This window comes from Falco biarmicus, chromosome 2 (genome assembly GCF_023638135.1).
Source record: "Falco biarmicus isolate bFalBia1 chromosome 2, bFalBia1.pri, whole genome shotgun sequence".
Taxonomy (NCBI): domain Eukaryota; kingdom Metazoa; phylum Chordata; class Aves; order Falconiformes; family Falconidae; genus Falco; species Falco biarmicus.
In genome coordinates, this window is record NC_079289.1 from 56112483 (window position 1) to 56689198 (window position 576716).

Genomic DNA, 576716 nt, shown 5'->3' on the forward strand with positions numbered 1-576716 from the left:
TGCCTCTTCCTTTATTTTCATACTTGACTGTGCAGGCAACATAACAGCCTGCTATATTGCTTCTTTTCTTGTATCAGGAAACTTTGTTTTGTTTGGGTGGTTGTGGAATCAAGATTATTAATTAAAATGTATTGCCAAGCATACAAGGGTCCTTCCAGGACCCTGTGTATTGTCACATCTAATACAGACTTCTTACTGTATTATATCTGAGAAGGTTTCTCGGTTAATAAATAGAAGCTACAGATTTAACTCCCCACCACAGATCACCTTATTCAGTTCACTGTCTCTATTAGGAGCAGTCATTCCTTGCTAACTGCTGCCTCCTGCTGTTACTGTATATATTACCAGCAGTAATTCGGAGAAAATTCCTTGGTTTTCCTCTTTTGAGCACTTTGAACATCAGTGTAGTCTTTATCCACCCTTTCACTCCAAAACTCAAGACTGCTGAAGAAACTTGTTTCTGATACTAGCCTAATTTTGGTGAAACCCTTTGAAAATCTTTTTGCACTGCGGCTGTATTGCTATTTTTCAAATTCTAAAATACAATGTTGGCATGTCATATGCTTTTGTTCTTTCGTTTTTTCTCCTCTTCTGTTTCTGAAATTGCACAAGGGAATATGATGTTAAAGAACTTTTTCTCCCAGGTCTATACTTAATATCTAAATAATGTATGATCAATGACACCAAGGTGTGTGCTGTGATCAACACACTGGAGGGAAGGGATGCCATCCAGAGGCACTGACAGGCTTGAGAGGTGGGCCTGAGCTCATGGAATTCAACAAGGTACAAGGTCCTGTACCTGGGTCAGGGCAACCCCCAGTATCAATACAGGCTGGGCAGAGAATGGATTGAGAGCAGCTCTGTTGAGAAAGATTTTGGTGTGCTGTTGAACACACCAACAAGAAGCTCAACATGAGCTGGCAAAGTGCACTTGAAGCCCAGAAAGCCAACTGAACCCTGGGCTGCATCAAAAGAAGCGAGGCCAGCAGGTTGAGGGAGGCAATTGTCCCCTCTACTCTGCTCTTGTGAGATCCCACCTGGAGTCCTGCCTTCAGCTCTAGAGCCCCCAACATAAGAAGGACATGGACCTGTTGGAGCGAGTCCAGAGGAGGGCCATGAAGATGATCAGAGGGCTGGAGCACCTCTCCTGTGAAGACAGGCTGAGAGAGTTGGGGTTGTGCAGCCTGGAGAAGAGAAGGCTCCAGGGAGACCTTATAGCACCTTCCAGTAGCTAAAGGGGGCCTACAAGAAAGCTGGAGAGGGACTTTTTACAAGGGCTTGTAGTGATAGGGCAAGGGCGAATGGCTTGAAACTGACAGAGGGTAGATTTAGGTTAGATGTTAGGAAGAGATTCTTTACTGTGAGGGTGGTGAGGCACTGGAACAGGTTGCCCAGAGAAGCTGTGGATGCCCCATCCCTGGCAGTGTTGGGGCCCAGGTTGGATGGAGCTCTGAACAGCCTGGTCTAGTGGCAGATGTCCCGGCCCATGGCAGGGGATTGGAACTAAATGATCTTTAAGATTCCTTGGAACCCAAACCATTCTATGAATTTATGTTTGGTGATCTATGATAATCAAGAATTGTCCTTCATGGTTTATGGTCTCTTTCAAGAATTACTGTGCAATTCTGTGTACCTGGTGGCACTTCTAGCACAGAGCGACAATGGTAAATGCTTTCTCTTTGAGCTGATCATTATGTAGTGTTCGCATTACCGTTTTTTACACTACTGTCAGCCTGTAATGCTGACCTTGGCTCAGTATTTCAGCGACAAGGTCAAGGACCAAGGGTTTGTTAAGCATCTACTCAAAATGACAGTTGGATCCTTTAGCCATACTACATTCATCTTGCTTTCAGGGATTTGATGTCTGAATTAGTGTTCCAGTATGAGGTACCGAGTTTTCTCCAGATTGTTTTATCCTTATCTTGTTATTAAGGACCCATTAATTATTTCATCATCTCTAGTATTATCTTCAGTTATCTTAGGGGGCTGGAGGTGTAAATTCTTCTTTCATATTCAGTTTATCTGGCTTTGGTCTAATACTTTTTCCCTCCGATAAATCAAATGAATTAATTAACTCTAATAGTGACTGCATTCTGCTTGGTTCAGTTTTAGGCTTTCATATTTTGTCTTATCTATAGTGCTATAGAGTTGTCATGTTCTTCTTCATGCTGGTATCTTTAGAACATCATCAATTATTCATTTCACATCTATCACTTCTTATATTACTTCAAGTTCTTAATTCTGCACGTCTTCTGCAGGTCAGATTTTAAGGTGTTAACTTTGAAGCGTCATCTTTGAAATGAAACATTGAAAAGGGGTAACTTCATTTTCTTTTTTTTAGCCTGATCTTTCAAGAAAGCTTATAAATTATACCATCTATGGTGAGAAGGGTAATGTGACTATACCTGCTAAATGAAAAAAGAAATTTCTGTGGTTGCCAAATCAGACTTCAGGTCTCAAGTTTTTTACTTTCTTGGCACATTCCCTGCCTCCCCGAGAACATGACTCTTATTTAACACTGATGGGGTATAACACATAATATGCCCCTGGTGTAGGTTGTATATCCAACACTACCAGTCAGGTAATTTGAAACAATGAACAACTAGGTGCATACAGAGTTAAGTTTTTCTGTGGTATACTGTATTTTCATTATGAAAAGAAGGAAAAGATCTCCAAAAATACACATTAGATTACAGGCTATCTAACATAGGCTTTGCTTTCAGTTTACAGATCCGGTACAAACTTTTAGCATGAAAACACTGTGCTGTGTTGAATCACATCACTAGTTTTTCTGCAGGCTGGTAAATTCCTTTATACTTGTCATGCCTGGAAGTCTGCACATGGTTAAGGCCACACTGACTATGTTGCCTTTGCTCTCAGTGGAAAACAGGATAATGTCCTGGGGACAACTGGGCACAGTTCGCAATGGTACTTGCCTTCCCCTGCTCGCTGGCTAGGTCAGACCCAGCAGTGAATAACCAGTATCAACTTACTCGTGGCTACTGCCCCATTTTTCTACAATTTGGGCATTCCAGATATACTGTCTTCGAAAAATGAAGGATAACAGCAACATCACACCCCAAGAGGTGGCCCTTCACATCAGGAGTGTTAAGCGCATAAGCCCCGCCGCCAGCCCTTTCGGCCCCCGTCCTTCCCCAGGCCTGCCACTCCCTGCACAGCCCCCTCACACAGGCTGAACCCAGGCCTGGAACGAAGCCCTCGTGGCCTCAGGAGAAGCCCGGGCGCTGGAGGAGGGGCTGGCAAGGAGACGCGACATAAAACGCGGCGGCAGACGAGCACACGCCGGGTTTCCCCACCCGCTGGAGGCCTGGAGCCCAGCGCCCGACCCGGGTCGCCAGCCCGCGCCGCCATTTCCCGTCAGGGAAGCGCGCTCCGCCTGCCTGCGCACGCGCGGCAGCGGGACCCCGCCCATGCGCGCAGGCGCAGTAGCGGCCCCGGACCGGCCCCGCGGCGCGCAGGCGCGGAGCGCGCCCCGCCCTGCCCTGCCCCGCCCCGCCCCGCCCCCCCGCCGCTCAGGGCGGTGTTCGGCCAGCGCGAGGGGCGGGCGCGCGCGGCGTGGCCAATCAGGGGCGCCCACGACCCACCCCGGAGAAGTTGGAGCCGTTGGCCCGGGGCACTGCCACTGTCGCCGCAGGCGTCGGGGGGGCGGCGGCGATGGTGTCTCCCGCGGCCTCCGCCGGCCGCCTGGGCTCCGCGCTGCCCTTACTGCTCGTGCTTTTCGACCTGCAGTACCAGGGTGAGGGCCGGCGGGTGTGCCCGCCCCTCCAGGGGGTGCCGTGCTGTTGGGGCCGTGCGTGGGGTTGGTGAGGGGGGCGCGGCGGGCTGCGGGCCGGCTCGGGGGTGTGTGGGGGCGGTGGCGGTGGCCGCGGTGCTCCTCGGCCAGTCGGGGTGTGAGGCGAGTGAGCCTGAGGCGGGGGCTGCCGTCGGGCCCGCAGCGGTGCCTGACCAGGGCGAGTCGGTGCCTGGCCGTCCTCCCTCCTGCCGTGCTCTCGTCGGCGGTCGTGCCGCTGAGGGTGTTGGGGTGGCCGCCTGGGCCGTGGGGCAGCCGGCGTGGCCGGGCCGAGGTGCCAGTGGAGAGCGGAGCGCAGCCGGCGGGGCTGCGGCCTGCCCGCGGGGAGCCGGCGGCCTGAGCCGGCCGGGCCGGGCCGGGGGGAGGCCCCGGTGCCGCCAGCGCCATGGCGGCGGGGCAGCTCCCGCCGGACGGCCTGAGCGGGGCAGTATTTCTGGCAAGGGTGTGAAGGGGCTAGGAGCCGCCGCCTCATTGAGGCTGTTGCGAAACGTGCGTAATGAGGGCACCGTCGCCGCTTGTAACCTGTTTGGTTTTACCTGAATTCCTGGCGGTGCTGTTGGAGGTGGCTTGGTGTGTGCTTAGTTTTCCCTGGCCTTCTGATAGGGTGCCAGCTGCTGTGAAGTCTTGAAAATGTGGTGGCATCCTCCAGTGCACCTGTGTGACGGCATTGGCCAGTTCTGTACTGGCCTTGGAGTTCCTCACTTCTGTATGAATTCTGTGCGGTTCCCGATTTTAAAGGCTTTTTCAGTGGTCTTCTTCAGCCACAGACATTATTAGTGCCAAACCTTCAAATTCACTAAGGCTTTTGACAGTTGTGTTGCATTTGTTTTTGTTTTGTTCTGGTGGGGTTTTTTTTAGTCGGTTTTTTTCCCTCACCGTTAGTATTTGAAGTTCAGCAGAGAAGTTTATCTGCACTTTGTGTGGTGTGTTTACTTTCAGAGTACACTGTCAGCAACACCTGTATGACCAAACTTGTATTCACAGGCTCCTGTTAAATTTGTATCTTGGTTATACGGTTGCACATGTAGTCAGAGTTTCACCTGAGGAACGTTCTGTAACTAGCAGTGGCAGTGTGAAGTGGAACTGAAGCTGTCAGTAATCAAAGTCTGTAGACTTCAGACTGACCTGAGCTTGACATTAGAAATTCAGTTGCACTAAACTAGCGAATACTCCAGCTGGCCAAGTGGCAACAGGAACATACTGTGGCAAAGATGCTGTGTAGAGTAAAAATACATACTGTGGTGTGGAATTGCTTTTTGGATGTGTATTCTGGTAGTGTTAGAGGAAAAATAATAATTGTGGTCAAAGTATACTTCCTCCTCCTTTCCCCCCCCCCCCCCCCCCCCCCAAGATTGTGGCAGTGATGTTCCTGATGAGGTTTCTTTATTTGGAGTTGCCAGCCTATTTCAAGTATATGGTTTAATGGACATGTGGACTTACCAAAGCCACATTCCTATTTTAGGGTATATTTACTTGATTTCAGTTCACAAAGATGCAATCACACATTAAAGCAAAACCCAAACCTGTTTAAAAGTAACAGCAAGTATAACTTATTAAGCTAAACATAGGGTCATTCTGATAAAAAAATGCTCCCAAAGCAGGATCTGACACTCAGGTGACAAGACAATCATCAAGCTCTATTGTGTTTTTGTGTGTTTAAAAAAAACAAAAAAAGTTCACATAACTAATTAAAATTAGTGACATACATGTTTCTTTTGTAATTGAAACAACTCTGTTTCTGGTACACAGAACTAATTCTATTTATTTTCATGGTCCTGACACCCATCTTGGGAACAAGATTTAAAAAAAAAAAAAGTTGGTGGAAATTCTGCAGGGGAAAAAGAGGAGCCTGTAGACAAATGTAAACTCATGAAACTATTCTGAAGTTGGAGGGCTTTCTTAAGCTTTTTACACTGTGGATGTGATTGGTTATTTGAGGATATAGTTTAAGTTTGTATACTTAAGTACCCACATATTAGCACCAGTGTTTCTAATAAAACAAAATTCCTACCAGGAAGTTACAATTTTTGACGTGAGTGTATTTAACTGGAAAAACAGGTTAGCTGCACCTGCTAATCTTTCCCGTGCCTTCTGGCTGGCTTCGAGTTGTCAGGGCTGATACCAGTTCTTACTTATGAGTAGTTTGGGTGTTTTGGTTAGTTTTTCTGACTCTTCCACTCTTGCACCAGTGCTAGGACTACACACTCTGAATTTATCCAGAATATCTGACTTTATTTGATAGCTGAGGCTCTTATGTGTGGTTGTCTGAGGTCCTTGGTGAAGAGATAACAATTAGGCAGGCTTTAGAAATAATACTCAAATTAAAATACTTGGAAGTTTTAAAAATGGAGAGTATACTTGTGTATCTCTGGCATAAATATAGTTTCTTGCTGGAGCATACAAAGCTTCTTCAGCTGTAGTGCTGGGCCTTTGGCATCCAGTTCACTAATGACTGTGGGAAGGAGCTCTGTGGGGTTGGTTTGGTTTTTCCTCTGGTTAAAATTGAATCCTTGTGTTCATTCCCAGACCAGAGAGTGAATAGATACCCAAAAAAGTTACATAGAATTTGGGTCCTTAGACTCCTGTGAGTACGTTAATGGTTTTTAGATGTTTACTGTGGCATGGTTTATTTAGAGCAATTGTTTGCCTACAGCCAGAAAATGAATAAGCAATAGATCTGTATGAATAAATAGCCCAACTATCAGGTCAGAGTCTAGTGTTCCTGAGTAGTTACAGTGAATGTCACTTTTCATCAGGGTTACCCTGACTATATAGGCTGCTTCTGGAGGTTCCCGCGTCAATTTATGATGTTCAGCAGCATGCAGAGCCAAGTTTTAAAATATGTCTGGTATAATTAGTCTTGTTCTGCAGGGAACCTACAGTCCTTCACAGCTTGCCTTATTTCTCTATCTTTGTTGCTTCTGCTCTTATTACTTACTTGTTTACTACTACTGGTCACCTTTCTAATTTCCTTTATTTTCATTATTTTCAAGGAAAAAGATGGCTCTCCTGCCTAGAGTATTGTGTAACTTTAAAACTGTGCTGAACAATATGTATGAAAGACACTGAATTGTATAGATACACCTTACTGTGAAAAATCCATTCTTGAAGTTATCCTGATGTGACTAAACTGTGAAACAAGGACACTCCTTCAGATGCATGAGACTGAAAATTGAATGCCACATTTAGGTGGATGGAAGGTTCATCAAAGAGTAATTTGCAGCCCACTTCTAGGATGCCATTTCAAACTGACAAGTTTTGAAAGATTTCATATATTGATATGTGGGGAGAGACAGAAGGGATGAAGCTTAGGAGTTTTTTGTTTGTTTTACCTCACCTTAAATACTTCATTCTGTTTATGGTTTGATACCTGATTTGTTGCTAGTATACATACTTCCAAAGCCAGGGAAATTTGTCATGTTTTTTCCAGTTTTGCGTTGGTTTTTTGTTGTGTTGTGTTGTTGGTTTGGTTGTTTGGTTTTTTTTTTTCCCAATGCTTGCTTTGTTATTTTAGAGGACATTGGACTACACAGTGATCAAAGCTTTAAGCTAGAGAAGAAACAAAATGGTAAAGAACATCCATTTTTTGGAAAGCTGGACATTCACATAAAAGCCATCTTGAAGTAGAATACGGCTTGTGAAAAAAAAATTACTGTCAAGAAAACTTTTCCACTACAGTGGAGCTATTTATATTTTATTCAGAGCTGTACATACCTAGAATGGATTTTGAAATTCACAGTTTAGTAAGATTTCCAAGTTGACTATATGATAAGTAATTACTATTTTAACTTCATCTACTTAAAAAAATTACTGACTGGAAATTTGAAGCTTATTTTATAGTAATTTTTGTAATTAAAGGAATTTGTTTGCTGTCATCGTTATAAAGAAATTGAATTGCAGCCCAGTTTGATGAATTATTGTCAAACTTTTAGCAGGTGGAGCTTGGTTTCCAGTGGATACAGAGGGCATTTTGTTCATTTTAGTATAGACAGCTCAATGATTTTCTTACAATGTGGAATTAAAAGAATTGTGAACTATATTACTGCATAGGAAAGGAAAATTAAATTAAGATCCCAGGTGCTGAGAGGTCCTAGTTCTAAAATCTTGATGACCTGGTGATCAGAAATTACTGTTCTTTCATTACAAACTCTGTTATTTAATCACCTTTCAGTGCCTATCTGAATTAGCTCAATACAAAACCTAAGTGGAAGAAATTGATTCTGAGTAATTGTAGTTCATTGTTTTCTAAACAATGTAATTTACCTTGTATATTGCCTTGCTTAAATTTGTGCATGGGGTATGCTTGTAGTGAAAGAAAACTGGTTATAGCGTGGAAGTTTGAACAGTTATAAACTGTTAAGTTGTAGGGAAATTCTGTCCTGATTTGAAGAATGCCAGAAGCAGTACAAATGAAAAACCTCTGTGGCTAAATTAATAGATGTACAGCATGTACTTGCACACAGCTGCTCATTTCCTCTCAACAATAGTCTTTCCCTGTTGGTTGACCAGCAGCAATTTATTAGCTTTAAACTACAACTGGCACTTTGAAAGCATACCACTTTAGTATGATTTTCATACTACTGGTTAAATGACAAGGGAGTGAGAATTTTAATTATTTATGTCAAAATAAATGTGCTTAAGAAACATTTTGCCGTGGAAGTTATAAAGATGAGACAAGTGCAGTAGATCAGAAGCCAGTCTCTGAAGTACCTAACAGCTCTCAATTGAGTCCTAAGTTACCAGTAGGGTAATGAAATTTAACTTAGAGCCTTTTTATATTTGCTGTGTGTGCATTAGGAGTGTTTTTCCAGATTCTTTTGAAATTGAAAGCCCACTTAAAAATGTATTTTGTCAAACGGTGTTTATAATTGATGTATAAGGCTTGATGTGCAAAGGTATGTTACTGAATATATAGACAGGAATAGAAATGCATGTTTGGTGCCGCCTTGCAATGTGGTGCTTTACAGTGTTTATTTATTTTGACTTCTTTTTGGAACAGGGCAGATGTGTCTTGTGTTAGGCCTTAGGTTGTTTTAGTACAGGAAGATGTGACTTCTGCCTCTACATCAAGAACTGTGTGATACATGTATTATGACTGTATGCATTTAGTATAATCAAACTTGTCATTTAGAACCTTGATCTTTTTGTTTTTCTTTAAGGAGCTGAATGTGGAATAAATGCAGAAGTGGAAAAACAACTTGAAATGGGAAAGAAGTTACTGGCTGCTGGACAGCTAGCAGATGCTTTGTCTCACTTTCATGCGGCTATAGGTATGTATCTCAGGAAGACGACTCTTGTGCTGAAATACCTTTGGGTGGGGTTTTTTTTTTCCCCTACTATTTGCTTCATAATTAACCCATTTTCTTGTAAATTGTGTTCCATGAGTCACAGAAGTTGGGGCACCTTTATATAGCAGTTTGGACAGGACCCAGCAGAGATGCAGTAGAATATTCATGCTTTGGTTTTGATAAAAGAAACTGTAGGTCCACAAAGTCATTGCTGTTCAGCAAGCTAGCTGTAGCCAGCTATATCAAAGCAATTATATTTGACTGTGGTATCATTTGAGGTATTCCCTGTAGCTAATCCCATCAAGATTAGATTTCATCTTTATAAACTTTTTTGAAGTATGTCTTTGAAAGGTTGATTTATCCAGCGTGGATAAAAAAATTCAACATTTAAAATAGTCTCTTTTTTTTTTTTTATTTATTAAATCTTGAAATGGGTGATACCTCAGTGAAACTGATGCTACAGGTTTGAGATACTAAACTGGTAGTGAAGAGCATATTAACTGTCCCTCTCTTACAGTCAGCTAGTGAGTGAGGTTTTGTTTTGGTGTTCTGCATTTTCAACAAACAGAGGAGTTAAATGTCTATAAATTTTAAAGCAACTTTGCAGGTTAAAATCCTTTAATTGAAATGTGGAGACAGCCCCACCCAAGAGCAATGTCCATTAACACTACAGTTTCTCAATTGCATGGGGTTTTTTTTTGTTTTTTAAGTTGTTGTACTCTGTTATAGTGTGTATAAGTGCATCATTTCCTCTGTGAGAAGAATAATACCAAGGTGTTACTCGTTAATGAGTCATACTATTGCGACTTTTCATGCCTTGGTCTCATAGTGATATGTAAGTGAAATATCTGCTGATTCAGAGTTCATATTTTCTGTAAGATCAGGTTCCTTTATGTAAAAGGGAGTGGAGGGAGGAACTTCCTCTTTTATCTGTGCTATGGAAACTCGTCATTCCACCAAGAGGTGGTCTGTTACTCCTTTTGCCTTGTGTGTTACTGCCAAAGCATTCCTGTGGGATCTCAGCAAGTTGGCAAGCTTTAATTTGGGTTTGGTGAAAAGTCGAGTTCAGTCTGTGGCCGTGAGAATGCTGCTGGTGGTGCAAAGGCAGCAGTGGTGTGAGGTGACATGAGCAGTGCCTGCATGGGGTGAAACCCTGTGCTTTGCCAGCAGTGCTCAAGCAGCTGGTAGAAGTGCAGTGTGACTGGCTTTGTTGTGACCTTGATGGGATTCTTAGTTGGACGTTGATTTGAGCCTGATTGCCTCAGCTTCTATCAGACCTTCTTCTTCGTATTTTGCTTCTTTGAAAAGATTTTAAGCACAATTTGCCTACTGTGTTTGTAGAGGAGGGGAGATGAAATTTCTCTAATCCTTTTTTGCCTGTACTGCATCATTACAGATCCTTGTCTTGCCTCAGCAGGCCTATTTTTCTCTTTCGCAAACTTCTAAAATAGAAGAAAGTTACTGTCCTTTTTCTCTCTCTTCATTGAAAGAATTTTCAATTCAATCTCATTAATTTGCTGGCTTATGCAGTCTCTCTGGGTAAATGTCAATTGCTGTTCACTACTGTTACAAGGGAGCTGACGCAAAACCATACTCTCTGTCAGAAAGATTGTTATCTGGTGCTGGAATGTGTGTTTTGGGGTTAGCTCTTTTGTATCTTTCATCTTTTGTGTATTAATAAAGTTCCTTAATTTCAGCTGTTGATTTGTGCTTACTCTACACGTTTAAGTTGTATGCAGTAGGACTTAATACTTGTTAAAGATAGTAACATTTGAATTTACTTGATGCCTATAATGCTGGCATACAGGGTGGCATACAGCATGGGAGTTACTATTAAATTTCAGTTATGGACATTAGCGTTTCCACAGCCAAAGCATTTTAGAGGAAGAGTGTGGATACCTTTTCTAGTGAGAACTGAACTAGTCTTTTGGTAATGGAGGTTGCTAGCTATGAAGCTTGATTACTGATCATAAGATTTTTGGCATTGCTATTTGTTCCATTTATTTTAAAGTTCTACTTTAACATCAGATGAAGTGAGAATGAGAAATACATGTTTTGTTTCTCAGATATACTTGTCTACAAATTCTGAATAGATGATTTTTAAATTTTTTTAGTAAAAAACTTAGCCACATGCAGTAGAAGACACTGTTTTGATGGTCTGAGTTTCTTTTGCTTGAGAGCTCACAGTAACTGTCATCTGTTTCTTTGAAATACTGCATAGAGAAGAATATTAAGAAAATTCTTCTTGGTTTCAGAGACTACTTACTGTAAGGGTGTACATATATGTACTAGCCTAGAGAGTGTTAAAATTTCTGGATCTTGGAAGTTTGACCAGCAGACAACATGGAATGTGTGGGCCTTAGCCTTCAGGTTTTTATAATGTACGTGCATTTGTCTGCTGTTGAGAGGGGGATGTTGGTGCCCACTTTAAAGAAAGAAGTTGCTGCTATTTCAGTGGATGATGTAAAGTGTTTATGTGTCTGTGATGACATTGGAATAACACATTGGTCATTTTGGGATTATTTGCTTGCATACTGTATGATGGATGGGATGGAGAATGACGAATTGGCATGTTTTCAAATGTAGGCTTGCAGCTGGAGGTAAAGCTCTAGTATGTAGTGGCTGTTTTCCGGTACAAAGCTGAAAAACATGTACATATTTCGCCTTCAGTACTCTTTAATTATTTGGCATTTACATAGTTTCTGTAATCTTTATTGTTAAATACTCAAACTGCATAGAAAATACTGCTTGAATAATGTTACAAATATTATGTTTGATAAACATCATTTTTCCCAGTGCCTTAAAAGTCAGATAATATATTTTTAGTCATTACAGTGTCGCTGTACCCAAAGTTTCAATTACCTTGAGATAGTATTCTGATCATTGTTTGTTCACTTGCAGAGGGAGACTCTGATAACTACATTGCTTATTACAGAAGAGCCACAGTGTACTTAGCCATGGGCAAATCTAAAGCAGCAATTCGTGATTTAAGTAAAGTGGTTGAATTAAAGCAGGACTTCACATCAGTAAGTATTACTGGAATTGAAAACTGTTCAAGCATAAAAAAATACCCTGTTTCAAACTGTAAAAGACTTTGCTCAATAGAAATAGAAAGTATGATATCACTCAGGCTTTAAATAGGATAAAATAATAGCAATAGTGTATGTGTGTGAATTAGCAACTATGCTGAGGACAGTCTATAATCAGTTACTCTAGCAACTAATAGTAGTTTTATTAAGTTCACGTTCCTCGTGGATTTGTGCTAAACACTTTCCTTCTCTTGCTTGTGACTTCTTTCAGTCACCAAGGCTATGCCCTCTGAGAGAGGCTGGGGGAAGAGAGTGCGCAGATGTCTCTGTTTTTCTTCTGTCTTAATTGGTATTTGATTTGAGGCATCTCTTCTCCGCGGGAACTGTCCTAATCTCACTACCTTCCTATAGGATTGTTGGAAGTTCTGATTTACTTACCCCTTTCTCACTTCTGTGTACTATGTGTGGGGACTGCATCGCTAGTTGGGAGACTGGTGCTGGAGTCTTCTCTTGTCTCCCTTTTCCATGGACAGTGGCACATCCTTTATAGCTTAGAATGAAGGAGCAACTGTTAAATTCATGGTTGTATGAAAACATTCTTATAATAAATTCTTCTAAATCATTAACTTGTTTACATAGCTTTTATTCTGAAAGTTCAGTGGAAGAATTATATGTGGATATGGTTATTGTTTGTTTCTGCTAATTTCTTAAAATCTATAAGCAGTTACAGTCAGGAAAATGGTGTAAGTTTAACACTCAGTTTGTGCAACTCTTCAAATGAGTTCTTTCTATGAGTTGCAGCTGCTAATAAAAACTGTGGCTGCTTCTTGCCCCTTATTTCTGGTGCAGAGTGATCCTTTACCATCAAAAAGCCCTCATAAGAACATTGTCAGTTTGAGAAGATAAGAACAGGTGTTGTGTTCTGTGTTTCAGCTTGTTAGCTGTAGTAAAATGAAATTTTTTTCCTGTGAAAGAAAACTGAACCTTGTGTTCATACCTTGCTGGATTGCAATTTGTATCAAAAGAAATCATATTATGTTTCATTTCAGGCGAGATTACAGAGAGGACACTTACTGCTGAAGCAAGGAAAATTTGATGAAGCAGAGGATGACTTTAAAAATGTGGTACGTTGGAGGCCTAAGCTGAACTACATCACTGCTTTTAAGGTTGAGTTCTGAGCCAAGGTCTCATCCTGACTCTGATGCTCTAGAGTAAATGTGTATGTCTTTCCTGTTCTTTAAAGGTATGGTAGCCAAGCTACCTTGTATGAATAAATGACTAATAAAGTGGCAGTGCAGTGCAGAAGATGAAATCAGAAGGTGTTGCATGAAGTAGCATAGCACTTCAGAATTCTTTTTTTTTGTGTGTGCCTGGCACTTCATGATCTCTGCTTGATGGCGCCTACACTAGGGAACAGTCTTCATTCAGAAAGAAAGGATAAGTGACAAGGGACTCACTCGGATTACACAATTGAATGCTGCTTTACATCAATATATTCTGGTCACCCTGGGAAATCACTAGGGGCCTCATGGATCAACCTTCGAAGGTTCCTGTCTCTCTTCACTGATTGCAAAAGGATCCTGGGCTCTGAATTTGGTCACTGGGCTGTTAAAATCAGTGTGTGTCAGTGGCATGCATCTGTATGTCTTCTCACCTGCAGAGTTCTCCATCTTTCACGAATGCATTGACAATACTTTCTCTCCGTGTTCTGCAAGTGCCCACAGTTTCTTTACAAACACAGTTGGATGTTAACAACCTAAAACTCGCTTGGGTTGGTTTTTTGTTTGCTGGGTATTTTGTCCATTTCAGCTGTGCTGCAAAAATACCCTAATCTAACCCCAGAATTCTGTTCTGGGAGAGAATATGTGAAACTACTCCCTCTCTTTTGCACAAAACTTCTGTAAGCATGAAAACAAAGAAGATCCTTTCTTATTCTTGCTTACTTTTAAAAGTTGCTAGTTTGAACAGCTTGCACGTTCCTTATGCCAAAATAAATAGAATTTGCAAGTGTAACTGATGCTGTCTTACTGGCTTTCTTTGAAGAGTGTGATGGAAAAAACAGTTCTGCCTTGCAGGTCACAGATGTTTAATGGAAATCTTACTAGCGAGTATGTATGTCAGAGAGCAGTTACATTGTACACTCTGCAGGACAGTTGAGAGGAACAGCTCTTGCAGGTGTAAATGCACCGAGCAGTCTTTGTGCTTGTAGTAAAGCTGCAGTAGCTTATTCTGAAATCCATATAGGCATGGCTTCTCTGGCTGCTGCTGCTTCGTAAGTCTTTTAGGAGTGTGTTCTGCTGTTGCACGTCTGATGGCAATGCAGCCCTGCTGTTTGCAAATGTGGGAGAATGTCGTTCAGGTCTGATTAACTCAGGACATAGTTGCTGCAATAGCAATTAATGTGATGTCAGTGTTGATTCTGACTTTGTGTGTGTATCTCTTTGCAGTTAAGTCTTTGTTGAAGTATTGCTTAATGCTTCATATGGATGGAGAAGCATTTCTAGCCAACTGTCCAGTAGCTTGCCCTTTTTTCAAACCAGCTGCAAAAATTTAGATTGCTGCCTATTTCAGTCAAGTTCTAAATCTGAGGTGGAATAATGTTTCTTCTCAGAAGCTTATTTATGAAGATACAATATTGGTCCTAATTCTTAAATCCAGTTTCCTTGATTCTGTGAACGTTATTGCTCATGTACTTAAAGAATATGGCAAGCAGTCTGTTTTGAAGAGCACAATTTTCACTTGTGTAGTATATTCAAAGAAACAATCCAATATTAAAGTAATACTTTGTAAGAGGTTAACTTATTCAAACAGGGGAGGGATTAAGTTATCTTACATACCTTAAATCTTTTAAGTAGAATACATATTTCTTTGAGAGATCTCCCTTGTTTTCTTCAAAGTCTTTCAGATAGTCAATGTGAGTATTGTACCGGTTCTCTGTGTGTCTAAAATACCTGTATTTTAGTATACTCTGGCAGTATGTTTGTATTAAGTATAGTCACAATACTGTGAAATGTATTAATAGTCTGTGTTTCTTTGGGTTTTTTTTTTTGGTAAATGAGAGGGGACAAGAGGAGGAGGAAGGCTATTAGGGATTTAATAGCTTTCTAGATGATTTCAAGACTTTTACATCCAGAGCCTATCTTTGCTGCCAGAAGTGGTAGGAGCAAGGTAAATAGTAGGTACCAGGAAGCTTTGACTCATATTTTAAGTTGGGGGTCAAGAAGACAAGAGGAACCAGTTGTATCTTGAAATGAAAGTGCCTTCTGCTACTAGGGCAGATAATGATGCAAAGAAATTCCAATAGCATCTCAGTAACTTTTAGACTAGAGTGTAGCTGTGGACTTGAATACCTAAAATTGTGTGCTTTACATGTGATCAGAGTAACGTATGTAATCTAAGATTCTGCTCTTTAGCTGAGAAAACATGAATCGGGATCTGAACAGCCCTCTAGCATCTTTTGTTGGCTGGGTCAGCTAACTAGAATGCTGTCATACTGGGTAAGCATGTAGCATATCAGTAAACTTTGATGTCCAGATCTGGAGCTAAACTGGAGAAAAACTTGGGACATCCAGCATTAATAGTGCATAGACTAAATCTGCAAACAGTCACTGTAAGTCAGTAGGCATGCAGCAGCTTGGTCATATGTTTGAGCCTCCAGAAACTGAGTATCATGGAAGGATGGGGTGGAAATACTGTATTAAAAAAAACAAACCCCAACAACCACAACTCAAACCAAAAACAAACCTCTGCCCCACCCATCCTTCACTGAAAGGGTAGTCTTAATTTGAAGAAAATTAATATACTTTGTTTACTCTGCAGGGTTTCAGGATGTTACCTAGAATAGGTGGTCCTGAAGAAGTCATATGCTTACAGAAATTAATTGTGGCATGTTACATGTGAGAATTTTTATCTTCGGTGTTAATTTTTTTTTTTCCTGAGGAAGTAGTTGTGTAGATGAGATAGGCTTTCTTCTGGTAAAGCCAGTTTTCTTTGAAGTAGATTATATCCCCTTGAATAATAGTAGATGTGTTTCTCTGTGTGATTTAACACAAGATCATTTGTCTATTTGGGTCAGGTGTTGACTTCATGGGAGTAGTTTGTAGTTTAAAATATCCCCCGCTTTTGAGTTGGAGAAATCAGATCAGGGTGTGAAAACTAAGGAGAATAATTTTACTTGGACTGTCCAAGGAGAGACATGCAGGGGTGAGATGGTTTGTGAATCCCAGTGGAGACTCTGAAAAGCTTTGCTTTTTTTTTTTTTTTTTATTTATTTCCTACTTCCCATCCTTCCTCTTGGAGTCATGCCCCTTTAAAAGGGATCTCAACAGTTTAGGAGATGCAGTCATTTTTGAGGAAAAGGGTAAGAAAAATCCAGCTCATCTAGAGGAGAGGATGACAAACTTTCCTAGTTTGTAACAGCAGCAGTTTTGTCTAGAGCTTAAAAGAATCATTGAAACTTTTTTCTTTTCTTTGTCTACAATAATAAAACCCACTGTTCAGCATATACTTGTGAAAAGAAAAAAAAGTCATACCATTAATTTCTTTCTACATGGTTTTTATAGTATGTAGGAAAAGATTCATGAAGACCCTAAACCTCTTGAAGGTTATATGATTGCTAAGCAGAGTTGTTCCTATGTTTGGATGTTTCTACCCCCTGTGGCATATCCGTGCTGGCTGTGTTGTGAGGCAATGCCAGTGTAAGAGCAGGCAGTGGGAATGCCTAATTGGAAAGGATGAGTGTACTCCTTCCAGGAGCAGAGCCTCTTGACACCCCGGCCTTCACAAGGCAATCTAAAAATAACATGGTTTTTTCTACTCTGTACTTCCCTGTTGGCCAGAATTAATCACGAGGTTTGGGTAGAGGGTGTGATTCAAACTTATGCCTTGACATGTTAAGAAATAAGACGTTTCTGGAAACATCTCCTTTTGGCCAGCAGATGCACCAAGTTGACGAGGTTCCTTACATGGGCCAGTTTTTGTTTTGTTTTTCCCCTGTCTAGCAATACAGAATCACAACTCATTAGTCTTTAGAAGCTCTTTAGCTTTTTCCTTGGCTGCTCAGCTACCAGTTTGGAAGTACAGGATCTAGGGAGTACTAAAACTTGCAACAGGTGTCAGCAGAGGGGTCTGGTTCTTGTGTCCAGAGTGCCCAGGATGGAACAGGGATTAAGCAGAAGTCCTTAGGTGACTTCAGAAAGTTGTTGCTCACAGTATATAAATAGTATTTATTTCTCTGCTCCAACTTTGGTTGAGTGTTCATATGCTTTAATAACAAGTTTCTTCTGTTTTGGTTAGTATTTTCTGAATGATAGAAGTCAACAGGACAGATCTGTGGGCACATCAGCGCTCATATCTAAGGCCTCAATTCATGAAAGCCCAGGAATATTTATTTGATCTTTTAAGCATGTGATTTTTAGTGAAAATGGAAGGAATATTGGTATATTTTGGTTGATAGAAGGCCTTTTGAAAATTTGACAAGAGCAACGCAAGTCCTGACAGCCCTTTGTGTATGCCTTGTAATATTGTCAGTGACCCTGCTTGTGTTTTAGAGAAAATGACACGTTTTGGAAAGGACCAAGTTATGATATTATTTTAAATTGTCTCCATTTTTTTAATTATTTATTTTAGACTGACTGTAATAGTCACAGTTGCAGTTTGTTGCAATAAATACTGTAAATTGAGGTGTCCTAAATAGACAGTACTGTCTCCCTTGGAAGCATCAACACTTAAAAGCTGGAAACTGAAGATGCTGCTTCCAGCTCCACTAGATGTCAGCCACGACCAGGCAACTGAACACTGTACATCTGCAAATGCTTTTCTCATCTAGAGAAGCCCTTGTCTGTTTCAAAATACACTGGGTAATAGTTTTCCATGGTTGGTTGGTATGTGTAATGACACTATTTTGGGTGTGGGTGGAGACCATCTTATGGCACTATAAGTTAACCTGATTTGAGTAAGTTATTAGGCAGTCTTGGTTTGGGTAGTTGAAGCACTCCTAACCAGATCAAAGCAACATTAGATTGTTTCCAAATACTTTTCTCTGTGGTACTGTGATCGTCTGTAGCTTCATGGTTAAAGAATGAAAGGTATTTAAATACTTCCTTGCTTTTTTTCTATCTAACATCATAGCTGCATTACCTAATATATTGCTCTGCCAATGTGGAGCTTTCCTTTGTGCACTCTTCTTGAGTGCATGGATATCTTGATCTTAGATAACACAAACCATGGAGGCTACTTCAGTTCCCCACAGAATGTTTTTCGCAAGCCTAATCAATTTCTTTTCATTGTGTATTTACCAGTTTGAAAAGCAAGAAAATAAACCAGCTTTAGAATGTGCAGGTGTATGCCTACATTAGTTCACTGGACCACTGTAAGAAAGGTATAGAAACAGTGAGTCTATAACGTTTTGGGTGTTTTAACAGTATTTTGTTTTTTAAACAACGGTATTTAAGAGTGTTCCAAGTTGTAGTGTCTGTTTATAATACATACTAAGATACTCAGATGCAACACATTCACCAGTAGCAGCATGCTTGTTGAGCAGAACTGAGTAGAGCATGGCTTCTGACTTTGTGCTTTGAGGCCATTGGTGAAGCATGTAGAGGAGTGTTAGGTTTGCCTTAGACCTCTATTAAATTAAGCTGAAGGGTTTTCTTAATACTTTGCTCCTTTCTTGGAAATCTTGCACACGCTTTTTGCAAGCATTTGTTCTGAGTTGTCACCCCCAAGCTTAGTGCCCCACAGGAAAAGGAGAAAGTAATTGAAATGTGATTTGTTATTGATAGTGATGTGACAGTCCTCTGATCATAAGGCAAAGGACAGAAAAAAATAGGAAAGCAAACCAAAATGAGTATCAAACAACTGTATCACATTTCCAGCTTTTTTTCTGGAAGCTGAATGAATAGTCTTCTTTTTGCTTTAGTTAACATTACTGATTAAAACATGGCAATAAGCTAACTATTTAAAAGCTTCTGAGTTTGTTTTCATCATACTGTGGCACACAAAGGCCTGATGTGTAATTTGCATGATAGCTTGAAAAGTTGCCCTTTGTTTAACTGGACAGTTTGTACTACCCAGAATTTTCTAGGATGTTTCACTCAAATGGTATTTATTACTATTGGACTTGTCTGTGTGATTGTAATGTTGCTTTTCATACCCCACTGACGTTTTGCTCCAAATAAATTACAAGAAACATACCGTGTGTCTAAGGAGCGCAGTGTTATCATGAGATGTTTAGGTGGAAGTGTAAAGCTTGTCCATAGGAAATGCTCTTAACTTTTAAGAGAGGAGAATGCTGAGAATTTGAGGGAAAAATTAAGCAAGGCAGCTGGAAATTCAGAGAGTATTGTAGTCTTGGAACTTTTAAAATTAAAAGTGCAGAAATTTACCTCTACTACAAGCTCCGGATTTAGGGGAGAAAGAGGATGCACAGCATCAGGGTTAATAGGCAGAGTTTCTCTTCTAACCAGAAGAAAAGGTTTTTGAGATTTCTATTAGGAATTGGCCTGCAAAGAAGAAAACTGATCACATTCCTCTCTTCTTGCTGAAAGACGGTGCAGGGGATAAAGGAGAATTATCAGGTCGAAGTACAACTTGATTTTTGCCAGACTAAAAATGAAACAACTGCATAAGGTTCAAAAAGACTTAACATGAAGAATCTAAGGCAGAGGTGGGACTTGTGCGTGCTTTTGATGTTGCATTTAAGCTTTTTCCTTTTATATACTTAAGTGTTAGAACCAGGGAGAATTTTGTTAAAGGAGTTCTGAGGGCTGGTGTTGAGTTACCTTAGAGGTTTAAACACAAAGTATGAATGTTTGCAGAACTTGCCTCTTCCCTTTTCCTCATCAGTTTACTTTAAAGGAGGGAAGAAAGTACTGGATGACTTTGAAGACTTTATCTTTTGTCAGCACTCTGTGCCTAAAATGCAACATAGTGCAAGTTTTTATTTTACAACAAGCAAAATTTTAAAAAAATTCAAGTCCTGCTGATCTGTTTCTTTTAAAACTTTGGAAGTCAGTGTTCACATGTGAAGGCAGTGCCTTACTCAAACTACGCTGATTTTACAAATTGCTTCCTGGTTTTGCAGGAGAATGGTTGAGATTCCTCTTGGTCCATATTTGTCTTCCTGGGTGGTAGAGGAGTTGCCTGTGAGATTTTTTTTGGGGGTTGTTTTTTGATTCCCTTTGAACATACAAAGCTGCCTAAACAAGTGAAGGCAAGTACAATGTAACCCCTTCTGCTTGCTCAGAGGGGTTTGAGAAATGGGAGCCTTTGTAGACAAAACTTTAGGCTTGTTTAAAACTACATATGAAGCAAAGTGCACGAATTCCCAGCTGAGGCTTTCCCTCATCTGTAGCATCTTAACTTGCTCCAGTAGCCACTCTTTCTGCGGAAAATGTAAGCACCACAGCTTCACTTCAAGACTGTCTGTGACACATTGCATATGTTTCTGCCATGAATTTCTAAATGTGTATTGTGCTTAAAGTGAGATATGTGATTATGCCATGTAGATATATTTCCTACTGATGCTGAGGAATCCAGTGTTTAATAACTGCAGAAAGATGATTTAGCTAGACTAAAATTGAGAGGTCTATGATTTCCACCGGGTGATAGGGGGACAACTGTTACGTATGATGTGTGTCCGATGGTAAATGATCAGTCGTGGTAGGGGCAAAAATTAGGTTTCTGTGACTTCTGACAATCTGTATTGAAGCTAAAAATGTCTTTCGTTTTTCTGAAGTTTGGAATTGGAAACATTTCCAGTGGAATTTTGCTTTATTTGCAGCTTTAATCAGTTCTCCATTATATGATTGTTAGTGGGATAAAAAAAATCCTTGAACAAGCATTTCAGTCTCTCCTTGTTAATCTTTGCAGCTCAAATCTAATCCTAGCAATAATGAGGAAAAAGAAGCCCAGACTCAACTGACAAAATCTGATGAGCTACAGCGCCTGCATTCACAAGCATTAGCTGCCTACCGGCAAGAGGATTACGAAGCTGCTATTTCTCTCCTTGATGAAATCTTGGCAGTAAGTGTTAAGTAAAATGGTACTGTGAAAGGGAAGTAAGAGTTCCTGTCTGACATCTGTGTGTTTTTGTTTAATAACTTCTTCACTGGTGTGAAAACAACTGGTGTAACTGGCTCAGTTTTGCTGCGTACTGTGAGTCCATAATGAAGTTGGAGAGTGGAGAATGCTGAGCACTAGCTGCAAAAAAGTCAAAGTAATAGGTTGTAGTTTGGGTTAAAGATACAACTTCAGCCAAGCTTCTGCTACAGATAACTTTCTTGATTATACTTTCCTGTTTTTCCAGAGTTTAATATTCTTGAGGAAGATAGTAAAAAAAGTTGTTCTCCAACAATGAAGTTTTGGTAAATATAGGAGGTGTAAGGTTTTTTTATCTAGATTTTTCATTGCCTGTATGCAGGCAATTCTTGTCTTGAGTAAATGAAGTAACAAAAGATACAAAAAAAATCACAAAGTTGAAGTACAGAGCTATCTGGATTTTCAGCTCGTTCTTTATATATCTGTATTTGTTGAATCATCATCAGTATAGGTAGTCTGATAGTAGAAGTGTAAATAAATCAATTGTGGGCATTTGGCGTGTCATATAAAAATATATATTAAAAGACAATTAACTGCTATCACTTCACATACAAATTAACATTGTTGACTTGGATTTTACAATGTTCTGACTTTTGTGAAGAAACTGCCAAAGCATGGGAGTTTGTTTATGGGGAGGGAACATGGAAAAGCAGAAAACCCTTATTTTCTAAAATGATGGTTTACAAACAAATGAACGAATTGCACAATCACACAGGATGGTCAGGGTTGGAAGGGACCTCTAGACATCTAGTCTGACCCCCCGCTACAGCAGATTCACCTAGAGCAGGTTGCACAGGATCACATCCAGGTGGGTTTTGATTATCTCCAGAAAAGGAGACTGCACAACCTCTCTGAGCAGCCTGTTCCAGTGCCAGTGATGATAGGCAGTTCCTTTTAAGTAGTTAATTCTTGCCATAGTGTGACATTGTTGCTTCCGTATATTGATCTTTAAAATCTGGATACTAAGGTCAGTTCTTGCGTAGCTGAATCTTACCCACAGGCTTCTTTCTAGAGGATAACTGACACCTTGGTCCTTGCTGTTCCCTACCCCTATTCTTTTGGGAAGATACAATAATTTATTATTCTGATATCCTTCCCTGGAGGCTCAACAGACCGTCCCAGTTTAAGCAGTGCCATTAGATTTAATTCATCTCCCTGCGTGATGTCATTGAATCATTTACAAATTTTTCATCCCTTTGATTTCTGTTGGGCAGGTGCATCACAGCATCCACCAGGAAGCAGAGATGCTAATTTCATGTGCTCTGCATGCAGCTTGAACCTTATGCTGTTGCATTTGGCAAAGTGAAATTAAATGGGATTTTTTGTTTGTTGGGGAGGAAAAGTGAAGTGTTACGGACCAAAAACAACCTTTATTTTTGATTTGTCGAGGTTTGTGTTTGGGATGCAGAGCTACGGGAGCTTCGAGCTGAGTGTTATATAAAGGAAGGAGAGCCAAGCAAAGCTATTAGCGACTTGAAAGCTGCTGCTAAATTAAAGAACGATAACACTGAAGCCTTCTATAAAATCAGCAGAATATATTATCAGCTGGGGGACCATGAATTATCACTCAGGTAATTTTACTGTTAGTGGTAATCATTATAATTGAGACAGAAGATGTGATGGGGTAGGTCATAAACTGTGAAATACCCATGTTGTTTTGTTTTTGGATGGAGTGGCAACTCTGGTCTAGATCTGATAAAGGAATCTGCCTTCCAGAAGTTACGAACTGGTGGAGAAGACACCATGTTTATTCTTGGCTGACCAGCCATTGATGGCTCCTAGCATCTGGTTTACTTAGACCTGCGCTATATGGCTTCTATTGATCAGAGCTGCTTACGTTGACTGTCTTTATTGTATTTTTCTATACTAGAAGAACATGCTTCTCTAAAACTTGGTTTGGTGTGGACCCTTTGACCTTGAACCTCCATCCAAGGGAAGATTACAATGCAAACAACAAAAGTATACATTGAGTCTTAAGGCTACATTTTTATTTTCAAGAGTGGAAACAAAAGATTACAAGCTTAAGAATAAATTAAGAGTACAGGAACATCCAAGTATGAGGAGCTGGGGATCCAGAGCTGTCAATCTTTCATTCCTGCAGACAGTGTCCAGTATTTTGGGTGTATTTTTGATAACTCCCTACCCTTTTATTCATACTGAATCAAGTTTAAAGTGCTATTCCCATATGTCCGTAGTCAGTCCTGCGCATTACTGCCCTTGCCCAACCCAGGCTGTAAACTTCATGCTCTGTGTCTAGCTGGACAGATTGTATAATCCTTTCTGCACATGAGTGGTTTCTGTGCAGCTCATCATCTCAGTTGTGTTAACTTCTTCTCCAGGCTCCTTCCGATAGATTTTCTTCCCCAGAACCTCTTCAGTAAGAGGTGAAGGGAACTAAAAAAGCCTGAGTTTTGTTTCTTGGCTGGTGGATGGAAACTGCATGTGATGATAATAGCAAAAATTAATTTTATAGCTGGGTAAAAGTAAACACCAAATAACTAATTGGTTTGCATTGGGAATCGCCTTTCCAGCATATACTTAATCTCTGGAGCTCATAGGTCATGTCTGTGGTGACTTTTGGTAGCTGGTCATTATTTGCCTAGTGATTTCAAGAACAGATGTGGTGGATTTTTGGTTTTTTTCTTTTCTCTGAAATCCACACATGAACTTCCTCTTTAATAACCAAATCCTAAGATTTTGAAAAGTACAGTTGAGAAGGCTCTTGAAGAACAGAATGGTATCAGAATGAAGAGATAAGCCTCTCCTTTATTCTTCTCTGATACTATTTTTTTATTATTATTTGCTTAAGATACAAAGAGTTCTGTAGCTCTTGGACTTGCTGGGTGATTAATCTTGTCCTACCCTTAGTTTTTCTCTTACCTTTACAGGCCTAATGATTTTAAAATAATAGATATTTTTGTCTGTGCTTAGGAGTGAAGTAAGATTCTGTGATCTCTTTATGGAAACAACACCTTGGTTGTGCTGTAATGACTCTGTATGATACAAAACTCTTACCCTCCGGAGTGCAATCATATGAAGGAGGTTTTTTTTAAAGACTTTTGACTATTTTAAGAGGTATCTACCCTAATCAATCTGATTAAACAGGCTTTGTGGTGAAAAGTCAGGCGCAGGCTTGGTTAAGATTCCATCATGAGGATGTTTGGGTCTTAGCTGAGCTTTATCTGTTTCAGACAGCATAAAATATATATTTCTACGTGGGTATTTTGTAATATAGCAGAATTAAATATACAGGAGAATTACAATTAATTGTATCTGGTAACTGCTAAATGTAATTTCTTTCCAAGGGTATATCTATCTTCTGCTGTTTAGTCAGTTATTAATATAATACTCAGTCTTTACATATTTGGCAATGCAAAATTATTTAAACAAAAAACCAGGCAAATACCCGTGTAATATGCTAGAAGACTTTTTCTTTTTTTTTGTGTGTGTGTCTCACTTTGAATTCGTTTTTGGATGAAGGGAGAGATTCTGTAAAATAGTCAACTGTTGTTCTGGACAGCTTACAGATGCTGCATCGTGTCTCTAGGTGAAATTTCATAATGTATGGTGATGTCTTTGTGTTTTGGTGGGTTTTTTTTTCTTTTCTCTTTTTCCCCCCTCCCCATCTCCCTGTGAAAAGTGAAGTCCGGGAGTGTCTAAAACTGGACCAAGACCATAAGCAATGCTTCTCCCTCTACAAGCAAGTAAAGAAACTCAATAAGCAGATCGAGTCAGCAGAGGAATTCATCAGAGAAGGCAGGTAAGTGTTCACTGCTATGTTAAAAAAAAAAAAAAAAAAAAGAAATTGCTACTGAGGGTGCAAACTGATTATTGATTGAGGAGTTGATTAAGTGATGCTTTTTGCGTCTGTCAGTTGAAGTGGATAGCTGAGCACAGCTCTCAAATTACAATTAAAATAAATATTGACTCACACAGTGACAATCCTGTTCTGATTCATTCTGGTGCCACTGTCTTCTCTTTGCATACTTAACATCTTTGGTGAGCAGGTAGTAAGACCAAGATAAGGATGATAATTTTCAGCTCTCATATATATTATTACTCGGCAGTGATGAGGTCACACCTGGAATGCTGGGCTTCCCAGTACAATAGAGCTCACAGAATCACAGAATGGTTGGGGTTGGAGGGGTCCTCTGGAGATTATCTAGTCTAACCCCCTGCTAGAGCAGGTTCACCTACAGCAGGTTGCACGGGTTTGCATCCAGGCTGGTTTTGAATGCCTCCAGAGAAGGAGGCTCCACAACCTCTCTGGGCAGCCTGTGCCAGTGCTCTGTCGCTGGAAGATGAAGATACTGAGAGAGAAAGTCCAGCGAAGTGCTACTAAGACAGTGGAGGGGGTGGAGCATCCCTCTCCTGTGAGGAGAGGCTGAGATAGCTGAGACTGTTCCCCTCAAACCTTCTCTGCTACAGGGTGATCTCATATACATATATAAATATCTGAAGGGAGAATGCAGAGAGGGGAGAGCCAGGCTCCTTTCAGTGGTGCCTAGTGACAGGACCAGGGCAGTGAACACAAACTGAAATAGGAAATTCCATTTGAAGATACGGAAATGCTTCCCAGTATCCCCTTGTTTTTACTGGTGCAGGGTGCCCAGAGAGGTTGTGGAGTCTGCCCACTTTGGAGATACTCAAAATCTCTCTGGTCGTGGGCAGCCTGCTCTAGGTGGCCCTGCTTGAGCAGGGGCTTTGGACCAGATGGCCTTCAAGAAGTGCCTTCCAACCTCAAAAGTTCTGTGATTAAAAGACTGCATCTTTAGACTGAAATCACCTAGTAACTGTAGTGCCTTGTTAAATGATAGACAGTACTTCTGTATTCTTCAGCTTCTTGCTTTATTTCAGTTTCACGTGTTCCTGAGCACACGACATCCAACTGAAAGGATCCATAACAAGTGATCAAATGTTGTCAAGGTGGCTTTTTAAAATGAAGTACAACAGGAATGTAAATCAGGACAACTGAAGACAAATCTTATTGTCAGGAGTCTGTTTGGACTTTTTTCACTTTAGTCTTCTATTTAATCCAGTATTAGCACACTTACAGGGAGTCTTCTGAGAGCTTGAATCTCTGGTTCATAGAAACCCATAGGTTCAATTGCACACTTGCACTTCCAGGTGAATCTTCTAATCTGTTTCTTACTCAAACCATAGAACTTTAGCATCTTTGAAACCTTCACAGTAAAAACACGTTTTACTTCGTGACTTGCAGAGAAGGAAGGGAGAAAACAGCTGCCTGATTCAAGCTGGCATAAAGAACTTTTTCTTTTTGTACCAAGAAATGCAAATAGTACAGTGCTGACGGCAAGACACCAGATTTAGTCCATCTTGGATATCAGAGAGGGAGATGCTTTTTTCCAAGTGCAGAGTGGTGTGTTGGACAGGAGGCAAATCTAGAGACTGTTGGCTGTGCGCAGTGAGGGATGGTAGGAGTTATCTTTCGCAAAAGCCTACCAGACATAGTGTCTGCTCTTCTGTCTCATAGCACAGAAAAGGGAACAAGGATATAATTCTTGAATTGGCTGAAAGTTTTCTTCATGCAGTTGGCTCACACCACGTCTTTAAGCCTATTGAAGTTAAGGCAGTTGCTAGAAGGATGTGAAAATCTGTGAATTTTAAAATTTTTAAATAATTACAACACCCTGAAATAGTTACTATGTGTCATGATACTATGCTTATTTTTATGATTTAAACAGGTATGAAGATGCTATCAGTAAATACGATTCTGTAATGAAAACTGAACCAGGAGTCCCGATTTATGCTACTCGTGCCAAAGAAAGGATCTGCCACTGCTTATCAAAGGTAATTTCATTTATTTCCATCTCTGAAGTTCTTTAGAACACCACTGCCCACCCCAAAACAAAAAAACCCCCACACCAAACCCCACAGCTAATGATTTTTTGTTTTACTTTCTCCCCTTTAGAATCAGCAGGCTACAGAAGCAATAGAAGTTTGTACAGAAGTTCTGCGACTGGAACCAACCAATGTGAACGCCCTGAAAGACAGAGCAGAAGCTTATTTGCTGGAAGACCTGTATGAAGAAGGTAAAGTTGTATTGCAGTTTGCACATACTTTTTTTTGTGGGCATTTAAAATGCAGTCAGTGTTGCAAATTTTTTAACATGCACTTTCATTCTATGCTATGCTGTTATCTCTAATCAGCACTGGTAGTTGCAGATTTACAAAAATACCTGCTGGTAATTTTGTCTTGATTAGCTAAAGTGGAATATACTTGTTTTATCTACAACGGAGTTGTCTTTACAACAGTGGGCTACGTTCAGGATGTTTTATGAGACTGTACCGTTTACTCAACTTAAACACAATTTTATATGATCAGCAGTGTCAGACAATTGCATTCAGAGATAAAAGGTAATACTTGGGTGATGTAAATGCATTTTAGAAACTCCATTTTAATGTCTTTAGATGGCAGCGTGAAACAATACTGTTCTATCCCCTAGCATGTGTTCAAGGGCAGAGGAAGATAACAGCTGTTGCTTCACCTCCATGGGTCTCTAGGGCTGCTAAGAGCAGTAACCTGATTCTACTCCTGAGGCTGCATTTTCCGTACAGGGTTTCCATAAAATGCATATTGTTGCATAGAATCTTAGAATCGTTTAGGTTGGAAAAGACCCTTAAGATCATAGAGTCCAACTGCTAACCCAGCATTGCCAAGTCGACCACTAAATATGTCCCCAAGTGCTCGCTGCATCAGTAGATCTTTTTAAATACCTCCAGGGACTTAACTCTTACAAGTCAGAGGAAAAAAAAGTTTTGTAACAAGATCCTGTACAGATGCACAGAGCCGGCTTTGTTGTGTGCTGGAGCAAATGCCTCCCTTATTATGGAATATAAGGAAGCACAGAGAGGACACACCTGGGATCTAGGATTGCTTATTTCTTGGGCTGGAGCCTGCTGGGCTTGGCCTAGCCTGGTTCTGAATGCACAACCATGCTACAGTGGAACTGTACTCCTGCAAATCCCTGTTTAGCATATCCCCTGCCTTCTTCCTGCCCTTGACAGTAGTAAGATGGTTGTAGTTACACTCTGCCTTCCAGCAGAGCCTCCATAAACAGTACTATAGTTCATTAATGTTAGTCTGCCTGAAGGTGTCTTCATTTATCCTTTGGTTTTAACTGCTATAAAGCGATGGCTGATTTCTAGCTGCTGCAGAGAACGGTAGAGCAATTAAAATTGTAGTCTCATATTTAAAGGGGCAAGCTGATTCTCATTCTTTCCTCAAGAAAATTTCAAGCTGGAGGCACCTATTTTCCTGTTTAAAGACGGGAAATTCTGAAGTACTTGTAATTCAGGACTTTGAAGGTGATTATTGTTAAATGTTCAAGATGCACTTCAGAACTCAGCAATACATACTGATTCCCATCAAATGGTTTTAATTATTTTATAATCACATGAGATCCAGCACTTGTCTACAGAGACAGATGCGTAATGGCTCCCTTTCTGGCTTACCTCATAAGTACAGGAGTCTATCTGTCTAAAGCGTACAGCACAAGTTTTGTTAAAGAAGAAAAAAACCCCAAACCCTTGCTATTTCAAAATCTGTGAGGACATCCTTTTTCTCGCCCCCACCCCACCGTAGAGGAAACAGTCCCGATGTCAGTAAGAGCATAATGAGTTCAGTTATTCCTCTGACAGAGCTGGCATGGACATAGATTGTCTGCAGTTACTTGTCTTTGATAGGGGATTAGTTATGCATATGGAATAATGGCCAGTCTTGGTCACTCTGTTTGAAAGATGCAGGCAAAATGGGAAAGCCTGAGCTAAGGTGTTTAGAGATCCAATGTGATTGCTATCTGAGAGATGGTGAAAACTCTTGTATTGAAAGAAGGAGAGTTAGATTTGACTAAAGTATTTAAATTGAAAGTGATACTGGGAGTGGGTTGTTCCTTTCCTGTTGTGGGACAGGGTGAAAGGAAGAAAGGATGCTTTTTGAAATAGCAGGCCAGGAATACTCAGCAGTGATTCTTGCGTCTGTTTGTGAGGTACTAGTTCTTTTAGAAATAGTGACTGAAAGGAATTGATTAAGTATCTCACTTGACATACCATGAATTAATAATAAGTCTCCTGGTTTCATAGCAAACTTATTGTGGTCAGGAAGCTGTCATCCTACTTCCAACCCTCACCCCTCAGGTGGGGAGAGCAATTAGCTCGCTGAAAGAGGGAAATTGCTACACTGGAGAGTACATCAAAATTTGAAGTCTCCTCCAGTTGAGAAGACATGTTAAATGTACTTGCCGTCAGGTGTGCTGGGCACATTCCCTCTGCAGTGTGCAGCACTAAAAAACGCACCTTCCCATATGCTTAATACTTGCAGCCTTTAAATAAGGGAGTCCGTTTAAAAAGAGAAATCTAGTACTGTCATTACAAATACTTGACCCTGAACAGCTTGGTTTCCAGCAACGGTGCGTGCTGTAGATGATGTGGTGCTCAGTGAAGTTGAGCAATCTGATCTGCATTTGGCAGGGTGTTGTGATGGGACCTGCTATTATTATATCAAGCAGGTGAAGTATGCTGGTGCTTAAAATTGTTAGAGTGTTAAAGCAGCATAATATCCCTGCACTTACATGCTGTTGAAACTGATAAAAATAATGAATTGGGCACACACATTGGTGTACGCTCCTGTTCGGGATGTTTTCAAGGACTGGACAAATTACTAAAAATGTCAGCAGAAAGAAAATGCTTTTTTCAAGCAGCAAATGACAGTGTCCAGTGACGTGCAAATGAACAGAAATTTTGTTTTGTTCATAATAGCGTATGAAATTGGTGGGGCACTAGAAATACTTTCTGGAATTTTTTTTTTTAAATAAGCAAAACCAGATTGCAGTGGTATCGGATGTCTGGGTAATACAAATTCATTAACACTTCCTGCTGTCTTGCTCAGAAACAGTGAAAAACAAATGTAACACCTGCTGAGAAATAGCATCTGCTTGGAAATAATCTGATGCAAGTACTTTGTCTAACTTGAGAAACCTAGGAGACTGGGATCTGCAAATGAGGCTTTGAGGTTTATAACAGTGAAAGAAGAGCAGCCTCATTAAAGACTTCAGCAGTTGCTTCCCCTGATAAATCTTGATATCAAAGAATATTTAAACTTGGTGTTTTCAGCATTCAGTTACCATTTATGATAATATAGTTCACTTCAAGAAAAAAAATCTAGACCTGGAATTTCTTAGAAATTCATGAATACCTTACAGCACCGCTCTTGCTTTCATTCCTGAGAAATGCAGCTCTTGAAATAAAGGCAAGAACATGCCTCTGGGGAAAAAAAACCCTTAAAATATAACTGCATATTATGCAGAGGTGTAAAAAGCAAATATTTGTATTTCACGGACTGTGAATTTACTGGTAATCTGGAATCCATCTTTATTGTCGCTAAAGAGGAAGAGGCTTTGTCATGTTGGAGTGCAGGTGGTGGGAGAAGAAGCAGTGTTAATTTAAAGGCTCTGTATAATGCATCCTTCTGTTGAACAGCAGTGTGGGACTAACCTTGTGCAGTGGGCTCTTCAGATACTAGTCGCTAAAACTTGCTTCTTGACTTCTGCTTTGTCCCAGTCCTAGATGCTTGTTACTGTCATCCGTGTGGCTAATATAACATCTAGAGGGTGTTCTGACCTGCCTCTCCTCTCTTTCCTTTCCAAAAAGTGTGATGAACCTGAAGAAAGGAAACTTACCTAATTAGTATGTGAAAATTAATCTCTTCTACACCAAGGTTTTCTAATTTGGAAAAAAAAAAACCATCATGGCAAGTTGAAATAAAGGTTTTGCTGTTTATATATGGGAATAGCAAAACTTCAGTTTTGGTGAGTGGTTGAGTTCTTTAAATTGAATTTGTAAAGAGTTGTGTAATCTTTTTTTTTCATTCACTTTGTTTATAAAAGCTATTAAAGACTATGAGACTGCTCAAGCCAATAGTGAAAATGACCAGCAGATTCGGGAGGGGCTAGAACGTGCCCAGAGGATGCTGAAGCAATCACAGAAGAGGGATTACTATAAAATCTTAGGAGTAAAAAGGTGAGATTAATATCTGAGATGATGATGATGACGTGAAAGTTGGTTAAACCAGTACATCTAAGGCTGATCACTTGAATTTGTTCTTCTGAGTATTAGTTTTTTTCCTGTATCTTATCTTCACTTTCCTACTATACTAGTTTAGCAGTGTTTAGCTCTTAAGTAGCATTTGTTTACAATTAATTTAGAAAGAATAAAAAACCCAACATTCAGAAGGAAAGAAATCCCTTGGCAAGAAATTCTTGGTATAGGTGATCAAGAGCTGGTTGAATGAATTGAGAAAGAAATGAAGACTTGAAAGAATTACTGAAAGCAACAAAAAATAAAATTATGGCAGATAGTGTGATAGATTGGAAGAGTTTGAAAGGACTAACTGAAAGGTATCTAAGATATCTGTGGCATTAACCTTGAGAAACTAATGACTTCTCTTTCTAATAAGGACCAAACAAATGTCCAATTCTGAGTTAGTATTGGTCGTCTTTCCAATAATGAACTAATTTGATCTCTACTTTTTGTGCTTTTTGTTACTTACCTGATTGTAAACTCTTTGTACTGGGAACTGTAGTCTGCATAGTAGCTGGCAGTAGCATCTTTCTATTGAAAGTAAATTGGTGGTGAAGGAAAGAGCGAGTAATCCTTGTATAAAGTTGCAAACTGCTTCCTCCGTTTTTTGCGTAAAGAATCTTCAGTACCACCTACAGAAGGTTAAATAGCACCTCAAAATTTTCCTGATGCCCTTAATTACTGTCTCAGTGTTTAAAATAAGTGTCAATTCACTAGTGTGGCATATGAACAATTTGAAAATTTTAAGTCATCTGTAATTTTATGCATCCAGAAATGCTCGAAAGCAGGAAATCATAAAAGCTTACAGAAAGCTGGCATCCCAATGGCATCCTGATAACTTCCAGAGTGAGGAAGAAAAGAAGAAAGCAGAGAAAAAATTCATTGATATAGCAGCTGCTAAAGAAGTCCTCACTGACCCAGGTAATGATTGTTCTTATGCAGTGACTTCATTTCTTTTAATTACTTTTTTTAACAACAATGTAAAAATGCAGCAACTGTAAGCTGTAACAAGCATTACAGCTTCCCTTTCTCCCCTCATCCATCTTTGGATGCAATTATTAGTGCATTGCTTTCCCATCTGTTGCATGAAGTCAGGTGTAAATCTGCAATTATTTATTGAGTGTCAGTGACTTTTGTTTAAAGTAAATAATTATTTCAAAGATCTCTTCTTAGGATATCATCTTGCAGAGATTTCCAGGATCGATTAACTCTGGAGATGCTTACTTCAACGATATGGGTGTCTCCTTCTGTTTAAAGTTCCATTGCAGACAAGGTTTAGACGACAACAGCACTTGAAGTGCTTCAGAGAAGCCCTTAGAATTGGCCCTGGTGTGCATCAAAGCCTAGATGTATTGCACCAACAGATGCTCTGCAAACAAAGCGTTCCTCCGAGGGCAGGGACGGGGCTCTCGGCTCTGTCAGCCTGAGGGAGAGGATGCCCTCCTTGCTGGTGTGTGGCCGGTCTCCTGGGGCCAGCCCGGTCCCTAGGAGCAAGGAGCCCTGGCAGGTGTGACAGTGTCTGCTGGGCGGGGGACAAAAAGAGCAGAGTGCAGTCACTCTCCTGGGAGACCCTGTGGTGTGGCGACCAGGAGATCTGATGTCTCTCACCAAGAGATGAACAGAAGGGGTTGGACCGCTCAGTCTTGAGAATGTAATAAAAAAAGGGGTGGTGGTGATATTTCACCTCCTTTAAAAAAAAACAAACCCACAAACAAAACAACCCAAATAAAGAAACAAAAAAACCCCCCACCCAACAATGCTCAACCAGAGCCATCTGGTAAGTTCTTGTCTCTAAGCTGTTCATGTATGGTCACTGAAAAGAGAGAAGCATGTCAAAGATGTAGGTATTTGGAGCGTTTTATCTTGAGCTCTCCAGGATCATCAAAGTGATAATTGGGGAGATGGGCTCAGACTTTCTTGGAGGAAGGAAGGATCAGAGAGTGGTGAACTGCATTACAAACACTTCTGGTCAGAAAACCTTTTTCTGTGTTAACGTGATTTTTGATCATGATTTTGAACAAATTAAGAGACTGACACACTGGAAGCATTTGAGATGCTGTTTGCCCTATCAGTGTCTCTAGCACCTACTTTCTCCTTGGCACTGTTCTTTATGTCATGTTTACCATTCCTGTAAAACCAGCTGGGCGAGAAAAGCTACACTGGTTGTATCTGGCTTTTGTAGTGCCATCTGCATTGTGTTCCCTCTCTAAATGCAGGACATCCTCGCCTTTCAACCAGATATTTTTCTCAAGTCATTTTCTGTCTTTATTGACCACGTTGGTTATGTAAAGAAAAACTGCGAAGCCTGTGGACCTCTGAATCTCTGAGCTTTGATGTGCAAGCCTGTTATCGTAGGGCTGTGGCGTATTCTGAGGCCACCTTCCACGTTCCTCCCCTAGCCAGTGTCACGAGTCCCCCTTTAACTCCTTTGTTTCTCTTCTCTGCCTTGATTAAATTCACTTGTCCTGAAAAAGTGCCAGTGATGATAAACCTTGTGGCACTGGCAGGCTGCTTGAAAGTTATATGGCGGTGTGATAACTCGCATAGTAGAGGCTGTAGCCTGTGCCTTGTCTGTGGGTCTTGGGGAAGGCTTTCAGCTTTGTCCCTGCTGGCCCAGACGACTTAAAAGAACATGCTTTCTGCCTCCCAGCTGCTGTCCCCTGGATAGCGCTCTGCCTGCCTGGTACGTGGGGACGACTGAAGAAGTCGGGGGCTCTGCATGCCAACTTCGGTGCTGTTGTTGAAGGATCAGTATTATGATTTGTTAGTTGCAAAGAATTGGCAGGATACAGCACGGTCTGTCCTCGGACAATCCTGAGTGAGCTGTACAGCTCTGAGAAAATAGGTCCGATAAATTCATCAAGGACAAAATGTCCCAGTTATTTGTGGGATGCAGTCGGTCAAAGTGCAACTGTCCCGTCCCCGTTGAAATTCTGACCTGTCCTATTGAGCAGCCGGGTACCGTCGTGCCTTGTTTTAAACGAAAGGACCTGTTTGAAGTTTTTCGTACAGTGTTTTCATGGATTGGTCTCCTCCTCTGCCAGTCTCCTGGACAGCTTTGAAAAACTCGGAGTAATTGGGTTCCACAGATGCTGCCAGTAAGAGTGGTAATTGCGGCTCTGTGGCCTGGGGGGTGGTTGGGAATTGGTTGTTGGTCATCAGAGATGCTTGGTGTTACTGCCCGAACTGCTGTGCCGTAATTCCACCTTGGTTTGTTCCCCGCAGAAATGAGGCGGAAGTTCGATGCGGGGGAGGACCCGCTGGATGCAGAGAGTCAGCAGGGTGGAGGCAACCCTTTCCACAGGAACTGGAACACGTGGCAAGGATTCAATCCCTTTGGTTCTGGAGGAGGACCATTTACATTCAAATTTCACTTCAGTTAGAGCCAAGACTGTTTCTGGTGGCTGCTGCTGTTTTTTACTTAATTCGTTGAAAAATAAAAAGTCTTTCAGTTCAAGACCCAAAATCTTAATTTCTAATGTTGTCCTTAACCCAGAGTCTTGCTGCACTAGGAGAAACTCCTTTCTTTTAGTATTCAGAGGGTTTGCTTTGCGGTGAACTTGACAAGCACGTACTGGTTGCGGGGGTTTGTTACTGCCTATATATTTGTTGTGAAAATGCAGGACACGTTTATTGCTATGGATGGAAAAAACAGTAAGAGGCTACTTAGGACAACACTTAAACGTAAATTTAGGACTGAAGTATATGCTTAGAGGTAAAAATGCATGTAAATATTTTCCTGGATCGGGGCCTAATAAACATGGAAAGGGTAGTTACAGTAGTCTCTACGTTAACAAATCGTTAGTCGTCGTGCTCAGCAGAATGATCCGTCTCTCAGTATTCCTCAGAGGACGCCCCAGCGCCCACCCGCTGTATTACTGTCGGCAGTGCCATGGGTAGGGTGAAGGGGCTGCGTGCTGACGGTCTGAACAATCGCTCTGAAAGAAGATTGCTTGTAAGTAATTATATTTGAAAATGTTTACTCGCTTTGTTCATTAACCTGAAATGAATTGGGATGATTACATTGGCGGTAATTGTCAACTATGAAAGTAAAAGAATATACTTGATGTTTTCAGAAAGACTTTTTTGGAATGTGATTTGGGATGTTTAGGTATCACTTTTGAGTAGTTTGCACTTTAAGAAAATACCTGCTTGAGATTTGAGCAAAAATACTGATGTGACGTTTCCCCAGCTATGCAGCGATGTGTTGCTTCTCTGTACATAAACTCAGAACCGATCCAGGTTGCGTGGCAGGTGGACTGCAGGAATGCGGTATTAACTCTAGCTTTACCCTGTAATCCGACTTCGTTTCTGCTAGGTGATGCAACAGTGAGTTAATACTATGTGAAATTGAAGTAATTTTGTGTAACAGGCACAGTAATGCAAAAACAACTGCGAAAAGGACTTAATTTTCCATTAGCCAAAAGTCTGGTTTATTTTTTCTATATGAAAATATAGCACGTAGTTAAAATTGGTTTAGTGTCATCGATTGAACGGTGTGAATGCGGTACGAGGTGTTACGGGACTGTAGCTGCTGAGAGTGAGGAGTCTTCTCATCCTGTAACTGAATATATCCTAAGTACTGGTGAGTCTCAGCAGCAGCCATTGTCTTAGAATGCAAGAATTACAGTTCATCAGTGTTTTCTTGATTGGATTTTAACTGGAAAACAATAATCAGTTGGTAGGAATCGTCTCTCGCTTCAGCTCATGGCATTTGAAAGCGCAAGCAGCCTCGGTAAAACAAATGAAATCAGCAAATAAGGCCTTTGGTCTGAAAGGGGGCTTTTTATTGCTGTCATCAGAGTTACTATTTAAGTATAACCCTTGTCTCCTGCCTTAAGTACTTCACAAACCTAATTGTGGCTTTGTAAAATATTTTTCAACAGTAATTTAAAGGTCAGTGTTTGTTCAGCAGAAACTTATCTTCGAGCTGAAAAGTGTATGTGGCAATTTCTAAGTTTATGGTACAAAACCACCCCAGCAGCCTGTTAAAACTCCAGTGTCAGGTATTTTCCAAGTTGAATGACTTCCTAAAAGTTTGACTTCTGCTTTTGACTGGTCCGAAAGCTCTTTGTTCAAACCCTGTACAGGAGGCTGTTCACACCGCTGGGCTAGCACGGTTCTCATGGGACCCCTAGGGCTCAGACATGGACACGCTGCGCAGTAACTAACCCGTCATCCTGCGGCATCAGGCTCCGCGCGTGCGCTGTGTGCTCGCAGTACTGAAAAGAGGGGTGGGCGGCCGCCGTCTGCAGCGGCCTCTCTTGGCCGTTGGCCTCTGCCCCTGGGGGGGAGGCGGCCCAGCTGCACTTGCCTGGGGCCAGGTAGCCGCTGCTCTGCGGGTTGTCGGTTGTACGCGTAAACGCTTTTATATCGCCTTCTACACTACAGAAGGGGCTGTTCTTAAATTAGCATTGAATGGCCGGTGTAAGCAATATGTCGTATTTTGTACGTACAGGAGCGTTGTTGGGTGTCAGGAAATCACAGCAACCACCACAGCCACCATCTGTGTGCGCTAGGGAAGTGCTGCGAGTGATACGTCGTCTTTCAGAGGGTGACCCTAGTTCAGCTTCTTTGTACTCATCCCTCTCCCTCCTCTGTTTTAAAAGCTGCAGCTGAGAAAACGGCTTCCCAGGTTTGGATTTTTTTCTTTTAGGGAAAGAATAAAATGGTTCTTCCCGAGCAAATTATTCACACGAGGCGCTGATGTTAGAGCAGTGCGGATTTGTTTCTCTAAGGTGAAAAGCGCTGGATGCAGTCAGGAACAAAAAGGATTATGTTGGAGAGTGAATGGGAAAGGGAAAATTCCACATCGAGTCACAAAAGGCTTGAGTGAGTCAGTAGGAGGAAAAGGATTCGTGTGTGAATGCTGTTCATAGGCTCCTTCTGTGGAAGACGGTGTCTTGAAAACAAAAAGTGACAGTGGAGAAGGGGGCACCGTAACACGAAGCAGCAGCTGGTGACAGAAAGGGTTATTGGTCCAGCGCTGCTTTTCAGGGAGCAGGTCCTGGCTGTTGGCTCTAAGGTACTTCTGAAGATACGGAAAGACAAAGCTGTGTTAAAAGAAAGCGTTTCTGTTTCAAGGATCTCAGGCAGGGTCACACGTTTCCTGGTGTGAAGTTAGAAGTTCAAGTGCTGAAAACACGGAGTGTTGATGGTGCAAGCTGCACACAAGGAAGCTGAATTTGCCTTTTTATTTATTAGTGGGTGTCCGTAGTGCAATAATGTTCAATAACTGAACATGGAAATAAATGTCTTGGTAGTTTGTAAACCCTGAAATGTGCATGAAGCATCGCTGCAATAATTGGCCTATATGTAGATGGAGACTTTCTCTGTTGAATTCTCTTTTTCAGTTTTAATAACCTGGATGAAGGTGGAGGGGAGCATATTTTACTTGGTGTACGTGCTTAATGCTGACATTAATCAGTATTAAAACAGATTCAAAGTGAAATTACAAATTTAAAAGCTCAAACTTGTGACGGATGCAGAAAATGTGTCAGCTTAAACTTAAAAAAAAAATAATAAAGCTTGTTATTGTTTTCAGTTTTCACACCAGTGTTTGGAATAAGAGTTATTATTTGTTTAGGGCTGTGATGGGTAGGAGTGTTGCTGGAAGCCGGCCAGTTTAGCATAGCAGGTTTAGTTGTATTTAAAAGTGCCTTACTGTAAGGTATTGCTTGTTTGCTCTGTGATACACACTTTTATCCATAAAATAACAAAGGGGAGAATTTTTTTTGTTTGGCCCTCGGCAAATCTCAAAGTAGCAGTTCTATGGTTTAAGAAGGATAAGTAAAGCTAGCTGGAGAGGTATTGAATGTTTCAAATTACGAAATGTCTTTATAAAAAATCATAAATCTAAAAAGCAAGAACTGTTTTTTTTTCTAGAACTGTGGGAATTATTTTATGGTATTTTTCACAATAAAGATATTTATGATGACAAGAAAGCGCTGCAGTGTATCTATCTGTCTGCCTTTCTTCCCTCCTCCCGCTCCCCAGGTGTCAAGTTTGTAGCTCCCAAAGCAGTTCTGCACAGCTCATGAAAATTTCTGAAGCAGCTCATGCAGAAGGTGTCAGGCTTTACCAAGTGAGCGACGGAGGGAAGCGGCAGCGTTTGGGTACTTGACACTTGGGTTTTGAAACGCGGCTCTGCTCTGTGAGGCTGGGCACCGCTGGGTCCTGCCCCCTCTCCCAGGAGTGGAGCAGGGAGCGGGAGGGCGGCACTCCCGCGAACGCAGAGGAGAGCATTCGACTGTCCCGATCCGCTATCGGAAGTCGATAGCGGGGACGTTCCTAAACAATCCCAAGAACGAGATTAAGGCACAGACGAGGCCAGACGCCGTACAACCTTACAAGTTTTATTCTCTACAACAACTGATACTTGCGATAGGACGGAGAGGAAGAGAAAGTCAGAATCCCCAAGCAAGGGAACAGGAGAGGTGCACCTATTCACCGCCAATAGGGCTCCAGCGATGCTTTGTCTCGGCGCAGTTGTCCAAGTCCCAGACTGTGGAGGTGAGCAGGTGGAGCAGGTGGAGTCGGTGAAGCCTGTGGAGTCCTCTGCGCCGCCAAGCCCCAGGAGTGAGTGGAGCCCCAGCAGTTACAGGTTTCAGTCCACGTCATTTCCCCCAAAAAACGCCCAGTTCTCTGAAATAGTTTAGTCTGCACCGTTTCTGCCCGCGTGCCCAGGTGTTACTGTGCTGACTCCCCAGCCCCGGTTCTGCCAGGCCGCTGTCTCCAGCAGCAGTTGTCTCATCCGAGGCTCTTTCTTGACAATACCAGGATGTTGTGGTCGCAAAGTAGACAAACTATGTCCTTTGCGCTCGCCAACAGGAAAATGGCGGTCACGAAACAGTGATGTTGAGACAATTTCATTTTCTGTCCTTACACACCAACAAACCATCCCCGATGGGTACCTGGCTCTGTTCTGGGGGCAAAATTGCATCTTTTCAAGAAGTCTTAATGCTGGCTCAGGATGCAGTTGGTCCTGTTGGAGTGTCTACCACAGCCCTTTCCTGCGGTACAGCTGTGGCTCGGGGCGCTGCTCATCAGCGGCCATGTGCTGCTCAGTGGTGTTGCGCTGGGAAAGCGGCGCCTCGTGCTGTGGTATCCGCAAAAGACAAAGCGCCTCAAAGGCGTAGAGACACCAAGCACTTCCAGGTCTGCAAGCTTCTGTGTATTCATCTGTATAGATAAACTAGTAGCTCTTGCAAAGGAAGAAACTAATTATCTGGTAATAAAAGATCAGCCACCATGTATCTACACAATTTTATTAATGCGTTTAGGTCAAAAAAAAAAAGGGGGGGGGGGGGTGAATGCAGTGCTCTGTTTTGAAGCCACAAATAACAATAAATTTATTTTTAGCAAAAGGCATTTCACAAGCTGTCTAGACCTCGGTATCTTACAGCTGTCAGAGCCCCAAATGGGGCCCAGAGTGCCACAGTGATGACCAGGGACAGCTGGCTGCGTGACAGCCTTTCCAAGATCTCTGCAGTGTGTGACAAGGACCTGCTGGAATGCGCCATTCAACAGAGGCGGCGGAGGTCTCCAACCCCGAGGTCTCCATCAGCAGGCAGTCAGGCCTGGCAGTGCTGACTCTGGTGGAAACTGGGCGACTCCTGCACTGGGGCCAGGAATCCCAGAGCAAACGGAGACCTCCACCCTGCGGTGACAAAGCCTAAGCAGGAAGAGGCACCCAGCTCGCCAGCAGCACTACAAACCAAGACCGGGGATGAAGCTTTAACCGCCTCGTGGGCACCCACGGTCTGCGAGGGGAAGCTGCCAGCAGCACACAGCAGGTGCTGCAAAAAAGTGACGAGTGCGTGCAGTGGGTGACTCTCGGGGGCACCGAGGTGCTGGCCTGATGGGGAGGCACAACAGGCACAGGCTGCCGAGGTGGTGCCAGAGGGTGCCCCTGCCTGAAAAGAGGACACGGACCGCTGTCCTCTGCTCGCCTGGGCACAGATGCCAGCACAGGCCAGAACCTGGGCAGGAGCTGAGCTGACGGCAGGGCGCTGGGGGCGCAGGTGAAGAGGACCGGTGCACGCAGCACCCTCGGTTCCCTTTTGCCAGTTAGCGGAAGGGCTGTGTCATGCCCACCAACCTCCGGCTGGTGGGAGGGTTTTGGCTTTTGTGGCAATGGGACATCTTCGATGAGGGCAGGCGGTTAGGCAGGGCCAGCAGAGGAAGGGGAAGCTCCGGCAGCAGCAGCAAGGCAGGCTTGTGGTGGGCCTCGGACCTGTTAACCACGGGTGTAGTGGGCGTCAGGCGATACAAACCAGTAGAACAGAAGAGAAGGGAGGTTTTCTCCAGTGGCACCTTTTAATACTTTGCATAACAAACACAATCCAGTGATTTAGTATTAAAAATATAGTAATATGCTAATGATTCAAAATTCTGGTTTAAAGGTATCTTTGAAGAGTAGTGAATATGTTTGCTGGACCCTTTGTTTCACAAAGCAGTATGTACCTCAAGAGAGACCTTTCCTTGAAAGTATTACATAGAAAAAAAGAAACACTATGACATTTTTTACAAATAAATACAATACTGTAGAAAATGGTTGAAATCTTTCAAATCTTCAAAATATCTCCGGGAAATTACATTTCTAAAAATTATATTCTAATCATTTAAGTAATCTTAAGGGAATAGCATTTAAAGAGCTATTTCTTTTTTAAATCCTGTAGAAATAATGCAATTTTAAAAAGGACAGGATGCTACAGATAAAATTAAAAAGAAGTCAGTGCATAAATTATCCACTTTTTATACTGCATAACAGAAGTTTCCCACAGAGATAATCATAATTAAAAAGAACTAAGCTTTTTTAGAGATAAAAACCTTTAACTTCTGGCTTAAAAAAAGCTTTCCAATGTACACGTCAAGCACAAAATTCCAAGGCAGGTCAATGTGAAATGCTGTAGAGCAAAGCATCAGGAAGGACACATAAACTTTGGAAAAAAAGAAAGAGCAGCAAGCAGTTGAAAAATGTTTTTTTTTCTCTGACGTGAAGTATCAGTTGTTCCCTTGTTGTGCACTGAATCTGTAGTAACGATGCATATACAGCTGCTCAGTCAGTGATAAGTGCATCCGTACAGCATACAAATACCAACTCCCGGTTCTGTGTTCAGATGTTTGACGTGCTGCCTGATACCCTGAAGTAACCACGTTGGAGGACAAGCGTAACCAAAGAGCTACTGCACTTAAATGGGATAGATAAAGAGGACTGACAGGAGGCTTTACTCATCATTGCTATTGAGTTACACAGGAAATACTCTGTTGAGTACTTCATACAAAGAAAATGCCCACAACAGACCCTTTAAATAATCTCTGTGGCATGTTAAAACTGTTCAGAATGCACAGGTAATACAATAAAAAAAATAATCTAAAAAGCTGTAAATTCATTTGCATGTCTCATATTACTAACAATTGAAAAATATTTTAAGAGCAAGTCTTTGAAATCCTGCTTTGCTGGTAAGAAATTTTAAATAACCAGCACCTGATGACATTGACAGTACACACAAAATATGCTTCCTTTTTCTTATTATTTATTCAGTTATTTGCTGGTATGGAAATTTTATGCAATTCATTATGGATTCCCCCACTTAGTGTAAATTACCTTATCTTTTATAGTTTCAAGCATTTAGACAAAGACTGTGTTAAGCTGCTGCTCTTGTAAGAATTCTGTGATCATATCCGATCTATTCCAAAACCAGCACAGCCCAGATTGTGCGTTTAAGGCATCAAATTTCAGTTGAAGAAATAAATTCCCTATTTTCAAATAGGTGTACTGCAAGAACTTTTCGCTGCGATCTGTGGGATCAAAATATCAGTAGCCCATTAAAGCAACAGTTTTGTGAACACACATTTAGAAAATTACAGGAGACGCCACTGATCGATAGTCAAAATTACTCATGTATTTTATTATTTCATTTTCAGTTCTAAACAGGATGATGATAATCAAAATCCAGTGGAAACGGCTTTCAGGACTGACCTTCTGATGCAAGATATACTGGTTGGAAAACAGTCTCAAAAAACATAATGGAATTTTATGACATACTATTTAAGTGACCAGAAGGAGCCCAAGCATCAAAAATTATTTTTTAACATTAGCAAGAGTGCAGCAGTCCTGCATAATAAACGAAAAGTGACATTCCAAGCTTCTGAGTTGACTTAGATTTGTATGGTCTAGATTAAACAAGTTATTTTTTTCTGTCTTATCTTTGCTACACTGAGATTTTTTTCTTGTGACCACAGCATTTTCCAGGGACAAAACTATGGACATATAAACAACATTCTTTCTATTTAAATACACTAATGCATGTAATATGCACAGAAGTTTTCATTTAAATATAATGTGTGTGTTGTCCCCCAGACTGATAAAATGTATCTTTGAAGAGTTGAACACATCCTTCTTTATATCCTAAAATCCTCCGGGCAAACTGTCTTTTAGCAAAGGAAAAGAAAACCAGAGAAATTAGGAAAGCTACTCCACTGGTTAAAAAAAAAAAAAAGAAAAAAGAAAAAAATCAAGTACCTGTCGATTTCTCTTCTGGTTTTGTATTTAATTTAAAATGTTTTAAATAACACTATAAATTATAAAATATTTGACTTCATGTTAAAGAATGTTACAAATACTGCCAATGTAACATTTGTAAGTTCCATTCAGTCTTTCACAGAAGACTGTTCAGCTGTCACCACTAATGTTTAGAGGCTGTGCTAAAGTTCTTCATGCTTATGACCTGTAAGCAAAGGAAAAAACAAAAAAAAAAGTTATAAAACCCTGTTATAGAAAGACTTAATGACTAGTTTTGTAAAATGTGGCAAAAGCCCTTTGTTTACTGCTAGTCAGTTCAGCAACATGAACTTCATTCTTGGAGCCTTGCTAAAACTTTACCATACGCTTTCACAGAGAATAGAACGTACTGAGTTATTTGTAACAAAAAGTGAATTTGTTCCCTGACTCAACACTTATAAATATTTATCTCCTAAGATTTTTCTATGTCCTTGAGAGCAGAGATCACCTTTTTTCCCCCGCCCCCACATTATTCCAACAAGTCAAGTCTTACTGGAAGTCCTACATGAGTGTTTTTTTCCCTCATGCTATTTAACTCAGTTTAAAACAATTTTATTAAAATAAAACCCCAACATTTATTTGTTAACAAAACCACCGTTTTATCTGGTGTGACAAGGCCCTGCGTAGATAAGCCCAGCGTGAGAGATGTGGAGAAAAATTAATAAAGACTCTGGGACCTACTGCTTAATAGACATTAGCTTCAGCTTCTCTAAGGCCTAAGCTAATGTGCTTCATTTTAATGTTTTTAGCTCAGATGATGTGGAACAGTTTGTTGCGTCTGAGGTCCAATAATAGGACACTGCTATGTTTTCTCTTAGATTCTGGCACAAAACAAAAGGGTTTATCCTCTTAGTGTAACTCCTACATAAAGAAGCATCACACAACTCTTAAAACCCACACGACTTCTCTTAAATCAGGGAATATTACACAAATACAGTATTTGTGCCTACCGATCCCGATCTTAATTTCAACTATATTAGCATTTAGTTTTTAAAAACTAACAGACAAATATATACATAAACTACCTTTTTGAAATAATGGTGTTTGATTTTTCTTCTCTTTTTCAATTTGCTGTATTAACTGTCGTATCTCAGAGTCATACTCAACCCATTCAGGAACTATCCGGGCAGCAGCTTTCAGTTTTGGTTCTTTGGTTTGGGGATTGTTGCACTAAAAGTTTGAAACATTAGATATAAACAAAGCAAATGCTTCCAAGAAACTGCCCTAAAATAAATTTGTCAGCATTTACAATTTAATTGAAGAACAGCATGCAAGGTACTTGACAATACTACTACTACTACCACCACCACCACCACAAAACAGCAAAAAAAAATAATTGCACAACACAAATTGTAAACAAACCTTGTTTAAATAACTTAAAACATTTTATTGTAAATACTTTTATTTTTCCATGTGGTCCTGAGTATGCAGATAGCAGAGGCATGGCTAGCACAAGACTACCAAGATTTAGACAAAGTTACACGGGGAAATGCAAGATATAAATTAGCATATTGAAACTGAATCTGATGTAATTTTTATTAAGTTTGTGATGCTTCCTCTAGTGTTGTCTAGAAAAATGTATCTGTCACTTCCATAAAACAACATAAATGGAAATCATAAGAAGTTACATGATAATGGGGATTGAAAGAAGGTCTAGCAACTTAATTTCATTCTTTCTTGAATAGAGCGCACCCATCTTTAGTGTGCAAAAAAAGCTTATTTTAACAGCCGTAAAGACACAAAGAAAACAAAACTATTTACATACTGAACATTCGCACCAGATTCCAATTGTCTGTTTTTCTTCTTAATTATGTCTCTGAATTACCACTTACAGTGTAGGCAGGTTGTCAAAAAAATGAGAATGGGGGCAATAATGACATGACACTTTTTAAGCTCTGCTGTATCTCCTGTTTGTAGTGGTGAAATGGACAGAGAAAAACATGATAATATTAAGTTCTCTACACAGTGGGTTCTGGGAGAACGTTCTTTGTAGGGAGCGCAAAGCAGCACACAATACCCAGACAGTTAACAGTACCCATCAGAATTCCACTGCCCTGGCTGAACATGGAAAACAGACAGGGAAAATACATGTATGGGTATGAAAAAACCCAATCCCGTCCGGTTACAGAAAGCAACATTTAATTTTGGGGTACAGTTTTCAGCTTCAACGTAAGTAAATTTGGTGCAGGGCAAGGAGGAGAGTTCTCAGTGGAAAGGAGAAAGGTTGCTGTATTGTAGAGGCAGGGATGCAGCATTTAGTCTTCCAGTACCTTCCAGCAAGGCTGCCTCCGTGACATGGCATACGTATATCTCAAAGGCCACAGAAATGACAGCAAAGATTTTAATCTATAAAACTAATATAACTCAAAATCAACTCACCAGGTCTATTGTTTTAGCCTTTTTCTTGGATTCATCATCACACCAGGTTTCACACCAAAGCCATTCCTGAGGGAGAGACTTAATAGCTACTTGATGAATCATATTATTGGGAAGATCCTGTACAAATTTTATAAAATCATAAATTAGCACTCAATTTAATGTAACTGGTTATCAAGCAACTAGCTAAAAGCAAACTATCTTTGCCTACTACCATTTCTGCAAATTTTCCTAGTTCTTTTTCAAATAGATTCAAAACTTAAGTCCTGCTCATTTTGGTGGCCAATTCCATCTCTCATTTCTCCAGCAATTTTTTCCTGTACTTACGTCTGTCCTTCCTTAGCTCGACATAAGGAATACTACTGTCTGATACTTGCAGGTCGGATACTGCATGTCATACTACAACAGACTGTGTGAAATTATTAGAGCAAAACTTAACTGCCTTCCCATTCCTCAAATTTGGAAAAAAAAAAAAACCAACAAAAAACTCAAAAGCATTTAATCCAGATTTATGGCAGTACTCAAAATTTAGACTTCTAGGAAAATGGATTCCAGAAACATGATCATGAAAAGGAAAAGCTATTAAATTGCTATTCTGGTTATCTTCCTTACTTCATTTAAATTTTTTTTTTTTTTTAACCTTATATAAGAATTCAAGTACTCTCGTGAAAATTCAGAGCCAGTATCTTGCAGAATGCAGGAAGCAGCATTTACAAATGAGAAACCCCTCAGCTGATCGTATGACGCACATGCCCTGGCCAGGGGTAATCGGTAGATCCATTTGTAAGCTCCTTTACATGTGCAACCCTACATTATATTTGAAAATAAATGTCAGTACCCAAATAAGTAGAGTCACATTTTTTTTTTTTTGCCAATTCACACTGCTAAATGTGACAATAAAATAGCACCTACAGCTGCATTATGAAAGGTATATAATTTAATTCAAATATAGAAACTAGTACAGAAAAATTATATCAAATAAGTATACTGATAGTCAAGACATTAAACATGCTTGTGACTTGCACCCTGACTCACCCCACCTATCTTTAAAAAAAATATTGGTGAAGTTATATAAATGAGGAGTAGTCACCCCAGGATGACCACGTACAGCAACCACTAGAGTGCATTAGCAATTAGTTTACAAAAAAATTAATTTACATTAATGGAAAAAAAAGAGGAAAAGCTCTTGCTAAATAAGAATGTGAATTACCTATCAGACTATGGTATTATCATTGGAGAAACACAAATACACACAGAACAACTACAAATAAAAAGGACAGCAGTCCTCTATGCTGTTTTTTCCTCTTTTTTTTTTTTTTCCATATGAAACAATTATTTCAAGTAATCATCACAGTGTTCAGTCTTCTGAACTGTGCTCATATGCACACCTGAAAGTGTGCTAAAACAGCAGTGAAGAGCAAATAGTTTCAGAATCATATAACCTCTACACTGAGATACAAAATAATTCCATGCATATTGAGAAAGATAAAGAAAAAAGCCCAAATTGCTTAAAGCCATATATATACCTGATCTAGATTTGACAGACTGTTTGGATCTTGACTAAGAGCCTGATACTGGCCCCGAAGCCTATCTCCAGCTGCAATCTTTCTGAACTTCTTAAGATCCACAACATATAAGGCACTACAAAGATTAAAAAAAAAGAATTAAGAATCGTGGAGTTTCACCTTCTTTATGATAACGTTAATAAAAGTAACAAGAAAGCAAAACCTGTTCCCATCCTAAAGGAATATAGTTTTTTAATTAAGTGGCTGAAGCTACAATAAAAAAGTGAAATCAACATGTCCTCAGAATTTATGTCTTATCTCTTACTGAAAATGACTATAGGGCAATTACTTTTGAATGCCTCAGTTGTCAATACAAAGACGCAGATTTTAATCAGATTCACAAGCTGCACAAAAATACGTAAGGAGTTATCCTACCTAATATGGTATTTCCTTTTTCCAAGATGTGATGCCCAGTATCCCGATTTCCAGAAACGGTACCCATCCATTTCTTTACGGCTGTCACAGAAAGGTGCGTATCCATAGGGAGCTCCATTTAGGTCTAGATCTCTGAGTTCTTTGAGGTCACTTCTCACAATCTACACAAAAATGATATATATATAATTTAATACTATTTTTAAAGGGTGCATATGAAGACAGTTAATTGCAGCAGGCTTCCCAAAGTTTAATTTTGATTTTAAAAAAATCAAACACACACCTCCCCCACCCCCAATAAATGGAGACGCTACAACAGTGGAGTATAGATAAAATATTCCACTGGAATGATATTTACTAAATTATTGTTCAAGTTAAAACCAAAAGTGCTTACTCTGGGGCCATCTGTGTAACACATTAAGTAGTAAATAAACCAAGCAATTTTTCATTCCCAGACCAGTGTTTCTGGTTTCCCAATATTAAACTCCTTCATGCAGAAGTGTAACTTTCAAATGTGCTGAATATCTCCCTTCTAAAAAATGCCTTCCTGTTTGTTACATAACTTGGGCACTCCAAAATTACTGTATTATTTGAAAAAATCTTTGTATCTAGTAGTAAAGGACTTTCAAAAACATGTTTTAAGGACATTTGTAATATGTCCTTTATTCACTAATCAATCATTCTTCCATCAAACCCCACTAATGTAATTTATGTAATTTATCAGTGGTGACAAAAATTTTTCAGCCGTTTTGGAGTACAGAAAAATCCTTACAGTAGTTAGGACAGACAATCAGTATTACTACCGTATCCAGATGAAATTGCAGCAAATTGCAGTCCACATTGCTAGATCTAAATTTAATTTATTCTCAAGCTTTGGAAAAGGACCGAAACGTGATATTTGTTCTGAGGTTTTTAATAACCATGTGATAGACTCTTCAGTATCTCCTCTGTTTTGAGACAGCATGTTACCTTTTAGTATATTACACAATATTAATTTCTGAGTGAAAGACTGCATACAAATTTTAGAAAAATGGAGAGAGAATTAATCTTGAAAAATTTCAGCCATTTAGAAGTTGTTCAAATGGTCTGAACTAATCACCCCAGACTCCTTCCATACTGGAGAAGTCCATAGCTGAGAAGCCCAGAGACTGAATCACTCAAATATGCCTTAGGTGAAATGCACCTTTAAGGTCACACATAACTCTAGACGCCTTCCTCTCTTCACAGGCAATTTAGGGCAGCTCATGGTGGCGAGACTTCATTTCTACATGACTAAAGACAAATAAAATTATCACATTTCACCCTCTGTGACACCGCCAGTTCAGCCAGTACAACTGCAATAATCTCACGAGACCAATGTCTGGATAAAATGGCCACAGAGACTGAAACTGCACCAATTTAAGACAAAACAAATTCCTCATATTTATACAGCATTATTTTTTCTTACCTGATCAGCATCAACAAATATTATTTTATCCACAGCCAAAGGGAAAAGAACATCCAAAAAAAGAATTTTGTAGCCCCAAATAATTCTTTGTTTTTCAGTCTGTTGATAAAGCCAGTGGGGCCACTTATACTGTACTAACTCATACTTGAAGCCATACTTCTTAGCCATGTGAGGAATAACATCCTAGAAGAAGAACCAAAAAACCTATTAGTTGCACGTGTATGCAACACACAAGGACTCCAAAAGAAAAAGAGGGAATGTCACAACACAGTTGAAGCTGTGTTGGCCTTACTGACTACATAATTTATTATTTTAAAATGTTTCTTTAGTTCTAGCAGTATCCTCAGCTACACAAATATAAAAAGCATTTCCTCCAATCTCTTGGAGACTATTGGAAGAGAATAAATTATAACGTATGACTGGGCTCTGGGCTCCCGAAAAGAAGAACCTCACACATAAGACTTTAATAATACTGGTATTTAATGCATTCAAACATCGTTTTCAACTGTGAAAATTCAATTATATAACACCACAATTGTAATTTTTATTTCTAAAGCTACTTAAAATTTTTAAGAATACATAAAAGGAAGATGTTGCTCCTACCTTAAATGTTGGGGAGAGGTAGTTTTTCAGAAACCAAAATTTAACTGGTGATTTTGTATGACGTAGGACAGAAAGCATCATAATTCTGTGGAAATAGAAGTCTATAATAAACAAACAAATACACACAGGTCATTAAATTTCTACTGCACTTAAAAGGTGCTAAAGCTTTCTAAGTTTAATTTCCTTTAACTCTGTTTAAGACGAAGTTTCTGTCTACTTCTAATTAAAAGCTTTAAAGAGCATGTGTTCGAGACTGCTTTGAGATGGACTTATTCAATGCAGATTGGCTAAGCAGTATTAGAAAGAACAATTTCAGAAGTGGATCTGTTAACAAGTTTTATTCTAAGACATGCCTGACAAAATTAGAATAACTAATACCTTATATTAACTTGGCTACTGAGAGAACTTCTTTTAGAAATATATTGGCTGAGTTTAATAGGTTGCTGAAAGAAAAACAGTGGGAAAGAGAAAGCACAATTCAAGTTAAGATCCTCTTCAGAAAACCCTTGGTAACTAAACCCCACTATTTTTGATTCCTTTTTTTTTTTTTTTCCTACTATTGTGGCATTTGTTTGGTGCAATCAGAGAGATAAACAATGCCTTAAAGTCTTAAAAGAGGCCAAGTCTGCCTTAAAAAAAATAATCAAGAAATAAACTTCAAAATAAGGTAAAGAAGCATGTAGGATGCTTTAGAATTAATTTTTTTCTTCCTTAAAATAAACGAGTCTTTCCCTTTATGAAGGTTGTTGTAGGCTGAAGGAAAGAAATGCAGATGGTCAAACTGCATCAGACTAAGAAATAAAATCACGAGAACTGATGCCTATAGACAAGTACTCAAACCAGGAAAGTAACAGAGATGGTTGTGAACAGATTAGGCCATACTGTAAGAATTCTTAAAAGCAACCACTGTTTATTAAGACCATATGTACATGTAGTAGCTTCCATAGTTTGGACTAAACATAGACAGATACAACTAATGAAGTCACTTCTGCTATGTCTTTATAAAGAGAGGCTGAACTTCACCTTTTACGTTCACATTTCACACATGCACTCATGAAAGACATGGAGAACATTCTTCTTTCTTCTAAGAATACTGGTATTTTTGAACATCTATACATTGAATCACTTTGTTCTCAAATACTAATTTAATCCTCACTGTATAAAACTTTTCTATGTTTTCACAATTGATTCTTTATACTTTGTTTAAAAAGACAGTTTCGTTAAGCTTCTTAGTTTTAGGATGAAATGTAATAATAGTAAATTACTATTGCTAATTAGTATATTACTATTACTATTAGTATAGTAATGAAATTCGATAGTACTGCTATCACATTCTTTCCTTTTTACCTTTCCTTACCTTAAAAAACGTTCATATAAATGTCCTGAAGCAACGGAAAAAATGTTAAGAATATCACTTTTCTTTTCCTTCTCTTCTGTTGGAATTTTTTCTGAAAATCTAATAAACCCCCCCCAGATTATTACACAAACATTCAGCAGAAAGGAAATACTACTACATTACCATTAAGCTCATAAAGAATTGTATTAAAATACACAAAAGACATACTCATCCCACAGTAACTGAGTAGACTTACATTCTACTCCCACCGCACATGCCTATGATACCCAAACCTTTTGCAAGCAACACCTTATACCCAGTCACCCAGGACGAAAAATGGCACAATGCAGTCTTGAATATTTTCAATCAAACGGAACCCAAATTTGGGCAGAATTCCATGTTTTATCAAAGCCCAAAATCAGAAGTACACGCTCCCAGAATATCTTGAGAACTGGGTATTTTAAAATCAGCAACAGTTATTTTTCAAGTTTCATCCACATGCATTCTACATCAGAACCACCACTGAATATTCTTGAGATGTGGGATGTCCGCATAGCCCCCGAAGTGGTTGAGCTGAACATACACTCTAAAATACAGACCGACGTAACAAAGATGGTCACACCAGGCCAAAGCGCGTGCTTAGCCCAGTATCTTACCAACAGCAAAAGACAAAACTGAGTAGTAGCAGCCTTTCCACAATGCTCTCGTAACATTCAGCGGTCTGTGGTGATGGAACTTCCTGAGCGTTTTTTGTAATACTTGCTGAATTATTCCTTAAATTCATCCCATTACTCTCCCTATAAGCTACCCTATATCTCCGAGGTATGTTGTCTAGAGGTTTTCTTGTTTCTGCTGCACAACATTCTTTCCTTGCTTCGAATACCAAAGTCTACCAGGATTGTTTTTTAATCATCTATGCTTCCAGCACACACAGCTGGAGGATGGTGGCTGTAGTCTCCCTCAGGGCACTGCTTCATGGATCTCAGAACGGCAAAGGCTGCCCTAGCCAAAGTGGTTACAGTATAGTTTGATATTGTTGGAAATTCACCCCCAGAGGTTTTTTTGTTTGGTTGGTTTTTTTTTTTTTTAGGTGAGTCATTCCTCACATTTAGATTGTGTGAGTCACTGCTATTAATTTTTCTTCTTGTTAGATCCCTTTTAAAAGTATACTTTAAAAAACATACAAATAAGTATCCTTCATAATCTTTAAGAAGAGGTGAGACAAGTCTCAGATCTCCAGTATATTTGAAAGAATTCACGTCACTAATACAAAACTGAAATGTCACAAGGCTGCAATGTGTGTAAATGGTGTTTGAAGAATCTTTTGAGAAATCCACGTTCTTTTCACTCAGCAATGGTAAGAGCAGATAGCACCGCAGTCATACCTGATCAGGACTACAGCAAATGCAAATGAAAGTGACATCAGTGGAGCAGCACTGACTGAACCGTGTGGCATCTAAGACAACCCCCCGGCTAGCACTGAGTTCTCACAGGCTAAACAGACCGCAGTTCACAGTCCCAAGCAGTCTGTCTGCTTTCTTGCTGACATTTTGTCTCCTTTCTTATACTTAGTGAGAGCAGGACGGAAAGAATGTCAAGCTCTTTGTAACACAACCATTGCCACATGTGGCTACAAAGACAGGTGCAAAAAAAAAATAATCAGGTTTTGATGCAAGAATCTTGAAAATACTGATTCTGCAAAGCTTTACAGAAGCCAGAGATCTTCCAAATTGAACAAGTTGCTCTGAAGAAGGCAGGATTAACCTGTAAGGCCACATGGAAAAGCAGTCAGTGGGAGAAGGGCAGTTTGGTTATGAAAGGACTTGGGTGACATGGTAGGCACACGTGTCCCATGTCAGAGCACGCGTGGGTTCATGTAAAGAACAGCGTGCTGGCAGGATATACTTTTCCTTGTGGGATATCAGAGGAAGGATATTTGACAAGCTCCTAGACAGCAAGAGGCTAACAGACAAACGGCAGGCCTCAAATCATATCCTTAAGCCACAATCTTAAATCAATGGGAAAAGCAAACAAACTTCATTGGGTGAGGGGCTTCAACAGCCCAGCAAGCTCTGAGCCTGATGCACACTGATAAACCAACCCACCGCAAAAAAAGGCTAGGTCCAGAATATTGTGAATCTCTGACCTATAAATTTCTTACAGAAAGCTAAGATATTGACCACTGCACATATATCCTCTGAAGCAGCCAATTAGAGATGGGAACGTTGAATGATGAAAAATTCATGCAACTACTGTCATTCTGCAAAAGAGGCCACCTTTGTGCAAAAACACACGTTCACTTCCCTGACCTGTGGTTTCAGGAAGAAATTTTTGGGAGTTGTAGTATAGTAGTCTGGAAGGCTTTCTGAATAGAGTCAATATAGCAGTAAAATCATCTGTGGATAAATGGCGATAAACATCAAATCAGCAACAGAGACTCAATAAAATGTTCAGGTACTTGAGATACAAGAGGCCTTCCCAGGACAGATGATAAAGCTGAAACAGAAGCCAGTCCTGGATCTACCAAGAAATGTGTGCGCTGAGGACTGACTGGAGTCAACTGTTTACTAGATAAAGTAGAACTGCTATGCCTTTTCTTTATCTTCTTTAATAGTCTTTGTAACTGACAACCATTGCCAAGGCTACTGAAAATGGAAGAAAACCGTTGCTGAGTCTCATAGCAGTCATTTGGGGCCAAAAAGTCTTTAGGGTACGGAGACAATAGTGATGAAAAAGCCATCTTTAAATCCCTCATACTGACATTATCCCTTTCTTACTAGCTGAATTATATTCCTCTGTATATTCCTCCTGAAGAGCAGAGGAATCTGACTTTACCTCAACAGTACATCTTGGAATGCTTAAAGGTACTTATGGACAAAGCTACTGCGATTACTTTTTTCCTTCAGGGCAAAGAGACCCGGGATTACTTGGATTAAGTCGTTTACACAGTCAAGTCATTAGCCCTGAACTGGTTATTTCAGAAAGCGTTACCTTGACTACTTTGCCTTTGCAATTACAGAGCCATGGCAGCATACTGCAGTAACAACCTGTGCAGGAAATCAGAGTTTCCAAGAACAAAACAGAAGTGTTTCCTATGAAGTGGACAGACTGCAGTATGGAAACTGTGTATTGCAAATTAAGTCCCCCCTAAAATACATTGGTAAAAGTCATCTGACTGAAATGGTCTCAAAAGGACAATTAACGTATCTTGGAAACTGATATAATACCCTGTGTTCTGCTCCACAGCACAGATATACCAGTCTACTAAAAGAAAAACACTAAAATTTTTCTAAGCAAAGATGAAATACCATTTTTTTGCCCTTATCTCATTCTCAAAAGTGACATAATTTCAAAGGGATTTGTATCTTATTAATAAAAACTAAAGTTTTCAAAAAGTATCTGCCTGAACTACACACCAGCCACAGACAAAATAATTATGAGCAACTGAAAACAAAGTTTTAAAATGGTATATGGCAAGTCAGAAATACTACAATGTTATTAACCCCAAATGTAGAGTTTTATATTGAAGTAATAAACTTCAAAATTTCAAATTTATAAACTCCAAATTGAGAAGTTTATTACAATTATTTATAAAACTCAAACTTTAAAGTAAAAGGTATTTTAATGTCAAATATAAAAACAATTCTTGAGGTTTTGTAAACTGTGTCTAACATCAGACAAGCAGCATCATAGCCTGGTTTTTGATGTTCAGTTTGATACACCTGAGTACAATATTACTGGCTGAGATTTTCACATTGAGACGGAATCTCTGCCACAACAAAATGAAAGTAATGCCAATGGAGAAAATTAACAGGAACTAGAAATGCAAGGAGGGATTAAAAAGGAAATAATGACATGTACAAGACATAATAGCTTGTCTTTCCCCCCTTTTATTTATATTATAAATCCCCTGGAGAACCTTTTTATATATTTGCATCACTTAATGTATTGCTTGTATTATTACTCATATTATAGCAAGGAAGTGTTTCTTACTTAAATAATAATAAACGTGTCCTGGCATTGGTTAAAATACAAGCAAATTATTATTTACCTTGTAACTGATTCCCGATTTCCTTTTTTCCCTGTTGTTCCATCAGTAAGGAGTTCTTCATTCATTTTATCAGGCTTTTTCTGTACCTAGTCATTAAAATAAATGTATTTGTGTAATATAGGGTGTTAGTTGATAACAATTACTACTTCCATTGGGATATCTAACTACGGTGTACCTACTGGCTAGAGCTGGACCAACATCTTAACAATTTTTATTTCAGGAACATACTTACTGAACTGCATTAAATTGAACAATGTCATTTCATAGTTTTAAACAAAGCACAGAACCTACTGTAATAAGAAGGAAAACAATCAATTAAGAAAAAATAAATGGTGATTAATAAATCAAACAGCATGTTCAAGCCCTCTGTATTTCTTTATGCAAACAGTAACTAAAAGGATGGGGAATCATATCTCAGTTTCATCCCTCATGAGTCTGTGATCCAGCCATTAGCTGGCAGAAGGGTAGCAGGGCGTTGCACCATGCATGGATGGGAAACTGTGATTCTCAAACTTTTCACAAGGAGAAAGTGACAAATCCGTCGCTGAAACATAAGCTCTCCCATCCAGCTTAAGCAATTTTTGCTGTCTTACCCAGATACTTAATAAAGGCTCCAAATTAATTTTGCTCGTTGACCTTAGTTTCCTTGATAAAAGACACCTAATTGTTTTTGAAACCCAAAGAGCTTCTAAAACATTAAGTGTTTGAACATACTCAATTCTAACCATATTTATTTCACATTTATTTTAGTTTGTCATTTATACTGTCAAACTAACACTTACAGACTTCTGTTCACACTAAATCATGTATCCTTTTAGCTAATGCTTCTGAAGCCACATCCTAGGTATCGCTGAAGTCATTCTACAGTTCACCTGAATACTAGAGCTTACATATTCTAGTTGTAAGCTTAATACATACTATCTTTCACATAAAACAATTTTCCTATCTTGACCCAAACAGCACCCCCTTTCACCCTTTTCTGTGGTTTAAAAGCAGGCTGATCACACTCGAGAGTTATACATTTTCTCCAGGTTCTGGAAACTTTCAGTTACAGGATTGCAGAAGAGACTCATATATGTGGTTTTAAAAATTCCTTTTGTACTTAGACAATGTAAACTGTCTAAAATTGGGATACAATGTATCAAGGACACCTACACAAAATGTTATTTACAAAACAGTGGAAAACATACTATAAGGTTCTTTCTCCTTAATAACTCCTGTTTCATTATCTCTTTTTGATACATCTGTAAGAATGAAAGTAACAATTTCATTTAAACAAATTTGGTTGCTTAGGGTAGAATTCAACGTACCTAATTTTAACTTCCACTCTGGTATCTGAACTTCTTTTAAAATCCCTCCCCAGTCACAGGAGAGAAATGGATGTCTCAAGAGGTGGTCATCCCCTTGGTTTAAATACATATGTGAGCTGTGACAAGCAGTTCTTTAGACTGTCTTTCTCATTCTGCTAAGCAGAGAGGAAGTTTAAGGCACCTGGACTACACTCTTAGACACCTTAAACTAGATCAGATAAATCCCATCTATGTTTAACAGCTTTTTAACAGTCTCCCATGAAATTAGCATAACCTGATTGGATCAAATTAACTACATTAATCTGCACACCCTTCTCTAATTATACAAAATCTAAATTATATATTTCAGTATACGTCTTCCAATTAAATATAGCCTAAGACATATAAGCATTAGTTATATTTCATATACAGAAAGACTGCAGACAAAAAAGGTATGCCTACATACTTGGACTTTGATAATTTTGCTTCTGAAGCTGTTTAACACCACAATAACATCTGTCAGGTCAGCTACAGAATCTGTTCCTTCATGTCTGTGAAGAGAAAAAAACCAAACCATGCAAATGCATTGGCTCATTAAAACATGCATTATTACTTCTGTTTAGTTAGAGTATAAGGTTCAAGATTGCTGATATTTACAGAAACAAAAATTTCTTCACTTGCACCTAATTATATCTTAAAACTCAGAAAGTTTCTGAAGTTATCCGTCACTAGACACTGTCTACAGTGGCAGCCCTCACTTTTTAATTTGGATTTTCACAAGTTTATCAACCAATGAAAAAATGCAGTAACCTAGAGCTGAACATGTTATTATGCCTTATACAGGTATATATTACATTCAAGTATTAAACTATGTTTTATTTTTCAAATATGGAGAACACCTTAGAAATTGCTGTGTGATAGCACTAAATGTACTTTTAAAATAAATCTGAGGAAACCTTTAGCACAGTGCTGAGACAGTACAGGCTGGCTTTGGTAACTGTACCCCTAAAGACCTGGCTGTCCAAGGCACCACATGAACATCTGCCCTACTGAACATTAGTTTAAAGCCATTCAGGCATCTCAAAACCACAGTTCACCGAGTAACAAATATGAAAAACATTGCTGTCACTCTGCGATACAGAGCAATAACATAATCCTCAAATTTTACAGCTTTTAGACCTCCATAGCCCATATATTTTTCCTTCAATGCTTTCTGTCTTTTAACAGCTTTATGTTGTTTCCTCTTGCTAAGGCTGTGCATTAAAAAAACTGGTTTAAGAAAGCAATCTGCCCTCCCCAGAAAAAAAGAAATATTTAAAACTTGTTTCAATCCATTTCATCTAAAAATGACAGGATTTTATATAATTATCTGAATTTCCTATTTAATATTTTTCTGTCAAATGGGCCTATGATTACTAAGTTTCACAGAAATGCCTGATTCTTGTACAAAACAATGTTCAGGATCATCTTGACTTTTCTACTTTCCGATTTAGTTTCATTTTCACACTTTTAAAGTATTGCACATATGAACACTTGGCCAAGAACTGTCTTTTTATCAGATATGTACAGTACCCAACATAAAAGGTCACTGATATACATTTTAAGTATAGTGTGTCATTAAAAAGCTCTAAAATAGTAAAACTAGAGCCAGCCAAACTGCCCTTAGCAGAAATGGCAGCAGCTGGCACAATGTTCTCATTTTTGCCCTCAGTTTTTACACACTCAAAATTTTCTTTGTTATTCACTCAGTTACCTCAAAATCTCTATGCTATGAATTCTGTAGCTAGCGCTACGGTTCTGCTGAAGAAGATTATTTTCCAGAGTCCTTACAATATTCTCAAAAGCGTTTGGTTTGGCTGTAAATTTAACAACATCACTTTGTCTCCCTAAATCTCTTCTGTGAATCCCTTACTGTAGGCTCCATCTTTACTGAGTGCCAATTCTTTTACTCTGCGCAGCACTCAGTGTGATGAATTTCTGTCCCCATGTGAACAATGTACTGTAAATAGTGACAGTCACCATTAGTTACCTCAGACACTTAATGCTGGTCTCAAGATCCAATTTATCTGTTTCTCCAGTCACATCTTTGTATACTTCCTACTACACTATGGTAACATCTTTTCCTGATAGAGTACTTAAGTTCAATTCCTCGTCACCCAACTACGTGCTAATGGCTGCTTACAGACTAGGATATTCACTTACTTTTCTTCTCTGAAAGAAAATTAACTCCATAATACTGTCTCTAATTTTACATCAGTGCTCTGAATCATACACAAGACCTCTTGTCCTTTCTCTGTCTCTGTGTATATGGTGTTCAGCATGTTGTAATTTTATTCATGTAACAGATGTACATTTCAAATGAGCAATCGTGTGAATAAGGTTTTGAATATGACCTGGGATCTAGAAAAAAATGGGATCATGATATATAAGCACCCTTAAACATACCAGTAAGGATTTTGTGTTTTGTCCAAAAGTTTACTAAACTCTGTTAATGTAACCTAGTTTGTAAACTCACTGAAAGTAGGCATAGCTTCCTTTTTAAATCCAAGCAAGATGCATTGCATACCAACAGCACTATTAAGTATTTAACAATAACTACTTTGCTGGTATATAATTACTGTACAAAACTAAACACGCCCACAGTATTTATGTCACAGCTTTAAAATGTTTCAAAACACCTATATACTTTCAAAACAAATATCAATATAATACAAAGTATAATTTTCCATATGGAGAACAGAAGCATTCAAGTTCAACAAATGGAAACCTTTTAAAATGTCAAAAAAAAAGAACAAAAAACTCCTTGCCCAAATTATGAAAGATAAAACTTTCAGTTAAGCAGTTTGCATACCATCAAAATATGATAAATTATATCTACTTGCCTTTTAAAAAAATTAAATATTCCGCAGGAACTTACATATATCTCTCTAGATATAAACTATTTTCTGCAGTTTTATCTTGCAATACCTACCTGTTTTCCTACCAACATCACAGAATCAAATTTCCAATAATAAAGCATTGCTCAGACTGTTGCCAAGTATACCAATTTTTGTTTTCCTAATATTCATAGTACTTAATAACAAATTGATTTACGAGTGTGACTGCTTCAAAATAATGATCCTTGTTAGAAGCAGTGTTTGGGGAAAAAAAAAAGCTTATTTCAAAACCTGTGTATTTACATAAAGTAAAAATAAATTACTTGCATATGTATTAGATGCTACTATAAGAGAAGCAAATAAGCACTGAGATACAGAACATGCTGTAACTTCAAAATCCTGTATTTCTACTACAACTCCTATTTAAAATGTACAGGCCTGTGCCTCAAAGAAAAGAGGTCATCTGACAGTTCAGCAGGGGAGGATATGGCTAGTATACAAAAATGGAGAATACACTGCAATACCTCTTGGCAAAATTCCATCCTGTCAATAGTTGCTTGAGTTCTGATAGCAATTTGATACTATTAATACTGATACCAGTAAAAGAAGTATCAAAGGTCCTGGTACAGCCTCCCAAACATATTTAGCTGTTGTACTCTAAACCTACAGCTTGTAATAATTAAATGAAATAAACACTATTAGATTCCTCATCAAGTAGGAATTTTACATAACTTAGCTGAGCTTAATTAAGCTCATTTGTATTGCATCTTAAGGAAAAATCAGTAATCTTAAAAAACAGCAGATTTAAGTTTCCTTGCATCCAGTCTAGAATATAGAGTGAGTTTGTTTCATTTTTTATTTCAACTATAGCTCATTACATTTTTTTTTAAACTATGGTATCTTTTATAAATCACTTTATATATCTGAAGAAATGAATGTTAAATTAAGACAAATTATATAGCTAGAGCTGGTGCAGATTACATGAACTTCTTAGGATAAAGACTATTTTTCTGCTTTTTCAACAGATTGTAAGTGGTTTCTGGAAAAATTAAATTGAAAATTGGAAAGAAACAGAATTAACCTAATACCCTGTTAACATTTCTTCCTGTAACACTGAAATTGATGCATTAACTAAATATCCAAACCAGCAAAGATGTTCATTAATTTTTTCATCTTTTAATAGTAGCTGATGACTAAACATAATATGGAACTATGTGTTCCTGAACTCCAAGTAATAATAAGTATTTTATGAGAAATAAATCTGTTTCAGCCCACAGAATTACAGAGCTGGGGGTGCGAAAGGAAGAACTGAAGCTGAAATAAAACAACACTCTTCCTCCAGAAGGGATAGGATCCAAAGCTTCATACGGAAGCCCTCATATGCTAGAAATCTATGCCGTTACATAAAACATGAAAAAGAAAGACGATTCTTCCAAGGAATAGTTGGAATGATGGCTAGCATACGTTCCTCATATGAAAACCAACCATGGACATTACAGATCTACAACCCATATAGGTGAGAAGTAAATGCCAGTTACTGGAGTAACATGACTTCTTTCCATGCACAGGGGTCTACCAAGAGAGGGAAATGTGGTGCAGTCAACATGCAGATAGGGTACAAAACTGAAGGGTGCTTTTGTATCCTGAGGTGGTATAATCACAGTGACTCTTAGATGACTTACATAATTAAGAAACACTCAGAATTAATTGAAGAAAAAAACCCCTAGAACTGAAATTAATATAATGTTCCTGTTAAAAAAAGACGCCATCCATCAGTAATAACACTGCATTCAGAGGCACCCTCAGAACCGAAAAAAAGAATACGAGAGTGAAATTCATGGCACTTCCTTCAGCTATCAAGACACTGCTGGAGAGCTAGTAATGCTCCACTGTACATATTCTTGGAATTACATGATAAGTATGTTGGGAATGCCAATACTAATCAACAAAACCAAGAGTGACATTTTAACAGAATTCGGTGCAAGCAGAGGGCACATGTCTGGTAGCTGTGTAGCTGTACAGTAAGAGCTAGTATCAAGTCTAGCTGAGCAGCTTAGGCTTATTACGCATTAACATATCCAAATGCCTTCAAGAAGACATGGAGCAATCAAACAACAATTTACGCTATCAGGAAATCAGGTATCTGTTATAAACTTCAAATCATCATTTGCTGCCTCTTTTTTTTTTTTTGCTCATTTTCCTTCAGTACTGTCAGATCTTTTCAAAATATATTGCACTTTCTAATTTATAAGTACGTTTCCAAAAGATGGATTATTACTTACGAAAAAACCTGGTAAATCTCTTCAGATCTTCCTTTACGCAACCTCAGCATCCAAGCACCTGGATTAGCTTTCAGCTGAAAATACCCCTAAGAAAAAAAGGAAAGACAGGCACTTTTTCTGTTAGCATTTCAGAATCAATCATATGCATACACAAAAATCAATTATCCAACATTTGGTACTGCAGCCAAGGTTAGCAACCATTACCTAGGTCTCATGCTAGCCCTAAAAGTAATATGGCAGTGATGCAACCAACTATTACCTTTCCTGTTATTATTATATATTAATGTCTTACAGTGCTCCGTTTGTTTCTAGCTGAATTTGAGCATATACGAAATCTCCACCTAGATCAGTATGTAAGTGAACAGTAAAAGAAATAAATTATTAAACTGACCCTAAACTGAAAAGCTTCTTTGAGACTTTGAATTTTTGTCTGGAATAACTTTCCAAGTCAACACAGCTCCTACCCAATTCAGGAACACTGCACACAGCTATCACTATGTGCAAGCTAAATGAAGCAACCTTTGAAATGTTTCATTGAAACTTTTCATTCAAAGTTTCACCATGTTGAACATCTACCACTGAGACCGTATTCAGTACTTGCGTAAAAATCAAAGATTCATGGTTTAAGCATTTTATTCCCTGTGATACAGTATTTACAGAGAACAGAGAATAGCAGATAAGTAACAGATCTTACTCATCAAAATCCTTCCCTATCAAATTACCTCGGCCAACAGAAAATTAATCTTTCACATCAGAAATCACAAGATCTTCTGCTCTAAGGACTGCTAAAGTGAAAAATAATTACTTTGGATGACCAAAGGAATTCTCAGGTGGGGATTTGTCCCACAGAGCCTTTAAGCGCTTAACTGAAGCACTGAAAATAGGAGCCGCCTTTTGCCCAGATCACTGTGTAACAAAAAAGGTTATTTTAATCAGAATGTGATTCATACCTTACATCTGTCAGTGGAATCTCCATCTGAATATAGCTACCTCCTACCATCTACTTAACACAATTAGCCTCCTAGTTTAGGCACTTCAGACTAGTTTAAAATTAGGCTATATCCAAACCTATATTGGATCAGAAGAGCAGCAGTGGAAAGCTCAGCAAATTAGAGATGCACGTCTTTTGTAGACAGTCTAAACTCTAGGAGGTTCCTATCAGTTTCAGTGTTACTAAGCTTGCAACACAGAGAAATGGATTTAAAGAACAAGCAGCTCATAAAGAATTCTCATTAAGAACATGCAATTGTAGTGACTATTTCTGTACTTACTTACTTACCAGGTTGGCCATCACAATAGTATCAACCATGACAGGATTATGCTTTGTGCCCAGAGTGAACTGTAACCCTCGAGGAGGTTGTCCAGTTGTCACATCAAAACAATGTCCTTCAAGTAATATATATTCTAGTTCGTATTCTGCTATAACCGTCCCTTTTATCTGTGGGAGGAACATTTCATCAATAAATGATGTCATTTAACTATGTGGGAAAAGCAACATATTACAATGACAAGCAAGTTGTGTGGGATTTACCTCAGCTGAATTCAGCTGTCAAAAAAAAAAAAAAAAGAGAGAAAGGCCCTTCCAGAAGGAGCTTCATTCAATTTTCAAATAGGTACCCAAGATAAAGAGGATGAATCATTGTCTGGAGGGACCTTCTCCACTGACTATTGAAGAAGGTAAACCCCAACATTTATTTTCACAGTACACTTTCCAAGTACACAGCTTTGGTCAACCAAACACCATCAATATTTTGCATAAGCTTAGTGACCGAAACAAATCTAGTGTCTTTGAAGCTGAGGGATTAAAATTTAAAAATTGTTACCTAAAAAAGGGTCAAATATACTTTAAGCTATATTAATAAAAAGCCATATATTCAGGTTTATTTTAAGATTTACTCAGGTTAATCCTCTTACAACTGAAAATATAGAAAAAATAGAAATAGTAAGACAATACACAGAATGCCTTGATTTTTTTATTTTTATCTCAAAAAAATAGCATTTCTGTAAACATTATAAAGCTCAACATAGCAGATAATTACTTTAACTTGTACTCTGCATTCTGATTTTTTCTGTTTCATTGTTTTCTTTTAAAACTTGCACTTTTTTTAAATCAAGAGAGAATGTTAAAAAAAAAAAAAGGAAATAAAAAAGGTAAAATACTGACTAAATAATCAATTACCACAGAAAATCTTTCTGGAAAACAGACACAAAATTCTCACAATATTTCCATTTCCTTCTTGAGGTAGAAGGTCCAACACAAGTTTTATAATGTTTACAAACTATTACTTACATCCTGTAAATGAATATTATCCAGATCACAGGAACTGTTTACTGCTTCAACCAACCAGCTTTCAGGAGTGATCATGTTTAGAGTCAAAAGGAGTGATTCTGGCAATTCTAGGAATTTTGCCACAGGTTCAGAAGCAAGGTGCTTGTTGATCCCATAAGTTAATTCTGGTTCCAGAACAAAACGATAGAAGCTGTCGAAAAATAAGAGTGTTCAGAAAAATAAATTTACTGAAACAAAGTTCCAAACATGAAGTTCTTGTAAAATGCTTTAAGATATAGTGAATGTTTACTAAATTAATGGTGTTTGGAGGCACAGTAGCTTCCTATTCTTTTGGAATGCCATCAGACTATACATATAGCATCTCAAATGGGATGGTAGATGAACATAGGTCTATTTGCTTTTGGTATTTATTTCTATCAAAGTGCGTAGTTTCCGTTAGCATTCTAAACGGCTGGGAAGGTGAATACCCAAGAGGTGTATCTTGACTGTGAACTGCCTTGAATTCTCAGAACCTGTATCACTGAACTAAGCAGAAGCACTAATCTCTGCTGGAAGAAAAGAGTCTTTGGGAACAGCTTCTGACACTGGCAGCAGCAAAGACAGAGCAGAGGAAAGAAAGAAGGGTTCTCTCTCTTCCTCTCCAACTCTTACCCTCTATTCCACAGGTAAAAGTACCCTGCAACAACAAAACAATCATGATTTTCTTCCTTCCTCTACTGATATTCAACAAAATGAGAAGAATCAGAACAGAAAGAGAGCAGTGATGATGGTGAGCAAAAGCAGCAAACAATGCATGCTTCACATGGGGGTGGGGCAGAGCGGACAGGCAGGGGAAGGGTATTTAATTACTATGAAAAGTAAGGAAGAAAGAAAATCTGTACCATTCAGGAGGAATACAAATACACAAAGCATTTAGGGTAGTATATGGATGCATTTCATGTGAAACCATTGCTGCAATGAAAATATAACCTGTCTGCAGGGCAGATGTCTGAACACTTCTTCCTCTCACCTCTCCCAAGCACAGGGAAAGAGCCAGGCGCTAACACCTGCACAGTGCCTAGCTTTAAAAGCAATCATGACAATGTCACACAAGATACCCTGAAGACTGATGATTAAGACACTCTCTTGCAGTGTAAAAGGTATGAGTTCAATTCTTCTCAAACCAAACAGAAACTAAAGACTTCCGTTTTGTGGGCAAGTGATGAATTCTCCCGTCTGCTGGCTAAAGGGCAGGCACTACCACCAGCCTCTCATAGTCAAGATTATAGGTAAAGTATCTGCCAAAGGGATGGCAGTGCTTAAACATTTCCCTTCGACAGAAAGGAATGCTCTCTGGTGAATTAAGTGTAAACGTCTGTAACTGAATTAGTGAAACCTGGGCTTTACAGACAGTTAAAAGAATATTCAATTTAAGGCAGGTAATTTCAGGGTATACTGTTCTTAACGAATTACAGACAGATCTCAAGTGCAGATTGCACATTTACTGAGATTACTTTCATTTCTAAGTGTACTTAATCTGTAAAATTCATTACATAGGCAGTGGGCTGCAAGAAGTGACCAAGTTAGGCAGACAATCTCTCTGCAGATTTTCACAGTCATGAAACACTCTCCACTGATTTATCCAAGGACTGTTTATGAGAGGTACATTTGATGGACTAGATCCCTTCCCTGTGGTCCCCTGCTTGACACCTTAGAATTATAATTTTTCTCTAGACAAATGCAAACAGCTTAAGTAACACTCAACTTGCATTCAAAGAAAATAACTAATGCAACAAAAGAAACCAGAAACACAAGCCACTTTATTTTTAAGGGATTACATACTGTTAATGCTTGTCTGGTTTTGGTTGGGGCAGAGTCAATTTTCTTCCTACTACCTGATGCAGTGCTGTGGTTTTTGTATTTAGTATGAGAATGATGTTGATAGTAACAACTAAAACAGCATGGTAAGTAGTTCTTACTCTAAGTCAAGGCCTTCTCAGTTTCCCATGCTCTGCCAGTGAGCAGGTGCACAAGAAGCTGGGAGAGAAAAGAGCCAGGACAGCTGACCCAAACTAGCCAAAGGGATATTCCATACCATAAAAGATTATGCTCGGTATATAAAGCCAGGAAGAGCCAATTACTGCTTAGGGACTGGTTGAGTATCAGTCAGCAGGTAGTAAGCAACTGTGCTGTGCATCACTTGTCTTTCTTGGGTTTGATTTCTCTCTGTCTTTTGTTGTCTCCCTTTTCATTATTATTAGCATATTAATATTATAATATTTTATATTATTTCAATTATTAAACTGTTCTTATCTCAACCTGTGGGTTTTACCTTTTTCCCCCCCCCGATTCTCCTCTTCATCCCACACCAAGGGGGAGTGGAGTGAGGAAGTGGCTGTGTGGTACTTAGCTGCCATCTGGGCTGAAACTATGACAAGGCTGTTTTTCCAAACCAGGCAAGATTATGCACAAAAGCGATAAACTACTTACCTCTTCAGTGGCACTTCTGACAGCTTAGGTCTGCAGTTCAAAAACAACCTGAGTTTCACATTGATCACGTCTTTGAGTACCTACAGGAAAAAAAATCTCTCTGTAAAAAAGTGGTTCTTGGTAATCACCAAACTTTGAAAATAAGCCAAAGTTACCCTTGTGACATCCTGTCATTTCTCAAGCTTCAGTAGAAAGCTCAAACATTTTAAAGTTCTAAAAATATCTGTGTATATTATGGTATTAAGGGAGGTTGTCTAGACATTCCGAATAAAGATTTGACCTTTTCTAAAACTGCATGATTTAGCACATGATATTCTTGATAGTCAAAATGTTAATGTTTTCCCCTAGTGATGCGTTTTTTTGAAGAGCAGCTATCCCCATTTTCCAATGCTTGAGTAAATCATATTATCACCTTTCTTATATTGTGTTTTCTAGAAGATCTTAAAGCACTTGAAAGTCTAAGCAGAACACATGCTTTTTATTCAATTACCAATCTTAAAACAATGACTTCCCCTCTTATTAAAGTAGTTGTATAAGCTGTTGAATAAAGTGCAAAGAATTTTTTTAATACTTAATTCCTTAATAGTTTTAAGTGTCAGCAATAGATTAATGATGTGTTAAAACTATTTGATCAACTTCAAAACATTCCAGTAAATTAAAATATTTCTGCTGCTTCTTCAGTTTCTCCATCTGTTAATTTCTAAAAATACCAATTTTCTAGATGCTGTTATATAGGAACCATAATATTAGGACAGTATTTTTTCTCATTTTCATGAGCAGTCTATTTTATTTAAAGTTAACAAAGTTACTAATTTCTTTAAAGCACTATTAAAAAAACTTTACCAAGTTATCTTAATTTCTGTGGTTTCTGATCCAAAGTGCTTATTTGAAAGCCTAAAGCAGCTGTGTCTACTTTTACGGATATTATTAGAAAAGCAAATAAGATATTAAAGGCCAAGTTAAAATACTGATACTACTAAGTCTAAAATCTAAAATTACTATAATGGCAAGTAAACTGGGAACAAAGCAAGACAATGGCCATCCTTAAATCTCTTGTTTATCATAAGCATTTTTTTTCTCTTTCCTCAGTTCAACCCATGACTACACATATTCTTTACTATAGCGCTACAACTTTACATAGTCCTAGGGACCTTTTCTGCTCCTGGTTTCTCATGCTTACCCCTCGTGTCACCTGAATACCACCACTGAAAAACTACCGAGCAAAAAGTATAGACTAGAGAATGGCTTAACGGTGACAAGTGAAGAAGCAGGAAATGAGAACCTGGCAGCACTGGAAGCATAAGGGAAAGTATTACTTGACATGGGCTAGAGACCACTAAAATCAAAACAGATGTCAAAGTGACTCAGGTATTTAACTATCACTCAGAATAAAAAGCATTTGTAAGCAGCACTTGCTGGTCTCATCTACTAAAACATACCCAGAATTTTCAAAGTTAAAGAAAAAAACTTCTCAAATAAACATGCTGCATCCAAAATTATGTAAACCTGTGCTGGACTTCTATCTTCAAACAAGACAAAAGTCTCACCCCATTAGTAAGAACAATACTCCAGCAATCTGCACAGATAGGTTGTTGTGTAGGATGCAATGATCTTGAAAAGAGACCAAAGTATCATCCCAATTCATCAGCTGATCACAAAATTTAGTATAGTATTGTAGCCAAAAGAATAATGCCTATCTTAACAAACATTTCAAAGGAATTTAAATAGGCAATGACAAATAAGGCAAGAATGCATTACCTCTGTGTTTTTCAACAATGCAGCTTCTGGAATACTGAATTTGGTTTTGTTATTTAGGTGCCTTACAAGGACACTAAAAGCCAGGACATTCAAGTTAACACATGAAATCGTTACAAGACTGGAAAGCTGCTTTTACAGCAGAGCGTTTGAAGAGTTCAGTCTGCTTACTTTTAATCAGAAAATCCAAAGAAGAGCACAGAAATTTAGTTCAGGGAATATTTAATACTGAAAAAAATGGCTGAATTATTTCAGTTTACTAGGCTTGAAAATTATTTAAGAGCAAGTTTTATTTTGCATGTGCAGTCACTTTGCAAAACACTTACTGTGTTACCACAACTCATCCGAAAATCATTAACTCACTAGACCACGATAATTCAATCACTTGGAACTGTTTGTGACCATCACTATAATAGGAAGCATCTGCACTGAAAACAAACTCTCTAATAGAATCTTCAACAGAACTGACAAAATGATGAGAAGAACGTTTACAGCATGGAGCTAAATAAAAATCTACAATTCCAAGTCTGAGTTTAACAGTCAGGTTAATTAGCCACTGGAAAAGCTCAGTAAGACCTGTGATCTGTACTCAACGACTTGATAATATTTAAATTGGAATAAAAAAATATTTCCACTTTTAATGCTAATTGATAAAAAGAAGTCCTATGACCCATGTTATATAGGACATCAGACTACGTTATCAAAAGAGGGTCCTTCAGAGATTCCTATCACTTTAGGGATGGAATAAGAGTTTCTCTCTGAAGACAGAATGAACAAAGAAAAAAAGGCAAAAAGGCAAAAGATAACTGACAGGAAAAAAGAAAAGGTTTGATTTTTCCCTCCACATTTTTGAGTCCTTTGACAGTTACTGGAACAAGATAAAAGTTGATGATCCTGAGTTACATACTGCTGGGGGAAAGCAGTTAGGCTAGTGGACATGTAGTTTCTTCAGTGGTACTTTCAGCTGGTTTTGGTGAACCATGGGAAAAACCCCCGACCATCCACCTCTTCAATTTTGTCCTCATATTTAGAAGAAGGAATTTCTACTTTTTTCACACCACATTAGGGATCACATTCATAACTTTAGGACTAGTTGGTATTCCATGCATTCTGCTGAGAACTGATGTGGTCCAACCTTGGTCAAGTTATGGCTAGTATTTAAAGATCTACTGTAGGCAGTGACTGTTGCCTTGTCTGGAAATACTTGATGCTGAAGTCTATGAAAAAACTTTTTGAAAAAGGGAAAATGGGTTATATGGGAAGTTCTACCTGCCTCCCTCTGGAGAGAATATAGAGCAGTTCTTATGATACAATCCAGTACAGACCACATAAAAGCTTTGGCTCCACTCTCATTCAGTCTCTTGACTCTTACCTTGCCCTTATCCTCAAATTGTCACTTTATCAGACTAAGCAGTAAAGTTCAGATGACAGTTTACCTATAGCTGTTTACACATTCTCAATTTCAATTCCATTTAATATGAGTAACTGTTTGTTTATATTAAAAAAAATACCAAAAATTTTTTTAAGTGACTATTAAATGACAAAAAGTAATATAATAGCATGACTTCACCAGGGTAAAAAAATAATAAAAATCACAATGTGGACATGTTCAACATGGACTGGGGCAAGAATCATGTGCTTTGATGTGGTAGTTACTACACAAATTTTGCACCACGAATAGCTACCATCCCAACATACTGGGCACTAAACCAATTATGTTATTGAAAAAAAGATCCTTTCAATATAAATATATCCCAGCGCTTAAAGTTTAGAGTATTAAAGTCACCTATATATAGCAAGATAATCAGAAAAATATCCATTTAGGAACTTTCAGTCTGGGGCTTGCTGTACATGTAAGCGTTTTGTCTCTACACCAGGAGGTGCTGAGACACCTCTCATATATATATGTGTGTGTGTGTACGCATGTTTGTATTTTCAGATTATTTTATTTTTAATTTAAAAATAAAAAAAATAAAATTAATCTACATCAAAGTATTTGTTTGCTTTTTTTGTTTTTGGTTGGGTTTTTTTTTTTTTTTTTTTAGTTTCAACAGCATTTCATTATTCTCTCCTAATCTTGAATAAGACTATAGCTCCTATGAATCAAGCAGGATCTGCAATGGCTGAACAGCTTGGTAGGCCATGGGAGTCAGCTGTCCAGGCCTGCATTAGGGAAGAAACTGCTCATTAGCCAGCCTGTTGCACTAGGAGGAACGGAGGCTCCTGATCTGAGCTACAAGGTCCTTGACAGAACTTACCATAATATGAACTTCTGGCTGAATGGACAGAGTTTCCAGTCAATTCCAAACTGAAAACACTTCCATTTGGTAATACCACGCTTTCATTTCAACTGAGGATGGTGAAACGAAAGATCTGGTTCTAGAGAAAAGCTACTATTTCATAGTCTTGAAATATCAGAATTTTCATGTTTTTAAAATGTTTTACTTCACTATTACATATGAAAATGAATGGATGCTTCAACATTTGATACAAAAGGCAGAAAAGCATATGAAAAAAGGAGGGGAAAAAGCAATGTAAGAATTTATGGAACTTTCATAATTACTGCAGAGAAAAAGATAAACCAGGATGCAGCAAAAATCAAGTTACAGGCTTCAGAATCATAGCAGACCATTAAAAAAAAGACAAAATTTACATTTTTATGGGAAACTATAAAGGAACCTGAGGTAGAGTGATATTCTGCAGCTACTGAAAAAAGAAAATCATTTTAGGAGCTATGTTTTTAGGACAGTTTCTCTTTAGATGACCAATAGCTACACACAATGGAAGACTTCTAGATATACATGGTAGCATTAATCAACTGTGAAATACCCTTCCAAGAGCTGAAAGGTTTATAGTCCAATCTTCTCATGATGATATTACAGGTCAGATTTAGAACACCTCATTTAGGCACCTTGGAAAACTAAGGTGATTTGGTTTAATGGGAAGAAGCATACGCCTCAAGATTTTGAGATAGGAGATCCTTTCCCTCTATATTACACAGGCAGTTTCGTCCTTTCCTTCTATTGACTATAAAGAGCATTTATGGACTCACTGTTAAGAGGACTGGTTCACAGGGCATCTGAATTGTAATTGCAAATAAGATACTTACAATAATGAATTAGATAATCCCCAACTTTTTAATATGAATTTAAATAACTAAATATATATATATTTCAAAATACTTATTTTTTTTACCTCTTTACTACACTGTACATGGAAATTAGAAAAAGTTTAGTAAAAATTAAACCACAAACATGTAAATGAAAAGAAATGACCACAGTCTTACAATCAGTAAGTGAGCCATCTTCTGTGCTTCTTTTGTCAATGGATCCACAATAGCAAGAACATCATAGAATGGTTCATTCTGTTGGGGATCAATTTTTACTATGCTGTTAAAAAAAAAAAAAAAAAAAGTGACATGAAAACTCTAAACTGAATTTGTGGAAATAAATATTTTTAGGCATGAATTTGTAGCATCAAAGGCACTTTAAATTTTACTGCTGATGAAGACATTTCCCTCATTCCAAGCAGTAATCTTGAAATTAGGGAAACCTAAATGTGAAGAACAATTAAAGATTCAGCATTGATCTATATAGTTCCATACTGGTTACTGATTAAATACATGCCCTACAACAGAATTAATAAAGGAAAATATACAGCAAAATATTAAAAATGGTCTTTTTGTCACTGGTCTACTGTTTTCTTCACTGATATCCACAATCACCAGATTTCAGAAGCGTCAGCAGTGCCACAATTTTTTTTTTTTTTTAAAAAACAGTTTGAAAAAATGGCAACGTAGAAGTGTGAAACATCCAGTGGGATGGATTAGCTTTGTGCATTCCAGAAAATAATTTATTTTGATAAACTTGATTAGACTAAGTCAAGGAGACCTAGTTAATGTACTCTGGATCTACAGGAAGGAAATGTTAGTAAACTTAATTAAATAAAAAAAAAAAAAAGAAATCATGTGCTGTAAACACACAAAATTGACTATCTGAATTGGTTTTCCACAAAAAATATACCTAGAAATTTAAGTACCAGTAGTGAGTCAAACTCCTCCAATATGGTAGTAGCATAGTACTGGCTGTTACAGGTATAACTTTGGAAAAATGCGTTAGCCAATTAAAACAGGCTACTACTGATTTCACTCCTAGTATTATCAACGACAGGGCCAGCCCATTGGCACAGCACACTAGAGTACCTTTACAGATAAAAACAAGCAGGGATTTGGAAATAGTATTACAAACATTTTTGATTACTCTTCCTGTGTTACAGAACCATAGAATCATTTAGGTTGGAAAAGACCTAAGATCGAGTCCATCCATTAACCCAGCACTGCCAAGTCCACCACTAAACCGCATCCTTAAGTGCCATGTATACGTATCTTTTACCATATGGCCTTTTAAAAAAAATGTACCTGGCTGCCCCAGAAAGTTTGTCCCAGCTAAACTTAAATTAAAACCAGGTACTCTTAGTATCCCATTACAAAGAGGATAATATTCACAGATGCACATCTTGGTATTTTAGGTCTCATTTGTTAACAATGACAACAAAAGAAGATACTTGGGGTATATTCACTTTCTAAATGTAGGATCAGAAACACAAGGAGTCAACATGCAAGCAAGTACACTAGAGACACTAGTATGAGCTCACCAAGTGTAAATCTGCTTGCTGACTACAGTCTGTTCAGTTCTTCTTAAGGAATTAGGTGCCGATAAGCCCTATCATTTGCATTTGAATGTAATCTAGCTGTAATAACCATGTATTTAGCTGTAGTCAACAATGACACTGCTAAGCCACAAACTGTTATACAGGTATAAGCACGTGTATATTAGTCTTAACAATAGTACTCAAGATACACAAACAGGAAAAGTAGTGCTGGAGTCTTCTGAATTAATCAAAATTAGTGGGGGCTTCTTTTAGCTCTAAGCTGTGAAACTACTTCTAACATTTCAGTAAATGTATTGACTCCAAGTTTTCTAACTCCAGATCACCACTTCTCTTAACACCACCAGTTGTAATCACTCTTTCAGCAAAGGATAAGGCTGGAAAATCATTAGGTATTACTAATTAATTTATAAAGAAAGAGGTAAAGATGCATTATGCTGGGCCAGATAAACAGGTTGTTCGTACAACCACAAAATCAACAACTTCTTTTAGAACTGGAACACTTAGTCAAGTTTCCAAAGACCTTATGTGGTCATCAGTATATTCTAAATTTAATATGAAAGTATTTTAAGTGCATTATCATGACAGACAGAACTTACCTGTGCTGTTCTTTGAGCAATTCAGCATCTTGTCTCATCTCTGTTTTAGGCAAAGATGACAGTAGGGCATCTATTTTCATAATCAAATCACTGCCACTACATTAAATAAGGCACATGTAATTTTTTTCATTAGAAAAGGAGTGAAACATTCACATTTTAATGTACGTCTGTCTACATAAGGAATATTTTAAAAGTCCACATCCCAGACTGCTTTAAAACAATTATCACCTTGAGACTGGTAGCTTTGAGTAAAATCTTTAGCATGACAAAGGCCAAGAACCACAACTACTTTAGAACTTGTGTAACTGTTTCTTCTTGAAATTAACTGGCAGAACCATCATTCAGCCTTACAGTTGTATGGTACAATCTACTGACATTTCTACCTCTTTTTTCCTTTTTTTTCCTCTCCAATTGTTTCCAGATGTTGTCACAAAAGGAAATAAAAATAAATGAACAAGTTTCATGTTTACTTGGCCACATCTTTAAATTTTTTTGGTATTTCTTACTGGAATTCACTTAGAAGCCTTAGTAGTTCTATTGCAGTGTCACTAAGTCTTAGTATTTACTAAGTACGTTTTGCCTGTCAGTGCTTATCCCTTTGGTAGTTCTACCTCTTCTTGAGTTTGTTTTTCTGGTAGTTATTTCAGTTCTGCCAGTCCTTCCAGGTAACAGAAATGATACTCTGACACAGAAAATCAATAGATACTGTAAAAATAATGTAATTTTGCTCTCTTCTTTGTACACAAACTGGATCCTTAGATTAAAAGCAGGCTAAAACTCATCTTTATACTTCTTCAATTAACAGATGTGTGAATGTTCTCTAGCAGGGTGTCAGAGCGCCACATCTGTCCATGCCTCTATAGGCTCCTTTTCTAACAATTCCCAAAGACAATGCACTTTCTATACTTCAGGTGTATCTACCTAATATACTTACAAATATCAATACTCATCGTGGTTTTAAGATGCACTCATTTTTATCAAGCTTATTATTGTTCTTTATGATTATTCTGAAGTAAAAAGCTACTAAGAATAGTTTACAGTTAGCTGTACTCATCTCTCGGTTGTAAGCATAGTCAAAGCAGACAAGTATTTGGAGCAATTTCACACAGCTGCACACATTATGAGGCAAGTTGGAGAGGGTATGATTCTTTAGACACACAGTGATCTCTTACACCTTAGCCTCATCACACGTAAAACCAATGATAAAAGGATGCATGTCTCTTGAATAATACATGGTGCCTTTTTTTCTGCTCTGTGCTGTAACAAGGCCAAAGAGGCTGTCAGTCGCAGGGTAAATGACACATGCAATTTAAATCCAACATACACAGTTTATATATACAGTGGAAACACACTGAATAGCATAATTAGCCAAGCATAAATGTAATACAAAATTTAGTAGATGTGCCATTTCTTCTAGAAAATAGGGTGTTTGAGTAGGTAAGTTATACAAAGTCTATCTGGGAAATGCTAAAAAGGAAACAAGGGACAGTTAAACCTGTCTACATAGAAGTACTCAGATGCTAAGATGACAGCAAATATATAGGTTGCAAACAGCAAACACTAAGTGCACGTAGAGCGTATATATAGGAATATATAGTATAAAGAGTACTTTGACTATATATTTGAACTTTTGTTGATATTTTCCATGCAAAAGGATTATTAATTTCTCACAGGCAATAAACAAGGCAGTATATCATAAAGCCTCCAAATGCAAAAGATGTTTACCTTTTACTACTGTTCCCCATGTCTTTGACAATAGCTTTAATCTTCTCCGCTGAGGTACCGTATGTTATCTTTTCCAACAAATTAAAGTCTTCTGCATGGAATTCATTTTCATCTAAAGGGCCCAGTACCTTAGAGAACAAAATGTCACTAAGCATAGCCTGTTCCAAAAATGTGTCTTGTAAGCAAAAAACATACTAACGTTTTACATAAATGCGTAATATTCCATATGCAACCCCCAGCCCTATATACATCATTACTAACTATATAGTACCAAACTGTATAGTAACTATGCAGGATTAGGGTTTTTAAAGTTACGTAATTACTGTTATTTATCAATCACAAAAAGCAGGTGTAATGGAAATATCCAGCATATTTTTCATTATACATACCCATGTAAAGCTATGTATGTATATTTAGAAATCACAAATTAAGTTGAAGAAAGCCTCCGTTAAGTAGATTATTGTAAACTGAAATTCAAATTACTGTGTACCACACTCTCTAGTTTAATTCTGTGAACACAATCTTAACTTTAAGGCTTCTCAGATGAAGCAGAATGGATAGAAAGGAAGAAAAGAGCAAAGGATAAGAAACACAGGATATCCAGAGACAAGAAACAGAACTACTACATTTTTTGGGTCTGAAGGAAAAGAAGGTGCCTTGAAATCCTGGAAAATAGCTTTGAGGATGTTGTTTGGATTTCCTGCTCATAGTATGCTAGACTAAACTGACTCAAGTAAACTTCCAAGAACCTACAGGGCTCCTTAGATGCAGAATGCCATGATGTAAGTTTGGTGCAGAATGCCTCTCACCCAAAATTCAAAGGCTTCCTAGAAATGGGAGGTTATCTAAAAAAATTTCACTTTTGAATGTTTTGTTATGATATAATGATGCATGAGATAGACAAAACCACAGTGTGATTATGAAACACCATGCCATTTTTGTAGAAATTGTAAATGGAGTAAAAAATACATTTGCTCATAAAAACAAACTTCAGTGCTGAAATATGAAGGATAGAAATTAAGGCTATCCCGTATCTTTTTTTAAAAGTATTCTTCTAAAACGAAAACACACTTTAAGATAGATGAATATACATTATCAAATGTATCCAAGTATTTTTAAGAAACATTTTCTCAAAACTTAAAATACGACATTATTTGAGCTTTTTTAGGCTCAGTAATTACTGTTTTCCTAAACAGTAATAACCATTCATAAAATAACATTGCCTATTTAGTTCTGGTGGGGGGGGTGACATAAACCCCAACAATTCTCTTGTGCTTCATCAACAAAAATGCTTACTGTGCGTTCATCAGCTATACTTCAGCCACATCTCAGAAGCCATTTAAGATGCACAAGTGGATGCACAACTAAACGCAATTTAAAGAGAGTTTCCAGTAACAAGATGCCAACATAGTATCTCTATTTCCTTTTAATGGTAGAGCAATAAATAGAAAATAAAAAGAGCTAACTCAGAGTAGTTTGTATAAGTTGGATTTGTAATGTAAGGTATTGACAGTCATTAACAAGTGCTAAACACTGAACCCAACATTGTATTTTTTAGTCACAGTTCATCTATAGCCACACTAATTAAGGCTGTTAGTTTCAGAATATACATACAAGAAATTGAAACAACTACTATACTTCAATTTGAACATTAAGAATTAAGACTATAGAACAATTTAATATTTATAAACAATTTGGGTTTTAAGAGCTTGAAATACTACCATAGTCAACATAAATTTTTATTATATATACAGTAGATTTATCCTACCCCAAATGTGTAAAGCAACATCAGGATCAAAATTTATTCTTAAATATTATTAATAATACATAAAATATTAACCTATTTAGAGAATTTTGTCAGATTAATTCTTAAATAGCTGTGGGAACAACATACGTAGTAGCTTCAATGGAACGAGGCTAACAAACTAGTAATAAAACAAAATAAAAAACCAGGCAAACATTCATATCATTCTCTAACAACAGGCTGAATAAGTGGAAAATCAATACAACGTATTTTCTTTAACTTCAAACTGAAGTTCCAGGAAGTAAAAAATACCTACAAAAAGACTTGAGAGATGACTTAACTCCTTTCTTACCCTGCCATTGCTCACAACAGCCATTTGCCCAGGAAGCAGCTTAAGAACCTCCTGGCAGAACATCTGGTGAGTTTTAATTAAATCCAGTCCTAAAGTGTTGTACTTCTTCTCAAAAGTACCTTCATCCATTCCCTAAAGCAAAGGTAAAGCATGAGATGGTGAAATGATTCAGGAAAAATAAATTCTGCGACAGCTGATGTAATCAAAGATTTTCTTTAAGTTTTGTGGTAACCAGAAATCAAAATGAAACAACCTCAGCCTCTCAGTGTGGAACCACAACCTCCCAAATAGCCAGTATGCAGTTTTTACCCTTGGGCAGCTTAACTGAGAGGAAAGCTGAGTCTGAGGTTAAACACTTATTCTATGATCCAGCACACAGCTGCATGAAAAATAACATTCTCTGTTAACAACTAAACTGTATTCTCACTTTTAGGAAAAAGGTAAAAAAAAAATATCCATAATACTCTAAAAACCTAACAGTCAATTTAATGTGGTCATTGAATACAGCTTAAACATGCTCTGGGGAAGCCAACGTCATCCAGTAAAACACATAACAAATCAATATTCAAAGTGGGGAAAAAAATGCTGGGATTTTGCCATGCTTACAGTGGCACTGTGCCTCACCTGTCAAAATTATCCTGCTATATGAAACTATTGATAGGTATTTCTTCATTACAAATATATGGACCAAGCAAATATAATAATTGTATCTGAATTAATCTAACAAAATAAATTAGTAACATGCATAGACTGCTTAACTACCTTTACGTCTTTCAAAATTTATTAGACAATTAAGTAAGAGCATGACCCAAGCCAGCTAATTAGTTTTCCAATATGGTGCCAGAGTTCTTAGTCTTCCAAATCTTCCTATTTAGAAACACTGAAATTTACAGCTCCTTCTGAAACAGAAACTGTAGTTTGCAGCTGTTATTTGATAACTCAGCTCCACTCTTTGTATGAACTTTGAAATCAGCAACATCTGTATTTTAAAACAATGAAGTTTCATAGAAACACAGCAGAATGTTGGCCAGAAGCATACCATGCTCATTAACCTCAACCACTTCAGTCTGTGCTTATTACTGCTCACAGCCACAACAGCAAGGTAAAAACAGTTACTTCTGAAGCCTTAATTCTCGACAAACATTAATATTATAACACATTATATAAATAATATAAAACATTAGAATTTGAGAGCTACAGGAAGAACTAATGAACAATTGAAAATGAAACGATTTTGGCCTCAATAATCCGGTATCTGTACTCTGTATTTTTTAGTACTCTATTTTTTTCCTTTACTTTAAAGAAATTCTCTATTCTTCCATCATATAAAAGTTGTCAAAAAATCAAATCTGCTTGAGCAGAAACTGTATAAGGATTATAAACCACACAGCATTTGATCAAACACTGTTACTCTCAGCAACATCTCCTTACAATAAAGAATATGGAAAGTGAAAAAGAAAACAGTCTAATTTAGTTTGCACTCACTGGGATGAAGAATTTAGCAATTTTAGTTCCAGCAGCAAGAGATTTTGCTGTCTCTTCCTTACTGAGTTTACTCAGGAAACTTTTTAAGTTGCTGCTGTTTTGCGTTAGAAAAGCGGTCAAAATTCCTCTAGCAATGGCTGTGTTATCTTCCTTTATTTTTGATGAAGGATTGTTCAAAATCCCAAGTCGTGTATGACTGCTTGTTTTCTGCAAAGAAAAATACAGAATACACAATTTTACAGGTCAGTCTGCTGTTACCTAATGTATTCATATCTATTATAACTCTGTAAAATGCTTTGAAGTTCTGTAATTTTCTTGCAGCTATTTGTCTTTAGAAAACATGTTTCAACACCTAATTGAGAACTTTAACTAGGAGTAAAAACGTTGTTGGTAAGGATTTACCTATTCTGCAATACCAATTTTAAATAGAAGATGCTTTTTTTAATAGAAAAATTGCCTTTCAGCATTCTGCAGAAGTGTATTTTAACAAGACATACACAAGTATTCATTTACAGACTTCAGAACTGATTTTGTACATTTTGTTCTATTTTTCAAAAACTATCAAACTAGGCATAAAGTAAATCCAAGAAAATTTATCCACTTAGAACTTTATTCTTAATCAGCAAGAAAATCTTTCACTTGCTAAAATCAATGATGTCACTTGAATCTTACTAGACTGATGACTCTAAGGTAGTATCAAGTAGCATCACTACCTGAATTAAAGATAAATGGATTCTATTGCAGTAAAGACTATAAAAATAAGGAATGAAATCACTGGTATTCAACATATTTAAACAGCAAACTTTAAACTGCAGCCCTTGAGAAAAAATTTTGTTAAAACACTTATCTAAAAAGGTTGAAAATGTGTATCTTAAAGTGTTCCTGAGAAGCATACTCTTGCTGGCAAGAAAGCGAACAGCATACCAGGTTACATTAGGAGACATATGGCAAGCCAATCAAGGGAAGATGTTACTCTCATCTACTCAATACTTGTGAGGCTGCACCTGGACTTCTGTGCCTGGTTTTGGTCCCCCTCAGTACAGTAAAGACATTGAGATGCTGCAGAGGCTTCAGCAAAGGGCTACCAAGATGGTCAGAGGCCTATGAGGAGGCACTGAAGAAGCTGGGCTTGCTCAGTTTGGCAAAAAGGAGGCTACAGAGAATCCTAATAGCAACGAACAAAAGTGGGAGTGAAAAACATGACAGGGCCAAACTCTTCCCGGTAGCAGCGAGAAGTATAACAAGGAGTAGTGGTCACAGATTTTGGCTGTCAGGGAAAACTACGCTAGGAAGGCAGTGCAACACCAGAGCAAGTTGTCAAGGGAGGGGACAGAGTCACCTCCTTGGAGATTTTCAGGACTCCTTCAGACAAACCTACAGCTGACTGGATCTAATGATGGCAATAATCCCACTTTAAGCAGGAGGCTGAACTAGATGACCTCCAGAGGTCTCTTTCAAGTAAGACATCACTAGTTTTTTCAAATGAAGTTAAAATATATTAGTACTTTTCAAAATACTAGATATTAGTTGGAATAGTGAAAAGTGAGTTCCCTTCGGTCACTTCCTCTCCCAGATTCTTGCATGTTTATCTACAAATGCCCATGGCACGTCACGCGCAAGAAGTGTCTGTGCAAATTTGCATCTAGCCAATTCTACTAGACCTTGACCCAACAGACAAAAGGGACTGAAAAGTAGTAGAGAACCTCCATACAAATCAACGGACTTTAAAAAAATATGATTGTTTTGTCATGAAACTTGGAAATTATTAAGACCAAGCAGTACGTGAAGCTTACCTAAACCAAATCTATAAATTAGCACAAAGATAACCAATTAAACTTCTATTGCATATAAGATTCAGCAAACCTTATTCAAAAGATTTTTTTTTTCTCATGTTTTTCCTAGCTTCTCCTCACTAACACATGAGGACTTCCCCAGAGAGTTTTCACTCACCAGTTGGGAGCTCTGGCATATCCTCCCTGCTGAAGGGGGAAGGGGCTGGGGCAGGGGAGGCAGCAAAAATAAAACTACAGAGAGAATACATCTGTCAAGCTTGGGCCACAGATCTAGCAGTCAGATAAATGAAATTGTTTTCCTGTAACAAGGACTTGCATTGCACGTTCGTCTTCGCAGCTTTTTAAAGCCTTTTTTAAAGACATATTTGGTATTACACGCTCCCTGCAATGTACAAATTTTCTAATTCTTTTAGGGTCATTCCCATTTCATTCCTGATAAGTAAATCTAGATGTTTTCCCAATTTCAGTCTAGTTACTCTTCTAACCTCCCTGGAACTGATGGGGTTTTTTCTCATTTATATCCACATGACATGTACTTGCATACTTTAAATCCTATTATTAATAGTGAAGAACTTAAAAATAAGTGAACTCAAATGTTGATGATCCTCCTAGCATATCAGAACATAAAACATTTGATCTGTCTCAGAAGCATAAAACAGTATGTGCAAAAATGGTCATTTCATGGCCACAGCTATACCACACAATAAAGAGAGCACTGCCTAATGGTTCACATCAACAGGCTTATCCTAACCTCCCTGGCCCAGGTAACATGCTAGGTTACCTCACGGGAGAAGGTCTGTAACTGGGAAGAATTTCACCATTCTAACACACAAGCATTGTAGTTTGTCTCTTGCATCATAAGTCCATGAACCAATTCATCATTTACAGGCCTGTAAGATGTCAGTGCTGCAGCAAAGTAAAGTGAAAGCAGTGTCTGATAAGGCTGCACCTGACCCACAGAAAAATTTAAACTGTTACAACCTTAATTTAAGAGTATAATTTTTGAATGCACACAGTGTTGTTAAGGACATATTCATAATAATTATTTTAATAAAGACTTATAGAAACTCACCAGGCTTTTCAAGGCATTAGAAAGCAGTCGTCTCCCAGCTGGTTTATCAAAATCAGCAATAATCCAGACAGTAACAGCATACAATTTGTCTTCATCTGAAAACAAAAGATAATTCTGCTTTACATCCTGGAGAATCTTCTCACAACTAATTAATAATGAATTAATTCTGCTTGAGATTTTGAAGTTTATGTTTATGCTGGACTGCTGACTTCAACTGTAAGACTAATCTTTGCCAAATCAGAATCTTTTGCCCTCTGAATGGAAACAAAATTCTGAGGAGGCAGTTTATCATGTTAATTAACATTATAAAGTTAATACAATCTGTTGTACTACTGAAACAAGATGGCTTTAAGTAATAAGTCGGCTCCAGTTAAGACCTGCTTTACCAGAGGTTTCTTGTGAACATTTGATGGAGGCTAGTCATATAGCCAGAAATGAAAAGAATTTAGTTAGAAGAATGCATGAGTTAGGCCATTCACTTTCTCTGGCAGCAAAGTGAGAGTCCTTCATCCAAAAGCAGGACAGAATTTACCACTTCTGAACACAAACGGGAACGTACCAAATACAGTTGCAAGGGCGTAAACTACTGTATAGGTGTATATGCAGAAAATTTCCCTTTTTCCTGGTCTATGGCCTCCTGTTCTTGATTCTAGACAGAAGGGCAGTAGTACGTGAAAAATTCTGGGAAGTTATCTGTAGAAGAGTATCAGTCTACTCAGCTCTATCACATATCCCCTAGAAGGTAATGTGTATAGATGGGAATTGTACAAGGTTCTGGTGAGATTCTAGTAAGAGGTAATTATTAAGTGTTGCTGCAGTCTATAGAAACACACTGGGGACAGATTCGAAATATAGATTACAGATTAAAGGTTATGGGTTTTGCACAAGAGATCTGCATCTTAGAAATGAGCCTACAGATTGAAAGCCAGTCATCATTTAGCAGCTAGCTGGGATGGTCCTGTGGTTGTACACAGAGAACCAAATACAGTCAAATAGTTTTATTCTAAAGAAATGTAATTATATGGCATTTCTTTCTGATAATGGAGTTAAGTAAAACTATGTTAAAAATTACTGAAGAATAGCACTTTAAGAGGATTATTCTGTCCCTTGATGGACTGAAGTAAATAGGTAGTTGTTTAGCAGCTGTCTAGCAGTTGTAACTTCTAGAAGTTCACAAGGTACAGACTATTGCAAAATTCCATGCAGTAATATGCCCCCACTGTTGTAACTGTACTTTTTGTAACTTTTTGTCACTTTCTGTAACTGTACTAGTTGTAACTAACTCCAAGGGAAAGTACTTCTATATGCAATAAGAATATTTTACATCAAAAATACTTTAAATGTACAAAAAAGTGTTTCAGCAAAACTTATAAATCGGTGATAATCCAACAGAACATACATATTTTTCTTTTCTACAGAAAGACAAAGCTTCAGATATCAAAAATAAACTAGATGAAAAAGATACTGAATGCTAGTATATATGCCTAATTTTGATACAGATATTACAAAGACTATACATTCTTCACTTGATAATGCTGAAACTGAGTCACTTGAAAACTATACTCTTTAATATTCTCAAGTAAAACATATCAGTATAGACTAGTCTGTGGTTGAAGCTACAGAAGTCTTGCAAAGCTTTTTAACTTCGTAACTGTAAAACAAAAACAACTAGATGTGACATCCATCCCATTTCAAAACTACAAAAACTAAAATAACTACTGTGTTTATTACAGTTGATGTTTATAATATTAGGATATGATCTGGCTCCTGGAAGATGATACTGAAATATTGGGAAATGTACTCATTTACATGGGTCCTTGGGATATTTTACTGGCAAAATTCAACAAATTGTAACACTTCCCCACCCCCTTACAGAAAAGGAATATACCCTTTTTTGTTAAATATTTCATGTTGTCTGAAATTACAGCACTTTTATCTTGTGAGTCCAAAAAGGAGAAAGTAGAGAAGTCTTCCACATCAAATGGAACTGCAAAATGCAAAACAGAACATGTTAGACTTGAAAAACAGGACAATCATTACAATAGCCAGTCAGAGAAAAGTAGTTACCAGCTGTGGATCTGAAATGTATGTATCTTCTTTCTCCTGCAAGAATAGAGGGGTTTATACGGGAAACTACGTTGTGCTGATCCATAAGAAAATCCATTGCATTTATATGATCATTTAACAAACCCTGTAGTAAGAGGAAAAAAATGTTTAAACCTGTACTTTTATGGTTTCAAGACAAAAAAAAGACCAAGTATTTGTACAATCTTTCACAACTGATCTTAAAGCTTCTATATACACCAAGTTATGGATGATAATGTCAAGTCATAAATTTATAAATATCACACAGTAGTATTTCAACCCATCAGACACATTCTTCAATGAACAACTGCAGTACAGTCTCAGTTTCTGATTGAAAAATTCCATATAATTACTATATACTTAATTGATCCTTCAATCTTCTATAATCTAAATATACTATTTTAAAACCATCACTGCAAATTAATGTAACAATATAATTTCAGTTGTGATACTATTAATTTCAAGCTATCCCATTATGAAAAAAATTATATATAAACATGACTCAGACAATTCCCTGCCAATTATTTCATCTTGCATTCATTCAGAAATGTTAAACATACCATGAACACTGCCCTCTGGAAGAACCCGGTGGCATCAATAATCCTCTGAAGAATAACTGTCTCTAACTCTGCAGCATCCATCTCTTCTCTCTTAAAGGGTACGCCATTAAACAGAGCTTGAGGCAATGGACCCAGGCCAGCCTTTTTATAAAAGGTTGCTCCTGCCTGATATCAGAAATATCACAGGATTAAATAGACTGTGGCTGACTGCAGCAAAAAATGAAACTAATATCAGGAGACAATGTACCCCTAATCTCCAAGCTCTACTCCCTGTCATACCTTCTCATGTCAAGACAGGAAATGTTGAGAATCAAACAGGACACAGGACTCTTCTCAAACAGAATGGCAAAAGAAATTAGATATCTATGTATGGTGTTTTACTTTTGCTTTATCATCTTGCTAAGAAATATTAATTTATTTTGCCTAACATTCTTAGCAAAAACATTATGTAAATAAAAATAAAATAAATTAAAAAATTGGAGAAAGGCCTTAAGACAGTCATCATTTCAGGTGGATCAACCTAGACCTTTTCCCCAAAGAAAGCACCCCAAGAAAACCTCAAAAGGCTTTTATGTTCAGAAGCCAAGACATATTTGGTAAGAAAGCAGAACAAGCTGATCTTTCCTCAAGCAGAGAAAATCCAGTGAGACAAACAGAAATGAAAATGTATTGTAAGTTAATTCCCTCTTCCTATTCTGCAGCCTTTCAAGTTTTCTTTCAGTGTCACTTTCTGGATAGCCACAAACTCTATGATAGTATCTATGCACCCATCTTTCTGTCATCCCACTGTCTCCTCCCTGATGTTTATCTCACTCTCATTGACCCTGCTTGTACAGGGGGCTTTCTGCTGGTCGCTGGCTGTCTGGTTTCCTTCCTTTAATATTCTCTGTGGGAAGCTTTCCTCCCCTAAGTGTATCCAGGGTAGATTCAAACTGCCCTTTATACGAAGCCTCCATGCAGCTCAGTGAGGAACAAGCAGCACAAGGCAATCAACACCTTTTTTTCTGGCTGCCCAGATGGGCCTTTTAACAGGGAAAAAAATACATTATATAACAAATTTTAAAGGGAAATAAAGTAAAATGGATGGTGTGTTTCAGAAACACAAGTTTGTATAGATGACATGGCTGAAGACATATGAAAGAAAACTGGTTTGGTATCTATTTTAGCAGAAAATAGACTACATAAACAATTATAGCTAAAAATATGTTTTCTCTATAGCCTTTACATCAAAATCCATAGCTGTCTTTCCCAAAGGAAATTATAATCAGGAAGCACAATTAAAAGAAAAAATGATTCGCCCTAGAAGACAGGCTTCAGCTCCTCACCCAGAAGACACAAGTAAACTATTTCTGCAGTGAGAGGCCCCTTGACATTGTGATCCTGAATGCTGTAGGCAATAGTAAATTTCAATAGTGAGAGCAATAATGCAGGAATCTTTTCAACATATCCACTAATGACTGAATGGTGGCTGAAGAAAAAATTGACTCAAAGCTAGTAAATACAGTATCTTTACCATTTTGCAATCTTTCAGTTTAGCAAATGCAATGAATCGTGTATTGCAGTACTACTTACCACTTTGCTTGTAACATACCTTCCTCCCTTCATCGTATTCAGAATGAACATCTAGTATACTCTGAATATCAGCATGTGGGTATTTGCTTCTAAGAACATCTTTCACATGATTTACTGTTAGAACGTTTCCATCATTCACTTCACGGTACATCTGTAAAAATTATAACAAAGAAAAAAATTAACAAATTTTCAATAATAATTAAACCCAATTAATAAAAGTAAATAGACCATAAAACAAGTATCCTGTTATAGGGCTCTAGTGAATTTTGTATTGGTTTAATTTTATATTCCTATATTGCAGGCTTTATATTGCTTTTGTAATGATCACCATCGCACATAGGCATAATTTTTCATCAGAGCACTGTTCTGATTAAACTATTGTTATACCTTTAGCCTAAGTCTGAAGTGGCAAAGGAAATACACTTACGTGAGCTGAATGTGAAAGGTTATTTCTCTCCACCGATTAGAGAAGGAATCTAAATTCTTACTACAAACTACCTAACCATGGGTAGTTGCCTGAAAATGTATGATATGAATACTGTAATGACTGAATCAGTCAGTGATACTTTTCCCTACAGTGATTATTTTTCCTTACCAACACTATTTTTATTTCACAGCATAAGATTTTATTCCTTTCATCAAACATACAAAAGACATTTGAAGTGAAAATTGTTCAATCCATTCCTTTTCAAACGAGGAATAACACGTTTCCCTCTATATCTCTGAATATCTCAAACCTATATTTTATTGATTCCAGTTTTGTTGTCTTTTACTTATATTTATAACCTTCTCCTTTTTATATTAAGAAACAAAGTAAATAGAGGAACACAACATTTTAAAAACCATATTGTAAATTGATATTGTGTGATCTGGTCACCGATAACAGTCAGGCATGTGTGTCAGTTCCTAACACTTATAGATTTCTGTTTCTCTTCCAAAATTCTCCTAGTTACTTCAATTACTTTCATCTTAAGCTCTCTGAGAGTTTGTCCATGACATTAGTTTCTAGGCACTGAACAGAATAATAGAAAACAAAAGTAAGAAAAAATGTTATGTATTAATACCATATCCTCTGATATATTTTTGCTTGTAGAGTCTTCATACAATACTGCTCACTTTATTTCTCTCCGTTCATCTCTCATCTCTGAAATTCCTGTCTTTACATGAACCTGCATTCTCTCACGCAAAACCCCCGTCTCATTCATCAAGCTGCAAGCCTGAAATACTTCTGTGTTTTATACACCCACGAACAGCTCAATCATGACCAAAAAAGAACTTATCTTACTCTGTTTCACTTTCTATACAAGAGAACAACCAAGGGCTTTTCAAAGTTTATAGGATTTCCCAAGTGATATTAAAATGCCAGTACTCCAAGAGATACAGAACATGAAGACAGGCACATGATGTTAACACAAATAATACAGAATCATTTTCACAATAAAATACTAAAAGCTGTAAGGCATGCATCTACCTTTTTACATTCTTGAAGGAAACCTGTGGATAGGTAAAATGACAAGAGCAAGATTGTTTCTAGAGGAAGAAAGTAATTCTGCAAATCATTCTATAGTATATTAATGCTATACTTGTTTTTAATACTTTACTTCCATGTAAACTAAATGCAAATGTATCATGTTGTCACAAGGCAGCAAAATCCTAACTATACAGAAAAGTTGTAAGTTAAAAAAAAAGTGATTTCTTGTGAAAGAACTAACATTAATTATCGAGGTAAAGGCTTGAGAGGTGTCAGATTCCTCTGCAATGTAATTAAAAGTTCTCCACAGAGCTATTCCAGCATCTTCATTGCCATCAATTTCTTCTTTTGTACTTAAAATGAAAACAAGTCCAATTCTATAAAAAACCAGAAAGATCACATATTTTAGAACAGTATCAGTTTCACACACATTCTAATACCACCATAGAAGAACAAGATGTTTGCGTTCAAGTAGTATGTCCAGCATGTAGGGATGAATGCTCCCATGACCTTGTGTGGTGACACTGAGGATACCAGCTGCGCAGTTTTCATCAGATCTCCTACATTATGCCTAGATTACCAATGATGTACTGATTTTGGATATGCCTTTTCTACCATTTAAAGCTAACAGCACTGAAGATTTCTGTGAGTCATTAAGACTTACTCACAGTCCTTTCTCTCCTTACCTGTCTGAAGGTTATGACATACTTTACATTCCTGCCATCATCACTTAATGGCTTGAGTCTTTCTTTCAGTTTGGGCATTGTCTGCCTTTTATTTTTCCTGAAATAGTTGTCTTGACTAGCTGCATGTAGACTGCTGGCGTCTTGATGTCCTGTCATCAATACATGCTCTTCTTACTAGCCCTTCTCTTGCCTTTTTTACCTCCTGGGGCTTCCCCACCCTCACATTGCCATTCACACCAATTTTAACACACCTGCTACAATTCCCTACATTTCCATAAATTAAAAAAGCCCCAGAAATATGAGACTTGATAGGAAAAAATACAAAAAGTCCAGAAACCTCTTTGTGGAAACAGTATTTTGATACTGTTTTCATTAAAATCCTGGATTTACCAGCCTACACTATCTTTACAGCATAAGCATAACAGAGATTTAGTGTTCTACAATAGCAGGGGAAATTCAAACCTAACAGCTTTAGTGTTCTACAATAGCAGGGGAAATTCAAACCTAACAGCCACTTGTTTGTCTACTCAAAACATTTAAGTTGAACATCATCATTTGCACACATAACTCATGAAGATGTCACTGAAGTGTTTGTCACGTGCTCTCGAAAGCCCAGAAGTCCAAGATACTGATGTGAAGATCATGTTCTCCAGGAACAGGCTCAGAGCAATAATACAACCTGATCAAACAGACTGCAAATAATGGCACAATGACTAAAGCGCAAAGTCTTTCACAGACTTAAGAACCAGGAGAGTTAAACCTGAAGATACTTGAAGTTATATTCCCTGCTGAGAACCCGTAAGGATCCTTCTGGTCTCTACTACACTACTGGAAAGGACTTCTGATCATTGCAGTCAGTTCCACATCTCAGCTGCTATAGGAAAAGGACAAGAAAGATCCTTCCATTGAGTCTCAAGGGTCAGATTATGTGTACATCCATAGGTAGAACAGACAGATTCCCAAGAGGAGAAATATATGCCTATTCATGAACACTGCTGCCTGCATCAAGATATGAAGACTAGGAAGGTGGATCCTGCCAGTCACCTGGAATGTAGTGAGTGCAAAGCCACTGGAATGCTTCTAAGAATTTCCAAGCCTTCCACTGGTCTGGTATCAATACATTTTCTTAGAAGAATAAATATCCTCCCCTCCACCCTTTGCACTTCAACATTAAGCCTGCTTGCTTAATGGGAGAGAGGAACGGGAAGATGGCCAAACCCAGGTATTTTTATGAATCAGAAGTGGACATCTTACATGAAGACTTTGATGTTGCAGCAGTTCAGGGATCAACTTGACATAGTTTTCCAGAACACATCCTTGAATCATCCTGAGTATCCGCAGATAATGCTATTCATGCTAGGTCTGCAGCAGAATCCTCTCCCATTAGCTGTCACTTCTCCCAAAACAAACCCAACAGGGCACAAAAAAGCTGCTCCATGAAAAATCCCTACGGAATGAGCTATTCAGCTTTGTTTTCCTCGACATTTACTTCATGGCAAACCTAACAGTAGGGGTGTCTCCAGCTACCAAACTGCAATGGAAAACATTTAATAATGTGCTAACTGGCTTACACAATTGCAGCCATCTATGAAACACAGCTGTATAAGTTGCTGCCTATTCCTGACTACACATATGACAGCACTGGATCATGTTCTATATGCAGCAGTTGGTTGAAAGACTGAAAATTATGCCAATCATGGAAAAGAGGTAAATTGTAAGACAGAAGAAAGGAATTACAGTCTTTCTAAAGGAGGATCACAGAGACTCAAATCTGGCTTCTGCTACACAAATCACTGTGCATCTTGTGAATGTTTCCACAAAGCATATAGCTCCATCATAGCTGCTACAAGACCATGAGACTCCCCTACTGATCTCATCATGCATTGAGCACTACCACAACAACACAACGATCTGCCATGCTGAGCCCATGTTTCAGAAGACCTTCATATTTCCAAGGGATAATTCAATGAGCTGATTTAGGAAGTTATCTTTTCATCTGGATAGCCACTTCATATTAGATATTCTAAGACTATAAAAACAAAATCTGTCATATCAGTATAAAATTATTTAGACAGATGTTCAGGACAACCAGGTGTGCATCAGACCAAAGGACAGAGGAAAAGCAAGAAATGCAGCAAGTTTTCTAAAATATATATAAATAATAATTAATGCATAAAGATGTGCCATGTTCTACAAAATTAATTGCTTCTCTCATTTTTTATATGTCATCATCGTAAATAACTTTTCCTGAAGTCCTGTGTCATCTGAGTGCCATAGGAACATTCAGCAAGCAAAATATTGTATGACAGTACAGACCCCATGGCTTTTCCACATCTTGAATACTGTGTACATGGCTGTTGCTCTTATCTCAGAGAAGCTATATTAATACTAAGAAAGTTCAGAGAAGGCCAACTCAGAAAACAAAACAGCCTTTGGAACAGCTTCCAGGCAAGAAATAACTAGGAACCTGGAGAAAGAAATGACAGTGGTCAAATATGGCAAAGCTTTATAAAATGATGACTGGCATCTAGAGAGGGGGAGAGACCGCTAAGTCTCTCTCCCAATTAAAAGAGTTACAGAGACAGTAATTAATGCTATTGAAAGTCTGGCTCAAAACAAATTAAACAGTTCTTTATAAACCATGTTAAGTTCAACTGTGAAAACACTTGGAAAAGGATGCCATGGGTGGTAGCACTTTAAATGAATTCATGGGGAAAACAGAACTTTATGGAAGAGAAGCCTGTTGAGGGTTGCTAAATATTTAGAAACTACACCTTAGTCTGGAATTTTTTGATCTCCAAATACCTGACAGCCAGGCAAAATAGCTGGTTGCCCTGTTCTTCTTATCATCCCTAAGCAGCTATTGCAGACTGATTAACTTACATGGTCTCTTGGTCTGACTCAGTTTGGCTGCTTTTATACTGTTTATGTATCAGAAAAGGCAAATTAGGTTCTAGGCTATATTCTTCTTAAGGACTGAGGCAGAGTTGTCTCACAGGTAGTGACAACAGTGAGAAAACGCACAGATAAACTAGTTTTTGTCCTCCATTACTTTTTTGTCATTGAATTACAAAACCCAAAGAAAAACAAAACAATGGTCAGAACTAGTAAAATTTTAAAAGAAAATGGAAAATCTTTAATTTATTGAGGAAACAAACAAAAATTCACAGGAGGATTTTAAATACTTAACATGGAATTCATCCTACTGGACCTTGGGTCTAGTTTGGACAACCTTCTTTTTTATAAGCTGTGGAAATAAACAGACACTTTTGAGAGCAATTCATTTTTTCTTACAGTAAGCATCTCAGATCAACCAGATTCTTCCTCAGAAGTGTCTATTTCTCTCAAAGGACAACTACTTCAGTCTCAGACAACTGATTTTTAGAAATTCAAAAGCTGGTGAGGATAAGATTATTTTGGTCTAAGTATTTATATAAAAACAAAATTAGGTAAAGCAACCTCAGTTGAAAGAGCTAAATGAAAAAATACCCTCAAATAGTGTTTTACTTAAAGAATAATTTACTTAGAATGCAACTCCACATGGGCATCCAGTGGGACTATTTGACAAGATAATTTTTTATCAGAGTTCTGCAGTTCACTTTCCACACACAGAGGTATGTTACCCCTTGCAACTTGTTTGCTTAAGAATACTTAATACTCAAGTAAGCTTAACACAAGAGAGTAATCAATGTGTCTTATTAGAATGTTGTTGCATTGGACTTCCTTTTTTCTTCTGTTCTGCTAGGCAAAGATACGAATTCAAATGAAGGCAACCTTCTTTTCTTTTCTTCAAGATTTTCAGTTTTCCTTACCTAAGTGGTACATTATGATGATAGAATAATTCTGCCAGTTTTATATAGTCACCTGCATCTTCTTGGACTGGATCAACAAAAAGTACCTAAGAAGATAAAACATATTATACAATGCAATATTTATTCTTTATGTCTGCTTCTAATTTTTTTAAGTCATAAAATCTAATACAAGAATAGAAATTTCCAAAGGACCATTGCACCCCAACTGTTTTCAATTTCCTAGAGCATTCATTGTAAGAAAACATTAAGAATATAAATGAAAATAACTTCAGAATTAATGAACTTGGACCAAATACTGAAAGCAAGATTTAACCATTTATCAAACTTCAAACCAGGTGGTATCACTAGTCTCCTTTGATACATTCTGTGCCAATACTTCCTTTTATTAATGAAGTTGGTTATTTCATTAAAAAGGATCTAATTCCGATTCTTCTATTAGTTCTTTCAACTAACTCTTCTGTTGTGAAAAAAAACCCTAAAATAAACAGAATATATTGATTTAAAACTTTAATTAAAAAATGGAGTACTGAGAAAGAATTCTTCCTTCCAGTCTCACATATCTTTGTATTCACTCTTTCACTTACTGTAGCTTGCTTGCAGTATAAAATCAGATCTTTCAAGCATGCACAGAATCTAAAACTAGGATCTGTCTGCATAGGTAGATTATCTTTATGCAGATTTAATTATGACATTGGTACCTTGTTTATTCAGCTTTGCACTGCAACTCCCCTTAGAATTTTTTAGAATAATTTTGCTAGAGTAGCTAAAATGCAGCAGAGTAATTGTAAAAATTTTGAACATTCCCACCTCCTCAGATCATAGTTAAATGACATGTTGTAGATGTCTGTAATATAACTGTTATATACATCTATGCCAATATTTAACTTTGCATACATAATGCAATCTACTTCATATTACACACGTCTTATGCTTCATTCAAAACTTTTTTTTTAATTACATATTGCTTATATTTTGGTTGTCTTCTCATATACTGAACTTCGTGTCACTTGGAGCGACCACATCAGTGGACAAGGGAAGAACTACAGATGTCATCTATCTAGACTTCTGTAAATCCTTTGACACAGTCCCCCCCAACATCCTTCTGTCTAAATTAGAGAGGTATGGATTCGATAGATGCATGAATCCAAAGAGTAGTGGCCAAAAGCTCAACGTCCAGATGGAAATCAGTGACAAGTCGTGTCGCTTAGGGGTCTATATTGGGACCAGTGCTGTTTAATATCCTCATCAACGACAGCGGCCTCAATTGCACGCTCAGCAAGTCTGCAGATTACACCAAGCTGAATGATGCAGTTGATGGGCTTGAGGGAAGGGATGCCACCCAGAGGGACCTGGACAAGCTTGAGAAGTGGCCCCATGTGAACTTCATGAGGTTGAACAAGGCCAAGTGCAAGGTTGTGCACTCAAGTCAGGGCAACCCCAGTATCAATACAGGCTGGGGAATGAAGAGATTGAGAGCAGCCCCACGGAGAAGGACCTGGGGGTACTGGTGGATGAAAAGCTGGACATGAGTCAGCAATGTGCGCTCACAGCCCAGAAAGCCAGCTGTATCCTGGGTTACATCAAAAGAAATGTGGCCAGCAGGTCAAGGGAGGTGATTCTGCCCCTCTACTCCACTCTAGTGAGACCTAACCTGGGGTACTGCATCCAGTTCTGGAGTCCTCAGTATGGGAAAGACATAGACCTGTTGGAATGGGTCCAGAGGAGGGCCACAAAAACTGAGGGCTGGATGACCCTTCCTATGAGGAAAGGCTGAGAGAACTGGAGTTTTTTTAGCTTGGAGAAGACAAGGCTCCAGGGAGACCCGATTTCAGCCTTTCAATACTTAAAGGAGACTTACAAGAAAGATGGAGAGAGGCTTTTTACCAGTAGCAGTGACACAACAAGAAGTAACAATTTTAAAATAAAAAGGCATATATTTAGATTACCTATGAAGAAACAAGTGTCTTGAGACAGCACAGGTGTCATAGGGGAACAGGTTGTCCAGAGAAATTGTGGATGGCCCATCACTGGAAGCGGTCAAGGTCAGGCTGGATGGGGCTTTGAGCAACCTGGTCTAGCTGAAGATGTCCCTGCTCATTACAGGAGGGTTGGACTAGATGACCTTTACAGGCCCCTTCCAAACCAAACCATTCTATGATTCATACAGCCACCTTTCATAATTTAGATTTCAATTTAAAACAGAAATAGCTGTTTCCTTAAGCTTACTAAGGGACACAGAATGCTATGCACAGAGGAAAAATTAGGCTATAAAGACATCATAATTAGTATGCTTTATAACTTAAACTTTTTTTGTACTTCAACTCACCACCTCTAAAACAAGAACAGTTATCATTACTTTATCAGTAGTGTACTAAGAAAAGAAATCACTGATAGTAGTGAATTACCTATACGTAGCATGGAAAGGAACAGAGAAGCTCCTCACAAAACTGTGCCCAAGCCTACTTCTGGAAATCAGACTAATGATCACGTATGGCTCACAAGACTAAAAGATTTTCACTATCAGCAGACTCACATAGAAAACATGAAATTCCAACCCATCTTAACAATGAATACAGCATACTTATTTTTCAATAAATTGTCTGTCCACATATCAACACATATAGTATGCAAAGAAATTAAGTTCTCCAAACTTACCAAGTTATATAAATTGCGTCTAATCTGCTGTATAACTCCAGGAAATGAGGGTTTTAGCAGTTCCTGATAGCTTGCAGGCCATGTGCTATAGCTGTGATCTTGTTCTATATTATTAACCCACTAAAAAGGCAGCCATTTAAAAAAATGCATTACACAGTGGGTAAAATATGTATGTACAAATCAAGGTATTTTGAAACACATGGAAAGCCTGGAAATTTTCTTTTTGAAATAGTAACAGAAAATAGCTTCTAAAATACTTCTCTCTAATCAAATCATTCAGAGTTTTTATACGCATTACTTAATAAAACTAATAATGGATGGAAAAGGAAAAAACCACACTTGTATTCTGTATCAGGATGTGAATAAAATAATTTTTTCAAGTGTGGAAACTACTTTCACAATACAGAGGTCATAAGAAAAGATCACACAGATGTGTGTAACACAGCATAACCATCCTGTAAGACAATTACAGTATTATCTATAATCTGCAGCACCAGCACTTCAGATACATCAAAATAACTAATTAATATATGGCCAATTTTTTCTTCTACTGTTTTCTGTGCAAGCCTCAGCAAACAAAAGAGTGAAATACGGTTCTTTTCAGGTGAAGAAAATTAGTATTTTAGTGCCTTTTCCACTGGCATATGACCTTTTTAACAAAAACTGTATAAATTTTGAAGAAGGAAAAAAGCAGAGTCAATGGACAATTAAAACCAAAATATTTAAGTTGTCCACAATTCACTTATACTCTTAAAGGACATTCAGCAGTCTTGCATAATACAAAGATATTACATAGCTAGATTAATTGCTGTAAAATCAAATTCTATAGATGTGAGTGTGCAACTACTCTCAGATACACCCTTCTTTTCTTATAAACACGTTATATCTTAAAATTTTAATGAGGTACAGATTAGAGAAAATTACTCCTAAAATTCATTGAAAACATATCACTCTCCAAAACATTTTAAACTGCTTATTGATATATCATCTTATGTGTAGTATTTCAATTATATTACAGAAAAAAAAATATACTGCCCCTACGTGGCATTATCAAGTATGTTAATATTTAAATAAATGTTTAATTACTTACTATTATCGAAGAATGACGAATATCTAGCGCGTAGCTCTCATCTGTAGGATGTATATGTAATCTCATAAATTTATTCAGGATCTCCTCTTGGATTCCAAGTTCATGAAGGCCATACATCACTTTTCCTTCAAGTTTAAGAGTCTCTAAGATACTTTTTCAAGAAGACAAAAATGCATAATGTCTACATAGAACTCTTGTTGTGACATAAAAAGAAAAAATATTTCAAAGACAATTAATATAGTATTTTTAGTATTAAAACCAATTTTTATATTATCCTGCAGTCAAGTGTTTACAACAAAATCAATTAATAACACTAGATGTCTTCAACTTATTTCAAAACAGAATTATAACCAATTAAACAACTGTTTTGTTCATTCACACTTATTTTATATGAAGGAATTTCATCCATCTTCAGCAAGACATGGCAGGACAGCAAAGTGGAAGGTTGCTTGCTGCACTGTCCTGTCTGAGACAAACCCAGGCATGGGTACCCTAAGAGGACGCTTTGCAAGTGTGTAGAGAAACGGGCAGCAAACAATGGAGACACTGAAAGAGCTCTAAGTCGTCATCGTGGCAGAAGCCTGAAAACAGCACGAAGGAAAGGCATAGCTACACCTCTAAAAAATGACTCTTTGCCAGAAGACCCAACAGAACTCTGGAAAATTCGTTGCAATCTGAAAATTCAGTACAAGAATGGAAACAAACCTGAAGTGCTCACCAGCAGAACACAGCAGGCAAGATTTTACAAATGCCTTTATTGCTATCTTGCTTCATTTTGATTTTTCTCTGTTCCGACAGGTTTCTTCTAAAATATGTTGACATTAAACCTAGCGCTATCATTAAAAAGTGCTATTAATATTTCCATCATTAACAACAAAGAGGCAAGTCACTCCACCTCAAAACTCTGGCTGAGAAAAAAATTTAAGCAAAAATTCCAAGTGTAAATGTTAAACCCAATGCAGTTTAGGAATCTGCATGGAAGAAAAAGACATTTTGAGTTAAAAAACAGAAAATGAAAAACCTGTAGTTTCTGACAAATCATAGGAACATGAAAAAACCTCAGCCTTAGCATAAGTAGATTTATAGACAGTTTGCAGGCCACCAAAGACTATTTTGAAGTAGTTATGTCTGTTGCCAACATTCAGAAGAATTCAAAGGAAAATGTTTACAGTTTGTGAGTGCTCGCATAAAAGAGGCAAGTCACACCCAAAATAATTATTATATAATTACAGAAACTGGAAAAAGATTTCTTATACCAAAAAGCATATTAGTGCTACATTAACAAACTTCTAAAAGGTGGCCAGACACAGACTCAGAAACATGCCAAAAATAACCCAAGGTGTTGTATACCTAAATTTTATGCCTGCGATTTTTTTGTAATTTTTAAGAAACAGAGATGTGAAAGCACTTAACTTACTTTTTATTAAGTGCTTTTCCCAGCTTTTTATACATACACGTTGGATTCCTTCCATTTCCAAACTGATTTTACATGGCAAGTTGTAAAATTGTAAGTAAATTAGAGAACATATTTCAAGAGAAAAGGCTGTTTTCAACTACTTATACAATGTTCATACTCAAAGCAAAACCACTGTAAACCCGTATTTCCTCTCCTGGAGCATTTATTGTCCCCCAAAATGCAACTGATGAGATTATCAATCACTATGAGCACAAGTTCTCAGTATTATCAGTAATCTCATAACCTTCAAACAAAATGTACCATCTTACCTAAATGGGTCATGAAAATCCAGATCAATTTGAAGGCCATTTAGAAACAGGCGTGCTTCTCCGGGTTGGATTCCAAGTATTTCATGAAAATGCTGTAAAGTAAGTTACCGCTAACTTATTTAGGTATACGTCAGCACAAATACATATTTATAAATATATAAAAACCATATATATATAAACCATTTACTTCTGCAAAAGATACATTAAATATTTTCCACATAATTTCTTCTTTTAGCTGAGTGTTTTTGATAAAAATACTGACAACATACTTCCATGAGTGCTATTTGACACACTTTCAGTGTACAAATACCAATGAAAAAACCTGATAATTTCCCCCTAAACAACCTACAGTGTCCCTACCTGTACAAGGGAGAGACAAAGACACATCTTTAATGTCTGCCAACAGAAAGTGAAGATACACACACACAGAAATATGGCTTGTAATTTTTTGAAAAGTGACTCCTACATACCCATTCAACAGAGACCTTACATGTATCCTTCAGACCTCCACTTGAAACTAGCTTTCTCGATATCTTAACATCTTTCACAACTCCAGAAATTGCGCAGTTGCAATTGTTACAGGGAATTAGGAAAGACAGACCAGAAACACACAATCCCATGTAACAAAGGGACCTTGGAAAAATCATAGATCAGAAAGGCATAATATAGCATATCCTTATTTTGAAAAGAAGGGAAAAAAATAATCCACAATAAACAAAGAGAAGAGGAAAGTATTTGGGGAGTAAAGTACGCCCTATTTTATTTCAGAGAGCTGTAGGGCACCACGTTGTTCAGTCTATGGTGGCTGTAGCAAGGTAAGTAATGGGAGCAAGGCAGTAGGTTTATTCCAACTCACCCCATGAGGAGCAGTCAGATTTCCAGATCTGTCTTAATTCCCAATAGAGGAATGGAAAGCACGAAAAACATGCAGAAAAAAAGCAAACTGAGAAAGATATTTTTTCCCATTTAGCTCCCACTTGCTGAACAGAGTAAGTGAGAACAAAAAACATACTTTTAACAAAAGCACACTTAGAGCAAGCAACTCAGGCTGCGTATATTATTCCATTTATAAGCCTGTCACTGAACAAATGAGAGAAAAAACAGGAAAACATTGAAAGTGATGTTGTATCTTTAAAGTATTGTGGCTATTTTCACACGGTTAAGTGTAAATAGAGTCAAAGCTAACTGGTTTGTGGCATTACAAGAGCAACTCCACATGAGACAACAGTTTACTTGAAGCTTTTTGTAATCCAATGTATATGCACTCTACTCATCATTCATTGAAAAGGTACCACATTCCTTAGTAAACAAACATTTTCACAACCCAAAGCAAAATGAAAATATGTAATGGCACCTAACGTTTGCATATGAAAGACAGGGCTCTCCATGAAGGAAAAATGCAGCTGTGATAAGCTTAAGTAAGACAGAAAGAATGCTTATGAAAGTCCAAAACAACTTTTGAAATTTGTAAATTTAATTTATTCTAGTAGTGTAACTTGAACCTTGTAGTGCTTTCATTTATTTTTTTTGTATGTAGATTTACAGAAGAGTAATATAATTACTTATGCTTACTATAAAGTATCTAAATACATACATTCAAACTCAGACATAATGTGAAGAATACTGTGGATCTGGGAGGGGCTGCATCCCATTAATGCTAAAAAATAACCAGATTTTTTTTTTAATTTAGTTATTATCTTCCATGACAATTTTATTAGGCATCTAAAAGATGGATGCCAGTGAGTTTTCAAAAATGAGGAGCATAAATACATGACAGTAAGCTTCCTGCAGGAGATAATTTCATTACTTTCCTAATTCATAACACTCACTTTATTCCCAATCATATACTCAAATTACAGAGATGTGGGGGTTTTGTATGTCCCGAAACTTGGTTCGCAAGAGGAAGGACTTCCATCTTCTTTAAAACTAACTGCTGCTTTGGATTACTCTGGCCCAAGTGCAGGATTTCATATTTGTCTTAAACCTCATGCAACCATTAATACAATAATTAGAAGCAGCAGCCGGTGTCTGGCATTTACATTTTTCCTATCACAGTTTTACACAGAATTACATGCTCTTGCAAGGACTCACTCTACACCTAAGCAGCCAAAATTCAAAGATGCCTAACAATGCCAAGTGCCTTTGCAGCAGGTGAAATTTCTGATCATTTTTATCTACACAGAGTTTGATCCTAAGATACAACCAAAAGAGGCAGACAGGACAAAATTAAACAGCCAGACACACAGTGATGAAACTTCTCTGCACCAGGCAGAGAAGGACCCAAAGTCCTAGGTATACTTTGAATTTTTCTGTGGTTGGGAAATCCAACTTGGATTACAGTTTTAATAACCAGTGTTGTGTCACAAAGTACTGTGACCACAGAAAAATCTCCCTTTTAATGCCACTGAACTCACAGAGCAAACAATACATATGCAGAGGATTACAGTCTCAAGAAATCTTACCAGCATCCTTCAGAGCTCTTATGCAGATCTTGTGAGATCAGCTAGAACAGGCCCTCTCCTTGAAGCACTGAAATCAGCATTTAGGATAAAAAATGTCTTACCACTACTGAAAGCTTACTGGTCATTCCTGTAAGCCCAGATACTCATGTAAACACAGATACTGAGAAAGACTACAACTAAAATGAATGCAAGAACAATGAAAAAAATTATCAGCCACTGGGTATTGAAATGGGAGTGTAAAAGCTTTTCAAAGCCTTCAGTACGAAAAAAACGGCAGACTCAGAGCTGAGGCTCATCATACAAATACAATTTTGATGCTAGGCATTTGATTGTTCAGAAAAGCATCCATTTGCCATTAACAACTTGGATGGAAGGAGTAGTTAAGCATCCAAAACTAGAATTTAACACTGACAGTACTCCTGTAGTATCTTCTTGCTAAACTGTCAGCAAATTATTGCACTGGAAGTTGTGAGTTGCATTTAATGAGATATTTTGGTTTTTTAATCTATAGCAGTTCTTTGTGTATTTCTTAGTTAGGCATCAATTCACTACACCTAAATCATCACATGCCTTTCAACTTTTAATACCTTTATTTCCTCCCATTGCATTTCCTATTCAACTTTCATTATCTTGAGAGGGAATCATCCAGTTACACACAGCATGAGATTGTATCTCTCCTGCTGCTAGATGGATGTACTGCAGTTCAAGAACGCACATGCCAATTTATTGTGCTCTGGCAGCAGTGTTCAGGAAGTTTCCCAACTTTTATTGAACAGAATTTAGCTTTTAGCTGTCTAAAGGCCTATAGGTAGGATGCAGTATGAAATTTAAACTTCGTGTGATCGGTGCTTAAGATCCTCTTATAGTTAATGTATTTAATAGAGTCACAGAATCATAGAAGTGACTCAGCTGACCAACCACATAGATATCCAATGTCATCTGTTCCAGGATAAGGCATTTTGGACTGGAAAGCACAGGTCAGACAGAAGGGAATGGATGTCCCAGTGGACACATCTGCCAGACCTGCGTGGCTATCTTGGATAGCCTGCGGCATCTCAAATGACTTCAGACATTCAGGTTTAGGCAACTCAATGGTTATTTTGCAGGGCATGATTAAGTGAGCTGAATTAGTTTTGATGTCCATTGACTACGTATTAATTGTCATAACAGGAGTTTAGATACCATGTAGATATGCCTAAAAGCAGACATATTAATTTCAAACCAAATCTTAGCTACTTTTCCTAACCCTTATATTTAGAAAGAACAGACAAATAGATCCTGATACACCTCTGTTTTGGAGTAGAGAAGTGGTTGTTGAATAAGCAGCTGTTTTTGATTTTCGTGTTAACAGATCTGCAATTTGAGAACAACACTATGATCATTCAAGCTTTGTTTTGCTTTATCTTACTATAACCCTAAGAACAAAGAGACACAGGAAAATGTGTACCTCAGCTGTATAGAGAAAGCAATGAAGCAAGGTACGGATACCGATTTGCTCCCTTGAGCAAAACCTAAGGGATTTCACACTAATGCAAGAAAACAAAGAGGCCTGCATAATGTTCAGCCCACTGTAAGACCTCTGTGGAAACCCAAGAATCAAGCATTCACCCTGCACACAAGAAAACTGAAGGGCTCAAGACATTGAACTGCTGGGATATGAAAAATGTATTCTCAATACACTGGTTCCACACACAATCACCTATGGACAAAACCAGCCCCATGTAACTGTTTGCATAACTGTGTACAAGGACTTAACACTTGAGCCTGTCACTGTCTGGGCTGGAAATACTCGAGACTGGAAAGCCATACATTAGTTTTGCATGGTGGGGAGCTCTAGTATTTATGTGAATTTTGAAATTTTTGCTACCATAGAGGTGACGAGCTCTTTACAAGAAGGCTGCATTAGTGCAACAGGGACATTGTACACTTTCATTGTTCAAGAAAGTGGAAAGGCATTCCCCTGGATATACTACTCTTGGCAAGGCAAGAGGAAAAAGCATGAATGGATACAAAGCAAAACAACACATGGAAATGCTGCAGCAGTACAGGAGTGCCATAAGTAAGAAACAAATCCTTTTCACTGCAGTGGCTGGTCAGTCTTAACACCATATGAAAATACATGTTCTGAAGATCAAGATTAAGAACAGTGCTATGGATGTCATTTCATGTGACCAGTCCTAAAAGCATGGTGGCTAACATTTCATTTTAACACTCAACTTGAAAGAAAAAATCCAAACTCTCAACTGAGACGAAAAATACAACAGATGTCACAAACTCAACAAATGCGAAGTGACATCTCAGGATACATTTCACATCACTCAAAATCATGTGAACAATCACTCCTTGCATCACACAAGGCACAAAAGATGCAGTGCATCAAGGATGAAAATAAAACCACCATCTACCATAGATGACAATTCAAAATACCTTTCAGAATAGTTTGCATGTATGCTTGATTCTGAGAGTGTGAAAAGCTCAGAGTTAGCATGTGCTGACCATAATATAAGCAGCAGGCCTAGATTCAACACCAAAGCTCTAAAAAAATTAACTGAGACCTGTTTTGCCCTCACAGCTCACAATTTATGACCGAACACAAAACTCTGTAAAAATAATTTGGTTTTGCCTAATTCTGTAACATCAAAGTAGTACAGGAAAGGGTACCAAGAACAGCAGAAAGTGAAAAAATGGAATTGAGTATTTCAACGTTATTTATTTAGTAAAATATGTTTAGAAAAAAATAGCTCTTTTTCTCCAATAGAAACCATGTGAAAGTTGCTACACTAACAAAAATCTCCAGAAGTAGTAATATGATAGTAATTGAAATGTCCACTTGAAGAAATAGATACAAACCTTCTGATTTTCTTCTATTTCATTTCGCATTTTCTTCTCTACGCGCACTCTGGTCAGTGATCTGTAAAAGTAAAATATTTCTATCACTCAACCACTGTATTTTGAAAAATGCATTAAATAATGTGAAATATCTATTTTAATACCATATCCAATGCACTGCAATTGAAGAATGCTGTAATTAAGACTTAAAAAGAAGAGTAATGCAGTGTCATAAATATTTTATTTTCAAAACAAATATTTTCTTCTGTGTTACTCCAGTAAAAACCCAGGTTTCAAATTTAGGCTAGATTTTGTTGAAGTAATATTATCAGTTTATTGTTTAAGACTCTCAATCTTTTCTCTTTTTTTTTTTTCTAGAAAAATAGCATGTATATAAAAAAAGGAAGTTGTCTGATCATCTAAATCATTACCTAAATGCATGCCGTGTTTGTATATTTTAAGTTAATGTTACTAACTCCATGCTACTCAACATTACAGCACAGGTGGCCAAGGATACAACTTGATGTTTTCACCAAAGACAGGGAAAATATGCAAAGGACGACCACTTTAAAATTAGCTGAGATTAGAAAAGATATTTACAGATGTAGACCCTTGAAAATGTTACGTATTCACAGACAATCAACATTTTAGCCTCCTTAGTCATTCTATCTTTAGAATATAATCCATTGATTTGTCTTTTTTACCTTTTAAGAACATTGTGGAAGACTAACTTCCTCTACCACAATGTATTGTATGTGAGGTTTATAATTACTAGGCTATCACAAAATACTCCCAGAGGCAAATTAATCTCACCATGTTTTAAGAAACCTTCAACCATATTAACCTAAATCTGATTCTTCCAATAAATGCCAAAATAAATACTCTAGCTGCCTACATAAATATTTTTTCCAAAACTTGATTGTACATGATTTAGTAAATCTGTATGAAACTACAAAACGCTGCAGTAATCTTAAACCTGAAAGTTAACAGAGAATGATGTCACTAAGCCAACTTCAATACTTAACAGACAATAAAGTAGTAATTTAATAACATAAACCCTCACCTCCCAACAAAAAGAAACTGATTTAGAATAGATTTTCTAGCAAACGCCACATTTTTCACAGTATGTCAGAAATATGACATAAAATCAGTTTATTTTTAACAAATATTCAAGCTTCCCAGGTGATCAAAGATACTACTTGTTAAGTGCAATTTGATTTCCAGGGTTTGTATAGAAATGTTACACAATTCATCACAGCTAAATACCCTTTTTCCATTCACACACTCTAAATATTCTGCCAGATTATTTTTGTCACTGTGAATCCCTTCTGGATCACGTGATGAAAGGGCAACAGAGGATCAAGAACGAGCTGTATTTATATCAACCCATACTTGATGAGCTTTCCTTGACTCAAAGTAAGAATGGTGTAACTTAAAATCTGATGTCAAAGACAGCACTAAAGAACAGTCAACATGATTCAAATGTATTATTATCAGTAATCACTGGAGAACAAGCTTAACTTGCTTATTACTGTTTAATTAATCTAAACTCTTTCTCATAAAGCTTTTATAATCATACTGCTAGGTACAACATGCATGTAAAGAATATAGTAAGTATTCAATACTACGTAAAGATATTTTATACTGTATTATATTACTTTGTGTTCACTAGTTTGAAATAAAAAATTGTAGAACAGAAAGCAAGAAAATATAAGCATTTCTGTTGAAAAAGAAACATTGCTGATTAGGATTTTAAAAAAGTATTAAAAAATTGTAGAGTACAAAGAAAAGAATGTCTCAAGCCAAATTTAAGTTTGGGGAAAATGGAGGAGAAGGATTAGGAAAAAAACAGTATGAAGTCAAAAGTATCAAAAGCTGACTAGGTAGGACACTGCTTTAAGGGACCTTCTACCAGCTACAGACATAATTCAGGAACACTACAGAACTTGTCATTAAAAGAACATCTGTAATTGACAGGAATTATCACTAAGAATTTTCTTAGTCAATAGGCAAAACAGCTACTTAACAGAAGGCCTCCATAGTGAGGTGGAAATGTAATGCATGGCAGTACCACCACAACTATTATTCTGACTTCACAGCAATAGTTGTAGAGAGTCCTGAAGTAAAAAATACTTCAGAAAAAAAAACTTTGATTTTTATCCTGCTAAACTCAACTTAAATAGTAGTAGGGCCTGCAACTCTCAGAGTCAATGCTTCATTCTGCATACACAGGTGATAAAAAACGCATAGATAAAAAGAACAACCTGAACCTTTCGAAATAGCTTAGAGTAGTAATGCAGAAAGAAAAATAATATGAAAACAATAAAAAGGCGGAAAGGAGAACACAAAGCTGGTCCAACTGTTAGCAAGGAAGTAAAACACTTGTAAGCAAAAGGTTAAGTTTTACTGATAGCTTTTTTGGTAGTAAGAAAGCAATAAATTAAAGAATCTTTTCTATGCATGACAGTTGATGATGCAGGACTCTAGGAAGATTTTAAGGAGAAAGTGTGATAATCAACCCCTTGAGAAGGGCACCCTAGGAACTTGAGGTAACAATTTTAAAAGTACCTGTGAAAGACACATATTCATTTTGAGTTCAGTCATTTGTTCAAAGCTTCACAAATTTTTATGCATGTTTTTTTAAGTATTCAGTGCTAAGGACTTACTAGAGAGAAACACTTTACTGCCTGAAAATAAAAGGATACTATTTATCATTCTACATGATGTAGGAATGTTCTTGTATAACCTTAAGGTCATAATACTTTCTATCACGTAATTTTACGCATCTTTATTCTTACCTGGAAGAGCATGTAGCTATACTGTGTATATTGGTGGAAAAAAGGAAACTTTTCACATGTTCATAATGTTAACATTCATGAATGACAAATGAATAGCAAGAAACAAAAGTATTGTAATTCTTATTATTGCATTACTAAATAATAGATACATATAGGGTATTTTTTATCTTTTTTAATTGTATAAAATGAATTAGCAAAATGTCAGCACAACATGTATCAGTTGATACACTGTCTATATCTGATGACATTTTGTAAAATCTACCTCAGACTAACTTTTCAATTGGAAATACTGAGACACTCAAAAGTGAGAAAAACTTCCAGAGGAGTTTTATATTCATTTTTATGGTCGAATCCCCCATTTTTAAGGCAAATATGATTTTTTTTAAATTGTTTTCGTAACTATAGTTCTAAAGTTTTTATACCATCTTCTCAAGCCAAGATTTCCGTAATTAAAAATGGTTTTCATATCTAAACTATGTGAAATCTAAACATTTTACAAATATTACTATTATGATCATTAGTTATCTAAAGTGATTAAATAGTGGTTTTTCATTTCCTGTTTGTTCTAGGAGGTTTTTTTCCAGACTAGTATTGTTGACTCAGCAGGTTAAGCATGATTAGATTACTGAGGAAATATATTTTGGTCGCTGTTTGTACACAATGCCCCTTTGATTCAAGTTTGTTGTCAATGCAGACCTACTAACTATAAATTATTTAAGTATCTGTAATCTCTCCTGTTAAAAATAACATGCTAGATTAGCATATTAGAATATATCATACAGGACTGGAACAATAATTCCCGTTTTAATCATTCTAAAGTCTTCTTATACTTTTACCCATAAAATAAAATGTTTGAAGAGTAAGTAAATTTTGCTCTAATGCCACAAATAAATGGCAGGAGTTGGAGTGGGATGTTACAATTTAATGACTTAAATCAATGATTTAAATGTCACCTAGCATACTTCAAACTGACTTTTTCCTGTCCTTTAAAGGACAGAACCGGCCTTGCAGTTTAACATTATGTATGTTCCCACTATCTTCTAATGGAAAGCTGCATTTTCTGACAGCTAATCTAAGTGTAAACTCGCACCTTCCTTGAAACAAGATGTTGCAAAGGTAGGTTTTCCATTACAGCATAGATTTTCTCTAACAAAATCAGAAATAATAATGAAACACTGAAAATTAAACAAGAGTTATAAAATGTGAAAGCATACTGAGTTAAGAATCCTATTTAGCATCATATTTAATACAGTAATTCAAGCCAATATTGCTGATAGGATTACATGAAGCACTTATTAAATATAAAGAAAAGCATTTCTCAATTACAATACAATTGGCTTTCAGGAAGAGCAATTTTTAATATTAGTACAGAGGTAAATGATATTAATTTATTTAATAAAAGATCAATATAGATAATCTGTTATGGGAGACAGATCTTCCCCAGGAAGAACAATAACATACAGCTGCCAGGGTCCAACCTTGTCAGCAATGTTGTGCTTAGAACTTATGTGTGTGGATCCCCTATGAAATTTATTAATATAATTTTGCCTTTTCCTACAGTGAGCAGATCTGCTATTAGTTCAGCAGAATTTTCCGCCCAGGAAAACATCACTCCAGTAAAAGCCAGGAGGACAGGGCATTCAACCATAAATGCGTGAAGGATTAAGGATGCCTTCACGGCACCTTCTGCATCAGACAGGAAACATTCAAGAAACCAATCATGAGCTCTCCCAGGAGTTATTTTCTGCTCAATGAAACTGCCTGGAATCAAGCTAGCAAGCTGTAAAACACGAATATCTGACTGCAAGATTTGGATATAAATCTGTATTACTGTCATTAAATTAAAACGCAAACATAGAAACAGTACTTGGAAAACAAGCTTAAGTATCTTACCTGGCTCTTACTGGAAAGTTCTGAGCTATGTCTTTCATTACTTTTAAGGCACCATAAACAGGGGCAGACATAATTTGAGCAGCTGCTTGAAAACTAAGATCTGTGAGAAAAATAAAATAAAAATATAAAATCACTGGAAATATCACTCTCAATTAATACTGCCCACAATCAGAAAACTGTTCCATACATACACATTCACTATTAATATTTTTTTTTCAATTATACATTGTAATAGATTACGAAATTAAGGTCAAAAAGATGGGCATTTAAAAGTTGGAAAAAACCAAATTCAGGCTTTCCTACAGAATTCTGCTCTGCCATCTTGAGCATACACATTGTACATGTAATTTCTAAGTTTACAAAAACATACTGAAGAAACCAGACAATTCATAATGCAGTATTATGCCGGTATCACAAGGGTCTCATGCTCAAACCCAGATACACACACCAACGTACAGACACCTGTAACTGCAGCAAAAAATAAGATCTTTCCAGCTCTAGAACTTCACAAGATTTTCAGAGAAGAGATATATTAAATTTAGAAGGCTATACTGAGCTTGTGAGGAGTACAATTTTCAAGAGTAGCAGCAATCTCACAGGAAGAAAAAAATGGAAACCCATGAAAGAAAGGCCAATATACTATCAAATTTCAGTTCCCCTGTGTGTAGCACAATTTTTAAAGGGATCTCGTTTTTCTCTCTATGCTTTTTCTCAGAATGAAGCAAATCTTCATATATCAAGACAATTTATAAATCACTTGACTACCCACTGGGAAAATAACAATGAAATTCAGTTAGCCTTCTATGGTGCGTAACTTGGGTATGAAAAATCTTGGTACATGAAACTGCGAAAAAACCATTTTTGGAATCAATATGGCAAGGCAGTAATACATGATATGCTTCAATGTACTTTGGATACAGTCTGCCTAACCACCTCAGGGCAATGATGATGCTTCCTCGTAATCTGCTAGATAAGACGCCTGAGCAAAAACTGAAGGCCTCAGGTTACCCAGTTTGAGGAAAGCTGATGCCACGTGTAGTAAAAACCGCTGGGCAGAAAGTCATAGAGTATCCTGCCTAGCAGAACTTTATAACGTGTTTCTGAAGCAATTAGGGGTTAAAAAAAAAAAAAGAAAAAAGGCTGAAGAAAAGTGACCACCACACATTCCTTGTTTAGCCTGATAAGGTACACCTTGGCTGGGAAAAAAGGCAAGTCTGAGAGGTGGAATGTTCATTTGGTGTGTCTTTATACTTTTTGTTAAAAGTATTAAGTGAACACTGTTTTCAAAAAAGAACGTTTCAGATCCCTTTCAACAGCTACATAAGCTGTGATCAGGTGAATAAATACCCAATTGCTTATGTTACTACAGATAGTGATGCCTTACCTGCTGTGCACTGAGGACATACACTTAAAGTCCTTCATAAACTGTTAATCTTTTCCATTTTATGCTGAACAGCTGAAGTACAAATATTCAAATCCCAGCAAAGCAAACCTTGGTTACCTCTGGTCAGGGACTGTCACTGACAGAGCTCCCCTTGCAGCACCCTAATACAGCTGAGAGCAGTGTAGGGCATCTTGGGGAAAAGATAATCCTGAGCATAAAGCAGATCTTAAAGTATGCTTTGAAAGCTAACAAAGCACTAGAGATCAAGAGGCTGTTCACACAGATAAAGCAATGACTTAAAGGGAATACCACATTGGTACTCTCTGCACCATTTTTCACTATGAATAGTAAACCTAATTAGTTATCTAAAACATAGAGGCTGTTGAAAGGCAACTCTTGAATGGTGTTTAGAGTCATTTATAAATAGAAGTATACCCTATAGCTGGACTATTTTGGTTAAATTTAGTTAATATTTTACTTGGAAGCTAATTAAAGGAAATCAGAAGTAGCTGAGCCATTAACTCAGCCACTATAATTAGTCATTAAGAATGAACTAGAGAAAGTACCCAGTAATGTCAGGAGTAGGAGTATCAAAACGACTGTACCATACAAAGAAGGGGCTGAAGACCCACTGCCTGAAGAGGCTCTGAATGTACTTATCACAAGCCAGTACCAGTCTCCCTGGCACTGAACAAACACCATCCTAATACTTAATTACTTTCAACACTGTATGAACTGGTTGCTTGGGGAGCAGCACCAATTTCATTTTTTATTTATACAGCCAGGACATCACAGAAAAGACTACCACTAGAGACCTTTTACTGGCTTTTGAAGGTAGACACTAAAGGGATCAAAGCTTTACAGCTGCTTCTGTCTTTAAAATCAGTAAAGGTAGTAATGATTCTCCATCTTATCAAATTACTTCAATGCTCCTTTAATTCTAGCATATAATGCTAGACAAGATATCAACACATTGTTTTTAAATACTTCATAAAATACTGTGTTTTAATGAAACCATATTTCTCTTTAAAAAAAGCTTTTATCATAATGTTGATACATCAACATAAAGAAATTAACAGAGTACTATGTTAATTCAGAAAAAAGCAATACATACCCTGTAGCTCCCAAACCTTCAGTGGTTCCATGTTGTTAGTAGTTTCAATTAGATGTTTTTTAAACTCTTTTAGATTATTTTTCAAATCAGGATGCATCTGTCTACAATAAAACATTATTTTTAAAAGGCAAAAATCAACGTCATCCATGAACAACTACTTTTATCCACAGTATTGCTCACAGCTAGTATGGTATCTTTGGGGTAACAAGCAAGAATTAAAATTCTAATTCATTCTTAAAACAAAAATGAGGATTTAGGGTGAGAAGAGGTGATTTCTGAGGACTAGAAATCAGTTAATTACAAGAAAGAGTTCAATTGTTTTGCAGTGATCTGTCTCAAACCCTGTAACAAATTCTGATGGAATCAATGAACTCAAAGATTACATAGTATTAACACACAATACAGGATACTGTATAGTTATTTTATTATAGCATAATGGATACATGATTGTATCCTAACTTTACTACAACAAACTCTGTGCACAGTTACAGTTAATCTGTATTACCCACAAAAGATGTAGGCAAGACAATGTTGAGCACATCTTTTATAAATTAACATCACTGACAAAAGCAAGCTACTAAGCACACAAATCACTAGTCAGACCTGAAGATCATGATGCCCAAAAGCTTAGCTACATTTTGGGTTTTTTTTAAACACAATTGGGCAAAGAAGTCTTGAGGGCAAAGACTCCAGCCTGCTACAAGACACCCTCAGACACCAAATAATCTCCATTAGTTTTCTAAAGATTCTTCTACTAGAAGTATTGAGCAAGCAGCAAACAGCAGCTAAAAAACAGGCACGCAAAGCAGTAAGACTAAGTTCTGTAATGTTTCACATTTTATTTTAGATATTAGTAAGTTTCACAAGGAATCCCTCCCTCCTAATGTTTTAGCTGTTGGATATTAGCAGTTGTTCTTCACAGAAAAAGAAAAACATCACTGATGAAGACTGTTGTTCTGAAATTAAAATGTAGTCTAGGTTCCTCAAAGAAAGCATACTCAGCTGAAAAGGGAAGCAAAAATAGAAGATTCCTTAATTTTCTTCTTCATAACACACACAGAAATAACATCGTACTCCTAGAAATCTGCCTATGAAATAGCAAACTCGTAACTTGTTTTGAGCTCTTTAATTACTGTTTTTACTGTGGCCTTTGCAAGTTTATCTTGATGATTAGGGTTTTTTTTCTGTTCAGATCTTCAATTCCTCTGTGAATGGAAGACAACTGACAAATAAGATCTAGCCAGAAGCCACAGCCAAGATCTATTACTGATGTTTGGTCCTCTGTTTCTCATGTATGCTATGGTCAATGTAGGCACAAAATAAAACACACATGAAGCCAACTGAGAAAAGTTACCTTTCTCTGGGTATCCCACTCATGATGTGAGACTGAATTATGTTAATTCGCACTATCAAATAGTTATATTTCTAAGATTTTATGTCTTCTGCTTACATTCATAATTATTTCACAGCTGAGAAAAGTACAACCTTTGACATGGCTACAACTGAGGGACAATTTACAGATTACTGAAACATCTCTTTCATCTCCAATATGAAAAGAATAGAAAAGCAGGAGTCTAGAAACAATGTCAAAAATTCTGAATAATTATCTGACAGCTTCACAAACTGAAGCGCAACATCAAGAATCTAAGTATAGCTAAACCTAGAACAATCCAAGAAGAAAAAAAGCTCAAAGATATGACATAAGCATTTGATATTACCTGCTGTGGAATGCCTCTAAAACATAGGTGAAGCTACATGGAAGCCCACAGATCTGGTTGCACTTTATCTCAAAGTGTTGACGTTAAAAAGGCAGAAAGGGGATGAACACTCAGGAATTTAGACAGCATTAGTGGCTCTGAACTCCAAGAAGACTTACAGCTTGGTGAGAATATCTACAAACAAGTTTACTTTTTGCTTTAAATAATAAGAAAGAAAATTACACTAGAGAAGGTAAGACACTCTTGAGTCTCTTGTTGAAGAAAAAAGACCACCAAAATTTATGATTCACTGCATGGATCTGTGACAGGAAAAGGGAAGCACTTTTAATGACTGCAACCACAAAATGAATTCATCAATGGAGGACTGGAAGGGGCCCTTGGTAGGGTAGCATCCAATTTCATCTAATAGATTGCAACTTAAATATAAGAATTCCTGCTGGAATACAACACAACACAGATTCACCAACTTAATAAGCACATCTTCCTAGAAATATCACTCCTTAACTCTAAGAAATGAACGACTATTCATCTTAAAAACACCTTACGTAGACACAACAGACAGGTTTGGACTTGTTGTGCTACTACTTGCATGTTGAAAACCAACATTTTTATTCTAGTTATCTGAAAACAGAAGTAGCAGCAACAATTTACTGTAGATACAAACATGATAACATGGTGTTCTAAGTTTTTTTGACTGTTGCCCAGACAGAATTTTTGTACTAAAATAGTTTACTGTATACATTTCAAAAGAATTAGAGAACTAAAAGCAACAAACTGAAATGAACAGAACAAACAAGTGTTCCATCTTTATATTCACAAGACACACACAAAAAAATTAATCAGAATTTTTTCACATGTGGCAAATAAAGCAATTTCCAACATAACACTCACCAATTCTATAAAAAAGTCAAGCCTTGGTTTTTTTTCTGGAACCTGAACCAAAAATAAGTTTAATTATAATTTATATCAACTCACTTTAACTTTCCAAAGAGAAATCCTTGGACATCACTTTCTTCCTCATCATCTTCCTCTTCTTTTGTCTCATTTGCGCCTGAACACATAGCACATGAAGACACTATATATTAGGAAAGTTACTGATATATTATGTTCTTATGAATTTTAAAACCATTAACAGAAACATACAATAAGAAAATTGTAATTTTCAGATGTAATTTCAATTAGATTTACACTTATTAGTTCATATTTTGGCATCAAGATGAATCACTTTACAGAATTTAGTAACATTCAGATTAATTTTAAATACAATTCAACCAATCGTCACATTTTTTATATAAAAGAAATTGAGATGGTTAAGTAGTTTACTTCCCAAAATAGCCATTTCTCAGACGGATTAAGTGGTAAGTGTAAATTTTATCAGTCAACTACTAAAAAATTTATGTTTGAAAAGCATGATGGCTTTAAAGTATTGGAATCTCCAGCTAGCATTTGATGTGAGTCAGATATTAGTTTCTTTCCCTTAAAAAAATTAAACTATTTTCAATGCAACCCAAAGGGTATTAACTCTCTTTGGCAAGACTAAGGTTTAACTTTCTTTCTTTGTGTTCTACATGTCCATGCAAAGTAATTTCTCTGTGTCAGAATGCTATAGCTATGACCTGCTATAGTAAATGTCTCATTTCAACATGTAGTAACATACACTGGTACCAAATTCTATGATATAGCACATCCTTCCTACAAAAAATTGGAAGTACTTCCACATAAATTCAGAAAAAAACACTCACCCCTGAAACACTAATGTGTAGATACTGTAGTGATTAACACATTAGGGACGCCAACAAACAAAGTAATTAAAGAACAAAGGTTAAACAATCTTACACTTAAAGGTTACATTTTGAAAAGCCACAGAAAACAACAATTAGAGGTTAGGTAATGAACTATATCCTAAGCACAGCTGTTTACAAATGCTAGCATATATTTTGATGTTTTAGTTCCTATGCTTGAGACTTCCTTCTGTAAAAAGAGTCAGTAGTGTTTTGAAGGTTATGATTAATTTCTATAACCGGATTATAATATATTTCAGTATTATCTCCAACAAGATATCAACAATAAATTAAAAAAACCCACATACCTTTAACCTGTGTGTCATCTACTGCTTTATATTCTGTGCTCTTTATTGCAAGTTCTACACCATATCCAGATAAATACATTTTTCTGGAACTTGGTTTCTGTTTGATGATATTATTTTAACAGAAAAAAAACCACCTTAATAAACTGTATTAGGAGATTAACAATATATAATACTGTAACTTCAAAATGTTATAGTAGTAATAACTTAAATTCATCTTTCAATTTATGATTCAAAGTACAAAATGCTACATCAAACAAATTAAGTCATGTAACACATTGACAGTCCATTGAGAAGGTGCGTAGCAAATTAAGGACTCCTTTATCTCCCGCAGACCACAGAAACACTGTGTCAAAGTCATAGTCCCTTCACATAGTATTAGAAGGACTAAAATAGGCAGAGCTGGTAGTACCCTATGTAATTATTTATGTCTTAGAATTCACATTTTAAAAACTGTTATCAGTTTCTTTAATTTTGCCAAACTTTGGAGGAAGTTTTCTGTTTCTGCATCAGGCTGATTCTTTTAAAAGGTTTTGATGAAAGAGTTAATCACTTTCTGCAAAGAGGATTAAGAAAATATATTAAAGTATCACTGCTAAAACCAGGTTGCCACTTACTAAAAACATACAATAAGTATTTCTAATTTTGCAGTGGAAGTTTGACATGCAGTATTGTAATCACTCAGAGAACACATTTCTGAAAACATACCCTAATCTGCCAAAAAACTATGAAAATCCCCTTTCCAAAATGCAATTCTCACATGCAGAGCAGGAACTTTTTTTAAAGTCTTTCAGCTTTAGCTTGCAATTCCTATGGATCATTCTGTATTGAGAATCCTCCAAGTCCACAGCTGAAAACCTAGCAGGGCTGGGGACTTTCTCTAAGCAAATCTCAATGCACAGAGCACTGCAATCTCTAAGCAGTCTCAGTGATATTGGCACAAAAAATGGAAGCAGAAAGATTGTACCTCTTCTGCTCGAAATGCTCCCTCTTCTGGCATTTAATATAAACAAGAAGGGAGAATCTCTCAGTGGGAAGCAAAGACTAAAAATGGGGGTTGTAAAGAAGGAGGAAAAGGGATGAGCAGTCTGAAGAGAGAAAAAGTGCAGGAAAGAAGACAACACGCACGCATTTGGGGGAGGGCACCATGGTGCATAAGCTGGTCAGAGCAAGGAGACTGTAGGTATTTAACTGAAATAAAAGTGCATAAAAATGTAACGTTCAGTAAAACTATACCCCACCCCACTTAATATTTAAGGCTGGTTTCTTCAAATTCTCTGTTTCATTACTGTGAGCAAACAACTCAAAGTCATCCACAAACTATGGATCTCATCTTCCTGAAATGCCTGGTCTACATAAATCACAGCAACCTCTCACTCTATCAGATTATTCTTGTATTAGCCACACTACTGAAGAGCTATACCTTGAATACAAATTACAAAAACCTTCCAATAACTGGGGACAATATAGTTCCATGTACTCGTTTTGTTTCAGGGAGAAGAGTAAGTTAAGAAAAGCATTAAGAATCACTATGTTTAAAATACTGACACTGTGGGATGCAAACATGAAAAAACTAGTTAGTAAAGTTGACTGTGACAGTCCATGCTATCGTACTGCAACGAACATATGAGATTATACTGATAATATATAAAATCATAATTATTTTCCAACTTTATTTCCTATTCTCTTTCCTTTATTCTCATTCTTGTTCCTAATATGTTCAGTCTGCTCTACCAAGATTCACCAACATACAAAAACTAGACATATAACCAAAAAAGGATATCTCAAGATCAATCAGTGATGCAAACAGTGCTTGCATGCAGGATTAGATAATATTATCATACTTTCCCAGCTTCAAAGTCTGTATTAGGTGAATCACTTCACCTAGAAAGTTTTAAAATTAGAATACATACTGCATATGATTTAGGCAAATGCAAAAATAAATGTAGAAAATGCGTTTGGTCAAAAAGAAAGCAAAATAATTACAGAACACTAACAGTTTACTGAACCAATGTTAATTTGAATTGCATACCTGAACATAATGACGGAGAACATAAACAATTTCTTCCTTTTGCGCCTTCTCAGATAAAATCTTGTGAAATTTGACAAAGTCTTTCGTACCCATTTCTGCATAAAGAACGACCACTGGGCCATCCTCTTTGAGAGTTGGGAATTTATGATCTCCCTTAAAAAGATATGGCCTGGGTCTGGTTTTAAAAACAAATAATTGCGATAAATATGAAAAAAACAGTAAGGGTTTATATGCTAAAAGTATACAATCCATGTTAAAATCATCACAAAATAATCATGATTGCTCATAAATGAACTTAGAACACCAAATTTACAAATTAAAATATACAATTGAAAAATCAGCATCAAGTATAAATAATTTTAATATATTTTATAAAATCACAACACAAAAGCAAATGAAAAGCATAGTACTTTGAGATTTTGTGCAACAATCAGTTACAGCTTGAAGCTTTGAATTTAAATGATGCATTAAACCTATTGGAGATGCAGAGCAATCAGTGAGTAACAGAGTAGCAGAGGGATATTCAGTGACTTGAGAGAGCTGCTAAACACACATGGAAACTAACTGGGGTTATGGTTCTTAAACAACATCAAGCTCTGTTAATTTAGCTAATTTTGCAAATTTTGACTGCCTACCTATCCTCACCATTGCAAGCCACGACTAGAAGAGTTACGCTTTCTATACCTGCAATGATTTCTTAGATGACTGCAAACATTTTTTGAATAAAACCTGGCAAAGATGGAAAAGTAACAGAGGATATGATTATATACTCAAGGTGCTAATTATTGAGTACACTTCTTTTTCAAAGTTGCCTTTGCACTGTAAACAGTGCAGTAGACCAGTAAACTCCCTCCAGACCTCTCTAATCCAACATGCACTACAGAAATGTGTGTAGCAGATGCTCACTGAAAAGTCATACTAGAAAGGTGTGAGCAGAACTCCACATGCCACAGTTTCTGTGATGCAAAGTTTAGGAATATCTTCAATATAAAATCACTGAATAAATTACCCTGCAAAGGACCTTTGGAGGTCACCTGTTCCAAACCCTCACTCAAAGCAGGCCCAGTTTGCATCAGGCTACTCAGGGCCTTACCATCAACATTCCATGTAAGCTTGGTAGGTATGTAATCAAAGACCACATCTGTAAGGCACAGATAAAAGGAGGGGCCTGGTTTGAGAATTAACTTGGGTGCATGCAGCCAAGTGTCACAAGTATCGGGCAAGCTTTCCCACTGTCATCACAAGACAAGACAGACAAAGTAGGTGCCATCAGGGACTCTGAAACAACTCTTGAATGAATAAGCTCTGCTCAAGAACAGATCCAGATTTGCCCCAATGAAAGCACACATATAGCACGTGCCTTGCTCTACTTCCTTCTCATATCCAGAGGGACAAGAACTGCCACAGCCATTTATAGACAGCTGAAAACCTAAACCAAGGGGCTTATCTTTTCTCAACTGTTCACCTATGTATAGCGGAAGAACGACTCCTGTTCTCACAAGGTGGGTACCAAGTGCCACCATGACTTTCTTGAACACTGACAGTCTCAAAGGACACATTTTATACTGTAACGAACACACTTCACTAAAAAATTAAGTGCTGCAGTAAAGTAACACTGCATAGAGCTAGCATAATGACTTCAGAGAGTTAGAACGTTCAGCCCTTGTAAATCCAAGATAAGCCTCCATTCTCTGTTTTTCTTCAACACTGAAGAGTAGTGAGAAGGAATTTATTCTCTTGCTCTTAGAGCTGAAAGCTAATTAATTTCCTGCCGTAAGAGATTCTCATGAGAAGGCTGCCTGAAAGGGAAGGAACATCAGTTGGGCAGACAAAAAAAACCCTCAAAGCACAACAACAACAACAAGGATGTGGTATTCAGCACTCACTAACCAGTTACTAGTGTAATACAGGCAACTATATGCTTGCCTAGATAGTTGCCAAGATGGGATGCTGAAAAAATGTGATGGACAGAAGACGTGTACTGACAACCCTTCAAAGGTACTGACTGTTTTGAGCAAAACATGACTCCCATCAATACTTCTGCTCTTGGCAGCAACAGCCCCAGAAGTCTTAGCACTGTGTTTTGCATAATTAGCAAGATAAGCAATCCCAGCCATGTAACTACTGAAGATCTTCCTTTGACACATCCACAATCCTTGAGCAGCCCACAGCACCTCCACACAAAATACTTCCAATTACAGCTATGCAGTCCATTGCAACATGGCTGAAAGTGTGCAAATCACAGTAGCTGCTGCATAAAGGACTGGATGAAGAAAAACCTGGATCTTGACACGCAGACTGTTTCGTCTCTCCTGAGTCCAAAGTGCCTGAGACTTCCTGGATCTCTGGTTGAGCTGATGGATCTGCACAAAATAATACTGCAGACTTCTTTCTCTTCCAGTGAGATCTGGAACTATCATCCCCCAACACAGAACATTTCTAGTGTCCTCATCCAATATGGGGAACTTTATGACACGACTGAAAGCCCACCTTAAGTTGGCCTGGCTTGTGGAAGAGTCATGCCAAGACAGAAAACAGAAAAATAAAATGAAACACAAAGGAAAATAGTTTGAAATAAAAATGGAATCAATAAAACAAAACTAAGTCTTTTCATAAAAGCCACAAGGAAAAAGAATGACTGGTTGAGAGGAATCAACAGTGAGAAGGTATACTGTCCCATGTATCATTTGTTCACCAGACAGAAAAGGAAGAACAGAAGCACAGCCCTATCTACCTCACCTAGGCTAAACATCTCCAGCACAATGAAAAGCATCCATTACCCACAGTACAACTGGAAATAACAGTGGAAACAATTACCTGAAGGTGAATACGTTTTTTCTCAAAGTCTAGCTCTAGGAACTCTAAATATTTAGAGCGACACAACTGCTTTTGGAGTGGGGAAAAGGAGAGGAAATTTATCAAGATTTTTTCCCTGCAGCTCTGAAGGTTGTAGTATGACTGGTGCACATAAAACTAACCAAAACACAAGAACAACTCAATAGAAATAACTTCAGTTTTGTTTTGAGTTCTTAAAGTTAATGATTTCTAGCAAGTCTAACTCCTTCAGTTCTGAATACTTCAGGATTCTATCGATCTTCCAGAATCTTGTAAATTTGGGGATAGCATCTCCAGAAAGGAGAATGTCCTGAATCCAGTTAGCTGCTTTAGAAGAGTATATTCAGACTTTGTGGTATGTTAGAGTCCCATGATGCCTTAATATATGACCAGAAGAATTCAACGTCATTTTAAAAGCCAAAATATGGTACAAATAATTTATGTAATACAGTAAGAGAGATTTGCTAGACTGACTGTAATAGTTAAAAAAGGGATATTGCAAACTACACAGTGAAGTTTTTGCAAAAGCCTTGGCTATTAAATAAGTAAAAGACAACAATTTAGTACACTGTAATTGCATCAATGGACTTCGAAAATACCACAAATCATATATTCAGAGCACAAAATTGTTTTCAGAAGCAACCATCCCCAAAGAGAGAAATTTCTAAGTTTTCAGTGTTGGCTTTTTTTCCCCAATTTATATTTGCTAGAACGCAAAATCCAAGAAACATGCACTACTAAATCTTTCAGCTTTATGTATCTCCATGAACTGTTGAAGATATGGACACTGATGTATATTATGGTGACCTTGACCATTACAGGAAAAAAACAAATAGATGTTAGATACGGGTCTTGAAAAAATACAAATTAATTTTTTTTTATAGAGATTAAGCATTTTGCTTTCATTATTTTGTTATTATTATTTTGATAGGTTTTCATATTTTACTTCACAGCCCAAAATTATTCTGGACTGATGCCAGTTTCCACAGGACAAAGTCTGCAGAAAAACTTGATAGGTGCAAAGTCTAGCACAAGGTGAGGAAAGGTTACATCAGCTGAGGTAAGACTCTTCTTCCACTCCTGTGCCAAGCCCTCACAATCCAGAAAACCTCAAATGCAGTGGCACTGACTGTATGGAAAGATCTGTCAGCAGCAGTACTGTCTCAGATGCATTAAATGGTAGGTTTGTATAGGAAGTACACTGTAACTTAAACTTGACTATCCTATACCAAAAAAAAAAAGGGAAGAAATACAAAATTATCCATATGGTTAGAGGAGCAAAGCTCTATGATTTTGTTTTAAAAGCCTACTTTGATTTACAATTGAGCGTTCAAAGTATTTCAAAACCAAAAGTAACTCTTTTAAAATAACATACCCTGTCAATGGGTATGTCTTTAAATATCCAGTAAACATGAATTGATGGGCTTGGCATTATCAAGTTAAGCAGAACAAAAAATTTCAAAATACTGCAAGTATATACGCAATAACGTATTTTCCTCTTTAGTAATCTACTTTTCCTTTTAAAACAGATCATTACATTTACCTCTTAGTAGCCTTCTTCAGCAGCTTTTTTATTTCATTAGTCTTACAGGTGTGCTTCTCATGGATAACCACAAATGCACTGCAGCCTTCTGGTGGAGGTTCATCAGCTGCAATCTAATATTTCAACAATTATACTCAACCAGAATGCTTTGATTGCACTTCAACTTAAACTCACATCCCTTTGATTAAAATAACTCAACAGCTGCCACTGAGTTGTGTTTCTAATTAAGCCCATTCAAAACTGGGTACATGTGAAAAAAGTAATGGAAAATACTAGAAGATTAAGACCATATAGCCTTTGTGAAATATAGTCTATCAAATGCAGTCATACCCCAGAAAATGCAAGTCCATTTATGTTCTGTAAAGACAGGGCTGAGAAATCTCCTCTTCAAGCTGAAATCACAGCCTGTACTCTGAGATATTTTTAATTTTAGTTGCTATCAGCAATCATATTAATGTACAAAGATTTGACTGCTAACCAATACATCGCAAAAAATTAACGTCAATTTTTGGTTCTCTCCCCAACCCTTTTTTTTGAACTCTATATTCAGCTATTCTCATAATCATATGACTGCATATCAATGGTTCGGTATTCACAAGCTGAAAGATAAAAATTAAAAGATGAAGAGTCTGAGATAATGATATTCCTCCAGAGAACACTTACAAAAAAACCCTAACTTTATTACAGATTATTACCTTTCAGATACATGGATTTGTCACTTTATCTTGAAGGTGGCATTGCTAAAAAGAGTAGCAGTTTTAGGCTAGAAGCACAGTGAATTTACATCCTCCCACTTTTTCATTAACAAAGCAGGTATTTGACTATTCTATTTTTCACCTTTTCAAATTCTAAAATAATGAAAGAGATGAGAAGTCCACTAAATAATAAATACAAATGACTTCACGCTACAGGAAATTTCCTACTTTGGGAATGTCTGCATTTAAAGCAATGCAAAAAACTCCCACAACCCGAGTTTTGCAAATGAACAATTCCAAAAATTCTATGCTGAAAATAATGCTATCCATACAATTAAACATGAATATTTGTTCCTACTAATATAACCAGCTTATAAAGCATCACCTTTATAAATGGATCATGTTTGAGTCCAAATAATGTCAGCATGCATTTTACTGAACTCTAATAACAAACATTCTTTACTCTGCAGCCAAGATACCATATCAAATCATATACCAAATATATCAGATAATACAGTCACCTGCTGAAACATCTGAACAGTTGGAGAATATGCCCGTATGGAAAGTGCAAACTTCAACAGATTGATTTGCAAATTGGATAAAAATTGCCCTGCTTTCTTCAAGATTAAATTGTAGTAGGAATGCTCTGAATCTGTTGGGGAAAAAAAACAAGAAAAAAAAAAGACAAACTTTTAGTATTTAGCCATAAATGATGTGGCATATCTACCTGTGCTACATAATAAGGAAGTATTATATTAGTGCTGCTTGGCAGTTCTAAAGTCTTGAATGTTGTCCACTGTTGATTGTTTCCTTTACTATGAATTCTAAAGGCCTGATGCAAAAGTGAGCACAATAGCACTAGTTAACACCCAAATAATTTTCAGCAATATAAAAATCTACTCAAGACAATAATGTCTCTCTGCAGACCCATATGGAAAGTCTTGAATAGAGCTTGTTCATTTATTTTTATTTGTCAAGCTTATGTAAGCCTTTTAGTGCATATTTTGAAGGTTGGTTACTTTCAACCAGCATTATTTTACAAATTATTTCCTCACATTTAGTCTTAGAACACTCTTAACCATGCAACTTACATAAATAAAAATCTTTTAAAGGTGACATACTTTGAGCTACTCTCACATATCCTGTTTCTTCCTTAAAAATACATGATAAGCATGAGTGTGAGAATGGATGCAATGTGTGAAGTGGCTTCCACCCTCCCTTCATATCTCTCCTCAAGGCCAAAATTAGGACTCCAAGTAAGAAGAAAGGTGGATGGTGTCTGGGAATGACGGAAGTGACAATAAAAAAACATTGCTTGGAAAGAATTAAACTTCATTTCTTCTTCTAGAGGCATATTCAAATGAACATTCTCATGTCGTCCTTGGATTGTGAAGCAAAGAAGCCTAATTAGAAAAGGTTGTAATAATATGAAGCTGTGAAAAAGACCTGTATCTGTTTAAGAATGCTCACCAAAAATCAGATTGTATACATCATACTATATAATATTCTTGAACACAAACTAGGGTCGGAGAACCAAAGCTGTGACCATACCAAGCACTGTGCACCATCCCTGTTCCAGAGATTACTCTTCCACAGGAGGAACAGCTGAACCCATGTGAAGCAGTGCCGAACTGCCAATTTATGTCTGTTCCTGCCCTGCCCCCCACCCCCAAACCCAAACAACCAAATCTATGTAATCAGCATGTGTTTTACTTACATTGATAGATACTACCTGGAAACTGCAGTAATTCAAGATCTTTTTCATATTTGCAGCAAAGGGAAAAGAAGTTGCAGGGAGGAGCCATTCTAGCTGTCCACAGTTTGATATCTGTGTTCTTATGTCAACACCTAATTTTAAAGGTGCTCTTGCTGTGGAAGTAGAACAATCGTCCCAGTAGAAAACCCCTTTAGGGGTCCAAAGTGGCACCCAATTTTTAACACAGCGTGAAAATCATCTCACATGGCTTAACCTGCCAGATTTTACCTGCCCCAGCTGCAGTAGATTTCAGCAGTACTGATCTCAAATGAGTACATCAATCAAAATGCCATTCCCTCACCATGGCCTGGGTTCCAGCAAAACATTAGACCACATACAACAGCCCTGCCATAGATTTGGAAATACCCATTAACTGCTCCCAGCAGTTCTGTATACAATTTTTATAACTGAGCACTTCCTGTCCTTTCACTTTCCTCTTTAGAACCCCAACCTCCTTTTGTTCTTAAAGCCTCTAGGATCTCCTTCCTGCCTTTTCCTCCTTCTTAAAACTCATTATTTAGAAAGGTTGAGTTTGCTGTAATTCACTAGAAAAAAAAAATTAATATTACAAAAGGGTATGATCTGCATTTCCAGAAAGCTGCCTTCCCATAAATTCTCTATGATCATCACAGTCTAACATTAAATTCAATGGACAGAAAACCTTCATCTGTGTTTTCTAAACCTACACACAGCCCTAGTAGAACCCAAATGAGATAAATTTGGCTTCATGCACTCCAAGCAGTGAATGTAAAAATCTGGAAGTGACAAATACTTCCAGACTGAAACATCTTTCCAGTAACTATACTTCCAAATTTTCTTCAAATTATCTCCACAACAATAAAAATTCAATCTGAAACTTCTGCCTTTCCACTCAGCCCCAAATAACATCCCACTGGATACAACAAAGAGTTATTAAATATACAATTGTAAAGGTACTGCCTCAATAAAATATTTTTACCACAAGTCTGTAAGTTCTTTGGTTTACGAATTCCAGCTGTGCTTTCAGTGCCATATATAAAACAACTGACATTTTTGCTCTGGAAGATGATTAAGACAATTATGATTTTAATGAGTTAAAAAAAAGATAATTTGTCATGTACCTTCAGAAATGATTGCATTACATATTGACAAGGTTACATTTATCAAATCATACATCCATTCCTACGGCTTCAACTGACATTAATGCTGCTGGCTTTTTTCAGAGTACAATCGTACTTTAAACTTCAGCAAGATAAATTAATTCACATCAAATGCTACATGATCCACCTAGTGCAAAACCTTTTTTTAAGTTTATTACACACAAAACTATGGCTTCAGTTTCACAAATTTATTTTCATATAGTCTTTGTTCCTTGAAACTTAGTAACTACTTGCTCTCCAGGCACATTTTAACATTGCACTCTATGCCAAAGAGTAGAAGTCGTAATAAATTTCTTAGGATGTTACAGGGAACCATGGAGAAACAGATGCTTCTGGTCATAAAATGCTGCATGATAGCATTATTACCACTAAAATCATTAACAAAGTTGATTTAAAAATAAATAAATGAGACATTAATAGAATACAGCTCTAGACTGCAGACATGCGAACACATGTGTATGAACAACATTTCTGTAAAATCCACCCTAGCCAAGAGAGATATAGCCTAGCAGCCAACAAAATCTGAAAACCTATTTAGCTCCCTCTAAAGATGCCTAAATTTGTCAGTTGAATAGTGCTCTCAAGTCCTGTAGCTAAATTGATTAGATTGACTACAACAAGAACTGAACAGCTAGCTAAGCAGACTCCTATTTAAACATCGACATTTACTATCAGCAACCCACAGCGGTATCTCGAATCAGTTAGATTGAAAGCAGATGATCAGGACAGTCACAAAAGGAAAGTAAGGTCTGCATCACAGCTCCTCCGATCCCCCACAGATGCAGCAAAAAATTAATCTGAATATATGCTGGTGGCCCACAGGAGAATTCAAAGTACTGAGGCATGGGAGGTAGGGAGATTAAACATAACGAACATAATTGGTCACAACACCACAGGATGCTGGGATCATTATTTTTAGGGAATGGGAGTATGGGGATTGTTCCAACTGCATAGATGCATATATCTTTTCTATAGATCAGCCAGGGAATTAGAAAGCCCAGGTAACAGCAGTTCAAGCAATCACTGGCCAGGCAAATCCCTATAACATTCAAGCAAGATGCCAGTAGAGAAAGAATACCTTTTTATTGCATTATTACAGAAGTGCCATGCTTGGCAGACTGATTCCTCTTAAATCTTCAAGGTTGATATGTACGTAAAAAATATTTAATTTAGTTGTGAATAACTCTCCTAGACTGTGAATCTAGTCTTCTAGATCACAAAAGGTAATTTACATGATTGGTCTTTATATGTATGTTTGTGTGTTTGTTTTTTTAGTGGGTTTTTTGTTTTTTTTTTGGGGGGGGGTTAAATACATATTTAAGAGGCTGCTGAAAATTCAGTACATAAACTGAACCACTTGGGAACACAGTAAACACTCAAGCTATAATTAATCGGCAGGGAACTGGCTACTCACCTTCACTTTGTGTTTCTAAATTAACCTTTTGGGATACAAAAGCTGCAGCAAGTTTAAAATGTAATCTTCAGTGTTTTGTAACTGTTCTGGTCTTAATATGAATTTTTTGCAGCTTTGATTTCTTTATAACATACATGCAGCCCAAAACACCATCATCTACATTTCCAAAAGTTGCACAAGACAGGCAGCAAGCATGCTGCATATTAAATAGATGTACACAATGTTGTCTGTGCTACCTGAAGACCTCAATCTAATTTAATACACTGTATCGCATAATTAACTTTATGTTTTTTCATAGTGTATAACCTCAATAATGGCCAAGTTGATTTGAGTTCATATTAAAGAAAATGTTAGAACAAGCAAACATATTAACAGACTAAATGCTTTACCAAATTCCACATACATAGTTCCTACCAAATCCATTAAATTGCTACATATATCATAGGTACCCAGATAAACCCAAATTACTAGACCTAATTTGCTAAGGCTAAATATTTTATCTAAGTTAACAAATGCTGATTTGACTGTTCTAAATTTAAAATAATGTTTTGAGAACTGATAAGCAATGGATTGGAAAGCACCCAAGGAATGATTTAAAAAGAAAAAGCCACCATATTTGATTTAAGTTGCCTTTTAGCTTTAATATTTCATGACTCTTCTGAAATACTCGATATAGGTTGGGATACATGTCTATCATCCACTTCTCCTATAAACCCAGTTTTTCAGCTTCAAATCTAGAAATTCTTTTTATTTAAAAGCAATGCTTTTGTTTCCCAGTTATCCATCCTATCTAGGTATCATCCAGAGCAGAACTGAGAAGTCAGTCCCTGTAACCAATCCTTTTCAGGCGAGATACTTTAATTTGCTCAAGCAGTTACTGTTACTTCAGCCTCAATGCATCATGAACATCTCTCTATGTCAATGTGTCTTGACACACAACAGCTAAGATCAAACCTATTCCACACCATCTACAGAACCAACTTCCACCCAGCGGTATACTGTTACACACCTCCCAGTAACTACACCGCTCCACTGTTTCAGTATTCTTCACTCTAGCTGACCATTTTACTACAAGGTGCCTAATGCAGACTTCCCTACTGGAAGAGGCTTAACTATTGCTGGATACATATGATGCTCATAATATTTCTATTTCATACTTATCATGTTGAATTCAGTAAGATGCTCTAAGTTGGAAGAATCAATAGTGATGTAATTTGTCATTAAATAACCATTTTCTTTTCCTCTAAAACTGAGTCTATCCTTCTCATCCTGTTCATATTGCTTGTACAATACTACTACAACTATGAACTTGACTTTTAGGAGAACCGTCTGATGTCAGAACTTTGACACTTCCTGCATTATAAACACAGGAGTTTGTTTGCCAAAATGACAAACATACACATCAATTGCTTAATAGACTTAAAGGAATATCTTAGTACATTCTCAAGGTTCCCCACTACCAGTATCTAATACTTTATTGGCAAGACAGGCCATGCAAATCATACTACTGGTAATAAATTTATTCTCAATCACACAGATTTTATCCAGGTGAAATAGGTAAAGTATGTAGCTAACAGACGGTTTCAACAGACATCTGTGCCACTAATAATTAATAATACTAAAGCTTCAAATTCCTTGGAAAGTTGGTCCAAGTAAGCAGACAAGAAATGGCTGATGAAAGCACACTGACACATCAACCAATACATCAGTCCTGGCTCAAGGCAATACCAGCTGCACCTGAACCACTCACAGAAAAAATAACCAACCCAAAAAAGTCAAGTCAAAAGTCAAAAAACCAACCCAAAAGACTTCTGGAGGTCATCTAGTCCAAATTTTTACTTAGAGGAGATCTAATTTCAATGCTAGATTAGGTTTCTCAGGGCCTTGTTCCGCAGAGTTTTGAGTACCTCCAGGAAGGGAGATTCCACAGCCTCCTGGGGCAGCCTGTTCCAGTGTTTGCCCAAGCCCATGGCAGAAATGTTTTCCCTAGTATCTAACCAAAATATTCACATTTCAGCTTGTGCCCATTGCTTTTTTTCATATTACTGTGTACCTTCAGGAAGGGTCTGGTTCCATCTTCTCTATATCAGGAAGTTGAGACACGAGGTCTCCCCTTACTCCTCTGTTCCTCAGGTTGAATAAAACCCAGTTCTCTCAGCCTTTCCTCAGAAGTCTACTCCAGTTCTCCAGCCATTGTGGTGATCCTCTCCTAGACTTCCTCCAGTATATCTTGTCTGTCTGTCTTTTAACAGGGAGGCACAAACTGGGCCCAGTGCTCCAGAGGTAGTCTTACAAGTGCCACATACAGTGCAATAATCACGTTTCTTGACCTACTGGCTACACGTGCTGATGCAGCCCAGCATGTAGTTGGCCTTCTCAAGCAAAAAAAAAAAAAAAATTAATACAACTCCCTGTTGAGAAAAATCTTCAGATCTGTTCCTCAAAAAACACTTTCTACTCAGTCAGCGCCCAGGTCACACTGCTGCAGAATTTATTCCAGCCCACATGCAGGAAGGAGTCTGTAAAACACCTTTGCTGAACTTCCAGCCATTTCTGTTGGCCTAGCTTTCCAGCATGCCAAGGCCCCTCTAATGGCAGCCCTACCCTCCAGCTTCTCAATTTCTGTTCCCAGTTCTGTGTCATTGAAAACCTTGCAGAGGGTATACCTCATGCCACCATGCTGTGCCTTAAAAAGAAAGGCTTTAAACACCATGAGTCAACAGCACTTGCCTCAACAAATGCTACTAGCAGCCGACCACAGGTCAAATTCTGTACCTACTTCCATTTTGCACGTCCTCATACTCTTACATAGAATGGCTCCAAGCAACATACACCATTCAGGCCTACTGTTCTCAGTGATTCTCTCTTGCTTTGTTTATACTTCTGACCTCAGATCATCCCCAGTTTTGATCAGCTCACAGTAATTATTTTTTTTTACCTCTCCAGTTGATATCCCACAACTATAATTACAGTTCTTTGTACGTCTTCTGCTCCTACTATATCCTTTCTTAAGAAATGAAGAGGTAAATAGAGGGAGACAGTAAAGTAGAACATCATGCTTTACTTAACATAAAAGCAATTATAACAACACCGTTATAAAAGAAGCAGTTATAAACCCCCAGTTTTTTATAACAAAAAAACCAGTCATAAGCAGCAAAATGTTGTTTACCATGTGGGTCCCTGTGCCTTCCCTACTAATCTTTTAAGCCTATCAGCCACTTTGGGCATTGCTGAGCACTCAGGTAACATTCTCACTGACTTATCCACAGAGACACCAATCTCTTTTGAACTTGTGTTCAGTCAGTTATGATTGCTGATGTGTGTTGTTCCTGAAGTTCTCCCTCCCATCTACAGCATTTTTCACATAATAAGGATTCATTTCTGTCATCTCACTGCCATTTCCTGCATGATCTTTCTACGATTTATTAGCTTTTGACTATTAATGTAACATTCAATTTACCTGAAGTGTCTTCTAGTGTAAGGTCCTCACACCCATGCCTAAAGAGCTGTACCATTCTGAAGTGAAGAGCAAAATCAAACTGCCCTACCTTGTTTTGAAGCTTTTTTCACCTTGTTCATCTATTGACCTACCAAGGAAGTCTAATACCCACCAACCTGTTGTAAAGCCTGATAGATTTCCAAATTTTTAGATATAATGGTCATTCCTAGTAAACTGCTCTCCCAGGTATCTTCCGGGATGGCTCATTTACGCTTCGTTTGTTGGATTTTATGCTTTCTTCTCTCCAAACTTCTAACAACTTAGTAATCTTCTGTCTAAGCATGCAAAGCTTTTTTAATCCTGTATTGACAGTGATAAACATTTATTCTGAAACACCAGTATTGCTGCTAGAAAACAGTCACAGAGAAACTGAGAAAGGGAGGATAGAAGTATTAAACCTTTTTCGGTCATTCTTTTCATTTTTTACTTTAGCTAGCATTCTCTTTTTAGTTATTTGTGGGATTCTCTCCCCTACAAACGTCCATTTTACACAAAACATGAAGTCTGAATATCCTATAAGCTCTTGCTGAGCCATTAACAAGGCAGTGTTACATTTCTGTTCCATAATGTTAACAGATCGGTCCACCTCATCTTCCTTGCTTTTATAACTCCTCTACAGGTAGAGCTCTCAGGTGGAAATATGCTACAATTTTCTGAAAGAAAACCGCCTAGTAAGGAACAGTGGAAGAGTTAGGCTATACCTGATTGGAACTAGTTAATGTGTTAGCTTGATGTTTAAAAGTTAAATATGGTGCAAGTTAATGTATTAAAACTAGCACGCTGTTTAACTTACCTCCTTGTTTATAAACTGTTAATTCTCGTACAGTTTCCAAGAATTGCCAAAACTTCTCATTACCATCTTCTGCAATAAATTCACTGTTAAAAAACAAAAATGAATTGTCCATAGGTTTATTTAGTCCAAAAATGTACCACAGTTAAAATCTTCAGCTGTTTAAAATAACAAATAACTAGCAACAACCAAGTGTTAAGTATTCAATGATCATCTAACACCTCTGTAGCATAAAACACTGAACAGTGGTATATATTTGGTTAAAAGAAATTTTGAACAAAATACTACCAATCTGAACTTAACCATCAGAGCTGTAAAGCAAGCAGACTATTCTCTGATACAGAAATAAACACAAAATTCTACTTTTTCCACAACATGCTGTTATAAATAAAATCAGTTCAGCACACAAACCTTATTTAATAGTGACTAAATTTAATAATAAGAACCATACACTCAGACCTTCAAGATCATTGAGTCCAACTGGTAACCCAGCACTGCCAAACCCACCACAAAACCATGTCCCCCAAGTGCCACGTCTATGCATCTTTTAAATACCTCCCAGGATGGCGACTCAACCACTTCCACTGCCAGGTTACAGTTCTTAATTAAAGTACAAGCTTTTATTGATGACAGTATCTACAGCGCTATGCTGGGGAGGCTCCCAATCTCTAGATCACTTTCAAAGATGGGGTAATCCTTACAAAACATAAAGGTATGGTTTGCTTCCTTCCAAATACTATTATTTAATTTATCAGTAACGCTTTTTAAGTTCTGTGATTTTTCATAAAGGAAAATCAGTTGCTTTTCCCCCTCTTTACATCTGCCAGAAAGATCTACTTGCTAGCATGAGTGTACTGTTTTCTAATCTTTACTTTGGAAGATTGCCATTTATTTGATTACAGAAACTTGCAGTTCTCCCTTTCATGGGAGTTCTCCGAACAAGTAAGTTTAAAAACAAACCAAAAAAGATTTAAACCCAATCTGGCAGGGGAGCCACAAACATGTAACACTGGAAAACATTTTCACTTCCTATTTTGAAAATACAATTATAATTGACAGTACCTTTTTTTAAAAAAGACGTTTTACTACTATAGCTTCACATGTTCACAAATACCTTTACACATAATTATTTCACTTGAGTGAGAGTAAACCAATTGGGGTGAGATGAAGCAACACCGTTACTCAGCAGAACGTAGCGGTTGAGTAGATCGGCCCATCGCATCTCCTCAACCTAACCGGCAAGACGCCCGAGGAGGTTAAATACAAGCCGACTTAAATAGCAACTCAAAACCGCCAGCAGTATCCGTAACGCCTCACAAAGGGAGAACACAGCTAAGCTTTACACCAAAGGAGTACTTCAACACACGCTCTCAAAGAGGGAGAGAGCAAGGGGGCGCAGCCGCCCCCTCCCGCCAGCCCACCCTCCCCTCAGCCCGCGCAGCGGGGAGCGGGACTGGACGGGCCGCCCCCTCCTCGCGCCCCCTCAGCGCGGCGCCCCCGCCCCACGGGACCGCGCGGGGAGGCGCCGCCGCGGCTGCGCTGCGCTGCCCGGCCCGGCCCTCCCCGGCCCAGCGAGGCAGCGGTGGGAGGCGGCGGCTGCACGAACCTCGCCTCTAGCAGCAACGGGGTCGCCGGCCACTTCGCCGCCAGCCGGGCCGTCACGGCCTGGGAGGAGGCTGGAGCCTTGCCGCAGGGGCACGGCTGGGCACACAAGAGGACGAGGAGTAAGGCAGGCAGCGCCGGCCGGCTCGCCATGAGGAAGAGAGGGCGGCGAGGGCTGCTCACAGCTGCTGCCACCCTCCACGGCTCCCGCGGCCCGCTCCGCCTCGGCGTGCGCACTGCTGCCCCGCCCACACAGCCTCGGCCTTGCTCCTACTGGCTGTGCTGTGCCCTCGCTATAGCGCTATTGGCCAGGCCAGGAACCAATCAGGAGCTGACGCCAAATAAATAGCGGGGCTAGCCAGCCTCGCGGGGTGACACGCGGCGCTGGGGGCGGAGCACGGGCGGGAACGCCGAGTGGCTCGAGCCGCCGCGCAAGCGCGGGAGGGGCCGTACCTCCGGCCGCTGGGCTGTGCTCAGGCGCTTCCCGCCCTGCCCGCGGCCGTCTCCTGGCGCGGGGGCGTTTCCACTGGTTTCTGTAAATTTTTGGGTTGTTTTACAAGCGTGGGTTTTGTGTTGGCTCTCTTTAGGTTTCAGTTGCGGGGCTGTGCTGCTCTCCGAGCGGTGTGAGGCGCGGCGGCCGCTCGCGGCTGAGGAGGGGCGAGGCGGTGGTGTCCTATCCCGCCGCCGGGACAGCAGCCGCCTGCACGGACGCTCCCCACGCTGCGCAGTGCCTCTCTGCCTGCGTTTTCCTCTAAATGGCTGTTCTTCCTTGGCCTTCGCCAGGCTAAAAATGGTAACTGAGGTGTTACCTAAGTGTCAGCAGCCTCATACAGAATACGTGTATGTATTCCTATGTAGCGGTTGGTGGAAAGGGGAAGTAATTTATTGCCTTCCCCTGCCAAGTGAAAGTTTTCCAAACCAATTTCTATTTTCAGGTATGTTCTTCCTATCTGCATATTTTTTTTCCTCAATAAACATGAGCTTCACTAGAACCATGCCTCTACCTAACTTCTGCTAACAATTTTCAGGCTGTGGTCTAACTTCTTTTATATCTGTTTTGGAAATCTCAGTAGTAATTCCATTTCCTTAATAAAGCTGCTACACTTCCCTTGGTTCTTTCTCAGCTGTAGCAAAGCCACGGGAGGCTGATGTGGGTGCTTCTGGAGCAGTACTGTGGGATGTGAATACAGAGTAGCGCCGAGTAGTTATTAGAAGAAGAATCCTCCAGATGTATTAAAAATAGGGGGTATTACCTTTTCCGAAACGTGACTCATGGAACTTGAAGCTGAAACCTGGAACATCTTGCTGCTGCATACACCTTGATTTATTTTGCTCACAATCATTTTGTGACTGTTTAAAGGTGCTGTGTGGGTGGCAGGAGACTAGTAGGGCACTAGTCTAGGGAACAGGCTATGGATTGTGTAGTTTGGGTTGCTAGTGCTCAGGACTGGTCAGTATAACAGCATACGTACAAACAAAAGGAGTCTGTCTGCCAGGTGTTCTCAAACAGAATCTGACCAAACAAAATGATTACTTAACATGCTGCTGGGTCTTTATCATCTGAAAGTATGACAAAGATGTTCCTGAGGGTCACTTACATGTAAATTCAGTCTGGGGCCTTTGTGTTTGACCTTTTTTGGACATATTCTTAGAAATTTGTGTTGTTATGTCAGATGATTCTCAGGTACCACTGTTACACATTGGTGGTGCCAACCAAGACTAATAGTCCAACCTTGGTATGCCTCTGTAGAAATGAAAACCACATGAGTAATTCTTTTGGTTCATGTGTAAGGCCATTAGAAATAGCAAAATTCAGCATCTTTTATATGGAGAAATCTAATCTAAGAATATATCTAAGCAGCTTTTTTCTTTCATATTGACAGTTCAGAAGCTGTTGCTGCTAACAGGGATGGCATGGCTGAAGTACTGTACAGATGAGTAAGTCTGGGCTCCTTGTATTTCTGTGCTAATAACACATGTATGCGGTCAAAGTCTTGCATCCATAGAAAGTAAAAACACATGTGATGAACTGATAAAAGACACTTCCATCACTCCATAGCAAATGCTTCACTTCATCCACTTCAAAATGCACTTGATGGACTTAGAACTCACACTACACTTGTTCTGCACAGAATAGGCTACAGCTGTTTATGTTGACCATCTACCAAAGCAAACTCAACCCTAACAATCCTGTGTGGTTAAAGGAGTTACCAACAAGTTGCTTTTTGCTGTTTCTTCAGCCAAAACTGAAATTTACTAAGCACTTTCCCCATATATATACATTTACCACCCATTTTTCATAACTCCATGTGATACTGTGTATTTGTGATGATGGATGCATCTACCTTGCCCTAATCTATCATTTGCTTTCCTATAAAGTTGCTGTGTTACAGTTTGTGTTATATTCATATTGAAGAGGCTGCTATTGTTTAAAGGCGAACTCTTAATAGCTTGTACTTGTTTCATCTTGAACTGTGACAATTTATGATTTGCCATACAAAAAGATAAATAAAATTTGTTGGCACTGGCTGTGGAAATACAACTGGCTTTGAATTCAGCGGCAAGACAAAGTGGAAGCTCTGAATCAAAGATCAGATAATTAGTCTGTGGTCAACTACAGAAAATAGTTGCTCCATTTTTTCTGTTGAGGGATGGTCCTTTCTGCTTGAATTCAGAGATCTCCATTGGACAGAAAGAATCTCCCTGCTGAAACATTTCTCTCCCTCCTATTTAGGATTTTTTTTTTTTTAGGTGCATAAAATTCAGGATCATAAATAGAATAAATGAAGTTGGAAGGGACTTGAGGAAGTCTGTAGTCCGATCTCCTGCTCAGAGCAGGATCAGCTCTGAGGTCCTGTCAAGTCTTGAAAAAATCCAAAGCTGGCACCTGTACAACCTCTCTGGGCAATCTGATCCATTGCTTAAGATGCAGTTTTGATCGCTCCTCAGAAAGAAATACAGTGTTGTAGCAGAACATTATCTTCCTTATAAAATCTTTTGCATATTTATCCATCTTCCCTTTGCTTTGGTACCTTGGCTACATTCTAGCCACAAAAAGCCATTACACACTTTTAAAATATCTATCTCTTTATATTTTGACAAAAGCAAATTTTAATTTTTAAGCAGTGTGCAAACGTAGAAGATGGAGAGCAGACTTAATCTTCATTTCTACAGCAGAATTTTATGTAGTTAAGTATTCCAAATAACACTTGGCCATTCTTGTATGTACATTCCATACATACATGAGAAACACCCTTAGTTCTCTGAAACCATTTTTCAGCAGAACAGAAGAACAATTGAAGCAAAATTTTGAAATTATTCATACCACAGCTGTGCAAATAAGAATTGATTATCATAGCTGTTTCAGTGTGAACAGAGGAAGTGATTAATGAACGCTTCTCAGTAGGATGCATAACTTTTATAGTATAAGTCACAGTGAGCTATGTCTATTTAATAGGAACAGTAGCAATAAGTGGAAATAAGTTGAGCTTCATTGGTGTATTCAGTTAGCTGAAAATAAAACTTTATTTTTTAACAGGTTGAAAACAATTTTTGAGCTGAAAGGCTCCCTTTCTCCCTAACTCAGAGATAATGTAAATGTCAAACACAAGTCAAAAGATATACCTGCTATCTGTTTATTAATTGACAGCCTCCTGAGCAGTAACTGCTGGCATCCTTTTATCTTGCTGTGAGATTGGTGGACGATCTCCTCAGAACCTGTCAATGTCACTCCTATGTCAGGCATTTGAGGTGTTTCCCTGAAGAGATTAAGGATGTGGTACTGCATCGCTTCTCATCCATTCCATTGAAAATAAATAACCCAAGCTGGGTTATTTGATTAGCATATCTCAATATAGTGTTATTATGTAATAATGCAAAATATATTTGATAGTCTGTTAGCTCTTCATTTTGATTTACAAGGACAAGCAAGTGAAATAAAAATTGTTGCAGAAGTAACATTGGCCTGGTTTCAACAGCTCACGGAAGATGCTCAGTGCAACTTTCTGGCAATCAGAATTCATGCTGCTTTGCTATGCCTACACATGCAGCTTCAGTGACAGTAAATGGCTGTCTTTCAGTATTCGTCTCTTTCCAACATTTATTAAAAAAGAAAAGAAAAAAACCTGAAGCAACATTTTGTTTTGTAAAATAAACATAAAAGTTACAGCTTCTTATTTAAAATGACCCACTTCAGAAATGTAAAAGACAGAAATGTATACTTCCCAGGCAACAAACTGCCTACAAATCTCAGGGCATGTCCATACTGCATAGGTGGAGAACAGTAAAATGTAATGGGGAAGGCAGCTCCATTTGGATATACCAGCTCAAGTTCATAAGGAATGCCACAGCTCTGCTGTGCCAACAAGGCAGTGTGGTTGTGTGAATTTCTGGACTGTACTGTCTCCAACTGTGCCAAACCTGAGCAACTAACGGTAACAATGGAAAAAAATAGGGCTTATCTTTAACATAGTAGGTTTTTCTGAGTCAGACATAGTAGGTCTGACTATGCTACATCTTAGCTTTTTGGATCAAGCTCATCATGTAACATGAGTTGGCACTTCTGACACCGGCTAACAACCCTGGTTGTTAAGTGGTGTGCTCTCATAATTATTCTTTTATCTACAGAACTCTGTGAGGTTCTCAGGTGTTGAAAAAAAGTTTCCTTCTTTCCCTAACTGTAACTTCTGAATCTGTCTACATACTCAGTGAAAGGAACACAGGTGACACAAAAATTAGCATAAAATGTACAGTAAGGCTATTACATCACTATAGTTAATAATTCAAATAATAGCCACATACTTGTATTTTAGACATGGTTTGTCACATGCAAATATTTTAGAGATTATAACTTCAATAGATAGAGCATTTATAAATAAAAAGTACTAAGTTGAATATTTTTACATTAATTCATAAGCTCATATGTGCAATGAAGTACCTCAGGGCAACTCTGGACATATAGTGCAACAGCAGCATCAAAGACGACTTTGGTCTGAAGATGCAGGTGCCTTCACAGAGGAAATAAACACAATATTTCCCAGAACAGAGGAGTAGGATTTGACTTGTAGGCCTATCATCTACAAATCAAAAGGTGCTATTGCTACATGCAAGGTGGAAAATGTAAAGGTAAAATACCTGTAGAGCGAAGTATATTGCTGATTTTTCCTTTTTAGTGAGATCAGTGAGCTGAGTTCTGAATCCTTTCCAGGATGCCTAAGAGAAGTTGGAAAATTAGCCAATATGTCCTGAACGTGTGTTCAACAAAGTCACTTTTCACAGAAGCGAGAACTGCAGGACCATGACATACTGTCTACTTAGAGCCAAGTGCAGTTTTTCTGTGAAGAAACTCTTCCGTCCTTTTAAAAATGATTCAGAATTGCAACTGTATTTTCACCTGTGCAGGTGTAGACCACACCATCCAGCATCCTCCAGTGAAGGTGTGTGCTGGGAGGCAGGGCTGTTCGACACAGCAGCTCCTGGCTCAGGCTGAATTACAGACTCAGCAGGACTGAGGAACCACTTCTGTGGGAGAAGGTACGTGCTCCTGAAGAAGTAACTTCTCCTGCAGTAACTCCCTGTTCCCAGCTGTGCGTGGAGCAGTTTTTGGGTGACAGCAGAAGCTAGGCACCAGGACCAGCTGGCTCGCGGGCTGCGTGTGACTGAGCAGCCAGCAGGAGAAATTGTGTGTTTATCCCTCACTTCCCACTGAATGTCTTGCTAGCGCACCTCTAATGCAGGAAAGAAAAATATAATGCACTTCTTAAAAGGATGCTCCCCTCTGCATTGTGTCATTCTAATTTCAGAGAGTGGGGACACTTAGGATTACATCCTGTGTTTTATGGGGCTGTGACTCTTGACCAGACAAGGCACTGAGCAACCTGAGTAACTTTGAAGCTGGTCCTGCTTTACGCACAAGGAGAACAAGACGGCCCTCAGCACGCTTTTCCAACCTAAACTATGTTGTGTGATTTGGTATACTACTTACACCTTGCTTAGCATAAGTAGCAAAATTTGCAGAAACCTGAGGCCACAAGCTGTGAACTTTCACCTAGATGTGTTGAACTTTTGCCTAGTTAAGTAAAAGAAGGACCCAGAGCAGGTTCAAGCTGACGGTAAGGAAGCTACCATCTCAGCAGAAGCTGCAGCCTCAGAGATAAGAAAAGAAACGGCCCATCTAGAGACAATGAATGGACTCAATGAAGAACAGGAAGACCCCAGACCTTAATATTACTATTGGTCCAAGCTGTCGCATGAGGGGTAGGGAACTTAGATGTGAGTGTATAATTGCTCAGGGATTTCTTTCTTTGGGATCTCTCTTTGGAGGCACCCAGCTCAAGCTATAGTTGCTGTTAATGAAAAGGACTTATATAAAAGAATCTCTTCTTGGCTTACCGATTCAGTGGAAACCTAGAGTTGAACCCTGTTATGGTGGCTGGCATGCGCAATTTCCATAACAACTATTCTGTGACTCTTAAGTATAATTTATTTTAATTAAAGCTTTTTGTGGCTAAAGTGAAACAGAAAAAGCCATGCTGCTTTATTGTGTGAAATACAATGGATTTGTTTCCAGTGGAACAAACTCCAATGCTGCTTTTCAGATTTTGCTATGTCCCTTCTCATAGGTCTGTCATTTTGGCAATATTAGTAGTGAACTAGTAGATAGGTTTCTCGCTTGTCAGGGCTCATTTCAGCTCAATTCCCAAATGTGAAAAAGAATACTTATGGAAAAGTCATCTAAAGCTATTTCTTCCAATAATTTATGCTGAATATCTTTAGAGGGAACATAGAAGTATTTCTTTTGAATGATGCAAATTAATATTTTATGTCCTTTTCAGTTAATCTGAGTATATAAAAATTTCAATTTTTATGATTTATACACAAAGCTAATTACAATCCATTGTGAAGACAGCTTTAAAAATCAATGTAAAAAATAACAGTTACACATAAATGAAAGAGAAGCAAAAAGTGCAACCACAAGCTATTACACATATAATGAAAATGGATTTATTGCTCGAGTCTTTTATTACCTTCTATTATTAAACCATTAAGAAAGTCCCTTAAGTTTAATCTAAACTGGAAAAGACACATTCATATGCACATATACATGATGTTCCAGGCAAATACATACTAAAGGAACATTGTGAGAATTAAAGCTCCCAGAAGAAAATGAAAAATTATGATTCCCACATCTCTGAAGTCAGCATGGTGTATCTCAATAAATTATAAAATGTGTGCTTTAAAATGTTCATAAACTATGGGAAAGTCAGGAATTACAGGGTTTTTTTTGCAGTGGAACATCCACAAATAAATTCAGTCCTAGGTTTGTAGTAGCCTAGCGCATTTCTTTGGTTCCAAAGGCACTAGCCACTCAAAAATCTAAGGAAATACAGTCCCAGAGAAATACCGGGTCACTGAACACTTAAGTAACTGCAAAGTTGTGGTTTATATCTGTATATGAAGAGATTCAAATATGCATATTTCTGCAGCTTTGCACCTGTGTATTGAAGTGATTGCACATAATTAGCAATGTGATTATCAAATATGTTTTCACATATCGCATATAATTAGACTTACAGAAACACACTACATTTAGAATATTTTAATGTAGATAAACTTTGAGGGCAAAAATGAAGTGTTGTTAACGAAATGCAAATTGTTTAACCCCTAATGCACTAACTTCTGCTAATGATACCTCCTGTATCCTTCTGCTGGTGGAGGGGTTCTCAGCCGTGCAAGCTTACCACAGTGGTGAGGACAGTAGCCGGTGGGATGTGGTGTGCAGCCTTTGTCACCCCTCCCTAGTGCTGCTAAAGCAGTGATGTGCAGTTCCAGGCAATGGGACACTGAAGACGCAGGAAGAAAAAGAAACCAAAAGGATTAATGCTAGATGCATGCTATCTTGATGCATACTCTGTCACTAAAATAAAATGGTCAGGAATCCAGACAGATATTTGGCTAACTTCTAAGATTATATGCAGGCATATATGGTAATCACCTATAACTAATAACGCAGACTAAGGGAAAGTTATGTTTATATATTAGTTTGTAATAAAGCTAGGTTTCTGACTGGAAACCTTGGCTTTATTTTGGTTTTCCGTTATTCTTTGGTCATGATTTCCTAGATTAAATGATGTTAAATCAGAAATATGCTGCTGGTACTGGTTATTCACATTTGTTAACCTGTTGTTCATACTATAATTTTGAAAATCCTGACAGTTATAAACAATTTACTATGTTAGGCTGATATACTTAGGCCTCCTGAAAGTGTTAAGGTTAAATTATTGGTCTACTCTATGATACTAAAGAATGAAAAGTGAGACCCCGCCTGCTGGAGGCCCCAGCAAACTTTTCCAAAAGAGTCTTTGTAAGAGTATTCCTTCCAAAAGAAAGTGTAAGCTCCCATTTTCTCCACATTATTGCTATAAAACTGAGATTCTCAAACACTTTATTAAAGGTATGCAATTATAAAATCTCTGGACAACTTGTATCCTACTATTTCTTAGCAGTTGGGAGAGGGGATGATAATTATATTAAAAACACCTATATTTAAATAAAATAGCTTTACAACTTATAAATTATTATAATCATAAACATCAATTAATATATTTTAATGGATGTTAATTCCCAGTTATGCTTGCACATAGCCACAGATGAGTGTGCAGGACTGATAATTGTTTTACAGATCAAAGTCTGATATTTCACTTGCCATCAGTGATCTGCAAGCCACAGTGTGACTACGCTGCTATGGGCCATCTTTGTCTTCTCTTTTCAGTGTAATTCTGGTGCAATTCTTACTCTGTTTGAGCTTTCCTTTTGCCACAAAATGGTGTAGAGTTTTGGTAGTTTGTAGATACATGCTTCTCCTCACTAAACCGCTTCAACTTCAGGTGCCCTTAGACCCCTTGGCCAAACAAGCTGCTTTAACCAACCTGTATTTTGATCTCCTTTTCTGCCGGCTGGAGAATTATTCCCTCATTTTTTGCTGATTTTTAATGCAACGAACACTCAAGCAATCTTCACCTCAACTCTCCCTCTGAATTTACAGTTTATTCATCTCAAACCTGTCACAGTGTTGAACAATTTTTCTTTCCTCTCATATTTCTTACCTAGTCATTGGTCTGTTGCAGACAGGCTGCAAGGACAACAGATCCTTCCCTCTGCTAAGGGTTAGGGGAACTTTTTCTATCTTGACATTTGTTGCCACAATTTGCCATTATAGGTTAAAATCCCCAGTTTGCATGGTAATAACAGTTCCTTGCATACTTTAATCTAAGATCATAAGATAAATTAGTGCTGGAGGCAGATGTCAAACCAAGACTTCAAGCTGAGTATGAGGATCATCTAACCTGTCTGCTACAGTATTAGGGACTTTTCCGCACTGTGACTTTTGTAGGTTGGCCAGATTTGAGGCAATAGGAGTAATTCCACTGCAGCCCCATCGGTGAAATAACTTAGATCTCCTCATAATTGAACCAGAATACTTCTCAGCATTTTCCAGAAGTGCAACTGAACTTTTAACTGAAAAATATTTACAGGACCAGTGTTTCACTGATCTTGGTAGGATAATTTAGAGAATAAATATTATCATTCATACATTTTATGAGTACACACACACAAAAATTAAATCTTTGTGTGGCTATACTTTAAGGAAGAATCGCTGATTACATGCCTTTAGGTGCTTATAGGATTATAGGTAAAAAAGAAAGAGTTAAGAAAAATCCCCAAACAGGAATTAGTCCTTCTCCAAAAAGGGCTGAATTGTTCTAAAAACTCCTGTAGCAGCACAGAAAAAAGTGCGGTTCTTGAATTCAGACTTCAAAGTATCCAGGTCAGCTTGCTGAAACAAGTCCAAGAAAGGTCTAGTAAGAAATAGTGGCAACCCAGAAAGCGATAACAGTTCTGAACTTGCTGTGATTTTCAGTAGAGGAATTGGAGGTCACTTATAAAAGAAAGGTTCAGGCTTGCAGACAGCTGTGAAAGTCAGATAGGGGTGCTAGAAGTTGAGCCTGATCTCCCATTTGCAATGCTTTCCTCCATTTTCCATCTGCATCCCACAGAGATCAGGTGAAAGAGATGAAAGAGTGTGAGATCAAATACTACAGAAATATTTTTTTCTGTCTTTGAGAGGGAAACTTTTTGGGAGATTTGTTTTTGTTGCTATTGGGGCTTTTTGGTTTTTCTTTTTAAATATTTTTTTTTTTTTTTACATCACATCCCAAAGACTGAAAAGATGAACAAAAAAAGCAGGGGGGAGGAGGTCTAGTCGATCATTGATAATATTAATTCAGATTTATTTCTCAGAAGACACTAAGTTTCTAGACTCCATACAAAGTTATGATGGGGATTTGTATCAAGTTAGACCACATCTATACAGAGCGCATATAAGAGCCAGTCCTGAAGGAAAAGACAAGATATGGCCTGAATAACTTTGAAAACCGTAGTAATTTGACTTCTAGGCACAAGCAGAGGTGCTCAAGATAAACTGACAGTGCGATAAATTATGTTTTATGGGGACTTGCAGATTAAGACCACCTGAAAGGAAGATTTTCGCGTGATTCCAGGAGGAAGAAAAAAATTGCTGTGATGCATATCACCAGGTGGCACTGTTACACAGTCTTGCAGTTCCTATACTATACGAGAAGTTTGGGGGTCTTGGAAGGAATACTGATAGGGATATTAGTTTTTGCTAGGCAGAAGGAAGCATCTACCAGTTTCAGAAGAGACAGATCTCTCTCTGCATTGATCTCCCTGATCCGAGTCAATTCTTGAGAGGAAGTTGCAGTCTGGGAGCTTGGGCATTGACTTGGACACCTCAATCTTTAAATAAGGGAGGTTATTGCATGCTGTTAGACTGTTCTTTACTGGGAAAAACAAAAGAGCATATGCAAATGCAGTAGCGATATCCTTCACATCATTGACAGTGGCTTGAGTCTGTAGCGTTTGTACTTGTACCTGAATCTGGAAAAATAAATGTGGATGTGGTACAGATGACATGCCTTTGATCTGTAATAAGTCCACAAAAACTGCTCTGCAGTCTAGAGTTTGCATCATAAATATTGCAGGATTCAGGAGGCTGAGGGCAGAAAGGGATGTGTGTAAGTACGTCTAACTTCCTTTATGCATAGAACTGAAATGAGAGAGCAATTTGCTGTGTCTGTCCTGCTAAATGCTTTCCTCAGGCTGTCTTCATGTTACAGGTTCTGGTTGTAGAAAGCATGCATGAACAGCCCTATGTTTAGGGGTTTTGAGGATTACAAAAAAACCCACCCTGCATTTCATACTCTTTGCTTTCTTCCTTTGGTGCAGGACCAGCATTTGCTGCTACTCATTTGATATCACATCTTTCAATAACTGGAATATTTGTGACTTCACTTGAAGTATCTTCCCACTCGCCAACTCTATCTGGCCATGCCGTGAAGCTGCACATGTCTTTTGAACGGCAACAGCAGCCAGAGATGCTTTGGCTAATTTGCAGGCACTGGTCATGCCTCACATCACCCTTGCTACAGTTCTGATTATAGCTGGATACCAGCAATGCTCGCTGTTGCTTGCTCCTCGTTCCATCCCATTCTCTAGGCAGTAGACTCCAGTAAGCCCCGTACGTGGCCCTACATGCTAGAGATTTTCTCTGCTAGCTAACATACAATAACTTCAACCTGAGTTTTGTAATTTAATTTGGCTATACCACAGCACAAAAGGCAAGAGACAACATGGATTTTTCTTCCTTAAATTAAACTGCTCAGTGGTGTTGTCTACATTAGTACATCAAATATATTCAGGAACTTTCTTGGATACCGAGGCCAAATAGCATGGTATGATCTGACCTGTACTGAAGCTGTAATCTTAGTCACTGAGTGCTGGTTGGAAATGATCTCTGGAGTGGTTTGACTCCCAAACTATGTCCAAGAGTTGTTCGGGAGAGTGCTAGCTGGCACATGCCCAAACATGGTTAGAGCATTTTCTCATTATTTACTCCGCTAGAAGTTCACATTGCAAAGCCCAGGAATGATCTGTGGTGCAAGAGCAAAAGGTGACCACGTTTACATGGTAGAAAGGAGATCTACCTATAAATATCTAGTTTTGGCATTGATCTAAAAAATCTAGCTTGAAGCTTTCAGGAATGTTCCTTTTTTTGGGGAAACTCTCTTTCCAACAACTGTAACAAAAAAAAAAAAAAGCTATTGTGATATTTCTGTGAGCATTTATATGATTTTAAACAAAAGAAAAATTACTAGAATGCTGTACCTGATTTAGGATGTTCCAGTTGTCCTACATCAGTGTCTTATGCAGGTGGAATTATGCATATTCAAAGCAGAATATAGCTGATCCTTTCTCTTGTAAGGAAAACATGCAGCAATATGTAAGAAATGACTTGCAGAAGCCACTACATATGGACTGGCACATATGTGACACTGACTGAAAACATTGTTTCTATATAGTCTGTGTTCTGACTAATGGAAATAAAAGGGGGTGATAGGTATAACGAAGTTATTAAGTCCAAAAAAAGAACAGTAAGCAGTAAAAGTGAAAATTAACAAGCCTTATAATGAATTGCAACTTTACAAGACGATGGACTGGTGACAATATAATGCAGAAATTGTTTTAAAAGGAAGAATACAGCACTCAGTGTGCTATTGAAATAGAAGGTTCAGTAAGTGTGCATACTAAAATTTAATCTGGCAAAAAATAAAGGAGGTTTATACTATGAACCTTGGAACAAATTAACCCCAGAGATGACTGAAGTTAGCATGAGTTTATTAATTTAATAATTGGTATCCTTGTGGCAAAGGAGACACCTGGGACGTGCTGCACAATGAACAATCGGTTTATTGGAAATCTCAACTGGCTAGAAGTGTTGAAACAACTCAGGTCAAGCAGTGATAAATAATTTAAAGAAACCAGTGTGAGGTAGCTGTCACTTTAATTTTACATGAACAGATCTATTAGATGTTAACCTTGTCAGACAGGTAATTGGTAAATGAAATCACACTTTTGTACCTTTGCTTTATAATATCGTTTGCTTACTTATGCGTTTTGTATAAACCTTGATGTTGGCACTGACACTATTTCACATGCCCATTGCTTCAGACTAGCAAATATTGTATTGACCTTTAAAATAAATGGTCAGTATGTCAATTTTTATTTTTAGCAACTTGGAAAATGTGTTGATTGTTACCTCAGAACTGGCAAGAAGAAGGGACATACTGTGCTGGATTTTAAAATAATATTGTGTGCACATTTTCACATGTCAGCACATCCATGACAGTAGAGCTGGCATGTAAATTTTAACAGGTAAAGGTATTCTGCCTGAAATTGTTACAAGGAATAGGTTATTTTGGAATTACTTTATGTGAATGCTTGGTGAACTCTAAGATATATGCTGACAGCACAAGATCTTGGAGAATTATTATGTTGGAAATAAGAAAATCCCAAATCTTACTTGTAATTGTTTTATTTTGAAATCCACCGCAACTACATTCATTTTGTAAGAGTATCTCAAAACGAGCTTGTAACTGACTTTGGATCGTCCTTGTAGTTAAACTCTCAGTGGAGATTTACAAGTTAGTTATACCTGAAAGGGAAAATGTTGGGATTGAACAGTGTTTGCAATGTTTAGGGCTTCATTTTGAGCCCAGTCGTGTTCCCGTAAAATTGATGCAAACATAACTGTGTTCAAAATGACCAGTATCATTACTTCATTGATGCTAATGAGTTACAGGCATTGACTTCTAAAGAAACTAACTGATTTTATTAAAGCTTAATCCCACAAGGCCTTGCACAAGTAACGTGGAACTCTATAAAGAGAATATAAAATACTATGAAATGAAAACACTGTGTTCTTTGTGTAGGGATATTTAGCCTCTGCTGAATATCATGAGACCCAGGCATACTCTGAGGACCCCAACCACTGTTTAAACTAGGGCCACAGTCAGTATAACTTGGGGTGAAACTGCAGAATCTGCATGCAGTTGGGCAGAACTGGGTGGTGGTTGGATGTGCTGTGGGCTGTGGTTCTACATAAAGCATGGTCCACAAACTGTCATTAAGAATATTAAAATTCATAAGTAAAAACCTGTCTTTGAAAGCTGCATAAATGCATTAATTCATATGGACCTCCAAATACTTTTTGCTAGTTTCAGCAAAATGAGAGCTTTTTAAAAGTCAAGTTTTTCATCTAAACCTCATTATAAATATTTTTATTTCTCTTGTACTTCCTTTCCATGCAGTAAAAAATATTTTTGCCAGTCTTCACAAATGAGTAACTGTCTTGAGTAAGTTTAAATAAATAAGAACTTCAAATTTAACTGAAATTCACAATTTCTCGGTTTAGCAAATTGAGCTTTGATCTCATTTTCATGGTGATGAAGGTACAGTGTCAACACTGTGGTATTTAATGAGAAAATTGTGAATTATGATAACATTTCTTTATCTTACTAAAAGCATTATCAGAGATACTTCAGTCTAAATCCTTTAGCAGTGCTTTTATTCCCAATATCAATTTACCCACACAAGCCTTACTAGTGCTATTCTGTTACCAGAACAAGGCTATATTTAATGTTGCTTGTTTTTCTTTTTCTTTTTTGAATAGGCTGAGGTGAGAACAAAATGCTTCTATATGTTACATGTATAAATATTTACATTTTTCTGGGATAGGCTTTCTGTCACCTTGTGAAAAGGAGGGGTTAAAATGCAACCTCATGAAGTCCACACTCAGAAGGCACAGGGAGTCCAAAAGTAAGTGAGCATGGTGGTGGGCAAAGCAGAGAAGAGTCAGGTCTCCTTAGAGAGAACACGGATGTTCTGCTTCTCTTGCTGGCAAAGAACGTGGTGATTTTCCAGGACAAAAATGCTCTTCTCCACTTTGGTAAGAGTGAGCGGGTGCACACCTCTTGTCATGATGGGAAGAAGACTGAATAGGTTTGTTTGACACCAAACTCTGCATTTTCTTCTGCCAGAGGATCGAGGGACCAGGCTTCCAGTACTGTGGTGCATGGCTATACAAGGGGAATTTCAGCAGGTAACCCATAGCTGTCATCCTACAAAATTTCACTGAAGATGTAAGTGCATTTCTTTTGATGTCTTGGCAAGACCCAATAATTCGCTACTCTCAGACTTTACCAGTGTAATACCTTAACAGTGCTGTGGGATGCTGGGAATGTGTATGTGTGTACGGTATGTTCATGTGTTTGATGTTGGGTGGTATGTGCTGTTGTTCTTGTGGTAGCAACTTGTGGAACATCTCACAACATTTAGTTTTAACTCTTTTTGTTTAAACCGTTTTCTGGTAATTTATAGTATTTCTGGCAAGTTTTAATGGGAGCTGATACTCTCTTCCAAGAGCCCAAATACTCTTACTTTCTGTATAAAGATACTCAGCTTAAAATGTGTTTGTCCAACTTTTTTTTTAAGTTTTGAAGTTTAATGGTCCCATGGGAAGGCACTACTTTTCAGCCTTCCAGAGGTAGAGTTGTCTTTAGAGTTGAGCAAGAAACTTGCTTTAGCACTGTCATATACCTGATTAATCCCTCAGTAAATAAAGGCACTCTGTAATTAAATAACCGGGATGTGCAATCAGTTCTAACATGAAATGTTTTGCATATTAATATATTATAATCCAGGAGCTGTGCGAGGCTTGTATTTGGATATGAAGTATTTGTAACAGACATTTAAAAATACAAGGAACTCACTGCAGACAAAACTTTTTGACAAAGCTCAGCTAAGCGTGACCTGTAAGCTAAAGATTTGTATGTTTATTAAAAAAAATAATTTCAATAGGGAAAACAACACAGTTTCCAACTGGGGACTGTTGCAAATATGTGAAAGGGCTTGAAAAATCAACTTCTGAATCTTTATTAAAGTAGCTGCTAGGGAATTGCTGTTGCTGCCTGGGAGAGATCAGGTTTTCTGCCAAGTCAATTCAGCATTTAGAATTTTGTGCTTTGAAGACCACGAGCACCAACAGCACCGCGGATGGTTTAATCTACAATTAATTAGTTAGTCTGTGTAGTAGCCAGTACCGTAGGACCTAGTTACATGAGATACTTAGAACACTTCGGTTATAAAACACGGGCTTGAAGCCTCAGGCGGTACAGGACACACACAGACACCACCCCCAAAACAAAGATAACGGGATATTAAGGAATTAAAAAGACAAACAACCCAACTCCATGCCGATTGCAGCGGCCCGCGAGCGGCCGCAACATCCCCGCTCACCTGGCGGAGCCCCCTTTTCAATCTGATTGGCTGCCTTCCGCCCCTCCCCCGACGCCTCATTGGCTGCTTCCACCTCCCCCCCCACCCGCGCACCATCGGTCTCCGTCCGGTACACCTGGAGAGGAGCGAGGAGCGGCTCCCACCAACCCCGTTTACTCGCTGCTCGCTCTCATTGGCGGTAGAGCCCGCGTGCTAGGCCCGCCCATTGGCTGCTCAGGCGGCCGGCTTTGTGTCGATTGGCTGACGGCCGGAGCCCGCCCCGCCGGGGGCCGAGCGGTGCGTTTGGGCTGGAGAGTTGTTGGCGGAGCGGACTCGGGAGCTGCTGCCGCTGCTGCTGCCGCCCGGCAGCGCGTGCCGGGGACGGTGCGAGGCGCTCCCGCCACGGCGCCTCCCGCTCGGCGGGCCGCTCCCCTTCGCCTCAGCCGCGGGGAGCGGGCCCGGGATGGCCGCCTCGGGCGGGCTGGAGCGCGGCGCGCTGGTCTGAGCTGAGCGGAGCCGAGCGGGGCCAGCCGCGGCCGCCTGCGAGGGCCATGTCGTCGGGAGGGGAGCCGGGCGCGCTTCGCCTGCGGGATCCGACCGGGGCGGCTGCCCTGTCAGCGCCCGGCAGCGCCTAAGCCTGTGCCGCGCAGCCCCCGCGCATCGCCATGGACGAGCGCTTCAACAGGTGGCTGCTGCCGCCGCTGCTGGCGCTGCTCTTCTTGCTCATCGTCTACCAGTACGTGTCGCCCGCCTGCCCCGGCGCCGCCTGCCCCCGGCGCCCGCCGGCCTCCGCCGCCCGCCGCGGGGGGGGCCCGGCGGAGCGGGAGGAGGAGGAGGCGGCGGCGGCGGCGACAGTAGGCGCTGCGGAGGAGGAGGTGGCGGCGGCGGGCGCGCTGCCGCGGCTGGTGGCCAAGTTCCCGTTCGCGCGGGGGGAGCTGTGTCGGCGGGTGCAGTTCGACATGCGGGGCCGCGACGTGATCGTTTTCCTGCACATCCAGAAGACGGGCGGCACCACCTTCGGGCGGCACCTGGTGCGCAACATCCGCCTGGAGCAGCCCTGCTACTGCCGGGCCGGGCAGAAGAAGTGCGCCTGCCACCGCCCGGGCGGCGACAAGGACACCTGGCTCTTCTCCCGCTTCTCCACCGGCTGGAGCTGCGGGCTGCACGCCGACTGGACCGAGCTCACCAGCTGCGTGCCCGCCGCCATGGAGCGCCGCGGCTGCGCCGGCAACCGCACCCTCAGGTCAGTGCGGGGGGGCGGGCAGCGTTGCCGCCGACGTGAAATGTGGCCCGGCGCGGCGGGCCGGCTCCCTGTGCCTGGGTCCCGCTCTCCGGCAGTGTGGCGAGCACTGGCCGCTGCCGGCGTCGTTCAGAAGCAAACGTAAAAAAAAAAATAAAAAAAAAACCCCAAAAGTCTCACTCCGGAAAGAGGCTCTAGCTGGGCTGTTCCCCTCCCCGGTTGTGACCTGTAGTTGCATTCGCTTCGCCTCAGATTTCTGCTGATTCCACGCAGCGTGCGTGCAGTTGCTTCTTGTACAGGTTAGCGCGGGAGAAACTCCGCTCGGCTTTATGCGAGTTTCCCACCTATTTGTCCTTTTAAAACTTGCTTTTAGCGAAACGCTGAACGGCTGTGCGTAAGCGGAGCGCCTCTGCAGCATCTAATGGATCGCTGCAGCTGCTGAATGGTCTAACTAGAGTGGAGTTTGACGTATCCAGAAGCCTTTAAACTCTTTTCCCCGTGTTTCTTGCTGGCAGATAGGCTGGCTCTCTGCTTCCCGTTGCATACTGATCGCTCGCTGTACGGGCGAGCTGAAAGTCGGGAGGCCATGTGTGCCAGATTCCGGGCGGGGAACGCAGTACTAACAACAAATCATGCTGTTAATGTTCTTTTGACGACAGTGGAAAAATTCTGAATTTTGTGTGCGTGTTGCCTCTCTGCATGTTAGCTTGTGATGTTGTATTTTGTTGGGTCTTGCAAAAGGTCTTGCCTGTAATTACAATGGAAAGTGTCAGATGGGTAGTCTCTCGCAATACGAGGTAGCGCTAGGTGATTCAGGAAGTTTTGGGCTTTGTTCTGATTTGTTTACCATTAAATCAGATTTGCAGGCTAATATTAGATCCTGTCTTTATTTGTGTGATAGATTTTGAACATGTGTAGTCAGAAATTATGAGCTGGGTTCTCTCTTAAACTGCTGCACTGTAATGATTGTAATGTCAACATCTGTAAAATATTTGGGAAAAATACCTTTCTTTTTTTTGGTAGTTATGGTTTTCCAGATAACTTACGTTCTTTCACTTTACTATCCATCTTGATTTTGAGTCCGCAAACTTTAAATTTTCAGTAGGACCACTCACACATTGTGTTTGGTGTCTTGTCATTTAAAAACAAGTACAGTCCATGACATAGCCAGACTGATTTTCACAGGACCTATTCGTCAAGACAATAGAGTTGACTATTGTTGTTTAACAATTTGAAGATTATTTGATGTGAACATCAAAGGCCCTCCCATACCACAAAGCTAATAGTCACCTTTGGTGCGACACCAGTCAGGATATTTTGAATTTATTCTTGATGGTTGTGAACTTGGACTGTACTTGCAGTATACTGCTAAGGTAATTCATTCAATTTTTTGAAAAATGTTTAGCTGAAGGTAAAGTGTATGTATTTGTGAATGTCCTCAAGGACAAAATAATTTGGTGGTAACTGTACAGCTTTAAGGAATATTCAGTAAACTTGTAAGGTAAACCAGGGAGGGGAGGAGGAAGAGTAATACTTGTAGAAATGTGTGAAAATATGTAATCTGCCACCGAAGTAGTCTTTTTTTCCTTTCTCATGAAGAATATTAATAGGTAAATAACTGAGCATTAAATGAAATGCAAAGATTACAGGACAGCTATAAAATTGGGGTGGTGGCTTCAGTACTTTTAAATGAAAACATTCTAAATTTAAAACTGAGTTGAATTACAAAGCAGATCATAGTGCTTATTTGTTGGATAATTAGTAATTATTTTGACTGGAGAAAGACGTGCACTGACATTTCACCAATATAGCTGAACCATGTTTTTTTGGTTTGGTTTTTTTTTTTTTTTTGGTTTAGTTAGTGAATGATCTGCTTACTGTGACATAGCAGTTCTGTGTCAGAGAACTGAGGAAAGTGCTGTGAGTAACTATTTGTTGCATTGTTCTAATACTCATTCTTTCTTGTATCATATCCTGTGCTGGGCAGACACCTTTTCGTTTATCCCTTTGCTTTCTCTGTATAATCATGTAGCTTGACTTCAGTTTTTCAGAGGTCTAAAATGAATTGGGTAAGCTCAGAGTATGGATTATCTCTGCTGTGAATGTCTTTGCTTGTGGTAAAGTTGGAATCAAGCCTAAAATACTTTGCTGGAGGACTGTACTATTACAGACATGCGTCTAAGTATTTTTTTTTTTTCTTTAATGTCTGAATGGAGAATTGAGAATGATGAGACTATACCAAAAAAAGGCAAGAAACTAGCATATGAGTCTAACGTAAAGCATACTGATTATTTTTTGGTCATCCTTTAAAGCTTCTGAGTGTATTTGAGGCGTTAGACTTCCTTGGGTAGCTCAACTTTTCTCATCTACCTTCCAGCCATGGAGTCAGAAAATCAGGCTAAATTGGTTAAATATCTGACAGTGAATTTTCTTTGTCTCTAGAAGGAGGCAGCAGGACAAAAAATTACAAATTTGGTACCAAGGTGTTTGGTCTCTTGTGCCATGTATTTGATGCAGTGAGGATTATGTTAAGTGTATTTTGGATTTTTTTTTTTTGTTTCTTCTCATAGCAGGCTGTTAATATAATCTTGTCTTTCAGATCTATATATGTAGTCTGTCTTTTACTACATAGAGGGAATAAGGAATTTATAGTGTAAATCTCCATGTCCTGAGAAGTTGCTTCTTAGAGGGCTGGTAATAATGTAAGTAAAAATTAAAGAAGTGCCTCTTGGAAGTATTTTCTTTGCTGTTTTGTTATGAATAAATTAGATTAAATCCTACCTTTTAATACAGGTCTTTAGAAGAGTTCATGAAGAAACTATAATTAGACTTCATGGGGGAAGGGGCTAGGTGGTAGGGAAAGGAGAGTGTGGATGATGATGCTGAGGGTCTTAAAAGGCGTGTGAAGCGCTACCTCACCTCACCTTACCTTGGGTTCTTTGTCTTTTATGGGCAGTGCGTTTTAAAGATGTTTTACTTCAGAAATCTTGTCAGGATTTTAAAGACTCTTTATCTCAGCTTTTCCTGTTTCTGACGTTGGCATTTTGAAGTCTCGGGTCCCAAGAAGGAACACAGGGTAGAAATTGCTGTTGTGCCTCAGCAATTTGAACTTTTTAAGGCCATTTGCCAGCTCTGTCACTTTAATGTCACTGGACCTTTACCTCTCTGACTTAATGGTATGAAGTGTCCTGTGCCCTTGTCCCAGCTTAGGTACTTCAGTATGAAAAGTTGTTTGTTGTCAATGTAATGGATTCTATTGTGAAGTTGTAGAGCTATCTTTTTTGCCAAGGATCAAAGTTATTCTTTTGAATGACATTACTTTACCGAACAAACCAACCAACCCAAAACATTTTTAGACTTTTTTTTCTTCAAACATTTTTTATGTTTTACTTTTCAGGATGTGAGATACTCTGCTGAAACACCTGCTGAAGTGTTGACAGAGCTAGGCTATTAGTTTTTCATACTAATGTATAGCTTTCACTTTTACAGAAGTTGCTGTCTGGATAATGAGGATATTGAGAAGGCTATGCAGCTGATGCAGTGTTAAATTAGATTCTTATTAGCATAGTTTTCAGTTCAACATTGCAAATAGTATTATTAAAGCAATGTGACTTCTCCCATGAAGATGCGGTTAGGCTCACATGGAAGTTCTTGCATCAGTAGCATAGGCCACCATACATTTAATAGGAGAGTTACTGCTCTGCATTGTGTCCACGACATGAAATATTTGCTCTGCCTTATGAAGATGGCTGTTACAGCAGGAAGTAACTGAGACTGGTGTGGAATCTTTTTTTTTTTTTTTTTTTTTTTTTTTTTTTTTTTTTAAAGGAGCAGTCTTGTATATTTGCTTTGCTGTCTCTGGAAGTCATTGAAATTGATGATGCTTATGTTGAGCTCCACCTCTGGAACCTGGCTTTTCTTCAGAGCTGCCAAGAAGCTGAGACTGTGGAGGTTTAGCCAACATTGCTTGAGGAAAGAAAGGGGAAGAGAAATGTTAGGTGTCTAACCTGGAATGCCAGGGAAGGCTTGGTCTCAAGTCTGAGTGAGAGAGGCTACGCTGCCTCTGTAGACAGCGGTGAGAAATGGAATAATACAGGCAGTCCTTTGGAGGACCTAACACATGGCTGAGACCTGCCACATTGGAGGGGCAGTTCTTCCTTTCACTGATCACAAGGGAAGACTGCAGTGGCTAATTGGGACTTAATGTCTAAAACTAGATGAGAAGAATTGCACATCTAATGTTGCAGAGACATTGTCTAAACTGATTGCCTCTTAGTTGCCAGGTAAAACTTTGTGAGGTGGGGCTTGCTTTGCCTCTCTGCGTATGAGGGATTGAGAGGGACCTTAAAAGTCCTAATCAAGACATGTTTTCTCCCTTACTGGTGTGTCTTCAATATCATTACTAATCAATTATTATTTTTTGTTGCAAATTTGATTGAACTAGGAAGGTAATTTTTAAACTATATACTTGAAAGGACACTGCATTGAAAGTGGTCTCTAATTTTCTTTGAAACAGTGAGAACAGTCTAATTCTGTAAACCCCATGAGCTTTATTATCAGTGTAGTCTTCAAGACTATTGATTTTCATTATTTTGTTTTCATTATACTTTACATTTCCTCATGTCTTTTTAACTTACTGCGTGCTCTGTTATTCTATAGAAGTATAAATTGGCAGTAAACCTATGAGTCATGGAATTGGGAGAGTTGAATAGAAACTATTAGGATTCCTTTTTCTTTTTATGCAGTCCTTTATTTGACCATTGAATGTCTGTAAAGCTCTAGCAACAACAGAGCGTAAGATGGGCTCTGTTCTTTGCAGCCATGGTAACTACGATGATCATAAAAATGTAAGAGCATTAACTGAAAATTATAACTATGCTGAAGGTAGTGGGGAGAAGAGAATAAAAAGTCACAAATGTTTAAACTGAAAAAAGAGCAAATTCTCTGGTATCTTCTACTGAAGTGAATGTTAGAGCCAGTAAGCTCTATGTAGGTTTTTTTTAAAGATGTAAGGAGTGACAAGGATTAAATTTCTTGAGGTCCTGCTACTGTCGGTGTGGGTGTTTAACTGTCTCCAGGGCTGGATGCTTTAAAAGAACCTTCGCAATCCGCTCAAGGGTTTCATTGTCCTTACTATGGGAAAGTGGTATTGTCTACCCCCAACACTTAGTGTGAATCTTAATAACTTCAATTTTAAGCCCATTGCATCTTCTGTCTTTTGAGAAACTGAGAACAAATTGATCCCCTTTCCTCTCCACTAAGCCTGCTAGGTACTTTTGTTCTTAAGAAGTCCCCTTTAAACCTTCCCTTCCTAAAAAGTAACCAAATCCAGCTCATTCTGTATTTATTGTAGGCCATTCTTCATGTTCCTCGTCTTTGTATTTATGTCAGTTGTTTTCTTGAAATGTGATACTTTAGTGGAGGTTCAGTATTTGATCTGTAAGTGTAGTACCAAGTGGAGCAAAAAAGATTCCTTTGCTTATTCTGAAAGGTTTACTTGTGGTTGTACACTTCAGTGATGTTTGCCTATTTGCAGTTGCCTGACATTGACTGTTCAGCTTGGGATTTAGACACTATTCATTTTCTTGAAGACTGCTACTTACATTTCCCATTGTCTTTTTATACAAGTTTTGTGCTCATCCCAATTGGATTTCATTCCTCTTCTATCAATTTCTTTAATTTGTAAAATTGATTTACATTTCAATTTTGTTCTTTCTAGCTTTTAATCACTGGCATATTTAATAAATGTGGTTTGTATTCAGCATCCACATTGTTGATGTGAATGTTGAATAGAATTAAATCCTTTTGTAATAAACATTTTGTTTGATACAACTCTCAGAATTGCTTTCCAGGGAGTTCTGCCTCTGCCACATTGTATTTTTTTTTCTAGGCTGTGTTTTTTCAGTCTTACAACACTAATTGGAAATGTTGTCTGAAGTCATGCTTCTTCATTTGTTTTTTGTTTTGAAGCATTTCCTTCCTTTTGTTCCTATATGTTGTCAATTACTGTACTTCAGAGGGAAATTGGACTAATTTGATCCAGCTTGATTGAGATAGTAATGCTTTCTGCTCATCTTTGCTCCTTTGTGTTTAAAGAACTTGTCTTAGAACTCGTGGCAACAACTAGCAACTCTCCTTAACTATTTTTTGCACTGTACTTGTCTTCTGTGAGACTTCCCTTGCCCAGAGTAGCAGATAAATGATTGATCAGGACAGAACTTTTCAGCATCAGGGTTGTCACAGCTCTGGAAAACTTTTGAACCAAAGACAACTTTTGTCTTTAGACTTTTGAAGCAGCTGCAATATACCATGGCAGGCTGCTTCCAAAAATGGCTAGAACTCATGTTTACTGTTAATTGCTAGTATTGACAAAACAGTGGTCAGCACTAATTCATTTGGGAATTGATTGTTCTTATGCACCCATCACTGTAGTTTACAGGTAACTGTGAAACTTAATAAGTTTTGAGACAGGGAGGTGCGTGTTATGAAAACGGTTACCTGAGCAGCAGTTCTTCTAACTGTCTGGAAGAGAACTTAGTGATTTATCCAGGCAAATTTGCTTGCTCCTTTCATGCAGACCTTGCTGCTTCCTTTTTAATCTAGTTTAATGTATCATGTAGGGGTGGTTTTTTGGCAGCTTCTGGTATTTCAGTCTGGAAAATAGGCTGTCTAATAAGATTTTCTTTAAAATGAAGGAGCTGTTTTCTTTTGTGTACAGGAGCCAGGCAGAGAAACCATGGGGGGGGAAAAAAAGAGTGTGGCAGCGTCAGTAGCATCCCCTTAGGGCTGTACAGTGTTATAAGACATAGCAACTGTTGTAACTCTCTTGTGTTATTAAGATGCTTTTTAATTTCTGTGAACTAGCTGCCTAATTTAGAGTAATTTCCAATCCTCTTGAATAGGATGTCACTTAAATTCTTACATAGCTTTGGGGTATGTGTCAGTTTGAGGTGGAATGGGAAAAGTTACTGTGTAATGCCTTTACATTGATAGAGCTTAAATCTGTAGACCCAGCCAGTGGCAAAAATAGGGATAAAATTGTGAGCTTACTCTTGATAATTTCGAGAACTCATTGCAGAGGAATAAAAAATTCTCTGCCAGCTCTGCTCTAGTGATCACAGAGAAGCTCGATGGAAAGTGTAGAGAGCTGGTGGAACTGAATGATTTCTCCCTTCAGGTGTGTTGGTAATTTTCATGTGTTGCCTTCTAAGTCACCAAGAGTAAAGCATTTCCTCCCAGAGTTTCACACAGCCGTGGTAATGAATTGAGATAACTTAAAGACTGCTGCTTTCTGTGCAGAATGAGACCCGATGAAAGCAAGGGAACCTGTATTCTTTAACGTATTTAGTATTGGATTCAACTTGCTGCCTGTTCTCTGGAAATACTGAACTTCTAGTGCTAAACTACATTGGATGTCTTAATGTTCCTGGTTGCCTCAGAATGTAACTTGAAGTCCCTTCAAAGTTCTGTTATTGCTGAACAAGGTTTTCAAACACTGTGTAGGAGGCTGATTGTATGAATTAAGGGTCTAATTTGGACTGCTGTTATGATAAAATGATTCAGCCTTGAAACAGCTACTAATTTAGGGGGAAAAAATTAACAACAGAACTATTTCGGGATTTTGTTCGAGATGGCATGGATCATCTTTCAGAATAAATTATAGACTGGCAAAATCAATAACTCTTTAAGTACTTGTGGTCTGTTACATGATCAGTGCTCAAGATTTCGGTATATATTGACTAAAAAAGTATAAAATGGGTTCTTGTAAAGATAGGGCTGTTTATCTTCAAGCTCTGAGGACTTTGTTTCTGCTCTGAAGCTTACTGTTAGGTGGCCTTGTGTATACTTATACAAAGATCTGGAGCTTGGCCTGCAGCTTAAAGTCATGTTAGGAATCGGGGTGGGGGGAGCTGTTGGCTTTTAATTAATGGCTTAAATTTGATGCCTTAACCCCCCCCCCCTTTTTTTTTTTTTAAATACTAATCTGTTAGAAAATGGTTGATGTAAAGTGGATTTTGGTCATATTAGAAATGTTGCACTAATAGTTATATGTCAATTGTGAAAGTGTATTAATACAGGTTGAAGCATGGCTGAGTGCCTACAAACTGATAGAGATGCCAAATGCACTGACTTAGTAGTGAGGAAACTTGGAATGCCTTATAAAGATGAATATTGGAATGGGGAGAGAAATGACCAGATGTAACTCCAGTTTCCAAACTCAAAATAATGAAGGATCGATGAAACAAACCATGATATTCATAACTGACTTGACAGTATACTACTTAGTTCTGTGGAGTAACTTGGAAGTTGATGAGAAGGCTGGCTGCATGGTTCCTGGTGCTGTTTGGTATTGGAAGCAAATGTCCTTAAGGATATTAGAGTATGTTGAGTATGTGGACCTATCTGAGGCCAGTTACTTTCTGCAAACAAGTAAACTTGAAAGTGAGGTGAGTGAAAGTAGGCACACTTCACAAAACACCACTAAAAAAATAAGATTTTTTTTCAAATTCTCATCTAAAGTCTAATAATGTCAGTGGAAGGAGCTTGGTGACTTACAGATTTCTGTTTATAAGACTTTGGCACACTATGCTTCTAAATGTATGTTACATGAAATTTTAGAGGTAGTAATGTAGGGAAAAACTTGATTTTTTTTCTTTAACCAAGCAGCCTATTTCTAACTTGTTTCTTGAGCTCTTTTTTGTCAAAGTAGCAGATACGTTTGTATCTTAGTGTTTGTGTATCTTCACACTTGAAAGTAGCTACTTGCAATTTTTTACTTCATTGCCATGTGTCTTTGCACACAGGCTATGACTGAGAATATGTGGGGTAGGTGGAATAGCAACTGATAGTGTTTGCTTGAGGAACTCCTCAGATTAAGAGGGGAAAGAACAGAAGCAGTGTAGGAATAAGCTGTGAGCCTAAAGTGACAGTGAAGTCTGAAAGACAGCAGAAGAGAGCAGGGAGCAGAAATAAATCTACGATCTTGTGAGGTGAAGGAAGGATCAAAATTTTGCAACTGGAAAGTTCATTTTTTTCCAAATAAAACTTGGTTTAGGGTTTAAGACTCTCCATGTGTTCTTTTATACTTGGTGGAAGAGAATGATGCGGACATAATGAGAAACTTCAAGTACCAGTTAGTTTGAGCCCTGTCCTAAATAGGTTTTGGTTGTGGGGTTTTTTTTCTCCATAGGTTTCTCAAGTCACATAAGCATTGTAATAAGAGACCCAAATGTTAAATTAAGCATATTCAACTTCTACACTGTAAATCCCCAGTAGCACAGTTGTCATGTAATATTTTGATCCTTTTACCTAGACCTTGATTTTTAGTGATGGGAGTAGGACCATTATTTTCCAAGAGGCTTCAAATGTGAGTAATGAATAACTTCTATAACTGCAAAACTTTTTATTTATGGACAATGGGGAGAAAAATTGCAATGGAGAAGATGCTGCAACATGCTGATGTATATATTTTGACTACTCCCTGTTCCTCAGTTTAAGAATTCCTTGAACAGGATCAGAAGCTATAATTATTAAATAAAGGAAGGAGAGCTGCAATGATTTTTTTGCTGTGAGCGTTACTTTAGTTTGTTGAAAGACTCAACTTAGTACCAGCAATAACTTTTTTAATGTGTTATATGTCCATGACATCTAAAGTCAAGCTGGCCTCAAGCATGTGCTGTAAATATGTTCCTTTGTGCATTTCTTTTAAGAGTGGGATGGCAGCTTCTCTGGTGGCTGCAGGGGTCCAGTTTTTCTTAGTAAGGGGAAGCTTAGTAGATAAAATAGAACTTGAGTAGCAATTCAGTAAATAAGGTGGTCATGTATTTGTTGTTGTTAAAACTTGGACTCCTGGTGTTCTGTAGTGTTTATAGTTTCAGGGTATGTTGAGTCAAGCATTTCTATGCAAATTATTTTTATCCAGAAAGTTAATGCTTTTGTAGTTTTCTGTATTCACATTGCAGTGTTTTTCAGAGCTTTTTAACTTCCATCTACAGTTACAACTTTATTAAACCATTAACAGTTAAATTACAGTGTAAAACTTTAATTGTCATGCGTTAACATGAAATAACTTCCTAGAGTTTACAATGAAAGAACATAACTGTTGTGCCTTTTTTTTTCCTGCTCCAAAGTTGAGTTATTGGATTGAACTTTCAATATAGGTAAGATTCTTTTGTGCAAGGTTCAAAACTTCTATATAAAATCATGTAGGCAAATACAGAATCCACAAAAGAGGAACAAATATGCACACAAAGAACACTGGTGTTTATACCTTCATATTTCCTTTAAGTGGACTATAAATGCTTAAAAATGCTAAGTAGGAAAAAATCAGAATATCCTCAAAACTTTTTAATCATTCTACTTATTAAGCTACTGGGGAGAAACCTCAAGTAGTTTATGTGTATATGTGTGTGTGTGTATGTATTTTTTACTAAACTTTTTTTTTAGTGACTTAAGGGTTTAAAGTCCCCATTTAAAAACTTGTGTCACAAACTTCAGCTCAGCTGTATTAAAGTGGTCATGCCTTTCTTGTCAAGCTTTTTAAAACCTGAAAGCGCCTGTTGAGATGGTTTTCTCCACATAGAGAATTTAGCTGCCTATATGAAAGGAATAACTGAAAATAGCTTTTCCTAAAAAGCCCAGGTCCTCTGTAACACGTGACCTTCTTCAGCGAAGTCTTTGTTTTGATCTCCAGTCTGCTGTAGCTATTGTCCAAAGCTGGTGGGTCAACAAGCATGTAAATATATGTTGGGTTTTGCAGCACTGCTTTTGACTTCTGCAGATTATTTTGTATTAGTGTGTATCTCTTTTCATTTTGATTAAATTGGCAGATATCTGATAATGGGATAAAGAATCCCGTTGTGATATGGGTCAGTAGCAGGTATCCAAATGGCTGCTGGGTATTACTGTAGAGTAATAGTAAAATTGATGGAGTGCATCTGACTAACAGGTTGACTAGGAAGCTTAAGTGCGGCCACACAGAACTGCAGCTTTGATTAGGAGAGCAGTGGGAATGGTAGATGTTTATCATTCTTGTTTCACGCTCTGCTGCTTGTATTTCACTCTGTTATCAGGTAGTTCCAAAGAAAATAATAAAAATAAGCCCAAAGAAAATACTAAAAAACCCAAATGAAACAAAAAAATCAAGTTAATTAGGAAGTATTCATGACAAGAAGGTAATTGTAGTTGCATTGATATTTTAAACAAAATTACAGGTTGTGTATCATTTCATGAGCTAAATTTGGTACTACATGACTAGAGGATTTTCATTTTGTGCTGTATGTTTAGATAACAGGAGAGCTTGAAAGCACATTTGGAAAAAGGAAAGTTTCTCTTTCACATTTGTTTTCAGTTTTCTCTGTAAAAATGCTTCCTATTTTTTGCATTATCCAGGTTACATCCTACACTTCCGTTTTACTTTCTTGTCAGCCTGATGTTGTCCATTCTCCCATACCACTATTCTTCCTATCTTGCCGGCTCTTTTTCCCTTTGTTTTATATATTTTTCTTGTGTGACTCACATCCCCTTTGTGTTGTACCTGCTTGCTTGGCATACAGAATGAGCTTGTTGGAGTAGTGTTCATCTGTGCTGTTTGGCAAGCTGCAGGCTGGAATTTTTTGGCTCTGAGCTTGTCTGCTTTGCTGAGGTTCAAAGGGGGGTTTGGACTTTTAACTGTTTGGTCTTGCAGGGGCTAACAGAACTGACTAATCTGTCCTAAATTCTTTGTGTTATTGTTCCCTCTGTTCCTAGCAGTACACAAAAACTGATAAGGGAAAAATAACTGTTCTCTTCCCCCTACCTGAAAAGACAGGGAACAGAAAAGATGCATTTATGTATAACTCCCCTGTGTTTCTATCTGCTCCCTTAAGCTGCTGCTCAGAGGGCTTTTATAATTGCTTCCCTTTGATTTGTAATAAATTTCTCCTGGTATAAAGAATTAAAACAACTGCAAGTTATCTCTATAGCTTTAGTCTTTTGCTTTTATAATGTCTTGGAAAAGAAGGTATTTAAGATTAGTGTTGACAGAGTTGGCAGAAAAATTTTATGCTTTTCCATCAGCTGTTGGTTGGTGGTACTGAAACCCAGCTCTGCAGTGTGAGCCACTAGTTTCATCCTGAGGCAGGGAGGAGGAGAGTCCTTCCCAGCAGGTGAAGGAAGGTAGATAGGTCCTGGCTTTGTCCCTCTGCCACAGGGGGAGAGAAGGAGGGTTGCTAATGCTTCTGTGACCCGGGGGAAAAAAGGGAATGGTTTGATGGTACGAGAAGGTATGAAGTAAAGAGAATTTACAAGTAGAGGGGGAGATACCCTTGGGGTACACAGAGGGAAAGATGATTTCATGATAGAAACAATAGTCAAGGAGATCCAAATAGGGTATCTGTTTGCATCAAAACACAGGAATGCACATAGCTCTACCAAGTAAAATTTCAGCAGGTGTTTTGATTCTGCAGTGGCTTGTTCAATCTCAGTACTCAAATTTTAACTTCTTTTAAAATTTAGGGAGCTAATTTTAAGCCGTTAGCTTATGCTTTCTTATCTTTTAAGAGAGATTTGTTTGCTTTCTGCTTCTTGAACTCGCATCTAGTATCTGATTTCTAATTAATTTTCTCTGCAATCATGGGTTAGAAGAAACAGCAGCTCATGAAATATGATAAATGTTTAATACCAGGACCTGGAGCCCTGTGAGCAATGTGGTGTATAAGTGCACAGAAGCTGACTTTACTGACTTTATTATGTGGTTGTTCTCCTTTCCTTCTTTCTCTTTGGAGTCCTTTCTTTCTCTTCTGTCCTCTTAGTTATATTGCTCCCTGGTCAGCCCGGTGCCTGCATGGTACTGGCAGTGGCTGCAGCAATGATTGATGTGGAGACTAAATTGCTAGACACAGTTAGTGAGTATTTCATGGAGCAGTTAGTCTGCAAAGCTGAAGACAGAGAAGCAGGGTTTCATGTAGGTTCTGACCATTGTGTGCAGGATCTGGTTCAAAGTGTTTCTGTCAAAGAGTTGTTCTGTAAAATATTTACATATAATTTTTTTTTTTATGTATTTACAGCTTCAAACCATTCTACCTCTGAAAATCCTCTGCTTTGGAGGTTTTGTTTTTTAGAGAAAGCTACTTAAAATGAAAAAGCATCTCAGAGACAATTTATAAAAGTAAAATCCTTGCAAGTAGCATGGGAACTATTTGAAGATGCCACGTGGGAGTCTTGGGAGAAAATGCACGCACCCATTGAAGATAATAAGTCCAAAAAGAGACTGGGGTGGCATAGCTAAACAGCAGGGTAAGAGGTAGTTATACAAAGCAGTTTTCACCATTTTTTAAAAGGTCAAATTTTGCCTGCAAGAGCAAAGTACAAAGGTTCATAAATTCTGGCCGGATAAGATAAAAATACAACACAACTAAGAAGGATGTTTGAGGAACAATTTGTAGAAGGTATAAAATTAATCTTTTTGAAACACACTGGGAACAAGAAGCTCGTTAAAGAATGCGTAGGGCTAATAGATGTTCTCTCCATCTATCCTCTGTTTGGAAATAAAGCTCTATCAAAAAAGAATCTTAATATTTTACCTCTTGCCTCTGTGCTCATCTCTGAGCTTTGAGGAAGTTTCTGATTTGGAACCTTTTGTTATAGAGGGTATATCAAATAATCTGTCTTCAAATTGAGGTGTTGTCGAAGCAATTGTGGAATAAGTTGTGGTTTTCTTTTAAAAGGGGGTGGTGGGCAGAGAAGAAAAAAAGGCATAAACCAGATGGTATTTAAAGGTGCCAGTTGCTAGAACTATATGGTACTTCAAGGAGCTCAGGAATTAAATGACCAAACTACTAAATGTGGATGTGACCTCCTGCTTAAAACTTGGTATTCGGAAAATTCAAAAGTAATTTTTAAAAAGACCTCTACTACTTACTGGTAAGCTTAACATCTGCAATGGGAAAACTAGGAGAAACTATTACAGGGAATAGAATTAGTGGATAGTTGCCTAATACAACACAGTGGGAGGCCTGTGTGGTTTTTTCAACAGGAAATCATGCCTGAGTAGTCTTGTAGGATTCTGTAAAGGGTCAAAAACCATCTTCACAAGGGAAATCTGGTGGCTGTAGTCTGCTTGGGTTGCCAAGGGCATTCAACAAGGCTTTCCCTCAAAAGCTCTGTGGTAACCTAAGCTGCTATCAAATGAGATGAAAGGTCACATCATGGGTGGAAGGATATTCTTCCTCTGTTTTATTTTTAATATGTTCATTTTGTTATTTTCTAAAACGCTGACAAAATTAAAGGGATATTGTCTGGAAAGAAGACGAATACTGAGATAATGATGTTATGAATAATGATAATGAATGAATGATAATGAAGAAAAAGCTGACTGAAGACTTGCATGAAGACTTTTTTAGGTAAGTGTGTGCTAAAATGACAGTTGGCTTTCTTTGTTGGTAAATGTATAGCGATGCATACAAGCCATCCTAGTTTTACTTATTCAGTATGGGCTCTGAGATTATGTTCTACTCCTTTTCAAGAAATACAACAAGGAGGATTCAAGGAGCTGTGGGCTGGCTGGCTTCACATCTGTCCCTGGGAAGGCAATTGAGCAAATCTCCTTGGAAGCCATTTCCAGCTGTGTGAAGAATCGGAAGGGGACAGGGTAAAGCTGCTACAAAGCTGTAAGGAGCAAACCATGTCTGACTGGCACAGTTAGATTCCATGATGAGAGATCTGGCTGTACAGGCAAAGAAAGAGATGAATGTTGTTCACATTGACCTTAGCGAGGACTTTGCCGCGCTCTCCCACAGCATTTTTTTGAGGTACACTGATGAGACGTGGACTAGGTGATGGCGTGCTATAGCGAGCGGCCTGTTGTGCTGCAAGCAGGGGTGAGGGGTGGTACAAAATCCAGCTGGTGGCTGATAACTAGTGTCAGTCAAGAACTGGCAGTGATGCCAGTGCTGTTTAAAGGTCTGTGCATTAATGACCTGGATGGTGGGACAGAGTCTGGTCTCAATAGGTTCATGGGTGACCCCAAATTAGAGAGAAGAGTTTATTTCCAAGTGGGAACCTATAGATGATCGGAACCAGTCTCTTTTTGGATGTATACTGTGATAGGACTTGAGGAAATGAACACAATTTGGAAAATGGGAAATTTTGGCTAGGTGAGAAGGAAAGCTCTCTTCCCATGAGGTTGGTCAAACATTGGGAGAGGTTGCTCAGAGACACTGTGGCATCTCCATCCTTGGAGTTACTCAAAATATCAGGGCAAAACTTAGAGCACCCTATTCTAGTTAGACTGACTTTTGAGCAAGGGTTTGGGCTAAATGACTGCCAGAGCTCCCTCCTGACCTTTATTACTGTATTCATCTGGTGCTTAATGTTCAGAGAAAGGCAGGAGTGTTTTTTTGACTGGCTAGAATAAAGACTGCTGGGTGCTGAGGGAGCTAGAATTGCTTGATGTAAACTGTAGGTCACATGGAGCAGATAACCAAGGAGTGTCAGCTAAATGGGGAAGTATCAGGTTCAAAGTAAGAGGAGGTGAGCCTTCCCACTGTGGATGCTACAAGTTAATCTGGGCTCAAATAATAATACATGTACAAAGAAGTCTGTCAACAGTCTTTAATATGCTATTTTGGGAAGTCCCCAAGCTACAGATTCTTGAAACGTGGATGAGTACTTAGGGTAAACTACATGTTGTCCTTGTTGGTTTAAGTTTTCTATTAATCAGCACTTGCTTGTGGGAAGCAAGGATACTGCACCTTTGGTCTGGGCCAGTATGTCTGTTAGGGTTTTGCCAATTCCAGTCGCTCAGTGGAGGCGAGGCTGCTACAGCTCCGTGTCCCCAGGTCCAACTAATAGCGCAGCTGGGCATGTACTTCCAGTAGGCACCTGCACAAATACACATATATAATGTGTGCATGGCCAGTCACAGAATGCAGTGCAGACAAAACAATGCAGCACTCGTGTAAACATAAACAGTACCAATGACCTTAGCCTGTGCCCCTCTGTTGTTGGTCATGATGAATGTCCATTAGTGGGAAATGTAGATAAGCAACATGGATCCTTCTGCTAGCTGGCCTTAGACACTCTGTCCAGGGTGTGGCCCCTGGATCTCCAGTCTCCCCAACTGGTGGTACCTGGGTGTATGAGTCCCTGAGGCCTGTACCCATGTGCCAGCTGTTGGTACAGACCGCCTTGCATACACCAACATAGACACACACATCCCAGTTGACTCCAAGACCTTATGGTCTCTCCAGTCCAGGCCTGGACCTCCTGGCCCCTTTGGTAGCCAACTCCTCCAGTTGCCTCAGACACACATGTACAGGCAAATGTGTCTCTCAATTGACCACCAGATCCTACAGTCCCTCTAGCAGTGTGTCTAGCTCCAGTAGCCAGCTCTTTCAGTTGTTGTACTCAGAGTAACAGCCTAGACTTAGAGCTGCTTTAATACCTGGTTCCCCAGTCACTTAGCCTATTCACTGGCCGGTTTGTCTTGATACTCAATAGTGGTTGCACACTGACATGTATCGTTGCTCACTGCAGTTGCTGGCACCACAGACACAAGAGCCCTGTGACTCATGGTATTGCTTCAGTTTCTGAATGAAGGTTGATTCTTTGCTTGTCATCTGAGATGCAAGCTGTTTAGTAGTCCATGTGAAAATGCTTTTAAGTAGAGTGTTGCTTTTCAGTGGACTGTCTCTTCAAATTCAAAGGCTGCAGATGATAAAGCTGATAACCATATATATCTTTGCATAATTTTCTCTGATCTCAAACCTTTTTCTGGTCACAATCTTGGGAAAAGATTCCAAATGAAGAACTAAAATTGTATTCTTGGATCTTATGGTACACTTTTTTTCATCAGTAGCTCACTTAAACTCAAGTCTTCTAGAGCTGTAACACCGCTGTGAGAAGAGTCTCTTCAATAAGAAGTTCAGTAGCAGTATCTTTTTATTGAAAACCTGTTAGAGTGGGCTTAGCCTTTTTCTTCTGTTAGATCCAGAACAGATTAATAGCCCTCTCAATTACTGTTGATGCTTATGTGACTGCATTGCAAAGATGTAACTGCAAGTTGAGTGGAAGTTCATGCTGTAAACTAGCTTTATATACTGCTTGTGCAGCAGTGATGGCGAGCCAAGGGCCTCAATGGGGCTTTGCAGCATGATGCTTATGCTGGCTGTAAATTAAAGTTTGTTCTCTGAGCTGTGTGTTGTTTTTCCTGCCACTGTACCCTTAACTCTCCTTTATTTTGTTGTTGTTGGGTGGTTTTTTTTCATATTGCTGGTGATGTGACTTTAGTTAAGTGCCTGTATTGTACACTGGAATGAGGATGTTGGACTTGATAGTCCAAAACCTGAGTGAAATTCTTAGTCTTGGAAAACTGAGTCTTAGGATGATGAATTAGCAGTTCACAGGATGGTTCCTTTCAAAAAAACCCCACCCATTCATATGAAAGAGGTGATTTTGACTACTGGTCGATTTGTGTACTGACTTACTGCAATTTGGAAGAGGGGATGAGGTGTGGAAAAAGGTGACATTTAGTTGTGAGATGATCATCTACCTGGGTTAGAAGCAGTTGGGAAAAAAACCAAGTAAAGATAATGGCATGGGTAGAATTATGGAAAACTTTTCAGGATAGGAATTCTAAATTTGATATGAGAGTTGGAGGACTTGGAAGGCATAGAGGTGGTAGAGTGTGGTCAGTATATCTGAAGTTCACTTTATGAACACATTTGAGATAAAGTTTAGGGAATACCTGAGAAAGATACGTGACTAGTTAAACAGGTGAATGAATAATAGATTTTTAATGTATACTGAGTTGTTTGTTTCTTACTTGTTTGGGATGAAAATAAAAGACTTTCTAGGCACCGCAGATGAGGAAGCTCGCTTCTTGGCTGTGGCAGTTCTGCTATGTCAGTAGCAAGGCCCCTACCCTGTGTCAATGTGTGATTGATGCGAGGGAAGGCATCCAAATGTAGAATGTAACTAGTATAATATAATTTCATTTTCTCCTAGGGACTGGGTCCAATGTTGATGATCTACAGTGAAGGAAGTTGTGTGCTCCTTCCCTGCAAGATCTTTCAAATGCTTCTGAAGTATAGGATAACATGAGATCGCTAGCTACGTCATACGTTGATTTGTTACTCCCTAGTATCATTGCAGGTGTGCTCTAGGTGTTTTGTGTGGCTGGAGCAAGAAGTAGAACAAGCAGAGGAAGGTCTTAAAGTTGGCAAACTCCTGGCGTTGCTTGAATGCAGAATGTCTAGAGGACTCTTGTTTTAGGAGACCGTGAGGGAGGACTGGTAGAGAAAGAAGAACATGGGATGCACTGTGTTGTAAATGGAAGTGGATTGCAGTGGTGGAATTGGAGCAGATGAGGCTCAGGCTGTGGCTGTTGCTGGGAGGCTAGGGCCTTTCAGGACTGAAATGAGTGCGGAGAAGGAGCAGAAGGGTATGTGTGGCTTGGCAGTGAAGTGGAACAGAGTCTGCTGGAGGTGTTTGGAGGAGTTTTTGAAAACTGGCTACAATTTATATATTTAACGGGCATTTCAATTGAAATTGAACTGCCATCCATTGAACACAGAGATAGGCAGATGCCTATTGCTCTTACCAGCTTTTAAAACTCACAGAAGGTGAGCCTGATGTTTTTTTCCTATCTTCAAAAATAACTGATATCCTTGAATTCTTAGCAGTTGTCTATCCAAACTTATATGTTAAGAGTCCTTTTAGGGCAGGACTTATCTGAGAATCATTGATAGAGAAATAGTTTATAAATAACAGTTGTGAAATCCTTGTAACTTTTCAGAGTAAAGGCAAACTCTTGAGGGAAGGAGACAAGAAGTTTCTGCATGCCCTAGTTCTTTCATGCCTTATAGGTACTTGGTTTGTCATATTACTTTCAAGTTTCTTGGCCATGGTTGCCCGTATTAGCACTCAAATTCAGACTTACGCAGACACTTGCACTGCAGTAGATGGATTCTAAATCCATTGAATCAAAATAATCATCCCTACACTTTGCGTGAAATTTCTGTGAGCTACATGTATATGCGCCTTTTAATCCTCTACATAATGAAAAGGAATTTTTGGCTTGATGAGATGTCGGTATGAAAAGTACTTGTACATAAAAAATGTGCTTAGATACATCTGCTATGGTAAATCCCATTCAGCTGAAGCTCTGAATCTGCAAATTCTGACAGCTTCTTATTCTGTGGTACAGCTGTTTGCATAGGTACATATGGTAGCGATGCTTAGAAATACTACCTGTGACTTCTTAAATATGCATAAAGCACAGAAATCCTTTACCTTCATTTGGCACTTTTAAAATAAACTACACTGGCTCTTGAAGCTGTAATTTAAATCTTCAACTACAAGGCTTTTTAAAAAATGACACTCACACACCCTCCCCGCCGCGCCCCCCCCCCCCCCCCCCCCCCAGCAGTGCAATCTCTTAGGACCCTGAATCAGACAGCATGTGTAGGTGGAATTACTTCCTCTGTGCATCCCCATCTCCATTTTTATATCAAGCGTACCAAAAGAGACTAAACACTTTTATTAGAACACAACAAATCTGGCTCAGGAAAATCTCGGGGAGAGTTAGTTGTAAGGCTGGAAAATAAGCTACTGCTTGCTTCACATGTTATTCAAGAGCGTTGGCTTTTCCTTCAGTCCTTGTTCCAAACCCCTTTCATTCTTCCCTCTCCCAGCGGTTGTTCAGCTTGAGACAATCTGCATTTTCCATCTTGAGATTTTTTTCCTCAGAGCCCTGAGAAAAATCTCCTTCTTCAGTCACCTTTTGAGGCTTGACTGTGGTTCTGCTTTCTGAAGCTGTCAAGAGCACCATCTCCTTTCTTCCAACACTGTCAGTCTTGGCTGCCCTGTAGTTTCCCTAGTTGCCATCTGTCCCTCTCTGTCACTTCTGTGCTTCTTTTCTGTATTTTTAATGGCTAAGAGGGCTCAGGGTTCAGGGAAGAACTCTCCTTTCTTCCCTAATCTCCTTTCTTTTCCACCAGATCATTCCCTAAAACTTCTGTTTTAGTCTTTCTTTGTCACATGACATTTTATGAATTGCAAGAATTTTATGGTGTTCTGCAAAGTGTAACCTCATGAAGTAAAGAAGATAACAAATTCTGTAAAGCATGAACATGAGTTTGTATCTTCTTAGTGTAACATTAAATGTGGGTTTACCAGGCTCCTGTTCTCTTGTGTGCTTGCCCATAGACACTTGTATTCAACCGTTTACACTGGTTACACACAGGAAAATAGTGTTTGTTTACTCTGGATATTTCCCCAGTGGCTTCACATTTTTTACAGCTACTAAGTAACTTTTTTTTTTCCTTTCTTTTTTCTTTGTCACTTTGATCAAAGCAGTCAGGTCTTCTTTTATTCAGATTATGACAGCTCATAGTCCTTTGCACCTCTTATGTTCTTATATATGTGTGTATGTATTTTGGAGAGACGAGGCAAGTGTATTGTGGAGAAGAAGTTGTTACCAAAAAAGTCTTTAATATTTTGGAAGTGTATAGGAGGAAATTCTAAGCTCATGATGTCTCATTGATTTTATTTTTTTTTTTTCTGTTGAAAGTAGGCAGAGATTGATTTTTGGCCCTGTTAAAATAAAAGCAGATTATTATTTTCTTACATAAAATGGCTAGCTACTCACAGTGTAAAGAAGGGAGTGGGGAGAAAGGGCCAGGGTATTTCTCTACTCGTGCATTCCAGACACAGCTGCTCTTGGTGTCCTTTGGTACTGTGTGTCTCTTGAGCTGAATCGCCTGCAGGGGGAACAGCCAAGGAGAGGAGCAGCTCCAGGGCTGGAGTGATAGTACAAGGTTTCTTTGTGCTTCCTAGGAACTTAGGTGAGAAATCCCTTGCTTTATTTCCTTTTCTCCACTGCAACCTGTGTACTGCCATCATTAAAGATTGTTTTGGATATAAATAGCAATGGTGTAATGACACTATAAAACCTTTTCATTTGATGTTAATGGAAGCAGACTTTGTACCTGCAGTTGATGGTATGAATGCCTTAATACTTCCACTGATGGCAGCAATTTATATTCTCCTAAGTTTCTTGAGAAATTGATCAAATCTAAAATTAACTTAGTGCATGTAGACTTAATTACATCATATTTTACATACACAAAAATTACATGCACGGTTTGTTGTGGGACTTGAGACCTCATTTTGTTTAAACTTGAGAATGTTTATATTCTCACAGATTAGTTTTGCTCTAGGTTATTTGATCTTCAGTTTTGAAGAAGACACACCTAGGCATCTCTTGGTGGAAGGATGACTGCCAATTAGTGTAGTTACTTGCTTTGCACATCTGGGAAGGATTTGGAAAGATTAAATTCAGTTTCATTAATGGACTCCAGCTTTTTGACTTTAGGAAAGGAAGAAACAATATTACCTATGGTGAAAAGATAAATCAATTGACAGTTGTTGCATACATAGTGAAATAGCTCTCCTGTATCTCTCTCACTGCCTCGTAGCAGCTGTCCAATAATGGCAGAGCCCCCGTTTCCTTTTCCTCCGGCCCTTAATCAGAGAAGAGTCCAGGAAAAGATTATGGTTGTGGGTGAGTATGTCACAAAATCACACGTCCTTCTCAAGAGCAACAGCAACAGGAATCCCTACTGACAGGGGGACAATATATCTAGGTGTTTACTGGCTCACTACTGATCTATTTTAAGGGGGCAGAACTTCTCAAAAGAATGGTGTTTCAATGCTGACAAGTCAAGAAAAAACATGAATTCTGATTTATGTGGAATTAAGGGCCATTCATGTTTATAGACATGGCTAAATCAAACTCTGAAGTTCATCTGTTCTAATTCAGGAAGTGCTAAATATGTCTGTTATTGCCTAGCCTGTAGGCAAACTGCTCCCTCCAGCACACACAAACTGCCTTATTTACAATTGTGTAAGCATCCCTGCTGCATGGCTTTGCAATTCAGGCACATACGTTGTGCAGTTCTATCAAATAACATATCCTAGATTTGCATCTTTTGGCTGCTGGGTGAAAGGGAAGGAGAAATGGTTTCCTCAGAAGATGAGTGTGTGGGGTTTTTTTTGTTGGTTCTCTGTTTGTTTGTTTTGTTTTTGTTGGGTTTTTGTTGGTGGTGTTTGGGTTTTTTTGATACATACATATAGCAGAGAATACAAATTTCCACAGTTGATAAGATTTAAAGTCACCATCATCTCCTTGTCTTAGAAGGTGGAATTAATGCTTGTCTCTATCTTCTCATTTTTCTGTGTTACTATTGAGAAATGGCAAGAAAAAATAGGGAGGTTAGGTCACTGAGCAAGCTTAACTACTTTGTTGCTTGCTTCCACTTACCTCAGTGTTTCAGACTACTTGATTGCTTCATCTGGAAAAAAATCACATTAACTAAACTCACAATGTATCCTATGAAGATTCTGAGGCCACCCTGAGATCTCCGCCAGTGATACCAGTTGAAGGAAACTCTTCTCAAATAATGAAATGTAAAGGTTTGCTCTTGATTGCCTTGATACAATATGAGGTATACTCACCTTCTAATAGAAGTCTTCATACAGTGTTCCAAAAGTAATTTGCCAGTTAATCAAAATAAATTGCTTCTTACTTTCAAGACAATATCTGTTTATCCCTTCTTAAAAACTTTAGCGAACTACTTCAGGGATATCACAGAACCATGGGCTTCAGATTATTTGGTAGGTCTTCCACAACTTTACTCTTTCAAGTAGGACCTAAAATGACTGAGAAGCAGCTTCTTTAAACCTACACTTTATAGACCAGCTGATTTGATATTGACTGTTTTCTGGAGGGCCTTGACACTATAGATGTACACAAATCTGTGTTTTAAGCTAACTGTTTTGGCAAGGGACTAGATGGGAACTGGCAATGTTGACCTGCTGCCAGCACTTCAGTAAATGGGTAGTTTGAAGTAACATTTTTTTCAAAGTTTTTTTTAAACATTTTTCAAAGTGACTAGAAATTGTGGGTGCCTAACTTCAAAGAAGGACTCCACTTTCAGAGCTGAAGTCAGGAATCGGTGATATAAACACTGTTGTTAAGAGGATTTTTAAATACCTTTTAAGATATTCCACCTAGTCCACTAGTTGATGGTTCTAGTTCCCTTAGGGTACAGTAGGCACTTGCAGCTGGCTGGCAGATGAGAGAGAGATACAGGTTTTTCTAAGAGAGCAAAACCTGGAGACTAGAGTGGAGTGGGGCTTAGCTTAGGAAGCCTGAAATAGAACTAATTGTCCGTGTTAAAACTACTGATTCTTACTTGGTCCTGAATGTCTTCTAGGAATCACTGGATTGAGTAAAAGTGTCTTTGCATGCCCAGTTAATGCACAGTCCAAGTCCACTTTTGAAGTGGTTTTGAATATTGCAGTAGTATATATGTAGGCAAAGAAATTTACTTCTTTTCCTTCCCTAAAAGTTTGACTTAATGGGTTTTCTAGGACTATTAATTTCTGTTTCTACAAGGTGTATATTATTGATGCCTCATGATTTCAGGGTCATATTACACATCCAAGATGCTATTATGATTTAAATACAGACAGAAAATTGTAATACCTCTGAGAATAGAATTCAGAATACTGTTTTTAGTAGAATCTGTAGTTAATTTTATTTTTTGGTATGTTAATAACTTAAATATGTTTTATGTATTTTGAGAAAGTAGAAATATGGGCAGAAGGAAAGAAACTGCCTAAGAGGCAATGCTGTTTCAACATTTTTGAAATCCGTTTTTGTGTTTACACCCTAAATGTCTTACCAGTGGAGGCTGCATCTGTCTCTGTGGAGAAATGCAGGCACATTTAGTTTAGTTTTGTACACATCTGTAAGTACATAAATGTTCCTCAGGCAAAATGCTTGTTTTCCTTTAATGCTTGATCGTTATGATAGTGTGAATGTTTGCACATATAAATTACTTGAAGTCTAACGCATTCAAACAAGAGCAGTATTAAAATGCTTTTTTTTTTTTTAATAGGTTACATCTGAGGATTTTTAAAACTGAAGGATAAAATGTCGATAAAAATAGAGTGGAATAATATAATGTTCAGTATTTTGATGTCTCCCACCTGCTTTCATAGTAAAATAATGAATAATATGAGATGATTAAAGAAGTTTCTAAATTCATTGTTAATATATTTTGATGGTTGAGAGGCAGCAGTGTTAATTATAAGCACTGGCTATATTAAATTGACATAAAACATTTAAGAAATCCCATAACTAAGGTGATGGCTGTGTTTTTAATTTGCTCCTTTGCCCCCTTGTGCTTGGGCAGCAGGATACAACCTCCAGGTGCATAATCACTTGTGCATTTCTTTCCCCCCAAATTCCTGCCTCATTTAATGGAGAAGACAGATGATTCTCAATTCCTAAGACATCAACCAGTATTCTACCTTAGCCCGGTTGTTCGTGAGCCTCAGGCTCTGTTCACTGTAGGCTATTAGTTTCTGTGCGGACTTTTCTGTGGTGCTCATTGCTGTGGTGTTTGAGTACCTCACCAAAAAAACCAACACCCTTTTGAGGACAAGAGATGATCTGGAAAGCACAAAAATACAGAATCACAGAAGTATGGAATAGTGTGTGTTGGAAAGGACCTTCAAAGATCATCTAGTTCCAACCCTTCTGCCAGGGGCAGGGACGTTTTTGACTAGATCAGGTTGCTCAAAGCTCCATCCAACTTGATCTTGAACACTTCCAGAGGTTGGCCATCCACAAGTTCTCTGGGCAACTTGTCCCCTGTGACACTTGTGCTGTCTCACCACCCTCACTTTTTCATATCCAATCTAAATCTACCCTTTTTTAGTTTAAAACTGTTATCCCTTGTTCTTTTACTACAGTGTCATTGCTACTGGTAACAAACCTCTCTCCATATTTCTTATAAGCACCCTTGTAACTGTTGAAAGGCTACAATGACTTCTCCCTGGAGCCTTTTCTTCTCCAGACTGAACAAACCCAACTCTCTTTGTCTTCCTTCATAGGAAACATGTTCCCACCCTCAGACCATTTTCATGGCCCTTCTCTGGACCTGCCCTAATAGGTCTTGTGCTGGAGACTGGGGCACCCAGAGCTGGACACAGTACTGTCCAGGTGGGGGTCTCACAAGAGCAGAGCAGAGGGGAAGATTCACCTCCCTCAACCTGCTGGCCATGCTTCTTTTTATGCAGCCCAGGAGACAACTGGCTTTGTGGGCTGCAAGCATACTGCTGGCTGATACCCAGTTTTTCATTTGCCAATATCACCAGTCCTTCTCTGCAGGACTGCTCTCAATCCAATATGAAAGATTAAAAGGAAAAATACTATGTTTTAGTGTTTGACCCTTGGGAGCTTCTGGCCTAGCATTCTGGCATGGAATACAGTTTTATTAGCCACTTGGAGACCTGCCAAACTTGTTGTGACATTTGGCTTTTTTAGATTCTGTTTTTGCTTGCCTCTATAGTTGCAGACTTACAGGAAAAGATGTAGTCTTGCCTGAAGAAGGCTCCAGTTAAACCACAGGCAGAGATAAAAGAAGAAAAGGTGGAAAACAGCTTAGGAACAGGAAGGCAGGGGACCTAGAAAGCATCACAATCCATATTCAGGACCTCTGGCCGTGTTCAATTCTGATTCATCCCTAGGATGGCTCCTTCCTGGTCAATGACCAAGGCAAGGATTTTCTGAAGATAGCAAAGAACGTTCTTGAAGTATAGGTGTACAGGGAGTCAGATCTAAGTGTATACAAGAAAACTTATTAGTGGAACTCAGATATTAAAAACCTTAATAAAGCTTTTCATTAATTTCACATTTAAACCAAGTTCCTTTGTCCAAATTTTATCCCTAGTCAGATCATGTCTTCCAGCACGCAACTGGTAAAAAGTTTTTGTGGCTGCAGTGGTGAACTAGCTTTGGCCCTTGTAGAGCTGCGAGCAACAATTAGGGTAGGAAGGATGTGAAGAGGAGTTGTATGTTGACATTCCCCTCTCATATCAGTAGAGTGAGAAATGATGATAGGTCAAGTTCAGTGACTCCGGATGAGGCAGAAGAATAGTTGGTTGTAAGTCCAGAGCTGAAGGAGTTTCACCTTCTGGTTCTCTGGTAGTGGATGGTGGTGGATAGACAGCATGCTCAACAGGGGGAGATGATGCGCTACCACCAAAAAACGGTGAGCCCTGGGAAGCCAGTGTAATCATAGGGTCTTTGTTTCAATAAAAACTCATTTTAATTGAAAATGTATGAAGAACCTGTTAGATGTTAACAGTCCTCTTGGGCATCTAGAATTTATCAGCCCTGATTTTTCAGACTTTTTCATATTGGCATGAGTTCTCATTGAGATTAGAAAAAGGCAGGTGCCTGACATCCAAGTCACCTTCTATGAAAGTTCCCATTTCATAGCTTAAGGCTTTCAAGTTTTTTTTAAGTGCGGGCATATTTTTTTATTTATTAATCTTTCTCTTGGAGGAGGGGTAAAGGAAACTGGTTTCACAGAAATTTTTTCCCTTACACTATCTGTGTCTTACATTGTTGGACTGCTGTTCTTCCTCGGAATAACACCTAAGCCCCATACAGGCAGCAAGCAAGATAAATTCTAGCCTTATAGGTGAAAGCTTGAAAAGCTTATTAGCAAACGTAAATGGGGTATGATAGGTGTCATTTACCCATACTGTATAACCTGGTTTTCCTCTCATAATAAAATACTGAGAGGAGTTCAGTGGCTTGAGGAAACTTGTGTTTAAGATGTTTGGGCCCAAATTAATAGATACGTACAGCCTGCAGTTAAGAGTTTCCTATCAAAGTTTTGTTGCTGAATCAGAAGTGTTAATGTGTTGTTCTAGACTTAATTTCTTGGATGTTCATTGCCAGGTTTTATTGTATACTGTTAAAAATACTACCACTTAAGGAAGTGAAAATAATCAGTGTTAGAATAAGTAACCATTGCAAATGGATACTTCAGTAAATATCTGATCTGTATCTTGCATGGAGGACCTTTATGTATTACATCCGTGGCGGTGGGTTTATCTCTATTTCGGATATTCTTCTCAAGGTAACTTTGGACCAATGTAGATGTTCTTCTAAGAATTGGTAGGAAATCCTGTGTTTGTGCAGTCACCAACTCTGAAGCAAGTTGGATAAAAAAGTTTAACCAAAATGTTTGTGAATCCTCACCTTATCTCATGCGTAACTAGACAATACGCAAAAGAGGAGAGGTTAGGAGCCTTAAGTATTATGAATAGTCAGAAAAAAAAATTCTCATATATGTGAAGCTGTTAAATGTGTGGTTTTTGAAATAGGCCAGCTTAGCAAATTAAATTTAAATTTCGTGGCTCTTCTTTGCTTCCAGATACTAGGTTGAGCCATTTTCTCCAGGTCAGACATAGTTGAATGTAGTGAGTCATTGTCCTGTTCAAATTCCTACTTCAAAACTTTATTTACGTTTTCAAGGAGTTACTCCATTACCTCCCTCTTCCCCATGTTGTGGCACATAGCAGTTAGCTTTTTTGCCACTCTCCATGTTTTAGCCCCTTGTTGCCTGTTGTGATGTAAACAGATGTACTAAGAGTATGCTGTTTGTAAGAGTGAAGAAAAACGTGAAAAACAGCATGCCCTCCACAGCCTTTTCCAAAGCTGGAAGGTATGCCTCTGAGGGCTTGGTTGTGCTTGGAAGATAATATGTTGTCATATTTAATTCATAGAAAATTTTCATCTCCCAGTTCTTTTGCATTTTAAAGACTTATGTTACATTTTTCCGTCTTGTACTTCACCAGTAAGTGTGTTTTCCTCTTGGCAGTTCTTGAGAGATTCTTATCTTTGTTTGATGAGGAGTTGCTTGAACAACAGCATGCAGTTTATTTCTTGTCTGATAGAAATGTTGTTATTAATCACTTATAACATAAAGTTATCTTGTATTTATAACATTTTATTATTCCTAGGAGAGTATCATCATGAAATTGTTACGGAAAGGCTTATCATTAGATAACAGCATTTTGAAATGTGTATTGCAGAAAGTACTTCTAAAGCCATCACAACACTTTAAAAAGCAAGCTTTCTTTCTGTACAAGTAAATCTGGTGGGAAAATAACCCTTAGCTTCTTTAAAACAAATTCTTCAGCTGTAAACTTCCCTGGAGTTTGGATGGAGATTTTAGTGTAACTTAAAAAGAAGAAAATGCCAGTTTCAGTATTCTTAGCTACTTTATGTGGCTTCAAAAATGACTTCTCAGTGTTGTGAGAAAAAGCAAAGGAGTAACTTAGTTACCTACCTTACTTAGGCTTCGCTCCTTTTGAAACAGCCTCTAAAAAGTGACTAGGCAAAGTTATGGAAAGAGAACTTATCCAGAGCTATACAAAGGTGCCGGAAGTGCTTAAGGCACTTCTGTGGCAGAATCACTGGATGCTGACAAGAGTTTTCAGGGGACACACTATTATCTACAACCTGCATTTGTATTTTTTACCTACACATCTGTGTAGGCCAAACTGTATCTCCAGTTATTGAATATTTAGTAAGACCAGAAATTCTTATATTATCATTATTGTTATTGAAAAAAAATAATTACATTTACTTTTGATTTAGATATATAAAACAACAACTGAGAGGGACTTTTTTTGCATAAAATGCATGGGAAGGCAATTCGACCAAATAATCAGTATTTACAATGCAGTTGCTCATAGTGTACTTGAAAGAAGAAAGATTCTTGTAAATCCTTTGCCTTTACTATGTTTTAGACACTCCTATGTTATAAATCAAAATTAAAACAATAGGAGATGATTGTATTAGTAGTCATCTTTGTATCAATATTGAAGTCCATTCCTGGTGTAACCCACATTACTGAATGGCATTGTATTTTTAAAAGCCATCTCAGTGAAAAGTGAATTGACTCAGTGGGCAATAAATCGGGAATAGTTTAATAGGTAAGCAATGCATTTGCAATTAAGGCTAAGAAGGTATTCCAGCTGTTCTGTGTGTTTTATCTGTTTTATGTACCTGTTGTATTTCTATCACTTGAGTATCCTGCTGAAGGCTGAAACAAAATTGGAGCTAGTGTTTTTTTCAATATTTTTGATTCAGTATAGTATATCAAAATGCCTTGGCTACTCTTTAGCTGTTACGGTACAAAACACAGATTTTGGTTACCGGTGTTGTGAATGGATGGTTAGTGCCTTTTCTTAAACCTTAAAGTGGATAAAAGCTACTGAAATTACATAATATTTGTCCTTCTGTGAATCCATTGTTAAAATGTTAGCCAAACTTTGATGTAATCTGTGTACACAGTAACTAATGAAGGAAAAAAACATAAAGTCGCATAGTCTTGCTGTTATTTTAAAACGTTGATTTTCATTTTGGATATATGAATTTTTAAGTGTTTTTGAGCAAGTGACCACACTCTGAAATTTTGTCAGCTTTACATAATGTAGTTTTCTTATGTTTTTCATTTTGTGATTTGCCTTATAAGACCGTATCATATGGGTATTTCTTCATATCACGGAAGATCTTGGGCTCTGAGCAACCTGGCCTGGTGAAAGATGTCCATGCCCGTGGCACGAGTGTTGGAATAGCTGAATGTTAAAGATTCCTTCCAACCCAGGGACTGGCTGGGAATCGGTCATTGAGTGGTGAGCAATTGTGGTGTGCATCACTTGTTTTTTCTTTCTCTTTTGGATTTTACTCCTCTCTCCCTCTCTCTCCTTTTTGTTACAGTTGTTATTGTTATTATATTTTATTTCAAATTGTTTTTATCTCAACCCATTTGTTTTACTTTTTTCCTGATTTTCCTTCCCATCCTGCTTTTGGGGGGTGGGGTGGGACTGAATGAGTGGCTGCATGGTACTTAGCTGCTGTCTGGCTTTAAACCGTGACAAGGTCCCAAACATGAAGCTTCTTGTTACAAGTTCAGGATTTTTATTGTATTTCTTGGGAGTAACCAGTGTATATAGGTTGCTTTGGATTATTTTTCTGGTGCCTGTGTCTACCTCTGAAGCTTTTTGGTGTACAATTAATTATTTTTGTAACATTCACTTACGTGAATTCTTTGAGGATTTTTCATACCTAGGCATCTGTGGTACATATGCTTATTTGTGTGAATGTACTGGCCTGTGTGCTTCTGTATCTGATTTATTACTGATTCTTGAAGTGGTTTGCAAAATGTGGTAAGAATTACCTCCAAACTTTAAATAACTCTTCCCCCTCCTCCCCCCAATGGATCCAAACATCCTCTCCACTGGTAACAAATGAAAAAACTTACACACACACACCCCCACCCCCAAACCAACAAAGTATTTTTTGCATGTGAATTTCAGAGTTACTTTCTTAAGGTAAAGTGAGTAGTGAATAAAAGTACATTAGTATATTTTAGAAAATCAAAGATTTATTTGAATCATATAATGAGGATTCCTTATGTAAGAAAGTTAAGTTACCACCTTGAATAGCAGAACAGTAAAGCTTATTTTCTGTGATAATATGTGTTTAATATCTGGTCTGGATCACTTCTGAAAAAAATTGTCCTATGTAAAAATGTTTAGTTGGAAGATTATTGAAATGTAGCAAGCTTTTATTTGAAAGATATCATAAATTAATTTTCTGTGTAAGCATATGAAGACTAAGATTAATCAAAGCCCTTCATGCCCATAGCAGTTTATTGTAGCAGTTGACATCTCTCAGACTGTTGCCTAATTAATATTTCAGTTATACAAGGTGTTAATTCAGATCCCTGAAATGTTAAGGATGCTGTTACAGGAGTCTTTGAGAAGTAATGTGGTAATGTGGAAAGGAAAAGGCAACACTTTGTTCTTTTGTTCAAACTCCTTAGTCATAGAGCTGGGGGGGAATGACCTGCTTCATGGTAATATGAAGAGCTTGAATAACTAGTGACTGGTTGCAGGAACAATAAAACTATTTAATAACTATACAACTGTGATTACTTTTGACTGTAGGAGAAAAAGTTTTTTCCACTGAGGCAAAAGTCTTGTGAGAATTTTTTGGCACTTGCAAATGTTCTGTTTGCTTTCTCAGCTCAATTTGTTTTTGCTCTCCTGAGACCTGGACATGGTAACTTGTATGCTTTCCTAAAACTTAAGTGTGGGTTCCCCCCTGTCTCCCACACCGCCCTGTCTTAGTCTGGGCTGATACAGACATACACTATCTTCTCTCATTTATTCCTCTTACAGAAATGCTTGTAATCCCACATCTGGATTATCCTAGTGTGAAGGAAATACTGTCAGTGCAGAAATAATAGATGATTTCCTTGCACACATGCAAACCTTAGAACAGCAAGTAATATAAAAGGAGATAAGCAGTGTTGGTCGCACAGCTTCTGTACAAACCTGTCCTGGTAGGGCTTACTTGGTCCAAAAGAGTGTATCTGAATCCAGGTGAGAAATCTGTATTAACACTAGTTTGGGAATTTCTGTGTTCCTCAGTGAGCAGCATCACTGACATTTATGTTCTCTGCTATGTTTTTACATGCCTAATGTGCAAAATCCGCTATGCCTAATTTATGCAGGTTTTATATTATACATGGATTTGGTTTATCTGCTCTTCTGCTTTTCTGCTCTTCCCACTCTGGGAAGCTGGCTATCCGTGCATGTGACTTCTAAACAGCTACATGCCTCACTTCCAGTACACCTTTAGCTATTCACAGCTGCTTCTGGAAATATGATCTTGCAAAGGAAAGGTCCTTCATTTTTAAAATTCAGGAAGCTGATGAGGGATTGTTATGGGACTAGGTACATGGTTCAACACGTTTTCCTATTTTTGTCTTTAAAAAGTGGTTGTGCTGTGCTTAAGCACATTATTGAATCTTTACTGTCTCAGAGGAGATGATGTAAGTGTTCACATAGATGGCAGTCCTGTGAACTGCTTTAAAATGGGTATGAAACTACAGCAGAAGACTTGAAGCCAGGATAAATTGGCATTCTCTCAAAAGAAGTCCCGTGTTCTCCTTCATTTCAGTTACTGTGGCAATGCTTGTTTCTCTTCCCTCTGCCTGTCTCAACTTTCCAAAGCGTGTGTAGCTGTGGATTGCATTGCTTTAGAAATCTAGCTCCATTAAAATTAGCTATAGTTATGTTCATGCAGCTGCATATAAGGGAAGGAAGACCGTGTGAAGATGACAACTGGGACTAGAAGGGCTGAGACTATCGCTGCTTCTGCCAGCTTGATTAGTGCTGTGGGTTACAATCAATCAGTTGAGCTTAGCAGCTGTAGAAATACCCTATACAGTTGCAGCTTTAGGTTGCACTCAGATAAAATGTGATATAAAATTGTGCCTCTGTTGTTTTATCTTTTGCCATCACACTCTGCAATTATGATTTACCAGTTTTCACAGGTGACGTGTTCAAGTAGGGGAGAAGCATGCGTATGGAAACATCAGGCATATAGTTCTAAGTAGTCAAAAAGCACTACAGAAATCTCCCATCCTCAAAAATTTCTGACTAATCTCTTCCTTCGCTGTGAAGAAATAGACTCACAATACCAAGGGGAAAAAAAAAAGGGCTACACTCCTTTACCCCAAAGAACATAAGATTGCATTGGTTTTGGTGCATTGTGTTTAATGGGTAGCATTGTAAATCAAGTTTGGTACTGGAAGAATGTCTTAATTTATAATTTACTTTATACCAAATGATTTTTGCTGTCTCTTCTTTGTTGTTCTCCCTCCCTCTCTCTTTTTTTTTTTTTTTTTTTTTTTTTTTTTCCGACTTCACCTTTTTTCTTCCTGGTTACAATCTGTAGAATCTTTTCCCTGTTTTTCTGTGCCACTGTCTTACTATTCTTACTGTCTTTTTTCTGGTTTTCTGTGTCATATTCCGGCCACACCCTTATTTCCTGTTTTAGTCATGTTACCTCCTAGCTCCTTCTGTTTCCATCTATCTCCCACCCACCCAAGCATCAATCCCACCACCCGGTCATAGGGTTTGAAAAGCCTACCAGACTGAGGACTAGATGCAGTTGGCATTTGAAATAGGAAGCCATGCTGTCTAGAGGGATGCTTGAGTGAAACACCAAAAAACTCCAACCCTCTTCTCAGAGCTATCAGAAAAGAGAAAGTCCTGTGTGCACTTCTAGACTTTTCTAGCTTCTGGCTAATAAGTGATTAAATATATGCCCCTTTTCCACTTGTAGGCAAGAGGTGCTTTCTCTTTTTTTTTTTTCTCTCTATACAGTGTTGAGCTTGTACTGCTGTGCTGCTCATCCCCTTTTTGCTCTTGCCTGGGCCACTGATAGCAAGTAAGTTTTGTATCTTCCCCCTCTCCATCAGCTCTTCTAGACAGCTTGGGATTTTCTGTGGGTTTCATTACTGCCTGCAGAGCTCTGATGATGGAAGATGCTTCTCCATTGTTTTGCACAGATGTTGTTGCTGTTACTATGTACATTAGTTATATTTCAAGATTGCTACCTCAGTGAAAAGAAAAGATTCCCAGGATGCGTACAAAGTGGCCAGGTGTGCCAGGTGGTGTGCTTGGGGGGATGCAGGGGCATCTCTGCTCCATGGGTGCAAGTAAAGTGAGTGGCGAATCTTTTGGGTGGGCTTGCAGCGTGGCAAGAAAGGAAGGTGGCTCAGGCTGGAGGGTGTTTGGGAGGCCTGCACCCTGGGGCTGCTGGTGGTCTGGAGGAGGGTTTCATGGGCAGCTGGAGAGGTTAGGTGTGGAGTTTTCTGGGTGGCCATAGCCCCCAGGCAGTCAGGGAGGTCTCCGGTGACAAGATGGGGGTGCAGCAGTCAAGAGTATGGGGTATTGTAATGGGGTAGTGGTGTGGTGCTGGGACAGCCTCTGCTCTGGTGCTGCCTGCTGGTGGGATAACTTTGTCTGGGACTGGCTGGTGTTGTCAGGGGTGCCTCCCCGTGGGCTCTAGCAGGGCTGTAACGTGAGGCCTCAGGGACCTGTGAAGGGGCTTGGCAGCTAGCAAAGCATGTAAGATGTTGTATCTAGGGACTAGGAAACTTAAGGGACATGGGTGGTCAAAATATTGGGTCGGGATGTCACGTGCAGTGATGGAATCTCTGTGCTTGGCCATGTTCACGAGTGGACACTGCCCAGTGTCATCTGACCACCTTTGGTCAGGTGTTTGGATCTAGGTGACCTCCAGAGGTCCTGTCCAACCAAAATGCCTTTGTGGTTTGGTGATGTACAAAGCAGACTTGCTGGATAGCTTATATTTTTAGTGGACTTTCTTTAATTTGTGGGCTTTCTAAACTTAGTTTATGGATGTTTGCAAATTATGTCATTGTCGGCAAGATGCATGCTAGCACAGAGAAAAGCTTACAGAAAAATAAGATTTGCCATGCGGGGTGAAATCCTTTGGTCTGTCTACATGACAGCTAGCAAGCTGTGTTCGCTACCAGACCTTTAAAAGAAAAAAACCCAAAAGAACCAAAGAGCAAAACCAGCAAAACTCCCACAAAACAACAAACCCAAAGGATTCCTTAGGGTCAATGCGGGATATGGTTATGCTTTCTCTTCCTCAGTTCTGTTTTGCCAGAAGCAGCTGGGCACCCATATTTCATTAACTATGGTAAATCTATTAGTGTCAGTCTCTTCTGAGTTTTGACATTGACTAACTTTGGCAATCATTGCTGAAGTCTTATACATGGTGTATATGGTTTTTACTGCTTGCCACTTATTTTGTTGACTTTTTATCGGCTTGTTTTACTGACTGCCCTCTTCTGCATGGAGAACAGATGGGTATCTTATTAACTATCCACACACATAACACAGAGGCTTACAACTTTTTAATAAGAGAATAGGATGTTCTTGTTTGCTTTTACTCCACATTTATGGAAACCGTTCTAATTCTTTTCAGTCTGTATTAGATCTGTTGTGTGGCATATCTGTGAGTTCATTCTGTCAGAATTCTTAGACATTTACAGTATGTAGTATTACTGTTGTGTTTTAACCCCAGCCAACAGCTAAGCACCACACAGCTGCTTGCTCACACCCCACCCCCCCCGGCAGTGGGATGGAGGAGAGAATCAGAAGAGTAAAAGTGAGAATTTGCAGATTGAGATTAAGACAGTTCAATAGGGAAAACAAAAGCCACATGCAAGCAAAGCAAACAAGGAATTCATTCACTGCTTCCCATCAGCAGGCAGGTGTTCAGCCATGTCCAGGACAGCAGGGCTCCATCACACATAATGGTTACTTGTGAAGACGAACGCCATCGCTTTGAATACCACTCCCCCCTCTGCCCTGCTACCCCCCTCCATCCCCCCTTCCTCCTTCTTCCCCCAGCTTTATATACTGAGCATGACATCGTATGTTATGGGAGATCCCTTTGGTTAGTTGGGATCAGCTGTCCTGGCTGTGCCCCCCCAGCCCTACTTGCCGGTGGGATGCGGTGAGGAGTAGAAAAGGCCTTGACGCTGTGTCAGCAGCACTCTGCAGTAACGAAAACATCCCTGTTAGCAGCACTGCTTCCAGCACAAAACCAAAACACAGCCCCATACTACCTACTGTGAAGAAAATAAGCTCTATCCCAGCCCAAACCAGCATAATTATGAAGGAGGCCCCACGGATGAATTACATGTGGTATATGTGCATCCTCTCTTATTCTCCAGTCCTTTTTTTTTTCCTTAGATTGAGTTTGTTTTAGACAGCAACTGCACTTTCAGTTTCATTGGTCCATTCATATAGGAACTGAAGTCCCTTTCCTTGTTTGAAAACTGAATTTACAATCTTTAATAGGCCATAAAAAGCTTAAATTTTCACTCCAAGGAGCCTTCAGTACTGTCAGAAAGGATTAAGGAATAGGCATGTCTTGCCCATTTGGATGTCATTTATCTCTAGTTGCTTTCTGGAGGTAGTTAAGATTAATATGAATTCTGATTAATATGAATTCTGATACAGTGTGCATATACTTCTGTTTTCGTAATTCATTTCAGGACAGTGATGCTTCTAAATACATTGCCATGTGTTTATTGTTGACTTTCATTGTGTGTCCTGTGTATAGGATAAGCAATCCAAATTCAGGAAAGAGGAAGCATGAAATTCATAACAAAACAGAGATTGACATCTCATTCTTTGATAACGAAAATTTTTATATCATCAAGCATAAAAATCCTGAAGTTGCTTGAGTTTTAATTCAGTATAGTTACTACTTGGAATCTAGATTCTCTCTCCTTCCCACGCCTATGCCTTGTTCCTTTCCAGATATGCTAATCGCTGTAGGGGGTGGTACGGAGGATCAAAACTGACAGTAACATAAGTTTGCACGTCTATAAGTGGTAAAGCGAAGCCACAGACTCACTTTATCAAAGTAGCTCTGAACTTACTTTGTATGTAGCAATCATCTCTTGAGTTTTGTCTAGGGATTTTGCTTAAGTAGGACTTTGAGTACCAAAAATAGAATACAGTATTTATTTTTAAAAAGAGCAAAAATAATAAATCCAACCCAATATGGGCCATGACAGGGAGGACCGTGAGGTAAGATAATTCTAATGCCTTACTTTAGATGTCTGGTTCCACTTTTTTTTCCCCTTACTTCTCCAAAGACGTTTGGAAATGTTCTTCATCCTGATCCTGGTAAAGTAAGGTAAAGTATTTGTCAGGGGTTGTCTCAAGATGATTTAAGAACAGCTGACAAGAATGAGCCAGTAAGGGAAATAATATTGCCAAATATTACTTGATCAACAGGGCTTTTATTTGATGCAAGTAAAATGATGTTTCCATGTTCTTTTTGATGTTTCAAAATGTCTGCTTACTGTTTGGTTTTTCTGAAAGGCTGTTTTTATGTTAAATGCATTTCTTAACATCTGGAGTTATTCTACTGTTCTGAAAGTCTAATTTATTTAATTGCGTGTCCATCAGATCCTGGGTTGTAAGCATACCTTAAAATGCTTTTCAACAAATGAGGCTTTAATTGTATTTCAGAGATAGCAGTCAGAGTAACAAAACTTGTCTTTACACCCATATGTGATTCTATATTGGAACCTAATATGGATTGATTAAATTGAGAAGCTGCTGTGAAATTACTTTGTCTTAACAGTGCTCTTCGCTTGGATGCAAAATATATGCGGTGCTCATCAAAGCTATGTATGGTGGTGTGAACCTAGACAGGGATATGTTAAGATACAATTTTTTTTTATATATCACGTTTCATTAGTGAATGAAACCAAGCCCTCATTTATTTACCTTTGTAGCAGAAGTTAACAAGAGGAGTGTGTTTCTATGGATCGTATTAGGGTCTGTCATGTATCTTTCCTCCCAGTTAAACCTGACTTCTCTTTTTTGTCTCAAATTAAACTGAATAGTTTTTTGAAAAAAATGTTAGACTTGAGAAAACAATCTTTTCCTCTCTCCTATGTTTTTGTACTTAGTAATCCATTTACTTTTAAAAGTCTGTTTTCATGTGTGATCTCTAATACAACTCTAAGAACTCTTCAGTTTCTTCCTCTGTGAAGTTGCCTTTACCTCATCTTTCAAACATCTCCTTAAAACTATTCTATAGTAATTCCATTGTTTCTCATCAGACATATGTTTTCATACTACTGTGTGTGTATGTGGGGTTGTCATGTCGCCTCGAGATACTCATTCTTCTTGTGAAAGTGCATTAAGCTTTCCTGCCTCTTCAGTTCCCAGTCAGATCCTTAATTGCGAAGGAGCTAGGCAATGAGTGGAACCAGTTAAACAAAATAAAAGGCAAAATATCTGCCTGTTGTCCCGCAGGAGAACATGCTACTGCCAAAACTGTGTTAACACTTCAGGAATTTGTAGTTCCATGTGGGTCAGACACTTGTACAATGTTACAATTCTATTAGGAGACATGTACTGCTTTTTAGTACATTGTTTAAGCTTTCTAGAACAGATTTTAGTTAGGTTAGCTTCTAGCATAGGTTTTTATTAATTTTTAAATGTAATTTTAGATTGGTTAGTTAAAAAGGCTGTTATAAAGAAATTTAAGATATGAATTTATTCCTTTTGGCTTTTTGCAGATTGGACGGTACAAGCATTTTAATACATCAAGGATGCCAATGTAAACTCTAGGAGGAAATACCTAAGATATAAGCATGTTATATATTGGCCTGTCGTGGAGTAGTGTGGGTAACTGTTTAATGATTGTTTGTCTGAGAATATATACTGCTATATATGGGTCTGGGCAGTACCTTGTGCTGGTGCTTTTGATGTTTACAGCTGAAAGGGAAATACAAGTGTTTCTGAGCAAGCTCCATGCTATTTGTCTTGTGCAGAGCATGAACAAAATAATGAAGGGCTTCAGTTCAGTACTTTGAATATTGTAGGTAAAGTAATTGCAGGCATCAGGCCTACAGGATAAAAGTTGATTGGGAGGTATGTAGACTAACAGAGAGGTATTGTAATTTTTGTGGAGCATCAATGCTGTGCTGAAACAGTATTTGTTAATTGGCTGGTGTGTTTGAGGAGGAAAAATCTGCCTAGTTTTAAGATGGAGCTTTTTCTTTTGTTTGTACTTGTTGCCTAAATGAGAGCTCATTATTCAGGTTTAACAGCTAGTAATTGCATTGACGGCTCTGAGTGTTACTAAATCAGCACTAGAACACTTATTTATACAGATTTACTGTGTTAGTAACTTTTCCATGAATAATTATGCCATTTAAAACTTAGCCTGTTTAGGGGTCTTCATTTATATCATCAGTAGTGAGGTCGCTCCCTCGTTCTCCCTTTAGTGATCTTTTAAGTACTTATCTTCATTTATACTAGTATCTACTTCATTTGTCATTGTTGAATAGCAAAATTATCTAGTTTTAGTAAAGTGGCTTTTTATAACAGTTTGTGCATAAATATTTTGGTGGCTAATGGTTTTCAAGGAGATTAGAATGTTTTAAACTCACTGATAGGAACGAGCTGATAGCTCTCTACACTTGGGAAGTTAATACTTTATTGATATTTTGTAAAGTTTTAAGAAGTGATTTTATTGAAAAATATTAAACTCTGTAGCTTTATGTCATTTAGTTGTGAAGCCTAAATGTCTTCCAAATATTAACTACTTGAATATTCATTAATAGTAATCAAAAACTCATCTTTGTAAGAATGTATCGACTAATCTAGGGAAGTGCTCACTAGTTGTCATCCGTGTGACTGCTCTATATAGTTAAATAGTGGTATTCACTTCAACAAATCCATATAGTCTCAAAAGCAGCATTAAGATATTTATAAATATGGCAGGAAGAGTGCTGGTTGCTTGTTTAAGTCTGGCCTAAGAATATTGGAAAATAAAAAATGCTGGACTGTTTTTTAAAATGTGTTTATGATGATGGTACCTGTATGAAAATTGTCTCCTCAGCACACGCAGGAGTTTCTAGGAGGGAATATAATCACTGTAGTCAGCGTTAGCCAGGGTCTGTGTCTATTTGCAAACATCTTGTGTTTTTCTCTATGAAGTGAGTATTCAAGGAGCTGCTGTGCATTGTTTCTTAAACTAATAACTCTGCTGTGACATCGTAGACTTGAGTTTCTGTGTATGGTGGTACACCCCTTCATAATGTCACGTGCCACAGCATTGTCATCTCGTATGCTTAAACTTGGTTGGGTGGGAATTTTGTTGCATTTGTAACACGCAGCTGTGTGTAGGGAGTGTGAAGTGGTCAAGGGAAGGGTAAAATGCAGAGTTAAGGAAGCAAGATGACAGGGCTGGATGATTGTGGATATTTAAAACTTGCTGCATAACCAAGTAAACACCCAGTAACTGGAAGTTTCATAGTTTTCTGCCTTTTGTTGGAACCTGACTGAGCGAATGAGACTGATAGCTTTCTGTGGCATGCTTTGAAAGTATCGGTTGTAATCCCAAAAGCATGAGGCAGCACAGAGGTCTTGTCAACACCTGACAATCTATTGTGGATCATTCTTGGTGTGGCTGCTACTATTAACCACAAGATGGTGCAGTAAAATGAATTGAAACATGTACGCTCACTTCCAAGTCACTAATGCAGGAATATTAGCTATCTGTGGTGGGGGAAAAAATTTATAAGTAAGTTTGTGAAGATGAAGTCTAGAGGTAGCAATAACCTAATTTTAGAAATTATCCTCAGTGGTACTTAGTGCAGAGATGCTTTTTCCATTGAGAAGTGATTGTTGTTTGAGCATTGGATATTATGATATTAAACTGTCCTTTTTATAGATGCAGTGTGTGTAAAGGAATATTTAAAATAGATTTATCCATGATTAAGGTGGAAGTGATTGTGATATAGAAGCCTTTTTCCTCTGAATTCCAAATCTCTAACTTTCTTCCTGTATCTTTATGGCCTCAGTATTTTTTTTTTTTTTTTTTTTTTTTTTGGTAATGAATAAAACAATGAATTATTTACTGTGCATTTCCCTTACGATCTGCAGTTTGTAAATGGATGTATGCAAGACTGGAAATAAAATGGCTGATTCTGGGCCAAACTGATGTTACAGATGCTGTCTTGCAGTAACACCTGAGGACAAATGCATCTTGCTGGCATAGCAGTACACGATCTTGGTGGTGTCTCCTCCTTTAGTGTCCAGTAGCTTTACTGCTGGAATAATGTAGCCTTCTTTCCCTTTCTCTTCTGTAATATTTTAAGGTTTTGGGTTGTGTGGGTTTGTGTGTGTTTTGGTTGTTTTTTTTTTTTTTTTTTTTTTAGCAGATGTGTTCCCTTCCTCTCTCTAAAATTGTGTTAGCCAGCTTGTCACCGAAGGAAAGCATCAGACCCCTCAATGCTTCTGGTTTCTTAGACACTGTTTTAAATGGTTTACAGATAGCCACAGAAAACCCACAGAAAGCTGCATATTCTGCCTTAATGCGTTTTCTTTATTGGACTCTGTGTCTGTCTTAGACCTTCTCAATGAGAACAGGGGAGTTCAGAGATAGCTGTCAGCACCTGTATTTTCTCATTGTCCAAAAGAAGAGATCCCTACTCTAACCTGGGTGGGCCATTTGGGGAGGAAAATACTCATCTGAGATTTTAGCCAGCCAGTGTCTGCGAAACCTATGGCAACTATGTCAGTGAAACATCATTGGCATTGAGCAGAGATTAACCACTCCTGGCTCCCTTCTACCAGCTACCACTGCAGCACTGCAGACTGGTACTGCCTGTGCACCAGAGCCAGGCAAAGCTGTGGGTTGGGTGAATGTATAACCTGATGCTGGTCTGGGAAGAAATGAAAATGTTTATCCTCAGAACAGTTAGAAGCCTCCTCTTTTAAGAGTGGTTGGTACAGTCTCAAGGTCAGCTTCTACACTTGACATACTTCCCTCAACCTGTGTTTGCAGACACCACTAGCTGAGGGCTGTGGTTGATGGTGATAATTCTTTAATTCTTGGCATCAGCAGTGGCGTCATTACCACTGGGAGAACTTAGTATTTAGTTGTTCCTTCTTGCAGGAAGCAACCATGTAACCAGGATCAATCCCTCTACGAAAAGCATCAAGAAATATCCTTGGTGCATAGAAAACATCAGTTACCTCAACATACTCTTTTTTTTTTCTTTTTTTTTTTCCCACAACTAAGATAAAACACAGCTTCTACAAAAATTGCTGAGATTCCAGATGTTGACAGGTAGGAGCCATCTTCGTAAATGAGATTCCTTGAAGTTCTTGTATGTATCATTATTATAGCAACATAGGAAACTTAATCTGGTACTACCTGCAGTGCTTTGATGCTGTTGAACGAAGCTTCGTCTATTGTTTTCCTTTGTAGTTTGCTGTCTGATGGCAAGGGTGAGCATGAACAGATCTGTGAAGAGGGGATACGAATATACAGAGCACTTTGTCATCTGCTAGGACTGCTTATGTTCTTGCCCATGTGTCTGTTCTAGTACTAGTGCTTAATGACCTTGAAGCATTAAGACTTACTTGACTGCCTTACAAGATCTGCCCGTATTGAACAACTGTTGTGAGTGTGAGGAAATACTTGATTCCTATTGTTCCTCACCCATCCAGCAAGATTTTATGGCAGTGTTAGATACCCTGCCTTTTTGACAAAATTTGCAAAAAATGAAAATGTCTTTTTTTTTTTTTAATTAAAAAAAAAAAATCATATGAGTAATTCAATAGACTTCCAGTGCCTGTTTGGCATTTGTATTTGTGATAAACATGCAAAATGACAACTCAAAACAGTTTTTCTAGTGACTGTGAGAGAAAGAGAGAGAGAGAGAGAGTATGCAGCACTATTGGAGCTGTGTCATTTTAGTTCGTTTAACTTGCTCCTGTTGTTTAAAACTGATAGAGGTTTTCAAACCTAAGTAGAGTTGTCAGATATTAGTATCTGCTAGAAAGATGCTTCATAGTTGAAGCATATTTTAAATTCTGCACCAGGTGGATGACCTGGCTGTTTTCATGCTGTATTTCTGCAAATATTAATTATAACAGTACATCCCATGCTACTTACATGTCTTTCTCATCTTGTGACAAATGTAACATTGCATGTAGGGGTTTTTTTTTTTTCCCCAGGCCCCACATCCCGATTGCTCTAGATTTTTTTTTTTTTTTTTTTTGTGGCTAAAGTTTCTTAGTATACAATTATGGGGAAAACTGAGCAAATTGACTATGTCTTTACAGGTCTGCTTAAAAGTAGAATTTTCTTGGTGTTCTCGTGGTTATTTTGTGGTTACAAATAACTTTTATTTAGACTAGTAATGCTACTATATATATATGGATTCATCAAAGAAATAGGTATATAATTTGCCATGTTTTCTAGAATGATGCCTGAATATTCCTTTATGTTGTGGTCAGAAAAGAGTGTTTTACAGTCATATTCAACTGAATTTATTGTTCTCTTTTCCCTGTCTCTGCTCTTTATATGGCTGTTCTCATTATAGTTTAGAAGTATGTATTTTTCTTGGTGTGGTTTGTTTATTTTTTTTTTTTTTTTTTAAATTTTTAGATTGGATTATCTAAATCTGACAGAAGCATGGGTGCCTGAAGTCATTTTGTTCTGTTGTCATGCCCACAGTACATCCATTTCTAGACTGGCTTAGTTGATGTGTCAGCTTGAAAGACGTTTACAACCATGGTGACTGATCCCTGCCTCATGGTCTACAACATGAAAGTAGACTGCTCCAATGTCAAGATGAGTTCTGTGGGGTAAACACCTGGTGGAGAATATCCTGATTTTTGACAAATACATATCAAGAATAGAATCTCTTTCTATACTCCAGAGGGAACTTTTCTGTGGATCTGAGAAAAATACGATAAACAGTTTCTCTCATCTGTCTTACAAGAGGAGACCCCTGAGATGATGGGTAATTGGATACAAGAAACATCAGAAATTATTTTCATTGCATGCATGCTTTTAGCAGGCCAAACTTGATAAAAGAAGGAATGACAGTTTCAAACAGGCCAGGGTTTGAGTAGCTGTGGCGTGGTTCTCAAAACTCCTTTGAAACTTGCTGCAGGTAGGAAGTGCTTTGTCCCTGTCAGTCTCTATGCTTCTGGAAATGTTTCAAAGAAAATGTGTTTTGAGAGTGGGAAGGAGCTTTCTAAGTTAGGTTGCTCCTTGCCACACAAGAGGCTGGCAGCTCATTGTTGATTCCAGAAGTGACATGTAGCCCTGTGGTTATCTTGGAATATAGGGACCAAACTGTTATCTTGGAAGTCAGCTTGAGCCTGTATTGGAGTGCCACAAACTTGCAGTGACAGAACTGGATGGAGTCTCACCAGTGGTTACCTATCTGACTATGTCATAACTGCTTTTACTGGTGCTTGAGCTGCAAGCCAATACTCTACAGTCATACCTGTCATGGAAAAGCTAGGTAGGAAGGCTGCTCCCTCACTTCAGTAGAGTTGTGTTTTAATAGTAAGTGTAACTGTAAGTCTGTATAAACTGATAAGCGCAATAAATTGATTTAGGGCTACAGAGAACTTGGTAGAAAAATGGGGGAAATATCTGCTTTGACTTCAAAGCAGATGACTAGTGTGTTGTTTTATCAGCTATCATTGCTAAATAGAAAACAAACTTGTATTTGCCAACTACGAGCCATGTATCAAACACTTCCACAGCATAAGAAAGCACTGCATAAACGTATGACGTCTTCTAGCCTTAACAAGACATCTTGTAATTAGATTTATGTAAATGTATGGTGTCTTTTAGCCTTAACAGGACATTCTATAATTAGATTTATGTAAAAGAGAAGTAACACAGATTTTGCCTTCTGCTGTTTGAGCAAGGTTTTCTAAACAAATGTGACTCTGTGCCCTAAATACTGTGCTGCCACTAGACTAATTAATCATTTCCATGCTGGAGAGGGATCATCAAGGAATGACCTGTAGCTTTGAAACTTCCTGGAGCTACAACTTGTGTATGTTTCTGAATAATTAAAACTTAAAATCAGTGTTTTCTTTCAGTTACTGAGTTGTGTGGCTTTGATCAAACTCTGTGAATGCAAACTGAGTGACTTGCAAAGTGAATAATGTACTACTGCTACTTTATTGCAACATCTGTACTTGTCTGACTATAACTAGAGAGGTGCCAACACGTTAACTCAATACACTTTCTACCTGAAATATCAACTTAATTAGGATCATTTATCAAAATGACACTTGTTTCATAAGGCCAAATCAAATTGATTACTGTTTCTGCTGCACTTGTGCCAGCATTAAAAGCAATACTTTCAGAAACAAAGGTGTATAAATATGTATCTTGCGTTGCATGAAAGTGTACTGCTAGAGGAAGCATCAACACTTTAAAAGTAGTGAAATCTGTAAAATCAAGGTGGTTATTTATATCATCTCTGTGATCATCTTATCTGAGTAGTTTGCCCTCATATGATAGGAAATAGCAGGGGAAAATTGTCACCATTTTGTAGATGGGGACTTGAGAATCAGAGGGACCAAAGCTCAGGCTTCCAAATGTGTTTGGTCACCGTAATGGCTTTTGATGAGACTAGGAGTTAAGTATCTATTTATCTTCCAAAGTTCTGGATTTAAGTTACCTGAAGATCAACTGAAGTCGAAGTATTTAATGTTTTGTAAAAGTACTGCTCAAACAACAAAACCATTTTAAATTCAAACAGCTAAAATAAATTAGTATTTTACAACACAGTACTCTTTTAGTGTATGAATGAAGCCTATACTTGGTAGCCATGTATCTTTAAAATGAAATCTGTTTGGAACCTCTTCTAGATGTGCTAATGTCATTGCTACGTGCTCAAAACCTTTTGAATAGCATTGTCTGAACACCACCTATGACCTGCCTTAGGTGACTTTAGGCTTGTAAGTTTAAGGTTATGAAGTGACCGTATCAGCCCTCCAGTTCCTCCAGTAAGTTAGAATTCAAACTTAAAAACTTTGGTAGGATCAGCTCAGGGAATCCATTCTGAATAAGGTAGTGTTTTCTCTTTAAAGATGAGGAGCTCAGTGGTGGGAAGGAGTCCGTTCGGAGGTGGGACTGAGTCTCCTGACTTTTGCTTAAGAAATTCTGGTGAAGGTACAAAAGGAAACATTAGATGCCATCCACATGATGTCTAGTAAGCTCTTGAAATGAGATATTCACAAGGTAAACGTGGGAAGAATGGCTTAGAGGAAAGGAATGCAAGTCAGGTCCAAAATTTGTTTGCAGACTGTATCCAGCAGAGTTTTCAGCATTCCACTTTCACAGGGAATTACCGTATAGCCCTAAGGCTCATCTGTCTGAAGACAGCCATAGTTGTTGTGTTAATGATATGGATATTTGTGACAGAGTTGAGAGCATCTGCTGGGATGCTGAAGGGACCGTTTCAGAATTTCAAAGGAGCTTGGTAGTTTGGAGAAGTGGTCTGAAGTAAATGAGGGGCTGAGTTCAGGATTGGTTCTGCACTACTCCCTGCCCAAACTGCTAACATGAACCCCACAGATGAAACACAGGAAAAACTCATGTACTCTTCAGTTCTGGAGAAAGAGGTATGAGGCTGTAGCTCATCACAAGCTGAATATAATTCAGTGATGTCAAGGCCTTTTGATTAAAGGCAAGTTATATTGGGCTGTATAAAAAGGAATATTGCCTGCAGGCATGTTGCACGTGAAGTAAAGTTGATGGTCGGTTCAGCACTGGTAAACCCTCTGCATTATTCTGCCCCGTTTTGAGCACTGTATTTTAGGAGTGATAAGTGCCAGGTAAACGCGATGCAGAAGTGAGGAAAAAGAATACTCAGGGTCTGGAGTATGACTTTGAAAGAAGAAATGAAGAGTAGAGATAATTTATCCTAACCTATAAAAATGTGTATATTTATGTAAATATTTATATGTGTACCTCTTTCTATACTCTTTCTATTTTTTTTTTAATTTTTTCTCCCCCCCCCCCTCCCAAGCCATTTTTTCTGTGCTTACCTGGTGAATATCTCATTTCAAGAGCTTATGGAGCTGATGTGGATGACATATAGTGCTTCTTTTCATACTTGGACCAGAGTTTGGTAAGGAAAAGTCAGGAGACTCAAGTCCCACCTCTGAAATGGACTCCTTCCCATTACTGAACTCCTCATCTTTAAAAAGGGAACATTACCTTATTCAGAAATCTGTGTAAAGTACATGACTTCTGAAGGAGAGATGAAGAGTAGAGATAGTTTAACCTAACCTATAAAAATACAACTAAGAAGCAATGTTGTAATAAGATTGCAGTATAGAGAGTAAAGAACCCCATTTGTCTCTAATAGACCTGGCAAGAAATAACAACAAATGCAACAAAACTTGTTTCTTTTTCTTTTAAGGATTGGCAGACCCTTAACAACAATGCAAGTGAACCACTGGGGTATTTTACCTGGAGATTTTTTTCTGGTGTCTGAGATCTTCAGGAGCAAAATAGAAAATGTGTTTGTTAGAATCGATACCTTAAAGTCCTTCCCAAATCTATCTGTCTGATCCTTGAATTTTATTTGATCTTCATAACCTAAACTACTGCTCTTTGGGGCCTATGTACAGTCACTTTGGAACAAACACTAAAACATGTGTAAATAAAATCCTAGTGACAGAAAGTCAAGCAGGTGTGAGCTTTATTTTTGAGACATCTTTAAGTGTTCAAATGGTGCTGAAGATTGAGTTGTTTTCTTTCAATGGAAGCTCAAATATAGAGGCTGAGCATATTAGATTTACATATTGGTTTTGTACTTTCCCTTCACTACATGTAAAGAAACTTCTCAATAAACAGTTTTCTCTTAAAATAATGAAAAAATGTGAGCACCAAAAATGCTTTGGTGTTCAGTCTTTGTTTTGTGTTGGTGACATTGCAACATGCCAGCATTATTTTTCATACTAAAAGAAGAGAAAATTGTGGCTACATTGGTTTTGCAACTGAATTTGAAAATATGCTTTGTTCTGGCCTATTTATTTTTAAATCTTTCTCCTCAGTTCTTGTTGCTTCTAGCATAATACCACTTCACCCTAGCAAAGTATTAAAAGAAGCAATATCTGTGCTGTTTGTTTGGCCTATACCATCAATGCATGAATCCACATCAAAACTATCAGAAGATATTTTTCTACTGCTCTTGCATCCATTAGTGAATTGCACTGTCAATAAATTTTCTGTGCATATGTTTTGCTTCCCGACACTTTCCGCCTTGTGGCAGAAGAACTTTAGCCCTTTGTTTGTTGTATTGCGTTTTGTGTGTCCAGTGGCTGAAGTGTCCCCCGTTATCGGTTGCTGGAGCGTGTCCAAAGAAGAGCAACAAAGCTGGTGAAGGGTCTGAAGCACAAGTCCTTTGAGGAGCGGCTGAGGACGCCGGGGTTGTTTACCCTGGAGAAAAGGAGGCTGAGGGGAGACCTTGTTGCTCTCTACAGCTACATGAGAGGAGGTTGTAGTGAAGTGGGTGTCAGTTGCTTCTCCCAGGTAAGAAGTGATAGGACAAGAGGAAACAGCCTCAAGTTGCACCAGGGGAGATTTAGGTTGGGTATGAGGAGAAATGTCTTCACCAAAAGGGTTGTCAGGCATTGGGAACAGGCTGCCCAGGGACGTGGTGGAGTCACTGTCCCTGGAGGTATTTAAAAGATGTGTAGATGTGACACTTGGGGACATGGTTTAGCGGTGGACTTGGCAGTGCTAGGTTAACGGTTGGAATCATTGATTCTAGGGGTCTTTTTCCAACCTAAATGGTTCTATGATTGTGTACCTGGAGAAGGACAGGCCAAGAGGGAGCAGGGAAATATCTTTAATCTGGACGGCAATAACAGACTAGTATTAGATTGTGAAACCATTAACTGGAGGGTTGTTGCCATGTCATGGAGCTGCTTTGGATTTTCTCTGTAGATGAGGCTGCAGGCTGACAGCCTCTATCTTTTCCCTTTGGAAGACAGCTTTGAGGAAGTCCAGCCTTGGGGCTGGTACCCATGCTCCCCTGATTTTCTTCTGTTAGTCTGACGGAAACTTCAGTTCTTTGTAGTTGTACATGAGACTGATTTTATTATGTGTAATATGGTTTGAAAAAACCCCACATGTTCTCATTTTCCTTCTATGTCAAGGCAGGAGTGACAGGATTGCTCAGCAGCAATGAGGTATAGCCTAAAGACAAAGGAAGATTTGGGTTTGTATTGCATTGATTCATCTCCCTTGTTCGTGCGGTTGTGCAATTTGTACAGGTTCTTTTTGGTTGCTTTTTAATATTTTTTTTATTAGAGTATGGTATAGAATTTATCCAAATCAGGTTCAGGAGTTGCATTTCACTAGTTGTTAGCTTTTTGGGGTGATAAGGTTGGGTAAAAATTAAATCCTGTCATCTGTCGTTTGATGTCTTGGTCCTTGCTTCTTGTTTCCAGTATTGAACTTCCATTTGATGGCTAATGAACACAATAAAGATTTACTTTAAAGAAAACACGACTTACCACCCCCACCCCCCCCACCACCAAAAAAAACCCCACAACCAACCAGAAAACCAAAAAACAACAACCCAAGCATGACGAACTAACAGTACTTTACTATTTATTAATTTTTGTGTACAGTTTTGAGATGTACCTTCCTACCTGGAATTTCTTAAGTTTTTTTAACTTGTAAGAGAAGTGTGTTTGTATATAAATGGGTGCCAGACATGGAAAATCAGAGCACCAGGCAGAGGCTGCTGTCTTTCTGTTAAAATGTGATAATGTCTTAGAATGCTTCTTCCAAAGAGAAACAGAGAATTAGGTAGAAATGTAGTTGTTAAATGGGGAATATATTCCATTCTATTTGGTTGCAAAAAGGGTGTGAGGTTATCCTTGCTCCTTTAACATCTGGATACTGGAGTAGAGTGATAGCTTTTGGAAAAACAGTTGAATTGGTAAGGAGTTCCAGCTATTTAGCCTGTCAGTGTTTTGAAAATAATTTATCTAAATTTAAAAGTTGGTGGTAATTGAATTTAGGATTTCTTCCATTTAACTTTGTAAAATGAACAGCAATATACAAATCAAAATGATAAGTCACAAAAATATGAGTGCTGTTATGCTAGCTTTTTAGCTACAAGTGAATTTTTAACTCTTTGAAAGATGAATGAGCTTTTATTGATTGTAATAGTACTTAAAAAGGGGCATAATTTGTAAGTGTCCTGATTCACATCTTTCATCAAGAAGCAAAGTGTTTTGGGTTTTGTCATGTTTCGTGCTTCCCGGACCCAGAAGCAGGTAAGTTACAAAATTTTGGTATCTCACCAGTTTTGCCAAAGTTTCAAATAGCTCAGGGGTTTGCACAGTTAAGTGGTAGTTACTGCCAGCTAAGTTCAGGATGGAGTTGTTCTGGATAGAGATAAGAGATTACTCTGCATCTCCCTAGGGAATGCTTTGCTTTTGTTGGAGTGTTTGTTTTGTTTTTGATTTGGGCCATCGGAGAAATGCCAGCATTCTAGTTTGGATACCAGCTAGAAGACAGCTTGCTGAGGGCAAACTTTTTCTGGGGAAAATAAATAAAAAAAATACATAACTACTAAAATTTATTTCAGTAACAAGCTTGATTTCCTGCCTTGGCTCTAATTTTAGACTGATGGTAGAAACATTGTGAATGTAGCATCTTTTCCTCTCCCCTCTTGCTTCCAACTGTGTATGTGGGGCAGTTCTGAGGAGAAAAGAGGCCACTCTTGGCAAGAAGTGTAGAGTTGAAGGAGACATGTGGAGTGGTGTGTCAGTATGATCAGAATACGCAAGCGTATAGGTGTATCTTGATCTGACTGTTGCCCCTACTTTTTTGTAGCTCGGGTGCATGGATTTCCCCTGAGAGCTATGTTTGAAGAGGTACGAAAGATGCAGAGAGCTCAAAAGGTATGAAAGCAGCAGAAAGATTTAAAGTTTATATATATTTCTGGCCATACCAAACGTGATCTTTAGTTGTGGCCCTGATCAGTTCACAGGGGAGATGCCTTAGAGATACCAAAGTGATTCTCAGGTCCAATTTTTAACTTTTTATGTCTAAAAGTGAGCTCTATATTGTACAGATGTTTCAGGATAAATACAAATGCTTGAATCTAGTGATGTGGTAAGCAGAATTTTGTCCAGGTCAATGCAACAAGAAATTTTCCCGTCCCGTATGAAACAAGCTAAGTATAGTGCCTTTATTCATGGTATTGCAACCTTTGCTGACAGCTCAAGTAGCACTTCTGAAGTACAGGCAGTTTTTCTTCAGAGCTTTTTTAGTATTTTTTAAAAACTCTTTTCTTGCTGGCATTGGAAACAGATGTGGTATTCCAAGGAATAGCCTAGATAGCTGTGAGGTAAAGGAGTAGGTCTTTACAAAACTGTAATTTCTGGTATTTAGTTTCTGAAATAAGTTTACTGAAAGTGTTAGTTATAGTTGGATTTGGCACTGGAGAGTGCATCTGTATGTGTTTAGGAAGATGTGCAATACTTACTGGTAGTGTATCTATGGAGGTATTTAAAAGATGTGGCACTGAAGGACATGGTTTAGTGGTGGACTTGGCAATACTAGGTTAACGGTGGACTTGATCTTAAAGGTCTCTTCCAACCTGAATGATTCCGAGTCTGTGATTGGCAGCAGTGTTATCATTATGGCAGTGTTTTGAACATTTCTATTTCAGTGATGTGGTTATTTACTCCAACTTGGAATTTACTTGGGGGCTTCCCCTTCCTCAACTCACAATTGCTCTAAATCTTTCCTAAATAGGATGGAAAGAGTTTCCTTTGTGTTTTTAGTACTGTATTTCCATCTCCTTTATTTACCAAAGAATACTTTGTTTTTCTGCAGCGTAAGTGTAGGCACAAATAGCAAAGCTCATGGTAAAGTGTAATAAAGGTGCTTTCGTTTTTTGTTAACCTTCTAGTTATCTAATTTATGACTGGATAAACTGTCAGGCTGAACACCTCATAATGATCAAGCCATGAGTTCACAATATTGTTCTGTGTACTGTTATAGTGCAGAAATGTTTAGTAACAGGAAAATTATCAGTGTTCAAAACAGCAATCTAATTAACTCCAGCAGAGCACTAGGAACAGCACTAGATAACTGGTAATTATTGAAAGGCTATGAGAAATTACTGAACATAAAGCTTTATTAGAAATAAAACGTTGTGGCTGGAACTTACAAATGAAGGAATCCAAGTTAAGGCTCTGTCAGATGGCTTTGGGGCAGAGAAGAAAAGTAACTGTGGTAAGCTTAAAAGAGTAAGAGATGCGAAGGAGTGCAGAATTACAGATGCTGGGGCGACACTGTTCCAGCAGAGTCATTTTTGTAGTTGCCTTATGATAATACTGGATTTCTGGATTTCCATTGGCTATCTAGTTTGTTTCTGAATGTGAGGAAAAAAAAGTCAATTTTAGGGCTACCTTCAAGTGTTTTAGAGAAATTTTTTATAAAAGCACTGAAATTATTGAGTACTGTAATAGTTGTGCTGAGTAGTCAAATTTGGTAAAGTCTGTGCCAAATATCTTGTTAACCAGACTAGTAAAAAGCTAGGGATTCTTGGGTGGCTAACAATATAGCGACTACTTGGTGAAAGTTCTGCTGGCATAAACTTCTCATTTAAATAAAATACTAATATCATTGTAGAAAGGAAAAACAAAACCAAATCTCTTCTGCATCTGAAAGTGTTGATGATTAAGGACTTTGTCATGCTTGGAGTAATTGCTTTAATTAGCTATTAAACAGGTTTCAGGGTCAATGTGAGAACAGGTTTCTCTCTTTCATTTGATTTAGTGAGCAGTTAATGATTTTTTTTTTAAATATCTTTACTCTCTTCTTTAGAATTATTTACTTAGCACATGGAAGGCAACAGATATTTGCTATTATAAAATCAATTTCATGCCTGACTAAACTATCTTTTCCACCTCTGTCATTACTCTTGGTGCTTGGGGTGTTATCTTAGGCTTATTTGTGTTTATACAACTAGATGGCAGTGGGCCTTTCCAATAATTATTTGGGGATTTTGGACCCTGCAGCAACAAACAAAAAAAGTCTTCAAAATAGCAGATTTTAGGTATGCTTGCACATGATTGTCATATTCCTTCCTTATAGAAAAATGACTACTTAATTTTGGGTAATGTATAGAGCACATAGATGCTAAATAATTTTAGCTATATCTTTCCTTATAAATAGAGGAAAAACAGCTCAATAGAGAAAAGAAAAACATTTATAGAGGAACTCCTATTTAGTCAGGGAAGTAGTAGTTGTAAGTAAATATCTGCAAAGCAAGATTTGAAAACTCAAATGCTGACATTTAGTGTTTACCATGTTCCATACATTTCTAATCTATCTATACTGTGTTGATATTTTTTCATTTTGAGCTGATGATTTTAGTAATAATTTAATAGATTACAAAGCAACTTTTGAATTCAGAAGAACTTCTCCAAAGAGTACGTACAAAGTTAGTTGTCAGAATGAAATTATGTTTCCTCATCATTTTTTTTGGATGCTTGGCATCTGTAACTCAATTAAAATATTGTGATATGCAAAAGAAAAAAAAAAACAACAAAGGAGATACTGCAGAGGCAAAGAACACATAGACGCTTCCCACAACGATAAGCTGTGTTTCTGTGTGGTTTTGGTGATGGGTAAACTAGATTAATTTGTTTCAACTCCAACAGTATTCAGGTTAATACCCTAAATGCCATGATGCCATGAGTTTTAGCTGCACTCTTCAAATGTTAGGCCACATTGTATAATATAATGAAAGACTAGGTTTTTCTTCCTACCAAGGTAATGTCCATGTTTTGGGATCTGGGGATTTCCTTTGTTTTCTTGACAGTCTGTGTGCCTCAGAAATAAGCAACTTCCTTGTGATTTTTTCTTTTTAAATAATTTTTTGGAGTGGAGGGAAAGAGTAGCTGGTGTACGTAGAGTTGTGCTGGACCTTATATTCTAGTTGCCCTGAACTTGAGGGTTATTTCTGATAAGTAACGAAGGAGATACCAGCTGGGTCATTGTATCTTTCTTAGCTGTGAAAGAGGAAGTTCTGCTCTGTTTTATTCTTCTTTGCAGTTTAAGTGACCTTGATACTCTCTTTTTTTTTTTTTTTTTCCCCCCTCTCGTGTGAAATACTCAGCATTGCCAGTATTTTCCTTCTCATTAAAAAAGTACTTATGCAACATGAGCACCCGTGGGTGCATCTGCAATGCATGGGGATGTAAGAGGCAAGCTGCCCTAGAAAGCAGTAAAATTAGGATATTTTCTAGCTCTCATGCGTGCCAGGCACTTGCCCTGCAGAGTGCAGCGGTGTCTAAACTAGATGTGCATTGGGCAAGGGATGTTCTGTGGCAGTGTGGAGGGTGCCAGGCCAGTGCTCTTGAGATTTCTTATCTGTCCTTCGGTTAAAAACAAGGGAGGGAGAGGGGAACAGGGTCAGGATGGGGTTACAATCCACATATGCCACAGTCATATTCCTGTATGCACGTATAATGACAAGTTAACACCTTTTCTCTGAAATCTCTCATTTTCCATGCCTTTCAGTGGTTTCACAGGAACTAAGGTGCTGATTTGAAGTGGGTTGTTTTATCAGTTTACTTGGCTGTGTTTTTCTTGTATACTGGGCACATCATCAAAGCTGTTAAAATGAAGCTGAGAAAAACACTACTTCTTACAATCTATTGAAATCAAGTTATAATAAGGCAGTTAGTTTTGAGCCTTACACTGAGCATTTCAGAACATTAGAAATTTGAAAATTAGAAAAATGAAGACTGAACCGTCTGAGTTGGTTGTTGCAACTGAGAAACCAATAACTGAGAACTTTATTTCATACCTATTGCTCTATCATGATCAAAGTCTTAAAGTTACTCAGCTATAAATAAATGAGCATCAATTTTGATTTTTGTCTTCTGTAAGGTCTCTGTTGTTATGTGTAAAGGATGTCTAAATGACTTGTAGATGTTCATAATGTTAAAAGGAGGTTTTTTAAGTACTAGTAATTTGAAGAACACCCTTACCTGTATTGTAAAGGAATGAGTCTGTCTGAGAACATAACCTTTTTACCCACTACATGCATGTTGTGGAGGCTTGCTATAGAAGCAAGGTGCTGTTTCAGGAAATAATTCTGAATATTTCTTTTTGATATTAGTTTAATTTGGTTATCCTCCCTGCTTGAATTTTTTTTTTTAACAGCACTGTTCATAAGAGAGTAGGAGTAGCCTCCTTCCCAGATAGTAGGTTGGTAAATCACTTGGTGGCATTAGCTCAGTAACCTTAATTAAGGAGATTTGGCTTGGCTGTGCCAGTAAATAAACCAGTAGCAGTAAATAAACCATGAGGCTGTGTTGCATGAGAATGCTCTTCGTGGAATTGTGGTGGGACACACTTCTTCAGTGCAGTCAGGTGCATCCATAGGTGATGCTGTGCTGAAGCAGTGAATATTTTGGGGCCGCTCTTTCCCTTTGACTGTATTTTTATTTATATGCACACAAACTGGGAGGAAGCAGCAGTGGGAATAGATATAAATTGCCTGAATTTCTACCAAGTATCTTCACTTCCTGAATTTGTTTTGGAGAAGTACCTATTAAGCACTGAATGGAAGGAATCTGAAATTAGAGTTACTTGGTATTGAGATTAGGAAAAAAAAAAGAACTTATGAAGCCCAAATAGATGGTCTTTCTAGCTGTTGTTACTGGGCCTTCTACTCCCTGAACCGAGTCTGCTGCTTTTGCCATTGTGGGAAGCAGCCAGAGACAGTCATGTAGAGCTGAGAGGTGGCAGGAACTAAGTGGTACTGAGTTGCCTTCTATAAACTTCGGAAATGCTGGATTTGCCTAAATCACTATTTAATTACTGATCTTGGGATGTGCTGTTTGCATTTGGTTCTGGAGCTCAGTCTTTGTGAAAGAGGCTGTACTTCACTGATCAGTTTTTGTGGCTGGAAAGGTTGAGAGAGACTGTACAGTCTGAGGCTTTTGAGGCAGAGCACCAGCTGCGAAGGAAAGTTTAACTTGATCGCTCTTACTGTGATAACCTTGCACCATGGTGTTAATTGCAGTGAAGGTTTGCCTTGTCTTAGTTGGAGTGCTTAATACAAAACCTGCTTTTGTATTAAGCACTTGATGGCTGGTTTTGACTTCATGTAACAGATAGTGACACTTCAAAATTGTTCTACACTGTTATTTTTGCAATAAATTGGTACTGGAGAGTACTTTTAAAATTAAAATACCCTTTTATGTTTGTGCATATAATTGCAAGGACAAATGATAACCTCTTGTTCTGGAGATATTCTCTAGGAAGTGTTGATGTGTGTGTGTGCTGTGTTAGGAGTCCTGCTGATTGTGTGGCTTCCCCTTTCTGTTATTGCAGCTACACTTCTTAAGCAGCATGTGCCAGAGGGAGAAATTCTGCTTTCTGCTCTTATGAAAATTATTTTAATAGTGAGAAGTAATTAGGTTTCTGGGTTTTATTCAGTGATCAGTTAGTTGGACAGTGAAATGGCAATAGGTAACCTAGCCTATTAATTTTTTAATTTTTTTTATTTAAAGATGATGACTTGAATTCTAAGATGTAATTGCACCCTAGCTAAGCAATAGCAGCCAATGTCTGTTTCCATGCCAGCTGTTCAGGAGTAGGACTGAAATAGCAAGGCAGCTCCACCATCAGCTCCTCATTATCTGGGACGAAGTCTGGGACACAACAAAAGAGACTGGAAAAATCCAGATAATTTGCTTATATAAGATGTCATAGGAAAGCTGCAAAGAGAAATCGCTGCTGTCAGCTCCTACTATTATTGAGTTGCGGTTGAGTACCACTCAAGGTTGTTTCTGCAGATCAAGGAAGCAGTTTCCATTGTGCACTTTAATGTCCTGCACTGCTGAATATGCAGCCCACTTTTTCTTGTCTGACTGCAGGGCTAGTACATAGGTAAGAGATGGCTTGGTGCTAGACAGCAGTGGTATCCAAAGTGGGATGCATGCACAGTCCACTGGGGTGCAGTTGGTACCATTAATAAATAAAAGAAAATAACCATTATAGCCTATTGACCAAGCTCTCCCACGTGGATTCCTTCGGTCCTCTTAGGTGTTCCACCTCCTGGTGGTATTCCCTTCCTATCATCCTTTTTTTCTGAGATTTGACTAGCTCATGTGTTGACTGAAATTGGGAGCAAGACATCTTTTGACCTTGTGCCAAGATGCCGTTGTCAAAAATCTATATTTAAAGGAATTTCATTAAACAAAAAATATAGGTAAGTAATCATTCTATAAGTGTTTTTAGAATATTTAATACAATTAATGATATATTTTAATGTAAGGGTACCTGTGCTGGGGCTTTTACATGTTTTTCAGTGGGAAGCTTTTTATCCTGTGTCAAGTATTAATGAAATTTGGTGGTAGATCACATATTACCTGTAATAGGCAAAAAACCACCCAAACCAAACAACCTAGAATTTACAATGCACTCAGCTCTTGTAATGCTTGATTTGAACTGCTGTCAAGTATGTCTTACATCCTTTTGTGTTTGGTAAGAGCTCTTTGCTGTGACCATGCTTTTGTGTTACTTCCTTTTTATTGTGGCTATTTATTCCTGCCTTTTTGTTATCCCCAGAAGTTAAGAGGTATATAACTTCTATCACACTGGCTTTATTTTATGTAGTTCAATACTTTGTCTTCAGTAGGAGCTAAGTACCTGACAGTGTTTCTGTAAAAGTTTCAAAAGACTGTTGCGTGTATTATTAGATAAAAAGGAGAATTGAGCGCATGGTTAAGTTGCTTGTTAAGATAGTGTATTCTAGAGAGAATCAGGTCAGTAAAAACTGATGTCAGGCAAAACCGTTTTTCCATTACTTTTTTTTTTTTTGTCTAAAAAGAGTTTCTGCTTAGATGTTTTTTGTAAAGTGATACCTCTTTTCCTTTCACTCTTCCCCCCCCCCCCCCCCCCCCCCCCGATATCTCACACAATTACTGTGCTACCTTAGCTGTTGACAGGAACATGTTAAAGCTGGTAGGTCTGTGGGTAGAATTAGTGGGGGGGGGGTGGGGGGGTTATTTTTTGTTTTTAAAGGAGGCGGTGATGTAAGCAACAGGTTATCTCCAAGGACAAGTCCGAATTAAGTTGGTTTTAGTACCTCAATAAAGCCTTCACATGCAAAAATGACTCCAAATTGAATACGTTAATCGATGTTGCAACAGTACTGGAAGTCTTGTGCATTTCTTCAAATGGGTTAAGTTGATGTGGCTGGTGATGGAGATCACTTAGTTTAAAAACTTATTGATTTGTTATCCATGATCCCACTTTTTAGACCACCTAAGTAAATTCCATGTGTAGGGCTTTACCATGTTGTACATTATACACTCTTGTTTAAATCAGGTTATAACCAAATGGTTACAGAATACAAACCATGTATGTATAGTGCACATGGACTGAAGCTAAATACAGAAATCCCTGTGAGAATTTGATTAAAATTAGTAACTGTTGTATGTGACTCATTTTGTGACAAATATCCACATTAATACTATGGGCTCAGTTGAGCAGGTGCTGTCTGTGTGCACAAGTTTAGTTGACAGGGATCCGTACCGCATTAAAGCATCTATTTGACAATTCTTACCAGCTGAACATCATAATGATGTGCTCTGCTCTACATGATGAACAGTGTTCCCTAAATCATTGGGTGTAATGACTTAAAGGAAGAAGTACAGGAATTTCTTCAAACTAATTTTTGTATGCTGAAAACTTGTCTTGGAAGCTGAAGCTACAAAGATGAGAAGGACACAGTGAACTGCATCTGTCACTTGCGTTGTGATGCATGAAGCTTAGCTGTGTACTTTAATCGAGGGTTCCTTATTCTGATAGAATAAACAGACCATCCTTCTTTCAAAGTTGTTTGGGTGTTATTTTGTGACTAACACAGAGTATGTGACTAACAATGAGTGTATTTAACACCAAGTATATACTGACAAAGTATAACACCACGAAACGGTGTGTGTGTCAACACAATTTTCAAACAAATTACATTAATGTAAACGTGAAGTACTTGGCGTGAAACTGATGTTGAAAGACAACATTTTCTGAAATGTTACCAAAATAACAATCACAGAATACACTCATTAAATCAGGCCATTTTTCTAAGGCCTGTTAAAAAGTCCTGTGTTGGTTTTGGCTTGTTCTTATTTTGTGCTTGACCACTTGCATCAGCGTATACACATATATACTGTGTGCATATACACATCGCTGTGTGCTTACCCACCCCCACACTTGCCTCTGCTTGAACGGAGATGTCGCTTGGGCTGTGCTTGAAACGTGAATAGCCAGTATACCTGGTGTGCGCCAGCTAGCTAGCATCCTCATGAGGCTCTTTTCCTACTTTGTCCCTCAGAGACTTTGAACAGGCTGAAAATGCAGCAGGCGTGCCTTTGTGTTGTGCCTTGTTTTATGGTGTGCTTCAGCTTGTGGCTGTCAGTGCTGTAAGTGTTACAAGTTCTCTGGCAATGACTCTTGGGGGACTGGGGACTCTTAAAGGACAGCTGAAACTGCTCCAACCAATTCTTACACTCCTTTTTGTTGTACGAGCAGCACTTTTTGCATCTCAACATTAATACCGATGCTGGTCCCAGCCTTTGAGAAAGAATTCATACCTTACTGTGTGGATGTGACTAGTAACTGTGAAGATGAAGGGTGTATCTTGGCATCATAGGTGTTCTGTTAGAAAGTGCTGTGGTGTTACAGGCTGGTAGGATAAGCTTCAACATTTTGATAAGTTCCATCATTCCTGGGAGCTGTCATGTGTCACGATTCTTGCCTAGAAATTAGAGACAGCTGCCGTTACAGAGGAGAGGTTAAGTTACTTCTCTTTAAAGTCAAATCAAAGGACAAGGTGATGGCTTTGTTAATAGGGGAATGGTGGATGAGCTGCATCTCTGTCCAATGCCTGCTCTATCACTGGCAGCAGCTGAAAGAATAATTGAGTGTGATGTACCCAGTTTTCTCTTGGGACTTAAGTACTTCATAAAGTTTCTTGTTCCTTAGCCTGCCTTAAGAATATAGGCAGGCACTGAATCTGTTCAAGCTGTGCTGTGGCAGTGTTTCTTGGGCTGATTTTCTAAGCAGAAAAATAGTCCCTAGGACTGGGTGTATATGTTACATCTAGCCAGAAGTGATTATGGGCCATCAAATCCCATCCTAAGTTATGAGACCTTGTCTGCGTATTGGTCCTGAGGGCTAAAAAACACCTGGCAAAAGATCTAGCAGCTAAAAATCAAGAGATTTGCCTAATGTGCTCTGTATGCAAGATAATATGCAAATCAATGACATACTTGAAAGCTATCTTTTGGTTAGTTGTGTATATTTTTATGCCTGCATGTATAGTAAGTTGGGTACACGGTTTCTATCTGCTAATCAAATACTGAGTGTGCACAGTCTGTGAACAACTAAATGATTGTGTAGATATGCTCATATATGTCACTGACTTGAGTGTGATAAGAATGCATACAGAAGCCTATATTACATAGCTATGAGAAGACTAAATACTGCTTAAAGGTTAAATACTCTTATCTGTCCTAGGAATTTGTTTGAATTCTGACTTTCCTAAGCCTATTAAAGGAAACTGTGGGTGTTGCCATCGTTGCAATATTAAAGGTTATTACTTTCTCTGGAGATTTATCCCTGAAGGTATCCTGTAAAAATAACTCAAGTTTCCTAAATATTACTATAACTCAACAGTTATCATACAGATCTTGGAATGGTGAACAGTCAGTATTCTCCAACAGGTTCACTGTATGGCATAATTTTTCAGTATATTTTCAATACATATTTATTTGTGGGAATGAGAGCTGTCCAAAGATGATCTTTCTTTTACTCTTAAGTGCCACAGTCAGAGTTGTTCTTCAAATTCTATCCCTTTTGTTGTTTTGTATTGCAGAGGAGCTATTAACCTCTTAAAAAAATGGAAATAAATGTGAGTTGTTCTGTAGGCAGATTTTGGATTGTGTTCGTGGAAGAATTGTTTTGATTCAGAACTGGTTCATGAAGAAAAGCTTTATTTCAAATAGCAGTATATGTATCTCATCAACAGATAACTCTGAACTCTTCAGTTTTTCTCTCATCTTGTCAAATGTGTTATGTCAACTTTTCACAGTTCAGTCTTTGGTTAACCTATTATGACAGGCTGCAAACCAACCACTTCGTCTCCATTTTAGTAACATTTCCCTTCTAGTCCAAGGGAAACTTTGAATATTCTATTTCTGTGGAACAAGTTCCCTTTCTATTTGATGGAAAATGAAAATAATATAAATTACTGTTTTGTTGCCATTTTTTTCCTTCAAGGAGCTTTAGTAAGGATCATATTTTTATTGTTCTTGCACAAAAATATATGATAAGTGTTGCCTGTGCATCAGACGACAGCATACCAACATACAATGATAAATGAAATTCAGAGCTTGAGAAGCAGTGTATAGTAAGATTAAGTGCAAGCAAAATTATTTGTTCCTTTTATTGGGGAAATATAATACTATCATACCTTGCTTCCCACTGCTCCCCTCTCCACTTTGTGCTTCCAGCTACCTTTACTATATCAGACTTCAGTCATTTAATGTGTGTTACTTTGTTAATGTAGGATATATGAAGATTTAAAAGTATTTCTTTCTGTGTTATGTCTGTGCTGCATATATTACAATGCAAAAAAAGGAAAAAGTGCAAACTTGGGATGCTGCACATATATTACTACTTTGACTCTTCCTACCTACCCTGGAAGTTAAGGTGAAGAAATATAATTGAACCATTGCTTTGCATATAAAGAACTGAGATTAGTTCTTTTGATGCCTTCTGAAGTTGATTGCACAGCTTGGTTATGTAATAGGAGCTTATTATAAAGACTTATGTGTAACCTACAGATTTTCATGGAAATCTGGGATGATATAAATAATCACCAGTAGGTCTGTCTTCTGAATTATTCATATATGAAATTTTCCTTGTCTCTTTGTTGGGCACAAATCTTTTTTTATCTTCTTTTGAATATAGCGTTGCAAGTTAGAACAAAATTGGAGGATCTTTCCATGTTGACATGTTTGAAGTTGGTCATTACCCCAATGCTTTTTACTTGAAATGTGCCAGTAAAATACACAAATAGGTGCACTGGCTTAAACCCAAGTCTCCTGTTGGCAATAGGATAGTGACTTTCATTGTCACTGGACAGAAACCACAGAATACTCTCCAAGCCTGCAGTGGTTTTTGTTTTCTGTAGCTTGGAAGAGTTTTAGTCCAAAAATATGTCCAGTTGCTTTTTAAACATATGAAACTTCCCAGGTTTGTTGCAGGTACTTGAGCAAGGAAATTCATAGGATAACAAACAGTGAGGAGTGCCCTCTGTGAACCTGCCACACATTAGCTTCATTTAATGTTCCTTGGTTAATACACTGGAAGATGCACTGAACAGTTGTTCTGTCTCCATTTTCATGCTCTTCATTATCTTATAAGTTGCTGTCATATCTCAGTTATCTTCTGGACTGAGTCGTCCTAGTGTTTTAATGATTCCCCAGATTAATCTGTTCCATGTGTTTGAGGGTGCTTGCTGTCCTTCTCAGTAACTTCCTCATTTACATCCTTTTTGATACCAGAGGAATCAGAAGTGGCCAGGGCACTGCAGATGTGGTTGCTCCATGAATTTGTACCGGGGGGTGATGTTCTTTGTTCCTGCTGCTGTCTATAAGAGAGCAGAGTACCGTGGATCTCAGCAGATGTGCATGAAATACTGCTGGGCAATGTCTTCCCAGGGTGAGTACTGCCCATTTCTTTTCTTGGTTTTCTGTCTTTTGCAAAGTTATCTATGCAAGCAAGGATGTTCCTTTTAGGCTACAGCAGCTTTGTGTCTTTAAGAGCTTTTTGTGCATGACACTGAAAGATGCTTTTTTTATTAATAGTGCCTGATGGGATTTCTAATTTGCTTTTCTTGCATGCGGAGCCTTTTAAGATTTGTCAGTCATGATGCTGCTTTACAAAAGCTTTTAAGTCTTTTGCAGTATGTCCTTGTTAGCCTGTGTTTATCAGAATGGTTCCTCCCACTTACAAGGCTTACTGCTTTGTACTTACCCAGATCTGCTCAAAGGTTAGTGTCCTCTTAGTCATGTTAGTCTTTTGGTATCATGGAAGTTGTAGTTGAGAGGTGGCATTATTAGTTTTTGAGTCTCTTTCAGATTATTCCTTAAATCTTTTTGGGAAGACCTATTGTATTTTATTTTTTGGCCTGTCAGAATTATGATTTTATAACTCATTAGGCCCATTTTAAAAAATATTTTTTGCTCCTATTATCCTGCCTTGTTCTTTTGCTCAGCCATATGGATTTCACTTGTATTCTCCAAAATACCTTGATAGATGGTGTGCATTGGTTTACCCTTCAGTACAGTGCTGTTAAACAGTGTTGAGATTATCCACAAAGCTTTTCCTTTTTATAATATTTTGCAAAAGTTTCACAAGTTTTCATGCTGTTTCCATTTTTAAAATTAAGCACAATTCTAGTGAACCCTTCAACTGCTGTTGCTGCTGTAGGAGTGCTGAATATTAGTACTTTTGTGCCCGAGTAGCCCTTAAGCTATTTTATGAACTTGGTGTGCTGATCCAAGCCGTATCAAGATTTGCTTCCCCTTGTGCTTCTCCAAATTTGAACTCTTATCACAATTCCTTGTTCGGGCACTCTGCCCCAACCAAGTGCTCACCCACTCTGTGAAGTCTTGATGTTTGCCATTGATGGTGTTTCTTGGCCTTGCATCTTCAGATTCCTTCAGCGTGTTAATGCTGTTGTCAGCACCCAGACAATGTTATAAGCTGTTGTCTAGTTCTTGCCTGGGCACAGAATTTCAACCTAGAATTTCTTCTTAGGCTTCTGAAGCCCTCTTCTATCCTATTTGAGTGTGGTTACATTCCTCATTTCACTTGACTCTAAGGTGGAGTTGTTGCAGTCTTCATGAATGAGTGGATTTGATGGCCCATTGGTTGTAGGAGGAGTTTAGATGACAAGGTCACTTGCAGGTACCTACTTCTGCATGTCCACAGTCAAGAGTAATCCTGCTCCTGTGATCTGTCACTTTTCAGTTTACCAGGCTTCCACCCTGCATCTGCGGTTGTCTACACAGTGCCTTTGTCCTCCGCTCAGCTTCCTTCTGTTCTGGTCCATAATGGAGTGTACAGTTTGTCCAAGACCCAGCCATGGGTCCCCTAGACTCCACTCTTGCTCTTCCGCTTGTATGAGACTCTTCTGTAGCATTCAGTTAGGCTGGAAGTGTTTAGTTATCTCCCTAAATTCCCCACTTGAATCAGTTTGCTGGTTCTAATTTTTTTCCCTAGCAATTGTTTCAAAATTTGTGATTCAGTACTCTCTTCCATCAAAATGGTAGGTCAAAATGAATTTCACTTTTAAGCCTCGTCTCTACAGTTTTGTATTAATTTAATCATTTAATAAGTAGTATGTGTTTTCAAAAGCTATGCAACTCCTAATATGGGTACATTCACATCAGTGTAAAAGGTTAGAGGAATGATCTTTGCTATCAGAAGTATGTTTTACACTAGTGTAATTATTTGTGTAGCTTGTATCCCTAGAGGTGATTTCTAAAATGATTCTGCTAATAGCACGCAAGCAGTGGAGTGACAAGTCTTCAGTGAAATTCTGAAGGTCACTGAAGAAAAAGGGTCATTAATAGCAAAAATGCTAAAGCTCAGTTGCCTTTGCATTTATGTCCTTTACCTTCCAAAGAATTCTTCTTCCTTTTCCCCCTGAGTTTCTCTTCTAGCATCCCTGTTTGATATCATTTGTTATGGCTTCTCTGAAGCCACACACAGAACACCCCTCCACCCCCCAAAAATTGTTGAGGTTGGACGGGACCTCTAGAGATCATGGGTTCATAGAATGGTTTGGGTTGGAAGGGAATTTAAAGGTCATTTAGTCCAACTCTTTTCCTCAAGCTGGGTTGTCTAGAGCAGGTTGTCTAAGACCATGTCCAGTTAGGTTTTCTAATATATACAATATATGTATGCTCAAATATATTTACACACTATACATATATATACTCAAATATATAGACACACGTTGTGTTTATTTTATTGGTTAGGTGATAGATAATAATTAGTCAAAACTCCTTTGCCTTCATTAAGAGCATTATGTGGGTCTCTCTTTTGTGCTCAGCATCTAATATTTGTAGAAGTTCAAGGTACTTGATTATTTTTGTGTCTCCAAACTCTTTACCAAATGTAGTTGAAATTGGCCAGCAAGTTTAGCAGTTAAGTGTGACAGGTGAACAGATGAGGGACTGCCTAAGCTTCATTTCTTTGGAGGCTTGGATGGTCCAGGTTAAAAATGTCTCTATTTTTGGGTTCTCTTTGCATTGTCAGACTAATGTAGCATGAAGCTGCTCAACTGTGCTGGGAAGTTAAGAGCTGAAGTCTGCTGTTTAATGTGAATTGTATGAAGTGGTCTTATTTCTTTCCAATGATGAAAACGGTGTATGTAAAGCCTGTCTTGGAACTTGTTAAAATACACCTTTCTTAACTGTTAATGATAATATTAACTATCTCTAGTTAATTTAGTATATTTTAGTATATTTTCTAAATCTCGTTGCTGATGTGGGAATTAATTCCCACTGTCAAAGAAGTCTTTGTATTTAAATGAAATGTGTTGGGTTCCCTTGACATTTGTGATCCTTATTTTTCTATTTTAGCTTTTTTAAGAGTTCATGGAAGTCAGTGAGAGTGTTTCCTATCAGATTCAATTTCCTGAGAGCACATCTGTAACATCTTAGAGGAGGATGGAACAGGTAGAAGTAACTTCCTAGTAAGTACATCACCTTCAGCTCAACGGAACAGGAACTCCACAAGGGTTTGTTTGTGTCTTGAACAGTGAATGAAGTTGTTAGTTACGGCAAGAAGATTAATGTTGTGACTACTAGTCATCTTGTCCTTGACTTCTTTTAACTCTTAATTAAAAAAAAGCCCAAATACTTCCCGTAATTAAGGCAGCTTCAAAGAAACCTTTGTAAATCTAAAAGCTTTATGAAGCATCTGGGTATGTTTAGGCAGAAAGTGACATTCAGTGTGGAATTTTACAACAAGTAGCAGTTGTGGTGGATTGTGTCATGAAAGGAAAAGTTTTCTAGAGCATGAAAAATACTTTCATACATACAGCAAATAATAGAGTAGTATGCGTGTAAAGTGTCATTCTTATCACTGATAGCTCAGAATCTGATTCTTCATGCATGGAAGATGTGGTTTAAGCTTTGGATCGTGAGTTACTGCTTGGATGGGGGAGTGAAACAGGAGGAACAGCTCTGCAGTAGATAATGTCACCGGACATGTGTTCAGGCTAGAACTTCTGGTAAGGAAATCCTGCATTGCCTGCTGCAGTGAGGTGTTAGATTGCTTTCTGTGGGTGAACATCACGTGACTTTCATGGAGTTTATTAATTTCGAAATACTTCTCAAATGATGTGGTTAGCTCTAAGAGATGACTGTTTATGAAGGGAAAAAAAAAAAACAGGTAGTAAAGGCAGTTAGATGTGCATCTGCCAGAACTGTACAGTACAAGGAAAACTGCATCTAAAAATGCCTGATTTCAGAAGTACAAGTGTATTTACTGTCAAAGTCAGATAATGTAATGTTGTCTAGACTTGGTATGGGGAGTTAGATGTCTCTTGTACAACTCAGTCAATGGCACCTTTTATTCTTCCATTCTCCCTTTTTTTGTCTTCTTCCTCTTTCTCATACCCTGCTGCATATGCCAGGAGAGTGCAAGTGAGTTGAAGTATCAAGTTGGTAATTTCAAATGTATATAATGACAGGAGTGCAGCAGGGATGGAATTGGTGATAAACAGGTTTTTGTTACAGTTCTAAACTGTAGCTAGTTAAAATGCTATTCAGCAATTAATGGGAAAAACAAAAGAGGAGAAGTGTAGTAGCTGCATTATGGTTTAGGTGTGCCTTAAGTTTAGAAAGGTGTTTCGGGTATCAGACGGAGCCTAGGCATTGCTCGGTGGAATAGAGAAGTCTGCATTAAGATTTCACACCCAGAAGGCTCCTAGCAGTGAAGGCTTCTTGAAATCTACCTTTAGCATCTCTACCTTATTCTTGATTGTGTGGGTAGTTTGGATATATCCATGCTATCGGAAACACTGCTGTCACTGAATGAAAAATAAGAGTTGAGTAGAACAAATTCACACTTGGATTACGTGAATTTCATCCACAAGAACATTTCATCCTGGATTTCTGACATGATGAGGTGGAGGTCAAAGGCTTGCTATCTGTCAGCTGACTTGTCAAATACATCTTCCTTTTCTCAAAGTAATTTCTGAAGCTATTGGCTTATTGTCAGTTTGGAAAGAAAAATAGGGTTCCCAAAGGTGCTAGATTTCGTGTTCTTGACTGTTGAAAGCAGGAAATAAAATGGCACTTTTTGCCTGTTGAGGAGGGAACTGAGCCTGTGTCTTGTTCCATACAGTGGCAGCCAGCTGGCCGGTCATCATGCACTTGCTAAATCCCCTATAGGATGTGTGGTGTCAGAGTATATGATCCACTGGGGATGTCATAGGCCATGTGAGAGGAAAGCTGACCTAAGGGGCTGGGCTGTTTATATTCATGGGGTGAAGAAGACACATTTGCTGGAGGCAGAGTTCTCTTGTTTCACTGTTTGTGCTATGGCATAGTTACGCAAGTTGTACTTAAACTGAAGAGTCTTTACAGAACTGAATTTAGATATTGATAACCCTTCCCATTCTGCCTGAATTCACATTAAACTGAGAGGATTTACAGCCTTGAAATCATTGTGGTGTATGACAATCTCACACCTAATTTAAATAATTTTGCTTTTGTAGTTACATTCTAAATTGATGGCTTATAATGTGAATTGGGTAGAAAACATTGTGTTTTCTGATACAACACACTTTTTCTATGATACACAACAGTAGTTATTTGAGGTAAGATTTTTTTAAAAGGACTGATGGTGTACTTCAAAAAAGCACAGGACACTGAATCTTTTTATTTTTATATACAAGTATATGGTAAGGTTTCATTATTAATACAGAAGTTATTTGCTGTTCTGTGACCTAAACAATAAAGTTAGTTGAGATGGGGCAAACAGTTTCACTGGAGCATTATTTGTAGGACAAAGCGCTGTCCTAAAAGTAATTGATTAACTCTGCATAACTGTACACCCTTTAATATGTTTCATTTTGACTGTTCAGCACCAAAGATGGATTCTGTTACCAACACTATGTCCCCCAATGCTTTTTTTTTTCTTTTTGAACTAAAGTGAGAGCCCACGTCATGTTTCTGTAGGTAACAAAACCTACAAAATTGATATTCCATGTCACGTTTCATAGGTTTGGTTTTGGTTATTTTTTATTCCTGTTACCTTGTAAGGGTTTTTCAGAGGTTGTGCAGGCTGCTTCTTCCTGTTCACATTTCTGAGACGATGTTGTTTTGTTCCAGCTTTTATTAATAAAATAGGTTCACAGTTACTTACACATATAGTATGACAAAGAATTGTATTTAATCACATCAGAAGGCATTGATGCCATTATCAATAGATGCAAAATTAAGAAGGTAAAATAAACCTTGGGGTATTAAATTCAGTTCTCATCCTTTAAATTCCTTACTGGGGTATTTTCCTTGCCCCTGTTTGCTTGGGGGATGGTGATAGGAGTGAATTTCACAACAGTTGTATCAGCTTAATCCAGTAGTGAATGTAGTTCTGCTTTATCTTTGTGAAGGATTGTTGTGCATTATGCTGAAAAAGAATTAGGTTTGAGATCTTAGGTTTGAAATGTTTTGTTTTGATTTTTTCATGTAATAATGTAAAACTATCTGCTACCGCATTTTAAACTGCATGATAGGATCTGTGAAGATATTTTATTTATTCTTACAAATATGTTATTACTGTTACTCTTTGTCTTTTGTCAAGCAATTGGATTATCTGTGGGGTTTGAAGTATTTTTGTAATGTTTTATTTATTTTCCTGCGGGCCATGTACATAAAGTTAAGATATATTCAGTGGGTGTCTTTAGCTCATTTAACAAAGTTTGACTCAAAGCTTAATAAAAAATTGTCTTCAGATTAAGTATCATATGTCATATATAATATGCTTTAATTTGCACTTAGCAATTACAGCTCTGCCTGGAAAGGGAAGGTTGATTTGATTAATCACACTTAAAGACTGTTTTAGTGAATAAAAAGGAAAATGGTTTGACTTGATTTCTGACATAATTGCTTCACTTGGATTGGCACCACCTTCCACCAGTTGCTGGGAAAAAGGGGATTGATTTAATGTAAAAAAATTCTGAAAACGATTAACTGATGCTGAAGTTGATAACATTTAAATACAGTTTTATATGAAGATCAGTGAAAAGAGGAGAAAAAATCTCACTTTACAATACCACTACTGTCATGTGTACTTTTTTTTTTAATCTTAACCCCTCAATTACTACAGCAGTCTGGCAATAAGCTTATTGCTTTTATCATCCCTGCACTTAATATAAATAGAAGAAATTATGTTTGGGGTAAGGGGTAAAGGGAAAATAATTTTTTGCTTTAATCATTTTAATTTTTTAAAACAGCTGTTTTTTGCTGGTCTGTAACAGTTTCTTTCTTTGTAATGGTATCTGAATAGAATTTGATTTATCCAACTATAGCATTTGTGGGGCAGAGGACAGAGTTTGAAGTCTCTTTTCTGTTCAGAGCTGGTTTGCAACATCTGTCTCCAACCTCTTTCTGTCTTTTTTTCTTCCTTTGGTGCTTGAGTAAGTTCCTTGATGCTCACAGTTATATACTTAACCTCTTGCTCAGAAAGTGAGAGTGCCCTTTTCTGGTACTAAACAAGTAAGTGTTAATTGGGTTGCAATACTGTCTTCTAATTTCATTTGGCTTTAAAAGAAAATGGCATTGCATTTCAGAGTTAATAAAATAATTGCAATCCAAATGTCTGTAAATGTCTTGGATGTTTTAGCTTTTCTGGATCCTTACTTACAGAAAAGAAGGAGTCTTCTTATGCTTATGTATTAGCTTGTTTTGCTGTTTAAACCCAAATTCTTCCTTATTGTGGTATGCATTTCTGTGGCTGAGGAGCACTGGTCTTGCAGGTGCGTGCTGCAGGCAGGCAACTTTGGAACAAACCCTTTGATCACGACCTGTTGGTAAAAACCAATTTGGCAGAGTTCTGGCTTCCTAGGCACCCAAAATGCACTCTGCAAGTTCTTTTGAGTAATCTCTGTTGCTGCTGAGGCTTGCTTCTCAGTAAGAAAACCTCAGCTGTGTTAATTCTATTCTGATGTGCTTCTGGTCCCTTATACTGTTCTCTACATCTAACAACTGCCTTTGTTTCTTAAAGTGAGAGATGGTAATTTTTTCCTTAATATGAATTTTCTCAACTGTATTGTGTTTTTGTAGGTCTCCTGTATGTTGTGAACAATGTTTGCTATCTTTTCTTTGTTTTCCAATTCTTCTTATTCCAGCAATAATTTTCATGTGTAGGCAATATCTGTGCCAGAGCCATTCTCTTGTAATACCTTTTGGAACAGCTGTGCAGTCAGCTGGTAGTTGCTGAGTAGGATATCAAAACTGCCCAGGATCTCCTTTCAAGGCCAGCGTCTCTGTGGCCTGATGGTCAGGGTCTTCAGCTGATTTTCTATTGCTTTGTGGGAGAAATTCCTGTTTCCATTCTGCTTCAGACTCTGCTGCTTCGTAGGGAAGGAATTGAATCTTGGGTGGGTGTTCTTTTCTTTCTTGTTCCTCTCATGAGATCATCCTTTGTTTCCAAATCTTCAAATTCTGCTCCCCAGTAAAGGAAACTTCACCGCCCTGCTCACACGGTGTGGCCCCTGCTCTGCCACCTATGGCCTCTGTTCTGCTGAGAGCTGTCACCTTTGGCTGACAAGTAAGAAAGTAAGTGGATCTGCTAGGCATGTTCTTTTTTGGCCTGGGCAAGGGTGCTGTCATGCCTGACTCTGTATGCCGTGTTGCTGGCCTCTGTGGGATTATGGTGGCTGGTGTTCACCAAAAACTGGGGCAGATCTAGCAGTGGTGGTCTCCCCTGTGTATGTGTGCATTCACAAAGTGGGTGTTTACGTGACCTCTAACAAAGCAAGACAGGTTTTGCCATAAGCAGTACCTGTGCAGCTTATTCACGTTTTGTATGTTCTTGTACGGCTGCAGAGCATAGGTTGGACAGTAACTGCAGTTCAGTACATACAGTGAGTACTCCAAGCACTGTGTTGCTTTGTACTCTCTCCTTCAGTGTCTTTAAGATGCAGACTAATTAACTTCTAAACTAAAATGCTGGAAGTGTTTCATTGTGGCTACCTCAAACCCCTAAGCTAGGAGTCAAGACACTGCTTCTAATTTTACACTCCTGCTCCAGCATTTATAGCCTTGACAAAGATGTACTGAATTTGAGAGTGGGGACAAGATGAAAAAAGAATCTCTGGCAATGGAAACTCTCTCATGAAGGGAGAAAGAGAAATAGGCCACAGGACACTTGTTTCAATTATACCAATTTGACATCATGAGTACCTGTAGTCCAATAGATCTTTCTCGATGTGCTTGACCTTGCAAAGGCATGAGGAAGTCTAATTGCTTCTAAGGATGAAGTTTTGCCATCCAGTGGATGTATTGTCAACTACTTCAATGAAAAAATATCGGATTTATGTCCTGTCTCTGGAAAAGATTTAAATTATTCATTATTGGGCAGTTTAGGCATGCTGTATGTCTTTCAAGTCTTGTCAATCAGTAATTTTGGCTATGACCTGAAGTGGTGGAGTGTAATAGTATTTCAGTTCCTTGTAAAAACTAGGAGCTTCATAATGCATGATAGCTGTCAGTGAAGACAGTGATATATGGTGTATGTTGTTAATGAATGTGTTTTCTGAATATCTGTAATGGTTTACCTTACCTTCCCAACAAATCCGTGCAGCAGCATCTCTTAGAAAGGTGAAAGGAGACGTGTTTCCTGAGAGCTGGGAGAAAGCCCTTGAAGTCCAGTTTGATGAAGTAGTTGGTAATAATGTGTTGTTTGTTAAAAAACCCAAACCACACAAAACACAGACCCCACCCCCCAAAAAAACCCACAACAAACCCACCAAAACCCAGAAAATCCCAAACCAAAAAAAACATGAACAGGAAGTACTAAGTTAATTAGCCTTATTCTGCTGCTCCCAGTGAAATTGGTCAAAGATGGTCATCACCTATGTCATGCTACCATTATTTAAAGGAAAAAAAATAGCAGTATTTGGAAAAAACTTCTAGAAACAAAAGACGTGGGAACAGAACATAGTCAGAGCTTAGAGTGGGGCAGACAAAGAAGACGACAAATCTTAATGTACTGGAATTTGGCTTCCAACCATACAAGGTCACACTTGATCCCACTCCTGTGATTGTGCAATTTTTTGTGAAGGGATATGAAATCTGAACGACAATGAACAAGTAAACAAATAATCCTACATGTTTTTTTAGCCTTCATGACCAGTTCTTGTAGGTCCTCTGATGAGTGTGTAGTCTGTTGTCAGAACTGTTGGATGGAGCATACTGCCGGCGGCAGACAGAGGTGTTGATTAGGAGCTTCTAATTCGTTACTGTTGATTATAGACATCATATGAGCCAGTGAGAGTAGGTGTTATGGCTTTTCAGTGTCTTTGTAAAAAAACACCACTATAAAGAAGAGCTGTTAATTGTGAATGTGCAACAGCATATAGCACAGAGAAAGACGTTTTATCAAACTATGAAGAATTACAGCTTTTAGATTCATGCCTGAGGAGTTTGTGGCTATGGTGGGGCAATCACAAGAAAGAGGAACCATCTGCACTCAAACCCTCAGGTGTTTTTAAAGAGGTTGTTAACATCCTTTCATAAAAATTGACATCTGTTTATTTGCATTATTCTCTCTAATGCTTAGTAAAACCTGAAGAATTAAGTAGAAACTTTGAAAGGTGTTTGCAGTATCCCTTACTCTATTTGATATGCTTCTTTACTTTCCAGATACAATGTAAAGAAATGTATAATATAATTATGGCTTAATCACTGAATTGAAAATGAGGTGAAGTTTTGATATACCAGTCAAATTCAATTTTAGGTAGCTTTCAGAGCTGGTTAGAATGACTGGGTTGGATAATTAGGTTTCCAAGAAGCGAAGATAGAAGCGTAAGTAATGTTAAATGTGAGGGCTGTGTTAGTCAGCAGTAAAATGCCATGTCCAACTTCCTTGAAAAGATTGTTGCAGTGCCTTTGAAATGTAAATGTTATTTGCAATGTCATGTTCATCAGTTTGTGCTGGGAGGTTTGCAGTTTTGGGAACAATGACACTATTCTCTGTTCTTCACTTTGTAACTGTGTGGACAAGGTGCATCAGTAGCCACTCTTAGACATCATCGATAGCATAAACTGCTGTTCAGAATCAGTACTGAAATCTTTTTTGCCTTTGTATTTTATCTCTAAACTGTTTAAAGAGAAATGCATCATCTTTATTGATACTTATTGTTATATAACAATGTGAGCTAATTATTTCCCAACTGGTTGCTAGGTGACTATTTAAAGGGATGGCCCTGTTTAACTTGCTACAGGAATTATGTGCTTGCTTGCATAGTAAAAATGAGAAAAATACTGGTGTAAGGAGTAAGAAGTTTCAAACCTCTAAATTGCCTTGTAAGCAAACACTACCCATGTATCATTGTCACGATTGCCAATGGGTAACAGATAATTCTCCAAGAAAAGTTTCCTCCTCTTCTTAATTAAAACCTTCAGTTACTTTCACTTGTAAGCTGTAAAACATGCATGTATGTCTCGAAATATTAGGGGTTTTTTTCTGCTTTGAATTATTGACATTTGGATTATTTCTGTGGATAACTCAAAACATCTAAGTTTAACCTACAGCTCTGTATAATGACCCCATGTTTCCTAGTTCCTGGTTTGAATAATACCCAAGAGATAACTTACTGTGCTGAAGTCTTTCACCTCCCTAGATCCTGTGGTCCTCATTGACATAAAGGTCACAGGTATGTCACAAATTACACCACATACGTGAACAAAATAGTTTTCAGTGAAACAGACTTTCTAGGTACTTCAGAAATCCTGTGGAAATTCCCTCCTTATTCACTCCTCTCCCGCAAGAATCAGCACGTAAAATATAGATGCTAATCACAAAGGACACAGCTTTGTAAACTGGGTAATAGAATATCTTAGAATGTCAAAAGTGTTAATTTTTATCATCAGAAATCTGGACATTGAGCATTTTAACTACTGCAGGGGCAAAAGAGCTAGTTCACCATTATACTTTGAATGTAAGTTACCCAGTTATCCCATTTACTTATTTGCATTTATTTGCAGGCCCATCTTTTACGGTCAGATGTTTTGAAAAATGGTTTTCGCATAGCTGAACAGGAACTATGTGAAATAATCTGCTTTTGGGTTGAGCAAACTTAATATGTTAATCTTGACTTAATTTAATTTGTTCGAATGATGGCAATGAGTTTTAAAATGGTTCATTTGGTGCTTAATTATTGTTTAAGGGATTTAGTATACTTTGAGAATGCTCATATTGGCGTCAAGTGCAAAACCCATTCATCTGGGTACATTTCTTGTCTTTCCACTACGTAGGATATGAGCAGCAGTAGGAGGGAAAACCTGGTGTTTTGATTGCGTAGAGACAGTAAAGATTTCTTCTAGAAAGGCTTTTAATGTCATAGTACATTTTTATTTCCTGTGATACAGTGTGAAAGGCATAGTCACTATCAGTGAGTGCTTCAAGCTGGTGGTCTTTTGTTGACCTCTTAGGAGGCTGTAGGAGATGCTGAATGAATGGCAGAGAAGGGTCTCAGAGGTCATGTGTTTGCATGAAACTCACGGGTTTTTGTGGTAATTTGCATTTATTTTATTTAATAAGGGGAATATTTACATTTTTATTTATGGAAAGGATTTCCAGTTCTACATTAGTTCAGTGTTTTTTAGGCAGCCTTGTTGATGGGATTCCTTATCTGTTCATAGAGCAGATACAGTGCAGAACCTGGTATGTTGCCCATGTTACAATGTTAAAAGTACATGTACAGTAACCTGTTCACATGGTAAAGGAGTGGAGAGTTACACACATGTAGAATTCCATAGTTGCTCTGAAATAAAGTTTGCCAGGCTTCTTTGAAAACCTCACCTTCCGTGTTCCCATGGATGCATTTTCCCAGACCCTTGTTCTGAACTTGGACTACTCAGGGGTTTCAGAGAGTTCTAAGGGAAAAAGGGAGCAAACGGCTGTCATCCTTAAGTAAATGCTTTTTGGCCTCTATGGGAACAATGCATACAAATATTAAACTTTCACAATTTTAGTTGTTTTTAAAACGGCTCGTACGTACAGGCGTAAGACAGTGTAAGTTGTTATGAGCTGCATGGAGACTTAAAGAGCTGGGAAACATAATTAATTTAAACATTTGTACTATTGCACTTCCTGCAAAATTTATGCTGATAATACCTTTATCCCATCCTAACCCAACATGTCTGTTCTCCCTTCCCTCATCTTCTGTCCTTACTCAGGGTCATCTGGTGTATCGAAGTGATGCACAGGGTGCAATTTAAGTACCATCTCCACAGTGAACCTCAGAACAATTTATACTTGTTTGTGTCTAGGAAAAGTATCAGTTCATTTGGTGGCTCTCAGCTGGAAACGCTGTACCTCCAGGTGTAAATAGTAAGGTCATAATGGGGAGTTGCTTCTTGTTGAGTAAAGATGAGATTAGAATGCAAGCAGTAGGAGATAGGTTCATATTTTCTACTGAAATTACCTTCAGGTTACATGGTGACAGGACTATAAATTGAAAAGTGACAGACCTGTCCAGCAGCGCGCACCTGCAATGTGAGGGTAGCATACCTCATTAGCAAGACTTGTTCCTGAGTGGTAGTGGAATGAATTTAGGTCTCATTTGCTTTCATGGTGTGGCTTAAGTAGTATCTCTAATAATGTTTCAGTCTTGTGATCTAACTGAGAGCATTAGCAGTCACAATTATCACACTAGGGGCAGCTACATTACAGTTTGGCACACCCAGCTGAGAGTAATCACTGAAAGTTTCTATCAATAGCTTTGTACCTCCCAGGTAAATAAGTCCTCAGCACTGCTTCCAATGTTGCCGTTCTGTTGGTGTCTCCTTTCCCTCCTCATCATCTTCCTCTGAAAACATTGTTAAAACCTCTTTTTGTCTGGAAAAGAAATCAAAGCAAAACCTGCCTCTTCAAATACTTTTTCTTTTTTTAAACCTGGTATGCTGCCAATTCCTATCTATAAAATTAATAGGTCTGTATTTATTTTCTCAAGATGGCCCTTGCAATTAAGTTGTGTATCCTTACAGTTTTCAGTGAGAAATACTATATTTTCCAGCTGAGATCTAAAGATCCAGTAGGGCCAGTAGGTAATCTTTACTCTTCATTCTTCTCACATGATGGGTTATGATACTTGATCCTTACTTCAGGTTCTATATGAGTTTTCTAATGTAAACAAAAGTCACTGCTGCATGCTATATTTAATTTTGTGTAACAACCATTCAAAAAAACCTTAATTTGCTGATTATTGTTTCCCACCCTCCAATAACTTAGTTTGAGTTTGGGGTGAATAGTACTTCAAACTGTATACAATTTTCTTCATTTAATTCTAGTTGATGTTGTTGATGCATAGTCTTCTAAAAATCAGTAGGCAAAGACAGTGATCACATTACCTGCATGAGGGATGTTTTGATTTCTTTATTCCTCCCTGTTCACTTCTCCAGAACCCTCTTGCTTCACCATTCAAAGCTGAATCAATAGTAATCATTGCTTCAGTGTTCAGACTATTATTTTGTCCATGAGATACTTTTTCAGTAAGATTCTTGGGGCAATGAGCTGAAAATGTTTTAAATAGTTTTGTTGACTGAAGAGTTCTGAGTGCTTATCAACTCCCAATTTTGATTTGTTTGGATACTCTTTCTGCCTTTTCTGTCTGAAAGAAGGAGAAAATCCAGAGAAAAATCAGATGTCAGGTGGGTTTAGTACTCACTTCTTTCCTTCCTTCCTTCCCTGCCCCCTGCTCCCCCTGTTTCCTTTTTTTTTTTTTTTTTTTTTTGACTGCCATTCTGGGACCTTCTTGTGCTGCACAGTGTGTGGCTGTCTTTCCCATAATAATCCCATAGAATGACCAGATCTGACTTAGACTGCAGTCTAAGAAAATCTCTTTAAAAGTCTCCCTTCCTTTCTTAGATATTGCAACTCTGACTTAGTGGACTTCTGTCTGGAAGACTGGCTGTTGACACTTTATCCTGAAAAATATATCAGTTGTCTACTAAAAAACTGAATTCTGTAGGTAAAACCTCACTTTTCCACAGACTGCTGCTCACAGTTGTGAAACAATTCCTCTGTTATTGAAGACGGATGCAGTTTTATATACTCACTTTCCCAAGTTCAAAATTAAAAAAGGTTGCAAGGTTGCTTCTCTCGTAGCATATTGGTTGAAATATTTCAAGACCCATATCAAATGATTTCAAGTTGGCTGCTCAGCCCCAAAGAGAGTATTTGAAGCATCCAGAATCAGTGGGAAGTTCTGAGAAAGTTAACTTTCTCCTTTGAACACTAAATTTTGCTTTTGCTATTCTGGAAACTGAAAAATATCACTGCTTTTGGTATTTAAACAAACCAGTCCTGCTCCTATGCACTACCACTCTTGTTTACAAAGCAGTGTCACGCATTGAATCTATTTGAAATCTTATGGGCATCTATGATCCATCTACAGCTTTAATGGGTTGTCTGAATTTTCCTTTTAACTCTTGTCAACACCTGTTTTCTCTCACTTGAATCTACCGGTTTACTTTAGCAATTCCATTATCAGAGTGCGTAGTTCTGATGTTCGTTAGGACTGCTGCTTGCATAGGGTGTGAGTACAGTTGCTTTGCTTTGCCTCTTGGAGGTGCAGTAAAGAAACACCATTAGTTTTATCCACCCCAGTTTAGCGTTACTAGGTTACAAACATGTAAATAGGGTTTGGCTGCCTTTTGTTTCTCTGGTTCAGTAGTAGAATGCAACAGATTCCCTTTCCTCTCTGACAGCTACTCAATGATTCCCTGTGTTCTTTTTAGCAAGTAAGACTTCTAAACATTGATAGCAGGGGTGCAGACACAACCCAGAATGCTAACATTAAAGTTCAAAGGCTAACCTCAGATCGTGACAATTATTTCTGATTCCTGCTATGAATAAGCTATTTTCTTTCTCTTTCCTCCTAGCGTCGTTTCTGTACATTGATTACTGGTATGATGCTCAAGAATTTTTTGCACTGTGTAAGAATTTATTTTTATCTTTGTGGTTTTATAATTAATATCTAAATCTCACATGGTGCTTGCTTTCCTTTTCTCTTGCTACAATGTTTGGTATGTATTTCTTTTTCTATATGAAGGTGCATGTTCAATTACCATGGGGGAAAAAGTAATCTGTAACAATAAACCTTTGCACCCTAAAATGCTCTCTAATCTTCAACTATTTTGTTCTCAAACAGTCAGAAAAGCAAAGTAATAAAATACAAGTGCTTTTACTTTCATAATAATGGATAAACATATCAATAATTTAAGTACATAATGAAATGTTTAATGTTGCAGTCATGAAATATTTGTGTAAAGTGTACTTCGTTGTAGAATTTTCTTTTTGACTAAACACAGCATCCATTTCTGTAGCTATTTTAAGTGCCGCGATTACTTTTTTTTAAAGGGTGTTAGTACAGTGTGTGTAGATTGGAGACTGATAATCCATTTTGATGACTAAAGTGCTGCTCTGGCAAAACTTTGGAAACAAAGTTTAACAGAATTCAGCCTAGCGACAACATAAATATTTAAATTTTGGGGCAGTGTTCCCATGAGTGCTTACTCCAGTGTGTCCCAACATTTGCTGAGCTGACTGGTGAGAGATTTGTCCATATGCTGGTAGATCCCAGAGTGCTGCTAGCCAGGACTAGACATCTTTTCCCTCAGGCCGCAGGACGCATGCAGACAACTTGCTCAACAGAGATTTGCTTGTTTGGGCAAAATGTGAGCTGTTGCAGCCTGGTAAGCTGCAACCCACTTAAGCTTGTTTCAGTGGGTAACTTATACACAGGTACTTGTATGAACATCTTATTTCTGCCTTATGGAGAGGTAGTCCTGGATGTGGGAGGGAAAATTGTAACGCGACTTTCTAGTTTGTTTATTCTTTTCATTTGCTGCTCTTCTCATTTTTTCAAAAAAATGCATTTATTTTTTAATACCACCATTCTTCCTTTGCAAATATCTTTGTTAGTTTTGCTTGTAAACTGGTCAGGACAGCTAAGCTGCTGGGTGTTGCTTCAGCTGACCTCCACATCTCGGAATACTGTCCCAGACACTGTGCTCTGGGAACCTCTAAGTAAAAGTTGCCGGTTTCTACTCTGCTCCTGAAGTGGGACAGAGAAGCACGATATGAAAGTGAAATTTGTAGTGTTATGGGAAGCGCGTGCAGCCAGGAACTGACCTTTTACTGTGATAAAGTTCAGCATCACAAGCTGAATTGCTTTTTAAGAAACTGTAGTGTTCAACCACGGAAGTGAATCATCCATATAATGGAAGAACTTTGAGAAGCAGATAGATGTGATACTAGAGATAAAACTATTGCTCTCACTAGTGAGAACAAAAAATCCAAACAACCCTCCTCCTCCATTTCTAGTCTAAAAGTTGACTTTCAGTTTGTAGTTTCTCTGTCATATTTAGGTAGTTATTGAGCAGAACAGTTATTGTACTCTTGTCTGTATGGAAATACATGAATCTACAGAATCGGAGATGATAGCAGAGCCTTTAGTTGAGCATTCTGGATCTTCATCTCCAAAACTGTCTCAAGCTTTAAATACTGCTGCACTCTTATTAGGTGCTTGGTGTAGACTTTTCAGTCTCACACTACTGATGCAACAGGCTGCACCCACACATAGTGTTTCAAAGCCAAAATGTTGGTTAGTTTAGTTTCTTTGTATTAGGTTAGGAATGAGCATCTCCTCCAATTTTCTCCTGATGAAATGCCGATATTATAGACCCTTATTATTTCAGCTGTGGTAAATCTCTGCAACTGAGCAATTTTTTTCCTTTGCAAAAATAAATGATGGATACAGAAAGCAGTAGTGCTGGACCTTAAAATGTCCACAGTGACTGACTTTTTTTCCCTTCAAATTTGCTGGTGGGTGGAGCATGTGAATAATAAGATTTTTGAGCTTTTGGGAATGAAACCAAGATACAAGTCAATAGGTTGTCTCTTTTCCAAGTCCTCTATATAGCTAAGCAGAAAGTATAATTATTAAAATACCCAAATTCTTGGAGTATTGTTAAAAGCTGCCTGATTGCTGCTGCAAGTCACGTGTAGCTCTGCTGTTGTACTGCTGAAGTCAGTTCCATTATGATGGGGTATGGAGTTGGTCTCTAGAGCATTTCCTAAGACCCAAATATATTCCAGTCTTTAGGGCTGAAATTTTTTTTTGAGAATTGACAAAGAAAACTAGCAACAATTTGATTTTGTAGTCTGTGCCCCTTCTAGTCATACCTGCCTATTTGTTAGCTCCTTACTGTGGCCTCTGTCCTCTCTGCAGCAGCAGTGCAAAAAATGCCTGAAGAAAGGAGAACAGAGAGGTTTTGGCATTTTGCAAAGTGATTTCACGTTGCTTCGTTACACTTAAATGAGAATGAAATGGAGGGAGGACAAGAGGATCAGAGAGTCCCTTCTGAAGTGGAAAATGTTGAACTAGGTTTTCAAAATCTGAAAGTTGTGCTTGAAAAGAAGGTCTAGAAGTTTCCTTATATTTAGGACTAACAACAATACATGCAATCTTACTGAGTGGAAATCCAGTCTGCTATGAAAAAGAAATAATCTGTATTCATTTTTAACTATAAAACTAGTATATACTGTGTAAAAAGCAGGTTGGGTTTCAGAATATACGAACACCATATAAAGTATGTTCATATTGCTGTAAATGTCTCATGACAGCAGACTAGTCAGTGAGGATAATTTTGATTTCAAAACAGTAACAGCACTGTCTTGTATTTATGAGTCCATCAGCTGGAGTTAGCTGCTTGGTAACAGCAAACAGCCCAGCAAGCTGGCTGTTGCATTTCAAATTTGCTAAGAACTATTAAAACCCTGGAGAAAAAAAGAGGCTTTAAAAGTTGGAATGCTATCTGTTGAACAAGGTGATATGACTGGAAAAAGAGAGCAAACTTCTGAGACCTATCCTGTCATTAGATCTGTGAACATACTAATATTTGATGGAGTATAAAACATGAGATCTGTTTAAAAAAGAAGTAAAAATCTTAGTAACAAGTCTGCCTTTGAATGTGTTCCTCTAAAAAAAAGCAATCTGTTGTATAAAACTGAAATGGTCTGCTGCTTGCTTCGTTTTCACCTTGCTGCCAGTGTTCTGGCAGGGGGAGACGGATGAGTGCTGTTTGCTTGCAGAGAAATGCAGGAGCTGAGAGCCTGAAAAGTGGGCAAGCTGCAGTGATTCCTTCCCTTGGGGGCTGGGAGGGACTGTCTTCATCCCTATGAATGTGATTTTGCTTCCAACTGGGACTTGCATGTGGGGCAGCCAGAATTGCCTTACAACTATTGGTATTCTTAAGGTGCTGTGACCAAGTGTACTGGCAAGAATGCTGTTCTACACTAGACTGTTTCAGTTGTAATAGTTGTCTATCTATGCAAAGCAAGGTTTTATTGTAAAGAATAAGAAATAGGTGCTCAGTGCCTCTAAAAGTCTTATTTTATGATTGTGTGAAAATTAGAAGTCTAAACACTCAGATGTCTCCACCTGAAGTATTTGGGTGGTATAATATGGAGAATATTGTAGGCAGAGTTCCCAAGAGTTGCTAAACTTCCTTTCTCTGACTTAGTATGGAAAAGTGTAGATATTGTCCCAACATTAGGCAGCTTTTCAAAAACACTATGTACACGCACATAGTTATATACACAGAGATAAATGTAATTTTAGGTAAAGGAGATAGAAAGCCATCAGTTGAAAAGTACCTCTATAATACTTTCATGCCTGTGTTTTTATTAATAAAGATGTGGTTCTTTACCCTGGAAGCTGGCAGTTATTTGGTCTCTGACAGATGGGCACTCAGGGAACATCAGTGCCGTGTGCTCCTTTGCGATGCAGCGAAGCTGCCATGAATACTGGAAACATGTTGTCATCTCCTCACATGGCCTGCACATCACTTCTTGGTGGTATTGCAACTGTCCTGCTTTTGGGACCCCCAGCTAGTTTTTAACTTTTGTCTCTGTGCCACTGCTATGTGCTGTGCAGATGTATGCTGGTAGCTAGTGGGGAATCAATATTCATAACACATTTTGCACAATTTCAGTATGCCTGTAATGGATATTGATGAATTGTGTTGCTTGTGTCTTTCTCGTAAAAGGTAATTTTACTTATTGTCACCCTACTCGCTCTCTATATTGGTGTCTGAGTTGTAGTAAGCAGCGAGGAACAGTCAACTGTAAGCAACAGTGCCAAAATCCTAGCAGACGTACAGAGGCAGGTGTTGCAGTCTGTCTTCTTGGAGTGTCCTATATGTTGCAATTTGTAAAAGATAGAACTTTTGTTGAGCTAACAGGACTTGTACCATGTGGGCAGCATCCTTTTGTGATGTCTGTGCTGTAACAGAGCACAGGGACTGGGCTTGTGGGTGAATCTGTCCTTGGCTGACTCTCTCACAATTTATCTAGAAAGAAATAACAAAACATGTCTAACGTTTAATTTCATAGTCTCCCCTGTTTTTCCCATAAATTCCCTATGAATTTAGCATAGACAGTGGCCCATGTGTATGCTTCAAATTACCAACATGAGTGAGAATTGCCAGGGTCTCAGCTTGATCCCAAAGGACACATCAGATTGGCAGAGTTCTCAGACTGGTGCCAGAGGCTTATAGCTGCTTTATAAGTGTGCAGCAACATAGGGATAAGAATGAACATGGTTTCTCTAGGCTGAAAAAAATATTTAAGCTAGAGTTCAATGAAATGTAGCAGGTGGCTGTTTCTTTAGTGTGAAGACGAAGTTTAAGAAGGTTCAAGAATCTGCTGCGATAATCTTCCAACTGGGAAGAATCTGGATACTCAACAGATCTTCACAAGTTTGAGCATTGGTTTGGAAGAGTGAAGTTCATGGCAGGAAACAAAGATTGAAAGGGTTAATAGTGTTGCTGTGTGGGGTTTTTTTGTTGTCTCTTTTTTTTTTTTTTTTTTTTTTTTTAAATTTCCATTCATTTAAAAAGATCTTTGGATGAAGTTGACCCAGACAGATTCACCTTAGTTGGTGGGTTATGTACCAAGGACTTTGGTCAAGGCATAAGGGTTATGGAAGTAGCCTCACAGGGAGAGCTGAAACTTCATGGCAGCAACACTTAATCTGAACAGTGATTCTCTTCACCAGGAAAAGCAGGTGAACAGGAGGTGCAGGAGAGGGTTAAGCGCAGTTCTAGTCCTCAGAACAGGCACTGATCATATTTCAAAGGACAAGTAAAAGGCGTCATAGCTTTGGAATTTGCAGGTGGATTTGGTTGTCCACAGGTCCCTCCTGTACAGAATTCTCTGCAGTAAAGTATATTCTCAGCTCATGCAGTCTTTGTCCTGTGAGGTTTACTTTGCAAACTAATAATGGTATAGATGGAAGCTGGGGTGTGTGCCTCAGCTTTTGGTCGGTCTCGAAGGTGAGTGGAGGCAGGCAGGTAGAGTTGAATGGTGGTGTTCTTGCTGTGGCTCCTGGATGTGGGGATCAGGGTCATCGGCAATGGCATCGGGATATAGTCTCATGGGGTCTCAGTGAGAGTCTGGAGCCATTAGCTGTATTCATTATCTGTGAGGCTCTAGAAGAGCTCAGAAACATGCCAGCACGTAGCTGTTTCTCGCTGTGGAAGTTCAGGACGGCAATCACAGCTCCCTCTTGTGTGCCTGTATGCTACTCCCCAGGTAAGGCAAGTTGCCATTTGCAGACACCATAAAAGTTGGCCCAGTCAAAACCCAGAACTGACTGTGGGGTGGATATATGTAATCAAGCAGCTTTTGAGTTGCAAGAAGCAGTGAAGCCATAGTGGTGTGGACAGATTCAGGTGCTGAATGTCAGCCTGGGGTCATGTCTGGGCTGGCTGCTCAGTCTTCAGACCTTTGAGTATCCCCCTGAGATAAATTAGCTCAATTAGCTAAAAAGGCTAACTCCACCCAGTTGCTGTGTAGATGTAAAACCCAAATGGTATGTAATTAGCCTGAGGTCATGGTAGTTTCAAAAAGAATTATGCTGCCACACACCTCCACCCCATTTATGCCTCATTCTTCTGATTTTGGCTTCTTTTCTTGTTTTCACATCTCTAAAGTACTTACCGCAAGATAAAAAACGGTAAAACAAAGTTAATCAAGCACAAATTGCTTTAATGGCTTATCACTTTTAAAAATGCTCATTATGGTCATTATTCACAAATGGTATATGTAGGAGTGCTCATGAACAGAAGGACTACTTTACACTAACTCTAAATACTTTCAAATTCCACTGACCAGATGAGGGAAAGTATAAAAATTCCCTTCGCACAGGTAATTGTAACATAATCAAGATCTGAAAACTGCGTTATTGATTATCTAGTAAGGGAAGCAGCTTGTACTGGAGTGTTTCAGTGATAACTATGTACTGGTTTGTGTTATTTGCTTTTTTCTTTTTGGTGTTTTGTTCCTGTATTACACTTGCAGTGTGAAAACGGTGGCTATGAAAGCATATGGTAGTCAGACTGACTGTAACCTGAGCGAGACTGGATTCCTAGAGAGTAGGAAGTGTGACCGCTGCTGTTAGAGCAGATGGAGATAAAACAACATGGGAAAGATCTTACATAAAAATTAAAGAAGGCTCCAAAGGACACATTATTTATTTTTACATAGGCTCCAATGGTGCATCTCAGTTGGTTTATGATGATGATGCATTCGTTTAGAAAATTGAAAAATAAATTTTGGTATGTTGTGCTATTAGATTGATCTTTTGCCTTAAATAACTGTATTTAACAGGAATATTACTGAATATCAGGTGTTCTCAAAGCCTCTGTTGAAAAGACCCCAAAGGTCTTAACTCCCACTTCCTAACCTCATAGGTGGAAACAGCAGCAGGTGTTGGCAGAGGATATTCAGTGGGAAGAAGCAGGTGCTGGGTAAGGGCCAGTTGTTTTATGCAACTGGGTGAAGATAAGATACAACAAAAGTGTTCTCTTGTATGCCTCTGTCTACTTACGGTGTGATTTATTTATAGGATGTTATGGAGAGCTGAGTAAGTTGGAGCAGAGGTATTTTAGTTTGGTCCTGCAGTCTCTGGACTGCCTTGAGAAGCAGAGGAGAAAGAAAAGTTGAGCATTGCCATTACTACTGCCACAAACGCTTTAACCCCCAACCATAGGTAACCCATATAGGATGCTATGTTGAAGCTGCTAGCATCTTCATTTAATTATGTCATAAGTGTCACCTGTATTTCTTGTGTGCCTTAAAGGAGTTTATGCTGTGCTATTTAAGTTAATTAACTTGCTTTAGTGTATATTTATACAACCTGTTTTAATTACAGACTTTCTGTCTTAAAGGTACTGCTCTTTAGCAGAAAGTTCACATTTTCAATATAGGATTTGGCAAATTTTTCCGTTCTATAATTTTCTTAATCTATTTGTGGGTTATGTGGTTGCTTATTATAGAGACAAAATTATCATTTCACTTTTGAGTGTCAATTGGAAACATTAGTATATATTTAATGTTTGAGCATATACTGAAATGGAAAGAAGGGCCTTTGGTAAGTTGCTTCATTAGCCTTTGGCTACTTCCGCAACCTGCAAGTGCATTATTCTATGACTTTTGTGGTCTATAGTTGTGGTATCAAAACACGTGACACTTCCACATTTTGGATATATTACAATGGCAATAAAAGACCTGTCAGACAGTTGGAAGTTGGTGCAATTCCTACAACTACTGCTTTTGATAAGATTAGCTTTCTGGCATAAACCCTAGAGCCTATTAAACAGTGTTGGTACTTTAACACCATTTTGGGGAACAATATGAAGAGACCTTGCAACAGTGGTGTTACCTGGCATCAGAATGACAGGACTGGGTAAATACACGGTTGTCCTCAACGATGTGCAAAGGTAGAACTGGCTCAAGGGATAGGCAGGGTTGTTGTCCAAAATGGACATGATGGCACAACGTGCATGATTTTGCTGCCTTTGTGGCTTAGGAGAAAGCCTTGATCAGTTGGCTTGCTGTTGCTGCTTTTTTGTTTCTGCAAGGAAACACAGTTGTTACCCAGGGAGTTGCTCACCCACAGCCCTGCAGAGAAAGTTGTGATCATCATGTGGGGCCAGTAGGGAGAGGAAAGGCTTCACGTTCACTTTGATTTCAATTTAGAATATCACTTCAGCAAGACCAGTGGTAAAGCCATGATACTAATCTGTAATTGTTCAACCTATTTATTAACAGCTTGCTGCCTTTGATATGGCAAACCTGTACAATTGGCTTTTGGTTAATTTAGTTTTCAGAAAAATAAGTTGAGAGAGGCAGTTTTTCCTATTTTGAGTGGAGGGCTGTATAACAACAAAATCATCTTTGCTTGGAAGCAACCAGGAACTAGAGTTACAATAATCAAGAGTAGACTGTTGCCTGGGAGAACTCTTCATTTTTCCAAAAACCTATTTTATTTTTAAAATATATTCCGAATTAAGATTTTCAAGCAGATCCAGTTTTTTGTATTGTAGTAAGACTAAAAACTTGCAGGAACAAGGATCTTGTCTACCTTTCCACTATGCAGGTTTGGTAACATCAATACCACTTCACACACAGGTTTTGTCAGCAAATATTTTGTCTGACTCGGTCCATTCAAGTTGGTCCCTCGGTCCAGCGCAGGGGCAAGCTGGTACTGGCAGAGCGTGGTTTGGTCTAGCACCTTCAGTCTGGCATTGCCACTGACGTGAATGTGCTTGGCTTCTTCTGGGGTGGTGTTGCACCAAAGAATCAGATGCACAGTTTTGGTTATTGAAGTCTTACTCACTGTCCATACCAAATTAAGAGAATGCATGAAAGCACCTGTAATTTAGTTCTCTATCCGTGAGCATGCCATTCTAATCAAAGGAGATAAAGTCGCTACAGTGGTGTAGCCTAAATAGTGATTTAGCTGAGCAGCCATATGTGTCTGTTGCAGGAGAGCCAGGTTGCTCCCTGGGATTCGCTGACTGTAGCAACTAGATCTCAGCTGAGTAGAAGAGCAATGCAGACACTTAGGTTTAGGTGTCTCTACCTGGAGCTGAATCATACTTCATTCTGATACAGGGAGTAGATGAGGGAAGTATATTTTTACTTTGCTCAAACTTTTGAAGTACTCCTTTTAAGTAAAATCAGTGTCTGTTCTGCTCATCCACTTTTGGTTTTTAACAGACTGTCTGTTACTGAGCAGTCTGAGATAAATGTGATGGTGGGGAAGAAAAGGCTTTTGTTAAAACTTTAAAAGGAAACAAAAATATTCCAAACAAAACTCAGAATGCAGATGGTCAGCCAAGAAGGACATAGTCACAACCAAGGGCTAGTTGGAGTGTCCAGCTGACACAGGCTGTGCATGTTCTTACAAGTGAAGAGAAAGTCAGCCTCAGTGTTGAATATGGAAAAAAAAAAAAATGAAGCTGATGGATTCAGTCGATCAACCTGTTATAAGCACTGTGTGTTTATAACTTTCTGTGCTAAAATATGTGTCAAAGCATGGAGAGGGAAGGCTTTTACCCCAACGCTTATGGTTCATTTTCATTGATAATTTCAGTGCTTTTGGTCCCCTCTCTGGCCCTATGAGTGTGTATTGCCCGTTCAGAGGAACGGTATCCACAGTGAGTCCTCCATTTTGATTTTGTTTGGTGTTTTTAACCAATACCTTGTAAAAGTGATTGATAATCTGGCCCCACATGTTTGTGTCGTCTTTGCTTAAAAGTAGATCAGCTTTTGTTTTTTAATAAGAAAAGTAGATTTATTGTCTTCTGTGCTACGCACAAAGCACAGGCTCTTAGGCTTTAGTGTGAAGTTAACTCTCAAATTTCTTGCCAGATTTAGTCCTTAATGTTCAAAGAAGCTTTGGCCAGGGGTCTAAACTGTTGATGTCTGTTTTATCCAGATAGAACTAAAACCTTTGAATGTTTTCTTTAATCACCTTATTCTTTGATCAATAGCACAAGTAGTTGTGGAAATTTGTATGTGTCCAGGTGTTCTGTGCTTAGATTATGAGGCAACAAGGGATTTTGACAGGTTCGGTTAAACATTTAAAACTTGGAGTGAGCATCAAAAGCAAACCCTTGAGGGTCTGTCTTCCTGCCTAAACATCTGTGATGTGTGATTTCCATTGTCATCTAGAGTACCATGAAGAGCAAGGGAAAACATATTTAGCATTTGAGGTATGCAAAGATTAATTGTTTCACGTGGATCACAGTGTAAGATGTTGTGGAGGTTGACATGTAGTTGTCTGCTGCAGGATCCTCTGCTGCCTTAAATTTTCATAGCTTCATTGATGTTGATGGAAGTAGGACAACATAGACCTACTGATGGTTTGCCTGGATTTGTTTTATAAATTTGCCAGAGATATTAAGGAGAGATTGTGTGAAAGATTGCTCTGTTGTATGTGGCCTCTTCACATTTTTACTTAAGTCTGCACTTAGGTCTGTGCATACTGGGACCCAGCTGCCCCAGTGACCGGATGAACATTTGGAGGATGTCACTGTTCTTATGGAGGTTATGGGTGCTGGTGGCATAGTGGAAACCAGGCCATGAAACTGACCACTGTGTGCCCAGGTCTTTTCCCGCGTAGAATGTGCTTTCCTGAGCAGGTCCTGGAAACAACCAAAGCCCTTCTTAAATTGAACTGTATGTGCAGACAGTTTCATGAATGGAAGCATGGGCTGAAGGGGACTCACTGGCGGACAAAATGAAATTGTAGAGTCTGAACTAAACAGAAAGACATAGAAACTCCCTATATATTTATTAATACTGCTGTTCGAAAGGGAGAAAGAGAAGAGAGCAGACTACATGCAGATGCACAAAGCACCTGGAGCTTTGAGTTATGAGCACTGTGTGGGATCACCATCAGTCTGAGACTTAATAGCTGGGGGAATTAGTCCTGTATCTCTGTTTTGGTGGCAAAGGGCAGGTTTATCTAAGGAGGTTTCAAATGGCTTCCAGATAGCGTTATAAATATTTCTTCTGCCTCCTGATCAGTATACAAAGGTAATTACTTTTTCCTGTTTTGTCATGACAACTATTACTTTTGCCACTCCAAAATCTGTGCCACAAGATAATTTCTTAGCTGTTAGGGCTCCTTTTATGATTCTTAGGATCTGCCTTTCAGCTCTGGAAGAGAGACAGCTCCATACCTGTATAGCACCCCGTTCTTGGCTTCGCCTTCAGGTCACGATATCCTGTCCTCAGGAAACGGAGGAGTTGCTTTCAGAGTGGACTCTTCCTATTTCCAAGATCTACCTGATGTTCCTTGCAGATACTGTCAGGGCTATTCAGTGTCAGCAGAGATGTGCTGTTCTTGCCTTCACAGACTGACTGTGATAGCTTTTCTGTTGAAGAGCTGGTCCTTCAGGAATACCAACTGCATTAAAGCTCAGGGCACTCTGGAGCACATGATTACAGCTTTCAGTGGATTCGATTTTACATCATCTGACATAGTGGTGCAAGATCCCTTCTTTTTTCTAAAGGGATTTGAATTCTCGAAGTGTAATAATCCACATTCAATGTACTTGATTTTAGTACGTCTTGTGGGCTTGCCAAATTTTTCGGAAGATTGTCTTTGGGAACTCTTCTCTTGGATCAAAATTGGGAATGGGATCTTTCTGGTAAAGAGGTAAATTAGTAAAAGGGTCTGTCTGATAACCAATCATCTTTACCAGGAGACTGAGAGATTTCTGTCTCTCTTCCCTTGCCCCCCATACCACAGGGACTAAGCTCTCTCTCACTGAATGGGTGTCCGTATTGAGTTCCTTTCTCATGTTGTGTCCAACTCTTGATTTTTTTCCTAAGTCACAAAATTCAGCTGCCTCTGCTTTTCTCCAAGCCTCCTTTGGTGGAACCATGGGCTTGGACATGCGTGTCGCATAAGGCTGCTTTCCACACATGGCCTTCTACCTGCCCAGGATCAAGCCTTTCAGATGGCCTTCCTGTAAATGTGTGAATAACTAAGAAAACGGAAAGTTCAGCAGTTTCCTTTCAGTGGCTATTCAAGGAGTTAGCAGCCTTGTCCAAGACTGTAGAACCAGCTGAGCTGGAGTTACTTATAGTAACGAAAGCATGCTTCACAGGAGGTCAGGGTGTATCAATGGCTTTATTAAAAACAGCTGTCACTCCTGATCTGTGCAAAGCAGCTCTTTCTTGTAATTGTAGCCATTTGTAATTGAAACTAGTCCCAGCCACCCTCTAAGTACTGTGCCAATGTTCCACTTGACTAAGTTGTCTTAGTCATTGTTTCTGCAAAACAATGAGTTTTGAGGTTTATATCCCAACCTGAGAATTTGAATGTGTCACGCTTGAAGTCAAGTGTAGAGAAGAGTTGCACACAAACAAGAAGGCAAGGGATGGTGAGCAATGGAAATCAAAGTTGATTGAGTGTGTGTTCAAGGCTTGTTCGCTTTGGGTGATAGTGGTGATAGCCCCCTGATGAGAGGGGATCAAGGGGAAAAATAACTGTGTTGCTTTTGCTGTATTGGTAGAGCAAAAGGAGGAGGCTGATACATACCTGCACACATTATAGACACTGTAAAGACAAGTGTCTGGGGTATCTGGATCTGCTGTATGATCAGGTACACAGACAATGCATCCTAAGCTATGCATTGTGCTTCCTTACTGTTCCCCTGGTTTAATTGCTGTGTAAAGGCTTACAGAGTGCAGTTGCAGAGCTTTTTAGTTAACATACTCAGTGTGCTTATTCAGAACTCAGAACCTTCACTTCAGTCTGTAATCAGATGTGTATCCTATTGAAATGTAGTCACATTGCTTGTATATTCTGCTTGTACAGAAAATGAATGCAGGCATGAGTACAGCTTTAGCAAATAATCTTTGGAAATAAAATGCCAAAAGCGTGATCCTATTATGAGTATCTGTTCTGTATTGTGGTGCTCTGCCTAAAGCTGTTATGGCAGAATATCAAAAAAAGCAAACTCAGAATAAGGAGTCAGTTTTTAGGCTGTAAAGGATGCTGTGAAAATTGCATTGACTTGTTGCATAGCATCTTGGTAGACATGAAATGGGTACAATGTTGTTACCTAGACATTCTTAAAATGTGTATTTTCATGCAGATGCACTTTGCAACAATGCCTTTCTTCAGGTCTTCTTGATACAGAAATTGCTGCTGCTATGTCAGACTCCATTTCCTAACATGCCTGTTCTTTGAAGTTGGTTTTGAAGGTGAAACGTTATTGTATCTTAATTACTTTTCCACAGTGACACTGCAGGCTATTAAGGTCAAGGTATTTAACTGCTTTTCTGCTCTCTCTTGTACTCTGTCACCCTAATAGCTATTTTTTTCTGTACACCATGCAGGAAAAAAAAGGTGGAATTCAGATTATATTTGTTTTACAACTCTTATCTAGATTGAGTCCTCTGTTTTATGGTAAGCAGTAAGAAGTTGTGATGAATCTGAGGTGCATATTTGCCATTTGTACTTGTGAATCAGCAGTGAAGTAATCCAACAATTATTGTGCGTTATGTAGAACCCAGCTAAACAGGTATTTACAAGCATAATTTATAAATAGGGTGATGTGACCAGAGAGAAGCGATCTGGATAAACACTTATTGCATGTTGCTTTCATTTCCTGTCCTGCAACCCTTCTTGCTTCAACTTCAGGTATCTGAAGGGTGGTGGTTTTGGCCGAGCGTGGTGGCATTCCCTTAGAGCAGTGCTGTGGTTCCCATGCAGTTGTGAGCGATGCTAAAGCACAGGAGACAGCAGCCTCTTTGAACAATGGGCTCTCAGTGATGGGTTTGAGATGCAGGTGTTCTCCTCCCATCAAAGAGCAAGTGCTGATAATGCCCCTCCTCAGTTTGGGAGCAGCAGTAGGCGTAGCAGGGCTTGTGGATGGAGGGGGGATGGCGATCCCAGGGTTGGTTGTAGTTCCTCAGTTCCTTCTGAGACATAATGTAGTATGGGATGGCAAGCTGTCTTTCAGTTGACTAGTTCTTCTTTAGTGCTTTTAGTGAATGAAAAAGTATTTTTGATGGCCACATGAAGATGTGGGTTTTTTAGATAAAGCAGCTATTACCATCCTCTTATTCTTTTCATCACTTGTAATTGTGCAACAGAGTACCTCTGGTGACAGGCTCATCATAAAGCGTTATGCAGTTACGCTTTAAGTGGTGTGACTTAAATGTTGTCTCTCTTATTTTATTTGTTCTCCTAAAGAAAGATGAACAACCTTTTTAAAATTATGAGTTTGCTAAAAATAAATTACTTGGGTTGTCTTTTCTTACTGTAGTTACTGTATGGTACAAGGGAGAAGTGAGAGTTGAATGCTTTCATTACCTCACATTCAGGGTCATTTCACAGGTGACAGCTAAGAAACATTAATACATGCTAAGAATGCATTTATTAATGAGGCTAATGCAGATACAGGGACAAAGCTGTCTCATGTTCTACAACCATAAGGCGTGTTAATCCCTTTAGTTGATGGATTCTTAAATGAGCAGATTGAGTGAATAATTGGGTTGCTCTCTTAATCCTTAGTTTGAAATATGAATGAGAAATGCTTTGATATTTGTATTTGCATAAGATATAATGTCTTCTAATTGATTTATTTAATACTTTTGTATTGACATAATTGTTTAGTATGCTTGTTCTCTATGCTTTGGGAAAATAATAGAAGCAGAGGGTTACAGTTTTACTGTTTCTCGCACAACTTTCAACTGCCTAATAAGGTGAGGAGGCAAACGATACTTATGTGAAATTGTATTATTTCCATTTTTACTGGCTGTCACATTTCTTGTGTGAAAGCCCGCAGCTATTGCTTGACGTTGCTGGGGAGGAAGATGCACAGACATGTCATGCATGTCTTTCCAATTGCCCTTTTACACTTGTATTCGTGCAGTCCTCTTACATTTATTTATGTTATAAAATTCTTAAAATGGAATGTCCGTTGATTTTTGCTATGGAAAGCAGGCACAGAGTGGAGACTGCAATCTGGACAGTGAACTGCAGGTTTGGTAGTACCTTCCATGTTGTTCTTTGCTGAAGCGAGGTATTGTAAGATGTCAACAAAATATTTTCCTGTTTTGGTTTGGTGTGTGGTTGTGTTTTGGTTTTTTTTTTTTCCTCCAAGAGTCATTGTCAGTGTCTGATTTTCCATAATAAAGGGGAGTCCTGTAAATTTGTATTGTAGGGATATCTAGTGATCACATGGGTCGGATAAGACTCCTCACTGTATTCCCAAAACATAAAGGTGAGTACTCCTGTTTGCTAGGGGATTATTCTGAGTTTTATGTTTAAACATGCAGGGTTTAGCAAGTGAGAACATAATTTTCCCTAAATATACTGTGCACGGATCTACAGCAATGACATTGGAAGATTTTCTTAAACTTTATACAAGAGTTTTTCTTAAAAAATGTTTGTGTTGGAAGGGTTAGGAGCTTCAAGAAGCACGTGACTTTTGTCATATTTCATGTTGGTCTTAAGACAACCTAGTCTTTAAGTTAATGCAGTCCTCAGGTAATCAGCCCTGTTGCTGGTCTCTTGCTCTGCTGCACCTGGCAGTTTTAGCTTTGTTTTCTTTTGTCCATTTTTGGCAGTTTCACTCTTTATTTCTGATTTTATTATTATTATTATTATTGTTGTTATTAATTTAACTGCTGAGCTATTTGCATTGTTTTTCAAAGTGCTGCTTAATTCTGTACTTAAATTGCAAAAACATACAATCTTCTGAAAAATCAATTCAGGCTGTCTTACGCAGCTCCAGTGCTTCTTGGAGTTCATAGTTTTCACAATGTAAAAGATTGTGCGCTTGTGTGAAAGTTGTAAGGTTGGGTTTGTCTTGTTTTCAGTTTTCCAGCTTCTGCGTTTCAGTCTGAGCAGCTCTTAAGTCCTTTGTACTTGCTGTACCACTGAGATTTTGTACACCTGGAGCTATAGAAGTGAGGAAAAAGAAGAACATGTCATGGGAAAAAGGACTTTGTGCATGTATTACAGTCTCTTCTCTTATTGCCTGGATAGACTGATACCAGCTGCTGTCAAGTCTTTCCTCTGTGTATTGCAGTTTTATTAGATTCTTCCTAGAATCTGTCCCACATCAAAATTAATCTGCTTCTGTTCCTTTTGATATGCCTGGGAATGATCAGTAAAATCCAGCATAATTCCGAATGCACTTACAACATTGCACTAATATGATTTGTTCATACTTTGTAAGGGCAGGCTTTTCTTTTGATCTTTTTACAACAGTGGATTTATAAGTTCATAATACCATAAGCTATTCCAGTTTCTTCTGTATCCTCTGGTACACTGAATGTTGAAGATCCTTTTTTTTTTTTCTTTACCACCACCACCCCCCCCCCCCCCCCCGCCCCGGAGTTGCTGCCATCTTAGTACACCTCAGCTTTGTAAAGTTGAGAAAAAAGCGCCTGTTTTTCCTCGCCTATTAAGCTGTGGTACATAAGCAAACGTTTTTGTCTTCCTGGTAATTAGTCTCCCATTGCTCTATGAGAAATCTAAGAATTCTCTGTAGGGTTGGTAGGTGACTTTTTTTTTTTTTTTTTTCTTCTTCAGTCAGCAAGATACAAAGATGTACTATAGAGTTTTATTTTGTTCTCCCTTTTTGTTGTTTGTAATTGTTGGTGCCTATTAGCACAATTTCTTTTGGTTATTTATGTCTTCTGAGAAGAAAATAAGATGTAACATGCTGTATTCTAAAAATGGATGTGGGCGTCTGTACAAGCATCATGTTGTCTTCGTAACACATTTGATAATCATGGTCTTTTGTGCAGTGGGGGTGAAGTTCCGAGAAGTATTTAAGTTACTATCTAATGAATTAGTCATGGGGGTATTTGTTCATTGCAGGGGCAACCTCCCACTGCCTATGCGCTCCCCCAGGTTGTCAGAGGGCAGCCCTGGCACTGGAGCACAGGGATCGATTTGCAGCTTTCAGTACCTTCAGTGCCTTCTGCCCACACGCTGTGCGCTGAACTTTGTCACGGTAGGGCTGTGACAGCCCATTGATTAGTGTGCGTGTGGCAATGCCAGGGATATAGACAAACCCTCACTTAATTGAAATATTTTATTAACTGATTAAAGTACCTGGAGTTAGTAAAAGCAGTAAAGCTAAAGAAAAAGCTACACAAACCAATAACAAATAGTAACGCTTCCTATGATGTGTTCCAGTTGCCTACTGTCTGCTGCCCATGCAGTGGCTACCCAGAGGGGTCTCGCCCCTGCTTATCCATCCTGATGGGTGGCTGAGGGAGGCTGCCTGTGTTGGACTCCGGTCACTGATCAGGATGGGGTTGTGCAGACCAGGGCCCAGGTCAGTGAGCAGCAGAGTTTTGTCCCAGGTCCAACAATGAAGAAAAGGCTCCAGTGCTTCTGCGCAGTTGTCGATCCTGTTGGCTGATGTTCTTCCAGGTCTTTGGAGGATCTTCCCCCTCTCCTCTGCAAAAGTTGTTCTGCTGTGCCAGGTGATGTCTGTTGTCTCTTGGCCAGGGTATTACGGGAGTCTCTGAATATAACACTTTAAATGATTTCATCTCATATCGTATTTTCTATTCTTGTTGGTTACTCTCTGATTTTACTTTTGGGTACTGATCATTAGGGTTATTTCTTTGGGATGCTGCCAATCAGTAATCTCCAGACAAACATCTAATCCCCTTCCATCAGCCATTCTCAAAGTCTTAGTTATCCCTTCCTTACAGCCAAGAGCTATAAAGACTGCTATATGTGATTTGTTTCTGGCAAGGTCATAGTGTCAAAGGAGGCCACATCCATGGTTATTCAGGTTTTTGGGGATTTTTTAGAAAGGCTTCATGGGGTACTGTAGGGTACTACATTTCCAGCAGATTGGGTAACGCATAGGAAGGGGCAAGTATCAGAAGTGTTGCAAGGTTTTAAAGTGCAGTAGTGAAAGCCTTCCAGCTTTTCAGGTCTGTCCGGACAGGACCAGACTATCACAGGTTCCTCTGATTAGATTTACAGACTCATTAAGTAGGCTGGGCAGACTCAAGTCTGTTATAACTAGTATAATTTAATTTCATTAGTGAAGTGGCTATATAGTTTTCAATGTCATGGGCAATGGTGTTGCAGCATGTTTGAATTATAATAGATATTTTTATTGTTTTATTTTCATTAGTAGTATATTTTCCACTTTTTGCTCTTGAAGAGATTAGCCACTATTATTTTAGCATTTTCCAGAAGGTCTCAGGCTCTGGGCTTACCCTTTGGGCTTAATTATGAATGCATGTCATGTTTGCAATTACATTAAACATAAGCAACAAAATGTTACATGAGTTAAGCTGGACAACAGCCAACTGCCTTTCAGAGAACAACAAAGTCAAGGAGATGCAAGCTGAAAATTAAGCTAGATATTTTCTTATTAATACTTGGATCTGTATGTCTGTATTTTGGACTTCTAAAAGGTCTGTAACACTAGTTTATAAAAATTAAGATTAAAAAATGATGTTAAGCAGTAGTTAAGTACAACTTATAAATAAAACCATGTAACATGGTTCAGTATGGAAGACAGGATTTATTTGTTTGCATTGTAACATTCTGTTTAAATACTACAAATAAGGGGAGGACTAATTTATCAGGAAAACCATGCCCTTTAAATGAATTTCTGTATTATTACTTGATTTTGAAGTATCTGTCCTTTTAAATGAGCATGATCTGCTTGAATTTGGAAAAAAGACCATTACTGATCTTTTGTCACTGATGCTTAGTGAAGTCAAAGGTATGCACTATGTATATTCTTAATAGCTCCCGAAGCGGTTGTCCTAGGGAGACAAATGTATGCTTTGTATAAGGAACAGGAAAAAAAATTCCAAAACTTGCAGGATGATTTTGATCTGTTTGGAGATCCCTCTCCAAATTCATACACTCTCTTGTGACTCTAATATTAAAGTGGAGGTAAAGCTGAAAGTCCATTTTTGCGGAACCCTGCATTGGATCTGTAGTCAGGGGAGTCACAGGAACAAGGTGTTCTGCATCTTTCAGGAAGAAGTTTAATGATCTTGATTGAAAACTTCATGGAAAAAGCCAGGAGGGTTTTAGATCACCATTTTCATAAGAAGTTGGTAAGGAAGGCAAATACATACAGACTGTAGCTTGGTGCACCTAGAAAAATTTCAGTGAAGCCCCATATAATATGGATAATATTTTTTTTTTCAGTTCCTTTTCCAGTAATGGTAGATGCCTAGATAATAAGCAGAAAGTATGATGAGAAGTTGTGTATAACTGGTAGGATCATTTGAACTGAATTAGAGTCATTGTATGAAGGACAGAGAGAATAACAAGTCAGGTAGCACTCTGTTCTTTAAAGTCTTCATTACCTTTCTTAGAGTTACTGAGAATGGGTAACCATGGGTTTTTGCATGTGTGTGGATCAATATGCAGCCTGAGGGATCTGTTACCAACCATCAAATGATACTACAGAAAAGAAGAGTTACTTTAAGTACCTCTGTAATTCTCAGTTAATAAAATGGTGGTGTTACGGAGGAACTTCAATTTAAGACATGTTTAGTGGAAGATCTGTGCAGTTGGACATAAAACAAGCTATTGTTGCAAGAAAATAGACCATAATTTGCTACAGCAAAAAGGTATTGCATTGACTGTATAGGAAGCAAATTCCAGTTTTCATTTTGATGGATAAAGATGAACTAACCACTGGACTGGAAACTGATGGTTGCCTAGGGACCAGTAATCTTGGCCTGGTTATATTTAGTATAGGCAGACAGAGGACAAGTCCAATCACAAGCTTGTATCAAAAGGGCTGATTTCCCACAACTTAGGAAATCTGTATTTGAAATTGCCTGGGAGGAAGATATAAACATAAAATTGGGAGTAAGGGAAGGGTGAAAAAGAGTAAGGGAAGGGCACCAAAATATCTATAGGTAGGAAACGGAGGGGAACAGTGACTTTTTATTCTGAAATGCGTTCAGATCAAGAGAAATTAGTATGGTGCTACAGACTCATGACAAAAAAGAGGTGGAAAAATCTTAAATGTTGATTTAGGGAAAAAAACGCAAGAAGGATAATTTTCTTTCTGCATTTTGAACTGTGTATCACAGGATGTACTGATGAGATTGCAGAAATCTTTTCAGATCTTTTAGTAATAATGGACAGTGTGATAAACAGCATAGACTTACAAAATGAGAACTGCTGTTACACCTGCACCGTTGCTGGAACAAGATGGAGCAAACCTACAGAAAATTGTTGCAGTTGGTTATTGGGCTGATGAAAAGGCATTTAATCACTCAAAGGGTTGTATCTTAGTATCTTGCATTAAAAACTCCACTGTTTTTTGGGAAAAGATTGCAAAGGCAACACTGTTTGCTGAAGGCTTTTATGGGACTCGCAGGACCCCCATTTTGAAGGTCTATACCTATGCTATGGATTAAAAAATTAATATTAGCATAAAAAGAAATCACTGCTAGTATTTTGTTGAATCAACACAGCTTGGCCAGCTATGAACAAATGCAAACTGTTGAGTTCTTACTCCATCAAACTAAATCCTGGAAGGACTAAATTCACCAAGAAAGCAACTCAGAATAACTGCACTGTAGCTCCGTAGGTATCTTATAAACATAATGCGTTTTAGATTCATAAATGGGTTATACTCCCAGCAACTGTGTTCTGTAGGTAGACTGGAGTCAAGAAATAGAGTATGTCCTATTCTCATACAGATATTTTATGTCCTATTCTGCAATGTCTGGAATCTTTGTCCTGGCAGGGTAATGCAGATCCATCCTTAAAATCACAGTAGTTTAAGTTCCCTTTGCCAAAAGAAATTAAAAATGCTAAGTATCTGCTTATAACATGTTAGTGGCAGTTCTAATAAGGGTAATAAAATATAGGATACCCAGTATGGTGGGATAGTTACAAAGTAAATTAAAATGAGAGTTTCTTAAAAAAAAATAAAGGAAAACTTTCCTGCAGTTTCTCAAACAATTTAATTGGCTGTTATAAGGAAGTATTGGGAGGATTACTTACCACTAATTCATCTCAGCACCTGCTGTTTGTGCTGTTTTGAATGATCTATTTTTTGTTCAAATAAAATAATGACAGATCTGTGTGCATGTAACTACCAGTGGTAATTTTTTCTTATCCTTTCCAGCCTTCAAAATTTATGTGGGGGAAGAATGCATATTCTTCACATTATGTAAAGTTTTATCAAACTTGCTCAAATCAAAAAAGCTGCAGATGTGTGCCACTGATCATTGTTTCCAAGTGGTCCAGTAAATTGACACACTGCTTGATTCATCTCATGCTTATTGAAATCTTGCTTGTCTGCAATAGTATCAGTATTTTAAGCCCTGTTATGTTCTAATAACTAGCTTATTCATAGTATGATGATGCAGTGACAGTACAATACAGCAGTGATGCAAGTTATGACTACACTAGAGTTATCGAGAAGGTAAATAAGTTCCTCTGGCCCAAGTTGGGAAAAAGCCTCCCTTCCCCTTCTGCAACAGGGAATAAAATCTTTCCCATACACCATTTATTTTTCTCTGGGTAGATTATATGAGGATGGAAGCATATTAACATACTCTTATTTTTGAGGGACAACATTTTTACAGGTTATCTGAGAAGTATCATGTGTACGTAGTGATGGCTTGGTATCTCACGCAGTTTTGAGTGTAGCGTATTTACAAAAGTAGCTATGATATTTGTGAACAGAAAGGCTTAATTCTGCGATAGGTGATAGGAGTTCATTCTTTCTTTCTAGGTTCTCATAGGAAAGACAATCTTAAGTGATGGGTTTGGCTAATTGATACAAACCATGGCAGTTAAAAGGTAACACATAGGCTTATCTTATTGCCTTGTGGCACACATCTTCTTTGTTCATAATTTTTTTTTTTTTAAATAAAACCCAGAAATACTCGCTGAACACTGGCTTGTAGAATTTGTAATCTCAAAAGCTAATATAAACCACTGTTTTATGAGTGCTTACTTTGAACTGTGACAAGAAATTCAGAAAAAAAAAACCCCTCTTTTTTCAGTGCCTACAGGTAATTGCTCCCAATAGGAACAAGGAAGAATGGCAAAAAGTTGGAGGGGTGGGTCCAAAAGAATTGCAGTTTTGCCTTGGCTTGATAACCTTTCAAGATGCTTGTGAAGACTTTGGAGTTTTCTGCAGGATCATTGAAGTTGGACTCAATCTTAAACATCTTTTCCAACCTACGTGATGCTATGATTCTATTATTTTGGTTTCTGATTATTTTTTTTTCCCCATTAGACCAGTAAGCTAGGCTTAGTTGAATACTGTTGGTTAGCGATCATAAAGAAATGATCTCTGGGTTGCCGGGGAACAGCTTCCAACATCATTGGTGTCACTGTCTTTGGAGGCTTTGTGCACTGTCTTAGTTATAGAGATTAATTTAGATGTGTTGTCTTTTTGGGCGTGAGCAGTTTATAGCTTTTTCTATTTTGCTGTAGTTGAGTATGAGAATGATAATGAACGCTTATCTAATTCCCACCGCTTGGAATAATTTGGTTATTGCAACTTCTGTTTGCTAGCCTCTTTGCGTTATAATTACAATTCAGGGAGAAATATTTAATTATTTATGTCAAGTACATTTTACAGATTTATCAACAAGAGATAGACTTGGAAATGTCTGCCAAGCAAACTGTAGAGATGGGTATTTCTCCTCACAGTCCAGCATGTGCTCTGGTTCTAGGTCATTCTCGGGCCTTACGCAGGGGGTGGGACAGATGCTGTAGTGCCACTTTAAATGGCAGGCAGGATCTTTATTAAATCACATATATTTAACTACACGCCTGTTGTGCATACATCTAAGTCTCAGTTGGGGAGCGTGTCAGGAAAAGATGATCTGATCCTGCTCTCTTACTGTTATTCCAAAGCTCAAGTCCACTAATCCTCCTGATTCTACTTTTTCTTCTTGCAGTCTGTCCTTTGATGGTACCACGTGTCTGTTGGCTTTCTGCCAAGTCTTGTGTCTGTTGAAACTTGGCCATCTATCCCTGCCAGTTGTTACGGTTGAGTCTTTGAGTTACTGACCAGTTTGTTATGAAAGTGAAAGGCAGCTTAATCTCTTCCAGTCTGAACTACAAGGAGAACTACTTTTTTATCTTACTAATATGAACAACAGTATACTGATTTGTGTGTTAAAGGCTATTGCAACTGAGAGAGAAAACAGGTGGCTGGGTGGAATTTCTGTTGCACTTTTGGTCTGGGTGGGATGGCCCTGGTTAATGTAAGTCCAGACTTTAAAATTTTTCTGCTGTCAAAGCCATCTCACCAAATCCCTACTTGGGATCAGTAAGGGGAGGGCGCAAGGCACTGAGACTAATTTTTGTTGTTGTGGTGATTGTTTCTGGGGCAAGGAGACCAGTTTTGCAACACCTACAGGTATCATTTGTTCTTCTCGCTTCTCGTCGAAGTGAACTTCTCAGTTCTTGTTTACCTTCCTTATGTTCCTTCAGATAGCATCTCTGTAGGTTTCAGTTTTGATGTCCTATAAAAAATGACTTTATATTTGTATTTTTGTTTACTCCTTCACCCTTCTGTCATGCTGTTTCTGTTGAAGGACCTCAAGAGCTATGGGTTTGTCAAATAGTAAGCCTGGTAATGTTAGTGTCAACTTCTGGTTAAGTGATATTTTGTCCTGTTACACGTTATGAGTTACCAGCACCACAGGTCATGATGAGAAGTAAAGAAAATTGTTGCCGTCTCTCCAATAACAGTGAAGCTCAGTTGCTGAACATACCTGCCAAAGGCTGAACCCGTTAACTAGAAAATGTACATATATCAGGAAAACAGCTTCTATGTCTGCCTTCCCCTATGCAAGAGAAATGGGGGATAAAGTCTGTTTCTAGTAGAGTTCAGTTAGTTCAGTGTCTTGCCACTTGCTACCCTTCTGTAAGTCTGTGTTGTGTCACTCGGGTTCTGAATGGTTATAGCATTAGTAATAGCTTGCACTTCTTCTGTAGGGTTTGCAAATGTAATGAGAATTAATTTGGAGTCTTGCTACAGATAGAGGTCAGCAGCAGATGATAAAGTCACAGAAGATCTTCCTGTGATGGTCATCTATTCCTGTCCCCAGTCCCAAAGCAGAATCTGTAGTATTTCCTGATAAATTAAGAGCAGGCTAGAGAGATGCCTAGAAGAGATTTCACAACTAGAGGGACGATGGCCTTCCTAAGATATTGCATCGTTCCTTAGACTCCTCTTTTTATATTGAAGATTATAGTATGAGCATTGACTATTTTGAGAATACAAAATGACAGTGTAATTCAAGGAGGTCACAAGCCAAGTATTACATTTGGCATGCTGCAATATATAGAATATATTTCTGAATTTTGACTCTGAAGGGTCATCCTGGAGGTAGAGAAGGTGATCAAGTTTTTCCATTCAGTATTGGGCTTCAGTAGGGGTTTTTTCACCTCTGCACCAGGTTGTCCATCTCTGGCAGTATAAAGGACAACGATTATAATATTCATTGCAGTCCCAGCTTTCCAGATCTTTCCTTTTCTTGAAGAGACTGATGCTTTTTGATCACAGTTTTTCATTATTTTTATTTATTAATGAATTTACTTATTAACTACGTGAAAGTACATGAAATTTGAAAGTTAAGGTGGGAATGTAATAAAATGTTCTAAAGAAAGTGGCAGCTAGGGAACTTCTCAGCTGTAGACACTTTTACAACACTAGTGTATGTCTATAGCATCTCTGCAGAAGTATTTGATGCTCAGAGGGACTATCAAATTGATAAAATTTCTATATAAATTCATATCAGTTTTGTTACAAAGCTTTGTTTTCTGTGCTAAACAGCTTAAAAACAACAGACTGTTCTGTGTTTCAAAGAAACTGAATAGAAAAAGTTCTCAGCAGATAGTAATAAATTTTCCCTTAGTCTTGGTTGAGAGGTATGAGATTCACTTTAGCTTGCTTTATTACCTTAAAGAAGTAAACGGATGTATTCAGAAACATTGAAAAATAATAAAAAGCTTGTGGCAATCTGTTAACAGAAGTTAAAATAACGTTAGTATAAGCTCATCCTTGAAATTAATAGATCCAAAAGACCACAACTGATGGGAACCGGAGTTGATTCTGTCAGGTGTAAGCTTAGCCAGGAAAACCTCACAATCTGCTCATCCTTTCATTCTCTCACATTTGCATAAAGTTACATTATTGATCCTTTGCTAGAAAGGAGTTCAGTTCAGAAAGTTGTCTTCCCAAGTAAACCACCTTCTTCCACACTTCTTTTTGTAGTTTGTAAAGTTTTATATATGTGGTTAATAACATTTTGTCATTTTATAGCAGGCAATTATCTTCCCTTCACACTTTCCCTAATCTCTCTTTCAGGGGTTTGGGAAATTTGTTACACTATTTCTATGGAAGTTAATTGAAAACAGAAAAGTTAGAGAAACATGGTTCTTTGACACTTACCTACTTATGTAGGTGGACATAATATAGGAAACCAAGTGTTATCTCCAGACTACACAGGCCTTAAAACCCTGCTAAGAGCTATCTACTGCAAATTTAAAGTGTATAGAAAAAGAGTGAAAAATTCCTACTTCAACGAATCTGTGTATGCACAGATGAGAGACAACTTAATGTGCTTCAGCAGTTAAATTCTTTTTATTTTGAGCACTTCTGCTTGTTACGCATTAAGCAGTTGTTGCAAGCATTTAAGGAAAACGCTTAACAACCCCCTAGAAGATAGATCGATTAATGTGTGCACAAAGTTTTGTAACATAAAGCAAGTTAAGTTCTACGTAGCCAAGAGCATGAAAAGCTGAATTAGATGCCATTTTACCCATATGGAATATGGTTCAGGAGCTGTGTAATTTGGAAATGTCAGCTACTATGTAACAGTTTCAAATACCTTAGAAAATACTTATAAATGGCTTCCAGTCATTATACTTTAAGATGAGGTTACTACTGTGCACCTAAATGAGATGCTTATTTCAGTCCCTGAGCAGCTTAATTTCAAGACACCAAAGGTCAGAGAGGCGCTAGTAATAATCTAATAACAATTGACTGCACGTTTCTGGGAGATTTTAGCTGCATTAGAGCCTGGTTGCTGAGAGCGGGATGAATTAGTGATTACTTAACTGGCATAACTCAAAGCGGCATCAGCCTTCAAATGTGACTAATACAATGTCATGGAGTAGCCAAAGGCAACTAACTGTTGGACAAGAGCTCTAGAAACTCAGAGCATAGTCACTGCGCCTTTGAGCAGATTTGTCTGTGTCCCAGCTAATAAGAATGCGATTAAGTTGGAATTGAGGTACCCAGTGTCATGGTTTTAGCCAATAGGCATCAAGCCGTGGTTCTGGAGAGGAATTAGATGTTAAATTTTTTATTTTTCTTTACAGATGATGGTTCTTAGAGCAGCCTGAATCACTCTAAAGCTTGCCTCCGTCTGAAACTCACCATGATCAGATTGTATGATGAGTGTAAATTCATTTTGAGATGCACAGATCATAGGTGCTAGGAAATCACAATTAATTTTTCTGATATTGATAGGAAAATAATACTCTGAACACAACATCTAATAACAGTTTCCTGGAACACTGAATGGACATTTAAGTCTCGAGACCAGAGGCTTGTTTACAGTTCAATTAAACTAAATGCACACGAATAGTGATGATATTAGTATTTAGTGTCTTTGGGAATTTACAGGCAATTAATCTTCATATTTCCTAGAGGAATAAATGATAATTTTGGGATGGTTAATTTGATGTAGTAATTCTAAATATGAATTTGAAATTTATTAATATGATCTAAAAAATGCTTCTCATTTATTTTCTGATAATCTAGTGAAGATGCAGTTTAAAAAGGAAAGTTCTGGGTTTGAGTGAGTGTATTTGTCTCTGGAGTTGGAGGTTAAAACTTATATGTCATGGGAGGGGGAGAGGCAGCCTTGCTGTTGCAGTTTGCTTTTTCCCCTGCCCTTGATGGTGTGGGACTGTGTGAGATGGAAGTTGTCTCAAAGGAGGCAGTTGTGCACCCACTCACAGTCTCTGATGCTCACCCTACCACTTTGCTTAACAGTTGAACTCGCCAGCCTGGAAAGAAACTAGACTAGAGAAAGAAATTAAATTTCTTTCTGGCTAGTGAGTTGAATCAGCTCATAAAAGGACATAAGACATGCTAAAGCTCATGCCAAAGGATTGTGTGATGAGGGGAAGAGGAAAATTGTTGCTCTTGAATCAGCAGTGAGCTGCTAGGTTAGCTGCTGGTCATGGGCTTGCTGCCTTGGTCTGGGTCAGTTTAACCAAAAAAAAATTCTGTGTGAAGATTGATACTTTCTAAAAGCAACTTCTAGCTGTCTGAAGTAGTAAATCCTCTTTGAGAAAGCACTTAGAGAAAGCAAGAGGATCAGTTGAAGGGCTCTGAGGAGTCATGACTGTCCCTGGAATACGTTCAACCCCCATCTTCCCTCATCTTCTTTCAGGGATCACAAATTCCATTTTTCCAGTCATTAATTTTTTGAGGCTTTTGGACCTCAGCAATATCATCATTATTTTATTGAGTGGGAGTATGTAGAGCTGAGTTTTGTTAGCAAACTCAATTTGGGAATAATGAGAGACTGTATGGAGTTAACGTGATATTTCTTTGTGGGGGGAAGTTACCACAAATCTGGCAGGAGATTATGGTTGGAATCTAACAGAAATCTCTCGGAATATATACTGTTCAACATATTCCTGAATCTAGAAAAAGGTCAAGTAGTGGCATAATTCTGTAGCATCAAATAATTAAAACATTAAATTAACACCGAAGTATTACAGAAAAATTTCATGATGTTCAGTGACTGGGCAATAGTGCAACAAATGAAATTGTAGCAATAAATTCGAAGTAGTGCATAGGGGATAAAACTATTGCTGCTATCACAGTGATGGGCTGTAAATTATCCATTAGCACTCAGAAAAGAGCTCTGGAACTCATTGTGATAGGAGGCTGAAAATGCTGGTGCTGTGCTTAGTACCAGTCAGAACAATGTTAAAAATGATTAGGAGAGGAGGCAAGAACAAAATGGAAACTGTTTTATAAATGTATTGTGCACTTACATCTTGAGTAGGAAACAGCTACTGTACAAGGAGAAATTGTCTAGGGTCTCTCGTTTACAAAAGAGGTGACTGAGGAGACACTGATTTTAAATATATATATAAAAATAGTCAGAAATGTCTTGGAGTACACTGGACTAGAGGGTATTCAGTAAAATCAACCGGAAGCATTTCTAAAACAAATTAATGGAAATTATTTTCATACTGTAACTAGTCCGTGGATTTTTTGGCAAAGCTGACTGTCCACTGAATGGATTAGGCAGAGAGGGTAGATCAAGGACTGATAAACACAAGGATGTGTACAGATTCTTCAGCTTCAGAAGTCTTTAAAGTACAGTTAGCTGAAAATTGGAATAGTTGCATACTTCCCCCACTTTAGTGCCATTTTCTTCAGCATCTCCTACAGCTGCTATTAAAGAGAGGACATTGGTTAGACTGACACTTGGGTTTATGCAGTACAGCTGGTCTTACACATAGGTTAACATTTAACCACAAGAGATATATTGTAATATATAGAAAGAACTGCCTACGTAGTCTCCTAACAGCATTTACGCAGAATAGAGGGAGCAGATAGTGATTATAAGCATCTTCTGTGGTCCTCTGTCCAAACCAGTAAATCTGTGTAACCTGTAGTGCTGAAGGCAAAGCAGAGGTGAAGGGCAATTGTAGAGGTGAGACTGTGGCAAGAGGTGGATGCTAACACAGTGTGTGTATGAAAAGCTTTGTTTCTGTTGAGTAGTGGCTGTGATTATGAGAAATAGTTAGAAAGTGGTAACTTTAGGAGCAACTTAAGAGCAGAAGGTGTTATGCCTGTAGCTTTACCGTTAACTCTGTCCTTGACTGTTGACAAGTTCCTTGAAGTTTCTGGAGTTTAATAATGTTTTACAATTTTAAATATTATGTCATGTCTTCTATTAGATTAGAAGAACATTTAGGGGGCTATAGTCCAATGGGATTTGAAGACTAGGGGTTAGAAACTGAAGGTTTGCTGAGAAATTTGCCAGGATTTGAGAGACAGATCTTCCTGAATCTGAAATGAACAGAGACCTAAAGTTTATGGAGCTGGATCTCTAGCCTGTCTACCCAAATACATTGCAAAAGAAGTTGTGTGGAAAAAAAAGCCTCAAGAATGGCATAGAGAAAACCTAGAAGTGGTAGACTGTGGAAAAAGTGGAGGAAAGGAATATAGTGCTTGCTATTTGATAGAAATGTTAAATCGGGAGCTTTGGACTTCCATTATACTGAATTCATCTTGCCTTGAAAAGATAAAATTGGAACACCACCTGTGGAGAACTGTAGTTGAGTGGAAAATTTTGTTTATGGCACATTATGTGGAAGATTATGGGTCCCTATGGGTCCTTAAATGGTGATTCATTCTGTGCCTGGAAGCCTGAGGAACTGGTATCCTCAGTACTTCTCATGTAACTGCGTGGTAAATTCCTGTGTGACACATTTCCACAGGTTGGTTGCTGCATTTCCTATCATACAAATATATGTCTTTTAGATGAAGAGAATTACAGGATTATCCAAATGGATTCAGAAAAAGATGGCACTTTTAATAGTAATTTGGTGTTGTGACTCCATAACTTATGCCATCTATCAAAGCCATTAAAAAGGTTTTGTTGCCACCTCACTTGCTCAGACAATCCTGCAAGCACATAAGCCAAACAGCATCCAAAGTGCAGACAAACGTGGTAAAGTAGAGCTTTCGCCCCCCATCATGAGCAAAATCAGTCACAGACTGGGAAATTCTACTTAAGTTAGTTTATTGCTGATTTATATTAACTTATAACTTCTGATTCCAGTATCAAGAAATAAGATGAATGGATAAACTAACACTTTGAGCAAACACCTCAGCTTCCAGACGCTTCTCCTTGCCCCTTCCTGGTCTGCAGTCCCCTGGCTGCACATTATACACAGACCCTTCGTGGAGATGACAGGCAGCGCAGAAAGGTGGGGTTGGTGTGGTGGTGTTCATTAGCTTTTTGCTTCTTGTTTGTTGCTTATTTGCCATGGTGTGGCTTTCAATGGCTGCAGTCCCTTTCAGGAACACTACCTGCTCTGGCGTGGGCTCTTCCATGGGCTGCAGTCTCTTTCAGGGGTTGTACCTGCTCTGGCATGTGTTGTTCTGTGGGCTGCAGTCCATTTTGGGGGTTGTACCTGCTCCAGTGTGGGCTTCTCCATGGGCTGTAATCCCCTCTATGTAGAGGTCTTTTTACTACTGTGTTGTCTTCTGTGCTTCTGCCCCTGCTCGGACATCTGCTCTTGTTTCTCCTTCTCTCCCGTGTCTCCTGTGCCCCTAGAAGTTACGCCCTTTCTTAAATATGTTTTTTGCAGAAGTGCTATATGTTCCTCTGATTTGGTAGGTGGTCCACTTTCTTTGTTGCTGAAGTGGCTGTGACCAGCACAGGGCAGTCCCAAGTCCACAGGTCACCCTTGCAGGTTCCACCCCACCCCGACAGTTATGCCAAATACACCCCATGATCCATAGCTCTTGTATTCGTTGTGGCTTTGTTAGCCAGGTTTCAACAGGACTGGGAAAAGATGGCCTTCGCGCTCTAACCTGGGGGCTGCCGAGCCATTTAGAGTGGTAAGATGCATAGGTGAGATGCATTTTGTAGCCTGTGGGGACCGATAAGCATTGGAGGCTAGTAAGTGAGGAAACTTTTCTTCCAGAAGCTCAGTTTTAAAGGGAAAATAATTACTTCTGGTTTTAGGATGGTCATATGAGGTTAGTACTTGGTAGGATACTGGGAACATACATAGCGACTGGCTTTTCAGGGAGCTCTTGCATTGCTTTATGTAGTTCCTTGGCCTCAGATCTGATGGAATCAGATGGGTAGCCAGTTGCTCAGTTCTGGAGACAACTGAACATGTGCACAGCATATTCTAAAGATACTTAGGAACTGTTATGTTGAAAGACCAGTGAATTTAGGAACTGCATTGCAGGGAAAGGTTGAAGAGTAGAGGTTGCATCACACTCTTGATTTGTGCACCAAAAATCCATTAAATGCTCCTTTGGATCTACCAGCTATAGAATTTCTGATTATTTTCCTATTCTGCATATATTACATTTAATGTTATTCTCAAAGAAACAGACTTGCATGTAAAAGCAGAAGTATATTAACAATTGCGTGAGTATCAGAATACAGGAGATGGTAATGCTCCAATTTTTCAATCCTTTATTCTTCTAATTATGAAGCTTCTCCCAGCAGTATTAGTCACTGATATTTAGTGGTAATTTATCTAGGCAGTAGTGTATAATGGAAGATACAATCTTCAAATTTCTTTAGTAGCCTGCGTTCGTAAGTACCTTATGGAAGTAATAGAATAGATTAAACGGGAGTGGACACACTACGTGTGAATTTAAATCTTGGTATCTTTCAAGTGTGGTATCAGAATTTCATCTTTATGTGCATTGCTGGGATTTTATGTCACTGCTGACCTATGCTTCTATCTATATCATGGGTGAAAAGGTATTGATAAGTACTTTTTCATGTAGATTTTGTTAGTAGATTAAAGGAAAACAGATTTGATTCTAGTAGGTTGCACCTTATTCTCCTTAAAGAGAGCCAATTAGCATGCTTAAGCAGAAATGCTTTATGAAATCAGAAAACCTTCAATGGGAAGATTTAAACACATAAACCAAATAAGAATAAATGAAGAAATGGATAATCTGGATTTGTGCTGGGCTCAAGCTTGTTCATGTATTCAAAAGTGATGTGTAATGCTGGATAGCACAGAGCACAGTGGAAACTGGAAAGAGATGAAGAAAAAGAAATCTGCAAGCCTATTTTTCTGGCCTTTGGTATAATTTTGTGCTGAACCAGGATCACCTGATGTTTACAGGGGAATAAATCAGGGTGATTGGCACATTCTGTGTGACATAAAATGTACTGTCACATGATATTGATTAAAATATTTTAAAGTAAAATTAATGAGGTAGTTGTGAATAGGAGACAATACTCTTCAAGGGTTTTCTTAGGTTGTTTTTCCTTTACAGTATTCTATCACAAATGTTTCTAGGTGCCTTTCACAGTCCCATTGGTAAATTGTGAATTACTCTGTCCAAATCAACACACAAGCCGTGACTAACATTATCTTTTAAAATGTCCCATGAGTATTAATGAATCACTCTACATCATCCAGCTATTAGAGAAAGTGGTTGGTATTCTTGGGTGAGAATTTATCATCTTGTTCTATGTGCCTTAGAATTTATTCAAGTCAGTAAGCTGAGGCAAAATTTAATCATAACCAACCATCTGACCTTGCTGCCTGTGGCACGAGTGCTTTGAGTCATTTTTGTTTCCTTTTGAAGTAGTGGAGCCAATACATACTTTCAAATGAGAAGCATGATTTGGAAGTTGGGTAGTGTGTTCTCTCCTTTCACTGTGCTAACACTGTATAGCCTAGGGTGTGAAAAAGGTCATGACACTTCTCAGAATGGCATAATAGAAAGGAACTATTTTCAGATAGTCTATTTTCAAATAATGCTTATTATTTGTAATATTACGCAGCATTCATACTCACAGGATATTTGAGGTCTCTGCTCTAGGATCAGTAATTGATCACACTTTCGCTGCCCTAACAGACGTTGAGATTTATGTGACTACCTTTGTATCCTAGACAAAGCACCGAAACAATTACCATCTGTTAAAATACAGTATACATACTTCTGTGATTACATGCTTGCAGACACTTGAGAAACACCTTTTAAAAAAACAAAACTGGACACACTTTCATAGTAACTCAGTCATGAATATTTATAAACAGAGTATATTCCTTTTGACATTTCTAGCACTACTGACTCAGACATCTCATCAGACTTAATTTATTAAGTAACCCTGAAGAATGAAATGGAACTAATTTGTTTCTCAGATGATCCACTGTGTTGCCTCTTCACTCCTGTTGAGTTTTGTATATGTATTTTTCAGAAAGTAGTAAAAATTCTGCATTCACTGAAGGAATTATTTATTTTCATTGAATATGGGTGCTTAAGCCATGTAGTGCTCTATTTAATGAGCTACTCTTAAGGCATTTGGCTTTATAACATACCTTTGTTTCACTGGGGGATGACTTCTGTGGGCTGTGGAGATGTGTGGAGATGATCAACCTGTCTTGTTAGTGTTTATAAATCCTTTTTTTCCCTCCCGTCTTCAAGTAGGACAGAAATTATATTTCTGTTATCATAAAAAATGAAATACTGGTGAATATTTTTGCTTTTAACCTTATTTTTACTGGAAACGTAGAAGCACAGATATGATTATTTATAATTCTTTTTAATACAAAAAAAGTTGAAAACATTTTAAGAAAACATTCTTGAAAACATGAAGACTCTCCAAGCATCTTGTCATCAGCAAAAATGCCTGTTTCATTCATCCCAGAAGGTTAGTCGTGTTGAGTGAACACGCATTTGCTCTTTGCTCTCTTTCATTGTGTGTTCTTCTGCATCATTTATATATGACAGGTGTATCCTACAGCAGATACTATCTTCTCGTTGCCCTGAGCTGTTCTTTGTAGCCCTCACTGTAGGATGTCAGGTTATCAAAGGCACACTGGAAAAAAAACCCACCCTCTCCTCCCTGATTACAGCAACCTCTTAGATCTTTGTAAACAATTTTAGAACATCACCGTGAAGGGAGGTGGTGCTGTACTCACTGCTCACACATGAAGAAAATAAACACAGAGATTATAATAAATATTTTTTGACTGAAGAGTTTGAGCATGTCTGGGGCTGGACATTTTTATTTAGTACTATCCTACTGTGTTTTTATATCAACAGCAGTTACAGCTATTTGGATTTATTAAATAATGAATCAGACCTCCAGCTGTCATACTGGGTGTAGTAGAGATGCAGAAAGACATGTGGATGGAGAGTGCTGGGTGCCCAACATCCCGTCTCAGGTCTATAGAGGTGAAAAGCTCTACAAGAGAGCAGTCAAGTCCACCTGGCTATCTCTGACCGTCTGATGTAAACACCTGACTTAAAATACCTCCAGCTAGTGGAGAAAAAGCTGAATCCTTGTGATTATTTTTAAAGAGGACTTTTGATCAACATCATACAGGAGCTACACAGCATTGTTAGAGATGACATACAGTTCTTAAGATTTGGAGAGCAGAAACCACACCAAACCATATGATCTGCTTGTCTTCTGAAGTCTCCTGTCTGATTCATTACACACTTTCTAACTTTTGTGACAGCAGAAAAAAGGATGTGCCATATGGCTAATTCTGCAGATAGCTATCACTGACATTGTCAGATTAGTCTGTCCTGTATGTAATTTAATGGAGAAAAGAGGACGCAATCATGTAACCACATATTGCATCTGAGCACATAAACCCTGCTTAAGTAATGTTATTTCATCATTTCTTTTCTCATCTCCTGATTTTTGAATGGTGGACTTGAAATTTTAGCATCCTTTTTGTGTTTTAACATTCTAAATATCCAAGTTTGAAAATCTGAATATGTTGAAACTGTATAGTAGGGTTTCTACTTTCTTTCCCCTTGATGGATCATCTGTGGTGTTGGATTTTTTTTTTTTTTACAGTGGGCTTGTCTATCAGGTTTTTCTTAGCATGAGGAGAATGTCATCCCTGTATGGGCTTTCCTCTGGAAGATGCTGGAGAGCTAAACTGCCAATAGGGTGGTGTTCATAGTGACTTCACTCAAGCATTTACCTATTGTAGCCAAGTCAGGAGAATCTCCCTAATTTAGATAGCATTTCTGGAGAATTGCAGACCATCTGAGAGAGATAGGCAAAGAACGTAACCTTCCAGAAGAGTAGAGCTGACTTTATGAAGAAGTGTTCTCCAGTTCTCACAATACTACTCTCATCCCTTTTCTCAGGGCCCATATGTTTCTTTTTTTGACTTAATGTAATACTCTTCGTGAAAGTTTATGCCTATGCCTTTTATCCTGTTCTTTACAGGACTTTTGCAAGCTGTCATCTTACCCCATCCTTTACTGCTCTGGTTCTGTTCTCTTCCCACCGCCATTTTGCATTCCCTTGCTTCCTGTCCCTGTTCTTTTGATCTTACATATTTATTTTGTTCGCATTCCTTATTCTTCTGAGTTCTTGTTTGAAGTGCTTATTTATGCTCTTTCTCACTGTCTCAAGGGGCCGTACAGAGTCTTTCTTCTATGGTTTGAGGAAAGGGAAGTGCCAGTGACTTCCAAGAAGCAGTAGGAATGCTTGCAAAATATTCTGCTCTCTCTGTGCTTATCTAGCATAGACTTTGCTTAATTCTGTGAGGATGGTGACTGCGGTATGCCATGGGCTCACAGGAATTTTGAGAGGCGGTGCACATGGAATCTTCAGAGGATGGAGCTGCTCAGATTTTCATCTCTGGACCAGGCTTGATCTAGCTGAGGAGGACTTTTTCAGAGAGTTATACACGAGCGATCTGGAGGAAGTGGCTAAAGCAGTGTTCATGGTGCTAGAACAGAACTGCCTGCTAGATATATCCATTCTGAAACATGAAGGTCATGGAATTTGGTACAGCAGAGTAAGACTAGAGTTTTAAAGAAAAAAACCAACCAACTTTCTAAAACTCACAACATAAGTTTGCACATAGAACACAATACTCCATAGATGAGTACTGATGAATAGTAGTACCATGTTTTAGTTCTGGTGCGTGTTGTTGCAGTGCTAGTTTTGTCACCCAGATAACTATCTCTGTTGTGTGCTGCACATTGGCAAAGTTGACAGAATATGGAGAGCCAGGTTTGTGTGTGTGTGGCTAAGCTAATGGCTTTCATAATTTTTATAAACATATATGCCATTGCATCATTTAGTGGTAATAAATGGTCCCACACACATGCAGATGTTTTTCAAGGTGCTATTAACTTCTATGACTTTGAAACAACTTCTACATAGCTTTTGGTTGCTATTTGTCATAGGAACAGCTCCAGTCTGTTTTGAGATTTGTTTAAAAAGCTATCTTAGTGATTGAAGTGAAACTCAGTTGCATTCTCTCTCTTGACCTGGGCTGTTTCTCATATTATTTCAACATCTTCCTACTCTGATAAAGAAAAAGCTTAGTTTTTAAGACCTGGGATAAAAACAAAATAGTTCCAGGTAGCATCAGCATTTGAACAAAATAAAATCCCATTCTGTTACTGTGCATGGCACCTACATGGTGCCTCAGAAAGGATGTAGTAGCATTAAGTAAAGGATGGAACAGATTCTGCACACAGAAAGATTAAGTTCTTCAGCTTGAAAAGGAGGAGTTGTAGGAGGGTTTTGATGGTGTTAGGAATGATCAGGAGGGGAGGAGAGCATGACTGAAAAACATCATGCTCTCGCAAATCCACCTTGATCTCACATCACAGGGAAGGAGCAACTTCTGTGTTAAGAGACTTTAAATAAGAAAGAATTGTTCAGGTTAGAAGAGGAATGACTGAGGAGAAGTAAGAGTGAAGTATATAAAATCATTAATGTCATGGAGAAGGTGAAAAAGGAATAATTATTTGCTGTTTCTCATAGTACAAGAGCAAAGGGACATCCAGTGAAATGATCAAGCAGTAGCTTTAAGACAAATGAAGGGAAGTAGTTCTTCATGATGTGCATAATTAAATTGCAGGGTTCATTGCTGCAGAGTGTTGTGGAGGCCTGAAGTCTGAATGGGTTCAAAAGCAATTAGACAAATTCATGACGGATACTTCCATCTAGGGCTATTAAACAGAATGATGGGAATTGGGAATCCCTAAATCACAATTTACGGGAAGATGAAAGGTTGCCTGAGGGTTGTGCAGGGGGAAGGAGGCATTGCTCTGTGAAATAGAATGGCATATTCTTTTCCTTAGCATCTAATGCCAGCTACTGCTAGGGATGGAAGTAGTAGGAAAGGCATGATGGCACCCTGCTATTTGCACCTTCCCCTCAGTTATTTATATACACTGATGAGATTCCCCCAAACTTTCTCTTCTCTAGAGTTGAACAGTCCTGGCTTTCTTAGCCTCTCCTCATACCAGAGATGCTCTAGTCCTTTCATCTTAGTGGTTCTTTGCTGGACTCTCTCCAGTACTGGCCACAGTACCGCAGGTGTGGCTGTACCAGTGCTGAGTGAGTGGAGTATGCGTTTTGGGGGTTTGGATTTTAGCTGAGCTCAGGGCAGTTAAGGAGCCAGCTTGTAAAGTACATCTGACCGTGTCTGGGTAAGAGTCAAGGACCATTTCAGCAAAGAATTATTACTTTTTTTTTTTCTTCTTTTTTTCCTTTTTTTTTTTTTTGTGTGTGTGTGTGTTGGGTGTCTGTGTTTGGGCTTTAGGAGAATAGATGCTTGTGCATTGCTGTATGAGTGTTAGGTTGATAGGTGCTGTTTGAAACTCTTAGAACAGTCTGAATTTCATTTGATATTCTGAAGCTGTCACTTCAGGACCATCTGTATGCTCACTGATTATCTACAGTATATGCAAAAGTCCTTTATCTTATTTCACCATAGAAAATTATCTATGTGCTTACAAACATCACACCAGTTACCAGTAGAATGAGACTGGAAAAAGAAAGCAAAATTTTCAGGTACAAGATTAAACTGGGTTCTCATTGCTTTTCTTTTCCAAAATAAGAATTTGAAAAATCTATACAGTGTTGTTTTTCATCCTGTAAAGGAAACATAAACATTTACCCATTTACAATGTGATCATGTAAGCTACTTCTATGATGCTGCAATGGATGATTCATTGTGCTGGATTAATTAATGCTTTGCCGCATTCAAACAGAAAAAGATATTGTGCAAAGAGGAACATTTAGACTAAACGTATTTGAGAAATGAATTACATAATTGTAATTGTTTTAGTTCTTAAAGTATCTAAAAGGATTTTTGACATTTTGAAATGTTGCAAAAGTCTGTCATTTGTATAATACCTTTTATTGTTGCTTAAGGCTTATGGACTTCTTCCCTGTGCATTTTTGTGGGTTTTAATCATTGATCAATTGATGAAAGATGCTTACTATTTCGGGGGGGGGGAGAAAATCTGTGATTAACATTTGAGAACTTTGAAGCCATCAGAAATTGGAGTCTAAAATAGTCTGCTTGAGAGACAATGTGTATGTTACATTTACATTACATTTTTATTATCAGCTTTTAGTGTATGTTGTACAGTGAGCACCAAGAAGCCAAACTGCAATATGAAATTGTAAACAGAAAACAACTAACTACTTAACGCTTGGCTGTGGTTTCATAATAACACATAGTGTAGGGTCTCCTGACTAATGCTATTTTTGTAGCTCCTCAAAATTTGGAAATGGAATGTAGAGATACCACAGAGCTAACCTGATAACTTCAGCAAATTCTGTGACTTCCATAAAGCCTGGATTATATGTATTTCTTAAAAGAAAAAAAAAGTCTCACAAGTTACTGTAAATATAAATGCTTCTCAAACAAGAAAACATAATAAGCTTTTTGCTTGTACAGGAAAAATTAAAAACTAATTGGTGGCATCCATGGTATACTTTTTCTTCTTTTCTGCAAAGAACTCTCTGGCGGGAGTTTTGAGGCTGGTCATACGGTGATGTCTTATCCTTCTTGATTACTGCTTGCAGAATGATAAACCATTGGTACAGAATCAAGACATAGCAGATATATATGTAAGTCTTAGCATGACAACTCTGAACTTCATATGCAAAAAATGCTTAGGATTGTGTGTCAAGCAGTCAGCTAGAGTAAGGCAGAAGAAAACCTCAATATATTAAAAAATAGTTCTACTGTTACTTGTCGCGCACCATCTTTTTCTCTAGGTTTCTTCTGTCAAGAAAAAGGGATCTACTGAGCACTTGTAAAACATGTTCTAGCTGAATAATGTTTTATGAGACATGGTTGTCATTACCTTTTATAATATAAGAACTAGGAGTTATTAAATGTCAGCAGGTGGCAGGCTCAACATAAACATAATAAGATAGTTTTTTGCATGAATCAATGAAACGGTGAAACATTTTACCAGAGGATGCTTCTGTATGCTAAAAGTGTTGAAAGAGACAAGTTGATGGAAGAAAAATCTGCCGAGGGTTATTAAACACAAAGATACCATCTCTGGCTCAGGACGTCCATGAGCTGAAATCTCCGCTGAAATTGGAAGGAGATGCTAAGGGAAAAAACATTACAAGTTTGGGCTATTTTTGTTACCTCTTTTAGGTCTGTTACTGGATACTGTCAGAATTAGAACAGATTAAAAACCTTTGGTCTTGCACAGCATCTTCCTTTTGTTGAGTAATAGCTGCATTAGATTTCAGAAAGGAAAGGGTTATCCAGCATTATGATTGCTAATCATTTATTTACTTGGATTTTTTTGCATCAATTTGCTGATTTTATTTTTCCGTTTCAGAGAGTTGCACATGAAACTTCACCAGCATAGAGTCCTTGGTTCTGCCTTGCTTACTTACTTCAGAAGTTTCATCACTGCTATTTCAGTTTTCCTTTTACTTATTTCAGATAGAGAGTTTAAAGTGGGAGCAGCAAAATTTCACCTTGTTCTAAGGATGTTTCTCATTTCTTCTTTGCTACCTTTAGAAATTTCTCTATGATGTTTGGGTCTGCTGGATTACTCTAAAAATATTCCACTTCCCTGAATGCAAGTAATTCATGAACTCTCCTCCACAAAGCTCTGTTGTATCTTCCTATATTGAGTAAAGGGTTCCCTTTCAATCCTAGTTACCCTGCTAAGCTTGCAATAAGAGTTGCCTTTTCCTCCATACAGCCGTTGGTTTTTAATAATAACCAAATTTTAAGTTGATTCTGTTCTTCTTTTTAAACAGCTAAGAGCTCAATCCAAGCAAGACTGATAGATGTGAGGTGGGGCCTGGAAGGAATTTGAGCGTCAGAGTCTAATTGTGTCATCCTAACTTTTGCCAAATTTCCATCAAGCCCCAAATCCATAAGCACTTTAGCTAAAGTTAATTTCTTTTGGTGTCTGGAAGTCTGCTTGTGCACACTTCTAGCAGTGCAAGAAGTTTTAGCAGAGAGGTCTGCACATCATACACAGATTTGCATATTTTTGAATATCCTGCTCTCAGAAGAACCTTTGATGTGTGTACAGATCGCCCTGTATACAAGGGACAGAATGAATACTGTGCATATTATGTTCATCATGACTTCCTGAGAAGCAGAGACACTTCCCGAAGTGTCTTGACACCATAGTCTCGCTCGGAAGTATAGTGCTTAGGATTCATAAAACAAGAGAGAGCAGTTGAGAAATATTAAAACAAAAGAACCAGATTTCCAAAATAATTTTCCTTGAGATCTGTGACTTGGATATCATCCCTAAATTACAGCAGTGTTCCTTCTTAGCCTAAAAAAACTCAATATGTATTGTTGTGCTCCCCACAGTGAGTAAGAACTGTTGCATTACTTTAGTTAACTTAGATTAATACTACGATTTGGCTAGGAATGAAATGATCATTAGGCCTTGTATTAACTGTAAATACTGGTTTAGGTTTATTTGTTTCTAATTGCTGCTTTTCTTTACTCTTCCTTTGCTAGGGACCGACCCTGCAGCTGATTGAATATCGATGTGGAAAAATAGTCACATAAAATGCTTTCTGAACTTGGAAGAACTGTCTTCTCTTCTGATCTCTAGCTAATGTTTCCTTTGCCTTGTTTATCTTGCCTGATAAATGGAAAACATCTCAGTCACACAGGTCTTACGTGATTTCATGATGTTCAATCTCCTTTCATAAAGAACTATCCATAGTTTACCCTTCCTGTCTTACAGCTGAAATAACTTTTAAAGCACCATCTAACTTGAGCAATTGCTTTTTACCCCAAACCCCTTTCCTTTTTATAAAGTTTATGATGTTCCTTGAAGGAGCTGCAGGGCTTCAGGAGCCACACATTATTCAAATGCTTGGTGAGAAGAAGCAGGTCTGCAGGGCATTGAAGTATTATGAATAAAAAGACAAAATTACAGTGCTTCATTTCTCCCAGGCTGCTGTGCTTTATTACTCATTCTGAGAAGTCCTGCCTACATACCTTTCCAGGTTCTGAAATACACAACAGAAATGCAGTGTTTATCGGTAAATTTATCCTAATATATATATATATATTTAAAAGTTTATCTAATAATATTAAAACAGCTTCCTAACAAGGAACACACACCCCAAAAATAATTTGCGTATTACTGTGTTTGAAACTGAACAATTCAGTTGTGAGAGTTATTAAGTAATCAGTAGTCTTTGTCAAAATCAGGTGGTAGTTCTAATAAATAGCTCATATGGACAAAATCATTTGATTCAAACATTTGTTGTACAGTTGGGTTTGAGTACTGTACATTTTATTATGTTATTATTTAACACTATTTACCTTATTATTTAGCTGAACATACATTTACCTTATTTCTATTACTATTCTTCCTTAATGCTTATTTCCAATAAAATTACTTGTAACTCAAGATTCTGCAAAAGTTAAAGGTGATCTATAAAACAGTTTGTTTCATATGGATAAACTATATTGAAAAAAGAAAAGAAAAAAGCCTGTGGTAAGGCTGTTCAACTCAAATTCTCTTTTTAATTTTAAATTTAAATTTAAACATTTTTAATTCTTATTTTGGTTGGTAACCATTTGTACATCTTACTGTAATATGAATTTCACAAGGTTTTTCTTTTAGAAACCTTATGAATTCTGGGCAGGGAAAACTGTTTCTGACCTCAATATAAATAAAGAGAAAGTGAGGGGGCAGAAAAATAAGGCCAGCACAGAAAAAGTTTTGCAAACCTCACATCTGAGTAGGGAGGTCTGTGATGGGACCATGAATAGAACAGGTATGTTGTGAGGATATGTCACAGCTACTGCTGTAATAAGGTTACTGAATATGCTTTTGGGCTATATTGAGACAGTATCTCTTGAGTTGAACATCACAGTATTTATTAGGCAGATGGATAAGCAACGTTACCTCTGTAGGTTAGAGTAAATTTCCTATAGTTCTGTAATGTAACTAGAATTTCCTAGATAGCAAGGTTATTGCAAAACTAAAAACTCAGACTAATTTGACTTTATGTATGCCCCGAGTTCTCCAGGATGACATCTGTTTAAACAGATAAGGTAAACATTAAAGGCATTTTTCTTTGTACGAGCAAATAATATCTAGTTGCAATAAAGCCTCTCATATACGCTTAAGGGTTTGCTTGGTACATGTGATAACGTCGTTCAAACCCACCAGGCTGGGTGCAATGTCTGAGAAGCTGTCTTTGACTCTCATTCCTTTGTACTGTGGTGGACAGTTTAAGGGAATTGCTTCTTAATTACAGGGTTGTCCTTGGTAACAGTGAGAAAAAAATGGTTTTGGCAGTATCGATTCCAAGCACTTCTGTTCCTCTTTGGGGACATTCCCAGCCAGCAAAACATTCACTGACGATCAGATGAAACAGCACAAGTTAACCACATCGTGAAGATCCTTTCCAACCTAAATGATTCTATGATTCTATGCTTAATTTTATCAATAGGAGCCTGTTTACACTGCAGAATGTTCGCTGTGTTAATTTAGTCCTGGAAATATCATCATGTGACTCTGAGGTAGAATAGAAAACATGTTTATGTTAAGTATGCACAAGTCTATCCAATTCTCTTGAATTTTCATAGAACCATAGAATCATTTAGGTTGGAAAAGACCTTTGAGATCATCAAGTCCAACCATTAACCTAGGACTACAAAGTCCACCACTAAACCATGTCCCTAAGCACCACAACTACGTGTTTTTAAAACACCCCCAGGGATGTCAATTCCACCACTTCCCTGGGCAGCCTGTTCCAATGCTTTCAGTGAAGACGTTTTTCCTAATACCCAACCTAAGCCTCTCCTGGTGCAACTTGACTTAGTTTCCTCTTGTACTGTCACTTGTTACCTTGGAGAAAAGATGCACCCCCACCTGCCTACAGCTTCCTTTCAGGCAGTTGTAGAGAGTGATAAGGTTCCCCCCTGAGTCTTCTCCAGACTAAACCACCCCTGTTCCCTCAGCTTCTCCTCGTAGGACTTGTGCTTCAGACCCTTCACTGTCATCAGAAACTTGCAGTGGGAATTTCATTAATGGCACTGAAAGGAGTTGCAAAAGGTTATCTTACACAGTCCTGCTGTGTGGCACATGTATAGATGTACCTAGTTCTTCATTATTATTAACCAGATCACAAGCCTCTCTGATATAGTCCAGACATAGGTGTATATATATATACACACGCACATATAGAATCAGATTCATTTAGGCTGGAAAAGAACCTTAAGATCACCAAGTCACACAGTTAACCCAACACTGCCAAGGCCACCACTAACCATGTCCCTAAGTGCCACATCTACATGTCTCTTAAACACCTCCAGGGATGGGGACTCAGTCACTTCCCTGGGCAGCCTGTTCCAAAGCTTGAACATCCTTTCAGCGAAGACATTTGTCCTAATATCTACTCTAAAACTCCACTGGTGCAACCTGAGGCCGTTTCCTCTCGTCCTGTCACTTGTTACTTGGGAGAAGAGACCGACCCCCACCTGCCTACAGCCCCTGTCGGGCAGCTACAGAGAGCGATAAGGTCTCCCCTCAGCCTCCTTTTCTCCAGGCTAAACAACCCCAGTTCCCTCAGCCGCTCCTCACAGGACTTGTGCCCCAGACCCTTCACCAGCTCCGTTGCCCGTCTCTGGACACGCTCCAGCACCTCAGTGTCCCTCTTGCAGTGAGGGGCCCAAACCTGAACACAGGATTCGAGGTGCGGCCCCACCAGTGCTGAGTGCAGGGGGACAATCACTGCCCTGGTCCTGCTGGCCACACTGTTTCTGACACAAGCCAGGATGCTGCTGGCCTTCTTGGCCACCTGGACACACTGCTGGCTCATGTTTTTTCATAATACTAATTTTGACAAGTTTTATACATCTTTGTTTAGCTGCATATAATGATTCTCTCTTTGTAAGCATTTGATTTGAAACATTCTTTTTTAGCAAGAGCTGTGTGTCATGTCTCCTGTATCACAGCGAGAACTGGAAACAGCCTTTGATGCAAAATTTCACCTTCATAATGTTGACTCAGATTCTGAGAGATAAAAGAGTGATAGTATAATTTCTTAAGGAGAAATCGGGATGAAGTGAGATTAATTGCTTTGCCTAGCGCCACCATTCAAATCAGTTGTGTAGTTCAAACGTAAAGCTGTGCCATGGATAGGTCTGAATTGCCTTGCATAGGTAGTCTATCAGTCTAATTATAAAAGGTCATGTGATATGTTTTCTCATTATCTGAAGTGAATGATAAAAATCAGATGAAACAATAATGCAGGGTTGTGTGGTCAGGGTGGTTTGTTTTTGGTTGTTGTTTTTTTTTAAGCCACATCAGCTACAAATGGATATAGATTTGCATACAAATACATCTGATGTTCAAGCTGCAGTGTCCAGTTTTGGCTTTTGGGTTTCTTTGTTTGCTCTCAGCATTTCCTTAGCTGTGAACATTTTTATTTGCTATAGTAACAACACAGTATCAAAAGCAAAACGTTTTGAAATTGCATTTTGGGGACTTGAAATTCCCTGATCATATTACTATTACTTTTATGTATGCTGTGGCAGCAAGTCTGTTAGCAAAACAAACAAGGAGTAGAGTGGGAGCTGGTGAAATGAATACAGAATATAGGCAGAAGCAGATAAGACAAGACTGCAGCACAGCCCATGGGTTGAAACAGTTTTTGAGCGAGGGCCTTTTAGCATCAGAGAAATCCCTCAGAGGTGAGAAAATGAGTGAGCTACTAATCATCTTAATTATAGGCATAAGATTAACCATAATCTTAACATTTTCTTCTGAAAAACATGGAAGAAAAAGATCTGTGGCTAGGTGAGGGCTATTGTGAGCAGAGATGATTGTGTTTTAGTGTTATGGAGCATAAGTAAAACCTGTTCTCATCAGTATTGCTGTAGTGACTGGTGGAGCTCCTTGGACAGGTGACAAGTATCAAGAATCAAATGAAGGTTGATTTGGCTGCAGTGCAGATCACATCGTACGTGTCAAGATGCAGTATAGGTCAGCAATTTATGAGACTTACTTCATGACTATTTCCAGCGTCTAATGTGGCAAGGAAGGGTATACAGAAAGCCACAGGATAGGTTTTTGTTACAGGCTTGTGCCCATAAAAGACAATGGTAGAATAAAATCTGTTTTAAAACAAAAGGAAAGAAAAATACTCTTGTTATGGTCATCTTCCCCACCTTTTTTTCTAAGCAAACAGAGCGTTTGTAGAGCAACTGGCCGTGGGGTCTGTAAGTAATTTTTAAATTCATACAACAAAATATATCCTGCATACTAGTAGAGTTTTTATAGAAAAGATAATTGAATGGTGTCATATTGTGCTCATCTTTCATTTTTGACCACTTAATTTCACATTATGCATGAAATGAAAATGAACCAATTTATTTTCACGTGTGAACCATTTCAGCTTTTTTTTTCAAACTATGGAAATTAAATTAATACTCCATTATGGCTCTGCTCTGCAAATTCAGTGTTACATCTAAGTTACGCTACATCTAGTAGCTTCACATTTAATAATCCTGCAATTACATAAAAGTGATATAATTTATATCATGTGATTTTAAATTAGCTTACTCTGGCCAAAGGACTTGATTCTCCAGTTACAAGATGCATAAATGAGAGAAAAATGCTATATTTAAAATATTCTTTATGTATAATTTTTGTAATGAAGTTTGACATTGCAAACATAAATGAGCGTTAACCAGAAATTCGGGTTTTAAATGGCACTGCAAGCTTTAATTAAGCTTTTTGTTAAATGTATTTCAAATTCTTTTCTGTTGGTCTTACCTCTTTTTCCCTTAGAATTCTGCTTTTTGAAAAAAAACCTATGGTACGCTTCTGTTTAAAATGCTCATGTACTAACAATTTGTTCTTTAATAGGTGGAGTTTTTTAACCTGGTAGTGAATACAGTATCAATCTATGATTGCTAGTGATCTTTTCAGGTACTCTGTGTTCTAGACAAAAGTTAACGTCCTCATTTTAGGATCCCAGGTATTGTTCAAACATCTAATATTTCACTTTTGGAGAAGCACAGATTTGAAAACCTAGCTATTCCACCTTTTGTCTGATGTTAAGCTGCTGTTCCTGCAAACATTTTGCTGCAGCAGGGAGTGCAGAACAGTCCTCCACTCCTCGCTGTGTGTATGTGCAAAGTTTAGTTGTAGCTCCTTTGGCAAGTTTTCTGCAGTGACTCTTGGTACTGTCATATGTAAAAGCCAAATCATATTTTTACATTTTTTCTAAGTAACTTCTTGTAAGCAGTTGTTAAAAATCATATTTAGATAGTTGCCTTTTTAATTAAAATGTTATTTTCATTTTTCTCTCCATCCCATTTTTCTGTGTTCTCTAAGAGGAAAGAAGAAATTCTGGATGATAGAGAAGCAGTAGCTCTTTCTGTTCTGTCTTAAAAATAAAACCCAAACCAATACGGTGAGGAAAGGAAGAAGTATTCTTCTCAGAAAATTGTTTACATAAAATACTGTAGTCAGAAAGTGATAAAGAATAACTATTTTTTTAGCAGCTGGAGAGCATCAGAATATAGTCTTCAATTCCCTTACGTGTTTTGTAATGCAGATTCCCTTTAAAGTAGCCTTGCCAATGTACCTTAAATATATTTTAGAATTATTTTACCATGAAATTAGTTTTTCTCCATCATTGGCTTAGTTGAATCCTTCTTTTTGATCTATGCTGGGACATTAGAAGTGAAGCCATGGCTGCACATACTATTTTAGTAGGTTTCTGTCAAAATATGTTCTGCCGTAGACCATACCCATTGAGAGTGGAGGTTATTAGCGTAGCCTGGCTGCTGTGTAACTGGCTTCTCCAGCTCTCACCATGAGTCTTACTTAATTCCCACACTCTATACTTCTGCCACCAGGTTGTATTTACGTATTTATTAACCAGAGGAAGAGCAGAGAAGAGAATTTCCATCTCAACAAGAAGTGCTGAACAGCAGAAGGCTGTTTAGGTGGTCCTTTTGCCCTGCTAGTCATCACTCAGCCCAGCCTGAACTCCAGTCTCCAGAGCTTCCTGCCTGTGAAAACAACTTCCAAAATACTACCTGCCTTTTAACCTTATGTGTTAGAGAATAACAGGTTCTGTGGGTTTTGGGGTTTGTGTTGGTTGTGGGTTTTTTGTTTGTTTGGTTTGGTTTTTTTTTTAGGACGGTAACATGAAACATTTAGAGGAAATAAATAAACTGGTCTGGATAGACAATTTTGGCTTACTAATATTTAATATTTCAGTGTCCCTGTCCCATTAATGGCTTTTTTTCTGTTCACTTGCAGGTAGTTAAGTTTCTTCCCTTTGTTATTATTTTATTTTTAAAGTTTTACCTGGTAATAGCTGTGCGGAAAAATTGTTTATTGTTTTGGATTTACATAACGTCTTAAAGAATGACTATACCGAAATCAAGGTGTACCTTTATGAGGAAATTAAGGTTACATCGGAACAGTTGAATCAGGGAAATTTATTCTTCCTAAAACTTTGTGGTGTTTACTTGCCATTTTATCGGTGGATATTCTGTGATACTTTTAGGCAGAATGCTTGCTTTCTTTTTTCTTTCTTTTTTTTTTTTTTAAAACAATAGTTTCATGCCTATCACAAGCAAGAAGTTACGCAAATCAGTAAAAGATGTGTTAGCTGGATTTCAGCGGGTTGAGCGCCTTATTACAGTTTCTGTAACTAGTTTTCCTCTGAAGTGAAATACCACAAGTGACTTTCTAAAGTAAGAGCGTACAAGTGCCAGGCTGTCCTAATCTAGGTTTCATGAGAACCAGGAACTTGGAGCATAAAGAGTACATGGAAAATTTCTTAAAAGGCTGATCCACACATCTAGGAACCTAATACCTGCTTTATTCTTGCATATGCCTAACATTGCCTGTGTGAGTATAGTCATTGAATATCCATGCGGGCCAGGTTTTCCTTAACTAGTGTTTTAAGAACAGAAAAAGAAACTTTAATTTTTTTATGACATTGTATCGTATCTGTTGCAGTAATTATTGTCTGGGCAGCACATACAGAAATCACCACGGCTCTGCAAATGTGTTTTGCTTGTCTACACTTCCATCCACCATTGCAGGCAGAAGGACTAAACAGATTCAGTATCTGTTGAGAATAACAACCTTGGTTCAGACATGTATCAAAATTAGTTGGGTTTAAGATTTGTAACTAAAGACGATTATTTCTCTGAGCAGCTCTGGACAGCAAACTAGTAGTTAATACTTCGGTGCTGCAGCTTTGTGCCATATGAAGAAAGGGAAACTGGTTACAGGGTGGTGCTGATTTGTCTTTTCTCATATCTACTCTTGAGACAGGTAAATTGACATCAAAATAGGGTAAACATTGTAATTACAATTAATGAAGAAAAGTGCTGTTAGTGACAGATACTAGCTTCAGACATCTAGTTTTCACCTGGGTTTCAAATGTCTCACTTCAGCAGGATCTACTTACTACCATTGTCTGCGTTGTGAGTACAGGCATTTCTTGCAGAACTGGTTACAGCCAGTGACCCTCACAGGGTGTGCCCACCCATGGCTCTGATCCGGGGCTCCGTTGCGTTTCCTCACCGCAAAAGCTGGACCACATGCAGTAAAACTAGACCTGTTGCATGGGGTAATGTTAAGAAGGAAAAGAGAAAGAAAAAAAAAAAAGGAGGAATTGTAGAGGAATTATAGAGGAACGTATGAAAAATTTATTTGCAAAAAGGTTGTGATGATTGTTAAAAACATAAGGTATGAAATGTTAAGGAAAAAAAAGAAAAAAAAAGGGGAGGACTTGTAGAGGAATGAAGCTGGGTTAATTAACTTTGGTAATATACAGCTGTGCACTGGCCTGAGGAGGATGAAGAAACAGCACGGACAGCAGATGAACTTTTGAAACCTTGTAGGGGATCGGTGGCCGTGCTGGGGCAAGGTGTGGGACCTGCTTATTGAAGTTAACCTGGTAAGGGGGGGTAAAAGCCTTGTTGCAGCTGGCTAGTTTTGAGATGGCTGCAACAGGGTGTCACCTAGCACATGGATTCCGGAATGCAGAGATGCAGAAGGCTGGTATGAGAGATGGAAACTCATTCCTTAAATTTGGCAGCCTGCATCTTAACCTGAATTTAAAGACAGATATATTTGTACCGTAAAGTTTTCTGACCCTTTAATATTTTGGACAACATACATACTGCATGACTTAATACTTCAATAATTTGTCAAATAGATTTCCATTTTAACACAGCCTGCTAGTGGCAGGGCAGTTTGGCTTTTGTCCAGCAAGTAAATTGTGACGTGATACATGAATGTACTTTTTTTTTTTTAAAAATAAAAGATGCTCATTGATATTTTTAGATGTGCATATTGAGCTGAACAGCTGGCGGGGTGCCAGCCAGGTGCTGCCTGTGGAGTACTCCTTTCTAGACAGCTCTGTGGCGTGTCTTTGTACTGCAGTGGCAAGCATGCGAATGGCAAATAGTGATGGTGCCCCGCATTCAGTTTCTGTGTCCGCTGCCTGGGCAGACTCGGCCTGTGACTTTGCACATTCATGAAACCTCTGTTACACGTGCCACATGTGTCTGCCTGTGGGAGGGAGCTGGCTTGCAGGCTTGGCATCTTGAATGGCTCTGCTGCAATTGCGTAGCGCCCGGTTTGTGCATCCAGGAACAGCAAGTCTGAATTCATTTAATTGAGACTTCGACTTGCTGTTTGGACAAATAAATCAATCCTTGCTTGCAAATCAGATCTCAGCTTCCCGAGTTAATTTTTCACACGGTTCAAATTAATCAGCTTCCTTAACCTGCTTAGGCCTGATTTTTCTTACTGTTCTGCAGTTCTTTGCTTTTATTTTGCCATTTGCCCCAGCACCTCTGCAGGTCTAACCACCCCTAGATACCTGGGCTTTTGGTTTAGGCTTCAGGCTTTTTCCCACCTGTCCTGCAGAAAACAGTGTAGTGGCAGAAGCAGCTTGGCTTTCTCCCAAAAACTCGACGGTTTCTGGAGTTCGTGACGCCTGCTCTACCCCCCCACCCCCCGCACCTGCCCCAGCAAAAGGGCAGTGGGTCGTATGAATGGGCTCTTCATTCAGCCCTCTCCAGCTGAACAGGGGTTGCATCTCTGGATGCAAGGAATAGTGACAGAGAGGTGTGTGTGTTGCTACAGTCCCAAGTCGTTAGCCTGGGTCTACTATTGAAATATAAGTTGTAAGCCGGGAAGTGGGACAGCATCTGAGATGCCTGTTTGGGCAGTCGTAAGATTTGCCCAGTAAGAGCGTGCACTACCAGGTGCTTCTGCACCCCACTGCGATGCCATGGCACCCAGCCCAGCCAGACGGTTTGTGTTCCAGTGCCTGACAGCTTGCTCTTGTCATTCTGACATCTCAGGCGTGGTCCTAAGCCTAGCGTGATGATTTTAAAACCTGCAGTATTCCCAGAAATTCCCAGGTGTGGAGAAGAAAAGAAACAAACAAATGAACAAACAAGCAAATAAACCCCTCACTCGCCCAGCCTTTGAGACAGGAAAAAATGTAAACAAAGTTTAAATTCCACAAATAAACCAATAAAAATTCTGGTCAGTCACAGATTTTTTAGATACCTTTTTATTTTTTTAGAAAAGCTAGATATTATATTTATTTTTAGAGGGTCATAGGGAATATTACATATTAACTCACCTATCTTCTGACTAATGTGTTTTGTTACCAATGTTGACTACCTTCTTTCTATACGTGTTGACTGCCTTCTTTGCTGTATCTTCTGGTGTGTCGACTGCAGATGTGTATTGCAGGCAGAGAGTCGGAGAGTCAGCTTAAATTAATCGCAAGGAAAACAAAGAATCTGTGAATACTTGAAACCATTCCCGTGTATGCTTCTTAGCTTTGCTGGATAATGTAAAAGTAATAAGCTGTTAGTGTTGTTTTGAGCCTGTTTGAACAAATTTACCTGGAGGGAAGAAAGAAATATCTGCCTGGATTGCACCCAGTCGGAATGGAACACACCAAGGTATTAGAGTGCTGTGCAGTAGCAGTGTGTGAGTAATAAATCAGCTGAGTAAACTTACAGTGGAGCGGGGGGGTAACTTGAGCTAACAAATATTTGTTATTTGTTTTGGAGGTTTGTTTTCTGCTTAATGTAACCTAAGCTATGCGAGCTCACTAAGTGAGGACTAACGTGTAAGAAGGACATTTATTCAACTTAATACTGATTTGAAATATATGATTAAATTGTCCAGTGACTGGGTGATAGATGGCAGGTGAAATTCAGTTCTTGTGTGAAATATTAAGGTGTGTGTTGAGGTGGGAGAGGATGAATTATCCTGACTTTATATGTGTGGCAGTGCACTTAGAACATTCTATTTCCATTCAAGAAAAAAACCTTGGAATTTTACCAGGTGGTTCCGTAAAAGCATTATCTCTGTGCTCAACAGTAGTCAAAGAAACAGAATATTGGGGATGGTTATGTGGAGAATAAAGAACAAAGTAGACATCGCTGAAGAAAACTATGACTTGTATGCTTCTGCCCCCCCTGCCTTGAAAAGGAATGAATAGAACTGCAGAAACTACAATTCAGAGTAATAAAGTAAAGGTAGGGAAGAGCTGCTGCACAAATAAATGATTAAACAAATCAGGACTTACCATCCTTGGAATGAGAGGATTCAGCACTGGAAATAATAAGCAGAAATGGAAAAGGTGAACAGCGAGTGGTTCCCATTCAGGATGTCTCCCACCAGATCTGAGGCAGCAAATGAAGCTAACAGATGGCAGGTTCAGAACAAAGGGAGCTGTGTGTTGTGTGCTCAAGGATATTGTATGTTCTAGACATTTACATGGGTTCAGAAAACAAATTGAAATTGAGTGAAATGAAAATGTGTCACAAAACAGAAAAATCTGTCAAAGCACACAGGTACTGTGCCTGTGACTCAGGGCAATGCTGGTCTGCATACAGCTGGGAGCATATCCCTAGAATGTGTCTCTGTGTGATCCCTTTGTCCTTTTGCTGAAGATCCTGAGCTAAAAGACCCTTTGGTCTGACTTCCTAAGACTTCTCTTCCATTTCTTTTGCTGTGTGTGGGAGGCTAGAGTTCAAAATAGCAGTGCAGTTAAGTTCATTCGGTTGTAAAAGACATCTGAACAGATCTTTCCAGTGCACCAGCCCATCAAAGATTCTTGGCCAGAGCTTTGTCATCTCCTGCTTTTCTTCTGTTCATTACCAGAAATAAATCTAAGCTTCCTTTCTTTGTCCTCAATAATGTAGTATAAGAGGTCATAGAGTATATTAGATGTGGGTTTGGGGTTTTTTTGTATTGCCCATAGATTTTACACTCTGAAAACCCTGTGCAGGCCTAAATAACATAGCTACAGAAATATTTACAGAATTTTATTTATTTATTATATTTTTATAAAAATAATATTACAGAAATAATTAGTAATTGAAGGTCTGTGTGTGCAGATGAGCATTTCATCATGTGATCTAACAGAAGGAAGGAAAACTTCAAAAAGAATGTGGGAGAGGGGGAAAAAGCTGAGATCTGAAATGAGATGGAAAGTGATTAAAGCAGAGGCGAGAAAGGGAAGTCTGATTAAAGATAAGGAATTCTGATTATATGACCTTTCATGCCTGCTCTATCTTCAGTGGCCAATGCAAAGTGAAGAGAAGGGTTGATTTAAAGGGCAGCACAATCTGAGGTTGGTTGCCACACGTCAGTAAAGGAGTTCAAAACCAAGGAGAAGGCAATTTTGAACTGTGCATTAAAACAAAGGAAAAAACATAGATGTGAGTGACTGGTGGTGTATTGGCCCTCATCTTTGTCTAAGGGCTGCAGAGCTGGAGAGCTGTGACATGGGTGAGACAAAGCTTCAAGAACATAATTTCACTGCAGCTGAAAACGTATCAGGGGCTTGTACAGACAGTATTTTAAAGGCACTAGTGAAATAGGGATTATTTGCTGTCCATGCTCTAGATTTCAGAGACTGAAGCTGTAATTCAGCACTAGAGGGTAATATATATTTGGTTCCCAAATAAAACATTAGATTTGCCCGTACTGGCTTGTCTGGGAAGCTGTGCCTCCCACCTGTTAAATGACATATTGGCCACTCCTGGTGGATATGCAACCACTGCATGAATTTGCAGCGAAGGGGATGGAGGGCTCTCCAGCTGACTGAAAGCTGAATTGTTTGCTGTAGTACCTTTCAGCTCTTTCTCACACACACAGGCGAGTGGAAGGTCTCTCTTCTCCCGGGGCCATCATTCAGAGCTGGGAGAAAAACTGCTGTTAGAGTTTGCAATTTCATGCAGCTGTGGAGTCCCTATCATTTCTGTCCCCAGGCTCCTTCCCGGTACAACAGCCTCCCGTTGTCTCCTGCATCCTTTACCTCTGCTACACCATCTAGTTGGGCTGGAAGCAGGCAGGATTCCCGGGGTAAAGGTACTGGCCTGACTGATAATGGCATTGGGGGATATGGGGAGGGGGCAGATGGTGTTGGACAGCTTTGCTGGTGACACTTTTAAAAATACCTTCCTTGAGAGGAAAGTGCAGCCTTTCAGCTTTCAGTGGACTGCTATCAATCCTCTGTTATCCCTTTAGGCTTCATATTAATTAACAGCTTTTCAATCATAAATAGCTGGCTCAAAAGCCTTTCTTGTGTTATTCCCAAACATCCTCAGCATTTGTAAGAGTTATTGTCCTTATTCCTACAACTCTGAAGCTGATTATTGCAATACTAAAGAATTTCTTCTGTGTAGATCTTCTTCCTGTTGCCTAAAAAGGTCTTGTGTTTGCGTGCCTCAACACAGTATTACCCTTTCCTGCATTCATTTGTTTCAAAACCTTTTTCAGCTTTGGGATGTTCCCTGAAAAGGCCAGATTTTGCATCTCCTTTTCACATAGAAAAGTGATCCATGCCTGGGCCAGCAAACTGTCAGTGGGGAGCTGGGAACCAGAATTAGATCCTGAAGATTTCTGAGACTTGTGGAGACATCTGATAATGCCAAAGTCACAATCTAGGCAAAATTGGTTGAAACACCACACACCTGTGTTTTTCTTCTTCTCATACTGAACTAAAACTAACAAGTTTGGCTGAGACAGTAAATGTGCTTGCCCATTCCCTGACCTTCAGCAGTGGCAGTGGAGGAAATCAGGAATGGCTGCGTTAGAGCAAACCGGTAACATCTTCTTTCCAGTATCCCACATCTGGTGGTGCTGCACCAGAAGCATTGGTCACGGTTTATTATGTGAACCACTGCAGGTGTTTATCATAGAACCATAGAATGGTTTGGGTTGGAAGGGACCTTAAAGACCATCTAGTTCCAACCCCCCGCCATGGGCAGGGACACCTTCCACCAGACCAGGTTGCTCAAAGCTCCATCCAACCTGGCCTTCAGCACTGCCAGGGATGGGGCATCCACAGCTTCTCTGGGCAATCTGTTCCAGTGCCTCACCACCCTCACAGTGAAGAATTTCTTCCTCAGATCTAATCTAAATCTACCCTCTGCCAGTTTAAAGACATTTCCCTTTGTCCTATCACTGCATGCTCTTGTAAAAATGCTTTTTTTATCTTATCTGTTGTAATTGTGTATTCCCGTCGTCTCATGTGAGTATGTAATCTCATTTCAAATCCCTCTAAGCTTTTTGGATAACAGAGACACATATGCCAATATCTTTTCCATATATCTATATACATGGAACAACTTCCATGGTTAATTATGCATGGTATAGAAGTAAAAAAAGAAGAACTTTTTTAATTTATTAAAATAAAAAGATGTTGAAATTAGATGATCGTTATTAATTTTAATTCTATTTCCTTTACCTTTCAATTTTATTAATTATTCCCTTGCTCTTCTGAGATTGTAAAGAGAAAGCAATTCAACGTATTATCTCTCCATTGGTGTATTACGTACCGTACTTTGCTTACTTCTGTCCTTCCTATCTCAGGTTTCTGTTCCTTATGAGTCATCTTAAATACCTGTGTTTTTTCATTGCCCACTTTTTACTTACTGGCTGCTATAGCTTTTTTTTTTTTTTTTTTTTGAGACAGATGACAAGAAGTACCAATCGTTTATTCTGATATTCTGAGTTAAACCTGTATTACAGCATGATAAAACTGGACACATAGTTAGCTTTTGTTCATTTGCCAAGCATGACCAAGTTCTTGGTAAATATGTTTTTGTAAGCGGACAGAAATTGTGTGCTGCATTACACAAAAGCTCTTGGAAAAAATGAGCAACAAACTAGATTGTTTGGTGAGGAATTTTAGGTTCTTGGTTCATATTTTTAGAAGTTGTTTTGAGACCTCTGTTTTCAAGGTAAGCTGGAAACCCCAGGCAGTTCTGTAGCAAAAAGAATGGTAACACATTGCACAAATCTCGATCAATTTAAGAAATCTAGCACTTCAAGGGGTGGGGACTCTTCTACCCTACATACTAGACATTCTCTTCCGATAACAAGGTGGTCTTACCCAGCCTCCTGCATGTACTTTTAAGACTATTGCTGATCGGGAACAAGTGTTGCATAGTCTTATAAGCATTCCCAGGACGTTTAGACAGCACATATGGTACTACAGTAGCACTGCACATACCTTTTTCTATCTTAATTGCAAGCCTGACTGCACACTGCTTCTAGGAGAACAAATTTACTGTTCATATTGCTTGTGTGCCTGCCTCCTTGTTTCACCAGGATGCGCAGCATATAAACTCTGCATGTTGCCTTTGGCCATGACTCCTGCTGATTGCATCAAGCAGTACCTGGAAAGGATTGCAACTTTCGAAGGAAAGGCATTGGCAACTTGCTGTGTCAAAGAGAAGAGAATCCTTAAATTAGACCTTAAGGGTGTAGAATGAAAGGAAAATACACTGCCATCAGGATCTTCAATGCTTTTCCCCTTTCTTTTCTATAAAGAGATGTTAAAAGTCCGAATTTATTTTCACTAGTCTCATTAGAAGTCAGCAGGTCTTTTTAGCATAGACCATTGTAAAAACACCTGGTAAATCATACCCTGAAATAGGTTAATTGTTACCTTTTTGTAATTCTAATCAGGTTCTTTTATATTTACTAAGGAAAAGTGCTACGTGTGAGCATTGATAGTATTATTGAATATAAACCTCCTAATTTAATTTCATCTTGTTTTCCCTTGATCTGATTATTCTGAATGGCAAATCTATCATCCTTGTGAACACTGGGAACATTGACTTTTATTTGGTACGTACTCAGTTCTAACAGGTAAGAAACTTGCTTGTAAATATTTCTGCAGCACAATTTTCACCTATATCCTACTTAGAGCAGATGACAGTTTTTTCGTCTTGCACTATGCAAGATGCTTTTAATTAGTTTAGTGCTGTCGGTTATGAATCATTCGCTGTCCTTGAATGCCAGAATTGATGACTGTTATTACGATACTCTGAAGAAGTGTGAAAGAACCCAGTTAATGAAATAGCTATTTGGGCATCCTTATCGCTTCCATTTACATTTTTGTTTCAGTGGCAGCAATAAAAAAGTTTGTGATTCACAATTACGTTCATGTTTAAATGAAACAGCTCTTCCTATATGTAGTGCATACAGATGTATATGCAGACAGTTGGGTACCTACTGTGAAAAAAGTTACACAGTTGTTTCAAGAAAGCAATGATCACACAGAGTGGTGATTTTCTGATGCATGGGAAGGTAGTAGAGAACTGCTGACTGTTAATACTGGAGCTTAAACTGGTAGAATAGGGACTAACTCTATGACTGCTGCTTAGATATTTTCTTTCCTCAGTTAACGTCCTTGGTTCTTCCCTGAATATAGCTTGCTCAGAAGTATGTCTTCACCTGTTTGAAAAGGCTCATTGTAGGATACAAACGTAAGAGAGTCATGAGATGGTGTGAGCTCCTAAAATGGTACAGGTTTTAAATGCAAGGAAAAAGCACTCATGTTCACATAAATCATGTTATGTTGGAAGTTTGAAAACTCTGTTTTGTGTCCAGTCATGTGAGTATTGTAAAATACTGCATTAATAAGGCTGTTGGTTGTTATGTAACAAGATGGACCCTGAATTCAACTCTGGACCTTTGAGGATACGTTAAACACATTTGCTTCGGCATCCTCTTTTTTGATCTGAATTACTCTCAGAAAAGTAAAAGCCCAAAATTAAATTTCAGAAAGACAAATGTGATCTGGTTCACTAAGTAATATATTTACTTCTTTTTGAGGAAAATCTGATTTCTTGTTGATTTTATTATTTGATTAATGTGCCCAAAATATTGGGGAAACGATAATGACTGGAAGTCAGAGAGTCAAAGAATTGTGAGGTATGTATTTGATCAGGACTGTTAGTGTATAAGAAAATGCATGTAAAAATAATATTTTTTTTGCTGGATTTTACGGTTAGACTGTCACAGAAGAGCTGCATCTCTCTGAAATACAGCATTTTTTTCAAGCTGTACCCAATGGGAGCAGGTGTGAAGGAGACTATAGCCCTTTCCCTTCACACGTTCTTCTAGCAGCATTTGGTGTAGGTACTTCCATGTGGCTTTGCAGTTGTCCCTGCCATTGCTTTTGTCGTTAGGTCTATGATACACGTTTGAATTAATAGTAACAGAACAAGAATGCATTCCTTGTTCACAACAGGCAAGGCATGGTACAGAGTAAAGACGCTGCAAGGCATAAAGCCCACAAGGCAAAAGTAAACAAGGACTCATCCTAACTGCTGAATGCTTGTTAGTTTTTAAATATTTACGTATTTGTAGTATATTTTATGTGCTGAATGTAAAGAGGAGGAACAAAATTTGAGTGGTGTTTGTATTCATCTGTTTTGTCTCAAACAAAAAAGGAAAAAAAAATTGAGTGGTGTTTGTATTCATCTCAAACACATGTTAAAAATTTGGATCCTCAAACAGAGCAGGAAAAATGGGAGCTCCAAATGGGACAGTATTGGGCAAATTGTTGTATGGGCACCAAGCTACTTAATGCTTGCCTTCAGTTAAAACAACTAGTTATATTTGCATCTGAAAATGTTTGGAAGAAATTATTAGGAAACGACCAAGAACCTGCTGTAGAGGGAGCTTAAAGTCTAATGATGTAATGAAATGGCTAATATGCTTAAAGGATGATCAGTGTTTGGATGCAAGTATGTTAGTTTATGTGTATTACAGTATTAAGCATTCTTGATTCAGCACCCAAGGGCTTGGACAAATGTTCCTCTGGTGAACTTCTGAAGTGTTAAAGCAAATGCATGACAAGGAGAGAAAAGCAATTTGAATTCAATGTCTGCTAGTAGTGTGAGAGTGTATCAAGAAAACAGTGAAATAGAACAGTACAGCCACATTCTGGGGTTATATTCTTGCCAGTTTAAGAAACTACCAAAATGATGAAATTTCAATATGAATAATTAAACAACATGGTAATATTAATATGCTTTGGAAAGGCAGTAAATAGAAAAGGTGTATTTGAAGATGTTTCAGTTAAAATGCGGGAAACATCAGACTCCCTGGGAATGCACTCAACAGAAATGTCTTAGTTTGTGCTCGCCTTCTCAAACAGGTCAGCACAATCCTCACAAACCTCCCCACCATTCTTCTGTAACATGTTTGATTTTGAAAGTGCATGTGGGAAAGGTTTGGTACTTATTGCTTGTCAGTATGGCGAAGAAAAAAACAGTGGTTAGATTTGTAGCAGGTCTTGTGCAGTTTGTGGTCCCTGCTGTGTGCCAGCACTAGAACAGAGCGGTCAGGACTAGGGCAGTAAATATCTGGTAGTCTTGGAGCTTCTTCTATCAAATCAAAGGCAGCTATTTTTGTGATTTTAGGTAACTGGATGCAACTGCATCAGGGACAGTTTTGGGAACTACAAAAACCTTCTTCACAAACAGAAATAAGAATCTATTTTTATATAATTTTTTGCTAGTCCTGAAACTCCTGGATATAAACTCTGGGTGGTAGGCGGCATTGACAATCCAGAGCAAATTATCAGGTGTATGCTGGCCCTGTAAGAGGGGCAGAGATACTGAAACATGAGGCCAGTTGTCTCCACAGCTGGAGACTTATTTTCTGTAATTTTTCTGGGTCCAATTTTATTGTGATACCTGGTTATCGTTACACTTAGTCTTTTCCTGCAGTTCTGCTAGGGCCATCATTAAGTGTGGACTGGTACATTTGGTTTTCTTGGTGTTGGACTGGATAATTTAAACCTTAGGAGAGCTTCTGTAATCTATACCCTTGAAATTCTGGCTACAGGACCTAGACTTTCAGGTTTCAGCATTGCAGCACTTAAGCTTTACTTGTTTGACCCACTAGACAGAATTCACAATGTGGGGTTGTGTGCCTTCATCCTGTAAGTAGTGAATAGGACCCAGAAGCTTTGTGGTTGTTTTTGTGACAGGCAGCATACCGATAATAACCAAAGCCAAGTAAGAGTGCATCCCTGTGGCTGGGATGATGCTTTTGCTTCTGAGGCAGAGTGGGAAGAAACGGTTGTGGCTGCGGAGCAAGTGTTCGATGTGGGAGCGTGGCTCTGAAGCTCTGTGCTTGGGCATTCAACAAGAGAGGGGAGCCAAGCTGTCCAGCCCATCCTGCTCTCAGGGCTGCTCGTGCAGATACCCCTGGCTATATCCCTGTTCTTACTGCTGATTGCAGTGTCCTGGTCCCATCTACTTACTGCTTCTGATCTCAGAATGAAGTGTTGGGTTTTTTTCCTGCTCAACGGCACAGTTTCAACAGAAGGCGTTAAAATACCTATTCTAACTAATGATTTGGTGAGCCCCATTCTCCTCAGTGGGTTGCAGCAGGCAATGAACTGGAGAACTGTTCCAGTCAATGTAGGAGATTGTGAAAAATGCAGGAGAAAGTCTCAGTTCACTGTACTCCAATAGACAAAACTGCAAGTGGGGATGCAAACTGTGAGCCTGACCTTCACTGAAAACCCAGTGTACGCCACAAGGCAGATGCCAAGGTACAGCACGGTATACTTTTCTCTATCCCTCTCCCCAGTATTTCCTGCTAGCTGGTTTACCTCTGTGAGTCTAGGGCGTGTAGGAAGCGATGTGGATCTGGGAATATCCATCCGGCACCAGAGGATGACAGGCACGGTCACTCTTGGCATTACCCCACCTGGGCTCTTTGTGCAACTCTCATGAAAGCTGCCGCTGGTGCTGACCGGGGCTTAAGTGAACAAGAAGCTCACCTGGCTGGTGTCGGCAGGTCGTTGTTGCTCCATTACTATTTCAATAACAGTCATCAGTACAGAAACAAAATCATTCCAGGACAGTGAGTGTGGAAAATCCATAGGAAATTTTTGCTTCTCTGCATGCTTCCACTGATAATAATCCGTAGCAATTTGGTTAGTCTAGCAGAGGTAAATAATTTTGCTGCCACCTGGGATATTTGTTAGCTGATTCAGCACTACTACCTAAGAGCTAATAATCTCTTATCGATATATGCAGGCTAGCACAGTAATACTTTTATCTGTGTTAGGAGAACAGGGGTTTGTCTACACAGGGTCGTTCAGGAAAACTAATCCAAATTGATTTTTAAAGTAGATTAATTAAATTAGGTTCCATCTCTTCGAATTCACTAAATGGCCAAATTTAAGTTAGTTAAATTAGATCAAATCCTTTTTTAACCTTTCTGGTTCAGAATTGCAGTGGCCTTAATTTGATTTTTTTTAATTCAGTTAAAAATTGAGAGGAACCTGAGTGTGTTTACTTGTATTCCAAATCAGAGACTTAGATCTCATGTAACTTAAGAACTTTAAAGCCAAATGTTTGGTTAATTGGGATTCATGTTTGAGTGTCCTGAGTGGACAGGTATCTGAAAAAAAAAATTCTAGGCAAATTACTTGTTCAGTTTTTTAAGTTGTAAAATGTAAATAATGTCTGTTGGAATTAACATGCTTTTACTATGGCTGAAAGTCTTGTTTGTGTCCTCAGTAAGTATTTCATGCATGAATTTAAAGATGAAAGACAGAGCTAATATTTGACAACAGAAGAATTAATTTTATCTGCTAATAAAAATTGTACTAATACACTGTAATTTGAAACTGCACATGCAAATACCTGGTGATAGAGCTATCTGAGCTTGCCCGACACTAACAGCCAAGAGCTATCCAGCTGCATCTTACGTCTGAATGTGTTACTGTGTGTATCGGTATGGCACGTATGCTTTATGCAGTATATTGTTTAACCTTCCTATGCTTTTAATGTAAAAGATAATGATGTGTGTCACAAGCAGATTATACAGGGGCTGGTAACAATATATGTGCGACAATTCCCTCATTCTGTGTGCCCTCTGCTTCTGGCACTCTCAGTGGTCGAGGGAGCTGGCCTGACCTTGACAGGGGCTTGCAGAGCAGGACTAAATATTCAGTTATGAACACTGGGAGTGAAGTGAGGTCTCTGATGTGGACTGTTAACCAAGGTATTAGTCAGAGTAACATTGTCTCAGCCAGTTCTTCCTTGATTTATGTAGCAAGCCTTGGTGGCATATTGCTTATTTATCACTGATAAACTGTTCTTGCACAAAACTTTTTTTTTTTTAATTCAGTTTCTCACTGCTGTGGGCTTTTGATAACATTATGATTTATATTTACCCATGTTTTTGCCTGACAGTAGTTGAATAACAATAAAATTCCTGTTGATTTTGGGTGGTCAGATGAAAACTTCGAGCTACAACCCATCTATTAATCAGTGCCACCCATCAAAATGCTATGGGTCAAAGCAAAAATTGATATAAAAGTTATTTTATTTTGTTATCTTAGTGAATGGCATAAAGTATTTCCTAGGTTTCCTTATCACTGGTAATGCATTAACATTGGCTCATCTTCTTTCATAGTCTGTTGCTAATCGATAAATTATTTTGATTTGTGATTTTTTTTCCAAGGAGTGTATAATCTAGAATTAAATTAATCTTTGTGGAAGAGTGAACCTGCATGTTTTCTAGATTCAATTACTCACATCACTTCAAATATCTGGTTTAGTTTGGCTAGAAAACTGCTGTGTGAATTTATAGATGGTTTCAGAACATTTTTTTACCACTGCATAATAACAAACCCAATTTAAATTTACAGATTATTTTGATATGTCAATAGTACTAGTAAATTGTATATAGTCTTCCCAGCGGAGCAGATAGGTGGCTTGTAGAATCAAAAAAATGGAAACAAAACAAGCATAGTGAACAAAGCGTTAAATCTGTTATTATCCCAGAGAAACACATCCTACTCCATAGAACCAAGACAACAACAAATTTGCTGCACTGTTCAATGCCTTAATGGTATGCAATGCTGCAACAATAACGCCAGCTACCCATGGTGGTAGATCTGGGTCGAAAATAGTAAAAACCTTTAAAGGTGCTTTTTTGAAAAGTATATTGTATTTTTTCAAGATAAAAACATTGAATGGCCTGTTTCCCACTTCCTCTCCCTTCTGGAATTCAACTACCAAGCTACTTCGGTGTTGCTGGCTTTCTAGTGTTGGCTAATCAATTAGAAGCAGTAGGATATGAATTGGTGATAAATCATGCATAATTTGCAGTGAAAAATGAACATACCAAATGTTCTGAGGTGTAGTCTACATGCTAAAGGTTATTGCTTGGTTTTGGAGCATTATTAGCTATGGAATTATTAAAATGCAAATTAATGTCTTAAAATTAAAAATACATAAACCTCCACTGCAACATTCCGTGGCTGAATGCATGTCAAAACTAGTCAGCATCTTGTCAATTCACTCTTCAGTCTTTCGGTACTCCTCTTTATGTTGTTCTCCTGGGAGACTGTGATCGCCCTCAAGTCTTGTTCATGTAGTTGATGTCCTTTGTTAGAAAAATGCCCTTTTCTGTCTGTTCTGATGTTTGATGCCTTTACAGCCACTGGGTGCAACTTTTCCATGTTTCCATTATAGTGAAAATGCAATTTTTTTGGTGCCTTACTGGAATTCCGGTGTATGGGGTATAAACGGCAGGATTTCAGTAGCAGGGTGCAGCCAAGGGTACCCCTTGTAGGAGGAGGCCAAGAACTGTCCTGCACAAGGCTCAAGCAGTTCAAGCCAGCTCTGAAACACCCCATAGTGTACCAGAACTTCAGCCAGCCAGGGGAGCATATGATGCCTCTGCTTAGACCCGTTTCAGAAAAAGCCTCAGCTGCTAGGAGTGGAGACATAGGAGGAGATCCATGAGGAGATATGTGTACAGGTGTGTTTGGAAAACAGGGAGAGGCAACAGAAGCGTGGAAGAGGATGCCCTCCTGGAAAAAGATACCGTGGCAGAGGAGGGACACTCCCAATAGGACTGTGGCCTGTAGGCAACGAATGCTGGAGCTAGAAACCCCCAAATGAGGACTGCGTCTTATGGAGGGACCCACACAGAAGCAAGTACACCCCTGAAGGGACTGTAGCCCATGGAGGACCCATGCTGCAGCAGATACACACCCAAAGGGATTGCTGCCCATGCAGGACCCACATCAGAGGAGACCTGAAAGCCTGCAGCGGTGTGGAGAACCCACGCTGGTGTACGAATACACCCAAAGGGACCGTGGCTGTTGAAAAGACCACAGGAACCCACAAAGGAGCAGACGAGTAGGAAGAAGCAGTGGAAGAAAACTGAAGTAAAATTCCCTGAGTCAAGACGATTTTACCTGCAACATCTGATCAGACTGTCAGTGACAGATTTCAAAAGTGTGTCCTAAATACTGTTCTTGGTAAACGATGCTCAAATTTGTGATTCTGTGGGAAATACAAAAATTGCAAGAAGTCCTAAACTCTGAATATCAGAATTTTCACGTCTTTCAGGGAAGGATAATTCTGTTTTATTTGGGAGCTACATAATTACCCCTTCCAGAGTAAAGATGACCAGCAGCCATCTTAATTTCTGCAACAATTTGACTGTGCTGCCACCAACAAGAATTAAATCGGAAGGAATAATTAAAAACTACTTTTGCAAACAGCTACTACATATTATTGCAGGTACCACTGGCATGATCACTGTATTGTTCTCTTATCAACAAAATAATATTTCATCCTTACTCAAAATTTCTTTTTAAAAATGGCTTTTTTTTCCCGTTAACCAAACAAGTAGATACTCTTGTTCTATAAGTCTTATATTCAGAGTTTTACTTCTAGTGAGTTTATTCCTATAAAGTTTCCTTAAGAAAAATGTCTGGGGCTTATATGTTTGGATTTTTTCTTTGTTATCATAAGTTTTTGTTTTATCTATAGGTTTTTCACATAGTGGTTTTCTTCTTTCTGTACCTTTCCTCTGTCTCTCCTTCCATCTGCTACTGGTGATAGTGTTTTGTTCTGCTTTCATTAAATATTACCATGTTTTTCCTTTAATTACGAGAGGTGTTTCTATTTTGTCAAAGATAAATTTGCTACTTCTGTTTGTGTTGGTGTTGAGAGAAACACCACTACTTCATGTCTTCTGGTTAATTTATCTCTTAGGTTTAATGCTAAACTGGTTAAGACATGATTAACAGTACTCTGTGGACCTCATTTTTTTTCTGTCCGGAGCCTATTTTGACACTCAAATTAATGCTTTCCTATTTGCTGTATATTTACCCAGAGCTTAAGTTTCATGTTCTTCTCTACTCTACTAGTGGTTTTAGTTCTTCTAGAATTATTTTCAATAATTTCAACTTGAAATTTTTCACAGAACTGTAGGCAGATAGGGCAGTTGATTATGAAAATGTTCTTGAAATGTCTAAAACGAACGCTACAACATATGAACCGTTTTCTGAAGCATTTTAGAGTGAAGCTTTTTATTAGAATTTTTAATTGTACAGTATATCATTGTGTAAATGCTAGTGAAAGTGTCTCAAGTTTCAGTGCTAATTTATTGGGCCAAAATCTTAGACCTTTTTTGTAAAATAAACCAAGATGGAGCCAGTGTAATATTTTAATAGTGAAACAGAAATGCGCACTGTTTGAACCATACCTTTCACGCCAGTTAGAGCTTCTCGCCTGTACCTCGTTTTCTCATGCCGTTTCCTTCTACTTAGAAACTCTGTTACAGTCTTTATAACATGTCTGATAATGAGAAGTTTCTATCTCATGTCCCATGAAAATTACACAATGCATTTCCATGCTCCTGGATTCTGATTTTAGACCTTTGAACATGCTGTATCTGTTCCATGTGACAGTGTCCTGGACTATGCCAGGCAACTGCCCCTTCTATATTCTTCCTGGTGGAAACTTTTTGGATCCCTTATGTGGTATTTCCTCTTCTTGTTTGCCTAGTAAAACATTGTTAGCCACTAAAACATCAGCCACCTCAAATACTTAACATAAGCCTTCAGACTGCTCAGTTTTAATAATCTTGTGATACAGTAAGGGGCAGGAAAACTTACCAAGAAGGCAGGTAGGTATGATCTGCTGGCATAGTGCTTCTTGTAAGTAGACCCTTACCAAGCAGCTAGTGTAGATGGATAGTGATTTTGAGTTCATTCTTCAAAACAGTAAGACTTTATGATTCCAGGGTGCAATTCCTTCTAAAGGGCCTGGAAAAAAACCAAGGTTCTCAGATTTGTCATCAAGATACTGTTTCTGAAGTGCATTTATTCTGTTACCCTGTATAGCATTAGGCTTGCAGGACCATCTTGGAGCCTTATAACCTGCAGCAGCTTGGCATCGCAAGGAGTCATTCCCTTTATTGCATTAGCCAGATGGAGGAGGGTCAGCACCCCCCAGCCCGCTGCCATCCCGGTGCAGTTAATGGCTGGTGTTCCTTGTCTTACTGAGGGAACCCATGGAGACCTTCTCATGTTTCTCCCAATTACGTATTTGCTCCAGACATGTTTGTGAATGTACACAGGTATAAAATGTAAACTTCAGGGGATGAAGATTTGTCAGATTGGAACATGTATATTGATCTGTATAAGCGAGGGAGGCTGGAAGAGTTCAGCACAGACTGAAATGGGAGGCTGTTGATTACCTGCTCAAAAGATGACGCCTGATCTTAACGTGGAAGCTCCACGTATCTGAGCAAGCAAGAAGAAGAGTTATTTTCAAAGAGTGGCAAGGCTTTTTCCTGGATAAATGAAAAGTAATTAAATTATAGGGGCAGGGGGAGAAGTGGTAAATACATTTATAAGGAGGAAACTTAATTCTGTCTGGACCCCCAGGGGAGTGCAAGGAGGATGTTACCTGTGGAAGTGAGAGCATGCCGCTAGGAGTGGGCTCTGTAGGTAAGGCTGTCTCTTAGGACAGGGCATGCAGAAAGTCTTCATAGTGTGTGTCAAAGTCGCCTGGATAAAAGGGGAGAGAAAGCTTTCAGGTTTGATCTTGGTGCAGGTAGGCTGCATCGTTTTTCCTTCAATTCCTTGCTTTTGTGTCTTACACCTGTTTGTAACTGCATTGACTACTTCGGATATGGTAAATTAATTCTTGGGTTTAACCTCAGCCTACGTATAATAAAGAGGAATTTCAACAGAACTAGCTGAAAACAAAGCAAGTTTCCTAATGAAAATGCACAGAAAATTTACAGTGTGGTAAGAGCTGTGCTTAGCCGCGTCATTCTTCCAAGTGGACGAAAAAGATGTCACCTTCATAGAAGCTATATGCGTCAGGATGCCCAGAGTCAGGAGAGGAAGAAATGCCTTCCAGTTGCAAATAATAACAAGAAGAACTACTGATTGCATCTTCTCCTTACCACAACTTCATGAAGAGAAAAAGTTGTGTTTAACCAGATTGTGTGTGAAAACAGGTTAATATTCTAGAGATAAAACATCCAGAATTTATATATATATATGAGTATGTAAGATGGTTATGGGGCACTTGACATGTCCTTACTGCAGTGAAAATAAAATGTCTTCTGATGAAACTGAGCAAGTCTTCAACCAGGGCTGCTGTGGAATTAAGAACAGTGTGATTATGAAGAGATGGAGCTTATCAACTTCATTTCCCCCCTACATTTACAAAACTACATCCCTTTTGACCCAGATTACTTTGTCTAACCAGCATTAACTGCTGTGCATGTATCAGTCTGGGTCACAGCTGCCTTGAGCATCTGCATCCTGTAATGCATTACTTGATGTGGATGTGTCTTCAGCAGCTTTAGAGAAGTTTGACATAAATTCTATAAATACAGCTGTTTTTTCATGAAGTCACAAAACGTAACCAGCAAATGTAAAATACATTGGAATCACTTATGATCCATTTTTTATCAAATAAGGGAATTTACAGCACTCTTTCTTTTTTGGGTTTGGGCTTAAATCCCAGGCTTCTTTTTTCATGCTTCTGAGTCAGCACACTAAGCTCTGATAGTAATTTTTTTATGTCAAGATTAAGCTTACTTTAGAGAATCTTTTAAAACTTTTCTGAAAGATTTGTGTTAATACATAGAATTTTTCTCTTGCAACGACCTTGCTAGAGACTTGTTGATTAGGTGGACTCTGGATGTTGTCTGGCACAGAATTTCATGTGTCAGTTCCAAGTAACGTGACATCAGGCAAACCACAAGGAAACAAGAAGGCAGCAGGTATTTCAAAATGATGCAAATATGTGTGTACTGCCTACAGACATGCTGAATCTACCATATTTCAAACTTGAAGTTGTTTTCTTAGTGGCCCAAGTTAATCCTCAGGTTCAAGACTTGGTCATTTTGTTTTGTGTGTGACTGGTACTGTGTAAGCAGACTGGCAAATTTTTAATCTTCATGAATTTTGACATACTAATTAGTGTTCTGTTCAGTTGGTGTCATTTTTCAGTGTCCTTCAGTGCCTTGACCTTTCTGTTAATGAATAAATGTATAGCAGTCCAGATGTGTTATGCAAGACTATGGACAGAGAAATTGTCTTGACATAGTTATGTTTTGGACTAGAGGGTGGTGTTGGTGAGAAGGACAACAGTCTTGTTCTGTCTTAATGTTGACAGCATAAATCCCTGATAAAATTATAAGAACTTGGAGAGTATCTTTTTATTTTCTGTAAATAAAACACATTATTCCATTATGGCTTTCTGACAAAGCCAAGCACTGGATCCAACTTCTGTTGTCATGTGACCATGAGCCAAGGATTTTCAGCTTTCTCTTGGCGTAATTTGAATTTAATTTTCTCCTTCTTTCTTTTAGGAAGGAGATTGTATTAAATCAGATTGTTTTTTCAAGTTCTGAAAGTCTGAATAGCAGAGGAATAGGAGGAATAGGAAGTGGTTGCTAGTGCTTGTGCTTATTAGAATGTTTTTTCTTTTCATTGTGATTCAATTAAGGTTAAAATATCCCTCTCTAATTACTGCTCTGTTTGACACTGTCAAAGGGCTGGGAGTTGTTTTACAATTTAGCAACTGACTGTACTATGATTCTAGACATACTTTTGTTGTTTTGGTTTTTTGTGTTGTTTTTTTTTGAAAGAAAGAAAGAAAGAATCATTATATTGATGTTTTAGATTATTCTTTTTTTTCAGGATATATTCAGTATATACTTATACCACTTGCCATGGTGATTTGCTGTGTGGTGAGGAGCTGAACGCTGAAAGCAGAGGTAGTAGTGGGAGTATCACACATGTGTGGTTATGACAGCTGACAGGAGAGCTCAGACACTGCAGAGAGGGCAGGAATGTCTGCAGAACTGCTGCTGATAAAGATTAGTGGGTAATATTCTGATTTGCTCTAAAGGAAGGGTAAAACTAAAAGGTTATGTAAGGTTGCCTGAGCTCAGTGTGGTGAAAGATCTCGTCCCTGGGTTTTGCCAACTCCTATTCCCTGTCAGTGAAGATAATGAAGGATGTCTCTTTCTGAAGGCAGCGTAGGTACAGTGTTCAAGTATTGGGATAAAAGCATTTAGATAAACTGTATTAATAATGTGATTTTGTGCTTCCTTCTCTTCAAGCAGTAACACGGGAAGAGGGGGGTTTGGTGCATTGTACCTTCATTCTGTGGCATAACTGGGTGGTGACAGGTTTGAGAAGCGTTGAGCACACTAAAGCAAACACTCCTCTGCCGACCTTGTTACAGGGGCTGACTGAAGCTGTTGGGAGGACCTGGAGAAATATCTTTATGACACATTCAGCTTTGGCTGTGTTTACTCCTAAGCAGCTTCCTGTTCCCATGCAATCTCCAAGCTGAACCTACTTGATATTGACAGGTGATATTTTAATGGATAGATTGATTGGACTGGCAGAATGAATTAGCCATCAGTTTGACAACCGTATAGCATTATGTTGTGTATCTGTTTACTCAGCACTGGGTGAAATGCAAGAGTCTATTGAAAATCAGATTTCCATGCTGCTTTGTCAAAGCAAATTTAATCACAGCTAGAACATGTGGCATCCATCATTTCCACTTCAGAAGGCATCAACAGGCACAGATCAGCAGCAAGCAGTGCTGCCACTGCTGTCTTTGACTCGCAGGGAAAATTAAATTTTACCATAGATTTTTGATAAATGATGCAGTCTCAACCATCAAACATGATTACTTAAGTGTTCTCTATTAAAGTAATCCCCAATAGCTTTGTATCTAGAAACAAGGTGTTACTCCATTTGGCTTTGAGTGATTCCTGATGTGGGCTAGGCTTTTGGATATTGCCTTTGTAGATTAGACACTGCTTTCTGTTTGTTTTTCTTTGAAATCTCAGATCTGCCTGGCTGCCTACTTTTACCAGCATTTTAGTGACCAGCTCAGCTACATACTGTAATTTATTCAGTGGTTCTCTCTGAAATTTTACATTAACGCATCTCTTTCTACCCTCATGGATATCAGTGTAGCAAATTATAAGAAATTGCAGGCTAACTTAAGGAGTGAAGCAGTGCAGAGGACATGTAAAATGCAACCAGTTCCTTTGTTCATAACTCACGTATGGTAGAGTGCAGCATTGTAAGTGTTCAGATTTACAAAAACGTTGAAAAACGTTTTAAGTGTTAATTCTGCACATTTTACTTAAAGTGTTTTCATCTCCTTTAATTTATCACAGACGCTGAAACTACTCCAGTTTAAAATCTGATTAGTACTTTTTTGGAGGTGATCTTTTTTCCCCTTGCCCACTTCCATTTAGAATCACCAAGCATGTGTTCTGCAACACTGATGTCTATTAGTATTATTATTGTTGAATTTTAATCTGATGTGTTAATGTCTCTATAACAGTGAGTTCAAAGCCTTTTTCTTCTAGACGTGAGGATAACAGCACAGTTTTTCTAATTCCTACTAATTGAGCTATGATTCTGGGATTGTCTCATGTCTTGTACTGTCTCTTGTAACATCCTCAAAAATTATGTCATTAATTGAGAGGAGCTCGTAGTCACTAATAGGTCTTCTGAAAATTATTCCACATTTACTGTTTTGAAGTATGGTACTGCTGAAAACTATCTTGCCTGTAGACTATAAGAGTTCAAATAATACTGCTTCCAGTGTTTCTTTGTTTCCTCAAGCGTCAATATTACAGCTGTTTATATTTTTGTACTTACAATCTCTAAATTGCTTTCCTTTGTAGTGTTACTATTAGTGGTATCAAAATTTTGAATCAAATGTCAGAATATTCTTTTTTGCCTCTTTCCTTGAGACAAACTTTTTCCTTTAAATTTCCACTGATAAAAAAATTATATAGGTATGCAGTGATAACCAATGGATACCAGTGGTTTATCAATCTAAACTTTTTTCTCATTGATTGAAAGCAACATCTTAATTAAAACATAGGGGCGTATTCATTTTATGTGTTGGCTAATTCTCATCTGAGGCATTTCACCTCTTTATAGTCAAGGGGGAGAAATACATACTCCAAGGGACGATTCATCATTCTAAGATGACACCTAAAAGAGTCCAGGTAAGTCACCTTCTGGAGGTATTACTCTCTCTTGACTGTAAAAGGTGCCTGGGATGGGTAGCGTTACCTGGGAGTGTTCAGCGATAAGCAGAATTTGAGGGAGAAGCGTGCCAAACAAACACAGCCTCTTTGATATATGCTGTGATACAGATGTATTGACAGTACTGCTGGTGCAGTACAGATGCGTCAGACATCTGCCACTGGGAAAGCTGTAAGGAGTTGTGGGCGATGCTCGTTCTGTGATTTGTACTGATGCTACACAAATGCTGCAAAAGCAAAACAGTATTCAAATACTTAGGTGCCATGACTTGCCCCTTACTCTCCCAGGTATGTCTCCCTGCCAGACATACTCTGAATTTTCTGTTATCTGCACTTGGACATCTGTATCAGGGACATTTGTGTAGAGTGGCAGTTGAATACATACAAGAGCTAATCAATCCCTGAGGGTACAGCAGTTTTGTCTCTGTCAGACTGGTTTATTTCTGTTTTTCTTAGAAAAATATGAAGCTGATGAAGTATAGCTTACCTTTCAACACCAAAAGGTGTTTCTTCCCAAAGGCTGGAAGATGTTCAAGATTTATGACTTTTTCTGCTGTCTGATTTGCCAGCCTGCATGATTTATGGTGAGCCTGTTCCTACGCTAGCTATCAGATCATCCTTTTCAAACCAGTCTTTTGTGTTAATAGTCAGTGCAATTCATAATTACTTGTCACTGGGCCTGACTATTATCTGAGTGGATTTATACGGATCCACCATGCAGCAAGTCTTGCTTGTTGATCCACTTTCTTCCGTGTAGGTCTTGTAACTTAAAGGTACACTCAGGGCGATAACAATCACTCAAGATTTAGAGACCTAAATTTTAGACACCTAATTAGTTATGATGAAGGTTAGCTGTGGTGTCTGGTCGTAAAAAACAGGCAAAGTGTGGACTGGGATAGCCAAGGACAGTATGATTTTCCATCTCCTTGCAATAGCTCCCATATACAGCTGACCTAGTTTGTGTGCCTCCTGATCTTGCCCAACGTGAAAATTCATTGATTTGTCTGTCTGCATATGCCTGAATTGAGTGTTAGGCTGCTGCTTTGGGAATGAGTAGTGAGAAGAAACTGCTCAGTTTATGTATTATCTTACTTCACACCAGCAGAGCAGTTTAACTGGATTTTCAGAACAAGGCTGTTCTTGGATGCTGAAGCAACTCCTTAATGCAAAGTCTATGAACCTCCATCTGAGCAATAGTAATTCTGAACTGTCTAGAATGGTAATGGGCCTCTGTGCTTGGAAATGCTGCCTGGCCTGGCATATGGAGTTTATTGAGACCATGCACACGGCTTTTTTTCTTTCATATGAGAGAAAATATCCTTAAGTTTGTGTTTTTCACTGATTTCCATCCCTGAGAACAGCATAATTAGAAATGTCTGGAATGAAAAGATGAGTTAAGGCAGGAAAGTAATCTTGCTTGTAACCATGCAGTCTAGCAAAGAAGTAGTAGCACTGCTTCACATTTTTGAATAATGGAGTAAAATAATGTAGCTGAATTGTATTGATTAATAACTTTATTCTGGCTTATTTTAAAACAAATATCACTTAAAAAAATATTTCAAAATTTCCAGACATTTCTTTATATTGTAGTGTCCCAAGAATATTACATTCATGAAACTTTAAGTTTGACAGTTTCACTAATATAACTGAGTAAAAAAAAAATGGAAGTTGCTATTTTAGATTTGGTAACTGTTTTATATGCAGTGCAGAAAAGAAAGGAATAGGCTAGTTGGTGTTTTGAACAAAGTGTGCAAATATTGCTCTTTCCTATGCATCTTTTTATTCAGTAAAGAAGCTTGTGTCCAGTTGAACAACGTGGTGCTGGGACCTTATTAGGGTATTATTCCACTCTACTGAATCAAAGGCTTTTTCACAATTTTATAGAGCTTTCTGTAATCACATAGTCTCAGTCATTGTAGCATAATGTAACAATCTCTTATGCCTTTTGCTCTTGTATGTATACAAGTTTTAAATTATATGCAATCTTTTTACAGCAGTTTAACAAGGAAGGAGTAATGCATGAAGCAGCAGTAAACATTTACAAGCCAATGCTTGTCAATTATCACTTGGCTAAATACATTTTAAAGATGAGGGCATCCTGATTTGCTCCACTGACAATCTCCTAATTGCAACAAATACAATTCAGAGCACACAGTTCTGGAAGAAAAGATGCTAGGGAAACCTGGAGGGATGGAGATCTGGGATTAGAAATAGCTGCTTGGTTGCTCATGGAAGACAGTGTTTTTGAGAAAACAAGATGTTGCTTTCTCTGTCAGTTTATTTTGTTGGCGGTGGTTTTGTTTTTTGGGGTTTTTTGCAACACAGAGGACAAAAGTGGAAAACATTACTGAAAGTACACATCTATTGTAGAGGAGAATGCTAAGACTTCTAAAGTAACTAGTGACCGAAGTGTAGCATGACCTGTATTATCATCTGTCGCTAAAGGAAGAGCAATCTCTCTGCAGTTTTTGTTTTGGTAATTACAGATGCTTGCACTTCAGAAGTCTGGGCTTTGGTTGTTTCCTCTCATGTGAGTTATCCCTGAGTGTACAGTCTTCATTTCAGTCATCCACATTCGTTTTGGAGTCTCTTCAGGGAACTCCAGAGGAAAGGGAGAAGTCTTCATTGCCAAGGTACATGACATGTGCCATGAGCTGGCAGGTGAATTCAATCAAAATCAGCTTCCAACTCATCCTTTCCTCCTGAGTAATTTAATTTGAAGGAAAGGCACTGAACTTAACTCTGTTTCAAAAAAAACCTGTGTGTGATAACTCTGGTACTGCATGTGGTGTTCTACCTCATCAGCCTTTAAGTTGTCTCTGTATTTTCCACAGAAGTTCATATCTGTAGTTTCTCCTCAGTTACAGCATATTGTTCAGACACTGTCGATACTTGATTATTTTTTCCCTTTTGCTAAACACAGGAAGTCACAGATGTTTCCTTGAAATACTCCATACTGGGGTCTCTATACATTAGGTCACTTAAGTAAGCTCTGTGAATCAACGTCTCATCAGCATAATGTGGTGGTAGGCTGTGAATTGCCTGAGGTGATCCAGATCACAGAGAAGACCTCTTCTTGTTCCAGCCGCTGTCATTTCGTATCTCTTACAGCCAGCATCTCTTCTTTTTGAGGGCAGTCAATTATTTGGGCTTGAGCCCTCTTTCCCTTCACAGCTGCTGAAAACTAGCATCATTTCTTGGGAAGCCGTGGGACGGACTGAACTGCTCTGGACAGTTTCACTATTCTGCACTGCTCTGCCTCAGGTCGGCAAGGCTCCCAGGAACTTCTGGATTGAAGTGAGGTGAATTTCTAGCTCTCTTGTCTTCTGAGAGCATGGATGTGTCCTTAACATGCTTATACAGCAGCATGCTCTGGCAATGTCACAAAGTGGCAGAGTTAATTTTTGGGAGATCCTAAATGTGAACCTGTTCACGGCAAAACGCGGTCTTTTCCAGGTGAAGGTTTATTCCTGGTTTCCTCATTTACATTGTGAATGAAGCCTTATGTCAGGGGTAGATGCGCATAGATCTTTCTCCTATAATAAGCTCCCTGAAGAGGAGGAAAAGCTTTTGAACTCTAGCCAGATTTTATCTGAGTCAAAGCTGGAAGTAACTTCTTAAATCCAGAAAACTTGGAGTAGCAAGGTAAGCTGGAATGAAAAGAAAGCATACAGCATTTTTGTTGATTTAAAAAATCTGCTACTCACTGTGTCTGTTCAAAAGGTTTTTGCTTCCAGGCAGTTTAATACCTCTACATAGCAGCAAATGCTGCATTGACTCCTCTGATGCTGAGGAATTTGCCTTCCAGCTATCTGTCTGAGGTCTGTGTGTTTGCTGCTGGCTATGGGCAGTTTCGATGTGAGCTGTAGGGTCCCCAGTCTGAGCTGTGACTCCCTTTTCTCTTGGCAGGCACTGCAGCCTCTGGAAGGTAGGTCCTTCTCACTCTGCTCAGTAGTTCCCTAGAAGAAAGGCCATCTCCTGTCCTTCCCTCTGCCTTACTGTTGTTGGGTTGGGGTTTTTTTTTGGTTTTTTGTTTGTTTGTTTGTTTGTTTGTTTGTTTGTTTTTTAAGGAACATCACATGCTTGTGCAAAAATATAAGCAGGCACACACATGCATTTGAACTTTCCTGTTAAGGTCTAACATATGCTTTTCCTATGCTCCCTTTTATACCAAAGTAAAGTTTATATTGAAGGAAGGCTGTGTCAAAATTATTTCATAGCCTCAGCCAGATGAGATGCTTAAGCTCATGTACCTTGTCATGCTGTCTGTAAAAAAGATTATGAACCTACCTCTAGGCATGAAGGATCTCCTATCTCTATATAAGGGCCAGATTCTTTATTCTACTTCTTCCAGTACAGCGGGTTTGTCCACAAAGAAGCTGGCTGTTCAGAGTGTTCTGCTGAATTGCAAAAAGGACCCATGATGATGATCATGTACTTTATTTAATAGAGGTATTTTTTGCACTGCAGTCATAGCCGCAGGTACCTCCTTAGGAGAACACAAAATGTCTTGTATTAGTACTTCCATCTTAAAAAGTCAGACATACTTCCTCTAATATGTACATTTTTCAAGATCATAACATCAGCTATTGATCTCCGTTCATAAATGGGTAAAATCCACTTCTGTCATGAGAACACTATTGCATCATACTAGAAACTGTATTTGTAGGGATCAAATTTTGTCCTAATAGATTGCAGGGGTTATTACATAAACGGATTACAAGTTGCTTGCAAAAATGTAGCTTTGCATATGCATCACATCTTCTAGGACGTAGGTGGCATGGAAGTCCTTTTATCTGAGCTTTCTGAGGCAATGTAATGTAGAGATGGTGTCTACACTGCTGACAGATATCAACTCTATACTTTCAGTTTAATTAGAATATTCTGCATTTTCCCTACACACATTAATCACTTTAGGTACAGGTTGGTTCATTATCCTTGGTATCACTGAAACCCTACCATTCTACCCTGGCAGGGCAAAGTCTTTCAGGCCCTCACTGTTGATTTTGTAGGCTGAATGGATAGAAACTAGACCAGTTTAAACTTGACAATTTCCAAACAAATAACTTTCTTCTGATTATACGCCTCTCTCTAGCAGATATCTTCCTTCCTCTGTTAGAGCTTGAGGCTACTCCTGCAGTTGGTTGAGAAACTTCTCAGTGTCAGGGGTCTGCAGAGAACCTACATGGCAGTTTGCTTGTAACTTCCAGAAACCGTTGCTCTGGGAGGATGAGGACTTCAGTAAAGCTCCGGTGATCTGTATCCTTACACTCTCTGTCCTTTAGACACTCGTGGACTTAAAAGTTAAGTATGTGCGTCATGCACACACAAAAGAACAGGAGTCACGTTTAATGGCCTCAAGAAGTGGCTACAAAATTGGTACTTGTATAGAGCTGTAGATATTGGCGGAGTCAGCAGACCAGCTGCATTGTTGAGGAAGGGTGTGCGTGTTTGCCTGGTGCACCTGCAATTGCTGCCTTGCCATACAGTGCTAGTGATAGATAGCTTAGTGAAGTGATCTGTCGGTCTTTGAAAAGGCAAAGAAAAAGGAAATGGAAAAAGGGAGTCTAGATGAAAAACTACTTGTCACAACTTGCAAAAATGATTGATGGTTCAAAAGGAATCTTGCCTTCAACAAATGAATATAGAAATGCATAAATCTGAAATAAATAAAATGTTGTGACTTGAACATTGCTTTCCCTTTCCTGGATTTCACCGTTGTTTTCTTCAGTCTCAGTCTCTCACTTCCCCACACCCTCCCCCTCCTGTGATTCCCCACTTACTTTTCTTCTCTGTCAGCATATGGTTATTCTTTATCATTTTTATGTTCTTTGTGGATATCCCGTATTGATATTCTGCTTCCCTTTCTACCTGTCACTGCCTCTGGTTTGTTCTTCTGTTTGTTCTTTTGATAGCCAGAGGAATCATACTTCCTCCTCCTCGTTTGCAGCCCTCATACTGGTAGGAAACTCCTCCACCACATCTGCACCTTCTCTGTTGTTCTAGGGCTACATGCTGGAGCATGTATGTCGAGGGCAGTCATGTTGGCTCCCAGGCAGGTTCACACGGCTTAGGCTGAAGGCTTGCTGCTCTGTAACTGCTCCTGCTGTTCCCCCATGAAGGCAATGTTTTGGCAACCCTGTGATGATGTTCCCTTTCCCTTTGCCATTCCAAGAGCATTGTGTCATATGGAGTTCTGCAGCACTCATATCTCTGCCTCTTGGACCTGCATAAGATTTAAATCCTCGGTGAGGATGGTGGCATGACCTGGAGTGTGACCTGCTAGTTGGGTCTAGCTCAATGAGGCCTGAAACTGCAGCTATTAACTTGTCATTAACAATTACAGAACTGCAGAAGCTTTTGAGTGTGTAGTACATTCAAAATAATAATGTAGACCAGAATCAGTAAAACCAACACCACATATAATATAAGCTGAACAAAAGTACTAATAAAAATACCAGATTTTTTGCAAGTAGCTTATTTGAAAAAGAGAATATATTACTTAATTAAGCTAAAAAGAAATTATTCTTAGGACTGTGAGACTGCAGACTGGCACTGCAACAGAATTCTGTAAAGCCTTCCTCCACTGAAATTAACTTTTATTTTTGTACTAGGTGATCATATTTTGGTATTCAACTAGTACAGAATACTTTTTACCCTGAACCTATTAGTAATTATTAGAAATAATAGGGGAGAATGTTTCTTACGCTGTTGCCTTAATTATAGCTTTTTATGCTAATTCTTACATTTAGTTTTAAATATAGAGATAGGTCTTTAACTGTGTAACACTTGGAGAAAGACGGAGTTTTATAATGGAGTTTTTCTAAATTATTAGGCAACTTTTTTCTTATACCTTTTTTTTTTTTTTTTTTTTTTTTTTTAGAAAATGTCTTTATATAATCTCAGTGTGATGCACCAGGCAGTTATTTTTAATGAATCCATATTGATTGAATGCTTATGGAATGTTCCTAATATAAAATACTTTGGGTAGAGAGCAACATTTTAACCAATTATAGCAATAATCTGTATGTAAGCTGTTTTATTTTATACTGTTGTATGTTCAAACCTGTCAGTAACTAAAAGCTTATAATGTAACATTTTTTTCAAAAAGATGTTTGTATTGGTCTAAAAAAAAAAAACCAACACAGATTGTGAAAGTGTTTTGTTGTATGGACCCACCCCAGATAACTATTTATTTGTAGATGTCTACGCTGTAGTACTCTGAAAAAGGTGCAGTGAATCTCAGCTGCACTTCCACATGAGTAAGAGAGATGCTTTCAGGGCAGTTAGTCCACCCTAGAATAGGCAGCCATCTAAGCCATACTTACTAAGTTTTGTTATAATTAGCAAAGATGGTATGGCAAGCCCTCAGGAGTAAAAGCCAAAACGTGGGTGAAGAGAATGTGTATTGCTCGTGGTGCAACAAAATTGTTTGGAAGCTCAGCCTACCTCCAATTAGGAACTCTGTGTTCTGTGTTTCATTTTACCACAGCAGCTATCAGTGGTGTGTGAGTGGTGTGTCGATTGCTAAGGCTCCTTTGTATTTCTTCCTTACACCAGCCTAACTCTGTTCTCAGCCGTTCTTCACTGGCGTATAAAGTCAAAGTAAGGGGTGCAACCACCAGCAGAGAGGAGCTTTTATTCATCTCTGTCACCATGTGAGGCTGCACTTGGACACTTCGGTGTTGTAAGGATGTTGAGAAACTGGGAAGGTGTTAGCGAGGGCTGCTGCAATGGGCAAGAGCTAGAATCCGCATCCTGTGTGATGTTGAAGGAACCGGGCTTTTCCAGTTGTGAAAAGAGGGCTAGGAGCACTCTAATAACAGCCTTGAAATGCATTTACAGATATGACAAGGTCTTCTAATGCTGGAGAACATAACAAGTGGCAATAGCAGACGGTGTATGAGGAGGTTTAGGTTGGTGTTGCGAAAGGAGTGGTTGGGTCAGGTCACTTACAGAATTACCACCAAAAAGTTTCAGTGAAATGGTTTTAATATGAATACATGGAAATGCGACTACACAAGTTTCAATGGCAAGATTCACTGTATTACTTATTACATGGAATAAATCCACAGAGGTAAATCATGTTGAAATCAAAGCAGAATAGAGGTAGAAACATTTTATAAAGATGGAAGATATAAAAAGGGTAAAGGACATTCTCCCGTTGAGTCACAAGGTTTAGAGTAGACTCCCTTGCTTTCTGAATGTTCAGTTTATGTGCTGTTGGATCTATTCCTAGTCTGAGACGTGGACAGTGGATTATATCTAAAGGGGGGTGGGGGGGTGGGGGGAGAGATAAAGAGGGAGAAAGAAAGTTTATTCATATTCCATAACATTTTAGCAGCAAATCACTTGTTTTAAATCACAAAATTACATAATTAACCTAACTACTTCAAGCTTGCAATATATCACAGCAAAGGTATACTTACTAAAAGTTTGCCCTGGAGTTCAGTGAAATACTCACATCTTACACCTTTGCATTCCTCAGCAGGTGAAGGGTTGAGCCTCGAGGAGCAGGAGTTCATGCATTAGCCCAGGATCTGTCGTCGACTTTCTGTGACTTAGTGGTTGGCGAGCCATGAGTGGCATCCTGCTCAGAGGGAGGTGCTGGCAGCAGCCCACTGTGGTCCAGGAGAGCTTAAAAGGGTCTTACTTTAGGGCCGCTGTTTATAAGGCTGTGAGATGAATGCCCTCAGTCATCAGCAAATTTCCATCACAGCCGCAACCTGAGCTGTTGATTTTCTCAAAAAATCCAGGAACAATATGTAGCTCCGCTCGGTTGCCACTCAGGCTATGACCTGGTAGGAACATTCTGGGGTTATCAGGGAATAACTGATGATTTCCGTGCTTCTTCCCTGTTCTGACCAGCCAACAGGAGCTCCAGCCAGGCAGTGCTGCTCTCAGCCATTCTCGAGCAGGAGTTACCGGCACAGTCGAAGGGTGCTGAACTGCCCGACTCATCCCTCAAGGCACAGAGGCCCAGCCGGCAGCTCCCAAGGCCATGCAGCAGCCTGGAGAGGGGGAGAAGGACACCACCACTGCTGGACATTAGAAAAAGAACTTCAGTAGGGTCATGCAGCACTGGGACAGGACACCCAAGATGTGGCGAAGGCTCTGCTCTTGAAGGTTTTTCAAGATTGGCTAGATAAAGCTACAGGTGACCTTATGGTACAATGTAGGTGACAGTCCTAGTTTGAGCAGGAGGCTGCTTGGACCTCAGGGTTAGATGGTTCCATGACACGATTTCTACAATTTTGTGCTTTCCATTTTCAGAAGATGATGTTGCTGTGATGTCCTTGTTTCTGACTCACCCTTGTTGTGGGGAATGATCTTGTGGTTCGTTTGCAATCCCATTGATTGCACTTTAGAAAACATGAGTACAAGAAGTTGAGAAAAAATTGTCATTATGCCTCACCTGGAAGGTCCATATGTTTGGGTATTAATATCGTTCATTTCTAAAAGAATCTGCAACTGAACTTTTTTTTTTTTTTTCTGTTGGTGGTAGGAAGGGTCTCAGTCCACAAACCATGTGGGGAACTGCAAACTGCACTGGAAATTTGCTATCACAAAATTGTGATTTTAATTGCAAGGTAGTAGGAGAGAATGGTAGCTGTTGTCTCAGGCCCTGGACCCCCACTATTTAGGTCTTTCTGTGTGTGCTTAGAAGCAGACAGATAATCAATGTACAGTCTTAAGTGCAGGTGTTATGAATTTACTTTAGTTCCTATCAGCTAGGGGACAATTGGTATAGTAAAACACTAGTATTTAAAACTTGCACATCAAACCTTGTGGATCCAGCAACTGCTCTAACTGTAGTCTACATAAAATGTCGTTAAAAAAACTTAACAGTACTCATGACTAATTAAACTGTCTCACTCAGTATCATAACCATTTGAATTCCTAGGGAAGGTCTTCTGCAAATAAGTTGAAATATAGTGGTTGACTTCAATGTGTTTCTGTGAAAGGTTTTGAAATTTGTCTCCTTTTAAACCTTGGCTGACAAAATCAGTTCTGAAAAAATAATGTTTGATAAAGTTTATTTGGAAAGCAGATGCTTGCTGAGTCGGAGTTCATGGGATTAGAATATTGTACACTGATATCAGGCAGCAGCTGTGGCTCTGATTCATGTGCCAGGTTTACATAAAAAAAGGTATTTCTTCTGGGACCAATCAAAAATACTAATATTTGATCAAGGAATTACTAGCTGAATCTTTATTAATTGCATAGTGAGATGTTCAGTGACCTTTATTTAAGGTGATTCTTTAGTACTAAAAATTAGCTAATCTAAGTAAGTTTCATTTAGAGTAGACAAACCTCAGAAATAACATTAGGAACTAAGCATCTGTTCATTAATCAAAAAACTCTTTATGGGAAGAGCTCTTAGGTGATACTTCTTATGAAGTCAAAAGAGACTTCTAGATCAATTAAGTCCACCAAAATAGCAGATTTTGCGGAACATTATAATACATGAAATGAAAATGAAGGCTATATCTCAACTCAGTGCAAAGGTAAAGATTAAACTTCATTCTGGAGGATGGAAGTAATTAAATTGCATTTTTCAAGTTACTGTGGGTATATAGAATATGTTATCCACTGTTTTCATAACCTCTGCAGTCTTGAGAATAGGAGGTTCAGTGAAGATAGAATTTCACTGTAGGACTTTACTTACTTTATTCCTTACACTTGCCATGAAATTTTATATAAGTGACTTCAATCTCCACTGGCTATGTCTGGCTAAAATGTGATCATAATTATTTTTAAAAATGTCAGACTAGTATAGGGTAGGCAATGCATCAATGGTGCTGTCTGTCTGAGCAAAGCCTGCTGACTGCAGTGAAGGCTTTAGTGTGAGATACAGGTGAGACTAAGTAAGAGTTCTTTCAGCCTCGAGGTCCATCTTCATTAACCTACAACTTCTCAAGTTTAGTGTGTTTTGGGAACAATTTGCCAGGTCCATTAGCTGCCCAAGTATGAATTTGGAATATTTCCACAGCACTAATGTCTTTTTTACTGTCATAGGAAAATAAACATTTCTTGTTTTATTTTCATGGGCTCTTTCATTTTTTGTAAACTCTTCATTGGTTTGTGAATTTAATTTCTTCCAGAAACAATCCTTTATAAATTGCAGATATGACTCTCTGTCATAAAATTTTATGAAATCATTGCCATTTTTGTAGGAGGTTGTTTAAAAGCTGGAAACAAGGGAAGAATCGTATCTGTTAACTGTAAGCTTGTGAGTTACCTAAGCTAGCAATCTGTTCGTGTTGGGCTTCCTAGAGAGTGAGTAGAAAGGACGTTCAGAAACAGATCAGGATGGTTCAGGAATCATGTGGTCAGCTTTTAACATAGGCCTTTAATTTAAGTTAAATTTGCATTCAAAATTAGACAGAAAAAAAAATTATTCCCTTGAGTTTGCACACTGATTTTACTTTTAAGCACTTTTCCAAAATTACGTGCTTTTGAACACACTGGTTCATGGGAAAAGTTTTGTGTTCTCAAGGAAATGATCCTGGCATGGCAGGCTGGAGGGTTATTTTGCTGTTTTATTCCACTTTTTAGTCTCCAAACAGAAAAATGAATACAAAATGCAGCATTTTCTTCCACTGGTGGAATGCATGTGTAGTGAAAATGTTGCCCCTGTCTAATAGATTGTGGTATGCAGTGGGATTTATTTTTCTTAATTTCTCAATTTTGTCTGCTTGAAATGCATAGAAAACTTACCAGCAAATGTACAGTATCATGATGAAAAACTTAAAAAGCTGTAAATGTAAAGAGAGAATTCTCGCTTTGCTTTACTGCTCCCTCCTTTTGCATATCCATATATTGTGGTCCTTAAGAACATTGTTTCCAGTGAGACTCATTTCCCACTCAGTGTGCAGGTTGGAAGGTGAGGGAGGGCGCACGTGAGGTTTAGCGGTTTCAAGGTCCAGAATGTGCTTGCTTATTTTTCCCTTTGTAGTACACACCCTACTTGTTTTTTGATACATGTGATTCCCCTCCATTTTGTAGCAGCAACGTAAGAGGGACAAGTATTTTTGAGTAGTTAAGAGAACATTGTTTGAAAGGATCTAGCTACTCTACCTTCCTTGTGGTAGGAAACACCATCTAGGAGGAAAATGCAGTACTCCTTGCGGAATGCAGGCACTTGCTGCTGAGCAAGGAATGTGTAGTGGAACTATGCCTCTATCAATGAGAATATCTGTTTTTCTAAGTGCTTCACCTTACATTTTATGGCCTTGTTTTGAAAAAAAAAACCCAAACAAAACCAAAACCAAACCACAACAAAAAAAAAAACCAAAAAACCCAAACCAGCAAAACCCCTTGTCATTTGTAGCTGTGCTTGGTGTTTGCTTTGGTAGTATACTAAACAGAAGGCATCAAAAGCATGTGTGTAAATCTAGTGATGCAAGGGTTCTGTAGAACAGTATCTGTGGCCACACACTTAAATGTGTTCAAAGGGACATAGCCTGAACTTTGTCCTTTCTGCCTTAAACGTAGTTTAAGCTGCAAACATAACAAGGTCTCTAGGAGGCTGGGGATTTTGCTTGTTTTGGGTTTGTTTTGCTTGTATTTTTAAGTTGTAATACAAAACCTGCAGTTGTGTTCTATAGAAATTTGACTGCAAAGTAGACTATATATAAACCAACAATATTTAGAACAAAACAGTGAATGGTTTATTTCCTTTTCATTGCATCTCTGCTATTTAAATACAATATAGTAGGCTAGCTAGTAAGTCTGTGAAGAATCTGATAATCAAGAGTCTTTTGGGCTTAGAAATCAAATCCCCTCAGTGACTATTTATCGAGGCTGCATTTGTATTTGAACTCTAGAGGATTTCACAACAGATGTGTGGTTTACTAAACTGTTAAGCTTAAATTATGGTGAGTTGTTTCAAAGAACGTCTTCAGAATTTCTTAGTGATTAAGTATTCTTTATTGTCGGCGCCGGGTGTACGGGGGATCCTTCCACCAATCGTACACACCCAGAGGGGCAGATTATCTTATATTTATATAATGAAACAATGAATATTCCATTAACGCCTATACATATTCATCACCTGAACCCGCCTACCCTCGCTTCGTATGTTAATTAGCTTATCAGTCCTTCACGCTTGCGCAGATTCTTCCAAAAATTGTGGGCCGGGGTCTTTAGAATGTGGGCAGTGGTCTATGGGAGGAAGGCCGTAGGTCTTCCTCACGGTGTACTTTTCACCTTAGGTCTCAAAAGTGATGAGTTGGCAGACTTGTAGAAATCTTTCCCGGGGTTTTTACAATACTCCTTGTTAATTTGACTCAAGGCCATCCTGCTGTCCCGTTATCTCCTTGGTAGGGCAGCTTGCTTTGCAGATAGGGAGGACAGCTCCCCTTTCAGAGATTTGCAACTTTCTTGCCAGAACAGTCTATATGATCTTTCAGACATTTTAACCCCTTTGTTGCTATACAATTACAAGCTTATTTATGCATTAAAATGAATATTGATTTATGAGTACAAACTTGACCATATTATTTACAACTTATTCACATCAGAGTCTACATGTTTTTCTCCTGTTTTAGTCTTTGAAGCTACTAAAAGGATTCTATAAAAAGGAAACACATACATTTTAAATATATTTAAATGAATAATTTGAATGTTCCTCTGTATAAAAATAACACTCATAAGCTCTCAATATCATGGCGCTGACGATGACTAGCCGCCTTGTCAGCAGGAAGTAAGGAGGCAAGAACGTATCTGTTGCTTCTAACTAGTTGGGTTTTGCCTTGGAAGAAATCAATAGGAAACTTTTGAAATGCACTGAGATTTTAAAAAATAATAATATTTTTAAAGCTTTCTCTCATCTTGGTTTGGTTGATCTGGGCCTCTCTTTTCATCAGCAGACCAGTACACCGTGAGCAGGAGTACACTTGTGTTCCCTTAGTCATGTGATTGCCCACCAAGGCTTGCAAACATGCATCTTGCCACACTGTTTGCAGATTTCTTTTTGATGCCTACAATGCTATGGAACTTGAATTAATGCACAATTTGGCAGTTGTTGTGCTTTAAAATAATTGGTATGGGTTTCTTCACTGGTAAAAATGGGAGAAGAAATTAATGAGATATCTTTTTTTATTTGCTGCTTTAGTGCTAAGCTGTTCTAGACATTTTTTTCCCCTCCAGTTCCCTGAATTCTTCCTTATCCTACCTAATAATGGGCTTTTAAGTGCTAATTGGTAACTGCAAAAAATAGCACATTCTTTTAGCAAGAGATGAGGTTTCTTGTTCTGATAATATATGGTAGAGCAGTTTCATTTCTATTGTGTCTGTTGTACAGTTTGTTCCTCAAGAATTCAGTAATTAAGTAAGGGAGGAGACAGGGAGGAAATATTCTTGTGGGGAGAAGGTACTATGAGGTTTCCTTATTTTTGTCAGTGAAGACATGCAATACTGCAATTCTTTTTTCTTGTTTAATTTTAATCATGGGCCTTAATCATATTTCAATGTCAAATTAAATGATGGTGCATTTATAATATAGTGCATTTAAATTTTGCTTTTTGTTGTAGTAGAAGCTGTTTTGTCAGCATCCCCATCAAAAGTCTAATTACTTTTGCAGTTTAGAAGGAAGTGGTTTGGGTTTTATATATATTGTAAAACAAGATACAAAGACTAACTCAGTGCTAAGTCAGACTTGCAGGTCTGCTATTACACCTTTGAGTTAGTTTAATTTCAGTGTCTTTACATAGCAGTGTTTAATTCTGTAGGATCATTCAATTTGCTTGATGTTTCTGTCCTTGAATAACTATGAGTCTGACTTCTGTTCTGGTAAGAGAATTAATGCAGAAGTCAGTCTTCTAACTTGCAAAGGTTTGGAGTCCTCACAGCATCTTCTTCTTGTGAGATTTGATTAAACTTCCAGAGTTAGAATTTGCAAAATATGTGCCCTTCACTTTTTACATATGATGAATAGTCCACTGAGTTAGGACTATGCAAATGTAAAGTCTCATGCATGTGATAGTTTGAGCAGTGCTGGGCAGAGCTTTGGAAGAGCATTAAGATGCTCATGTACATAAAATCCTCCTTGCTTAAGACCTTTTAGAACACATGCCAAAATAACAATTAAAGAAGTGCTATGGTGGGACCCAGTGGTTCTGTCCACACTCCTCCTAACCATGATATCAGGAGCACGCTACTTTTTTGTTCAGCTGTCTCATGTCTATACCAGGTCTGTGCAGTGATGCTTTTGAGTGTTCCTGGCAGCATCTGAAGCCTCTTGAGTGCGTGTTAGTGACGTACAAAGCTCCAGGGTACACTAGGCTCAGGGGATCACGTGCATTTCCAATGATGCTTTTCAAAAGACAGGGGAATCCAGCTTTGCTGATGTCCTTTTCTTTTCCTGCACCATCAGAAGCGAGAGCGTTTCTGCAAATGATTAACCATCTCTGTTCAGTGTGTACATCACTGAACTGCAGTGATACACACTGTAATGTATGACCAAGGAAATGGTTTGGGAAGTTTCAAATGTAAAGGCCTAGCAGTTTCTTTGAAGAATACTTTATTCACTGATATTTTCTGGTAAGAAAAAGAAAATTTAGTAAATGCAGTTTTAAAGACTCTCAATTTATTTACCTCCTGTTCTCATTGAAGAGATTCAAAGCTTGTTAGGTACTGTCTTTAAAACCTGTAGCACAAATACCACAGGAGATTATATTTCCAACTGAACCAACAATCTGCAAAAATGATGTTGGGCAGGGAACAAATAGAATAATGTCTTCTGTTGGCAGAGTGATTCAATTCAAAACAGAAAACTCCACTTCCTTAATATTTTACTTTTCAGAAACTGGAGGTAATCAGGTGTTTATCCTAAATGCAAACTCAAATAGCTGTTAGCACTTTTAGAGAGGTTAGAGTTACATAAGCATTTCATCTCTACTCCCTCAAAGTTTGTATCTGTTTGGGTGAGTTAGATAAAATTTTGTCCAGAATAAATAATATGGTTACAGGTATTACAGTGCCAGTAGCTAAAAGTAGTTTTAAAGAATTCCATTGCAAAGCGAAGTGGGGCAAGCAGTAAAGGCTGAGATTTTCTCATCTGACACCCAGAACCATGTGCGGTGTAAAATTTTTCTGGCCAGTCTCTCCTCTGTCTGCAGAGCCTTCTCCCTTGCAGTAATGCCTTTGAAAACTGGTTGTAGCCCAAATTCTGACTATTTGCAGTTTTTCTTACTTCCCTCAGTTTTAGCAGAATGAATCTCCCATTGTCCTTTGTAGGAGGAACAGGCTTCTTTGCGGGTCTTGATTATGGTGCAGGAAAGATAAGAGAATCTAACTTTGTTAATACCTTTTTCTTTTCCTGCACTGTCAGAAACAAGAATGTTTCCGTAAATGATTAATCATCTCCATTTAATAAGGCTATGCCATCATTTCCTGATGGGAAGAGAAGTCTGTTTCTATTCTGCGTGACTAGGTCAGCAGAAACTTAGGAGGTTGAAAGCATATTTTAGAAATGAACAGATTTATCCCGTTTGTCATGAAGCAACTTCCAGTGTGGAATTTCTTTCCCAGGACTAGCAGTTGTAGCTCCAGAGGCCTCTCTGTTATCTATCCTTCTGGAGGATGCTTGATCCAAACCAGAAAGGATTCCACAGAGCTTGCTCGTCAAAATGATATTCAACAGTATTAATGAAGCAGGGCTCTTCAGGGTTTTGTCCTGTCTGTTTTATGTAACACAGATTGTTCCCATGGTGTTGCTGGGACTTAAAGATCATGGGATGCGTTGTTATTCTACATCCCTTTTTTGAAGGCAGACAGTTCCCTCCACCTTATAGAGATGGTTGAATTTGTAGGGTTGTTACACTTAGGAGATGAGAAGGTTGGATGTCAGGATTGCTGTGCCTTTGTCCACTGTGTCTTCCATTTATTTGTATGACAGTATTGCACTGGGCATCAAGTGGCTTGTTGGCAATCTGACAGACTTTGCAGTAGTCCAAGTGTAGTCTCTGCAAACGAATTTCGTTAGAGACCATCTGTTTCTTGTAATTCACTCCTTTTTTGCACTCCTTGCACTCCGTATTTTATCAGTATTTGTAGTTGTAGGCTGGGTATGGACCTTGGTAGTAAATGGCTGACTCGCTACATGCTGAAGGTCAGAGGTGAAGGTATAGTATGTATGTGCATCCAGAATATGTACAATAAGGGTATCTTTAAGTGATCGTGCATTTAATTTGCCATTATATATGGTATTTTCTGTTTCTGTTTCCACTGCCCTGAAGTGCTAGTTTGCAAAGTTATTGTGTGCCCATGAACAGAGAACAGAGCTTGCATTTCTTGTACATTCATAGTGTTTCATGGCTCAGAGTTACAGTCTAATATCAGAGAAAGGCATTGGCAGAACAGTTCTTAAAATACAGTGACAAACTCAAAGATCACCAAGTTTTCACTCTTTTTTTAACGTTTGTGTTAGGGGTGCTTGTGTTATGGAAGTGGTTAGATAATCACAAGTGATGTAAGCACGATATGCCGTACAAATTACCCCTCTGGCTCCTTCCTTGAGGACTGTGGCATGATGAAAACCTAATCCGCAAGAAAAATTTTAAGTATTAATAACAAATGAGTAGTTGCTGTGCTCCCTCTATTTCTCACTTATGACCCTTGTCTAGCCTCCTAAACAAAGAATGCAGCAATCTGTCACACAAAGTATTCTTGACATTCCCAAAACGAGCTTCTCCCCCACCCCCACTCCTTTTTTTTTTTCTTTCTTATATAGATTTAAGTTGTTGCATAATTAAAATCTCTTTGAAATCGTGCTTACAGTCATTCCTGTCGCAGGATTGGTATTCATCTGGCTCACAGCTGATGGAACTTTATACTAACCCACTCTCCTTGTACTAGGCACCACTTGGAAACTCATGAGCTTAAATGTCACCATGGCTATACTTTTTCAGCCCCTACCAAGTGTAATGATTGGTGGGCTGCACAGGTTTTTTAGTTGGTTGGTTGGTTGGTTGGTTTTCCTCTTGAAAAGCATTTAATGTGCAACAGCTTGCTCTTGTCCTCTTGTTTCATAGGTAGAAACGTATTGATTTTTTACACATATTATATACATCATAAGCACACTAGCATGAGCAGAGATCCAGCGATTATGTCAAGGCTGTTTCTGGGCATGTCACCTTTAGCTGTTCTGACCGTTACACATCTTCAGTAGCTAAGAAATGCAAACTCAGCCTATTGAGAAAGGATACTCGCTTTCCAGTGGTGCAGATAGAGCCCACAAAGAGCTGCATCTGGCCATTCAGGATGTACTGGAGTAGGGACACAGGCAGAGGTCCACCGTACAACATACATGCAGTGAGTCCAGTGAAGCTGCCGCTTGCTGTGCGTGTGCCCTGCACGTACAGTGAGGCTGGCACAGCTGGGAGCTGCCGTGCGTGTGCATATTAACGCAGCGTTTACTTCAGGGGGTCCCATCCAGCCAGACCACCTTGGGCATGTACAGTAGGTCTGAAACGTTCCGGATATTTTAGAATTCTGGACACAATTTTTGTTTTGCCCAGACACAAATTTCCAGGAGGAAGAATAGGACAGATCTGGGGGAAGAGCACCCTGTTTTTGTAATATATCAGTAGTGTTCTCGCCACCAGGCTAACACGTTGCATGCAGTTCTGCTGAAAAGCTATTCAGATACAGTGAACAGCTGAGCCATGGTGTAATGTAAAGGTGGGTTGAACATCACGGTAAACAGCGAAGGGCAGATTTCTCAGTGAGGCACTGCAATGTGTAAGTTTGGATGTTTTCAGAAGTTTGTCTCAGGTTGGGTATGCTTTTTTTAGCTATCGTGTATTTATAAAGATCTTTTTATGGGAATCCAAGAGTTTCATGAATAAATGAGATGGCATATTCCTTTCTTCATTTCATGAATTACAGTATCAACATTTTAGAGCCTGTTCATGAATTAATAATTACTTTAATCAATAAAAATAATTACAGTGCTAAGAACATTTTAACAATGAATGCTTTCATGCCGTTTCCACTCCTTTTTAATTAAAGCATGACAAGTCATATTTACCATTTTCATCACGATAGCTCTAAATGGTGAAATTTGTCATCTTTCACTTGGGCTCTAATTATAATTCTTTTAGATGGTTCAAATTTCTTCTCATTATTCAATTATGCTTGCTCCAATTTTAAACTGACAAATTTTTCCTCTCAAAATCTCTTTCATGCTGTAAGGATATCCTCAACTTCGTAATATCCATTTTAAATATTTTATGCTACCCAGAATAAATGCAAATTAAATATACAAAATAGAAAAACAAATATAAACTGCTGAATATAAATAAATACAGGGGAAGACCAATTATATCCAGTTCAAATGCATCTATCTTATTTCAGTATAGCATGAAATATTAATATAAATTTGTTGCAAATACAGAAATTGCTAAAAGGCCATAATAAGCTTACAAAAGCAGCATACAAACTTAATTTTTATGGCTGTGACATAGGCTTCAATTAAATGATCTTCTATTGTTTTTTCATACAGAATCTCTTCCTTGCTCTTTCAGCGGATTGCATAGCATTCCCTTAAATATAACAATTTGCTGTAATTTTCTGGTTCAGCCTTTTCTCTATATCTTACTTTACTAATATTTTTTAAACTTGGCTATGTGAGAATAAATTTATTTTCCTCATCACAGCAAGATCTGTTTGCCTCACCAATGTGTGGGTTTTGTCAGTGTCTCAGAGAACAGTATTTTGCCTGATGTATAGCTAAGGCAGTGAGCCACTGAGGAACTATGGGCAGAATTATTATGCTTGAGCTGACCATATTCAGGCATGTAGGACCTAGGTTTTTAAAGTCCTTGCTTTGTAAAATATGCAATGCTAAGACACTGTACGAGCACTGTAAGAGAGAGCTTTTACTTATTTCAAACATAACTGTGAGACCACTTCCAAGAATCAACCGAGATTGAGGGCTTCCTGATGTGTATTCATGCCATCTGAATTTAAACATGTAATTGTGATTGATACGTCAGGAGTGTAATACATCTTTGTACTCCCAAACCCCACAATCGTTCCTTTACACTCCTTGATACTATTGTTTCTGTCATTATATGCCTTTGTTACAAAGCTTCTGCAACATCTTTCTTTCCTGTGTATCAGATTTGCTTGTAGAATGCTCTGTGTAGTAAATAAGAAGAGGTGTATTTGGGCAAGTATCAGCATGGTTCAGTTGCTGTGCCTGTCAGATAGCTTTACCTATCCTAAGGATACTTCCAGCTGGCCTTTATGGTTTTCAATCACTGCACAGTGTCTGCCTAAAAAGCCAGATACCTCCTTCTGTGCCTGTCACAAGCCATCGCTTACAGCCAGACTGCTGCTTCAGGAGTTTGTTGGGCCACAGCCTACAAACACATCCCACCATCTGAATCCAACCTCCGTGAGCTACTGTGGTCGGACAATTAAAGACTGAATTATAGTAGTGTGTGCTTGGAGGGAGTAAGTTAAACTTGCAAATGGAATCCAATTTCTGCCATTATATCTCTGGAGTACCAGCCTTAAAGTCATCATAAGGTTGTTTCAACAAAATTTCGTGCCTGCAGTTTCCGGTAGTTTTAGAAGATCCATTGGGAAGAAAGCAGCAAATAAGACAGTGCATGCACAGATCATCGTAAGGACTGAGAAAACTGAGGCCCACTGTGCAGAGGTTTGCTATGAAACCTCGGTCAGCAGTCAGCAGCTGCATCCTCTGAATGACTTGTCCTTTTCCAGTAGCTTCATACAAACTGGCTTCCCATGGTAGAAATCTTGGTGTGCATTCCACCTCTGGAACAAAGTGTGTTTCTGGTTGTGCACATCCCTGCCTCTTTTTACCAAAGCGCTTCTGACGTGCTCTGCTCTGTTGTTTCTTTCTGCCCAGTTCCTTTTCCAGACCCTTTCCTTGCCTCTTCCAGCCTCTTCTCCATGGAGGTTCTTCAGGCTCTGTGTAGGCACTCTGTCCTCTCCTGAGGTGCTGTCCTGGTTGCGCAGTGGGTTACACTGCGGTAGATTACCAAAGTGGTAACGAAGAAAGGAGCACACGTATAAACCTTGATGATGGTTACGCTGTTTTTTACCTAGTGGACCATGCCCCATTGCAAAATACGTATGTAAGTGCCACTTTACCTGTCAATATAATTGAGATTAGTTGGTGTGTAAGACTTACTGACTTTTTGTGCACAGCAGATTTAATTTGTGGTATATTAATTGCACTTGGTGTGTTAATGTCTTGGTGCATCTTAATGACAAAAATTCTTTTTAGAAATTGTTAACTTTATGTGGGTCTTAGAATAACGATATAATTTTTTTAAAGATATTACACAGCTTTTTGCAAGGAATATGGACAAAGTCTGGACTTGGTTGCCGTGTATACGGACAACTAAAAGACAATTACTGATGTTTAGATTCACTTTTTTTAGTGACAGAGAATATGTTTCTATGAAATCCAAAGTAGAGATTGTCTATACTCAGTTGCTATTTCAGTATGAATTGTAATCCCTTTAATGAAGCAGCTATTTTGGGTTTATCATACTGAGAGAGGAGCTCAGATACCTATTTTCCTGGCCTGTGTGTTTGACAAAATACTAAATACTTGAAATACTACACCCAAATCCCATGCCAAAGTGCTTTTCCTGTATTATTTCTTGAACCCAGAAAATTAAGATACATCCAAGAAGTATCTTGAGCAAATATTTGCATTTGGTGGATATCATTTGCTGTTGGCAGCTACTGCAAATTATTTCAAGGTATCTGAGATCTGGGAACAATTTGCCATGAAATAATACAGCTTTTCCTTTAAAAAAAGGCATACAAAATAATTGCTCTATAAGATGTAATGTTTATGAGGTCATGTGAATGGTTGCATAATGTGCACATGGTGAGAACCATGCATTTCATGTTAAATACAAGAACGTGCACTAGGAAAGAATATTTAAGAAATCAAGAGAACTATAAACGGCCATCTGCTTCATTCTCCATTTTTATTTGCTGGATTAAACCTCTGCAATATTTTAATGGATAATGGACTGCTGTTCCATCTAGTCATTAAATTTTTCATACCGTGAAACTACCTTATCATGGAAAAGGGTTCATTTCTGTGCAGGGAGGGGACGGTTGCTGAGGAAGAGGAAAACCAAAATATACTATGACGAATGACATGAACTATACCTTTCCTGGTAACCTTCGCTGTGATTCCAGTTTTTCCTGTACTCGCTCCTGTCTTCAACACAATGGGCCTTATGTTGCTGTGGAGTTACCAAGGAGAAATAAATAGTGGGGTCCTATCACTGTCCTTCGGCCCGGTCTGGGTGATCTTCGGTGCTGTGAGTAGGAGAGTGGCTGGTGAAGGCATGCTGTGTTCTGTTTTTTCTTGGCTGCTTACGTGGACCTCCTGTGTTGTCGTAATTTGAATGGAATCATGGAATCATGCAATGGTTTGGGTTGGACCTTCAAAGACCATCTAGTCCAACCCTCCCTGCCATGGTCAGGGACATCTTCTAGTAGATCTGGTTGCTCAAGGCCCCATCCAACCTGACTTTGAACACTTTTAATAGCTCCTAGGCTGCACTGACCCATCTCTTTGCTGAGATTAACAGAGCTGACAGGCTGAGTAGCATGAGTCTTGTGCAAAACATCTTTCATTTCTTTCTGTTTCCCCTCTTTTGTACCGGACAGAGACAATGGAGAAGGAGCTAGTGTGTGGTTGCCTGTGTGCTCTGAGGCTGGACCTCAATTTTGAGCTTTGCTGCAGCAGCAGAAAATATTTGAGTCTCTCAGTTCTGTAAATACGTGTTACTGCTCTGCCTGTTAGAATAATCAGTGTAACTTTGTTTTGTGAGGTGTTTCCAGGAAGTGTTGTTTTAAGAAATAAACCTTTCTAGGTACTGGGGAAAGCCCTTTCCATGAAGCATAAGTTCTGGGTAAGGGTGCATTTTTTAAAAAAAGGGGAAGTGATGATGAGTGTCATGGTGTTGTTTTTAAGATGGGAAGATGGCTAAAGAACAATCTACAATAATATTTTCTGAGATAATAAACTGCGTAGTAGGATTTACCTAAATAGGCCTAATAGAGCATTTTAACCATTCCAGTGTGATTTTGGTAACAGTGTAGAAGCACAAAGCAAATTACAGCCCAGTCCTTAGTATCTGATGTTTGCTACAGAAATGTTTTGCAGAAAGACATTTGAATTCGTTGTTTAAAAGAGAAAGACATCTGGTTCAGATGACCCACCAGCCCTGGAGTATATGCAGGATCAGCCCAGAGCTTATGGTTTCATAAAAAAATTCCTGTTCTCTCACAGTCTCATTCCTCAGTGGAAACAGCCCGTTAAGGTCTCATTGCTAGGCTGAATGCATGGTTCAGATTACTGTTTTCCCCACGTGCACCACATTTGTTTACACCGAATTTCACTTGCCATTTTATTGACTAATCACTTGATTTCATGAGGTTTTTCTGCAGTTCTCTTCCCTCATAGCATAAATTGCAGGCTCCATAGTGCTTCTGCCTACAGCCAGGCTGTTTGGTATCTGTCCTCGGTTTGAGCTATCTTACCATCTGACTTTTGCACATACTTCTGAAATAGGACCTTATCCTGTAGTACCTCCTTCTGAGTTTAGTTAGTTTTGCAGGTACTCGAGCTCTTCCCCTTTCCCTCTTCTTGTTTTAAACAAAAGAATATTTAAAAATTCAGGGGCTGAAATGCTTCTTCCCAAGTTTGCTGCTGTGTGTGAGAGCATTTCCCTTTCATAATGGGCAGGTTTAGCATTCATTTTGTTTAGGAAAATGGCTTACCTGAAAAGATAATTTTGTCCAATTTAAGCAAACGAGTCTTGGTGTGCTCATGCCTTGCGATTCGCCTTGTCAGCCTTTTGTCATCCCTGCCCACATTATTCTGCTGGTCCTCTGTTAGGAAGAGCAAAAAGTCAAAGATGTCATTCCTTGACTCTGAGGACTTCAGTAGGAACATTTTATCAGCCGTGGCTGTGGGGAAATACCCAACACCTTACACAAATCAGAGAAGGTAGGTCTCATGGTCGCATGTTCAGTTCTGCAGTCAAGAAGCTGTAGAGCTTAGAGTGGGAACCCATGGGCTTCTTGGCAGTATGTCATCAATATCCAAAGGGGTTGTACATGTGATGAGATATTTCAGTATAGACATCCTTGAAAATGGCAGAAGCTGTTGTACACCCCGTCACATCGGAAAGGCATAGTCAAAGTGAGCTTATAGCCACCGCTTGTACCCAGCCGCTCCTACAGTCAAAGTAGAACCACAGAAATCATACTGGGCAATGTGGAGGTAATGGAAATGTGATCTCACTTTCCCAACTGCAAGACAGCTCCATAGAGCTGCACTGTTTGGTGGAAGGCTTTAGCAGATTACTAGTTCATTTCTCAGTTACTGGCTTCAGTTGCAAGGATAACATCCCTCTGAGCTATTTTCTGCTATTTCTGTAGGTCACCACTTGGAAGTCAAGTACTTTTTTTTTCTTTCTTTTTTTTTTTTTTCCCCCCAATCCATTCAGGCCCCTGTGAGCTTAAGAACAGAAACATTAAAAATTAACTTATAAAAGATGAAAAAAATGTTGATCCAGTTTAAAGATGTTTGCAAGGCTGTGTATATTGGGTGATATTTTCTCTGTGCAGTTGTGACTTGTTTTAGTCAAAGAAACTCTCAGAAATGTATAATATTGGATTACAGTAGAGAAGATGACTGATGAAAGGAATGTTAAGAACATCTGAAAAAGAGCAGGGTGTCTTGGTTGCTGTCTGGTACAACTGCTGCAGACAATACTGTTTAAAAATACTTCTAATTGAAAATGAAGTGAATTGGCTTTGATCTACCTCATCATAAAAATTATTCATCAACTTAGAATAATTATGAAGCCCTTAAAGCACGCCATAACTTTCCCAATTGCAGCGAGTTCATGGACTTCATTAACAATGGTCGTAAGAACATAAGAAGTACTTTGGTTATTAATTAGGGAAAAGTCAGTTAAAAGAGAGAATTTCTAATTTTCACAATGTGACATATGCTCTCTGAAAGATTTGTTGCTGTGTCAGCAAGTATATTTTGTTTATCTGTCACCGATACTAAGAAAAAAACGCTCTCCGGTAGAGATTTTCTCACTTAAAGTTCTTAGCATTTTACAGAGCGAGTGGGTGAAGCCCTCTAAAAGTGCAAGATTTCTGATGCTAGCATGTCCTCTGTGGTCACCTGTACTCCAGAAACTAAAGGAAAGACTCTGTATCCCGTCCCCAGGGTGCAGGGAATGGCTCCCTCTGCCAGTTATTAACAAGATTTGTAACATTAGACTGTAAAATCAATGTTAAACTTCCACAGGTCTTATATGCTCTGTGGTGGTGGCTGGTTTGGAGAGTCTCCCTTCTTTTCTCTGTATGTGCACAGCTGGACAGGAATTGCATGAACAAATTAAAGAGCCTCTAGGCTTTAGATTATGAGGCCAGGAATATGTTGAGCACGTTTGAAAGCTTAAGTCACACCAGTAATTGAAAGCGCTTTACAAATTTTTAAATCTTACGAATTAGTAAATAAAACATAATAAAGTCTTCACATGTGAAATAAATGAAAATGAAATTCAAAGTCTAGTTTGCTTTAATAATTACAATTCTTTATTGTGTGCTTCAACATTATCCTATTAAATCTTAGCTCTGAATTGCTGAGACTGACATATTTTCAGAGCCTGAATTATGGTGGTTGCTCAGTAACAAAATGCCTGTTTCTGAGATTCCAATGAAAAGGAAAAATTAGGAAAATGCATAATATTCATCATAAAATGTTTTGCTCTGCAGTGTTTGGGATGCCATTTAAGATTTGCTTTTTAGGGTGCTACCTCATCTTTCCTTACCCTTTTGTTTTAATGCAAGAAGGATCATTTTATGGTAGGTGGAAGTACTGTAAATTCAGTCTTTGAGTGCTGTGTACTTTTAGTACTGTGATTTTCAGGCTTTTCTTCACATACCAGCGGGAAAACTTTGGCAGAGGTCTTCTGGTAGTCTTTTAGAACTTGGGGAAAATAGTATGTTTTAAGTTGCCCTGAAAGTCAGAACTGAATAGCAAAGCTTATTAGACTCCAGCTGTTTCAGAGCAGGGAGCTGGAGAGCACTGTGAGAGCACCATCTCAGAGTCTGTGCACCTTTGCTTCGGGTGGCCCCGGAGGATTTTGAGAGTCTTCTAACTAGGGGCTGATAAATGTGATAAAAGCGCTCCTCAAAATGGTTTTGATGCCCTTCTCATGCTGGCCCTGGCCCATCTCTCCGCTTTTTGTCCTGTGTCTAAGGCACTTGGTTTTGATGATAAGGTCATCTTGGCAGTCACCCATTACCTTTTCAGGAGGGAGGCATTCCTGGGGTGTGCATCACATTCCTAAGGGCAGGTGGTTTTACCAGGTATGGGTTCACCTCACCTGGTGGTAGTTCACTGTAGGGGCTGTCCTTAGACAACGTTGTGGACAAAAAGACACAAGGTTCATCTTCCTTTCATCTGTGCAGTTCTCTGGCACTATCTGAGCAGACTTGGCACTCTCAGGTATGGCCATGTGCCTGCCCATTGCCTGCCATGGCACACATGCCTACTCAGTTTCTTGTTATAAAGTCCTGTTCTTTTTTCTTGCAACGCAGTCATTTCAAGTGCTTTGAAAACGTGCAAAAATAGTGTTGTTCAGTCCAGTCTGGGCTAGATGGGACTAGCCCAAAAGAAAACGGAGTTACTAGTGGGTCAGAGAATCAGACCCTGGCCCTCCTTTTGCAGTGTAGGTGAGACTTCAAAGCTGTATGACATGTGTTTTGCTGATTGACTGGATACCAAGCAAAAAGGAATTCCAAAACAAATGTAAGAATAAATGCAGTTCATTATATTGCACTGTAGTAAAGGAAAAAACAGGATGCGATGTAATAAAAGAAAACAGCACTAGTTATTGTGCACAAGATGATAAAAGAGCAATAGGAGCGAAGCATCAAATCATTACTGCAAAGCGTTACAGAGATTAAGAAAAGGATATGTCACCAATTACCACCTTAACACCATCCAGGCCCACATTTTGGCTGGGAAGCTCCATTGCAGCTGGCGCCAGGAGTCTCTCGGTAAATGGGAAAATTCCTACATAGTGCGTCCACCCGTAGGGGAGGCTTCTGGCCCAGTGCCGGAGCTTGCCCGCCTTTATGCTCAGTAAAAAACAAAAATAGTTTACACACCTAATGTATGTAAACTTTTTAAGTTTAGGCTAAGTGCAGGCGTGCACCATCTCATGATTTTTAAGGTTCACACATGCCAGGGGCGCTGGCCAGATCCCCGAGCGCGGAGCAGTTAGCGTCATGCCACAGCTGCACACAGTATTTATTGTCTGGATGTTCCTGCTCATATCTTGCTTGTTCAGGGGGGCTCAAGACAAACACCACCCTCTTATTAAAGTTGTCTGTGAGCTCCCTGAGCTCACAGTCCAAGTTAAGCGATACCTAATTAAATACAAAGACTTTTTCATAAGCAATAATCAGTTTAATGAATTTTCACTACAGACATGCCCCCCTTCCTTTGTCCTTGAACCTGACTTCTCTTGTGAGAGATGCAGGCTTCACCTGTGGCATATCTTTAACGTCTGTCCCAGGTTGCATAGCTATTGTATGTCTAATGACCCTCTTAGCTGTTTTTGAAATGGAGCTTAATCCATTCATGAAAGGGTTATGGGAGAGGGAGCTGGTATGTGAGGGAACTGAATTTAAGAACCCAAGAGGTCCTATCCAGATGTGTTTCCATTTCTGTTGTTTTTCTGTCTTTTTTCAGTAAGTTTTGTGAAACAAGATAACTGCAAACATACTGCGTAAACAGAGAAAACAGTTGTATTTTTTAGTTGCCCTGATGTTGGAGGCCAAAGATTTGCTAAGAGGCTGTGTCCTCTTGTCCACCTGTCAGCCTACCCCACAGGCAGGAGAGTGAAGTTTGAATTCCCATACGACTGAATCTATTTTGTGATTTCTTTGTTGCTTTTATTTGGTTAGCCAGATTGATCTAGATTTCATGAGGTGTTTACTTTGGTGTCTGTTATGCTATTAATTTCCTACTCAGGTATTCAGAGAAAACCTATGTGTCAATGTGAAGCATTACACCCGCATCAGCATTATATTTGTCACTTTCTGCAGGTCTAAGGAGTTATGTATTTCATTTAAAAGAAAAATACAAAAAGGCGTTGGGGTAAGTTTGGGGTGTTGTCATAATCCATAACACCATTGGATTGTATTTTTGTGTTTTTTAGAAGTCTAACTTACATTTAATCTAAAAAAAAAGTCCATTAATCAGACTTAAATGTATTACCTTTGAATTTGATCTTGTCTTATAGGAAGAAAATGTAAATACAGGCATAATTTATCATTTTTTAAATTTATCTGCTTAGAGAGATGTTCTCATGTCTTTTAGCATTCCACTCTATTTTTGGATCCTTCTGACCCTTCTGTATTCTTTTTCAAAGAGTATAGTTTACTCTTTGAATTACAAAGCAATTCAATGGTTGTTTGCAACCTGTAACACAAAATAAAGATTTAATATTTTAACTAATTTTCTTAGGTGAACACCCTCTACATGAAGCAAAGACTGTCAGCGGACTATCCACTATAACTTCCACTCTTTCCCCATTGGAGTGGTTTAATGAAGAATTCAGAAGTATGAGTGATTCAAGTAATTTTCTAAGTGTTATGCATTGTATACAATAATACATTTAATACTGTACATTGATCTGAGTGAAGTATTTCTAATTATCTCAGACCTTTTTAAATCTTGATTGACTCACTGCAATTTTTTCTCTTCGTTTGCAAATTTTGCTCTCCCTATTAATCTCTCCTTGAGAGAGATTTCAGAATTTCTAGGTTTTCAAGCAGGTTGTTTCGTGGATAAGTTGGGTATGTTTTTCCATGGGAAAGGTCATCCAAGTGCTAGCATGTTGCATTTAATATTCTGAGCAGACTCTTCATAAATTCATTTACAAATTCAACTGCAGTGTAAGCAGAACACTGGATTGCTGAAAGATGGAAAAAATGTTTCTGTAGCTGTACTACTCTTATTTAAGAAGGCTGTGGAAGAGGCTTTGCTCTGAAAATGTCATCAAAATCTCTTTTGGAAATACTGTATGCTTATCTAGTTAGATATACCTTGTCTTGAAGTGAAATCTTTATGTGGATGTGGCCAATTCATGATCAAGCCTAGTGAATTTAACTTCATTAAAATTCAAAATAGGTGCTATGGTATCTTTTCATTTCAGTGAAATTTATATAAAAGTGTTTTTTTTTTTTTCCACAAGGCTGCTGAGTCTGTGTTTAATGTCCAGAAGACATCTAAGATAGTACGAAGTTATGCATTTTCTCAAGTACAAGTAATTGTAAGCGATGACAAGGAAAATGGAAGAGTGTTTCTCTGCCTGTGACCAGGACCTGGATAACAGGATCTGCCGCTTTTTTCCATTCTGCCTCTTTTCATCCTTGGGTTCACTATGCTACAGCTGTAGGATCTGGGTTATAACTTAGAGAAATACAAGCTGTCAAATGGTTGCTCATGTCCATGTCAGCCAGCTTGTGGTCTTGCTCAATACTTGCTTTTAGTGGCCAAGCCTTCCTTTCAGTGGCAAAAAATTAATAAGATAAAATAAAATAAATATCAATGTTATACAATAATTACTGTGTGGAAAAATATGTGCCACAAGCTAACGAATTCTCATTAGTGTATTTTTTATATTGCTTTAATGGTACGTAGGTTCCTTTTGTTTACAGTACAAGGGAATATTTCTTCTGGCAACTGTCGGAACTGGCACGGGAGGGGGGAGTCTATTCTGGGGGAGTGTTTCTCATCTGTCACCTTCAACTCACTGTGTAGTTTGCTATGAATGTCAAAGGTAGTGGTCAGCTTTATCTCATGTACACTATAAACCAATTAAGTCTATCACATCATTTCGACATGCAGGGCAGTTAATAAGCTTGGGTCACTGCTGACGTGAATTGGATTTGAATTGGTGTTCTGGAGGTGAAAGACTGGATATTAAATTATTAATGTTTTTCAGTCTCAAGTTTCTTCGCTGAAAGTGTCCTTCCTTCCCTTCTGCTTCCTGCAGAGGTTGGGATAAAACAACATGTGTCAGGTCAGGTCTGTTCTCAACTGGCAACCTGGGATTTAGGTTCACCTTTCCTGTTCCACTTTCCCTACCCCCCAAAATGTATAGCAAGTCGACATATTTTTTTATTACTCTCCCTAGGTCTCCAACCACTGTCTGCTTTTACAATATTGATACCTTTTCTATTCCCTGCAGGAGTCTGTGGCTTTATAGCAGAGGAACCAGAGAGCAAGAGTATTCCTGTATGTTTGGAGATTTAATTTTGTCTCGTTCTATTTCTCTGTGGAGTGCTGTCTCTAGAGGACCAAAATGTGATATGCCACAATAGGATTTCTTTTTCATTAGTTCTTTAAGTAGTAGCACTGCAGGTACTCTGTTTTGTAACACATCTATGTAGTTGCATCTTTAAAAATAATCTCTTACAACCAAGAAGGGAAACATCACACAAAGACAAAGTCTGCCTTCCTGTCAGAGACAGGGAGAAAACATCTTTCAACTCAAATTTGTATAAAGCCTGACAAACACAGTTTGCAGTGATTTTACTTTTGGGGGAAAGCCTTTTCAAATAAATAAGAACTTGCTCCAGATTCAGATGACAGTGTCTCTGTAAAAGTCAGCTCTGATTTTTTGCCCTTTTCTTGACAATGATTATAGTAAGTGACCTGAATGTGGTCTGTTCATTTGAAGTGAGCAGCTTTGAGATGCATTGAGGAGGCTCTTTCTTTTCACCCTTTGAAAATTAAGCTCTCAGGATTGCAATGTTCGTGTCCCCATAAATGGGAGTGGTACACATGCCTGCTTGAGTGTGTTTTCTAACAGTACCCTACTAGCACGCTTAAATGTACTTAGTAGTTCATCATGTAGCATATGCCGAGTTTGTTTTCTGTGATTTCTGTTAATGCCTTTTCAATAACTGAAGTATATGAATAAATAGATGTTTATTATGATTAAGGGAGTAACCATATATTCTGAATTTATTGAGTGCTGACTGGAACTTTTTGGTTGGAAGTTGGTTGGGAAAAATTACTGTCAGACTCATTTACCACAATTGCAGCAGAAGTGCTGTTCCTCCTGGGAACACAGGCATTTGTATAATCTGACTCTGTGGCACTGAGCTATGCTGTATGTAGTGTATTTATGATTGAACAGAAAGTTTCAAACAGCAGCCTGTGAAATTGGATTTCAGATGTAATGTACCATAAATAAGTGCTATAAAGAATGCCTTTAATGCTATAAATCAGGTTTTATTGGTTTCAGCTATCTCATTCTGGTTATTGTATTACCCACAAAATCAATGGGAATCAAAGAGCTGAAATATATTTTATTTTAATGTCCCATCTCCCATGGAAATGGCATATGAGCCCTTAGATCACCTTTTGGGTAGGTTGGGCAAAGCTGATAAATTACAGGCGATGAGAGTGTATTCACAAGAAGGTCTGTGTAAATAGTAGCAGAGTAAGACTTGCAATGCTTCAGTACAGCACTTCCTCCCTGTAAGGGGACACTCGCCTATCTTTCTGAATGTCCTTTGCTTTTGTTGTTCCAGTAAATTTACCAATGAGATTTGATTCCTGTAGCTCTGTTTGAAAAAGATGGTATGACAAAGTTACGTGAACCGTACTTCGCTGCCGTTGCATCCAGAATTGGGAGTGCTTTGAGGGTGGGGGGATCTAGTTGCTTAACACTTTTAAGCATTCGCTCTAGCAGAGGTTTGCTTGATTCTGGAAAAAGAGCAGGAACACTTCCAGCAGCAGCTGTGAAGAGTGAAATACAGTGGTGGGCTCTGTTTTAAGAATGTATTATTCTAGTGGAAGGAAGGAAGGTCGTGCATCGTGAGTCTACGAATAGACTTTTAAAACCAGAAACAAATCATACTATCCTTGGAGAGTGAAGAAATAGGAAGAAAAACTGTTTTCTAACTACATAAAAATGGAACAATTTAAAATGTTAGCTATGCTTCCTGTGTGTTTCTCCTTTGTTCACATTAGTATCTCACAGTAGGATACAGTTAGGAGAAGCATGCACCTCTGGAGCTCAGGTATTTAGGGCTGGAAATCTGTGGCAGAGGGCAGAACACTTGTCTTTACCTATGTTAGAAACCTTCACTGTGTTAAAAGATGGGACTACAAATACATTGCAGCTGGATAAGCATACACTGTTAAGTGTCTCCTGGAATATTGTACTGCTTCGTGAGGTTACGTATGCCCATCAGGAAAGACGACTGAAGAAGTAAGCGTTTTGATAGGTACTAATTATGGCTTATTTACATTGTCCTACACATCAGATTTACGTTTTCCCTTTTCAAACACAGCTAGTGTAATTTATATGCCAGAATTAAGAGGGGAGAGGAATGATCACTGTGGGGCTTTGAGTAGTGTGTAGTAAGTTACTCTTGGTAGAAATCTGAATACTAGGATGGTGGTAGGGTATAGGAACCCGGAGAGCTGATTTACTCGTCTTTGATCCCATGAATAGTGTTAAATTGCCTTTGAGTCCAAATTGCTCATGTTGACTTACACCCACGTCACCTCACATTGGATTTTAAGGTTTTATTACAAGGACTGAATGACACGTTTTATTATTTGCAATAGTATAAGCAGTTATTCTCACTGGAGCGCAAAGATGTGTGGATGTGTGGCTTCATGAGAGAGGAGTGTTAATCATTTACATGCAGACCTGTGTGGTTATCTGTGGGAGTGGGTTAAAGAGGCAAGTGTCAGACCTGGCTGCTTAATAGGAACATAGGACATGAATGATACCAAGGAGGCAGAATAAAATGCCTGACTGCCTCAAAGATGGTTATAAAGTTCCTTATCCCTACAGTAATTTTACAGGTGCTGATTATAGAAGACGTTATGATTTCATGCAAAATACAAGATAATGAAAATGTTTGATTTGATCTACAGACCTGTGGCCAATTTGCAAGCCAGCTGCTGACCAGCACTGCACCATGCCATTGTGAGCATCGCTGGGAATTGCGCCTTTGGTTTGAGTAATGCTGTGTCAGGCATAAGTTTAGATGGCCTTGTTGCCGCTGCTGGTTTGGGTCCAACCTAGTGCCTGGGCTTATTGCTAAGTCCAAAAGAGACAATAAATCTATTTGTCTGATCAAATAATGATACAGGAGATGTCCCAGGGTCTTTGTAGTGTGTTGTGTCTCACTGGAGGGAGATGAGTGAGGAATGCTCTGAGGATAAGAGCTTGCTTAGAGGTTGGATGGGCAGAAGAACTTCACAAGTACTTAGGGATATGGGGACAACCAGCTTCCTGCATATTGAAGAGAAGCATAGGATGATGGATTATTTGCTTTCTTCTGAAGCAGAGAATTTAGCTGTTGGCATCTGGATAGGGCCATATCCTTACTCACTTCAGGTCCAATTTCCTCAATCGGAGAATAAAACAATGTTTCTTGAAGCTTGTGTGAGCACATGGCCCTACACATCAGCTATATAGTGTTATAGAAACACTATCAGAAAAACCCCAGTGAGAGACAGATAAGGATAACTGACGTGTAGAACTAAGAAAAAAACCCCGCTTCTGCAATCGTATGTGTCACCAAAGGATAGCATCAAGCAATATGGTTTTGTCATATCTAGGAAAATTTTAATATATGGAATACACATGCACACGTGGAACCTGATACTAGGTTTGTACATGTTTATTTTGTGTTCGGTGCAGCGAAGTTCGGTTTGGAGCTGTGCAGTGCCAATCTTCCTGAGCCTGCTAAACACCTACACTGTGCTGGGAGGTGGGAGCTGTGGGTCAGGCAGGGGGACCCCAGTGTGCCCCGTCCCGGGAGTGTGCTCCCAGTAGATTGCCATCTTTATCAAAAGATAAACTGATACACCAGAGAATTTACTGGGTTAGGTCCTTGGGTGGGTTTAAGCACAATGGCAGCTAGTTGTGACTGCTGGGGTCTCCAGGTTGAGAACTGAGGCAGGATACTGCCGTAACTGGAAAAAACAAAGCTTTGGGCACATCGTCGCCCATACTTGCTTTTTATGGTCAGCTCTGCTGGGTGCTGCAGTCTTACTTCAGGCTTTTAATTTTAAATCTGTCTGTGGATTTGGAACAAAGACCCATCCTTTCCTTCTCATGGCTATGAAACCAAGAAGAGAGTGCTGTAAAGAACACAAAATGGCTCTGTGACTCTGTCCTTAGGGAAAACCATTCTGGTTTCACCATAGTTTTTACTATTTTGTTTCCCTTCCACCTGAACGCTGACATATATTTTGATAAGTCTTTATTAAATCAGTGATTTCCCAGTTTACGAGAACAGATGGACAGACGGACAAAACCAAACTGAACCAGTGGAGCCCGCGGGTGACCTTGGCAGGCCCTGTCTCAAGTTGACTCCCTGGATGCAGCACCACGCTGTTCCAGCTGTGCTTTCAGAGCTGGGCTGGTTGCTTTAATGGGCGTTCCTGTCCGGTGCTCCGCTGGATGGGTTTAGGCACCATGTTGAAGTGTGTAACAATATGGTGTTTCCCAGTGTTTGCTAGTCGGTGCTTTGTCACAAGCTAGGATGAAAATTACCGTGGCGAGGAGGTGAACAGGACCAAGGGGCAGATGTCATGATTTTTCAGAAATACCACATCAAAGTTCTCTACTTTATGAAGTCCCTGTGTGTCAGTCCGTGTCTTGAGATACAGTGACATCCAGATGACAGGAAGCTGCGAGTGCAAGGCTGTAGCATGAGCTCATGCTCTGGCTGGGACAGTGCCTGCTGGGAAGCACCCAGTTTGCAGTGCCAAGCAATCCCACAGTCTCTTCCCTGCTCCAGGATCCCATGCATCATTACAGCTGGCCAGCTGTGTCAAGCATGTGAAGCAGAAAGAAATAAAAGGACACAATAGTGCGTGGTTAATGCGTGAGGAACATACGCTATTATTTAGGAATACAAGTGGGGTGGTGGCAGGGTCTCTGAAGCAGGGATGTGTGACTTCTACAGGTGTGCTGCAGAGAGACATACAGATGAGCTGATGAGCTGTTGGTGTGATCATTGTTGACATGTTACAGAGCACGCACTTAATGCATGTTGATTTGAAAGTGTGGCAGGAAAAAAATGGCAGGTTTTGTAGCATGTAATTTATAAGGTGTTAGCAACAATGTTAAATTACTGAAGTTAAAATCGCCCTGTTAAGGACCAATATTCTGCCATTAGCTCCCAACATCTCTGTTTCTTGCCTGAAATTACCATTGCCAGCTGCAGAAATAGAACATTTTCTGTACAGAGTATGTACTGGTTCATTCAGCTCTACCAATACAAAAAAAGTAGTTTCTGCTCTTTCACATGCTATGCTGGCATAAACCTTTTGAGGCCACAGAGTCATCTTGGTTAGGAGCCTGAGCTGGCTGAAAAGTAGCTCAGCTTGACCCCTCAGCCTCTCCAAAAAACCCCAGAGTTTTCCAGCAGGTTCAAATCCTCAGGGAGTTCACCCAGGCACATGAATGCCTGATCCAGCACCGTCCTTTGGTTTATACCTTGCCTGTTTTGACTTTTTGATTACCTCTCATTCATTAGCTCACTATTCTGTTCTCTCCTTTATCCAGATTTGGGGTTTTTTCCTGATATAAAATTATTAATTTTGGGGAGAGGGGGGAGAAGAAATATCTTCTTTTGCAAGTCACAGAAGTAGCTTTGTTGTTGTTGCCCGAGCCACTCTGCCGGTGCTTTCTGCTTGTTCTTTCTCCATCTGTGATGGTTACTTTTAACGAGTGGCACTCCACAGAGTTATTTGAGTAGATCTATTCCCTGATTCTGCAGGGTGGCACAGATCAGAGGCTTTCCTTCTGAGCAGGACACCCAATTTTAGTTGGCAGTTTTTCCTTTTTCTCCTGTTAAGTCAATGGTGTGCTCAACAGTGCAAGGTGACACCCCCCCACCCCCCAGTCATTCCTTTATCACCACTGACAGTGCACAAGAAAAGATGAGAAAAGGAGCTTCTCTGAATCCTCAGTCAGATAAGCAGAATCCCCAGAATAGAAGCACAGGTGCTGAACCAACAGACTCAGCACTTTCTCCTTCCTATTGTATTCTTTCTCCTTTCTAGTCTTTCTATTTTCTCCTTTCTATTCTGGTTGTTCTTTTTTTTTTTTTTTTTTTCCCTGAATAATAGAAATATTCTAAAATACTTCTTTTTTTCCCCTCCCATCTGAAATCGAACATGTGTTGGAATATGGACAGTCTTTATCACATTAGTTATTTGCCAGTTGATGAGAAAACTATGCTAGTGGGCATAACCAAACTAGCTGCTCACCTGGCAAAATTTGATTCTTGAAGTGACTGTGGATGCTAAATAGGGATTATGCACAAAAGAACAGATGTCCAGGGGTCAAACTAAGTAGCCTGTGTAAATGCTGTGTGCTGTGACTGATTAGCACTGAAGTGGTGCTGGGGCAGGTCTCCCGTCATTGGATGTATGTCACTGCAGTGTGCCTTTCCTTTTGTGTGTGTCGCTGGCTTTGATGAGTGCCGGGGCAGGGAAATGGGAGCTTTTACCTTTTGTAATGCTTGGGTGAATACTGGTAAATATGCCTATTGATGCTGATACAGTTTTTCTTCAAAGTCAACTGAGAGGAAAGCGTAGTCCAAATGAGGTTGGCAACTACTCTGTGTGTGTGATAAAATAAAATACAGAGAAGAAAAAACAAGCCAAAGGGCTCAATTGATGGTAATACTTACAATCTTGTGCAATGTAAACAAGCAGCCCAGGCTAGAATTCTGCTTAGAAACTAGAACTTTTCAGGTATGTCTTAATGAGCTCAGCTTCACACTCAAAACAAGAACTCTCACAGCTTCCCTCCTTCATCTGCCTTAACCTGCTGAACTGTGTTGTGCGCAGCCGACACAGAGAAGAAACATGCATTCAGCAAGTCTTCTTAGATGTAAATTATCCTATCACACTTTTTGCAAAAGCACTGTGGTTTACTGTTTTTCTTCAGAATGTGGTAGATTGGTATCCATGGAACAGAATATGAAACTATTACGCCACCTTTAAAACGTAAGTATTTAAAAAAACAATGCTGAGATTTTAATTGTCTCTTATTTATCAAACGCATAGCCTTTGCGTTTCCAGGTTTCTCACTGCAGTCATGAGGCACACATTCAGCTTACCTACTTTCACACACTTCACTGAGGTACCTGCATTAGCCACGCAGTTGCATATACTTTCCCTCTAGTCAACAGAGGAAGATAGGCCCCTTTAGAATTAGGTAACTGAGATGTCAAAGAGGCTTTGGAGGTAGTTACAGTGCTAAATTAGTCACCTTAAACCTAATGATTAAACTTTAGTGAGCTAAATCGGTGCTTAGCTCTTTGTTTCATGTGAAAAGGAAGATCACTGCAAATTATTTTAACTCCAGAAGGGGTTTTTAAAAGCATTACTGAAGTTGCAGGAGAATCCTCAAAGGAGGTGGCTACACTAGGCATGGTTTGCTAACACTTTCAACAAAATGTTCTCAGTCTCTGATAAATCCTCTTGAGTTTATGAGGAGGATTGAGAGATACTGTAATATTGTCTTTAGAAACAAATTTGTTTTATAACCCAGGAGCAGTAGGCTGCAGCAGCTATTTGTAATAATGTGCATGACAGTAGCCATTGGATAGAGGCTTATATAATGATGTATGCTGTATGTACTAATAAAGTTTAAAATAACCAGAGAGCTTCCAGTTTAGGATTATGGAAGGATTCAACAGATAGATAAAATGCATTCAACAGATGGATAAAATGCATCAGGCTTTGGGAAGCCAGATGACAAAGGAGTTTCTTGTTCAGGGGCTGATGAGGGAAAGACTGCACGTATAAATCAGTAGTTGTGAGTTACCAGTGGCGTCATTAGTGCAAGGGTGTTGTGTTTTGCAGAAGACCACAGAAGGTACATTTTCATGAAGAATTTGAAGGAGGGTGGGGATGGCATTTAAAGGCTTTGGTTGCAACTTTCTGTCTCTGTGTAAGGGTCAGTCAGGGAGAAGGAGCTTCAGAGAGAAATGGCACAGTGCGTCATTAGGCAGAGTAAAAAACATAGCTTGTGCTGTGGTCAGGTAGTAGCTTTGGTAGGTGAAAGCTAGTAAGGTGAGATCAATGGGCAAGGGCCAGTGTACTTGCTGTGAGTCAAGTAATGTCTTGGTCACTGGGAGTGTGAGTCCAAAAGGCTCTTGAACAAGCCCTCTTTATCTGTATTTCGGTGGAACTGTAGGATGCACTCTGGTGTGCCGACGGATGGGACTGATCCTGCCAAAGGTGGATATATGGGATATGAAGTGTAAATGGATGGTCTGAGCTCATCATCTAGGCACCTTCTTGTGGCCGCTACAAGCGAGAAAGAGAGAAAACTTTCCAGAGAGCATCTCTTCTCCATCCTCACATGGATGTTAGGATGTTAGAGGTGATTGTGATAAATTGCCTTGTGGTGCATCTCTGTCCATCTCCACAGAGTGACTTAAAGTAGGTACCAGATGTACAGATATAGTTGGATGAAAAGTATTACCCTCAAAAGATGGAGTAAAATTAGTGAATTCATACAGAGTTACACAAGCTGGGACTGTGCTTCTGTGATTTTAAACACTAATCTCAACAAAACTTTATTTTAAAGTATTTTAAAGTAAAACAAGTGTGACCACATTCTACGTTTCTTTGTTTTGTTGTTTTTTTTTTTTTAAATTGGGGTAAAGGGAAAAAATTTAGAAACTTGGAGATAAAGGAGAAGGTGAAAGCATCACGTATTCACTTGAATTGGAGATTTTATCTGTTGTCCTTCAAGTCAGATAGAGGGAAGAGAAACAGGTATCTGTATGTAATAGAGGAACTTTCTAAAATTGTAGTTACCTATGTTCTTGTAGAAAATAGAAGAAAACTATTGTAGCAATGTATCTGCAGAAAGCTAATGCAGCAGTCCTCTGATTTAACAAGTAACCCGATTTGCCCAGCAGGAGTTTGAAATAAAAAGGAACCCTTCAAGTTTGTGTAATCCTAGGTAATATAATCCTAGGTAACTGAAGAGATCTGCTTTTTAGTGCTCTATCTTCTCTCTCCTACTAGGACAATAGAGACTGAGCTTAAACCTTTAGTATTTTTGCTTGGGAGTACCAAATTGCTACCACATGTGTAGGCCTGCTGAGAAACAGTAATAGAAATCTTGAGGGAACCTTTCACTTCTCAGAGTTTGAGGATTCATTTTTAATACCCAGCTGAAGCATTCCTTATGCCCATATTCCTGCACTATAATAGCAGGCACCGCATCTCTACTTTTTAACAGAAAATTTTATTATTACAATGCCTAAACTGATTGTTTTAATCAGACAAGTGTTATAGCTTCAGAAAATGAACTTTCTTTGGCTTTTCTTGCTGTGTATGGGGGAAAACCCAGGTGCTGTGACTTCAGGTACTTAGCTCAGTAATTGACTTTAGGTAGGTAGTTAAGCATTTGTACATTCTTCAAGTAGTGGCAGTCCTCATAAGCCCACTGTCATGGTTTAACCCCAGCCAGCAGCTGAGCCCCGCAGAGCTGCTCGCTCACTTCCCCCCAGTGGGATGGGGGAGAGGGTCCGAAGAGGAAAAGGGAGAAAACTCGTGGGTTGAGATAAAGACAGTTTAATATGAAAGCAAAAGCCGCGCACACAAGCAAAGCAAAGCAAGGAATCCATTCACCACTGCCCACGGGCAGGCAGGTGTTCAGCCATCCCCAGGAGAGCCGGGCTCCGTCACACCCAGTGGTTACTGGGGAAGACAAACGCCATCACTGAACATTGCCTCCTTCTTCCTTCCCCCAGCTGTATATGCTGAGCGTGACACCACATGGTATGGGATGTCCCTTTGGTCAGTTGGGGCCAGCTGTCCCGGCTGTGCCCCCTCCCAGCTTCTTGTGCCCCCCCAGCCTGCTCGCTGGTGGGGTGCGGTGAGGAGCAGAAAAGGCCCTGGCTCTGTGTCGGCACCGCTCGGCAGTAACAAAAACATCCCTGTGCTATCAGCACTGTTTCCAGCACAAATCCAAAGCATAGCCCCATACTAGCTACTGTGAAGAAAGATAACGCTATCCCAGCCAAAACCAGCACACCCACAAATGTGAGTTTTATAACTTTTATATTTTTATTAGTTTTTTTCAGAAGCTGATGGGAGTAAGCATACTGCTTTTGCTGTTCTTGTGTGGGTTCTTTCCTTGGGTTTGGGTGGGGTTTTTTTTCTTTTCTTTTTATCCCCCAGATCAACCACATGTCTTAAATTCTTTGCCAATTGCTGTCTGGCCAGGAGGAGCCAAGAAGGCTGTAAACCTTCAACAAACTGAATGAGTACAATTTTCCTTTAATAAAGGGCTCCTTCTGCTGGTGGGAAAATACCACGTACACTAAAGCCAGCAAAGAATGTACAGGCTAGAGTGTGGAGTAGGTACAGGCTGATTTCTGAGATATTTTTAGTTAGGAAATGAATTGTATTTGACTTTTCTATTGGCAGAAGGATGTGCATGTGCGGTAATGCTTGTTGTCCTGTGGCTGTTTACTGATATTGTCCTTCTGTCACAAGTAATATACGAGAAATTATGTTGCTTGATACCTGTTAGTCTTTGGTGGTTGTAACAGATAGTCACATGCAGCTTTATATGCGGTAAAGGCATAAATATTGTAGCTTTGTTGTCAACAGAATGCATTTTCTGTATATCATGAAATAATGCAGTGAAAACAAACTTGCTGAAACAAGTGTGTTTCTCATGTGCTAAAACAGAAAATTCATTCTGGAGTAACCAGCCTTGGGTAGCAAGCTGTGAGGAGGTTCTGCTTTTCAAGACATTTTCCTTTCAACACTGAAGTTGTTGGGACCACTGTACTACTATAGTTTGATATTCTCAAAAAGTATTCAGCAAATTTTGATAATGGGATAGGCAGTAAAGACAAATACTGCAACAAAACTTATTTTCTTTTTTGATGACTGAAATTTTCAAACTTCAGCCGCATTTATTTTCACTAAACTAAGTTCCTTCCATTGTTTGTGCTCTCTGAAGCGCCAGCTTGATAATAAGACACTGCTGTTTCCCAAGACTAATGTTACCTGTAATGGTGGCTTTATTAAAATGTGGGAAAATCCAGGTCAGCTATACCCTCTTCTTAGCCCCTAGGATGGAAGAACCTAGAGACTGATCACTTTGGGTGTACAGTCTTTCAAATAATTAAGTTAGAACTGTGAATAAAAAAATGTGCGTCATCTCCAGGGCGGCTGTGCAGTCAATAAAAAGAACGAGTCTTTTTGCCTAACTTTTGTATGCATCCTTGTGGGAAGTTCTTGAAGAGCAGTGAGATTCACCTCTGATGCTTAACTTGTGTGATACCAAAGTACTCTTGACTGAATACAAAATGGTTCTTTGTTTTTTCTAAGGGTTTCCAGAACCTCTGTTTTCAGGCAGTGTAGCAGTACTAAGGAGCAGTTTCTTCCTGATTCTGATGTGGGCCAGAAAGGAGCTATCATTTTCTTTGAAGGCCGCTGCTATTTCAGTTTATCATCTTGGTTAGATGTTTACTTTGGATGACTTATTATTTGGATTGAGGACCCTGGGGGGCCGTATCTGGTCCGCGGGCTGTAGTTTGAGGACCCCTGGAGTAGGAGAAGGCAGCAGAGGGACTGGCAGGAAGAGTGTGTTGGTATGTGATGGTGAAAGACCATGTTACAGCTGGTTAGTTTTGAGAGTGCTGCAACACACACCTACCTCCTTCTTCTTGGGAAGGAAGGACTTGGTACTGTTTAGCTAAGGAGCCCAAGGTAGTCTGGCTGGTGTAGCTTTTTATATCCGCTTGGAGTTGTCTGTTGTCCTGTTCTGCTTTGTTCTGCTACGAGGAGTGATCAGGGATGAAGTAGTATTATACAAAAATAACACTACCAAAGTATCAGACATACTTACTTAGTTACTTTTGGATGTATCAACTCCAAAAATCAGTTAGCAGTTGCTGCCCACTTACATGTAAGATGTTCTTTAAGATAATTTTAATCCAGGTTTAGCTTGTACTATGCCTACATAACTTTCTTAGTTCTTGCAAAAGGACTTTGAGACCAAATATAGTGAGTAGGCCTGACTTGCTTCTTAAAACTTCCAAGACACATGCATTTCATTTCTCGGTAGACTGTTGAACAGGGTATGTTAAGAATTCCTGATGCTTCTCAATATGAAAGCTATTTTCTTTTATACAGAACTGCTGTGTGAATCCTTTCATGGCAAAAATACTCTCCCAGACAATTATTTTTTTCTTTTCTTTATAAATAAAACTGTACTCCAAACCACTTATGGGCACAATGCAGTTGCCTGCACGCTGGCATCTAGTGTCACTGGGTTGCTGTAGTATTCCCTGCCTGGCCTCCAGCTGCTGCTCCAGAAGCACATGGGTCTTCCATAGCTGCTGCACTGTATCTGCTGCTCTATGACAACATCTTGGAGAAGCTGGGCTTGCAGTGTCACGGAGGGTACCCAACCATGGTTCAGCTCAGAGCTGGGAGAACTCACTGAGCTTTTCTCTGGTGTCAGCTTCCAGCTGCTCTTCAACATCTGCAGCTGCAGCTATGGTGAGCTCTGTCTTCTGCAAGAGCACGTGGTCTAGATATTCAAAATAGGCACCTACGTTTAACAGGTATGTTTGACCTTGATTTTTCTGTGCTTTGTTTTCTCATCTGTAAGTTTGGATAATACCAGCTGTTCATCTTTCAGGGATATTGTGAGGATAAATTATTAGTGAACCACTTAAGTACTTAAGGGATGAGTAATGTTGTGAAGTCTACAAGGAAATTAAACATTCTGTCTTTCTAGCGGGATCTGAATATTGTTTACTAAATGAGGTGCAGGGTCATACACAAAATGCTGAATAGAGAGCTGTGCATCCAAATGAGGCAGAGCTCCTATTTTAGAAAAAAAGGCTTGTGTGTGAATCAAGACTTCTGTGCTGAGTATGTAAGTGTACATAAGCATGTGGAAAAAGAACAAAGGTAGGATGGTCTACCATAATTCTGGTATCTGCAGCTTTTTTGGCTGCTGACTTACAGCTTTAATACTATTTTTATGAGGTGCTATATTTTGTGATATTTTCTGTTGTATTGCATAGACACACGTTCTTTTATAATCAGCTTTGTTAATGCTAGAATCTATGACCAGAACATGATGCAGCTGAATCGGGGATTCAGATGAATGTTAAGAAGAAAAAAAGGTAGAATGTTGACTTAAAGGAGATTTTTTCTAGTTGTTCTTTTAGCATCTGCCTTTTAACATGGCATTAAAATTTTCTAAAAGGTTCACCACTCAATTAAACTTTTCTATTAAATGCTAGATGCAGAAGCCATATATTTAACAAGTTTTCCACTCTGTTGCTTTACTGTATAAATAATATATCTACTGGAAATTTCTGATATATGTCAGGTATTCATGATGAAAAAGCACATTTGTACTGCCGGTTCAGAGATAATTACTTGCCATTAGGTTCATAAGAACATAAATTTTATTCATTTCTATCATCTAACTTGTCAGCTTCTTACATTTCATCTATACTCTGCCCCTCACTGACAAGCAGCAAATAATTTAGTCTTCCACCAAAATGATAATGACTGGTAAATGAAAATTTCATTGAGAGAGACAGCACAACATCAGTTGCACTAGAAGAACTTCTTTATTTTTAATTTTTTCTAATGTTAATTCAAGTGCTGTCACCGAAATGAATTTAAGTGACTTCTGTTAAGCTGCTCTCATTTAGATGCTTTCTTGTTATTTAAGAGGTAAACTGTATGTGCTGTTTATTTTGTTTGAAGTGCATTTTTACAGACAATCTTGTAGCCACTTCTATTGTAAGTTGTTTGAGCAAATAATAGGCTTTACTACAGAGATGAAGTTTCTTCTCTCAGTTATGTCACTTCTGTGACATGAAAATGCATGCAAATCCAATGAGGGATGCAAATGTCTAGCATCTTGTTAGGCAAAGGTCATCTATTTCCATGTCAATTTGGTTTTGAGATGCTGTCCAGCAGTAAGACTGATGGTTTCAGTAATGTGCTGTCTGTAGCTTAATCAGGAACTCCCATGGAACTGTATTGCCTCATTTGGAGCAAGATCTGTGGCATGCTGAAACACAGATGAGTAGGAAGGATCTAGAGATGTTTGGGAAAGCTGCTAATTTGGTTATTATTTGGAAAGACTTTTCTGTTACCTGGTATCTGCCCACCTCTGTCCATCCGAAGAAATTGCCCATTTGTTTCTAGAGTAACTGAAAGGACTTTTTTCTTCTTTCAGCTTTTGTGTTTGTTACATGGAGCGCTTTCTTACTTCAGTGACTGACTATGTAAAAACCTTAGAGAATCATAACTAAGTTGGGAGAAAATAAGCATTGGCAAAATTTATGTTCCTAATAATGATTTGGGATGGTTAAAGTATTAGAAAAATATACTTCAAATATTGAAAAAGAGTAATACAGAGCAATGCTTAATATATGTAATTTGAAATCAGAAAAGATAAGGTAGTTACTGGCCATGTCCGTCATGTTTGTGCATTAATTTGCCGCTGGAGACAATCGGATGCAATTCAGGGGGAAAAAGAACTAGCACTAAAGAAGCAATTTTCCAGTGAATTAGTCTCTGGCAGAGGTTGCTTAACAGAGAAGCTTTGCCTTTCTAGCAAAGAAAAGGTAAAAAAAAATAAAATAACATCACCTTTGCTGCCATTTGGTGGCAAAATTTCAGAAGAGTATGGTCAAGTTAGTCCCACAATGCCTTCCAGCATATGAGTGCTGACAAGATTTAGAAAACAAACAATGTCCTCTCAGTACGTGTGTTAGATATTGGTTTTGTAGACTTGCCTTTATGCTAGGAGGAAAAGATACACATCTTCACATTGAGATGAAATGGTTTGTGAAATGTTCCTGCTATACATCAAGTACTCAAGAATACCTTGGTAAACATACAGTTGGAGGCTATTAATGTATATTATTGACTTCAATTAGAGTTCACTGTGTATCTAGTAAATAGGAAAGTGTGGAGATGCATGCATAATGCAGAATTAATGTAAATGCTTGGAGAAACAAAATGTCATCTGATTCCCTAAAATATTTTACTTTGCAGGTCAATTTAGCTGCAAAGATTTTGTTAATACAATGGTGGACAAAGCAGACATCTTTCTCCTGGGGATAGATACTTACGTACTCTTCTGCCTCTTTCATGTTTTCAATTACCCTACTGCTAGTGTAGATATTCCTGAATAGTATTTTCAATATTTTGTTCTACAGCAATGCTAGGCGGCAAGCTAAGATAGAAGCTACAACGTAAGCCTGAAAAAATGTCTTTCCTTTTGTTTGGGGTTTTTTTTTTTGTGAACTGTTTTTGGAAATCTTTAGGTCTCAGAGAAATCTGGATCACTGAACACCAACAGAAAGCTGTTTCAGGCTGTTTCTGGAGAATGCACACAAATGTAGTCAAAATATACAAATGTAGTCAAAATATAATAATGCATTTCCTGACAGTTTTGTTGTTAACAGTCGGCTTTCATAGTAGGATGGTGGGTTTTGTTCAGTCATTTTCAATTTCCTTTTTCTGGGTGTAAAATTCAAAATCTTCTTTTGAAGACAACTTCCAGGAAGAAGGGTTTCATAAGACTGAAAATATTCAGTTTTTAAAAAAAAAAAAGAAGACACAAGTGTGAACTGGCAGCTCAGTTTCTGTATTTCTAGTTTACTGGAGTCCTATCTTGTCCTAGTGCTTGAGCATCTGACAAGTCCTTGTACCGGCTGTGGCTTCAGAGCTGTTAGGATCCCCACTGGAAAGCCATCCTCCTGTATCACTTGCAAGGAGCTGAAAGACCCCAGGATCTTGAATACCAAGGCAAAGTTGCACTGCCAGGCAAGGAGTCTGGGGTTTTTAGCATCTCATCAGATGAGTTGGCAGGAAAACAGTTGAGTTTCTACCTTCCTATTTCCACTCAGAAGTTTGTTTGAAGCATGTCCGTTTCAGTGAACCTGATTTTCCAAGGCAAAAACCTTGCAATGTTTACAACAAAAGAGGTTTCTGGCCAGTTCTTTTGTCAATTTTCACCAGCAAACCAATGTGAGATTTTATTTATTTATTAGCTAATCCCAAGGTACCTACCTATGTTACTTTCCTACTCATTCTTCTTGAGGCCACACTGAAGCTACAGCTTAGGTGAGAATTTCCCACCTAGTTTATGAAGCAGAGCTATCCAAAGGCACTGATGCTGTACTGCCCTTTACTCCCAGTACGGAGGAGGGGGCAGCTTACCATCAGGTACCTAAGTTATGTTGGTACTAGGAGCATCTGTGCTTTAACCACAACACATTCATTTATTTCGAGGAGTCTTTCAAAAGCCACTTACTTTGACAGGCAATTGGTTTGTAAATTATTGGAGAGCTGTTTACCCATATTCATACTGGCATAATGTGTTGGAAGTAAGCGCTTTGCTTCGTAAGGTGTCCTCCAGTCCAGCGGAAACATCTAATACCCAGTGGCTTCAGTGTGTAAGTAGAGGAGAGGTGGAAAGAGTCTGAGAAAGAAGAGATAAGAGATAGCAGAGAGAACATCAAGTCATCCAGACCTCACAACTTGATATTCAGACATTGCTCTTCTCAGCCCGTGAGCCTTGGCTCCAGAGGGCCATGTCCATGGTTTCAGCAATGGTGTCCTTATGCTTTTCTGCACTGAGGCAACAAGTATATGTCAAGCCATTTGTACCATCTGCCACGCAAGTGTCAGAAAAGGCAAGAGGAGCAACAAGGGGGACAGATACATGAGGACAGTAGTGGTAAATTATTTAAGTAATAAACGCCAGGCTTGGTGGTGAAAAGCTGCACAGTCTTGGCAGCCCGGCTGTTCAGCAAGCAGTGAGTGAAGCGAAGCCCAGCTGGCTGCTCTTGCAAACCATCAGGATGTTGGGTAGGCTGAGTCTGTTTGTGTACCTCTGCTCCTGAAAATGAAATGGTGAAATAAAAGACCGATTCAAATGCATTTTGTGAGATGGCTAATCTACAGCATTTTTCGCTCTATGAGAAGAGGAGTGTTAATAGAAGTATTTCTAAAAAGAGGTTTGAGGATTTTTCTAAGTGTGCTGATTAAAAGTTTACTGGCAAGGACTCTTTTCAGCTTGTCCATGACTAATTACCTCACTTTTGAGAACTTCTCAAGCTGTATCTCTGGGTTTGTTTGTTGTGGGTTTTGGGGTTTTACTTTTTACTTTTCGTAAATAGACTTAGTAAGGAGGCATTAAAGCATGGGGGCAGTCTGTTTGCTGGGAAAAATGCAAGAGTTGATTTCCCATGTGGCTTTCTTGGCTGGCAACTGCAAGCTAAAGTATATTACTTGGTGATTATTTTTTTTTTACTTTTTTTTTTTTTAAAAAAAAAACAAACTACATCTGCTTTTGCTCACTGCTTTGCAAAATTTGCAGTTCATTATACTCTTACTGCTTGCCTGGAAAGGAACAAGGAGAAGACGCAAGAAACAAGTCCATTGTGTTTGAAGAAAAGCATGGGGATTAAGGGAGGCTTCTGAAAACTTCAGGTGTTACAGCTCTGTGCCATCTTTTTCTTGGCGTACAATAAGAAGGACCACCCCAAACAGTTTTAGGTCTGAGAAAAAAAATGAAACTGAAGGGACTGAAAGGGACCTGATTTATAGGAGTTATAGCCACACGTAAGGCATCTGGCTTCCTACCGAAGAATCCAGCTGTGATTCGATGCAAACCCACTTGTCGCAGGACAGCGTGGTTGTCACTTACCCTCGAGCACAAAGTACCGCTGCCTGGTCAGTAATGAATATACATTTCTTGTCTTGCTGTAGCCACACAACTTTGATCTTAATGACAGTTAGAAGCAAATACAGATGGGGGTATATATGTGTGTGTAGAAACAAGGGGTAAGATTCTCTATTTGACTGTAGAAACTGGAATTGAAGGAGACTTTCCCATGTGGTAAGTTTTGTGGCAAAAAGCAGGAGAGTTTCCTTTTATTTTGTCGCAAGGCCTGTGGATTTAGATACATGCAGCAATTTTCCTGTTTGCTTCCTTGCACCTGGCTCCTGCTATCTCACTCCTAACAGTGAAGAAAAAGAATTTGAAGGCAAATTCTCTCCCAACCCAACAGATAGGCTGGGACATCCCAACACGATGGGACTGCTGGCTTGGTTGGCTTTGTGTGTTTGCTTTGCTTTGTAGGGAGTTTCCTGTGCAGGAAGTTATTTGTACTTTAAGAAACAGAAAATCACAAATGCAGGTGAACCTGATGGGCTCTCAAAACCCTGAAACGGAGCAAAGTGGGAGGTTTGTACCAAGCACCAGCATGCTGACCTCCGTTTATCATTTAAGTGTTTTAAGTACCCTTTAGCTCGCATCAGTGCAAAAACATTAATATGTTCACATACAAATTTGTAGGAATGATGCTACAGAGATTAAAAGAATAAGACAGTATTTTATTTGTCGTCAGTGTACTCAAAGCAGATTTGTTGAAAGGACCAGCATTAGCAGCAGAGCTATAACAAGGTTTCCCAAATCATTAGTTTCAAATAATTGGTATTTGATCATATTGAAATTTTGCATGAACTTATGCAAAAAAAAAACAATCCCAACCTCTTTGGCAGTTATCAAAACATAGAACTTAATTTACTCTGCTAATGAGAAAAATAAATGCCTTTTTGGAACAACATGAAAAATAATCATATTCATTTCCTTGTATAATCTGCACATACTAAATTACAACTTATGTGATTTCCCTGTGCTTTCACTCCGTTATAGGACTTGATGTACGTAACACATAGTGAATGAAGGGACAGTTGTTATTATGAACTGTCTGTTTCTTAAAACGTAGAAATCCAAATGCTTTCCTTTGAAGTACTTTTTACTTTTTACCAGTTGCATATTCATGACTACTGCACCTCAGTGCAAAGGTCGGAGAGTTACATTCTTCTTTTGAGGCTTACATTCTTAGTTTACTTTTTAGTATCTGATTTCTGAGGAGCTAGAAACGGTTACAGAATCTATTCTGCTTTGTGACAGTAGCACAACAGTGACTGCCTCTTAAGTGCTTAGGTCTTTTAAAATAAAGACCTTGCTTCTTCCTTGGAAGAACTTTGCTGAATGAAGAAGGTGTCCCAAGCATTATTCTCCCATGTTGTCTGGTCACCTTGACTTGAAGCTGCATGAGCACATGTTTATGCTACTCACCTTCTGTTTCTGAACCATGTCTAGTTAGAAGATCTATTTTTAATAGACACCAGTACAAGATTCTGAGTGGGACTAAAGAAAAATGACACCTGCTCCAACTCCTGTTTTTGTAACTGTGGTATCTAAAGCCAAAAAGTAGTAGAATATGAAAGTGTGGTTATCAGCAAGTATATTATTTTGGGGTTTTTTTGAGTAGATAGGATATGATTGGACAGTCCATGTCAAGTTTTAGTTCACCTTTGCACTGCTGGCTCATGTTAAATCAGATCGATGACCAACCTCCTATGTTGGACCAGTTCTGTAGGAAGTGCCATCAACTACTGCACTTTTCAGAGAAACACTTTAAAAAATAATCACTAAAAACTTTGAATGAAAACATCTTATAGTTTGCTAATAGATCACAAGTAGGTTTTTGTGCAGATTTTAATAGTGCTAGGCTGAGCTAAATGGCTTTAGGTATTTTACCACTGACAGTGGAAGCTGTTCAGTTCCATGGCTGAATGTTCATACGCTGGCACAAGAGTATTTTAATTACTTTCCAGTGTCTTTGGCTCTGGAGTAACATTGAATGTTACGTTAATTTCCAGCACAATTATAAACATCCATGAAATTTTTGCATGAAAGCTTAAAACTGGAAGACTGTACTTGGGGGAGAAAAAGCACCCAGTAAACAAACCAACCAAAAAGAAAACCTCAGCCCTCAAAAAAAGTAATGCTGAATACTGAACAGGACATAAAGGAACATGCATTTGGGTTTTAACATTAGAAGAAAATTATTAACCTAGGATGTCAATTTGTCTTTAAAATATTAATCTTTTCTATCTAAAGGTACATTAAAATTAATTTTTAAGTAATTTTTCCTAGAGTGCTCTTGGCATATGTCATAATTTATTATGGTAATTTCTGTCCAGTGTGGCAGGATGGAGCCAAGTTTACACTAACCTAGCTTCTCCTTTTTTAAATCTTTTAAACTTACAATGGCAGAGGGTTTCCAGAGAGGGTGGCAGATTTTTCTTATTTATTTTACTGAAGTTCTCCTGAACCTTTCTTTACAGAAGAAAGCTGATGTAAAGGATCTTTTGAACTTCGTTATTTCTTTTATTTTTTCCTGATTTTTAAGGAGAAAAAGTTATATTTTCTTGCCTTCCCCTGCAGTTTCCTCATTTTCCAACTGCCTTCACGAACGAGGGCATAGCTTTACTGTTTTATCCGTAGGCAAAGGCTGTACTTCCTAATTGACGCTTGGCTGCAATTGATGGCTCAGTAGGCTTAATGTAAACATTGAATCAGTCTTTTTAAAATTTGATACTTGGCAAAATTAAACGTTGTTTCTGCAATGAGCATGCTTTGCAGTCTCCTTCCCAGATAGGAAGTTCTTTCAGCTCTTTAACTTCATTAGGGAGACACACTGGGGCACTTAACTGAAGACAGATACCCCATGCATTACCTGCACTGAGCAAATTTAGGACATGACATTGATTTCTGCTGGGGAAGCTCAGGAGATGCCACCAACTCTTCCTACTTCCCAAAGCGACTCATGAGCCGAGCCTGTGAAGAGGTAGTGATGTTGACATCCTCCTCCCATGTGCTCCCCCACTGCTACTGTATCATATTTTAACACTATTGGCAAAAATAAAATAAAGAAAAAAGCCCCTCACCTGAAAAGTATGTGTAGATTATCAGGTAAACGATTAATTTCTGGCTTCTAATGAGAGTTTTACACAAACCTGTCTATTTCTTAATCAAATATAAGAAACTCATTTTGTATGCGATGGTTGCCTACAGCCGTTTTTTTAAGCAGAACATAATTTTTTCCCTTGCTGCTTCTTCCTAGTACATTTTTCTGCAGGCCTTCATTTTATATCTGAATATTTTTTTCTGTGCATTTTTGAGCTTTGATTTTCAGGGGGAGACGATACCTTTTGTTAGCTCATCTGACAGCTGAAAAAAATATGGATGAGCTTCTAAAATTATCTTTCACCAAGCTCTGCTCAAATTATTGAGTTGCTTTTCTCACCTCTGTTGGTTTTACACTGGATCAGCAGACAGTGGTCTATTGCCAGAGTGCTTTATCCTCTGCAGACATTTTGAGATGCTTTGCTGCTCTGGGATTCTCTGAAACATATTGGGAAATTCTCAGTGATCCTTGGCAAAACAGAAGTGAACATGTAGTTTTTCAGTAATTTCTCTAGGACTGGAACAATGAGAAAGACAGATGTTCGTACTAATGTCAGTATTTGTGACCATTTAATTTGAAAACTAGGCAACAGATAATTTTGTTCAAGAATTTGCATTATTTTATGTGATTTTATTAAAGAAGAAATGTAACAATCACTTCATTTTTAAAAATTTGTAATGAGACCTTACCTGGAAAGCGTGCTGCTCCAGATTTGTGGGCACACAAGTTTTGAAATCCTATTGTAACAGAATAGCTGCATTTTTATATTCATTTTGTCTGGTGGCAAATAACTACACAAGGTGAAATTAGCCCTATGCCTCTTCATTCTCTTTTAACTGGGACTGACAGCTTGTAATACAGATGCTTTGGATATATAAAAAAAATAATCTGGAAAGGAAAGGAGCACTGTGAATCAGACTGTGTGGTGATGACTTTATTTATAGCCTAGTTCATTTATGATTGTAAGTAAACTTGACTTCCATACACAGAAAAGTGTGAAATACCCAAATTAATCACAGATGTAAGTGCCTGGGGAAGATAGATTTTGTGAGGATCAAAGGTATGAAATGAGAAACAGAAAAGAATGGGGAATAGGCCTTTTATGGATTAATGTGCTAAAGGGTCACCTAGCCCTCAGAAAAAAGGCTCAAAGACAAAGCTGCTGTTCATATTTTTCTTAAATCAGATTTATACTGAAAAGAATTAAAGCATAGACACACTAAACAGGTTAAAATCTTCTTGATCCCACTTGCACATGACCTCTGAATTTATCTGGCTAGTTGTAAACTGCTAGGGCTGTAGTCTTTCCACCATGAAATAGGTGAAAGCATGATGTGCCAGTTTGTGGATCCTGTCCCATCGTGCGGATCCCACAAGTTCAACAGAGCTCTAAGCAACAGATGTCAAATTCAAACTAGGACTGTAAAATACCCTTCAGGTTTTAGATGGGAATGACCAATGGTCTGGTCAGGCTGTATAATAAACATTGGACAGGGAGTGCAATGGGACAGAGGGAAGCCATCACCACGGACACGCCTCCTGCGAAGCAGCTGAGCCATGAAGACCCTCTTTCTGGACCTGCCATAAGCTCCGTTGCTCCTAGTTGCAAAGGACATGACGTCTGACAGACATCACCGATGACTAGTGCATCCCAGAAAACCCACATGGCCATAGGGATGAATCACTCCTTAAGGGAATCAGTTTGTTGTGCGCTACTGAGAAAGGCCTCAGTAGTATATTGAGGCATATACTTCCCACTTTAGGACCTTGTCTTTAATCTCGGGGGGGGATTATCTCAGGGACAGCTAGGGGAAGATTAGCGTCGGTGATGTGGTATCATCCTCGGTGAAAGTGTGCACCTTCGGTGAGCCACAAGCCCTGACAGTGCCCTGTAGTACTGGATGTCCTGCTGTTCTCTTCACAGCAAACACCTTGCAGCTGAAGGTGAATGAAGCTGGACTGAAGTGTCTCACTCACAAAGTGAGGTACATTGCACCAAAAGGTTCTGGGTGGGTTTTTTTTGGTGTTTGTTTTTTTTTGTCTGATTCAGTTCAGTTTAGCAGAGAATGGTTATATTATTGTCTGTTGGGGACTTAATGGACTAGGTAAGTAGACAGTGAGGTGGGCTGGAAACTGGCTGGACTGATAAGCTCAAAGGGTTGTTGTGATCAGTTGTACAACAAGTCCAACTAGAGACCAGTAACCAGTGGTGTGCCCTAGGGATCGATACTGGGGCCAGTGCTGCTCAACATCTTCATTAATGACCTGTATGATGGGACAGAGTACACTTAGCTGGTTTACAGGCAATATAAAATGAGAGGAGTAGTTGATAAACTGGAGGTTGGGTTGCTGTTGGGACCTTGACAGATTGGAGAGTTGGTCTGACAGGAACCTCATGAAGTTCAGCTAAGGGGAATGCAAAGTCCTGTAATGACCGTGATTTGCCCGTGTTTTGCTGGACATTGGGTTAGCAGGTAGGTAAGGATTTTGTGTCTCATGACTTAGTGGCTCTGTTGCGACCAATATACCATACCACTCTCTAGCTCAGTTTTCATCCTCAAGCATGCCAAACCCATAGCTATGCAGCACGGTGTACCTGCTTTTCATCTTTCCCAGTGCAAGAGCTTTATACAAAGCCAGTCAATATTTTCACCACAAAGAGGTGAGAAACAAGCCTACGTCTGTCGGCATTCCTAACCACTTGAAGCAATTCACTCTTAAGCCTTTTGACCTCAAGTGAAATATGTCTTCTCTGCTGGCTCCCTGTGACTTGAACTGGTGTCTCCCTCTCTCCCTGTCTCTCTCCCTCATATATTTTTAAAGACCTTGTGTACTCAAATCGCTAATGGAGTACAGATGTTGAAGAGCGTTCTGTGCCTTCATAAAGCAGGCTGGGAAGTTTTCCTAGTTATTCCTGTCAGATTTACACTGCTTTGCAGTGGGAAGGAATAACAAACTGCTGTTGAGTGTCAGAGATTTCCTGACTTACTTTGGGGAAGAGATTTTTAGAACTTGATAGCGTTTTTATTTTAGATTCTGTTTTGGATAGGACAAAAAAAAATCTTGTCAGTAGTTGTAATTCTGGAGATAGATGATAAAAATGAGCAGAACTCTTCAAGAGAAATGCTTCTGCATGCAACATGTTTTTGATTCCCCTTGGGGGAAGTGAATGGATGCCTTAAGTTTTCAGAGGTTCAAAAATTTAAGAAATTAATGAAAGAAAAATCCACTGAAGTAAAAAGGTGCCCCATCTGGATTTGAAAATGCATGAATCAGAAGCTGGTGCATGCTAGGAGTGTACCCATGTTTACACTTAAACGTCTGTCTCTGTGGCCTCCTGATACTGCAGCTCCACAGACCCTGTGATCTGACCCGTACCTCTGTCCTTGTGCCGTTCTGTGAACTGGTCCCACCCAAAACCTTAGTCCTGGCTACTGCTTGCAACTGCGCATCATGGTGGAAGGCATCACTACTTTGTCTCGAGCATTGATACAGGGCCCCAGACCTCAGGGTCTGGGGGAGAAGTTGTGAACACACCAGAGATTTCTCCATGTGGATGCTGGGCAGTGCCTGGTATTCAGTTGGAGTGTAAGTGCACTGTATCAACTGTGCCATGTGTAAGCAATCTGGTCTTACTAAGTCAGTAAGGTAGGAGATTTTCACATCACGATCAATTTATTGAAAATAGGATGATTCCCAGTGTCTTTTAAAAATATGTCTGCTTTTATGGAGGCCGTAAGCTAAATCCAGAAAGATAATTTTAGGCATCACCATAGAAAACACTGGCTGCTATAACTTTGGGTTTTCACAGGAAAAACAAGAAAAATTGCACTCAGAAAACATGTTTTATGTAAATATCAAAACATCTCAGTAGAGCCAGCAGAACATAGGTAAAAACAATTTTCTGGTATTCTTCCAGATTTGCATTTGCATTTTGAATCAATCTGTACATGTTAGAAACAAAGTAAGATTAGAAGCGTAAAGCAAGGTTTTTGAGGGGGTTAGTTGGGATAACAATGTGTAGATGCAGTTCTTTCGAAGTGCAATCAACTCCTGTTACACTGTCAGTGTGATATTTGACTATACACAAACACAGATTGCTGCAATGACAATTTTATACCCTATTGTACAACTCCAATCAGCCCTAGTGTTTCAAAACAAGACAATTTGTCTTGCTGTAAATACAAAAAGAATTATACAAATGTATCTTTCTGCTTTATTATCCTGGAAACCTCATAGATCATGTGAAATGTTTGGTGTGTGGCAGTCCAAGGAGAAAAACAGAAAAAGAGATGGCATTTAATTTGGCTTCTTGTTATGTTTACCTCTGTCTGATACGGGATTAAGTTGTCATTTATGCAGCTTTAACAATGTTTTCGTTCCTTTTGAAGTTTGTGAAATGCAGGTCAGATGAATTGCACTATATTTCCTGAGTTTTCTTGATGTTAGAAGTCATTAAAAGGAGTGCAGTAACTACTTTGAAGAGGAAATGCAAGAAAAATATTATACATTTCAGGAAACTAAAACTCCTCTTGCTGAATATGACATAGAGAATATCACAAAAACATGCTTAAAAATCATGTTGACTTCTGAATGCTTATGTTTTGTGGGTTTTTTTCTATTTGCAATCCAAGAAGTTTAGTCAGGAGGATGCAGTGACTTTGCGTAGTCTTTTGCCTGTCATCCAAGAAGGCAGTTTCTGATTTTTAACTGACGGATGGGAATAATAACTTGGTACAAATGGAAAGAATTGCTCTTAAAACCTTACCTTTGAAAAGTTGGAGAGGTTTAGTTATAGAATATCAAAATAAGTAGGCCATTCTTGTAATACTTTTCCTAGAGCTGGATGAATTTGAGAAAAAGAATTTGACTGTAGGCTTGCCTTATTTTTCTAGTGCTGTCGAGTCCATCAAGTGTGTGAGCTATTGCGAAAGGAGCAAACTGAAACAGTCAGGGAAAGAGAGGAAAGTACATGTGCAGAAGTGTTCTGAGCCCTACAAATTAGCAGTAAAGTAGATATGATTATATCTGTGCTATTTGGTCCTTTTGTAAATCTGCTGATGTTTTTCTGTTATTCTTATTTGTTATATGGCATTTCTAATATAAGGAAATATCATGGGGGGGAGGGGGGGTGGTGTGTGGTGTCTCACAAAAGCACTTACATATGCTAAATCTAATATTTTTTTTTCTTAATGCCCAAGCAAAATTGCATAGCTGTAAGGAAAACCAAAATGTAATTGTGTTACTGTGATTTTTTTTGTTACATATTTAAAATACCTCAAAGGCATAGCCGTGATACAGTACCCCATTGCAAGAAGCGCTGGATAAATGCACAACAGAAACACGTGTCTCTGCCCCTAAGAATTTGTGATCTAAATTTAAGATGGGAGAAGAAACAATTTCATGAGAACAAGGAAGGGAGAGAGACAGTATTGCTACACTTACTATTATGATACAGTCTGTCAGTCAATATTCCAAATGGTAATATGATAAACAATGACCTTTGCACAAGAGCAGAGTACCATCTGCCAGGCTTTTTGAGGTTTGAGGCAATGGAAAACCATGGGAGAAGATTTGAAGAGCATTTTTGCATTAAATTAAAATCATGTGCAGGGCTTAGTGATCTCCTGAATAAACAGATGTGGGGGGGAAAAAAAAGTTATAGGTAAGTCAGATGTACAGGTTGAAAGTCCAAGATCTGTACTGTGGTGGTGATGAGAAGAAACGTGAAAGGAGGCATTACATGGTTGGTTAGTCATGTTGAACCTGCATTGACAGCTATAGGGTAGATAGGGACAGGGGGTGGTTTTGTTGCTTAACTGTAGCCAGCTACATCTGACTGAGTTGATATTCCTGCTCCATATGATGCAGAGGAGCATACATTTGGGGGGCACAATTCACCTGTCCTCTTTTAAAAGCTGACCTCGGTGGAGGTGAATTGTGCCCTGAGAGGGCATATTTCTCTGTTGACAAAAAGGCAGAAAACAATCAGCTGAGTCTTAACTGGCTGCATTGTAGACAACTGCAGTGCAGATGTGTCTAGAGTGAGTGAGGCAGATCCCAGCTGAGGAGACGGGTGGGAAGCACAGGCTTTATAGGAGGAAGAGAAGGGAATCATGGCAAAGCCAGGCCGACTCATTTCTCTCCATGGAAAGTAGGACTGAAAGGAAGAGAAAGGCCAAAATAATTTTTCATTTGGTATTTTCAAAGAAATCAAGATGCTGTGTGGAGAGAGAAGTAGAGACAGGAAATGCTTTGGGATTTTGAGGAACAAATTCTGGACATGGAAGAGCTCTCTGAAACTGTTAAGTGTGTAATTCCTTGAAGTCAAACTGTGAAGGTATTAAAAGGACGTAGAGGATGCTGAGCTAAAGGAAGAGTGGATGAATCAGTGATGGCAGATGTCACTAGGGATACTTTGCAGTGTATACTAAAGGTGCCTTGTAGAATAAAAGCAGGTGCAGGGGAGGCAAATGTTGGAATGATCCATGCACGAGGACCGGCAGCATGGGCCATGTAAAGGCAACGGGAGAGGTGATTGAAAGATGAACAGTTTCAAGCAGCTTTGTCACTGGAGAGGCATGAAGAAGACTTGAATTCTGCTAAAATGTCATCAGACCTAAGGCAGTATAAATCACATCCAAGCTGGATGCGAGGATGTAAGTAGGGAGGGGTGAGGAGGAGTGCTGGTGGTGCCTGGAAAAGGAGAGCGGAGTACGGAGGCTTCTGAGAGAGAAGCAGCATATGTGGTGAAGATGAATGGGCTTCTGTGAATAGAGGAGATAAACCTGCAGGTCAGATGAAGATCTCGTGTTGATGGGAACAAGGAACTAAAACAGGTCAGGCAGGTGGAGGTTGAAGTCATTGGGAAGAGTGTGGGGCAGCTCATTAATGCTTCAGGTACTTAAACCATCTCATTGCTAAATTTTTACTGTGATTTCTGCTCTATAGTCATTAGTGATCACAATCTGGATTGCAACAACTTTCCAAGATGTATATAGCTAATAATAACTCTTACACAGCTTTTTGGTTTGGAAGAATTTTAGGAACAACGCAGATGAACCTCATTTTCTTTCTATGTCAAGATGAAATTTAAAAAACCTTTTACTATAACTTGGTTTGGTTTTGGTTACAATAACTGAAGCAAGTCAGGAGTGCTTACTTGTTCTGTTTGTCTCATCTTTAGTCTAAAGTCTTCCTTCATTGAGGTATTCTGCAGATATGTACATAAAATGAGAGAAAATTATACATAGTGAATTTACAAGTTTTTTTTCCCAGCATATCAAGTTTTCCTTAGTTTTCCTTTCAACTTTTCTAGGTATGATTTCAATATTTTTCTTTTATTATCGGTAGTAGGTCCTTTCTTGTGTAGAAGCTCTCCAGTAGTCTAACATCTACCAACTTCTGAAATCAAGCCTTTAACTTGCAGTGACAGAGGCCTGGAAGGGAGATTACATCCAGAATGGAAGCAGGGAAGATTGACAAGTACTGATTTCATAATTAAAGTGAAGTATTTAATAATATAGCAGTAACTACTGGGATTAGAGCTGAATCTTTTAAAATATGTTAGGCAAACATGTCTGGTAACAAAAAGGCTTGAAGTTGGGCAGATGTTTTTCCTTCTGGAAGCCTTCAGGGACACCTGCCTCTTTTCCAATGCTTTGAGGAATGCTTTTCTAGGCACCCAAAATGAAGTTTGCAAGTTTGGCAGTATGAATCCTGAGAGGTTTTTTTGGCTTCTCAAACTAGTTGAAAGCTGAGAGTAACTTTGATTAAAACAAATTGTTGTCTGTATTGTATTAACCACTATTACAGCTGGCTGCAAATTTTTCATTTTCTGTAGGTGATATTAATCACAGGGTGCCTGTAATGTGCTGCTGCTTACCCTGAACAAATACAATTAAACTATATTAAAATTCCATAAGAAATTATTTAAATACATCTATTCCTATGTGAATATTAATCATTTTTTCCACTAAGGAGCAGGTGTTCACTCTTCCTGTTTGAATTTCTTTTTCTAGCCCATGCTGTGTGACATTGAGCTACAAGTCACATAACATAGCACATGCGTTCGGCATGGGTTTGACTATTTGGTGAGTTGCCACTCACGCCCCTCAGGCTTTGCTTGATTCCTTGTCATAAAGGATTAGGAGTAGGGTCATATGGGTTGATATAGTAATATATGACTAGGTCCTGTGTCACTAATGCAAATACTTCTGTGTTTGGAAGACTCATCGTGTGGCTTTGCTGAGTGTAAAAGGCGACGTTTTGGAATGGTGCATCCCGTAGTGCCTGAACTGGAAGCAAATGGCATAGCTTGTGCTTTGTTAAGCCAGATTTTTACTATTAGGAAAAGGCCACCCAGAGCCTGAAGGCTATCGAGGCTGCTCTTTAGAGAAGCTCATTTGCACACTTATCTAAGATGACAAGCAAGGATTTAAAACCTTAGACAGCTGCCTAAGGAACCTTACTGCTCCTACCACAAACATGGATTTGTTCTACAGTGGGAAGTAAGAGATTTGGTATTTTTTCACTTTCAAACACGAAGGAAAACATAGCTGTCACACAGCAGAAACATTTAAGATGATTGGCTTTAAACATAATGAGAAAATAAAAAATTCCTGGCAAAACATAAATTTAGCAGTTTAAAATGATAGGCTGATGACTGGTTTCCTCATGCAAAGCTATGAGAAGAAAGTTAGAAAAAAGCTAGCTCCATCAAAGTCAATCAGTCAGGCTTCTTAAGGAAAGGACATGGAGATGGCTGTGATAACATATTTTATAGCCACAGAAACAGGACAGACGAACCGACAGTTCTTGAACAGTTGGCTTCAATCCCATGCAATATGTTGATGGTTTGCAGTCAGGAGTGATGATGAAGACCAAGTCTGATGAGCAGCCACGCTGCTTTCCCCAGACATTTTCTCAGGGTTAAACCTGGCTGCATTCCCCTCCTTCTCAGTGAGCGTTGAAGATGATGTGGATGGTGCCATTGTCACCTGGATATTGCATTGCTCCTGGAAGAACTGCCTGAGCAAAACTGCTGACTCAGATATGACCCTGATAAAAATGAGATAATGAATGCATAAAGAAGAAATACTTTCAAGAATTAGCCGATACGCTGTTCTCACCTTTTGTTGCCAATTAGTGCTCTGCATATGCCTCGTATAAGGAAGACTGAATAGTAACTTTGTGTTATTTTTGCAAATGTGAAGATGAGAAGGGGGAGAGCGAGTGAGAACTCCGAGTGAGAACAGTGGTAGCAACATATGGAGTTTAAAAGCATGTCTTACGAAAAATAGGCTCTAATTCTCCGTATTTATGTGATGTGAATGGTAGCATGATGAAGTAGCTGCTGCTCTGCAGCTCTGCCGTGCCGTGCGGGAAGAGCAGCGCTTTCCCAGCTGACACTGCCCGCACAGCGTCCACCGGAAGAAGCCAGAGTGAAGGGGGGTGGCAGGGACGAAGGCCCTAAGTGCCAGCTGAACACACTATCTGAAAGTTGTATCCTGGCTCAGCTAATTATAACTTTCCTTTCCTTCTCTGTTCACCTTCAGGCAATAATCATTAGGGCTGTATGAGTGTGTTTATATTTACTGAGAAATAGCAAATTTGCTGAACAGTGTGATTTAAAGTCTCAGAAGCATTTGAACGCATTAAATAATTGTGGCTGGAAAAAGTCCAAGGCTTAATTGGAAGTTTTCTCTTTGTTAATCCCATAACTAATTTGATGATTAGGGCATTCACCCTTGATGTGGGAGAAATTTATTCAGTTCCTCTCTCTACCTCAGGGGCACAAACCCAAACTTTCCAAATCTGAAATACACCTGAGCACCAGATCTCGTCCTCTGCCTTTCCTACCAATATGCTTTCACATTGAATAAGAGAACAGTCACTGGGACAAGGACCAACACCCAGATGCCCTCAATCTAATCACCTAAATTAGGGAGTATTTTTCTTCTTCCTGTTTCATTTGCTGGTAAAGCTTTTTGTGCAAAAGAGAATAGCTTAAAAAAAAATAAATTAAGAACACTATTTTAGGCTCTCATGTTAAGAAGGGAGATTTTGGCAGAAATTCCTGCTCTGAACTGGTTAGAGAAGGGATTTCAGTCCAATTATTTTGCCTTTAAAGAAATTCACATTGACAGTGTTTTGAGGTGGGTGAGGTTCAGAGGCATCTTCAGCTACTTTCTAGAAGTGTAAGGGGTAGTTCAGAGGCTGTCCTGACTTGAATACCTCTGACTTACTCTGTAATTCCCAGCCGGTTCCTTCAAGATCCTGTCCAGCTGTTAAAGGTGGGTTAACTAATTTGGGGTGGGACTGAAAGAAGGTAGGCATTGAATACTTAAGACTTCCCTGCATCATCCATTACGTGCTCTCTTTTCCCAATACAGAAATAAACTATTCCTTCTATTAGCCTTTATTGGTGCCTCTTATGTCACTTGCAAACTATAACTTGTCCTGTGTTATAACCTTTCTAGCATTACTCCCATGTGCTGGTGCTGTTCCTCTCTTCTTTCTTTAAATAGATGTCCTTATTTAAGCTTTCTGTATAGTTTTGGTTGTTGTTTTTTTTTTTTTATTCTGAGGTCACTGAAGAGCTCCAGATGCAGTCATATTGTTTTATCGCTATTATCTGTACCCTTCCTCTGCAACTGCATAGTTCATTGCTGTTCTATTTAATAAGGCTCTTAGCTCTCCAGAACGCTTCCATCCCTTATGCTTCTCTCATAGGAGACCCTTTCAACCTATTCCCTGAGTAGGTTGAATTCCACTTTTCAAGATGATTGCCTTTCTCTTCTCACCGATTCCTTTCCTTAAAATAGCAGGTTCTTTTGCTTTATTCTCAGCTTTACTGAACTCACTTCCACTTAGTTTTCCCAATTTTTTCCCATTAGTATCTATAAAATTAAAATATTTTCTTCTCAAGTAGCTTCCTTCACCTTTAGGAGCAGTCTCCTGCTCTACCTCCCAAAGCTTGCATAGTCCTCTAAGCATTTCTGCTGACTAGAAACCAATCCCTTGTCTCCTTCCTAAATGGTAGCTCCCTGCCATGACTTTAGCCATGTTGTTCATAACCTTTATCTACAACCAAGTCAAAAGTCTGCCTTCCACCTCTTCCAGAAGCTGAAAGCGGGAACATGCCTTTTTTTTTTTTTCTTTTCTTTTTTTTTTACATAGGTTGCAACATCCCCTTTTTTCTATACAGTTACTTCAGTTTCTGAAAAAGACATTGCTGTATGCTTGGGCTTTTTACTTCTCTTTTATATTTGCTTTTTGTCCATAGAAAGGTTGTGCTATTACACTGTTGATCTAGTTCTTTGTTTAGAAGAGGTAAGGAATTTAGCCAAAGAAATGCTTAATCATTGAACATGGTGTTCCTTACAGTTTTCAGAATAGCAGTGTATTAAAAGATTCAGTTTTAGGTTGGATTTCATGTGAGCTGTTAGTATTTTCATTCAGTTTAAGAGTAATGAAATGTTAATTAAAAATCTGAATTGTAGGAGAAATTAGGAGAAACTGGCTAATTAAACAATATGATCATTTGTAATGGTTCCAGTTGCACAGTAATGTAATTTAGAAAAGAAGTTATTTGAGAACTATTTTAAATAATTATGGGAGATAATTATGTGTTGGTGTTTGCTTTGCAAAACTTGCACCACGTTGTGAAATATCTTTGAAATCACTGCACCTAAAACATATGTGAATGTTAAGAACTGTTTAGGATATACAGATGTGTTTGGAGTGGCTGTCCAATTATAAGTAAAATGTTACATCTTTCCCCTGGATGCAATTGCCTTCCCCAAGTCTTACCTTCATCCCTGACTCATCTTACAAACTATTCATCCAAAAGACAGAGTGACTTCTTCCCCAGGACAACACAGGCAGTAGAAGGATACTGTAGGTAATAAGACTGTCTTCAAACTGGCTTTATGTTTCTTCGTGTCCTGAGATGGTGCTGTACAGGGGAAACAAGGTGCCTGGAAATCTCAACTATTAATTATTCTGCCAAAACAGTTTTGGTTTATATACATTCTGAGGAAGTTGAGAACTCTGAAAATAGGTGAAGACACTATTTGACAAGTTCTTCTACCAAAATAGTGCCTTAATCTTATGAGTAAAACTATATGCTAGGCACATCATCCACTGGTAGATCCTTTCCTGAGCAGTTGAGTACTGTGCAGTCTTACAGATCTGGCTTGCGTCATGTGGGAACCTGGCCCGTTCTGGAAATCCCAACCCTTTTGCAGGTTTGATAAATGCTTCTGTCTGCTTCTTGAAAATACAGAAACCAAATTATTTTTCACTGTGTAGAAGCTAGTAGTGTTTTTTTCTGATACCAAGCCAACAGCAGGTGTACGATTTAACACAGAAGACATCAGAACCGTGCTAGCATGAATTAGTTTGAAGAGAGGTAAGGCAAATGCCACATTAATTCTGTTCTCCCCTAAAGGGTATAATCTCTGATGACTGATAGAAATGTTTTGAAAAGAGCATTTCAGGTAACAAAGCTCTGAAGAACACTGATGAGAAGATATTTCACCTTCTCCTTATTACTGAAAATTCTGTGAATGCTTCCATTTTACAGTGTTACGAAACACACTTTGTTACCTTGGCAGATCTTTTCTTTTTAAGCAAAACTAAAATAATCTGTGGTTTGGATGATTCTTTAGTGAGGAATCTCAGTATTTCTCCCATTTTGCTGTTTATGACAAGATTGATCTACGAAAGATGAGGAATCTACCCTTTCCAATACTACTCTTCCAAGAGTATGCTCATCCTCGGGGTTTCTGGACTGCCAGGTGTTCCTTCTGCACTTCTGGTTCTCATTATTTGCATTGCATTTGTATTGGGGAGTAGGGACGTCACCCTGTTTCCTTCAGCTTCAAGCATATCTTTAGAGCTGGGACTTGCTTGGAAGAGAACAGGATTGCTGTTTGCTGGTGAGTCCTAACTAAAAATGAAAATAACATTTCTAGAGGACAGTCAAAAGGCTTTCTGCTAGCATGTGGTCTGACACCCTTCCTAGTCAAAAAGAATGGGATCAAAGAACACAGTGCTCAGAGGCTTTTGATTTAATACTTCCTGAGGGAGACATAGGAATGGATTAACTGGCATTTACATCTACTACTAGCGTTGGAAAACAGGTGTCAAACAGTTCATCGCCTTACTAGGGCAAAATAATTTGGGACTTTTCTGCCCCCTGTTCTCTCTTTGTAGGAACGCCTCCTGCCCCGTGCACGGGTGTGACTGCCTGCCAGGATTTAGTCCATTATGATTTACATCAAAGCTGTGGTTTTTTGAGTTATATGAGTTAAATCAAGGTATTTGAAATTGGTGACGCGAATTTGCTCTGGACTCTGACTTGGTAGCAGAAGTTCCTGGCCAGAACAAATTTTGCAGCTTGATTCCTTTTTTATCTAGCCATTGGAAAGGGGGTGAGCAAAGGCTCAGATTTGATTAAATTTATAGGCAGTCCTTCCATACTGTGTGTTTTGTTTTTGTTTTGTTTTGGTCTTTGTTTTCTATTTAAGGCAAACACACTTAAGATGCAAGATATAGAGCTATGCTTTTTTTACAGGAGGTATGTTGTATTAATTTAAAATAAATGAAACAACATAATGGTCAGAAGCCCTGATTAGTTAAAGATTCATGTTAATAAGAGGAAACAGGATTTTTTGCATCTTGCGTGCTTTCCCCCGGATTAGCAGAAGACAATGTTTCTCTCCTGAAGTATCAGCTTTTGCACAATTGTTTAATATTAATTTAGGCTTAGGGAAGGTGCCAGGTTGTCATTCCTGGCCTCCAGTTTTAATTCAGACAAACCAGCAAATAGGACACAGTGTCCTGTAGGTGAGAACTCCAACTGCCCTCAGTCCTTTAGTCTCTTCCAAGAGGCTACCATGTTCTATGGTACTTTTTATAATGTGGTTACTGGTCTGGAGAACTGAACAGCAACCCTCAAATATGTCACTATGGTCACAGTACTTTCAGGTGTTTAAAATAACAGCTAATTGCAATTGGGAACTTTCAGGATCTTGCTGGTGTGCTTAGTTGGATGGGTGTAATTCAGGCTTGTTCAAATGACTGTAATTACTCCGTCTGAGTTAATGAAGCAGCTATTACACTTTATGAAGCACAGATTTATAAATTTGGCATCAGTGATACTTGAGAAACTTAAGAAGATATGTTCAATGAATTAAGGAAATTTTTGTATTAAAGGTAGTCTTTATACATAAATGCTGCTGCATAGAGGAAGGGACAGGATAACAAAATTAAAAACTTCATTACCAAAAAAAAATAAATAATTCAGGTCAGATACTAGGAATATCATAAACAGTGAGTGTAACGAAACACTGAAATGCATGAAATGATGCCACAATTTCCATAGTCAGTGCTGAAGGTTTTTAAGAGTATCTGTCAGGAGGGCATTTGTGCATACTCACAGCTAGGTGACCTGTGACCTTTTGAGTTACTTACTGGTTTTGTTCACCACACTTTATATATACAGGTAGTTCAGGGCTACACAGGCAGTTTGAAGCAATAGATTTCAGATCATTTCTGCTTTTATGGAAATTCAGCAGAGGCCTGGATCATGAGCTGTTTATGATGCGGCTCCTGCTATTTGTAGATGACCATGGATGAGTATGAGGTTAGACTCATAAACCCTGCTGTGTTAAGTCTTTGATACCTGGAGTTTAAACCCAGACAGACGCCCAGGCTGGTGACTTTCAGGGGCTGCCTAATTGCATTCTTGAACTCATTACTTATTCACTAAGGTCTCTAAATGCTTAACTCCAGTGGCCTGGGAAGATTCAGGCCCCGTGGGTGTTACCAGGTAAATTTAGGAAAGTGGTGTATAAATCTCCAAGAGATGCCCTGAAATCAAGGTCTGCATCTGAAATGGGTTTTGATGGTAGGCACATTTATATTGTGGTTCATGGTTAGACCTGTCAGCCAGGGTGGCGGGGACACAGGTTCTGGTTGCTGGTCAGCCTGGAGAAGGGTGACCTAAGCTCCTGGTAAGGGAATTGTTCTGACTACTAGGTCTTGAGCTGTCCTCAGCAAGAGCTTTCACATTTTGTGCTGTGGAAGCTGGGCCCAGGAGAACACAGGTAAGAAGAAAGCTACTTTAGTGGGTGAGGAGGATGCCGAACTGATCTTCTCAGCTCAGGGATTGCCAGAATATGAATGTAAATTACACCATTACTGATAAATGCAAAATCCAGTCTTGGATCTGATTGACTGAAGGTGCCTCCCGTTTCCAGGTGGTACTCTGTCCTCTCACTGGAAAGGAAATAAGATGCACAGTTTGAGCAGGCTTAGACTCCCTCTGGAAGTGCACAAGTTTCTTGTGAGTTAGTAGAAGCAAGAAGATGCTCCAGTTATGTGAACTTTCAGAGGAACTTACTTGCTCCAGAGAAGAAATATGTGTGGTTGGCAGACAGGATGCTCCCTGCTCCCCTGCTTTGGTCCACATGACTGAGTTAGGCACATAATTATCATGAGTTGCATTCAGCCCTTCTGATTCTTAAAAGAATATTGTTATTTGCTTTTCTAAAGCTGGAAGGCAGTGGATGTAAAAACCGATGCAAAAATAAGAATTAAATGCATTTCCAGTAGGTGCAGAAAGTTCACATCTTTAAGCAAGTGCTGACAATCAGTATGAGTGACAACCTCATGCTAGTGAGAGGCACAAGGCAAACTCTTATATATCAGCTGTATGTATAAAAAACTTAAGGAATGTTGTCCACTTGGTCTTCAGTTGGCCAACTTGAAAACAAGCTAGGTGAAGAGTATTTGCTGACAGCAGCCAGTCGTGTGAGAAGTGGCTGGAGTGGTGGTGCAGAATGATGCATCAGGGATCTGCAGTGTCATGCATCTTCTATTCCCAAATATCTGTCAGTGCCACCTGGTTTCCATTTGCAGTCCTTGCTCCAGTGAGGCTTATGGCACGAAGCCTGTCAAGAGTTCAAGAAGCATCTGGACGATGTGCTGAGTCATATGGTTAGTGTTAGGTAGTCCTGCAAGGAGCAGGGAGTTGGACTTGGTGTCCCCTATGGGTCCCTTCCAACTTCCATGATTCTGTGATTCTATAACCTGAAAGGTTGCGAAGAACCACTAACTTTCTCAAAATCACCTTACAACTTGTATTTGGGGCCCTTACTGCTACTGGGTGAAATGTGTTTGCAGACCTATAAGAAAAAGCTCAGTGCATGTCTGGTCGCTAGAGTTTTTGGCTGTGTGGCAGTAGGATAAATTTTGAATTAATACAGCTCCTATTAAGAATATTTTTATTCAGTTCTGCAAGGAAAAGTGTCTTTGAATGTCAGTTAAAGTTTAAGGCCTCAGTCAGACATGCACTGTAAGGCAATGTACAGACTGGCTCAAGTTCAGACAATTTTGGCTATGCAACAGAGCAGCAAAAGGGCAGAATGTAGGTACAGGTATAGGCACTAAAAACAGGAGTCATTTTTCATGAATTCAGTGTCAAAGTAGTCATCCTTAGTAATGCATGTGCATCACAGTGGAAGACTTGCTGGTAAAGAAAGACCCAAAAGAGAACAGGAGCTGGTAATCTCCATGCTGAGTTCTTCCAAAGCCTAAGAAGAATGGGCGAAAGTAAGGAGAAGGCTTAAAAAATAAAAAATAATTTTAAAAATGGGCAGCCAAAGCTGCTGGTAGTAGGAAGGTGATGAGAGCTCACAGTAAGAAGACAAATTAGATTTCTTTTTTGGGTTTTTTTTAAGCAAATAAAAAAGCCCTTTTACCATTTTTATATTTTTCTACTGTCATGAATATTTATAACAGCAAAAGAGGAACTGACAAACTACATGAAGAAATACTAAAATTAACTGTCTTTTTCACTACCTTGTTTCAGTCATTGTCACGTAAGATTTTAGTTGTAACAATATCTAGTATTTTCCCACAGCTTTATGATTTTTTTTCAAGTTGACTGAGCCCATTGAGCATTGAAATTCTCTAAGCAGATCTCTGGTATTATTAAATTTGGCTATTACATATGTGCATCTAAACAAGGACAATATGAACCTGTATTAAATTTGGGTTGAGTTATGTATAATTCCTCAGAACTTTGGATGGAAATGCCATACTGCTTTCTCTTCTCTCTCCCTAAACAAGGCGCTGCAGCACCTGTACTTCTTTGGCATAAGTCAGTAAATCAGAGCAACTCTGGCTGTGATACCTCAGGGTGAAAAATTAAGACTCATTTGAATGCCACATCTGGAATTGAATTGTGTACAAGTTATACTAATGAAACTGAGGTTTTCTAGTATGCTCTGTTTATGTACAAGGGTGCTTATAGAAAGTGTGCTGCACATGGTAGCATAATATACGGTAAATATTGCACATATCTTTTTGGCGTTCATTTTTAGCGAAGGAAGTAGAATTGAGTAGCATTCAGGGTGATGCCACAAAGTCTGGGAAACAGAAGGATTTAGGTTTCTCAAAATTCATGGGTGATGCTGACCTCTGTTGTGAGGGGAGTAAGACCTGCTCTAAGTATTAAGATAACTTTATAAAACTGATTGAAAGCTAATCAATATATCTATTCAGTTTAGTAGAAAAGACAACTAATTAGGTTGGTGTGTGTTATGCTAACTGTGGTCCTGTTACCTAATCGTTCTTTGTTCAGGGTAGACTTTCACCCGTTGGTACTAAAAACTGGTGTCAACCACAATACTTCTTGTAAAAACTCTGAACTCTTCTTGGGTGGGGAGACAACAGATCAGTGGGATGTTGCAGAGGACTTTAGGGAACCAGTTTTATTGAAATTAAGAATGAAATGGTGGAGAAGGTAACTGAACTATTTAGAGTTGGAATGATGTGTGGACTAGTACCAGTGCTGCTCTAATGGCTGAGATGCATTTGTGTGTATGCAGGTGCTCTGACTTTTTCATGTTAGATTGGGGCACTAACAGCAAAATGTTGGGATAAATATTAGCTCTTTTCTGGAACACCTTTTGCTCTTTGCTGTGTGTACTTGCATGAAGTGTACACTATGACCTGTGTGTACCTGCATGAAGCCTCTGGAAGCCATTTCAGGTTCCTCAGGGACCATCCTGAACATGGCTGATGCAGACTTTTGATTGCAAAGCTTTGTTAAAAAAAACCACAAGATAACGTCAGCATTGTTTGGGAAGATACAGACAAAACTGCATAGAAATTTCTTCAGAATGTGTTTTTCACAATGTTCACAGAAGATTAAAACCAAAATAATTGCAAAACAGAACTGAGCTGTGTGGGAAATCGCACAAAAGTGAAGAGGAGGAGCTGGTTTAAATAGAAAAGATTTAGTCTTCAAAGATAGCTTAATGCAATGACAGTAGTGATGAAATAAGCAAGTATGTTGTAACTGGTTTGTTTTAATGTCATTTTGTATTTGTTTCCAGAAGAAAGACCAAAGAACAGGGAAACCCACTCATATATAGTTTTCTCTAATTGAAACAATATTTCACACTCAATTTTGAGTCCTCTCTTTGCAAACCCAGAATACTGTTTATGCAGGAGATTAATTCAAGTGGTTTAATTATTAGCAAGCTCCAATGAAATTACTTTGTTTAATCTTTATTATGCAGAAAACATTGTTTGATATATTTCATACTTGCTTATTATTTCACTCGTAATTTGTGCTCTTCCCATTTGGGTGGAAATGAGTGCTTTACAAAAAGCTAGAATTTTAAATCAGATTTTTAGTGATTGCGATTATTTTATCTTTATTGCTGTAGTTCCGTCAATGTCTGGTTTTCATTTTGAAACAACAGATTACTAAATTTCAGCATTGTTTCTAGTCACTGTTGGACTGAGTTTTCTGGAGATCTAAGCAGCTATCTGTGTAGAGAATTCAACAGTGTGTCCCAGCAGTGTCAGGGATATGCTTGCAGCCCTTCAAAGGAGACAGTGGCCTGTGAATATTATGTCTTTGAAAAAGTCCTGTTGTGGTTACTATGGGTATCAGGAGAGCAGTAAAACTGGCTAGCAGGCCGACCTCACCTTCATCAAGCTACACCCTGCAAGAGCCTTCGCATCCTCTCTCCTCTTGGGCCTGCCCATGAAGCACCAAACAAACCAAGGACTGTAATGGCTTTACAACTCGGAGCCTGTTGAGATGCATCTGTACCATTGATGATACCTGTACTGTTATGCACCCATGAATAACTGTGCATGTCCTTCAGTTTTTATATTTACTAGGTCCCCCTTCTTACCACGTACTTTGTATTAGTATGTTGGGAGAGGATAACAAGCTTTTCAGCTTTTTCAGTTGAGAGTTGGTGTCTCAACTTGTGCAATCAAGGAAAATATGCGCTTGACACCTGCTAGTTGTGCTGAAACCAAAATTAAGAAAAAAGCTCCAAATAAAACCTAGAAGATTGTAAATAACAGCATTTCTTCATTCTAAACACGAAGTTAATTTATCAGCTCAAAAGATTATAAGATAGTGATATCTATGAAACTATATTGAGCCCCCAAATTTTTGTTTTCTTATAATTATCTATTTTTGAAAGCCTGTTATATGTATTAATTTGTACATGATTCAGCAACATATGTTAACTTCTAAAACACATTTGTGTTATTGTAAGAGGACTGTGAGATTAAACTTGAGTAGTTTGTAAAAATTACCCGTTTATTTGTCATCATCTATATTTTAAAGAGAGAGGATATTCTTCTGTGAGTTTTTTTAGGTCATACATTTTTGTCCATCCTGACATGAAGATGATTTGTAGAGTTACTATTATACTTTGGGCATTTTATAGCACTTTTCAGTTTATGGGCTGTGCAGTGTTTGTTTTGTGACTTTAAACAGCATTATGATTTCTGTAAGCATTTTGTCTTCATGGATATAATATCAGATTTGTATTTTGAAGCCTATAAAGTGATTACCAGAAGAAAATGCTATGTTATTGCAATGGAAAGGTAGCTGTCTCTGATAGATGGCTTACTGAAATGTATGTGTTTGATGTTTGGAATGAGTTAGTGTCTTCATTGAACACTCCTTTCCATAAACATTGAGCATTCAGGTAGTGGGTTTTTTTTATTTACTTAAAATCTTTCAGTTGGCTGTGTTACAGTAGATGTTGAAAGAAAGTTAACTTCATGTGTTCTGCAGTTCCCTTGGCTTTTTGAAGAGGGTTGTTTTTTTTCCAGTAGCTCTGATTTATGATCTGTGACCTGCTTTGTTAGATGCTCAGAGTTGCTTTGTATGCATACTTAAATTTAACAGTTTTGATCCTCAAGGTCTTCAAGCATTTGGTCTTGTGTTAATTTACCTGCAGGGGACTATTAACTTGTCTTATTAGCTTGAGGTCATTATTTCCTGTCTGAATGAAGTGAAACTCAATTAGCATTCTCAAGTGTTTTAGATGTTAATTTGGAGAAAAAGGAAGGAAAGCGAAAGGGAAAAAAGAAGAAAAGAGAACAAAGAAATAAAGGATTTGGCCTTTAAAATGCAATACTGCAGATTCATTTCTGGTTACAGTGATGCAAAGCTGCCATAAAAAGTTTTATCTTCCAGCGTTGATTTAGGTGCACTTACTCCTGACTTCAACTGAGATGACAACCTGTCAATAGATGCCTGCTTTCCAAGGGGGCGTCTCTGCTTCTTGTAGTAATAGCAGTCAGCACTGTGTTTTTGATTGGTGTCAGGAAAAAAAGATCAGAATCCTGCACATGCATGGATGATGCCACATGCATTTGCATTGTGCCTGTAAAGCATTTGTTCTTGGTGGTACTCGGTGTTTCCAGGCCCCCAGAATAGCATTTGTACCTGTGGTCTTGGTGCATGACTTCTGCTTACAAGATGTTGGGAGAGTTACACACAGAAGAGAACCACAGTGCAGAGCAATGCCTTCAATTAAGAAACTTAAGTGCTGCAGTTCTGGCTGTGTCTTGAATTCTGACCCTTTCCGGGCTTAATTGCCAGCTTTGAGCCACTGGAAGATCCTCCACGATCTTCTCCAGGGGTCTTATACAGGTGCTGTTCTTTGCAAACAGATAGTGGTGCAATCTCTGTTTTAGTCTAAGGATGTCCAAACTGATGGAAAATAGGCTTGTTTGGGTTCACGGGCTCTTTGTTTCCCCTCCTTTCTTTGGTTATGCAATGAAGTGTTTCAGAATAATGCCCTATTAAAGGCTGAGCACCAATGAGTGAACAGTCAGAACTGAAAAACAGTGGTCAGGTTGCTTGCCCAAACAAAATTCTGGGGTACAATGCCAAGTATCAAACAGGGTGTTTTGTGTTAACAGCAGAAAATATGAAGACATGGGTGTTTTGAGGGCCTGACTCAGACATTGGTAGCTGACCTATTCAGAAGTTCCCCTATAGGTGCCTAAATGCTTTTATGAGGCTCGTGTCAGGGAGCACAACGAAGAGCCTGGGGGGCAGAGCAGGTGAGGTCCCTGCTGTGGTTTGGGTGTCAGGGCAGGGACAAGTGTGTGCCTGGAGGGAGGGCAGTCAGGCCCTGGCACACCTCACTGTGTACCATTCTCCTTTCCATATTTTTCAGCATTAAATGTATGGAGACCATACTCGCAAATATAGGCCAAGTTGCTAGTTATGTAGATTTGTAACACCTAAATAATTTATACTTTTAGCCTGAGAAATGAAACTGAGTTGATGGTACATTCTGTTTTAGGAAGCATGGTATCAATAGTTTCATTTTCGTGTATTTTATCAGCTACTGTATTCCTTAGCCTTGTTGTCTTGCTGTTTCTATAGCTATTGCCCATCTACAGGCAACGTTTTAGCTAATGCAAATATCAAACAGGGAACTCTAAATAAAAGTGAAATTATTTGGATCCAGAGTGAAGGTAATGGCTGATTTTAAGTTATGGTCCTACTGGATTATCTGTGAAAGACCAATTCTGTTCTGTAGCAGGTGGAATTTTGTGTGGAATAGTGTTCCTTGGATAAAGAGACAGATCTGCTGTTTTCCAGGCAGTGTATTGGCATAAAAATCTAGTCAGGTAAGAGTTTTAACGGTACCCTTGCTGCACACATTTAAATGTTTTGTGTTTAGTTTTTAAGGGCTTCTTTTATTCAGTTTTGTAGGAAAGAAAAAATGCTAGCAGAGGTTATTTTCTGTGTGATGGGAGGGGAACTGTGTTAAAGGTCTTAATTTCTTCGTAGCTGCCCTCTGGAGATTGCTCTCAAAGTGTTGGACCTAATTTTCGTTACTAACTCAACTGTTTTCACCCCTTCAGGCAGTGGAAAGTTTCCCATCAAGTAGGAGTGATTTAAAGCAACATTCGGCATCCTGATGTTTGAGAATCAGTTGATTGTGTGTAATTAGTCAGACTCAGGAATGCATCAGCAACTCGTCAATGAACACTGTTTCACCCCGTCATCAGCTGTGACTTCCACGTTCAAAACTGATACATGATATTGAGGTAGAAGTGCTTATCTGTAGAACTGAGCAACAAATAGAATAAGTAACTTCCCATCTTAAGTTTACTGATTTAAATTCAGCCTTTAATTATTAATAATGTTGCAAAGTTACCTAAATGTCAAGTGGGAAACTGTAAATGAGAATGAAGTTAGTTGGATCCAGAGTGAAAAGGTATATTCCCTAACTACCTGGCAGGCACAGTCGTTGCCAGAGGATTTCATTGTACTCTATTTTGTTTAAAACATCAGTGACAAGGTTGTAAAGATCCTAATAGTAATTTTCTTGAGGTAGGTCTAGTTACTTCATTTTCTTGTTTTCTAAACTTATGTGAAACTTCTCAGCTTAATTTCTGTATTAGTGGGTGTATGATGCCAGGCTGAGACACTGTTAAGGAAAAGGAAAAAAAAAAAAAAAAAAAAAAAAAGAGATGTATGTTGTCTCCAGAGAAGTAGAAAAAACAGGTGATGTGGAAATAGAACTGTCTCTCCGTGGGCTGAGAGGACACAGGATGCTTTAGTATTTCTTGAAGTAATGCCACAGGTGTTATTTTATATCATCTTGCACCCTCTGTGCATTTACAACCATGACCACTGAGATACCAGTTGTGCAAAATTCTCAAATTTTGAAAATTGCTTTTTCACGTAGTACCTTGATCTATGTGAATTCTCTGCCAGTTCTTCCACATGTACTAACAGATGAGAAGTACTGACAAGATGTTAAGTTTAATAATGTTAACGATGACTAACCAGCAAGTGTATTAGGAGGACACACAAAGAAGGGGATTGGGAGCAGTGTAAGTATTTAGTTGCAGTTAAAGAGAACCGGTGTTTGGGTATGTGAGTGCTTGAGGCTTGCAGAGGATGCTTAGAAGATATGAGCAAGAGAGAATGAAACAGGACCATGTTTTCCCTGGGCAGGGTTGAGGAGAAGGGGTAAGGAGGAGAGTGCTGTCCCAGCCAGAAGGCGGGAGCAATCTCCACCATGACTTGGAAACACAAGAGGATCTCTCATCTGTTGGTTAAATGCTCCCAAGTGATAAGGGTAGTGTGAGTGACCAATGTTTCAGCATCCTGCACCGGGTCTGCACATGCAGTGAACTTTGTAGGGCATTAGAGGTGTTACACTGTCAATCAAGAGAGACAAAAATGTTCACATTCAAGGAGAAAAATGTGCTTATCAGTGTTGTTGGGTAGAGGGAAAAGGAGGGCAGAAAAAGTCCTGAAGATGCAGACTGGATAAGGTATAGGTTCATTTTTTGCAAAGTAATCATAGGATGGGAGCTTGCTCCCAAGAGATACACCAGAGGAGCCAAGGGAAGACCAAATCCTAGAGCTTATCCAGACTAAGGAAATGTCTTGAGCACGTTGGTGCAGCGTACTGCCACATGAATACATTCCGATGAAGTGCCTCTGTCAAGGCTGCATACGTGACTGGTATCTGACGACTGTATCTCTGCGTGCTGAAAATGAAAGATCTGTTCTTATTCTGCATTTCTTTGGTGTCTCTGATCTGTTGTGAGGTTTTCTCTTGAAGTCAGTGTTCAGAATAAGGGAAGGTAACTTCTGAACCCCTTTCACTGTAGGAGCTGTTTCACACATGTCACAGTAGAGTCATTGAAAAGGGGAAAAAGATGTAGTACAAAGATAAAAATAGAAGTAAACACCTTAAAAAAAGAGTTAATGAAAGACTGTACTTAACTTAGCACCTGGCTATACAGTGCTGTTTCCTTCCTTTATTATCTCAGATCAGTTCTGTATACGTTCATTCTTATTTTGCTCCTTCTTTTTGTATTGAATACCTCACTGTATCAAACAGACCTATAAATGGCCATTGAACCCTTTAGCTGAGAGGACAACTCCTGAACCCCTTGTTGATAATATAATCATGATACAATAGGCTGGCTTGAAGATAGATTTAAGATATGGAAGGTGTCTAATATATCTTCAAAAACTAGCTGCTATTTGCATTTTGCCTTGCTACTGGGTAGTGCATGTTCCCTAAATAAATTCTCTTTGTATGCTCTCATGTCACCATGAAACATACTTCCCATCTAGTGCACTAGTTAAAGTCTCAGTTGCATTGGGAAGGAGGCTGAAGCACTGGTGAAAGGAGAAAAGGACCCGGGTGGAATACTGTTGAGCCCATAGAGAATATCCTTCATCTGCAACAGAAAGCAAAGATTTCTTCCTAATACAAGAACTGACCTGTTCTGCAGCTGTGCTGTCATCAACTGCTCAATGAATAGTATTTCATTTAGTTCATGAATATAGATGGCTAATTCCTCAGGGCAGCTGATTCTATTAATACAAAGCATATGCACAACCACCACTAATAGCAGAACTCTGCTCAGTTTCTGGTGGTTTGACTTTATTCACTAGAGGGAAATGGCCATCTCAGAAGGAAGGGATGCTGACAGTAGGGTTCCTAAGACTGCAGTGGTTTTGCCTTAGTAAATACAGACTTTTAAAGGGAGTGGTAATGAATTTATGTACTTGGGCAGTTGATTTGAGACCTACCACATCTCTTTTAATTTTGAGGCAGCTGGTAAGAGAGTTTTTACTCTGAGTTCATTATGGAAATTACTATACAGTGGGATGATTATCATGCTTAAAGTTAAGCATTGTGCATAAGTGCATTCTGGGCTGACTGACAACAGGAGAAGTTGGGAAACTGACCTTGAGAAGATAATCTCAAAATAGACACAAATATATTTCCTTTGTCTGTGTGATAGTGTGGAACAGGAAAAAAACCTACATAATTCACACTACATCTGAAAGTAGAACATCAACTATAACAACAAAATGCAGCAATATAAAATGTGGAAATACTGAATTCTGAAAGGAAAAAGTAATTAAAATATCAGGATGTGACTGTGGCAAGACCCTATCTAGTGGGGCCAAGATGCTTTTCAGCTCTTTTTTTTGGCTCCACAAAATACTACATTTTTGGCAAATGTAGACAGAGCTTCTTCATACACATAAGAAAAGTTAAAAGGTGTAGAAACCTACCTGCAGGAAAGCTGAGGGAAGAGCTTCCACACTTTCAGTAGGAGCAGGAGGAATTTCCCTTGTGTGGCTCTTGAACTTAGGTGTTTTTATCTCAGGTGACAAGAGGTTCAGCTTCCCAAGGTACTGTTGATGGATCCCATCTTGAGTCAGCAGCTTGTACAGAGAAGGTATAGTTAGCATCTCTTTTCTTTTACCTGCCTGAGAATTTTATCATTTGTAATTATTGGAGTCTTCTAGTTTAATTTTCTACAGTGTGGTTGTAAGTGATAAATATTTTTCCTCCAGATGTTCTTGGCTGCAGCAGAGGTCCCATTCAGCTTGTGAAATATTTTGTCTGTTGATTGGTAAAGACTGAAAAAAGAAGCTTTTCAGGTCATTTCTTCAATTCCCCTCTTCATGCAACATTACTTCCCAGCAAATATTCCTAAGTAATTTGAATTATGTAATTGATGATTTCATCAGCTGTGATTACATTACATATTGCTCATCCTATCTTCATTATATATCTTTGGGGACGGTTACTTGATACAGCTTGGTCTGCATGGCTGGACGTCACTACAAATGTAGTATGAAGCCTTCTGAGGGGAGACTCCTCTGTGGAGCCCTTTAAGCCCCCCTGGAAAAGACCACCATACCCTTTTGTCTACCACCATGGCGCACATATGGCCATGGACCTAAAACCTAAATTACTGCTCATGTTGTTTCTCAGTGATATCATGGAACTTGGTTGACCTAACTCATCACTTCCAGTTCCGATACTGTGCATTGCAGGACACTGTAGTGGCAAAAGTAATCTTGTGCCTGCAGCAGGTGTGCTGGGAGGAACCCTTTGAATGAATTGATACTGTCTTGGCCACACTGCTTTTCCTCTGGAGAAGATGACAGTCAAGATGACATTTCTGCCAGTCCTTGCTAGTGTGGCTGTATTGTCCACAGCCAGCCAAGGCTTTGGGCCTGGCAGTGAGCTGGAATGGTTGAGACTGTATCGTCCAGTCTTGGGACATGAGGTGACTGCTAGTGCATGGAAGACATGTAGATGAGGAGGCTCATTTTCAGGGTCTGTGAGAGGGTTTGTGCTCTGTGCTTGCCTCCCTTTTACGACCTTTTGGGAGTTGTTACCAGTACATTGGGGTGGCTATCTTATGGAGACTTTTAGCTTCCCAAATCTTTCAATTGCCCAGCTTGGTGGAAAAGTAGTGATAGAGGTGTGCAAGGCATGACTTGGTGCCTGTGTTAGCTAATCTTTTTTAATTCATAGGTGTTTTCTGGAGCTGTGCAACATCTGTATAGAGTAGAAGACCAATCCAAACTGGAATAGTGAAGACCAGTGACTGCAGCAGCAGTTGGTGTGGACCTTTACACCCCCTGTATATGCATGGGGCGTGCTTTAGAGCACTGTCTGGTCCCCAGTTGGTGGACGCTGTGAATACCGCTGTACTTTCAGGAGTGGACTGAACGGGACTAGTAGGATACACTTAAATGTCAATGCCTTACCAAATGTAATTATTGTAACATGAAGACTAAAAAGTGTAGATGCCCCAAACATCTGCTTATCATGTTTTCTCCCCGACTCTAGAGAGGGACGAGGGACATTGTCATAGCCCCTACATGCCATTTGCTTCATCTGCACACTGGTGGCCTGGATTCACAGTCCCTCCTGACCAGAATGGCTGCTCAGGGCATGTCTTTCCCAACCCTCTGTGCACCGGGTTTGTTGTGTGACACCGACACAATCTCCAGCACCCTCATGACACTACTTCCCACCTTGTATCTTGAGGTACAGACACTTTCCACAGAGGCTGCTTGATGGTTTACCAGTTGTGGTGCGTTCAGCTCAGGGAGAAGCAAGGGAAAGTCAGGAGGCCATTACGTTTTAGTTATCTGTGGCTCTGCAAGGAGTTGACAGGAGGTGGTGAGAGGAAAGGGGAGCTCCACAGGGCTGTGAGAATAGCAGCTGCAGCTTCATAGGGGGAAATGTTGCAGATGTGAAGGAGGCAGAGGACAAAACTGGCTAATAAGGCCCTGAAGGATGAAAAGAGGCCCTTGAAGAAACTTTCTAATGCTCCACAAGTAAGATATGACCTTCTTTCCCATTCTCCCAACCCTCATTCAGGTAGCTTTCAGGAGAAGCCACCCATCTGCCCCATTTCTAGGCTTTTTGTTGAAATACTCTGTTCAGAGATTAGCCTCTCCTTTCACATCTCCCTCTGGGTATGGCCCAGACGGTCTTCATAGCCAGATCTTCCCAGTCCCAGACACTATCCCAGCTTCTGACACACAGAGCGCTGGGCCAAGCTCTCTCCGTGTCTGGGCCTATATGAAGGTTCCTGCTGGCTCCCACAGACACACCACAGGAGCCCCTCGGCCAAGCTGCCCGGACAGGCAGAGAAAAAAGGGGAAAAAGGTGAGAAACAGCAGAGGGAACACCAAGGTTAGAAAAGAAGGTGCTCCATGGTGCCAGATCAGATACCCCCTGCAGCCAAAGCTAGAGCAGAAAAATTGTGAGAGTGAAGGAACTGGTATGTACTGATTGTACACACACCTCCCAACCACACACATGCACACACACGCGTGCCCACACACACAGTCTCTGTGACACTCATGATGGGTGGAGGCCTCTAGGGTGATGTTGAACATGGGAAAAAGGGGGCAGAAATGTTTTATTTTAATGTTTGTCTTCTTTCTCACTACTTGAGTCTACTTTAATTGTCAATAAATTAAATTAATTTCCCCAAAGCTGAGTCTGTTTGCCCCATGAAGGTAAATGGTAAGTGATCTTTCTGCCTTTATTTCAACCCGTAAGCCTTTTTATCCTATTTTGTCTCCCTGTCCTGCTGAGGAGGGGGAGTGAGTGAGCAGCTGGCTGGGCATTTGGCTGTTAGCCAAGTATAATCCACCACAGAGCTCTTGCATAGGTTGGAAACAGGAGATGCTGGCTGTGACCATATCAAATGATACATGGTTCTAGTTATTGTGTGAGACCTGCTGATCTGTGTGCGTGGTGGATTCTGAAACACGTTCTTCTGGCAGTGCTTATAGAAGGCAAACTGAACAGTGGGTAAGGTGGCAGCCATTCATGGTGGTCTGATCAGTTGTGGGTTTGGCTGCAGACTTCAGGGCTTGCTCTGTCTGTGCAAATTGACAAGCTTGCTGTGCCTTCACTGCAGCATGTTGCATGGCAAAGTAAGATTAATTTGCTGTTCTCTGCCTGCCTCTACTTTCATTCCTGCTTTTGTGGTCTCTGTCTCTTGGTATACCAGTCATGCATATGTCTCTTAGAGGTTTGTCTCTTGTATGCTGCCTAGGTACTGTTTTCTGCCCGTGCTTTTCACTCCCCCGATCTAGCTGCTTCCTACTCCCAATTTACTGTGTCAAATTAGAAATTAGTGTATTGTTTATTGTTTTTAAGCTGTAAATGAGGGTGTAACATAAATCCAAGACATCAGTATTATTCCAGACAATTCTTTATTTGTCCTCGTTTCATGCTGTTTTCACTTATTATCAACTAGCAAGCTTCATTTTTATTTTTTAAGAGAGTTTTCAGTGTGTGTGCATTTATTTTGTAGGTGCAGTTTTGTGTGGTATGGTCTGACCAAATTCTGAAAATACTGCTTCTCTTTCATTCCTTTACTGATTCCTTAACTCAATAATAAAACTAAAATCAAGGTTCTTCCTTCTGAGCAAATTTTTAATGGTTTTGATAGTAACCAACATTTTTTCTCTCTTGCATAAATAATTTCAATTTTAGTAGTGTGGCCAGGGGAAGCAGGTCCCTCAAATATAAAATCAGTATCTTCTTACTTGTAACTCTGGCTGAAATAAGCCCGTTAATAGTCTGAACAAGTATATTATAATCTGAAGTAAATGCGAAAATACTGAAAATTACTTGCATCTGTTACAGGTTGTATTTATTTAGCTTTGTAGTTTTATTCATATTTATTCCACAAAGTATGGAAGACACAAACCACTGTTTGAGCTCAGAGGACAGGCTCTTTGGCAGTGCTACATAGTAGCTTAGTATTTTGATCTTTGATTGGCGAAAGGATGAGGCTATTTAATATTTATGTGTGATTATTATGGTTTTAATAATACAGAGATGGTCATTGCAAATGCAGCCTTTCTTCTCTATGCAAAGATAGACTGGAGGAGCAGGATGCGGGTAGCATTTGGGAGGAACTGCATTTCTGTCCTTCTTGGAGGATAGAAATTGAGTTCAGTCGGTAGAGGGTAGAAACTGACTGAATTATTGAGTTCAGTAGTAAAATTGGTAATGATTTTAATTCTAGGTGTGAAGCCTGGCACAGAAGACCACTGAAGGAGATGCCTTACTGGAAGAGGCAGTGTGTTGCTCTTTCTCTGCCAGGGAAGTTCCTTAAATGAAGTGGGGATACATGTGTGGGATATCTTTCTTAAATGCTTAAGCTTTGTATGCCCCTTGTTGCCCAGGCCTGTCTGTCTGTCTGACAAAGTAGATTTGGGCATGTCTGAGATCAGAGGGCATGACAACAGTTACTCTCTGCAGCTGGGGAGGTTTTTTCCAGTAAAGGAGGGATTCATGCTGCAAACAGGAGCCTGAGAGCTGTGGAGCTCGAGAGCAGAGTTTTATGTGGAAAGAAAGTTTGTGCCATGTGGAAGTCTTTGGGGATTAAAAACATTCTGGAAGTAAACAATCAAGACCTGCATTTCTGTAACGTTCCCTTTGTGGGAAAGGGAATGGCAGCTCTAGTTGCTTTACACTGTTCCCAGTGTAATCAGTATCACATCAGTGCATTGAGCATTCAAGTGCCTTAGCAATGTCTTCCTCTACTAACACATAGTAGACTGGGAGACAGATGTTTATGTCATGTTATTTTATTCCTCATCAATCAGCAGTTTCCTAACCATCTTATTTTTAACTTTATTATTTACTAATGAGCAATAAAACCCTCAGTGCCTACAGCAACGTTTGCACAGTGGGTCGTGAAATAGCAACACACACACTTAGTTTTATTTCTTTTCGTGTTTACCACAAATCAAATCCTTTCCTAATGTCTATGTCCTTGTTTAAACCTAAATCATAGCAGGGTATTTGTGTTCTTTCAGTCCTTTCCTTTTAGTTATGTTCACAACATTTTGTCCGCTCAAGTATTAGCAGCTTGTAGCAGTCTTGGAGACCAAACCCAATAATTTCCCTAGAGGCTCTATGTCGGGATGCTGAAAATTCATTTCTGATTTTTTCTGGCTTCCTTAGCCTACATTAATTCTGATTTGTTATGAAGTGGATTAAAGCTAATAGGAAGTGAAGCTTCTTTCAGCTAAAATAAGTAAAGGGATTGAGGTGAAGTGGTCCAAAGGTGCCACGAGGCAAGATGGCTGTTAAATTTTAGAGTGGCACATGCAGAGCTCTGTAGTCTTGAAACACGCTGCCTCAGATTATCTATCTGCATAGCTACCCCTACAGAAAATCAAAAAGGCTTCTTCTGTCAGTCTTAAACAACAAAAGAAAGTATTTTGTCTTTGCACCAAACATTCAGGTTTGCAGCAATCAATCAGCTTGAGGGCAGGAAGGCTCCGCACAGGGATCTGGACAGGCTGGATCAGTGGGCTGAGACAAAGTGTATGAAGTCCAACAAGGAGCAGTGCCGCGTCCTGCACTTGGGTCACACCAACCCCACGCAGCACTGCAGGCTGGGGGCAGAGCGGCTGGAAAGCTGCCTGGTGGGAAAGGACCTTGGGGTGCTGGCTGATGACCAGCTGAACATGAGCCAGCAGTGTGCCCAGGTGGCCAAGAAGGCCAGCAGCATCCTGGCTTGTGTCAGAAACAGTGTGGCCAGCAGGGCCAGGGCAGTGATTGTCCCCCTGCACTCAGCACTGGTGGGGCCGCACCTCGAATCCTGTGTTCAGGTTTGGGCCCCTCACTGCAAGAGGGACACTGAGGTGCTGGAGCGTGTCCAGAGACGGGCAACAGAGCTGGTGAAGGGTCTGGGGCACAAGTCCTGTGAGGAGCAGCTGAGGGAACTGGGGGTTTTGAGTCTGGAGAGGAGAAGACTCAGGGGGGACCTTAACGCTCTCTGGAACTACCTGACAGGGGCTGTAGGCAGGTGGGGGTCAGTCTCTTCTCCCAAGTAACAAGTGACAGGACGAGAGGAAACGGCCTCAGGTCGCACCAGGGGAGGTTTAGATTGGGTATGAGGAAAAACTTCTTCACTGAAAGGATGGTGAAGCATTGGAACAGGCTGCCCAGGGAGGTGGTGGAATCACCATCCCTAGAGATGTTTAAAAGACGTGTAAATGTGCTGCTTAGGGACATGGTTTAGTGGTGGAATTTGTAGTTCTGGGTTAACGGTTGGACTTGGTGATCGCAAAGATCTTTTCCAACCTAAATGATTCTATGATTCTAACAAAGAGTTGAGACAACTGAAAAGAGGACGTGATCCAGGGTGTACAAATGACCTTAGGGGGAGTGAGAGGTAAAGATGGAATCCATTAACGTGAACAGTTACTGGGAAGGGGCTTGTAAAACTGCCGTTCATTAAATCCATTGTAGAAGAAACAAAGAAACCAGTCACATTTCTAGGAAACACCAAAGTGTATGGAATAGCAATGTGATTTTCTTGAAAACTGATGTAGATAACAGGAAAATAGGGCATGTATGTGTATTAAAAGGGAGTGAACACAGAGAAGGCATATTTGAAGCTGTACTCATAAAAACACCACTCTAGAATAAAGTAGCCATTGCATGATAGCAAATTAGAAATAAAGTGCTGTACAAACCAAATTGTCTTTTCCTCTGCTGAAGTTCCAGTGTTTCAAAGGTGCGGCATCTGAATCACAGCACTGTAGTACTTCCCAGAGTATGCTGAGCTGCCTGTATCTTATCTGACTTTTTCCATGTTACTTTTTTTGGAGGAAAAATTAAAGCCCGCTGTGGCTTTTCTTTAATAATTCAGTATGCTGCAGCTCTGTGTCCCTGCTGCTGAGGGCAGTGCCAATGATGTGTGCTTTACTTCTGGGTGGTGTGGGTTGTACTCATTCATGGATCTTCCTGGAGTTTACTTCACAGCCTTGGATGTGCTTCTGAAGAAAATCCAGTGGCTTTCATAAGTTGGTTCTACCTTGGCTGCATTGCTTGTCTAAACTGAAATGTTCAACTGGCCACATTAAGCTTTGTAAACATTTAAGCTAATTTAAAGTCTGCCACAACAAGGTGGACAATTATGGCTTCTGAGTGAATTAGTTGAAAGTAACTGTGGAAAACAGTGGAGAGACTAGCTGATGGTTATTTTCAGTGCAAGTGGCTGCTCCTCACCTCCTTTGTTGACTATATCGGTATTAGGGGTTGTCTAGATAGCAGCTTGCACCATGCAGGTAAAACTTTTTTCCCCCCATATTATTTACGTGGAAAAAAATGTGGCATATGGACTGGCCTTTGTTTTGCATCTTGCATATTCTTTTTCTCTAGCCAGGGAGTAAACTGCCTCTGCAAGAGATATTTTGTCTACTCAAAGTGTGGTCCCCATGTGAAAGTCTGAGAGCATGTTATCAGAGAAGTTATATCTGCTCACCTTCAGGGACTCATTATTTGTCATCTGTATCATGGCATTTTTTTAAGGTATAAGGAGGGAAATAACACCCAGCCTACCAGAGCTCCCATGATTAATGTGGGATTAGCCTGAGTAAGTATAACGAGGTTTCATCTCCTTCTTTGAGGAAGAGATGAAGGGGCAGATTGAGGCCAGCAGATGGATAGCTGTGCGCTAAGTGGATTAGCTCAGCATAACTCGCGGCAAGGCCAGGATGTAAATACTTGATCAACCTGGCGCTGGATACCAGCAAGCAGTCTGTCGTGGCAGGGTAAATCTAAACCGTAAGGATGTACCTAAGCAAGGACAGTATTAAAATTGAGTGGGCTTCTTTCTTCTTTATAAAAGAGATATAACTTGCCAAGAAGAAAAAAGCAATTTTTTCTTTCTATTTTTAAAAGTTTTTGGTTTTTTCCCCCTGGTTTCAGATACATTTTGCAGCTACAATGGAAGATTTTCTCATGAAGTTCTGTATTTTTATTACCTGACTATAAAAGACCTTGAGACCCACTTTCAGCCATTCCTATAAAAGTGGTCAGTATAGCAAAATCTCAGTATCTTCCTTGTAAAGTGCCAGTGTCTCCTTGAAATCTGCCTTGTCCTCTAGTAGGTAGTAGTTTTTTCAGCCTGAGTACCCTGCAGAGAGTACATTGCACTCTTTGCCTGATCTGCACTAAGCAGGTAGGAAAGATCCACCAGTTCCAGCGTATCTCGGTGCAATGTGTCTGCTTCTCACGCCTTGCTCCTCATTACCAAGCTCTGTTCTAGACTGGGGAGAAAAATGCTTGCACTTCAAAATGTTTCCCAGCCCACTTACAAACTCTACAACATTTATTATTTTCATTATGTTTAATAGCACAGCTCCTCATTTTCTTGCCCTTTTATTGCTGTTATAGTAATGTGGGCTATGACTTCATCTGACTTTTCTAAGTAGGTAGTATCACCTCTAGTTAGCATTTAGATGGGAAAATATCTGAGGGTGTTCGGGAAGCATAATGGCTGTTCAGAATGTGACATGTATCCATCTAAAATGAGACTGAGAATATGCTGGGAAGTGATTTATCAGGAAATGTTTGCTCATCAAAAATGAGTATTTTCAAGTGAAAATACCAGTTCCAGTAAAACCTCAGTAAAACAAACAGTTTAGATCAAAACAGGAGGGGCCATCCGTGGTGTGTGTAATAACATGGTACCTCATGTCCTCACTGGGTAAGTGCATGAATTCATTAGTCAGGGCTTCCTACCTCTGTTCTTCCGCATGGTGGGAGACTGGCCAAGCCCTCAGCTCACCAGCTGTCAATTCTGAAGCATTGGTGGTGTGGAGAACTGGAAAAGCATCTTCTTAACACATTGTAATCTAAGGACAGATTTTTGTACCAATATAAGCTGTTGCAGTTATAGATGTGTGTGAACCAGTATGCCTTTGCAGTATGGCTGCTAATTCCTATGAAAATGTTTTACACAGTTTGTTCTTCATCCTTAGAGAAAATGCTAGATGCATATAGAATAACAGCCATACAATGTGGATTTGCTACCCTAATTTTATTGCTACAACTTTGTTTAGTCAAACCAAAGCTGGTTCAGTTCAACTTTCTGAAACTGTTAACTGAGGCCCCTGGTACAAATTCCATGTCCGTCTGCATGCCTTTGCCAAATTCTGCTGAAAATTGCAGCTTTCATGACCCAAACCCCGCATTCGTCTGAAACTGATGCTAAATTTTGCACAGATTTCACTAGATCAGCTTTATCTACTAAAAAAAGGTAGAGAGAAAAAATGAGAAATAAAGTGGTTTGTTTCCATAATTTTCAGCTCAGTTTTGTCAGGTACCAAAGGTTATGTACTTCATTACATTGGAATAGTGAGGTTGCAATCTGACCTTGCAATTTAATTAAAAATTCCTTTGGTGATGTGTTGGCCAGAGCTGGAGCTTCTGCTACCATAACTCTCTTGGTTAGGCAGAACTAAAAGGAGGTAAAAAGAGATGTTAGACACTGAGGAAAGCAGTGTTACCAGAATTACACACAGGGAGGAGAACTGTTGAGTAATAGATATAGAAATTTTTTTTAATCAGTTTACTTTCCTCTTGGCATCTCACTTTCATCATACACTGTTGTGTAGTGTCATGGAGCTCTTTTAAGCAGATGGTGCATTTTATCTCGGTGGTGTCTGCTTATTGCTTGTGGATGATTTTTCTATGTAGTTCATTAAAGTGCAACTTGAGGTTCTTTGGCAGTCCAGGTTGTTATTTAGAATCTTAAAATGTAAGTCATGGTTAACTTACTGCTCGTTTTATTTTACACATGCTTAGCAGTAGGCATGCTTCTAAAAATACAAGTAAACACAGATATCTAAGTGCACCTGTGGAGGTTTCCAACAAACTTAGTCTCTGTTCAGGGGAAGGAATTGGTATTTTGTGCCAGCTGCAGATTATATTAGGCAAACTTTGCAACAGTAGGGATAGCAAAGAAATAGATGGAGCTGGCAGAGCTTTTTAGGAATAAGTTGGACAAACATCTGTCAGGAATAACGTAGGTATTGGAAGGTGCAGTGAATGACTGCCCGAGGTATCTCCACCAGATCTCACACCCAATTCCTAACCTAACAGGTTTTCTAATCAGCCCTCAGATGGCAGGCAGATGGATGGTGTTAGCCTGATTCTTGAGACTTACAATCATGGAATCTGAGGCTCAGGCTCTGGGCAGCCATGGAGGAAACAGATGAGTTTTTCCACTCCAGTGTTTAGGCTTCCCAGGGAGCTGAGATAAGGATGTTACAGAGGCAGCAAGTTTTACCTTGCTTTGGGGTTTGGGTTTTTTGGTTAGTTTGGTTGGTTAGTTGGTTGGTTCGGTCTGATTTGTGATTTTTTTTTATTTCCCAGTTGGTTCCTTCTTTCTGCCAGCCTCACACATTTTTGCTAGGTTTCAGGCTATTTGAATATTCCTACTCTGGTGCAGAAATGCAGATCATTCTTCCAGTTGGTTTACCATGGGAGTCAAATTAGAGAACTTGGATGTGTTGGGTTGGAAACGTGGGATGGTACTAATGACCACTGAAATGGCACAGCCCTGGCTGGGATGCTGGCTTGGTTCTTTCTGCATCGCTGGAAAATTTGTAGGAGATTGCCCTGAAGTGGAATCACTAACCAATAGTATCTTTTAAAAGGATTTTAGCAGCTTGGGCTATATGCGATTTTCCTTTAAAACTTCCTAAGGAGGAGAGCTTTCTAAACAGCCACTGTACTACCTCCTGCTACTTTTTAACACTTGGTGAATGGGACAAGTTATTAATAATCTGTACCCTACTTTTCTTACCATAAATAAGTGAAAGCTCTCAATCACATGCTAAATACTGTGAAACATTGTGATCAAAGGAATTACGAGCATATTAGTCTCAAACTGGCCTGACATTTGTTTGAATTCTGCTGCTCTGTTAGCAACCTTTAAATTATTCCTCCATCATTCAAACTACAGGTAGCTTTTTGACACACATATTTCCTTTTCATTTCTGGTGTGCTTTTTTATTTTTATCATCGTTGTCTAAACCGTTTGAGTAGAATGTCATTCATTTGTATCATTATTGAAAATACTAACTGTGTATTTGTCACACACTTCCCACACTAACGGTGAAGTTTGAACACTTAGAAGTATGGTTAAAGGAACAGTAACAACACATGGGTCTGCTGAAGTGCCTCGTACAGGACACAAATAGAGTGCCCTACATAAGATCAGTGCAGGCAGGGTTTGTCAGCTTTCCTTTTTCTCTGGTTTCCTTCTGCCCAGTTCTTCAAAGGAGAAGGTGCTGGTGGTGTCCCAGCATGATTACTGAATAGGACTATATTGTGGGAACAGTCAATGCTTCGTCTCGCTCTGGCTATATATCAACATTTATAAATAGATCATCTTGATACCTTTTCGAGACAGCTAGTGTTGTGGTGATTTCATTTGATTTGAGCTTCTTCAGAAAGGATAATTATGACAAATGTTTCCATTACCTATTGCTAGTGCTTTGGGAAAGGAAGAGATCTGTGATTGCAATTAGCTCCTGTAGACAGCAGCAGAACTTTTAACTAAAACTAGGTGTGCTTTAGTATTAACTGTTTCTTTTGCAGAGATCAGTATTCACTGCAGACTGACTTTTCCTGTGGGTAAGGAAAGCACTGAATGTTGTACGCAGCATTTGGTCCAGGTGGTCACAGTATCTCAACACTGAGTGATTGCGCTACGGAAGTCACACAGGACTGAATCATCAAGCTTACTTGCTCCATTCCTCTCTAGACTGCAGTTTGTCTGAATGAAACTCTGACTTGCAGTTTCTGTCATTCTGTCTTTGATGTTCCTGAGGTGATTGATCCCTCTCAGACAAAATCCTCGGCTGACTTCTTCCAAGCCTGCTGCCCCAACCACTGATAATGCAGTCTCCTTCCTTTTTCAGCAGACTCTTTCTCTGTTGGACACAGCTCCCTCCAGTTTACAGACTGACTTGGGAAAAATTCCCTAATCTTCTTTCCCTTCACAAGATGGTTCATTTTTCCAGGGAAAGACCACTCATCGCTAACCTACTTAGGTTAATTTTGACCATGCACGGACATGTTGTTGCTCTTAGCCCAGGTCAGTCAGGAGAGCAGAGGGCTCTTCACCCCTTTCTCCCTTCTGCCTCCAAAGTCAGAGTTACTGTAAGGCATTGCACAAATAAAGTATGTACTGTCCTGGAGGTTGCAGGGTAGGAAGGGCTCATTTTCTTCTCATCTTTTGGGCCAGCAAGTCATGGCAACCTAAATCCCACATCCATTCAGAGAGGTTGGGGCAATAGGCCTGTCTACTAGCTCTTCCAGTCAGGAGACCTCCTCCTCCTTTAGAGGCTGGAGCAGATCCCTCATAACTATTAGTAGCATTTGAGTCAGGAAACCCTTTTTATTTGCCTGAATTAAGCTAGACTAGATAGTTGGTTGAAATTTTAGATACGCTCTAATCATATCCAGTAATAACAACACATCAGTAGGTAGTGCCTCACTCTCTAATTATTTCCAGTAGCCCCAGCTAGACTATTTGTGTTGTGCAGTCTGATTTTTACCTCACAGAGGTATGCCGCACAGATATGGTGTTAAAGCACATTGCTGGTGAACACCGTCATTGCTCTCGGGTAATAAAGTGCTCTAGTACACAGATCTTGAAGCTGTTGTGGAAGAAAGTGATTTAAATGGACTTTACCTGGAAAACTCTTGAAACCACTGTGTTACTTTTCATCTCAGCAATGGCTTGCTGTCCTCTTCTGTCTTAAGAATACAGACCTACAGTAAAGCTATCTACAGCAGGATAACCAGAATGGTTAACCTCCAACAGTCAGTTTATACAACTGGAGTCTGGCTTCTTTTTCAAAATTACTTACATTAGCCTGCTTTCTTGATAGTCAGGGTATGGGATGAGGGGCTTTAATGATGTTTACATAGAAAGTATTAACATAAGGTGATTCCCATTCATTTTTTTAATAGTTGGTGACTCAGTTTGTTATCCCATGCAGATGACCTACACTTAGCGTAGTTTAAAGTTTTCCATGTGCAGAATTCATAACTCAATCTCAGTTCCTAAAGCTGAAGATGTTTTTACCTCCTTTCAGATGGCTGAGATGCTTGACTGCCTTTGCCCATTATGGCTGTTATTTCTTTGTTATGAGATTGATCAGCACTACAAATTAGTCTGGTTTTCCAAAAGGGACAATTCCGTAGGTAATTTTTCACTTGCCATCTTTAAAGCTTCGCCTAATTCTTTCAAGTTCTATGCTGTCAAAATACACATACTGTTGACGTTACAGTATGCATACACATCAGTTTAATTGCACTTTACTCACCTAATTTTACCAGTCATCTGACCAGTATGCGGCTGTTTTAAGTGTCTGCAATGCCATGAAACTTCTCAATGGGATGAGCTCCATGTAAAGATGAATGCGGCTGAGTCTTTTGTAAGTACTCCTCAGTATTAGTGCCATGCATATGCATAGCCTCTTTTTGCCCTGAACTCATTTAATAATCCTGGCTTCTAGTGAAGATCTTTTATGTACTTTAACCAGATATTCTAAGTGCAGACTGCTGTTGTTCACTGTTTACACCATTGTACTTCATCAAGGATTTGCAACTAATTTCAATACAAAAAGGGTAAGATTTCCAAAACTCGGGTCTATTTACATCTTGTATCAGGTCATGAAAGAATCTAAGTGACAAGTACTCATAAGCTTGTCCTACTATTATGATTTCTTGTAACACAAACTTTGAACATCCAAAGCTTGCATCTTCTATGAATCACCCAGCTCTACATTTTTATTCATTAAAAACTGTAAAGAAGCTTGCAACGCATTTATCATGGTTAGTTCTCTGAAAATGCCAACACAATTCCACAGTGACTTGCATGGAAATACTCTGTAATAACACTGAACTTGTGTTGTACAGGGCTGAACACTGGAACCTTCGTACAGTGATGAATGCAAAGGAGCCACATCCTTTTGTTGGGAAAGATCATTTCAGATCCTCCAAATCGGATGACTTCTTCCTTTGTGCTTTACTCACAGTTCAGCTAATGTCCTGTTGCCTAATACTAATGTTGTACACGTCTGTTTATAAGACCTATTTGTAGGCACACAACAGACACAGATTTAAAGACTGACTCAGAAAATAAAAAGCAAGAAAATTTGTAGAACTTTTATTTTCTTTTTTTGCGAGTGAACTTTTTAGGGCAGAGTCGTGGCTACCTTAATTGCAGGCTGTGGTTGAGGGCCCTCAGTTGTCACAGGAGAGCAGAAGAGGGATTAATGGGTAAGGGAAGGTTATTCTCCTGGCATCGTCAAGGACACAAAGGCTTATTGGGTCTTGACAGCTCTTCAGTGCTTGGCTTCTCTTAAAGGCAAGGACTCAGTGCTATGACAGTGGGAATGGCACAAAGAGCTGACTAGAAATAAGAACTCCAACTGACTTAAATCTATTTTAGGTAATGATGTCTTTCTAAGGCTACTCACTTCAGCTGTAGTTGAAGACACGCACCTGGTATAATGAGGTGTGTGGCAGAAATCTAAGGGGAACAGCAGCTGGTCAAGACTCTGTGATCCAATCCCTTCCAGTCCATGTGTTTCTTTGAAAAAAGAAAGAAAAGTGATCTTTTTCAAGGAATTTTCCATCCAAAAAAATATTGTCAAAATTCCTCACTGAGCTAAAAAATAGTCTGAGGGCTATAAGGAGTTCCTTTACAGGAACTACCCACACCCAAAGGCGTGCAGCAGCCAAAAAGGGAAGCAGTGTCTTCACAAATACTTCCCTGTCTTTTGAGGCTGGGGAAAAGGGATGGATAGAGCCAGGACAGTGATAAGGTGCTTTAAAGGAGGCAGTGGATAATTGTTCTTGTCTTTTTTTCTCCTCCCTCAATCATTTGCCCTGGAGCACTGAGGAGTTTTGGTCCTTGAGCAGTTCCTGATGCAGCATGACTGCATTCCCCTTTTATAATCAGTAAATAGCATAGTCCTATTCTCAGCTGTTTCTGTACACTAGCAAGAAAAAACATTCAAGCTGGGTGAACTGCCAAGGTAACCTTATAAATTTCAGTGACTTTAAAAATTTCATCAACCTTAACCATATGTGCTGAATGCCCCCAACAGCTGCAGGTTAAGAAGGGCATTCAACATGTAATTACCTCAAAATTGACTTTTTTCTATTTAGTGCCCATGAGTCTATCCTTGCCATGGCTGGCTGGCTCCCATTCAAGTGATGATCCAGCATGCTGCATGCTGGTGATGCAGCAGCCACTAGCGAGCCCACTGAAGCATGAGACGAGCTGGTGGGGTGGGGGGGAAGTACTGCTCTTAAGTCTATATATTGCCTTTCACGTTTTAATTCTTTTTTTGCAGAAAATTTTTGCAAAAGTATGCAATATCCATTTTTGGTTTGTTATTTTTTAAATGGCCACTTAATAGTCCCTCTCTGAAAACAAGGTGTTCTGCATAAGGCTTCTTGGACTATCACCAAGGTGTCAGCTCTGGTGCAGGCACATTCTGCAGTGGAGCTGGGGACCGCGGTATAGGGGGGGCGGGTCTTGAGCCAGGGGAATACCAGGAGCCAGCAGCTTGCATGAGAGTAGCTGATGAGGCATAGACACAGTAGCTGGTGGGGAATGTGAAGCTCAAGGGCAGCCCTGACAAAGTGTTCCTGGACAAACTCAAACACAAAAAGGAACCCTACAGAGGGTGGAAGCATGGACAGGTAGACTGGGAAGAATACAGAGAAATTGTCCGAGCAGCCAGGCATCAGGTTAGGAAAGCTAAAGCCCTGACAGACTAAAATGTTGCCAGGGATGTCAAGACCAAGAAGAAAAGATTATATAGGTAGTTCAGTGAAAAAAAGAAGACTCGGGAAAATGTGGACCCTTCCTGGAGTGAAACAGGAGACCTGGTTACCCAGGATATGGAGAAGACTGAAGGTACCCAACCATTTTTGCCTCAGTCTTCACTGACAAGTGTTTCAGCCACAACACCAAAGTCACAGAAGGCAAAGGCAGGGACTGGGAGACTGAAGAACCGCCCTCTGTAGGAGAAGATCAAGTCTGAGACCACATAAGAAACCTGAAGTTGCACAAGTCCGTGGGACTGGATGATATTCATCTGTGGGTCCAGAGGGAACTTGCGGATGAAGTAGCTAAGCCATTGTCCATCATATTAGACCAGTTGTGGCAGTCCGGTCAAGTTCCCATGGACTGGAAACCCCCATTTTTAAATAAGAAAAAAGGAAGACCCAGAGAACTACAAGGCAGTCAGTCTCACCTCTGTGCCCAGCAAGATCATGGAGCAGATACTCCTGGAAAATATGGTAAGGCACATGGAAAATAAGGAGGTGACTGGTGAACGCCAACATGGCTTCACTAAGGGCAGATCTTGACTGACAGATTTGGTGGCCCTCTACAGTGGGGTTACAGCATTGATGGATCAGGGAAGAGTGACCGACATCGTCTACCTGGACTTGAGCAAAATATCTGACACTGCCCCACATGACATCCTGGCCTCGAGAGAGACATGGGTTTGATGGATGGGCTGCTTGGTGGATAAGGAATTGGCTGGATGGTCTCACTCAAAGAGTTGCAGTCAACAGCTCAATGTCCAAGCGGAGGCCAGTGATGAGCAGCGTTCCTCAGGGGTCGGTACTGGGACCAGCGCTGTTTAACATCTTTGTCAGTGTCACGGACAGTGGGATTGAGCGCACCCTCGGCAAGTTTGCTGATGACACCAAGCTGTGCGGTGCAGTCGCCGTGCTGGAGGGAAGGGATGCCATCAGAGGGACCTTGACAGGCTTGAGAGGTGGGACCGTGTGAACCTCATCAAGTCCAACAAGGCCAAGTGCAAGGTCCTGCACATGGGTCGAGGCAATCCCAAGCACAAACACAGGCTGAGCTGGGAATGGATTGAGAGCAGCTCCGAGAAGAAGGACTTGGGAGTGTTGGTTAACAAGAAGCTCAACATGAGCCGGCAATGTGCGCTTGCAAGCCAGAAAGCCAACCCTATCCTGGGCTGCGTCAAAAGAAGCATGGCCAGCAGGTCAAGGGAGGTGACTGTCCCCTCTACTTTGCTCCAGTGAGACCCCACCTAGAGTACTGCCTTCAGCTCTGGAGCCCCCAACATCAAAGGGACATGGACCTGCTGGAATGAGTCCAGAGGAAGGCCATGAAGATGACCAAAGGACTGGAGCACCTCTCCTGTGAAGAGCTGAGACAGCTGGGGTTGTTCAGCCTGGAGAAGAGAAGGCTCCAGGGAGACCTTATAGCACCTTCCAGTAGCTAAAGGGGGCCTACAGGAAAGCTGGAGAGGGACTTTTTACAAGGGCTTGTAGCGATACAGCAAGGGGTGATGGCTTTGAACTGGCAGAGGGTAGATTTAGATTAGATCTGAGGAAGAGATTCTTCACTGTGAGGGTGGTGAGGCACTGGAACAGTTTGCCCAGAGAAACTGTGGATGCCCCATCCCTGGCAGTGTTGAAGGCCAGGTTGGATGGGGCTTTGAGCAATGTGGTCTAGTGCCCATGGTGGGGGGGATGGAACTAGATGATCTTTAAGGTCCCTTCTAACCCAAACCATTCTATGAATCTGTGATAATTGCAGCTTTACTCATGCTGGCACCTGGACAGGTGTGGGTCACTTATGAAAGGGAGGACTGAATCATTCCTCAGTTATTCGTAGTCTGGTGCTGAGTGTTGCTGTTGATGTGAGGACATTCAGTATCTGTATTGAAGGTATGGGTGGCAGGTCACTTCTGAAAACAGAACAGTTAATTTATGGAGAGTATGCTTATATAAGTAATTTTCTGAAAGGGATTGGTTTTTGCTACTAGAAATGTAAGCTGAGGTGATCATGATCCCTCTTGGGGGATCCCTCTTGGTGGGGAATTGTGGCTGAATTACATCCATCGATACGTTTAGAATTCCAGTAGTGCAAATAGAGCGATCCTAGGGTCGATACATGGTACTGCTTGTAGGGCAGTAGAGAGATTATTCTGTACAACACTAGGGTAAGGGACATTAAGTTCCCCTTTGCTGTAAAGCATTTCCACCCTCTCACCAGAGAAGAAAGACAATATCTCTGTCACATGAAGGTTCCTCCAGGCTCTGAAGCTTATTTTGCTGTGGCAGGTCACTTATTACCTGTGTTACACTGGAAATAGAAAAGAAATTCTGCACTTATATCTGAAAATACCAATCCCATTTGTATGAGGAGTGTGCATCCAAGTTGCTGGACTTGAGTCTCTGCAGTGCTACTAAGGGTGGTTTCATCTGACTAATCATAGGTATCTCCATCAGAGTTACATGTCTGGGCTCTTCTTATAGTCTGTGGAGAGAAATTCACACTTTTAGGGCACAGTTCATTGCATCCTAAAAGTATGTCTTTAGGCATCCAAAATGGTCGGGTGACTTGTGACCCAGAAGTGTCAATTTCTGGTGCCTCCTTTGGCTGTTGGTGGATGCATCTGTAGATGTCCTGAGTAGGCAAGGTGACCCCTTGAGGACCTGGTGAGGGAAACTTAAACTGATTCCCAAAAATGGCTGATGCCTGAAAAGAAAACAAAACTCACGTAATTTTGAAAGTCTTTGTAATGTCACAAAGCCTGTGACCTTCATTAAGACTTTCAGGAATGCAGTGGCCCATGAGAGGACTTAACTGTAGTGCTGTGTTACTACTAACTGTATTTCTTTCTGATCACTGATAAAGCTGGGAAGATCAGCATTCATGTGAGCTGCCGCTTGTTCCTAGTTAGAAATTGTTTGTTATTCCTAGCAGGTTTGCATTTAATGTTCATGAATCCGACTTTGCTGTTGTGATCATGTATTGATTAAATTCAGCATTTGACTTTTTAAACTTGAGTAATCTGTCACCATCTATAGATAACCATTTTTCTAAATACTCTTCAAATCAAACTTTTGTATATTTAATATAAAGTTTTATCTGATGCAGTGAACGAACTTAATTCTGTGCTTGCACTACCATCCAGGAAAAGGCCTTTCTTCATACAGAGTATTTATTTAGGTAGCAAGTGGTTATCACTATATTACTTCTCCACACTTTAAATACCAGGAACCATAATCTATTGCAAGTAGTAATGCAGGCACAGCAATACAGAATCAATTAGTTGTTTCTACATTACAGATGCAAACTCCACGTTTCCTGAAATGTCACTTAAAAACAAGCTTTAGTAAAAATCCTGTAATTAAAAGTAGAATTTCTGCCTCATGTGAAGTGCTAGGTGTTGGTTTATCAGCATAATGAATAGGACAAAAAGAGATTGCCTCCATAATCAAAGTCCTGCAGTGGCTCAAGTTCAGCGCTATTTCAAACCAGCAGCAAAGCCTGTAGGTAGTCATTAATTGGTGGAATCAGCAATGTCAGTGCTGTAAATCCGCAAGTGCTCTATTTTCTGAGCTGTTGCAGCACAGCAGAAACATAGGTCTAATTTCCTGTGATTTCTCATTTTAGTGCTCGAAGGCTGATTTTAATAAAAGAACCATGCATCCTGAAAATTGTAGTGCTGAATTATAATTTATTTATTGGTGGTTCCTCTAAATCATATGGGTTTTGTTCCTGGACTTTTGTACTTAAAAAGGAGAGGAGCATGAGGAGCATCCTAAAGGGTGCATTTTGAAGGGGAGGAAGTGTTTTTTTTCTTCAAGGAAAACCATGATTTTTTTGGTGTGTATTCTCTCTTCAGGTTCGTTTATTTCAGTAATGGCAAGATTATAAATCTGAGAAGCTGGCTTCTGGTCTGTTTTATACTCAAATGGACAGAATGTATATTTTTATAGACTTAATGTATTTTCTGATAATATATATAGGGAAAATGTTTAATAAGTAAAAAAGCATGTAACAAAGTCTGTAAAAATGTGGGTCATAGTGACTTGTACACAAGTTTCTTAGTTAGATCCCTTGACACATCCTGGATTTGTCCCCTTGTTGCTGAATTGAGGTGATGATACCAACCTCTCAGGTGAGCATTTTTTTCATCATGTTGATGAAAGGTTTGAGAGGACAGGATGAAAGGTTTGAGAGGACAGAAATTAAGCATGCTGCCCTACTCTGCTACATACGTTCTCCCTTCTGTATCAGTGCTGGGCTGGGGAATTTTTTGAGGAAGTCTGTTTGCCCTTTTACAGCCACCTGTGAACTCTGTTTGTAAAATGGGGACAATAATGTTAATCATTTCTGTTGATGAAACATACTCCGTAAAAGCTAGATATAATATTCTATTCATATGCCGTTAGATGAAAAGTATTGTGTTTTTGCGACATTCTCATAGTGGCCAGAGCTATGAAATGTAGATTACAAGAGAACTGCAAGGATGAAATTCAAGCATGTCCTATAGTTATAATTGTGGTGTAGCTGGGTATCAGGACTGTATCTCTGTGCGCACCCAAATCAGTAATTTCCTGCGTGGTCTGGGAGCTCCCCATGTACGTAGATGAGACAATGGACCAACTTGAGACAAGGTAATTGATTCAACTTTCAGCCACCTTCACAGCAAAGTATTTGACCAGTTGGTGCAGGAGCACTCCAGGAGGGAATTTTGGAACTATAAATTCACCCAGGCAGTTCCTGCCATGTCTCCACCAACTGGTAGGCACTACTTTTGTGCCTTCACCCATTGATAAGCATGCTGGGTGGTGACCCTAGGTCATATGAGACTCCACCAGGTAATTCCTTTTGCAGAATGGATCAGATCGTACCTAGACAAGACTCTTGTCCTTAATCAGTAGGAACTGTTCCTGCAGATCCAGAAATGGTCATTCAGGACATCTTTTGCATGTAGGTGAGATATTTAGGAGATGTTTTGTAGGTAATTTAAGATAATGCATAGCAAAGGACCATGCATATGCTGGGGTGGTCATGTAGGACCATGGGCCACCTCTATACAAGAATTCAGCAGACCGGAGAGTCTCACATTTCCTTCAGGAACCTCATTAAAACTGACAGCTTCACAAAGTGGAATTCTCCCATTTGAGAATGTTGAATGAACTTCCTATACAAGCCATGGCTTTAAAGGAGGTAGAGAGGTCACAGAGCAATGTGTTTCTGGGTATGATTAAAGTTGGCTGTGCAGCTGGGAAAGGAGATGGTTTGGTGAACTGTCCCTTACTCGCTGGTCAGAATTTCTGGTGGTTTAAGAGAGGTATACTTGGCACAGACTCTTTGGTTATGCTCAAGAAGTTTGAAAGAAATTGGTTTTGACAGCAAGAGGAGCAGCATTTTGATTTTTCAGCCAAGCTGAAGGAGACTTTGTAAATGAATACACTTAAATATTCCATTTTGGTTTTCCTCCCAGCAATATCCCCTTTTATACATGCAGGAAATATTACTCAGTCAAAAATACCTCAAAGAATATGTAAAGACTTTCTGAATGCAACACCTCAAAACCTTAGTCAAACCTAGTAGGAGATACATTGTGATTTGGTTTTTGGAAAGACAATGAGTCAGTCACCTGTGTCACAAGGGAAGTTAGAGTTTACGGTTCTATTTCTGGGTTATGGGAGTCATGTATAAACTGTAATGCAGTTATTTGATGCTGGAACTGCAGAACATTTTGGCCTAATTATGAGAATTTTCTTTCCATCAGATGCAGTCTTTGCATTGCAAACTTTGGAACTGTCACGATCAGTTCTTTATTATAGCATATTAATTGCTTGCTATTTGAATATTTGTGGGGGAGGTACTACTTACACAAACTTAGCTGTTCTATCTTTAAGACTGCCTGTGACGTATCAGGTACGTGTTTTTTTAACCCTGGCAAAACAGCCAGCTGTGGTTAACCTGAAAAGCCTGAGCCAGAGGGAAGCATGCTGCACTAAAACAGGCATAAAACAAAGAGAAACTTGAACGTATTTTCTGGGGATCATAGAAAACTGTGAACTTGACATTTCACAGTGAGGAATACAAAAATATTTTCTATGATTTGCGGAATGACTATTCTGCCCCTTTTAAATACAGAGTCATTGGAGTCAGAAATAGCTCATGAGTAGGGTGGACGTTTTAAATGCAGTGTAGCCAGCAGTAGAAAGTCAAGCAGTGAATGGACATCTTTAGAACAAATACACTTGGGCTGGCTTACCACAAATTTGTGAGGCTTGTGCAGTGTATTGTAGGAGAGGAGAGACGTGGCTGGTGGTGAAATCTGCATTGCCGGTCTTGCACTTCTTTACTGTCAAGGGAACCAGCAGATAGCAAGGATGCGCAGCACTGTGTCATCTGACAGTTTTCTTTCCCTCACATGAACTTTTCACAGAGCTTATCTCTCTAGATGAGGACAGGAAGGCTTTGGGGTGGAAAAGAGCAGAAAAAAGAAGTGGGGAAAGTTTTTCTGGGCTCTGGAGCATGAGAAAACAGAAGTAAAAGGATCAGGATGGGGCAGATAGGAAAGTGGCTTTGACTTGACTGTGGTGGCTGTCATTTTTTGTAGCTGGTTTGCATATGCATTACCTGACAAAATGTAGATACTTTATTCCCAGTGACGTCACGGTGGCAGTGTAATACAATTTGCACCTAAATTAAGGTGCCACCTTTTTGTAATAGAGAAAATCAGTTAATCATCCTGTTAAGAAACATGCATAAATTTATTAAAAACTCATGCCATATGATACAGTGGTAATTCAAAGACTGAAACCCTCTGTACCTTACTAAATGAAACACTTTTCAAAACATATGACTTAACTGCTGCTCTGTCCTTCTGGGCCTTGTGGCAGGTTGGAGGAGTGAGGTGGTGCACCAGTGGCATGGTTGCCATCACTCTGGTGAGCATTGCCATTATTCCCAAACCACCTGCAGCCCCTTCCACATGGAGCAGAGTGCACGTTTAGAGGCATGAATAAAAGTTTAGGCAACAGGGCAGTTTGCATGACTGACACCACTGAGTAGCTTTCCAGCTGTTGTAGTGAGACTTTAATTATCCTTTAGTAAGGGGTGTGGCTGAATGGGGCTGGGATTGAAGAGCTGTATGGGATCCACCAAGAACATGTGCTCTTTTTATTGGCAGGGCAGCAGAGCACCCTCTGAGTGTAAATGCTGAATGGGAGCTATATCCTGCCTCACTTTTAATGTCAAGAGAGAAGAAGAGCAATTTAGTCTTGGGTTCTTTAATCTCCTTATAAAATACACTGAAACTTCTTATTTTGGAGGGTGATGAGGTTTTATAAAAGTGAAGGTCTTAGTGTGTAAAGCTGTAGTGCTGTCATTCAAGAAGTGAAGTAGATTCCACTCTTAAGGAAATCACAGAAAAACTTTTTGTGTGGAGCCCACTGACCTGTTTGACTAAAGGATATTTTCCAGAAAGTCGTAGAGTCTTCATCTGAAATTTCAATAAATGGAGTATCTAGCACTTCCTTTGGTAGTTTGTTTCAAAGGTTAATCATGCTGTCTGCTAGAAGTGGAGGCATTAATTCTCATTTAAATTTATCTAGCTTCAGCTTCTGGTCATTGGTTCTTGTTATGTCATTCCCCATTAAATTAAATAGGCTGCTAATGTTGGCATTTTCTCCCTGAAAAGGTACAGCTTTGCTGTAATCAAATCTCTTCTTGGTCTTATTTTGAAAAGCTAACAGTTTTAACTTCTTAAGTCCCTCACTATAGCACCTTTTTCCAAATCTCAGTTAAATGTTATGTAGGTGCTCCAGGTTTGTTTTATTCTTGCAAAAGGAAAATGGCAGAATGCTGTATGATGTTCTGGTATTGCTCTCATCGATGTGATATTTAGAGGTAAAGTTATCTTTCTCCCAACTGTTGCTCCATTTATCCAGCCCAGGGTTACATTTCATATCTTCACTGCATTGTCTGTGTTGCATCTTCACTCAGTCCAGCTTATTTGCCATTTTTGAGAGAAAAGGGACACCATATCATTAATTGTTGGAGAAGGGAAGGGGAGAGTTCCTCTTTATTTTCCTATCTTTTATATGGTCTCTAATAAACAAAGAAACTACATTTCAAAGAAGAAAATAAAAATTTTACGTGACAGCCTAGAGATTATAGGAGGAATGGACACTTTTAATGGCAAGAAAAGATCTACTGTGGTATGTGCATTTGCTTTATTGCCAGTATGACACCTGCTAGAATTATTTGTGCTTCATCTTCAGCTAATTCTATAGCCCAGTGGGGACCAGCCACAGAGTTTGAGGTCAAGTTTTCAGAAGTAAAGCTTTGATATAGTGATCTAAACTCTGAAACCACCCTGTGCAAAAGTATCAAGAAGCCATTTGTGAAATGATTTGGTAACATCTAAGGACACCATTATAAAGGAGGTTTCAACACTTCTCTAATTATAGAACTGTCCATGCTGTACAACATATGTGTGAACTCTGCAGCCAACTGTCTTTCATGTCAAATTCGCTGTCTTTCTGCTTGTCAGATTGTAGCATTTGGATTATTGATTGCTGGTTCTATTCTGTTCGGCTCTCAACAGCATTTTATCAAAGTAATTTCCAGGTTTTATGATTGTACCCTGTTTGCCTGCCTGTTTTTCCTCAGTGAATCTGCTGGAAAAATTTGATAGAGGTGGAAAGGTCTCGGATTATTATCCCTGTGCATTTCATAGAGGAGCTCTGTGTGGAAGGTCTGTAGTGCGGGCTCCCCCCAGCAAAGAACAGGGGTAAAGTTTTCCATGTTCTAACCACAAGAAATGGATGCAACTAGAGCTCAAGCCTTAGCGCGGATGCATAGCTTCTGTTCCTTCATACCTGTTGGTGCCACAAGCTCATGTGAGGCATCTTCTGCTGCATTTTGATTCCTTTCATACAGTGCACCTACAGGGCATCCTTTTCCAAATTAAATTACATTTTGTCATGCTTCTTTCTAAGCAGTACTCCAATACTGAACAGACATTTACAGGATGTAATGAAAGTACAATGTACTTTGTAATAGTATGAGGTGGACATGCATGTGGAGGGGGGGGGGACGGGGGACGGGGGGAAGTTTTCAGGACAGTTACAGCATCAAATTAAGCATGTGGAAGTCCAGAAATGCCAGAGGTAAGGCTGTTTAATACCATTTTAATTTCGTTTTTTCATGTGTGTGACTTATAATCCTGATGTTAGACTGACGGGTGCCTATTATGTATATTCACCCTGAAATGAGCTTCATTTATGATTATAGTGAGGGAGTGCACAAGGACCAAGTCTGTGTTATGAGGTGGATGTTTGTTGCATACAGAATTCTTCATTCACCAGTTGTACTGTGTCATCTTAAAATTTTTAATCCAAATATGAAGAAGTGTGCTGAGTAGGGGGCAGGGAGAAGGTGGGACAAGGTGCCAAAATACAGCACTTGATGCAAATTGTCTCACACTAATCATGTGCAGAAGACTCCTTTGCATCCCAAGCAGGGACCAGATCTTTTCAGTTCATGAGACAGCAGGTAACTCCTTGCTAGTAAGTGGACTAGTGACCAGGCTGAATGACTGTGAGGTTCTCACTTACTCAGATCTCTCTCCTGCCAGCAAAGCATTGCTGAGAGGTCCCTAAATTTCAAATTCTGAGTGGAAGCATGCTTCCAGTCTTTCCTTGACCTTCTTTTTCTGCCACTGCCCTTCCCTCCCCAAGGTAGTCAGTCCTGCATGTATTGGTATGTATGAACTGTGTTAGAGAAGTGGTATATGGTCAAACTTGGATAACACCTCAATGTGCATATGCTTCTGACACCAGGGTAGCACCTAAGCTATGTTTTTTTACTCCAAAGCATGATCATGTTCAGGCTTTTCCAGAAAGTGAATTCTGAATTCTTACGTGTGAACTGGATAGCAGGGAGAATAGAGATTTTCTTTTCTCTTATCACTGACTCTCCAGAAGAAAAAGAATGCCTTTGTGTGCGTGTATTACTCTGTGAAAACCTCAGTTCCAGATATTCAAATTTGATTAAATTGTGAGTTCTAAAATTATCATATGAAGTGTGGCACTGCTTTAGTGGGAGGTAATTCTGCCAGCTGTCAATATAGTAACATAAACTGGTACATATAATTTGGTATTTCATTATGTAAAAACTGCTGAAAGAGTTCCTCTGAGTCCTTTGTGTTACCGATTTTCTTGAGTTCCTCCTCATGAATTTCAGACTAGTGAGTTCCAGATGTAAGAATTAGGTATGACATAAGCCCTGTTTCATAATTGGATTTTTTTAAGATTCAAGTGATGGTTCCTTGCCCTGGTGAAGGTTTCATATATTGCATCTTCATTGATGAAGGAGTCCATTTGACGTTGTTTACTCTCTATTGAGAAACATACTGCATGAAAACAAGGAGTTTAGAGTTCATGATGCAGTGGCCTTTTTGATATTCCAGATAAATAATTCCATTTTAATCTCACAGTAGGAAAACAACTGATTGAGTTTTAATGTCATATACAAGGAGCTGCACAATGTGTTAGTTATTTGTCAATCTGATGGAAGAGCAGAGGAGTTTGCTTCGTTTGATTCCAGCCATGCTATATTTTATGACTGACTTTTACTTCTTTTACTCATTCCAGATAAAATCTATCATGATTATACATCAGAAAACATTTCATTATTCCATCCATGAGAAATAACTGTAGTCACTGCAGAAGCAACAGATTGCTGCCTCTTGCAAGCTTTATGGAATTGTGTTGTAATGGGATCGAGTAGCCTGGATCGATATTCTCTCTAGTAATACAATCTGCTGTCAGATAACTTCCAACGGCTTTACTGATTTAATGAACTCCTTGAGTTGATGATAAAAATATAATGTAAGGAGGAAACTGAAACAACATCATGTATTAGATATAGCCCTAGGCAACATTTTATGGCCATCTTTTCTTCAGTTGTATATTTTTAATTATAAAGCCAGTATGCATCAAGCACTGTCCTGAAATTCTCCATCAGTGAAACTCATCTTGCTCTTCTCAAGTCAAGGATAAGGAGACTTCATGTAGAGAACTAAATGAGAATTTCAAGCTCTGCGTTCATACCACTTTGGCGGTAGTATTTCAGCCTGTGAGTTGGAAGAGAAGCCATTTCTCCTTGTGCCCTGTTTGGGGCCATTAAACTCTTTTGGAGGAACATCCTTTGTCTCCAGTCCCCCTCTGCCCCATCCACAGTAGGATCTTAATTCTGGCAGGATTGTTTGGAGCTGAGGAAGTCACAGAAAGAAGCACAAATCTGTGGTTACGCAATCAATGAGAATGAGTGTCTGAACTGCTGCTAAAAATATTGTTTAGGAGTAAGTAAAGTCTGGGGAAATTAGACCTATTGTAAGGAGTGTATCTGCTACGAAGAAGTGAACTGCTTAGATAAGACACTGTATAGCCATAGGAGTAGCCTTAAGTGTGCCTAGGTTTGAACACACTGATGAAAGAGTTAAGGATTTTTGCCTATGATAGGAAGGTGGAAAGCTATATAAATATCTTGAAGAAACATTAAAAATTATGTTCCTCCCTAGAAAAAGGTCAATAAAAAATTGCCAGTTCCATACAGTATGAATTTATTCGTTGAGATTTTCATCCAAGTGGACGGGAACTGTCATGCAGGTGTTGAACATGACAGAATGCTATGTCTAAAAGTTAAGAAAAGCAAATGTAGCAGCAGTATGACCTCTGGATAGACTGAAAAACATACACTATGGTTGTTCTTATTTCTTCCGGTTGTCTTTGCTCTCAAAATGGAAAGAAGAAAGTGGCATTGTGATGATGCTGTTTACTAAATTTCTGTTGAGTATACCTGGATTTCCTCCCAGAAATTTTGATGTCGCTCCTGAGTGATGCTAAGTTCTGTCATTCATGTGCTGCTGCCCTTTAGCCTTGCTTTGCTCCTTTATGGTGGCTGGAGTGCGGCATCCACCTAGGTGCTGCTGCCATCCCATAACTCAGGTGGTGCCAATGTCCAATCAACAAGTCCAACCGTTAACCCAGGACTGCTGTGGCGAGCGGCTCTGGTGCTAGCATGGTGCGCAGTGGAATGCTCTAGAGTGGTGCACAGGGCCGTTTCTCAAAGTGGGAGAGCCTCAAGGGGAGCACAGCTGGCACGACAGCAGCTGAGGGGACCTGGGCAGGGCCAGGAGCAATGGTGGGCAAGCTCCCACACCACCTGTGAAGGAAGCCCTTAGGGAGGGCTAGAGACCAGGAAGCACCGTGAACAGGGTGGGCAAACAGGGCATGGCAGGTCAGCAAGAGCATGGTGCGGCAGGGTGCGTGGCAGTGCGCAGAGAAGGGCATGCAGGAAGGGCACTGAAGCCCTGCTGGCAACGGTATCCACCTGGCAGAAAGCCATGGCCCCTGTAAGCTCTGCACCCACCACACCTGACGCAGCTGCCAGGCAGCAGTGGGAGCACGCAGCCACCCAGGCGCCGGGCTGCAGGACGTGCCTCGCTTGCGGGCTGGTGTGGGATGGCAGCAGTAAGCACAGCTGTGGGACATGCACCCAGGCAGGGGAGCTCCTGTGCTCAGTGACAGTGCTCTGGGTGGAGGTGAGGAGGTTGAGGAGCGTCAGGGAGTCTGAGAGACAGACAGCACCCTGCCTGAGACAGGCCTGACAGGCAGACAGGACGCGTGATACGGAGGATTCCCTCTCCTCTCTCCGCTTGGTTGAACACAGAGACTGAAGGGATAGGGGCAACAGCAACAAGTTCCGGCCATTGCAGCAGGCGCGTCTCCTGTGTGACCACCCCACCTGCCCAGGGCCCACGCATCACAGGCGTGAGGCTCGGCACGTAGAGCCCAACAATGGCGAGGACAATGGCTTGTCTGGCATGGAGGTGTCGCCGAGGTGAAGTCGGCCTACACCCTGTGTTAAACTGCTCCCATAAAGAAAAAAAGACGGGTTGCTGTCAGAGGAGACTCCCTTCTGAAGGGAACAGAAGGCCCAGTGTGCAGACCAAACCCACTTCTTAGGGAATTCTGCTGCCTCCCTGGGGCCCGTCCATTAGTGACTTTTCAGGTGAGCAGCGATGAAGCTGCACCAAGAAGTCCAAGGGCAATTGAGAGACTTCAGGGCCTTGGGACCAACTGGTTAAGGGGTCAGGAGGACAGGTGGTGCTTTCCTCTATCCTTCCAGTTGCAGGGAACGGTGAGGGAAGAACCAGGGAGAGCCAGCAGATCAATACCTGGCTCTGAGCCTGGTGTCACCAGCAGAATTCGGGTTTTTTTGATCATGGGTCAGTTTACGTGACCCCAGGCCTGCTGGCAGCTGAGGTGCACCTCTCCCAAAGGGAGAAAAGGATCTTTGCATAGGAGTTAGCAGGGCTCACTGAAAGAGCTTTAAACCAGATTTGAAGGAGAAAAGGGATAAAACCAGGCTCGCTAGACGTAAGCCTTCGGGCAGCACACCAATGTTTGAGGGATGGTGTGCTAGCAAGGGGTCAAAAGGTCCAAAATTTAAGGTGCTGTTGGAGAATTCAGGTGTAAGTTGGCATTTTGGCCAGGCCTTGGACCACCCTATACAATGTTACCTCCGGAAGGGCAGTGGACAAGGTTATCCAGGAGCCATAGAGGCTTCTTGATTAAGATTCACATCCAACAGGAGTCCATATGGAGATGTGTCCTTTCCTGAGCCAGCTTCACAAAGAACAGTAGATCTCGAAAAAGGAAGTGGCCCAAACGCTCCAAAACCCACAGTGTCTCATCTGTGCATCCCAAGCAAGCCCCATCCCGGCTGCTGCAGCTTGCTGACAAGGGGAACCTGTGAACCCCCACAGTGGGGGGAGTTGCACAGGAGGTGACCGACCCTCTGCTCCATCTGTCAGGCTGACAGTGGCCGTAAAAAAGAAAAGGAGCGTTTATGCCTGATATGCAGAAGTGCTAAATATTTCTTCCCTGAACAGTCTAAATTTTTTTACCTACTTCAGAAGACCAAAGTTCCACCTGCACTGAGTTATTAGGGGAAGAATGTGCATAAAAATGTTGACACTGCTTACTGTCATATAGACTTGATTGGCAAAATTTATATAAACAATTTAGTTCTGCATAGAATTACTGAAAAAGGGAAATATCTCCAACGCAATAAAAAACAAGAAATTATATTTATGATAGTACCAGAATTCCTGGGGGAATAGTGCATTAAGTAAACAGGAACCACATTGTGTCTTTTGTTACTGTGTTTTTTACAGATCAGGAGCTTTTAAATCGAACTGGATCACACTGGCTCATAAAAGCGAATTCTTTCCTTTTGGCTTAGATATATTTCCTAGCAGAAAAAACAGAAGCAGGAGCAGAAGGTCGGAGTGATGTGTAAGTTGAATTTTTAAAGAGGAGGTCCACTTAATTCTCCTTACATTATTTCTCTGTAAGATCCAAGCTCCAGGGGTTGGCAGATATTTTTACAGGAATCTGTTGGCGTTTCATGTATGTAAGGAGCCTGACTGCTACTTGAGTTGCAATTTCCAGTGGAATTCATTCTTGTTCAGCTCTAGGATTTATCATGTTAGGAACCTGCTGCTGCTGCTTAGAAGAAAGAAGCCTCCCACAGTGTCATTGAAGACTACTGAGATTCCTCAGTGCGTACGGCATTTGGTTGACCTTGAGTGGTTTTGAGAGTTGACTGGTCCTTTGATGGGACTTAGTTTGAAGGCCCATTGGGTTTTTATTGCAAACAGCTAGTTTTTTAAACACTTTAGGAGAAATAGGTGTATTTTGTTGAAAGAGGTAGAAGGAGATTGTGAGCTGAATATAATAAACTTTTAGCTGAATAAAGTAAGCTGAACATAATTGGTTGATACGTCTTTTGGGAAATTATATTCCAGTATTTCCTTAGGAATAGAGATGCTTCTTTCAAAAAACAGGGCCTTCCTTTTGGGACTGTGAGCTGTCTTCTACTTTCTGTCCCACTAGCGGATGGGGAGAGATGTACCTTCCCTGATGAAGTTCCAGTAAACACAGGGATGCCAATAGAGAATGACACTAGCAAGCCACATCACAGCTGTTCAGTTTAATACTGCAAGTGATTGCATGAAAATGGGTGTAATGCCTTCTTTTGGACTCAACTTGAAATAGTCATCCTATTTTTCTTTTTAACTCCTCTTTCATAATAATTTTCTGTATTACGTTTTTATCAGTCTTCTCTTTCTTACATTAATGTTTCTTACATTGTCATGTAAGAACAATTCAGCCAGTTGGACAACGTGGCCATCTGGTTGGCTTAAGTAAAGAAGCCTACAACACATCTACCTTGTGCTTGCAAAATACTTTGATCCATTAAGCATCAAACTGTAAACTGTGCTTCTTCACAAGTGTTTAAATATGTATGTATATATAAACTGCTAAGTCATGTGCCAAAGGAGAAAAGAAGTTGGGAAAACCTAGTTATAATGGCAAAAGTAAAGAAAAGTATCCATCAGTAACACACTGCTTAAACTACTACTTGTGGCTCAGTCTCATCAATTGCAGTTGTTTCTTATTAGAGCTTTACAGAAAGGCACAATTATTTAGGCCTGTCTGAATTGTTATGTGGAATAAACCTTCCTAGCTTTAATGAACAAACAGAAGAGCCAAAGGCAGGGGATGTGACTCTGAGGATTATTCTTGCCCCGTCAAATCATCTGTTGCTGTGATCTGGTGAGAAACTGTTCTTGAGCTTTTATCAAATTTAGCAAGAGCTTCTGGAAGTGTACATGTTTTTTCCTCAATGTTTATCCTGTTTGTAACCTCCCTTTTAAAGTCTTAGTCTTACTAACTTCTTAAAGCACGTCAGTAGCAGAATTGCTCATTGTAACTGTCAGAAATATGTTTTTATCATATGGTATTACCTTCATTTACACAGAGCACATATTTTTTATCATGATTATCCCTGCAGAGTTCCTTTTGTGTGATCACTCACAGAATTAAGAATCTTTTTCCTTTCAAAGCTCCCAAAAAGTCAGTTTTCTAGTTGCTCATGGGGAAAATCAGCTTGTTTAAGGTGAGGTTCAGTTATCTGGTTCTGGAGTCTTACATGGTTTTTAGTAGCCAACCTTTTTCTCTTCTAACTCTTCCACAGTAGTCATCTTTTATAAAGCTTACCTTTGATGCTGTTATGCTTTCACTCTTACAGTGCATTCTGAAGCAAAACTTGGCAACAGCTGTCACAACCTAATGAACAACATCTTTGAATATCAAATATGACACAGAGCTCTGTGTGTGTGGTGACTTATTTCCAAGAAATCTAAACTCTTTTGCTGTGTAACATGTAGCAAATACAGTTTATACAGCTGTGTCCCAATATATAACTGCTAGTCTGCAGCCTAAAAATAAGCCATAACTTTTATAGGTGACAAAAAGCAATACTTGGTTGAGGTATTAATGGATGAAAATAACACCTCCATGTAGAAAAAGTCTGTGCTCTGCTGATATCAGCATTTTGTAAGGGACAACCTGCATGTTTCTTTTTGATGATTTTCTTCTCTTAGCCCTAAGGGTGTCTATAGAGAAGATTAAGATGGAAGAGTTTTATAGTGGAAAAGCAAAAACACAATCTGTCCCACCTTTCACAAAGTTTTTCACAAAGGAACATTTATATAAGCCCCAGTGCCCATGTCCAGTTATCTGAATGGAATACTTAAACCATGCAACTAAAAAGAGAATAATTTAGAATTTACAAAAATTCAAGAGAAAGACAAAAAATAACATTACCAAAAATGCAGAAAGTTTTAAAGCAGCAGGCTTGGCTGGATTTCACTACACTGAACAGATTTGCTAATTGTATTTTATTAGTTCCATCTTGTTTTCTTAGCATGAAAGATTAGCAACATCTTTTTTTTTTGTTGTTTTCTTTCCCAGTTTGGAAGCAGAAGCTCTCCTAGGAGCTCTCTCCAGACAAAGCCATATTAAATAACAGTTTATGAGAGTGGATTGGATAAAATTTGGAGATGATTGATGATATGATTGCTGCTGGTTTTCTGTGAGATGTCTCAAGCTTTCAGCTTTTCTGCTGGGAATTCCATGTGTAATACCTCTGCTACATAGATCTCAACAAAGCAGCTGTAGAGAGCCACAGTCTTTCAATGTCCCTTTTAACAAGAATGTTCATAGTGCACTGGAGATAGCTTTGTTAGAGCTGAGCCTTTATGGAAACATCTGTTACTCAAATTTTGGATTTGTTTTGGTTTGTTGTTTTTTTTTTTAAAAAAAAAATAATCAAAGCATGTATGTGCATATACCATGGCAAAGTATCAGATCCTTGTGAATTTTGATAGATGTGCCCCACAAAGATATTCCTATGTAAGCATCAACTCTGAGCATAGAGTAGGGAGGAAAATGCAATACTCGGCAAAGGTGCTAAATTCCAAAATGCTTGAGATGGTGCGTACACCTGTCCTAAGATCACTCCATAACTTTTCTGTTAGGGCATTAAGTATGTTTGTGGCTAACTTTGAAGCTTAGTGCCTTTGTCCCAAGAATTAAAATACCACATCTGAAGGTTCACCAGTACCTATTTAGTCTTTACCAATCACATTATACTCCAGGAAAGAAAGGTTTGTGGAGGGTAGCTATTGCCTGCTCTAGTGGTGCAGCAGAATGGAGTAGACACAGAAGCTCCAGCATGGTGAGACCAAACTCAAAACCAGCTGTATAAGGATATTATAGGAATGGATGAGGATTTCAAGCAAAATAAACTTGGATGCTTCCCTGGAAATATATTTGCAGGAAACAGTATAGTACTGCTCATCAGAGACTAGATTCAAAAGAAAGTGTTCAGTGCTCTTGGATGCAGCCCCTCACTGAAAAATCAGTGTATCTAATGAGAAGTTGAAGGTATGACAATGAGAAATTTTATAAGCTTTCTGATTTGTTGAATTTTTAACATTTAGGAAATTACACTTTCATTAATTATTTTTGCAGCACATACTTTACAGTTCAAACATTAAGGACTGTCCTCTTTGTATACCTTTTTGTCTTTCGGAACAATTATATTTACTGTAGAAAACATCACTGTAATTATTAGCTTTTTATCAATGGGTCTCAAAGTACTACCTAAAGGAGCTAAGAATTATTATCCCTATTTTCTGTGTGAAGAAAGAGTCAAGAGATGATTAAGAGACTGGTAAAGGACAACTGGAAGAGTATAACAGTGACCACAATAGGAACAGAGCCAAGGATCAGCTTCATACATTATCCAGGAGGCTGGTTCTTCCTTTCTGGTGAAGTTTCTCCCGCAAATTAATATTGAGGTTCTATAGAACCATAGATTCATAGAATGGTTTGGGTTGGAAGGGACCTTAAAGATCATCTAGTTCCACCCCCCCCCACCATAGGCAGGGACAACTTCCACTAGACCACACTGCTCAAAGCCCCATCCAACCTGGCCTTCAACACTGCCAGGGATGGGGCATCCACAGTTTCTCTGGGCAAACTGTTCCAGTGCCTCACCACCCTCACAGTGAGGAATTTATTCCTTAAATCTAATCTAAATCTACTCTCTGCCAGTTCAAAGCCATCACCCCTTGCTGTATCGCTACAAGCCCTTGTAAAAAGTCCCTCTCCAGCTTTCCTGTAGGCCCCGTTAAGCTACTGGAAGGTGCTATAAGGTCTCCCTGGAGCCTTCTCTTCTCCAGGCTGAACAACCCCAGCTGTCTCAGCTCTTCACAGGAGAGGTGCTCCAGTCCCTTGGTCATCTTCATGGCCTTCCTCTGGACTCATTCCAGCAGGTCCATGTCCCTTTGATGTTGGGGGCTCCAGAGCTGAAGGCAGTACTCTAGGTGGGGTCTCACTGGAGCAAAGTAGAGGGGACAGTCACCTCCCTTGACCTGCTGGCCATGCTTCTTTTGACGCAGCCCAGGATAGGGTTGGCTTTCTGGCTTGCAAGCGCACATTGCCGGCTCATGTTGAGCTTCTTGTTAACCAACACTCCCAAGTCCTTCTTCTCGGAGCTGCTCTCAATCCATTCCCAGCTCAGCCTGTGTTTGTGCTTGGGATTGCCTCGACCCATGTGCAGGACCTTGCACTTGGCCTTGTTGGACTTGATGAGGTTCACACGGTCCCACCTCTCAAGCCTGTCAAGGTCCCTCTGATGGCATCCCTTCCCTCCAGCACGGCGACTGCACCGCACAGCTTGGTGTCATCAGCAAACTTGCCGAGGGTGTGCTCAATCCCACTGTCCGTGACACTGACAAAGATGTTAAACAGCGCTGGTCCCAGTACCGACCCCTGAGGAACGCTGCTCATCACTGGCCTCCGCTTGGACATTGAGCTGTTGACTGCAACTCTTTGAGTGAGACCATCCAGCCAATTCCTTATCCACCAAGCAGCCCATCCATCAAACCCATGTCTCTCTCGAGGCCAGGATGTCATGTGGGGCAGTGTCAGATATTTTGCTCAAGTCCAGGTAGACGATGTCGGTCACTCTTCCCTGATCCATCAATGCTGTAACCCCACTGTAGAGGGCCACCAAATCTGTCAGTCAAGATCTGCCCTTAGTGAAGCCATGTTGGCGTTCACCAGTCACCTCCTTATTTTCCATGTGCCTTACCATATTTTCCAGGAGTATCTGCTCCATGATCTTGCTGGGCACAGAGGTGAGACTGACTGCCTTGTAGTTCCCCAGGTCTTCCTTTTCTCTCTTTTTAAAAATGGAAATTACATTTCTCCTTTTCCAGTTAATGGGAGTTTTAGCAGACTGGCATAACTTGTCAAATATGATGGACAGTGGCTTAGCCACTTGATCCACGAGTTCCCTTAGTACCCACGGATGCATTTCATCATTTAGTTCTGTGTTTTTCACTGACATAGAGAATTGCATAGCATAGATATTACACTTAATGCAGCACTCACGCATTTATTTATACACTGAGCACCTTTCTCCCATTGAACGCTGGTCCTCTTTATCCAGATGTTTATGTGCTGAATCAGACATTGGCTACATTACACTGCCTAATACATAAAAAAATGATCTATTGTGTTCTTCATGGCAAAAACAATATAATAGTTTGTTTATTTATACCAATAATCATTATAGACTCAGATTTGTCCGACAAAATGAATTTTCCTTTCACTTTACATGTACTATTCTGTTTAAAACACAGTGATGTTTCTAATCTGAAGGTATATCATCATGAACTCAGTACAGACTACGCTATGTACTACCCCCAGAGTGTCATTCAGATCGTTAAATCTGAATTGTCTTGAAGGCATATCTTTCCCTCTCTCTTGAGTGTGGAGGCAACTTGTGGTGACCAGTACCCAGCCTTGTGTGTCTCTGGAACTCCAGACTAACTAGGAAAGGCCTTTTTGTCTGTTTAAGGAGAGGGAACATACCTCCTTTTTTTCTATACATGGTTAAACATAATAATAAAGAAGTGTGTCAGCATGTCTTCAGTAGAGGTTACTCTGGCAGGTAGTGTTGCTAAAGCCTGGGTGTGCCCAGGAATGAATCATACAAGACAATGGTGGTTTTATACCGTGTTCCACAGTGTGTCCTCAGAATGGGGAGAGCTGACTTGTTGTTTGAAAAGGTCACTTAAAACCTAGAGGTAGTTAGAGTTTATTAATATTTATTGCTTGTCTGAATAAGTTTACGTTCAGATACTTACTCCTTAAAGGTGGTGAGCTGTGGCAGATAAAACTGATAAAGTTCCTGTTCTTATACGTTAGGAACTTTTCCCCCCTTTTTCCTTCTTAGATTTTTTCTCTGTATCACGTTTTCCTAGTTTTCCTGAATGATTTGGAAGTGAGGGGAAATTATATTACTATTATTATTATTTGGAGCTACACAATTATACTATTAAGGTTAATGATGCCAGCAATTAAAAGGCATCTAGTTATTTGGAAACTGTCAGTTGGGACAAACTGTTCTTTAATGTCTCTACACATGGATTACTTTGATGGGAATGGAGGAAATCGGTAGGTCAGTGCAATATTTCTTGTTGCTTTTTGCTGTCAGGAAGCTTTCCCTGCCGTCCTTGAAAAGTATTGTAGGAAAGTATAAACCACATTATACCACCCCTTATCTTTCTTATGGGTATTAGTTACAAATATTCTCATTAACTCTCCATCAGTGAATTATGGACGGGCTATTTATGGTACGGAATTATAAATTATCTGGGACTGTTTGTGCTTATGGGTTTTTGCCTGCTTTTTACAAAACCATTAGTGGTAAAACACGTCTGGATTTCTAGGGGACAAATGGCTTTGTCATACACCTCTCAAATAAAATTTTCCCACTCTGTAAGAAATTTCATTGCTTGAAATATTTTTCTTCATGAAAAAAATTGCAAATACCAGGCAAGCTGCTCAGCTGTGCGGATATGGAACCACGACTCCGAATGCAGCCAAGAGAGAGGACTATCTATAAGCCCAAAATTATGCAATCATTAGTTTTGATAAAGTCCAGAGTATTTAAAACCTAGGCGGGAACACTGGCGTTTTCTGCTGTTCCAAGCTCTGTTTGGACTGTTCACTAGACATCCCTCAATGAGCTTATGTAGTGATACCTGCAGTGCATTTCGCTAGAAGATTGTCAGGTTTATTTTGGGCAACATCAACATTTAGATTATTGCTTGTATTCCCTGTACTTAGTAAAGAGAACAGCTGGTTAATTCTGATAATATATTGAAATGAACACATGTGGATGCAGAAAGACATACAATTATCTAGGGAATAGTTGGCATGATTTTATGTTGCTGCTCTCATGCCAGCTAACAATTAAAGGTTAAAAACAGTTTTCATTTGTTTCCAGTCTCTAAGTGATAAACCACAATGAAGGATCAGTGTCTTGATCTAGGAAACACTTCAGGTTAAAATGCTATTTGGATGCTTGAAGTTAAGAACAGCATAGGAGGAAGTACTTAAGGCTGCGCTGCAAAAAGTTAACCATAGCAGCAATAGAGGGTAGATGCTATCCTACTAACTGTGTGCAACTTCAGCACAAAAGAAAGAAAAATCCACAAGAAAACCCAAACCATATATTGCACTTTATTTTCAGTACAGGTGAAAGAAATACAGTGTTAAGTGGGAATGCAGACAGTGGTCTTGGAATTAGAGCAGCGCTTGCTGGTGAGCTTCAGTGAGAACCTATGTAAAGCACCTAATCACAAAGACCCATCTTAATTTACCTACTGGTAGTAAAAGGGGTACTTGCTAGAACTGCTCCATTTCTGTGTTCCTTTAAAGGTGTGAATATGTTTTATTGATTCATCCTGCAAAGCAGAGAAGCTGGAATGAAAGGGAACCAAATGCAGAAAGATTTGGAAAACTGCATTTTTTTTTTGTTATACCCTGTTTCATCTTCCCTGCCAACCTTTCATTTCCCTTTAAAGGAAAATAAAATTTCACTGAGGAGTCTTGTACTCAAAAGTAGTTTGTTTTAAGTAGTGAAAAATGTTCTGAGGGTTTTTATGTTTGTTGCAAATATGGATCCAATTTGCAAGCAGCTCTGAACTAGCTTAAGTCTGAATTCTACAAGATATGAAAAATCCTTCCACTTTAATAAGAAACTCCAAAAATGGTTTCTTCCCCAAAGGCTAGAAAATGCAAACTATTGATCCATTTTTGTTCTCCTAAATAATTACATAGCTCAACATAATTATCCAATGAATATTATGTATTTAATCTTAATATTTAATTGCTCATGTGAAACAATTATCCAGGTTTTTGCAACAACTTTGAAATCTGTTTAGGAAAATAAATACAGTAATTAGAAATTAAAAGTCCTGTTGCTCGGTATAATAACTACATTAGTTTTAAGCAACAAAGTGGAGCTAAGCTTTGTGCTTTAATTACTGTTGTTATTATTTTTTCTTAATATGTATGTGCCCCATGCCTATTTCCTGCCTGGGGCACCACATTTGCAGAAGCTGGTCCTGAGACTATCTTCAGCCAGTTTTGCATGTACACCATGGTGCATAGCTCATAAAGAACCAGGTGACTGATTACACTGGTAGAATGAAAGAGTAAAAGAGAAAACATTTAACTAACCACAGGAAACCTAATTATAATCAAAATTGACTTATATTTCTCCTAATTTCTGAAGTATTTTTGGCATGGGAATTATTTCTGCATCGCTAGCTGTAATTGTTTCTTAAGCATATATAAACCTTTTCTGATTTGCAAGTTTCAGCATCAGATGAGAGAATCATCTCAGGCAAAGGCTTGATTGCAAAACTACTAGTTCTGGATGCTGTAGTCTCTCAGCTCAATCCATAGCAGTACCTTTCACAAGTGCAATTTTGAACTCAAATGTACGCATGGGTTTTGGATGTCCTAGCACAATGCTTTCAGCTCTGAACTTTGTATCTTAGGTGGAACTATGTTTTAAGTGCAAGAAAAATAATAATATGGTATCATGGTTGTGACCCCTACCGAATAAATATCTACCAAGATCCTAATGAAATCTCATTCATTTAGCTAGAGCGATGTTTTTAATGAAGCAGAACTAAACTCCAGCTAGGTAGTAAAGCAGCGGACTTTCTATCCATGCTCAACACAGTGCTAAATCGCAGTTTATCAGATGTGGTGAACTTGGGGACAGTAGTGTGTCATAGGTGTAGGAGGTTTCTTGGAGTTACTGGTGGACGTTGTCTGCAGGAGGCTTTTCCTATATGACTTCTGAGTTACTGCCCTCAAGACGGCAATGGTAAACTGCTCAACAATGCTGACTAAGCACATTACAAGGCAGATGAGCAATGTCACTCTGACATTAGTGCTTAAGTTATCTTGACTTAGCAGTTTGGTCAAGCCAATGTAGAAGGATCAATAAAAATAGAAGAGATTTATCTAGGACTTGTTAATTCACGTGTTAGTCCCCCTGCCCCTGCCAACAGCAGCATCTATTTTGTTGCAGCCAAAGCAAAACTGTAGTATCTTTTTTTTCAGGGAGTGAATACTACATTGCCTAGAAAGATCATTTCCTGGTGGGAAGGTTGAGGACCCACAGGACCCACCATGATGCCTGTGTGTGAAAGAAGGAGTAGCCTATCCATCTTTCCGAAAAGTCAGGAAGGTCTGACAGCAAGTATTGCCGTTCTCTGCTCTCCCCTGACCACAGAGAGACCTTTCATGTTGCACTCCAGGAGGTTGTAGGGTGCTCACTAGCAATAAACCTGAGGGCAGCTGAGCTGCAAGGACACGGGCCACCAGCAGTTCCCGTTCATGCAGGAGGCTGGATGCTAGCGGGGCTGATCCAGAAACATACGGACTCTGGCACCCTGGAGACGCTGCTTCAGTAAATCCCTGCATTGGGAGTTGACCCTTGGCTTTCCAGGCAGACAATAAAGCTCATCCCAGGAGGGCAAGAATCCCTGTCGATGGAGGGAACACAAATTCATGTCACATTTTCCTGCACAAAAAGATAAATCAAGCTTTGCATTTTTAGTCTGCTGCTTCTTTCTCTGTAATTGCTTTTTATTCTGATCTGAGGTTGCTTTTCACTAATTCTGAATCCCCTTGGCAATGGCTCACTTAAAAATCTATGAACACTGTGTAAGAGTAGACTGTTTTGGTCTGATAAAAGGCTCAAAAAAATCACTTACCACATGTGTTGTTTGTATCAGAGGTTATTGAAGAGACTGAATGCGTTTTAGCATCTTCACTGAACTTGATGCCACTTTTGTATTTCCTAGTTCTGTCTATCAAGTTTCAGGGGAGGCCAGATTCCTCCACTAAAGGGAGTATGTGAAGTAGTTGCCAGTAATAAGACTTGAGGTAGAGGATGACAAGTGAGCTGAAGAAGCCCAGCATCAATGCTGGTAAGAATAGTGTGTCACAGAGATCATTTTAAGGCCATTATTGATTAGAGGAAGATAAATGTGTCGTTTAATGGTGTTCTTTGGTATATGATTGATCTTCGTAGAGCCCTACCAAGCTGCCTTCAGGTGCTTCACTATGAGAGCACTATACCTTGTAGCCTGTGGCTGTGCGGTGATAAATTACACGGCACTGAGCCGCTACTGAGTGCTTCTCTTTCCCTTTGGGTTCTTCACCAAAAGCCTGCTTGCTGCACTGGCCCGGCAACAGGCTCCTGCTGAACTTCACTTGCACACAGCTTCTCTTTGTTTCCTTACATCACTGGTAGGACTGATTAGTCTGCTGCAGTGACTGAGTACAGCTTCTGAAATTTTGTTAGAAAGTAATAGGAAAGCAGCTTGCCCCTTCTGTACAATTAATTGCTTGGAAGTCACGTTTCTGTTTGTATTTGTTCTCACATAGGCAGGACATGCTGCAAAACACACATTAGGATTACAGCTTTATCGATCACCTCGTTTGATTGGGCGTGATCCCCTATATAATGCTGACCACTCCTGTCATGGTGAGAAGGTAGCAGGTCTGTTCCTGAAGGCAATCCTGATCAAGGGCGGCGTCCAGTACTAGACACTACACAATATTCGTCAAACAGATTATAAGCATCTGTTTTAAATTTTAATAGGTTTAAATAAAATCTGATTAAAGGATATTTTAAACTTTGTGAACCGTAATTATTTCTGAGCAGTGCTCTCCTTCTATCGGGGGAAGTTTCGTGTTTCATATGGCACGAATAAATAAACAGTGTACAGAATGGTTTCATGAAGAATCCATATTGCAGAATTAAAATAATGTGATCATATGTACTTTTTCCTGTTAAGGCAGCTGGGTAGCTTGCCTGCTGCAATTTAATGCTTCTTTATACGCAGTAAAAATTCATGCCAGCAGTTTGATAACCAATATGTTTTCTATTGTTTCTTGCCATGACATAGAATGAGGCTGTTTCTGAAGTCTTTTAGTTGAGTGTTGTGCATATGGAGAATATTAACTATGCATGTATTCTGGAGGTACCTCTTTTTAAAAAAAATGTCAGATTTATTTAATAATTTTTGTAGTCTTCATTCAAATACATCAACAAGCCACCACAAGTTACACAGATGCACTTATTTGTACATATTTTGTATTAATGTACCTTTGAGGCATACTCTTTCCCAAGAGAATACATTTAGTATGAATACTTAGATAAAACTTTTCTTACCTATGAAAGGTAATTAGGTGTGGAGCTCCCAGGAGTGTACTATTGAGTGCTAATTAATAACTATGAAAGTATCAGGAAGGCTTAAAAATTGTTAAACTGTTTTGGACAGTCTATATTCATACTCCAAGGTAACTTACTGCATTGTCATTAATTATTTTGGGGTCTAAGTGTAATTATGGAAGCACTCAAAAAAATCATTTCTTTCTCTTTTTTTAATTTAAAAATGGGATCATATATCTTAAGAAAAAACCCATAATCTTTATTTTTTTAAAACCATTCAGTTCACTTTGTTAATGGATTTAATTTTTTTAAAAAAAAATGTTAACTGAACATTTCCCTTATTGTTGAAAAATGCAGCAATTACACCATGGTTCAGGTGTGATTTAAGTGTTTCAGCTCATCTTCTCTTCAGGTGAGGAGTAATGTCCATAATGACTTTTGGTGGCTCATGGCAAACCATGCCTTTAATGCAATAACACATAATCATTCTTCATGGGATCAAAGATTCTACACTTATAATTAATATGCATTAAGCATGTGTAACAGGATCTCCCCACAGTCTGCACCAGCATGGCCTGGGTTGGAGTGTTGTCTTCTCGGTGCTGGTTCCTCACCAGTTACAGTTAGTCTTCAGGATTACTCTAATGGTGACTGTTTGAAGCTCGAATTCAGTGATGGCATCACAGTCTGCTTTTTTTTTAAAAAAAAAAAAACAAGATTTTAAAAAAGTTTTTTTTCGTACTGTCAATAATGAGGATAGCTGTGGAAGAAGGGACCGGAGTTTGACTGATGGGGACTGTTGGCATGTACTTCTAACCAGCCTTAAAAAATACATCTGAGAGAGAGTGATGGTGGCATCCTTCTGTTTTCAGTTGTCTGTTTTGATGCTTGCCAGCCTGGTCTGACACTGCTTCAGCAAAGATGTATGGGGTGGAAGAGTATGGCTGTCTTCACTGCTCTTGGCCATCACTTCAGCTTGGTGCAGGAAGGACTGGCATCCCTCCCTGGCATAGAGCCTGGCTTAGGGATGAGCCTGTTTCTGACACGGCAATGGCAAGACAGGCCCATAATACAGTGATATGGCCAGGGAGGCTTTGAAGGGGATTGCCTTGATCAGTGACTGATTCCTCCAGTTGTCTCAGATGGTGATAGATTGGCCATTGGTGGTAGTATGGGGTAACTTTCCAGCCTGTTCTACCATCTTGCTGTGCAGCTTTTTTTGGAAGGAATGAGATTGCTGCTGCCTGAGGGCTTTCTCTATTCATTATTTCAGCCAAAATGCATGCAAAAGTACACATATTTCAGATTTTCCTTCAGATTTCTGCATTCCAGGGGACAGAGATTTTTGGTGAAGGTATACTCAGTTGCCTGGGAATGGCCCAGAAGCCACATGGTATATCCAGATTTACGACACTGTTGAGAAACAGGGGGTTTTCGCCCTCAAATACTTCCTGACGGCAAATAAGGTGCAGTCAGGATTCTCTGTTCTGAACTTACCTCACATTTTTGTTCTAAAAGAACTTCTTTCCCAACAACGCCCCAACAATTTGAGCTGCAAATCTGCAGACTCTGGTACATAAGCTTTTCCTGGTGACGTGTTTATTAATCTTAGTTGTACTGCATCTCTCCAGGTGGGCGAGTTTGATGTATTTGCATTATCTTCTGACATAGCCTTCTGACATAACTAGACTATTTGAGTGCCCCCCAAGTATTTAACAGCAAAAATACTCTATTTCTTATAATTCTCTAGATGTGATGTTTTCTTGTAATTATGAAATGTTCTGTGCTTCTATCCATAAATGACATGTTGAAGAAAAGCTGTGCTAAATTTTTGCAGTTTGACACGTTTCATGACTATTCTTATCTCTCACAAAATGAGTAAGTAGATAAATAACATGTTTAGTAGTCCAGGTTTGGCTCTTACATCAGGTTTGTCCCCTGCACTCATAAGCTTCCCCCTGTTAGATGACAGTTTAATTATCCTAACGGGCAGTTGTGATTACCGAGTGCAAGGTGACTTGTCAGGTATCCAGGCATAATCCCGTGTGCATTAGAGGGAAATGCAAATATTAAATGTCACTTCAGAAAGCCGAATCACACTACAGACCGAATGGCTTGCCAGGGCAGAATACATGCCTAAGTGGTGCTTGCATCATATCCTTGAACTTTTTCATCTTGTGTCTTCTCCAGGCTGGCCGATTTCACAGGATTGGAAGGCAGAACTCCTTACCTACAGAAGACCTGCGCTGACCTGGCCTAGAGGCAGCACACGCAGGGCAGGCTGAGAGGCTGGGTGGGCAGTACAGAGTTGTCTGCCAGTCTCCAGTGGTACTTGGTGCCCTTGGCTTCTGTGGCTTCTCGAGGGTCCCAGGATCTGCCAGTAAACCTGCTGAATTAAGGAGGGGTGTCCTCCATGTGGCTTCAAAACTCCCCAGGCTTTTGAATTCTTCAGAGCACTGCCTGTTTTCTTTCAGCCCATACCTTGGTCTTACTTGAGTTTGGCCTTTGCTGGCTGTTCTTCATGCAGTGCCAACGGCACTTTGGGAGATGGCAGAAGCCAGTCTTTCAGAGGTCCAGCAGGGTGGTTTTTCCTTTGCTGTGGAAAGGAGATCTTTCATCTCTATGAAAGTCTTCACCCTAAGAGCTGACAAAGAATAATCCCTAGTCCTAGCAGAACCCCCTGCGCCTGCTTTCTGAACAGGCCAGTTCAGAAACAAACAGAAGGCACAGGTTATACGTTCAGCAGTGGTTTGTGAATTTTATGGACAAGTGGTAATTTCTGAAGTTGAAATAATATTATGGAGTCGTTTAGGGTAGAATGTAGATACTGATTAATCACAGAGCCTGTCAGGACTAGTACCGTTGGCATCTTTATGGCTGAGCAGCAAGACAAGCAGGGAAACAAAGGAGATCAGCCCTCAACTCCTAAATATTGCAGTACTCCAGCCAGGACTTAAGACATCATCTCAGAGCTCCGCAGAACTCTCAGAGCTGTTTCTCAGTCTCCATCACACTGTTTCTTTCAGTCACCAAAATGCGAGGTGGATATTTTCCTGATTCTCCTCCTGGCAGGGTTCTTGGCAGGCTGGTCGGCCAGACTGGACGTGGGTGAACCCTGTGCCTGGGAGGATAATTCTGCACAGTGGGAGGTGGTGTCTTTGGGGACAGCTCAGTCTGCATGTCTGTTTTACAAGGCATGTGTGATCTGAAGGGGTGCTGCGTTCAGTTCCGCGGCAGTGGGAGATGTGATCACTTTGCTTTGCAGTGACTCAGTTGGGTAAAAATCTTTCCCATCCAAGTACTTCTGAATCAGCCTGTACTTCTTTCACCAGCAACAGTCAGGTTTTCTTTCTTCTTTTTATATTTTTAGTTTTCTTTGTCGGTGTCTGCCCAAGACTGACTTTCACCTCTGTGGCAGAGGGAGTGGTGGAGGCTGCACCTATTCCAGTGTGCCTGCAGCAGACAGTAGGGCAAGAAAACTGCGCCTCGCTCATTTATGGGTGTATTTTTAGATACATTCACTGCTCATATGTGGGACTGGATTTTCCAGGGGCTGCTGGGTCCTTTGGAAAAAGACTGGGTGCCTGCTTTCAGCCTTGCAATGCCCCCCCTCTTCCATGCCTGGACTCCTGCAGCACCCAACTGTGCCCAGGGATGCAGAGGAGCACTGTGCCTAGTAAAAGGCAAAGGGTTTGTTGTCTCCAGCTGGGAAGGGAGTTGATGGGACCACACCAGAGCACTGCTAGGTTTTATGTGCAGCACTGTCATCTGCCCTGGTCTGTGTAACTGCACAGCCTCTGAGCTTGTGTGAGAGACAGCAATAGAGACTGAAGGTAGCCACCAACCTGCCCCATGGTCAGAAGCATTATCCACGGCAAGACCAAAATCTATTGAGGTGGTGACCATGCGGACTCCTTTGCGTTGTCAGGCAATAATTCTCTCTCATATAAACCTGTGGTTATTGAGTTTTATAGCTTAGCAATACAGCCAGGTTTTACCTGTCAGTTTACAGACTGGATGTGCACACAAAAAGGGCCTGAACTGGAACAAACTTCTCAGTGTTGGAAGCGTGGAGGGATGACTGGTCTGTTCTCCCCCAGTCTGTGGTGAACAAAAAGCTTGGGACAAGGAGGGGAAATAGCTAATGCCAGCTCTGCTGTCACAGCCAGCAAAGCAGCCTGTCAGCTAAGCTCCTAAGCTTTTCTTCTGGCGTTATATGGAAACATACCACTATGGCTGAGAATTATTAACATCCAATTGTGTGGCCTCTGCATACCCGCGATGAAAGGGAACAGAATGAAAGCAGATAAATCACTTATCTTTGTGATTTTATCAGGGAAAAAAAATGCAAGCAGGTGTTCATGCCAACATATTCTGGTCGATGACCTTTAGTTTAAAGGATTTATTCTGCATTATTCCTTGCTTTACAGCTTTAAAGACATAGTAATGAGGTACTCTCTGTGCATCCTCCTACTCAGAGAAGCTATATTGAGAAGTACAGCTGCAGCCAGCGGGGTGTTAATCACCACTTACAGACAGGCAGGACTAACACTGGCAATTGGAGAGTGTGGTAATTTTCTATAGGACGTCTGCTCTCACCATCCTGTCTTCCATTAATAGGGTAACATTTGAAACACTCAAGCATTAGCTAGTTTACCGTGGAGAATAGATTTATGTAAACAAACATTATTCTGGGGTGAAATTAGCCAAGGTATTAAATCGATAAACATGACTGTGAACAGTGCCTATGACAAGAACGCAGGAGAAATATGGTGGTCTGTGAGGTATGGAGTACCTCCCACAACCTGGGATGGTGGGCTTGGTGAGCTGTGGGCTGCAAATGTTAACATGAGAATTCCCTGCACTCCATCAAGTTGAAAAGGGGTTTACTGTCTTCCTGCCGCTTGCTGCTGGCCTTGACAGTAGGGAGTTTCAGCGTCTAGTGTCGTTTCAGACAACTATCATTAGAACGGTGATTATTCAAGATAATAATTAAATCCTTGTAGTAGGGTCCCATCACAGTGTTGTCTTCTGCAAATTATGTCATCTTCTGGCTCTTCACAATTTGCTCCCTTGCTCAGTTTAAATTTTTTTTGTTTTTTTTTTCAAAAAGCTTCCATTAGGAAATACATTACAAGCACAAAGGACTGTATTAATTTTGGATCTCTATTACCTTTTCCAGTATTACTCAAAATGTAGATTGTCTTGAGTACCAGGGGACCAACATGATGGATCCAAGTGACTAATCACAGTAGGATAAGAGGTTATTACATGCCAAAGAATTATGGGTCTCATAAAATATTATTAAATGTTAATGTGTTTGATTTTTCTCTTAAAATTATTCAAACAATTTTACTATCACTGGGTAGCTGACAATTTGCAAGAGGGTAATCAGAAAATATTCCAAGGAAAATGTGAATGCATAGCTTTTGGATTGTTTCATTACGTGTTACTTTACATTTGTTATGACTTTTAAACTTAATTATCTCACAGGGTAGATAGTGATGCACTCAGTGATTTGCCAGACACCAAAATATTAAAATATAATGACTTATGGTGGAATATATGCATCCAGATATTTTCTGTGTTATTGCTTGCCTTTTAAAATATTTAGATTCAGAGCCTGGACTGACACTAGCACACTCTTTGCTTTAATAGCTCTTTAAACAGGAAGAAAAATCCCCATTTTAAAGAGAAACAAGAAGATGGCTGAAGAGCTTTGGACCTCTCATAGTGATATCCTGGCTTCTCTGGGTTTAGCCTCATCTTCAGGAGCTAGATGGTTACATATATCACAAACACCTCCCAGATCCAATTCAATGAACATTTGTTTCTCAAAAAAACACCCAGAAGTCTAAGGGAAATTTGACAAGTGATTTTTCTTTTCTGATGTTTTTATTATTTGCATGCGTACCGAGTGTTCTCTTTTTCAGAGACTGCTCTTAATCTTTTTATGATCAAGACTTTTGATTTGGAAATTGGAAGATGGAGAAAAATAACTGACTGCCCTGAAGCATTTAGCAAGTTCCTTTTCTACGGTTTTGTCTTTAAAGGGCAGGGAGAAATAGGTTAGGCAAGTTACATTTTCTTCTGTGTTTCAAACTCGACATGTAAACCTATCAGATGTGATAGGTGCAAACACAAAGAGGTGGGGTGGTGGCTGCCTCTTTGACTTCATGCCAGTGTATGAATAGTGCAAGGAAAACATGCTGGGTATGAAAATTCAGTATTCACTCATCTACCATCTCTTCTTTAGTCAGGATGTTATGAAGTAAAAGCAGCTCTTTTGTCCGTAAGTAGATGATGGTTTGGTTTTGGAAAGACACGCTGGTGGGTCAGGAATGACCAGAGACATAGGGAAGCTGGATGCAGTTTCTCTTTCTCCCACGGGCTCCTTGCGTGACTCTGAGATTACTTAATCTCTTTCGCTAAAGGCAAGGATGATAATGTATTCCTACTTGGATGGGATGACACATAGAAACACTGTGATAGCAGGATGCATACAAATATCCGGATAGGTCTAGTATGGGGATCAGTTTTACCAGGATACAGTGCACCAGCAGAAGCTGGTGTTGAGTCTGGAGGTGTTGCATCCTCCCACAGAAGATTTCCTCCATTTGCTCCTGCTTTAATCCTTTCCCTTTCACTAGAGCTAGTGTCCGTGCTGTGATTGAAGTAATTAATGTCAAACATTCAGTGGACAGAGAGGACGTCATACGTAGGACCTAAGGGGAATTTCAGTTTCACAGACCTTCCAGCAGCAACAGATTTCTCTCTGCTGGCTGAATGTTGATACTTGGGAACAGGCAGGTAAAAATAGATCCAAAGGACAGATAAAAGACTACTTTTACAGCAGCTGAAGGAAACGACAATTTAAAGCAATAGCTTTTTGCTTTGTGTAACAGCCCTGCCGTATTTGAGATGCTTATGGAGAAGGTACTGCTTTGGCTTCCCTCTCAGCCTGCAGGTTCTTGGCTCCCTTGTACTTACAGTTTATAGTTTGATGTGGAACTGAATCTGAAAATAAAAGAGCTGTTTTAGAGAGAGGGTTGAATACCAGTGAATGAGAGTGGGATTTCCTCTGACAAAGTACCATCTGAACCAGAAGAGAGCTGACCCACCTCCTCTAAACAAACCCTGACGTACAGATTTGTCTAGGGTCCATTCCTGACACAGAAGGCTCGCGCTCATGGCAGCCAGCATCACAAAACCATTCTGTTGGCCATGTGAGGAGGAGATGCTGCCCCAGACTGTACTTGGGTGTTTGTGGCATTTAAAGGCTGTGTGATCCCTCCTGTGTCAGCTTAACTGTGCTTTGAAACCCTCTTTGTACCAGGCTTGGTACTGTTGGTTATGGGTCAGCCTCACTGTTAGCGAGAGGATTCATAACTCGTGGTAGCGCGGCAGCTTATCACAGGGGAGAGCTGCACTCTGCTGAGATAAATTACGGTGCCAGCAGGCAGGAGCTGATGGCAATGATTAAACCCATCGCCTGCTCTCACCACTACTCAGAAAGAAAGAAAAGATTTTTGCATGTGGAAATTTGACAAGGAATTGTAAAAGAAATACAGAAAGAAAGAAAAAAAAAAGCCTACCACTTTTTTTTTTTTTTTTTTGCCTTTCTTTTTGTTTCATTCAATTCCATATCCTCTTTGAAGTATTTCTGAGGCAGTGTACGCTCTGCTGAGCAGCGGAGTGTTGTTTGGCAGGTGTCACCAGGTGGCACTGCTTTCAGAATGTCAGTGTGCACTAGGAAACGCAGAGATTGGCATCTCTTTCCTGCTGACATTTTAATACACCTTTCTGATGGGGGCATCGCGGTGTGAGAGGCCAGAGAGTTTGCTTTCGGCCGGTATCTTTGATTGAAGTTGCTCCCTGGGAACAGGGCGTTGGGGTTTGGCTGAGTGTCTTGAAAGAAGACATTGCCTGCATGTTATTTATGACAATCTCTGCTTCAGGATGAATGTCTAAATGTAAATGACTCAATTTGCCTTTAGAGTATATCCACTCCGATTTCTCCTCCACTGAGAAACCAGTCTGCAGGGTGCTGACATCTGCTAGCATTCAGAAAAGAAGCAGCACATGTTCCTACAAGTTAAAAATGGAAGAGACATGCTGCATTTTCTAACACTGTTTTTTCCTCTGCTAGTCCTAGTGTTTGTTCCCAGTGCTTAGGTCTGTCTATGCTTAATACAACTCCAGGTGACTTCAGTTAGTACAGTTGCCATCAATTCTCAGAGAAAATAGTGCTTCCACCATCCAGGTGTATCTTCTGTTTAATTTACAGGGGTTTAAAATAGTTGTCATGTCTTTCCTTACTGTTCAGCCATTTACTTCTTCCCTAATTCATTTCTTCCCCTGCTTTGTTTGTATGCTTTAAATTACAAAGTTATAAACTGCATCATTCTTAAAGCGCACCATCCTACAACCGTTGACATTAAGGGAGGAGATTCTTCTCCTCTACTCAATGCTGGTGGGACCACATCTGGCAAGACTACACCTGGAGTGGTGTGTCCAGTTCTGGGCTCCCCAGTATAAGACATGGGCATACTGGAGAAAGTTCAGTGAAGTGTCACTAAGATCATTAAAAGTCTGAAGCACTGGGCATATAAGGAGAAGCTGAGAGAGCTGAGACTGCTTGGCCTGGTGCAGAGAAGACTCAGGAGGGATCTTGCCAACATGTACAGTACACAAAGAGAGGATACAAAGAGGACGGAGCCAGGCTCTGCCCAGTGGTGCCCATGACAGGACCAGAGGCAATGGGCACAGGCTGAAACACAGGAGGAATCTGAACATCAGGAAACACTCTGTCACTGTGAGGGTGACTCAGCACTGGCACAGGTTGCCCAGGGAGGTTGCAGGGTCTCCATCCTCAGAGGCATTCAAAACCCAGCTGGACATGGTCCTGAGCAATCTGCTGTAGTTGATTTCCACTGTCTTCAAGGCTCAAGGAGAAAGAGTTAATATAGCCCAGTTTCACAGATTTACTCCTGCCCTGTCAAAACTTTGCTGCCATTCCCTCCAGCTTAGTTTGTTGGTTTTTTTCTTATTCCAAAACATTGTAATTAATTCAGACAGCGATACTCTTAAGTCAGCAAAGTCATACCATCCAATAGGATACTTCTGAGTGTGAAGTGACAAATTTTCCTTTTCACCTGAAGTGTATATGTAAAAACACTTCCTATATTATTCCATACTTCTGAGTCCTAAAATGTTTCCGTCCCGTATAGTACTTGTTTTGTATTGTATTTTTATCATGTCTTTCCATACAATTTTCTATTTTATTTTTACTGAATTCTCTTAAGTATCTTTATATTGTTTTCATGCAGTTAGTTGGCATCTTCCAACTTAGTGTCATTGTCACAATTAATTTGTGCACTTGTTATCTTTTCTCTTAAAGCATTTAATCATCGTATATTACACTATATAATATTGCATCCAATAGCATTGATCAAAGTAGCATCCATTATAAATTCTTCCTTGCAGTATTTCTAGATTTGATGTTAGTTTCTTTTTTTTCCCCCGTCGTTTAATTGCCAGTCTGTATGACCATGTCAACAGGTAAGAAATGTTAGCATTTTTGTCATGGATTTATAGGACAATATTAAATTTTACAGCAGTTCATATACATTGATTGCACTTCTCTGATACCTGCACTGTGGTGATAGAAATCTCTGTAATCTCATCCTGTGCAGGAAGTCAGCCGCCTTCTACTGAAATCTAGATACATGTTTTAAAGCCTAGTGTCCATCCCCTGTTACTAAAACTCTTGGTGGCTGGGCTTCCAATTTATGGACAAAATTGCTATCACTTTTCAAGCTTCCAGCTCAGGCAACCCACCACTGCATTTCTCAATTAAATCCGTCAGTTTTATTGGTTCATATCAAAAGCAGAAGGGACAGAATTAACCCCATGCTTACCGTGCACACACCAAACAGCATCCTAATGTCCTCTGCCAAGTGACAGCAATGAACAAGTCTTGACAAAAGCTCTGACACAGAAGAAGTTTGAAATCTGAAGTGGACCATCATTTTTTTGAATGATATGGCAATAAACCAGTGACTCAGTGGATCACTGAGCAGCCACACTTACGAAGCTGGAGAACTCAGCAAAACAGTGAAACAGGACAAGCAGTACTCAACTTTTTAAATGCCAAAGAGATAACTATCTTTTAAATGTCATCATTTTGTAAAAGAAATGATGGAACGAAGTAATTTTTTCCAGTAATGTAATGCACGTCATTGCCAGCTGGTCATCGAAGACTATGACTGATTGCCATGTTGCTCACCAATTGCTGAAAAGAAAGGAGCATCTACTAAGTGCAGGCAGTTACATACTCAGTGTGATGACTCTCAGTCATTGACTTGCATTTGATCTAACCTCACTGACATGAAGAATGGGGTGATGCTGTCGGTGGCTGTGGCAGGGGGATGTGAGCAAAAGAGAATATAACTGTAGAGAGCTCAGCTGGAGCACACCTTCAGAGACAAACTCATTCCATGTCTTGCAGACAGCTAGGTGTCCACCTTGCTGTGTTGGCTGCAGAAGGAACTGAAATGGCTAACTCAGACTAGATATTTAACATTGGCTGACAGAAGGTGAAATAGGTCTTGCCCTAAAAGTCCTGTGAGAGGAAGTGGGTATCAGAAGTCAAAATGGAGTATGTTAAACTTAAGATAATTCAATTTGTTTACACTATTTTCATCCTAAAAGATAGATTAGAAACGGTGGAAGCTAACATTTAAGAGATAGCTCAAAAGAATATTTGTGTTTGAACACCTGTGAGTTACGTGTTTTCTGTCTTAGATAAATGATCCCATTCTGAGCGCTGAATTCCCCAGGGGAAGGTTTTTATCCATATAAATAAATCAAAATAAAATATTAAAAGGTAAGGAAGAGCAGAGACAGCTGTTCCTAAACCATGGAGATCTGTGCGACACTGTAGTGCACTGGCAGAGTGTGCTCCTAGGGCTTCCAGAGCAAGGACATTTAAGCCAAAAACCATTTTCAGAGACCAGTTATTTCAGTCTTTCACAGCAAAACACGTGCATGGCAATTCTGAGGTCACGACTGGGAGGAGTGAGAGGAAATTTGCCCAACAGAGTTTATACATCAAGGCAATGGTTATTTAGAGCAGATCTTACAAAAATCAGAATTTCAGTTTACTGGAAGTAAAGACTTCAGTAGTATCCTACAGACTTCAAAGACCAGAGGAAATGGAAGAAATCAAAGATTTGATGGAATTACTGTCTCCTAAGAGTCTCCAAAGCTTTGACTGTCTGAAAAAGGGTATCTCCAGTCATTGAAAAAGTAAGAAATCAAACAGCAGATATAAGTGTTCATAATCTTTGGTACTGTATCCCACAGAGTCATATGATTGTATTTTGTGTATATTTTCATATTTGAAAGATAGAAAACTTCTATTTTATCTGAAAAGTTAAACTGAAGGAGTCGGATGTTTTTGGAGAATGCTGGTTTGCCCTCTCCTGGTTTACCCTTGCACAGTGTTGCTGCTCGATGAGTCAGGGACATGGTGTCTCATTGGGTTTACCCAGCCTTTCAGCTCTGCGTTTCAACCTGGGCTTTTGAACAGAAGCAGGGCTGCTGTAGCCTTTGCTTCTCTGTTCCTGTCAGCTGTCGTGTCGCCTTCTCACAGACTCCTGAAGTCTAAAGGAGGCAGGTTTCAAACACAAACGAATTTAAAACATCTCCAGAACTGAAGCAATATTGCAATAATTATTTGCTTACCTGTATGTACGTCATTTATTTGTACTTCAACTGAATAAATCCCTGTCAGAGAAAATAAAATTGTGATTACTCTAATTCAGAGCATGCACAGTCCACCTGTCATCCACCCAATGTACTGTGCTCACAGCTGTCTCTCTGCATAATGAACTACATAATAACTTTTAAAATGTCCACAGACAGTCAAAGTCCTGGGTCAGCAAGGCAGTTAAAGCCCATCTTTATTCAACAAGGTACACAAGCCCATCTTTAACTTTGTACAAGGTAGTAATGGCAACAAGATAGCCAACTGGTCCCTTGTACCATCTCATTGAACTGTTATTTTTGTCTTCAGGTAACTTTGCTTGTGAAGTTGTGCTCATTATTGAGTATAAAGTGGTAGACTGATTCTAAAATCAAGTTTTCTATGTAGTCTAGAGGTACTATTTTTAAAGGATGTTAATGTTACTTGTTGATTTACTGACAATATATTGTGTCCATACATCCTCTGGATTAAAGAAATAAAAGAAAGGCTGGTATTATTTATAGATGTATTGAATATTCCTTTTGTATAATCATTTTTTCCTTATTGACTATATAGAAACAGTTCTTGCACTCAAGAGTATTTCTTGCTGAGAAATATGTGGACAAAATAAGCCATGCCACGTGAACATCTTTCTTTTAATTGTCCATTACCTGTGTCGTAGTTATTCCTAGTGTCTGCCACCAAATAAGTGATGGCTCCAAAACCACATTGCTGCCTTATTCATGTCAGTCATTTCCTTGTTAAGATTTGTACTGCCTGAAAGATGCAATGAAAAATAAGAGACAGCCGTTTCCAAACAAAAGGTGAAAAAATGGATCGTTTAGTAGCAATGGTATTTTCATGCTGCTCTGTTATCCTGGGCCATGCACACTTGCAGTCAGTACACACAGCAAGATGGTAAGGTAGATACATTACTAAAACTTCAAGATGCCATTATTTTAAATTATTGTTGCTCAAGTTTAGGATTCCAGCTGGAATTGAAAAAGGGTGGTCTGATTTACAAAGCTGTTGGTATGTAATGAAGTAGTCTGAGACCCCAAGCCGTAATGAGCAAGTACCAAGTCTGGGAGTCCCATACTCAAAACCCTGCTGATTCCACTGTCGTGGGAAGCCTTAGTTGTAATTAGTAAGGTTTGTTAGGAGTATCTGGTGTTGTTTCTGTGGATATGCAGCGTAGCTGCCTGCATTGGGGGGTCTGAAAGGCACCACGAGTCCCTCTCAGGGAGTACAAATGGGGAGCACCTTGCTTCAAGAGCCGTGTGGTGCACGTAGCACCTGCAGATGTAGTGCCAACAGCAAGTAGTAGTCACAGCTGCTTTTGTCAAAAGCTGCTGGTGGTGTGTAGGACGCGAGAGATGTTTCTTCATTTTCTTCCACTGCCTGAGGGATTCAAGCTTGCCTCTTCTATTGCCCATGAGACTGTTGCAGCTCTGCGCCTTCTGCTTCTCTGAGGAAGGAACTTGTTCCCAGTCTTTGACCCAAAAGAAATCAAGATTCCATGGGCAAAAGTGCAAGGATATGACTATAATAGGAGTTGTAGGAAATACTAAGAAAAAAAAAAAGTTCAATATATTGCAAGGATGATTGTGCTAGTAAGAGCGGTGAGGAGATGTGACATTCTGTACCCTGAGCAGAGTCTGTGAGATATGCTGTAAGTAAAACACTGAACTACAGGCTCACAGATGAAGATAAAAAATATTGAACAGTCATCTCACTTGCTGAACGCTGCCTGTTCTGTGCAATGAACAAAGCAGGGGTCCTGTGGAAAAGTAATAATTTTTGTTGCAAATAAATAGGGTATCATAATGTCAAAGGAAAGCTGCACAAATAACATTATTTCTGGCATTTTCTAACTCTGAGGACAGTATTTCACCTTGTAATGGAGGTTTTTATACATTTATTTTCTCATGGAATTGACACAATGTTGTTGTTAAGTATGTTGTACTCCTTTAAATTTTATGTGTGATATTCAACATTTAAAGTATTTAATATTTCAGTTGTGTCATTTGCTTTCTTCTCTTTCTTGTAGTTTTAGTACACTGGAGCGAGGAAATGTATCTTACGTGGAAAGAATTGCAGAGGTTCGGTAAATTAGGACAGACACAGAAGCAGCACTCAGGGCAGCAAAACTAAGCAGATTGTCCTGGTGCGGTTGCACACTCAAATCCAAAATAACTCTTGCACAATTGTAACAGGTCAGATAGTGAGGCCATAGTTTGATGATACAGTCAAACTGGCTTTAGATCTCCTAGTACTTGCTCAAAAGTGGGGTGAACAAACGATGCAAATTACTATGGCATAAACTCACTGGGCCAATTCAGGCTGTTCAGGAGGAGTCGATACATCATTTTTGCGCCAGAAGATTTTGTGCCAGAATAGGTGATTTTGCTCTGCATCATCCTGTGCCCATCTGGTAACATCTGTCCTCTCACTTCTTAGCTCAGAGAGTTGTTATATGTGGCACAGAGTCCAGCTGGAGCCTGTAGCCAGGGGTGTTCCCCAGGGGTCACTGCTGGGTCCAGTCCTGTTCAACATACTCATCAGTGACCTGGATGAAGGGACAGAGTGTGCCCTCAGCAAGTCTGCTGATGATACAAAGCTGGGAGCAGCGGCTGATACCCCAGAGAGCTGCACTGCCGTTCAGAGAGACCTGGACAGGCTGGAGAGCTGGGCAGAGAGGAACCCAATGAAGTTCCACAAAGGCCAGTGTAAGGTCCTGCCCGTGGGGAAGAACAACCCCGCACACCAGTACAGGCTGGGGGCTGACCTGCTGGAAGGCAGCTCTGCGGAGACGGACCCGGGAGTTCTGGTGGACAGCAAGTTGCCCCTGGGCCAGCAGTGTGCCCTGGTGGCCAGGAAGGCCAGTGGGATCCCGAGGTGCGTTAGGAGGAGCGTGGCCAGCAGCTTGAGGGAGGTGATCTTCCTCCTCTACTCTGCCCTAGTGAGGCCCCATCTGGAGTGCTGTGTCCCATTCTGGGCTCCCCAGTTCAAGACAAACAGGGAACTGCTGGAGAGGGTCCAGTGGAAGGCTACGAAGATGATGAGGGATATGGGGCATTTCCCTTATGAGGAAAGTCTGAGAGAGCTGGTGCTGTTTGGCCTGGAGAAGAGAAGACTGAGAGGGCATCTCATCAACATCTACAAATGCCTTAAGGGCAAGTGTCAGGAGGATGGGGCCAGGCTCCTCTCAGTGGTGCCCAGTGCCAGGACAAGGGACAATGGGCACAAACTGCAGGAAGTTCCACCTGAATACGAGGAAGAACTTCTTTACCTTGAGGGTGACAGAGCCCTGGCACAGGCTGCCCAGGGAGGCTGTGGAGTCTCCTTCTCTGGAGACATTCAGAAACCACCTGGATGCGATTCTGTGCAACTGTAGGTGACCTTGCTCTAGCAGGGGTTTGGGCTAGGTGATCTCCAGAGGTCCCTTCCAACACTAACCATTCTGTGATTCTGTGAATCTGGCTCACATGAACACATAAAACCAGCATAGGCTGGTATGTACTCTAGCTAATTTGTGTTGCCTGTGTTTGTCATGGGTCGTATTTGCGTTGCCAGGCCACCTAGCCACACGCAGACCTGGTACTGAATGGCAGTGCAGTTGTCAGGAGGGGCTGAGCCATTTTTCATTCTACCTGAAAATCTCCTCAGCTGCCCTTTCTGCATTGTGTCCTCAATGGCCCTCGATGGCTCCTCTCCTGCATGCTGAACCTCGGTGGTCTATTCCAGCATTCAGTCTGTTTCCATGGTTCATTTCTCTTTCAGAGCTGACATGCTGTTTGATGTTGCCTCCTACCAAGCCCTGGTAATAATATTTTTTTCTGATAGTCCTTTTGTAAATGAATGGAAAGTGTTCATTTTTACAAGCGGTAGAGAAAGAACTGCCATTTGTAACACCCAAATTGAAAGATCCATGTTTAAGAAAACAGAAAACAGATTTCTTACTGAAGGTGAGAGAACATTTTCTATGGCAAGCATGACATCCAAAATCTTCCGTACGCTTATGACTAAAACAGTACAGGCCTTTTGTCTTTTTTCTCCTTTGAATTAACTCATCAGCATGTGAGATACTTCTCTCATCAATGTTAAGAAAAAAGTAAGACTATGTGGGTAGCTTGAAGTAGCACAGGGATGGCTAAGCTGAGTCAGACCAAAGGTCCGTCTAGCCTAATACCTTGCCAATAATGGATATGTCCAAGGAGGTAAAATACAAGGCAAGCATGTAATGGTGATACCCCTGAATGCACTCCCCTGGTCAAAAAACCTCAAGACTTGAGAATATCTTGCTTAGTGGAGGTGTCTCTGTATTTGTGTTGTGGTTTAATCCTGGCTGGAAACTTAAGCACCACGCAGCCACTTGCTCTCTCCCCTAACAGCGGGATGGGGGAGAGGATCGGAAGAGTAAAAGGGAGAAAACTTGTGGGTTGAGATAAAGGCAGTTTAATATGAAAGCAAAAGCCGTGTACACAAGCAAAGCAAAGCAAGGAATCCATTCACCACTTCCCACGGGCAGACAGGTGTTCAGCCATCCCCAGGGAAGCTGGGCTCCCACGTGTAACGGTTACTCAGGAAGACAAGCACCATAATGCCAAATGTCCCCCTTCCTTCTTCTTCCCCCAGTTTATATGCTCAGCATGCCATCCCATGGTATGGAATATCCCTTTGGCTAGTTTGGGTCAGCTGTCCTGGCTGTGTCCCCTCCCAATGTCCCGTGCCCCTCCAGCCCTCTGGCTGGCAGGGCCTGAGAAACTGAAAAGTCCTTGACTGAGTATAAACATCACCCATCTAATAAACTAAACCCATCAGTGTGCTATCAACATTGTTCTCATAGCGAATCCAAAACACAGCACTGCACCAGCTACTAAGAACATTAACTCTGTCCCGGATGAAACCAGAACAATTTAATAGCTCTTGATGGGTTTATCTTCCGTGAACTAGTCGAGTAGCTTCTTGAACTCCTTTTTAATATGACATTTTTCCTTTAGCTGTTTTTACATGATTCTTCTGAAACCTTTTTAGGAAGCCGAACAGGCTGGGTTTAACAGAACAAAGCCCAAATGCTGTACTGTAATATTATAAGTGCTATAGGATATCCATCATTGAAAGCTACACCAAGGTTTTCAAAATAATTTCTGCCTCAGATTTTTTAAGAAAACTTGAATTGGCAGTAATGTACCTAATGCACAGGGATCTAAACAGAGCTCTTGGAGAGTCAGTGTATCTGGGGTGCAAAAAGGATGCATCCAGTTTCAGTGACCTAAAGTTCAAAAATCCCAGGTAAACAAAAATCCCTATCTCAGTAGCTTGTAGAGGGAGGGGCACAAATGAGGGCAGTGCTGTAAAAATGACCTGTGGGGGTGGCAGCCACGTACCAATGCCAACACATCTCTGGGTGGGACCTGCGCCCCCACGCTAGCCCTCAGCCTGGCCCTGCGAGTCAGCAGCACAGCCCCTGCTCCAGCCCTGGCAAGCGACAGGCACAGCTCGGTGGTGACAAGGGGTTTGGGTGAGTGACACATCCCACTCCCACTCAGTTTTTCTCTGCAGCCAGCTCAGTGTGTAGAGAATGTTGGTGCAGGAGCAAATGGGCTTAACCCTAGCCAGGGAAAAGCGTTTTCTTCATCAGCCTGACAGTCCATTGCACATGGGGAGGCTCTGTTTGCTCTGCAGCTCCTCCGGGCATACAGTTATGCTACTCTGCTGGGTGAGAACACAAATAATGAGGGGAAAAGAAGAAAAGAAAAAGAAGAAAAGAAACTGGGGGGGCGGGAAGTGGTGCCAATGAATGAGAGAGAAGCTGGGAGGAAAAGAAAAATAAATGCACACATAGTAAGTGAGAAACAGTGCAGTTTTCGTAGCTCTGATGAATCACGTTATCTTCCTAGTTTGAGCATTGAGATAGTGCTCTGGGCTCACCAATTTAAGAATTTTATCTCCAGATCCTTTGCTCCAAGGCATTTAGCATGGATTTTTCATTAAAATCAGGTTTGGGTTTTTTTAAATTCAAGGTTCATTCTCTGGCTTATGTGTGTTTGTAGGCCATTGGTTTCTTCTATATATTTGGTTTGCATTTTACAGTAAATGCAGGTGTGTTTGGCGATCAGATAAGAGAATTGCATTTAGGAGTAAAAAAAATGTTTCAAGAATACTTCATATTCTTCTATCATTGCGTGGTTTGCACGGCATTGTTCATAAATATTTTTCCTGTTCTGTTGAGAATACTGGGATAAAAAGGAAAAGCAATAAGTTACGGCAAAGTTGTGATTGTCTTTATGAAGTTAAGAAGAGGTGTACCCTACCAGCCCCTCTCCTTCCGACAAGGTAGGCTGGGCTGTCTGCTAGGGAAGACTTTGGTCTGGGGAGGGGTGCTGGACTGGGAGAGGTGGGTCTCTGGCCTCTGGGCAAAATGCTTCCCCAGGGACTTTGTGCAGCTGTGGCCACTGCCCCCAGCCCTCACCTGTGGGCCCTGCTGTCGGATGTCAGTATGATGAATGAGAAGGGCTGCCCACGCCTGCTTACCCCGCTCACTGCAGTGGCCCAGCTACACTGCCAGGCTTTTTCCATTGATGCTCAGGGAATACTAATGTGACCCCTCAGCTAGTCCCCTACTACACCTCTGAGGATCCCTGCTGCTTTTTTTGAGTGTGATTTTTCAGTGATAAATCCCTGCCTGTGCTAATCATTGTTCCTAGCAGTAAGAGTGGTGATACTGGAAACAACATGGAAAAATGCCTGAATGTCTGAAGTGAGTTATTTTTAGAGCTGTGGTTTGCATGAGCGTGCTTAATGCTGGTGTATTATTAAGGCCATGGAACAAATTAAAGTGTCACAAATAAAGGCCTATGTGCATGCAAACTTCCTTTTCATCTAGTCAGAGCTGTAGTTTAGCCTGAGCATACAGTGGCTGCTATCTCAAGATGGAGAGCAGAGATACAAGTGCTAAACAGCACTTGGTGAGACTATTGGGATGTATAGTTTTGTCATGTATGAAAAATGATACAATTATAAACAAAACTGCTTTAGAAAAAGCCCATTGAAAAGGAACATCCTCAAAGGAAAAAAGGAAAAACAGATTAGTTTGCATCCTTTTTTTTTTTTTTTTTTTCTTTCCCATTTTTACTAGGCAGGTAGCATGTCTTCAGTTGCTCAGGAAACTATGCTGAGATTTAATTTTTAAATTCACAGGTATTAATTTTTGTAAAATGATGTAATGTTCGGTATGCGTATAAAAAATAAGATTGAACCAAACTAAGCAATCTACTCTGTTAGATAAAAGATGGGAACATTGAAGTCATTACAGCTGTAGAAAAATGTTCATGATATTATGACATTTTAATCTGAATTTTGCTTTCCTGTTTGCATCACTGCTGGATTGTATTGACAGTAATATTCTCTATGAAACAGAAAGCAATTTATAATGTCTATAAAGGAATCTTAATGAATGCTTCATATTTAGATCTTTGTGTTACTTCAGATACACATCAGCAACTTTGCTCCTTATTAATTCAGAAGTATCTTTCATAACCTTGTTACCATCCCATTTTCTTTAGAGCAAGATAAGTTTGTGACCTGAAGAGCACTGGCTCTTCAAAGGGAAGGGAAGAAATCCTCAACTTGCAAAGACAAAGATCCTTACTATTACGTATTCCTAGACCTTAAGCTCAATATCAGATGGGTTTTGTTTCTGCTCCCTAAATTCATGTTCAGCGTCTGCACAGATGTTCATTAATTTCCATGAGAGATACATTTGAAAATAAAGTCCTGCACACAATTCCCCTGGCCTTTAGTTCAGAAAGGAGCTAGATCATGTTGAGTCTCAATGTCAGTATCTCTGTGGGGAAAGACTAGAAAGCCTGACCTATTTGCATATGTGAGGGGTACGGCAACAGTCTGCTGCCCTAATGTAAAAAGAGAAGGTTATTTTACAGTAATAAAATTGCAAAGACGATGACCTGCAGTTCAAAAGAAGAAATTCCTCTTTGTTTTTACAGACAAAAAGGAAGAAGAGTGGGAACATCAGCTCAAAGACTGTGGCCGGATTTTACAAAGGGCTGGATGGCTTCACGGCCCCTAACAACATTTCTATATAAATGAGTTGAGATAATAAGGCTAATGAAATGCCATGCTTCAAGTAGTCAGTTCATGGCCTGAAGGGACTAGGAAGTGCTTTTCCTCCACGGTACAGATGTGCTTCATTGATTAGGATTTGTCCATTCCAGAAGAGGGTTGCAAAGCCAAAGGCACCCCCGGTGACTTGCTGCAGCCAGTAATTCATATGAAGTCCCATCAGCACCTTGGGTATTTTGTTTTATCTGAATGCAGAAATATTGTGGCAGCCTGAACTCTGTCAGCGACATCGGTTAAACACGACCATATCATACGGCAGTATTGCTGAGCGATGGTGAAAACTTTGCCTGAAGTTTGCTCTGCAGATCAAGGTGCAGATTTACTTGAATGAGTTAGCAGATTGGCAGGTTTGCACTGTATCAGCAAGGCTGAATTCACATAATTGCTTGCTAGTTTTCCTGAAAGGTAAAGAATCCCTCACAGAAGTTGGAGGCTCGAAGCCTAGGCTTTTTTATTTCATCTTATTGCCTTCTTCCTCAGAGCATAGCATCCACAGGCAATAGTGGTACAGTGCAGTGCACAGCCTGGCGTGTGTGTCAGAGCCTTGATTCATTAAGATTTGAGGGAGGTCAGAGGAAGGAGATGGACCAGTTTCTGTTAGGTATTCCAAGGACAAAGGTATGGTAAATAATAAAAACCTCACAGAGCTACAATTGAATTAAGAAGATGAGGACTTACAACACTGTCGCAATAAAACATTCAGAATATCAAAGCAAATTACAAGGTATCCCAAACAAGATTTGGTTTTCGTATCTGCTGGGAGTTGAAAGGACAGTGCAAATATCTTTAACCTGAACTGGGGTGTCTACAGGATGCATTCACACAGAGCTGAAATCACTAATAGTCGCTTACTTGGGGCTTATTGGCTGGTTATTGCAAGTAGTGAACTTGCAAAAGCTTTATCACTGTTCTTTGCATGCCAGGTGTGCACTGGAAATTGTACATAAAACCTGATTCCCTTTCAAATGACAGGTTTTGTTCCATAAAACTCTATCATAAACTCATTTTGAGCTGATAAAAACTTTTTTCTAAGATACCGTAGTATCTGTAGATGGAAGCTTTACGACATACATTTTTTTGAAAGCAAGTTAAGCGGTTGCTTAGCTTTTGGGGAAGATAGGAGCGCCCCCTTGTGGAGTTCCTATGTATAAACACGCACACACGCACAGTCTGACCTGATGGAGAGATATCTGTTAAGTCAATGGAGGAGGAAGATGGCAATTTTGCTTATAGCTTTGAGTTGTATTATTCATAATAAACATTTATGGGTTTGATTAGATGCCATCAAGTATTTTAATAGAAACACAAAGTGCAGGGTAAAATGGGAAGTCAGTGGTCTGTCTTAGAAGTATTCAGTTGAAATACCTTGTCATCTGCTTGCTTAATGTCTTACAGGAAAAAATGTACAGTTACAACACAAGAAGAGAAATTTTAGGAGAAACAGAGTAAGCACTTTTGTCTTACAGCTAAGAAATCTCCTTAGGTTTTGTGAATTTTTTCAATGTATAAGTAGGAAAGACTACTCTTACAATGTTTTCATTAGAATTGCCTGAATTTCCTTAATACTCATGTTGTCATATTGTTTATTTCTTTAATATCCATATTATCATAATGTTTATTTCTTTAATATCCATATAGTCATATTGTTTACCTTACGGGAGGCAAATCTCAAACGTTATGACCAAACCTAGATGTTTTAGAAACTCAGCATATAGAACAAGAAAATGGTAGTGATGCATCGTTTTTGTGATGATCATTTATAATTTATGGTCATTATGCTTGATGTCAGAATTAATAAAGTCTTGAGGCAAAGCTTAGAGAGAATAAATTTATGTACTTTCAAAGGATTTTCAATTACTGGGCTTTTTTATTGTTAATTACTTTATTAATTAAGCATAATTAACTGTACTGATTCAAAATGCATTGCAGTGAAAAATCCCACAGAACTTTGATCTGAGCATCCCAGATTTGGAGGAGACCATCTGCAACGGAGCTATTGGAAATCAGAGACAGCTCAGTTAGGGAGGGAGCCATGATACACGCCACTTGTGTCACAAACTGGTTTCCAATGAAGCCAGCTGTAGAGGAACACTGGTGATGCCCGTGCGTCTTGTCTTACCTAGCCAAGGCATAAAATGGGATAGCAACAGCTCCTTCAAAAAGGAGGAAGAGGATGAAAGTAAGCATTGTGGTTAAATTCAACGTAGATATTTTTGCTCTGTTTCAGACCTAACAAAGTCTAACTGAAGAAATATAAATGTCAGAAGATTTAAGGGACTGTCTACATTTTGTTTCGTCAGGGGCTCTTTGAAACTGAACCTTACCAATCAGGTGTATTCTTGCAAGAGCCAGGACTTTTGTAGTAACAGATCTCTCATAATTCTGCATGAAAGTATGTAGGGGTATTTTTTCTTTATAAATGTGACAAAAGGCTTTATGTTGTTTAGGCTACTGAACAAAAGTCAGGAGTTCTGTGTCCCCGTTTCTTTGCATCAGAGCTGGAGGAGTGCCCAGTCACCCAGGAGAGACTCCTGAATCAGGGACTTGCTCTAACCTTGCTGGCAGCTGCTCAGAGACTGCAACCTGATAGTGAGGAAGGTTTTGAGGCTTGTCTTGTGCGCATAAAGGATATTTTATGAATCCTGTTGTGCTAAACTGTTGCTCGTGATTGTAGGCATCTGACTTGGTCAGGAGGGTCCCTTCCCAACCTGGTTTCTGTAACTCTTGGGGGCTAAGTTGACAAAACGAGCTCGAACTGCAGGTCCCTCATGCTGTACTGTCTCCAGGTTTGCTTGTCCCTTGCCTGTCATCACCTTTCTTTTCTCTGCCCTGCCCTTGTTTTCTGCTGCTGCCTGACGCTGTGGGTCATCCCCTTAGCTTGTCTCCCCTTAGTCATAACATCTCTCTGAGAAAGGCAAATTCAGTACTTCCTCCCCAAGCTGGGACTAGAGGCAGCTCTGGGAGGAGGCAGGTAGCGCAGCAGTGCAAATACGTCCTTATTTCATTTTCCCTTCTGTGCAGCGGCACAGCGAAGGCAGAGATAGGAGAAGCAACATTTTTGTGTAAAGATGTCACCTGTGCCCAGATTTGCGCGGTTCTTTTGAGACACAGCAATGATCTGTGCACAATAGGGATGCGATAGAATGGGGGCGATGTGAGCAATGGATTCCTCCTTTGCCAGTCCTGGCCACAAAGGATTTATTATTCTCTCTGGTGCAAAGCTCTCGCATACAGTATCTTTAAAGAATCTTACAAGACACTGTGTATCTATTGCATTTGAATAGTATTTCCTCCCACGTGTGTTCACACACCGTTTCGTACAAGGTACAAAGCTTTTATTGTGCATGTGCTTGATAGAAGAATCAAATTCTTATTATTTGATTTATTATTGCATTTTATATTTATATTTCTTTCAGCAAGGCTCTTCAAGATTTCAGCAATTTAAAGAACACTTAGAACAACCGAGCTTGATACAATTTAGGCAAAGAACAAAAATCTCTGGAGGGAACTTTGTTAGATTTGTGTCTGATCAAGAAATGATTTACAATTTGTATCAAGGTTGTTTGATGGAAAGTGGCAGGTTTGTTTTTCCATCAAATCGCCTAATCTGTACATTTCTATTCCAGACCACTCTCAAATAAATTGTCATTTCCTCGTCTTAACCGTTCCCTGTGTTCTCACATGCAACAAAGCTGGGGACGCCATTCTCCTCCTTTGGGCTGAGACACGTAAATACCCAGCATCTGTCTCTAGCAGCAGAAGGAAAATTCATCTTCAGTAAAGTATTTGGTAGAGTGGCATCTGCAAAGTTATTATACGATCCAGAAGACATGAGGCTGAGCATAAGAATTTTCTGGTGGACAAGAAGCTGGTAACAAAGCGGGACATGCTGAAGGAGGAACTTTCATGTTAAATGAAAAGTTATTAATGAATTTCCTCAGGGCTGGTCTCAGCTCTGATCCTATTTCATGTTTTCATTAACAATGTTGGCACAAAAAAGCTGAAGTATGTTAATGGAATTTGCTTAATGACCTTGAGGATTTCAGTAAAACAGCTGGAATTAAGTTTGGTAGCACAAAGTGGAGATCATGTGTTTGAGGCCAATAGAAACAGATTTCCTCTCTCAGCTGAGGGCTTACCAGCCGAAACGGGGGGAGCAGACAGACCTCTGTATATTAGCCCAGTAACACAGCGAGCATGAGTTTCCAGAGTTATGCGGCCCCACAGAAAAATCAGAAAAATGAATGCAATGTGAGGGTGTATCAGAGAATACATCGCCAGTGGAGATAAGAGGTATTTATTGCACAAAGCACCTGTTGAGGCCTCATGTGAAATTTGCCCAGTTCCTAGCCATATATAGTGAAATGGGAGGTTGTGCAAGTTCAGATGCCAGGGAAGGAATGCTTGAATGGTCGACAACCAGAACCGATCTCAGGAGCTTCCAGCTCATCTTACTTTTGTGAGCCTCCTATCAAAAGCTAGCATGGAGTGCTGAGACATTGGAAAACTCAGGGTGCACCTCTGAGTGAAGTGATCCAAGTGTGACCCGAAGGTTTTGGGGAACTGCAATGTGGTCACTTCTGGCTTGTCTTATCAGAAGAGACAATAACGACTAGTTCAGCTTCATGAAATGAAAAGAGAGAGATGTGATTGCTCTCTGATTTCCAACTTAAATGCTGTTTCCTCTTCTCTGATGTTACATTTCTAAATCCTCTTGATATATTTGCAGTGTTAACCCAAGAACCACTGGATGTAAGTAGAACGAAATCAGGTTTAGTCTGGGAATGAGACTCAGATTCCTAACCATGAGAAGCAATCTTTGCAAGCTCCTTTCAGTGGGAACAATGGCATAAAAAGGGTATTTCAAAATGGGCTAGGATGTTTTATGAAAGGAATACTAGAGTGCTGCTATGTGTGCTGCCAGGGAAGGGTACTCTGATGGCTCTCGGAGCCTCCTTTTGCTAAATAAATCAGCAGATCATGTTTTCTAGGTATCTGAGCATCCTTAGCTCTTACTGCTGTGTATTTTCTTCACTGGCAATGAGGCTGAGCTTACCTACATGTTTAAATATGGAGTTAGATACCTAACTTTTATGTTCTGTGTTTGAAAATTTATGCCTAAATCCTAACACACAGGAAAAACACATACCAGCTCAGAAAGCTCACACATTTTCATATGCTATTTGTGTGCATTTTCTAAAATACTGGGATTAAAACCATGGGTAGCTGCATCATTTCATTATTTTAGGAGCTGTTCAAGATCCAGACGTGGTACCTGTGAACAGAATTAATTTCTTTAGGGACATGTAGTTGCTACACTGTCTTCTCCAATTTCTAGAGACTGTATTGAACAGAGTGTCATTGAAATAAATATTCATGAAGCTGCTCAATAATTCAGGGTGTGCTGATTCAGAGCATTATAGCTCTAGTTAAAAATCACATATTAAAAAACCCCAACAATCTCATAAAAGGCAAGGCACGTTCCCTGTACTCTGCCTAGGGTAGCCAGGGAAGAACAAGGGAGGACAGGTGTGATCTAGTGGGCGTTGGTTTTCGTTTGATGTGTTTTCTGACAGGACTGTACATTTGGTGACAGAAGACTGTGCATCGTCATGCAGAACCCATAGGGTAAGAAGGGACCTCAGGAGGTCTCTGGTCCAACTCCCTGCTCAGAGCAGGGTCACCACTGAGCGTGGATGGGATCGCTCAGGGCTCTGTCTAGTTGAGCCTTCAAAACTTCCAAGGCTGGAGGACCCATAGCTTCTTCGGGAAAAGCTTTCCAACGCTTAGTTATTCTCATAGTAAAAATTGTTTTCCTTTTATCCTGCCCTTTTTCAGTTTATGACCGTTGTCTCTTACTATCCCACCATGCACGTCAGTGAAAAGCCTGGCTCCATCTTCTCATTGATCTCTTATGTACTGGAAGGCTGCTGCTTGGTCCCCACCTAACATCTTGGACTGAAATACTTCATTAAAATCTGCATCTTCACAAATTTATATTCTCCTATGTCAAGAAAAAAAGTCTCAGCACTACCAGTTTCCTTTTGCAGCAATAGGTCCTGAGATCCATTTTCACTAAGGATTTTGAGGGGCATGTGTCAATGTGGTATGTAGAAAATGTGATTATTATTTTAATTTGTTATTTGTCACTTTAAAAAAGTAAAAAAATCACAGGTCCTAAATCCAAAAGCCTATAATGTTTTAAAAGAAAGTTGTCAGCTTGCAGTCCCAGGCCAGTTGTGTTCATTCCCAAAGTATTTAAGAAAAAACAAGTATTTTTTTTTTTCAATATAGAACAGTGCTATTTTCACATAGCTTACCTAGTATCTCCCTCTTCTCATATCCTCACATATATTGAATTTGCCCTAGCTTCACTTCAAGGAAAATTAGACTCTTTAGGAGAAAAATTCCCAATGTTGTACATGCAGCATTTGTGTTGCCACAGATTCACTCTCTTTCTTCTACTCTTCTGGATTACCTTAAATCACTGCCATTAGAAGTTGTCAAGGACTGAGTGATCTCTAAAGACACTCTTTATCATCTGTCATTCTTTAATCAGGTGTGGGACACTAGTCTTCAGACCAACAGCCACGTAAAAAAATAAAATAGCACTGTAAAGCTTTCCTGAGGTTTTCCTGATAGCATGGATACATAATTTAATCAGATCTTTCAGAGGACTTTTTTAAAGAAAAAAGGGCTTGCAATTTCTAAATAGAAAAACAGGGAGTTTTATAATGAATCCTAAAGCAACGGGTTACTGTAAAAGAAGCTGAAGTTGGTGACAGGGAGTATTCCTCCTAACATGCAACAAAATGTGAGGTTTCACATTTCTTCGGTGCCCAAACACCACATTTCTCTTGCCTGTATAACAGACTGTGTCATCACAAGTAACTTCCTGAGCCTTTGCTTTCCAGAACCAGAAATATAAACCCAGCTGTCTGACTCCAAGCCCTCCCACTATCTCACTGATACACTGATATATCAGCAAGGACAACAAAATTATGGCAGACAGTTTTTCTAACTGCTGGTTTGGAGATTTGTGTGAAATAATACGAAACTTACTTAAGAACTTACTTTGGGAATGCTCCAGCTCTAAAAGCATGCTTAGAAAGAGATTTCCTAACCTGACTGGTAGATTTTAAGAAAAAAAAAGTCATGGAACAAAGGTTCTCACTCATTACAAAATGTTACGTGCCTGGTCAGTTTTGGAGGTTGGCATGAAGTTTGCACTCTGTGAATGCGCCCATTCAGGCAGGGAGTCTTTGACTCCAGGCGTGGGATTTACCTTGCAGACGGAGACACCTGTATATAGGTACCTACAATGTAGACATCTGCAAGTTAGCAGGTATCTAAGCTCCCATTGTGGTCAAAGTACACAGTGCATTAGCCTGGAGAGGAGGAGGCTCGGGAGGGACCTCGCTCCCTGCAGCTGCCTGGCAGGAGGCTGTAAGCAGGGGGAGTCGGTCCCTTCTCCCAAGTACAAGTGACAGGACAAGAGGAAACGGCTTCAGGTGGCACCAGTGAAAGTTTAGAGTGGGTAGTAGGAAAAATATCTTCACTGAAAGGGTGGTCAAGCATCGGAGCAGGCTGCCCAGGGAGGTGGTGGAATCACCATCCCTATAAGTGTTTAAAAAACATGTGGATGAGGGGCTTAGAGGCATGGTTTAGTGGTGGGCTTGGCAGTTCTGGGTAAACGGTTGGACCTGATGATCTTAAAGGCCTTTTCCAACCTAAACGATTCTATGATTCTATATAGTGACTATGATACAGCTCATGACAGAGCTGACACCTCCCCATTGCCAGCTGCATCCCTCTCCGGACACACACCACTGCGTGTGCTGGGGAGCTGCCCACTGGCTTCAGAGGTTGCTTCAACATAGAGCTTATATGTAGACCACTGCGTTTAGGTGTCTTACCCTGCAAGTAGTATCCAGTCTTTCTCTGAGCAGACATGTCGTACAGATTTAGCTGCATTGAATGTCACTGGCGTAACGAAAAGGGTAGTTAACCAAGAAAAGCTTGTGGGCAGTTTGGAAATAGGAAACGGTGGCCAGCTTTTTTCTAGTTGGATTCAGAGCCATGAGACAAATTCTCAGAAGAATAAAGAGATATATCTAGAATTTTGTAATTTTGTACCTCAAAGTGCAATGTTGTTGGTTTTTTTTAAAATAACTCTGCTGAAGTCAATGGCAAGTTCTTCTTTAATGTGGAGTGCCTCTAGGACATTACAGCCACTGTTTTAAGCAAGCACAGCGCTCATCATCCCGGTTAAAAACAGCAGAAGTGGTGGGTGCTCAGATCCTCTTGACAAAACAGCCAAGTGTGTTTCCTACATGCTGAATGAGTGATGTATATGGTAAGAGTGGATAAACATTGACTTCTTAATGGTGACTGCTGTTCTTTCAGTTAAAAGCTTGTAAAGAAACCCATAAAAACCTGAGAAGGCAGCTAATAGTATTAAGGTCACACATTTCTAAAGCATGTCTTAGAAACCGATTCCCATCACAGTGGTTCAGCATCCTGTGACAGATGCTAAGCTTCAGAAAACTATGTGCTGTTGCTACATCATCTTGGGCTAGCGAGACTTCATCTGTCTGGCTTGGTGGGTAAGCTGAACGATGCTTCCTGCAGTCAGATGGACATGCTTATAATTTGTGCATTTTCGTAGCTTCTTTGTTACAGTACTGTTTATCTGAGTAAGAAGTATACAGTCAGTTCTTGTTACATTGGGCAGGTTACCTGTAAATTAAGCACAACGTAGATGCAGTGACACTGCACAGTAATGCTGCCAGCCATGAGCTGATACATCTGCGTTACACTAGGGTGACTTTGACCAGTTCAGATCAGCCCAAGAATATTTCTTTGCTTTCTGCCTCCCCACACTGTCCTTGTTGCATGCTGTTATTTGCTCCTTGTTCATATATTGCATTGTCCTTATTTTTGTTTTGTTTACACTCTTCTCTTCACCGTTATCCACACTGATGATACTTTGCCTGAAGAGGGGTTGCTGACTGGTGGTGAACTCCGTTACTGCCTTTGAGAATGTGGGCTTCAGGATAAAACTGGGAAGCATAAGGCTTTTGTTCAAATAATGCAGATCCTTCTTAACCCTTTGTCTTGCCACAACCTCTGTTGTTAGCAGAAGAGTGCTGCCAGGCTGGCTTTTGCTGGGGTTTCAGAACTTTCCTCGGAAGACCCCTCGATTCCAGGATTAAAGCTGCTAACTTCTTGTCTCAACTTGGGTCATAAACTTGATCGGGGCTTTTATTTTCACTGCTACCAGAAAAAGCCAGAATGTGAGTGGTTTTATGATGCACCTGGGTTTTTCAGATGTTTTGGGTTTTCTTTCTTCTTTCTGTTAGCGTCTTCCAGAATATTCTCCAGTGAATCTTTTTCTCCACCTCAAATATTCCTCCGTCTCTGCGTCGGCTGCTGTGAGTGTGCTGTTCTCCTTTTATGAAGCTCATCAGTCTGCACGTAAGGTCCTGCCTCATGCTTTCAAAGATGAGGGAATAGCTTTTTTTTTTCTCCTCTCTGAGCCTCTGAGTGCTGCTTGAGCTCTCCTTGTGCCGGCTGTTCCACATGAGAGCGGCAATGACAGAGAAGATGCCATTCATCCTTCTTCCCCAGGAGGCCCTACAGGATGTTTTTGTTCTCGATGTGCGGTGATCCTTCACGTATTTAGTAAATCTCCTTCAGCTGGGACGTCTGTTCCATGGTGATAGAAGAGGCAAAATGCCCTGGTTTGGGATCACCTCCACTAACAGCAGAGTCTGCTCCTCTGAAATTAATTTCTAAACCAGAGCAATACTATTGAAGGATTAATGTAAGATTAGAGTATTTATATTAAAATACATTATAATGTGAAAGAAATATATGTTCTTAGGTTATAACTAGAAGCTCATTTTAGCTGTTCTGTTAAAGGTTTTCTTTGCCTAATGCTAGTGAAGAGACTGCATTCCACACGAGTGGGACTAGAGCCTTCTGAATTCCTAAGTGCTTTTGAATTCTAGTGTAAACAGTAGTGTGCAGCCCATGCTTCACACCACTGCTTGTTGAGGCCCTTGCGTGGATCATTAGGCCCTTGCCCTGACCATCACGTTGCTTAGCATCTGTCTAAAAAATCAGCTATCCCATAGTGGCAACTTTGATAACCCATTAATTTCAGTGCTTCAAGCTCCAAAGGAGATCGTTTAATCTGGGGAAGTTGTATGAAATTTCCTCTCAGGAGGAGGTAACATCGTGACTAGTGGGCTGCTGTCGTTTGAAATGTAACCTAAACTGTTTGTACATGTCTATGTGTTTATATAGACAGCCACAAGATATATTGGCAAATACATACTATATGTTTACTATGATTTTTCTTCCATTGACAACTGCAGCTTATGGCCAGATTCTGATGTAATTTTTTACACACACATACATGCACACGCTAATATAGCTATAGATACAGATGATACAGTTATACATACACGTACAGATATAATTTGTACGGGATTTAATTAATTTGGAATGTTTTGTTTAAACATCTTCTCATTGACGTGCCAGCATATTCTGCTTGGCTAGCCTTTAAGCACTGAGGCTGTGACAGCAGTTTGAGTAATCAACGATGGGAGTCCTTTGAAATGGAGCCAATAAGTTTGTGATGAGTTTGCTTTGTCAAACAGGGTTACAGAAGTTATCGCTTAGTTCTTGGCTGAGATTTCCCACAGTGGGTAGCTGCAGAGCTTAACATAGCCGTGTAAGCACGAGCATGGGTGATGCAAGGGGGTCATTGACACCGACAAGAACAAATGCATTCAGAGTGGCTCAGGCATGTTCAGTATGTAGCTGACTTGGTGTTCTTTTACTGAACAGTGAAGAAAGAAGAGACTGAAGGCCATCCCCAGTTTCATGTTTTTATGAACTGTTTCTTGTCTTCATTATGAGCTGACTCCTCAGCCGTTCCTAGCGTGATTGAACGCTGTGTATTAGGCACTGAGAGCTCTGCAATGCTGCTATATTTAATCCATAAATGTCAACATTTGAAAATTTCCTAAGATAATTTTTATAATATTCCAACTGAAACAAGTGTGCGTGACCTATGCATTTTTTATGTATATCATTATTCTAGAGACATGGCATCCTTTTCCCTGAAAGAAAAATTTGTGCCATGACTTCTCTGCAGCGTACCCCAGTCTTCTGTGTAGCATGGTAACAGTGTCATCTGGACAGTGCCCAGGATCAGATGGAAGAAATCTCGAGGTCTTCTGACCTCAGATAGGTTAAAAGGGTAACGGAGAGTCATGAACAGAAGGTTACACAGAAGGTTGGAAACTGAATGGGGTGGGCATGGCTGCACTCAGTTATTAGTGCCTCGGTAACTACGTTTGTGTCAGGCTGCTGTTAAAGGATGTCTGCCAAATGAGGAAGCATTCTATTGATAACACAAGAAGGCAACACTCTGAAAGTTGCACAGCCAAGAAGCAAATTAATCAGGATAGTGAAAACAGATGCAGAAGTCAAGTAGTCGTCACAAGGAGGAACAGCAACAGACGTGAAAATTTCTTGCCCAGTCTGTGTAAGGGAAGCTGAGGATGTTATACTAAGATGCGCTGCTCTCATTTCCCTGCATTTGCTTCATACTGCTGTTTATTGCACATTTACATATCCAGGGATGAAATGGAAATGATTGATGCAAAGGAGGTATTTCTGTTAATTGTTGCTGCTCTGAGTCATGCCTGATGGACTGCTAGAGATGGGTGAAGAAAGACAGAACTATTATTAGAGGTGTAAATAATTGTCAAGAGCAACTTTTAAACCCATCTGTTACAACATACCAACATCCAAAATTTTATGATGAGGGGAGGGACAGCAATACAAGGACTAAGCCAACACCTCATCTCTGTCGATGTAGATGTTGGCAACTGCCTCTGAATTTTTGTCCATGTTTTTTCATTTCTTCTTCCTTGGAGCTTCAATCATTTTCTTTGACAACCCTACCAGTTCCTGCTGGATGTTGCAACAACAGTGTCTTATACTGAGAGCTAATGGGTGTTGGAGAGTTGGGCTGCTTTATCTGCACGCTAGTGAAATGCGTCCTCTTTTTGTCATTCTAGTTGGAAAGCAACTCTTAATGTGCTCTCTCATACATGCAGGATAGAGCCAAGATGAGGTGAACATCCAATCTGAGAAGGGAAAGCTGTGCCTGAAGTACTTAAAGACTGTGCTTTTTGTATTGGAACTATAATGCACAGCACACAGGATGATTTCTGGTACTTCCTACTCTGCAGGAGTAAAAGAGGGATTTTCAAAATATCTGTCGGTGAATAGCTGTGTGTTCCTTGGGTTTGCTGTTCATGTGGGCTGTGTAAGTAACCAAAGTGGTACAGTCTGGTCATGTGTGAGCAGAAGCCAGAAAACCCAAGAGGTAAATGGTTTTGGAAATATCATCCTGCAGAGTATCAACTGATGCTAGCACAAATCGTGGCTTCCAATGCAAGTGATTGATAGTGAAACTATATCCATGGCACTCCCTAGTTTATATCCTTCCAGCTGTAACCCTTCTGCTGTGAATTAATTCTTGAAACAGGTGTTTCCATTAGATTGTAGTTCAAGAAATGACCCTGCAGCAGAACATAGTCCATAGTTTGGCCTCATAACCTCATTCCAGAAAATATATTATAGATGCTGTAGGTGGAGAACTCAGAATGAAGGAGGACAAAGCATTCAGCCCTGTTTCTTTTTGCTTTGTCTGCACTGGGGAATATATCTGCATTTTCAGGAATATGTGGGGAAATGCCTTTTTTTATGACAAACATGGGGTTTGTGGAGAACTTAAGCGGACTCTTTAGTGGCAGAAAATGGGTGATATCTGAAAATTGTTTTGGAGATTGTTAAAAATGTTGAGATTTTTCGTTTAACTGGAGTTAGCTCGTGTATGAGATGGTCCTCACAAAGCGTTGGTTTGTTTACAGGGTAATTTGTCTTCAGCAAGCTTGCATTCTGCTTACTTGCTTCATACTTCTCTAGGCTCAAGAAAGTACTGAGATCAAGCTTTTCTTAAGAAATCTTAGGGCTCATGATTTATTAATGCATTGTTTGCAGTCAGATGAGTCATGCAGACTCATGGGTCTATTTTTGTACCAGACTGTGTGTTAATTTTAGTCATGAATCTTCTGCTGGTTATTCTAGTTGGCAGAAATCGTATTTTGGTTTTGCTTTGTCTTTATGATATCCCCCTGTAATTCAGGTGAGTTGTTATTGAATAAAACATTTCTCAGTAAAAAACCTCAATCTGTGAAAGCCTGCTTGAAGCATACTCAATTGCAGTCCATTTCAGATTGCCATAAATAGATGTACAAACTGAATTCAATAGCTAAAAGGTGAACTGACAAAGTGAGTTCTGCCATTATTTGCTCTGTTTCAAATCAATATTTCTTGGTGTCTCTTGTGTTCGTGACAGATGAGGCTGAATAATGATAATCTTTATATCAACAAATGCTTTTGTACTACACGATTATAACTAATTTCAATCAAGCACTTGTCTAAAATTAAGTCATATGAATGGATTTTGGATGTCTCATTATCTTCACTCCAACCCATTTAATAATAGGGTTCTTCTTACATAGGTGGTTCATGCCAGTGTTCCACATGGCATTATTTTTAGCACTTGCAGCATCCACATGAAATTGCTCATGCTTCTCTTATACATTTTGACCAAATGCTGTATGGATTATCATCTTATGCACCTATGTCTCAGTCCAGAAGAGAAGCTGCAAGATTATATACATCTCTTTACCCATTGTTTCTGATATTACTGAGGGCTGGCGTTTCAAAGCAGAGGGGAGTACACTCCAGTTAATTGGCTTCTACATAAAATAACTACCACTGAACAGTTGCCAGGTCAAAGTAATTCTGTTTCTCTGATAGCTGATTATTTCCTTTCATATCTGTGTCTTTTCCCCAGTTTACCTTGTATTTCATTCACAGTACTTATGAAGCTTAAAGCTTTTTACTGTCTCAGAAGTAGTCACTTGAAGCGCCTACATTACATTGGAAAAAGTGAAGGGGGTGGTGGCAGTGGCTGGTAATCTTTTTACTGGAGAACAAAAAAGTGAAACCCACTGAATCTTAAAACTGTGTTTAATGATATATTTCAGGAACTTCTATTACATCACGATGCTGAGGGATCCGGTGTCACGGTACTTGAGTGAATGGAAGCATGTCCAGAGGGGTGCGACGTGGAAAACTTCCCTTCATATGTGTGATGGAAGAAGCCCAACACCAGACGAGCTGCCTACCTGTTACGAAGGAGACGACTGGTCGGGAGTCAGTTTACAGGAATTCATGGATTGTAGCTACAACTTGGCCAACAACCGCCAGGTGCGCATGCTGGCAGACCTCAGCCTGGTGGGATGCTACAACCTGACTTTTATGAACGAGAGTGAAAGAAATATGATTCTTCTCCAAAGCGCCAAGAACAATCTGAAAAATATGGCCTTCTTTGGGCTCACAGAATTTCAGAGGAAAACACAGTATCTCTTTGAGAGGACATTCAACCTGAAGTTCATTTCTCCATTCACCCAGTTCAACGTTACACGGGCCTCCAATGTCGACATTGGTGAGGACGTGCGGCAGCGGATAGAGGAGCTGAATTTCTTGGACGTGCAGCTGTACGAATATGCGAAGGACCTGTTCCTGCAGCGCTTCCAGTACTCCAAGCAAGAAGAACATCAGAAGAACCGGCTAAAGAGGCGCGAGGAGCGGCGGCTGCTGCGGGAGCAGAGAGCTCACCAGTGGCCAAGAGAAGAGGCAGTAGAAGTAGCCGTTACTGAAGACTATAATAGTCAGGTTGCAAGGTGGTGATGCTCCTCCATCTTTACAAACTGGTGAGAGGATCAGTGAGTTTGTGCAACATGGCTACCTGGGAATTAGCCATGGAAGGCCTACCACTTTAGTAAATGAGATCACGCCTGACAACTACCCCTCCTTGTCTCAGTTTTTCTTGTTTTCTGCCAGTGAGGAGAATGTATTTTTTTCTCAACAGGCATTGATTAGTGTTATTAAATGGCAGCAGAATACATTCCTGTCCAAAAAGACTTCCTTCAAAGCCCTAAGCTATGAGAATGTGTTGAAGAGAGAGCTATATCCTTTGCGTTGACAGATACAATCTGAGCTACCAAAACTTGCACAGACATGAATGAAAAATTGGGAAAAAATAACTAGTTTGGTTGCTCTGTGACATGAGAGCTGGTTTATTTCATACTGTCCTTTGCAACTGTAGTGTGTAGCTTTCTAGTGAATGAAATGGAGGAAAGCACATTGCCCTTCCAACTTCTACATGCTGTGTTTTAATTAAGGGAAGAATTTTCTGAGTTGATCGAAAAAAGACCTAGGAAGTGTGGGATTGGGGCATGGCTTGTTCTGTTCTGTTAGCCAGTAATCAGAGATGATTTGTACGTGAAGTGCTGGAAGGGTTAGCTGATTTCTCCACAGATGCTGAGAGCACCGCACCCAGCCAGATAGCAGCCGTCTTTCTGAGTGTGTGTGTGTGGCAAAGGGAAAGCCTTGAGAAATGAGGTTCGTGCGGCAGCTGGGCACCCGTCGCAGAGATTATCGCGTTGCAGGCAATGAAGTCAGCCTTCACATTCACAAAAGGTGAAGAGGGGCTAAGCAAACTACAGGGAAGAGGAAAGAGAGAGCAGGGAAAGCTTAAATATTAGTGTGACATTTTCCAGATTTGCTGTAAAAGCCTGGAGATATATTGTCTGTGAAGGTAGGCAGGTCTATGATACTGTCTGTTAAAATACATTGATGCCGAGTGAATACAATTTAAATTGGTTTTCTCTCTAACTACAGTAGTGGCTAGAAAAAAGACAGCTTTCATTTTTATAGGATACATAATGGATATGTGGAAAGTCTTGGTATTTATTACTCTGTATAAAGATTCTTTGTAAATTTATTGTTTTGATGATGAGAGATCTGTATCTGGTTTTCTTCCCTGTCTAGAAAAGGATTCAATGGGTTCTTCCTCCACACGTTACATTCTTGTGATGAAACTGCATCTATTTATTCCAAGATTTTATGTTGTTCCATTCGTAATAGTGAAATTTTAAAAAGAAGGTCCTGTGCACCACAGATTTTTGAGTTTTTTTCCTTCTTTTTCTGGCATAAATGTAAAGCATTAGGAGGAAATTTCTCTAAGTGCCTCACCATGGCTGCTAAATCAAAATGCTGAAAGTATATTATTGCATGCATGAATGGCTTTTACCTTACAGATTTGCTAATTAGAAATACCAGAGTACCTGATGTGGATGCACATTTCTCATTTATTTTCAAAAGTCAAGCTTTTTATCTGGTTGGTAAAAAAAAAGTAATGTGTTACAGAAAAAAGAGGCTGAATTTCAAAATTTGTCCCTTCATTTCCAAGTCTTATTTTTTAAGTGCATGCGTTGTCTTCTTTTCCTCTGACAATGCTGTTGCTACTTATCTATGCACAATATCAAAAATACAATCTATCGATCCTGTTGAGAGTTAATACATACAATAATACATTAAAAATGGAATATCATAATGGCTATTAAGAAGTGAAGAGGGCTACCGGGATGATGCCTCATTCTCAATGTAGTTTTTTAGCAATATGTTGCTTTACCCCTGATTGTCAATGTGCTGCTTTTGGGGTGAGTAGCAGTGGGTTTTGGTCCCTAATGTCTGTTCCACTGGTGCATCATGTGCATCTCCTCCCACCTCCACATTCAGAAGGGAGAATGCAGGACCACAGATTGTTATTCTTCTGCCTGAGCATGGGATAACTGCCTTAGAGAAGAGTGAGGAGCTCTCTAGACCCTGGACGGTACTGCTTGGATCTCCATCGCCTGGAAGAGGCACTTAGACACCTCGCTCACACATGGACACCTACCTTCAGAGATTTAAATTGAAATGTTTCTAGTCTAGGATGGAAGCTCTCTCTGGATGTCCTGGCTGCAGGACAGCAAGGCCATGAAGAGCTAAGCCTGATCAGTATTATTGCACCTTTAGCGCGGTGCAGGTAATTTGTAGTGAGCTGACATCTTACCCTCTGGCACAAGGGCTTCAGGCTGGGCTGGCCCTGGCCCTGCGGAGGGAAGGATCTTTCTGGCTGGTGATGCAGGGACAATAGGACCTGCCACATCTCCCCAATCCTGGGTCCATTGCTACGTCTTGCTGCAGACCCCACAGCAAGAGTGGGGAAGGATGCCTTTGGCACCTGATACTCTGTGCCCAGAATTTGCAGGTGTGCCCCTTGTTTCCATGAGCACAGGGGGCTAGGGGTGCCTGGGGGACACCAAAGGACCCCACAACAGAGGCAGAGGCAGGGTGGGCAGTGGTGTGGGACATGCATGAGAGGCAGGTCTGGCAGACAGGTTGCGGGGGCTTGGCAGGAGGCAAGGCTGGGCAGGAGAGAAGCCAGCCACACGGGAGGAAAGATGCAAGGCCAAATTCACATTAAGGAGGAAGGTAAGCAAAGGACTAGAATCAGTCCCAGCCCATCTTTTGTTTTAAAGCATCCCTTCTTTTTCTTCCTAAGCACAAAAGTAGGATCCCTTTTCTTGTGTCCCTGCCTCTTTCCCCAGCGGGCCACCTCTCTGTACTGCTCACGGCAATGAGGGCCTCGTTTTTTCATGGAGAAAATGCAGTATTAGCTTTTCAGGGAAGAGGAGACAGAGCTCAGAAATGGTCCCCGGGAGCCTCACCAGTGACTCAGTTTCAGCTGTCTAAGCACACCAGCCATTTTCCAGACTATTCCTTCTGCCCGACACAAAACAAAGCCTAATGAGGAAAATCAAAGCGGTCTATGGGCAGTTTACATTTGCTTTAATAGTTTGGCAATACCTTAATATAATGCCTAACCTTTTCATCAGTCATTTCCCAGGAGACAACATTAGGGTCCTGAAGAGCTGTTAATGTGCTGTGCCATCTATGTTAATGGGATTTGCCTTAACACTTGGGATTTAGTTAAAATTTAAGTTGTTTGGTTGGGTTTATTTCCCTGGAGCCTGTGTAGTGGTAGCCCTGGTTGTGCAGTAGCTGAGGCAGGGGGGCAGCCAGCAGCTGAGAGCTTGCCCAGAGTCCCTGGGACTGGGGGACCTGGTACCAACAATACTGTTTTTCTTCGCAGAATTTCCTGACACACGACAAATAAAGCAGTTTGGAAATATTTTCAGGCTGATTTCTAAGACACAGGCTTGCAGCTTTTTTCCTCTTGGGCATTCCACCTGAAATAATGTAACGCAAAAGCAAAATAAAGGCCCTGGATCATATCTCTGTTATTCCAAGTTTTCATTGCTCTGACAGCACAGACTTGCACTGGCTCATATAAGATCGGAGCGCGGCATGTTTCTTTCAAAACCTTCATAAGCAACAATGCTATAGGATTTCTGTCCATCTTCCTGGCATTATTTTGTTGCTTAAACAAGGCAATTTGGCTTCTGCTACTGTGGTGCTGAAACAAATCTCATTCTTTTGTAATGGAGATGTACTTGCTAATCTCTCCCATCACCTCCTCGGCACTGGCTGCCTTTTCCAGCTATAATTCACTGTAGGCTTGGAGCAGACAGAGAAACATGCTGTGTCGTTAAAACTTGTTCCCAGTAATCTGATGTCTACTTCAAGAACTCGGCCTGTTGCCTATGGGCCGTGCTTTATTAAGGAATGAAAATTTGTCCTCTCTTCCCCACTCATCATTGCTAACAATAAAAAGCTTTTTCACTATGGGGAAAGAAAAGAAAACACCTTTTCTGATGCGGGGTATTCTTCACTGCGGTTGTGTTAATAGTGAGGCTGCAATAGCCCTGCTAGGCATTCTACCCAATATGCGGTAGTTATTTGCAGTTCACTAAAAACAGATGTATAGAACAAAAAAGTGATGGAGGTCAGATCCAGGGCCAAACTTCCTAACTGCAGCATATCCGCTCAACCAAACCAAACGGCAGGTCACATCACCTTTACATCTGGAGATGTTTCAGATTTGATGTCCACTGCTAAACCAGGAGTTTTTTCAAGCTGGCCTTCTCGTTAACACATGCTTTATTCTGCAGTAGTGGGTTCTTGTTTCCCACCTGCAGTCTTCTACCAGTTACAAGCACTGATGTTATAAAACTTATCTTACTGGCACTTTTTTTCCCCTCTGTTGCTGTTCCCTTGATATATGTAGAATTATTCTTTTTCAGTCTGGGATAAGGAATATCTTGTTTCCAGGCTGGTGGAGACTACCCCATACGAGACGAACAATCACAATAAAATCGCTCTGCTGGAGCAGATTGCTGTATCCTCCCTACATGTGGCAAAAGCATACTCGGAAAAGGTACCCAGTTTCCAATGAAACACTTCTTTCAGTCTGGTTCTTGTAATACTTTCTTTGTTGATACTTTGTGGAGGGTGATGAGTTTCATAGCCTACAATGTCCTTGGCTTTCTTCTTGACCATATCACTAGCTCTGTGATTTCAAATAAATGTTGGAAGTGAGAAAAAAAAAATCAAGAGTGCCCATCAGTTGCTATATTTAAGATGAAGGGGTAAATCAATAGGCTGTAAATTACTTTCTTATTTAGGAATTTTCCTTCTGTTTATGTGCAATAATGTGTGTGAACTCTGCTACTAAGAGATTGTATTGTGAGTAACCATATCTACTTTTATTCCTATTTACAAGATAGTTTGTAGATATAGGGATTTTCATTGATGTAAAGCACAATTTAATGAATTATTTAATGTGTTTAACCATTGTGATGTCAAAAGCAATTGTTTTCATATATTTATTTATTGGTGGTTTTCTGTAAAATGATGCTCATTAAGAAATCTGTTAAAAATGAAGAAATTTTGTTGAGTATTGTTGGGTCCATATTTATGAGAAACAAATAAACATTGTTCGCGTTTTTGAAACACTAAAGATTCCATCTTATCTACATAGCCATAAAATGACTAAAAACGCCCCTGTCAGGCCAGTTTCAAGCATTAGTAGAGGTCTGACATAACCATAATTACATTTTATTAACAAAATGTACATGGTGGAAAAAGCATGTTGATATAACTTACTGTTTAGTCATGTTGGGCCCAATACCAAATCTTCTGATTCCAATTGATTTTGCTGGGCTTGATCTCAGATTGAATTAAGACGGGAGAGTCGAGACTTGAACAGTCACCAGCACTAACTGAAGTGACCTTGGTGTCAGAATTTCTATACTTGGATTGAATTAAGACTTAAATATGCAAATAGTGGTAGTGAATTCATTGAACTTCGTTTCTACTCCAGCAGCACTGAGAACCAATCCAAACTCTCACGAGAATAATCTCACGAGCTGCTGTGGGGAAGGATGGGTAGCTGCAGTCTGTTGCCGCACTGTTAGCCTTGTGTGCATGTCCTTGTATCTTCTGAGGGTACATGGACCTTGGGAGGAGCTGATCGCTTATTCAGCCACACTATTACACGTAAGTGTGTGAATACAGTGAACTGGGGCAGTGACGGGAGCATGGAGGAGCATGGACAGACTTCAGTGAGGAGGAAACACTGACCTGTATCTTAGAGTAACTGAGGGCCTCTGTTAGGTCTGCTTCTTCCAAGAGGAGTCCAGGCTCCTGTTCCATAACTGTTTTTCACATTTCTTGATTTTCCCAACAACAAGCCTTGCAGACATGCTGCATCCCTGGAGGTGAGCCTGGTTAAAAGAGAAGGCCATGCTGTGGCAAATTAGGATGCAATGACCCTGGCCAACACCTTTTTGATTAAAGTTGACTGACCTCTGCTAAGTGCTGTGGAAAGCTATACTAACGGAGAAAAAAATAAATATATATTCAGCCTGCATGAGAAAGTGTTCTTTGAAAACAACAAAGACAGCGTTTGATGAGGGTAGCAAAAGAAGAAAGCTTTCAAAGGTTCCGGTTAGTTTTGTTTCCTTAATTGTTCTTCACAGCACCCTAGACAAACAGCTACTGTTTAAAAAGCCCCATTGCAAGCAGGGGCTGTATGAGCCTATAGCAATCGGTACCTCTCTGGAACTGATTTTTATCTCAGTCTCCTGTTTTTTTACTTCTCTACCTCCATTCACTTCAACAGTAAATTCATCTGCACTGCTGGTTTGCTTTTGAAGTCCTCATATACGAAGACTTTGGTTAGCTCTGTACATTAGGGAGTGTTTTGACTGTCTAAAGCTTGACGATGGTGGCGAAAGGGTTGAGTGTTTATGGGTAAGAATGAAGGGGAAGGCCAACGAGGCAGATATACTGGTGGGAACCTGTTACAGGCCACCCAACCAAGATGAAGAGGCAGACAAAATATTCTATAAGCAGTTGGGAGAAGTCTCACAGTTGCTAGCCCTTCTTCTCGGGGGGGAATTCAACTTAACAGCTGTCTGCTGGAAATACAATGCAGCAGAGAAGAAACAGTCTAGAAGGTTCCTGGTGTGAGTGGAAAATAAATTCTTGACACAGCTGGTGAGTGGGCCAACTAGGAAAGGTGCCATGCTGGACCTGTTGTTTGTGAACAGAGAAGGACTTCTAGGAGATGTGACAGTTGGAGGCTGTCACCGGTGTAGCGATCATAGATAGTCCTGCTTGACTAACCTGATCTCCTTCTACAGCAAGGTGACCAACTTATTGGATGAGGGAAAGGCTGTGGTTGTAGTTTGCCTGGACCTTAGCAAAGCCTTTGACACCATCTCCCACAGCATTCCCCTGGAGAAACTGGCTGCTCATGGCTGGGACAGGTGCGCTTTTTGCTGGGTTAAACACTGGCTGGATGGCCGGGCCCAGGGTGGTGGTGAATGTCGTTACATCCAGCTGGTGGCCGGTCACAGGTGCTGTTCCCCAGGGCTCAGTACTGGGGCCAGTTCTGTTTAGTATCTTTATCAATGATCTGGATGAGGGGATCGAGTGCGCCCTTAGCAAGTTTGCAGATGTGCAGGACTGTTGATCTGCTTGAGGGCAGGAAGGCTCCACACAGGGATTGGTGCCGGGTCCTGCACTGGGGTCACACCAACCCCATGCAGTGCTACAGACTTGGGGCAGAGCAGCTGGAAAGCTGCCTGGTGGGAAAGGACCTTGGGGTGCTGGTCGACAGCCAGCTGAACATGAGCCAGCAGTGTGCCCAGGTGGCCAAGAAGGCCAGCAGCATCCTGGCTTGTGTCAGAAACAGTGTGGCCAGCAGGGCCAGGGCAGTGATTGTCCCCCTGCACTCAGCACTGGTGGGGCCGCACCTCGAATCCTGTGTTCAGGTTTGGGCCCCTCAGTGCAAGAGGGACACTGAGGTGCTGGAGCGTGTCCAGAGACGGGCAACGGAGCTGGTGAAGGGTCTGGGGCACAAGTCCTGTGAGAAGCGGCTGAGGGAACTGGGGTTGTTTAGCCTGGAGAAAAGGAGGCTGAGGGGACCTTATCGCTCTCTGCAGCTGCCCGACAGGGGCTGTAGGCAGGTGGGGGTCGGTCTCTTCTCCCAAGTAACAAGTGACAGGACGAGAGGAAACGGCCTCAGGTTGCACCAGTGGAGGTTTAGAGTAGATATTAGGACAAATGTCTTCGCTGAAAGGATGTTCAAGCTTTGGAACAGGCTGCCCAGGGAAGTGGTTGAGTCCCCATCCCTGGAGGTGTTTAAGAGACATGTAGATGTGGCACTTAGGGACATGGTTTAGTGGTGGCCTTGGCAGTGTTGGGTTAACAGTATGACTTGATGATCTTATGGTCCTTTTCCAATCTAAATGAATCTGATTCTGTATATTTGTGTATATATATATATATATATATATATATGTCTGGACTCAATATATCAGAGAGGCTTGTGATCTGGTTAATAATAATGAAGAACTAGGTACAACTATACATGTGCCACACAGCAGGACTGTGTAATTTTCTGCAACTCCTTTCAGTGCCATTAATGAAATCCCCACTGCAAGTTTATGTTTTCATGCCACCTGTAGCTATCTTAGGGTATAAGATTTTTGGGAAGCAAAGGGGTTGGAGGACTTTGTAATCTCCAGATTTCTCTAGGTTGTGATGGTAGTGTCTCATTGCTTGCTTGGTTGCTGCTGTGAAAGAAGCTGGGAAACAGATGTCAGCATCTTGAAACTCATACTATGGTTTAAAACCAAGCTCCCAGAAGCTGATGGCTAAATGGGCATGAACGCTACATCCTGACAGTGAAGGCCAGATGGCATGGGGAGTTCATACTACTGGGGAGCCATTCAGGCTGCTGTACAGGATCATCCAGTGCCATTTATGGCCCCCTGAAGTTGCCTACCTGACCTTCAGCTGCTGCTCCAGAAGGATGCAGATCTCCAAACGGATGCTTTGTCAGATAGGTAAACCCTGTGCAGCAGATGCCTCAGATAACTGCAAATATCCAGACAGTGGTCTCTCTCCTCAATACTTACGGTTAGGAACCCAAATAGCTCACACAGTGTTTGCAGCATTTGGGGGCATCACTTGAGATGATCTGTAAGTTGAGAGTCATCAGCAGTTGTGAACACAAAATTAAATGCACTGCAGGGCAGTGTGAGCGATGGAGGAACAAAATGTATGTTGTTACATTTCTCAGTCCTGCACTCTGGTGAAAGCAGTCTTGAAGCAGGGGCAGCAAAGTAGTAGGTGAAATAAATGTCTGTATATGTCTATATTGCTGATCAATATTACTATATAGCAAAACAAAAAATAGATTTTGCCACCAGAAGACAAATAATTTCTTTCTACATACATGGTTACATTTCAAGAAATACATCAGAAAATTGTTCTGTAATGTGCAGTTTATGCCACAGTTAAAAGCAAGAATGAGACTCCACATTGCTGGACTAGATTATGTATGGCTGGAGAAAGGCTTTGGTTTTTTAAGATTTCATTCGCATTTATTTCTATTTTACCTACCGAGGCTATACAAGGTGTGACACCTTTCAGCATTTCCTAAGAAATTTGTGAGTATGGCCCTAAAAATCTGAATATGAGCAAGTGAGATTAGGCAATATGGAGGTAACTCAATGACTTACAAATCTTCCTGTCCTGTAAAAGATTAGAGTGCTGAAAACGTGTAGCAGTGAGAATAAATAAGGTCTGTGCTACTCAGAAAAGGGGGCTACTGCAGGAGTTTGTCCACTGGCTAAGCAGCTTGCCACTTCACTGTAAAACATACTGAGTGAGACTCCTTCATGTAAGTAGAGATCAGCTGGCAGCCAACCTTCTCGTGCAACCCCTGGGGATCTCCTTAAGGGCAATGGAGGAAAATGCACTTTCAGGGCATGAGCATCTGGCCTGCTTTAGATGTTTACGGTGGTGTAAGAAGAATCTCATCCCAGAAATGGCTCCTTCCCCTCTCTGTTCATAATCAGAGGGAAACAATCCCCAAAGGAACTTTAGAGAAGGTAGAGCCTCAGCTGTGCCAGAGGACGATGGGGCAGCACTTCACTTTCGGAAAGACTTCTTGAAATGGAAGTGAAGCTTCCAAGTGGTTGGGTCTAGAGATGTCTGAAGATGCAAAAAAGACCAGAGGAGGAGAATTAAGGGCTGAGAGAGCTGATCTGGGGACCATCTGTACAAAGATGATGATCAAAACCACTGCAATGAGTGAGGTAGCAAAGAAATAAGAGAGAAGTGGGGAGGCATGCCAGCATCTGAAAGCCCAAGAGACCCTCACTGCAAAAGACAAGTGTGGGTGTGGAGATCCCCTGAAAAATCTGCTTAGCTGTGCAGATTTCAAGGAAATAATTGGCAGTCAGTTTTGGTCGATTTCTGTCTTACTCGGAAATCTTTACAATGAATATTTAAGGTATCCTCAGGCCCAGCATCTTGTGGAAGGGTCTGCAGGGTCATACAAAACTGCCCATGCTCTTCCAAAAGCAGGCAAGGTCACCCAGCGTTCCCTCTGGGATTTCATTTCCATGGCGTGACATCCAAGTGACAAACGAGCAGCCCTCTGTTGGCACACAGTCGTGCAGACACCAAGCAATATCTCCCTTTGTCTACGGCAAATGTAGCGACAGGTTTGCTGCTTCAGCTGTGAGACTGGGAATCTGAGACTGGTGACCCATATGATAAGCAGTGATGACAGTGTCACAGCTATGGAAGTGAAAATCTTTCTGACTAACAGGATGCAGGAATACGCATGCTTATAAATGGTTGGATGTTAAATAGGAAAAGCAAAACAATCCTAGGTGAAATTCACCAGCAACAGACCAAAATCATCACCGTCATGCATGGTGTTCTGGTCAGGACAGGGTTTCAGCAAAGAGATGGTGTGAAAATAAACACTGCCAAGAAAGCAGGAACATTTTTGGAAACTTTAATGCCGCACAGCTCCAGGTGTGATCCTGGGGAGTGGTGGGGTTAATATGTGTGTGTATGCTTGTGTCTGCACGCCTACATGGGTGTACACATGGTGTCTGTCAAAATGCTGCTACTAGCCACTTGTGTATAGTTTGGATGGATTGCTGCATGCTAGGCCCGTGTGCTTTGGAGTCCCAGTCAGAGAGAGCCCAGCCACACATCTGTGTTTGTTTTGGGAGATATTTTTATGTAAGGAGTAGATACAGAGAAATGATCCTCCATCCAGCACAAAGCACTTGCTGAGTGTGGGACCTTTTCCTCACCTGCTGTAGTACCAAAAGCTCAGCAATGGCTTGCTGTCTTGAGAGCGTCCATCCATGAGATGGAGCCTTGTGAGCTTTCTGTTCTGTCTACTTTTTTAAAATGCTTGCTGGTGGCAGCAAATGGTTCTGCAGAACATTTCTAAGACAGCACTCATTTCAGAGATAAAGGTAGAATAAGAAGTACTAAATCCCTTCCCCAGTCCCCCACCATTCTTGGGTGTGTGGTAGGATTTGTGTCAATATCCTCTTGGGGACTAATGCTTCTTCTGGTGAATCCTTTCCTCTGTATCAAGCTGCTTTTATGAACAGGTCCCTATCTCAAGTTCAGTTCTTTGGACCTTAGCTGGTCTTGCAGCTTTCCTTGCTTTCTCTCCCCCTCACTTTTTGAGTCCCTTTCACTTCTGGTGTGCTCACACAAGCATTTAGTTCCTGTAGCTATCTGTGAACTGGCAGCTCTTCTCAGCTTCTGGCTTCCAGCTCAGTACTGGAGGGGGCACAGGGATTGCCGTGCCCCCTCCAAGCATCCTGCTCTCCACACAAAGGAAACAAGAACAGATGGGTTGAATGGGGGCTACGGCCACCCCAGTTGTAGTGAGTCATGTGGTGACCAAGACTTAAGCACTGATCTTCTAAATTGCTCAACCATAGGTTTACTCAGCTGTATGTTTGTGAGAATTACATGGCAAATAAATGAGTTGCAGTTTATGAAAGGTTTGGATAAACGACCGTAGGATGTTTCATCTTACGTTTAGATCAAGTGGGCAGCTGGCTCAGCAGATCATGGGCCAAATTTAAACTCCTCCTGGGTCTGAGCCAGGCTCATCTTTGCCAGATTTTGCTCTAAAGAAGCATCTTTATTTATGAACTCCAAGCAGAATTTATCAGTCAACATTGTTTATGCCACATTTAAACCTATTTAAATAAATTAAAAAATGGAATAAGTATCTGAAGAAATGAATATGTAGGAAATATGTATTTCTGATACTCCTGGGCAAAATATGCACTCTCATTGAGTCATAACGGTCCCAGGCTTGAGAAATGTAGGCACTAGTGGAGGGTGATTCATCTCCTGAAACACCTACCTAAACCAGGACTTACTAGTCTGCCTTTTTTATTTCTGTGTACTACAAAGCAAGGTAAACAGAAGAAATCTAAAGCAGATGAATTTTATCTATAGACTCTAATTTATCTGCTTTGGTGCCATGCCCATTGGATGAACCCAAGCTTGCAATGACCTCTTTAATATAACTGAGAAATCTCCTGGGCTCATCTCCCTGTGCCATCAATATCCTATGGACAAAACTATAAAGATTTACATTAAAAACAGATTTTGTTTTAGAATTGAACAAGGGTCAGCTAGATCTGCATTCTCTCTCTGATAGCGGCCCAAGTGACTTGTGGTAAGAGCAGGAAGGCGTACATATATATATCTATATATATGATCAATTGTCTCTTACCTGCCAGTCATTTTCAGGTCAAGGACTTCCTGACCAAATTTAGCATCTCTGAATTTAACAGGGCTTTTCATGGGCTTTCTTCTTCTTTGAATTTACCCAGTTGCTCCTTAAATTGAAGTATTAACTTCTAGTACCTTTTAGCTTAACTGCAATTAGTTTCATGAACACAACAGGAAACCACCTTTTCCCAATTGTTTCAAGTTGAACACTTATTTTCATTTAAACATGCCTAGTTCTTACATTGGAAGAGACACTGAACAACAAGTCCATGCTCATCTTCATGCAATTCCTGATTTCACGCTTCTCCATCATTTGTATTTCTCTCCTCTGTGTCTGTACCAGGCAGAAAAGCACAAGACTGTTCAGTAAGCCTCCGTGTCTTTGATTATCTTGGTTGAGCCTGCCTGCAGCATTTCTTATTATGCTATATTTTTCTTTGGAGATGGGAGAACCAGAGCTGCCTACAGCGTTCAATACACAGGCACACCAAGAATCTGTATGGTGAATATGAGTGATGTTTTCCACGTTGTTTACCATCCCTTTCATAATATTTCCTAGAATTCAGTTTTGGATTTTTCTGGCCAGTTCAAAGCACAAATCTGACACTTCCATAAAATTATTTATTCTAATGGCAAGATCTCATTTCCAAGTAGCAGTAGTTAACTCAGAAATCAGCACAGTGTATGTAAAGTTAAGACTGGGGGTTTTTTTCCCTTCCATGTGCCTCACTTTACATTCAATCTAAGCTAAACTTCATCTATCATTTTATCGCCGTCACTCTGTGTCATCAGGGTGCTTTGCTAGTCACGTTCAGCCCTTGTCTTTAGTACTCGGAATAATTTAGCAGCTATTCTCCAGCACAGGTTATTGTCCCCAGAGCTCATTCTGCAACCTGCCTGGGCAGCAGGGGAGCAGAACTTGAGGCAAGCTGACATAACATCCCAGTAGCAGATATAAAGGCTTCATTTGCCTTCCCAACCGTTTTGATGAAAGTGCTGAGATGTATGCTGCCATTCTGCTGCTCTTGCCATGGAGCTGAAAAATCAGGTTTTATTAGTGTTGAAATTGCTTTTCACACAGGTTGCCATTAACAGAAAGGTATTGCTTTCTGGTTCACTCTTTTAGCAGAAAGTCATACTGAAAGGCTGTTTAATCCCCTTTCTCATCTGTATTCTCAGTTTCTTTAAAACTTTTGAAATTATGTTGCTGCTTCCCTCTTTCACATGCAAACTTTGGCAAACGGAAATTTCTGTCTTTCCAGCACATGAGCAGCTCCCATCTTCACTTGGTCTCTCTGCTGTAAGGCTATAAACAAAGGCATATTGAGTGAGCTGGCAGTGAAATTACAGAAAGCTGAAAAGGTCAGAATCTTAAATCATAGATCAGATAAGACAAAGGATTTCAGATATCTCACAGCAAATAAGATACGGGGAATGTGATGAACACTGTGTATAACACAGCATGAAACCATATATGGAAAAATGTGAAGTGTTATAAACTTCCTTTTCTGATTTAATTTGCTCCAACTGCATTTAGAAATTATAGCAATAATGCATTGATAGCCACATTATTATTTACACGCAGTAGGAAGCAAGGTGAGCTACATGCAGAGATTGTCAAGAAGAGGGGGGGTGCTTTTAGTTCTACAAAAAACTCATTAATTTTGTTTTGGTTTGGAAGCTCAAAAATCAAACTTGCCACCCTAGCAGCTGCCAGAAAGGTATAATTACAATGATTTAATGCTTATATTTCAATAGTATGCAAGAATCCAGGCTCTTTTACTTCTCTGGATGTCTGCAGAAGGAGACATGAGTAAGGAGGCACCCACTCTAGAAGCTGTAAAAAGTGGGATCAGCCGAGATACCTTGCTACAGCCCAGTCTGTATCTGTGGTGGTTTTTCTCCAGGAGTGTGCAGATGACCCAGGCTCGGTGCTCAAGGATACCAAAGCCATTTTGAGGTAAATAACCCCAGTTCCTCACTTGTTGAAAGAAAGCCAGCCTTCATCATGAGCAAAAAAACGGTTTCATAAACCTATCCCCCAGAAATCCCAGATTAGGAGGACAAAAGTAGCATCTGACTGTTAGGTGGACGTCATTCTCCTTGCAGTCAGTTAGTGGAGAGTGGCAGGAAGAGATGGCTGGAGAAAGGAGCTGTTGCAGAGGGTGTTAGGTGGCTTTTTGGGTGAAATCATCCCTCTCGCTTTGCCCGTTCTGCTGCAGACAGCAGCCACCTGGTTCCCCCTGGCTGGCAGGACAGCCCTGGGATCAAGCTGCTTTACAGCAGAGGTGAGCTGGGGAAGACTCAAGTTAATAGATTTTGGCAGTATTGTGGAGTGTGTTTTCTTCAGCTTTTTCCTGTAAGGCTCAAGGACAAGAACTTTAACGTTTCTTCTTAAAATATAAGACTTCACTTCTTATTTATGAGCTGCTTCTGAAACTGAAAATGTCTTGTAGCCTTACTTTAATATCCTGGTGTTTGGCCTAGCCTATAAATAATACAGCAGTATGAGGAGATGCATTTCCACGCCAAGGCTGTAAATACGTAGCGAATATTGATACACTCTCTCCTAAAGCAGGCAGGAAAAGCTGCCTGCCCATGGGTATGGGGTCTCTGGAGTGGGGTTGGAGGGTCAAGGGTCGTCCTCCTGCCCAGTGGGAACTTTGGGTTCTGGTTGCTTCATGCATCTAATGCACTGCCTTGTCTCTCACCAAAGCTCCAGGTAAGGAACTTCAAACTGACAGATGTTTTAAGGTCTGCAACAATATATCTGACTTTGCTTCTCAGTGGAGAGTTAATTCAAGATTGTTAATTAGCCGTGAGCAAGACAACCTGCCTGAAAGCCTGAGTACCTTCTTACCGCTTGATGGGGAGATCTTGGTACAGCAGGTGAGGGATGCAGCATGGAAAAAGTCACACGTGGTGTGCCCATGCACCACCCATCAAGGAAACCCCTTGGAGGTTTTTGAAGGATAGCCCAATATATCACCAAGAACTCAGAATTAAACTAAAACTTCCCGAGACCACGTCAGATAACATCTACCCCCATGCAGCTTCATTGATGGGAAGAAAAGTGCGCCACAGGGATGTTTTTCTATCGTCTTCCCTACACACTAAAAATTTCATTGGATCATGTGTCATTCGCACACATGAAATGACCATGGGCGTTCCCTGCTTTCACTTTCACTTTCTGGTTTGACCTTACAGTTCATCACAGCAAAACGGGTCAGCGGAGGGAACAGAAGGCATCTGGACCTGCTTTTGGGCAGGGAGTTCCAGTCACATGAGGCAGGAATGAGGGAAGCTGAGAGGGGTTTGCAGGACACCAGGTCCAATGAGTAGGAGGCAGGCAAAATCAGAGTCTTCATTAAAAAAGTGTTCACAGTAAGGAAAAGCTAACTGTGCTCAGTACTTTCAACCACGCAAAGAAAAATAGCCAGGTAGACAGCAGGAATTACTGGAAGCCTGGTGACATCAATTATTGACTTACTAATTCCACTGGAAAAATGTTTTCAAAGAGGTCTGTAGAGCCAGCGACGCAGCCTTGAAGTGCTGTAATCAAAACAGAGTAATCTCAGGGACCAGGAATGGTATTTTCTAGGCTGTAATTAGTCAGTAAGCTCTCCGCTGATTTTCTCTTCTCAGTGCCCTCCCTTTTCTGGTGCAAAAATTATTAACACCCCCCCCCCCCCCAAATCTTTGTTTAAATACTTAAACCTGTGAAGACCCCCACTGTTATCAGAAATAGTGTAATTGGAGTGCATGGTCATGTAGATTTCAACTTTGCTCTTAGATATTAGTAAAATGGCTGAATCTCTGATTAGAAAAATAAAATCCAAGGGAGCAAAGCTGCTCTCTGTCAATGCAGAGAGCATCCCATGGAGCAATTACTATTTAAACTCTGTGGTAACTGTCATGCCAGGAGGTCAGAAGAAAATCTTCAGTCCCTGAGAAACTTATCTGGGACTTAGAAAAGGCAAGACAGACTCAGTCTCTTTCTCCCTGCTGATCAAAGATGAGAGATAAATCCCAAGGAGCCATGTCCGTTAACCCCATCTTTGCTGCACCTATATGGGAAGCAGGAACTGTTGCATGAATTGCTCCCTCAGATTTGCTCTCTGCCTTGCTGGCTTGTGAGAGCTGGAACCTTTCCTCTGGACAAGGATTTGCCTGCTGGTGTTTTTAATCTGCATCATTAGTGGGAAGACCACTAACAAATGATGTGCTGCAATGTGTCAGTAAATCTACATCAGAAGTCATCTGTTTGTGGGAGTCACAGCTGTCCCATGCAGTGCTTCTGAGGGCTGCAAACAAACAAAAAACCAAAATCCCACAGCCTTCCAGCAGAGCAGTGACAGCAAACAGCCCAAGGTCTGCATCCTAACACACTGCTTTAGCTAGTCCCCATCCTTCCCTGCATTAATTTACTGCATCTGTGTCTGGCTAAAACCCAGCCTTAATCCTGCCCCTGTGTAAATAAATGGCTGTGTGACCTGGCCCTGGCACTGTGTAGGGTTGCTCATGCGTGTCAGGTGAAACAGGGCTGGGGCGTTGGGGTGTATTTTTATATTATATTTGATCTCCTCTAACAGAGGAGAGGCTAGGTTTGCTTTCCCCTGCCTGCATGCCCTGATCCACAGCCTCCCACACAGCAGAGCCACTGGCTCTCTAGCCACCAGGTAGATGGCACATGCTGGAAGACCTGGAGAAGGGGCTCAAGCTGACCTCCACTTGCTCTGTGGGTGCTCAAATGCCTGACACCAGGGAGCAAGGGAAGAAGGAAGACTGGGGGTACCTCTTCCAGCACTGGTATCTTGCAGTGAGACTGCAGCAAGCACAAACCCTGCTGGTCTCCAAAGGCACATTTGTACTGACTATACCACAATGGCTCCGAGTGTTACTGAATCCTAAGTTTGCTGAAGATAACTGGTCAATAAGGACACTGATTAAAAAGGAAAAGCAGGCATGAAAGGGTTAATACTTTCTGTTCAAGCAAGCTTGGATTTTTAGTTATTCCCCTTTTTTGAATTCAGAGTATGGAAGTATATTAACTTCCAGTGTCTGGGTTTGATTAGATAGATACCTGAGCTCTGTCTTTTCCCTAGGATATATCACTAAAATGGTATTTCTTTTTTAATTTACTCTACACGTGGCATCTTGTCTTCTTGCTCAACTTGCAAGATATTTTCCCAAGCTCTCCAGGTGACTATTTACCTGTTGGAACATTTACATTGATGCTCCAGTGTGGGCAGCTGCTCTTGGCAGCTTTCCTTTCAGACCCAGTGGGCCCGACTTTGAACTTCTTCAGATTGAAAAGGTCAGGCCATTACAGAAACCTACAATTTTTAATTCGGTAGCTTCTGTGGGGAGCTGAATGGTACTCACTGAACAAATAAATTAAGAGACTGACTGCTTTAACCAAGCTGCAGTTGTCATCTGGGGGAAGAAGTAAATTAATTCCAATAAACAAAGAGAAATCCTTGATGCCCTTCTGACAACACTGGGATCTCAGAGAGGAGGGAAATAAATTTAGCTTATTAATTGTTTAAGTCTTTGGCAAACTCCCAAAGTTTATCTTTTCTGTTTGGGTAGCATTAATGTATTGTAGTTGTGTAGACAGAGGAGGCTCTCAGCCATTAACAGGCACTTTGCATGCAGTGAGCTGGTAGGACTTTGCACATGGTGGGACATTGCATGTGGGATGTCACCCCCTCGGGCACAGTTACAGCAATTTGGGTGGCTCATGACCACATTACCTCATACAGGAGGCAAATTAGCCTGGCACAGAGAAAGCCATCTGGGTGTCATCATGGCCACATCAGCACCAGGTTATGGAAAACTCATACAAGAAGCACATTACCTCGTAGACAAACCCTATGGTTTAGGGGGTCTGGATTATTTGTTGATTTGGGTTTTTTTTTTCTTGAGGATCTGGTAGAGCCTGTATAACTGAGCAGCATGAGCTTTATCCACTAGGTCGTGAGCACTGTACTGCTGCCGCTGAACTACACAGATCAGAGCTGTGGCTCAGCTCACGGCACGTCCTTGGTGGCACCCTGCCTGCCATGCCCATGCCACTCAAAACCCTCCTACGTGGTGCCTAGGCATCGCTGAGGTGTAGCACAGGCCAAGAACTACCATCAAAAGCACTGGGGACAAAGCTGCCACCTTTCATTTCCTCACGTTGTGTTTCAGCCCAGTTGCAAGTAGGCGGAGAGGTCGGCCGTGGTTGCTGACCTGTTCTGAGGCCTCCTGGGGAAGGGCATCTTGCTTTTGTGGAGGGCAAGAGCAGTGAGAGGGCCAGGAGAGCTGCTGCAAACCGGGCAGATCCCTCCTGACTGCGGCTGTCACGAACTGGGCACCAGCTATGCAGGTGACGGCAGTGCCAGCTGTGAGGAGCTGCAGGCAGGGGAAGAAGCTCGCTGCTCGGCTTCCCTAAGCCCTCCAGGCTTCTTACTGACAACAGGCTCAAGAGAAACCATCACAGTCATCCCTTCTGCCTCTGAGGTGGATCCATCCAGCTCAGAGGAGACAAGTCCTGTTGCTGGTGGACTGTCTGAGACAAGTGAAACAAGGTAAAGCATTTGCAAAATGCCTTCAGTTGCAAGGAGCTTCACAGGCTTTCTTTCGACAGACGCTGTGTCAGAGTTTGTTTTCAGCTGTGGGATTTTTAATGGCTATGGTTGCATGACTGGGAGACACATCACTGGTGTCTCTGTAGACTTTTGCAGGCTAAACATAGAGGAGCAGATCTCTGGTGGAAAGGCCAATGCCTAGGCAGTACACCAGGTCAAGTGCGGAGCATTTCTGTAACTACCAGCCGCTGACACAACAGGTTTTGTGACATTCACACTGAAATCCCTAAAAGTTGACACTCATCTCCTGGAGTGGCACTTACAGCGCTGAGTTAGGGGTCGGTGGGGAGCACAGAGGACTCCAGTGGGACCAGTCACATTGAGCCCTGAAAGAGCTGGTCTGAAATGCTGAAGAGAGGGCAGAGCCCAGAGCCTCTGCCTGCCCTCTGCCTCAGCACCGAGCACCTACCTAGCCGCAATGGGACATCTCTGCCAAACTGGAGCACGTCATTCCCCATGCTCTGGTGCCAGCCTTGTGCATGTCTGTCTGACCTGCACTTCTCTTCTTTGCAAATGTGATGGGAGGTAGAAGTGACATTAAAAATATAAATGTAGGTTGCAAGTACTTCTGGCTAAGGAGATTCGAGCCTACTGGTCTTTCTTCCTAAGAACTTGGCATGGCCGTCCGTTCAGCTCAGGGCAGAGTCAAGCTGAAGGGGAAGGAGAAGGGTATATAAGAGATGAGCAACCTTCTCTACTCTATTTTCAGCTGGGTGGGAGACTATGAAGGAGATGATAGCCTCTTAAATGATCTCAACAAAGAAGAAGTTTGGGTACCTGTGTTTCCTCGGGAGAGTGGTTGACTTGAGGTCTGTGGATTTGCTTGGCTTGCCCTCTTCAATTCATGTCCATGTGGAGGGGCTTTTTGGTTCTGACCTCATCTTCTTTTTGCCACAGAGATCCTACTTTTAATCTTAGTTTGCTTTCAAGTTAAAATAAATTATCCAGCACAAAGAGACATATTTTCTTACACATGAGCTGCTGTTTCAAGGTCGGTGTTTGATATGCGGCTCTCACACTTCAGCGTTGTTTCAGAGATCTCATACCATCTCCAAGGATATGCCTTAAGCACTAGCAAACACAAGGTCCAGGCCTGCAGGTGGATCAGTCTAACATGAGATAGACCTCAAAAATGGCAGGGAAAACATTACCATTCTTTTCCATGAGGATCAGCTTGAATATGAAGAGGCACGATTCTACCTCCCCTACAAAACATTAAGATATGAATCTTCTTTTCTTATGTTTACATACCTTGCCCAGGTGCTGATTTACTACATGGAGCCATCCACTACAGTCACCATCTCTGGGTCTCTGCTGAAGCACAGAAAACACACACGTGAGATTTTAGCTCTATAACCTGCTGCTAGCTGAAAGTAAGCCACCAGCTAAATCATGGTTTTGAAGGAGAACACGAGTCCATCACTGGTACTGAGAAAGGTCAAGAGCTGGTCTTGGCCAGGCAGGTCCAGTGCAATGACACTGCACCTCCTGCCTGGAGAGGTCCAGCACCTAATGGCTCTGCTGACAGGGTGCTTGGAAGAAGGACTATGTGGGGAGAGAATTGTAGGAGTCTGACTGTTGGAAATAGAAAAGGTGGAGTAGAGGACAGGATGGTAAAGTAAGGTGTTGGTGGGGCTGGGTTATTCTACATAGCTTACTTCAGTTTCTGTTTTGTTAGTAGTGGAAGCCACATAGGTTCAGGACCTCCCTATACTTGTGTTAATTCAGAAGCTGTTATTTAACATAACACAGCCCTTATCAGAACTGCTATAATAAAACAGAGCATTTAATGTTTCCTTTCAATAAAACTGGAAATGAGACCCCATGTCCTGTTCTCCAACTGGGTAGGTATATCACACTGGTTTTAAGCTCTGTTCTGTAAACCAGCATTCAAATTCATGCAATCTGCCAAGCAGGTAATGAATATCAAGGAGGTTTCCAGGAAAACTGTGGCAAGTTGAATTCTTTAGCTACTGTAATTGATATGGCCTGTCTTAAGAAATAACAAACGTCATGTGTTTAGGGAGTGGAAGTCTGAAGACAGAAAAACCCTTTGAAGGAGAACTGTGCAGGGCACAGCAACAGAATAGCAAGGTAAAACCTAGGATGCCCTGCCTTTCGTGTCATTAGGTGGTCAACGCATCGGTCAACACAAGCACACACAGGCTATACCGTTCTTGGGTATATACATCACCCAAGAGCTAAAAATGTCTTTCCTGGTGCCAGAGACCTGCGTGTGGCGATGCCTGGCCTAGCTATTGAGTTTGTTAGCCCACTGCTGAAATGGTAGTAAGTCAACATGGTGACATTTTCTGCTGATGATTTCTGACAAGGTGAGGGAGAAGTTGCTCTCCCTTCCCTACTTATCTGAGCTTCAAACTCAGGGCTCAGGGCTTGATGTACTGTTCATCTGATGAAAACATGCTGTTGAAGAGATAGTTTAGGACATATGAGGTATAGAAATGGGCTATTGCTGTTTTCATTTGCACAGTAGTTATCTACTCTTAGCTCATAGATCTTCCTTTGTGGCCAGATCTTGAATATGCCTCACACACATGGCATTACAGGCTCTCCAGTACGCTGTAGTGAAATTTCATTTTGAGGATGATTCAATTCCTGGGTCTACAGCAGCCATTTTGTGGGAGCACATTGAAATGGTCCTGCAAATTCCTGGCAGATGTCTGAATTTATGACGTGAGCAGGAATTGCCACAACCATTAAACAAAGGTGATGGCGAGTGCAGTTTTGTAAGGGAAGGTCCCAGCCTGGTGAGTCGAAGCTTCATTACGACAGGACATGAGGCAGCAGTGCAAGAGAGTGACGGGTGGGCAGGAGTTGCATAAATAACATTTCAGCCACGGCTTGCACTTTGATCCCGTGGGAGACTGGGTTGCCCAGCTGATGTCCACATGGTCAGACACTGTTCCCTCCTCCCAAACCAGGCTGACTTTGCCTGTGCAACTTCTTAGGAGTTGCCCCTGGTCTGTGCCAGCCCCTAAACTACCCCCAGGCAGTGTCTGGGAGAAAGCCAGGTCAGACCTGTGCTGGAGAGCATATTAACAAGGCACCAGCACCTCAGTTTGGACCTGGCCTGCTTTAGACTGCTCAGGTAGGTGTAGCCAGCTGCACCCTCCATTCCCCTGCAGAAAATAGCTCAGAGATTTTCCCAGTCTGAGCAGTTGGGAGCTGATGGAAAGCAGGCTGGGAGGCACTGGAGATGTTTTCCCAAGACCTTGAACAGCTAGTGGGAGCAGTGCGTGACTTGGGGGGAAAACCCCAAAAGATACATATGTTCATCACGCCGAGCAGGTGCGTGTTCTGAAGAGGACAGTGTTTGAGGGCAAAGATTTCCACTTCTCCCTGGAGTTTCTGCAGTTACATCTTAGCAACCGGTACAAAGAGCAGCAGCGGTCGAGGAGTCTGGGTCACAATCTCATAAAAGACTTTGATAAGGGAAGAGACAGCAAAACCAGCTTCCTTCAGCTGCCAGGCATCTCTCTGACTGGCCACAAAGTGAGTTTGACTGGAGCATAGCGGGGCTGCTGCATTTCAGGAGTTCAGATTTCCTTAGAGCCGGTGATAAAGCAGAAAAGCTGGAAAGTGTCTGTAGTCACAAGTCCCTCAGCATAGCTGCTCTGCTCTTGCCAGGCATGCTCTCCATTTGCTCTTCTGCTCCCCAGGGACCCACCCTGCTGTCTGCACCCTGCTGAGACCCAGGACCTCCCTGCTGAGACCCATCACCCTGTCCCCTGTCTGGAGACGCTGGAAGTGTGGCAGAAAGCCATTGACAGGCTGTCGATTTTTAGTGTCATGGACTGTCTAAACATTGTGATCCACGCTTCTAGCAGTGAACTCAAATATGTAACGTGCTTTATCTTCCCTGCCTCTGCAAGCATTGTCATTCGCTGGCTGAAATGAATCTTCAAATAAAGAATGCACTGTCACGTCTTGTGCTTTTTTAGCTGTGAAATGTGAGACTGCAACAGGATAAACCTCATGATCTCTCAGAAGCACGGCTAAGTTCTTTCTTTCATTTGATCACTTGCATTGGCCGTGGCTTTCACAATCTAAACAGGGGCACACATGCTAAATGCCACATGGTGTAGGAGTCAGGGGGTCTTGGGGTGTCCTTCCCTGTTATCCCTTGCATGGAAAACTGTTGGGAGAAGCTCTGTGTTATGGAGGTTTGTAGCAAGTGGTGAATGAAGGTACAAAGGTGATGTGACACCTGCATATGTCAATTTAATTGAGAGATGTAATGGCCATTTTACTCACTGGCAATTTTGTATTAAATATGCAGAAGTAGCGTAAGTGCTACTAATGGAGAAGCCTTTTCGGTGATGGGTTACTGCTTTTTGAAAAAGTGGTATTGCACTCAGCTGAGACTAATGTACTTAGGCTAAACTATGCCTTTAAAATGTGCCTAATTGTAAGTTTTTATGCTGGGTGCAAACTGTAAAAAATTTTACAAAGAAAATTGCCTGCAAACCTTCAGTACAGATTTGTACAAGAGAAGGCAGGGACGTGCCCACTGGGCTGAGCAGTGCAACCAGCAGCTGCCAGGAGGTTTGCCAGGAGGTCAAAGGCAGGAGAGGTAGGTGGGTACTTAAGTCGCACATATGTAAGGTACTGACTCAGGAAAGTACCTTTGGAGATGTAGCTATGGTAATTACTGTTGAAAGATACTTTCTGTGCTATTTTCATTAAAATAAAACCAAACCACAAGATGGTCCCACCTGGCCAAGGTGTGCAGTAGTTCTTGGGATGGTACGCATAGGTCCATGGCTCCCACTCGCCACTGAGGTGAGGAGGAAAGGCTGAGCTAAAGTGATCTCAGATGAGGTTTTAACACAAAAGGAGGGCTGAGCATGCACAGTGGCTGTGGTGCTGTGCAGAAACCCCTCCTCACCCTGGGGCTGGTTCTAGTGCAGTGACCGGTTTTCCACTGTGCCATACCTGGTGCACCTCTAAGAGGAGCATGAGGGAGGTAACAGCACCCTCTGACAGACACGTGGAGGGGGGCAACTTTCCCTCCAGCCAAGCCCTGAGCTTCTGCAGCCGTCTCTGGACATCCCCCCCAGCAAGGTGGTTTGGGGTCCACAGAGCCCCAGGAGCATCCCGGCCACCCGTCCAACCACCACTGTTGGTGGGACTTGTGCCACCATGATTCTGAGCAGGAAAAGAGTGAGGAAAAGAGGAGTAAAGACACTTGAACAGGAGCTGAAGGGGCAAAGAGGTGACTGCAGATTTGTGAAGCAGTTGAGCACCAGCCTGGCTCGCCCTGCTACTAACTCCCTGTCCTAAACCTGATGTGGTTTCACACCGTCTGCAGCACTGGGTGCCTACACCTGCGTGGCCACCCGAGGCTGTCCCTGTTCCTGTATGCGCCTGTCTGCTTCTAAGGCAACTCCCTGGCATCCCCAGTGAGGGGCTGTGGGGCTGTCACCCCACAAAGCAGGCAAGGGCAACCAGAGCACGTCTTTCAAACCTGGATGAAACTTTTCTTCTTGATGAAGGAGAAAAGGCACTTTTTCTGCCGTTCCATCTCGTGCTTGCCATTTCAGGAGGGCACCCAGCTGCTCAATTCCTCCCTGAGCTGCAGCCATACAGAGGTGAACTCACATTCTCCATTTTCGGTAGGACTAGTGGGGCAATTCACCACTGGTTGTGGTTTTTTTGCCGTTTACACATGATAATCACATTGGGACCTCACAGTTACTGCAGACTTGAAGACAATGAGATAAGAAATGCTTCCACTGATGGTTGTAACGCAGGAAATCCTTAAAAACAGGCCTACTCATTGAAAGTTGTATCTATGGCTATAAGCTGCGATAGGTAAACTGTGGAAAATATATACTGTAGAAATATTTATGAGCAGAGCTGTTGTTTGATCATGCTGCTACTGCTTTTTAAAATTTGTATTTGGCTACTGCAAATTCCTGCTATAAATTCTGGCTACAGTAATCTGCATTCTTATTAACAGCTTGGTTTAAGAAAAGAGGGAAGTGTGGGAGGTAAAGGATTAAAGAACAGTATATGCATGCCTCAGATACCGCTTCTTAGCAAAAGCTTGCTTAAATGAAAAAAAAAAACAAGAAGCCCTTATGTCCTCGGGGAGGGGGGGGGTGGTGCTGGCTAGAAGCTGGGAAGGAAAAATTCACATGCAGCTTGTGGGTGAAGGGCTGAGACATCAGGTGAAGCTGTTTACAGTGAGCTAGGAAGGATTTAGAAAACAGCCTTTCGATAAACAGGCACATCATCACAGAGAAAGATAATATTCCAGAAGAAAATTAGCTTACGGCATATCTTCTAAGAAACACTCATGGGCTGCTTTTTGAGGGGTTGCTGTTGCCTGTGGTGAGGGGACCCGGAGGTCCCTGCTCCCCGATCCCCTGCCTACCCCAGCAGCGTGCTGCTGACAGACCCTGCCATGCTCTTAGGGGTTTGCCCACAGATTTTTGCCCAGCAAAATGGCATCGTGGGCCTTCCTTCTTCCCACTGCCCATCCTGGAAGTCAGGCTTGTGCCCGCACCCCACCAATGTGCAGCCAGCTTGATGCTGAGGGGACTGAGCCCTAAAACATTCCTTCTTTTAAAGTGACTGAGGTGACCTTTTAAGTATTGTAATGTACTTTTTATAGCACATCTTTTTCTCCAAAGTTCTTCTAGCAGTTCTCCTGAACTGATTTTTTTTTTAGTTATTATTTCAACAGAAGAGACCCAACCATTAGAGTCACCAGCTTTTAATTTCAGCTCAAATGCAGATCTCCTCAAATTTGGAGAAGTACCAAGCACTCTCATATGGGCAAATGTTATTCATTACTAAGAGAGCCTTGATGGAAATAAGGTGTATAAAATTTAACCTGGTATTTTCAATGGCAAATGTCTTTTTTCACTGCAAATGCCAGAAGCACAGCTATAGCTGTATCTACATCGCACATCAGGGCTGGGATCTGGCCCAGCAGAGCTCTTAGCCTCTAATTGCTGTATCCAAATTAACAGACAGCCAGACCCCGTGTCTCAGCTGGGAGGCAGCCACTAATGGCAAAGAGGCACTAAAGCACTTAAACCTCCTCTGAGCTGTACCTAATTGTGCAAAAGCTCATCTCCTGGCCACACTCATGGAGTTTAAATGAACTAGTGTTTGTTGTTGTTGTGCTGAAACAGAAGGTATCTACACTGACAGGAGGAAGGTGGAACTTCACACCTGAACAGGGACAGCTTCTTAAGCCACTCAGCTTTCTGTGGTAGCTGGTCAGCCATTGATTCCAGGCTTTCTCCACGCAATATCCGAGACACCAACACAAATCACTGTTGACATCTGACTTTGCAGTGCAATGGGTTAAAAACACTCACAGCCAGACATAGATGAGGGACAGTTTAAGAAGCAATTCCTTGCCTCCTCCTATTAAAGGAGGGAGTCAGTCTGCCTAAATTGGGATTAGAGGCTGACAGCCTTGCAATTGCAGATTAAAATTGGACAGCAGATGATTCTTCCCACCCCCTGGCCATTCACTTTGTTCTCTGGCTTGTCAGAGGTGGCTGCCACAGAGGCAGATGCGTCCGAGTCGCTCACGAAGCAGCACGGTCACCTGCAGCCTGGTGCACCAGGCTGAAAGGAAACCCGAACAAAAAGAACAGATGCAGAAGGGAGCCCGTGCTTAACCCAGGTGCCGTGCCCTCCATGCGAGCCCAGTGGTCCCTTCTGCCAGGACCATCTTCAGTCAAATGGGCATCTGGTGCCAAACACATGCTCCAGCAACCACCCCTCCCCGTGGGGCAGGCTGCTTTAGGCTCTCAGGATGAGCATTGTCCAGCTTCTGTGGGACATGCAGAGGGTGTCCCCTCTCTCCAAAACATCACAGGGCCAAGGGGACGAGACACCTCCTGGCCACTGGCAGTTTTAAAACTGAGAGAGCCCAGCTTCCCCTCCTGTCCTTTTGGGAAAGTTGTAACTACCTAACTGTCCATGCTTCTTCATCTGAAGAAGGTGCTGCTGCTGCATCAGATACCTCTGCTTAAAAACACATAGGCAAACCAGGTTGTAAGAGGACAGAGGTGCCTATTATTTCCCCTTATTTGGACTGGATCAACCTCTGGATGTCTTTACAGCAGCCCAGTTCTTCCTCCACTGGAAATGGAGATGCTCGGGCCACCACACCTTTCCCTCCAGGCCTGCATACAAGGTGTTCTAGCTCCAACATTGGGTTACATTCCTAATAGCCTCCCAGCTTCTCCACCTTAGTTTTGCCATTACACCATATCATTGCTTTTGATGTGTGGATGCAAGACAGTTTTTTCTTGTCAGGTGTCCTCGGATCTCAGGGAACGTAAGGATTTCAAGTGATGTGCTTGATTGGCACAGCCTGAAGGTGGAGGGTTAATCACACAGGCAGCAGTGAGATTGAAGAAAAGCAATAGTTTGGGCTCGGTGATGTACCATGTAGACATATGATATATGAACATACAGAAGTGATAACTGTCCTTGTAGCATAGAGGAGTAGTAGCTCTGCATCAAAATTGAGGACTTCTGTTGAAAGGAAAGCTTTATCTTGGGGTGTTTTTCAAGTTCTTTGCAAAATTACATTGCTCTTCACTATCTGTCTTTTAATGAAACATGTATAAAAGCCAAAGACCGTACACTAAAGCTGATGACTGCAGAATTATTATTTCACTTCCAGGAAGAGGCTTCTGAAGTCCCCATGATCCTTGAGAAGCTGAGAAAGCCAGGTCTCCTTGGCAGGTACCTTACCTTGGCAGGTAAGAACATCCTTACCACGACGTTCGATGGGGAGCTGCTGCCTTGTTGCTCCTACTACATTTTCTCCCAATCTTTTGTAAACCTGAGCAATCTAGTTCTTGCTGTACTTTTCAGGAAGGCTCCTTGGTGAGAGCACTCACAAGGGGAGAAAAAGGCAATTTGGGCTAAAAGACTTAAAAGCGGCTGCCAGCCAAGCTACTGACATGAGTGGGAGCGGAGTGAATTCAGCACTCAAGAAAGCAACCGTCACCTCACAGGCTCCAAAAGAACAGTTCATCTGCAAAACAGTGAGTAATAAGTCTGGTTATATCACTGGCTTTCCTTGGGGAAAACTAAATATAACCTGATCCTGATATCATTTCCCCTAAATTTGCTTCTTAATTGTGCTGCTTGCATTTAGGCTCAGTAAAGCACTGATGCCTTCCCCAAAATTAGCCATAGAAATCACGGAGGCTGGTAGCTCCACTTGTTCCAGCAAGCAGCAGCACTGGATCCTGCTTGCTGATGCTGCTAAGCCCTGTTAGCACCCTGCTCCCTGTGTCTCTGCTTCTGCTGGAGCTGGACAAGAGGGAAAAAGGGAGGAACCTTCCAGAGTCCATGTATTAACAGGGCACATCAGTTTACTTCTGTTGGTGCTCTCAGCATCTCTGTCTGCTGAGGTATGGCTAGCAGACAGTTGTTTGCCTTAAGATGTTGTTGCCTTGCTGGCTAAATATGTTTATGAGCAAACAGTTTTTGGAAGGAGCTGAGGTCTGCTTGCCTGGAGTACAGTGTTATCGCAGGAAGCTGACCATGTGCTCGCCTTGCTCCAGCACAAAGGAAGTCATGGTCAACCCTGCACTTTTCTGGGGCCTTAAATCAGGGAGAGGGATCTTGGAAAAAGTGGTGATTTACCTGAGCGACCACTGGATGTCATAATATCCCACAGCACTGCCACAGCCTCATCTGTCAGGCAGCAGGAGCAAACATTTAGAAAAGGCATTGTGCTGCTGGAGCTTGTTATGGACCCGTTAAAAGCTGCAAGGATAAGCTGAGCACTTTGGGTCTTAAAATAAGATAGAGATAAATACAGAGAAGTGTGACTCAAAGGCTGGAAAAAACCCCCAGTTGCCTTGGGCTTTGTTGGGATGGATGGGGAGGGTGGGGAGGGCAGGGTGGCCTCTAGGCTGGGGGGTCCCTACTGCTGTCCCCTCCTTTTGCCGCAGGGAGGAGAAAGCATCTGTGAAATGAGGATCACTACTAGGGTCTCACACCTACTCTCCCAGGTGGCTGCATCTCTGCCGTGTCCCCTTTAGCAACTGGGGACTGCTGGCCAGCCACTTGTACCAGGATGTCACTTACACCTTACAGCACACAGCAACCTGCCAACTGCATCTGCTTGCTCAAACACCTCAAATGCTACTTTAATGTTGAAAGTAGGATCAGACCTCATATATGCCAGCTGGAGAGACTCGAGAGGACTGCAAAGCACTGAAGGACAGTCAGCATCCTGGCTGGAGTGTGGGAAGTGTTTGCCTGTGTTGGGCTGCTTGCTCCTGCTAGAGATGCTCATGGCATGCACCTGGGGAGAAGGGCTCTGCGGATGCTTTCCATCTCCTACTCCTCAGGCTTTGGCAGCACTGGCCTTTTCCATACCCACTGTTTTCCACACCCCATGTGTCACACACACACAGACTCCCAGCTGCATGTTGCATATGGGCCAGCAATGTGTGCCTCATGGGGCAAACCTCAGCAGTTCAAATTCTGAGTGGTGACTCCTTCCATAGCTGGAAACCAAAAAGGCCCTAAGCGAGGGTAGCAAAACCAACAAGAGACAAGAGTGTTGGGAAGAGGGAGGAGCAGGGTACTGCTACGGGGGCATGTGATGCCTGCTGAGACCAGGGCAGCCAGTTCTGTCCCCAGCTGTGCTTGTGTTACCCATCGCAGCAGTGGCACCCACATGTGCGGCTGTCCAGGCAGCTCCGTAGATTTACCAGCATAAAGAGTAAGTCCCTCACCCTGCTGGGGAGCAGAGCTGGACGCACACTGGTGCAAGTGCAACTTGGCTTGTAGGAGCCCAGTGCACTACAGGGGACACACCAGTGCAACAACAGGACACACCTTTTGTTGTTGATTTTGGTCCCCCAGCAATTTCAAAGGCAAGAAGGGGCTGTATATTACACACCATAAAACAGTATCAAGAGAGTGCTGCATCAAGCCTGTAACTTCTTGTTGAGCTATGACATGGCCTTTAAAAAGGCATCCAGCCTTGATTTAAACACCTCGAGTACTGGGGAACTGGCCGTGTCTGTGCACCTCATTTTGAATATCAATTAATTTAGTTTCTGTTTCCTGCCCAGAGGCTGTGCTGGCCATGCATTTGTTTGTTGGATTAAAGAATTTTCCATTAGCAGTGATTTCATCGTGAAGCTGCACCTAAAATGGGACTAACACAGCAAAGCCCCTTCTTTGTTAAGCCAAACAGATTGCACGTCAGGGGTTTCTCAGTACATTTGCTCCCATAACTGTTTTGGAACAGGCGTTTAACATTCATTTGAAGTGTGGGCACCCAAAGTGGACACTGCTGTCTGGTACCGATCAAACGATGCTGTTTGGAGGAGTGACACCGCTTTCTCGTGTACAGCAGAAATCCCCATCCTTTGCCTGTGGACTGTCTGAGCACACTCACATCCCTCTCCGCTGGCAGGCAGGCCAATTTCATGGTTCCTCGTTGCTTTATGATGCTGGTGCGGGGAGGCTTTAGCCCTTTCCCTGCTCCCCTGTGCATCTCTGCTCTTCTCCCTATACTCCCTACCAGCTTGTGCAGGCTGGGCTTTTATTCAGACTCCCAGGTGACCTGCTTCTTTTGACTCCAACAGCAGAAAACTACACAGGCTGACATTTTTTGTGAGGTAGTTTTCTGCAGTTATGTGAGGGAAAGTGGCTCACAGGGGGTCTGTCACTCACTGGCACCAGGCAAGCAGCAGAAGCAAAGGGCTGGGAGCGGGGAGAGGGCAGAGGGGAGGCAGCAGTGGATGTGTGCCCTCCTGGTGCCTGAGCACAGGCCAAGCTGGCCCTTATGAGGGAAGCCTGCCTCTTCCCAAGCTCTTAGATGCTGGAGATACAAGCTTGTGAGCAGTGATACTAGGCCTTAAATAACATTTTTCTGTGATGATGTGGTCCTGAAGGCAGATCTTACCTGATGATCCTTGTGAAACAGCTGTGTGAGCACTTCTAGAAAAGAAAAGGAGCTGGTCTTTTAGTTAAAAGCCCTTTTAAATGGATTGTGCATCCATCCTTATTTTGCAGATGTGTGGTCCCCTGTGGCAACTACAGGGTGAACAGTTCCATCTCCATACCCAACGGAGAAAAACTGGTGACAGCATATCACCCTTACAAGTCACTGTCTATAGGGACTTGCCCAAAGATTTTTGCAAAGATGGGCCTGTCCCTTTTTACACGTATACAAGAAAGTTAAACTGCCTTGTTCAGTGGCTCAGCAGTGGAGTCAGAACAGGGTCCAGCTGACACTGTGGAAGAACTTCTCTTTCACCAGCTCGTTTTTCCAACACAAGCTGCAGAAACCTGCAGCAAGATGTTTTTAATCAGTAGGGATTTTGTGTTGAGCCAGGTAGGATCTTGGGCAGCTGCAAGGAAACCAGCTCCTTTCCTAGCTTGTAAATGCCAAGAAACTTCTCAGGCAGCGTCTTGTGAGGGAGGATAATGCGGTGGATGCATTGTCATCATCAGCTATTCAGAAAGCGTTGCACCTGGATCCTGTCTTTACAGAACCCTCAGTGCTTTAGATAAGACAGTGATAAAAAAGATGAGTGTATGTTTTTGTGTGTGTAAGAGCCTAGCTTTCAAGGCATTAAATCTGCCTCTTTGTGAAGAATCCTTAAGAACTGCATGTCAGTTTATTATTCTTCACTTCAGCTCTGGATATTTGGTGACTGACTACTTCCACCTATTTGTTCCAGAACGATGGCAGCTTTATTTAGGTGATAATAGGAGCACTGTGCTGTTTTATGAGGCTGCAATCCAATTCCCAAGTAGATGAATACTCTCCAAGGCCACGTAGTTTATCCCGACAATCCAAGGAGCTGAATTACTGACCAGAAAAATAGTGGTGTTCTTGCTCATGCTGTTATGCTCCAATTCTCCAGTATTTGAGCTAAATAAATGTTCAAAATATTTGTGACATAAGAAGGAAGAGCACATGGAGAGGATGGAAATGACAGTGAGGAGCAGGCTGGCAGAAGGAGCTGGAGCTGGGGATATTGTGTTGTTTGCTTCTTAATTATTCAGTAATTTCTTGAGGATATTCATCATTCAGACAAGGACCGCACCTTCGGCTGAAATCCCCTGGCTCTGGGTTAGACACCAGCTAAATAATTTCCACATACCCAAAGAGCTGAAAGGTAAAGGCTATTCACAACTGACAGAGTCCAATCTGTAGCTGAACAACCCATGGGATAAAAATGCTCCAGCTCTCCCACTGTGCAGGTTCAGGGCTCCTTGCACACAGTGTGGCACAGGTTGGCTCTGCTATTTTTTCTCTGCTTTGCTTTGTTGTCCTGCCTGCTTTTAAAAGGGATCTTGAACTGATTTTTCTGCTTTAAGTATCAGGGGTTTAATATAAATGTGCAGGTTCTACAACTATGAATTATGCAGCAAATAAACACCCACCTGGTGGCTGCAAGCTGAACTTTGCAGCCCTCAATACAGTTGGGGCACATAGGGTACAGCTCAGGACTGGGGCCGTAGTCTTAAATTAGAGAGATGTTTATTACTTCACAAGAAGTGCTCCCAGTAAACAAGCTGGGAGTGAGACCAGGCTTTTGTAGCAGATACATTAATTCACTGACTCTCCTTGTCTTTTTATGTATGTTACAGACTGCAAGAAATGCGCTGCTGAGAACTGTTACGCTCCCTGTCTTGTTATGAGGCTTTGTGCATCTCTGCTGGCAGTTTGTGCGAGCCCAATGGGAGCTAGTTTGGGCTAGGTGCATAAATGGCAGCTCACCTTGAACATTGCGTAGACGGTGATCCTATCTTAGGGCCAGCTTATTTCACAGCACTGGTGAAGGATGTTTTCTGCTTTTCTGCAGACCGTTGGTGTTGTGTCTTGCTCTGATACTGTCAGGCATAGACATTATCCATCACCTCTGCACTGACCTGAGTGCAGGATACTCAGGTTGTTTCTCAGCCCAAGCTCCTGGAGTCAGGTGAATTTTGAGGAGTTGAGCCACAGCTCATGTTTCAGCCCAAAGGTTCAGGTCAGAAGGGAGAAAAACTGTAGCTGTCACCAGAGGTGCCCAGCACCTTGAAAAGAGTCTGCAATGAACAAGACTCCATTTTGTGAATTTACAGAGCACTGAAATACTAATTAAAATCACAATTAATAAATAAAAAAAAAAGAGATAAATATTACCCCTTCCAGCATACCTAGATATTCATTCCTGGTTTGAGCATGCAGAAATGATTCTGGCCCCCTTTTTCCTTCAGACTACTTAAATGTTCAGGCTCACCAAGCCCTGACAACTCTTTGGTCCTGTTGGGGTAGATATGAACAAGCATTCAATAAATGTACTATCTTTACTGTTGAGCCATAACAATCTGAAAAACATTACTGGCTGAAAAAACTCCATGTTAAAATTCTCACCTAGGTAATATACATGGAGGTATTTACCCAATTCTGTAAAGCAGTTAAATAAATCTCACTGACAGTGGGACTAAAACCAGGTTTAAATATGAGCTGTCTTCCATATTTACATCAGTGTAGTAGTAGCATCAGTTTAGACCACAGATTTTCTTGTTTGGGCAGTATCGTGCTGCTCATTCATCCTTACCTGAGTATTTGAGTCCATACCTGTGAACCCACATCAGTTTGTCCTACTGTGTTTATTGTGACTCTTTTGGTCAACACCCAAGTCCATTTTCTTACTGAAAGAAGAACTCTCTGATCTCCCTGTTGCACGAAGTTTAAGTAAACCCGGCCATGGTACTCCAGCGTTGTGCCAGAGGGGGGCTGCATGCCCAGGCACTGGATCTGCAGTTGACTTTATCTTCTGCTGGTGGCTTACTAGTACCTTTCAGATGAGCAGTAGTCTCCCAAATGTTTGGCTGGGAATACTTTAGAGAATTTTAATATTTTTTAAAAAATAAAATAAAGCAATTAGTCCAGGGGCTAATTAAAATCAGCATTTCATTTTCTAGGGAATCATGAATTTGAAGATAGGATTCATTTATCTCTTGGTGGCAAATCCATGTAACTGACGTGCAATTTTGGGGGCAGATGCAGGTGCTTATTCAAATAATAGTCACGGAGAGAAGATATGTACATTAATTACCCTATGACAGCTGCAGCCAGATTTAACAAAACATTTCTCCACCTAAAATAAGGCAAATATACTCTCCTGCTCCGAGGGGTGCTTTTGGCATGGTGCTTTCCACACACCTAGGAATCACATCTTCTGATAACCAGGGCTGCTGGTGACTGCAAATTTCCCGTGTGAGAAAAACAAGTCTTGGTGAAGCTGTTTAAAGGGATGAAAGAAGACATTGGCACTAGCTGGGAGCTGTCCTGGATCAGTATTCATCACTGCTCTGGTCCTTTTCCCATTGACCTTGCCACCAAGTCAGTAGTTATACTCAAATATGCTGTCTCAGTGGTGAGGCAAGAGCTGGCAGGGGTGGTGGCCCTAGTTAGCCCCAGTGTCATTAGTTTGTGTCAGAAAATCCTCTACCAGACAAGTGAGGGTGACAACCACATGGTAATATTTATAGAGGTACGTACTTTGTGACAAATGACCACTGCCTCAGAAATGAAAGCTGAATAATATGTAATTCTTCATCTTAAAATAGAAGTAAAAAGGATCACGTGGGTGTGCAAGCAAACCTGGTTCCAGGGAAAAAGGGGAAGATAGAAACTTTTGGAGGGAAGGGAGAGGTGAAGAAGCTGGTAGGGAGCTGGCCAGTGGCTGTCACAGCAGCTGGGAAAGGCAGGGTGACACTGAAATGTTGTCCACCTGCACAAACTGTGAGCTATGCCTGTTTGCAAGAGATACTCAGACTGAAATGCCCATGGTCTCACCAGACTGAGCCCAAGACCTGGGATTTTCGGTATGTTTTGAGGGTGATGTAGTCACCTCCAGCTTAGTTTCCCTGTTTGTATAATGCACTGGAACAGGTTGCCCAGAGGTGTTGTAGATGCCCCAACCCTGGAAGTGTTCAAGGTCAGATTTGTAGGGGACTTTGAGCAACCTGATCTAGCGAAAGATGTTGGACTAGATGATCTTTGAAGGTGCCTTCTAACCCAAAACCATTCTATGATTCCCCGCTGTTGACCACATGCAGATATGTAACTTGTGATGTCCAGATCCCTGGAAAAGACAATCCTTGGATGCTTCATGCCAGCTGGCTTAGGAGGAAAAAAAATCCCTCCTGGCATCCCTTCCTCCTTCTACTAACTGGAGGCAGGACCAAGTGGATGAGCTCAGACCATGGGTCAGAGCTGTGGATGGATAGAGAGAGCCCTTCCTCCCCCAGCCTTCAAGGGTACCTGCCCTTCTCTGGTGGATGGAGGGACTCAACATTTTGGCCACTGATTTTCCACTCTGAGCTGTACGCACATGTTATGTCCCATCCTGAGCAGATGGATTTCCATGTGTGGTTGCAATGCACCCCACAATCTGCTGGGCTGGAGTCCCCAGGGTAGAGGAAAAGCACAATTCTCTTAGGGAAACAACACTGTAAGCCAGATAGGAAAATTTATCATAGTGACCTCTATTTATAAGCCCTTTCGGGTGTCTGAATAAACTTAGATTATGAAGAGCTAGGGCAGATTATTTGAAAAATAGATCCTGTGATCAGATAAAGAGCTCTCTAATCTGCTCCTCATTTGTTGCTGTGGTTGGTAGGTATGTCTCTGTAAATTTCAAAGGACAAAGGTAATGTTGAACAGACAGTGTAAAAACAGCTGGATCAACAAGACACAGCAAAGGCTCCATGACGTGAGGGGTAAGTCACATACACCTCTCTATAGCTCTCCCTCTGTGTTCATCTCCCAGTGTTTGTTTCAGCCATTATGTTGCATTATCCTTGTGTAAATGGAGGATATTTTTGTATCGTACCCTTTGATGTGAGCATTGCTTGGGTGCAGCTGAGACAGATTTTCAGCTGTGTCAGTTTTTAACTACACGTGTAGCTTAGAGATTACTAAGTGTTAGGAATGAGCATTAATGCTTGTCAGTTCAGGAGCAGGTTCCACAGGTGGTGAAGATATCGCTCCAGCAGCTGTCATCCTGCGAGCTGCCACTCACTTTAATCTCCCCGTCACCTGTATTTCTCAGGCACTTGGCAGCCCCTCAATTTCGCTGCTGAAAATTATGTGCTTCTGAAGTTTCGTGAAGAAGTTTAATAGTTTGGTTGCATTACAGGAAGGAATCTCCTACAAATTGTACTTCTGAATTTCCTTAATATTTTTTTAATACCTCATTTAGGGCATCTGTCACAGCATGTCCCATCTCAGAGCTATGGCAAATTAAAGGGGTCTAATGAGAAATCCTTTTTGCACAAGCTCCTCTAAGGGCCATTCAGAAAAGTTCTCCAGCAAACTCAGAAAGTTTGGGGAGATACAGAGTAGTGACACTTCAAATGTGCACGAACAGGACTCAGGCATAAGCAACCCCTCTGAACAGCTTGTCCAGCTCTTAACACCCTGCGTGTGTGTGTACCTAAATCTATGTGGACTGCAGCTATGGTGACACTCTGGAGTCTTCCTCTTCTTCCCTTGTGGTGTCTCCCTGCCTCTTTATTTGATTTATTTTTTGCTCATAACTTTTCATACTTTTTTTGAACCCCATAAGCTCAATTTTTTTTTTTTTCATATAGAAATAACCAATCAATCTGCAGATGAGACAGAGGAGCAGGTTCATCATGCTAACTCAGCAGCGAAGTCAGAAGTGTGGACACCCTTGACTCCCTGTGCAGGCTCTGCCAAGGCACGGTTCAGCTGACCCACCCTGGGCAGGGGTTCATTGGACCTCCAAGCTGCCGTTTCTCCCTGCTGACTATAAAAACACCCTAGGAAGCTATCTCAGAGCTAGGCCTGTATGTTATCTGAAGTTAGCTGAGGAAATTTTACCCAGAGTGACTGCTAAGAAAAAAAGAAAAATTAAAATAAAACAAAAAGCGATGACAGAGAGGCACGTACTTTTTTTAGAGAAAAAACCCGTTCCTTTCTAGCACGTAGGGCAAAAGTAGTCACATTAAAATGGTGATACAGTTCAACGTAATGTAAGATACATATTTAAAACAGGCCAGATGAGAACGCTCTTTGTATTCTAGGTACTTGAATAAGCCTAAACTGCTGGGACTTTGAGACACTCAATTTTGCAGTGCAGAAATGAGCCACGCAATCATCTTGAAATATCAACATCTTAACAACAAAATTTACATCAAAATTTACACAAGCAAATACCCTAGACTTGAATAGCCTACCCTTGAATACACATCCAAATCCATTTTAGTACTGAACATTATCATTTATCACACAGGCAAATACAGCTTGTTTCCACGGCACAAAAAAAAAAGGCAGCTAAATAGCCAGGTGCTACCGATATTAAAGGTAAACAAAGCAGCATACTTAGGGACTGGTCTTTGAATCAGTAGTAAAACCTTATCAAGTTGTATATAGCAGATTATATCTGAAAAATATAAAACATTTGAAAACTGCTCCAGAAGATTTTGTGCAGTGCTGCAATTAATTCTGTAGCAATTGCTTTTTGTCCTGAAAAGTGATTTCTATTCAGCCAACTTCTGTCTCCAGTGCCACACTATTTTTATTCTACAGGAGGGAAAATGAACAAGTAAAACATATATTCATATCCAAAGGAAGAGAATTAAACACAACATAGTGCTGTTATTTTAAAGGAGTTATATTTTTGCATTAGGCACTGCTTCCCCATGCATGTGTATCTGCATATGTGTGTTTATGTGTCTCTATGCGCACAAATGATAAGTAGCTACGTCGTTTACATTTTTATGGGTGAAGCCCTTGATTGAATTTTCATAATGCCAGGAGGGCCCATTCAGGATTCAGGTCCTGCTGTGCAAATACTCACTAAGACATCTGCCCCAAAGAGCTTGTAACTCTAAGAGGATAAAATGTGGCAGGGGAAATAATTAGGGGGAGATAAAGCGACTCTCTCTGGTTAGGTGGGAGGGTCAGTCAGATCCAGGACCAGAGCAAGCATTCATACTTGCCCAGCACTGATTTATCGGTGAATCAGCAGCACCAACCTGGCTTTATACCGGGCTCACAGCCAGATTGTCCCTCCCCCTTGTGCTGGTGGGTGGCAGGATGTCCCCCACCTCGGCTGAGCTGCACAACAGTATCATCCTCTCCCAGAGAAGACCCCCTCCATGGCATAAATCAGCCCTGGTTTTCCGTGTGCACACTTGTTAGGAATCACGCCTGAGACTCATGTAAGGAAGATTTTGCTGTCGTTGGATTTCTTTTTGAGGTAGGAGGGGCAAATAAAATGTTTCCCTGCCACAGACTCATTTCTCCATCACAGATAAAAGGAAGAGCAGGTACAAGGAAGATACAGAACCCCAACTTCTGTCCCCAAGAGGACATTCCTGTCAGCTGGGAACCCCCAAGAAGTGGCAAGCTCTGGCACATCCCCACATGCTGCCTTTCCCAGTTCTGTGTGTCAGCCTTCTGCAATGCTTTCCCAAAGTGCCAGCACCTCTGTGCCTAAAGTCCAGGCCCTCATCTCCAACACGCAGCCATTGCCAGACAGGGAATGAAGGAGGTCACCTTGAGCACTGGGTGGAGGTGACATGAAAGGTGAGGCATGGGGACAGCCCTGAACCCCCATCCCTCTCTGGGGCCAAGGTTCCAGAGCCAGCTTGAAAATCCGGCACCTGCATTTGCTGAGGATGAGGAGGTGTGGTTTGCACTGGTGACTCTTGCAGAAGTTTTGCACCTCTGCATTTGTATTTGTTGTCAGCCCTGCTGGTTTTGGGACAAGCCAGACCACCACTGCTGATGTTGTCAGTTCAGCCCCACTATGGGTAGCAGAGGAGAAACATGATGGTACAAATGCAGCCATTTTGCCTTTTCTGTTGCTCCCATGTTTCCGTATCTCTGGTGAGGAATTGTCTAAGTGATCAAGAGAGTAAATTAAACAGACTGCTTTCTTAAGCTTGCTCAAGTCAGTTTTGAAGTGCAGTAGGAACTATACCTTCTGTCATGATTGTGGTATGCAGCAATGAGAACAAAAGCTGCGAACTGGGGTGACTGTGTGCTGTACCTCCACTGGCAGATTTATGTAAAATTCAGAAACCCCTAACACCCTCATTTCCTTCTGCTATACAAACCCATGATTTATTTTGGTTACACCACCATCCCTGGGATGCTGGCCCAAGATGTCACAGGAGTTTGGGAAGGCTTTGGATTCAAATTGGATTCAAAATTTCAACACAATTTGCAGCTAATGCCTGAACCCTGTTTCATGCTTTCAGCCTAGTGCATGTGCATTCTTGCAAGTTAATTCATCCTCATCTCTGTTCCTCAGAGTTTGCATATGCAAACCAATGAGCAGCCACTGAGGTTAATGTTTAGATACGTGGTTTTATAAAGTTGAAATCTGCTGATGGATCGGTAGGGATATTCTAAATGGCTATTTGCATTGGATTTGTACATATACAAAAAGAAAGGTTACTGGCAGTCACAGTTTTTAAATACAGTGCTCAAATAATGGTATGTTTAATTGAGGTTCAGGTTTAGTCCTTGGGAATGGACAGTCGATAAATTGGCAGAAGCTTCTTCTCCTCCACTGCTGCTGCAAGACCAAAGAGCATATTTTATGATTATCTTTGCGTGGTGACACTTCTAAACCAAACCTAACCAGCTGACTCTGTTTTGTAGGTCGCTTTACAAAGTCTTTTGTGTGCAGTGCCTTCCCTCCCCACAGCTGTGCTGGGCATGTGAGCCCTCCGCTCCTTGTAGGGTCTGCAGGAGTTATCCTCGAGCACAGGCTTCCAGAGGGAAAAAAAAAAACAAAAACAAAACAACAATTTAAAGAAAGGAAAAGAAGGGGGGCTGTCATATTCATTCAGAGGAGATGAGAGTCTTATCAAAGTTGAGATGGGCTTTCCTCCCCTCCCCATTTTCTTGTCCCTTATGCGCTCCCACACATGACACACATACAGGTCTGTAGTAAGTGCAGGCTATTTTCTCAGGTAGGCTTGGACTATCTGCTGGGCTCTACAAAAATCCTAGAAGTAGGTGTTTCTGTGTCCTTAGAGGCAAGGATCAAATGAGGTGCGTCTGTTGTACACCTGGTAAAACTAGCCTTGTCCCTTTCTTCACTGGCACAGTTGCCAAGCCCCTGAACCCCATGTTGCTAACAGGCAATGCCTGACAACCTGCCGCTGTCACGCTGGTGGCACCACCTGGGCTTCTTGAATAGGTTTCTCCTGCATTTGTGTAAAAAAGTTTCTTGCTTTTTTCCTTGGCCCTTGGAAGGTGACTTGGTATAGACAGGCGGAGGATGATGTTTTCGTCTCTGATATTTTGTTGAGCCTACAGCCTTCTCCCTCTAGCCATGCCTTCTGATAGCTAAGCCTTTTGTGGGGATGAAGCTGGTGGGTCTGGCCAAGGGGTTAAGAGGTTACCTTCTGCACTTCCAGAAATGACCTTAAACAGACCAGTCAGAAATCCCCAGGGGAGCAGAGCTCTTGCTCTCACACTGCTGCAAAGATCCTGAAGATGAGAACAGAACACGTGCAAGGTGGTACGCACAGCGATGCTCCTAAGACAGACTTACTGTTTGCTTTACAAGAGTGATCGCTGTCAGTTAACTTAAGGAAGGAATTATTTTAGGAACTGACATTTTTCTTTGAATTATTGCTGGGTATCAGACACCAGAGAAATTCTGTAGTTGCTGAGAAAAGGTCAGTCTTGTGCTCTTCTGTTACATCATTTCCTCCAGCATGTGTGCGCAGGCGGGTGCTGAGGTTAGAGGTACGGATCTGGACCTTTCCTGAAAACACTAAAATGCTTATTTTGACTTTATGTTCCTGTGGGTTGTATGTGGATGTGACAATGCTCTGGTCTTGTGAGAACATTGCAAACAAAAGCAGTAAATGATCACAGTATAATCATTATTTAAGGATTGGTACCCAACACATAGTGGATGGCGTATATAGACCTGTCCTTTACTCCTTGAACATGGTTAGTTTCTTTGTCCTGAAGGCAAACATATTAGAGGTTGTTGGAAGAAATCTCAAGCCTTCGTGCTGTAGCAGATCTGACAAACTTACAAGAACATTTAAAATTAAAGCTAAAAAGCAAATATAACTCTTAGAGATGTCAAATAAGAAATAGTAAAACATGAATATGACTGAACTATTCTTCCTGTCTGTGGTGTTGTAAATCTTAAAATGCAAGGATCATGTTCTGCTGTTGGACTTGACTGTCATGTCAGCTGGTACCCGTTGCTTCATAACATTTTTATAGTCTTTCCCTTTTTTACCCTAGCTCAGTTGAGGATGAATTGTAATGAGGTGAACAGATTGTTGAATGAATGCTGACAACCCCACAGCAACCATGGCTACTGTCTTTGGTTAGCTAATGTCACACCATAAGATACCAGGTTAGGGACGAACCTGCCAGCCAGCAGTTATAGCCCTGCAGCAATCAGCATGGCACACATGCAGAGGAGCAGCATGAGTCAAGGGCAGGAGTAGAATCCAAGTAGGTATGCATAGAAGACATGTAAAGGTGGTGGGTTATTGCAGAACAGAGCAATATGAAAGTGGAAGGCCAGTGATGATCAGGAGAGGGGCAGGGGAGCAGGTCGGACTCTTGTATGGATCTCTTTTTAATGACGTCTGTTGAAATTGTAAATTAATTGTTTATAATAAGGTAGCTTATAGGTTTGTTCTTCATAGTTTTAGAAAAATCTGAGAAACTAAGATCTGGTTCATCCCCTTGCCAACTCAAGATAATATCTGTCCAGATCATTCCAGGCAATAATGCTATACTGAAGATATTCCAGGCATCTTGCATTAAAAGAGTACATAGCCTGGGTAGAAGAACAAACGAGTGTGCTGAGTAATTAATCCAGCAAATATCAAGTACAACTGAAATGGGACTAGCACAGAGCTTCATTTAAAGTTGAAAGCAAAACCTCATCCTATATTGTTGGAAAACCAGAAGCAGTTCCTTTTCTATCTCAAACACCAGAACCAGACTCCACAATGTAGATGCTGGAGTAGGACTCAAATGGAGTTAATAAAACTCATGTGTCTATATGCAGTAAGGGCTTGAAAGATAATGCATCAGTCTGATTTCGCTCAAAAAAACCTTGGTAGTTTTTGATAGGATACCCTAAACTAAAAAAACAGCCAAGTTGCTATGTTCAGCGTTGCCTTCTCATGGTGGATCAGCTGCCTCTGGCGTCTCAGGATGTCATGGTTTAACACCAGCTTGGCAAATCTGTACCATGCAACCACTCACCCCCCCTACAGGGGTGGGGATGAGATCTGAGAAAAAGGTAAAACCCGTGGGTTGAGATAAGAACAATTTAATAACTAAAGTAAAACAAATTACTACTACTACTATTATTATTGTTGTTGTTGTTACAACAGCAATTGTAATGAAAAGGAGGGAGAGCCCTTGACTCAGTGTAAACATTACCCAGCAACAACTGAAAACATCAGTGTGTTACCAACATTATTATCATAAAAATGTCCAAACCACAGCATTGTACCAGCTACTGAGAAGAACATCAGCTCCATCCCAGCCAAAGCCAGGCCACAGAGGCAAGCAGTTGTGAGCAGCACTGTAGGTGCATTAGGGAAGGTTGTGCTGCCCTTTGGAGACTGGCAAAACCAATGCAGCATGTGGGGTGGGAGGCATTTTCTTTACATTTTTTGGAGGTGTGCCTCACACTACATCTCTCCAGGCCTGCATTAGGTGAGCTTCCTTCTTCACCTAAAGAGCTCATCCACAAATTGATAGTGGATATTGAGATGGATAGTGGTCACAGGGGAGATCATGCTGCACTGTGCAGAAGTTTCAAAAGTTACCTTGATGAATATCTAGGGGCGGATTAAAGTCAAATGGGCTATTTCTGCAGGAAAATGGCTTCCTTCTCTGCTTTCTGCCAGGACTTCTCCTTCACAGCCCATCTTCTACCCTATCCAGACAAATGCTCTTCTGCCTTTCCCCATCTTGCTCCTTCCTATGTCAGGGATGGTTTCTAATCTCCTGGCGTTCCCTCGGCATGCCTGCTGCTTGCTGTTGCCTGTTGTCCCCAGGCTGGCCCTGGGAGAGGCAGCAAATGGGCACCCCACAGCACAGAGGAGTCACAGGCCGTCTGCCAGTCACTCAGGCATGTGCTTAATGGGAATGGTGGTCTGGTGGTCTCGGTTTGGTGGTCACTGGAAGACCAGGCCACGCATAGAGGGATTGGTTAGGGAGAAGGGTTGTCTGAGAGCCTGGCGTGTGTTACAGTTGATTAATGGACATTTCAGAGTGGAGAGCAAAAGTAGTGGCACATGAAATAAGGCTGTTATACAAATGAATTAGAGGATTCACTCTGTGGTCGTACTTTCGGGCTCTGAATATTTATGTTGCTAATAGTTTTGTGTGGCTGTTTGCTGGGGTACCTCAGCTGGTTCTGGGACCTCTCTAGATGGTATCTTCAAGTATTGGACTCACATTTCCTGTGAGTCGATTTTTTTTTCCTGTGAGGCAAACCATATTCCCCATCAGATGTGTTTTTACGTAAAGCTGTTCCTCACCTGGTGTGACCAAGCAGAGCTGCACTGAGTAAAGAAATGGGCAAAAATTACTTTGTGTTGTCTATGGATTGCCAAGAAGGACTTGGCAGTACAGATAGATGAAAACCAGAACATCAGCCAGCAATGCACACTCACAGACCAGAAAGCCAGTTGTCTCCTGGGCTGCATAAAAAGAAGTGTGAGCAGGTCAGGGAAGGTGGTTCTACCCTCCTGAGACCCCACCTGGAGTACCATGTTAAGCTCTTGAGTCCTCAGTACAAGACAGGCAAGGACCTGTTGGAGCAAGTCCAGAGGAGGCCACAAAAATGATCAGAGGGTTGGAACACCCGTCCTATGAGGAAAGGATGAGAGAGTTGGGGTTGTTTAGCCTGGAGAAGGGGAGGGTCCAGAGACACCTGATTGCAGCCTTTCAGTACTTAGAGGGGGATCATAAGGAAGATGGAGATATACACCTGTAGCTATAGGACAAGGGGTAATTGTTTTAAACTGAAAGAGGGTAGATTTAGACTAGATGTAAGGAAGAAATTTTTTATGATGAGGGTGGTGAAACACTGGAACAGGTTGCCCAGAGCAGTGGTAGATGCCCCACCCCTGGAAACATTTAAGGTCAGGTGGGACAGGGCTCTGAGCAACCTGATCTAGTTGATGTCCCTGCTTATTGCAGGGGGGTTGACCTTGATGACCTTTAAAGGTCCTTTCCAACCCAAAGTATTCTATGATTTTATGGATCTGGCACATTTATGAGTCCATTCACTTCTCACCTCTGGACTAAAATTAATCCAGCCATCACAGTCAATAGTACGGAAAACCCTTATAGGAGTGGTCTTGTATTATCGCATTATTAATCTTCAGGTGGTCACTGGAGGCACTGAAGAGGGTCTTACTGCGTAAGTCCTCCTTTTAGCCACCTCTGGAGAGAGATCCATCCCTCTTGGTACCAGAGCTGGGGCTCAGCTCTGCAAAGGCACGTATGAATGTTTGGGTCTGTGTGTGATCTACTTATCTTTTATGGCCAATGGAGAGAAACAGGCATTTCTGGGCCATGATTCACCTTGTCCAAATGCAGGCATCAAGGCTAATTAGGTGAATCACACTCTAAAACTGCTGATTTCTCTCCACTATGATGGGAAATTATGAAGGGAGAACAGGGTGATTAACTTATATACATACACCTACCTTGTCAATGCCTCCAGGGAGGTGACGTGAACCTCCTACAGGTCTAAAACAGTTGTGATGAATTGCCCTCTGGAGGGTCTTACCCCTCTCCATTGCTTAGGAAGCAAGTCAAAGGCAGGCACCTAGATTAGTCTAGGGACTTAACTTCCAAGTTACTAAAATTAAATCGAGTTGTTCCCACCCTGAATCTGTATCTGCCACTAATACACAATTATTTTTTTCTGGAACTGTTAGCCATTCTCTGAAAGAGGTATCAAAGATTCAGAAAGCAAATACAGAGAAATTTCTGAGAAGTTTCACATTTAATATTTTAGCATTTTATTTAAAGCTTTTTATTTAAAATTCTATGTTTTATCTTTTCATGATCAATTTGTAACTCAAAACACAAACAGATTAACTCTCCTTTGGTGTTGGCAGCGTTAACCTGAGTACTCTGATGGCAGGGAGGTTGTGCCTGGCTGGTTGAGGGCAGGTTTGGACCCTTCCTCCATAACTCTTTAATGGCATCAATCTCTTCCACTTTAAGTTCTTGTTTGTCCAAACTTGAGGAGTGAGAAAATTGCCTGCTGGAACTTATCTCCTGTCACTACATAGAGCAGTAAGTTTCCAAAAGTATTTAATGCTGCTAAAGGTTTAGCTATAATAAACATAAAAAGGATTGTGTTCTTCAAGTGGCAGCTAACCGGTCGTACTCGGAGCTCCAGCCGAATGCCTTGAAAGATGTGGAAGGGGAGGAAGCACACATAGAAGACCACCAAGAGGACGACAGCCAGTCTGCGAGCCTTTTGTTTGTAGCAAGCCTGTGTGTGGGGCCCGGTAGCCAAGGTGTAAATAATGAGCATGTAGCAGAGAGTCACTGTCAGCAAGGGCAAGAAGAAGGCAAATACCGTCAACAGCCAGTTATACCACCGACTAGTGTCAAGGTCCGCAGCAGCTGCCAGGTCCGGGCAGATAGTCCTATTCTGCATATGCCTTGTGGCAATCAATATGCCCAAGGGGCTGATGGCCACCAGGGAAATCATCCAAATGACTACACAAGTCACCACCACCCATCTCCGTTTTTGAACAAAAAAGCATTTAACTGGGTGAACAACTACAAAAAAGCGGAAGACGCTGAAACAGCAAAGGAAGATAATACCACTGTACATGTTGAAGTAGAAACAAAAGTGAATAAACTTGCACATGAAGTTTCCAAAAATCCAGTTATTTCCATTAGCAGAGTAGTGTATAAAGAAAGGAAGTGTGGCTATATATAGTAGGTCAGTGATAGCCAGGTTTAACATAAGGATGGTGCTGCTTTTCCAGGGCCTCATCTTGACAAAGTAAACAAAAATTGTCACTACGTTCCCCGGGAAGCACACCAGGAAAATTATGCCATAAAGGACGGAGAGATAGGTTTTCACCTGTAAGAAATCTTCGTCCTTGCAGCTTCCCAATGGGTCTGTGTGGCCTGGCAGAGCAGTAAAATTGCTGGTGCGTTCAGATGTCATGTTGGCAGAAATCTTCTTAAAGCTTTACAAAAATCAGATGCTTAATTTTAATTGATTTGTTAGGACAAATGCATTCAGTTAAATCTTTTTTTGCTGGAGCAAATGTTGTATGTTTGACAAGGCATAGTAGAGGGAGGAAATGGGGATTTGGTAACATACCCAGCTCTGACCTAGATAACCCCACTCAAATATTTAATTTCACCCTTCCCTCTCCTTTATGTTTAATTTTGATAATGATTAATTTTACTCTTGTTTTATTTAACCCCCTAGGTTGAAGAAGGCTATTACTCTTTATCTGCAAACCTTCAGGAATAGCAACCACAAAGAGAGCTGGAGAGAGTTTGGGCTTAGAGTTTGCAAAACTGTGAATTAGTCTTAGCATTTGAGAAAGTAGAACTATACCCATATTTTCTCTTCATTAATCCGAGCTAATCAGTGTTTTGTGCTCATGAAACCAGAGATACTGTTCTGGTTTCATGAAAACCAAAAGATGTTAGGTTCAGATACAGATCTCAGGACCTGAGACTCCCATAAACTGACAATCATGGCTTGTCCCTGAATATGATCTTATTCTCTGGGAGTCATCAGAGGATAAAACTAGTATAAATGCATTTAAAAAAAATCAAGCTTCATAGTGGCATAAAGCTTATTATTAAAGACTGTTTCTCAGAGTGCAGTGGGAAGATGGAAAGCACAGGTATTGACTGAAGGCACTGGTCTTGCTTCCCATTCTGTGTGAACTGGAACTAGATTTGTCTCTGAATAGTCTGCCATAGCCAATTTGGATCCCTTCATAGTGTTCAGGAGATAACCTTGGTAGTTCTTGGTAGTATTTTAACCTGAAAGAATAGTAACCAAGGATGCAAATCATCTCATCTGACTTCAGATATGAGAAAGTTAGATGCTTAAAGTGGAGCCAGTCAACCTAAGCCCCCTTTTATCATTGAAGGAGAGATGTAGGTTCCTCCAGGACATAATACATCTTCCTATAAGTGAGGTTTCTAAGATAAATGGTTTACTTTTTTGGGATGCCTATTTCTTTCCATTGATGACAAAGGCAGCTCAAAGTGACTAGTTCAGACCTGGATGTCTCAAGTGAGGCAAGAGGTGTGCCACTGTGTGCCTTCAGCATCTCAGGTGAACACCACTCCTTGAGATTCTAACCAATTCCATGCAAGAAAGTATGTTTAAGTGACTTCAAAAAGTGCTAGTCAGGGTACTGTCAAGCCCAAATCCCTTTCTCTTGACCCAGAAACACAGTCTTTAAACTAAATCAGTGTTACATTGAATATCCAAGATGAAGTCATCACATTAGAAAAAAAAAAAAAAACCCAAAAAAAAACCCCAAAAAAACCCCCACAAAACCCAAAAAACCCAAAACAAAACAAAAACCCCAAACCAACAACCAGAACAGTACCTTACTGCAGTTTTGGAAATCCTGTGTATAGAACTAGTTTTTCATGTGATTCAGTTAACAACATTTAACATGTTACCAGTATCGATGTTTCTTCATTATCCCAATGACTGGTAGAACATGACAAATTTGCTTTGACAAAGCCAGTCATTAAAGCTGGGACACGGCAGGAATTATTTGATCATAACTGGTCAGAAAGATGAGTATTACTTCATTATTTAGGAGCACTTCAGAAAGAAATTTGAATAGCATCCCCATAAATTAGTTAAAACACTAATACTTTTTAACATGAATGTTATCTCTGGTATAGCAGCTTTGCAGTCAAAGATGCATTAGGTACAGGCCATGAAGCTTGTTTTAAACAAATCCAGATTTATGTCCCCAAAAGCTAGGGATATACATGTTTTCTCTCTTTTCTGTTGCTTGATGATACCACTGTTACCCACATTTATGCCTCTCACTGGTATATTTCAAGTAAAGTTACACAAAATTTTCTAGAATATTTGATTCATCCCCAGTTCAGTTTTCTTGCACTGCTGATTGGTTCTTCGCTGCAATCTTGAGCCCTCCAAACTGAAAAAAGAGAAATATTGCTTACCTGAAACGTTGCAATTCTACTTCTCCCTTTGATATTGCTTTGAGCAAAGAGCACTGCAAATGAAATGTATTTATGTCTTCCTTACAGTGAAGCAGGTTTTAGTATGGCTTTGCAGCCATATACATTCACTCCCTGGCAGACTGAGACTCCCTGTGGCTGTAAATTAGGACATTGGTAGAAAACCTCAGTTACTGGCTCAGATATGAGCTCTTAGACCTGGGTGGCTGGATGAGATCTCTTTTACCCTCTGTCATTCATGCTCTCTTGCCTTCAGTGAGCAGAGCACGCTTTGCTTGCAGCAGTTCTGCATCCTGAAGTAGACCTGTAGTATCCAAATAGCAGCAGATCACATTTAAATTAGTGTGTGGTGTATGCATGTGTTTATAAAAGAGAATATTAAGTTTATTGTCCATTTCCTGTGAAGTGAAATCTGATCGCTGAAGTGAACAAGGCTTATTGCCATTTCAAGGTCAGGTGAAAAATGTTATGACATACTGTCTTCATTAAAAACAAATCTCTAACGAAGTACAATTTTTAACTGAGGTAAGAAATGAAGTTTTCTTCTGGCAAGATGGGCTTTTCAGGAACTGTGGCATACTTTCTGCTTATTTTTGGTGAATAAAATATTTACAGTTAGTGTTGGCTGTTTTTTACTGGGGTAGCTGATGTTGCAAACTTGTTTTCTTTTGAGCCTTTGCTTTTGGGGCTCATGATTCACAAGAGTGGCAATTTTCCATGCTTCTTGAATCAAAAGACTGTTCTTGAATAAAAATCTCATTATCATCCTTAGCTTTAGGAACAAGAGGAAAAGAGATTATTATTTAAAAAGAAAAAAAAGTCACAGTATCTTGAATTTTGAAACCGCAGTCTTCAGTCCCTAAGCTTGCAACCTGGTCCGTGCAAAGAGGCCCCAGCTGCCCAGCATGGCTGGCAGCCTTTTGGCCTTGGTACATTTTATAGGTCCTACTTGCTGATGAGGCTTATGATCCAGTTTTAAATGAGCAAGCTTTCATTTCTGAACAGTATGTAAGTTAGTGCAGTTACTGAGGACCACACACACAAGAATATTTTTTGGAAAACTGTCTTGACTCTCCTTGAGTGCCTGTACCATAGATATGAGTTGGGAAAAGGCTATCTGTTTTGCTAATCATACTGCAGAGAAAGAGTGGTAATGGGGGCAATCAAGACTGGGGCAGCAGTAATGTCTGACAACTAGAACATTATCTATCTGTAACTATTAGGGGAAGGGCATCATCTCTGCTCTCATCTGACCTAGCTTTTCTCTAGGTCAATGCCCAGAGCACTTCTAAAAAATGTCCGAAGTTTCTCAATAATTGTAAAATACACTGTCGCGTACAAGCTCAGGGATCAGCAACTGTTTAAATAGCTATTACCCTGTTCCTAGACACTGCATGTGTCATTAGAAACCATTTGTATGAGGCTGTAGCGTTATAAGCACAGAGGGAGCTAATTATAGTTAGGGATCATTTAATGCATCCACTACTTAATTCATTATACCCCTGAGCAATAGAAAACCTGTGCAGCAGTGGCTGGTATTTATCTTTCCTTGGTGGTGGCAGTGCCTGATATGAAGCAGAAATGGGCTTTCCTGGCACCATGGCCCAGAACTGCCAGGGATTTGGGGCACTGGGATCTCAAGCAGGCACTAGGGTCACCTCTAAGTATCTGACTCTGGACAGGAAAAGAAAATAAAACACCCATTTTTCAGACCAGTTTCAAGAGAAGGCGACTAATAGAAGGTCCTTCATGCAGAGCTGCTCTTTAGCTCCTTAACTTACCCAAATCTTGTCTCATCATCATAGAGATCACGTGGCTCCTGCCTTCTTCCAGCCTCCTTGCACCCTTCACCAGGGTTTCAGCAGCTCCTCATTGCACATGGACCTTTGGAAACATTGCCTTCAGTTGTAGCCATGTGATTGTCCCAGGGGCTCATGTCAGGTGCTTGAGAAATTATGGATAAACTAACACAGGCCACTTGCAAATACCTTTTTAAATTATTTTTTTTAATTGCTTGTTTGGCATTGTGTAGGTTCTCTATGAATAAAGGCTGATTCTTCAGCATGCCTTTCAAATCTTCAGTTCAGTCTGTGGGCCTTTTCTCTTCAGCACTAGTTTTTCCACTTCATGTTCATGGACCTTTTAAGTCTGCCCGTAGGTAGATCAATCCAATCTTCTACAAAAACACGGCCCTTTTTGTGCTTTAAGGCTGTCCTCACCCTGCTCCTCTCTACAATCATTGGAGGGAAATCAAAATACCCCATAGTTTCACAGTCAGCTGAAGTGACTTAACCACAAGCTGCAGTCAAAAGAGTTAGCAGCACCACCTCCCTCCTCTCATCCTAAACCACATGTTTTCAACGGCCCCAATCCTCGTGCAATCATGGGATGTGCTGGATAAGTGAACCGGCTGAAAACAAATCAGTTCTCTCGTTCTCAGGTCAGCTTTCTGGCACTTTGGTGAGGGGCCACAGCTCCTTCTGTGGGCATGCAGGCTCCAGGGCTTACAGGAACCAGTGATGGGGACTGGCCAGGGGCAAGAGGAGGACAGCAGAGGTGGACTGGCTCGTGCTGGCAGCGAGGTTGCATTTGGGTTCCTGTTGTGAAATGCTGTTTTTCTTGCTGTTACAGACAACCAGCCACCCTCAGCTGAAGCTAGTCTCCAGCAATGCTCACCCTGGAGACAGCACTCGTCCCTTGTTTCAACGGTCTTTCAGGCAGGCTGCATTGACTTGTCAGATGGGCTGTCATTTTCCCTAATTTGATGAATATTAATAAGAATTGCAAAGACCAGTAATCCAACAGCAAAAAGCTAGCTATTTGCACCTTTCCTGAAATAACCATTATAAAATCCTACAGAGTTCATGTGTGTGTATAAATGGTGCTCTTAGTCACTGTATAGAAAGGAAACAGCAACAATTTGGTGGCAGGCTTATTATTGAAATATTTCCTCTTAAAACTTTATACTGTTGACTGGGTCAGTTATCCTAGAGTGCATGATGCAAATAGAATCACCTTTTCATATTGTGTTTTTCCTTCTGTAATGGCAGGGTGAACAGGATGCACAGGATGATAGATGAGTTCATACACCTGGACCACACAATTTGCTTCAAAAACCTCCAGTCTAAAATACAGAATGGAGAACAAAGTCCAGTACTTTTGTTTTGCTTTGTGGCTGATAGCAAACAATATCTCTTTCCTCCGAATGGGCTGACCGTTAGTTTTTGTGGGCATTGGGGCAGAAAAGGTCATAGCAGGGCTTTGTGGTGTCTCAGCAGCACAGCCGAACTTGACTGTGATTAGGACTCACAGTCATGAGGGCCCACAAAGTGCTCCTCCAGCTCAGGGGCCATTCTCATCTCATAAAACCTGATCTAAGATCCACAGGCATGAGTGAAAGACTCCTTTCAGAATCAGACCTTTGGACATGACAGCACCCAGTGTGGCACAGTAGAAATGGCAAGGATAGCTCTGATTAATAATTATGCAGGAAAACAGGCAGTTTGTTGGGCAACGGCTAGGCTCCAGAGTGTTAAGAGCTTTCATTATATGTTTTACTTCAGGTTCAGCAAACCTATAATCTTTCCATGGGTTATTTCCCATAGCAGACATACATTTGTTTGGCTGATCTTATGCTGTGTGTGATTGAATACCTAATTACAGTTGTTATCAGACCACCGTCGGGAGATGCTCGGTTCTGTTGAGAATGATACTGTGAGTCTTCATCACGTGGGGAAATCAGCTCTGGCTCTCCCTTCGTATTTCTCCCCTGAGACAGAATGGTGAGGGCAGCATTCTTTCAATCCCTAAATGCATGGTAACTCTAAATTAATCAGAGTTAAACGCTGCCATCCAATTATGTAGGTATAGAGACTGTTAATGGAAACTTCTGGAAAAGAATATTTTACTTCGGAAAATTACATATATAATCTGGCATGTAAGCAGCACTGTTGCCATATCAGCTGAGCAGAAGTAGTTTGATACAGTTCCAAAAATAGCCTGTATGGATCTGAGGCACTATTTTATGGCTAGCATTAGTCCCTGAAGTGAATTGGTGCTCATCAACTACAGGGCACAGAAGATAAAATCTACTGCAGCGCTTAGGTGATGGTTGAACTTCCAGAAGGTGAGTTGCCCCATGGGCTATTGGGAGAGGAAAGACAATGGGACAATTTGCCTACTCAAAGCCAGTATGTGCTCAGGTACCTTGCTACAGCACCAGGAAGACCATAAACTGGTGAGTAAAAGACGCCGCAGGAGCACCCAGCTATGAAGTGGCCTTAAACACAGCAGCTGCACCAGTTAAAGTTTTCCCAGCAGACACTAAAAGCCAAACTAAACTCATCAGAGATGTGACAACAGTTGTAATTGTTCCAGGTAATGGGGCGTTTCTTGAAAATGGCCCAGCTCAGTCGTCTGAAAACAGAGAGGACCAATTTGCTGCCTTGTTATATTGTTGGGTTTTTTTTCAATTCAAGACGAAGCAGCCTCCTTGGCTTCCAATAACGTGTCAGTACAGGATTCAGCAAAGGGCGCTCTTAATGTGGCCTCCAGCGTACAAGCAACAAGACACTGAAGTTATATTCTGTTGTGGTGCCATTGCTCTTGTAATTTGTGTGCAGAGTGCGGTGGCATGTGAAGGAAAGTCTGCCCTTTGCTTTAGGCCACTCTAATAAAGCTTTGTCTTCAGAAAGTGACTTTGTATCGTCACAGCTCTCTACACATGAATTTAATATACGCAGCCAAAGATGAGCCTTTCTATGAGCCAGGTATCGTTCCCTCAGCTAACAAAAACCCTTATCTAATGCCTGGCTCTTGGCAGAAAGACCCTGGGTGGCTTTGGTGCTGTACTGGTCTCTGCAGTTCTGTTACCACCTGCACACACACTTGCTCCCACCTGTACCCCTCATCCCTCCAGGCCCAGCTCCCACCTGCCGAAACTCCTCCCCTGCTTTGGAAATGAGCCTTTCCCAGTGGGACTGGTGCCAAGAGTAGCGCAAGGACAACAGAGAAGGAGCTCAGCCATGTAGGATACACTTCATAGTTTAAAAACAACATTTTCCTCCCAAGTTTATATCTTTTAATTCTTTTCTTCACACAGTCACTGAAGTTATAGACTGTTAAGTTAGTTGTTTGCATTACAAGTGCTTGTTTCTGATAAGGTAAGGTAATGATTAGGTAGAATTCTGCAGTCATAAGGTAATAAGCAGAAATAATTATCAAAGTGAAATTAGGAGGTTGCTTGACCACAGTGACCTAAGAGACAGAACTAGAAATCCCCAAAGAAATGCCCTGCAAATCGTCACTTGACTGCAAAATCAAAGGTCTTGTATTTTTTGGAGCAACCTCCCTTGCTTTCAGGCAGAGTGCTGCGCAAACAGGGAAGATGTTTAGGCTCCTCATCCCAAACCCTTCCTATTTCATACCTCATGGTAGAGAAACTCCTCTGCCAGCATGGGAGAGCAGAAAGCAGCTCCCTCTGCTCTCCCCTTGCCAAGGCTGCTCAGCTGACCTCACCCCAAGAGTTATGCAGATTCCCTGCATATGAGAAAGTCTTGTGCTCTTTAAATGATTCTTAAATGCTAACTATTATTATCCTCAGGCAATTAAATGGCTCTCCAACTATTCAGATTGGGTGGAGGCATGGATTGTTGAAATAGCCTTCAAAGAGATAATTCATGCAAACCAAAACTGTGGAATTCAAATTTATTTTTTTTTAATTTAACCTTTTTCCTCTGGCTATTTTGTGCTCATCTAAATCAAATATTTGAAAAGGAGGTGATGTCCTCTGCAGACGCTTTCGCTTGCTTTGCTTTTCTATGCTACTTTTCACCAAAAGCTTCAGGGCCACTCCTGGGTTTTGGCCTTGAACTAACACAGCATCAGGCTTACCCACCACACTTGGGTCAGCTGGGGAACTCTGCTCTAAGCTGATATATCACATTTATCTCCATCAGGGCGTGAGTTTCAGCTAAAACACTAGCACTTCGTTAAATGTGAGTGTTGTTCTATAATTTTGAAAACAGAGCAGCGGACTGACTCCGTTGGTTTATATAGTCCAAATGCAAAAATTGTGAAACACTGGAAAATCAGTCACATAATGCAGAAAGTAACATTTTGCCGCCATCTGTGGTGGAACTGGCTTCTGCTGGAGCAGTATCTTCAAAGCTAGATACCTAGTAAAGCAAGAGAGGAGGGTGTGCGTTTTGCTCTCCCTACCCACACAGAGAGCTAGCAGAAATCAGCTAACCTGGCTTCCTTCACAAGGAAATGCTCCGTAAACCCAGTGGTACAGAATAATGATGCAGTGTGTTTCTGTCATTGCACTCAGAGCTGGCAGTGCCTATTCTAAATACTGTGACAGTATTCACCAAAGTTTGCAGGAGCAGAGAAACATGGAAGAAATTACATCACCATGGGACAGAAGATTACACTTTCAAGAAAAGACAGAAGAATCTCTGTGTGCCTGACCCTGGCTTTTTATTTTTTAAAAGGGAACTGTTTAATGGTTGGTGATAAAATGAAATGATACAATGTGTTAAAGGATATAAAAAAATGCAATGCCTTGTGTGTTCAGGCTGTTCGGAGTCAGGCTAGGTATTTTAGACACTATTCTGCATTTTGCCAGCATTCAAATCTCCTGTTGCATATCAGTGTGATTGATGGCCTGCTGGAGCCTGAGGAGGGAATCACAGGCTTCTGCATCAGATTTTGCACATCATATTCGAAGGAGGTATAAACTGGTGCATTGTGCTGGCTTTGGAGCCAAGTTAATCCACCCCAGCAGAGTATCTAAACCATTGGCTTCCATGGCACCATTACTGCAAGCTGATGAGCACAGACATCTCCCGTCTCTAGCAATCATCTTGGTGTGCTGCAGCAAGATGTTTGTGTCTCTTGAAACCCTCTGTCCTGATTGCAGGAGGTAGGGTAAAAGGAAAGTCGTCAGGACATGCAGTCCATCTGCTGCCCCAGATCAGGTCATATCCTTGGCAGTCCCAGCAGATGCCTTTACCTTATTTAAAATCTTCTCTCTACCAAACCACTCCTCCACTTCTCTGCACCCACAGGATGTGTTGTCTCATGTCCAGCATCTCCCTGACCTAGCTCTACCTGGAAGCATTCTGCTCTCTGGATACAGGTCAGCATGTGAAGGTCACAATCATCTTTCTTCAGTGGTACTTCTAGATTGAACAACTCTCGGTCCAACAAACTTCTTTTTTGCTTTTGGTTATTGTTTTTTTGGAACCTCTGTTCTGCTCCCCATCCAGCAGGTCCCCCTCCTTCTTAAAGTGCAGTGTTGGACCAGACGTGTGACCCCAGGACACACGTTACCAAAGCAGAAGGGCTACCCATCCTGCCTGGCAGTCTGTGCTCTTATTTCTATGTCCCATTCTGCTGTTTGCCCTTTTCACAACAGCACAACATATTTGACTGATGCTCAGCTTGTGACCTGCACAGCCCTTCGATTCTTTACTGCAGTACTGCTGCCTAAGCAGATAGTCCAGATTTGTGCAGTTTTGATTGCTTTCCTACAAACATAAATTTTGCATTTGTCCTCATTGTATTGCACCCTGGTTTTTTTCAGACAATTTCTCCAATTTTTGTAAACTGCTTTGAATCTAATGCTGTCCGCCAGCATGCTGGGAGTCCCTTCATCTGCATACTTAAACGGTATACTTTCTACTCCATTGCCCAAATAACTAGTGAATATATTAAGGGTGAGCTCACTACATAATCTGGACTTGGATGGAAAATTTTGTCATGCTAAACATCCTACAACTGGGCCTTGCACTCCTCTCCTGGAAACTTCCATCAGTATTATCTGTGCCTTGAGTAGCAGCTCAGCCACAGCTCCAGGAGCAACAGCTTTTGTGTGAAATCAGAGAAAAGAAGCAAGATACCAAGTCTTTTGTATCTTGTGTCCCTCTCCCAGAGCATTTCAGAGACAAACCTGCTCCATTCCAAGAAAGTAGCTCGATGATGCTGAATCATCCTGATGGACAATGCAGCAGCCTTCTCTATCCCACCATCACTGGCTCCCCTGTTCTGTGTCTGGGACTGCTGGGGTGGCTGGGTAGCTAGCCTGCATGCTGCCTACTTGGTTCTATCGACATTTTTTATAGATTAAAGATACTCACATGAAGCATTTTGATTCTGTTGATTCAGAAGTTTGCAGACGAGAGGAATTCTGTCAGAATTTTTTTTTTATTAGCTGAAATCAGCGTGTCTGATTTCTTCCCAGATAAATAGGACACACCCCAGAACCTCAGTGTCCCTCTTGCAGTGAGGGGCCCAAACCTGAACACAGGATTCGAGGTGCGGCCCCACCAGTGCTGAGTGCAGGGGGACAATCACTGCCCTGGCCCTGCTGGCCACACTGTTTCTGACACAAGCCAGGATGCTGTTGGCCACCTTGGCCACCTGGGCACACTGCTGGCTCATGTTCAGCTGGCTGTCGACCAGCACCCCAAGGTCCTTTCCCACCAGGCAGCTTTCCAGCCGCTCTGCCCCAAGTCTGTAGCACTGCATGGGGTTGGTGTGACCCCAGTGCAGGACCCGGCACCAATCCCTGTGTGGAGCCTTCCTGCCCTCAAGCAGATCAACAGTCCTGCACATCTGCAAACTTGCTAAGGGCGCACTCGATCCCCTCATCCAGATCATTGATAAAGATACTAAACAGAACTGGCCCCAGTACTGAGCCCTGGGGAACAGCACCTGTGACCGGCCACCAGCTGGATGTAACGACATTCACCACCACCCTGGGCCCCGCCATCCAGCCAGTGTTTAACCCAGCAAAAAGCGCACCTGTCCCAGCCATGAGCAGCCAGTTTCTCCAGGGGAATGCTGTGGGAGATGGTGTCAAAGGCTTTGCTAAGGTCCAGGCAAACTACAACCACAGTTTTTTTCCCTCATCCACTAAGCAAGCCACCTTGCCACAGGAGATCAGGTTTGTCAAGCAGGACCTAGCTTTCATAAATCCATGCTGGCTGGGTCTGATTGCCTGCTTGTCCTGTACGTGCTGTGTGATGGCACTGAGCATGATCTGCTCCATGACCTTCCCCAGCACAAAGGTCAGACGGACAGGGCTGTAGTTCCCTGGATCTTCCTTCCAGTCTTTCTTGTAGATTGGCATCCCATGTGCTGACCTCCAGTGAACTGGGACCTTCCTGGTTAGCCAGGACTGCTGATAAATGATGGAGAGTTGCTTGGTGAGCGCTTTCACCAGCTCCTTCAGCACCGTTGGGTGGATCCCATCTGGCCCCACAGACTTGTGTGTGTCTCAGTGGTGTAGCAGGTCGCTGACCATTTACCCTTGGATTATGGGGGCTTCATTCTGCTCCCTGTCCCTGTCACCAGCTCAGGGCACGGGGTACCCAGAGAACAACTGTCCTTACTATTAAAGACTGAGGCAAAGACATTAAGTACCTCAGCCTTTTCCTCAGCCTTTATCACCAAGTTTCCCCCCTCATCCAATAATGGATGGAGGTTATCCTTAGCCCTCCTTTTGTTGCTAAATAATTTTATTGCCTTTATGGCAGTAGCCAGATTAAGGTCTAGTTGGGCTTTGGCCCTTCTAATTTTCTCCCTGCATGACCTCCCAACACCCTTGCAGCCCTCCTGAGTGGCCTGCCTCTTCTTCCAAAGGTCATGAACTCTCCTTTTTTCCTGAGTTCCAGCCACAGCTCTCTGTTCAGCCAGGCCAGCCTTCTTCCCTGCCGGCTCATCTTTCAGCACATGAGGACCACCTGCTCCTGCACCTTTATGATTTTCTTCTTGAAGAATGCCCAGCCTTCCTGGACCCCTTTGCCCTTCAGGACTGTCTCCCAAGGGACTCTGTCAACCTGTCTCCTTAAACAAGCCAAAGTCAGCCCTCTGGAAACCTATGGGAGAACTTCTGCTGACACCTTCCCTACTTCTCCAAGAACCAAAACTGTTATCAATAAATTGTCTACCAGAGAGGGCTGTGCAAGTAATAGAAAAAGGGGGTCAATAGTGATACAGCTTATTCTTTCTTTGAAGACCTGGTTCAGAAGCTGCTTAGTGTGGCATTTCACCCTCCAGTATCTCTAGCTCATTTGCCTGGGAGCAGAAAGGTTTAGGGAGGAAACTTGTGTCGATGAGACGATGCATTTCATGTACCCCAGAAAGACAGCAACTGTACGGTTGAAGCCGGGAGTGTTGTTTAAGCTTTTTTAAACTGATGGAAGAGCCTTCAATTTCTCCAAATGCCTCAGAAGTGAATAGGAAGAAAGTAAGAAGGTCCCGGAATAAAGGTCATATCTCTATATTTCAGTATCTTTAATTCATGCAAGAAAAGGAAATTTACAAAATTAAACATCAACTCCCGCCCGAGGCAACTACTCGGTAAAAGAGCACAGCTGCCGAGATCCATCTGTTCCTTACCAAATCCAGCTTCTTGACTCCCTGCAAGAGGTATTTTCTGCTTTTCACCTGCTGTCACAGACTTGTGTGTAACAATAACTCTTTCTTCAATAAAATATGACTTCTTTTTTTCAGAGTGATGGTCCTGGTTTCATCTGGATAGATAGTGCTGTGTTTTGAATTTAGTATGAGAATAATGTTGATAACATGCTGATGTTTTATTTGTTCTAAGTAGTGCTTACTCTAGATCAAGGACTTTTCCAGTTTCCCATGCCCTGCCAGTGAGCAGGTGCACAAGGAGCCGGGAAGGAGCAGAGCCAGGACAGCTGGCCTGAGCTAGCCAAAGGGATATTCCGTACTGCAGAACATCATGCTCAGTGTATAAACTGGGGGGAGTTGGCTGGGAGGGGCCGATCGCTGCTTGGGGACTGGCTGGGCATCAGTCAGTGGGTGGTGAGCAGTTGTGTGCATCACTGGTGCTTTTTCCCCCTTGATTTTTAATCCTCTCATTTTCTCTCTCCTTTTCTTTACAATTTTTATTAGTATTATTGTTGTTATTATTAATTATGTATTTTACTTTAATTATTAATTTTTTCTTATATTAACCCACAAGTTTTACCTTTTTCTAGTTCTCCCAATTCAGTTGGGTGGAATGGAGCGAGTGAGTGGTGTTTGATTGTGGGCTAGGGTTAAACCACATAAATGGAGACAGGAGATTTTTGCATGAGATACACATCTTTTGAAGTAGTTCTCCCAGTTATCATGGCAAGGACAGATGGCAGAGGTATTGATAACCACAGGGTAAAGAGATGGGATCTCTTGCAACAGCCTTGTGCTAAATTCCAGATACCTCTCCCATGCCACTGTCCAGCAGAGCTATCATTCACACCTTACAGTACAAGTCAAAGAATATATAATTTAACCTCATTTGGCATGGCTGTATTTCAGAATTAATGCTTCTTCCTTTGCTCCCAATATTGTGCTGTGAAAAATCTCTTTGCCATGGAGTCACATGCCCTAATGCAGTGAAAACACATGTGGCTGCCTGAAGGGCTCCTCTTTTCGGCTCATTAGGGCCACAAAAGTAATTCTTCTCCAGGCACACCTATTTAGCCTTTGATGTGACAGCTGTGGAGACTAATGCCTGTAGCACCACATCCCACCCAGTTTCATCAACTCACTTGACTGGAGAGAGGGTCATTGCCACTCACAAGACTATGTGGGACCAGCAGATGGGACCCATCCAGAACAGAGGGGCAATGTTTCTTTTCAAAAAATCTTATCTGTTTAAGGGGGAGACAAGATAGGGCAGCACTTGTGGTAGCAAACATTGCTATGTCAGTCTTCCAAAGTATATTTAATTCAGCCTTTAAATTATCCTAGCTGTGGTAGGTGTCCCAGCTGCAGGAAGGCCTCTGAGAGCTCAGCTTCTTTGATGGGCCACCTCTGGTTCCTACCTCTGTCAGTATAAACAAGCTACACTTAAGAAGATTAAATCAAGTCCTTGCTTAGCATATAAAAAATGGCATTTTGCTCGTATAAGTGATGCTTCTGGGTCTTAGGCCATCTTTGTAGATCTGGGACTAAATTAGAAAATAAACTCTGAATTGCTTTGGCTTCCCTAGCATCGGGTTTGATGAATCGGTGCGACAGCCTGCTTTGGAGAAATCAGATATGTGCTAAGAAAAATCTTCCCAGTGCCCTCATCTGCAGTGCAGGGAGCTCCCTGGGACAGTCATGCTCACCTGGAGAAGGATTGTTTTTCCAGGGAGAACAAGAAGAGGAAGACGTGTTGATGCCTACGGCCATACTTTCTACTCCACAGCAAGGTTCAGAGAAACCTGTCTGCATTTCAGAAGAGGAAAAATGTGCAAGGAGAAAAGGCAAGCCATTCTTTCCTGCAAATATAGAATGGTCAGTAATAAAAGAGTGAGAGAAATCCACCATTTGATGTTTCTGGCCAAGCAGTCAGGAGGGGGTGAATTCACTGTTTCCCCAAAGTGAATAAACTCTAATTCCCTATATTTATCCTTTCTAACTGTTTGATATATTTAATCGACTCCTATCACTGTTTGTAGGATAACACCCATAGAGGCAAGATCAGCTGTATTTGCTTTATGATTTACATGTTCATAACCACATAGCCACTGTAGCTGTATTTGATTTAAAAGCATAAACCAGAGAATGTGTTTCTTTAGAGAAAGTTGGGACAATGCTCCCACCTTGCTCTTGCAGATGGTATAAGAATCATTTTGTTCTTCCTTTTCCAACTCTCTGCTTCTCCAGGGCAGACCTCCTTTTCAAAATCAAGACACTGTTTTCCTGCATACTTATGCTTTTCCAGGGTGATCCTATTACTGGAAGAGTTTTGTCTACCCTCTAGTGGGAATTTGAATTATAACTGTGGGAGTACAGGAGGCTGGAGCCCCTTGGGCACAGCCTGGAATTACTGCAGGATCGATCTTCATGGTGTTTCCAGCCAACACGATGCCCCATTCCTGTCCTTCCCCTCCCTGAATGAGATTCTTGTTTATATTTTGGAAAAAAAAAAAGGGACGAGGGCTATGTTTGTTAGGATTTTGCTCTGGTAGAGGGACAGATTTAGATTTTCACTGGTGTTGGCCAGTTAACTCTGGAAAGTAAGTATAGTTGTATTAGTCATGTTGAGCCAAAATGAGGATGAAAATTTAGAAGATGTGTATCTGCATCTTAACTCCATTTGCCCTTCTGCCAGTAGAAGGAAAGTGTTGGTATCAGTATCTGAAGGCAGAACATGGGCTGCTGGATCTGAATTAGGGTGTGCTAGGAAGGGGCCCGGCCCCGTCTCTGAGGCATGTTAACCGAACCCATGTGCTCTTCCAGAATTTGCACATATATGTGGTGAGCAGTGTACCCCACCCCCTCGGCTGAAGGCAGATCACCAGTTATGGAACCCACTTCTGACCTTTGCAGCCCATGGACAACAATTCCTCGACCCGTGGCGCGATGCATGTGTTTCCGCCTGAAAGGTTTCCCTATATATATATGCTGCTAATTCCTTATGTGCTGCTAATGTTTTGTGTTAACCTGCAAATTAACAAATACTGGATACAAACCTGTAAAGGGGATGAATATAGCTAATCACTGGCTTTTGGCTGAGATCACATGAAGTGGTAGCCAAATAACTCTGGTGATAAAGGGCTTGTCCTCCAAAACCTCCTCTGAAGGAAAACAGAAGTGCTCCTGCAGATGCAGAGTACGACATTGGGGATGAACCAGGGCCTGAGTAGCTCAGACAGCGCTCTAACTCAACTTTTATTACCGAAATGCCACAACTGAGCAATCAAGACTCCCCTGAAAATCTTACCCTAAGCCTAAAATGCACTTTGTAAAAGCCCTGGGCTGGGAACTGATTTCTTCCCTGCTTGGCTGCTAATTTGCTTTGTGACTGGAGGCAAGTCACTTAACTCCACTGTGCCTCAGTTTCATCACCTGTAAAATAGGGACGATACATAAATATTGCAGAGAAGCTTACTAGCAGAAAGGTAATGTGAGGAAACTCCTGTAGGCAGGTGCTGCTGCCTTGTCTGTTGAGATAACTTCCTGTTGATAAAAAGCATCATGAAGTGAAGGGAAAAGGGAATTTTAAAAAAGATTTATGGCTTGAAATTGTTGCACAGTGCATTTGTACGCCACTGCCCGCTAGATCTTCTTCGTTATTGCTGAGGCCATAAGTGATAGGGCAAGCGTGGCTCGCTCAGTGGAAAACTGCCCCTTTGGGATTACGTGGGGCTGGAAATAAATCTACGCATAATGCTTCCCTGCTTTATGCCAAGTCACCTCCCTTTTGCCCAGCTTAACGGACCTGTAGCAAGAGCAGCGCAGGACTTTTACCTTGGATGCCCTTTGAGGCACCCCAGAAAAGGACTTTTCTAGCCCTGCCAACTGCAGGTCCAGAGCATCACTTTGTACAGTGGCTGGCACCATGGAAGTCCCTGAAGATGGGAGAGAGATATGAGAGTATCACAGGCTGCTTTTGTGGTAATACCAAAATACCTTGTCACAGATCCACTGACAAAATACAGATTCTGCCAGGCATGTGGGAATTGTCTTGAGAGCACCCTGGGATGCAGCCAGCTAGCTCAGGCTGATCGGGGACAAACAGGAACCACGAGGATTTTAGCAGAACTGTTAGAAGGGACAGAATGAATTTTCTAATCATTTTTGCAAAAAGCTGATGGGTCTTGAGCAACAGGCTGGATGCGGTGAAGGGAGAGGGAAGGACCAAGTAACCTGGTATCAGGTTTGCTAGCTTGGGTAGCAGGGAGGGTGCTGGCACTGCAACCTTATAATGAAAACACACAAAAGAAGATGTCTCCAGGAACTATACCTTCTACGTTGCTTTATTAGGATTCAGTATGGCATTGTCTGTCTGTGCACAAAGCTGTATTTCTTTCTTCTTCACTGTATCTTATTTCACTATTTTACAAAGTAAAAGGAAATCCATAAAGTAATTTGGAAAACACATCTTTCCCCCTTTTTTTAAAAAGAGAGAAGATCAGAACTTTGTTTTCCTTCTAAGAGTGGAGAGTATCACTGGTACTGTAGCTTCCAGGCAACTGCTTCTCTTTTGGTTTAGAAATCAGTGATATCAACTATTTTGGGGAGCAAAGAAACCAAGAAGAAGTCTTAGAAGATAAAAAACCTTTTAATTCCAATGTCTTTTAAGGTTCTAGCAACGGTAAATCTAACATACTCTGCATTATAGTTGCCTGCAGCAGCCCTGAAAAATCATGTTCCCTCTCTGTTTTAAAAAAATCAGCATTTGAGTTTTAAATGTTATTTTGGAAAGACACTTAGCTCAGTGTTTACCAACTTTACTTTTTCTCCTTCTGTGCCCCAAAGTACAGCTCTGACTAAAAGCAGGAATGTCTATTCTTCTACTGCTCTAGGAGGCATCCAACTCACTCTGCTCTCCACTGCAACACACAGTAGGCTAGAGCTTCAAATCAGGTTTCAATAGTGACTTTCCAGTCGCTAGTCAGAAAACAGGCCCTGAAATACATTTTCTTCAGTGAAAACATTTTTTTTCCCCTCCTAGACTCAATTGTGTGGTCTTTACATTAACATGGCATCAGGCAGCACCACTGAATGCCTCCACTGTCACAAAACACGAGGGAGCTTTAAGGGAAGACACAAAGTATTTTCCTTTACATCTCTTCTCCTTTTCTGCTGACAGGGAAAGCCAAATACAATTTGGGGCTGGCAGGAGTTGAATAGCAGTGTGTTCATTTGTTGTTTGCTGCTTCAAAGTTTACGTTCACTCAACCTGCATTTTCAGAGTAGAAAGTATTGACAAATAGAAGAATTCATTCCAAGTTTATTCTGCTTGCTTAGCCTCACCAACAAAATGACACCTATCTGAGGTCTAAATGACTCAGTGGTGAGCCTGGCACTAACCTCCACTTCATCTGGTGGGTCACTACCATACAGTTATACTGTACAGCTAATGCAGCAGCATCCCAACTACACATACCATTACATCACGATAAAATTGCAGCCTTTTCTCACATCAACATCCAACACAGACTGTTCTCAAGGTATTTTAGCCTTTGACTCTGCTAGCTGTTTACCAAGCTATTCATTTTGATGCTGCATGCAGTCACTTCACACTCTCTTCCTAGGTGTCCAGGATAACACAGAATTGCTTGAAAGGTAGCTAGATGCAGCTGGATTAGGACAGATTTAGCAGAATATTTTTTTTCATGTAAAACATTAGTCAGTATTTTTGCTCTCTGGGAAGTTTGAGTACAAGGAAGGCCTTTTGCTTTCAGTTCTTACAGAAACACGTTTTGGGGAGAAAAGGAAAATAATTGCTGCTGGTTTTCTTCCTGGACAACTAAGGATAGAAAATAATTATGCTGCAATCTGTGACAGTATGTGGATCACTGTTAAGAATAACGTTCAACACATCTACAAAAGCAGTCAGCAATGCCAAAATTTCACCTTTAATATCATCAGAGTTGACATCCCCGGAGAGGCTTACCTTGCAACATTACTCTCTTGGTCGTTCTGTGGTCCCCCGCAGGGAGCAGCTTGCTAGTAGGTACTTGAGTTGACGTGACTGTCTTTGCAGACAAACCTACTAGAGACTTTTGACAGAAGCCTGGTTACTGGAGCATAACTATGCTGTGAATTCGCCTGCAATAGTATAGTAATTTTTGTAGCTGTGTTGTCACACTGCGTACAGAGCTTGGAAAGTGTCTCCTGTTTTCTGCAATTGAAGCACTTATCCTTGTTTCAGCAGTAAACTTAACAGCTGCTAAAAATAGAAGCTATTGAGATGTCACCCTTCACAGTAGGCAAAAGGAATGAGTTGCATGAGATAATGATCTCTCAGTCCTGCCAAGCACCTGAGCAGTCCCTGAATGCATTAAAAATGCATGCATTGAGGTTGAACTTTCCTCCTTTTCCAGACCCAGCCGTGTTACTGCAAGACGGGACTGCCCTTCGTCTGGAGGCTCTTGCCACACCAGTGAACTACGGCTCCTGGGAGCATTCCCTTACCTACTTCAGCACTTTAAAATCGGCTGGTTTAGCCCAAACTAAATGAAGAGAGGTGGTAGATGAACAGGTGATACGGGAATAAGGCAATCAAACAACAGCTGTGTTAAGGAAAGAGAGAAGGAGCCAAAAGGGTAACCCCTCTCCAAGTCACTGAAACTGGGAGTCGCTGTTAGAGATGGAAAGCCTTGAAGACTTCTATTTCACACTTTTTACCTATAGCTGCTCCATTTTACATTGTATGTGTAGTTGTACTGAAGAGTTTCTGCTTGTGTGTGATAAGCTCAGCTTGGCCTTGAGAAGGAAGAGCTTCTGAGAACAAGAATTAAAAATGCTCCAAGAGAAGAAAAAAGGTAATTTTTAATCCACTCCTTCAGATGTGTATGTGTAAGTGATAGGCACATCTTGTGCTTTCACTTATATGGGAAAGGAAGAGACTTTGTGCAGTGTGTTTGTACTTTTTGCTCATGTTGGAGAGCTGAGATGTTATTAATCTATGTCAGAAAAGATTTATTTCATGTGACTCATCTTATGTATTTGTGTAACTTGTGGAATTTGAATCAACCATGCATGTGTGAAACCAGGTAGCTTGTCCATGATTGATCACCATCTAGTGGCAACCTGCAAAATTCAGACTTGGACAACAATACGAAAGAGGACAATCTAAAATGGGAAACTTGTCAAAAGGCCTGTGATGCTGCTTCTGAAAGATGTATCTGACGGCTGAGCCTTTACCAAATAAAGTATTTTAAATATCCACAAGGCCTGTCAAACACTATGGTGTCATTGTTTGTCCTGCTTAGGTGCCTGTGTGCACTGGGGCGCAGTGCTAACCCATGGCAGGTGCCCAGGCTTTGGCAGCATGCTGGTTGCTGCCAGTCAGCCTGCCCAAGGCTCCGAAGAGCTGTGGCAGTGCGGCAGGACAGGCTCTGGTGCCAGTGATGATCCCAGGCACTGCTTGTTTTGCTAGCACCAGTGTTATCGGCAGCGTAAGCCTAAATGCAGAGCCTCGTGGCCAAAAGGGATCTCCAGAAGCCAGGCAGGCTTGTGTCCCTCTTGCTCAGCATCTGGCTGGCCTACTCCTAGAGACATGCCGTGGCTGATGCTCCTCTTGTCCTTACCAGGGCTTCATCATCTGTCTTGAGAGAAAGTCCTTCTGATATCTGCCCTTGAGGGATTTGAATACCATTTGGTTTTCTGTTCAGTTCCTTCCCCTTGGGATGTTTCACTGAATGCTCTTACCACACTGCTCTCATCTGTGTCTTCCCTGAAAGGCAGCCTCCAAGGCTGGACACAGTGCTCCAGCTGGGAAGGTAACAATGCTGCAAAGGGTGCAAGGGCTGCTACACAAATCTCACACATTATATTCTTATTTATACATGACAAAATTGCATCTGCCCTTTTTGCTACAGCAGACACTGTCAGCCCACTGAAACTGTTGGCTCCTGTCCAGCCTGTCATTCACAGTAACCATGGATCTTTCTCTGCTGAACTGCTACCTAAATAGGGTTTTTTTTCTCCTTTTCTGTTTGCATGTTTATTATTTCTACTTAAACACAGAACTTTGCCCCTGTCACTGTCTAATAGCATCCTGTCTTTTTTTAGACCATAGTTTCAGTTTGTCAGTTTAGTCCTTTCGGCTTTGTGTCATCTGCAAATATAATGACCAGACATTATTTCATCATCCAATTTGTTAATGAAAACACCAAATATCCCTAAACCCAGGACAGAGTGGTCAAATCCCCCCTCAGTGGCTCCCCCTACTCCAACAGCAAATCACTAATACCTCTCCTCTGAGCACAACCCTGAACCAACAAAAATAGTTTCCTCCAGACTGTTTCTTTAGCTTACACACACAAGTGTAATCTCAGAGAGTGTCAAAACTTCTTCTGGAGTCAAGATATATGACATCACCTTTTTCTTCATGTACGATCCTGTTAACCTGCTGTAGTAGGAAACCAGAATGATCTGGGATTGTACATGATAGATCCATACTGGCTGATAGTCACCTGTATTCATTCTCTGTAGATTTATCATCTGATTGTCTGTTTCAGTATTTTCTAAGATGGACATTAAGGTGACTGTTAATTCCTTGTTCCTCCATTTTTTCCATATATATCTCTCCTTGTACCTATATATAGATAGAAATCCATCTCCTTGTATTCACCATGCATATCCTTCTCTGGTGCTCCTCTTGTCCTGCCCTATGCCAGCTCTGAGAGTTCACTGTTCAGTCCCTCAGTGCTCTATGCTGAAGTTCATCAGGTCCATCTAATATGAAAACACCTGATTTATCTAGGTGCTTTCTAATTATATAATTCAGTGGTTTCAGCAACCGTGACAATATCTGCTGTGTTTTGTTCAGGCTGTAATAAACAAAGCTCTACATCAGTGACAATGCTGGAATCAATGGAAGTTGTTCTGATGTCCAGGCTAACCTCTCCATGTTTCTCTAATCGACTGCAAAGCCCAGAGCAAGAGAACCCTGCGTTTCCCAGATGTTTTTGGAAGCAGTCTCGTTGGATGGTTTCAAATTTCACCTTCAGGTTGGCTTACAATCTTTTTTTTTTTCATTCCTCTCTCTTTGGTTGCTAAGAGAGGTATATATAAACCTGCTTCTGAGACAGCGTTTTGACAAGTGCTCGACTGCAGGAGAGGGGAAAGCCAGCTGCAATTCTTGCTCCCATATCAACACATCTGCCTCTGCAGGATCTAACAGTGCCAAAGCCACCCTGGGTTTGCTGGGATTTTCTTCAAAGGATTCCTTCATAACTTTAATGCAGTTTCTGACTTGGTCACGTAATTGTAACTCCCAGGCTGCTGGACGTATTTGCTCCACTTACACCTTGAACGAGAGAGCATGGCCTGCTGGAAGTTACCTCCAGTCACGACATAAAGCAGTAGGTTGCCATGTGTTGAGTGCAGCCAGTGTCTGAGAGATGATACAGGTGGAGTGGATTTGCTTTTCCATGTGACAGCTGACTGGACAGAACCATAGCTCAGCCCCAGCCACCTGAAAGGCGTGGACAGGGAGGAAGCACACAGAGAAGACCACCAAGAGGACAAGGACAGTGAGTCTGCGAGCCTTTTGTTTGTAGCAAGTCCGTGTGCAGGACCCAGTAGCCAAAGGAATAACTTCGTAGGGTGGACAACCACCACGTAGCGTAAGGTGCTGAAGCAGGTGAGGAAGAGGATGCTACTGTATAAGTTGAAGTGGAAGCCAAAGTGGATGAACTTGCACACGAATTCACCAAAGATCCAGTGCTCCCCACTGGCATAGCAGTGTACCAGGAAGGGAAGGCTGGTGACGTACAGCAGGTCTGTGAGTGCCAGGTTCAGCGTGATTATGGTGCCGCTCTTCCAAGGCCTCATCTTGAAGCTGGAAACATAAATCACAATGATGTTTCCCAGGAAGCCCACCAGGGAAATGATGCTATATGTAATGAGGAGGTACAAAGTCTTCAGATCGACTTCCACACCAGTGCAGTTCGGAAAATCACCTTCAGTGTCTTGCCAGGTGGTGGGGTTGGCTAAGTTGTCATTTGTGGTGTTCATGTTTTTCCTTAGTGCTTAAGAAAGAGAGGAATGTTTAGTGTTCAGATAAGACCTTCTGACAGATAAGACCTTCTCATAGCCTGTTAAAAACAACTAATAACTAGATCTTTCCTTTCAGCTTCCCATCAGTGCCACTATTAAAGTGCCTTTATCGAACAAGGAAAGGCTTTTCTACTGTCATGGAAATTGATCCTGATCCAGAGGCTTTTTATCATATCTATATAGAGATAGATAAAATTTTATTTTAAAACATGTATTTTCAGGGAAGGGTCTGCACAGGCACAATGAAGCTCTAATATAAGGGTTTCCCAGTCCCACAGTGTGTGATGTGGGCCCCCTGGCATATAAAGTTCACTTTCTGCTCTCAACAGGGCTCAAGTGGAGCAGAAGAACAGACTAGTCTGTTGTGCTGCTGACCGACAATGTGGAGAGGAATGTCCAGAACACAACTGCCCCATAGAAGCTATTTGCAGCCTTGTTAATTAAGTGGAAAACAGGGTGGATGTTGAAACATTTTCATATCCTTTTTGATACTGGAGTTGGTTAACATTTTTCTCCCTGCTCCTTGGAAACAACTGATAGAGGAATATTTCACTCTTTTAGTTCATTAACAAGATAGATGTTGCAAAGAAATGTTATTTTTAGGCTTGTCATCAGCTGCTATGTAAATTTCTATCCCTGTAAAATTTTTTAATGGTGTTTCACTCTGACATTAGCCTTAGATAGAATCTCAGATAACTTTTCTGAAACATCAGAATAAATTCATCCAACTTTGCAAAGCAACCATTTGCAAGATATAACACATGCCTTAAGCAGGATTCAAGGGAAATAAAGATAGCCCGTTACAGTGTCTGCAACAGAAAATATGGGGGCACTGAAGCACATGGCAAATAACTGCTAACATGGCATCCAGTAAGTGCATTTGTGTGAATGCCTTCTTTCTTTTAAAGTGGAGTAAAAGTCTTGTTGGAAAAAAATGAATAAACATCTAGCGTCATTTTTCCAGAGGAATGCAACTTTTTTCAGGATGATGCCACCTTCAGATTACTGTGGCGTGGATCTGTTAAAACGGATCCTACTGAATCACTGCTTCTATTTCTTGTCTCACTCTGAATTTTCTTCATGTAGCTTCTACCCTCACTCACTTGTGAGATATCGCAGAGACAGGCTGTAGGATTTGAATTCAAATTTACGGAGAACGTTTGGTTCAAACGTATTTAAAACACTTCAAAAACTGAAGCTGAAGCCTGAGGAGACACATGCCAAACACTGGCACTTGTTTTTAAAGAGCAAAACAGCTTCAAACCTCTTCTCGCGACTGGGGATGCTGCAGGGGATGGTTTGGATAAATCCAGTGGCTCTAATTCAGTTAAGAAGTAATGCAGCAATACTGTTGTCTCCAAACAAACTTGAACATTGGACTAATGGTTAACCAGGCTAACAGCAAAGGCCCCGTCCTGCAGTAGCAGGTCACAGCGTGCTGTCTCCTGCTGGAGGCACCAGGGCTGTGCACACCATGGTGTTTACAGTGCACAGCTATTAAGCGAGCTGAAGGGTACAGCTGGGTGCTGCTCCCCACATCACTTTCTTCGTGGGTTTGTGGGCATATCGTTTTGTAAGCAGCCTTTTTTTTTTTTTTTCCCCCAACAGCCAGCCGTGCTGCTGCAGCAAACCTATAGGGGCTGAAGAGCAAATACCTCCAGCTGCTGGAGAGCAGAGTAGCAGCACTCAGCAGCTGCAGTCCCTACTGACAGCCCCACACTCTCGGGTGCTTTCAGAGCCATCCCCTTTGCTGTCAGCGAGGTATATGATAGGGCTGGATTCGGGTCAAGGAATGGGGCCGCCAAGGGCCAGGCCACCTGCCAAGCTCTGCACTGGTTATGGAAATGAGAAGTGGGGACAAGGACTGCAAGAAAATCACGTGGGTGCGGGGTCTTGGTTCTGAACTGCCCTAAGGTTACAACCGGCCTAACAGGTTACCACAGGGACCCAAGAAAGGAGACAGCAAGTCTTTGCTGTTGGCCTTATTATTTTTGCTGTCTGAATTACAAATAGAATTTAGACAAAACTTAAATCTAATTAAGGAACAGTTTGTACTGTGGCAGATTTTATCACACTAAGTAATTGGCCATAATGGGACTTCTGCAGCCAAAGCTGAGAGCAAATGATATATGGTGTAGACACATAATGAACTTTAAATAAATTATCCAAGAGCAGAACTCACAATAAAAGGGAACTAGATTATTGAAATAGAAACCCTCTTTCAGTTTTAATAGTGGAGTCACTGCTGTATTGCATGGTATTCTTTACTGTAACCAATTGATTGGAGTCACTTTAAAAAATGTTGTGATTGCATGTCTTTAATTGCAGTCACATATAAGAGAAACTTGTCTGCTCCTGCATTGTGATAATTTAATTAGAGACTGCTGGAAATAAAAGTCAAATGGCTGCAGCCATGGCAAAGTAACCTAATGCCTGTAATTGGACTATATTTCACACAGATGTGTTGCTGAATAAATTAAATAGGATTTGGCTCACAGTGTTCGACTCTTCCACTGGCTTAGATTTAAGTGATGCAAATTATATATTTAGGGATGAAGATGTGAGCCCTCCTTCCCCTACCCTTTATAATTCAGGGGGGTAATTCCACGCAGAAAGAGTATGTGGGTTTGAGTATTGGATGCATCCCAGATAAGCTTAATTTGTTCCATGTTTCCATCATCCTGTAACCCTTTGCTCATCTCTCTCCACTTCACCCTGCCTCTAAGTTCACACCTTTAAATCCAAATATGCATTTTACCTGTAAATCCTTGGTGTCATTTTCTCTCTTCTTCATAGCTGGTTTCTTAAATACCCTACTCCAGCTGGCAGAGTTTGCTTTTAAATTCCAGGACTTGTGCAGTGAGACTGTCCAGGAAAGCCGTAGCAACCCACCTGGTTGCAGGTGGTTGCAGGAAGGTTGCAGGAATGCTCTGCCTCCGTTCCCGGGTCTCTGCCAGGGGAAGGCGGAGTTGGCTCCATGGTGCTGAGTGAGAGTAGCTCTGACCCCTCTTGCTTATCTGCAGGCTAGCTGCCACATCCATCCCCAGCTGCAGGGCCGTGCTGGTGTCGGTGGTCCTCCCATTGAGCCTCTGCCACCTGTGCAGGACATGGAGGACCTGCCTCATGTCACTCGCAAAATCAGTTGGGGCTGCCTGTAACCCGTCAGGTTTGGCTGGAGTGGACTGTTAGGGGTGCTTCCAGCCCTCAGTGAGGGAGGCAGGCCAGCAGCACTCAGGCAGGGAGAAGCAGCACCACCGCAGCGCCTGCCTGAAGGAATATCTGCTCCCCAAGTCCCAGCGTACAGTGTAGGAGAGGTGGGAGATGGGGAGAGCAGGGTTTCAAACTGGCAGGAGCTGCTATACAGAGGTCTTGGTGGATACTGGGAGCTGAGATCAAACCCTTGTCTCTCAAGGAGGGTGAAGGTACCCATGATCTCCAAACTGGGAGCTTGGTGGATCCAGGTGCCCTTTCTGCAGGGAGAGACCTGGCTCTGAGAAGAGCAAGGATTGTGCAACCAAGACACAAGCAATGTCTTGTAGCTGGAAGAGGTGTCTAAGAGCATGTGCTTGTGAGGACAACCTGGTGGGAGGAGGGTTTTGCTGGAGAAAGGGATTGCATGACTCTGCCAGACAACTATCCTGACCATACTACATGGGTAATATGCTTTTCTGCTGTCGTGACTTGTCCAGAGGTCAGAGGAATGAAGAAGCCTAGGAAATAAACTGTGTGCTCCCTTTGCATATGGTTTGAAAAAATACACAGCCTGCTGTGTGATCTAGAGCACTTTACAGTCCCCAAATATCCAGGTAATAAAGCAGAAGAAAGAACAGCATTTCCTTGGATGTGATGGCCAACCTTCAAGAAGGGGCTAGCAGAAATCTGCTCTCCCTTTGAAGCGGGAAGAAGGGCACAGGCACTTTCTGGGGAGCCTTACGACAGCGGTTTTACTTTCTTTGCACAGCAAACAGTGAGGAGCATGGGCCCACCCAGAGGTGCCAGGGTAATTATGGTGTGGAAGTTAAAGATTTTAAGGGGTGACTTAGCTTTCCAGCATGTGGTGCTAGCTGAGGCTGTAGCATTGCAGAGGTCTCCTACAGAGCCAGTATTTACATATTTTGCTTGATCTTCTCTCCCTCTTCCTTCTCAACATGTTTTGACTCTTGGGTCGACTGTGCTCTGTTGACTTTCACCTTGTATCACAGCAGTGATCCTTACACCAGCCTCAGGCTTCTCTCCTCCCCTTCTCCCTGCCCCAAAGAAAACACTTTCAAAAGCATAAGCATTACAGATTTGATTGTGCATTAAATATTTGCAAACTTCTGTGAACAGGCAGCAAAGTTATTATCTTAAGAGGGAAATGTTTAGATGAGGCTGAAAAGAACTTGAATGTTTTCCAACACTGAACTCAATTTCAGATCTCATTTGAAGCTATTATTAACTTTCTCATGATGATAAGAGATGTGAACCTGGAAATATGAGCAATTATGTATTGCATAATGTCATGGTGAATCAGGCTGAAATTATCTAGTAAATTTAACTTTTAAAATGATTGCGTAACTGTCCTGTTTCTTTACCTGATGCTTTCAATATTTGCCATCTTCACATGAATGACTTCCAGCTTACTGGTTGTACATAACCTGTTGTCCTTAACTCTTTCTGGTATGTTTGGCCATATCAGCCTTTACTTTCGGACCGCTAAATACAAATATTCATAAGTAAACTGACAGCTGTCAACATATCCCTGCATGACAGCTGATAGAAGCCACCATTGTCTATAGAAAGAGTTGAAACCACTTTATACCATGTGACTAGCTAGTAGATAGTAGTAATTTCAGTACTTTGCATCAGGGAAACAGTACGTTCTGCAAAGTGCAAAAAAATCCTTTGCAAAACATATATAGGGAGTCATGGAGAGAACAAGGGCATGAACCTGTATGTTCTCAGAAGTCCCAGTTTACCCCTACACACATAGATGAAGGACTTTGTGCATCTTACTTATAAATTCCTGTCAAGATACAAATGTGTCCTGGTTTCAGATAGGATAAAATTTCCTAGTAGCTGGTACAGTGCTATGTTTTTGATTTAGTATGAGAATAATGTTGATAACACGCTGATGTTTTATTTGTTCTAAGTAGTGCTTACTCTAAACCAAGGACTTTTCCAGTTTCACATGCCCTGCCAGTGAGCAGGTGCACAAGGAGCTGGGAGGGAGCACAGCCAGGACAGCTGAACCAAACTAGCCAAAGGGATATCCCGTACCATAGCACATCATGCTCGGTATAGAAACTGGGAGGAGCTGGCCAGAGCCCACCGATCACTGCTGGGGGACTGGCTGGGCATCGGTCAGCGGGTGGTGAGCAACTGCACTGCGCATCACTTGTTTTTCTTTTTCCTTGGGTTTAATTCCTCCCTCTCTCTCCTTTTCATTAGAATTGATATTGTTGTTGTTACTATTATTATTATATTTTATTTTATTTCTATTATTATATTGTTCTTATCTCAACCCATAAGTTTTACCTTTTTCCGATTCTCTTCCCCATCCCACTGGGTGGGGGATGTGTGTGAGTGAATGGCTGCATGGTACTTAGTTGCCAGCTGGGGTTAAACCACAACAAAAGGGTATTGATTTATTGCTCAGGGTTTTTTTATTTTTAAAAATTTATTGTTTGATATTTGTCTGCTCTGGTATGGTATTTTTCAGTAAAGAATGGATATTGCTTTGGCATTATGATTCAAGTTAGATTAAAATGGGATCATTACTTGAATACTTCATCTCAGGCTTAGTGTTTGCAGTTCAGGAAAAGATTTTGAAAAATTGGGAGGAGCTGGAAAAGAGCTTCAGGAATGAATGGATTACTGGGAAATGTTGTGACATGCCCTGAGAGACTTTTGAGGCTATAGGGATTCTCTCTGGTTAGTTTATTTGAGAACAGATTTAAACAGGAATGGATGATAGCCATTGTAGGAAAATTACTTTGGAGTGAAATCAGAGAAAACTGGGACCTAACAGAAGCATAGTATTACAGAAAGCTTTTTAGGGTAAAATACAGCTATGGCTTTTGGGATGGCTGGCATACAGGGAATCTACTTTACCAGGGCTCCCTAAGCAACACACCCTGCCAGCTCAGCTCATGCTGGTAGGAGTAATGAGAAGGGGAGTGGAGTAGAGACCCCACGGCCAGGCTCTGTTGGGCTCCCTGCAGGAATGGGGACCTGGTGGTCTGATAAGCTGCATAGCAGTTGTCACGTGAAGAATATATGAGATGTCCACTGCTGAGCTGACCACTGCGGGGAAATTACTTTCCTCAGACGAAATAATTTCACTGTAATACCTACGCACACCTCCATCCCAAAGTTACCTGCCTTCAAGGTACCACCACACCTCACTGGGCACGTGATAGCAATCCATAACAACACTATGTATGGCTGAAGTCACTCAAGCTCCACCTAAACATAAAGAAAATTGACTGGTCCTGGACTGAAATAAGACTAAAGTGGGGGAATTATTGTCTAAACTCCCGAAATACCGCACTTTATTTTAGTGTCACAAGGTTAGGTCAAGCTGACCCACCCTTTAATTGTAAGTTCTGGCTGACAAGCTGATAAGGTGTCACGACCCCCATACATCAACAGAAACTTAGGAAAGTAGGGCAAAGGTAATTGTGGTAGTGGGAGATGCAACCTCCGACTCAAATAGCCCCCCCAAAAGTGGGCAAAACCCTGCTTGGAGAGCATACATAGTTAGTAAAAAACTTCAGTAGTGCTGAGGATGCGCCTAATTTACATTAGAAGCGAGAAACTTGTGACCTATCCAGTGTATGATGAATGAATATGCAATGTACTATGAAGTGTGCAAAGTGAACAAATGAGGGGAGAAGTTAGGGAAGACTCCACTGTAACTTCTGGGATCAGTGGACAGGCTGAAGCTGTCTTCTCCCCCATAGGGACGTGTGGTGGTTAAGCACATCATTCTATGACTGACTCACGCTGGCTGTTACAAAGTGCGTTGTTTGAAGCTTGTTTTGCTGCCAGTGTATTATCACCGGCAATCTTCAAACCCTACTCCGCCACAAACTTGTATTTTGTATAATAAAAATCTTTAGCTGAAGTTCATTTTACATAAGTCTCTGGAGATCTGAGCAGTTGTTATAAGGGATTTGACTCAGTGACGCTGTCAGTGGGTGTCCCTGAGTAGTTTTAGTCGAGTCACCCCCCAGTACAGTGGACTGTCAAAACACAGGTAGTGGACTGGCTGTTCAGGCACAAGGGTCTCGTCTTTCTTGGGAAACAGACAGGTTGATCCAATATAAAGGGTACAAAGAAACCCCCCTTCTTAATGTGACAGCCTCGATCATATCCATGCAAAGAGACTTCTGGCATCAGCATAGCTGGAGCTACGTCAATCCAAGCTCGTAGCAAAGCTCAAGTATTTCTCAGTGAGGGTGAGTAGCTACTAAAACAAATCCCTGTAGTAATATGGTAGATTCTTCAACTTTGGAATTTTTAAATTGACATTGAGTGTCTTTTGCATAAATATTGGTACAGTCGCAGAGCAGCATAGGATACCATCACACAGCTTTGCAGGAGATATTCATAAGTTTTAAAGGCTAGAAGGACCTCTAGAAAACCCAGTCTAAATGATTGTATCCCTAAGGCCTTGTACACCCAAGCCAATGGGATTTAGCTCATAATTCCTAGTAACTTGTATTTAGTGGTTCTTTTTTTTTAAAAAAAAAAAAAAAATAGGAGGATAATCTTGATTTGAAGAGAAAGCGAGAATCCTCTTTTGATAGCTTGTTCTAAAGGTGAATCATGCCCATGGTTTAAATGATGTCCTTAGATTTTAATGACTCTCTAGTTTGTGCTTCCAGCCTTTCAACTTCGTCATAAGTGTCTCTGCTGTAAGGAAAGAGAAGACCATTTAGCAATGGCTGTTTTGGTTTTGTGGAAATATTTTAACTTTATAATTCAGTCACCTTTCATACTTCTTCCTGAATAGTTTGGTAGCTTAGGGCATCCTACGATAGCATCTAGGCTTCTCCAGTCTATTCTTTTTCTTCCCATTGGCTTTGTTAGGTAGAACATGAGGTCCTCCAGCCTCCATCCTGGCTTTCCACATCTTGGGCAACATGGCTGGAGCCATGTCTCTGCCTGCTGTACCAAGCTTGCAGAAATCCCAGGCATCCCCAGTGTGCATGCACCAGTCAGCTCTGCCCAAGCTGCCCTGTAGGATTCTGCTGAGGGGTGTCAAAGGTGGCCTGTTCCGCACACTTCACCCTCCTGAGCCCTAATATTCTTCTGCAGCAACTAGAGAACCTTCCCTGCTTTGGGGGCTCTCCGCCCCTTCATCCACTGACAGCATAGATATGCCTTCTCATCGTGACTGGAGCACCAAGTGATGATTGCAGGGACTCTCTGTCCTGCCAGGGGGGGAGAAGAGACGTCATTGTATCCCTGTTCTCTTGAAAAATCTAGAAATGGAGAAAATCTTCCTCTTCACCACCATGGTGAAAAGACAGGAATGTAAAGAGGATGTCCTGGGCTAGGAAACTATCACCCAAGGTGGGAAAGGTGGAGAGAAAAATAATTGCAATGAATGGAGTCTAAGGACCACAAGAAAACCCAGCCAAAACATTCTGCTGCTGCACCAGCACAACACAACAAGGAATGTATTGTTCTGTCCACTTTTATCATATAGAACAGCGAAGCCATGCAGCAAAGCAATCTCTGCCATGGAATGTCAGCAAAGGAAGCCTCCATAATGTAGGCTTTGTCAGAGTGTCTCTCCTGCTTTTCAGGCCTGCCTACACTGTGCTGCATTGTCTTCAGCTTGCTTCCAAAATATGTCATGGTAAAATACCTTAAGGTGATCCAGTGGTCAGAGATTGCCTCCTTCTGTCAGAAAATAGATGAGACCCCCTGCTGTCTTTTCCAGCAAAACCTAGTTGTTGGGGGTTTATCTCCTTGGAATTAGTTTTTCTTAAATAATTTAGTTAGCTTGGATTCTTTGCTCAAATTTAGATGTTCCTGAGCATGTATTTTTACACAAATTCCACGTGGTCATTGTGTAATGTCCCTATATACAGTTCTGAACCATTTTCATGTTGTGCAAAGGATGTCTTTGAAATTGCTCTGACTTTGCCATGATGTTTTTGGTCCCTTACAACTGAAGACTTCAAAGATGTTATCTATCTTTGCCAGAGTTCATGCTGACTGACAGCAGATTTACAAAAGCATTATGGGCATCAACAGGGGTTGGATATTCATTGCCCTTGATTCCTCCAATAAATATCTTCTGACTTCATTTGCCACACACTTCCTTCCTCCTGTGTTGCTCCCCTCTGCTCTTTTTTCCAACAGAGTTTTTACACTTTCAGTGGATACATTCCAAGGGCCTGCCATTGAAATGCCTTCCCCAATTTTTGTCAAGATGATTTAAAACATGCACAAAACATGCATATACTTTCATTCACATCCACAGTTTTTCCTTTGGGAAAAACTTTCTTTTTCTTTTGATTCTGCATAGAATTCCCAGAGTGCAGCTGTCCCGTGTGAGTTGGCAGCTTGGCAATTTTTGCCACTGATGCACCTAAACCACGCATTTTTCCGGCCATTCCTTCCCTTCGCTGCACTGAGTACTGCCTTCCTGCATTCAGTGGGAAACTCAGACTGCTAAAACACGATGCTAATAGGTCTGGTTTTTTCTCTTGGTATAACACCCTTGCCGCCAGAGGAATACTGGTGTGCCTGCAGGATCTAGCCGTGTAGGTGGGTGCACACTGCCTGGATGCACACCTTTCCGATGCAGGTCAGATGTGTACATTCCAAAGGTATGTTTACTCCCAATTTATTTTCCCACATGTTGTAATTGTTTATTGGAGTGAAACACAAAAAATTTTTTTGAAGAGTGCTGAAAATACCCATGGGCCTTGTACAACAAGATATGCAACTTAGTCTTTGGTATGTTTTATTTGTAGCACTTTTTCTTTCTTTAAGTTCAGTGGGATTGCAGCGCTATGGCAAATTAGGCAACTACTGAGAACATATATTTCAGGGATGGGTTATCATGTATCACACTTGGGGCCCCACAGTCTGTGTCTTAACTAGAAGTTCACATGTCTTAGATTTATTGTCTGCTTTCACTTCAGCTTTCAAGCATTTGACATTTTTTTTCTCTGTCTCTGGCATGGCATTGAGAAGATCCTCTTGCCTTCTTTTTCCCACACCCTGTTGAAGGTTCCTCTTGTCGTTCAGGGGGTGTGTTCTGCCTAGGGTGGGTTTACTGATGGGTCTTTCTGCAGCTCAGCTGAGCCCTCCAAGGTTATTTCTTCATTCTCCTTCCCTTTATTGGGTTTGCAGTGTGAGTTACTGACATTCCCATTTGTAGTAGTTAAGGATGAAGCTGCTACTTCTCTTTAGCTGCAGATACCCTGCTTAGGCAAAACATGACCAGCATGAATGTGGAAAAGCAAGAAGGAGAGGGCGGTGGCTAACAGAAAGGCAGGGAAGTGAAGAAGGAGCTCACTGCAAAAGGAGGAAGATGAGGCTCAGAAGCCCGTAAGATCTCATACTGTGTGAAGACTAGTTTGGGCAAAAAGCAGGTATTTCCAGGGATCACCTTTGCCGTTATGTACTTTCGCTGGAAGATAAAAATTACAGCTCTTGCATATGACATCCTTGTCCAGCACAGATGCCAGTTACCAAACACTGAGTATGCACAGTGGAAGAGCAGACGATGGTAGATCTAGGAAGAGCAGATCTAGGTGTGACCATCACCTCTCGTCAAACATTTCTTAGTCCTAAGCACTGCCTGAGCCAGTCTGCTGGTGTCTGTGTGTTCTTCCCCTTGCATGCTTGGCTGGCCTGCGGGCCAGCCGGTATTCACGGAGGCCTGGGTTTTCCCTTATTCCCTCTGTTGGTGCCTTTTTGTGGTTAATATCTGAAAATGTCATCCAGTCAAATTTTGTGGGAAGAAGAATTTGAAAAGCACAGTAAGAAACATTTTTTCCATAAAGACAGCCGGGCGGTAAAATAGGCCACCTGGAGAGGCTGTGCAGGTGCCATCCTTGGAGATTTTCAAGTCCCAGCTGGACGCAGCCCTGAGAAACCTGGTCTGAAATTAGTGCTAGCCCAGCTCTGAGTACACTATTGCACTGGAGGCCTCCTGCTTGATTCCAGGATTTTATGATTCTCTGAAGTCTGCAAGCTTAAAAAGTCAAGGGTAAGATCAAAGAATCACTATTTCAAGAGAAAGAAGTATCTAAGTAGCCTACTACTTCAGGAAAGACAAATCATGATATACCAAAACTACTCTAGACCTCATCCACTCCTTTCCACAGCTAGAAAGTCCTGTTTACCAGCTGTCCTGGCTTTGGCTGGGGTAGGGTTAGTTTTCTTCCTAGTAGCTGGTACAGTGCTGTGTTTTTGATTTAGTATGAGAATAATGTTGATAACACGCTGATGTTTTATTTGTTCTAAGTAGTGCTTACTCTAAACCAAGGACTTTTCCAGTTTCCCATGCCCTGCCAGTGAGCAGGTGCACAAGGAGCCGGGAAGGAGCAGAGCCAGGACAGCTGGCCTGAGCTAGCCAAAGGGATATCCCGTACCATAGCACATCATGCTCCGTATAGAAACTAGGAGGAGCTGGCCGGGAGGGGCCATGCTCAGTATAGAAACTGGGAGAAGTTGGCTGGGAGGGGCCGACTGCTGCTGGGGGACTGGCTGGGCGCCGGTCAGCGGGTGGTGAGCAATTGTGGTGTGCGTCACTTGTTTTTCTTGGGCTTTATTCCTCTCTCTTTTTATTATCTCCCTTTTCTCCATCATCATCATCATCATAATTATTATTATATTATGTTATGTTATATTATTTTATTTAAACTATTAAACTGATCTTATCTCAGCCCATGAGTTTTAGCTTTTTCTGATTCTCATCCCCATCCCACTGGGAGTGGGGTTGGGGTATAGCTGTGGTGAGCGAGCAGCTTCATGGTACTTAGTTGCCAGCTGGGGATTAAACTACGGCACCAGCCAGGCTCGTCCGTCCATTCCCTGTTTCTCAGGAATCTTGAAGACTGCAAAACTGAAGTTTTTAGCTGAAATAGCTTAATTTTCCTATTTTATTAGTCCTCAAGATTGTGCAGTCCTTTATGTTCTTTTTTTTTTTATATGTATGGCTGGGTGCATATGTGCATGCTTGGCTACCCTCGACATTCACATGCAGAAAGCAGCTAGGATTTAAACAGAGATTTGTATCCTGAAATCACTCATTTGACTTGACTTGGGGCCTGAAAAATATTTCTATTATTTAATCTAATTTCTGATAAACAAATTGTCAAGCTTCTGTTTAATAGGAATGCTTTCTTTCAGGCCTGCATTGTGGTATTTCTCTGCGGACCAAGGCTAGGAGCACACATGAGCCCTGGTAGGAAGCTTTAGATCTGCGGTCACAGATTAGGCTGTAATCTGTTTTCAATATCAAAATGCTTCAGCGTTCAAATAGTGCATTTGAGTTCAATTTCACAGCCCAGTTTCTCATCCTCTGTAGACTCCTCTTCAAAATGAAAAATTATTTGGCTCTCTGGTTACGTACCCCCAATTATTGAGAGCTCCCACCTTCTGTATAAATTGGTTTTGAGTTGCTACTAGTATTGCTTTGTTCACACACGCCCTAGCTTTGGTGCTAACAACCGCAATTTTCATATTTTTTTTTTTACCAGCCAGAATTTTGGGCGATTTGCTAATATTGGCTAAAATGCTGACTCTCATTCATTTTAATTGACAATATCGACTGAAGACCTGAGGGCAGAAACGCCCAGAGCCTATCCCCACCGTGTCCTTATAACCCGGAGAGGTTATAACCCGGAGAGGTCCAGGGACGGCCCGCGGAACCGCGACACATCAGCTCTGTCGCGGCTGGTGGCGGTGGACAGTAGATGTCACTCTTGCCTAACGTATAGAGATTGGGTCCTCCACTGAAAGGATGGACTCTTTTTTTTTTTTTTTTTGGGGGGGAGGGCGGACGCGGGGAAGAATGACTGTTGATAGTAATTGCTACTGAGTGAAAACTTATTTTCAGATAGAAAGATGTCTACATAGAAAACCGTAGCTTTTATAGAATCATGGAATGATTTGTGTTGGAAGGGACCTTTAGAGATCATCTAGTCCAACTCCTCTGCCATGGCCAAGGATGTCTTCAACTAGATCAGGTTGCTCAAAGCCCCATCCAACCTGACTTTGAACGCTTCCAATGATGGTGCATCAAAACATTGTCTGGGCAACCTGTTCCAGTGTCTCACCATCCTCATCATAAAGAATTTCTTCCTTATGTCCACCTAAACCTACCCTCTTTCAGTTTAAAACCATTGCCCCTTGCCCTATCATTATAGGTCCTGATAAAAATTCTCTCAACATCTTTCTTATAAACTTATAAGTATTGAAAGGCTGCAATAAGGTATCCTCCAAGCCTTCTCTTTCCTAGGCAAGATGTTGCACCTACACCTTGTTCTGAATGGTTAAAGAAAGGTATATTGAATCCTTAAGAAAAGGTGTATTTCTGGGTTTGAGTTTTTTTTGGCACAGTTTATTTATAATGTCAGTATTTGAAATGTATGTTGGGGGCCTGCTATATTATACAGAACTGCCCATGTCACCACAAAACTGCCATTATGATACATAAACTGGTGGAAACTTAATAGTAAATTTGGGTGCTGAGGGGCTGAAGGAGAGTTAATTGGCTACTGTCTTATGGGTGAAGAACAAACCAAACCTGCTCCACTACCTGTGATACTGGCATATCTGTGGCAGTGGAAGGCTGCCAGACCAGGCCATGCCAGCAAAGCCTGCGTCCCTCTCTGCTCAACAGCTCTCTGGCGGCTCTGCAACTGCTTCAGCAGTTATGCCCTAAGCACCGAGGGCTGGAGCTTTCAAAAGACCACAGAGAAATTCATACCACAATCACATTGTCACTATGACTCACTTATTTGTTAATAACATGTTTGGAGCCCCTTTGAGTATCTTGGGAGACCAGACCAGTGCCCAGGCAGGGGTAAAACACTCATAAAGTTGCAACATGTGGGAGCACCTGTGCTATATGGTCTTTTTTTCTTGGTAAGAAAGAACCAGGTTCCCTGAAGAGAAATATTAGTTGCTCTCACAGGGGTGACAACTCTTACTGTACCTCAGTAAACTTCACTTTATAGAAAGGTGTGGAAATCACAGTAATTTCTGACTTCTGCTGGAGTTTTGGCTAGTGGTCTCTGATCGGTATCAAGCTCTCTCTTAAACAGTGAACATTTTAAAGGTTGTTCACATAAAATGATTTTCCTACCAGAAAAATCCCACTGTTTCGGTATAATAACTACATAAATGCTTTCAGCTGTGTTTGGATTCCTGGAGTTTCACTGTACAGGACCAGAAGGTGTTTACAAAAAGAGACACCAATTGTCTTTATTATTAATGTCTGCTGTGGATATGCAATTTCAAGAGTGAGGCAGAATGGAGGAGTTACACAACTGGGACATCACGAGAGAGATGCTGAAGGTGAGATGATTCACTAATAGGCATCTGTCACAAACTCCTTTCCTTCTGAATTCCACCCTATACCCACTCCAACAGAGACCTCAGTCAAGCATTAAGTGCTTGTTTTAGAAGAATCTTTGAAAAAAAATTATCACATTAGCAGCATTATTAATAACACTAGTGAAGAGAGTGACAGGGTTGTATGTCAGTTTGGCAGTTCTGGAATTTCTCCAGAGGAAGGCAGTGTGTGGCTTCTTTCATAACAGCAAGTCTCATCCACCTGGGAGATTATGCAAGAGGATGTTGTACCAGGAGAAAAATAATCATTGGCACTGTTCAAATTAAACCGAGGGGGTTAGGTAACATGAAGGGAAACCCCATGGATCCAGCCATTGACATTATTTGAGAATTGCATTTGGCTGAAAAGGATCTGTTTGGAAATAGGAGACTCATGGGCCCAGACACAGTGAACAACAGCCTGCACTGGCTCTGGGCAACCAGGGTTTGTTTAAGAAACAGTGAGACAACAGTTTTACTCTACTTTCTGAGACACCCACTTCCTCACTGACCCCAGCACTATGGTCACAAGGTCTCACCATCCATCTCAGCAGGGAGGTTGCTGCTGGCCCAGGACAGTCAAGCAGAATCAGATTGGTGCTGCTGCCCTTCGTTAACAGTCTCAGGCATTATGTGCCACAACCTGTCTGGTCTCCTGCATCTTCCCACACTGCCGGGTTATTCCTTCAGGCAAGATCTTCGCTTTGTTTTTTCCCAGGCTCCCTTCTTCTTTCTGAGACTGCTGCTTCATTTTGGGAACCACTCTTTTATTGGCACCAGCTCTTCTTTCCAGCACACTGAGCCTGATTTTCCCGGTCTAAATAGTATGTGTGCAGAAGCACAATGTGTGATCAGCCTCCTAATTGCAGGATTTTTCTTATGTCTATGTATTAATTGGAGGACTTAGAACATTCCACGTCTCTTCAGTGCAGGTGGGATTAAAATTTACAGCCAGCACATAGCAGCTGCCGCTGACAAGCAGCAGGCTTCGGCTTAAGAATTTCAGAAATTCACCCCCCTACACATGTACATCCAGTTTTCTGCTGCCCGTTTACGGTCACAATTAAAATTTTCACCTTGTTCTTGTTTTTTCATTAAGTCTGCTATGTCAAGCACAGAAACTCCAGGTGCCTGCTTTTTGATCCAAGGTTTGGTACCGAGTTTGCTGTGTCCTGAAGCCTTGCCACTAGATGGTAATGTTTTCATCCTTAAAAAAACCGTAACACCCACAAACCCTCCTTTGGAGGCATAGGCTCAAACGTGAATTATTGCTCTAAGATTTATATGTTTTTATGGAGCAATCAGAAAAAAATTATGGCTGCTCTGAGGTAAAGCCTTTGATTATCAGCTCATTGCGCAGCTACATGTCTGTCAGGCAAACACAAGGTGAGGGAGCCTTATGCTGGCCTTACACTTCCCTGTACCATGAGCAAAAGTTTGATAGGACAGGAAAACTGGGCTTTGTGGACATATTTTGAATCAAATACGTGATTATAATACATCAGGCAAAGGTGTTTGTTCTTCTATTTCTTGAAACAGAACTATTATACCGGACTATAATGCCTCTATAAATGCCATGCAGTAGCCAGGCACACACTTACCATGTGTGTAATATTCCCGAGCTTTGTATATTCCCTTTTAGGGCATTAACACAGAGCATAAAGCAGCTCCTCAGCACTGAAGACAATTGCAAACAGCTCAGCTGTGCCACCTCCTGCTTACAATCACTTTCCACTCAACAGCAGCTCACCCTGAAAGTGTCTGTCCTTACCTTCATGGTGCTTCTGTGAAGCTCACCCTCAAGTACCGGGCAGCTGAAGCGCTAAGGTAAGGATCGTGACTTGTCCTGAGAGGAGATGGGATGCTGTGCCACCTCCATGGTGAAGGCAAAGCTCGACCCTGGAGTAGGTTTCTGCAGGGTGCAAAAAGGCCCTGGGACTGACTGGCTGAAGACCCACTTTGCCCTGGGTATCACCAATTCCATCCCAGTACAGGTACTCTGCTCTTCGCTTTGACTCCAGCATGAATACATAAAACTGATCAAACATCAGCAAAAATGCATTTTAGAAACTTCCTAACAAGGTACTTTAGAAACTTTCCTAACAAAAAAATTAAACAAATTTTTATGTGGCAAATGGTCTCCAGGCCACTTATAAGAGCCCTTTTGGCAGTGTTCAGGCACCACAGTGATGTCTGTGGTGCTATGTGAACACATAATGTGCTATATTTTTGGCAATAACTGGGTGGGTGTGTGTGGGTGTCTGTGGGTGGGGGTGTGTGTGAGTGTGAGCGCGTGTCCTTCCAATCTCACAGTATCATTTTGTTTTTTAAAAAAGTAAAATAATAAGATCATGAAACACATCCTAATCCTCTTTCAGTTCTCAAAGATGGAGTGGACACTCAACAAGTAAATGAAAAAACCTAAAGTATGTTGTAATATAAAACAGTAAATTAATTTTTTTTATCATCAAGACTAGCAACGGAAATAAAATGCTATAGTATGTTAGTGAAAGCCCCTCAAAAGCTGAACTGCTCCTGCTAGCTTTTACCCAAGGGCTCAAGGAGAGCACAGCTGCATGTCCTAAGGAAGAGTTATATTCACCTGCCTCAGCTACTTGAATTATATTTCTATGGCTGGCTGGTTGCCAGTCTTTCCTGCAGCACAGCTCAATGTTGTTAAAAAGTCATAGAATCATTTAGGTTGGAAAAGAACCTTAAGATCATCAGGTCACACCATTAACCCAGCACCGCCAAATTCCACCACTAAACCATGTCCCTAAGTGCCACATCTACAAGTCTTTTAAATATATCCCGGGATATATTTCCTGGGCAGCCTGTTCCACCACTTGAAAACACTTTCAGCGAAGAATTTTTTCCTTATACCCAATCTAAACCTCCCCTGGTGCAACTTGAAGCTGTTTCCTCTTGGCCTATCACTTGTTACCTGGGAGAAAGAGACCGACCCCCACCTGCCTACAGCCCCTGTCAGGCAGCTGCAGAGAGCGATAAGGTCCCCTCAGCCTCCTTTTCTCCAGGCTAAACAACAACAGTTCCCTCAGCCACTCCTCACAGGACTTGTGCCCCAGACCCTTCACCAGCTCCGTTGCCCGTCTCTGGACACGGTCCAGCACCTCAGTGTCCCTCTTGCACTGAGGGGCCCAAACCTGAACACAGGATTCGAGGTGCGGCCCCACCAGTGCTGAGTGCAGGGGGACAATCACTGCCCTGGTCCTGCTGGCCACACTGTTTCTGACACAAGCCAGGATGCTGCTGGCCTTCTTGGCCACCTGGGCACACTGCTGGCCCATGTTCAGCCGGCTGTCAGCCAGCACCCCCAGGCCCTTTCCCACCAGGCAGCTTTCCAGCTGCTCTGCCCCAAGCCTGTAGCACTGCGTGGGGCTGGTGTGACCCAAGTGCAGGACCCGGCACTGAGCCTTGCTGAGCCTCATACGATCAGCCTCAACCCATCAATCCAGGCTGTCCAGATGGGTCCAGCCATTCTACCCCCAAGCAGATCAACACTTCACCCCCAAGTGTTAAACCCAGTTTCCTCACTTCACAGCTGAGCATTGTAGCTTGCTGGCCACCCAGTCGGGGTGGCAGAAACTTGTCCACAATGCTTATGATCACAGCTTCCCATTGCTCCCCATCCCCGATGCCAGATGAAAAAACCCAGAAAACTGGTATCAGCTTAGGGAAAAATAAACCCACCATTTTTGCCACACTAACTGCTTTCTCCAAAAAAAATTTACTGAAATCTACCAATAATTCCCATGATACCATCCATTGCTAAGAGTTCAAAGGGAAAACTCTGAAACCAGTAAATATGGAAATTAAAATAATTGCTGGAAAGGGCATTTTTTTCCTCTCTCTTTGCAACTGTTTGTGCCCCTACTGATATGAATGTGAGAGCTTTAATGTTTGCAGTCAGCCTTGCCTTACCTGCCGTCATCTACAAAAGTCTGCTCCATACCTTGCTGAGTGCGTGACAGCTGAAGAAGCAGCAAGCTATACAGTGAGCCACATGCACATATGCGCTGGGGACGCAGGGTCAATGCATGGCTAGTCTATACAAAGCAAAATATGTATTGTATTGAAAAAGAAATACTTTTATTTTTCTAAAGGATCATCACTATGAAGTAAGACAATATGCACCAGAGTGCAAAAACGCCCTCTTCTTGGCTATATTCTGGCCAAATTTCAGCATCTTTCTACAGTCACTTTGTCTAAACAATTGTTTAGGAAAATGAGTAAGGAGGGTATATATGACATATGTGCATATGTGTATATATGTATCTATTTATGTCAGAAGAGGCATTTTCCCCAGTATTTTCACTGCTCAAAGCTCATCTAACATTTCTCCCTAAGCTTCAGAAACGGGTTGCCTTTCAGCTGGAACTTTAAATGAAAGCCAAGAAAATGTTACAAAGGTGCAGCTAGAATTGAATTAACTATAGTTGCAACACTTTGGTCATTTGCTGTCTTTTAAGGACTATATATGATCTTTTAATGCTGACAACTGTATATTTTTAATCAGCGCTTTCAAATCACTGAATAAATTGTTGACTAGCTCCATGTCCTTTGATGGCAACTGACATTCCCAACATTATAGTTTAATGCCTTCTTTCCTACACTGTGTGAACTTAATGTATCATGGTTTGAAATACTTTTCAGCAGGCTCTTTATGCTGCAATATATTCAAGGTAAAAAGAGCATTTTCCAAAAAGATAGTCTCAGCTGGTTTTAATCACCAGCATTGCTCACCAAACTCTAGCCTACACGGAAGATTTTTGCACCAGGGGAGTTATGCTGGAAAACTGTCCTGGTGGAGCCTAGATTTTTTGCTTCTGTTAAAAGGAAATACCAAAACAGTAACTTGGAGCTGCTAGTATGGCACCAATAATTTATCTGTTAAAAACTTAGTCTGAAGCTTCATACAGGAAAATGCAAATGTAGAGTTAGTGCTATGCTACAGATTTCCCAGAGTGAGATAAGCACCTAAACAAGTGTTAAGACTGGGAAGAGAACAGCAAAAGGGCTACCAAAAAACCCAAGTGAGGGAAGAAAAGCTTGTTGTATCCAATGCTACGCTTAGCATGTGATTAAATGCTGTAGCATAGCAAAAGCCACACGGCTGCCAAGGGCACGCATTTGTTTCCCCCTGCAGTCACAAGCAAGTGACTTGGCAGGAGCTAAAAGGCGTCGCGGATACGATGCAGTTTATAGGATATTCTGACCTTCACAGTCTGACTCGTCAGTAAGCACTGCGGAGGCATGGGTGGCTAAGGCCAGCTCGACACCAGAAATATTTACCAGTCATGCTGCAACAGGACACAGTATTTTTAAACAACATCTCTATACTTACACGGCTAGGTGCAAGCACAGAGCAAAAGACCGTGATGCTGGTGGCGTCCCTCACTTTACAGAAAACTGGAATAATGGACACCAGTCTAATTCTGGAAATCTTCAAGGATCCACCACCTTTCTGGGAAAACCTCCTTCATGGGGAGGATTTTGTTTCCACAGGCATTTTCCTTGCTGCCATTAATGGCCATGTCAGCCCTTGTCCTTTGCCAGGCACTGCAGAAAAGGGCTGGGTTTCCTCCCTCTCTCCCCAGCCAGCCTTTGCCTCCCCTCTTCACAACACAGCCCAGCCACCTCCCACCACCCTGATCATCCCTCCTGTGGGGTCTGGCTGATTTTTTTCAGCTGGGAAGCCCTGACGCCTTACTCCTCACCCTGTGGGGAGGAGGTAATGGAGATCCCAGGGAGCTGCCACCACAGGAGAGGCAGGGAAGGGCTCCTTCCCTGGCCTTTAAAAAATACTCCTCTGACAGCCTGCTCAGTATTTTTCTGACATTTTGTTTTCATTTACAGTTTAAATATTAAAAGCTTCATTATGATGCCATTCATTATCTGTATCTCAATCTAATAAACTTCCTACTCTTCCACCTTGACAGTTATTCACTGTTAATGCATGGGCCAGAATCACTGCAGTTTATTTGGCCCAGGTGAACGTTATTTGCCCATGAGCAAGAAGCAGACATAACTTACCATTGTGATATTTGCAGGAGCTGTAGCTGAACTTGCTTTACAATTCTGCATTGCTTAATTGCAAACAGAAGAGTCATTACTGTGTTATTTCCATCTTCTGTGCGCAGTGCTCAATTTGTGTACACTTCAAACCACGAAAAAGTCCATTTAGGCAGTCACTTTCTACCTCTTGCTAATGGAGACATGGAGAAAATGGAGAAAAACCACACAAATCTCCATAATAACAATAAAAGAAATATAAAAATAAAGATGACAGTTTAATGCAGATTTACATGAAGAGTAAGTTTTTCTTTTAACCATTTATTGTGGTGCATTACTAATAGTTTTCAACAGCCTGAAATGGAACTGATGAAAACCTTATGAGGTTTGCAAACATCTTACATTTTGGGCCACTGGTTGGGCAGGTGAACTGTTCTTTTGAGCTTTTAGAGCTGTAATAAATGCGCTAAACCTTAGAAAGCAAGTCATCTTGTACATATAAACTGATATGCTTCAGTTGTTAGCCTGATTTTTTTAATATACAAATTAGCTTTTCCAAACAAAGAAGAATTTTTCTATTACCATGGGATAATGCTGTCACTTGATAAGACTGAATTTTATGGTTTTTATAAATAACTTCGTTGTAATCAGTCTTCACCCTCATTTCGGTCTGCTTTCTTGGCAGTCTTTGGCTTACAGTAAAGGCTGTGCAAAGGAAAGCACTGGAGAGTAATCACACCAGTGACCTACGGTAACAGTGTCTTTCCACAAAGGTCATCAGAAGGCTGAGATTTCCTTAAAAAAGCTTGTATGAATTCATAGACGCCATAGTAAGTGCTTCCAGAATAATACTGTAACATTGAAATGAAAAAGCAAATTCACAGACAAACCCAAAGCAAAGTGCCTGGAAAAACCTAACAATAAAGTATTTAAAATATATACATATATTTCTATAAAATAGACATATAAGTCATAGTTCTCCTGTTGTTTATTCTGCTTCTATTGCTTCTTTTACGTACTAGCAAAAGAAATTCAAGGATCTTGACAACCTGATCAGGCATCACAATGTCCTTTGCAGCATTTCTCTTATGCACTTCTCTGTCGCTCTTAAGCCAGGCCGGACTTTCCTCAGTGGCTGTCAGAGCACAGAGCCAGCTGTTCAGCTGTGTAACTGTGACAGCACAAAAATAGCCGTTCTGCTCAGCACTTCCAGCCACATCAATCTCCATAACAGGCATTGGGATCAGTGTGTGACACCCCTCTGTAAAACTACTGCATGATGTGATGGTTGGCAGCCTGCGTGCCGGGGATAAACCTCATTAGTCATTACTCATTGGTGCCCTGTCTGCCGGACAGCAGGGGTTTTGGTGTGACAAGGACAGAGCCATCATTGCTCCCGGCTGGTTCCTGGTGGAGAGGAGGTCAGTGGTGGAAGCTGGCTCACTCGTCCCTCCTTCCCCAACCTTCTCTAGCTGTCACAACTTTTTTTCACCTAAATTCCAGAGCAAGGACGTTCATTTCTCCCAAAGGCCTGCAGTGTAGCCTGGCTCCTAGGCACACCTCGCTTCTGATTCCCCTTTTCCCCATGGCTACACACATGTGGAAACAGTCCCGCTCCAGGTGCCTCCGTGCGTGCCCACAACTCCCATGAAGGGAAAACCTGACCTCCTCCAGAAGCTTTCATTTCCTGTATTTGCACTGACAGCAATGGGAAGAGGCAATCTATGAGGAGGAGAAACGTTTCCAGTGGAGAAAGATCACATTACCAAGGTCTGTTTGCGTCTCCTGCTGCATCGTGCTCCCTCTTCCTACCCACCATGATCGCCTTTCCTCTGGCTCAGGTCCTGCTGAAACTAGTGCACCTTTTTGCACTGTTGGGCACCCACCAGAGGGAACATCTGCACCCACAGAACTCCTAATGAAACGCTTTATTTATGTTTTGCAAGCATGTGTAGACTAAATTCATTAACAGCAATCTGTAAACGGCCCATATTTTCTTAGTCTCATGCCGGTGGTTCCCACTGCCCATTGACAGACCCTCATGCGTAGCCTCATGAAGCAATGTTTCAACTAACACAATTCACCTCCTCAAATGTGACATTATTTTGCACTTGAGTCAGCCCGATTAAGGCCAGCAAGGACACAAATGCCACCCAAGGCCTCCTCCGCACTGCACTGACAGCCCTGCCAGAGCTGGGGGACAAAAGGCAGCAGGCGAACACCCTGCAAGCAGCTTAGCTCTGTCGTGCCTGGCATTGCTCTTTTCCCAGATGACGCAAATGGCTTCTACTTTTGCTTATATTCTTGTCTGTGCTGTGCCAGGTTCATGCGCTAACATCTCTGAAACGTGCAAGGGATGTAAACACCTATTCAGACTAAACTATCCGTATGAGGTTGAAGGTAAGGGATAGTGCAGCCCGTATGTGTTGTAGCACAGATATCCTGAGCTTGGCATCCAGATGATACTGAGACATGATAAGCTTCAGCGACATTTGGTGTGGCTTACGGCGAAAACCTCTGCATCGTGGGGAAGGAACAGCTTTGTGGTTTTCGCTTTTCCGAACCTGGCTTGCCATACAGCCCCATAAGAGTTGTCAGTAGCATAGCTAGATTTTCTAGTTCTTCCAATTCCCTGGTTTCTCATGCCTGCAATAAATGTAGGGGTCTCTTTTTCTCCTCAAGATTTCACCATACTGATCCAGTGTAAAAGAACTGCATAAATACACACCCATGACTTTCCAGCCTGCCTGTGCTCTGCGGTCAGCAGGAATGCTGAAGTCACAGGTGGTTTCACCTCAATACAGCTGAGTAAATAATCTGTTATTTGAATAAATATGTGTTGTCTTCACAGAGGATGGAAAACTGGACAATACAGACAGTAGCATATAGGCTGCAGTCACCTCATCCTATAGTGAAGAATTCCACTTGATCTTAAAACACCAGGGACTGTACTAACTGATGAGGCCAGTTTTGGGTATCATGGGAGATGAGATACCCAGCTCAGGTGTGGATCTCCTCACCACAGGCACCTGAACTGAGGCCAAATGAACTTGGAGGCAAGGTCACAGCTTGGTTTTAGTAGCTGACCTTGGAGGGCTCCTGGAGAGTGAATGCAGGCATATGAGCAGCTGGGGTTTTTTTCCCAGCCTTTTGCAACAATAGTGCAAATTCGTGTGGTTTGGCTGATGGTCAGATTAAAGAACAACTTCCCCCTATCAGGTAAGTGGTGCTGAGGACAGGTATTTATCCAGTGGATTTATCCAGTCAAATAGACTAGAAAAGCCTTTGAAGTTTGTATTCTGTATTTTATACTGTAAGATCTAAGCCACAGTAAATAATCTACAACGCTATGAGAGCTGATAGGGACAGAAAGGAGCATGATTTCCAAACTGATAATCTCAAAAATGCACAAGCACATCTGCACCAGTCGGGCAAATCTGATACTTATTAAATATTATCAGCGAGCTGGAGGATCCCAACTTGACAAACAGCCGAAGGAAGAATACAAAATAATCCAAGGAACTGATAGGGCTAAGGGAAACACAGACATATTGACCCTGACAAGGCTAATAGAACACGTGAAGAGCCAATGCTGTGGAACTAGGATAAGAAAAACATTTGCAGCCCCATAAATGGCTGGGACAAACTACCCAAAATTCAACTATCTGCCATTATAAAATATTTTTAATAGTAAAAGTAATTCCCCTTGAATAAGAAACTTTGAAAAAGTAGCTCACTCCAACCTCTGGAGAGTGCATATTCTATACTATGTAAAGAGTTATAGCCAATCATGTTATACAACAACTAACTTCTCTGTTTGTTGAGTTGTATTTAAACCTCCTAAAACCAGAAAAGGTGTGCTAGCTTTGTGGGTTTACCACCTAGTGCCCATGTCTGACAGACGCGAAATAAATATCTCGATTCTGTGTGTTGATCAGCTTTTGCACACCGGGCAAAGAACCCTGATTTTGAGTATTAGACCTCCAATGCAGTGGAATTTGCACAAATATACAGAAGAGACATTCTACGTCTCATGGAATTAAAAAGTTCGTAATGGCTGGATGAACTGCAACAGAGGCATGGAAAAATGATGATGGTATTATTTAAACAGTAATTTTAATGTTGATTACATCTGAAATAGACTTTATAGGATTCTCATAACATTTTCACTGATTATGTATATGTGCATATATCAACATACGCACAGGTGAACCTGATGAAGTCTGTATCTCTATTTGACACAGAGACCCAGGACTGTTGTCTGCCAAGTACTTTCTCACCACTGGCCTATATGCTCTGTTCTTTCTGCTTTCCTTTTTTTTATTTATTTCTTGGCCTCACCTTGGACATCCTGCTTCTTCCATTAGTTCTCTGCCTGTTTGATGAGAAAGCTGACATACGGGAGAAAGACAAAATCTTTTTCTCACATGTTGTAAGAGGAAGCAGTAGTGGGGTTTGGATAGCCCTTTAGGGCATCGTTACCCAGGAGGGGCTAGTCTGAGGCTCCTTTACAGTGTCAGGACCTAGTGGGAGAAAGGGCCACTACTTTTTGCATCTCTGTTGGGCTGCGACATGACAAAGGTACCAAGTGGTTTAGACAGAAATACTTTTGGTGCCCAAAACCACAAACTGAGGCATTTGGAGAACTTTAAACTAAAAGAGCAAAGCGGTTGCAGACCACAGGCATCCCCAGAGTGACCCAGCAGCTGCACGGGGGCGGTGCAGGGTCTGTTGTGCTGGGCAGCTAAATTCCATCCAGGTCTTTACAGGTTATGTCTGGACCTTCGACATTTCAATCTGCTGTCATTCCAGGACCTGTTCATATAACAGACTAATGACCTGTAAAATTTCAGTTTAAAATGCCTTTGGAGAGTTATAGTAAACATTTTAAAACGTAACTGAAGATACATTTCCATTCTGTTTTCACTCTTACAACCCATAAAGTAGAAAGCATTTCATATAAAAAGACTCTAAACCAAATCCCCTCTTCTCATTTTAATTTTACTCATATAATCTTTGAACAATTTTATACAAAAACACTGTAAAATTCATGCCTGTCTGCTTCTTTGCTATGTTGAATTTTCAGAGTGGTATGAATTTCTACATCTAAGCTTCTGGAGAGAAGGGCTTATACAAAAATGTTGATGCTATCTTAACTATTGTCCTCTGACCAACACTCAGTAACAGAGAACACCAATAAAGTACTGCAGTGCTGTATAATTGTCTTATTAATTGGAACATTATTTACAGAGAGGGCTGCCTTCACAGCATGCACCTACTTTCTGAAATGCTCGCAGCACTGAGGACACAGCAGGCAGCCAGCATAAAAGTTCAGTTAAAGAAACAGTAAAATAGCCATCCATATAAGTGCAAGTTAATGAATTGAGTCCTTCTGGCAGGAAGAGTTGAATGTGAACAAGCATTTTCAAATTTAAAGAGAGGTGACCTTAAAAGCCTGCCAAACCTCAAAGGTAATAGAGCACTTACGATGATGGCGGTGGAGCCCTTTAATTTTTAGACAAAGAACAACCCGTCTCAGCAATTCTATTACAATATATGGTATGATATGTTATAAACTAAATTTTGACAAAGATCCTTCTTGGAAACCAGAGGGTAAGAAAGAAAACAACCCTTTTGAATGTGCAGGGCACTACCTCACATTTAAATTAACTGCTTAAATAGCACTATACGTATTAAATCCTGTGCCTGGCACTTGTTTATGGAGTCCTTCTTCGATGAAAGTTCTCCAGACACCATGAAAAGGAACTGCCATGCTCTCTCTGTGCTCCTAAAAAAGACATTAGCATTTCATATATTCAGTGTCCCCATAAAATCCTTTCAGCTGGCAGAAGGGAAATTATGATGTCTGTCTCTCTGCCTTTGCAGTGTCCAACTGACGACTTAGCAAATTCAATGGGAAAAAAAAAAAAGTATGCAGGACCAAGGCTTACAGCTTTGAAGGACTTTTTTTCCTGAGATTAATGTTTCATTATCATATATGAAGTATAGCACAGCTATTCTGCCAATACTTACAACTTCAGTGCCGAGTTCATAAATTGCTATGTGGTTTGTTCAGCGTGGGCACACAAGCTGGGTTTTTAAAGAGTTTTAGGGCAGTCAATATTTTCACAACATACCTTGTAAAATCCTTTTATAATTTACTTCCTGAAATATATGATACTTGCAGACCTTTGAACAGATTGCCCATCTTGCTTAGGACTTTCCAACCTAGCTCAATGCAAAGCAGGAAGATGATTTTTGCCATTAACAATGAGTTGCCATAAATCAGGCTTTCATTGCGGGCCCTTTTGGTGTGTCATTCATAGTGCTACAACTTGCACTCAGTTCTTAGAAACTGAAACCAGTTGCTTCCTTGGCAATTTTATGGTGTAATAGCAGCCTGGATCCCAGATCATTTGCAACAAACATTTAAGCATTTGATGTTAGGCATTCAGTGGAAAACAGGACACTCTAGTGCCTGATTTCCTCTGCGGATCTAGTAATTTCTCTTTTTCTCTGAAAACACTGAAAATCAATATTGGGTCTTGGTTGGTTTTTTTGTTTTGTTTTGGTTTTTTTTTAAAGTTTTCTTCGGTGCTTTGAATAAAATCAAACTAGTTTGTGGTTTGAAAAAGCACCTGAGTGTAATACATCCCATCTATGTCTAGGTACCTATCTAGGACAGACCTACTTCTGCTTTCATCAGTTGATGCAATCCAAGCTCCATTGCTCTGCAGTCAATGCTGGACTGTGGCTGGTTCCACAACCATCTATCAGCACCAGACCCCTACCAGCTCAAAGGAAAGAAGTGCCTAGTGATTCAGACAGCACAGGGATGCAGGCGGGTTACAGGCACTGCCAGTTTTCCGGTCCCCCGTGTGCTCCTGGAGAGCAGACAGCTGGAGAGCAAGGAAATCCAAATTCCTGACTTCTCTTCATTTCAAAGCCCTATTTTTTTTTTTTTTCCCTACAGAGTAGCTATAGTAACTTCAGCTTTCTGGATCACATTCAGCTGAGATAGGCAGTAGGCATATTACCTCAGCAGTTTCAAGCACTGGTGGCATTTCCTTGGCTCTCTGCCAAACAGAAAACTATTAAATATTGTCACTAGATTTGTATAAATCGTTACAAGCCTTGCACTCTGGCAGTGTTTGGGATAGCACTGCGCATTAGCTAAGGCTGTAAATAGTACCATCTTCCAATATGATCTTCCTTCCAAAAATGATGCTCCACCAATGGCTTATGCTTTTCTTCCAAACAAAACTGCCTCAACATGGAGTTTTTCCATGTCTCCATTTAGCAAAAGGAAGTATAAAAGACTTGAAAGTCCATTAACCTATCCCAGTAAGGTAAGTACAGAGATTTAAGTGGGCATGTAAGTAAGAATAGTGTTCCCATAGCACAGATCAGATTAATTTATATTTGGTTCATGGGTGAATCAAGTTCCTAGAAGCTTACATTTTAAATGAAAACAACTACGATGAAAGAAATGTTTTTTATATCACAGTGCTACTGTCCAGTCGTAATGGAGATGATGCAGACTCACAAGCCCATAGCAGGCTGGATCCATATCATGACTGTCTATTGGGCTATATTCTGGCACTGAGCCTCTCGTAGGCACCTTCTCCTGTTTCTTTCCTTAATCCTGGTCAATGACAAAGACATTTTCTGGCTGTTTTAACTGTAGTCCCTCTTCTTGTTTCTGTCAAAAAGTCATGGAACAAAGTTTGAGTTACAAGTGTGAAATATGAGTTGTTGAAACATGTGAATTCATACTTTTATTCTCTTTTATGGTTTCTGGAAGCTTTACTGGTTCTAGTTTTGTTTCCGAGTCCAAATATATCAAAATCTGTTTATGTTACCAAATGCCAGAATACACAGATGGCATCCATTTAGACTTTTACTATTGGTTACGGATATTTCATGCTATCAATCTACATTTTCCTGAAGTATCATTAATATTTTTTTTTTAACTCTTCCTTAAGGTAAATAGGTGTTCAGCCAAATCCTTCTGGCTCTACTTTTATGAGTTAAATTTACTCTGGCTGCTACAGTATAAAGAGAACACTGTTGGGCCCATGATGTTTGATTTATTATTTCAGATGAAGAGATCTTGAAATGCCTAGTAAATTTGATCTTTCTGGTAATTCCAAATACAGCACCTATATCACAGCCATATGCATGCCACATTATACTTCTTGATAGGAAAAAAATAAAAGCAACCTGCAATGTCCTGAAATATAAAAGAAACTGGAAGAAATAAGAACCACACCTCTATACATGTGTTCTTTGGCCTAGAATATATTTATTGATGCAGGATATGGATCTCAACCAACATGAAATTATTCTTCAAAAATGCTGAAACTCAGCCTTCAGAGAGTCTGAAAGTGTACCTGTGGAAGATGGCTGAATTTTGCAATGATTTCCTAAGCTTGAGCTATATTAAGCATAATAGCATTGGTATTACAACTCTAGCTGTGATAGGGCTGGAGAAGGTTACTTAGATCCTGTGGCTACACTGCTAAGTAGAAGAGAGCCAGGAGCTAATCCTTAGTGCTGAGGCCAAGTGGTAAGCACAGACAGATCCATGCTACACAGCTCTTGTCCCTGCAACTCGTTTCATCCCATGTGCTCCAAAGGAAAACACTTCTTTTCATGTGTTTCTGCCCAGTTCAAGATGTCTGAAGTAATGTATAACCTGTGCTGCAGCTTGCCAGAGTGATGGGTTTGTAACATGAAGCTGCATATGTGCACGGCATGTCTGAGGGTGTAAAACCTGCTGGGATAGCATTGGAAGATTGTGTAGGATGGAAGGAATTGCACTTCGTGCAGTCTTGTCCATGCTGTCCTGAATTAGTTTGCAGAAGTGAGCCCAGGCATCAGTGAGCCAGGAGCTCAGCAGAGAAGTCCACCCCGTGTTGACCTGAACCAGGATACAGCGCAGCTCACTGTGGTGTACAACTCCCCATGGTTCAGCCTGAGACTTAGCACGTATTTTGGCACCCGGGGAGCTTAAGTGGCAAAACATTGTCCCTGTATCTACTACTGACTTTTTCTGGAATAAGACAGTGGAGCCAGCTGCCCAGCTGCCCAGTGTCTCAAATGCTTGGGAGTGATGAGCTGAGGGCGCTAACCACATGGGCTAGGCTAAACACACCACGATCTGTCAGGCGAGGGGAAGTATTTGCAGAACATGCTGTCTTTCACTTTCAAGCACAGAGAGCCTTCCAGGAGCTGTTCTGGGCAGAGGCTGGCACTTGCAAGACAGGATCCTAAAGAAACTGCTTTGACTGAGGAGAGTCCTGAATGCTGTCTGGGACAAAAGAGGCACAGCTCCCTTCTCAGGACAGAGAAACAGAGGCAGGGGAAACACCAGGACTGGGGAGAAAACTTTTATACCAACTCTGGGCAGAGCTCCCTGGGATTTCAGGCTTCTGCAGGAACGTTACACATTTTCCCCCTGCCACACGCAGTCACTTGTGCTAGAAGGAAGCAAACTTCTCATGCAGGTCACTCTGCAGCCATTTCCAGACCAGCAAAGGCAATTCCCAGGGAGCAAAGGGCTTTTGGTAGCATTCCCAGATCTTGCCAATGAGCAGCACAGCACACACCAGCAGTCACTCTGCAAGCCTAGCCAAACTCTATTATTGATCTCTAATGTCCTCTCCTTTTCCCAGCAGGACACTGGGAATAGCATAAGGCTCTCCATTCACTTGGCAGTGCAGCCTACAGACACAGCAGGGAAGTGCCATGGGACTCATCACACGGCAGAGACAGATGGGCTCTTCCTGCTCTTTGCCTCCATGCTCTTTGCCTCCATTCCCTTTGCCTGTGCTTGCCTGAGCACCCTCCTCCCCTTCTCTTGCAGACTAAGCCTTAGGGGTATCGCACGGCTGCAGGGTTAGTAGCACTGATGCCCACAGCCACGCCATCCCCTCCAGGCTCACGGTCTCAGGAGTTGCCCTGCGACCCGCTCTAGACCATTTCTCTAAGCAAGTCTCAGGGCACGGTTTGCAGCAGCACTGGTTTAGCTGAATGTTCTCATACAAAGTCACACATTTCAGGTGCGAGATGTATGCGCAGCAAGGATATTGTCTAGATAACCATGCTAGGTTTTTAGCGTCACCATGCACTACCAAGAGTACTGGGGATGTTGGCTTGGACTTGTCCATCAAGGCCCTCCAGCGTGGAGCTGGTCACCAAAGGCACACTCTCCATTGGTGCCAAAGGAGATGGAGGCTTAGTTAAAGTCCTCTGAGGTGTCAGGTTGGGGCTGCCTGTCTCAGCGGGATGGAGCATAGGCCACAGCCATGGAGACAGCACTCTCATACTTACTTAGGATACCTATGTTTTGGCGAACGGTGTGGGAAAGACCTTCTACTCCATCTCCTGATGAAAGCATCAAACATTCAAGTTTGATTCCAAAATATCTTGGATCTATCATGCTAACTATAATAAATGTATGCTACAGCTATGGCCTAAGACTATAGTGAACACTGTTACTCTGATGTCTGATAGTAATTCCCTCCTCTTTTTGTCACTGGTAATTCTTGATCACTGCCATATGGCCACTACCATTATAAAGAACTTAGAGAGAATGCAAATAAAGGGTTACTTGTTTGTTTGCTTCACTGCTACCTTGAGACACTTCTTTTGTGCTTAGTGCCCATCACTGAAGCCTGCTCTCCATCCTGTGGGTCTCATTTCCAGAAATACTCTGTGGCACGAGGACACACTTTGCATAGTTTAAAAATCAGTGCTCAGTCTGAAGATGGGATTACCAGCTAGTGAAGCAGTACTAAAAATCATCCCTTTTTTATTCTGCCTGGCTCAGTACTCCACTTCCCAAAAGAAAATTATACACTTCAATTTCTATTGTTTTCTCTATTCCTGCCTTACTGCCCTATACTCTCTGTTGAATTTTATTCTTACTTGGGCAGAGCGCTTCCCTGCTATGATGAGATATAGGAGTTAACTCTCCTAGTGCTCTTTCTGGGTTTTGGTTTTGTGGTTGGTTTTTGGGTTTTTTGTAAATTTTAGTTTAATCTTTAGGAATCGAATGGATGGGCAGGTAGAAGGAAATAAGGAGGATAAAGTAAGCACAAGACTGATGGGACACTGAGGAGGAAGATTAGGGGAAGGAGAGAGTCAGATTAACAGCCAGTGGCCAGAAGCCAGCTGAGTCTGAGCTGCGTGCATGGGCTGTTTGCTCCACTGCTGTCTGGGGAGTGTGGAAGAATGAGGTCATGAGGGGCGTCCACTCAGGTTTTTGCTACTATTGCTTTGCTTGTTCCACCTCTAAATTGGTTCAGTCTCTGGAAAGGCTTTCTTTGTTGTCCAGTGGTCATTGCAAACAGAAAGAGGGTGAGTAGGAGGCCGTGCAAATCCATACATTACATATTTAATCATTGTTTCCTCTAATGCAAGGCTTATTACTACAGGCATGCTTTCCATTTTATGCATCCCTCCCTTGGGCCGCATATAATTCTTCATATTGTGGTTGACATTTGGGCATTTAAATTACAGCTTTCTGTCTTGCCTTGCAGACTGCAATGACTTTCTTGGCTTTAGAGTATTTGCTGTCCAGATGGTTGCTGTCAAATAAGAAACAGGTGGCATCACTGACATGTGGTTTGCCTGCAAATTTCTTCAGAAAACAGTAAAATTTCAAAATGTTCTTAAGCTTGATGGTCTGTATTATTAAAGGTATGTTAGTCCTAGGTAGTTTACTAATCTTTGTGGGACTCAGGGACAACGAGCCTCGGAAAAGTCTCCACACAATTTGAAGACAAGTATTTCTCGGGTTTGCATCTTTCTTTCCCGAAGAACTGACACTGCCCTGGTGAGCTTGGCTCCCACCTCAAATAATTTCTTCTCCTTTCATTTAAGTCTTTCTCCAGCATTCCCTCCACTAGATGGTACTAGGGAAATGCATTTGTCTTCACAGGCTTTCCCAGCCATGATAATCACAACAAATTGTCCCTGCATACAGAAGCAGAGAATGGTCAGGCTTTTCATGGTGCAAGTAACTTCTGATGAAGCCCGTTTCAAGCTGAAACACTCAAAATTTAACAACGGAAACAGGTGGCCAAAGAAGTATACCTTGCTTTTGTATTTGTCAAAACAATCCTCAGTTGCATATATCACGTTCATTTTTCTATAATATTTTTTTTCCTCTAAGGGCATATGTAATTTAGAGTATTGTTACAGTAAACAAATGGTAAGAATGATGTTAAAATTAGATCCTACCACTCCCTTCTCCCAAAATTCACAGTTTAACAAGAAGTTAATTAATTTGCCTGTCCTTACCAATACATACATTGTTTGTTGCAATATATATGGCATCCAAAGCAAGGCAAAACTAACCCTTACAGTTTATACAGCCTAATCCTGCAGCTCATTGGTGTCACTGGCAGCCAGCAGTCCAGTAAATGATAGGACCCATGCACTTCACAGTATTCATATGTCTTACATTGATGTTTTTAATACCTGGACTTCTCTACCTTTGGGACTTTTCCAAGTGGAGGGTTGAGTGAGAGTGTAGACAGATGAGTGAATCTACATATTCACAGTTGTATTGGGATTCTTACATCCCAGACTGAGTGTGGGCAATGCTAAAATCTGCGACTGTTTGCATTGCAAGATCATGTGAGTGAGGTGGGTTACATTTTGCCATTTCTGCTCCAAGACAAACAGAACTGCAATAAGGTTTGTACAACTCTTCAGCCAAAAATGCTGTACAGCAATAAAGGAGCAGGACTCCCAGGTTGTGCTGGAGGCTCTGACTGCTCATCTGATGAGCGCAAAGTTGTCAGAGAGAAAAAAAGATGAAATGAACACCTAGCTATTAAAGCATGCTTGTATGGCTCTTGGACTTTTAAACCCAAGAATCACTGAATTTTATTTCAGAAAAATTTGCAAACTGCAACAATTAGCCTCTTTTCTCTGTGTGTGACTGGAGGATTTAAAGCTTTTTATATACCTCCTTCTCACAGCCTCTGACTGTAGGACCTCCCTGAACTCTAGAAAAACATTAGAAGACACAAAAGAAAAACATAACGTACCTTTTAAGTTATTTATTTCTTGTAACTCTGGAAGGTTTTATTGGTTATTAGCGTTACAATAACGTATGACATTCCTCAAGAAGCTTCAGGTTGACGGTATCAGTCTCTGTCCAAAGTGTATATAAGATGCTCTGAGGGCATTTTTAATGAAGAAAAATGGGGCTTTCGTAGATCTTGTCCTTTTATTGTACACATTTCAGAATTCTATTAGGAAAGGTTACTTGAGGGAGGATGGTTTGAGTTAGTTCCACAAGCATTAAAGCAAGATTAATTTTTCTTTTTTTCTTTTTCAGAACTGGTACCATTTTCATGCATGTAAAGAGCTTTTCTGCCTGCTAACAACTCTTTACTTTCTAATGAACCTATGACTGACAGAAAGTTGAGCTTTTCTTTCCTCCCACTAATACCACCATTGTATGTGCCTTGTTAACCAGTATTGTGTATCAGTCACAAGCTGACTCCTTTGTGCCTTTGTAAAGTATCAATTTAGTCAGCATTATCTACTGGGGAGACAATGCTGCTGGTAAACGTGAACACAAAAATTCTGTAGCATTATAAGCCCTAAAAACACTGGTTCAGCCGGGAGTCCCGGAGCCTGGGAGGCGGCGATGCTGCAGCCAGAGAGCCGGCTGCCCATCAGCAGCTGGCCGCCGTGGGGTCCGAGGGAGCCGGCAGGCAGCCAGGACAAGACCGGCTGCCGGGGCCTGCCAGGGCGCAGGGGTGGCCGGGAGCTCAGGCAACGTCTTCCTTCTGGATGCCGGTTGGGTTGCTTGGCTGGAAAAAAAGCTATGCCATCCAGATCTGCCTGCCAACCTGCCTGTGACTTGCCTATGCTGATATTTGACCAGACTGACACATTCCCAGTGTCTATTTTGATTTTTGCTTGATCAGGATTTTCCAATAGTAAACTAATTTCTCCACATTAAAAAAACAAGACCAACACCAAAGCCCCACAGCGTGCGCAGAACGTCGCAGCTCGGTCACTGGACCCTGCACTTCGCAAGGAGTCTGCGGCTCCTCGTACCTGCAGGTGTGAGCTAGCTCCCCGTCGGTCTCTAGGTAGACTTTAAAACGGGAAGGTTAGACCGACGTAGTCTCTCCTTTCATGTTTTCCTGCCTGGGCGATGGTCAGCAGAAACACCCAGCCCCCATTGCACTGGAGAGGGGGAGGGCAACAGCTCTGTGGGGGTTCTGTGTCTTTGGATGAAATTGTCCCTTTGTTAGTCCAAAATAGCTCGAATTGGGCAGCGTTCCAAGCATGCAGTGAAAGACGTCTGTTTGAGACAGTGCTTAGAGAAGGCTGAGGATGGAGGGCTGAAAAAGAGGTGCCTGACTGGCTGGGTTCCCACCAGAGTGATTAATGTAATGCTGCTGGGATTTTACTGCATTATTAATGAAGTGTTAGGGTGCCTGGAGCACTGGAAAAACATCTCTGGAAAATTACTACTAAAAATCTGAATCGGTGTATTGGATAACCTTTCATATGATTTTTTTTTTTCTTGCCCGTAGAGTCCTTATCATGCTGGAGGAAGGCTATAAATAATAACGACCAAGAGGAAGACTACGCAGGCGCTGCTCCTGCCACCGCCCCAGGCGTGGTGGCCCCGCTGCCGGTGGGCTCTGGGTGCCAGCAGCCCACGGGACCCTTGCCCAGGGGCTGTGCAGGGGCTCGGGGCTGCCCCCGCCGAGCCCCTCTGGGCTCCCAGCCCAAGCCTGGGGGGCTGGGGAGGTGATGTCCCAGCCCAAGCCTGGGGGGCCAGGGGGGTGATGCCCCTGGGCTTCTGCCTTGCGGAACAGTATTGGGATCTGGCAGGGAATAGTCTGGGCTGGTTTAGGGCTATTGTTTGCATTGACGAGGCTTGCATCTAGGATGATCAGTGCAAAATATCTCTACTTCTTTTTCCCTAAGCTGCTATCTTCTTTATTATTGGCTTTGTCATGTCTTCCCCCCGCCCCCACCCGCCTTTTTCTTCCAAATCCTCAACTCTCCTGATCCATATTGTAATCATCTCATCTTTTCTGATAGTAGCAATTGTGGGTTTGGGGGCAGTTGGGGCGGGGGGAGCAGATTTCTGGTGCTTCATTTTTTACTTTTTTTTATTTTTTTTTTTTTAAACTGCTGTGCTTTAAACCAGCCTTGCCTGTCTAAAAGCTTCCAGTTGCTAAGCGACTTTTCCCCTCCGCCCTTCCTGCAGCCCGGTTGCCATAGCGCTGCCAGCCTCGGCTATCAAGTACCAGAGAGCAGTCATTACTCACCGGAAAAAAAAAAAAAAACAAACAAAAAAAACCCCCAAAACACCACACCCCCCCAAAAAAATCCCCACAACACCAAAAAACAGGGATGCACGGGCAAATAAACATTTTCTTTCCTTTTTAATTCATTTTGCCAGCTGGCAGAAGGATCCCTGGGCACGTTACAGCGGTGGTTGCAGGCTGCGTTATTTTCTTGTGGAAGTTTATGGTTCGGTCTCTGCATTAAAATAGGATGGACTGCAGTGCTGACTCACGGGCACCTGTGACGTTGTTCGTGACAGCAACAGATATTTGAGGATATACTTTCTAAGAAGCTGTTTTTCACACCTGGGCTACTGGTATTGCACCCTCCGTGACTGTAATTCACCCCAGCACGAGCAGGTGCTCTGCAGCTCTGCAAATGGGAGCATCTTCCCTTAGAAACCGGGTGATACGGTTAGAGCTTTTTCTCTTGAGGTGTTTTTTAGTAACAATAACATCATATCTACATGAAATGTGTGGTGTGCTACCATCAAGGATCAAAAGAATATACACGGGTTAAAAATTAGCTTTTCTTTTCAAATGCACTCAAACAAATTTTTATGAACAATCATATCCAGAGAAACAGAGAGTCTTCCATTTCTTAAAGAGAAATCATATCCCCGGTGGCTTGGGTGAGACAAAGTTAATGTCAGCCCTAAAACATAATAAACAGGAAGGAAAACCTGACACCTTTCTGCTAAAAAAATGGTGAGCTTTCTCATCATCAGTCTCCCGATAGCCAGGCTTTACCAGCTGGCTGCTGCAGGGTGGCATGGAGCATGGAAATACAGGCATTGGGATCTCTTATCAGCCACACCATCCATCACACCCACTAAAAAAAAAAAAAAAAAAAAGAGAAGTATTTGACTTTTGTATAAAAATGAAAGTTTAAAATACCTGATAATAAAAGAATTGGGTAGTATAAAATTACCTGTGTAAGAATATAAATCATGTGAGTTAAATTTGAGTTGATAGATGGGGGAGAGAGGCTCTTCCACTAGTAAATGTTACAAGCGGTAGTTCAGTTGGACATAGAATAGTTTCAGTTGCTCTGTGACTTTAGCTTCCATTAATCACAGCAAAAGCCTCCACCTCAGGTTGTCAGTATAAAGCCGCTCTTAACACCCAGGGAACTTTCTTTCCACTTTCTGCAGTCAGTGAGATATAGTGATAATAAATGCAGCGAGGAGCTAGACTCCATGTCCTTACATGCCCTTCCATTTATCCAATCCAGCATCTGCCTATTTGAACGAGTGCATCAGATACAGGCAGCGTGCCAGCTATTAAAATGTTACACCTACCGCCACGGAGCTGAATTGTACATTTTGTTTTTCCCTTGTCCTTGAAAAGGACTCACTCCTGAAGTAAGAGGAGTGTGCTTAATGGCTCCTTCTCTTATATTCCCTGTTTACCCAGCTATCTGTTCCCTGATTTGGTACTTTGTATTCTCTTCTCTCCATGCTATTCTAGGGAACATTAAATATCATTGTGCAAGAAAAGTCATTTAAGAAAGAAACTTTGCCAACTTTATGGAAAACTGATTTCAAAATCGATTTCTACTCTGACGAAGCATGCAAATCAAGTATTAGGGGGGGGGGGAGGAAGTATTATTATAAGAGTTCCTTTTTTAAAATCAGGATGTTTTTGTTCTTAGGAGCTGACTTGACATAACTTCAGCTGGGGGTCCCTGTGAGGTGGGCAGAAGCCAGAAAACACTGAGGTTTCAATAAACTGACATTTTCTTACTGGGGGAAAAAAAAGGCAAACAATGACCCTCAGCTTTTTCTCCGTTGTTCTAAAGCAACTCAGGATTTGAGAATAGCTATGTTCAGTAGATTAAGTATTGAAGGCCTACGGGACAGACCTTTTTGTCCTGGAAATATTGATTTAAGGGAAAATATTACCGGATTTACTATGTGAAGACCTTTGCCTAATCACAGAACTGGGTGAAGATCCTTATTCTCAATTACATTGCTTTAGCTCTAGGCATCATTTCATCCAGAAGAGAAATTACTGGAATAAAGGTTAAACATCCAAATCAGAAATATTATTGCCTGTGTTCTTTGATGTTTGAAATGGTAATAGAACAAATTGAACATTAACCTAGTAGGACCAAGGCGTCTCTATTTGCATGGTTTTGACATCTGAGTTGGGCAATAACTTCTCCATGCTGAAATTATGCAACGGTGGTTAGTAAGTCTTTCATTTCCCCAAGCATTTGTGCACAGATTACATCCGCATATTGTATTTTATTATGACCCATTAAAATGCTAATCGACAAAAGTATGCTATCATAGTTCCAGGAGAGATCTACGCCATTAAATGGGTCTCCGTTTTGATACCTTTCTCATAGCCGGCACAACACATCATCAGCTTGCTTTCTAAGTCTATGAACAAGGTTTGCTTTATGCATTGCCAGTCTCTCTGTACCTGTTTTGTGCAAGTCCTCTCCTGAATTCTTTCTGGTTTCCTAACCTTCTCTCCTGACACCCCCAACCTGTTCTCAAGGTAAAATCTCTGTGTCATGGTTAAGGTACTCCCATGAGAGCCAGCTCCTCTGCTGCGCCATTCCTGCATTTCACCTACCTACTATAGTCCCCATATTTTTCTCTCTGCTCGCATAAAATCTTTGACTGCTGCTTTTCCCCGTCAATTCCAGATCTGCTTGCTTGTTCTTGTATTCTCTCTTCCTATCTAACTCTTCTCTTCAATCCTGTCCTATGCAGCTATTTGTGTTCACTACAAAGTACTTCCACACCTATGTTTTTTATCAGGACATGCTTTCACCATCCGTAAATTCTGAAAACCAAGATATTAAATAGACCAAATAGTACATTGTCCTTACAGCTGACAGGACACTTACCTTCTCCCTTAAAACTTTTAGGTAACGATAACTTTACATCAGCAGAATTTCCACTTCACTGAATCTTAGCTACTCTGATGCTAGAATTAGATTCTGGGAAACTATTACTTCTCAGCAGACATATGCTTATCCTGTTCCCCTGTTTTCTACCACTGACCATACTTTGACATTATATTGATGATTTTCCTTGCCACCCAGACTATTGTAAAATTCCATCCCTAAGTTAAAATTTCTCAAAATTAACTTCTATTTCTCAAACATTTATATTAAAATCTAGAATTTGAATCCAAATATGCAAAGATCTAGAATATGAATCCAGATATTCAAAGATATTTCCTTTTGCTTAGCAGAAATTTTTGAGAAGGAATGCCCAGTTTTCATTCAGAGTTGTAGTCTCCCTCTTTCAAAGATGCCACTATACTGGCAGGAGGAGTCATTCTTGTCTTTCAGCTCCATCAAAGCAATTATTTCCCCTTCTCTTGGACTTTGTATCAACTTTCTTCTTTGTGTCACTGCCTTAATTTTTTGTGTCCCTGGAGCCTGGAGCTACTGCGGCAGGATCTGTGGACTTCTCTGTGGTTTAATTTGAACATTGAGTTACACGAACTTTGGCCATGGCTTTAGGAAGTGCCAGGTTTATCTGGCATGGACAGTAAAAGCAAACAATGATGACAGTGAGAAATGAGAACGTTGGCCCAGGTAAAAGAATTACTTTTACTCTCACCTGATAACAGAGCCATAACTGGGATTAGCTGAATCTGGGATTACCATGATTTAGTGTAGATAGTTGTGACTGAAGAAGGTTGAGGCATTCTGGCTGCTTTCAAAATAAATATGTTGATCATCTGCTCTCATTGGCTCCCACTCCAGTTGGCTGACTTGAGTTTTTTAAAAGTAGCATGTCTGTTTGTTACGCACCTGGTGTAATTCTATTTTTGCGCTACTATGAGGCATTTTATCAAGTACATAAATCATGCTGAGTACTGCAGTATTTTGAGCATGTGTATGTGCATGTAATTCTAACACATAGCCTCAAAGAAAAACCTTTGTCAGAATTATAGATCGCTAGATATTCATTACTCACCATTGTTTGGATTTCTGTCCAAAACATTTTATTATCCTTTTAGTCTGATAGCAGTTTTCTAGACCATTGTGCAAGCTTTAGTGTTACTTAGCAGTTAATCTCACCCAAAAATGGAATAACAGGCTTCTTTGTCTACTCAAATTCACACTATTTGCTGTTCAATCCAATCAAAGAAAAATAAACACCATTCATTTTTATCCTACTACTTTTCCTTCCGCTGTGCTCTCTAAATACTAAGAGTCCATACATACCAGTGGAAAATGAAAATACCCACACGCAGAAGAAGTTAAATTCCAGTCTGAAACAACTTGTGATAGGAAATAATAATATCCATTAAGAGAAAGTAAGAGAAACTCTAGCATGTTCTGTGGATGTTTTGAAGGTCTGGCTGGCATCCATGGATGCTCAGATGTTGCTGTGATGAAGACTTTCAGAAATGAGTAGACAGATAAAAACCAGCACCTATCTCGTCCTTTTTTGTCGTTGTTGTTGAAGCTTTGTATGTATGTGATTTACTTCTCAAGCAACCAACATGTAACGTGGCTCCTCTTAAAATAACGGTGACTTTAGGCAAGCAGTTTTCTGAGTGCATTACAGGATAAACTTTCTGTTCCTTTTCTGGGAAAGTGATTATTTAAAGCCATCAATATCTCTTTCCAATCCCCTACTTCCATGCCTTTCAATTGAAGATACCTAAGTAGAATTCTAATTCTTTCTTCCCTCTACAGAGAATAAAATGTAATAGCCCATGGCTTCAGAGATAAATGTGTTTTTGTTGCTGTTGCCATGTTTTGGTCTCTTGTATCATCCTTGTTTGGTTTTGGTTTTTTTCTCCTTCCTTAGCTTAATTCCCTATTCTCTTGTAGATTTGTATTTCAGATTTTAGCCAGCGGCATAAAGTGCTTCTCAGAGAGCCTCTTGAAACTTCTCAGTCCATTCCATGAAATCAGCGTGAATGTTTTTGTCTCATGGGACTCCTAGAATAGATAAAAGCCTGCAAGGGCATCTACAAAGTGAAAAACCACAAAAAGACAAAATAAAGTCAAGTTGACTACAAGTCAGCCTGCCTTTTTACCATGGGTGAGAAAGACCCTCCTCTTATCTCAGAATCAAGGCCTCAGCCCAGCTTTCACTGAAGACAGTGGAATCCTTTCCCTGGACTTGAGTCAGAGCTGCATCAATCCCCAGCACTCTTCTACAGTACTCAGCATTAAAGCAAGCACCTTAATCAGGCCCTGGCAATACCCCAAATCACTGTTTTCTTCCCAGGCTAAGCAACTGTCTGGCAATGTTTTGCACTTGTATGTTTCTTTAAGGCTTTTATCACTTTATCAAAGCTTTAAGAGTACAGGTTATATTCCCCAAGATGCCATATGCACACGCACCATGCAGCCTAACTTTCACTAAAAGTCATTTGGACTTTTCAATCAGGTTAATGCAGAAGAAAAAAAAACTTCCTGTGTCTTTGAGGTACGATTTACAAACAGTATTACTCCTTTTTTTTCTTTTCAGTCTTTTTGTGGACCTAAGTCACACTCTTGCCGTCTTGTACCACTCCATTAGGGCAAGATGAACCTCAAATTAATCTGGCCTTTTAGGATCTGTCTCGTTCTGTGGGATCCACCGTTTACACAAGGAATACCAAACAGCAGCCATTTACTGTTAATATAGAAAACAGAACTAAAATTTATTCTCATTATTAAATAAAACTTACCAGCATTATTTACATGCCTGTAAACAAAGCCTTTCATAAACAGATCATCAGCTTTTCACATCCCTGAGTGTAGTGTCCATAGGCCATGACATACAGAGGTAATCCAGCTAACTCTAAGTTAGGTTTTGGCAGAAGTTCAGCTACTTCAGTATCAGCTGGGAGCCTTTGAGGATCTGGTCATAGAGAATATGGAATAGACAAAAGCATTCCAGAACAATATACATTTTAATACTACTGTTCCCCTCCCCTTGACCTAGAAAATCCTATAATGACCCTTCTTGGTTGCTTAACAGCACTTTTGTTCACACATCACCATGACCTGCGCATGAAGGCTTCCTCATTGTGTTCACTTCAGGAGTCCTAAGTTGCAGATGACAACGGGATGCTCTGGGAAAGGTGCATGTAACTTCGCCAGCTGCAATAAATTCTGTAAGGAGCCTGGGCAGTGGCTAAAGACATCTTGGAGCAATAGTGGATAACAGAAATCCCAGGGAGGGAATTTATCTTTTGAGAGCTTTCTGAAAAAAATTATGCTCTCTCATTTTAGCCACTTAATTGAAATACTTGACTGAGAATGCAGATTCTTAACATTTCCTGTAACGGCATCCTCAGAAAGGGGTTCGTATCTCAATAGGGCAAAACAGACACTTCTAGAGGGCTGTTTCCACTTTCCCCCCCAGGGCCCATGGCTGACTAAGCTTTCAGTGGAGGCACCTCATTTAGATGCCTTCAACTAGTTGGTGTGACCCTTCCTGAGTGTGGCATATGCAGGAAGCAACTTAGATATTGAATGAGAATTTGCAGGATATCTAGGACAAACTTCTGCTCTCTTTCAGTAAACTGCAGCTGGGTCTCCAAACAGAGGAGAATGAAGCTTCCGTCACCCATTCCCTATACCAAGTGATGGAGAAACAGTTTTGCTGCACACAGGAGTAAATTAATATCCTATCTGGCCCTGCCTAGTTCAAAACATTTTGCTATTTAAAACTTGTGCAACAACTACCACATGCACATTCAGCAAAATAGAAAAACCTGGAGAGAACGTGCCTGTGGAGGAGATAGGGATTGTTTACGTACCTGTGTACACACAGTTTTGTATACTACAACTGTCTGTCATTCCTGCAGGAAAAGTGGCTCACCATTTGTGCTCAGCAAACATAGTGCTTCAGAAGCAAAACCCAAAGAGTATTTGTCTTTTTCATTTCATGGGACATCGGATAAAGGAACTATGTAACGTACTGTGTAGTGTACAGGACCTAAATATTTTCTGTCTTCTTGTGTCACGCTTTTTGTCTGCCATTCAGTGAGTTCCAACAGTCTGAAATTCCTCTGACAGAAACTTCCCTGTTCCCCTGCCCTTTCTCCCAGTTTGACAGATATATAAATCTTTTCAAAATAGCAGCTCTCTCCCCTCCAGACTCTCTTCCTGTGATACCATAATTATAAAAATAAATACATAGATCAGGAAGCCCTAAATTCAGCTGTCTTTTGCTCTGTAAAACTAAGAAGGCAACATTTTAGCTTTCACCATGCCCAGGGCTTCCAGAACCTTCCTAGCAATCATGAATCTGTTCCAATTACTTTAATTATAGCTGTTTAACCTTTGAAGACCTCACACAAGGAACTGACAAACTACTTTCAGCAGCAAATTAACTATATTTTCAGCTCTTTAGCGGCCCTTATCTCAGAGGTTAGTAAACACTTTCATGTTAAATGCAGGATATACACTTATTTAAAGATATGTAAGAAAGTTTTCAAAGTGGCTGTTTTCAATGGAATTTAAGTGATGTACTTACCGGATGTTTCTGAAATCCTGAAAATTCCTAGTAGCGAAGTCTGGAAAACCTGGTGCTGCCTCTGTACTCTAGCTTTGGCTGAACACCCTGCTGCCAGGATTTTTATCCAGCCAGCTGTTGCTTGAGCCACACTGAGCCAAGGCTGAGGTCCTGTCCCAGCCTTGGCCCATCCCCAGAGAGGTGACCAAAGCTTGGGGCTGGGGCTTCCCTGGTGCACCCCAGATGCCCTGCTCCTGGCTGGGGCTGTGGGACAGCCTTGGCTAGTGAGCCCCTGCTCTGCCACCCACCTAGCCCAGGGGACCACCTCCACTCCCATCACCCCAGCCCCAGGGAGCAGCCAGTCCTCCCCTTCTGGGGAGGGGCATTATCTCTGCATAGTCGATGTCAAAATACACCCTGGTTGTCTTGGACACATAGAGACAAAACCAACCTCACTTGCATTACTTCTAGAGGATTTCCTCCAGCATACTCCTTTCCACAGAGCTACTGCACGGTATATGCAGTCGCCAGCTATCATTGCTCCCTAGCAGGTCCAAACGATGCAAATCAGAATCACAGTACTACTTACACTGAGAATTATATTAATTTATAGGCAATGAGATATATACTAAATGTGTTGAGCTAACCGCTGAACATGGCAGGGCTATCTCATCCATGAGTACCAATGATCTCATTTGACTTGGCCATTTCACCTCCATAAAAAGCACAGCCAATTCATCTGGTTAAATGGGCACCGAAAATCAGCTGTCTTGGAGATGACACTGCTATGATAATCTGTGAATTTTCACCAGATTCTGTTGTTCAAAAGCCCAAGAGTAAAATGTCATTAAACGGCATCATTTTATCATTTTGCATAGTATGGGGGTTTAGTGGACCTAGGATTTTGTATCAAAAGTGCTTTGTATTTTGATGAGCTGCACAGCTGGAATAAATAGACGTAGAGAGTACCAGGCTGCTGGTAGCTCAAGGTCTCCTTCCCATCCTATTGCTCTCAGTGGTCACTGATAAGAGCTAGTATATTTGGTGCGGTTAGTGGGTTTGGGTTTTCCTGCCCCCCAGCTGTAGCCATCTGACAAAACCACAACATTATTTCCCTCTTCCTCCTCTGTCCCTGACACACTACAAATGACAAGGGAGAAGGCAGAACAAGACAGGAGATGATAAAAATGCAAAATGGCTACAGCTGTGCAGTGGGAGCACAGAAGTTCAGAGGTACAGAAGAGCATTGCAGTACTCTGGGAGAAGAGAATACATTAATTATATGGACAGTTTTATTTATCCAGTGTCGTGTCCTCATACAGTTTTTATTGATCACAGAACAGTTTAGCATACCAGCAGGAATGTTTTTCTGCGTCCCATTGGGTATTACTAAAAACCCAGCAATATTTTACATTCATTGGGGTCAAGAGAATTTAGCTGTTACATGTAGCCCCACTGCAATACCCAGTTTTTAGCAATTCTAGTCAGCATTGATGTTTCCACTGATGAATGCATGTAAGGGTTTAATAGCTGTAAATGGCAGATCACAAAAATCGATGGATTAGTTTAAATCTCAGGTTCAATAAATTAAGGATGCCAGACACACCAAGACAGTTTTAATGTCTCTTCAAAAATATTGATGATTCCATTGTCAACTGTTTATAAATTCCTCAGTGAGACCAAAACATCTATATACTCACTTGAAGTTTAGAAGAAAATGCCACACAGAAGCAGTCTTTCATTCCTTAGGATTTCTTTCTGAGGCTCAGGTGACAATAGTTTTCAGGGTTCACTTTCCTCCAACCAAAACCCCCAGCCTGTGTTTTTTCTCCACAAAAAGTGGTCTTAAGGTTGGAGTCTTAATCATGTGTGTGGGACTTCACATTATGCATCAGCCACAGCTGCATCCTTCAGCTTAATTTTAAGTTGAGGCTTGTATAATGAGCTACTGGATTGCTGTTGGCATAGACTTGTTTCCCTGTTCTTGCAGACCTGCTTTGGGAGTAATGACCTAGGTCAAGATCTTTCTACATCCTCTAAGACACTGGCTGGCCATGGCCCTAGGGAAGTCTCCTTCCTCATCCCCCATTAATTGCCAGTGCTGATCATTTCCTTCGTATCTCCTGTCCTAAGTTTTCTAGCCTGCTTCTGGGGTTCCCTCTTTCTTTTTCCCCTGTCCAAAAGAGCAGACAGCTGGTTCTTAAATTACACTATAGAAAACCTCACAGTAGACATCCCTTTTTCCACAAACAGGAAAGCAGTTAAATCTTTGCTTCTTGCTTAGTAGAGGTGTCCTCCTATATAGGCTTTCGGTCCTAACTTCTGCTGCACAATTGTGTCTCAAAATGTTGGGAATTACACTTGTTGGTTAAGATACTCATTATCTGAGAAAAGCATCCTTATTTCTAATCACTGCCCTAGTACTAGTGCTTCTAAAAATAAGCTTATCTCCAGTCTTAGCTGCATTCTTCCAGTGCTGTTATTGAGAACCACTGAACCTGAAATATGGTTATTGCTTGTCTCATTAGGTCAGTCTCATACTTAATAATTAGGCAGTTCAACATTTGTCTGTGCTTTGGTTCTCCTGGTGAACTCTGAACCTTGTGCTTCTGCTGACATAACAGGCAGCCTTTTTTCAACTAGCAAACAGTGTTCATCTATTTTAGCTGTATAGGGAAACACTGGATTTCTTTTTATCTTTCCCACTTATGCCCAGTATTTTCTGCTTGACTTCACTGGCTTATTGTACCTCTCCTTCAAAACAATGACAGGACATACACTGAGGTTAGGAGCCAAAATGGTCTTCAGTTTTGCTCAGAGAAAAACATGCCTAGAGTAACATCAATTTTGAGCACTTTTATATAGTTAATATTACTTAGAAAAACTGTTACAAAATTAATGTGATGGCTTCTACATTTACAAATAGGTCATTTGGATTTACTACGGTCTTTCTCTCCCTTTTGTCTCTTCACTCAGTAAATCTAGAGGTACTGTTCAGTGCTATTGCCAACATTTCCACGAACTCAAGATAACTGAACAGTTCTCAGGACAGGCACCATTACTACCGAGCAAGTTGTCTCTTTTCCTGTCTGGGTACGTCCCCTCAAGTGTGACGTCCAACAATTGCCAATTCTGCAATTCTTCTATCACCTTGTGAACCAAACATGTTGGCAGTCTGAGTATAACTCTTCCTCTTTGTAGTCTATGAACACAAGGGTGTTTTATCAAAACATCACTCAGAGATTAAAGCAAATTTTAAGAGTCAAGGGAAAGGATAATCTAGAAGAATTTGCCATCTCCCAAACACTGTAAAGACTATACAGGTACCTAGTGTGCCAAAGCTTTGCCATCATAAACCCCCCCAGAACGTACTCTTCCACAGCCTTCCACAAAATGCCAGGCAGAAGCTTGTTCTGCGCAGTTCCCCAGATCTCCATAGAAAAATGTCCTTGTCAATTTAGATTGTTTTCTGGTTCATTTCCTAGAGTTTTTGACCTTGCTAGTCAAAAATGATTTGTTGAGCTCTTCAGCAAATAGGTCCTAACCTTCTATGGACAGTTACTGTGCTCTGCATCAAATTGCAAGGACTTTGCTAAATGATTGTCTTGTCTCCTGCTTGTGTTCTCTCAGAGTGTCAACAAACTGCTACCAAACTAGAGTAATACAATCTGGCTGTGACTATGCTAGAAACCCAGCCCAGATCCTCAAGTGTTTCCAGCCCTATTGAAGCCTTATTAAAAACAAAGATGTTTAGATACTTATAAGAGTGTGGGCCCGCCTTGCATAAACATGTATATATATATAAATTACCACAGAGCTGCTGTATCCCTCACAAACAGGATGGGAGAAGTCAGAAAACATGTATTTAAAATTGTGTCACAGGAAGGCAAAAATCTGACCATAACTAGAGTAATTCTGCTCCTTCCTAAGCCAAATCATCAAACACAGAGTAACATCACAGAAAAAAACCCCAGCCATTATGAAAGATGAAAAACTGGGCTAAGGAAGAGAGGAGATAACCATGTGAGTAAGGCCATGCTGCATAAAGAGATAGCAGCAAGTAACTCCAAACTGAAGTGAAGGAGCTGCTACCATAGTTTGGTTTTAATTTGCTTTTGGGCAAGGCAGGGGAAAAATTATTTCCATGGCTACAGGACCATCAGCAGAGGGGACCGAGGGGGAACAGAAGGGCTGGGCTGGTAGAGCCAGCTCATCGAAGAAGATAAAAGTAAGTTTTAGAGAACAAGTAGGCACAGCTGACAGGACTTTAAGGCGGGATAAACCAATATAATTAGTGCTCCTCTGCTCTCTGCTTCCTCGGGGTGCTAGTGGTAAAATTTCCTAAAATTATGGCAGCGGCACAGATTTTCTTTCTTCCAAAGGGGTTGTTAGCTCCAAGACACTGAAATAAAACCACCCCTTCCTTTTATGCTGTATCCCGGGGCTGCCCCTTCTCCATCTGCATTGCAAACGCTGCATTACAATGTTATTTCGGGTTGCTGGGCCAAACACTGGGCACTAGAAACCCACACACCGCCTCGCCCCGCCACCTCCACCCCCCCGAGCCGCAAAGGCCCGGCCCTCAGCACGGCCGAGGCGGCCGCCCCCCGCACGCCTGCCTGCGGCACCCCGGGGCGGCGGAGGCGCCGGGCCCGGCCCGCAGCCATGTCGCGCACAGGCCTCGCCGCCGCTGCCAAGCGCCCGCGCCTGATGGCGGGCCCGAGGCCGGGCGCCTGGCCTCGCCGCGGGGGAAGGAGCGCCGCCGTGGGCGGCCAGCGGGACCCGGGGCCGCCAGACACGGCGCGCCGCGGGGGCGGCCCCGCAGCTGGGGAAAGGGAACCGGCCTGGCAGCGGGGCGGCCCCGCTCCTCCCGGCCTCCTCCCGGCCAGCCCCGGGTGGGAGTGCCGCGGGGAGCGGCGGCCGCTGGCGCTCGGCGGGGCGGGCCGCAGGCGTGGCCGGCAGCCGCCTTCCCCCACCGCGGGAGCGCGGCGGCACTAGGATGGGCCTCTCTGCCCCCGCCCGCTCTGCGGCCACCGCGGTGCGGTGCGGTGCGGTGCGGTGCGGTGCGGTGCGGTGCGGTGCGGTGCGGTGCGGTGCGGTGCGGTGCGGTGCGGTGCGGGACGGCCGCCAGCCCGCCGGGGCAGGGCCGGGACCTGCGGTGTGCCCTCCCCGGGGGCCGCCCGGCTGGCCACGCTAAGGCACAGCCCACGGACGCGCGTTTGGTAGCGAGAGACGGGGGGAGGCAGCAGCCCACCGGTGACAGGCAGCTGCACCCAGCGCCGTTGTGCTCGGCAGGTCACTTGTCGTTACCAGGTGACAGGATAATGTCACCTGTCAACAGTCTGCTTTGAAATGTTGCTTCCCCCCCCCCCAGTGTTTTATGCACCGATTTTTTATTTAATTCTGACAAATACAGCCTTAGATCTCGTTTCAAAAGTGATTTATTGCGATGACTTCATGCGTTGGTCCTTGCTGCTTCCCCAGCCGCGGGGATGCGGGAGCTGCCGCCACAGCTCCGCACCAATGTCAGGTCTGTCAAACTGGCCTAAACCTGCAGGTGTGGCAGTTCCTCTCTTCCCAGACAGAGCAGACATGTTGTGTGGTGGTGCATCTCCTCCGTGAAAGTCCCTTTGTAGACCACTTTTTTTTTTTTTTTTTTTTTTTAGGAAATCCCTTTCTATGTGATTCTGTCCTTGCATATATTTAATCCCGTACAGTGAATGTACCCAGCTTCCCTTCAATAGACATGCTATTCAGAAGATGGGAGTCTTGCTGTCTGTCGGTTTACAAACCCCTCAGCAAGACGAGAAGTAGATGGTTACAAGCTGGGACAGGTAGCAGGCTGGTGTAGGTCAGCAGCTGGTGGCAATCGGTGTTGCTCCACAGTAACTGCCTAACTTCAAGCTTTCTTACCTTACCCTGCACGCTAACTAGCTTATTCTTTGACGGAGGTGTAAGAGACCTCAAATTACCACATACGCCCCATTGCCTGCGTCAGCACTGCATCCTCTAATTACATATCGTGCTAAAAAGTGTTATTTTTTGTCAGTTTTTGATCTGCTACCTTACAATTTCACTGAATGTCTCCATAGTCTTGTGTTGAGCCAGGGAACAAAGCTGTCTCAACAAAGCTCTCTATCTACCTTCCCTGTACCATTCCTTACTTCAAATACTATTATCATGTTCTCTTTTAAATGTCTGCTTTGTGAAATAACAATCCCAATCATTTAAATCTATTTGTGCATGTTTTTTCTGTACTCCCAGTCATTCCTGTTGCTTTCCTCTCAATACCCACAACCGCTGTTTTGTGCCGTGTTCTGTTGGCAGATGGTGCAATCACTTCTGCAACCTGTTTTCTTTTAATATAATGGGTACATAGTATTTTTTGGTGTTTTCCTCAGTGCCATTCTCAGGCAATCTAATGCTGCGTTTTGTTTCTGAACATCGTTGTGTACTAAAGAAAGGCTGTCACTAGAGCTGTCCCTAGTGGTAAGTGGGTATCCTTCCTGAATAAGAATCCCAAACAATTCCAAGTTTCCCTTCACAGGTGTGTTAGCTAGAGACATCGAGCTTCGTCTAACATCATCCTATTTGTTTACCTCGCTAGGGTGAGTCCCTCTGGTGTTCCTAGGGGTCTTTTCAGGACTTGACCAGCCTGAGTAGCCATCACTGCATGTGGCTCATAGCCAAGTCTGTAATTTGAGGAACTTTTAAAGCCAGAATAAGCTTTCACTAGAATAAGCTTCCACTAGTCCCCAGCTGCTCACTCCCTGCTTTATAGCATCGTACATGTTTGCATGGTTACACCATGAACTAAGGTGGGGAACAGACCAGGCCGAAAGCTAACACAGGGCCTGACCCGATCTCCTGTCTGACAGAGGAGCATGTAGCTGCGGAAGCAGCTGTGTCCACAAAAAGGTGGCAGTAACACAAAGGTAGGAATGAGCTACAGAGAGTGGAGGAGATTGGGGACCCCTTTTTTCAGCAGCAGTGCTATCTTGAACTGTTAAGCACTCTTTGACTTACAGCCCTTTTTAAGAATGACAAATTATGTTTTTTTCAGAACAAGCTTTATGCAGAAGTAACTGTTGTCAATGAACAGAATTCCTGAGCTGAACACCTCAGCTGAATCCGCCGCTGCAGGGGGGTTTGCTGTACATGCCTCTCCGTGCCCCAGAATTCTCCTTCCTGGAATCCTGTCAGAAAGGAGATTTCAAGAGCTTTCACCCAAATGTTGGTATTAGACGTTTAAAAACAGAGCTGGGATTCTGCATTAAAAATAAAATTGAATTGTTTAGGTGTGTGTCAAACATCAGATACAAAGCAGAGACTATTAGAAACTTCCAACAACAGCCATATGAAAAGTCATTAGCCTTGAAAACCTAGAGGATGAGATCACAAACACACAAACCAACAAATCACACAGGTCAGTTTTGGAAAAGCTGATGTGGTATAGCAGCAATTTGTTTATACAGTGACAAGTCAATTGGATCAGTGTCAGATTTTCTGTGGGATAAAAGATTTTGCTTTTAATTCATGCTGTTGCCTGAATGGCTTCTATGCGGCCTTTATATCAAACACTTCTGGCCAACTTTGGGATTACAAGTAGAAAATCTAAAATAGACTAAACTGCTCAAACAGAATGACTGCAGGATTATTTCAAGATGCAGATTTGGCACTGAAAGATCTCCAGAATAAAGTTGCATTACATGATTTAAGTTCAATTCTATCCCAATAATTCTTAAATGTTTCTAGTATATTCTTATAACCTCAGCTTTTATCACATCTCCTTTTGAGAGAAGATTTCCTAATCCTTATCTTTCTGAGGGAGACGTCAGCGCTAAGGTGATCTTCATATTGCCTTTTCTAAAGCCTTAATGAAAATTGTCTAATCACAGAAATATTAATAAAATTGGGAAGCATGACACAGATAGAGAACCTTACGATTTTAATGATTGTAACACTGCTTCAACTGCTATGACTTGATTTGATACCAAACATTTCTATACTTGTGAAAGTCTTCCCAAAATGTTTGTAGCATAAAAAGTAGATTTATTAATGTAATAATGAAAATAAGAAAATGCAATTAAGTCAAAGAAGAGCTGATACTAGTCTACTGTCACACCAAGCAAAAGATAACATGGCTCCTTTTTTTGTGTGTTTTAACAGAAGTGGAAACAGTATTATATGCTTTATGCTATCTATCCTTCTGTCCCAGTTTACTCTGGACTTGTCACTACTAGTAGATAGGCAAACAATTAATCTGAGTAAATCCTTTCCTTCTTCCTGCACTCCCTTTCTACTGGTACATCTCAGATCACAATCTATTTCGTTCTCCACATATTACATGTCAGAATTTCCAATGTAACCAATAGGTGGATCAAAAATATTTTTCCAGATTGCCTCTGTACTTCATTAAAAAACCCCATGAAATTTGGCATAACCTCAACTTTATTTTCCTTTTTAGGTGACCTTTTGGTAGGAAATAAAGCTTTGATAGTGAAGAACTATCTTCTACTTAGGGTTTTTTCTTTTTCTTTTAATGGTGGTTTCTGCTGCTGTAAACCAAAAGGGTGATAATTAATGTCTCCTACTGTTTATGCCTGCTGCCATCTACAACGATGAGCTATCATTATTCTGTCTGCTAATACTTGGAAAGGATACCACTTGGACGACTAATCAAAAATACAGCAAGTAAAGATCATTGTCACAAATGCCTGAAATGGAGACATTGTTACAGATGTTAGAAATTAAAGGTTTTCATTATACTGGATCATCCAGTCCGACTGCCAATACTGTGCTTTGCTGCGTACTTTCTAATGTCTCACACAAGTGCTAGGATACCATAAGTATTAAATACATCATATTCCTTGAAATGCATCATGTTTGCTTAAAAAAAGTGTTCCATAAATGTAGTGCTAGGTAGACATGATCTTGAAAGGTGGTCCACTTCCATGGGGCTTTACAGCAATGCACTGGTCCTCCTGCTCAGATCTAGTTACTAGCCTGGAGTCAGTCTGAGGCACTTGTAAGATTAGACAGGCTTCCTGTGGAGAGCTAGACTGCAAAACAGCCCAGAATAAAAAAAAACAGGTTCATCTCTATACTAGTAGGCTGAATAAAGAGAGAAGAGAAAAGGCTGGCATTTATCTTTTCCCTTCCCTTCCCTTCCCTTCCCTTCCCTTCCCTTCCCTTCCCTTCCCTTCCCTTCCCTTCCCTTCCTTCTCTGTTTTTCTTTAGGAGTCAGGATTTTGTTGAAAAGAAGTCCCCATCTCTGTTAAAACTGTCAAGCTGCAATTCTGAGTCCATATGGTTTCTTCATGGGGATGTGTTTGTCAGAGAAACATAGTATGTTCAGTTACTCTCTCGTGCTTTCTGGTAGAAATTGAGAAGACAAGGGCCACTAGAGAGCTCCCAATATCTGGATTTCAGTCCTTTTTTGCCTGCATTGTTTCCGGCAGTGGGAAGGCATAGAAGCTGCCATCTTCAGCAGTTTGGGAGAAGGTGTCTCCTAGCTCCCTAGCATGCTGCATGCATCGCTCTGCTGAGCGCTGTGATGCAGCAGTCCTTGTTGTAGTTGACCATGAGTGATGACATGGGATCCCTGCACTTCCCCCCCCCCCCCCCAGTTCTTCTCTGCTGTGGATGTATGTCTCAAAAGCCATGCTGCTCCACACAGATTATATAGAAGCCACCCCTCCTGGCAGTCCTCCTGTTGCAGGTGGTACAAACCCCCTCCACCCCTTAGAAAATCTTCCTTTATCATCCCTCATTGCCTTCACCCCCCTGAGAAAATTTGTCTGTATGTTACTGACAACCTATTGCTGATTATAAGCCCTTACAAGACCACAATGTCTGAGTATTTAAAATAGAATTTAATTCTTGACTACAAGTCCTTCAGATCTGGTGGTCTGTGGAGTCTTAACGTTTGTCTTGCTTCCTGTAAATAAATGTGACTAAAAAAAGAATTTAATTCCCTCATAACATGTAAAGGAGTAAGACCAACATTTTCTTATGGAAACTCATGAATGACAGCAGCTGAAAGTTAATAAATCTATTTGATCGTTCCATCAGTCTCCCAAGCCAACTCCTTAACTAGATTGAAATGCTTCAGTGGGATGTTGAAATCTTGAATGTACGTGGGAAGGATCTATACTTTACAGTGCTGGGCATCAGGGAACAGTGTTCATAGCGCACATGTAAAAAATAATGACAGTAAGTGTTTTCTTGCAATTGATATTGATTAAAAACCCCAGGATTTGAGAACATACTTCACTGTAAGGATCAAGTTCAATCTACGCATTTCGGATATTTGACTTGTACCTCCATTTTAGATGCCTGTTGAATCACCATTCCCAAAGTAAGGGCCAAGGTTCTTTGAGAAGGGGTAGAGGTCTTCAGAGACACCTATCTCTTTCTTTATAGCGGTACCTTGGTGAAACAGTCCTCTTAAAGTGAGCGTTCAAAGCTACAATGTAGCACCTATAGTAGGCAGACTGTGTTGCAAGCAGAGTTGCTGATTTTTTTCCCCTTAGTGCAAATCCTTAAACTACATTATAATTTGAAATAATAATATAGTATGCTGTTTATCGTATCTTTTATGTAGTTGTTCCTACTCGCAGTCTATGTTTGTTTAATGGAGAAGCTCAAAATGTAATATGCTGCTCCTGCTGATCAAAGTTGCAAAAGACCTTTTTTCTGTCTTGGCTTATGCAATGCATGCAAATATCTCTTGTTCTTCCCTAACGACTCTGTCTCACCATTGTTTCCTTGTTTAAAGATATGTTTACTGTCATTATACGTTTTTTATTAAGGTGTCCACAGCTGCTTTCCTAAGAAACTATTGATTCTGTCTCTCTGCTGGTCAGTTGTTCGGTTTCAGTCTGCTCTAGGCTCAGTATCTTTTGAAGCCATGGCTCAGGTTCAGCTGAATTTGTCAGAAGAACTGAAAGTTCAGATATTAAGTTTTCACGAGTTTTAAGAAACTAAAAGTTTTGCTAGGTAGGCAACCACATCAGCAGGCCACTGTTGGAGAGGTCCCAGCATGACTTTGATCTATTTGGCTTGCCCATTAGCCAGCTAGCATGTGTGTACTGGCCTGCTGGTCAGCCTTCATACAGCTGGGAACAAGCCCAAGCACACGACATGAATCATGTTCTCCCACAGTTACCCTTTTGCTAGACCAAGCAGTCTGAAACCTTTTAGTTTCCTCTTGCAAAGCAAGCTCTCCATTCCCTGGATTATTTGAGTATCATTTGCAACTGTTGGAATTTCAGCTATACTCTCTTCACCATGGGTGGGCAGAGATGCACGTGGGAGTCCAGCTGAGGTCACGTTAGGACTAGGTGGTATTAATTTTTGCTTGACTCCAACAGGATTATCTTGGCTGATTTAAGACTCATTCTCAAAAGCAGCAAGAGCGTGCTTACATTTGTGCAGCGTTTGAAGAATTGCTGAGGGCAAGAGGCCCTTTTTTACCTACAATTCTTTTTTCACTATTGAGTTGCACTACAACAAACTACCTTCTGCTTCTGTACATCTCCTTAAAATGCCTCTGTGACATTTCTGCTTCTGTGCATCTCCTTAAAATGTGTTCAGCTGTATGATGACTTTGAATCTCTGGCAAGTGACAACAGCTTTAGTGAGTAACTCTGGAGCAATGAAGATGACTTGTCTTGGTCTAGAGCAATCAGAAGCTACTAACTTAAGCTTTTCCTTCCTTTTATTTGCTGGATGTTTTAAGCAGTAAGGTCAATTTTATGAAAATGAAATTCTGTGAAATGCTAGAAAGCATTTCAAGGTTGTGCTCAGAATTTATCTTTTAAGGGAGATGAATGATTTCTGGACTTCTCCCTCATTTACTTTATAGGAATAAATCTTGCAGTAGCAAATTTTTCTGCTTGGCCATCCAGTCCTCTGTACCCTGCAGGAATAGTGCTATTATTGAACAAGCTGTTACACATACTAGTCTTATGATGTGTCCATGTCTGATAAGAAAGGGAGAGATCAGTACAGGCAAGCAGCTGAACTAACTGGAAGACAGAAAAAGAGAAAGCAAAGCTCTTTTATGTGGTGATTGTAGAGATGGCCAAGCATAGGATGCTGGGCATTAGAATTTAGAACTTAAATGTATGCTTGAACTGTCATTTCTGGTTACTAAAAGGTTTCTGGCCAAGCAAGTGGGTGCTTTGGTAAGAGTCCTTCAAAACTATGTCATGAGAGAGGAACTGTCTTCTGGCCTGTTTGAAGTTTGGCCTTTTCAAATACACTGGTAGATTTTTAGCTGAAAAACTGAACATGTGTTTGAAGTTTGCTCATCTTTATTTGGCTGATAAAAAGAAGAGTGAAATGAAAACAGATTATTTTTTTTTTTAACAAGGAAGGATTCATTTTCTTACTTAGTGGAAAAGTATTGAGTTATGCTATTTCATATGAAAGCCATTTCTTAGTAACGAAAGTGTTTTTCCTTTTGTGTGATAAGATGGGTGGACTATAAAGTATCTATAAAAAAGAGGAATGGGAAATATATTTATATAAAGAGCTATACCGTGTGCTTTTTGTTAGGATTGTTTTGTAAAACTGACTTGCTGGAAGTAATCCACAAATAGGCTTAAAAATAAGCCTCAGTATTTTATTCTGAATATCTCATCAACAACAATAAGAGAACATTATGCATATTGACAGGGATGACTCTGTGTCAAGTATTCACTGTAGTTTCAGAGCTGTTGCATTTTTAAGTGTGTTTGCAAAACATCTTTGGACCTCTTGGACCCACTGCAGTCATTTTATTTTAATATCTTATCTGAAGGCTTCTCCTGATTTCTATTCATTAACATGAAAAAAGCAATCAACCACATACATTTAGATAACCAGAGCTATGAGGAGCATCTGTTTTCCAGGCATCTCTGTGTTGTACGTGACCTATGGTCTGATTTGGCTGAAATCTGATAGTGTTGTATAATTTTGCATGCCATCATTAGAACATTCCTCCGAGGGGCACCGGAACAGGTCCCAAGCCTGGGAGCAGTGTCTTTGGGTGATCATCCTGCTCTTAAGGAAGCTCTGCGCAGAATGACACCCAGCACGTGTGGAGCAGTGTCCCAAGGGTGGGCACGCAGCCTTTGGTGGGCAGGCACGAGCTGGCCTGCACGCTGAGCTGCATGGTAGCTGCGTAGCTGCGTTAGTGCGAAGATCTAGTAAACCTAGAAAGGTTTAGTAGCTGTGATTCACTCAGCCACAGCAACGGCTGTCTCAGCGCACAGGTTTGCACAGTGGTTTGCAAAAAGCGCGCAGACATGTCCCTCCTTCTAGCTGCGCCAGGCCTACACATGCAGAGAAGATGGAGGCTGTGTGTATGTCAGCCAGCAATTTGATGCATTAGGAGCGGGTCAATAGATCTGCTGTTAGATGCTGAGCCTTCTACATCTTCAATAAATGTGGTCTGAAGTTTTGACTCAGAGTAGGTTTGAAGTGGTGGTCTGGACCAAATGTCCCTGGCTGGAAACTGTCTGATGTTTGGTTTGGGCATTGCAGTTTGGACCCCCACATGGGGATGGAGCACATTTGGGGAACACCTGGTATGGGGCTTGGGATTTAGTTTCTCTGAAAGAAATCTAGTCTGTATATATAAAACCCATTCCTTTTATGCAACAACATGCAGTAAGTGTGAACAACTGGGGGATTTGATTCAAAATTGCTTTAAGGGTCCAAGCCAAATTGTCAACGTAGACACAGCCTTATTAATTTTCTAATTATTATTTGGTCACTCGTTCCACATTTCCATCAGAACAAGAAGATGTGTACAATTCATGTAACTTAAACCCAGTGTCATTCCCTATGACTTCTCTTGAAACAGCATGTACGAGTAGCTTGAAATTGAAGAATGGGATATAATGAGGTGAAAAAATCCAAATGTTTTATTTCAATGGCTTCCTCTGGAAAGAAGCATGAGTTTTATCACTATGAGTTTTACTTACGTTGCAATGCTGCATAGATAATGGATTTAAACACCAGAGAAACAAGTTAAGCTATCAGAAGTCCTGAGATGGTGGCTACCACTGCAACGTGATTGTTTACACAAACTTTTATGCTATATTCTTGTGAAATTTTCCATGCAGTATATGCAGGAGGTTGGACAAAGAAAGTGATCTGAATGCAAAGCCTACCTAAATTTCTTGAATACTTAAGTGCCTCTACCTTTAAAAACTTGGGAAAGATGCAGTAGAAGAAAATTTTAAAATATACTTTTAAATTAAGATTATAATTTCTGATCAACACTGGGAGTTGTGCCCAGGATGAAAGGAATACAAATTATATTAACTGACATTCAAACACAAAAAATAAACCATTAGTGAAGTTTAAAGCTAATCCTTTGATCTGTGATTCAAATCCAATCCAGGTCAGTAATGACTGAAAGCCGTTATCATCAGGCTGACCATTCCCTAAAACTGTCGAGGTGATGTCAGGCTAATTTCCCTGAAGACTGGTGGGTGTATCACAAAACTCTCCACTACACTTCCACCAGACCTAACAAATAACTCAGATATCTGGACAATAAAGAAGGGGAAGAGCACAGACACAGAAATGCCTTCTTAAGCCTGCTGCTGCTTCCATTGGAAGTTTGGGCAGAATAATAACATATACAAACCTGAGGTACTGTACTACTCAGCATCGCACCTCCTCTGCAAGTTAAGATCTCGGGGCTCTCCCTGTCCATCGCCTTTCATAGCTATGTAATTATTTTTAAAAATCTATTTGCATACAGGTTGCATGAAAATTGACTAATAGAGTAATATTTTAAAGCAGATCACCAATGTTTAATACTAGTCAGTGAAGTTCAGAGGTACTAGTTGTAAACATTTCTCATAAGTCTCAACAGAAGAAGAGCACCTGTAAGGGTAACTTAAATCTTAACTCCAACGTAAATCCTCCAATGAAGACATACAAAAAAATGAAAAAGTCTATGTAACGTTATAATAAAAAAATTTCCAAATTCTTACTTCATATTTTATTAATCATCAGTACCTTTATGATCTGATATAGAGCAAATCTAGGTTTTCATCATTACACATGAGGATGAAAGGCTGAGCATCTTTAACCCATGCTGTCTACAGATCTGGTGCCAGAATTATTATATTGAAGTCACCACTCCAGATGACAGCAATCTAATGTGTTACCAGCCAAACGAATATAAAAGGGAAAGATTAAAAAAAAAAAAAAAAAAGGCATCATAAATAATCTTCTGTAGCAATATTGAAAGTGCTTTGAAGCAACAGTTCATTCCTTACTCAGAAAAGCTGGAGGCTGCAAAGGTCTCCTAGATTACCATAGTAACTAAAAGAATAATTTAAATCTGACTTTTAAAGAGTCGTAAATAATGCAAGTGTAATATCAGTCACTGTTCGTTGCCATTTCACATGCTCTTGAAGACAATGTGAGGAAGACTGTGGTATCACAGTTGCTCTTGTAAGGAATTCCAGCATAATAAAATGATGTGACCAAATCTATCCCTTTCTCTGTTGTTTCTTTCTGGAGCTATCTGATGAGAAAGAAGAACTTATACAACAGGCTTCATTTACATCTCTCTTTGGGAAGATGAAATGGTTGTAGACATCCACTTCCCTGTTCGTCTAAACCCCATCGTTATAAAGGATCAAGAATATTATTCAGACTCCCTCTATGTGTGTGCTGAGTGTTGAAGGATCTGCTGTAAGCGTGCTGGTACACAGCTGCAAAACGCATGTCAGGGTCTTCTCTGTTATATGCAAGAGTGGAAACACACAGCTATATGGGGGCTGTTTCAACAATATTAAAAAGATTATCAGATAAAAATTTTTGGATGGGAATTTAAATACAAG

General features: G+C 40.3%; 5 protein-coding genes and 1 long non-coding RNA gene across 6 annotated transcripts; 2 read left to right on the forward strand and 4 right to left on the reverse strand.

Annotated features, from left to right (window-relative positions):
* Positions 1-3585: 3585 nt before the first annotated feature.
* On the forward strand, positions 3586-34790 carry DNAJC3 (DnaJ heat shock protein family (Hsp40) member C3). Its single transcript, XM_056327931.1, has 12 exons — positions 3586-3757; positions 8971-9081; positions 12001-12125; positions 13178-13252; positions 21000-21152; positions 22617-22798; positions 24868-24987; positions 26933-27038; positions 27160-27280; positions 31132-31264; positions 32097-32245; positions 34550-34790. Exons 1-12 carry the CDS (start codon positions 3676-3678, stop codon positions 34705-34707), a joined length of 1515 nt encoding a protein of 504 aa, XP_056183906.1. The 5' UTR covers positions 3586-3675; the 3' UTR covers positions 34708-34790.
* A 7419-nt stretch (positions 34791-42209) lies between these two features.
* UGGT2 (UDP-glucose glycoprotein glucosyltransferase 2) lies at positions 42210-130528 on the reverse strand. Its single transcript, XM_056328582.1, has 39 exons — positions 130289-130528; positions 128686-128768; positions 120606-120736; positions 119390-119502; positions 115012-115186; positions 112983-113079; positions 111869-111944; positions 109176-109276; positions 106678-106777; positions 102008-102068; positions 96696-96787; positions 94971-95121; positions 93881-94000; positions 91226-91311; positions 86969-87104; positions 85276-85407; positions 83685-83849; positions 83107-83230; positions 82928-83026; positions 81040-81134; positions 78175-78381; positions 76690-76821; positions 74594-74721; positions 72869-72964; positions 70888-70990; positions 65847-65926; positions 63378-63567; positions 62367-62525; positions 61088-61173; positions 56396-56480; positions 54641-54726; positions 50611-50709; positions 49254-49338; positions 48651-48833; positions 47207-47367; positions 46793-46907; positions 45270-45386; positions 43916-44060; positions 42210-43056 (listed from the first exon to the last, which is right to left on the reverse strand). Exons 1-39 carry the CDS (start codon positions 130435-130437, stop codon positions 43034-43036), a joined length of 4566 nt encoding a protein of 1521 aa, XP_056184557.1. The 5' UTR covers positions 130438-130528; the 3' UTR covers positions 42210-43033.
* Positions 130529-146652: 16124 nt separating this feature from the next.
* Positions 146653-453930, forward strand: HS6ST3 (heparan sulfate 6-O-sulfotransferase 3). The gene is made up of 2 exons (XM_056329299.1): positions 146653-147718; positions 448166-453930. The coding sequence occupies exons 1-2, from the start codon at positions 147141-147143 to the stop codon at positions 448869-448871; spliced, it is 1284 nt and encodes a 427-aa protein (XP_056185274.1). The 5' UTR covers positions 146653-147140; the 3' UTR covers positions 448872-453930.
* Positions 453931-493797: 39867 nt separating this feature from the next.
* On the reverse strand, positions 493798-495088 carry OXGR1 (oxoglutarate receptor 1). Its single transcript, XM_056329392.1, has one exon. The coding sequence runs from the start codon at positions 494920-494922 to the stop codon at positions 493954-493956; it is 969 nt and encodes a 322-aa protein (XP_056185367.1). The 5' UTR covers positions 494923-495088; the 3' UTR covers positions 493798-493953.
* Positions 495089-515746: 20658 nt separating this feature from the next.
* On the reverse strand, positions 515747-520365 carry LOC130144800 (2-oxoglutarate receptor 1-like). Its single transcript, XM_056328967.1, has 2 exons — positions 520237-520365; positions 515747-517450 (listed from the first exon to the last, which is right to left on the reverse strand). Exon 2 carries the CDS (start codon positions 517434-517436, stop codon positions 516648-516650), a length of 789 nt encoding a protein of 262 aa, XP_056184942.1. The 5' UTR covers positions 517437-517450; positions 520237-520365; the 3' UTR covers positions 515747-516647.
* Positions 520366-556532: 36167 nt separating this feature from the next.
* Positions 556533-561154, reverse strand: LOC130145285 (uncharacterized). The gene is made up of 3 exons (XR_008820468.1): positions 560881-561154; positions 559085-559257; positions 556533-558376 (listed from the first exon to the last, which is right to left on the reverse strand). It is a non-coding gene; the product is annotated as an uncharacterized LOC130145285 (long non-coding RNA).
* Between the last annotated feature and the right edge of the window lie 15562 nt (positions 561155-576716).

Bases quoted from the DNA above. Each gene is read 5' to 3' on its own strand.
- DNAJC3 (XM_056327931.1), top strand. From the start codon at position 3,676: ATGGTGTCTCCCGCGGCCTCCGCCGGCCGCCTGGGCTCCGCGCTGCCC. The intron at 3,758-8,970 runs GTGAGGGCCGGC...TTTTTCTTTAAG, and splicing joins TTTCGACCTGCAGTACCAGG to GAGCTGAATGTGGAATAAAT. The intron at 9,082-12,000 runs GTATGTATCTCA...GTTCACTTGCAG, and splicing joins TCACTTTCATGCGGCTATAG to AGGGAGACTCTGATAACTAC.
- UGGT2 (XM_056328582.1), bottom strand. From the start codon at position 130,437: ATGGCGAGCCGGCCGGCGCTGCCTGCCTTACTCCTCGTCCTCTTGTGT. The intron at 111,945-112,982 runs GTATGTGGGTTT...CTATGTGTTCAG, and splicing joins AGATGACACACAGGTTAAAG to GCGCAAATGAGACAAAAGAA. The intron at 81,135-82,927 runs GTATATTCCTTT...TTTTGTTTTCAG, and splicing joins GAAATATTTAACAAAAAAGG to ATGAAGACAAATTGTATGCT.
- HS6ST3 (XM_056329299.1), top strand. From the start codon at position 147,141: ATGGACGAGCGCTTCAACAGGTGGCTGCTGCCGCCGCTGCTGGCGCTG. The intron at 147,719-448,165 runs GTCAGTGCGGGG...GATATATTTCAG, and splicing joins GCCGGCAACCGCACCCTCAG to GAACTTCTATTACATCACGA.
- OXGR1 (XM_056329392.1), bottom strand. From the start codon at position 494,922: ATGACATCTGAACGCACCAGCAATTTTACTGCTCTGCCAGGCCACACA.
- LOC130144800 (XM_056328967.1), bottom strand. From the start codon at position 517,436: ATGAACACCACAAATGACAACTTAGCCAACCCCACCACCTGGCAAGAC.